Source organism: Siphateles boraxobius, unplaced genomic scaffold (genome assembly GCF_051911475.1).
Source record: "Siphateles boraxobius isolate OS27281-9 unplaced genomic scaffold, OSU_SipBor_1 56, whole genome shotgun sequence".
Lineage (NCBI taxonomy): Eukaryota > Metazoa > Chordata > Actinopteri > Cypriniformes > Leuciscidae > Siphateles > Siphateles boraxobius.
The window spans coordinates 5,269,388-5,803,733 of NW_027509182.1; the positions used below are offsets into that span (position 1 = coordinate 5,269,388).

The following is a 534,346-nucleotide window of genomic DNA, read 5'->3' on the forward strand; positions in this document are numbered from 1 at the left end:
AATATCTTATTTGACCAGACAGTGAGGGTTTTAAAACTCCACTTTATCTGCTGGATCCACAATGGGTGCACAGAATAGGAAAGTGTATACAGTACAGGCTTGATTTCACACAACTGTGAGGGTGACTAATGCACCCACGCTGTCTGTTGTGTTTTTAGAGTTGTTGACTTATGATTTATATATTTGTTTTCAAATTTAATATGCTCTTTTTCATTAAAATGTTTCATAATTGTTTCTCCTTTTTAAAGTAAAATGTATAAAACATCTTTTAAAATGTTTTGCATTGGTTTTACAACCCATCTTGTAGTGGTAAAGGTTGTAACAACAGCACTTTTGTACAATTATTTACAAAGTTTAGGGATACGTTGTAGATTCCCTTGTAAAAAAAAGTTAGTGTACCGCTGAATGTAGGCCTACTGACAAGTATTTCTGGTAATATATTGTATGTCATGTATTGTATATTTGTAATTACTTTTGAAATGAAGTTGAAATGTAGTACATTTAAAATTATTAACTTAAAATGTAATATTAAATAACACACAACAGTTAAAATTATTATCACGTACGTTGGCAACACTTTACAATAATGTTTCAGTTGTTTATATGTATTAACTAACATGAACTAACCATGAGCAATACATTTGTTTCTGTATTTGTTAATCTTTGTTAACTTTAGTTAATAAAAATACAGTTGATCATTGTTTGTTCACGTTAGTTCACAGTGCATTAACTAATGTTAACAAATACAACTTTTGATTTTAACGTATTAGTAAGTGTTGAAATGAACAAAGATTAATAAAGGCTGTAGAAGTACAGTTCATTATTAGATCATGTTAACTAATGCAGTTAACTAATAATAACACCTTATTGTAATGTGTTACCAATACGTTAGATGTGCTAAGAAACATGAAAGTGTACTCTCTTTAAGCAGGCCTACACACTTAAGTGGCCTTTTATGTCTTTAAAAAACAAACAAAATAAATATGAATTAGTCTGTTTCACTTTATTTTGATGGTCCCTTTAACACATTCTGTCGACTAACGTTGCACCCACATCTATACCAACTCTAGTAGAGTATTGGCCTAGTAGAGTGGTAGGGTTAGGGTTAGAATAAGTTGACATTTTCTTGTAAAATTACTTATAGATAGTAGAATGTCTGCTGTGGGACTATCATAATAAACAGTTAGCATATAGGCAGACAGTCTCTAATGAGATTTAGTTGACATGTAGTTGCAAAGTTACTTATATCCAACAGAAATTTCAAAAGGGACAATCAAAATAAGGTTATTGGATGGAAACATTTGTGACACATAGCCTACTGAAAAAAAAACTGTTATGGACGTTATAAAGCAAGATGTTTTCATTATAATATTTGCCAGGTTTTGCAACAAAATAAATAAGTTAAACAAAATGACTAATATTATCAAGGCTTCTTAAACTGGTTGCTTATTGGTTTAGACAGAACCTAGTCTACGTTATTTTTAAGAGTAAAAAAACAAAACATCGAAATCAAGTTTATAGAATGTTTTCACTTTCTATTGTAGCCTACGTAATATATATATGTGTGTGTGTATAGGCTATATTTCATTTCCACATTTATATATATATATACAAAACGTAGGCTACAATAGAAAGTGGCAACATTCTATAAACTTGATTTCGATGTTTTTAAAGAAATATTTAATCTATAACAATCGGCACTAAAGCCCAGATGAAGAAAGGCGATAAATGGTTGGGTGTGATGGGGAATATATCACGCGTTCTGATTGGTCCATTCAGCTGATCATCATCTACAGACAGTCAGTGCACATACAGAGAGCTCAACACACTGATAGAGAGAGAGACCACATCTTTACCGATATATTCTTCAATCATTATTTAACTGGACAACAAATCTCAAACTACTCAAACCTGTCATCTCAAATCGCAATGGACTGTCGAAACGTAAGTGGAGTCCGTGTTTATGTTTGTACAGCTTAAAAAAAACTTATGAATTGTGCATTTTTAAGACATTTTCAACATTTATGATTTCTCCACAGATAAGGTAAAATTGATCTGTAAATGTCGTGAGTTGATACATAATCCAGCATGAACTATATACCAACTTGGTTGAGTTAACATTTTAGGATTTACTGTATGTTTTAGGATTTCCTTGACTCCAATTACTTTAAAATATTACATTAGAAAATTAATAAAAAAAATCTGCATTATGATTACAACCATTAAAACCAACCATTATCTAAGTGACTATTGACAACAGCAGGATTTAACAGAGAACCTGCTGTAGGTGGGTAGGAGTATTTTAAAAATGTTTCAATGGTACCAATGTCCTGGCAGAGGAAGCACCACTAATAGCCTATGAATATCTGAGGATTAGTTTAAAGTTTAAAGTTTAAGGCAACATTGATGACTGGTCATGTTTTTGTTTTAAATCTGTTCATATATTCACAGTACAGAGAATGACACTTATCAGGCTATTCACTGTATGAAAGGACTGAAATGTGTTAAGGATATGTGCTGTGTATGCAGTTGTTTGTGGCGAGAAGGGTCATTGGTTTGACATCTTGTCTTGTGCATAAAGGCTGTCTTGTGTCTGCTGGTCTGTCTAAAGATAGAGCACTTCATTTTTACAAGCTCACAGAACACAGTTCTACTATTTCAACATTACATATTGATTAAAGTGATAAAATAAGATAGAGACTGAAAGCTGGTTAATGTAAATTTGGTCAGATTGTTCCATCCCGTTTGTTTTATCACCATGTACAGCAGGAGTACAAGCCGTCTTTGTTACACAAGTCATCTATTGCGTGGGCTTGGAGTTGTGTGTTTGTAGGAGCGTCTAGAACTTTCTAGAAACAGCAATTATCTGTGTATAATTTGGAAGATGTCGCTGTGATGGATGAGACAGATGGTCATTTGCATGTTCCAAACTGATGGCACTCACAAGTAAAGTTCACACAAGATGTTCCTTGATTGACGATTGGTCTCAGGATCAGCGCCCATCATGCTTGAGAAAGCTCTGTTACGAGGAACATTTTTAGAAGTCAGATAAATGTAGCTAGTTAATGCCCATCTTTTGTGTTGCACATTTAAGAGCATGTAGATAAAAAGTTGTTGTTGTTGTTTGTTTGTTTTTTGAGACATGAAGGGCTTTGTGGGGAATGACCACGGAGAGCCCTTTGGTCCTTGTTTGTTGTATAATATGGAGTTATAATATTATTATAATAACTTATAATAGATTATTGTTTATCCCTGCATAATAGTGCTGAAATCTCAGAGGAGTATCAGACTTCCATCCCACTCTGGATCTAACCCTGGATCTTCACACTGTTAGCCTGTGAAGCTCTGAATGCTTTCAGCTTCAGTCCCTTTACGGTGGATCCACCCCTAGTAGGCAGGGAAAATTAGTCGAGCTGCCGGAAACTTGTGGCTCGCTAGGGACCGCTGACAGCTTGTATCCGACTGGATGAGGAGAATCAAAGAAATCAAACAGAAAGAAAGTGCATTCCACTAAACGTAATGACCTATACCTTTGTATTTTAAGTATTTTGATTCTGAGAGAAAGAGAAAAGATTATAGAGAGAGAAACTTAATTAAATAGTATGAAAACTATAGTTCACCCAAAAATGAAAATTATGTCATCATATATGAAGTTACAGAGATATTGTGAAGATTGAGTGAACTGTTTTGATTACCAGTGACTTCCATTATATGGACAAGATATATCAAATTAACTTATTTTATGTTCCACATGAAGACATGAGTTTTATTTGTTTAATTTTACAGTTGCTGATTCTGTTTTAAATAATATGTAGCAGTAATATCAAAAGATTATATTCTTAAATTAGGCCAATTATATGATGGATAAGCACACTCATCCATAAATAACATCCATACAGGTGCATGAAAACATATTTACCAATATCAAAACCTAAAGCTGGTGCTCTGTCGCTCCCAAAGGAATTGTTTAATGGGACGTTCACCAAAAACTGGGTTGGTGAGAAGTGCCATTAAACAATTCCTTTGGGAGCAACAGAATGCTGACTTAAGGTTTTGACATGACTGTAACAACCCTTCACCATTAGGCACCCCGGCAAACAACACTGGAAAAGTGAAAAAATACACATTCCACCACAATCTTTAGAAGAATCAACACAATTTGTATAATGGCAATTTATATTATTTTACATTTTGGTGGAAAAAAAGTAAAAACAAAAGTAAAAAGTAAGGCTGAATGTATATGTGATTTTGTCACTCCTGGGAAATTAAGGCAGATTGAAATCCTAATCAATCTTAAATGATCTTAATATATACAATATATATATATATATATATATATATATTTATATGTGTGTGGGTGTGTGTGTGTGTGTGTGTGTGTGTGTGTGTGTGTGTGTGTGTGTGTGTGTGTGTGTGTGTGTGTGTGTGTGTGTGTGTGTGTGTGTGTGTGTGTGTGTGTGTGTGTGTGTGTGTGCTGGTCATATAATTAGAATATCATCAAAAAGTTGATTTATTTCTGTAATTCCATTTAAAAAGTGAAACTTGGATATTATATTCATTCATTAAACACAGACTGATATATTGCAAGTGTTCATTCCTTTCAATTTTGATGATTATAAATGACAACTAATGAAAACCCCAAAATCAGTATCTCAGAAAATTGATATATTGAAATATATTGAAATATTTTGTAAAAGTTCAATATTGAAAACACCTGGTGCCACACTCTAATCAGCTGATTAACTCAAAACACCTGCAAAGGCCTTTCAATGGTCTCTCAGTCTAGTTCTGTAGGCTACACAATCATGGGGAAGACTGCTCAGCTGTCCAAAAGACAACCATTGACATCTTGCACAAAGAGGGCAAGACACAAAAGGTCATTGCTAAAGAGGCTGGCTGTTCACAGAGCTCTGTGTCCAAGCACATTAATAGAGAGGCGAAGGGAAGGAAAAGATGTGGTAGAAAAAAGTGTAGAAGCAATAGGGATAACCGCTCCCTGGAGGGGATTGTGAAACAAAACCCATTCAAAAATGTGGGGGAGATTCACAAAGAGTGGACTGCAGCTGAAGTCAGTGCTTCAAGAACCACCACGCACAGATGCAAGACATGGGTTTCAGCTGTCGCATTCGTTGTGTCAAGCCACTCTTGAACAAGACACAGCGTCAGAAGCGTCTCGCCTGGGCTAAAGACAAAAAGGACTGGACTGCTGCTGAGTGGTCCAAAGTTATGTTCTCTGATGAAAGTAAATTTTGCATTTCCTTTGGAAATCAAGGTCCCAGAGTCTGGAGGAAGAGAGCAGAGGCACATAATCCACGTTGCTTGAAGTCCAGTGTAAAGTTTCCACAGTCAGTGATGGTTTGGGGTGCCATGTCATCTGCTGGTGTTGGTCTATTGTTTTTCCAAGGTCCAAGGTCAACGCAGCCGTCTACCAGGAAGTTTTAGAGCACTTCATGCTTCTCGCTGCTGACCAACTTTATAGAGATGCAGATTTCATTTTCCAACAGGACTTGGCACCTGCACACAGTGCCAAAGCTACCAGTACCTGGTTTAAGGACCATGGTATCCCTGTTCTTAATTGGCCAGCAAACTCGCCTGACCTATAGAAAATCTATGGGGTATTGTGAAGAGGAAGATGCGATATGCCAGATCCAACAATGCAGAAGAGCTGAAGGCCACTATCAGAGCAAACTGGGCTCTCATAACACCTGAGCAGTGCCACAGACTGATCGACTCCATGCCACACCGCAGTGCTGCAGTAATTCAGGCAAAAGGAGCCCCAACTAAGTATTGAGTGCTGTAAATGCTCATACTTTTCATGTTCATACTTTTCAGTTGGCCAACATTTCTAAAAATCCTTTTTTTGTATTGGTCTTAAGTAATATTCTAATTTTCAGAGATACTAAATTTGGGATTTTCATTAGTTGTCAGTTTTAATCATCACAATTAAATGAAATAAACATTTGAAATATATCAGTCTGTGTTTAATGAATGAATATAATATCCAAGCTTCACTTTTTGAAAGGAATTACTGAAATAAATCAACTTTTTGATATTATTCTAATTATATGAACAGTACCTGTGTGTGTATATATATATATATATATATATATATAAATTCATAAAATTTCACCTGCTTACAGTTAACCTGACAGTTAGGTTTAGGGGTGAACACCCATGGTTAATTTTTTCTGAAAATCATACGTTTCAAATCACATTGTACTAATTCATACAATTAGTACCATCTCGTAAAATAGCTACATTTTCTTGTGAGATCGGGTTGGAAGAACCTCTAAGCACCTTCCGAATATCCTATTGTGTATTCAAGATTAATATAACTTCAATATATATTTATAGGCTGCCTCAAAGCTTTTCCATTATAATGGGGTTAATAGAGGGACCGCTGATGTAGAATCACTGAAAGTCTTTAAGGTTTTTGCAGAAACTTATTGGGTTCCTTTTGTAAATTACTCAGATAACTGATTTGCAATCTGCAGTCATTTTACACTTGGTGTTCTTGATACAGATTGGTCTTATGGGGTATTACAAAGTGTGAAAGTTTGTTGACACTTTAGTGTAGATCTTGAACAGGATCTGTAACTGTTCTTCTGACATGTACTGTAGTCAGCTAAAATGGCTGACTGTATTTTATCTGAACTGCAGGAAGGATGCACTCAGCCGCAAGATGAGGACATCATGGACATTCCCCTTGATGACCCAGCTGCAAACAAAGCTGCTGCTAAGATTCAAGCTGGTTTTCGAGGTCACATGACCAGGAAGAAAATGAAGGATGACAAGCCTAGAGAAGAGGTTAGCAGCATGGGCAGTACATCAAAATACATTTGCCAAGGGTGACTTTACTAAAACCACAACAAAAAGACTATACAAAGTACCACACTTATATACACACTTAAATACTCATTTATTAAATTAAATATTTTACATATTATATAAATTACTTTAAATTACAGATTAGATACAGTGCCTGGTTACTGTCAGGATTTGTTCTTATGTTGTGTGTGCAAACACATGGCCTGTGTTTTGGGCTATGTGTTTGCGTTGTGTTGTTTACCACGTCCCCTTGTTCTCCTCGTTTGTCTTGATTGTTCATTGGTGTCACGTGTGTCCTGGTGATGATGTCCCTTATTTAAGGTCCTTGTGTTTATTACTTGGTGCTTGTTCGTTTTGTATCTTTGTCATCCTGTTCTGTGAGCTGTGTATTCCCGTGATCAGAGTTTTTATCCTATCTGTTAGTTCTAGTCTCATGTTATTGTTAAGTTTATTAGTCTAGTCTTGTCAACGTTCATTTGCCCCCTCGTGGGTCTTTGTTTTTTGTCTGTTTAATAAATCCGTGTTTTATTTATTACTGTCTGCGTTTGGGTTCATATCCGCATACCGTGACAGTTACATCTGTAAATTACACATAATAAAATATTCTTAAATCACTACTAATCTTTCTATGTATCTTTATGATTGGTCTACTTTGCATTATAGCCACATTACCACCTTGGATACACATTAATTTTTAATATCTCAATGGCCCATCATCAATTTTTCCATTTATAACATTGTTACCACATGAAATTAAAACTTGTTTCAGCCACAGAATAAAAAATAAAAAAGGTAATTGCGACTTTTTATATAACAATTTTGACTTTTATTTCTCAGAATTGCGTGATATAAACTCGCAACTGTGAGGTATAGTCACAATTGCAAAAGAAAGACAGAATTGCGTGATATTAAGTCCCAATTGCAAGTTATAAAGTCAGAATTATGTGAAATTAAGTCTTAAAAAAAGTCAGAATTGTGAGATATAAACTCACAATTTGGAGAAAGACAGACTTTATAACTCACAATTGCAACTTTATATCTCCCAATTCTGACTATATAACTTTCAGACGAGGAACAAGACGATAGGGGAAGTTGCGGTGAATGCGCCCTTATTTCAGTCTAAAATACACAGGAGTACAAATGATGACGAAGGTAAGTCGAAGTCTTGCAGTTCTCAGGTATTCCAGGTTTTTATGGTCTGTGGTCACAGTAAATGGATGATGGGACCCTCTTATTCCCTATGTCATAATATCTCTTGGCCGGTGACAGCTTCCTGGAAAAGAAGGCACATTGGAGATTAGAGGAGGCTTTATTCCACTGAGATAACACTGCACTTACTACAAACGGGATTTTCTGATCAGGATGTTGAAAGATGGGGGCTGAAGTGAAGGCCAATTTGATTGACTCGAAAGCTTGGGTGACCTCTTCTGTCCAGTTCAAACTTTTGGGCTTAACCAGGCCATATGGCATCATCCAATATTCATAGTGCCCTGATGACGTTATGATCGCTGTTTTCCATTTGTCACCCTTGCGGATGCGAATAAGATTGTAGGCACTACGAAGATCAAGTTTGGTGAACCAGACTGCTTCCCACAACATCTTAAGGGCAGCAGGAACCAGAGGAAGGGGATAGCGGTACTTTACCGTGATGTCGTTAAGCGCTCGGTAATCAATAGGTGGATGTAAACCCCGATCATTTGGCCATAAAGAAAAATTTTGGCTGCCGGAGAAGTGGACAGGCGAATGTATCCCTGGCTGAGAGCCTCCTCAACATACTCTTCTATGGCCTTTTGTTCAGGCTTAGAGAGGGGATAGATACATCCATGAGGAGGTTTAGCGCCCAGCGTTCAATGGCGCAAGCCCACTGGCAGGGAGGTGGTAAGTGTAGACGCCCCTTGATAAGAGTAGAGAGAGTGAAAATCTTGGTATTCCAGAGCAGGGGTTTTCTAACTGGGGGGCGCAAGGGGGTGACAGGGGGTCCGTGGACAAAGTCTAGAGAAAACTTGTAAAAAAAAAAAATAATAAGATTAAAATAAATTAAAAAGGCAATAAATTAGATTTAAATAAATGTGATTGTTTTGTGTAAATGTGAACCTGGGCAAAAATTATTAGTTTGTTATTAATCTATTAAATAAATTTAATTAGATCACATTTTTTTAATTAATATAAATAAATATTTGATTAAAATTAAATAAATAAACAAAAATAATAATACGTAACAATAAATTACTACAGTGAGTAATACAAAATATATAATAATGTAAGTGAAACAAATTTTAGATTTATAATATACATTTTTCTGTGTATAAATTGGGTGTTTATAATACAGAATCCTTATAAATTTTAGGATAGGGGTCCCACACACAGCAATGATCATATGTGACCCTGCCTGTGAAAACCCAGCTAAAGTCATTTTTTCTTGTGATTCACTGTTTTCTTCATAAAATCATCTTACATAATGTAACTAACATTCTGTGAAAATATAACCTTGATATCTTTAATATTGACTGAGTAAGGCTATGTCAAAGATTTGCGGAATTTCAGGCTCAGAAAATCGTGTTTTTGAGAAATTCCAATTTAAAAACAAGCTTATTTTTAAAACTGCAACATATTTGATCAAAAATGATCCTGCATATATGCCATGTACCACATTAGAGCTGATATCCTCCCATTTTCAGTGATATATGACACATTTATGGGAAAATTCTTAAAGTTTTGTAAAACAGGCCTATTTATTATGATGCGCATGTCCAAAAAGCTAAAAGCATAAAAACATTGAAACGAATGGGGTACCACAAGTGTTTGATTGTAGCAACAATTACCAAGTCAATTCAGTGTAATGATTTGTATAAATTTATTAGTAAAATGAAATATCAGTGAAAAAAAAATCAATAATATATCAATTAATTAACATATAACATTTCGGTAGAAAATCCCATTCTCTTACTGGGCCACTGTGTAACATTGAGTAAATCTGGAGTAAAAAATAATCATTTAAGGGATAGTTCACCCAAAAATTACAATTCTGTCATAATTTAGTCACCCTCATGTTGTTCCAAAGCTGTATGAGTTTCTTTCTTCTGCTAAACACAAAATAAGATATTTTAAAGAATGTTGGAAACCAGACAGTTCACGGCACCCATTGACTTTAAAAAAAAAAATATGTAAGTCAATGGATGCCGCCAACTGTCTGGTTACCAACACTCTTTAAAATATCTTGTTTTGTAATAAACAGAAGAAAGAAACTTATACAGGTTTGGAATAACATGAGGGCGAGTACGATTTAAAAAAATGTGGGTGACCTATACATTTAACAGGTCAGTCTCAAACTTTGTACACATTCTAAAATTGTCTAGATGCAAAATATTTGATAATCTCATGGATTCTTTTCACAAAAGTATTTCATTTTGGCATTAAAAAGTCAAGTCAAGTCACCTTCATTTATACAGCGCTTTTAACAATATATAGATAGTTTCAAAGCAGCTTTAGAGTGATAATAGGAAATTTTCATAAATAGGAAATAAAACTACCATTTCAAACAGAGTATTGTCCTTCTCCAAATGACTCATCCTCAGTGACAGCAACTCTCCCTCCTTGAAAAAAGAAGAACACTTTTCCCCATTGTAATACTTGCAGTTGCAAGAGAAACCTATTTTCAGTTTCACATCTGGACCAGCATTAGAAGCAAATTCTTCTTGTTGGTGTTCCCTCTTCAGATTCGCCAGACATAGCTTGGGGTTCAATCACCAAAACTGGCTCGTCCTCATCATCATGTTGGTCACTGCCTGAAAATGCAAGGATACATTTTTCAATTCAAAGCAAGAGACCTAAAAACATGATGTCGTAACATGCAAGAATGGGGTGGCCTGGGGTGAGGGGCCTGATTCCACATTTAAAGTGGATAATAAAGCATTTTAAATAAAAAAATCAGTTCATCAACACGACGCATCACCATCCAGCAAACGAATTATATTGACATGTAGCAGGCCTAAAATGTCCTTTAAATAAGATTATTATTATTGGCAGAATATTGAGCTACAAAACAAATAAGCTATTCTTAAAATATTGGCGATGACACAAAACAATCTCCACAGACATCTGAACCCGGCATAAGTCGCATTTTTTAACTAGTGTTGAGTTGATTTCCGCACGTGCGGATTCATATTAAGGTCTGTTTACTCTTTCTAATGGTAGAAAATAATTTCCTGAGCCGAATGATATAAGAATCAGCAGGTGTTGTTGCGCCGAAATGAACCCAGATACGATTGAAATCAATGTGTAGGAAGCCGACGTCCATTTTTTTGTTTGTTTGTTTTTTGTGCAAAAGTATAACGTAGTGTCAATAAAATCATTAATTTCAGTATTTGTCATGTTATAAATGAAAATTTGAGTATTGCATCTCAAAACCCTCGGTATAATCTATCATTTACAGCAATAAACACACTTGAATTATTTTTGTCATTTTTACGGCTAGGCTATGACTAATTTGACGTTTTTAAACTCATAATTAGATTCTGCGACTTTAGCGGGGGTTTCACAGGCGGGGTCACATATTTGGGGGTCTGTGGCATTTAAAGATTGAAAACCCTGTTCCAGAGGAATTTGTAAGTTAAAATGTGTGGCTGGACTCTCAACAGTGGTGGTACAAACTGAAGGAGATACAGGGTGCAGACTGGGGAGTAGCTTTTCAAGGAAAGTTGAGGAGAATGCTGAATTAACCATGTTTTGCCTAGTATGATGGATACGGTGGAGGATGGGAGTACAAAGAAAATGATGGTTTCCTTGTGGCTAGCCCCTACATGCAGTTCTAATGGTGGTAACTAGGACTGCACGATTTGGGGAAAATGTCATATTGCGATTATTGAGGTCAATATTGCGAAATTGCAATATGCAATTGCAATATAATAAACAAGTGGTTTCATGAGTCAACTTGCTTGATTCTCAAGGAAAATGCACACACAGATTAATGATAATGCTGAAATGTTTATTTCTCAACTCAAACTAGCAAAAACAACTATATGATTGATTAAACCTATAATAATAAATAAGCCATTGATGTCTGGATAATTTTTTTTTTTAAACAAAACTTTTTAAAAATATTAACGACTTCCTGTCTAACATGTAGGGCATATACAGAAATTGAATAAAGTTATCAAACAGTCTGTGCTGCATAATTTTTAAATTAAATATAGACTAATCCTTATTAAAGTTACAAAAGTTCTTTAGTCAAGAGCAGTGAGTGTTTTCTCTGTTCCCTTTGTTCTTTGATTAACTTTAACGACAGAGATAATTATTGGCTACTGTGTTCTGTCCCTTTAAGACCAGCTGCTGCTGACAGAGAAGTGACGCGCTCAAACGCGCCTCATTCTCTCACGAGTCACAACTCTTTATGTTCATCATAAGACTGCTCTTATGTTATGAAGATACTCGACAAAAAGACATTTTGGCATAATTGTGTCTGTTATTGTTCGTTCAAGCGTGAAGGAGAACTGTATTCTGGCGTGCTGTCTTGTGCGCACGAATGATACTGTTGCGCTTCTTTCTGTGAGTCACAGTCAGGACATTCACAGGCAGCGCGCTGTTTTTTGTCTTGTCGTGTGTGGCGAGGGGGGCGTGGTCTCGCGAAGTCTGTAGCGAGAGACGAGTCCGCGAGCTGTGCGGTGAGTAAGTAGGTCAAGTGCAGATGATGAACACCTGTGTCTGATTGCAGTGATTGGCGTGGAGACCGCATATAAGCTGTCAGGAATGAGTGAGCGGGGAGAGAGTGGCTTGGGACTCGCACACGACCCGCAGCAGATACCAGCAGGAGTGGAAAGAGTTTTGGACTGAATGGACTGAGTTATTTATGAAACGGGAAGAGTGGTCGTTTGACTGAACCTTGAGAGCTGGAGACATACAGCGAGAGCTGGTACAGCGGGCAGAGTGTTTCTTATACATGTGCTATAGTGGTTTACTATGGTGAAGGCGCACGAGCGCACCTTTCTTTTGTTCTTTTATTTTCCTGAATAAAGTGCGAGTCCCAAATTCGCCGACTCTGTCTTCTTCTTCCTTCACCCACACACACTAAGATTGACTACACTGGTTCCGAAACCCGGGGAGGAGAAGACTGCCGCCGCCATGCAGAACCCGCCAGGAACGCCATTTGCGGATCACATCCAAACGCTCGCGGCTCTTCTCAGGGAACAACACCACGCCCTGCTGGCCATAAAGTAGGAGCAAGATCAGCGGTTCCAGCTGCTTATCCAAGGCCAGCAAGAAGACCGCGAGCTGTTCCGGAGCTGGCTCGACCGGGAGATTCGGGCGTTCCCGATCCAGCTACGGCCTCGGCCCCGCCCCTGCCTCTCAATAAAATGGGGCCCCAGGATGATCCGGAGGCATTCCTGGACCTTTTTGACAGGTCGGCCGAGGCCCGGGGATGGCCCCGAGCGGACTGGCCCATGCGGCTCATCCCTTTACTATCAGGAGAGTCGCAGATAGCCGCCCACCAACTGCCACTCCAGAATCTCCTGGTCTATGAAGATCTGAGGCGCGCCATTCTGCAGCGGGTCGGCCGGACCCTGGAACAGCATCGGCAGCGGTTCAGGTCCCTGAGCCTGGACGAGTCCGGCTGGCCCTTCGTCATGGCGCAGCAGCTCCGGGACTCCTGCCGCAGATGGCTGATTGCCGACGGAGGCGACGTCGAGGATGTTATCAGCAAGGTGGTACTGGAACAGTTCATCGCCAAACTGCCCAAGAAGACCGCGCAGTGGGTCCAGTGCCACCGCCCGACGTCGTTGGACCAGGCCATCCACCTGGCGGAGGATCACATGGTGGCGTGCCCAGGGGTCGGCGAGCCCCTCCCATCTGTCTCTCTCTCTCGTCCCCTTCTTCCCCCAAACCTGTTCCCCTTCCCAGGTCTCGTGGGGGGCTGATGCCCCGGCCGGCGCCGAGGTGGAGAACGGGGGCTCCGGCGGAACCTGTCCCAGCATCCAGGGCCCCACCCAGGGGGACGGCGACGTTCGACCACTTCGCCCCGGTTCCTGCAGCCTTGCGCTCTCCTCACCAATCCCTTGACCCGCTTCCCGCCACTGGGGCGGCGTATAATTGGTATGGACCTCATCGGGCCATTAGAACGGTCAGCACGTGGGCATCGCTTTGCGCTAGTCCTGGTGGATTACGCAACGCTGTACACTGAAGCAGTCCCGCTTCGTAACATTTCTGCCAAAAATGTTGCGAGCGCGCTCTTCTCGTTAATCTCCCGGGTGGGAATCTCTAAAGAGATTCTCACCGATCAGGGCACGGCGTTTATGTCACGAATTACTCGCGAACTTAATGAATTATTGGGCATTAAATCGATTCGCACTAGCGTCTACCACCCCCAGACAGACGGCTTAGTGGAAGGGTTTAATCGCACTTTGAAGTCCATGATTCGGAATTTCGTTCACAAAGACGCCAAAAATTGGGATAAGTGGCTAGAACCCCTCTTGTTCGCTGTACGCGAGGTCCCCCAAGCCTCCACGGGGTTTTCCCCCTTCGAGCTTCTCTATGGGCGTCAGCCCCGTGGGGTGTTAGACGTTCTTAGAGAAACTTGGGAGGACGGACCGACCGCAAGTAAAAACGAAATTCAGTATGTCTTGGACCTGAGAACAAAACTCCACACGTTGGGGCGGCTATCAATGGAGAATTTGTTACAGGCCCAGGACAGACAGAGTCAGCTGTATAACAGGGGGGCTAGACTTCGTCAATTTACACCGGGAGATAAAGTGCTTGTATTACTCCCTACTTCCAGCTCTAAATTACTCGCAAAGTGGCAAGGACCTTTTGAGGTCACACGGCGGGTCAACAATCTCAATTATGTAGAAGTTCGAACAGATAGGAGCGGAGCACATCAAATTTATCACCTCAACCTCCTCAAAAAGTGGGTTGAGGCAGAGTCAGTGATGCTGGCGACGGTAGTGAGCGGAGAGGAGGATCTCAGGCCAGAAGCGAGCACAAAACCTCAATCTTTCGCGCTGGCTCCTGGTGGAGATCACCACTCACCCTCCCAGCTCACAGACATTAAAAATTTACAAGCTGAGTTTGCTGATGTGTTCTCTCCCCTGCCTGGTCGAACGGACCTCAGTCAGCACCACATTGAGACGGAACCGGGTGTGGCGGTGCGCTGCCGCCCGTATCGTTTACCTGAACAAAAAAAAAGGTAGTTCAGGACGAATTAGAGGCTATGCTGGATATGGGGGTAATAGAAGAGTCCAGCAGTGACTGGGCGAGCCCGATAGTTTTAGTTCCTAAGTTTCTAACCCTAACCGTTTCTGTGTGGACTATAGAAAGGTGAACGCAGTGTCTAAGTTTGATGCTTATCCAATGCCGAGGGTTGACGAATTGCTTGATCGGCTTGGTACTGCTCGTTTTTATTTGACACTGGACTTAACAAAGGGTTATTGGCAGATCCCCTTGTCTCCCATGTCCAAAGAAAAGTCAGCTTTCACAACGTGGTTTGGATTACACCAATTTGTCACCCTTCCTTTCGGCTTGTTCGGGGCTCCTGCGACTTTTCAGCATCTGATGGACAAAATTCTCCGGCCGCATGCTGCATATGCCGCTGCCTACTTGGATGATATTATCATCTACAGTAACAATTGGCAGCGTCATATGCATATGCGAAGTGTTTGCGTGCTGTCCTGAAGACGCTGAGAAGGGCTGGGCTCACGGCCAACCCGAAGAAGTGTGCGATTGGGCGTGTGGAAGTAAGATATCTGGGCTTCCACTTGGGCCACGGACAAGTGCGTCCCCAAATTGATAAGACGGCAGCGGTTGCGACGTGTCCGAGACCTAAGACCAAAAAGGAGGTTAGACAGTTCCTGGGGCTAGCGGGTTATTACAGAAGGTTTGTGCCTAATTATTCGGACCTCGCTAGCCCGCTGACTGATCTAACTAAAAAGGAGGCACCAGATACGGTCCAGTGGACAGAGCAGTTCAGCAGGTTTTCACCCAGATAAAGGCTGCTCTGTGTGGCGGGCCGCTTTTACATGCTCCTGACTTCTCTCTCCCTTTCATCCTACAGACGGACGCATCGGACAGGGGGCTGGGCGCAATCCTGTCCCAGGAGGTGGAGGGTGAAGAGCGGCCGGTGCTGTACATCAGTCGAAAGCTCTCTAAGAGAGAGACGATGTACAGCACCATTGAGAAAGAATGTTTAGCCATCAGGTGGGCTGTACTCACCCTCCGCTACTACCTCCTGGGGCGGGAGTTCACCCTCTGTTCGGACCACGCTCCCATGTAGTGGCTCCACCGCATGAAGGACACCAACGCGCGGATCACCCGATGGTATCTTGCTTTACAGCCTTTTAAATTCCAGGTGGTCCAAAGGCCGGGTGCACAGATGGCTGTAGCCGACTTCCTCTCCAGGAGGAGTGGGGGGGGGGAGGCTGCAGGCCGGACGGCTCCCCGGCCTGAGTCGGGCGGTGGGGGTATGTGGCGAGGGGGGCGTGGTCTCGCGAGAGTCTGTAGCGAGAGACGAGTCAGCGAGCTGTGCGGTGAGTAAGTAGGTCAAGTGCAGATGATGAACACCTGTGTCTGTTTGCAGTTATTGGCGTGGAGACCGCATATAAGCTGCCAGGAATGAGTGAGCGGCTTGGGACTCACACGCGACCCGCAGCAGATACCGGCAGGAGTGGAAAGAGTTTTGGACTGAATGGACCGAGTTATTTATGAAATGGGAAGTGTTGTCGTTTGACTGAGCATGAGAGCTGGAGACATACAGCGAGAGCTGGTACAGCGGGCAGAGTGTTTCTTATACATGTGCTGTAGTGGTTTACTACGGTGAAGGCGCACAAGCGCACCTTTCTTTTGTGCTTTTATTTTCCTGAATAAAGTGCGGTGTCCCAAATACGCCGACCCTGTCTTCTTCCTTCACCCACACACACTAAGATTGACTACATCGTGCATTAATGGTTTAAAAGCATTTGCATGAAAAAGAGCGGGATCATGTAACACTAGCCAAATGATGACAAAAACTTAACAGATGCTGCGTTAATTGCGTAAGTAGCCCTTATTTGTTTAGGCTATTTCATATAAAATCGCAGCATTTTGCGTCATATAATCGCATAGACTTGACATTGAGATTGTGATTGCGATATGATTAATCTTGCAGCACGATTAACAGTGATGACTGATGGGTGATTTGTCCTCTGCCCAGGGCAAATGGTGTATTCAGTGTGATGGGTCAGAAGTGTAATCTCACTGAGCTCAAGATAAGAGAAATTGGAAGCAGTGACAGTCACTGGCATATGCAGGGGAGAACTTACTGAGACTGTTTGATGAACAGAACTCTCAAGGCGGATGGACTGGACACTAAACGAGCTGGTGCAGGGGAGGAAGCTCAGTACAAACAGAGCTGTGACCGAAGACGACATTGTCATTCTGAGGCAGGTAAGTGTGAATAATCAATTTGCGTAGGTTCTTTTGGGGCCATTGACGAATGAACTTGAGTAAATTCTTGAAAGATGGAAGAATTATCCCAGGTACAGTTTGCTTAGACAGGTGGCGACACGGATTGAATGCAGGATAAACCTCTCCAGTCCCATGGAATCATCACATCCCGCTAGCTGGGCACGAAGGTGAGGAACAAGAGGACAGGGGAAGTTGCGGTGAATGCGCCCTTATTTCAGTCTGAGCAAATACAAATGATGACGTAGGGTAAGTAGAACGCTGTAATAGCTCAGTCCACAATAACAAAACACAAATACCATTACCAAAACTACCTTAGGAGATGAAGAAGAAAGCACACTGAGCATGTAGGTCAAACTCTAACGAGACAAGACAGTGATAATGGATAGGGGATGAGTATATATACGGTCCATAATTGACGTGGTGATGAGGGACAGGTGATAGTCTATAGAATTCTGGTGAATGGGACCGCGTTGGAGGTGCAGAACCAGACGGAGGCATGAAAATAACTCACAATTGCGAGTTTATATCACGCAATTCTGACTTTATAACTCGCAATTGCAACTTTATATCATGCAGTTCTGAATTTATAATTCAATTTTATATCTTGCAAATCTGGCTTAATCACTCACAATTGCAACTTCATATCTTGCGATTCTGGCTTTGTAACTCGCAATTGTGAGTTTTTATCCTACAATTCTGACTTTATAACTCACAATTGCGAGTTCATATCTTGCAAATCTGACTTTATAACTCACAATTAGGAGTTTATCTCCTTTAAAAGTCAGAATTGTGAGATATAAACTTAAAATGTTTTATTCTGTGGTGGAAACAAGCTTCCATAACATGAACATGTTTATCTCAATACATATTTTATGTGTGGTCCGTAAACCTTGTTATGTGTAGAAATACTATTTGCACCACTGATTAAATATCTTACTTAGAAACAGAACAAGCCCTACAACAAGTTTAATTTTAACTTGTTAGTGTAATTTATAAATCCATTGAATGTTGAATGTATATGTGATTTTGTCACTACTGGGAAATTAAGGCAGATCAAAATCCCGATCAGTCTTAAATTATCTTAATCCATAATTTATTGAAAGAACAATAACCATTAAAGGTTCTTTGGAACTATTGTTATCATAATCTGTACACTATTGTTTCTGTCTGGTATCAGTATTTCCCCAGCAGACATCAGTATGGTTAAAATGGTATCCTAGCAATAATGCCTTAATTGCTTGTTGCTAAGCAATAATACAGATGGTACCCCTTTAATGTCATGTAAGTACCCTTCTCAGTTGTATTGCCTACGTATGGTAATGCCCCATATGTTTTACATAAAAAAGACAGCTATTGCTGCAGAGTTAGACTTTTATGAAATGATTTTGAAAAATATTAAAATTAAACGATTTTGTCATTTTTGGGTTTGAATTTTTAGCAAGTCTGTTTTATGCACAGGAACACAATACAGTCATTTCTATATGTCAGTATTTCATAACTATCTTTCAGGAGTTTTGTGCACAACAATAACAATTTGTATTCTATTTCAGAAACAACGAGAGCAGAAGTAGCTAAGAGGAGCACCATCACCACCGCCCGATAGCACATCACTGCAATAACCAGAGCTCTTTTGTTTAAAAAGAACCCTTCAGTTAATGATATGAAAGCATCAACGTCCAAACTACATGCAGATTTTGCCACCTGACTAGCAGACTCTTTCACACGTTCCTCTTTTCCCTTTAGCATTTGAGTGGCTGTTTCTGACTTGAAACAGTTTCACAGCATGACATTATAAATTCAATTCATTTTAAGATAGAAATTTGTCTGTGGTCTGTCAGCTTTCAAATCTGAAGAGTTTTCTTGTTGCTTCAAGCAAGGCAAAATTTGTTTGAGGTTGTGCTTTACTTCTTTGGCTGTACTGAGTCTTACAATATACAAGTATTTGCATTTACTAAACGTCTTTTTTTTTCTAGCACAGATTTTGTTTATGCCTGTTTAATAAAGCAAATTAAGTTCCACATACTGGCTTTCTGTGTTCACTAGATGCCTTATTATTGGCATGTCTGTTTTGAGGGTGATAAAAATGTGGTACCAATTTATATTAGGTGTCTTTATTTAAAAAAAAAAATTGTATGGTGCAATGTACTTATTGTGCTCATTTTGTATTGCAAAACACTTTTGCTGCTATTGTGGTGGTGGGGTACTGGTAAGGTTAGGGACAGGTGTCATGGTGTGTGTAGGTTTAAGGGTGGGTTAAGTGGTAAGGGAAGTGTCAACAATGTAATTATACATGTAATTACAGAAATTAATTACAGCTGTAATTACATGCAGGCAGGGCTTGACATTAACACCCGCCAACCCGCCAAATGCGGGTGGATTTCATCAGTGGTGTGTAACGCAATCCCTCCTACTAGCCACTTTGGTGGGTCAAATTTTATATATAATACATTCATCGTATAATTGTAGTCTTTTAAAAAGGAATCTGAAATAATAAACTAAGTGCAATGTAGTGTTGTAAAAAAAAAAAATTTGCACGCATATCGATACTGAAATATCTGAATCGCTTCCAATACTAATTTTCCCCAGAATATACACGATACCAGCTTCGCTTCTCTCTCATCTCTCCAACAGCGATTGACTCACAAACCCGCCTCCTCTCACTCACTCGTTTAATTTCCTCTGGATGAATATTGTTGGTGTTACAGGGCTTCAATTTTATCATGGGATTGCATGTATTACGCATAATTTTACTCATTCCCACAGATTTTGTGCGCCTCATTTAATTGCGCTCACATAAAGCAGCCTCTCAATTTAGCTCTTTTTCTCTGCTTATTGCGTTTGAATTTTTAAATGTATGTACAATGTAAAAAATGTTCACAATAAATGCATTGTATCAAATTATTCATTTAAATGTCAGGATAGTAATTAAAGACTCTTAATGGGTCCAAAAATGTTAATTTGCCGCTGATGGAAAATAACTGATTAATTAAAATATGTTTTTAATTAATCAAGAGATGTGGTTTACATCACAAATATGCAAGCTGTGCAATAGACAGAGAATATTGTTTGTATTTCCAGACAGCTTGTGTCAGAGCCAGATAATTCAGTGAAGTATTCTCACAGCTTAATCAATCTTTCAAACAGTGAGACTGTAGCCTTCAAATAGCACAAATGCTCATTAAAAATAGATTTACTCAAAAGCACTCCTTGCGTGTCCCTGCCTGTGCAAATCTTTTTGGTGCATTTGTTTTTCTGTACCTGTCTATTTGTATCACATCATCTGTTGGTAAAATACATAATTTTTACCTCGTGTTCTTGTAGCGCAACTAGTAGCGCATGGCATTAGCGATGCCAAGGTCACATACAGATAAAATGTATGGCACAGATGCGCTGTAAGTCACTTTGGATAAATGCATCCCCCAGATGCATACAGATAAAGGTAATGTAAATGCCACTGGAAAGCATTCTTGACCTTATTGCTCAATGTTTTAAACAAGGAGTTCTATAATACCTGTAGAAAGCTCTGTTGTCATTCCCATTCATTTCAATGGCAGGTGTTTGGAAACCACAGAAGTACACCATTTGAAATGTGCCATCTTTAAAAGATTTTAAAATAATATAAGTTATTTTGCCAAGTAATTCATATTCCTGGATCAACTTATTTTGAACATTCAAAAATTCCAGTCCGAAAACCCTACCCTTAAGTTATCCCATAATTAGAGGGAAATGATAAGTGAATTACACTGACGCAGAAGCATCTAAACCTGGTTGTAAGCTTAAACTTGACAGAAACTGCAAACTTGTCTCTCAAATCATGTTGTACTTGGTGAAATCACATTCACTGTTTTTTTTTTTAGTGTGAGCACACAACTCACTATTTACGCTACAAAATGGCAAACAATGGGGTGCTGCAGTGATGACATTCCTTTACAATGAATTTAAAGGAAGTTAGCATCACCCTGGTTCCCTCGACAAAAACCCAATAGTATTTCCCATTGGCTTTTTCAGTCGTTTCAGAAAATAAGCTCTGTAACCAACAAAAGTGTATTCGTACAACTTTTGTTCATCATGATAACCTTCACAAATAAACACAACTTTTATGAATTTTGAAGCATACAATTGGCTGAAGTAAAAAGCTAAACATAGGCTATAAATTAACTACAGCACAAACGCATTTCAGAGTTCCCAACATTAAGCGTCCGACAGCTCTTTCAGTCTTTATTTAAAAAGACTTTTACTCTGAAAGAATAGATTAGAATAGTTTACAAAAAGAGTGATTATAAACATAATGAGGCGGTCATCGCTAGTGGGGGGGAAAGAGGGATTGTGTACATGAGTCCTAGAGGCATTGGAGGGCCTCCCCTGAGGGCTCCCGCAATTTCTACCTCACCAGAACACAATTCTACTGAGGGAGCACAATTCAATAAACTGTACAGGGGGCACAGTTAACCTAGTGATGCCACTGAATGGTTTACTAATTCGGCATGATAACATTTAATGTTTTCTGCCAATTATTGTAATTCCAACATGTACTAGCAGGGGCTAACTACAGTAGAACATGCTAATCAGCCGAACCCTTTTTGATTTTAACATGCCTTGGTCAAACAAACATTTTACCAGTGGGTTATTTATCTGACATCCCATTCTTCCCACAGAGTGCTCTTTGTTGGCAGTGAAAGTGTTCCTCTAGAACTCATGTTTTAATTACAGTACACAACTCACAATGGACAGGGGAAAGTAGAGCATGCTGTAATTATCTCTTCCTGCCCTCTCCCCTGACAGAGTTATTACATCTGGGCCTCCTCAGTGATATCAAGCAATTAAAATAGAGGAGTGGCATAAGACTGCTGCAAGCTACAGTGTGCAGTTTGTCAAAGAAAAAATATTTATATGTGGTTGAAAATCAGGGTGCAAAAGTGGATGGAAGTGCTCTGCAAAAAGTGAAAATGCACTGACAGTAATTTAAAAGTCAGCATGAAACGGAATTTGAGATTTCTTCCTTATTGTGACGGATGTAAGAGTGAAACAGTTTCTTGAACAAAAACAAAATGTAGAAAATGACTTGTCTATGGGGAACTGATTTGATAATTTGCACTTGCTCTGATGTCTTGTGAGTGAAAGCATGTCCTGCGCCTCCTGCCCACAAGCCAGTAAACATCAGAGAAGAGATGTCACTATAAGAGTTGTTTTGATTGAAGATTACCAGGCACATGAATTAAAAAAAGAATGTGCACAGATGAATTGTTTATAATAAACATTGCAAGATGCCATAAAACAAATACAGTAAAACGTCAAATAATAGCCGAGTCCCAAATAGACGCCGGTCTCTTTTACACGCCTGGTGTGGCGACAGGTTTGGGTAAATAAAGGCCGGTCTCAAATAGAGGAACATCTTCAGAGCCCCTGTCTCCCATCCCAGCAATGATTCAACACTAGAACCATTTAAAAAAACAATTTAGGGAACATAATATAATGGCGCTTTTCCATTACCAGTATCAGCTCAACTCGACTCGGCTCGCTTTTCGCTCCGATTTCCATTACAGATAGTACCTCCCCAATAGTACCTGGTCGTCATAGCGACGACACAGGAACTACGCGACACACCCCCACACACACACACAGGACAATAGAGGAAATTTTGTGTATGCTGTTTTTGATCCTCGGGATGTGGCTATTTTTCACAGCAAGAAGACAAACGTTGTTTCAGGAGAGGCTGAGGGCAGCAAAACGAAACACTGCTGAAAAAAATAGCTCCATGTGGCGCGTACAATGATGACGCGGTGAATAGTGACGATTCTCTCTGACCAATCAGCAGTCTGCAATGTTTCACGTCACATTTTAGTATCGCCTCAGCTCGCCTCAGCCCACTTAGAACCTCGCCGGAGGTGACACGAAAAAAAGTACCCGAAAGCAGGTACTGGTAAAACTTTTACACAGTGGAAAACCAAACAAAGGCGAGTCGAGTCGAGCTGGTACTGTGTAGTGGAAAAGCGCAACTACAAATGCAAACAAACTCACCCTGCACTCAGGGGAAAAACAAATCATGTAACCGTCAAAACAACATTACACTAATCTCTCACCTCAGTAATAGGGATTACATGGTACACACAAATGGGGAGAACTAAAACACAGGACTGCAACAGGTGAAAGGGACTCATCAGAAGAGAGACAGCGGGGAAACCTCCCACCTCAATAGCGCTGCAAAACTGGTCAGCTTTTATGGCTGAACACACGGCTGCAAGAGTGAATCAGCAGAGGGAGATAGGAGCGCTGATTAACAGGTGCTAATACTCATCCTATGGGAGAGCAGAAACAATAGTAAGAGCATTCACAACATGTCAGGAACCACTAGAAATAACAGGACCCAAGCACAGAGATGGGCGGTGAATGGTGATTTATTAACAATAGGGTGTAACAGTCCAGAGACAGTCCACAACAGAGGTCTAGTGAGGCACAGGATTGAGCAGCCCAGTAACCAGCAGTCAGTGCAAACTCAGGCTGGAAGGGACTCCAACACACAGACGCACAACACAACAGGCTAGAAAAACAAAACAAGAACAAAACCACTAAAACATTAGATAAGTACAAGGCACGACGATTGGCTTATCATAGCTCAGTCGAAAGCGCAGTTAATAATGCACAGATCCTGGCTCCTCAGCCACCTAGAATGCCTGGGTCTCAGGATCAACACTTCCAAAGCACACTGTTTCCCGGCCAAAAAAATAATTTTCTGGGCATAGTGTTAGACTCCGTGCAAGTGAGAGCGCGCCTCTCAGCAGAGCGCACACTCGTCATTCAGCGCCTGGCAGCATCTTTCAGAGCGAACGCCTGCGCTCCTCTCAAAAGATTTCAGAGGATGTTGGGTCTGATGGCTGCAGCATCACTGGTACTCCAGCTAGGACTGCTAAACATGCGTCCCCTTCAACGCTGGTTTAACCAACGTGTACCAGCTCACGCATGGCGATCTGGCCAACTACGAATCAGAGCGACCCACAGCTGCATCAAAGCCCTGGCTCCCTGGAAGTTGACAGACTGGTATCAGTCTGGCGTGAGTTTGGGTGCGATTTCAAGGAGAAAGATGATCTCGACAGACGCCTCCAATTTGGGCTGGGGAGCCCTGTACGAAGGCAGGCCCGCCTCTGGATTTGGTCGAACCCAGAGAGGAGCCTGCATATAAACTGTCAAGAGATGAAAGCGGTCGTACTAGCCCTGAGAGCTTTTGTCCCATATTTGAAGAACCACCATGTCCTGGTTCGAAAAGACAATATGCCAGTGGTGTCATGCATAAATCGCCAGGGCGGGGCTAAGGTTGAACAACCTACCTATCATGGCCAAGAGCATCATTATATGGGCTCAGCACAACCTGCGCTCCCTGAGGGCGGCGCACGTGCCAGGTTTTCGGAACGAGGGTGCGGATATGTTATCCAGAGACAACGTTCCCCCAGAAGAATGGTCTCTTCACCCACAGACAGTGCAATTGATATGGAGCATCTTCGGCGAGGAAGAAGTCGACCTCTTCGCCTCAGAAGACAACGCTCACTGCCAGACATTTTTTTCAAAGAGCAGGGATGCGCTGGCCCCGCGACTGGCCCAGCCGCCCGCTATATGCTTTTCCCCCGGTCACGATGCTACCACAGGTCATCGAACGGATCAGGGGGGACAGGTGCACAGTGCTGCTGATCAGAGTATGTGAGCGGAGTGGAGTGGGAGCGGAGCGAGGAGTGGAGTGGTGTGATTTTGAATGGAGTGCGGAGTGGATTATTTAAAAGTCGGAGCGTCGTGGTTTTCACTCACTCCGAGAGCGCTCCACTATCGCTCCATCACGAGTACAATTCATGCCAACGGCTCATTATAGAACGGCATTTTTAGTAAGGATTCACACGTTAAACACAGTGCGCTAGCATGATACATATGGATAACTCAAATCTGAAAAAAATGTGAAGGTTATGATGATGCCGATGGACATGAGTGGCTGCGGGAGGTTATAGTTCTCAAGCCTACTGAATGATCGGGCAACACGATCTCATGAAAGTGCGTATCTATAGCACGAATTTTATTTCTCGTGCCATTTATATGCCAAAAAATAGTTTTTGCATGCAAATGAAACACACTAAACCCCTTGGTTAGGATAATGGGTGTGAAGTCCATTCACGCCATAAAGTGCGTATCATATGCACGCGAAAACTGCTTATTATCATAGGCTATGCAAGCAAAAAGTATTTTTGGTGTATAAATGGTACAAGAAATCAAATTTGTGCTAGTCTATAGATGCGCACTTTCATGAGATCGGGCTGGATCGGGTGAAAGCACATTTTAAACAGGTAACACTTATTCACACATGCAATCGCTTTCTCACTAATGCATTGCATTCAAACAAATGTAATCTTACAGTACTGTCAGTATTTGATTGCAAATAAGCAGAAATCTGTAAGAAATGTAGCGACCCGTAGATAAAATAACTGATAAAAACGTAATTTTTTTTTTTCCAAACAAAATGTGCTCTGCAAAAAGCAGCAATGATTTTTAACTTATAATGCTGATAACCATGTAATAAACTTAGAATGTCATAGGAAATGTTTGCACTCTATCCAATAAACCACATTGAAGCTATTCTCCTAATGTTGTTTTTTATTTAATATGCCTATCTATTATGATGAGGAGAAATTTTGTGAGATTTCAAAGCATACTTAAATACTTTATTCACAATTTCCTCGGGGGAACGGAGACGGAGCGGTGTTTCTGATATCAGTGAGCGAGGAGTGTAGCGGGGAGCGGTAAATGGTGAACCCGGAGCGGAGCTGGAGGGGAGTGATTATTAAATGCTTGGAGCGTGGAGGGAAAATTGTTGCCGCTCCACTCCGCTCACATACTCTGCTGCTGATAGCCCCACTCGGGAAGACCCAGCTATGGTTCTCAGAGCTTACAGAGATGACGGATACAGCCCCATGGCCGATACCGTTGAGGAGAGACTTCCTCTCGCAGGCGAACGGGTTGATTTGGCATTCCCGTCCCAATTTGTGGGCCCTTCACGTATGGCCTCTCAACGGGTGTCCGAGTGTCTCACATACCCCTTTTCCACCAAAGCATTTTGAGATCCGGTTCGGAGCAGGTGCCTACTCGCGAACCAGTTGTTTGTGTTTCGACAGCCAAAGAACCGGTTCTCGGCCAGGAAAACTGGTTCCAAAGCAGCACCAACTCTTAGCTGGACTAGAACGGTGTGCCCATCTGGGACTTCTTCACGGTCCTGGAGGCAATGAAGGGTGCTCCATTTGAGCCGCTTAGATCTGCTGACTTAAAGCATCTCTCGCTCAAAACTGCTTTTCTGCTGGCGCTCGCGTCAATCAAAAGAGTAGGTGATTTACAAGCGCTGTCAATGAATGCTTCCTGCCTTGAGTTTGGCCCAAAAGACTCCAGAGTCGTCCTCAAACCAAGACATGGTTATGTTCCTAAAGTGCTCTCGACTCCATTCAGAGCACAGGTTATTTAGTTGGTTGCTCTTTCTTCGCCGGATGACGAAGGAGACGCGAACTTACTCTGTCCTGTCAGGGCTCTCAGAATTTATATGGAGCGTTCCGCCCCGTTCAGACAGTCAGAGCAGCTCTGTATCTGAGAGCTTGCCGGTTCAAAGCAGAGATTATCGCGCTGGAGAGTGGACGCTATCGCGCTGGCTTATGAGTCTAAGGGCCTTCATTGCCCCTTAGGCATTAGAGCTCATTCCACAAGGGGTATGGCCTCGTCTTGGGCTTGGTCGAGTGGAATACCTATTCAAGATATCTGTGTGACGGCCGACTGGGCCTCGCCGTCCACATTTATGAAATGTTATAATCTAGAAGTGCCAGCTTTGCAAGCGAAGGTTCTTTCAGTATAAATGTAAACACATTTCCCCAGCCATAGGGCTCGACACATGTCTGGTTGGCCATTGAACATTCTTATACACATTCCCTATATGAAGCTCGTCTTTGACTGGCTTATATTAGGCTCATATTCGTCCTCAAACCAAGACATGGTTATGTTCCTAAAGTGCTCTCGACTCCATTCAGAGCACAGGTTATTTAGTTGGTTGCTCTTTCTTCGCCGGATGACGAAGGAGACGCGAACTTACTCTGTCCTGTCAGGGCTCTCAGAATTTATATGGAGCGTTCCGCCCCGTTCAGACAGTCAGAGCAGCTCTGTATCTGCTTTGGCGGCCGCACTAAAGGGCTTGCCGGTTCAAAGCAGAGATTATCGCGCTGGAGAGTGGACGCTATCGCGCTGGCTTATGAGTCTAAGGGCCTTCATTGCCCCTTAGGCATTAGAGCTCATTCCACAAGGGGTATGGCCTCGTCTTGGGCTTGGTCGAGTGGAATACCTATTCAAGATATCTGTGTGACGGCCGACTGGGCCTCGCCGTCCACATTTATGAAATGTTATAATCTAGAAGTGCCAGCTTTGCAAGCGAAGGTTCTTTCAGTATAAATGTAAACACATTTCCCCAGCCATAGGGCTCGACACATGTCTGGTTGGCCATTGAATATTCTTATACACATTCCCTATATGAAGCTCGTCTTTGACTGGCTTATATTAGGCTCATATATTTCACTCTGTTAAGTCTCAGGCAGTTGCCTCGGGCTATAGTAGTTAGGCGAAGTTAGTACGCACGGCGCTTTGAATGGGGTTCCCATAGCGTAAGCTAACTTACGCAATACAAGAGACCTCTCGAAAGGGAACTACTTTGGTTACTAACATAACCTCGGTTCCCTGAGAGGAGGGAACGAAGTATTGCGTAACCTGCCGTGCTACTGTACTGTGTTTGTGTATCGCTTCAGTCGATTAAACCTGAGCTCCCTAGGCGAGACCTGGTCCTGTATAGACTCAGATCACGCCCATTTTGGAGGACTCTGACATGTCAGGGCGCGAAATGCCCTGATTGGTTCGAGCATCAGAGCTGCCTTGCCATAGGTTCGAGCAGTTTGCCGCAGCACAGCCAATGACCGCACTCGCGCTCATCTGTGTCTGCTGTGCAGCTTCACTGCGTTTTAAAGTTTTGCTTCAGTATTCTCGAGAAAAGGAGTTTTCCCATAGCGTAAGCTAGCTTACACAATACTTCGTTCCCTCCTCTCAGGGAACTGAGGTTACGTTAGTAACCAAAGGAGACAAAGAGACAAAGTCGCCAAGGCAAAACCCAGACACAGCACCTTAAAGGGACAATGTGTAGTTTTCTAGGTATTTTATTGTCTAAAAGAATATTTTTATTATAAATATGTCCTCAATGGTGTAGAAATACCTCTGCCAATTATCTGACTTATCCTCGTAAACAAAGAATTTATTATCTTTATATACATGTGACGGGTAGTTCTACGGAGGCTTCCATGTAGTTCCTCCATCTTGAAAGACTATAATAGCAGAGAGGGTCAAAAAGTACTAGGCCAATGCGTTTCCACAAAGCGTTTTCGGTCAGAGCCAGCGTCACGTAACTGAAGGCAGCAGAAACGGAGGAGCAGAGCAGTGAGAGGCACTTGTCACTGCCCCGGCAAAGTTTAAAAGGCTGCATTGGACTGTTATTTTTAATGGCTGACCATACATATGCTGAGCAACAGGAGAAGAAATCCAGGAGAAAGATTTCAAAAGAGACGCTGAAGTTGCCTGCTTTCTCCTCGACAGGAGGTAAGTCAATGTTACAGTCTTAATTACATGCTTTTTTTCATTGCTTGGTTGTGTACTTTATTACACAATAAAACTCGACAAAGCGCTATTAGAAGACATCCTGTCATAGCTTTTTTGTACACAACAGCTACCGTAAATGCAACATGCATTTGAAAAAGTGAGGCGCTGGAGAGCACAATCATTTGAATGCAAAATACAATTTCACCGCTAGATGGGAGAAATTCCTACACAATGTCCCTTTAACAAGGATACACACTTTGATGTAACACCCCCACATTTAAATTCACAAATACACGGAATTGTAAATAAACCTCATTAACCCATAGGACCAAGGGCGTAGATTTGGTTTGAACATTGGGGGGGTTGAAGTTTGGGTATGCCTCCTGATATTGTGATCATGGTATAAATAATGGGGGGGTTGTAATGCATAGATTTAAATATTGGGGGGGTTATATCCCCCCCATACCCCCCACAAATTACGCCCCTGCATAGGACTATAGTCAAGTCACATTTATTTATATAACGCTTTTACAATACAGATTGTTTGAAAGCAGCTTTACAGAGATAACAGGAAAATAATGCAAAAAAAGTTTTATAAAAAGAAAATAGCATCACAGTCCAGCTTAAGTAAGTTCAATGAGGTTTCTTTTTTTTAAGTTATTAATTTAGTTAATTTATATATATATATATATATATATATATATATATATATATATATATATATAGCCACTCTGGAGTAAACCGTGATGTCATCGTCCATCTCAGTTCAGTTCTTGTATAATAGTGTTTCAGGCAGATCAATATAACTGTTGAATATTGAATTCAATGTTAAATTTAATTTCCCAAACTAAGCAAGCCAAGCCAGTGGGAACAAAGGTGGAAAAATGAACAGTGTATGATTATGATTCAGGCAGCATTATCGGTCAGAAGTCAGACAGGTTTGGAACAATCAGTATAGTATCCAATTCTATCGGGTTTAGGATCAGAGTCATCACACCGGGATGGAGATGGGCTTGTTGAGGATTAGTACTGATGGCTGTCAGGACGATGAGGACTTCGATGAGTGTCTAGTTGACACAATCTCTGCTGACACTTCAGGGTTGCGTTGTGGTCGTGTCTAGGTGCAGATCCTCTGTCTGGTCTGGATACAACCCAGATCCGGCTGACTAGGGAGCTAAACCATTTAGTACTTGATAAGTAATCAGCAATGTATTAAAATTTATACGATGTTTAATAGGGAGCCAATGCAGTGTTGACAGAACCGGGCTAATATGGTCATACTTCCTGGTTCTAGCCCGAACTCTAGCTGCTGCGTTTTGGACCAGTTGTAGTTTGTTTATTATGCGTGCATGGCAACCACCCATAAGAGCATTACAATAATCTAGCCTTTAGGTCATGAACGCATGAACTAACTGTTCTGCATTTTTTATTGAAAGCATATGTCGTAATTTAGATATATTTTTAAGATGGAAGAATGCGGTTTAACCATAGACTGTAAAAAAATATGGACAAAGCGTCTGTGACGTCACCCATAGACTTTCTGAAGAACAATTTTGAGGCCGTTTATGGGGGTATGGGCGGCGCCACCTTGGAAAATCTTTTCAGAAAGGATACAGAGGTGGTATGATGTGTTGTGTCAGATCATGGCCGAGACGTTAAATTTCAGGAATTCCACTCAGCGCAGCCTGTTATCAGCTGTCAATCACGCTGTCAATCAAAGTTACCCACGCCCTTTTTTGCATACATTTTATATCTAAATACAATCTAAACTAACGAGTTAGAAAAAAATTCACCCCCCTCACAGTTGTCAGGCACTCGGAACCTATCGAAAAATACAATAAAAGTCCATGGGACCAACCTGTAAAAACATGTATGGACATTTGCTCCCTTTTGGGACCTGCCCTAGCGGATTTTCGATGTATTGCAGTTTTTCGCACTTCCGGGTAGGCTTCATTTTTCAGATTACAATGTTGCCGCTTGAAGATTGGTATCAAAAAGCACACCCAGGTTCCTAACCAACGACGAAGACTTGACAGAGGTTTTTCACGTGCACAGGTTTTTTGGTCCAATCATTAGAAGCTCTGTTTTTTCAGAATTAAGTAATAGGAAATTACTAGTCACCCAAATTTCTATATCAGCTATGTATTCCGTTAATTTCTTGAATTGGCAAGTTTCGTCGGGGCGCAAAGAGATAGAGCTGAGTATCATTGGCATAACAGTGAAAACTAATCCCATGTTCCGAATGTCACGATTTGGTCTTGTCTCTGTCACGTTTTGGTTTGTTCATGTCTAGTTCCCTGTCTGTCATGTGATTCCCTGTTTGTCAAGTGATCCTGCCATGTGTCTTGTCATTGGTTAATCGTCTGTTCATTTTTAACAGGTGTCCCTTGTCTTGTCATTAGTCTGTATATTTAAGCCCTCATGTTTGCCATGTGTCCTTTGGCATGTGTATCATGTGTCCTTGTCAAGTTTTGTTTCCTGTTGTCCACTGTTTGTAAGTCTACGTTCATGTCTTGATTTTGAGTTTGCCTCGGATCCTTACACCGAATGATATATCCCAAGGGTAGCATGTACAGAGTAAACAGCAACGGTCTAACCATGTCATGTCAATAAATGAAAAAGTCTGCCATGCTGTCTATTATCATGTTAAGTATTGAGCCTTTCGTCCCAACAGCAAGGGTACCTTTTACCCCAAATAATATACTTTTACATATCCTTCTATTATTGAAAGACTGTTGCTTCATTTACTTTGAACAAAACTGAAAATCATTAAGACCTTTATCTCAAAATATATTCAATTATTTTAGCGATTCTCATTTGCTTCTTAAATCTACAACAATTTAAAGAAACTATAAAATATTAGATCAAATTAGTACAGAATCCACTTTGCGCTGTTGTCCATGAATTCTACTAGAATCTTGCATATCGATTGGTGAGATTTGCTCTGGATGATTTAGTCTCTTGGTTGTATGTATGTGTGAATGTATTTTTATTTTTATTTTTTTTCCACATTCGGCACATATTTAGGTTACATGCCATTTTCTTACAGTGTAGAAATGTAGAGTTTGTCTTTGTGTGCTGTGGTATTTCATCTCCGAATGAAATTAACAAAACTTCCTCGTGCATATCAGAGAAGTGTGATCAGAAAACCTATCATTTTCTTTCACATAATGACACACCTAAAAAATACTATTTTCCAAAAATATCTCTTCAAGAGCCATTCTCAAAAATAGGCGCTTAAGGGCAAATGGTTCATATCAAAGCAAATCACAACTCAAGGAATTCAGCATAGCAACAACCCCAGCATGTCTGAATCCACGAGTAGTAACTGAATATCCTGCTCTATGTTGCGCTGTGGGATGAGAGCCTTAAGTTGCTTTGGAGCCTCTGAGCCCACTTTACACCCACGTCGGCTCCCACTCACTCTGACACGTCCAGGGACTCAGCCGGGGGTGGGAGAGTTATGAAATATGAATTTCACTCAGGTTTCCAATGGCAACACAGACAAAATCTGCTACAGTGTTGCCTCCTGCTTCTGTAGGCTCATATGTTCGCCTTGCATCTCTCCTTTTGTTGGTAAATATGCCTTTTGTTTAGCACAGAAACCATGTTCATACTAACAAGTACAAGCCTGTTAATGATAAGAGGTCATTACACCCACACTTATATTACGGAAAATGAATTAGTCGCTTATGGCTTAATTACTCCCTATATTGTATGTGTATTGATGAGAGTGAAATGTGAACATAGATGTGAATGAAATTTTTGATAAGGTTCCCTTCACTTTTAGGCTTGTAGCCTGTAGTGTCCTCCACTTCCACTTCCTGTTTAATCAATGTATTTTATTAGAGATGCAGTAAAAGTCAATATGGAGACCCTGAAGGGACACTGTCCATTTTGTAGTGAGATAGAAAAGGAGGGGTCAATTTCGTGCTTTCAAGCCAGTGGAGGGCAGCATTGTATAAACATGCCCTATGGAACCCCAGCTGTCTACATACTGTAAAGTGCTTAAAAAGTTGTTGTCATTGAAAAGCATCTGTAAAGTTGCTGGGAATTCTGCCATACAAAATCTTTTCGATTGATAAAACACAACCAACGAGATTAATGTAGCCAACTAGACAAAGGAATAAAATATACTAGACAAAGGATTTTTTTCATACAAAGTTTTTAAGAGAACGACAAATAATCAGCAAACGTTGAACAGATTGTATCTTTGATATGTCTGATCGTCAAATTATTTAGGTGAAACTTATATAAGCTCATATAAAATAAATTCAATGAAATAAAGCATTTGGAATAAATGACAAATCACTGACAGTAAATGTAAAAAAGGGAAGTGTGCCGGATAGCTTTTTAATCTTAGACTGAAATGGCCTTTTAAACCAGATTAACAGAATCTTTAAAACGAATAAATAGTCCTAGACTTAGTCTATAGAGTTTAATAAGCTGGTTTCCTGGAGGAAGCTACTCCAGAACTAAATTGAGGTTTATACTAAACCTACCAGGGGGCTGATTTAAATTCAGATTAATGTTGTGTTTCATAGAAGACATATGGATTACTTGGACTCAGTTAAGATCAATATATACATGCATACAGTACATACGCGCATTTATATATATATATATATATATATATATATATATATATATATATATACATAGCCTATATACTGTACAATATTTAGATTTTTGTCAGAAAATAATTACTAACTAAAGAAAACTGCAACTAGTCACAGAATCTAAAATTATGCAAACTACCTTTGTATTCAAGTACATTTTAATCAATTATCTTAAAAGACAAAAGATGTCCATATTATTTCCCAACTACCCATTAGCACAATCTAAAATTATTGGTTCTGTTTCTTGATATGCCTTTATAATGGTAAGTCAGATCCCAGATTAGCTTAAATATTAATTTCTTCCCTTGTCTTATTTTGCCTGCTTTCCCCTTCCTATTGATGTTATATGAACAATGAGGCGGAGGGAGATCATGAAGCAACAATACAAAAAAATAATTTTCTTTTTTGTAAAGTCTATCAGGAGAGACATATACTCAAAGTCTTGCACTTCAGTGCTCCTTTTGTTATTGTTATTTTTCCATTATTTTCATTCATCAAAGTTTTAGTTAGGATTGTGTTGCACAATTATCTTTTTTTAAAGAATTCAGTTCTTTATTGTAATAATCATTGTATCATTAACTCAAGGAAAATGCATTAGAGAAATACAATAAACAGTCAGGCCGTGAAGCAACAACAACCTCCCCACACATATATTACCACCCCTTTCTCCCCCTTACACAAACAGACCCATTCAATGACTCACAAACATGCTATCATGTTGCACTGGTTGTGTGAAGCATGTACACATGCACATGTGTGTATGACTGCACGTCTGTGCGTGTTTTTGTTTTTGCGTGTGCGTTTGTCAGCTGCATTTGCCCAGCCTCGGAAGGAATGGCAGGACTCTGAGTTGGGGGACAGGCTCAGAGTGAACAAATCATGCTAATTGTTTTGGGAAGACTGTGAAAGTTAGACCCAAGATGAAGGCAGAGAAGGAGTCTTTCTCTTGGGCATCAGCTGCTTTTGCAGCTCCTCTCCTCTTGATCCTTCTGATTCACTCAGGTAAGAGGGACAAATGTAAATTTATATTCAATGACAACGCTCCACTGTTGGCCATGACCGAGAGCTTATGTCGTAGTGCTGGCTGCAGGTTAAAATAATTACAGAAATTATTTTTAGTTTTATATAGTCTCTATTCTCTATAAGATATGTCAAGGACTTCAATGTTATAGCATGTTTTGTAATGAGTAGAAACCAGAAAATAACCACCATATGATTGATTAGACCACAATATTCAGAATTTGGACACTTTTGCCACACTACTAGTGTATGAATTCCATAGCAGATAACAAAATATGAAATCAAGCAACAAACAGATAAATCTAAAGCTTTCTAGTTTTTTTTTTTTTTCAACTAGTCACCTTTTTTTAGCTTTTTATCTCGTAAACATTAACTGGTGTCAGTTTGATGGACGGTTGGCTTCCCAAATTGGTAACACTTTATTCGATGGTCTAATGAGTGTTAGTTGACTTCTAGTTGCAAAGTTACTTATAGTTAGTAAAAAGTCTAAATTTGACCGACGACATAAAGTGTTCTCCCAAATGTTTTTATTTTTTTGTTTGTGTGTGAAATATTTTTCTTTCTTTAATAAATGGTTTGATAACTGGATGTATAATGCAATGACATTCATTCATTTTAAGTGTGACTTGATTTATTGAAAAATTCCTGGAATATTGCTACCACACCCAACTGGAAATGAAAAAGAAAATTAGAGTAAAATAAAAAGATGCTGTGTTTATAGGTTTCTGTGATCTGTGAGTGTTAGCCTATCCGGATCTTCTGTCAGAGCAGATAGCAGCATTGAGACAATTAGTTAGAAGGACATAGATGTATGGACTACTGTACTTCATATTCCTATTTACAACATCATTAAACCCCATTTCTATCCTCACATCATGAATACTTTAGAAGCTGTTTGTGTTGTACAATTGGCCAATGTTGTCATCAGCAAAGCCACAGGAGGCCCGTGTGTCACTTTTCATCTCATCTCATGGATTGTTTGTCGCTCTGTGGGCCCTTTTCATTCCAGGAAATTGGGCCAAACAATTCAATCTTTTGTGTTCTCATCTCTGGCAGACCTTTCACACTGTAAGCAGTTACCAGGGAGATGGGCTGTTTCCACACAGGCTTTATTATGCTGGTTATCAGAGAAGGAGGATACTTTACATTAAATTACTTTAAAAGGCTTTAAAAAGTGATCCACTAAAAATATTGATTAAGCAAGAAGGCCTTCAATTGGTCAAATGAGACAGTAAGATATATACTGTATAATATTGCAAACTATTTTTATTTCAAATAAATGTTTTTTTTAAACTTCTATTCATCAAATAATCGTGTAAAAAATATCACTGTTCCCACAAAAATGTTAAACATCACTAATGTTTTTAACATTGATAATAGTGAAAAAATATATCTTGAGCAGCAAAATCAGCATTAGAATGATTTCTAAATGATCATGTGATACTAAAGACTGGAGTAATGACTTTTCAGAAAACAGTTTTTTCTTTTTATTATTGTAATAATATTGTTACGTAACTTGGTATATTAGAAACTCGCACGGTGAGGAATAATTCCAGGAAACAGTCACAAACACTCAAGAACCAGGAGAAACGCAAGAGAAAACCACACAAACATTAACAAGAATGGACAGAGACTGGGATAACTGAGGGTTTCAGTATACAAATAAAACAAAGGAACTTAATTAGTAAATTAACAGGGCACAGGTTAATTACATAACTAATTAAACAGACTGGGGAAAACTAGGTCACAGGACTAAACCAAAAACACATTGAAACATAGGAGACAGACCATACATGTAACAAGTATTTCACAATATTTGTATTGTTTTTTAAACAAATGAATGCTGCCTTGGTGAGCCTAAAATACTTCTTTTAAAAGCATTAGGAAATTTTACCAACCCCAAACCTTTAAGCAGTAGTTTTTATTGCTATAATAACTAGTTCGTTGGATTTTGTTATTTGTTATCTGTCTGTGAGCCTATCAGAACAGACTTGTGATCCATGTTTGGCCTGCACCTAGCCATTTGCTATGACATATGTGATTTGACTCAGAAATATCTGAAAGAGCTCAGTTGTAAAGGGTGTTTTAAGCTGTGCAAGTGTCCTGTATGAGGGTCATGGTGTTTTTCTGTCTGGGAAATGGATCGAATGAGTATAAGTATGGCTTAATTTGCACATGATTGCAGTGAAGTTAAACAGAAGGCAGTGAGAGGCCTTAACAAACTGACACATTAAGTGTATCTTCCCTGTATGTGTGGAAACAATAATAAAGGGAACGCCAAATCTACATGAACTAATGAACAATCATCAAAAGTGAACACATGTGGAATAAAAATGGAATAAAATGAATAAAATGGAAATTCATCAAATTGTTATTTATCTTATTGTGAAGGTTTATTATTATTCTTAAATAGCTTGTAATGTTTAATCAAAAATGTCCTCAACTGAATCTTTCTGTGAAGTAACAGACTTCTCTCTTTCTGCTGATGTATGCTGGACTTCTCCGATCATTTTGTCCAAAACTCTGCCCCTTTCTTGCAGTCGACCTCAAGCTTGCATTATGTCTCCAACCAATCAACACTGAATGCATAGAACCAAGTTCCCATCCTAATTTATTTTCAATAATCTGTTTCCCTCAGATGTACAGTTGTGGTCAGAATTAATGACACCCGTGGTAAATATGATCAAAAATGGCAGTTAAAAATAAATCTGCATTGTTTATCTTTTTAATCTTTCATTCAAATAAATCGCAAAAATCTAAGCTTTCATTGAAATAAAATAATTGAGAGTGGGGGGTAAATCACATTATGAAATAAATGAAGAGTTCAGATGCAAAAGCCTCTAAGTGCCATCTGAAATTTTCTTCTAGAATGATCATTTTTATCAAGCTCGTATATATAAGTTCAGTAATTTCACTTAAATGGCTATAAAAATTACCTATTAATTGTCATTTAAGTGCAATTATTGAACTTAAATTAACAAGCTTGATAAAAATTATCATTCAAGATGAAAATTTCGGATGGCACTTAGAGGCTTTTGCATCGGAACTCTTCAAACCTTTTTCTCCAAAACACGCTGGCCATAATTATTGTCTCCCTATTATTAAATACGTTTTGCAAACTCCTTTTGCCAAGATAACAGCTCTGACTTTTCTTCTATAATGCCTGATGAGTTTGGAGAACAACTGACAAGAAATCAGAGACCATTCCTCCATACAGAATCTCTCCAGATCCTTCAGATTCACAAGTTCCTGTTGGTGCTTCTTCTCTTCAGTTCAGCCCACTCATTCTCTATAGGGTTCAGTTTAGGGGACTGGGACGGTCATGGCAGAAGCTTCATTTTGTGCTCAGTTACCCATTTTCGTGTTGATTTTGATGTTTATTTTAGACCACTGTCCTGATGGAAGATCCAACCACGGCCCATTATAAGATTTATAGCAGAGGCAGTCTGGTTTTGATTTTTTATTTAAAAAAAACAGTTCTCCTGGTTTGGAGAACCAGGTCCCTTTTAAAGTTTCAGTCATGTCTGACAACTGAATATGCTGGAGTTTGTTATTGGAGGAGCGAGGAGGATTTTTCTTGAAACCCTCTCAAACAACATGTGGTGATGTAATTTTTTTGCAACGCAATTTTTTGAAACTACAAACACAAATACTGTGATAACGTTTGTTACGTACAAACGAAATTACATTTATGCGAGGGACCTGTTGCGTCATGTTTACATTACTTGTCGTACAGGTGCTTATTTGGCAAATGTGAGAAGATGGCTACAGAACAACAAAATATATGCTGCAGGGAGATAGAACAGGTATTAATTTATTTACATTTGTAATTGTTGCAAAAAATAATGCGCGACATTAAACTGTCTGACGCTATTTGTTGTATGGAAGGTTACAAGACGGATGAAACAGCAATTTTGATGTCTTGTCTTTACAGAAAACATGCACAGTTTTTAATATTATATCTTTAAAAAAAAAATATATATATATAAACGTTTGGTTACACACTATACAAACAAGGTTTAAATCATTACACAGACATCCTACGACGACGACAACAACTTTAGACGCATTTGTTGTTTAATTGGCTGACATCGACTGAAATGACTATTTGCATAAAAATCATAAAATACACTTACTTCTACTGTAGGTGACGTTGGATCGCCAACAGTAGGCAGTGATCCACACTTGAGGATTAACTTTGAAGCAAGACCTGCTTTGAATTGACCCTCGTTCACAAAACAGTCTGTCAGAAAATGATTCGCGCAAACATAAATGTATTTTGGAAGTTTAAGTGGCGCCTTTCCTTCGTAAATAAAATCCATCCACTGCGTTTTCAGTGGCTCTGATGTCGGAAGAAAGTGAAAACTACTATGTACGTTATTACATCCCACAACAAAACACTTATTTTTCTTAGAAGACATTTTCGACAAGGCAGCACAAATCGTCAGAACACCGGCTGTCGTTGAAACAATGGAGAATGGTGAACAGATCACCGAGGACGGGGTCTATGCCAAAACCACAGTGTCAATCAAACCACGTCAGTGGGGCTTGCTCAATTCTACGTCACATTGAGCCGAATCCTAGAACAGCTTGTTCTGAGACAGTGCTTATGATTTATTTAGATTGTAAAAAAAAAACACTGGGTGGATTTTTATCATTCTAGGGTGGTTTTGCTCACATACTGCCAACACACATTTATGTTCAAACACCATGTAAAAGTGAATTTTGCATTGTAGGTGCTCTTTAATAATTGCCGTGATAGTCAAAATCGGGATTTTCAAATTCTTTAGCTATTTTCTTACAGCCACTTTCTATTTTGTGAAGCTCAACAATCTTTTGCTGTACATCAGAACTATATTCTTTGGTTTTACTCATTGTGATGGATGATTAAGGGAATTTGGCCTTTGTGTTAGCAATTGTCAATAGCTAGACAATTGCATGTTCCTAGTCACCCTTGTGTGTTCAAAAAAAAAGGTTATTATTAATGGGAATATACTTCAGAGATATTTTGCTCGTAAAATGTTCTAGAGGTGCCAATAATTGTGGCCAACGTGTTTTGGAGAAAAACATTTTATTTCATAAAGAGATTCTGAATTTACTTGATGTGTAAATGTCATGATTTCACAACTGTGTTAAATAGCATCAGTTATTTATCAGACAGTTTAATAGTGTCCTACAGTGCACCTAACACAGGCTCAATCCTTCTGGAGGAGCCTGGGGTGAAGTGCTTTGCTCAGAAGCATAATGGCTCATGAGTCACTCCTTGTATGGATCAAACCATTACTCTTCTGATTACGAAACCTGAGCTTCATACAACTTTTACACCACATGACCATTAGTTGGATGCAAGAATGTTTGTGGCATGTATGATGCATGTTGGGGGACACAAAAAAATTTCAATTAATTGAATAGAATACTTTTGTGGGTTTGTCTTTGTTTTGTTTTTAGCTAAAAAAGCACTATGCAATTACAGTAAATGTAAGATTTTTGTATTTGAATTGCGCATGAAATTTCCATCCATTTGGGTTATACAGTTTTAACAACAAATTAATACACTTAATTTGATGCATATTTGTCAGTCATAAATAAAACAGGTACAATTTCTGCACTAAAAAAAAAACATGGCAATTATTTGCATCCATTTGATTTTAATCATATTTTTAAAATACATTTATTCAAATTGCCGAGAATCATCAGCATAAATCTGTCCATTGGGAATACAATTACATTTATTCAGTAAAAAAGTATGAACATGGTTAAAATATGCTAGCTATAGAACAAGCAATATTCAATTAGTTGAAATTAATAAAAACAAATTAGATTTACTAATGATAAAAATGTATAAACATAGTTATTGTGTAGACATTTAATGTTTTTCTTAGCTGTTCCATTTGTGAATGACTGACAACATTTAAGTTTGTTCATTTATTTGTTTATGTTAAAAATGTGTAATCCATATAAATGGACATTTTATATGCAATTCAAACACTTTTTTATTTTAACACTTTATTTTGCAGTGTCCTTGTTAAATATGTTACATGTACTCACTGTATTAATAACAGTAAATTAAGCATAAATACGTGCAACTAACGCTAAACCAAACCCAATCTTAAAACTATCTCTATAGTAGTAAGTACATAGAATAGTTAATTAATATAACTCAGTACTTAAATATATGCTTACACTGTAACAAGAACACCTAAAATTAAGTGTAACCACCTTAAATGTACGCATAAATATGTTTTGAGCGCAGTCAGCACAAGATCAGGTAATGTTTATTGACTTGATAATGATGCCATAGCAGCTGACTTGATCTTGTCACATTTTCACAAACTAACATTAATCTCATAAATCAGATGTTTAATAGATGTTCATTTCACAGCATGTGTTCAGGGGGTGAACATTACTAGTTTTGAGACGCTGATCAGAGGGACAGTAGGTGGAGAAGCTCTGCTCTCTGTCCGATACTCAAGCAGAAGTCTGGATCCTCCTGTAATCAAATGGCAGCTGAAGAGGGACAAACCTGTTACAGTGGTCCAGTCCATTGGCACAGAGATTATTGGTAACCTGCGGCCGGAATACAGAGACCGTATCCTTGTGTTTGAGAATGGTACACTGCTGCTGCATAACCTTAGGCTGTCTGATGAGGGCACTTATGAAGTAGAGATCTCCATCACCGATGACACCTTCACTGGAGAGGGCAGCATCGACCTGACAGTAGATGGTAAGACTCTAGTTAAAGAAAATGTAAAAAAGAAAATAAGACATTGTAAACATTTGGGAATCATTATGATCTCAATCATACCAATAAAATCTTGGCTGATGTTTTACCAGAGCCAATCTCTAAGCCACACGTCCACATGGTCACTTCCACTGTTCTGGAACTGACAGAGAATTTCACGATAAACTGCACCCATGACACGGGCACAAAGACCACCTATAGCTGGGCAAAAGGTGGCCATCCATTATTAAATGAGACCCGTCTGCTGCTGTCAACGGACCAGAAGGTCGTGACCATCACACGCGTTCAGATGGTTGATGATGATGTCTATAGCTGTATGGTGGAGAATCCAATTAGTAGCATGAGAAGTCTGCCAGTGAAACTCACGGTTTACAGTAAGAATGGGAACATTTGAACATAATGAATAATTATTAAATACACTGATACTGTATTATTTACTTTATAGATATGTTTATGTAATATTTGCAGTTATTTAAGAAACAAAATGGCTGAAAATTTTCTCGTTTCCAGAAAGGAGCTCCCTTTATATCATACTGTCTACAGTCGGCATCTTCGTCCTCGTCACCCTGGTAACTGTGTGTGCTTGCTGGAGGCCATCAAAAAAGTATAAAACTATTTTTCTTTTTTCACTCATCCATCATTAAGTTAATAATATTAGTGTAAATTAACATGTCAACATAACATGTCAACTTTCATTGTCAGATCAAAAAAACAGAAGTCTAAAACTATTATACCAAGATCCATTCCACAAAACCACCACATCAGGTATCATGACGTCAAGCCCGAGGGTATGTATTCAGTGTAATTATGTTGTTATTTAATATTGATTTGCTGTCCAAATGAAATGTTCATCAGAGTAAATGTACCCTGGGCTAACAAGCTTATTTTACTGATTTGCCTTCTCTTTGCTCATTTTCATTTGACCCAGTTTCCCCATGTGTTTCTTTGATTCATATACTTCACCTGGCCCTTGTTAATTAACTCATTAGTTCCCTCGTTTAGTTCTATTATAAATGCTCCCTGTTTTGTTCTGTTCATGGTCCTGTCTTGTCAGTTTTAGAATGTGCTATTCTGTTTCTTCAAGTTATCTCATGTGTGTTTCCTTGGTGGAATCAACAAGTAAAGACTACTTTGAGTATCTCCTTTGTCATGCTCCGTTATCAGCCACATACTGTGAAAGAAGACAGGACCAAAAGACAATGAAATTGCTGACCTGCAGAGTCTTGCTGAAGATCACCTTCTCTTCTCCCTCCAACAGAGCAGTAGGCCTCTGGAACAAAATGTGGAGGAGTTTTTGCATTGTTACAATCTGAGCTGGAACACTTATGTGCTCATGGCCTGTTTTCAGGAGGGACTGGGTGATGAACTGTATCAGTTTATTTCTCCTGGTAAAAGCAGCTCTTTTTTAGTTGAAAATACTAATTATGTCCTCTGGCTGAATGGTTCTGATTTCGTTATTGAGGAAATGAATGAGGACATTTCCAGCTGTCCTCCAATCCCACCCCGAAAATGTTTGGGCACTCCAGCCTCCACAGACCTTACCATCAGGACCTCCACTCCAGAGTCCACTCCCAAGTCCTTTCCAGTAAGAGAAATTCCAGAGTCTTTTCCAGTGAGAGAAATCCCCAAGTCTGTTCCATTGAAAGAAATCCCCTATTCCGTTCCAGTGAGAGAAAACCCCTGGTACGTTCCAGTGAGAGAAATCCCAGAGTCCGTTCCAGTGAGTGAAATTTCCGAGCCTGCCCTCCTGTCTGCCCTGGTGGAATTGAATAGGTGGTCCTTACCATTTACTATCATCCAAGTGGATGCTGCACACTGGTGGTGGTTGAGAGATTCCCTGATATGATTGTAAAGTGCTTTGGGTGTACAGTAGTACATATGAAAGAACTATATAAATACTTCATTCATTCATTTATGTTGCTGTTATTATGTGTGTTTGGGCCACACACACATCCACTCCAGCCCCCGGTCCAGTAAAAAAGTCCAGTGATGGCTCCAGCCCATGAGCCCGCTCCAGGGTCCGCTCCGGTTCACAACCTCATAGCTCCTCCCAAGGCAATATGTCCCTAGCCATAGTGGCCGAGCCAAGCTCCCGTGGCAAGACCACGGAGGCCGAGCCTTCCTGGCTCCCGGAATTGCCTGTACCTCCTTGGCTCCCTGAGCTACCAGCACCTTCCTAGTTCCCTGCACTGCCAGTACCTCCCCGGCCCCAGGACTTCCTGCACCCTCCCTGGCTCCCTGAGCTACCAGCACCGCCCTGGCTCACAGAATTTCCTGCACCCTTCCTGGCTCCCTGAGCTGCCAGCACCTCCCTGACTCCTGGCACTGTCAGTACCTCCCTGGCCCCCAGGACTACCTGCACCCTCCCTGGCTCCCTGAGCTACCGGTATATCCCTGCCTCCCGGCACTGCCTGCACCTCCATTGCCCCCCCCCCCGTTTTGTTCTGTCTTGTCAGTGTTAGTGTTCTATTCTGTTTCTTCAAGTTATCTTCTGTGTGTTTCCTTGCTGGGACCAACAATTAAGGACTTCTCCTTCGTCGCGCTCATTGTTATCAGCCAAATACCATGACAATATTATTTTAAATTAGATTTATGGCATGTTTGATTGTCCATTTATATATTTAGATAGCATAACAATAATGGCTAATAATGAGTTCAGGATACTGGGGCAATATATTATAATATCCATTAATTCTCAAAACCGTTTGTCCTAAGTAGGGTCACATGGATGATGTAGCATTAACTTTATATTATATTGCATGTTAAATTGTTCATTTATGTATCTAGATGATGTCATCCCAATAATGACTGATCATGAGCGGAGGAATCCTGTATCACTCTACATCTTAAAAGAGAAGGTATTATGACATCATTATTTAATTTCCTTCTTCCAGAACACCCACTTTATAGTTAAAAATAGTATTTCAAGTGGATGAGTGGTCCATTATCTCAGCAGAACTGTCTGTGAGTCAGAGAGCAAAGTTTGAACCCGCAAACACCTGACTGCTTCAGAAACATTTGTATTACACATTAATATTCATGTTTTACCACATATTCTAATATACAGTAGAATAGGTTATGATGTTATTACACCTGTGTTACAAGAATAGCCTGGACATTTTGCATGTCTTGATAATATAAAAGTGCAATGATGTAGGCGTGTGAAGACTGTAAATTCCTGTACTTGACATCCTCAGGATTCTCCTCCTGGTGAACCAGCCTCAACATGTGAAACATGCAGCTCCATTAGCGGAAGCCCTCCAAGCTACAGCAGCTCAATACCTCCTCCATCCGACTTGCCTGAGCCTCCAGCTCGCTCCACTCGCAGATACCCTCGCACGTCCACCAAATCCCCACCGCACCATCGCCGGAGGAAGGGACACAGTCAAAGCCCACCAGCCCCTTCCTCGCCCCATATCCGAGAGTCCAGTCGAGTCTCACAGCCCCCTGAGCTCTCGTCTCCAGCCAGGAGGCCTGAGGATATATCCACCTCTCCACAAGAACCCAGAGGCTCCCCAAAAATATAGATGTTGATGCACTGACCACATCTGCCAAGCCCACAGGCTGCAAAAAGTCAGATAATGACCTGCACAAATACTGTTTCATTAATGTATGTAAATATGTAAATACACATATGTCTATGCTGCAAAACTCTGCATTTCAAACTTGTTTAGCTTCATCATGTTAAGGCACATTTTATTTGAAAGCATATTGTGAATGTTGAGTTGATCTAACACACTATGGGCCAGATTTACTAACAGCTTGTGCCAGCACAAACTCTTTTAGCATTTAAAATCTATTGACAGGATTTAGTAAAGACACGCAGTGAAAAATGAGTGCTGGAAAGACTTGGACAGGGTTATTTTTGCGGCTGATCTAATTGCATATGCATTTGTTGGAGTTACTGATTTAATTTAGGCTTTTATACACATTTAAACATTAAACAGCGAACATAAACAGAAGCTCAACCGAACCTGCTTGACGCACAAGAACAAAACTCATTGGTTCTTGCAGAAGCTCAAACGTACTGCGTAACACACGAGAATTAGCCTCATCGGTTCTCGCACGTCAAGTGAACATGCTTGAGCATTTACCATGTGAATAAAAGCCTAAATTCAATCTGTTCATATAAAGCGATCGTGTCTTTTTGGAAAATTTTGACTAAACCCCTCAATTTATATGGATTTGTTTTACAATCTCTTTATTCATCAAGCTCAGATTTCATCAAAAATATTTCTATTTGTGTTCTGAAGATGAACAAAAATCTTATGCATTAGAACTTTGCACTCCCATCGTTTTTTTTTTTTTTATTAAATTTTTTTTGTATTACTCTTTCACGCTAATTTGTCCTCTTTAGTAAATCTGGCCCAAGGTCTCTTCACTCTCAGAAATGTCTGGGTACTTTAATGTGAAAGGGGGTGTGGGAATTATATGATTTGAGGTCAAATAGGGATGCAAAAAACCGACAACATAACTTGATGTTATACTCCGAGTATAAACGATACTTCGATGAACGATGAGCGATACTTCGACATTTTGTTCTACAACGTAAATTACACACACCAAAAAATGTGAATTTGAAGCTGTTATGTTTATTTTTGAAAACATTTGTTTCTCATAAGTAACTAAATAAGACAGTTTGGGGTTTGAGTGTGTGTAATTTACGTTGTAGAACAAGACCTCAAAATATCGTCAAGTTTTGGTTACCACAGGTTTTATTTTACTCACAAAATGACAAAAAACCCATTATAAAACCTCATTGGAAAATATCGAAGGAACCACCGGTGAATTAGTGTGGTAATTCTGACATCACCTGCAAAATTATCTGCTAGTCTATCCCTTAGGCTTTAGTCCCAGAATAAAATATGTAAAAATATATCTTAAAATATGTCAGTGCCATTGTTTTGTCGCAAGATGCATACCAGTAAGGCACAATAGTAAAAATTACTTAAAGTCTATACCGTAGCACTATAGCAACACACTAGCAACCAACCTGAATTCCCAAGCCATAGAGCTATCTACATAGAAACCGCATTAGCGGCTGTTACAATGGGCTGCTATATGTAAGCCATCAGCCATATTGGAGCGGTCCGTGAACATTCGAGAGCAAGTTGACTGACTGTCTGCAACCTTAGTTAGACGCATATATGAATATCTATATATGAAATAGACTTTAGCAGATGTTTTTGCTAAACAAACACAATACATCAAGACGAAGGCGTCAGCTAACACGTTAAAAAGTTACCATAGTAATAGTAAAAACATGTAATATTGAGTTAATACATATAAAAACACAAACCAACACATTCTCACCGGAGAAAGTTTATCCCATTTCTTCAGGAATTTAAATCTCGGCGGTTTCAAAACCATAAGCTGCGCAATGTTGTGGCATCATTGATTCGTACTGTGAGTGACAACACGCTGACCGTTGCAAGATGGCGGCTCGCTGACGTATCTCACGGTCGAATGTGTATCCTACTTACATATAGCTATATATGTCCCAAGCAATTACCTACAAACCACCCAGAACACCCTAGCAACCACCTAGCAAGATCTGCATTTAAACTACTCAATTGAATAAATTGTTTACAATTGTTGTAAACTCCAGGCTAGGCTTTGTCAAGCCAACAGTGAATGTTTGTCTTTCCTTTTTTTCTTTCTTTCTTTCTTTTTTTTCTTCATTTACTTAAAGAACATGAAGAGGCCTGTTTTTATTTTGGTGAATGTAAATGACAAGTAGAGTTGATCTGTGAAGAAGATGTTAAATAAAATATTGAGAAAGATCAAAATGCAATCTTTCACATATTTGATGAGACTTTGCACAGTGTTTCACCCGCTAATAATCTGAGCATTATGTAATCGTGTCTCTCTCGTTGAAGATCATTCTGTCCCTGAAAAGGGAGAGACAATGTGCGTGCTGATTCACACAAAGACACAGTAGTCTCCTTGTTATGCATGGGCATGGCCGTTGAGAACAGGCATTGTAAAGGGAGCAGGCTGATCTTGTGTTGATTCATACCCATGCATAAATGTATAAGTTGGAAAAAGAAACCCAAATAAGCACAGATAATGCAAATAGCTTACCCTGTGGAAAAACAATCACTCTAAAATATAAAGGCATGAACAGAAGTTTTAAAAGTCAAGTCAAGTCACTTTTATTTATATTGTGCTTTTTACAATACAGATAGTTTCAAAGCAGCTTTACAGTGATAACAGGAAAATTATACATTTCGGCTGTCAAGTCATTTCAGTGTTGATTCAGTTCATCTACAAAGAAGTTCTGCATTTTGTTGAACTGTAGATTTTGTAGCTAATCGTCGAGCTTATAGTTCAGTTCTCATACAACAGCATCAGTACAGTGAGATCAATAATATTGTTGAATATTAAAAGACCACCTCCCGGTTTCATAGTGTTTTTTTCTAAGGCACATAAATAAAAGAGGAAAACATTTCTACTCAAATATAACAAATATTTAAAGCTGAGGTGAATGTATAAATGGTCATATATAAAAATACTAAATAGAATTTCCTTAACTTTTTAGATACAAACACTGTTTACAAATAAATAATTCCAAAAAAACTAGTTTTAGAAATACAAACTTTGTATTCTTAGGACAATACATTGAGAGTCATCAAAAGAGATTTTAATCAGAATACTGACCACCATAAGAAACACATGATTACTGTATTTTCCTCTTTGCTTCTCTTTCTTTTTTTTCGTTCTTCTTCTTAGATTAAACTAATCCTTTAATCTAAGCCTTGTCAGTGAAACCAGGCCTACAAGTTTTAAAAAAAAGCATAAGTAGGACATTATGACAACATGTTAAAAGGATAAAATTACCATTTTCTTTCCCATGTGCATTAGAAAAATAAAACGTTACATCTTTGCAGTGATGTTGTAAATAAATAAACACATAGTCTACATACATACAACATAGCCTACATAAGTTACATACACAGCTTACGAACATACAGTGTAGGCTACATATTATACATAAGTTACATGCCCAAAGCTACGTCTGTAATTTCTCAGAGGTGGAAATGACGGAGGTGGAAAAGACATTTTATTAGTTTTTCTGCAATATTAGCACACCCTCATGTCAGGCTTAGCTACTTTTAGACTTAGCAGGTTTACTTGTAATAAACATAAATAAATTATTTTCATATTTGTTGTTGGCCTTGGCCTACATAATTCAACCGAACTACAGCCAAGGTGGAAATGACGCTGAATAAAAATACAGGTATAAAAGCTTGAGTTACCTTGATTTATTTTCTTGTGCTGAAGAGCACATGTGCCTGAAGTTTCATCTTCAACTAATAGGTCCTTTTCACTATTTATTCCATGGATACAAGTAGATAAAATATTTAAGGTTGATCTGTTAAGGTGAATTTTGTTGAGGGAATGTTTGTTGAAATGACGGAAAACCTGGGGACAGACTTATTTAATTCAAAAAATAATTTTAAATTGTGATATACATATACATATAGAATTTCGATGGTATGATATTATTTTGTTTGTCCTTAAGACAAACATGTTAACAAATATTTTTAAATTGACCCTTTAATATATATACTTTAACATTCAAAGAGGGCCAGTCTGGGTTGGGGACAAGCATAAAACTGCAAAATCTGCTAATAAACAGCCTTGCAAAAGCATTTTTAAAAGAAAACAGGGGCAAGATTTGGTGGTTACTAGGATGTTGGAGCATGATCTTCATAATGACAATGTATTTGTGCATTTATTTGTTTATTTATTAACAAAAAAAGGCCAAGGACACAAAAGTGCCTGTAGTTGGAGAATATACATTAGATTTACAATTTAAAAAAAAACAGGGCTATGCAATTCTGTGTAAAACCTACTATATTTAATTTTAGTCGCTGCAAATTCGGTTAGGTCTAGAGAAAGAGTAGTGTAATATGTGTGGAACTAAAACGAGCAGGTAGTTTCACATCGAACGTACATTTAGGAACACATCGGGCGTGACCAAATCGACAAGCTTTTGAACGGCGTTACTTTCGACAAATAAAATCATACCTTTACAAAACTGTGGCCAATAGCATCATAAACGGGCGTGTCTAAAGCAACTGTGATTCTGGAACGTTACAGCAGGCTGGTGCCCATGAGGAGAATGGCGGCATCTGGAGGAAAGGAGCATAGACAATTGTCTGTTGATCGAGGACATCAGGCGGTTGGCAACAACTGGGCTGGGAATGGACAGGGGTCAGGAAGTGACGGATCAGGAAGTGAGGATGGGGAGATGGATGTTGGAAGCGGGAAATTGGAAGAATGGAAAGTAGTAAAGAAAAAACGTAAAAGTAAAGATAGAGACGAATCAGATTGTAGTGACATCGACAAGGGGAGAACAATGGTGAAAAGGAGTGAAGATGAATTCAAGGTATTTATCAAGCTGTTGCAAGAGGGGACTACTTTTGATGAGTGGAGTCCAACCCTACTAACCAAAACTTTACACAAAGAAATTGGGGAAATTAGGAACGCTAAAAAATTGAGAAATGGTTCTTTACTGGTAATATGTAAAAGTGTGGAGCAACAACAGAAAGCAATAAAGATAAATAAATTGAATGGAAAGCGAGTGAAGTGTTCAATGGTGTATGACAAGAAGCTTGTTAGAGGTGTAATCACAGGGATTCCTCTGAGTGAGTCAGTTGATTCAGTGAAAAAAGGAATAAACAATGTGAAGGTCAGGGAAGCAAAACGACTAAAAATTAGAAGGAATGGAAATATCTGTGACAGTCTTTCAATCTTGATAACTTTTGAGGAAGAAAATCTTCCAGGAAAAGTCTTTATTGGATACATGAGCTACGATGTCAGGGTTTACATTCCACCACCACTGCGGTGTTTTAAGTGCCAAAGGTATGGGCATGTAGCTGCGATATGTAAGGGAAAACAAAGGTGTAGTAAATGCAGTGGTGAACATGAATACGGAAAGTGTGAAGAGGGGGCAAAGTTAAAATGCTGTAATTGTGGAGGGGAGCATAGTGCAGCATATGGTGGATGTGAAGCTAACAAAAGAATGAAGGAGGTACAGCGAATTAAAGTAGTTCAAGGGGTCTCATATGCAGAAGCAACTAAGAAAGTTCAAAAAGTGGTGCCTGTTGAAATAATAAAGGAGAGGACTAAAGAGGTAGGGGAATGTGTAAAGTGTGATAAACTAAAAGAAGAAAAACTGATTGTGAACAAAGGAGATTTTGTGATCTTCATGGCTGAGATAATCAATTGTTCTGCGCAGACCAGTAGTAGGACTGAAAGAATCAAAATAATTGTTAAATCAGCCGAAAAATACTTGGATGTAAAGGGAATGAATTGGGAAAGAGTTAGAGATATTCTTAAGGATGAAGAACAACATTCACAGACATGGATTGGGGCTGCATAATGGTTTTAATTATACTCCAGTGGAATGCTAGGAGTCTAATTGCAAATGGTCAAGAATTTAAGGTATATGTTGAAAATTTAAAAGATAAACCTAATATTATTTGTGTACAAGAGACCTGGCTAGTGCCCAGGTTGGATTTTGTAATTAAGGGATACAATTCGTTAAGAAGAGATAGGGATATGGGTAAAGGAGGAGGAGTTGCAATTTTTATACAAAGAGGACTTCAGTATAGAGAGATTAAGAAGGGGAATGACTTGGAATACATTGCTACAGAAGTAAGGTCAAGTGAGGATAAGGTGACAATAATAAATTTTTATAATCCATGTAGACCAGTGGAGAAAAAACAACTTGAGAACATTTGGAAGGATTTAACAGGGAAAATTATCTGGTGTGGGGATTTTAATGCACATAGTACATTATGGGGAGAGAAGGATGATGGGAATGGAAATGAGTTGAAGAATTTATGGAAGAAAAAGAGTTAGTGTGTCTGAATGATGGTTCTGGTACAAGAATAGATGTGGCAAGAGGCACAGAGTCAGCAATAGATCTTACTATTGTCACAAAAACAATTGCAGATAAATGTGAATGGGAGGTAGTGAAGGAAAGTACGGTAGGGAGTGATCACTATCCTATTAGAATTCAGATAGGAATGGAAGTAGGGAATGAACATGAAGTAAGAGAAGAGAGGTGGATTCTAGAAAAAGCAGATTGGAATAAGTATAGAGAAGCTAGCGATGAGTTATTATCTATTGATAAAAATCTAGATATTGAGGAATTATGTTATAAAATTAGTAATAGTATAATTATTGCAGCAGGAGTATCAATTCCAAAAACTAAGCCTAAGACATTAAATAAAATAGTTCCGTGGTGGTCAAAAGACTGTAAGGAAGCAATTACAAATAGAAATAGAGCATTTAAAGAGTTAAAGAGAACACACAATTTTCAGAATTTAGTTCAATATAAAAGAACCCAGGCAAAAGTCAGGAAAATAATAAGGCAAGCTAAAAAAGAGTACTGGAAGAGGTTCTGTGATTCTATTGGGAGAACTACTCCAGTGGGGAGAATTTGGAATATGATTAAAAAAATGAAAGGGAATGGAAGGGAATATGGATATCCTATGCTGATTGAGGGGCAAAGAACTATCACTAGTAATAAGGAAAAAGCAGAAGTTATAGCAAAAATATTCGTCAAGGTGCATAGTTCAGGAAATTTAAATAATGAGGAAAAGAGAGGAAGGAAAGAAACAGTTGGAAAATATCAGTATGTGTTTGGCAATGAGGATAGTGAGGGAGGGGAATTGGATGTATTGTTTACAAAGTCAGAACTCAACATGGCATTGAGGAAAGCAGGTAAGACATCGCCAGGGAGAGATAAAATCTGTTATTCTATGTTGGACAACTTAAGTGATAAGAGGAAGGATGTTTTGTTAAATCTTTATAATAAAGTATGGATAGAGGGATGTATTCCTAGAGCATGGATGGAGTCTATAATTGTTCCTATTAGGAAACCTGGGAAGGATCCCCAAATAGCAAATAATTATAGACCTATTGCGTTAACGTCCCAGATGGGAAAAACTATGGAGAGAATGATAAATGACAGGCTTAAGTATTGGATAGAAACAAAAGGATTGATGCAAAATTATCAAAGTGGATTCAGGAAAGGTAGAAGTACCATGGATCCTATTGTATGCCTTGAAGATATAATAAGGAAGGCTCAGGTGAATAAAGAATCTGTAGTGGTAGTGTTTTTTGATATCGAAAAAGCATACGATATGTTGTGGAAAGAAGGCATGCTGATTAAACTAAAACTATTGGGAATTAAGGGAAAGATGTTTAGGTGGATGGAAGGGTTTTTATCTGATAGAGTAATTCAAATTAAAATAAATGGGAAAGTAAGTGAAAGTTACAGTGTGGAAAATGGTGTTCCACAAGGGAGCATTATCAGTCCACTTTTATTTTCAATCATGATTGATGATGTTTTTAAGGATGTACAAAATTCAGTCGGGGTAGCATTGTTTGCAGACGATGGAGCAATGTGGAAAAAGGGAAGGAATATAGATTTTGTGGTGGATAAGATGCAACAAGCAGTAAATAGAGTCCAAGAGTGGGCTATTCAATGGGGGTTTAGAATCTCAATAGACAAAACAAAGACGTTATTTTTCTCTAGGAAGAAAATAGATTTGAATGTAAAAATCAAATTATCTGGAGTAGAATTAGAACGAGTGGAATTCTTTAAATATTTGGGAATTTGGTTCGACAAAAGACTAACTTGGACAATGCATATCCAGAAAATGATTGATAAATGTAAGAAAGTGTTGAATGTGATGAGATGCTTGCGTGGAGTAGAATGGGGAGCAAGCAGACCTGCGTTGAAAGCTATTTATTCAGGGATGATCAGGTCGGTATTTGATTATGGGTGTATAGTGTATGGATCTGCTGCCAAAACTTTATTAAAGAAACTAGATGTAATCCAGAACCAAGGTTTGAGGTTATGCTGTGGGGCATTTAAGACCTCGTCAGTGGCAGCAATCCAGGTAGAGATGGGGGAGATGCCGCTACATCTAAGAAGAGACCAGCTATCTCTTGTGTATTGGGCAAATCTGAGAGGTCATACTGAAAAACATATGAGTCAGACAGTTTTATGGGAATGTCAAGAGAGAGAGAATAATCTAATCAAAAGTTTTGGATGGACAATAAGGCAGAAGATAATAACAATTGGAATTAGTACATTAAAGATAAGCCCTACAGTGGTATTTCCAGTTGTACCTCCTTGGCTGCTGTCGGAAGTTCCAGTTGACTTAGGATTATTGGAGGAAAAGGAGGTTAATGGAGTGGATCGTTGCAGGACTCAGAATTACATAAATAGTAAATATAAAGAAGGAATTATTTTATATACTGATGCATCAAAGCAGAAAGATAAGAAAATGGGAATTGCTTATGTTATCCCTAAATTAAATATTGAATATGCTAAAAGAATTAATGATGATTTAGCAGTATATACAGCAGAAATGGTGGCAATATGGATGGCAATGATGTGGATAGAGAGCAATAAACCTAAGCAAGTTGTGATTGCGTCAGACTCCAGTTCAGCATTAATAAGTCTCAAGCATTGTCACTCTGAGTCTAGACAGGATATAGTGTTTGAAATAATCCATTTAGCTAACAATCTTCTAAAGTCTGGTATTAGTACTACATTTATATGGGTGCCAGCTCATATAGGTGTAGGAGGTAATGAGTTGGCAGACAAATGTGCGAAGAAAGCAGCAGAGAATTCTTTTATAGAGATGGATATTAAATACAGTAAAGCTGAAGTTAAAAGTATAATTAAAACTAAAATTAATGAAAAATGGCAGTTTCTTTGGGACAATGAACAAAATGGGAGATACTTGTATAGTATTCAAGGAAAAGTGGGAAAGAGCAGGAATACATACAGAAAAAGGCGCGAAGAAGATGTGGTGTCTAGAATAAGATTAGGACATACAGGTTTAAATAGAACGTTATTTATAATGAATAAGCATGTTGATGGAAAATGTGAATATTGCAATAGTCAAGAGACAGTAGAACATGTAATTATGAATTGTCCTAAATACCATCAAGCTAGACAAAGATTGTTATCACAACTAGGTGAGAATCAGATTTCCCTAAATGTACATGATATAATGCAAAGAGAGTCTGGAGAAATGTGTTTTAATTTTTTGTTTTCTTTTTTAAAGACAACTGGGTTAATTAAAAGAATGTAAAAAGGTTAGTCTGATTCGTTTACAGTGTAGGAGTCTGACTCATTGATCCACACTCCAGTCCAGATGGTGGCGGTAATCCACCAAAAAGCTGGTTGCCAACCGCCATAGAAAGAGAAGAAGAAGAAGAAGAAGAACTGTGATTCTGTTAGCGTCATTGACAACGGAGTTTTAATTCTGTCAGTTACAGAAGTAGAAATATTAACGCTATTTGCATGAGGACGGTAGCAACATTATGAGTCGCTGTCCTTTAAAAAGGAATCCAGTAAAGAAGCTCGAAGGATCAATGTTGTGCTTGCTAATAAGGTCAGAACATCAGTGACTCCCGAAAAGCCATTCATGCTAGTAATAACGTTACCCATTCATATCTAAGTTACCAGAAGAATTTATACGAAAATGAATCAAGCAAGAACAGCTAAAGAAAGAGTTTGCTCTTCGATAACGCAAAAGAATGTATTAAAAGAAAATAAAAGGATAACCTCTGGAAACAGAAGAAAGACCAAAGGAGTGAGAGTGTTGGCCGAGAGGAACCCGGCTGTGGCGCCTGTGGGTGTTTGGGTGGAGAGTGGAGATGAGTGTCAGGAACATCCCGCGGTAAGAACTGATATGAGAGCTGTGGAGATTTTGTTAAAAACGGGCTTCATTGAAGGACACTTTGCACTAATACGTTACACGTTGGTGTCGCGCTTATATAGTCTGTCCCACATTCTTTACTGACCAGGAAAACGCGTCAAGAAACACTCCCACATTTTTTTCTGTAATTTATTTGGAAAAGAAATAACAGTAACTAATTATGAACCAAAATCTAGGCCCAAACTAGCTGCCACTGAGTTAGGCTTACATCTAAATTCTGGCTACAAAACCCTGTTACTTTACATATAGCCAGGGTTATTATATAATAATAATATTATTATATTATATTATATAATTAAAATTTCAATTAAATAAAATATAATAAAAACTTAAAACTTACTTTTTTCCAGTTAATTGCCAAGGCAGCATTTCTTTTTTTTTTGTTTAGTTTAAGTATTAAAATAACTTAAACTGAAACAAAAAATAATAAAACTCATATTAAACTAATATTAAAATGTAAAATTATAAACTTATATACTTATATATATATATATATATATATATATATATATATATATATATATATATATATATATATAGGCTATATTAAAAAAACTTATTTATAAATTGAGTTCATTTTTATTATTAATGTGAATTTATTTTTAATTATTTAATTTATTTATAATGTGATTTTTAATAAATAATATATTATTATTGTAAGCTGTTTGTACACGCATCCCAAATTTTCATAAAAGAGTTGCAAAACTTGCAAACACCATATAAATGGGATCATCATATCATGGGATCATCAAATGACCTCTTGAGGTTAAAGAAGAAGAAGAAAAAAAATACTTTAGGGCCCTATTTTGTACCTTATTAGTGGAAAGTGTTAACTAGCCAGTCATGTAAGGTAAATCTCACCCTGTGTGTGGGGCAGGTCCGGGCTTTGCTTACGGAAGAGCTTCTGGAGGAGACCCGACGAGAGAAAGAGGAGAGTCTGCGCCAGTTTCAGGATGCAGTTCGTAAACGTGTTTCACAGCAGGTCCATCTGCGCAAACAACAGCAGCTACTGAAATCATATGAGACAGTAAGAAATGTCTGTTAATGAGCAACAAAGGATTGCACTTTTTTTATGAGTAGGGCACAATTTATCTATTGACTATTTTATAAGCAATAAATGCACAAATCCTGTGTTCTTTGGAAATAGAACCATGTTAAACCATAGCATAAACATAACACTTTTGTTAATAAATGTAGGGTAATTTTTAATGTTTGTTTCAGAGGTCTCTTATGCTCACTTACGCTGTATTTATTCGATTAAACACACAGTAAAAACATTAATATTGTGAAATATTGTTGCTATTCTTCAAAAGTTTTCTATTGTAAATGCAATTTATTCCTGTGTCGGCAAAGCTGAATTTTTAACAGCATCATTACTCCAGTCTTCAGTGTCACATGATACTTGATAAATCATTACAATATGCTGTTTTGATGCTTGTTGATGATTTGATCAAATTGATTTAATTAAAACATATTTTCGTACAATTTAATGCATCTTTACTGAATAAAAGTATTATTTTAGTATTTTTATACTGTTATATTATTTATTAATATGTACATTTCCAGTTTTCATTTTCATTTTAGTTGATGTTAGATGCACTTTAGATGCATGTTTAAATTATGCACTTTTGTCATTTTATTTAAAATAATTTTTATTTAGCTTTCCTTTATACTTATTTCAGTTTTAGTTTGACTAAATTTAGGCTAGTACTTCAACTTCAGTACTTTTCCCCCCAGTAATTTGCCAAGACAACCGTTTTTGCATATAATATTAATATTCTATTTCAGCTTTAATTTTCTTTATCGAAAACAATTTCTAATTATTTTAGTTTAGTTAAAAAAAAATCTTACTGACCCCAACATTTCGAACAGTAGTAAACATGGTATAAAAAGTGGCCAGTTTTAAACACATCAAATATTTGTGAAAAATGCCTTTTGTATTTTATTGTCACCAACAACCAAAAGCTTGTCTGAATAGCTGTGTGGAAAGTCATGACACCTTATTCTAACAAATGCTCAAATAGTCATTTGTGTGAACCTTTCTTCTTCTTTTTTTCAGGTTGAATGTGAGGACAAAGTATCGCAACAAACCAGCAAAGCAGCCCATCGCCTTACACCCCAAACCAATTTATTCCCTTCCTGGACACATGGGCAGCGTGTTATCTGCAGTCCCAGCTCTCGCTTGGTCAGTGCTCAGGGGACAGAGGCCATTTCTTCCAGTCAGCACACACATCATGTACGGGTATTTACAGGCAGAACCTGATTTCACCAAGTGCAGCATCTTTGTTTATCCTGGAGCAACATTTCAATTAACCAATCAGATTTGAGGGACACGTTTAGGCTTACAACCAGGGTTAAGTGCTTCCAAATCAGTGTTATTCATCTATCATTTCCTTCGGATTTTAGGAAGAACTTATGAGTAGGGTTAGGTTTAGGGTAGGTATAGTGTGAGGACTCAATTTTCAGACTGGAATGTTGTTCCATGATCAACAAAATAACTTTGCAAAATAAGAATGTGCGTATTTACAGAGCATGATTCTTTTGCATCTATCTGGATCAGTTTGCTTGCATGCTTTTGTCAGAATCTAGATGTACATGTAAGGGAAGTGTTTCTGGACACTTTTTCCAGGTCAGTAAAGTTAGGAAGCAGGTGAGACACAGACTAGCCGCTCACCAAATAGTGCAAGATGGAGATGAACTATCACAGCTACCTGGTGGGAGATGGAAAATATCCCCAGCTAGAAATGTGAGTCATGCATAATGCATTTGGGTCATTTCTGAGACCTGAACGTTCAGTGTTGTAGTATTAATATCTTCACATTTGTTATATACAGAAACCTGAATCACATACTTTGAGTAATCAGAAGGGTTATACTGAAGGTTCAAATGATGGAGGAGAGGAAAACGAGCAGGATGTTGGCTCGGAAGATGAGATGCTGTTGGGGCAACATGATCAACCTCTTCATTTGCATCGCCACAGAAGCAAGGCTGTAACTTTTCAGAACGATATGGTGAGAAGATCTTGTTTGGCCTTAAATTTAGTCCCAGATGGCACACCTACGTTAATACACATACCGTGTAAAAAAAAAGTCATGCTTATCATTCCGCTGGAAGGCAAGGCTTTGCTTACAAATGACTGTGCTGCTACATGGAAGTACGTGCTTCTGAGAAAAGAAAAAAAAAGTTTGTGAGGTTTTTGGCATAGGATCTTAGGAAGACGGAGGGTAAACAAGGTATCCTTGAGAGCAACATTAGATACGCCTTTGTTTGTGCACTATATTGATTAAATAACTGTTAAATGGTTAAAAGTTTATTTTTTAGTTTTTAGTTTACACACACGTCTTCAGTGTTATCTATATCACAGGTTTTTAGATGCTACAGACCCTCCAAGTATGATCAGGGACCTCCATGCTAAAATTTAAAAGGCAGTGATATTTATTCATGTATAAAGACCCAATTTATACTGTGAAAAATGTATATTATAAATGAAAATATATTGTAAAATACTGAGTTTGTGTTTTGCTACATTATCAAGTCTTTTTCTTCTCACTAAAGTATTGTACTCTTAGAGGGCTGTCAAAGTTAACGTAAGATACTAATAAAATACATTTAACATACTTTTTTTACATTTATATACTCCAGATTTGATAATATTACTATTTCATTTTGCTTCTAACTATCATTGTGATAATTTTATTCTATTAACAACACTAGTTTTTAACACGAAGAAAAACATAAAATGTCCATATAGCTTTGTGGGGGAAAAGTTAACAAAACGTAATTGACTTTAATCAATGACAATATAAAATCAAATTATTTCGTTTTCTGGTCTTTGTAATATCAAACATAGTATTCTTCTCACATAGAATGAATGTGTTTTAATACATGAGAATATAAAGCTGCTTATGATTTAGACAAAACACTTTTGCATCTTGGAATCAGTTTCCAGTTTGTTGCATACTTAATTATGATTGTAATATAATTTTTAGTTTCACCTTTCCTTAAACATCATATAAAAACTGGTTGGTGTTTTTTTTTTAATACATATACCTTAGATTGCCCCTTTCGGTTTTTAAGTGGACGCTTTAGAATAAATATTTACTTTCTGAGTCTGTTCTGTTCAAGCTGTCTTACACCAAATGGCCTTTTATTACATTTTCAACACAATATGTTATTATTTCATGTATATATTTTGATGTCTCTGTAGGTCTATGAGCCAGATCCCATGGCTTCCTGCACAGGCTACACTACTGACTACAGAGCTTCCCAAGTGCTTTGGCCTCATGAGAATCAGGAGGATCTGAAGAGGCAGGTGAGGAATCACTCTTTATTTGAATAAAGTCTCCTCTTTAGGCTCTTTTTATTAGGGAAATCAATGTTGATTTTTATAAACATGGCAATGAAACTGAATGTCTAATTGTAAGCATATTACACTGAAAAATATAGACAATTCAAATGTACACTACAGTTCAAAAGTATGTCAGTAATTTTTTTTTAATGTTTTTTGAAAGAAGTATTATGCAGACCAAGGCTGCATTTATTTGTTCAAAAATATAGTAAATAACTTTTACTTATCAAATATTATTAAAATTTAAAATAACTTTTTTTATATATATATATTTTAAAATATAATTTTATTCCAGTGATGTCAAAGCTAGATTTTTATCAGCCATTCCTCCAGTCTTCAGGGTCACATGATCCTTCAAAAATCATTCTAATATGCTGATTTTGCTGCTCAAGAAACGTTTCTTATGACTATCAATGTTGAAAACAGTTGTGATGCCAATATTTTGGTGAAAACAGATAATACGTTTTTTCATGATTCTCTAATGAATAGAAAGTTCAAAAGATTAACATTTATAAATTATATTGAATATTGAATAAATGTCTTTAATGTCACTTTTGATCAACTGAATGCATCCTTGCTGAATAAAAGTAATATTTCTTAAAATTTACAATTCTAAAAAAAACAATTCTAACTGTAGTGTATTTAGCGTTTATTCTTGATTTAGGTGGAGTCTGTTTTTACCAATCAAAATGTCTTCAAAGTGCTAACTGTATTGTTTCAGAGGCAGTCTCAGTTCCTTATGTATCGACGTCACTTCATGGATACTGAGCGAGAGCAAGTGAAGGAGCACCAAAGGCACAGGAAACATCTGAAGAGAACTGCAAGGTCGAACCTCACCACATGTTCATGTTAAGTCTTTTTTCTACAACAGCGCTACATGTTCATAAATTCACTGCTACTAAAAAGAATGTCTATTTGCATTCCGCGTGATGGTTGCTCACTTCTCTTTTGGTTTCTGTAAGAAAAAATAATGAGGATGTTGAAGATCTCGATTAAGAAGTTTATTTGCAGCATAACAGTGACAAAGTACACAAAGCACCTTTGGTTAAACGGAGTCGGGATGAACCCTGAACAATACAGACTCAAACAAATCTTATATTGTTTCTAGACTAGTCCTCCCTTGCATCATGTAAAAAAGGTTTCGTTTTAAATGTAAATTAAGGACAACAGTCGAAGTGATAACCTTCCATACCCACATCACAGATGTAAAGGTGTGATCACTAAAGGGGTCGTGTGATAGGATTATACTCAGAAAGACATCTGTCTTTATGATTGGTAATCACGGTCACTTTGTCACAGGATAGTTCTTGATGTCCTGCTGCCGCTTTCATGCAATAACTGATTAAATACTATTCCGGTGGTACTATTGTCACATTACTGAGACCAGAGCAAACTGTCTCTATGATAACAAAGCCATTTTAGGAATGAGTTCTTTCTAACATGTATTTTGAAGTGTAATCTGGGGTGAGGCAGACTATAATTTCAATTTACCCTTCTCTCCTGTAGTCAGGCTACGAGAAATAGTTGACATGACTGATTAGTTAATGTAAAATAGCAATAATACTGAATTTAAAATAAGACTGGGAGCAGGGATGCCATGTCTTTGTGACAAAGACCAATGTAAAAATTACATGATTTAATATTCTAAAAGGTCACTCTCATAACAAATGCAGAGATTTAAACGTTTCTAGTAACCATTATGCTGTTTTCTTTTGATTCCCAGAAAAAAAAAACATAAATTGTCAAAATGTAGGTTTTCTATTGATAATCTAGAATTTAGGTTAAAGTAAATAGATTCTAACAAAATGTATATGTATGTGCACATATGAAAATATTTTGTACAATTAATTTAAAAATGATTTTTAGATGTAATGTTTTATTACAATTAATAATTAAAAAATAAAAATTAGAATTAGTGCATGTCTTTTGCACTATTGAAGCAAGTAACCACACATAATTTTCTTTTCATTAAGTTGTCCAAGAACACAAAAGACTTCATCCTGTGCTCTATATTATACTTTCTTTTATAAACCCAGAGAAATCTTTGCTGTGTGTAGGATTAAGAATGAAAAAGAACAACTCAGGAAAGCTGAAGAGAAGAAGATGGAAAGGCAGCGACAGCTGGAGGAAGAAAGAAAAGACATGGCTGAGAGGGAGTATTTGATTATGGAGCGATTGAGGCTTGATGAGGAGGAGGCAGCAGCAGAGAAGGTAGAGAGACGAGAAAGAACAAAATGGATCAAAGAAAGCAAACGGTACATACTGCCAATATATGCCTGACTATGTTCATTATTACCATAAAAACACTACTGTTCAAATGTTTTGGGTCAGTAGGATTTGTTATTGTTTTGTGAAAAGTCTTTTGCTCACCAAGGCTTCATTTATTTGATCAAACAATTCAGTAAAAAACATAATATTGTGAAATATTATTAATTTAATATAACTGCTTTCTCTTTTAATATATTTTAAAATGAAATTTAATCCTCTTTTGGCAAATCAGAATTTTTAGCAGCAATTATACCAGTCTTCAGTCTCACATGATCCTTCAGAAATAATTTAAATATGCTGATTTGCTGCTCAAGCAACATTAGCTATGTTTCCATGCAAAACTGCAAATTTAACTTATACGCAAAATTGGAATATCGCATAAAACATTTGCGATATAAAGCAGTGATTCCATCCCATGTTTTCAAGAGAACAAAATTGTCACTTCCTGGGAAAATGGCTCAAAATATCTGTAATAAAAATGGAAATGGCTGCAACCGCATTTTATTTTCCTCCATCATAAATGACTTACTCCTCAGATCATGCAGATGAAATGCAATAAATGCTGTCATTCATCTTACGTTTGGATGCCTGATGTTTGGGAACGCAATCACGTGATTATGGTCATTATGCCAAATCATTTTGATGACAGACTTTTGTTCAGGCATTTTAGAATAACTAAAACAACATTAGAGATGCCGTGCAATATAACTAATCCGTTGTTTAGTGCAGTTATCCAATCACATCCTCTGTTTAGGCAAAGTCACATGAGTTTTGTTTGTTTGTGTTGTTATTTATTCTGTAAATGTGTTTCCATCATAGTTTATGTGCATGTCTTCTTGACTCAATTAAGCGCATACATTTTTTAAGCATTTTTTATACATTTTTATAATTGATGTGCATCTTAACATTTACATCCAGCGTTTATTTTTAATGTAATATCCCAAAATTGGCATAAACATATGTGGATGGAAACATGGCTGTTGTTGAAAACAATTTTATTTTTTAGAAAGTTCAAAAGAATAATTTTTATTTGATATAGAAATCTTTTGTAACATTATAAATGCCTTTACTGTAACTTTTGATCAATTTAATGCATCATTGCTGAATAAAAGTACTTTCTTTAAAAAAAAACTTAATGACCCAAAACATCATAAATGCTAGGATTCCATAATAACCATAAACAAACGATAAATGCACCATAACATCTATTGTTTCACATTCAATAGATCAGAATTGTGTTGTAATAACATGTGAAGAGCTGTCATGGCATGTGATGATTCTGTGACAGGTACATTGAGGCAATGCAGGCTCTACTGAAGGAGAAACTGGAGAAGGACAAAGTAGAGCTGCCTCCTCTGTGTTCCTGTGCAGACACTTTCTGGGACAGCCATCCTGATACCTGCGCCAACAACTGTATCTTCTACAACAATCCAAAAGGTAAACTGCTCACTCTGTATCCGTTTCATTTTATATTTTAGAATAAGTATAGAACATCTCACTGCTCCTTAAATGAAAATAATTTGAATGTCCTGTGACAAGGTGTATTAACTTTTCGCTCTTAACAGGCAACAAGTGACAAAACAAAACATGTTGTTAGTTGCTTGGTTCCAATATCTGTGATGTTGTGTAGGATAGCCCCACCCCCAGTGAAACATCATTCGTCCAAAATCCTGCTTCCTCAAACTGTAGAATGAAATTCAGGATTGATTGGTTGGGATTGTGTTGCTGGAAACGAAACCTTGTCACATCGTGCCTGGTTAGAAATGGTTTTACTCACAGTACCGTGACTTGACGGACGGTGCATGTGGCCCCTCTGTCACAACTGACATCTTTTGTTTTTCCACTTTCCATGACATGTCATAACTGTAGATATTTTTACCAGACAGTGTGAAGTTTAATCATGGATTTAGTTCATCATAGGAACAACCTTATTTTATAACTAGATGAAAACAAGTTTTAAATAGCCTTATGAAAAAGAAGTACACTTTGGCATACTTTGGCATGTTACTTAGGCATGTTTAGACCAGAAGGAAATTCCCATCCCCCCTAGCAAATCGCACCTTGCTTAAAACCATGTTTTTAAAAATTCTATGTAGGCTATAGGGAATCCAACAATTTTTTTTTAGAACTAGACAAATCTCTCTGCATTAATAATAGGCTATAAAATGCATTAATAGGCTAATTTACAGTAGTCCATGTTTGTTCGGGATTTGAACCCGTGTCATCTAAAAGATCGAAACTTAAGTTCTACCACTCGGCCACGAATTTACTCACTGAGAAACGCCCAAACTATCGTTTCTCCAGTGTGTGTTCGCTCACATGAGCGAGAAGCGCTCTTCATTCGTCTCATTCCTCAATAGAATAGTAAAAATAATCAGCTTCATTGCACCTAATTTATTTTTGTTTGTTATTTTTGTTATTAATTTGTTTTTGTTTTTTTGTTATCACGCTGCTCTCCCGGGGAATAGTTTCATGTCGCCCACCGACGTCTAGGCCTACAATATGAAATATAGGCTATATTGTTCTCGTCTCTATTCTTAACTTTTCATTCTATTTTTCTGTCCTAAAGAAATGTTCTATTCTTTTTACCATAGTTGTAATATTTCATCCTTACTGTTAATTGACATTAACCCCACTTACATTTCAAAATGCGGCAATTGCTGCTGTTTTGCACAATACCGCTTTGTGCCACCGGGCGGTCATTTCGCGAATGACTTTGAAATGCGACTGGTTTAGTTTTGCCACAGCGGTAATAGGCATTCTGGTTGACTAACTACTGTATATGGCTAGTTACTTGATGGTTTGTGTGTAGAGTTACTTCGCAAAAACACCATTTAGAAGAGTTAAAATAGTTTTGGATGAAATGTTTGCTTTTGCAAAAGATGTGTGACGTTTTGCATGCTGTCTGCGTGTTTTGTGGTTTTGTGTGTAGAGTTTCGAGAAATTAAGCCATAGTTTCAGAAAATGTATTTAAGCATTTTTAGCTTTAAATTTAATATCAAATAACACTACAAGTCCTTTAAATGTGCTTTAGTAAGTCAGCACGTGAAAATAAGTACTTCTTAAAGGATTAGTTCACTTTTAAAAAAACTTTTGCTGATAATTTACTCACCCCCATGTCATCCAAGATGTCCATGTCTTTCTTTCTTCAGTCGAAAAGAAATTAAGGTTTTTGATGAAAACATTCTAGGATTTTTCTCCATATAATGGACTTCAACGGGACCCAAACCGTTCAAGGTCCAAATGACAGTTTCAGCGCAGCTTCAAAGGGCTTTAAACGACACCAGACAATGCATAAGGGTCTTATCTAGCGAAATGATCGATCATTTCAAAAATAAATAAAAAAGTTTAAGTTTTATAAGTACAAATGCTCGCCTTGCTCTGTTCTGTGATGCACGTTCGTGACGTCACATAATACGCAATTACGTTGAAACGAACGCACATCACAGAAAGCCATTTGAAGCTGCACTGAAACTGTCATTTGGACCTTGAACGGTTTGGGTCCCGTTGAAGTCCATTATATGGAGAAAAATCCTGGAATGTTTTCATCAAAAACCTTAATTTCTTTTCGACTGAACAAAGAAAGACATGGACATCTTGGATGACATGGGGGTGAGTAAATTATCAGCAAAAGTTTTTTTTTAAAGTGTACTAATCCTTTAAAAGCGTGATTGAAAATGGTTGAAACATGATTTAATGTACTTCACTTTAAAAAGTTTAATTTTACATTATTAAATAAACTCTAAACCTGGCATTGTATATTAAGAATAATGTTGGCTTCTTGACGAATTGCTTTGTTCATCATTTGTAAGTCTCTTTGGATAAAAGCGTTTGCTAAATGCACGAATGGGATGTTATCTTTTTTCTTTTTCTTTTTTCTTTCTTTTTTCTGCAGCATATGCTCAGGCTCTGCAGTCTGTCTTGCTTGGCTGTGATCTGAAGGAAGGAGGTCTTGGACAGTATTTGTCCACCTGGATGGCATCCTCTTAAGATGGAAAACAATCACTTCCTTTGAGAATGGACATCCATAGAGTCATTATTGAACGTGTTTTAAGATTGGACAGCCTGAAGTGTTATGTTGTATTAACTTAATGAGTACATGGTGTGATGTTTTTTTCTTGTACTCATGGATGACATACGTGACCAATATTTGTACTGTTTTAGTAAACCTTAATGAACTAAGAAATTCAATTCTTTGATTGTTTATTGTGTCACAGGTTGGTTTTCTTAGAGTACCTAAATGTTAAAAGTGCCCGAATTGAAGCCCCCCATAAGGCATTAGGGGCCCGCAATACAAAGTAAAAAATTGTCTTAGGGGTTCTGCTATATATTTTAATTTTAGTAAGGATAAAGACAATCTGATTGAATTCATGCAGTTAGGATACGGTAAATTCCATGAATTAATTATTTACAATCATTCATGTGACTGAAGTCTGTTTCATGTTTCTTTAAAATGTAAACGCCCCTACATTTAAGACCGCTCCGGTGAAGCTAACTTTAGTGAAAAAATGGAGAACAATAAACCTCCACTTGGAGTCGGAAATACTTGCATACATTTTTATGAAGTAGACCTATGTGAAACTCATTTGCAAAAAATCCCCACCAGGGTGATGCAAAGGGACAGTAAGCACCATTGATCAGTAAGGCTAGAATTGTGACATTTTATCTTGTAACTGAAGATAAAATAATGAAATAAGTTAAACAGATATTTGAAGGTCCTTTTTTGACTGCTCCTTTATCATTGCTTTCTGAGAAATGAAATAATTATTCCTGTGCCAAACGCGAATCGGACTGAGTTTAGAAGCTATCTGATTATTTTCAATGTTTTTGAGACATGTATTTTGAAGTCACATGCTTTTTGTGGGTCTTCAAGTGCCTTATATCATAGCACTTTATACAATACAGGTTGAGTTGAAACAGTGATAAACATGAAAATAGCAGAGTCAATTATGGAAACTCTATGGAGATTCTGCTGTAAAACAGCTAAAAGACAATAGTGTCATTATTTAGCTGAAATTTAGCTTATATGTAGTCACCTGGTTGGCAAAAGAAGGTAGTTTGGGTCTGCTGCTTTATTACATAAGGCATTCAAAAGAAGAATAGAATAGCTTATCTCTATTTTGTTTTATATATGTACACTGTATAAAGTATATTGCCTGGACAGAAAATGTATAGTGTATATATTTTTTCTTTCCTGATCAGCACAAAAGCCAGTTCTCTGGTAGTATATATATATAATGTATATAGGGATTTTATTTGCAATAATGGCTGAATAAGTGAATAAAGGAAATATAAAATATATATTGCAATTTCTTGCAATATAATATATATATATATATATTATATTGTATATTATATATATATATATTGTATATTGCCTTTATTCACTTATTCAACCATTATGCAAATAAAATCCCTGAATGCTTAAGTATCTGGTTGAGAAGTCACATTTTTTTTCTGTCTGTGTCTATGGAAATAAGAAGTATTTATTTCCATTCCAGAAAGCATCATCCTCATTTCTAGTCAAATATAAGTTGTTTAGTTTTGATACATACAATCTTGGGTTTATTTGTCATATTACATAACTCATTTGTATTGTCAGTGCAACCCATGCTCAAGATTTGTGCAGGATAAGCAACATGCATATTTGGAATAAACACTGTAATATTAAAATAGATTTTTTATATATAACAGATAAATCTGATACCTAAATCTTAGTGGATGAGTAATTGTACTTTATTTTGATAAATTATTGAAGTTGTCAAATATCACATTACTGTTGCCTAAATAAAAAAGAAAGAAAGCAAGACCATGCACAATGAATTTATCACAAATAAGGTGGCTTTTATTTTTATTTATTTTTTTACTCCTGCTAAAATCACTGTAACTGGTGTATTGCTTTAACACTTATCGATTTGTTTATGTCATTAGGAAAACTTTAAAACACCCTTTACATTTTTTTTAGAATCTGTAAAGTTTTTTTAAAAAATCGAACAGCTCAAATAACTGTAGGCCTATCTCTGCTAAATGAAGTTCCTTTTTATATATATATATACTTGCAAAATGTGAAAATGTGTAAAAGAAATGCCAAGAACTTGCTGTTGAATTCTGTCACTTTTGTTTTTAAAAATAAAAAAATAAAGACCAAAACAACCATAGACCAAAGTTTCCCAAACTGGGATCTGCAAAACCCTGGCGGCTCCTGTGGGAACTGCAGGGGGTTCGTACATTATTGGAACTATAATAATTAATTGATAAAAAAAAAAAAAGGTCAAATTTAAATGAATAAATAGATTGAAAATAATAAAAATTCAAATGAAACTCTTACTAAAAAAGATATTATATTGTATTTCTTTACATGCATGTCATGTGATAATTGACCAACATCCCAGAACCATGAACATGTGACAATGTTGCTAAATTATTGAAATATTGAATTATTGAACATTTTAAACCGGAGAGATTGCTTAATACATATTCACAAAATACTTAAGGAAATATTTCAGGTCAAAGTGGTTCGGTTGACAAAAGTTTGTGAATCCCTGCATAGACAATGGGGACAGTTTAACCGAATAATGAAGGGTTAATTTCAGCTCCGATGACGTCAATCTGTATCACATGTTCACTCCGCCGTGAGTCCAGTGTGTGCCGCAAACCCGGGATGGAAATTGAAAACGGGAATGGCGGCGGTACAACTGCACTGCCGAGCTAAAGATCAATGAATTCTCATGTGATGTTGTAGACCAGACTAACGGGTATTAATAGCACCCGGCTTAAAACGTAGACGGACCACCAGTCAGGGCAACCATGGAAATCTTTGGAAATTCAGAGCGCTTTAAGGTTTTTCCACCTCTGGAATTAGGAAATGACAGTACGTCTCCGATACTTTAAAGGCAACTTTTACATCTGGTTTAAGATCGCCGGCTTTCAATGAACATGTCTAGATGAACTCGTAGTTTTAGGTCGTGAGAAATTAACGCAAGCTGATCTGAGATAAAACGCGATTAGTCAGCTAGTTTCGTTGCATGTTTTACTTGATTTTGATTTTGCGGGTACGATTTTGGTCTTAAATTTGCGTTTATACAAATTTTAATAGAAATGGGACTTTTAATGTATTGTTTATAACGTCAGTTAATCTTTAGTAAAGCTATTTTTTTTTACAACGAAACCAACAACCTGTAAAAATGAGATCTCTGGCCCCGGGCATCAAACTCATTACCTCTTTCTCCAGAGACAGCTGGTGAGTAACAGGCCCATGTAAACACATCATACTTATACAGATAACATGCTCTATGATGTTAAATTTATAGGTTGTATAGTTGCAGACGTGATTATTGATTTTTGTTAATGTTATTGACTTTTGACGCTGCTCAAAAGTTCCTCATTAATCATCGGTAAAGTTTTCAGTTAGTGATAATGTACATCTCAACGTGTTGAATTCACCATTTTTAAAAAAATATATGTATATATATTTGTTTTATTTGATTAAAAATCACTAACCACAATTTAAGTTTGCAGTGCACCATAACAATTAATTTATGTTTTGTTTTATTTATTAAGAATCTTCCATCACAGTTTAAACCTGCTTATCCATATGTGCGTACTGATCAGTAAGCACAGACTACTGTGACATAAATGTTACAGGGTTCTCTTTTGCAGTGTGTATAGCCCTCAAACTGATGTACACTGTGTTAAGCATGCTTCCCCCACAGGAAATGCGTAAAAAAAATTATATAGATCATTCAGTGTGTGTATGTGTTTGCATTAGGTGAAGTGGCTTCCTGTGCGTCACGGAATGTGGTTTCATTTCTATGACTGCTTGACTGTTTTATGTAATAAAGCAAACACATTCTGCTTTCACCAATATTGTAAATAATTGTATTTAAAAACCTTCATTTTATTTATTCTGATTTATTTATTCTTTATTTTGATTAGGTACAGATTCTCCATCCTCATCCTAACATTTGTATTCTACACCAGCTACCACCTCTCTCGAAAGCCGATCAGTATTGTCAAGGTAATAAAAATTCATAGACCTGGACACTAAACATTAACTAGCTGAGTGATAGGCCTGATCTGTAGAGAAGTCATGCAACAAACCGAATATTTTTTTATAGACAGATAAATCACATGATTCCAGTCGCATGTGTAAGATGTGTTAAATAATACATTTAAGCTTGGTTTTTTTTTTTTTTCTTTTTTTTTTTTTTCTTGACAGAGTCAGCTGCACAGAAACTGCTCTAATGTTATTCATCCAGCAGACCTCAACATCACTGACAATGACACCTGGTGTGATTGGGCTCCTTTTGGTGAGTTTTTGATTGTTTTTAATAAAGTAAGATCTGCACTTCACACCTCCATCCATACATTTTCAAAAGTTTTGAGTTTGGTAAGATAAAAAAATAAATTATTTTAAAAGAAGTCTCTTATGCTCTCCAAGGCTGCATTTATTATTACAACGTACAATATCTATTTTTAAATATTTTAAAACGTAATGCATGGCAAAGTTGCATTTTCAGCATCATTACTCCAGTCTTAAGTGTCAGAAATCATTCAAAGATGGTGTTTTGATTGCTCAAGAAACTGTTGAAAACAGTTGTGCTGCTTAATGTTTTTGTGGAAACAGATTTTTTTTTTCAGCATTCTTTGATGGATTGTACATTTAAAAGAACAACATTTATTTGAAACAGAAATCTTTCGCAACATTGTTTTTACTGTCACTTTTGACCAATTAATATGTCTATGCTGAATCAAAGTATTAATTTCTCAAAAGAAAAGAAAAGTATTTCTGACCTTAACTTTTAAACGGTAGTGTGTATTAACGCATCAATCTGTGTTCAATTCAGACCAGAACAATTACCAGAGCCTATTTGGAGTGTTGGACAACTGCTTCCTCGTTGCATATGCTATCGGCATGTTCTTTAGGTATAATATTGGATATTCTTGGTTAGACTGGTGTGTTTTGCTTGATGTATAACACCTGTTTTTGAAATATTTTTGACAGTGGGATGTTTGGAGAGCGACTGCCCTTGCGTTACTACCTGAGCTCAGGGATGCTTCTCAGTGGCCTTTTCACTGCTCTTTTTGGCCTGGGATTTTATTGGCGAATACACTCTTTGTGGTATTATTGCTTAGTTCAGGTAAGCTAGATATATTTTATTAATATATCAACCAATGTGAATGGGTGTGTTGCTTAGTGAAAAATTAATCTAAATTTCTTATTGTGAAACCAAAAAAGCAGAAGTGATTCTTCTCCAATGGCGCGTTTCTAGTCAGGAGTGATTTTTCGAAGTGAAATTAAAAGCATTTGGCATATAATCAATTAAAAACATTTGTTTTTGTGTTTTCACATTATAAGTGACAGAAAGAAATATATCACATTGAACATTATCTCAGTTCAGTCTTACTGGCCCAGAGTTATTTCACTGTAAACCTTGAGTCATGTTGGTACGAGTCACATGGCTAGCACATGACCAAACCATGCGGATTACACTGATTCTTGAACTTGTCCCATGTGCTCATCAGGTTTGCTGATTGATACGTTTTTCTTTTGCAGGCCTTAAATGGGCTGGTGCAGACTACAGGCTGGCCGGCAGTGGTAGCGTGTGTTGGGAACTGGTTTGGGAAGGGAAAGTAAGTGACTCATATTCTGTGCTGCTTGCTCAGTATATGTGTTGTTGACAGTGCAGAATTGTATCTGCATTTTCCACTAACACAACTAAATGCAGATCTCCATAGTCCATACCTGCTGCTACAATCCTCAATTACAAACCATTTTATTTCAATAATATGACACATTTCAGGGTGAAACAGGATATTTAACAAGAAAATGCATCATTATCCATCAGGAGTTGATTGGATAAGAGCTAGATATGAATTTGAGTTAGCAAAACTACTCCAAATAACTATTTATAAATTTGATCCAATAACCTGCATGGCCAAAGTTATGCGAAGGCAGAGAAAGTTATTACATTTAGATTAAAAACTGATGGTACATTACATTAGTCAAAATAAACTAACAATGAACAATACTTCTGCAGCATTTATTAATCTTAGTTAATGCTAATCTTAACATTTCCTAATACATTATTAAAATCAAACAGATACTAAACTTAACGTTAAGTATCTGTTTACTTCACGTTATTTAACACACTGTGAACTAACATGAATATTAACAATTGTATTAACTAACATTAACAAAAGTTAATAAATGCTGTAATATTATGCTCACTGTTAGCTTATGTAAGCAAATGCATTAAAGTTTTACCAGGCTTTTTCATGGTTTAAATTTTATTCTCAAAATGTTGGGGTCAGAAGGATTATTGTTGTTATTATTATTATTATTTCATGTTTTATTTTATGTAAGTGCTAGTACAGACATTTATAATACTAAAAAAAATCCTTTGAAACTTTCTATTAATTAAAAAAATCCTGAAAAACCATACCCTGGTTTCCACAACAACAAAAAAAGCAGAACAAAGACTGGAGTAACGATGCTGAAAACCCAGCTTTGCAATCACAGTATTACATTACATTTTAAAATATAATAATAATATTTCAAAATATAACTGTTTTTACTGTGATTTTGATCACATAAATGCAGCCTTTTTTTATTCAAAGATCTAAACACCTCACTTTTGAAAGGCAGTGCCTTAAATAAAAAGTAAACGGGGTCCATTTTGATTTCATGTTGTCCTTTCCAAAAAAAAAATTCCAAATTTAAAATAACTCCAAATTATTTTATTGGTAATTGAATCTTAAGATTGTCAAAGTGCCAGATTGTTCTGTATATTCAGTCCTCCTGATGCTCTGTTCATGCAGGCGTGGATTCATCATGGGAATCTGGAATTCTCACACCTCAGTGGGAAACATTCTTGGTTCGCTCATTGCTGGTGTCTATGTGTCGTCCGCGTGGGGCCTGTCATTCATTGTGCCTGGTATCATCATCGCTTGCACTGGAGTCATCTGCTTTTTCTTCTTGGTTGAAAGTAAGTCACACATGTTATATCGGAGGGGAATTGGGATGTTTATGCATCCATGTTGTTTTCAAAAGACAGGAACAGAATCACAACATGCGGTTTCTCTTTTACAGAACCTGAAGATGTGAACTGTACTCCACCACAACACCATGTGAGTACATTTAAAAATGACTTTTCTCCTGCTGCAAAATATTTGACTTATCTACTCAATGAAACTTTAAAGCTAGGTTCACATAGTTTGATTTAATATGCGTCTTGCAGTGTGATTCCACTGGCTGCATGTTACTACCATAATTTTGCTTAAAACTTGAATGACTAGCTAAACAGTATTTTTTCCCTCAGCCATTTCATATTTGAGCTGAGTTGCAAACTATTGTGAAAAGGCTTACTGGCGCTTGTTTGACTGCCATTAGATTACAATAAATAAAACATTTTTGAGAAATTAAAGTATTTGCATTACTTTTGGCCTCTCATTTGCTACAGGATAGTACACAGCACTGTAGCACTGTAATTGGCTGAGAAATGACCTGCGAATTGAAAGCAGAAGCACTCGTGAACTGAGAGAAAAGAACTTGTAATGCTATCTGGATGAGTTTTAGCTGTCTGTTGAATTGTGTTATTAACTAAGTGTATCTCAGTGGGTGCAATTCACTACATGACTTTTAAAATCTGAACATTTTTAGAACACTTGCCGACTTTGTAAACGGTTACATAAGACAAACCAGGCTCATACATTAAATGACTGAGAATCACACATAACCAGATTTTCAAGTTGTACCGAACACAACAAACTTACACAGAAACGAGCCTCATTGCTAAAAGACACAATCAAATAAAAACAGTATGTGTTCTAAATTCAGCTCAAAATATCAAACATGTTTGATATCCTCCAACTGGAAGGAATCATAGTCTGAAGCTAAAAAAGAAAAATGGGAGTCTCTGCCCATCATACACTGATTTTCTGTGAAATCTGTCAACTCTGTCTAACCAAAATCTGCAGACTGGCTATAATTTCCAGCAACTAGCATTAACTCCTCCGGACTGCAAATCAGGAGGAAAAGCTGTGAAAAAGTCATATAGTGTATTCCACCATTAAGTACACAGTATGTACTTTAAGTATTGTCTCTTACTGTTCTTCCTTTAACAGACAGTTTTCCCTCCATTATCAAACACTAACAGGCTCTATTGTGTTTAGGAGAGTGTGGAGCAGGAGCCTCTCTTGAGGAACTCGTCCAGTAATGAGGAGATCTTCAGCAGTCACACCTCCACAGCCGTGGAGCCGGTGGAAGATCACACAGAAGCCATCAGCTTCGGCGGAGCGCTCAAGATTCCTGTGAGTGACCTGTTATTCTCAGTTTACACCCACAGCTGTTAGTCAGTCTATGTAAAGAATTTATTTTTAAGAGATGGAGTTGACCTGATCTGTTCTTATTGTAGATGAGCCAATTCTGTCAAGTGTCCAAACAAAAAATCATGCTTTTTGCTTTCCCAATCTAAATGTAATTTTTTTTCTAAAGTGTACACTGAAAGAAAAATGTTTTTCTTGCTTGTGTTTTTTTCTTGTTTTCTATTAAAAAAATATCTAAACATTCTTAAGTCAATGTACATTTACATGGGAAACAAAATGATTTAAAGGGATAGTTCACCATAACATGAAAATTGTCATAATTTACTCACCCTGGAGTTGTTCTAATGCCGTATGGCCTATCTTTTTTAGACCACAAAAGTGGAATTTAAAAAAAATGCCACGCTCATGCTCGTCCATGTAATGGCAGTGAAGAGTAACCAGCATCAAGCTTTTAAAAAATCTTCTATGCACAATTACATGACCTGCGTGTTCGTGAGACTCTATTAGCGCCGCAGTTCACTCTGTCTCGCCCAGAAAAAGTTGTGAGAAATCATTAACGCGACATAAGATTAACACGATTATGCGACATGAAATACAATGCCTAGAAATCCCAAAAAAAGTATCTGTGTACTTTCTTCACTGAGTCAGATATTATCGGACTGGAATGTTGTTTGTCTGATGACAGTCAGAATGACAGTTTACAGATGTGAACACGATAACTTCTTATGACAAACACAACGGATATATGAACCTCGAAGAAGGTACATGGATTGTGTTTCATGTCACGTTTTTGTTAATCATGATTTCTCACAACTTGTGTGCTTTTTCTGGGCGTTTCGGAGTGAACTGCTGCACTATTAGAGTCTCATGAATACGCAGGAGTGCACTGAAGACCAACGGCCAAGGTCAGGATTTTCATTAAATAATATATTACATTTTGATTTGTTTTACACCAAACCCTATCGAATACCCCCAGAATACTTGGAATATACGGCACGTGTCTCATGGGATCATTCTGTGATACTTTTGCGTCCTTTTTAAAAAGCTTGATGTTGGTATTCACTACCATTATATGGACAAGCGTGAATATTTTTTTAATTAATTTTTTATTCTCCTTTTGTGGTCCATAAAAGAAAGAAGGGCACACAGCATTAGAACAACATCAGGGTGAGTAGGTGAACTATCCCTTTAAGTCATTAAGTCTTGTTTTATGAAATAATAATAAATCATTAAAATTTAAGTGAGTTTGTGCTTAAAACAAACAAAAAAAGTTTAACATTTTTTTAAAGGGAATTCCAGATTATTTTTCTGACCTATAAACTCCCTTAATTTTATTAAAATTTCCAGCAAACAAGACTAAATATCTTAAGTAATTTTGCTTCTCATGTTAGTGTATCTTGATTTAAAAATGTTTCTAAATTTGTAGTGGAAAATAAGCCAAAAATACTGAGTAAGAAAATAATTTTTTACAGTGTAAAATGATTAAGTCTTATTTAATGGTCTTCAAACATTTTTAGTCCATTTTTGGATTTACATTTATTCCTTTACCTTTAGCAGATGCTTCTTTATGTAAAGTAACTTGTATGACGAATGCTACGAAATAAGCAATTCACCCTATTGAGTAACATCAGAAATGAGGAAATATGATGTTGCCAATGTGTACAAGTGCGTACAGAACAGTAACAGCTACATTCGTTTGTTGCCAGGACAAAAGTAAATATAATAATGTGATTGTTGAAAACTGTACTGTCTTCATCCTGCAGGGTGTGGTGGAGTTCTCCTTGTGTTTGCTTTTTGCCAAGTTGGTCAGCTACACCTTCCTCTACTGGCTTCCTTTATACATCGCTAATATTGGTAAGAATACTTCATCAGATGCTCGCAGATTTTCTTTCGGCTCTTATGCACAAATAAAAATCCCTATAAATTGCAACAAATCACAGAGTCTGCTCTATTCCTTAGCTCATTTTGATCCTAAAGAAGCTGGGGACCTATCTACATTATTTGATGTTGGAGGAATCGTGGGTAAGCAAATGGATATGATAAATATTAGATTTATTTTAGCCATAAGAAATATCTAAGTGTTTTTTTTTTCTGTGTTAGGTGGCATACTGGCTGGATTGATATCTGACTACAGTGGGGGCCGAGCCACTACTTGCTGTGCCATGTTGATTATTGCTGCTCCTATGGTGAGTCTCAATTGTTCTTTTGCCTTATTTTTGCCCAGACTTTGGGCAAAATGTCTACAAAATAAACACGAAATGCAAACTTATGTTTTAGCGAGATATTGCAAATTGATTTGAACTATTAAGAGGATGTAAAGCATTGAATGTTCTGTTATCCATTAACTAAAGCTAATCCGTTAGCTTTATGGACCATCAAATTTATATTTGTTCTGGTTTTAATGTGCAAGTTTATGTCCAGCGACACTGATTCTGTCTGTAAATGTTACTCTTAGTAGATTGTGTTTCCTAGAGAAAAGTGTCAAACTGACTAACTCGCAACAAGTTGTCAAAGTTTGCTCACAGTTTTTACAGTCAACTGAAATCTTGTACACACAACGCCTTCAAGCTCGAGTTTACCTGTGAACCTCTCTAAATGGATGGACAGGTTTATCTCTCTTTAGAGAACTGCAGCTGCTTATTCATATTTGCTTTTCTTCCTCAAGCTGTTCCTGTTTAATAAGATCGGCCAGAATGGCTTGCCAACCACCGTCTGTGAGTATAGAGTACCAAGGGTGTGTTTTGTATGGTTTTGTTTTGTGGGTTTTTTTTGTGTGTGTGAGGTTTTGTGTTTTTTTTTTTGTCAGAAAAATAAAAAAAATTGCATAGGTGGTTTGAAATTTGATTTAAAATCAGTTTATTTTTTTGGCATGCGTTTCAGCCTGCATGATCAGAATTGAAGATTGATTTTTTTTTCTAATACTTAAATTGCATTAAAGTTAAGTTTGCCATTGAATCCATCCTAACAGTCTAACCTGTCTACAATATTACATTAAGTAATATATTTTACATTGTTGAATGTATGGGGATGGTGGTGTAAGGATGATGTTGTTAATTATCAATGAAACAATTATCTTGTGAATATTGATTCCCACAAATAACAGCATGTCTCCTCCTCTTATGCCCTTCTCTGACCCGCAGGCATGTTGCTGTGGTGTGGTGCTCTCGTGAATGGACCCTACGCCCTCATCACCACTGCTGTATCAGCTGACTTAGTAAGCGTTTTCCTCCATGTGCTCTTCACATGGACATTTGTAAAGTTTCAAAAAATAAATAAAGACTCAAAACAGATATATCAACACTGACCTTTAATATCTTTCTGTCAATAACTGATCAATAAACTGTTTTGTAATGTATCAAGCTTTATGTGTTGTAAATTTCATAATGTGTTTCTTATCTTTAAGGGAACCCACGAGTGTCTGAGAGGGAACTCTAGGGCACTGTCCACTGTGACCGCCATTATTGACGGCACTGGATCAATAGGTATGCAGGGAATGTGAGGTTTTTTTTTTCCTTCTAGATATTGTGTTATAATCTGACAGTGAATTTTAAACGTTTTGTTCAACGTCAAAATCAAGCAATGTTTTTAAAAGGCTATTGACAGTAAATTGAAATGTAACATTCAGAAACCAATGTTTGTTTTGAAAACTTCCCAAATGTTACATGGTGTGTAACATGTTTAATGACCTCTAGGTGCCGCTGTTGGGCCTCTGTTGGCTGGTCTGATCTCTCCCACCGGTTGGAACAATGTTTTCTATATGCTCATTACTGCTGATGTACTGGCCTGCCTGGTGAGACTTCAGTTGATGTTTATCATAATGATTGTTTATTCCAATATTGTCTGTAATATTTATCCAATGTGTAATAGCATGATGGATGTATGTTTTCAAGCCAGTTTCTCACTGTCTCCCCTTGTTCTTATTTCTGTAGCTGTTGTCCAGACTCGTCTATAAGGAGGTCAGGGGATGGTGCGGATACACTACAAGGCAGAGAGGGTGAATATCCCTAATTCACTCTTGTTCTTTGCGTTTACGGTGAAATATGTAAGGAGATTCTGAATGTATTCATGTAAAACTTATTGATATTGGGCTGTCAATAGATTAACATTTTTAATCACAATTAATCGCACCATTTAGTGTGATTAATCACATACTTATCGTGAAATTAAGCATACAACATTGATCTTATTTAATGTGTTTTATTTGTCAGCATTTGCTATCCAGTAAAGTAAACTATCAGATTGAAGGATGATTCTCACAAAACGGTATTTTCTTGCTTTTTTCAAAGTAAATTTATGTCTTTCCAAAAAAGTTCCCTTCGAGATACCAAAATGACACCTAATAACCAAATGATATAAGGAGTCCATATAATTCATACATTTATGCACACCAAAAAAAGAAATTCAGGCCAAAACTTTTCAGAATTCAGTGAACAGTATGTGTACAGTGCAACAGCAAAGAGCTTGTTTAAAGCTTTTTAGTGTTTGTTGACGTTTTAGAAGTGTCAAGTTGCAATACTGAACAGAACCACACGGGGAAAAACCTAAACCAACCGCCTGGACCTGACTGCATTACATGCCTACTACAGTACACAAATCCATTCAGAATTACTAAACACAGCAACATACACAGGACAGTTATAAAATGTACTGAAATGTGTCTGTGCATAAATACAATGTGCGATCAGTGTGCCAAAAGCGCACATACACTTTTTTTTAGCATCTATATAACTGACTCACGCATGCTTACTGTACGAGTCCTATATGTTCGTGTTTTAAAGCTAAACAGACATTATCGTTCTCTCTGCCATCTCTGATGTTATAGCTTAAGACTGATTTTCTTTGCATTAGTGCTTTTTTGGACTGGATAACTGGACTGAAAATGCTTAAAATGATCTGATCGGAAACAGAGAAGCGAAAGGTTTAGAATAGAAAGTTCTTGCACCATTTTAGATGCGTGTGATAAACTCCTGACTTCTTAGATCATCTAACTGCGTGACGTAAATTACTTTAATGTCGTAAATTTGCATGCTCCGTTCATTTATTTGCGTAAAATTATTTTAACGTGCTAAAGTTAAAATGAATTGCATGCGTTAAAGATGACAACCTAATTCAAATGAATGCGCATATATATATATATATATATATATATATATATATGTGTGTGTGTGTATGTTTTTTCATTTTCTCTCTCTTCACCTTAAGATTGTCATGAAGATGTTGAATATTTTATTTGAATATTTAATAAGAAATACATTAATAGACACATCTATAATTATTCCAAACTTTTGGCCTGTAGTGCATAAATGAAGTTGTTGTGGTTTTCTATTTAAATATATTTTAAAAAGTAATTGATTTCCTGTATTGGCAAAGCTCAATTTCATGTGTCACATGATCCTTCAGAAATCATTCTAATAAGCTGATTAAGAAATGTTTTGATTATTCTTCAATAGGAGTTCTTCATCTTTAATAGCACTTTTACAGTTATTTTTTTAATTTTTTTGCTAAATCTTCCGTGCCGTGACATCATTGGCAATGACTTTAAGGTTTATTTTTAACCATCAATATTTAGCTAGTGGCCTTTAAATCTGCAGAATGATGCTGCTTGGGCTAATTGCCATTACATGTACTTGATATTAGTGGCTGCCCAAAATATAAATCATCATAACCAAAGCAAAGCTGTACTTGAACTAATTGCCTTTGGGCCTTCCTGGTTTCAATATAATTCAGTGAAGGCTATTTTTAGAGATTGCAAGGCAATCACAATTACTCCAAGAGGCAACCTGTCTTGGGAGTTGTCAGTTTTTACTGTTTTCCCAAGTGTGTGTGTGTCTGTGTGTGTGTGTGTGTGTGTGTGTGTGTGTGTGTGTGTGTGTGTGTGTCTGTGTGTGTGTGTGTGGTGGAAAATGATGTATGCACTTCAACTGTAATATCATTACGTCTCTGACACCCTTGTAATTATCAGTCCGTTTTTTTCCGGTAATGAATTTTCCATTAAAACAAAAAATGCTAAGCAAAGCCATTTCTGTGCTTTTTACTACGTACATTCATTCCACTAATGGTCTCCAATAGCCCCTTTTGACACTCGTCAAATCCACAGGTGGTGATTATTTGATCTGGTTTTTGTTTTATTACATTGAGTGAATCTGCTGATTATTAGGGAAGCGTTTAATTTTGCACCATGTGTTTGCAGTGGTTTCATCTGTTCTTTTCTTTCAGGTTCAAAGAGATCTGAGGAACAAGAGAATATCACACCTGTGGCGGAAAATGACCTGCAGCATAACGACAAAAAGGGACCACGGATTGATCCAACACGCCAAGCCTTTTTAGGCCCCAGGGTTATTTTATATGAAAATTGTAACATGAGACTTTCATCCTTTTATAAAGACAATGGAACAAAGCTCACCTGCTGCAGTGAAGGAGGAGGAGAGTTACACACTCCCTTGTCCACACGTCACCTGAGCGGGATGAATACAAGAGAATCACTAAACTCCTTCATTTTAATACAGGATGTTTTTAGTGACTGATGCTTAATACAAATGTAGCTTTTTTCTTGCATTAAAATATGCCATCAGTCAGTCCTTTTATCTGTGCGGTGTTTGTGATTATTCATAACATGTTTGTTATTGGTCTGGCTCTCCGTGTGATTGAATCTTACCTACAGTGTGTGTGTTTGAAAAGGACCTGAATAAGTATTGCAGTAGATACTGACGTTGTGTTCATGTACGTACACAACTCAACTTAATAAAAATAGCAGGTACTGTAGCTCTGAGCATCCCAAGATAACCTCTCGGCTTTATTCCCTGGGGTCCACATACTATCAGCTTTTGTCAAAATCAAACAGCGTGTGAAAAGCAAACAGTCATAGCTGCAAAATAATGGTCTGTAATAAATCATTTCTGGACACTTTGATGATTGGTGACTGCACATTAGTTTAAAAGTAAACTGTGCCATTGGTCATTAGAAATTTAGCATAAAAATTTGCTTTATTATATATATATATATACTTTTTTTTTTTTTAAAGTTCATGTCCAGGTCATGTCACACTATATGTGGTAAGTTGTCACAATACAACCTACCAAAAAAAAATGTATTAGTGAACAAACGTATGAGACCATTGTTTTGAAATTGCTATCATTTATGTAATTAATTAATATATTAAGTAATTATTTGCAATAGTCTAAATGTATGAAAATGTACAATTTGCCCTAATCTCAGATTTATGAAAATTAACCTTTTATTTTGTTGTTATATCTACACTACCATTCATTTGCGGTCCGTAAGTTTTTAGCACTATACAACCTCAGCACTACTTCCGGATAACTAAAGTACATTAAGTACAAAATTAGTTGTTACAATTTACCAGACTTTAAGTACACCAGCTTAGTTCTAAACGTGCAATTGCAGGGTATTTATATTAATTGCATATGTAAATATAGTTGTAGTATACTCATAGAAATAATATATTTCAAAAACATTTTAGTATATTTATTTCTCACTATAGGGCAAACCCTAATCCTAACCCTGACCATATAAGTACATGTATTTAATTAATATTCCTCAGTACTTAGCCTAAATGTATAATTACACTGAAACAAAGACACCCTAAAATAAAGTGTAACCAAAACCTTATAGTTTCTGACATTCAGCCCTTGTGATAACTTTCTCATGCCCAAGTTTTTTTTTTAAATTGATATAGCATAAGGTAGAAAATTAGGTTCCACTTTATATTAGGTGACTTTAATTACTATGTACTTACATCATTTAAAAAAAAAAAAAAAACTATTTTGTTCACGTTGTAGGCCTATTGTAAAACACTTTTGCTGCTATTGAGGTAAGATACGGGTAAGATTAGGGGCAGGTTTGGTGGTATGGTTAGGTTATGTACACATAGTTAAAGACACTTACAGTAATGGAAAGTGGGACTGAAAATTGTGTCTATAAAATAACATCACAAGCATTCTTTATTTAGATATTGCATGTGTCATGAAAAGGAGCAGTTTTGTAAAGGATACGTGTGTCGCCTCCGAGCAGTAGATGACATGGAGTACATAGTCAGCTCAGAGCTGTAACAGTTCCTTGGCAACGCTGGAGAGCAGGGGAGTGAGTGATAGTCTACTTAAAGAGCAGAGCTGACTCCACCGCATCAGCATCTCTTGCAGGAAACTGATGGCACATGTTGAGGTAGGGCAACAGCTTGTATTTTTGTGCTGTCAAATATTCTGCAAATGCCTGTTTTAGTGCCATGGATCCACTTTATATCCTATGAAATCAGCTGGTGCATGTAACTTGTGAATTAAGATAACGCTGAGTTGATTTTAATGTTAAAATTTTGTTTTGAAGTGTTTTTTTTTCTGGTTCAGAGAAGGAGGTAACTATAGGTTGCAAAGCCATCATCACCATCAGAGGTCATGGGGTCGAGTTCCTCATCGTATGCCCCTAAAACTGTTTATCTGGATGTGGATGGTAAGGTGCAAAGGGTGAGTCTCAAGATTTTCTAATTGATAAAGGATTAAGATAGTATTAAAATGAGATGCGTTATAATTGCTAATGCAATTGCTAATTTTATAGTCAAATATGTAATTGTAAGCGAGGTCAAAAAGTATTTGGAGGCACACATAAAAATGTGTGAATGTCATTGTATTAGATAAGGCAGTAACACTTTGAAATAAGGTTTCATTTGTTAACATTTGATAACATGAACTAACGCTAAACAATACTTTTGCAGTATTTATTAATATTAGTTCATGTTTATGCATTATTAAGATCAAAAGTTGTATCTGTTAACATTAGTTGATGCACTGGGAAATAACGTGAACAAACAATGAACAATTGTATCTAACATTAAAAAAAAAGATGCTTGAAAATATATTTTCCAAAGTGGTAACACTCCGTAATAAGTACAGCAATAAAGTATTATAAATCATTTGCAAACTATTAGTTTATAGGTAATTCATTGTTAATATATTGTAGTCTACATTGTTAATGTATAGACTAGGCCTATATACAAACAGTATGTTCTTCATTTATTGTCACTGTCACGCTAATTAAATTATAAAGATTAATTAACTCATATGTAAAGATTCAGATAATGCTTTTTTTAACAACTTATTAACTGTAAATAGTTCTCACTTTAGATTAGGTCACGGAAAATGGAAAAATGTTGAATGCTAGAGTTTCTCAGAGCTAACTGTACTTTGAGTCGTTTTTGCAATTATTTTAATAGACTAGTGTGGCAATGACTTGTAGTGGATGTATGAAGTCAGTTCTCCTTAACTTCAGTAACAAAGTGTAGTTCATTACATTAATGAACATGACCCACTAATGTTTTGTCTTCATTTTGAGCACTGTTTGTTGTTTAATCCTTTTAAAACTATAAAAATGTGTGTGGAATTTGTGCTGTCCTGCTTTAAGATAACTGGTTTTATCTAATACTTTTTTTTTAAATGGCTCAAGTGTCCAAATACCTTTTTTAGGTCCGCTGTAAATAACCTCTGCAGAATAAAAAAATGTGTATTCTGTTTGTATATCGTTTCAAGGAGGTTTAGGGTTGAAACGTCTCTTAATCTCACCAAGGCTGCATTTATTTGATCAAAACAGTAATATTGAGAAATAGAAAAAATCAAATATACATATTAAATACATTTTTAATATATTTCAATATATTCTAAAATGTAATTTATTCCTGTAATGGCAAAGCTGAATCTTCAGCATCATTACTCCAGTCTTCAGTGTCACATGATCCTTCAGAAATCATTTGCAATATGGTGCTCAAGAAACATTTCTTATTGTTATCAATGTTGAAAAAGCAGCATTTATTTTAAAACAGAGATCTTTTGATATTATACATGTATTTTACTGTCACTTTTGATCAATTTAATGCACCTTTACTGACTAAAACTGCTTATGTTAAAAACAAATATATATTGAGGGTCACTGTGGGTGACACATAAGCACATGTGACCTCTGCCAAGGGCAAATTATATATCATCACCTCACAGCTAACATGACTGATGGGGTTAGTAACTTAATTGCAAATAATGTGCTTTGATTCTTCGACTTTTTTTACTTAATATGAATTCTTATGTCTTAAGGTGATTTTTAGTCGACACTGTAGTCCATGTGACATTAAAGAGCTTCTTTGTTCATCATCCAATATTGCCAGGTCAGTATCATTGTATCACTGCAAAACGTGATTTTCTGACTTAGTATTTTTGTCTTGTTTTCCAGTACAAATATCGAAACATTCTAAAATCAAGGTACTTTTGCTTGAGAAGCAAAATGACTTAAGATATTACGTCTTGTTTACTGAAAAATGTATCAAAACAAGTTTGTTCTTCACCATCATTTTGTGTTCGGATCATTTTCTTTTTCCCGAAAATGTTAGTTGATGTTATCGCATTGGACTAAAACTTATTGACTTTGCTCACACAGGGTATAACTACTGCCCAAAAATGTAAGGATAATCTTTGTACTTTTTTGGGACTTTTTTTCACCTTGTAACACCTTTGTTCCCGGTCATAAATGAATGGTATACAAAAATAGCTTATAAATCTTGTTATGCTATATTATTGTCAAATATTGGATTCAATCTTTTACTTTCTAGACACTTTTAATGTGACAAAAAATGTAACAAGAAAAAAATACTTAGCAAGCATACTTTACTTTTCTTTTTTCTTTTTTTTTTTCTTTTTGCAGTGTATGAATTTCCATCAAATTTTTACTGCGGATCATTGTCCCAAAAGTGACTGGAATATGTTGTGCTCATGTCTCTTCAGAAACACAGCTATACTTCTAATTGACTCAGAAGGAGCATTGATATCTATTGACCCTACCATGCCTGCAAATACTCCAAAGTAAGAATTCAAAATTGGGATAATGGTGACAACTTTAATAAAGACTATAACTTATATTACAATTACTCAGAAGCAATTTGTGTTTTACTTTCTTTGTTTGTTTCAAGCAACTTATATAAGGTTATGCCTCATTCCACAAACCAAGGAGGAGGTTAGAAAACGTTTTACTCTTGAAATTTTACATAATTAGTCAAAGGCAATGGCTATTACATGTATTTAAAAATAGATTAGAAATGAGGCAACCGAGAGTAGCATACACTTTAATTACACAACTTTTTATTCCCTTTAAAAGAGAAGGAAGACATGTTCCAGAACATCCTGTCACAACTGGCTGAGCAGTTCAGCAGGTAAGATGTGTTGATATTCTGTCAAACTGTCTGCATTTGCTGTAAAGTAAATGCTATGGTGATTCAAATCAGAGTGCGAAATCACATTATGTGTGCACTTTCACGGATGTGAAAAAAATTCAGGGCTTTCAGGATCAATGAGCTGAAAACTGAGGTGACCAACAGGCTGGCCATGCTGGAGAAGAAAGTGGAACGTGAGTGATTCTCTGGGGACTAATGCAATCTCTGTGTTGTTTATCTGGATGTGAGGGAAAGGTCTCTAACCTGGTGTTGTAAACTAATTGTCTTTTTTTATTGTTACAGTGGAGGGACTGAAAGTGGTGGAAATTGAGAAGTGTAAGAACGATCTGAAGAAATTAAGAGATGAAATGACCTCTAGAGGAGGAGTAAGGTATGGAGGCCTATTTTTTTATTTTATTTTATTTTCCATGCAATAATTCCATTAGGAATTTTTATTTGTTTGTTTATCTTGCAATGTTATGTTGCAACCAGAGTGAACTGCAATTGCAAATACAACTTTACTGGTGATGGGAAGAAACTCTCTCCCAGACGAGATGTTCCAAGCTATCCAAAGGTAAAAACAAACAAAATAAATAAATAAATAACATTTGTATTTTGGCATACATAGTGCAACTATGTAAAATCATTGTATTGATGTTTTAATGTTGTGTTTTATCACTGTTGTGTGTTTTTGCAGTACACACTTTCTCAGGAAACCATAGAAGCTCTGAAAAAGCCCACCTTTGATGTATGGCATTGGGAACACAATGAGGTCTGTCATCTTTTTGTGTTAAGATCCCTTAAGACATGCATTGTTTAGATTTTTATACAAGAAATATTTTTTGCCGTTTTGTTTCTCTTTCATGGGTCAGAAGACTTAATGGAGGTCTTAGTTGTGTTTTATTGAAGTAACAGTTTTTCTTTAAAAAAAAATCAAACTGAATAGGACAAAATAAACGTTTGGCTGCAGTAATGCCCACATTGGAGGAGATTCAGAGAGACGAATCGTATTTAATAATAAATAGAATGCAACCATCAAACATAAGCAAGACCGAACCAAAAACAGAGGAAATAAATAATGAGGGAAATAATGAACAACAGGTGAATATAATCAAATCAGAAACCATAGAAACTGACTAGCAAACAGATCTTAGGGGAAGCAGAACGAAAACGAAACGAAACCAAAACACAACTAAACAGACTTAGAGTACATTTACGTGACAACAATGTACTAGAAACTGAAACCTTTTTCATTTGCGGTTTTTGTTTGTTTGTTTTTTGCATACAGAAGACAATGTTTACAAAACAATCTACGTTCACACAGATCTATGAAAGACTAAAAACGTTGTATTATGTATGCCAGGCCAGTAGTTGGCGGTCACTTTGTAAACATACGCGGCCATAGCCTGAACGTCCTGGTTGCGTATGCAACACACCGTTCCCTGAAGGAGGGAACGGAGGACGTAGTCGACGTCAACTGAAATGGGGATCGCGTCAGAGAGCCAATGTTCTTCGAGTACTTTTGAATGGGCCAATAGAATTGGCGTGCGTGATTCGCCACACACTCCGTCCCCGCAGTGCGGGTATATATATGGAAGTGGATGCACGCTCTAGTTGCTTTTTCCCTGAGGAGCCGAGCGTAACCCAGAGTCAGCGGTGATCCAGCGGTAGTGCCAAGGGGATTACGTCCTACGTTCCCTCCTTCAGGGAACGGTGGGTTGCATACGCAAACAGGATGTACCCTTTCAGTTCCCTTTCGGGACAGGTTATTAAAAAGAAGGACAATCCCGGTAAAACCGGGACGGGTGGCAACCCTATGCAGAAGCCACATCCTACCCGAAGGGAGGTAACATGGAGAAACACATATGAACTGGGCGGATGACTGGGCAGTATGACATATGGAATGTCACTGGGGTGGCTCCAGCCTAAGATGGGGGGAGACTCACCGGACAGTGACGGCAGAGAGACTCTTCCGAGGAAAGACAAGGGCTCGCCATAGGGAGCCGTATCGTGGAAGAATGCACATATGGGATCACCTTAGGGACCGCAACATATGGACCCAGCCTAATACAGGTTCCACACTGCTTACGAGTGGTAGGCCTAACACCAGACGTTCCGAGCTGAGCAGCTGACGGCTTTTCTAAGTAACAATGAACTTTTGGATGAATATCAATCTGGTTTCAGAAAGATGCACTCCACTGAGACTGCTCTCCTCAAAGTGTCTAATGAAGTACACATGGCTGCTGATTCTGGAAGGTACTCAGTATTGGTTCTATTGGATTTATCATCAGCGTTTGATACAGTGGACCACAAAATGCTGTTGAATAGATTAGAAAAAGAGTTTGGTATCGTTGGGTCTGTGATTTTCCTCTTACTTGAGTGACAGAACCTTTTCTGTATATGTAAATAATATACTGTCTGAAGCCACTCCATTCTTGAATCAGGGCTTTGTCCTAGGGCCACTTTTGATTTTACTGTACATTAACCCTTTGGGGAAAATTTTGGGCCATTTTAACAATGTGTCATACCATTTTTATGCTGATGACATACAGTTGTATTGCTCGTTCAATGACTCCGAGTTCCACAAACTAACAGATTTATTGGAATGTTTTTCTTCAGTTAAATCGTGGCTTGCTAGTAACTGTCTTCAATTAAATTCGGAAAAGACTGAAACCCTAATTGTAGCCCCAGACAATAAAATACCATCCATCCTTCAAAACCTTGGTTCTCTGAGCTCCTCTGTCCAGTCGAGCATCAGAAACCTGGGTGTCTGGTTTGACCAGTCAATGTCTTTGGATTGCCATTCTAGACTTTTGGTCAGAAACTGCTTTTATCACCTAAGAAATATTGCGAAATTGAGGGTAATTTTATCAGACTCTGACCTCGAAGTGGTTATCCATGCTTTTATTTCTTCACGGTTAGATTACTGTAACTCTCTGTTTACTTTTTGTAACAAATCTACTTTAAATCGCCTTCAAATGGTTCAAAATGCTGCAGCAAGGCTTCTAACAAGATCTGGCAGGAGGACACACATTACACCCATTTTGTCCTCCTTACGCTGGCTACCCATCAAATTGCGTATTGATTTTAAAATATTAGTTTTAACTTTTAGAGCTTTACATGGTCAGGCCCCTCAATATATTGCTGATTTGTTATGCACATACTCCCCAGGCCGTGCACTCCGCTCCTCAGGCCAGAGTCTGTTAATGGTCCCAAAGACTCGCTATAAAACCCGGGGAGACCTGTCCTTTCAGGTTTTAGCCCCCAGACTGTGGAACGCCTTGCCTTTGTTCCTCCGTGTGGCCGACTCGGTCGATTCTTTTAAAAGGCATCTTAAGACACTGTTATTTAGACAAGCATTTAGTTAACTGGGTTTTATTTTGGGCTCTTTAAATGTTGTAATTTTTACTGATTGTATACTGTTTTATTTTGTGGTTGCACTTTGTAAAGCACTTTGTGATTTTATCTGTGAAAAGTGCTCTATAAATAAACTTTACTTACTTACTTCCGCCTGTCCGATGTCGGAGGGGTGTGGAGGAACTCAACAGGGTTAACTAAAGGGAACTAAACTGGAGTAGAAAGGTGCACGTATCCAGTCCATGGGAGGGGAATGGCGCAGCAAGACCGACACTTGAACTGCTCACGGTGAAACTGGCTTCATGAGAAGGGAGCCCACGGGAAGCAGCGGTTCAATCTAGGTGTCGCCCAGCCCCCAACTCTAGAAATCTGTCAGCAAAGAACTCTGTCAACTCTGCACACACTCATTATAGAGGAGCTCAACACCTAAGTGGACATGAGCATCTCGGAATTTTTCACCGAAATGAAGGCAGCCACCATCAGTGGGCCATTTTTGCTTGGAAACAGCCTTCCCTCTCTGCTGATTCCGAACAGATAAGAGCTGGTCTGAGGTCTAAAGCTTGCGTTCTGTACACGTCTAACCGCTATGAAGCGGACGGAAAGAAAAAGCCAAGGCTAGGTCTGCCTCCTCCGGGGCAGCGCTTGCAGGCTAACCACCTGATCCTATTACGGGAGAGGTAGGAACCTTGGGCACAATCCAGGCTGGGGTCTCAGCTCGTGAGAGTTAGCCGGCCCGAACTCCAGGCACAATTCGTTGACCGAAAGCGAGCAAGTCCCTACCCTCTAGTGGAGACCATACGAGCAGGAGAACTGTTTTAACAGAATTTTTAACTCACTGTCTGCAGTGCCTCAGGGGCGATCTTTGCAGTGCAGTTGCACCAGAGATAGGGCCCAAAAGGATAAAGAGGGATGCAAGGATTTACATTACCTTGCTCCCTCAGGAACCTGACGATCAGGACGTGCTTCACACGCTTCTGCATCATGATATGTGTCAAGAATACAGAGGCAACATTATTTTGAGGGTGGAGGAAACAGCCTAACCCAAACCCATCTTGCAGGAAAGAGAGCACTGAAATTATCAAAACTTCCAGGATCTCCTCAATGAGAGAAGACTCACTCAACGACCAGGTTCCACTTCTAATGCGTAAGCACACCACCTCTTTCCAGGGGGTGCTCGCAGAAGTGATGGTAACTACCAGATGTTCCTGGGATAGCCACCTGAACCTCCGCGTCCACCAGGGGTAAAACGCGGGTGCCATTGTGCCCCGTCCCTGAAAATGTGTTCAATTCAATTCAATTCAATTCAAATTTATTTGTATAGCGCTTTTCACAATACACATTGTCTCAAAGCAGCTTTACAGAAAGTGCATTTCGGAAATGTATATAGAAAAATACAGTCAGTTAATCATGTATTAATTTATGGCATAACATATCGCCGGCTTTGAGTCGTCTCTTCACAGGCGTCGAGTCGTCTCTTCAGAGGCGTTGGGGCATCTGAAGTCTCCGTGAGAGGCTGGATACAAACTGGAGCTGACGAACGCTGTTTACCTCGGGACTAGCGTCCCGAGAAAACAGCAGAAAGGCAGATGGGAAATAATTAGCATAGCTGATGTTCATAATGTTAATGCATTCGAACTGATTCAGCAGTAGTATTAAAGGTTAAGCATTAAGTGAATGCTTGGTTAAAGAGATGCGTCTTTAATCTAGTTTTAAACTGGGACAGCGAGTCTGAGTCTCGAACAATATCAGGAAGGCTATTCCAGAGTTTAGGAGCTAAATGTGAGAACGCCCTCCCTCCTTTAGTGGACTTCGATATCCTAGGAATGACCAGAAGCCTCGAATTTAGTGATCTTAAAGAGGGCGATGGATTGTATGGCGATAGAAGGTCTGTTAAATACACAGGAGCTAAACCATTTAGGGCTTTATAGGTCAATAGGAATACTTTGTAATTGATACATAACTTAATAGGTAACCAGTGTAGAGATGATAAAATGGGTGTTATATGATCATATTTTCTTGATCTAGTAAGAACTCTAGCGGCTGCATTTTGAACTAACTGTAGCTTGTTTATTGAGGATGCAGGACAACCAGCTAATAAAGCATTACAGTGTTCATGGGAAGTCAGGAAGGCTGTAGAGGGGAGCTAGGTCTGGTTGGGCCAATAAGGGGCAACTATCAAGTCCTGCTCCACTCCTTATTTGGCACAGTAGGTGCAAGCGACAGGCGCACAAAAGACAGGACCACTGCTCAACACTACATGTGAAGATCACTGAGCTTCAGGAGCATTTCTGCTCAACACTTGAGTGTGATAAATCCACTGAGCTTCAGGAGCATTTCTGCTCAACACCTGAGTGTGAAAGATTCACTGAGCTTAAGGAGCACTGCTGCTCAACACCTGAGTGCAAAGAATTCACTGAGCTACAGGAGCATTTCTGCTCAACACCTGAGTGTGAAAAGATTCACTGAGCTTCAGGAGTATTGCTGCTCAACACCTGAGTGCGATGAATTCACTGAGCTAAAGAAGCATTTCTGCTCAACACCTGAGTGCGATGGGCTTCACAGAGTTTCAGAAGCATTTCTGCTCAACATGTAAGTGTGATGTATTCACTGAACTTTGAGCAGGCGCCAGGCGATGCAACTGGCAAGGAGACGAAACCGAAGAGGGAACTGTGCGGCCCCGGAATGTTCATGACCCAGCTGGACCACCAGGGGATGGAGTCTCCACTCACCCTGGCCATAACTGTCGTGAGGCTCGTCAGTGGCACGATTGAGTAGGCCGGGAAAATAGTAGAATCAAGCGTCCTCAGAAGCTTCTGACTCCAAGAAGCAGGTGACGGGAGAGTTGTGACATGCGAGGGAAGCTTACGCAACGGCTGCAATGTCAACACTCAAGGCATGAATGGCCGTGCAGTCGGAGGTCGCCCAGGCCTCCGTTAAAACATGCCCTTTGTACATTGCCCTTCAGTCAGTGAAGGTTTGGCAGCAGATCAGGGTGAACTGTTGCCACACAGGGTGTACTACTCTGGCACGGTCACCTCGGGACTCGATCGTGAAGCTAGCTCTGAAGCGGCCTTCATATGGAGGAAGTCTAACGGCTGCATCTGCCATATGCCCCAGGAGCCTCTGAAAGTTTCTTTCAGTGGGACCCTTTCTCACTTCAATACACACACCAGCTGAACACACTCTCGTGGAGAGAAGTGTTGGACCGAGTCCACCTCCAAACTGAAAAAGAGATATTCAACCCGTGGGTGAGAGTTCTCTCTCCCAGTTGACCTGAAAACCCAACTGGCTATGGAGCACTCGAAGGGAAGGACTCTGTACTGATACTTCACACCCTCACACGCAACACACAGGAAGGCCTGCGGTACGGAAGGTAGAGATCTGAAGCACATGTCATTCAGGTCAAATGCTGCAGACCAATCTTGGGCCAAGATGGTCACAACCCACCACCTAGTAGCATGAAGAAGGAGTTTAAAACTGTCCTTCATACCGGCTGGAGGAGCGGCTGGAGGAGCGGCTATATCAAATCCTTCGCCAGCAGGATAAGATAAGCGCGCACAAGTCAGGAGCAGTGCTCAACACTAGGTGTGATGAATATCACTGGATTTTCAGGAGCACGTTTGCTCAATATATAATGTGATGATTATCACCGACTTGAGTGGGATAGCCGAGCCTGAGGTGGGGCAGCAAAGTGGAGAGTGTGGTGTTAGTGTGCTGTGCAACACTTACCTGTCTCCACTAGCGGCATGGGGCGCATGAGAAGGCGGATGACCGGGTCCTCGAACGCACCAAGCTGTCTGCTGGCGACCAGGGGGGAGCTGAGGGGTGTAAGGCTATACAGGGTCACACCCAACAGACTGGCCCTCTTGGGGCCCCAGAAATAGAGAAGTTTGCTCTTTTTTTGAAAATGTGGGTACCGTTGACCCCGTTTCTATAGGAGTCAACGGTGGAACAAGCACACATACAACAAAAAGCTCCAGCCAGCCCTCCAACCGGCTGGATGGAGTGGATAGGTGGCCACTCCAATAAAAACTTCTCCATCTCTGGGGGCCCGTCCAGGTTCAATGTTTTCGCTGTCGCTTACCACCTGGCTTGGCAGCACCTGGAGCGGGCTGGGCGTTCCTTCCGCAGCCGGCTCCACGTCGGGACCTGGTTGTAGGCCGCTGTGATGCTGTGAGGCGGCTGCAGGCGGACACCCTCTGCGACGAGCAGGCGGAGGATCTGACCTCGGCGGGCGGGTGAGGCAGCAACGTCCCGCCGAGGCAGGATGTGTCGGATAGCCTCCGTCTGCTCCTGGGCTGTAGAGAACTGTTGGGAAAAATTCTCTACAGCGTTGCCGAATAACCCAGCCTGGGAAATGGGAGAGTCCAACCTCCTTTCTACCTACCTTGTCCGCTTCTCTCATGTCCGCCAGGTTGAGCCAGAGATGGCCCTCCTGGACCACAAGTGTGGACATCGCCGAACCGACCACGCGAGCTGCAACCTTTGTGGCCTTGAGGGCGATGTCAGTTGCAGTCCAGGCCAGGTGGACCTGGAGCAACGCCATAGCATGCAGAGAGGGAGCGGCTTGCTCACAAGCTTTGTAAGCCTTGCCCGTAAGTGCGGACGAGAACTTACAGGCTTTAGAGGGGTGACGAGGATCATCTCTCCAGGAAGCAGCAGCTGCCGGACACAGTTGCATCGCGTCAGAACGCTCCACTGGAGGGATAGCCTCATAACCCTTCACCGCTCCCTCATCAAGGGTAGTGAGGGGGGAGGAGCTACTTAGGCAGTTTCGGGCAGAGAAAGATGCCGTCCATGCCCTCGTAAGCTCCTCATACACTTCAGGAAATAAAGGTACCGGCGGGCTGAGAACCAGCGCGGCCCACCCCGATAAACCAATCGTCCAATCGAGACGGCTCGGGACACGGTGGAGGGTTCCATACGAGCACTACCGCCTCGGCGGCCTTTTTCAGCATAGCTGACATCTCTGGATCTGGCTCAGGCTCCCTCCCCAGAGGGAGGCAGCGCAGCCGAGTCGTCATCTCCAGAGTTCAGCTCCCCTTCCGATGCTGCAATAGACATACTGTCCCCTGGAGGGGCCCCAAATGAAACCACTGGTCGGTCCACTACAGAGGGACCAGCAGGTTCACTGGGGAGCTCCACCGGCTACAGTGCAAAGGAGGAGTGAGGGATCCACGGGGACTTACCGGGCGGACTGCCCCTCACTGCCCCTCACCAAATCACGCAGCGTGGACGGCACCCCAGTCTTCCTCTGGGAAGGTAACCCAGAAGAAGAGCCAGGATGGGGCCCAGAGGCGGGGACTGCACTTACGCTTTTGACGTAGGCGAGTCTCGATCTCAACACCGAGATGACCATGTTCCCGCAATGAGAACATGACTCATCCATGAAAGCTGCCTCAGCGTGCTGTAGGCCCAAACACGTAATACAGCTTTCATGACCGTCAGAGGGGGACAGCGCCTTACCGCACCCAGAAATGCACGGATGGAATGGCATCTTGAAAAAGACATACTCACACCCGTTTTGCTCTTTTAGGAATGGGACCGTCACCAGTGCCGGAGCACACAGGGAATGACCGCGGCAACACTGAATCAGACAACTGAAACAGTGAAGCACTCACTCTTCGCCCTCTAACCAGCCATCAACACACAACAAAACAGAGAAATTTGATGCTGTTAAAACAGCAGTTGAGAGCTGAGCTAAGCTCGCGATTACCGCTACACCCACGCTGTAGAACCAACACTGGGAGGTCTTCCCCCAAGAACACCGACACACTCGCTCATTGAAACAAAAGCACTCTTCAGAGACATCAATAACGATCGGCTCCAAAGCGAAAGGCATCTAGTGCGTACATCCACTTTAGTATTTAAACCCGCGCCGCGGGGGCGGAGTGTGTGATGCGAATCAAGCACGCCAATTCTATTGGCTCGTTCAATAGTACTCGAAGAACATTGGCTCTCTGACGCGATCCCCATTTCAGTCGACATCGACTACGTTTGATGTTATCGACTGAAAGGGAACTGGTAATACACATGCGCTTGATGCCACCGTTTTCACAAATTAGTGTTTTTGTAGTTTACAGAGAGATGATGTTGGTATCATCTTCATAACTTGCACTTTGAAACCCCTTTTAAAAAGTTAGCATTTTCAGGCCCCCAAAACTTTGTTGTTGTGTAAATGAACTGCCAAAACGCATAAAAAGTTTTCTGTTTTTAGTTGAAAATGGTGTTGTGTAAACGACCCATTAAACAACCCTGATAACAAATGAATAAATAAACAAAGGAGACAATTGTTCATACATTGTAAGAAAGAGTAGGCTACATTTGATATCACACTTTCTAATCTCAATACCCTTGTGAAAAAGAAGTACACTTTAGCATAATTTAAAAAAGACGTATTGTAATACAGTACTTAAAGGAATTACATTTGTTGCCACTAAATTGCATGTTTATTGCAAATGTAATTAGCTGAACTTTAGAGGGTTTTTTGACCCACTTAACATCTTTATATGTAATCTCATAATTATTTCTAGTCTTTGGTCTTTAAATATGGTTAAAGTCTACTGCTGAATGTACTGACAAGCATTTCTGGTAAACTAGAACATACTTTATTTTACAGTATTTTACATGTACTTACCATAGTAATAACAGTTAAGTATGCATAATTACATGCAATAAACCCTCAACCAAACCCTAATCCTATAAGTACATGTTGTTAATTAATATTACTCAGGACTTCAATATATAATTACACTGTAACAATAACAACTTAAAATAAAGTGTAACCACATACTTTAATGTCATTTCTATGGAAAATGATTTAAAATCTACTTTAAAGTAAAACTTTTTATTTAGCATTATGACAAAGTGCAATTTTAAAAGTGTTAAGTGTATTAATAAACAGTTGTGAAAGTGTACTCTTTTTAAGTACACTTTTATTGAATTAGTATTATCTGCAATTACAGTTCAAGATTAGAAGGACACTACAACTGCACATGCAATCACAAGGGTGCTTTCTAGTAAAAACAACTGAGATTTAAATGAGATTTCATTTGTAATTATTCATAGTCTGTAATGAAAAATAAAGTTTGTGGTTACCAGCATTATAGTTATATCGGACAGGCCTACAGGTCATGTTTGTTTGTTAATTGGCTGTTTGCAGATGCTTAGCTGTCTGGAGTATATGTATCATGACCTTGGGCTGGTTAAGGAATTTAACATGAACCCCATAACTCTCAAAAGATGGCTGGTAAGATGAGCTTTCTGTGACCTGCGTATTAACTGAAGTAGGCCTCAAAACTCACCTGCTGTGTCTCTGCCCAATCAAAGCTGGCAATTCAAGAAAACTACCGCGACAACCCTTTCCACAACTTCCGTCACTGTTTTTGTGTGAGCCAGATGATGTATGGAATGATCCATCTGTGTAACCTTAAGGTGAGGTCATGGTGACACGTGTGTCTGTCCTCTGTCCTTACGAGACAGTGCTTGTGTGTGTTTGTCAGATCAACATGCTACTTGTTTTTGTTCTCAAGGAGAGGCTGACTATGACAGACATGTGTATTCTGGTGACTACAGCAGTGTGTCATGACCTGGACCACCCGGGATACAACAACACGTATGTCACTGACATATGAACCCTCTCAGAGAACAATACCACTGACAACACTGTTCTGTGTATTTTAACTTTAAAAAACTTTTTTTGATTTTAGTAAAATTAACTTAATTTACTGTGCTTGATCAATTGATTTGTCCAATGTATGTAAGTTAAACTTAAAAAAGCCCATGCAAAAAAATACATACATACAGTGCTGGCCTGCTGGGTATTAACTGATTGTAATCTGAATTATACGTAATCAGATTCCAAAAAATAAGTACTTGAAATTATATTATATTTTAAAATACTCATAATTAGACTACAGTTACTTTTTTACTGATTACATGATTACATGTTATTCTCACAATATCAGTAAATGATTCATTGATTATTCCTTCTTCAGCCACTAGTCATGTGCTTAACACTGAAATCTAAGACCCAGAAAGCTTTTGATCATTTCAAATGAGAAATCATTTCAGTTTTAAGAAGTGTTTTCTCAACATTGAAACATTGCATATCTTATCAGCTCTTGACAAACACATTAATTATTATTTGAATTATCCCTCAGTGAGTCATTTAACCATGCATTACGGTCTTTGTAGGCTTTTGTCTTTCAAACACATAAAATGTACAAATTTAAGTCATTCCATATTTACAAGCAAGGCAGGGATTCCCCAAATATTTTGTCAGCTGAACCTTTTTGACATAAAATCTCAGGGGGTACTTGAAGTAGATATATTAAGTTAATAAGTTAGGTAATCAAATTAAGTCAATAATAATATAAATAAATAAATAATAAAATTAAGTTCACTGCTCTCTGATGTTGGTTAATGGTCACATGACATGCAGGTAAACAAATAAAATATATTTTACTTTAGTAAGCGTTTTATTCTGATTCTTTTTCATTTTAAATTATTTTATTTAAAAATGTACTTAATAGATATTCATTAAACTCACAAACGCCCTGCAGTTCCAACATGAAACCGAGACGTAATGTAATATTTAATGCACTGTTAATAACAAAGAATGGACTATATTTTCTTTTTCTTTTCATGTTTAGATCAATATGGTAGAGGATTATCCTATTCAAATCAATGTGATAATTACAAAAGTAAAAAGTAATCAAAAAGTAGGCCGATTATATTACCTCAAATGTGCAATGTAATGTGATTAAACTACTAAATACAATAGGCCTATTTGTCAAGCAATTTGGAATCAGTAACTGAATACAATTTGTAAGTAATCTACCCAGCACTGCATATGTATATATATATCTATATATATATATATATATATATATATATATATATATATATATATATATTAACAGTGTAATGGGAAGTTACTTTTGAATGTTCTCTGAATGATCTGAAACAAGTAGCATTTAAAAAATGGTTGGCGAACCTCCAACTAAACATTTTAGGTAAAAACGTACTATGAACAATGTATAAATAATATTTTTAGGCTAACATTTTGAAAACATTTTTAAAGACCTTGAAACTTTGAACTATTGTTTTATTAACGTTACTGGAAGTACATTTGTTCATAACTTTGAGAGCGCCTTGCCACAATGTTAGCGAAAGTTCTGAGAACATTCCCAGTTAGCTTGGTAGTTTAATGTGTTTTTTTTTATGCAGTAGGAAGTGATAAAAGTTTTGCCCTCTATGGTTCTGTAATCAGGTATCAGATTAATGCTCGCACTGAGCTGGCTGTGCGCTATAATGACATCTCTCCACTGGAGAACCATCATTGTGCTGTGGCCTTCCAGATCCTCTCCATGCCCGAGTGCAACATATTCGCCAATATAGAGCCTGACTCCTTCAAACAGTTACGACAGGTACCTCTGATCCCACACACACAACCACATCATGTTGCAGATGCAGTCTATCCAGAGGAACAATGTTTTGCTCAAATGTTGTTTTTTCATAGCTTCATGAAACCAGTTACGCCACTATACAAAAGTTTGGTAAGATTGTCGATTACACTTTATTTCAATGGTCCACTTTAGACGTTCTACTAACTAGAACTAACTTTGCAACTACATGTCAACTAACTCTTATTAGTATTAGGAGAATGTTTGGTTAGGGTTAGGTATTTGGGTTCAGGTTAGTAGAATAAGTTGACATGTAGTTGCAGTTACTTATAGTCAGTCAAATGTCTGTTGGAGGACCATCGAAATAAAGTATTGGCAGTTTTTTTTTATGAAAGATGTTCATCAATGCTGCATTTATTTGATCAAAAATATAGAAACCATAGTAATTTTGTGAAATATTATTACCATTTAAAATAACAGTTTCCAATTCAATATTTTTTAAATGTAATTTATTCCTGTGATGGCTAAGCTGAATTTTCAGTATAATTGCTCCAGTCTTCAGAAATTATTCTAATATGCTGATTTGGTGCTCAAGAAACATTTCTTATTATTATCACAGTTGAAAACATTGTGCTGTTTATTACTTTGGTGGATACCAAACCATGTTTAATTTTTTTCAGGTTTCTTTGATGAATAAAAAGTTCAAACAAGCAGCATTTATTCGAAATATCATTTTTCTAGAAACAAAGTGAAAATATTTACTGTCAATTATCAGGGTTCAAGCACTTTAAGGCCTTTAAGCACATGCGTAAAAAGGTATTATGTTTTATTTAGCAAAAAAAGTAGTAAAATGTCTTACTGACCCCAAACTAGTGTATGTTTCATTTAAGTTTTCAACACTTCTTCTAAAATTGGAAGTGGGATATGAAAAATGGGACTTTTGCTGACAATCTACAGTATATTACATTCACAGTATAACATTTGTAAATCAATCTGTAGAAATTTGCTTCTTTGCATTATACACTTTTTAAAATTAAGGTTCTTCATTGGCATCAGTAGTTCCATAAAGAACTTTTAACATTCATGAAACATTTCCATTTCACAAAAGTGGAAAATTGTTCTTCAGATTATTAAAATGTTCTTTACATGTTCTTTCCAAAATGGGTCTTTTGGAACCAGCTTTTGGAAACTTTATTTTAAAGAGTTTAGTCAAAATTCTACTGACCACTTTAAACAACCCTGGATGTATTTTTTGTGTCTGCTGTAGGCAATCATTACTCTTATTCTGGCGACGGATATGGCCAGGCATGGAGAGATACTGGACTCCTTAAAACAGAAAGTGGACAACTTTGACTTTACAAATGAGGAGCATGTTAAATCCGTATGTGTTTCTTGTTATTATGATTTAAACAGCTTTCTAAGAACTTGTTGGCTTCATACTGTATACTCAATTCTGTGTCTTTACAGCTGAAGATGGTCTTGATCAAGTGTTGTGACATTTCCAACGAGGTCAGACCCACTGAGGTGGCCGAGCCGTGGCTGGACTGTCTCCTGGAGGAGTACTTCATGCAGGTATCTCTTTAATACTAGCAGTTTCATGCAAGTGCTTTGAAAATGAATGTGGTCAAAAGCTTATTAAGCTTTTTTTTAAAGAAATTAACAAGGATTTATCAGAAATTTATCAAGGATTTTATGTTAACTAAAACTAAAACCATAAAAAAACATGTTAATTAATTTAAATAAAATCGACAATAACTGAAATAAAACAAGCATTGTTAAAATCAGTATATTAGATTGTTTTCTGAAGGATCATGTGTCTCTGAAGACTGGAGTAATGATGCTGAAAATTCAGCTTTGCCATCACAGGAATAAATTACATTTTTAAATATATTAAAACAGAAAACAGTTATTTTAAATTGTAATAATATTTCACAATATTACTTTTTTAGTTTTTTTGATGAAATAAATGGAGCCTTGGTGAGAATAAGAGACTTCTTTTTAAAAACATAAAAAAATCGTACTGACCCCAAACCTTTTTCCATTCAAATTTTTTTTAAAGTATATGTACATAATTCAAATACTTTACGTATAATTTTTTACAATTTATTTTTGCAGATTTTGATTTCATCAGACTTTTTGGGCCTCATTATAGTTTGCTTTTTGGATTGTTTTGGCAGAGTGACAGAGAGAAGTCAGAAGGTCTTCCTGTGGCTCCATTTATGGATCGTGAAAAAGTCACCAAACCAACGGCACAAATTGGCTTCATTAAATTCGTCCTCATCCCAATGTTTGAGACTGTCATGAAGGTTTGCACAGCCATTATACTCGCTGACGTTTGAACTGGAACTTTGAACTGAAATGATATAACATGGAGACTGTGTCTGTGTTCAGCTCTTTCCACAGATTGAGGAGATCATGGTTCAACCTTTGAGAGACTCCCGTGATCACTATGAAGAGCTCAAGCAGATAGATGATGCCATGTCGGAGGTAACAAAAGCATGTAGAGGCAGTCCTATAACTTTATAAACAGCCTTCAGAATGCAAATCAGATGAACTATTATTTTGCCTTTGCATTATCTATCAGGCACAGAAGAAGAAAACAGAGAGCATGTCTTTGGGTGGAAAGAAGAAATAGGCAATCTGCTTCTTTATTGGTATGCAGGACGAACTTTCAATCTCACCATTTATTAAAACAGAAAACTGTCTTTCTTGCATCAGATTCCTGACCTTCTTTTGTGTGACTTCATTGGATAGGAACTCAAAAATGAAAATTCTGTCATAATTTACACATTTATGCGCATGGTGTCCTGTATAAATTTGTTTTTATTTGGAACACACACAAAAAAAGATAATCTGAAAAGTGTTTCAACTGTTTGACCATATACTGAAACAGACTGTTTGCATGGACAAAAGACTTTTTGACTCACTATCCCATTCTCTTCCTCTAGTGATCTCAGGCTGATCCAGCTACCAGTTTCCTGAAACTGAGGTTTTGAACTGTTTGGGCTCTCCAAGAACCCTATTTCTGAAGGAAAATGTTGGACCCCCTTCTATGTATTGAGACATCAAGAATGTCCAGAAAAGGCAGTCGCCTGTAGTAGTGAGGGCAAGTAATGACAGATTCTGTTGTTTTTGGTGGTCTAATTATTCTTCACAGATATCTTTGCACTATTTAAATGAAGTGCTTGACCCTCAGATATTGATGTATTGCCACAGGCTAGACTAAAATAAGTTCCTTTCAGAAGGTGCAGTCAAGATTTGTAACTTGAAGATGCTTGATCGGATAATGGCATTATATGAAAACACAAATTAATTTGTACTTTGGTACATATTGTTTTTAATTCTGGCACTGAGTGAATTTTGCAGGAACTAATTTCACCCAGAATGAACAAAAAACATTTCAAATCAATAAAATATACATTAATCTTGAAACTCGTCTAAATTGGTCTTGTGTTTTATTTTTTGATGGGAATGTAAAAATGTTCAGCATTCAAATTAGATAACTATTAAAAATTTATTTCTAGATGAGCATCTTTAAAAAGAAATTAATCCGTGAAAAAAAGTGAGGCATGTTTCAAGGAAGGCCTAAGGCGATGTGTCTGAGATCAGTTTAAAGACACAGGTGTTTTTGAGGGCTGCAGGTGCAAGAGACACGTCCGTTGCTCTCTGTCCTCCCTGGATCTGGATGTGACAGTTATTACACAGCTAGAGTCATTCACAGGTTTACAGCTTTACTTAAAGTCCCCCTGTAGTCAATATAAATTTATCCCTCATTTAAAATTTAAAACTCATCTTTGATCACCAAAATGACATATTAAAAAGTTTTGTCCTGTGAAAAAAATGTCTTCATGTCTTAAAATAGCTTGAATATAACTCTACACCCTTGCCTCATTTAATATACACAGATACGTGAATATGCTAATTAGCGTGACTAGTTACAAGGTTGTTTGTGACTTCAGAAACACCAGCGATTTCAAACCGCGTCTTTAGATCACTGCAGTTTTAAAGAGACAAATCACTCAGCAATGGTGTTGACTTGTGAATTTGCACATGGTTTGTCTTGAAGCATATTACAAACACCACAGAGACATAAACAACATTTAAAGCTTGATTTTCAACACAGGGGGGTCCATAAATGCTTCTGTTATTGCCCAGCAGAGGAAGCAATTAAATACTTTTCACATAGTGTTCTCATGATGATGTTTTCTATTGCCTTGAAAAAACAAACAAGAAATGCAATTAAATATATAAGACATGTCAAAGTTGATGAGACCTGATTATACAAAAGGGTTTTTTAGACCTTAGATTTTAGGGAAAAAAATTAACTACAGTAGTTAGAAAACCAGAAATATCGGTCCCACTTTAAGTGTCTTTGACTATAGGCTATATGTACTAAGATTTTAAAATAATCAATTGATACAGTGCACTTATCGTGTACATACATGTTTTACATTTTACTTGTATTGAAAAATGCCTGCATGTAATTACAACTGTTATTAATTTCTGTATTTACATCTATAATTACACTGTTGAACCATCCCTTACACCTTCACCCACCCTTAAAGGGGCATTCGGCAACTATTTCAACTTAATAAAACCGTTTAGAAATCATTTGGATGGTTTAATAACCTGTTCTGGTGAGAATGGTGACTTTCCCCGCTCCCCCCAGCGTTCCCAGGGGGAAAACCAACCTTGCAACATGAGGATTAACGTCCCGGTAAGTTGGAAATAGGAAGTCTCGTGAGAAGCGAGAACGAGCGAGAAACACAAACTGCTTTACGGCAATTTGACATAAACACACACGCCGCCCTCAATGTGAATGATGTATTACCCACCTCGGTAGACATAGCTCCACACGATAAAGTTGGCCGGCTTCGATAATGGAAAGCGGGAGGAGTGTGCCGCAAGTGAGTTTTCTCATGACATTGTTGTGAAATATACGCCCCACAGCTGTAGGGGGAGCTCGCTGAGAAAAAATGCGACAACAAAAGTGAAAATCAGTGAAAAAATAGCTAGAGTTGCTGAATGCCCCTTTAAACCTAACCATATCACCAAACCTGTCCCTAACCGTACCCGGCTAACCGTATCTCACCTCAAGTGAAGTGCCAACTAGCCTCTCCCTATGGAGGATCCCTATACCACTCTACAGATAAAGCGTTGTGGAATTTTTCGGTTCGCGTACCTACCCAAAGTGATAAGATAAAATAAAAATTCTGCATCAAAATTTATAGACAAGTAGTTTGTTTAGGCATGGTTTGTAAGGAATTACAAACCTGCGCACATATATTCAAACGCACATAACTATAGAATCAATTCTTAATGCGCATGTGAACGCCATCAGCGTCTATCACAGGTTCACGTTTAAAGTCTGTTTAGAGAGAACGGTGTCGTCTTAGCGGCCCCTAATTTAATAACAAATGATCATTTAGACGGAAGTGAATCAATCAAAACTAACTTTAGCTGGAAAAAACATTTTTCAAGAGCCACTATAAAACCAAACCAATCTCTGTTACCTTAAATTATATCTTTATCTCTGTAAAGCTGCTTTGAAACAATCTACATTGTTAAAAGCGCTATATAAATGAGGATGACTTGACTTGACATGACTCAATAGGACTATTTTTTTTATTTTTTGTTGAATAGACAGCATTTGAATTGGATAAACTGAAGAATTACATTCTTCAATGAGTGATTCATGCCTTTTGTTTCAGGCCACTTGTCTGAATCCCCTGTCAGCAGTTAAGGTCTCTGCTCTGAGGGGAACCTCATTTCGAATGACTCCAGAGAGTCTGGAGATTCACGAATTCATGAGGCTGTAGTGAGGGAGGGTAAATATCTCCCTAAACCTCACAGTTTGCAGGGGTCACGGGTCATAAGTGGCTCAGTGGGGGCACTTTACAAGCCAGGGTATGTTTTTCACAGCTCAAGTTATCATGATGTTATGTCATAAATTAGAGAGGTTTACTGTATCTGATTTAAATATGTGAGCCACATGTGCGTGGAAAATCATTAGAAGGAGTTGATACTATAGTGCTCATAAAAGTTGTCTTTCTGCAAAACTAGACCCAAAAAATATATGGCCATTATTTTATCTTAGTGTTGTAGCAGTTCCATTGAAGTTTAGTCAGTTTTCTGTTTAATCTTAAATCTTATTTTAATCCGTTTTGCAACAGATTAATAATAATCTGGTGTGCTGCTGTCTTCTTACATATTATTATAGTGAATTATAGTGCATTCCAGGAATGCGAGTTTAATGCAAGCTTATAATAAGTGTTGAGAAGATCAAAAGGTTAAAGTTCAGGGTCTGTGTTCCTCTGGCATCCTGCTGACACCCACATCTGATGTGAGGCTCAGGCCTTTTTAACACTAGAAATTCATATTTTTTTGTTGCCCATGTTAACAGGTTAGAGTTAAGTAAATATGTTTCTAGTGTGAAAAAACATTTCATTTCAAAACCTTTTATATCTTCTAGTGTGTTTGGAGGGGAGGGGTTAAGCGTTTTCAACCCAAGCCGTCAAACTGATGTCATCAGTGAAGTTAAATTTTGAAGCAATGTCATCAGTGAAGCAAATTTTCAGATTTTGATTAAAGAGTACCACAAAAAAAAACAAAAAAAAATTGTGCATTAACTTGCACTAAATAATTGTTCACCACAAGACTATACACACTAACAAATTAAAGCAACACCAAGTAACTTTTCCTCTGCAATCGCCCTACAGGTTGGAAGCGGAATTGTCCATTACCACTTTCCTAAATAATTTAGCCTAACGCATCCTACTGTCGCACGCGCACGCACATGCTCTGTTTATCCAGCACCGGCTTTGGAATCAACAATGGCCACAGACAAGGTAGAGTATAATGCATGATTTTATGAAAGTATGATGTATTGCGACATCACAAACGAGCAATTGTAGCAATTGTAACGCTTGCCGTAAAGCAAGTCAAATTAGTAGTTTTCTTATGTCTCATTAGAACTACAGAAACGCGACCCGATCTGGCAATCTTACATAGCGTGGATATATCAGATAAAGGACCGCAAAGCTGTGGCATAAGTGCATTTCACCATGTCACGACTTTGCATTTCACCACTGAAACGATTTTGGAAACATTATTTTAAGGTAAAAAATCTTACTTAGTGTTGCTTTAAATTGGGTAAATTTTGATTTCATGATGACTTTAAAGGGATAGTTCCCCCAAAAATCATGTCATTCCAAACCCAGAAGACTTTGGTTAATCTTTAAAATACAAATTACGCCTTTTTAATTAAACCCGTGAGGTTTCTGTCACTCCACTGAAAGTCCAGGTAACCAAAAATTAGAAGATCCAAAAAGTCATAACGCCGTTGTAAAACAAATCGAGCAGATTAATCCAAGTTTTGTGAAGAGATATGATCATTTTATATGATAAAGAGATTTAATTAAGGCTTTTATTTTACATCTAAACAATGATTGCCTCACAGGTGAGGTGGTTGTAAGATAAAGTGCACTACGAAGGAGATTCGATAGAAGACTTTAATTCACAAATTCAACCAGGAAACATCAACTTGACAAGGACAGGGAGAAACAGAGGGCTTAAATACACAGAGAACAGATCAGGGAAACAAGACACAGCTGTGGCAAATTAAGCAAGTGACAGTAACCATAGAAACCAACAAGATACAGCTGAACCAAATTAACTAATGAAGGAGTGGCAAGAAACTGAACAATGAACAGAGGAAGAGCATGCAGGTGAGGGCCAGGAAGGATGATGGGAAATGTAGTGACCGTGACAGATTGACATACAGTAGATACATCAAGCATATCAGATATGGTAAACATGGAAGTGTGTGTGTGTGTGTGTGTGTGTGTGTGTGTGTGTGTGTGTGTGTGTGTGTGTGTGTGTGTGTGTGTGTGTGTGTGTGTGTGTGTGTGTGTGTGTGTGTGTGTGTGTGTGTGTGTGTGTGTGTGTGTGTGTGTGTGTGTGTGTGTGTGTGTGTGTGTGTGTGATGCACAAGCACCAACAAGGTTGGTTTTAGTGCATGGTGCACCCATATGAAATGCACTGCCTTCTATGTTTACCATATGTGATGCACTCTATGTGTGTGTGTATGTGAATACAAGCCTAAATTGTATGTGTAAAAAGCCTCAGTTTTGGTTACTTTTAATGGAGGGACAGAAACCTAAAATATCTTAATTTGTGTTTTGAAGATTAACCAAAGTCTTATGGGTTTGGAATGACATGAGGGTGAGAAAATGATGACAGAATTAAAACATTTTGGTGTAAATGGTAGGCTATAAAGAAATTGATCATGTCCCTTGTCTTAATGTTGGCAAGTCTGTGAATAAGAATTTTTTTTATCATGCTTTTAAAAGAAATTGGAAAATAAATAGCTATTTTAATAGATAAAAAAGCTAATTAACTTTATAAAAATAATTATATATATATATATATATATATATATATATATATAAATAGTTGTCAAGTTAGTTGTAAAATTAAAGAAATGAATGGACAGTAGCATCAGTTTTTTTTATTTAATTTAATTTAATGGATCTCATCCTTCTTCGTACTTCCAGTTTATTATTTCTATTATTATTATTATTATTATTATTATTATTATTATTATTATATTATTTCTGATATATATATATATATATATATATATTTTTTTTTATTATTATTTTATTTTTTATTATTAATGGTCAAGCTTCTACTGGTTATGAAATCTGAATAATGGCTCTAACTTCGTAAAATAATGAGTCTGGTCATTAAACAGAAGCTTAATATAATGGGTTCTTAGGAAAAAATTCTAATTTTCTCCATTGTTTCCCCTTATTACGATGTTAAACTTAATAACACATTACTTTAAATTATTGAACTCTGTTTAGTGTGTAATGCAAAAAAAATGAAATGAAAAACCCGCTTTATTTAAACTAAATAAAGATTAATAATTTAAAATTATGCTTTATTACAATATAAAACAATGTGCATGCACCACAGTTGAAATCTGAGCCTGTGTCTTTAAGAAGTGGTCCCATGCAGTGTTGGGAGCCCAAGGCGCCTTCAGCCAAATTACTGAAGTTCAGAGGAAGTGACGGAGAATACAGGGGCTTTTAGAGTTACTTTAAAAAAAAAAAACTACCGGTATACGCAGTGAAGAATTTCTAGAAGAAAACTTTTCGTGTATAAGTAATTAATTGTGTTTTCCGAATATCTAGGCATAATAATACTAATTCTTGAGAAGCGCAATTTGTTCGCGATCATCATCGAGCTGCAGACAGCCTGTAGCCTAGTTTACCAATAACGTTATAGCTTATTTTATTAACGGACATTACCTCTCTCTTAAACAGTAGTTTGCATTCGCTGTCCAGAGTTTTGTTTAAAGTCATTTACTTTGACGCTATGTCCCATTGCTGTGTTAAATGAGTTTGCACCCTTAGTGCCTTTTGTAATGAACGCGAGAGTGACTCTACCGGCTTTAGTCCAGATAGCGTTTGTCCTGTTTATTCTGGTATTATCGGTAAGTGTTTGCTCACAGTTGACGGTGCTTGTTCGTCTCAACGATGGTCAAATAACGGAGGAATTGTTAGAGGCGGATAGTGAGAAGGACATTATAACAGTGGAGTTCAAGCAGGCTGACGGGACTCTCATCACATTCCTGTCTGATTTCAAGCGCGTGAGTATAAATCCAACTAACTTAAATAGAACTCTACCACAGCTGTAAATGAACTGAAAATAATGCACTTTTAAATACCAGTGGAGGGGATCACTGTGTGAGAAGAACATGAAGTCAAGAGTGTAAAAGAAGAACTAACAAAACTACACACGATAAATAGACTTTGAGAAGGTACAGTAAACGAAGAACAGTATAAACCTGCAACTAACAAACACAATAAAGATGAGTACCTCCATATAGGAGTATTGCACCGTCCTGAGATAATACATAATATAAATATTAACAAAAACATACTGTAGCTAATAGCGTACAACATTCTATGTTTAACAGAGACAGACACATAAACACTGGCATAAACTACCATTTCTAACATCCCTATAGAACAAGAGATAACACTTGTTGTCTTATAAAGGCATAATTAATGGTGATATTTTAGATCTTTAAAAACTGTTTCCGAGTTCACGCTTGCATATAATCGAATAGAGTAAAGATTATACGTATTGGGCGGTCTGTCTGTGCATGGGGACAGCTCCAAGCATGGAACGTGTAAAATTTTTTCTAAATGAACAAAGCAAGGTTACAGTGAGGCACTTACAATGGAAGTGAAATCTGGCCAATTTGTAAACATTAACATACCGTTTCAATATTGTGGCCACAAAATAAGTTATATCCATTTTTATAACACAATAAATAAATAATATTTTTTTTAAATGATTTAAAAGGCTTTAAAGCTAAAAATTAGTGTGAATGTCACAAAATATTTTTATATAGCACTTTTCACAATAAACATTGTTTCAAAGTAGCTTTACTGAAAATCATGATGTTAATGTTTTTAATATCTTAACATCTTTCCTTATAGTCACATTTAGCAGGTTAGAGCTAGTTGATTACATTTTGCAGCAATACAAGCAATCAAGAAGTTGAGGATAAATGCAGATCTATACTGTGGATAAAGTTGGACATACTTGTAAATAAAGATCTGAGCCATACATTTTGCTATGAAATAAAGATAAGAAAATTTGGATTTTCTATATAGAATATCACTTATTGGTTATCCTTCTGGAAGTAACCATCAGAAGATGGGTACACTGTGGGCATAAAGGGATGGACATGGTCAGCAACAATACTCAGGTTAGCTGTGACATATAAACAATACTTAAGCCTAGTTCACACTACATGATTTTAAGCCCGATTTGCAAATCGTTGAGCTCGCCGACAGGTCAGGGTGTTATCGTGTGCAAATCGCGGGGGATTAGCGGGCGATGAACGTTCGCCAATCTGTTAGTATGAAAGAGCCAACAACGCATCAAAGACGCTCGCAGACGCCTCGCAGATGCGTCGCCGAGCCTAGAAAAATATCTAACATGCTAGATATCCAGAGCTGTCGCACGACTCAACCTCACTGATGTCATGAGCAACAGCCAATCTGAGCAAGGCATGGGTTGAGGTCACCGGGTAAATACGTGGGTAAATACACGATTTTTGCCGTCAGCCAAACATAAACATGCTGTACTCACCTCCAACTCTCTCTGTAGCACAGACAATCCCTGCTGTTTGCGTATGCGGATCCACTCTTTCGCCCATACTCTCTTATTTTTTCTTTTTTTGCGTTTTTTTCTCAGAGCAAATCATCGAACAAACAGTTTGCAGCACTAGTTTCTGTCTGACGTCCATTTTCGCGGCCGTGTTGTGGTGTTCTTCGCTGGGTATTGGCGCGCGTGCTGTTTTGCCTCATTTCCGGTTCGTTTTATCGCATGATTTTTCGTGACAAAACGTGGTTTCTAGACAAGATAGAAGTGAACTAGGCTTAAGGGGACCAAAGTGTGTTGGTCTATATACTAATACTATATACTGGAAAATATACTCACACCATTACACCACCACCAGCAGCCTGAAGTGTTGATACAAGGCAGAAATTTTCCATGCTTTCATGTTGTTCACACCAGATTCGGAGCCCACCATCTGAATGTCGCTGCAGAAATCGAAATCAGATCATGCAATATTTTTCTAACTTTCTATTGTCCAATTTTGGTGAGCCTGTAAATAGTAGCCTCAGATTCCTGTTCTTATCTGAAAGGACTGGCACTGGTGTGTCTTCTGCTGCTGTAGCCCATCTGTTTCAAGGTTTGACGTGTTGTGCGTTCAGTGATGATCTTCTGCAGACCTTGTTGTAATAAGTGGTTATTTGAGTTACTGTTGCCTCAGCTCGAACTAGTCTGGCCATTCTCCTCTGGCATCAACAAGGCATTTTCACCCACAGAACTGCCGCTCACTGGATATTTTGAAAAATTCCCAGTAGATCAGCAGTTTCTGAAATACTCAAATACTGGCACCAACAACCATGCCAAGATCAAAGTAACTTAAATCACCTTTCTTCCCCATTCTGATGTTCAGTTTGAACTTCAGCAGAGCGTCTTGACCATGTCTACATGCTGGAGTTGCTGCTACAGTTATTATGTGTTTGCATTAACAAGCATTTGAACAAGTGTACCTAATAAAGTGGTAGTTGAGCATATATATATATATATATATATATATATATATATATATATATATATATATATATATATATATATGAGAGAGAGAGAGAGACTTATGCTTCTATAAATGAACCCAGAAAATTCCTTTAGAGCAGCAGTTATGACTAATCTCAACTATTAGAACCCTTGATAGATGAGATGCCACCTTTTCTATTATTTCATATCTCTCTAACAGAATCTATAAGATGATTATTTTTAAAGTTTTTTAGCAGAGTCTGTTCTCTAGCTGACATTCACATTGCTTCAGTCGTATTCAGTGTGAATGCTGTAGTGCAGTTACCGTTGGGACGGACGCAAAGACAAGCAGTGTTGGTCGTGGTAAGGGGGGTTACGATTCAGTTGCATGTGCTCTGAAGAGCTGGTCTGTTTATAGGTAGACAGGGGCCTTAACTTTGTTTTAGTGCTCATGAAATTAAGGCTTTTAGAAAAATAATTAAATTACAAATAAAAACATTTTTAAATTGGTTGCCTCTCCCTACAGTCCAAAACTACATTGTTCACATTCATTATTTCTCATTCGTTGTCAATAGAACTTATACTGTGTACTTCAAAAATATAGTAAATCTGAATACCGCAAAAGACCAAGACAAAATATAAATATTTTATGAAAATAAGTATCTAATATCTTACGCAATTTTGCTTTTAAGGTAAATTAATTTAGCTTTGAGCTAGATGTTTTACTTTAAAATCCAGAACAGGCTATAAAAATGTTTTGCTGTTTATTATCTTTGTCTTTTTAATTAAAAATATTTTAAACCTTTGATGGAAGTAAAATTGTAGAAAAATAAAAGTAAATAAAATTGTGACACAATTATAGAGATTGTGGAGATCTGAGAGAAGGTGCACAAAGTAATACATTAAAGGGGTGCCAGTAATCGTGGCACACATTTATATGGTTTATAAAAAAATATCTACTTTAAGTTGGTAGTTTTTTGTATTTTTTTTTTTTTTTAAATAACAGTCTATAAACTGCAATTAAGTTTTCCCCAGCCCGATTTTCCCAGTATTGACCAAGGTTATCCAGTGTCAAGGCCCGTTCACACCACAAACGATAACTATAATGATAACTTTCTCAGCATCCACACCAGCAGATTATATCATTCTGTTTATTCTAAGTGCTAAGCGCACCCTGCAGTTTTGTCATCAGCCGTTTTTAATGCTCTAGCTATTTAAAGCACGACGGATTCTGATTTGCTATCTATGTTTTTATTGCTAAAAAAGATCTTCCAACGTTATCGTTTCTCTGTGCTATTATCATTATAGTTGTCGTGTGAACTCTTGCTATTCTTTAATATTTAGAACAATTTTTAGAACTATGTCTTTATTGTTATCATTATAGTTATTGTCCTTGGTGTGAACTGGCCTACAGTGGAAGACTGTATGTCTGCACTGCAAAAAAAAAAAAAAATATATATATATATATATATTAGGGATGCACCGATACCGATACCAGTATCGGTATCGGGCCCGATACCAAGCTCATGTACTTGTACTCGTACTCGTAAAAATACCCCGATACCAAAGACCGATACCTCACGTATATCCTTAGCTTATATTTCTTAATTCTTATGAGCACTCTTCCTGCAGTTATAGTGTTGCTAGATTTAATAGTACACTCTAATATTTCACTTTACACTTTCGGCTGTGATTACATTGTTACTCAGTGTTATGTTAAACATTTGTTCTGTGATTTCTTTGGCACTTTATGACAAATTTGATTGTCTTGTTGTCTGTGATTTCTTTAGAACTTTGACAACTTTGTGACAGGCAGGTAAAAATTACATTCATTATGTCCTTGGTTTTGCCCTTTGGAGGTTATTGGACACTGTGAAATTTGGGCTTTGAAAATTTGTGATAAGCACAATAAGAATGATTTATTTTTTTAAGTTTATTTAAGTTGTTGAAAATAAAGATGCTGATTTGTTCATTAGTCTCATTGTGTTGTTCTTAGAAAATTGCCACATAAAACGAGAAAACCCCCCAGTACAACAGGCATCGGTATCGGTATCGGCGAGTACCAGGAAAAAAATATCGGTACTCGTACTCGACCCTTAAAAAGTGGTATCGGTGCATCCCTAATATATATATTTATATACATTTAAAAAAATACTAAACGTCAAAATATATTCTTATCTTACATCGGATCCCAAGTAAATGAATATTGGGTAAGGATTATATATTTTTACTGGACAATAATGTATGTCTGTACATGTACTGTATGCCTGCCTGTTATTCAAATTTGCATTTCATTGGAAAAACATGATAATAGTATCCCCTAATTCATTGTTAAAGGATTAGCTCACCAAAAAATGTAAATTCTGTCATCATTTACTCACCCTCAAGTTGTTTCAAAGCTGTATGTATTTCTTCTGCTGAACACAAAAGAAGATATTTTTAAGAATGTTTGTAACCAAACAGTTGATGTATACCACTGACTTCCATTGTATTTGTAATTGTATACTATAGAAGTCAATGGGGTACAAGTACATCAACTGTCTGATTACCGACATTCTTCAAAATATCTTCTTTTGTGGTCAGCAGAAGAACTTCATACAGGTTTGAAACAACTGAGGGTGAGTAAATGATGATAGAATTTTCATTTTGAAGTGAACTATTCCTTTAAAATGTAGGTTTGTCTTGTGACTGTCTATGCTCACATTTTCTTTATTGTTTTTCTTTCTAATAGCGTGTGAAGATCTTTCGTGCCCTGGTGCTTGGGGAGCCAGAGAAGGGCCAATCACAGTACCAGGCCCTCTGCTTCATCTCACATTTGGACCATGGAGAGCTCATCCCCAGTGAAGCCATGGCTAGACTCAGACAGGTAACTCAGGTCCAGGCTTAAAGGGACAGTTTACCCCCCAAGAATGAAAAAGTCTAGGGACAAGGCATTGCGCAAGAATACACATTAATTTTCAAGTAAAGTCACAAGCTACACAAGTATTGAACCATTGATGGTTTATTGTTAGTATTCTTAGGTATTGTGTATTATTATCAAAGTATTAATCTTATGACCTTATGATTCTTATGATTGTTGTTTAAACTCAACAGAAAAACCCTCATTTGGTGCGGAGTGCGGAGGAGAGACGTGGTGTGGAACAGTTCACTATGAACGCGGTGCTCAACATGAGTCACTCCTGGCACCTCAGTACTCACATACATAATGTCTGCGGGGATGCACGGGACCTTGTGTACACACGGCAGCAAGATGTCAAACACTGGCTGGACAAAGGTTAGATGAGAGGGTTGCCACTGTGTGTTGATGCAATGCTGTAAATGTATGTTTTATGCCTCTGCCCTGCATGCTAAGAATTTTCAGCAATAACTGGGTCATTCTCATAAACTGTGAAATTTGTGCCTTAAAATTTTTCTTTCTGTAAGTTTACTGCTGAAATTTTAAATAAATAATTATACTTAGAATAAATATCTGAGTAAGATGTGGTAATATAATTACCAAATATTATTATTATATTATTTTTTAGTGGCCAGAGAAATAACTCTTTCTTTTGGGTACAGTGCTACTCAAGAGCATGTAGCTGTAATCGCATCATTAAGGGGACTTTGTTTTGCAAGCAGTGACCACAGAATTCAATACTCCAATAAATGTGCACAAAAGTTTTATTTAACTAAATCACAAACACATTACTAGTCACATAGGCATACAGACAATCACGCATACATGGGTACATGGAGAGTGAAAATGAATGTAGGAAACCGAAACAGGAACAGGGAAATGAGGCTTTGGAATGTCCGAGTTAGTTAACCACCTGAACAGAACCATCAGCACCTTGGTAACAAAGGGTTATACGAGCTTATACTAAATCTCTGTTTAGTTAGTTTAAATATATGATACTTGCGCAATCCCTTAGCCGTTGAACGAACGTCCGAATATGCAGTCTCAGAAGAAAGTGGTGATGCTTCAATAGGTTCTTCCAGGTTTAATGCCTGGTACACATTGTACAATTTTGGCTGTCCAAAGATGACCAATTGTGGTGATTTCTGTGGTAGTGGCTCATCTCACAGTCTGTTTGCTGCTACGACCTACGTCTGCTGACTAGCCAATAAAACTGCAACATGAAATGGCATATTGATCAACGCGATATGGTGCTAGAACCTAAAACTACTCACCTGAAGCTCCATTTGCAAAACTGGCATTTAACATGCCAATTTGTCCTCTTTTACCTAGCCATGAACCACGTCCATATACTCCTCTTATTATTCTCCATATTCTCAGCGCAAATAAAAACCATGGTTGCCAAAGTGCAATTCATTTAGCTCTATTTGTTTACTTTTGTTTACTACTAGCGCATGCTAGTGACGTTTTGTTCTTCTATGCTAACTTGTGTCGTAGCCTATGATTCAATAGGTACAGTCTACATACATGTCATACCCAATTTTATTAGATCCATGTCATACAGTGTGTTTTGTAATGATCTTATAGGATTGCCGAAATCACACAGTCTGTAGCAGGCAGAATGAAAACGATGTTAGTCTAACCCTGTTAAGGTTAGGGAAGTTACAATAGGGCTGATTGTAACTTGAGGCCCCTCCGGCGGCACAGATGCTGGAGCAGAGCTCTGGCGGCCTCTCGGTCAGACCGGATGTCTCCAGTCTTTTCACACGAACTGCAACCAGAAGAAGCAGGAAGAAAACAAGAGATAGTGCCCTTTAAAAACCCCTGTGGTGAAAATCTAATTTGTAATGTTGTTTATATGTCTATGTAGTGTTTTTAATGTGCTTTGAGACAAACCATGTGCAAATTCATAAGTCAACACAATTTCTGAGTATTTTCTCCTTAAAAGTGCTATAAAAAAAAAGACAGTCTCAAAAACGCGGTCTGAAATCGCTGGTGTTACTGACGTCACAAACTACCTTGTAACCAATCAGGTCAACGTCCCGGCAGGCTTTAGCATATCATTAACAGTGAACTAACAGTGGAGTCTCGAGAGATGCCAAGTTATCCAGTTTTTTTTGTTGATATAAAAAATCAGGTAGATTTAGCAATATAGCGGGGGTGTATGATGTTTATTACAATTTTATGATGAACTATATGCTTTTCTCCACTGACGTTTAAAGTTGTTCAAAGTATTTCTGATGATTGTTAGAAGGCAGACTGAGATGGCAAATGGGAACATAGTTTGTGTAACATTATCAACACTTTATTTGATAACATAGTCAAGCAAAAGGCTTATAATATTAATTACTGTTATGTGTCCGACGTTGTAAAGAGCGATACCTTTGTGTAGCGTTTACCTCAGTAAGTTAGCCGAGTGAATCCATAAGCTGGCATGAGTGGAGGCGGGGCTAATTAACATATTCATGGTTCTGTATATACTAAAGTAAAAAACGATGATCAAAGATGAGTTTTAAGGGATAAAATTATTGACTACAGGGGGACTTTAACTTCCACAGAGGTCACACCTCTCGAGTTTGGCTTGACCCACTTAGAAAGGTGTAATTTTGAAGCGGAAAAAGTTCCTTTGTTTAGAAGTGGATTCATCTGGATAATCAGAGTGGGCTGGCCGTTTTGTGTCCCTTCATTCTCCGAATTAATAAAACAAGCATATAATACATGCTATGAGGAGGTGATGTAAACCAATGTGATTATTTTAATATCCAGCGTGATATAGATCATTTCATTAACTAGTAGTTCTATCATAAGGCATGCATAAAACAGTATACAATACAAATCACAATATACAAAACAGTAATAATACTCACAATGTCCTAAGGATATGAATGTTTATTAATAGAAAGGTTTGTCAATGAATTTTGGAGAGAAAAATGGAGAGAAGTCCGTTTTATGAGCCTATGTCTATCTTTCCAATGGCCTTTGCTGTTGCATGTGGGCACCTTCCACATTTTTTCTTTCAGTTTATTGCACTTGAATGGTCTAATACACACAATTATGTCAAAATGCACATCATGTGAAATATTCACAAAAACACATTCTGTTATGTCCTACGTGAATGTAAACAGAAGAAAATCAGATGTGTAACTGTATTTTAGATCCTTGCATTTCAAAGTGTTGCCATTTGTTCCATTAACGTTCATTAATGAAGCTTACCAGTCATGTGTGTAATGACTGCAGTCAGCTTAAATGTCATTTGTTTTATAATATTGGGTTGACATTTTATAATAATGGTTGCTACAAGACTTCTTTCGAAATTTGTACCGACCCCAAACTCTTGAACAATAGTGTGTGTATTTATTTAGTCAGTCTGTCAAATTATATATTTTTTTATAGTATGTACCCCTGTTACATTCAAAAAAAATTTGGGTTAAAATGAAATATGATGCACTTTTTTCTTTACAGGGGTTGAGGGTTCAATATTTGAGGTCTTTCCCCAGAGTCTGAATGTGAGTGGCTTGCAGAGCTGCAGCTCCACAACAGACCCATGGCAGCCCTGCGCCTGCACTTACAGGTTAAACCTGGAGTGGTTCCCCTGCCAGCTGAAGTACTGCCGGGGTCAGGGCTCCAACCCCTACAAGTGTGGCATTAAGAGCTGCAGCAAAGGCTACCGGTTTGACTTCTACACACACCATAAACACCTGTGCCTTTGGGATGAGGACACTTAGTACCACCTAAGAGAAAGGACATTTGTTTTTTTTTTGTTTTTTAATGGGAAACATGCTTTTGTAAAGTACTCTACAACAAAGCAGAAGTTTACTTTTACCTCAAGGAAACATTTTGATAATGAGATTATCTAGATCTTACTTTTGCGCTTCATTGTATTGAAAGCAACTAAACATTTTGTCTCAACAGGGAACTTTCTCTGACTTTTATGCATTGAGTGAAAGAATGGATATTTTGATGTGGATTGTCAAGCCATTTGTCTTTTCACTTTTGGGCATCACTACAATGATACCTCAGGGCAGAAAATGCTGTTTTAATGATTAAGTTGTGTGTTTAGTTCTGCTTTAGGATAGCTGTCTTGTAGCTCTTGTTTTCATTTCGTTTAGTTTTTACATTGCTGACTGATTTATTTACATGTTAAAATATTTGAATGTTTAAGTATTAGCTTTCCATAGCATTCTTTTAGTTGAGGATATAATTAGTATAAAGGAGAGTATTTTGATCAATATTCACAACCTATTGTACAAAATGTTTACAATATGAAGTCTGAATGTTGTAAAATGTCCCTTCACTTTATGTTGTGTTTAATAAGCCTGATTCTGCCTACTGCATTGTCTTGTCATGCAATAATCTGCAACAGTTTGACTGCTGCAAAATAACATATTTGACTGTTTACAATATCGTCATACACATTTTCACATTTTTGCTCTCCTGTTTATGAAGCTAAGAGTGTTAAACTGTAACAAAAGGCTTAAGTGGTAGCTAAGACATTGTCTCTGAACATATTGTGATGTCTATTTATTGCAAATGTATTCAGTAGATGCCAAATTTCTTATTCTCAGCTAAGTTGCCCTCTATAGCCATGCCTAATTCTAATTTACATTTCAATTGCAACTGTCTTGTGAAGAGTCTTTTGCTTTGGTTTGTGATATACAACATGAAGCTTTGATCTGGCTTTGCATTCTGAAGATATGACCCAGTATTCTCATCTCTTGTTCTCTGCTCTCTTTTGCCTTCATCTTGATGATGTCTGCTATTTTCTCAGATTTATATTTTTAGACCTTTTTTTGTCCAGACTATTTCTTTAATTGTAGTATGAAAATATTTACAAGATAAAGTATTTGTAATGTAAAGTTAATTTGGTTCTGTATGCCAAATAATTTCAACATTGTACCACCAAACAGAAGAAAAGAAAAAAGCAAAGCGTTGTGTTGTGTTGTGTTGTGTTGTACTACCAGTGTTGGTGAAAGTAACTTTTAAAAGTAATGCATTGCGATATTGTGTTATTCCCTTAAAAAAGTGACAAACTGCATTACTTAGTTACTTTTTTTAGAAAAGTAGTGTTACTTTTGTGTTATTTTTCTTATTTTGGTTGGGCTTTCTTGTTTGTTTTTTAATAACAAAAAAAGTTATATTTTTTGCTAATGTAAAGCCTGTCCAAATACCCACACTTGCGGTCTTTGCATTTGACTATTTGTCTACTTGCATGGCATATTTCCTGTAATTTGCCCATGTGTTTAAGTCAAGCCAAGTCAAGTCACATTTACATTTAGTCATTTAGCAGACGCTTTTATCCAAAGCGACTTACAACTGAGGACTGAAGACAAGTCAAGTCATCGTGAAGGGGCAAAAGCAACACAAGAAGTGCTCAAAATACAAAGTTCAGGCATTGCTCAGAGTAGCATAAACCAGACAAGGGAAGAAAAGGAATTTTTTTTTTCTATGTTAAGTGCTCCCGGAAGAGATGAGTTTTCAGTGGTCTTTTGAATGTTGTCAGGGAATCTACATTCGGGACGAGGGTGGGGAGATCATTCCACCAGATTTCCATTACACGAGAGTAGATGTTAAAACTTCATGCTGATTTGTACTCTGCTTTCGCCAAGATAAGCACCAACTAAGACGTAGCTTTACAGTAACCTATGCTTCTCCATCCATTTACGCTTCTTTCCAAATGGTGATGTGAATCTCCTTCTGTCTGGTGTTAATAGTGTATTTGCACACACAACGACTGCAACCACAGTGCGGTCCCCTCATGACAACCGTCTGCATTGAGCAGAGAAGGGGACATCTCTAGGGTCTTCAAGTGGGCACCTTCCGTCCTCAGTGTTTCGTCGACTAGCTCACGACACCTCAAGAGAGCTCGACAGTGACTCTGGCGTCCCAGAGTCACCCTCCTCCATCCCCCACTCAACTCAGCCCAGCTTACTGACCTTTACGTCCCTTCTGCTGCTGAGGCTGCTCCTTTGACCTAACCGCAATCTCTCACAAACTCTCCAGAACCTGACCATATGCGCCAACCCGTTTGACTAAGGCTGTCGAGCCCCACTGCGGAAGTTAAAGCGGTCAGTGGCAACGGTTCCGTATGGCATACTACCGCAAAACACAATATCTGTCCAAACACCAATCCTCATTCACGCAAAATACACAGGAACGTAATAACTGTAATTACTATGCAAACTATACAAATAAACCAACAGACTCATAACATTTCCAAGAATTTTTCGAAACCGTAGCATGGCGGCCTATACACAGCCAGCCAGACTCTTTCCGTCTCACAGCCACAGCCAGTTGCTGCTCCTCTCTGCTGCTTCAGATAAGTTCTTTACTGTGCGACGCAACTCTTGGCCACTGAATCCGACGTCTCTGAGGAACCGGGTTGTGGAGTGTGCCACAAATCCTCGACAACCCACTTCCACTGAATAAGCCCGGACTCTCCATCCTCGCTGTTCTGCTTCAGTGGCCAGCTGAGCATACCGCAGTTTCTTCCTCTCATATGCCTCATCTACAGCATCCTCCCACGGCACTTTTAACTCTATCAGTTGAACAATGCGTGCTGATCCAGACCACAAAACAATATCTGGTCGGAGGTTAGTGGTGGCAATCTCAGGTGGAAAAATAAGCCGTTGATCAAGATCAGCCAGCATTTTCCAGTCCCTAGCAGCTTCCAGTTGTCCTGAGCGAGAATTGGTTTTAACACCTTTTCTTGGTGGTTGCTCGCCTGGGCGGAGGAATATTGTCTTCTGTGTGTAATGTTTTGCTAGAACAGGTGGCAACTTATTGGTCATGTTACGCTTGTCTTCCAATGCTAAATCCAAACATCGGAGTACGTGGTCATGGTGCCAAGTAAACCGACCTTGGCTAAGAGCGACCTTACATCCTGTCAAAATGTGCCTTAATGTGGCAGTGATGAACACAAAGGACAAGAGGGATACTCTCCTACCTAGGTTTAGGTTCTGTGGTGGTGGGAGAACATCATATGTTGACCTGATAAGGAAAATGATCCTACTCTCTTCCATGGACCAAAGGTCTTGCCAGCCCATCTTGCGTTGTTCCACACTCTCCCATCTCATCCACTCTCCCTGCTTGGCCTGGGAAATGGTCTTTATACACCTCATCCTCTCCTCCTGCTTTCGCACCTCGTTGACTATGAGCTTCCTCCTTTGAGCTGGGGCTGCCTTGTGCCATGTAGGAGGAGCTAAACTGAGCCCAAAACCCGCTCTTCCATGCTGTACCTGCCCCACGATATCACCAATTTGAAGGGCAGCCTTTGCCTCTTCCACAGATTCCTTTGCTGACCACTTTCTACCAGTTTTTAACACAGGTGATGCCTCCCTTACACATTTGTCGCGTGACTCTACTAAGGTCATTTCCAGTCTGACCTTGGTGCACTTAAACTCCTCGGTTAAAGCAGAGACTGGCAGCTGCAATATTCCTTTACTATAAAGTCCCACTCTGCTGAGGCAGTGTGGAACTCCCAACCATTTCCTGATATATGAACTTATTTACGCTTCCAGCTTATCCACTACTGTCAAAGAAACCGCGTACACAGTCAGTGGTCACAACAACCTCGGCAGTAGACCAAACTGAAAGCACCAGAGTTTTAGTTTCCCTGGTAGAGCGCAGCTGTTTATGCTCTTCAACCCTTCCACTGCTTGTCGTCTAACTTCTCCCACTCGAACTGTGTCCTTTAGATCCCCATCGTACCATCTCCCAAGACTCCTCACTGGCTTCTCAGAAACTGTTGGTATTGCCTCACCATTAATGAAGAATGTTTTATCTACCACCTTGCCTTTAATTATCGAGATGCTCCTTGATTTAGAGGGCTTAAATTGCATTCGTGCCCATTCAATGTTATCGGTTAACTTAGACAATAACCGATTAGTGCAGGTTACTGTTGTAGTCATGGTTGTCATGTCATCCATGTATGCTCTGATTGGTGGTAGTCCTATCCCAGAAGCCAAGCGCTCTCCTCCTACTACCCATTTTGATGCCCTAATGATTACTTCCATTGCCATGGTAAAAGCCAGTGGAGAAATTGTGCATCCTGCCATTATTCCAACCTCTAAGCATTGCCATGTACTGCTGAATGGAACCGTGAATGAGAATGTTCTGGAGAGTGATTTTGTGGCTCTCTGTGATGGTACCAGAATTGACCCATGTGACTGGTTTTGTGGTATAGGGTCACACTTAATGTTTTACCACCAAATGATGTAATATCGAATAAATGTAACTTTCAATTGAATGTTTTCTTTGAAATCTTGTGTTCCCTTTCGTTGTCACTCCGAGTTACGTCGGATGACGACGAATGGGGTTTCGCATAGAAAGCCTAGCGACTTCGAGTACACAAAACGAGCCAATGGCAAAGAAATGTCATGGGTCTAGAGAATTTGCATAGCGTATCTCCGCCTTACCTCGTGGGTATAAAAGGAGGACGCCGGCAGCAAATTTTTTTTTGCAGGATAGTAGGGGAAGACTCATGAATATTCATTAGGCAAGACATCCCTGATTGGTCTTAACCCCAGTGACGGGTAGGTTTAGGGGCGGGGTTAGGGGTAGGTCATCAGACCCCCAGTGACGGTTAGGTTTAGGGGTGGGGTTAGGGGTATGTCACCAGACCAATCAGGGATGACTTCCCTAATGAATATTCATGAGTCTTCCCCTACCATCCTGCAAAAAAAAATGTTGCACGCCGGCAACATGCAGTAATGTTTTTCTTTGGAGCCAAAAGTATCTCTTCACTCCACAGCCATTTCTGACTTCGCTCTACGAGACGAGCCACTCTCCGGTGTTGGTGTGATGGCAATCTGCTGATCTGTGCAGTGATCTGCACAGTGAGTGTGTTTCTCCCTGCTCGCTTCGACATTGCAGAGTTTTTTCTCCTCTCACAAAAGAGCTTGCATGCGTTATGTCTTTAAAGACGGCTCGCACGTCTTTTTAAAGACGGCTCGCCCGTGCATTTCTGGTTGCGGTCGACTCATTTCCGATTTTGATGGGCACATTCTCTGCTCTGCGTGCTTGGGCTTGATCATGCTAGAGCAGCGTATGTGGATGACTCACATTCTCCCCCGCGGGAACGTGACCATCGCGTCATTACGGTCGAGACTCAATGATCTCGATAGAGAGAGAGAGAGAGTCCCCTCATCCACACCCCGATCTAACACTCTCCAAGTGAGGTGCTACTTTGGCTGGTGGCCAGGGTGACCTGAGGGTGATGGTGTGGAACTAAGGCGCCGACTATCCGTCCGTGCTCCACGTCCACCTCTTCATTGACGCAACCCATGAGCGATCACGGGACGCCCGCGGGCCCGTCTTCGGACGCCCCGCGGGTTTCCTTTGACGTTCCAGAATCGGATCTGTTGTCCATCGCAGCATCACAGGGCGGGCAAGAATCTTCAGGAAGTGAAGATTTGACAGTGCTGCCACTTTCGGGTGTCCATATTGCATTTGTCGAGTCAGATCATGAGATGACAGCCATGCTTTCCCGGGCCGCTGCGAGCATCGGACTAGAGTGGAACCTTCCACCCTGTTTTGAGCACTCGCTGCTGGACGATTGGTTTTTGGGTGTGGCCGCTGACACCTGTCAGTGTCCACTCCAATACCTTTCTTCCCGGATGTTTATCAGGAGATCTCTAAATCCTCGAAGACCCCCATGTCTTCCAGCGATCCCTCGTTGATCTCCTCCGCCCTTCCTTCCCTTGACGGGCCCGCTGCCCATGGGTACACTGGGGTCCCCCCGGTTGAACTATCTGTTGCGATGCTACTGTGTCCTCAGAGTGCTTCTTCCCGGCGCGATCCTAAGCACCCATCCGAGGCCTGTAGCTTTTCGTCTACACTTGTGGCGAAATCCTATAGCGCCACAGGACAGGCAGCCGCCTCACTGCATGCCATGGCCATTCTGCTGGTCTACCAGACCCAGGATGCTCACGGACATGCACGAGGGCGGGACTGACCCAGGGCTCTTCAATGAGCTGCGCGCCGCCACTGACCTTGCTCTCCGAGCAACGAAAGTGGCCGTACGCTCCATGGCTCAGGTGATGCCCACCATTCTGTGGCTGAACCTGCCTGATGTGCAGGATGTCGGGCAGACCGGTCTACTCGACACCCCCATATCCCAGGTCGGCCTCTTCGGCGGTGTGGTTGAGGGCTTTGCCCAACAGTTCTTAACCGCCCATGAGCAGACTGAGGTTTATTCTGCCCCAACGGCCCCGCTGTCCAGTGTCCTGTCCCACCACCAAAGGCGCCCTCCCACGGCACCCACCCCGCCTGTTCACCCGGGCTGGCACTGGAAGCCGCATTGGGACGCCACAGCCCTCTTCAGCCCCGCCCCCCGCTATATGCCGGGATAAGCGCCACTCTTGAGACGAGCTGCGCAGAGATGGGACTCAGTTCTTTCCAGGAGCCCCTATCATGAGAGCTGAGGTTGCTACCCTACTGGCGAAGGGTACGATCGAGACTGTCCATCCAGCCAAAATGAGGTCCAGGTTTTACAGCCCCTACCTCATTGTCCCGGAGAAATCCGGTGGGTTACAGCCAATCCTGGACCTGCGCATCTGAACCGCTCCCTTCACAGGCTGCCGTTCAAGATGCTCCTGGCAAAACGCATTTTCGAATGTGTGCGGCCACAGGATTGGTTTGCAGCGATCGACCTGAAGTACGCCTACTTTTATGTCTCCGTTCTCCTTCGACTCAGATGTTACCTACGGTTTGCTGTCAGGGGATGTGCATATCAGTACGCTGTTCTCCCATTCGGGCAAGGCCCTGTCTCCCCGCGCCTTCGCAATGGTTGTCGTTCGCATCCTGAACTATCTCGGCGACTGGCTATCCTAGCTCACTCTTTTGAGACCAGGTTTGCGAACACAGGGACCCAGTGCTCCGGCACCTTGCTCGTCTGGGCCTTCGGGTCAACGGGGAAAAGGGTAAACTTTGCCCCGTGCAGAGGATCTCTTTTCTCGGTATTGACTCGGTCGCCTTTTCCACTCAGCCACTGCTGACTTGCCTGAGACAATTAAGCGCAAGAGTGCGGTTCCACTGAAGTTTTTTCAGAGGCTCCTGGGGCATATGGCGTCCGTAGCCGCAACATCGCCGCTTGGATTGCTCATATGAGACCGCTTCGCGACCGAGACCCGAGGTGGGCATGGCAACACGGCGTGCTGGAGTACCAGTTACTCCGACCTGCCGTCAGACCTTCACCCTGTGGTCGAACCTCAGTTTTCTACAGGCTAGTCCCCCTGGAACGAGCTTCCGGGCATGTTGTTTCTCAACACATGCCTCCACCACGGACTGGGGCGCCATGCGCAATGGACACTCTGCCGCCAGCTCCTGGACAGGACCTAGCGCCCTTAGCATGTCTATTGCCTCGAGTTGCTGGCAGTATGCCTTGGTCAATGCATACTAGACCACTCTGACATTACCCCGTCAGTAGCGTACATCTACCATCAAGGTGATCTGTGCTCCCGCCATATGTTGCAAAATAAATACAGTTTTATTTTACTAGCACTTTGGCACGAATTTCAGAACCCTAATGTATTTTTCAATACTAGACACAAAACTCAAAAAGGTATTGTAATACAGGCTGCCCAATGTTCAAAACATTGCATTGTGGATTCATATCTTTAAATAAATCTTTAACTTGGAGAACCATTGGTTCAAATACCTTAGCGTGATATACAATAGCAACTCTATTTAGATTGTCCACATACAAGACACTGATAGTTTAATTGTATAGTTGTTCATGCAATCATTAAATATTCTAGCACAATATATATTTAAACAAGTATTATCATTTTATGGTACTACATGTAAATACATCACCGAAAAAGGGACTAGCAGAAAGAATACTAAAGACTGTAATAATTTAACAAAATCTGAAATTTATTGATAAAATATAATCCCTGGTAAGGATTTGGCAGTATTGGGAAAAGCAATTAAAAAGGCCTGCTTATTGTTCTGTAAAATCTGAAAACATGGTTAGGGAAGTGGTACAGTACATGGGACAACATTTTCTGAAGATAATGATGATGCAATTTTTCACACATAATGAAGTCCAGTTGGTTCATGTTTTTTGTAATTTGGTGTCAGTGATTTTCTTTATCCTGAAATTTTCATTAACTAAACATTAAACTTTGTTAGTTAGTTTCCAACTATTTTTAATGCAAGAGGTTACTTATTTTGAGCAGTTGTATCAACAGATAAATTACTGTCAAAATGTTATAAGATTACAATGCTCTCTAAGTATCATGTCAAAAACCTACTTAAACATAGAAAGTAAATGTGTTTCTTAGCTTGTGAAATTGACAATTTAAACTAAAATGACGAATTTTAGACTAATTTAATTACGAATTTAAACTAAAAAACTAAATGGCAGAAGTTTGTCAATGTAACAAATCCTTCAGTATGGTCTTTAATGTTGTTGTTGACACTCTATTTAGCATAGAGTGATAAAACAAAGAACAAGTTAAGATTACAAAAAAGTCAACTTTTAAGTGATTTGATATGAGCAACATAATTTTTGAAACCGTGAGAACTAATGATTCTCAGTTCTGCAAATCCGTTCGAAGAACAGTTCCACCTTACTTTTGACTACCTCTATGACTGTCGCAGCTTGTTTTGACTTTATTTGATGATTAATATTTATTAATAATATAATATTATAGTATTTAATATGGAATGTATTTATAAAATTTAAATTTTGTAATACAGTAATTACCTGTAGGTTAACAGTTTGTGTTTGCATTTTTATAAAGATATAAAGGATAAGCACTTTGAACCTCACATTGTTGAATCTATTACTGACCATGAGTAACATCGTGGCTCGGGGTAATACCAATAAACCCTTGGACTTGAATTGTTTAATTTTGTGGGTTTGGGGTCAAAACATGGATAATTATGAAGATGTGTACATTGATTGTCCTTTAGAATTAAAGGATAAACATCTATTTAGTGTTTTGAGTTTGTTTTATTTTAAAATGTCATCATTAGTGTGAATAGGTCTTTTTGGTTTTCTGTGCCAGACCCACTGCCTGTTCCTCCCATCAGAGACCACATCGATCATCACACGGAACCACGACTACTACCACCAGCCACTTTTACTAGTTAGCCACATCTATGTCGATCATTTTTGGCCAAGTGCTCTTTGTTTTTTGTTCCTCAGCCATCAGCTTTTCCTACTGAGCAATCCAAGGTGTTAGACATTGCAGTTGCTAGTCGCGAAGCAAATCGCGAATCACAAATTGTCTTGATCTTTATTTAAAGGTGCAGTGTGTGATTTTTAGCGTTATCTAGTGGTGAGGTTACGAATTGCAGCCAACAAAAGTTACGGTGGCCGACAGGAAAATATGTCATCGTCTGAGACAGCAGAGAGTAGCCAGTTCAGCAATGAGGTTTCTTTACAAGGATAAATTAAGAAATTATGTTTACTTAATTATTCAGTAAAACTATATGTTATTGCGAATATTTTTGTTACTTGTTCATCATTGTGTCAGTGTTTTATTCGCTGAACTAAGCTAGCCTCCTTGCACGAAGAGCAACATAGTAAAGAAGCGCGTTTGTCCGTTTAGGGCTACTGTAGAAACATGTCGCGCATTTCAATGTAAGGGGATCCGCGGTGTATGTAGATATAAATGTCTCATTCTAATGTAATAAAAACATAACGGTTCATTATGCAAGGTCTTTATACACCACTGAAAACATAGTTATGGATCTTATATTGCATTTCTGTCAATAGATCCTAAGAAATATTACACATTGCACCTTTAACTATGAACACACTAAGAAACGTGATATTTAACATATGAGTTTTGTTGTGGTCTTACTGGGATCATGCCAGCACCCAAAAGACAACATGTGCTGGCCCACCAGAATTACAAGCTGTTCTCAGCATGCAAAAATACCTTGCTTGTCCACCAGCACACCTGCTTCCCATGCTGAGAACCAGCAAACCCGTAACCAGCATCCCTTGCTGGTCCCAGCGTGCAAAACATACCTTATGCTGGAGACCAGCAATGCTTGATTTTTCAGCATTTTGCCTCTTTTGTTATAATGATCTATCCTACAATTCTCAACTATAATGCACCACTGTCAAATCAACCATTCGTAAAACTCATGCAAATGGTCAATACTGGCTTCATGCCAGCATTATGTCTCCTCATTTGACAGAGACTGAATGCTGCCCTCTTGTGTATGTTTTCTGTGATATTCAGTCTGAATGTGTGACAGTAAAACTCATCTTTAGACGGTAAAGTTAAAACTTATTAATGTAACGGGGTTAGTCGTGTAATGTAGAGGTGGGTCTTATTTTACCAGACAAAGTGTAAATCTGTCAAACACAAGCTATGGCATCCGTGACAAACAAAACCCAGCTGTGCATTATAATGTAATGGATGATGAAAGAAGACCCAATAGCGAAATAGCAGCAAACAGTCTTTGAGGAACAGAAAAGGTGCTGGTCAGGTAGGCACGGAACAAGTAAGCAAACATAAAAAGCCTTAGGGGGCAATTGGCAGTCAGTAGTAACATAAACTCTTCGTCCTGACAGCACGGCAGATTGATGATAGTTGGAGATATGAAAACAGAGCCAGTCAGCGCGGAAACTCACTCCACCACATCCAGTCCACTGACGGCACAGGGGGTCAACCGGACGTTCAACACCACAGGGTATAACCACATCAAATAACGGCTTGGCCGTTAGTCTGGGGATGAAAACCAGACGAAAGGCTAGCGGAGGCACCGATTAGACGACAGAACTCCTTCCAAAATTGAGAAGAGAACTGTGGTCCTCCATCTGATACCACATCGACGGGGAGGCCGTGGAATTTAAAAACATTGTCAACCATGATCTGGATGGCCTCTTTAGCGGAGGGAAGCTTAGCGAGTGGAATGAAATGCGCAGATTTGGAGAAGCGATCTACAACGTCAAAATTACTGTGTTCCCCGCAGAAGGAGGAAGACCGGTGATAAAATCGAGTCCAATGTGGAACCAAGGACGCGACGGAACCGGCAAAGGGCGAAGAAGACCGGCGGGAGGAGAATTACCAGTCTTAGTCTGAGCGCAGACATCACAGGAGGCAATAAAGCGATGCGTCACGTTCTAACGTGGGCCACAAAAAGCGTTGGCGGATAACGGCGAGCGTTCCCCGAACGCCAGGATGGGCAGATAATTTAGAGGAGTGGGCCCATTGAAGAGTAGCCAATCGCGCTGATACGGGGACAAATAAACGGTGTCAAGGACATGCGCGCGGAACGACGGAGTGAGCGAGAGCCCGTTTAACTAACTTCTCGATTCCCCAGACAGCTGAGCCCATCACGACTAGAGGGGATGATCTCCTCCTGAGTGGAGACAGGAATCGACAGTCGAAGAGACGGGAGAGCGCGTCAGGTTTTATATTCTTTGATCCGGGTCGATATGAAATCGTAAAATCAAAGCGAATAAAACACAGAGCCAAACGTGCCTGACGAGAGTTCAATCTCTTGGCTGAGTGAATGTATTCGAGATTTCGGTGGTCTGTCCAAACAATGAAAGGAACCGAGGACCCCTCCAACCACTGACGCCACTCGCCCAATGCCAAACGTATGGCGAGCAGTTCTCGGTTCCTGACATCATAATTGCGCTCCGCGGAAGAGAGACGATGCGAATAGAACGCACAGGGGTGTAACTTCTCATCAGCTGATGAGCGCTGGGAAAGGACAGCCCCGACCCCCACCTCCGAGGCGTCGACCTCGACGATGAATTGTCTCGAGATGTCTGGGGTGAGCAAAATCGGAGCAGAGGTAAATAAGGTCTTAAGACGATCGAAAGCGCACTGAGCTGCTGTAGTCCATAAAAACTTAGACTTGACAGAAGTCAGCGCGGTGAGAGGGGCGGCTACCTGACTAAAGTTCTGAATAAAACGACGATAAAAATTAGCAAAACCTAGGAAACTCTGAAGCGCCACACGACAGTCGGGAACGGGCCAATCAGTCACAGCTTGAACCTTAGCAGGGTCCATACTGATCCCCTCCGCGGAAATAACTGAACCGAGGAAGGTAACGGAAGAAGCGTGAAATGAGCACTTCTCAACTTTGACAAATAGACGGTTCTCCAGTAAACGTTGAAGAACCCGTCGAACGTGTTGCACGTGCACAAGGAAAGTGGGAGAAAAAATCTAAATATTGTCAAGGTAGACAAAGACAAAAATATTTAGCATGTCCCGTAAGACATCGTTCACGAGAGCTTGAAACACGGCAGGAGCGTTGACCAGGCCGAACGGAAGAACCCGGTATTCAAAGTGGCCGAGGGGCGTGTTAAATGCGGTCTTCCATTCGTCACCCTCCTTGATACGCACGAGATGGTAAGCATTGCGAAGGTCAAGTTTAGTGAAAATCTTTGCTCCCTGCAATAGTTCAAAGGCTGAAGACATCAAAGGCAAGGGATAACAGTCCTTGACAGTGACCTCATTCAGCCCCTATAATCGATGCAGGGACGCAAAGACCCGTCTTTCTTTTTGACAAAGAAAAAACCCGTGCCGGCCAGAGACGAAGGCGGAACAATAGTACCCGCATTAAGACACTCGGAGAGATAATTCTCGAGTGCTTCGCGTTCGGGCGCCGATAAAGAATAAAGTCTATCTCGAGGTGGCATAGTGCCCGGAAGAAGATCAATGCCACAGTCGTACGGTCGATGAGGAGGGAGAGAGGTGGCCCGGGACCGACTGAATACCTCTTGCAGGTCGTGATACTCCTCCGGTACACCAGACAAATCACCCGGCCCTTCTTGAGAAACAGAAACAGAGGATACAGGAGGAATAGCAGAGGTTAAAGACTTAACATGACATGATAACTTCCAAGATAAAACAGAATTATTTGACCAATTAATCTGTTGATTATGTTGGACCAACCAAGGGTGTCCTAAAACCATAGGACTGTAAGGGGAACAGAAAATATAAAAAAAAAATAGTCTCTTTGTGATTTCCTGAAACAGTTAGTGAGAGAGGAATAGTCCTCCTCTGTATCCGAGGAAGTGAACTGCCATCTAGAGCGAAAAGGGGGGTGGAGTCTCTTAAGTCCATGAGGGGAATCCCTTGTTGTTGAGCCCACGCTTCGTCGACGAAATTCCCTTCCGCTCCAGAGTCTATCAAGGCAGAGCAGGTGACCGATGAACCGGACCAACAAAGGGAAATGGGAAGTGTGGTACACAACCTCGACGGAGGGTCCCGAGAAGAAGCACTCACCAGTAGCCCTCCATTTACTGGCGAGCATTGGCTTTTACCGGGCACGCGTTAACAAAGTGATTAGGTGAGGCGCAATACATGCATAGACGGTTGGTAATCCTTCGTTCTCGTTCTCTTGTAGAGATGCGTAAACCTCCGAGCTGCATAGCCTCTGGCTCCGGGGCAGTAGAAGGCACGAAAGTAAGAGACGATTGCTTAGAAGAATCCAGGAGACGTGCCCGGTGACGCTGATCAAAGCGTCTCTCTAAGCGAATGGCCATGTCGATAAAAGCATCCAGACGAGAAGGGATCTCTCGAGCGAAGAGCTCATCCTTTACTTCAGGATTGAGCCCCTCCAAGAAAGGGGCTGCTAATGCCGGTTCATTCCATCCACTAGTGGTCGCGAGAGTGCGAAACTCTATGGAAAAATCCGCCGCCGAGCGTTTGCCTTGACGAAGTGAGGAAAGCCTTCGGGAAGCCTCTTCCCCATAGGCGGAACAGTCGAAGAAACGGATCATCTCGGCCTTGAAGCAAGAAAAACTAGACACACAGTCAGTCACAGCTTCCCAGTTAGCTGCTCCCCATTCACGAGCACGACTGGTAAGGAGTGAAATAACATAAGCGACCCTGGCTCGATCAGAGGCATATGTGGATGGCTGGAGAGAAAAAACAACCTCACATTGAGTCAGAAAAGCCCGGCACTGAGTGGGCTCACCCGAGTAACAAGGAGGTTTATTGATCCGTGGCTCTGGTGTCTCGCGGTGATCCTGGGTGGTGAGTGCCTGATGATGTTGCTGGAGAATCTTTGAGGAGAGCGTCGACACTTGAGAGGCTAAGGACTCGATGGTCTGTCTGGCAGCGGAGAGTTCCTCCTTATGCCGTCCCAGCATGGCACCCTGGAGTTTAACTGCCACTTGGAAACGATTGCCACTCGCTGGGTCCATCTTGGCCAGATTATTCTGTAATGGATGATGAAAGAAGACTCAATAGCGAAATAGCAGCAAACAGTCTTTAATGAACAGAAAAGGTGCTGTCCAGGTAGGCACGAAACAAGTAAGCAAACAAAAAGCCTTAGGGGGCAATTGGCAGTCAGTAGTAACATAAACTCTTCGTCCTGACAGCACGGCAGATTGATTAGAGTTGGAGAGATTAAAACAGAGCCAGTCAGCGCGGAAACTCACAGGTGATCAGAGATCCCAGAAAGCGACGAAGGTGGAAGACAGGAAACAGGTACTCCTCAACACGCACAGCTCAGTAACAGATCTCTATGGTGGTAGATAGCTCAAGGAGCGTGAGCACAGAACAGGACTAGACAAGACAGGTTCGATAGGGCAAAAGTGCAACACTGAAATACGTAACACGTCTGAATAATCTGGCGACAAGACAGGAGAAAACCGGGGAAGAAAAAGCATACACAATTAGGCGGAAAGAGGAAACCGGTGTGAACAGGATAATTAGATAATGATTGGAGAGTAGATACAGCTGGAGGTGATAAGGATGAAGTGCGTGTAATGAATGGTGTAGTAATCCGCGAGTGTAAATACCTGAGTGCGTGAACACGAGGGGGAGACAGAGAGAAGGGAAAACAGAAAGAAAGAACCAGGATCATGACATTTAACCAATGTTACTCCCTGGTGAGTTCATTTTTCAGACTTTATCTCCATAAATTTTTATCGGGGTGACGAAAATGATTTGAACCGGTTCGAAAGAACTGTTTCGCGCTGGAAATTAATCAAGCTTAATCAGAGTAAACAGTAATCCCCTGCACACCATGGATTCATGAGAAACGAATTCACTGGAATAGTGTGGCTGTGGAGGATTTAAACGTAATCGACTTAACTACATGATCTCAGAATTTTGCTTGGGAAAACCCCGAAATAAACACTTTTAAGGGGCGGTTTTGTTTTTAATATTCCTTTTTTTTCATTTCCACAGAACTCTGGCTAGTGACTACAATTTCTTCATCTTTGTTGGGAAGTGAACTGTAGCCTTTGTAACCCGGCCAGTGTTAAATTGATAACAGTTGATAGTTTAGAACAGTGGTTCTCAAACTTTTTCGGTCACTCCCCACTTTGGACAAGGGGGAATTTTCAAGCCCCACCTGCCCCCATCGCCCCAACACATTGCTAATGAAATACGCAACAACCTTAAAATGTTTCAATTTATTGCAGTAACAAGTAGTATATCAGTATAGTAACAAGTTGTATCTAAATACAAACTATCTACATCAAATAACAGCAAGTTCAAAAATAAAGAAAATAAAAGTGCAACTGTGTCATAACTTGCATGAAATTCAAAAATAGAGAAAAATAAAAATGCAGTTGTATCAAAAAAATTGTATCAAGTTCAAAAATAGAAAAGAAATAAAAGTGCCACTCGCCATAGCATCAGCACCCCCTGGTTGGGGGCTGTGGACTAACATAATATTGTACTTAAAAACGTGATTTTTATATATATATATATATATATATATATATATATATATATATATATATATATATATATATATATATATATATATATATATGTATATATATATTACACATATTAAAATAGACATAACATACTGTGTTTGATATGGGATTAAAATGACGGGCAGTGTATAAGATATAAACTAGAAATAAATTATATTTTAAAGTAGGCCTATATTAAATAAAATAAAAAAAACATTATTTTAAATTGTCAAAAACATTAAAAATAGTAATTTTTCCAAACTTTTGACCGGTATTCTGTATATATATCCTATATAACTCATTCAGTCAAACCCATTCTCTTATAAAGCCTAGTAAAAGAAGCATCATAATTCCAGCCTTTATGCATAGTGCTACATCTGAATAAATAGAGCTATGCCGTGTTCAATCAAAGACCAGGCACACTTTAAGTTTGCCAGTGTACATAGACACAGGCAGAGTTGCATGCACGCTTTTATTCTCAAGCTTTTCGAAGTTTGCTGTCTGCCTATTGTTGTTTTATGCAAAAAGTCAGAGTCTGGATAGGACACACGAGGGCCTTATGCAAATGGCGTGTCTATCTGCTGGTGTGGGATACTGGAGAGGTGAATGCTCTTCTACTAACCCACTTTGCTAAATGTGTTTCTCTGAACCTTTTTGAGAAAGGTTCACTCAGTTCACCTAAGAAAAGCAACACAGAAGCAGGGATTTAATCTACAGAGCCAGGATCCGTGGCTTTTATAAGGTAAGTGTAGATGTACTTCTCAAAATTTTTATAGAAATGCTTTATTTCCCAGATATCTGCTTACTTCTCAAGCGGAGACCGTTTTGTGGAATCATATTGTTTTGCATTGTACCTGTACACAGCTCTAGATATTGACAGATTTAAATGTTTTTGACTAGAAGAGATTAGGGTGGAGAGACAGAGTGATTGTGGTGAATGGGGATACCCTTGCTCTTATGAATATTACAACAAGCCCTTTACATAAAGGAGACCATTTGAAAGCTGGACACATTAGAATAACCTCAAGATCATTTTACTGGCTGGGCCCAGGCATGAATCGCCTCAGTGTCTGCATAAAGTTGTGATCCTGTAGGAAAATCAGCTATATTTATCATTGCAGATATTAAGATGAGCACAGAGGCTGTTGAACAGACAGAATCTCAGCATGAACCAGCTGGTAAGGAGCCTTTTCACTCTCTGGAATATTGTCAATTGCCTTGAAATGGAACAATTACCTCTTAACAAATGTATGGTGACATTTTAATGTAAATAACATGGAAATATAAGTAACTAAATTATACAGCAATTATATTTTTTTGTGTATGCTATTTAAAGTTGTAAAATAACAATTTGTTGCACGAAACTATTATAAGTGAGGTTTACAATATTTAAAAACTATAAAATATGACATAAATGTACATTTGAAAATATTCTGTGCTACATTACAAAACATATTTGATTATTTTCTTAAATATTTAGAATAATTTCACTGCTTTTATGTCCAAATGTGATTTTATTTTGGGTATTTTCTTACAAATTGTCTACTTTCCAGTTTTTGAGCCTTTATAATCTGTGGTTAAATGTGTTCAATGTTAAATGGTTAAACACAGTGTTTGTGATTCACCTTTACGTTTACTTGAAATGAGGATCATAATTTCACGAACTGCCATCGGGCTTCTTGACAATAACCGTTTGTGGTTATGACCAAAAGTTTAACTCTTTGTGTGGATGGGACACTGGTCACGCTCTCAGGCAAGTTTGTACAAATGGCTTTGTGCCAACCTTAGAAGTAATTTTTATGTTCAGTGCATTTATATCTATACATTTTCTTTTTACTTTTTATTTGTGACTCCATAAATTGGGATTGTACTTAACTTTGAAAACAGAGTACAGAGTGCATAAGGCGTCTAGGTGTGATGCGTGCAGGCTGATGGATGTGAAGTCTACCAGGATGTATGTGGCGGTTTGTTTGCAGTGAAGCGCTAATAGCCTCAGGCACTACTGAATCTTGGTCTGGTTACAATGACTTCTGTACGGAACCATTGCGCTCAAATGAGGAACCTGAGAGAAAAGAGAATTCAGAGAGAGCAGTGTGTTGTCCCTCATTGTTAATATATATATATACATATATATATATATATATATATATATATATATATATATATATATATATATATATATATATATATTTCAATTATGTTCCATCATCTCTGTGGTGTGAAATGTTTGGATATGGATTAGGCTTCAGGTTAGACCTATCAGATGTCCCATCAGGTCATGTAATACCTACAAATATTTGGATTGTACAAAAGAAATGTTGTTAATGTTTACAAACACCTTTATATGAGCCTACATGAAAACTAGTGAAAGTATTTCACTAAAATAAATTAAAAAATCCACTGTTTTGTAGTAAGAATATATTTAATTGTGTTTGACTTACAATTGCTATTAAGTATCATCACAGTTTATGTACAAAACACGTATGACTGGATGACTATAACCATTTTGACTTTAAAATCAGTGATTTTAACGAAATATAAATGCAATCAAAATGGAGGAAATTGGTCATGGCAGGTTTTATAATCATAATAATGTGAGTGTGTGTGTGTGTGTGTGTGTGTGTGTGTGTGTGTGTGTGTGTGTGTGTGTGTGTGTGTGTGTGTGTGTGTGTGTGTGTGTGTGTGTGTGTGTGTGTGTGTGTGTGTGTGTGTGTGTGTGAGGGGTAGGAGTTAGAGATGCACCTGGAGGTCTGTAAGTATTCAAATGTGAAGGCCTCTAAAAGTTGCCATGGAAACTCATTTGCATGATCTGATGATTTCCATACTGGAAGTTTGGCTCAGGAGAAGCGTATATTTCCATATTGTGGAGTGAGTGAGTGCCGTTCTAACCATGGCCTCATAGAGATAGATTTGAATTTCAAATGAAGAGAGATTACCTGGTATTGACGACCTTTGAACCGCCGACTAACCCTCCTCGCTCAGTTTAATGGAACATTTGGGAGTTTGTTTTTATGGTATGGTCCATTATAAGTCTTACTGTGAAAACCTCTTGAAATAAACAATGATACAAGTTTAAATGAAAACTAAAATGTTTTGTAAAATGATCTGGATCCCTCGGGTGGGAGACAATCTGAATGTTTATGCATAACTCTTACTTTAATGCTAAGTGTGATTATCTTTTTTGTTTTCCAGACATTGAACAAAATGGCATTGACTTCAGCAGACAAGTAAGTACAAACTTTGCTTTGCTTAATATTCATCATCTGAAAACGTACTGTTTCAGTATTCGGAGCAGCGCATTGCTCCTCTCATGAGGTGAAGCTCTTTGGGAGTTCAAGTGGAATTGGATTGAAAGATTACAAAAGTTTTCTAGTGTTACACTACGTGAGACATTTGAGTCATTATGAATAAGCTTCATAAGTTCTTCAGATAAGCCGGTCATATGATCTAATGGTGAGGACAGAGAAAACTTTCGTGCACAGGAACTAGCTTCAGGCTTCTAAGGGCATTTGCATACTGTGCCTGCGGGAAGGGAAGGAATGTTTGTTAAAGGCCCTTTGCAGAACGAGTCCTGCAGCCTTACTGGTCTCTGTGTACACACAAGAGTGCATGTATACACACACAAACACACATGCCTGAGGACCAAAGCACAACAGTGAACAACTGCATATCTTGAAATGTTCACCAGGTTTGGGTTATCTAACCAATTATTTGTTTCACGTACAGATAAAGACTGAGAACCTGAACGATTCACCTCATTCTGGTTCATCACACAAGACATGCCACTTAACTCAGGGATCACCGGTGCCTGGTGGACAGCTTACTGGGGTACGTCTTTATCAACACAGTCAATGAGAACTCATGCACACACACAAACACTTATGTTTCGAATCAAGAAAATTAAGCCTATTTAGATCATTAGGCCTTTTGACATTGTTACTTTTTTAATAACAGATAAAAAGATAGTTCAGCCCAAAATGAAAAATTCTGTCGTCATTTACTCGCCCTCAAGTTGTTCCAAACCTGTATGAATTTCTTTCTTCTGCTTAACACAAATGAAGATATTTTGAAGAATGTCAGTAACCAAACAGTTGATGGGCCCCATTGACTCCCATAGTATAGAAAAACAAAAAAAATACTAAGGAAGTCAATGGGGTCCATCAACTGTTTGGTTACTGACATTCTTCAAAATATCTTCTTTTGTGTTCAGCAGGTTTGGATCAACTTGAGGCTGATTAAATGATGACAGAATTTTCATTTTTGGTGAACTATCTCTTTAATTACCAATTAAGCATTGATTTCAGTCCCAATTGTCATAATTGCAAAAAAAATTAATTACTATAATGTGAGAAAAATGTATATATTAAATATTTATTCTAATTTTAAGTATTTATGAGGAAAAAACTAGTACATTAAATATTTATTTTATTTTATTAAGTATTTATAAATCACGGAAGCATTTGTTAAATGCCTTTAATGTATAATAACTTCTTCTAACCATTTTTAATATAATACAGTAAAAGATAATCTAATTAAAATCGCCACTGAAAATAATCTAAATTAACAAAAATATAAGGGAAAAGCAATATGGTAATAATGAGAAAAGTCTGATTAAAAGATAGTTCACCCAAAAATAAAAATTATGTCATCATTTACTCACCCTCAAGTTGTTCCAAACCTGAATGAGTTTAGTTTTTCTGTAGAACATAAGAGAAGATATTTTGAAGAATGTGTGTAACCAAACAACTGATGGTAGAAGTTTTTTTTTTTTTTTTTTATAACCTCACACAGGTTTGGAACAACTGGGTGAGTAAATTATTTTCATTTTCAGGTGAACTATCCCTTTAACTGTCTTAAAATGTATTTCTTAATTCAAAATATCTTTTTGAATTAGATATTTAAGCACTTTAAGCAAAAAAAAAATTCAAATTGTTTCATCTTGGATGCAATGTGACCTGAAAAATGTTTTGTTAGATGTAATGCTCAAAAGTTTGAGGTGAAGGATAAGGCATGCATGTAATGGCTGGTGGTTGGTGTTTTTAGGAGTTGCCCTCCCTGCACTCTCTGCCCCAGCTCGTCCTGATGCCTGGATCTCATCTGTCCTCTCCATCATCATTTCTCCTCTCACAGGCCCAATCAGGACACCAAGGTCAGTGGATGTACTGGATCATACTAGGGATGATATTGCTCAGTGAGAAAGATATTTTTGTTTGACTTAACACACGTTTAAATGCTGTTTCCTCCAGCACTGCTGCAGCCCAATCTGCTTTCCTTGCCATCCCAGTCCCAGACAGGACTCTTACCACACCAGCCAGGTCTCGCACTCACTCCTCAGGTACATCAGAGCCTTATGTTGGATTATTTCTTTGAAATAAATAAATGAATTAATGTAAAAGTGTTAAAAACAAACAAACACCAGAAACATTTTACAATAAGGTTTCATTTGTTAACATTAGTTAACATGAACAAACAAAGAACAATCCTTTTACAGCATTTATTAATCTTAGTTAATGTTATTCTCAACACTAACTAATACATTTTTAAGATCAAAAGTTGTATCTGTTAACATTAGTTAATGCAATTAAAGAAATGAAGATTTTTTTGATGAAATCTGAGATCTTTCTGTCCTTCCATTGACAGCTACGCAACTACCACTTTCAAGCCCCAGAAAGGTAGTGAAGACATTAAAGTAATCCATGTGACTCAGTAGTTTAACCTCAATTTTATGAAGTGATGCGAGTGCTTTGTTTGCGCAAAAAACAACAACAACATAATTTACCACTTTATTTACTAAATATTAATCACTGACGCGCATTCAGGCAGCAGCGTCTGCTCTCGCGTCAACATAACGCGTGCATCGCGGTCCCCTCAGGAACTCTCTTTGGAGATGAATATTTTGTAAATAAAATGGTAAATTATGTTGGTTTTTGTTTTTTTGTGCAAACAAAGGACTTGCGCGGCTTCATACAATTGAGGTTAAACCACTGGAGTCACATGGATTACTTTAAAGATGTCTTTACTACCTTTCTGGGGCGTGAAAGCGGTAGTTACATAGACAGTCAATGGAGTGACAGAAAGCTCTCAGATTTCATCAAAAAGATCTTAATTTGTGTTCTGAGGATTAATTAAAGTCTTACGGGTTTGGAACGACATGAGGGTGAGTAATTAATGACAGAATTATAATTTTTGGGTGAACCCTTTAATGCATTAACTAACATTAACAGATGAGAACTTATTTAAAGTGTAACCAAAACACCTGTTTATTCTTCACTGTTACTATTTTACATGTATTAAATAAGTAAAGAACACAAATGAAAGTATGGGAATTATATAGTGACCAAGAAATGGTCAAAACTATCTTTGATTTTTTTTCCACCCGTTGTCTTGTTTATAGCTTTGCCCCCTTTTTCCTTTTTTATTTTCAGAAGAAACATACATTTGGGCAAATGCCTCTAAACCTTTGATTATATATTCATTGGTTCATATGTTGTTTATTATATTCATCTACCTTGATATTTAAACCTATTAAATGTCACTCCCCTCATCATAGACATAAAAATGCACATCCAAACTTAAATAGTTGTAAATCATCATGAATACTTTGGAATACAGAGCTAAGGTCTCTTTTAAGGGTCTCTTTTTTAAAGAAGACACGCAGCAGATTATTTATATATTTTACAAAACAATTTGGGCTCTAATTGCTAGAAAACCAAAGCCATTTGTCTAACCAAGTTTTTGTTTCCCAATTTGAAGTTGATTTCATAAAATAAAGGTTCCTGGCAACTTTTTTAAAATACATTTCTGTCACAATGTGACTTCTATCACAAAACAATAGCCAAATATGGAACCTTGAGTCTAAGACCCTTTTTATCAAGTTTAGAAAAAGATTTAATAATGCAGTACATTTTGAAACATGAAACCATCCACTAGGGGTTGGATCCTGCTAAAAGGTTTTAAAGTACTGTTTCCATGCTAACGCGATGTCAATTTCAAAACAGTTTTCACTGGATAATTTTTTAAAGATTTCGAATGATAATTTATGATGATTTCTAAAATGTGTGATAGAAAAAGAAAAGAAAAGTGTTCCACTACTAGGACACTGACATTTAACAGTGGTACTGTAAGGTCTTTCAATGCATTTCCATCATGGTAGTGAGAAAAACATGGCATTGACATATTGACTATTACTGTAATTCATAATACCTGGGTACTTTTTTAAGGGCATGAGAAAAGGAAAACAGATACCAACTGATTGCCTAGACTTTAATAGCTTTATTTTCTCCTAAGGCAATGGGCAGGACAGGGCTGGCTGGCTCCTCTATGGATGGACACCTGGACATGTCTCACTTACAGGTCCCTAAACATGTGGGATCACCACAAGATGAGCCTAATGATCTGGAGGAGCTGGAGCAGTTTGCTAAAGCCTTCAAACAAAGACGCATCAAACTAGGCTTTACTCAGGTAAGACTTTGTGCCTGGTTTTACAACTGTTTTAGATGTATATTTTTTATGGTATTGAACAGACTATATGTGAACCGTCCTACTCTACCCCCTCCGAGGGGTCTCGGCGTGGGAGGTCAAAAAAGGATGCTAAAGACAGCTGCCTCTAGCATCAGTCGCTAGTGAGCTTTTTGAGATCAGGGGAGTGAGGTTAACACGCACAGCTCTTACTGGCCTACGACAGTTACACTCACTCTCCTAAACCTCACTACCATCCGGGTCACCAACCAATCCTACTCAACCTGCTTCGAGCGGTATTCGAAAAGGGGTCTCAGCCGTTGGAGGTGGCCGCGCTAACAAGGGCGCTAAAGACAGCAGCAGCCGCTAGAATCAGTCCCTAGCGGGCCTACGTCAATTACATATGCATTATAAATATCATCAGCTTCCGTTGAGTTTGGAAAATTCTTTACACAATAGCCTATCAGACTATCTCTTCTACTGTCTCTGAAAATGTCCAGATTTTTAAATCTTCTTGCAGACAATCATTTTAAGTGGTGTTTAGTCAACTGGGTGACTAGAGCACATTGCAAATATACATAACCAGAAATAAATGAATCGTACTATTTCAAAGCGGAAGTGCATCACGAAGCTCAGTGCAAGTAGTCCATCCCAGAAGCGAGAGACACAGATTGTGTTTGAAGCCGCTAAATTCTCATCAGATTGCATAATTAATAAAAAACAGAATGGAAGCAACAATTCTATCTGAAGACATATAAAGTAAACGTGTGAATATTTCAATATTTCTCCCTAATGGACATTGTTTAGTGATCACAAATAAATGGAAGTGAATGCGATTGAATATGTACAGATATTCTATCAAAAATATCAATAACTACCGATTGATATTGCATAATTTTGCAATCCTGACAGAAATGAGGATATTGCTGTCATTGTAACGTCTCGGGTTACGACTGTAACCTTCTCAGGGAACGAGACGCTGCGTCGAGAATCGACACTTTGGGGAACGCCTCCAGCGTGACGCGTCTGAAGCCTGTATGGAACTAGTCCAATCTTGATTGGTGTGGCGTCATGACGTCACCCGTGACGTTGCATGTGACGGTGAGCGGAAGCTATAAAAGGGAACCGGATCATAACAATGTCAGCTTTTGATTGGTCGAAGCAAGTCGCTCTCAGGAGCGCTAGAAGTGTGGCCGAGGGACGCAGCGTTACAGTCGTAACCCGAGACGTTCCCTTTCGAGGGAACTCGCGCTGCGTCGAGAATCGACACTTTGGGGAACGAAATACCCACTGCGCCACACTGAGAGAATACGCCCTGGTGTGAAGCAATCTGGCACACTTAGGATGATAGAACTTGTGAACCCGGAGTAAAGGGCAGATCCAGACTGTACTGTCTAATAAAGGTGTGAGGGGAGGCCCAGCCCGCGGCATCGCAGACCTCCTGAAGAGAAACAGTAAAGCTTTAGAGGAAGCCACTCCTCTAGTTGAGTGGGCTCTTATCAGAAGAGTCGAAGGCAAGCTGCGTGCCTCATATGCTGAAGATATAGCCTTTACTATCCATCTGCTGATAGTCTGCTTGGAAACAGGGGAACCCCTCTTAGGTGACCCGAAACATACAAGTAACTGGTCCGACTTCCTCCAGTCCGAGGTTCTATGAGCATAGACCTCCAGGGCTCGGACCGGGCACAATAAATGCTGCTTATTATGCTCATCCGACATATGCGGTGGAGGATGAAATGCCTGAAGAATTATAGACCGCGCCACATTTGACGGCACCTTAGGCACATAGCCATGACTAGGGTCGAGAAAGGCCTTTACTTTGCCGGGAGCAAACTCGAGTCAAGAGGGAGCAACCGATAAAGCCTGCAGGTCCCCAACTCTCTTGAGGGACGTAATGGCTATCAGGAAGGCTACTTTAAAGGACAAAAACTTCTCAGACACCTCATCCAATGGTTCGAAGTTGTGCCAGGGATAACCCTTCGAAGACCACTGTCAGGTCCCAAGTGGGAACTCTGGACTGGATGACAGGCCTCATCCTCCTAGCTCCACGAAGAAAACGTACGATTAGTGGGTGTCTTCCCAAGGTGCCCACCCCTAGAGGCGTGTGGAAGGCAGCTATGGCCGCCACATAGACCTTAAGCGTGAACAAGGAGAGACCGTTAGAGAAACGACTCTGGAGGAACCAGCACTGAAGCCACTGGGCAGTTAACTGGGTCCAACTGAAGTTCTCTGCACCATAAGTTGAACACATTCCACTTCAATGCATATAGTTTCCTCGTGGAGGGGGCTTAAATGAGAGTTTAAAATGGTCTCAACAACCTCAGTTGAGAGACCAACATTTATGAGCTGGTCCCCCTCAGGGGCCAGACCCATAGCTTCCATTGCTCCGGCAGGGGGTGAAATATTGTGCCCCTGGCCTGAGAAAGAAGGTCTCTCCTGATCGGGATTTGCCAGGGAGGGCCTGCTAAGAGGACCATGATGTCCGAAAACCAAACTCGGGCCGGCCAGTACGGGGCTACTAAGAGTAAGCTGATCCCGTACCGTCGGACCCTCTCTAGAACCCCTGGGAGCAAAGCAATCGGGGGAAATGCATACAGACGTAGCCTCGGCCACGTCTGAACCATGGCATCCAGCCCCAGGGGAGCTGGATGCGAGAGAGAGAACCAGAGTGGACAGTGAGTGTTCTCGTGAGAGGCAAATAGGTCCACTTCCGCCTGTCCAAACTCCTTCCATATTAACTCCACCGACTCGGGGTGGAGTCTCAACTCCCCGGCCCTCAGCCCCTGCCTCGACAGGATGTCTGCTCCCACATTGCTGTCTCCAGGGATAAACATTGCTCTGACTGAGAGAAGTTTGCCCTGGGACCACAGGAGGACCTGATGTGCAAATCCGCATAGAGGGCGCAATCTCAGGCCCCCCTGACGATTTATATAAGAGACGACCGACGTATTGTCTGTCTGTACTAGAACATGATGGCCTATGAGGTCTGGAAGGAAGTGTTTGAGAGCCAAAATCACAGCCAGCATCTCCAGGCAGTTGATGTGCCAAGAGAGATGGTGGTCCTTCCAGAGACCCCTAGTGTAGCGGCTTCCATAACCGCACTCCACCCTGTGAGAGAAGCATCCGCAGTCACAATCTTTCTTTGACACGGTGCTCCCAACACAGGACCTAGGGACAGGAAGGTTTCTTCCACATGACCAAAGAACGAAGGCATCTGCGCGTTACTTTGATGATGCGAAATGGGTTCCCCCTCGGGGAAAACCCTCTGGTCCTGAGCCACCACTGTAGGGCTCTCATGTGCAGCAGGCCAAAAGGAATAACGTTGGACGCTGCTGCCAGGAGACCCAGCACTCTTTGAAAGTGTTTGACCGTGATGGTTTGGCCTAGCCTGAAGCTCAAAACTGTAGTCAAGATGGTATTTATACGAGCAGGAGACGGCTGTGCCCGCATCGTGATTGAGTCCAAAACTACCCCCAGGAAAGTGGTCTTTAGTAGAGGAACCAATGAACTCTTCTTGGCATTGAGTCTTAGTCCCAAGCACCTTAGATGATTCAAAACAACATCTCGATGTTGAACCGCTATCTCCTCTGATTGTGCCAGGATAAGCCAGTCGTCGATATAATTGAGGATGCGAATGCCTTGAAGTCTCAACGGAGCAAGGGCAGCATCCATGCATTTCGTGAAGGTGCGAGGTGACAGCCCTAGGCCGAAAGGAAGAACCCTGTATTGATAAGCCTTTCCCCCGAAAGCAAACCTTAGGAACTTTGTGTGCTGAGGAAGGATGGATATATGGAAGTAAGCATCTTTTAGATCTATCGTGACAAACCAGTCCTCGGACCTGATGTGACTCACGATAATAGGTATTGTTAACATTTTGAACCTGTATCTCCTCAGAGACCGGTATAATACCCTGAGATTTATAATGGGACGTAATCCCCAATCCTTCTTGGGAACTATGAAGTACCGGCTGTAGAGCCCGGCTTCTCGCTCTTGGGGAGGAACATACTCTATGGCCTCCTTCACTAAGAGGGACTGAACTTCCTGTTCCATAACCAGACCTTGCTCGGGGCTGACCAATGTGTTTACTACCCCGCTGAACCTGGGCGGGCGATATTCGAACTGAATTCTGTACCCTCGTTCTATTGTGTGCAGGACCCACTGAGATATATTTTGAAGACCTTTCCAGGTGTCTAAATAATCTACTAGGGGGACCAGTCTCTCTGGACTGGCCTTTGGTGTTAAATTTGATATATCGGTGACCTGAAGCATTTGTCTGGCAGGAGCTAACCGATTTAATTTTTCTGCAGGCCTCGTGAGAGGAAGCAAACTTGACCGGACTGCCATATTTTCGGGCGGACACTGTGATGTGCGTTCGCTGGAAACCGATGCGACCCGAAGCGCTCTCAGTGGCGGGAAGCAAACATCGATTTCCTGAGGGCTCCGCGAAGGAGTGATTTGTTGAAACTTGATCGCGCTGGACGCCCTCAGAGGCCTGCGCCACGCGTCAGGGCCTCTTCGCCGAAGCCTTCCTAGCCTGAATGACAGTCCTCAGATCTGCTCTAGGTTTGGAATTCTTCGGCTGAGAGTGTTGCCTCTGGCTCCAGGCCTTTTGCGGGGGAGCACGAGAAGCAACACTCTCCCTCTGCTGTTGCAGGTGTGAGGAGCTGGTGGCAGCCTCGTGGGGAGGCTGCCACCAGCTCCTCACACCTGCAACAGCAGAGAGGAGACGGTGGCAGCCTCGTGGGGAGGCTGCCACCAGCTCCTCACACCTGCAACAGCAGAGGGAGAGTGTTGCTTCTCGTGCTCCCCCGCAAAAGGCCTGGAACGACTTGGAACGACGGCGGGGGATAAGCTGTTTTAATGCGGCTGATTGTCGTTTCGTCTCCTGAAACCTCTCGACGACAGTGGTGAGTGCGTCGCCGAAGAGGCCAGAAGACGAAATCGGGACGTCGAGGAGGAAGGCCCTGTCCCTGTCCCCAACACCCGACAAATTCAGCCACAAATGTCTCTCCGTGGCTACCAAGGCTGCCATAACACGGCCGATTGCACGGGCCATCTCTTTGATAGCACGGAGAGACAAGTCAACCCCTCGACGCATTTCTTGAATATCGTCGAGGGTGACCTCCCCGCTGTCGTCCACCTCTTTTAGTAGGTCGGCCTGGTATGCCTGCAGGAGCCCCATTGTGTGCAGGCATGCACCAGCCTGACCTGCCGCCATATACGCTTTCCCAACCAAGGCCGATGTTGTACGGCAGGGCTTGGAGGGAAGCGCCGGAGCTCTCAGGGACGATGCGGCCTCGAGCGAGAGATGAGATGCAAAAGTCTCTTCAACCCGAGGCATCGTCCCATAGCCCTTTTCTCTTGACCCCATTATAGATGAATATATATTTACATTGAGGCTGGAAAGTCGAGAGGAGAAGGGCCTATCCCACGATCTCGACACCTCGGTGTGGAGATCGTTAAAAAATGGGAGGCTCCGGCGCGAAGGTTGTGACCGGGCTTGCAGGAAGCCCTTATCAAGTTTGCTTTTTACTGTCGCTTCCTGCTTTTCTGGTGGCCAACTGATATTTAATTTGGCCACAGCCCTATTCACAACCTCCAGCAGCTCCTCAGATGCAGGAGAATGTGGTGGCAGATCTTCACATTCTCCTACATCGATGCTCAAATTATCCACCTCCTCGGAGGCAGATAATTCGAGTATCTGGTCCTCTTCACGGGCGGAAGAAGCCGCTGGGCGGGCTTCCGAACCGTGAGCAGGACCACGGGTACTGGTCGATTAATGCTGAGAAAGGGCCCATGTCGTCTCGGCATCCTCGGCCAGATCTCTTTGCGATCCCCATGAATGCAAGCGCCGCGGTGCCTCGGCAGACGCGGGACCTGATCCACGGAGAGCGTGTGCCTGGCGTGCCTCATCGAACAGGCTCAGGCGGGAGCGGAGCGTTCTAAGGGGCATTAGATCGCAGTTAGATTCGCATGCTCCACTCCCAGACAAACAACACAGAGCGAGTGTGTGTCACCTTCGCTCAGAAAGCGCGGACAAGGGGACGCACATCATCTGAAATGCTTCTCTGCCATCATATATATAAATATAGGGAAGGGATAACGATAATACAACACCAAATAAGACAAACAGTCACACAGAGCGCTTCGCTGAAGAACAGAAAGCTGACATTGTTATGATCCGGTTCCCTTTTATAGCTTCCGCTCACCGTCACATGCGACGTCACGGGTGACGTCATGACGCAACACCAATCAAGATTGGACTAGTTCCATACAGGCTTCAGACGCGTCACGCTGGAAGCGTTCCCCAAAGTGTCGATTCTCGACGCAGCACGAGTTCCCTCGAAAGGGAACCAGGTTTTATCATAAACAGTGGTCAAATATTGAAGCTATTCTGATTCAGTTTCTCAAGCTCAAATAAGAATGCTTTGTGTTTTACACGTCAGTGAATAAACAAGCATACTTCGAGAAAAAAAAAATACAGAAATGTTGACTGAGTAATGAAATTCACATATATTGTGACAGTGTCATTTTTATTATTAGTAGTATTAAGTAGTAGTAGTATTTTGTTATTGCAATTTGGTATATTTCTTTCCCTGTCATTTCAATTGTCTTTTCAATTTAACTTCATGTAGGTATATCCACTCAAATTTAAATGGAAAAGAAGCCAATTTTAAATAGGCTACTCAATGTTGCCCGACCCTTTGTGGATCTCATCCAGTTCTCAAACTCTCCTGTGATGTGTTTGCAGGGTGACGTGGGTCTAGCCATGGGAAAGCTGTATGGAAATGACTTCAGTCAGACTACCATCTCACGCTTTGAGGCTCTAAATCTTAGCTTCAAAAACATGTGCAAGCTCAAGCCCTTGCTAGAGAAGTGGCTGAGTGATGCAGGTATGTGCTGTTACTGCACTCTAGTGGGCAGAACGTAATATTTTTTTTTCTGTTAGCATCAATTGGTCTTTTTTTGCGGACTGTACTCAAATACCTGCGATATTAAACCTTCCCTTCACATCACCTCAGAGAACTCGCCATCCGACACCATGACCAACACCACCACCCTACCACCGCTTTTGGAGGGTTACGGAAGGAAGAGGAAAAAGAGAACAAGCATTGAAACTAACATCAAGCTCACACTTGAGAAACGCTTTCTAGATGTGAGTTTGTCATTTTTACTCCTTTTTGATGTTTCATATGAACATAATTTGAGAGAATTTCTCATTGTAGGGAGCATGACAGAAGAATGATAAATATCTTTGGTCCATACAGAGTTTGCCATACAGAATACAACAGTTTACGGTGTTTGTTAATATTTTTAAACTTAAGTTAATACAAATACAGCTGTTCATTGTTAGTTCATGTTTCCTCATGTCCATTAAATATTATTAATAGATATTAAGAATGATAATTTTTTTCCCCAGTATTTCAATGTTTAGAAGCCTTATGCTCACAAAGGCTGCATTTATTTGAAAAATACAGTAAAAACGGTAATATTGTGAAATATTATTTCAATTTTAAGTAACTATTTTCTATTTTAATACATTTAAAAATGTAATTTATTCATTTGATGGCAAAGCTGAACATTACTCCAGTATTTAGTGTCACATGATCCTTCAGAAATCATTCTTATGTGCTGATTTGCTGCTCAGTTGTTATTATTGGTGCTCAGTTATTAATAATGGTTCTTATAATTTTCAATGCTGCTGTTGATATTTAACTTGAAACCATCACACATTTTTAAGGATTCTTTAATGAATAGAAGCTCAAAAGAACAGCATTTTTTTTTTAATAGAAAACTTCTGTATCAGTATAAATGTCTTTACTGCCACTTAATGTGTCCTTGCTGAATAAAAGTTTTTTTTCTTCAAACTTTTTAATGATAGTGCAAAAATGTTTCTTGAGCAACAAATTAGCATATTAGAATGATTTCTGAAGGATCATGTGACACTCTGATGAAAATTCAGATTTGTCATCACAGGGATAAATTACATAAATATATTCAAATAAACAACAGCTCTTTAATTGTAATAATATATATTGACTGTATTTTTGATCAAATAAATGCATCTTCGGTGAGCATAAGAGACAAAAAATCTTAATTATTCCAAACTTTTGACCAGTAGTGTAAATGTTGAAATTAACATTAACTAAGATTAATAAATATAATCTTTATTGTTAGTTCACGTTTACTAATATAGTCAACTAATGTTAACAAATTGAACCTTATTGCAACGTGTTACAATTCATTTATCATTTACAGTAACATAGTATAATTTTGTTGTACACTTGTAATCTGCCACAAGTAAATTTAGTCAACTGTGTGCAGCATTAGCATGTGGAGGTTTAATCCTAAACTATCCCAAGATTTAGAGAATTATAAGATGTCACTACTTGCTGAAGACAGTCCCCAACCTGCTCCTGCTAAACTGTACTTTTAAACGTAGTGTAACAGGTCCTTTTCAGCAATGACAAAATGCATCAGTTTTCTTTCAGTGTGCAGGCTGCAGGCTGTGACACATAAACACACTTTATTCCCTATATCCAGAACCCAAAACCCAACTCTGAAGAGATTACACTCATCTCAGAGCAGCTAGCCATGGAGAAGGAAGTAGTACGGGTTTGGTTCTGCAACCGGCGGCAGAAAGAGAAGAGGATATACTGCCCCATGTCCACTTCACCCATGAAGTCTCACAACTACAACCCTCGTCTGGTGAGTCTGAGAAATCATTATTGAATGAGATGGGGGTCTGTCTATTTCCTCTAGTAATGATTGATCTAGTCCAGAGGAAATTATTAACAGTCCATTTTAGCTCCCCCTGAAATTTTCCAAAATGGTAGTGAACATGATTCATAATGCACATGTGGCATGCTTTTCTAGACACACCCAGTCATAAAAGTATAACCTGAATGGTGACCATCAAGTTTTATTACTAATGATCTCTGGTTCAAGGTGGATAGAGGAGCATATGGCAGATCTTGTTTCATATAGAAGTAAATGAAGTTTCTTCTATTCTTTTCTATTACTGTCACGAGTATGTTAGTTTCTTTGTGTTTTTGTTTGGTTCTGTTTCTGTTTGCTTGTGTTCCCGGTCCTTGTTAGTTTCTATGGTTACTGATTATTCTATGGTTACTGATTATGTTAGGCACGTGTCTACTTCTGTTGATTAACCTCCTTGTGTATTTAAGCCTTGAGTTTTCTTTAGTGTCTTGTCTAGTGTTAACGTTATGTTATAGTGTGTAGTGCTTCTTGGTTTCTCCCTCGGATTACTACAGCTAAGAAATAGCAATTTTATCATTTTCAATACAATTATATAATATATAATATGTTATTATTGGTTTTTAAAGGTATTATATTATACCTTTCCATGGTTCTGGGGTCAGTACGATTGTTTAAAAGAAATTAATACATTTAGTCAGCAAGTATGCATCAAATTGATCAAAAGTGAAAATAAAATTTCTTAAAATGTATCATTATATGTCTAATAATTCTAATTTCTAATTCTTTTTAACTTTCTATTCATCAAATAATCCTGAAAGATATGTATCATGGCTTTCACAAAACATTAAGCAGCAAACCATTTTTAACTGTGAAAATAATAAGAAAGAATAATAGTTGAATGTTACTTGAGCACCAATCATTAGAATGATTTCAGAACGATCATGTGACACTGGAGGAAAGGCTGCTGAAAATTCACCTTTGTCATCACAGGATTAAATTACATTTTAAAACATATTCAAATAGAAAATTGTTGAACTGTAATAATATTTCACAAAATTACTGTTTTGACTATATAAATGCAGAAAATCATCGAAAACATTAAAACCGTAAGGTTGACCCCAGACTTTTTTAACGGTCATGTATTTTTTAATTTCTACATAAAGAAATGGAACAAATGGATAGCCATGATATGTTAAAATAAAATTTTAAATGAATAATTAATTACGTTGGCATGTTTATAACTTCATCTTCCTCCCCAAACTGTGTGTGTTTTAGAGGGTTTGTGAATAAAGAGATGTATGTTTTTTCTTAAAAAAATGTTCTCCACCTTGTTTCTAATTTGATTAATTTCCTGTTTCAGCCTTCAACTTCACGCTCATTCAGTCCACTCGCCTCTGGAGGTGGTAAGTATAGAGCTGGTGGGATGACCAACAACACTATTTGCCATTGTAGGAAAATGTATTATTATAATTTATAACCTTAATGTGTTTTCTGATGTTATAACATATTTTTCTTGCAGTGTCATCAAGCTCCTCCCCCAACAGCCCCAGTCGAGGCTCTTCCCCCAGCACCCTGTCCACCACATCCAGTCCACTGACGGCACAGGGGGTCAACCAGACGTTCAACACCACAGGGTATAACCACATCAAATACCTTCCCTTAAGTTACACACATGCAGCCATCTTATGTGTAAAGAGACCATATGATGCTATTTTAAAAGGTCATTGTTTTGTTTATTGGGAATAGTAGAATAAGTTAACATGCTTTAATGTTAAAAATAAAAAATATATTTTTCATATACTGTACATTATTGCCGAACCTCTATTCCCTGTCAATCGGATAGGCTCTGATTGAATTTCAGTTTCTTCAAAGCCCCTCCTTCTGAAAAGCCCAGAGTGCTCTGATTGGCCAGCTGACCCAGTGCATTGTGTTTGTCCAAAACCTGAAATGTAACGCCCCTTACCATAATAGCAAGTTTCAGCTTCTAATGCCCAGTACACATTGTATGATTTTGGGCTGTCAGATGAAAGATGACCAAGCATGGCGATTTCTGTGGTAGTGGCTCCTAAACGGTGGTCCTATGTCGAACAGTGAAAGAGGTTCAAAGACGGCCGTTGTCACGCTCTTGCGACCAAAGCATGATCATCTCACAGTGATGCTTCTACGACCTACGTCTACTGACTAGCCAATAAAAATGCAACATGAAGTGGTACATTGATCAACGTGATATGGCGCTAAAACATAAAACTACTAACCTCCATTTGAAAAATTGCCATGCCAAGCCTCTTTTCCCTAGGTATGACGCATCCATATTCTCCTCTTTTGCTTCCTTTTTTTTTCAGTGCTCATAAAAACCACAATTGCCAAAGTTCAATTCATCTTGCTCTATTTGTTTACCACTAGCTCATGCTGATGACATTTTATCCTTCTATGGTAACTTGCGTTGTGGCCTACAATTCAAGGTGTCATCACCGCCGTCGACACCAGGCAATCAAACCAAGTGTGAAATCGCCCTAAAAATGTGGATGATCAAGCAGATCAATCAGAACCAACTTTGTAAGCATGACTTGTGTATAACCAATGTTGTACTCTCCCAGGTTCAGGAAGCTGTCATCCATTAAATGCACATTACACAAGCTTGCTTTTGGTTTGTACTACTCAGGAACAGTAACCACTGGTTCCTAATTTCATCAGTTTTTGGAAGGCCAAACGAAAGGGGTTTGCTTTCACATAGGAACACACAGCTTCTCAACAACATGGCGACAACACTACAATTTACTGAAGCCTTGTCTTCTTTCTTTGCATTTGCATTATGCTAATGTTTTATGTCATGCGTTTACGTAAATAAAATCTGGACTTTGATTGAGGCATTTTAGGCAAGTCTGGATCAACGTTCTCTTTTAGAATAAATCTCTTTTGTAGGAGAATATGAGCTTTTTGCAGATCTTATACATGCACAAACAAATACATTACACACTAAAGGAAAAGGAAAACGTTAAAAAGCAACATATGGCCTCTTTAATTATTAAGGAACCAGTCAAACTGACTTATGATGAATTTTACAGATCCTGGTATCGCTGGAACACCGCGTCATACCACCACTGAAGAGTTCCAGTACATCCGAAAGGCAACAGCTTCACTTCATAACTTAACAGACGAGAGAGGTCTCTGTGAAAGAAAGGAAATATTAATTCTGTAATGTTTACAACCTGCACTAAACGTGGAGGCAGAACACAGAGAACCCCTTTTCTGCTTCTCATGGTCTAATGTTCAAAATGCTTGTGAATAGAGCTTCACTGCTAATTACTGAAGGGAAAAAAGCACTAATATGCAACAGCACATTCACATTGTTTAGATATGCAAACTTGCTGCAAAGAGCATGACAGGCATGTTCCGCATTTTCAGGAAAGCTTTTAATGTGTGTGAAACCTTATTTCACTTTCTGTGCAAAATCTCTGTGCCAATTTTGTTGGAGATGAAGGTTCAAATCTGGCTTTATGTGTATTGATAACGACGAATAAACTGCACAAAACAAAACACAAACTTTTAAAAAACACTGATATTTGTATACCTTGTTTACATATTGCTTTATTAGAAATTTGTGTCACTGTTGTGTAATTTAATGCTGAAGGTTCATTGACAATTTTAGACGCTAGGTGTGCAGTTATTTTGAGACAACATTTAGTTGATTGGTCAGCACAGTTTACAGTTCTTAATATATTTTCAGCATGCACCTAGTTTTGTGTTTCTGAATTTTTCTAAGGATTTCTGGCAGGGAAAACATTTTATATGCCTGGTGTGGAATATAAGCATTTCACACTATTTTTTTATGCAGCATTATCCAAAGCATTTGAAGTGCCTTGAGTTTCACATTTTAGCTTTACTGTATGATTAATACTATTATCTAGATATTGTTTGGTTGTTCTTTGCTTTTTTTAAATTTGTATAACACTGTTGTATATTTCAATTTCACTGTTTGACTGTTATTAAAATTTGCACTTACATATGCCTCTTTGATATACTTTTCAACACATTTGCATTTGGGAGCATATAATTATGTCATAATTAGAAGTCGAAATTTTGAGATAAACAATAATCAAACCAACAATAGGGCAACAAAATGCAAGTGCTGTGACTAGTCCCAGTTTATCTAGCACAGCTAGCAAAGATTGTATATATATATATATATATAAGTTGCTGGGTTTAAAGTGGGTTTCTTAAGCAGTGGGGTTATCCTAAACCTGCTTAAATACTGTGGGAAAGGTACCAGTGTGGGGAGAGGTGTTGATGATGTGAGTAAGTGCGGGTACAACTGAGGAAGAAATGGCTTGAAGGAGATTAGTGGGGATAGGATCAAGTGGACAGGTAGTATACTCTTAGAAAAAAGGGTTCATTGGGGTTCTATACAGAACCATAGGGTTCTTTACTCAACTCCAAAGAACCTTTTATGCTAAAAATGTTCTATAATGGCAAGAAAGAACCCTTTTCACACAAAGGTTCTTTAGGCTATTATTCATTCATATATTACATCATTCTGCAACATTTTGTAGTTGTAATTGAATTATTGTTTATTTAACTGTTGTAGTAACTTAATATCACATTTTAATCATGCTGATTTTTGGAGGATAAAAACTGAAATGGCTCTCTTCGTGTGATATTGATTAACTACATAAAATTATATAAATATATACATTTTGATTGGAGAGATCTCAAAACAGACATATGGTGTAGTAAATGAATGCCCCTTTAATGACTTGGACTACTTTGACGTCACCAAATCGTTTCCTCCAGACTTAATGCATGATTTCTTGGAGGGCATTGTGCCCATTGTGATCACCAAAGTCATCAAAGCATTGCATTTTTCTGAAATAGTTTCACTCAGTAACATAAATGCTGAATTGGAAGCATTTCAGATTGGAAAGAACGACAAATGTAATATTCCACAGAAGTTACCACAAAGTGTTCTGAAACAGACCAGATTGTTGGGAACAGCAGCTCAAAACTGGTGCCTTTTCAGAATATTACCCTTCCTTATTGGACATTACATCCCACAAGACGAGGTACTGCAGTGCAGAGAAATTGGTGAGATCATTTTGTCCCCCCGCATAAAAAAAAACAGTCATACCTTTTCTCAGCCTTCTAATTGGAGAATTCCTCTCAGATTTCCAAGCCCTGTTTCCAGATACTTTCCCACCAAAACTGCACTTTCTCACACACCATCCTCGCCTCATTTCAGACTTTGAAGTCCCTGTGGTGCATGAGGTTTGAAGGCAAGCACCAATATTTCAAAAGACTAGCCCGCAACACTTGCAATTTCAGAAACCTGTGTTACACCCTCTCTAAAAGACACCAGCTGAGGCAGTGTTGGGAGTTAACATCATTGGATCACTTCCACAAAAGACATACACTGAAGGTGAACGGTCAGTTCCATTCAGGTCCTTTCCTTGTGATCTCAAACAGGGCATCAGGTATAAAAGTAGAACTAAGGACATCCCCAGCGAGGAGACACTGGCTGTTGTCAATTCTCTTTTGACAAACAATACAACATACAAAATTGGAGACAGCTTCGTGATTGATGTGGCTAAGGATGGCATTCTAGTCTTCATGAAAGTGTCTAAAATTGTCCAATTCAGGGCTATTTGGTTGATTTTTGGAAAGCTCTCAATACCCCAAAAGTTTGATTATCATAATCACGCCTTCCTTACAAGAGGAGAGAAAGTGGGCTGTCATTCACCCTGGGGAAGAAAAGGACTATCATGCCCTTGACAACTACAAGCATGCTGATGACGTATTTATCACCCTCCATCACAGTGTAAATTGAATTTGAAAGACTGAAAAGATCATCTTCAATGGAGTAAGTAGGACCCATTCTTCCAGCTGTAATATGTGTATGCAAATATAAAAAAACTTTTATTATTATTATTATTTTTTAATACAGACAAGAAACTGGTGTGGAAACCTCTTTGGAGATTCAAATGCATCACACTCAGTTAGTAGAATGGCTTGAACTGAAATTAGTTTATGCATTTGGCCTAGGTGAAAAATTAACACTTACTTTTTGTATAGGCAAAAGTGCTGTGAGATGTGGCCTGCAGTTTTTAGCCTCCCTGATTTTCCACCAGAACTTAAAGAATCATTACAGAGGAAGGATCCATCTTTCAAGAAAAAAGGAAAAATCACATCTGCGATCACTGCTAATTCAAGTGTTGTTTGATAGACTCACAAAGTACACATGGTATACATATTATTTTAAAAAACTCCCTAAAAAGCATAAGCAAAATAGTTAATATTAACTGATATATGCCTTTTTCTTAAGTATCCAAACCACAAGATATACACGGATGTTCTTGGAAGTCTGATCACAAGATTTCCTTTCCTGAAGGATACTAGCCCCTCTGGTCATGTAAGTACAAAGTTACATTTCACAAGCTTAAGTCCACAGGTTTCAAACTCAACCTCAAATCTTGCTTGCCCCTCATTTCATATTTGCAAGATAATTTCATTACATTGTGATTTTGTCACATTTCCACCTCATTAGTGAGCAAGTTAATTTCTGAAACATGGTAATAAACATGGTCTCAGTGCTTTTCTATGGTAGCCCAGACAAAAGGTAATTAAAAATAAATGTATAGATAAATGAAGTAATCGTGAATAATTGGCTTGATAAAACAAATATAATTCATAACTTCATAATCTTGATAATCTTCCTACATTAATTTTGAAAATAATGGGTAATTATGACAATATAAATATATTGATGTGACTTTTTAATTATGGAAAAATGTGATTTAATAATTTTTTTAATAGATTGACAGCAATAAATCTATTAAGTATAACATGTCATTTTAGAATTACATATTTGAGGACCAGAACTGTGGTATAAATGTGTCTGCAGGATATCCTTCTGCATTGTCTGCGTAACAAATTTAAAAAAGAGAGAATTCCTTTAGTGCATTCATCAGCAGTTCAAGAGATGAAGAAGAAATTTGGTGTTAAAAGGAATGCACTGGATCTCTCAGTCTCTGATGGCCTTGTCTCTGAAGAGGAGGTATATACCAGTCATCTAAGCATACATTAAACTTTCATTTTACAATTAAAGGATTAGTTTACCAAAAAAAAAGGAAAATTCTGTTGTTATTTACTCACACTCACATGGTTCCTAATCTTTATGCAACACAAAAGGTACCCAGGAAGCAAAACACCTGTTTTTTAGGAAATCAGACATGGGCTGCTGTAAAAGGTTGTCATATAAAAATGAAATCTATGATGTCTGAGGAACACAATGATGTCTCAGAAATCTATGATGTCTCAGGTTTTGATCCTCAGACGTCATAGATTTCATTTTTATATGACAACCTTTTACAGCAGCCCATGTCTGCTAAACCCCCTTTGCCCCCTGGGTAAGGGTCAGATTTAGGGAATTTACTAGTTGTTCTCAATGAGTGGTGGCATTTTCTACATTCAAAAGCTATGCAAAAGCACCATGTAAAAAATAGTTATAGTAAAGTAAATGTACTCCACACAACTCTTGCATTAAATTCCAAGCCATACAATCTGCAGTATGAGACATACGGCCAAATCAAGATTATTGATTTCCAGTTATTTGTGCTATGTCACTTCTAAATATTTTTCCTTATATGAACCGTCTTTTGCTCATTTCAGCAAACAAAAAGATGCAAGACTGCAAACTTTCCAGTACTCCTGTGTACTGATAATCCGGTTTCCACCCAGTCCCAGGAGGTTTGTCTGTTTTATCTTTCTTCACTAAAATGTCTTAAAATTGCTTGGTTATTGACCAGTAATGCTAGGAGATGACAATAGGAATTTTGTTATTTACTACTTTTTTCAGATTATATTAAACCTGGAAAATATTGGAGAAGATAATTTGAGTTTCCAGGAGCACATTACTGTGATAAATGCTGAAGACAACCCGACTACACCAACATAAAAAATCGAATGAGATGCACTCTTTTTAAAAGAGTCGATTTAATGACAAAATCAACACGAGAGGTCTTCTTTTTTCTTTTTTTTGGTAGCTGCTGCATGAAGTGAAGATGCGGTTTGGGAAGGACCTTCATCTTAATCTAGAGACTGCACTTCAAGTTCTGGCCCCAAACATCTTAAATGTGGCTAGACATGGAAGTCAGAGGGATGTGCTGAACAGTTTACTTCAGCAAATTGACACAAACACTAAAAGTATGTTCTTTTTTTCCTTAACACTACCATTAGTTGCTTGGTTTGTTGAACGGTTACTGTAATAAATCTATTTATACCATGGTTTGTGTGAATATTTGATTTGGATTGGCTAAAAGGTGTGCATTAAAATAATATGATTCACAGGTAGTTCCAGTCAGTTTAATTACAATTAAAGTTTAATGTGCTGCTTTTCAATGACCACACAAAACACTTGCACACAGAGATCGGAGATTAAAGTAATGTGAACTGAGACATTTTGCATTTCAATTTTTTTTTTTACAACCTCAGTTGCATTGCTTCACTGCCATTCATAAATCCTCTCCTGTGGTCTCATGGAGTAGTAAAGTATCCATTGTAAGCATAATGTTATTAGTAAGATGTTGTTATACATTCAAATTGACGGGGTTTCCAAAAACACTGAATGTAATGCAAACTGAGACAACCAGCACAGCTAAAATAGAGTGTGTACCAATAACCTGTTTTGTTTTTTGTTTTTGTGTAAACTGATATTGCAGATCTGGAGAAAAATGCTGCACTGCTAATCTTACCATCTTTATTCAGAGAAAACAGCAAGTTTCTCTTCTGTCTGGACAATGTAAGTTTTGATATGTCAGGTCTTTGTGTTGGTGGGGGTGGGGGACTCTTCAACAAAACTACAACTCTTGTAGAAGAATGTTCTAATAAAGAATGTTTTACTCTTATTGACAGTTGCTTTGTAATATCAGGAGAAATACAAAGATTTTAAAAAGGAGAGTGGGCTGCTCAGTTTCTCACAAAAACATTTGCACAATTTAAATGAAAGACGTGGAGGCAAAAAAACACTGATGCATTTTTTTGGCAACAGGCCTTTAGATCTAGCATTCTGCAGTTTTTCAGTATGCTATCCAAGCTATTTTATTAATGAATATTGAATTGATCTTGAAAAGAAGTTTCTGTGGTCGTGATTGTTTGTGAGTTGTGTGTGCAACCTAGCCAGTGAATTGGCCCTTACCACTGTGGTACAAAATGGTCAGTCACATCCCTAATTGTTTGGAAGAAAGTATGCAAAGACAGTTAAACAGGACTAAGGCTATCATTCTGCATTTTGTTTTTCACCACAGAAAAGTCATGCAAATTTTGGGCAAAATGTGGTTGACTAAATTATCATTTTTGATGGGATTTTAACTTTTGGGACTACAGTATTCTAAGTTATTTCACAAATAATTTGCTTTTCCAACTTGCAGGAATCAGTAAAGCCAACTCCGACTATAGTTTTTCATGAAGCTTCAAACCCCCTCCATGCAAAAAGAGCCAGCATCAATATGGAGGGTGTCAACATTGTGAGCGCAGAAATGGATGTGATGGAGGCAATGGAGTGCCTCTTTGCTGCTTATTTCGTATTCAGTGTGGAATACCCCAAGCACATCACTCACACAATTAATTTTGTTGAGCACTACCTGTTTAAACTCTCCAGCAGCCAAAAAAAACTGTCTCTCCCAGTGCTCAAAATGTATAATCAATTATCATAATACTTTGATATGTCATGAATAGTGCTAATGTAAATTTGTAAATATGAGGCGATTGATGTTATTCTGAAATGCTGATCTGAATTTGAATCTGTTATTACAATTATTTACGAGTGATATTAATGTAAATTTGTAGATTTGAAGTACTTGATGTTCTGAAATGCTGATCTGAATTTTAATCTATGTATTCACATTCTTTATGAGTGATATTAATATGAATTTGTAGAATTTAAGTACTTCTATATCTGTATATTTCCATAGTGAGTTATATTAATATGCATTTGTAGTTTTGAGGGACTTGATGTTGTTCTAACACTGATGGGAATTTAGATGAATCTGTTTATGTGCATTATTTATAAGTGATAGATTAATGTAATTTTGTACATTTTATGGACTTATTTTGTAATAGATGTAGGTGAAACTCAATTTCCATTATTTATAAGATATTTTTTAAATGGTTGATGTTTTAATGTTGATTTGTACATTTAAAGGCTTGAATACTTGAAATTACCGTAGCATTATTTCAGTAATAGTAATTATTTTTGTTAATATAAATAAATTACTTGTTCTATGCACTTTGGGTGTGCCTTTTTTTTATGTGAATTACATTTTTACATTTTAGGGTCTTGATGTTTGTCAATAATATGAAATATTTAATCTGGAAAGGACAAAACAAATGATAATGAATGAACCCCTAAAAGGTTCCATATAGAACCTTTTTCCTGGTTACAAAGAACCCTAAACTTCTGCCTCTGAGATCAGAGAGAAGGTGGGGAGAATGTGTTTTCAGTTAAGATGTTTTTGAAATTATGTTGACGAAATGATAACATCAAAACTCTAAATTATAAAATAAAAAGTTATTACAGAATCATGACATAAAAATCTTTTTTATCATAATTATAATTTTTTAACAAAACAAAAATCATTGACTTCACCTGGGTTTCCCAAAGAACGAAGTGCGAACTGCTGGCTTCGCCATGGTCCCCTGAGCTATCGGCGCAGTTTCCCAAGGATGCCCACCCTTCCACCCCATAGAAGTATTACGGCACTAGGATGCGTTACGTTTTTCAATTAAAATAATTCATAACAATGGATAAATCATTTATAATAAATACTGCAACATTCCATAAAAAAATAACAATTATCCATTTTGATTTCATGGTGACTTTAAATGACAGAACGACAAATGATAAATTATACCTTTAGACTTATAAGCATAACGGCAATAGAGCGATTAAATTTTCTTAAGAATCAATATTGATTTTAATAAATAAATATTTTGGTCTGTTTGTACCACAAATCTATCGTACGACTTCAGAAGGTGACTGATTTTATGGTACTTTTGAAGCTTGAAGATTCATCATTTTGTGTTCCATATAACAAAGAAAGTCATACAGGTTTGGAAAAACATGACGTAATGAATATTAGTCATTGTCCCTCAACTAGTCAATATAATAAAGGATTTGCGGTGTCACCGCATTAGAACATGCATTCCAGATTGAAGGCCTCCCTAAGGTGTATCGAAGGGAAGGGCTGTTATTTTATACACACCTGGACAGACCTGTTCTCTGTGATCACTGATTGGCTCAGCTGGTTTTCAGCCATAGTGTTATTCTTTTATTTCCCAACCCACAGTTTTATACAGAGCATTGTGAGTCGTGCACACACCTGAACTCTACAGGACAATATGCTGACTGTGCTCTTCATCCTGGGGGTGTTGTGTCCCCTAAACTTTGCAGGTAAAAATAATAACTTTTTATAGCTTCACATTACTACTACAAACTACTGTTGCTTAATATTTGTTGCCAGTAAGTATTTAAATACATTTTGTAAGTGTTTATTCAAAGGCTTTGATTATTATTTGCTTTTTAGAAATCCCTATTAAAGTGCTGAGTCCTGAAGCAGACGGGGTGCTGGTGGGCAGATTCCCAAACTCATTTCTACTGAAACTGCCTAACTGCTCTACTTATGGAGACAAGTCTGCTGAACTGCTGTACATAGAACTGCCCAGCAATGAAAACAGTATGCATCACTTTCATCCTGTATTTGGTTCACATGCCATTGTCTAAAGAGTAAGCATAATGACTTGTGTGTCTTGCAGAAAAAGAGTCTTTCACGGTTCCATCTTGTCCTGTCAGTCAGCCGGGGTACCTTCTGAAAGGCCTAAAAAGTGGAACAACTTACAAGTATGTGTGTGTGTGTGTGTTTGTGTGTGTGTGTGTGTGTGTGTGTGTGTGTGTGTGTGTGTGTGTGTGTGTGTGTGTGTGTGTGTGTGTGTGTGTGTGTGTGTGTGTGTGTGTGTGTGTGTGTGTGTGTGTGTGTGTGTGTGTACAGCCTTGGCTCGTATATATCAGCTTTTGCTTTATATCTAATAATGTCAGCAGGCATGTGTGCTTCAATAAATATTTTTTACAGTAAATAGTAAAATTTTATTAAACCTCACAAACTATAAAAATTATTTAATGGTTTAATTTAAAGAAACCTAGTTGCTTCATTAACACTAACATTTTAATGAATACAAAGAGATTAGTTTAATCAATAGAAACTCAAAATATTATGTTATCTGAAAAAACTGAGATTCTAATTATTGGACCAAAAACTTGGTTAGTAACCTGGGGTCCAAATCAGTCGGTCTCTCTCGGCTTACGTCGTGACCGATGAATAGGAATCTCGCTAGATAGGCCAATCTACTTTGAGTGAAACTAAATGAGCTAATGCATATTGGTGTGCAATCATTTGCATCAGCTGTTCAGCCACGCAGCACGGGAATATAATGAGCAGCAGGTACGATTGCACTCCAGCTATTTGCTTCGGAGGCGAGCACTTCGATGCTGTGTTCTCTATAACAGAATGTTTTCAAGACGAGCAAGCTTTCAACGGGACCTCTTCAGGCTGGTGCTGACGATACAGTGCGGCAGTGTGATCGATCTCTCTCTCTCGCTCTCGCTTTTTGTTTTCAACAGTAGAAAAGCACAACCTGGTCGTCAGGGCGAGACGTTAAATCCTCCTTGACCCCCCTCCATACCCTCTTGGGACCTTTCCCTGGTGCTTCGAGCACTCCAGGATGCTCCCTTTGAGCCTTTGCAATCAGCAGATATAAAGCTTCTCTCCATGAAGTCGTTGCTACTGGTTGCACTGGCCTCTGTCAAGAGGGTAGGGGACCTGCAGACATTTTCGGTCGACAAATCGCACCTTGAGTTCAGGCTATGTGCCCAAGGTTCCTATAACTCCCTTCAGGGACCAGGTAGCGAACCTGGAAGCGCTGCCCCTGGAGGAGGCAGAACCAGCCCTGGCTTTACTCTGTCCCGTTCTCGCTCTGCGTCTGTACGTGGACAGAACTCAAAGTCTCAGGACCTGAGACCAGCTCTTTGTCTGTTACGGAGGCCAGCGCAAGGGAAAGACTGGCTTACCAAGCACAAGGCGTGCCCTGCCCTGCCCACTCAGGTTGCATGCTTATTCCACGAGAGGTGTTGCATCCTCCTGGGCGCTGGCACGTGGCTCCTCACTAACAAATATCTGAAGAGCTGCGGGCTGGGCGACACCAAACACGTTATAAATATTATAGGCTACATGTAGAGTCGGTCTCCTCCCGTGTTCTCACCTTAAACGAGTAGAAGCACTGATAGGCCCGGCTGTGCAACCTTATTGCTGAGAAACCTGTTGAGTCCTCCAACACCCTCGGCCCAGACATGGTGGAGCGTCCGGTGCCAGGCCTTTATCCGCTGAATCCTTGAGAACCGGGACTAGGCTGGGTCCCATATGTGTGACCCTGCGGGGATCCCATATGTGTAGTTCTTCCACGACTGCTCCTAAACGAAAGCCCGTGTCTTTCCCTTGGGCTATGTCACCCAGTATTTCATATGCAGTACAACCTTACGGGTTAGTCCATATGTATATGATACGCGGAAAGCGACTAAAAATTCGGTATTATGTAGGCCAGACAAGTCATTTGGTGAGGTCAATTTTTAATGAAAGACTACGCGCCTGCGCACATATATATTCAAACACGCATACCTATAGACTAAACACGTAATATGCATGTGCACTACATCACCGTTTTCACAGATTCACGTTTTTGAAGTTTACAAGGAGATAGCATGATACATTTTTCAAAACTTGCACCTTGGAACCTATTTAAAAAATTGTGTTCTTGACTCACCAAACACTGTTGTCGTGCAAATGAACGGCCAGAACACATTAAAAGTTTTCTGTTTTCAGTTAAAACGGTGTTGTGAAAGCGGCCTCTAAATTAATAACTAATGATCTTTGCAACGGAAGTGAATCAATCAAAAATTAACTTTAGCTGGACAATAACTGTATTCTAGAGCTGCTGTAAAGCCAAAACAATCTCTGTTACTTTAATTTCCTATTATCACTGTAAAGCTGCTTTGAACCAATCTATATTGTTAAAAGTGCTATATAAATGAAGATGACTTGAACAACATCAGTGAATCTAAGTTGATTGTTTTGACAAAAGAAAAATTTGTGAAACCATGATTTTATTTTTTTAACAGTTGAATGAAAACCATTGTATCCAATTAGAGTTCCCCACTAGTGTCTAGGGTCTATTTCTCTCTCTCTCTCTCTCTCTCTCTCTCTCTCTCTCTCTCTCTCTCTCTCTCTCTCTCTCTCTTTGTACACTTATGGGGACAATATGTCCTCACAAATATGGCAATATCTGAAATTCTTGTCCTTGAGGGGACATTTTTTGGTCCCCAAGAGGGAAGCAGCTTAGATGCAGAACTTCAGAAAGTTTTCTGTGATGGGTAGGATTATGAGTAGGGTTAGCATAAAGGGATATAATATACAGTTTGTAAAGTATACAAATCATTATGCCTTGGAATTTCCCCATAAAAAATGAAAACCCAACGTGTGTCTGTGTATGACCATCAGTCAGCAAATCAAATCTCATTATAAATGTCTTTATCTTTCAGCATGACATACAAAATTGAAAATGATACCAGCACAGTCTTGACTGATACGACTACCACCGGTAGGCCTAATAGACTTTCTGTGATTTTAAATAAGCTGCTTGTAATAAATTATACACATACCAATTTTACCATGATGTATCTTTTATCATATCAAAAAAATGTAAAGAATGAATCTCCAGCTTGTATTGTGAGATGACTATGTAATCAGGTCTGTTTGTTTTTCTTGTCTTTTTTCCAGTCATTGATTATCAACAGATAAACAGTGATCTTCCCGCGCGCAGTGGAGCCATGGTGGTCATCACCGTCATCCTGTCTTTGGCTATGGTGGCCCTCGTGGCTGGACTTATTATTAGTGTGTTGTTTTCAGGCTGAGCTCAATGTGATTCAATTCAATAACACTTCATTAAATCTATTTAACTTCAAAAATAATTCGAACGCATTTTAGATTCCTTTAGAAAATTTCAATCTATATTAAGCAACAATTAACCTATTGTGTTGGATGTAAAAGGGTATTACACAAATGTACTATATATTTATCAATAATTTCAAACTGAATGGTGTATTGCTTTTCAAATAAATGTTGTTCCTTAAATACATGGTTTTATGTTTGTAGGCTTTTTTTTGTTTGTTTTTTGTTTGTTTTTAGCCATAAATGAGTTTCTTTACCAACTGAAAGGTTGAACCCTTTTCTCAAGAGAGGTGTATTCTTCAAAAATATTAGGTTAGGGCAAGGTGCCACGTTTTATAGGTATGTTTCTAGTTTTATAGCTCATTTATCACCTATGTTGTGGAATATTTTTATGGTTTTATTTTAGATAGGCCTATAGCAGGGTTTTTCCTGCATAGACAATTATGAGGCGACCGCCTCCGTCAAATTTCGGGCCGCCTCCGCCTCTCAAAACTCAAGTCAGGGAATCACATGAATAGATACCTCTTTTCCGCTGCGGGTTCACGGCCTGTGTCCATTATCAAACCGTTCTGCGCATTTCGACGGCATCAGAAAAAGCATTTAAACTTGCTGGTCTCGAACGGAGCAAGGTAAATTTCTGTGAAACCGCACGAGCCGCTGCCCCTCCCCCTTTTCAACATCTCCTGTCAGTCATCACAACCACCACAGACGCACGCAAGTCAAGAAGCACCTTCCTTCCGCAGCATCGAGTGCCTTCACTTGTCACAGCCAGGTACCGATAGTGTTTTTCTTAAGCTTTGGCTTTGTTGTGAAATTAAAACACTTAGTTACTTGAAATATATCTATAGAGCCAGCCTGACTTATGCAATAGTCCAACATTTTTCTGGCGTTTTTATAAAATAAGCTATCACAAGTAACGTAGCAGGCACGTAATTTACTACTGTTTTGTAATTTCATGTCTTACTAATTTACGTTGCATAGTAGGCTAGTTTTTTTTTTTGCGCTTTATTTACATTCAAGTGATATACAGGGCTTGTCAGATGTTACCAGCTCAGTAACATGACAGGAAAGGAAAGTTAGTTTTTCTGAGGTGAGGAAAATTTATTTCGAAATAAGTTACGAAAATAACGTTAGAATAATGACACTGACATAGCCTGACAACATCTCACCTGACAGCAGATACTGAATCAGGTACAAAGTGTTTTTTCCCAGGCACTGACTCAGAGTGATGGGGAGTCACGTTAGCCTCTGAACTGTAAATAAAATCAAATTATTTGATAATTAAAATACCTAAAAAAAAACATACTTGTAAAAAGTGTTTTTTTTTCAGCCAGTTAAAGGCGCGGTACACTTTCATGCGTACACATGATCTGGATTTTTTTTACCACCTTTTTGAGCCAGAAAACGTTCCATAATGACGTGCGGAGTGCACCAGATTAATGCATTTATCTTTAAAATGTGCAAAATTTTCTCCCGGTGGGGCATGCCCCCGGACCCCCCTAGTGTTACGATTTTGCAACCTCCGCCTCATTTTGAGCCAGGAAAAACCCTGCCTATAGTATTTCAAATAATGGTATTCCACTCAAAATAATCAGTGTCAATACAGCGTGCATGTTGTCACAAAATGTGAACTAGTGTTAAACTTTAAGAACTGTAGGTAATCTCTTCCTGGTCAACAAACCCAGTGCGGAAATGTTTAACCGTTTTTTTTTTGTCAAAATGTATGCTCTTAAAAGACGAACTGATTTGACCCCAGTGATCAATAAAAACTTGTTGAACACTCTTGTTTCCTAATAAGCTTAATGATTCCCACCTGTTATAATGAACGATGTGGCCACAGTTGGAGTCTTAATTGATACAACGACACATTTATTTGAATAAAAAAAGATACTAGGCTTTATTTACACACGTTTTTCTGGCTATTCTAAAATAGTCGACAAAATGTATTTACAGCTTCAATCCAAAAGCAGAATTCTCGACCTTCATTTAACCAGCGGCTTACATGACTGGGACATGAACGAAGAAATAAAGTTAACGACGACGACTGATCAGTTTTACCACGGTAATATAATTTCAGTGAGTAATTCACTCGAGTCTGAGAAACAGGGCCGTTTGTTGAGCTATCACTGAAGTGTCGTGGTTTGGCAGATGACAAGCGGACTGACCAGTATCTGGCACAGTGGCACTACGCCAGAATCTCCAGACGATCATTACCAGTAACACCAGTAGCAGCTCACAGGAGTTTCCAGCTCCCGCTCAGCGCTAGAGGTGTGTATTCATCCGTCACATCACCAATGATTACTACTAGCCTAATATAATCTCCTACTACACCATTTATAGGAATAAAACACCAGTCTCCCAGTCTATGAGAGGGTTTTCACAGAGGTTTATTTATTTAAAATGACATTTCAAGTTAATCTCGGCTATTTAAATTTAAAATTTAATTTTGTATAAAATGTATTTACGTTTATTTTAACTTTTAAGTCTTATTTTATTTCATATTTATTTCAAGTGTCTGTATTTTTTTTAATGTCATTTCAAGTTTATTTTATTAAATTTATTTTTATAATATTTAATTTCATGTTGTGGTGTTTAAAATGTAATTTCAAGTTTCATTAATTTATTTTAAATCTTTATTTTATTTATTTTAAGTTTATGTATTTATTCAAAATGTTATTTTCCAAATACAACATTTATTCAAATATTATCTGGAAAATAGCCTTCTTGCTTTGACAGTTGGCAGTTTTTCCTCCCCTCCCAATAGCAAGATATTATTCAGGTAGGATTACTGCTAAATAGTACACAGCATCCATTAAGACTCCAAGGCCTGGCCAGTTGCATAAACCGCTTGGACTAGTCTTACAAGGAAGTTAGTCATCAATTTTTTTTTCTTTAAAACTGTTCATAACTTTAAGTCAGTTACATTTAAAACGTACATGGGTCTAATTTAATACCGAAAAGTATACTAACCATCCCTTGACTAACTGCTGGGTCATCCTAGATCTTAAGACACTGTCTTAACATAATGGCTAAATTTATGCAACTGGCCCCATGTTTCACAGACAGGGCTTAAACTAAACCAGGATTGGATCTTAGTTCAATTAAGGCTTTTAATAGCTTTTTTAAAATGTGCCATAGAAAAAGACATTGGTGTGCATCTTGAGACAAAACAATGGCACTGACATATTTTAAGAAATGTCAGTGCGGGTTGCTTTAAATTACAGGGGTACGAATTCCAGATTATCCTGTAGAATAGTGTTTGATTCTCTGAAAAATCTCTGAAAAAAATCTCTGAGATTGGTTCCAAATTATGAAAGACATTCTGATTGGAATCGTGTGTACATTTCTTCTTTTTTTCCCCCAACTCTTCAACTTTCTTCAAAAGTCTTGTCACTGTGCACTTCAAACATAAATGTTTCTGTCTTTTAAAGAGCCTGAAATACAACCTAATCTGTGGTTGATGGTGAATCCCAGTTTAGCCTGCCCCATAAAATACCCTAGTAATTACCCAAAAGCACCAACACCCCCAAAACTAACAGCGCTGTCAACGACGCCAAGAACCACCACAGCTCAGGAGAAAGGTGTGCGTCGAGTGATCCTGCCTGATGAGACCTGCCTGAATGAGTCAATACACGACACCTCCCTCTCCAGCGAGTATCAGGTAGGAGTAAAACAGCATTGCATGCTTTGTTTGCTATACGTTGATATTCTTTCATGCAAACCGGACCGTTTCCACCTTGTCCCAGTTGACCGATGAAGATGACGCTTCCTCTGTAGACGTGCCTGTTTGTCGTAAGGTGAAGGGTGCTCGGAAGGGGAGGACTCCTAAAGCGCCGCCTCGCAAACTGGGTCTGACTCAGAACAGAAGGCTTCAGAGAGCCCTGCAGGACAGCCTGAACCTGAAGAGTGGTGGATGGCCTCGGCCTCCTGTGAACTACTGCATCCTCATCGCCATGGCTCTCAGCAGCAGCCGACACGGCAGTCTCAACGTTCAGCAGATCTATAACTTCACCAGGTGCTAATGCCTTTTAATACAAGTATAGGGTCAAGGATTTGAACCAACTCCAAAAGTATATAGATGATATATAACATGTATATCGGGGTTGGTTTTATCGGCCAGCAAATCCGTATCAGACGATATTTTTTTTTAATATTATCTTTATCAGCCCGATAAGAAAATTAGGCTGATATCTTAAAGTCGAGATTATTTCCTTCAGCCGAGCCGTTCAGATGCGCACTGTTCGCCATGATGGTTTATCAAGCGCTTGAAATATGATTGGAAAAGAAAATTACAGTTAAGTGCAACATGTGTAGTAGAAATAGTATAAATTATAAGAAACTGTATTGTTCCATGTGTGTACATTTGAAGTGGATAAAAAAAAAAAGTTAATCAAAGTTGTCCTAAGACAATTCATATATAACTTTGATGAAAGTTTTTGATCCACTTAAAATGTTGATGCAGACAGATTTTCCCCCTTTAATTTACTTTTTCCAGTGATTCTCATCCCATTTTCTTTTACTGTCTTTCTAGAGAGCACTTCCCCTTTTTCATTACAGCTCCGGACGGGTGGAAAAACACAATCCGACATAATCTGTGTTTCAGCAACAGTTTTAAAAAGACCCCACAGCAGGTGTCTGGAGATGGCAAGAGGAAGTCGTGTCTGTGGCACCTCACGCTGGACGGCCGGCAGAGACTGAGAGATGAGATCCACACACTTACAGGAGATTCCTTCAGAATGCTGAAGAGGAGCATGAACTATCCAGGTGAGGATCGAGTGCTGGAATATTCTGTTGATCTGATTCACTCTTAATGTTGTCTGTATCACAGATATGATTCAAGCGTTGTTAGAGCTGTGATCCTACTTTGACCCCTGACAAATGAGATCATCAGGCGGACGGCAAGACCTGCTAGGATTTATTCTTCTTAATGAACTTGTGAATGTCATCAGCTTTTCTTTCTTTAATTTTATTTATGTAATTGTTTTCTTTTTGTGTGCCCGTTTCCTTTTTTCCTCAAATTACTCATTGTGCCTTATTAAATAAACACATGCATGTTATGTTGTTTCTTTATGTCCTTAACGGAACGAAAAAGGAATTACTTAACATGAAAAGAACTACTGTTTAAAAGAATAGAATCTGTTTAAAAGAATCACAGGCCTTTTCCACATAAAAGAAAACCCCTACTAACACCTCTTTATTCACTATTGCCTTTCTAATTTCAGATTATAAACATATTTAAACTTAAAGTGAAGTAATGACATTAACCTTTTCAAAAAGAAATGGTTGTTAATTCTAGTAGCATTTCAGAATACTATTATACATTTCTGATCAGAATGCAGCATTGAGCATATCTATTTCTATGTTTGCTACTTGGATTTATTATGTTTATCAGTGATAATGTATGTTTGTTGTTTTAAGAGATTTAATATGGGTTAAAAAACGTTTTTATACACCCCAACCACAAGAGGACGATGCTGCATATTTGACAACACAAAACATCACTGTGTTTGGGAAACCATCATGCACTCCTAATGTATTGAATCGAAAAGTGCCATCTGGATGCATTGGACATATATTTTACAATCTATGAACTGAAGCAGGTGTTATAAGGGGTGAAGCATACATCTCCAGAAAAAGACGAATACGGTATGAAAGGATAAAACATTGTTCAGATGTATCTCTGAACATTAGTTTTTTAATAAGATTTGGGAGTTGGGAAAACTCCCTACTTCTTGGAAACATGGTGTGATTAATTAATTCCACTTGCAAAGCCTGGAAAGGACCACTCAAAGGCATCAAATTATAGACCAATAGTTTTGACATCTAATTTATGCAAAGTGATGGAAAGAATGATAACCAGATTAAACAATGTAATAGAAAGGAAAAACCTATTATGCTCATATCAGAGTGGCTTAGAAAAGCCAGCCGCCACCTCGAAATGAGCGGTCAAACTAGCCGCCCCTATATTTCCCTGTGCGCGTATACACTAGCTACTACGGTAAAACCGTCAGACCGTCATCTGGATTGAAAACAATTGATCTTCCGGCGAAGGCTATTTGACATTAATTTATTCTTTCTTTCTTTCTTTCTGTATATAGTTATCTATCTGTCTATTTATAATTATCCATCCATCCATCCACCCATCCAAAAATAATAATATACTGTTGGTGTCTATACATTCAGAAAATCACAAAAAAAAAAAATCCTAGTTTACACTGCCCAATTTCACCTCAGATGGAGAGTACACCTTCTCACCGTGTCACCTGCACAGTTTCAGGAAATTCTGATGTTGTATTACAAAATAAGAGCCCTCCAAAATTCATAAATAAGCTGTTGTGTCTTCATTTAGAAAATCATTTTAAACAAAATCCTAGTTTACACTGCCCAATTTCACCTCAGATGGACAGTACACCTTCTCACTGTGTCACCTGCACAGTTTCAGGACATTCTGATGTTGTATTGCAAAATAAGAGCCCTCCAAAATTCATAAATAAGCTGTTGTGTCTACATTTAGAAAATCATTTTAAACAAAATTCCTAGTTTACACTGCCCAATTTCACCTCAGATGGAGAGTACACCTTCTCACTGTGTCACCTGCACAGTTTCAGGACATTCTGATGTTGTATTACAAAATAAGAGCCCTCCAAAATTCATAAATACGCTGTTTTGGCTTTACATTCAGAAAATCATTAAAAAAAATCCTAGTTTACACTGCCCAATTTCACCTCAGATGGAGAGTACACCTTCTCACCGTGTCACCTGCACAGTTTCAGGAAATTCTGATGTTGTATTACAAAATAAGAGCCCTCCAAAATTCATAAATACGCTGTTTTGGCTTTACATTCAGAAAACCATTAAAAAAAAAATCCTAGTTTACACTGCCCAATTTCACCTCAGACGGAGAGTACACCTTCTAACTGTGTCACCTGCACAGTTTCAGGACATTCTGATGTTGTATTACAAAATAAGAGCCCTCCAAATTTCATAAATAAGCTGTTGTGTCTATACATTTAGAAAATCATTTAAAACAAAATCCTAGTTTACACTGCCCAATTTCACCTCAGATGGAGAGTACACCTTCTCACCGTGTCACCTGCACAGTTTCAGGAAATTCTGATGTTGTATTACAAAATAAGAGCCCTCCAAAATTCATAAATACGCTGTTTTGGCTTTACATTCAGAAAACCATTAAAAAAAAAATCCTAGTTTACACTGCCCAATTTCACCTCAGACGGAGAGTACACCTTCTAACTGTGTCACCTGCACAGTTTCAGGACATTCTGATGTTGTATTACAAAATAAGAGCCCTCCAAATTTCATAAATAAGCTGTTGTGTCTATACATTTAGAAAATCATTTAAAACAAAATCCTAGTTTACACTGCCCAATTTCACCTCAGATGGAGAGTACACCTTCTCACTGTGTCACCTGCACAGTTTCAGGACATTAAGGGGGCACTAAGAATAGGAAGTGGGGCTTTTAGAACATCGTCTGTCTCAGCGATGCAGGTGCAAATTGCGGAGTTGCCATTAGACCTTCGGAGACTTAAGTTAAAGATGGCATACTGGTGTTCTAAGGGGGCATTCAAAAAATGTTGGGAACATGAATATTATAGTAGTTTTGGATGGAATGCTGAAACAGATTCCAAGAAGTTAGGAATTAATAACATAAAAATAAGCTCAACAGTAGTAATACATATAATACAAGACAGGATATTTTGTGTGAAATTTTGCAGAATTTATATAGAATTAATCAAACAGGAGTATAGAATATTTATGAATTCCTGCCCATGTAGGGTTAAAGGGGAATGAGGTGGTTGATATAGAAATTCCATTAAGTAAAACAGAAGTCAAATGTATTATTAAAACAGTAGTTGGAAATATGTAGCAAGAAGAATAGAATAAAGAGTCAAAAGGTAGACACATATTCAGCACTCAACCTGAAGTGGAGATTGATAGAAGGGTATATATGGAAACTGAAGAGATGATGTTATGACCAGGCTCTGTATAACCTTCATTATTCACTGCATATTATTGGAAAGTGTGAGACAGACTGCTGCATTTATTGTGGAAAATCAGAAACAGAAACATGTTATTTTGCACTGTGAGGCATTTAAAAGAGAAAGAAATCAGCATGTTGAAAAATTAAGAGATTTGGAAATCAATTAATACATGTTAGAATATATTTCTGAATGCACAGAAACAGTTAAGGGTGTACGGTATTCTTTTAAAATATTTAAGAGATACATTTTAGATTAGAAGGATATAGGTTTTATTTATTTATTTATTCTAAGGTAATTGAATTGTTCCCTTTCGTTCATCGAGGCTTCGCACTCCATCCCAGTAGGTGGCGGAAATGCATCTCAAGCTGGTTTTCCAACCGTCAAAAAAACACAAAAGAAGAAAGGTGAAAAACATCATGCTAGCGCTTGCTTGCAGTGGTTAAAGAAACAAACCCAAAGCAGTGAAATGGGTGCATTTTATTGCTCGATCTGCGGAAAAACAGATTTTTCTGGAAAAGGACACATTCATGGGAAAAGCCACCAGAGTAAACTTAAAGTGATTCTTGTCAAATTCATGGATAAGGTAAGTGTGCTAACTAAACAACTAGCTTACGATACTGCTAACTTACAGTGGCTCCAAATACGATTTAACTACTTAAGTCACAGTCAGATAATGTTTGAATTTCATTTTATTAAATAACAAAACATCCAAAAAGAGTGACCAATTTTTGAATTTCATTTTAATCAAGCCAAAGCGATTTTAGTGGCTGTATGAAGTCAGTTCAGTTTATAGTGAACATCAATATATAACTTATGAATGGGTCTGCTGATTGCAGACAACCACAAAATGTCTTCTTAAAAAATAACATATATACTACTTTTTCCTTTTGCAATGTATGGTAGCTTGTTTACGCAAAGGAATAAAAAAAAGGTGATGGCGAATATTTAATATCACAATTCTGAGAAAGTCATGTATAAACTCGCAATTACGTAAAAAAGGCATAATTAACTTAAGTTAGTTATTATAACTCGTAGTTAATTGCAAAAACTAAAGTCAGTTCTGACTATTTCTCACGATTCCAGTCGCAATATTAAAATTTTTCTCAGAATTGTGAGATACAAATTCGGAATTACGAATTAAAAAAAACAATTGTTAGAAAGTGACAGTTCCCTTTTTGTTCATTTGTATCTTACAGTTCTCTGTTTTTGAGAAAAATGTCATTATTGTGAGAGCAAAAAGTGACAATTACCTTTAAGTTTTAATTCCGTGGAGGAAACAAGCTTCCATTATACCTTATTCAGAGTAGCGCCATGACAGATAGACATACCGTGCTTCAAGATTCACAGTTTTTTTTTTTGTCTACTGAAATTTCTCGAAAATATAATTTCACAGTGTTTTGTTAGCAGAACAATCCAAACACGCATTAAATAACAGTACAACCCACTGAAAAGATGTACTGTACGTCGTCTATCCCTCACATCCTCGCTGTCATTCCCGTTGAAAATCAAAGATGGCGCTGCTGTGAATAATGTCTATACAGCAATGACAACAAATAGCCTATGCCTTGAGTGTCGAAGTACTATTTGGAGCCACTACCTGAAATAGACAAGATCATCTCTGCGTCTGCACATATATAACACTCCCATATGTTATTACAGGTCAAAGAAGCACGGAGGACCATCAAAAATCCTCAGGTGGAGAAATACAGTCCCCATCATGACGTTAAGTTCTGGTGTTACTGCTGCGCGCTGGAGGTGCAGAAACACGTGACTGACAGTAACATCACTGTGCTGTATGGAGGACTGCTGGAGCACATGAGCACGTAAGATGACACAGAAAGCATTTGAGATAGGCATGGAGAGCTTGCAGTGAATTCACAGAGCGCTATTCATTTCAGCCCAGAGCACAGGAAAAACACACACAAGTTCTGTTGGGACAATAAAGCAGATCTCAAACTACGAGACAAGTTTATCATAACAGAAGAGGAAACTGAGAGGTAGCTTTCTTGCTTATTTGTGTTTTGGGAAATGGCTGTGATCATGATGGCATTTAAAATAAGTATACTGATACCGTAAAGGTTTTTCAGATGTTCTTCAGAGAAATAAACGAAGAATACCTTTGTTGTAGATTCAAGTCTGAGGTTTCCAAGGCTCTTGAACAGTTTGAGGAAAAAGAGGATGTGTTTATTAAACAGGTAAAGACATTTTACAGGTTCTTTGGGTTGTTAATGGTTAGTTGAACCATATCTATGTTTTTTCTTCTCTTCTTTCGTCCTCAGCAAGCTGCAGTGATCCGATCTCAGGAGCAGCACAGACTGGAGGTCCTTCAGTCATTATCAGAGGTTTGTTTTCCTGGGATGCTCAAAGCGTATCCATATCTCAGTACTACTTCTGTTCTGTTTGTGTGATGAAAATATTAACTGAAAATCTTTTTGTGACTTTTTCAAACCCCAGTGTTAATGATCATTTTTAAAAACAGCATGCATGTGTCAAAGTAATTCCTTTGTTGGGAAAATGACGTTAAATAGACATGGACCATTACTATTGACTTTTCCTGAATCAAACGTAGCCGGATCCAGAACTGCTACAACATGCTGAACTGGAGCATTACAGCAATAAACCAACAGCCAGGTAAAATATTATGACCAGTGTTATTCTGAAACGTGAGGGATGCACCAATACTCATTTACCAAAATGCTCTAATATCCATTCCAATACATTTGAGCTCAAAAGTTTAAGGTCATTTAAAACAAAACAAAACATTTATACTTTTATTCAGCATGAATGCATTAAATAAAGTCATTTATAATGTTACAAAAGATGTTTGTGTGAATAAATACTTTCTGTTAATCAAATGTTGAAAAAAATTCTAACATATTAATTAAAACAATTGTAATGCTTAATATTTTTTATAATTAATAAGAAATGTTTCTTGAGCAGCAAATCAGCAAATTAGAATGATTTCTGAAGGATCATGTGACATGAAAACTGTATTGAAGAGTAATAATGCTGAAAATTCAGATTGCAATCACAGGATTCAATTACATTTTAAAATTTATTTTAATACAATAGTTATTTTAAATTGTATTAATACTTCATGATATTACTGATTTTACTGTATATTTGATAAAAAAAGCAGTCTTGGCTCTTGGCCTATTGAAGCTTGTTTCCGCCACTAAAAACTAAAAAAGGTATTTGTGATTTTTTTTTTCTTTCTCAGAATTGCATGATATAAACTCGCAATTGCGTGTTATAAAGTCAGAATTGTGAGGTATAAACTCGCAATGGTAAGAAAATGTCAGAATTAGGATTCCCTCAGAATTGTATTTGAGTTTATATCTCAATTCAGAGAAAGGAAATCGTTTAAAAAAAAATTTGTTTATTTTCTGTTGTGGAAACAAGCTTCCAGATTGTTGAGCATAAGAGACTTTTCAAAAACATTAAAAAAAAATCATATGACCCCAAACTCTTGATGGGTATTGTATATGTTTGGTGTGATTTATATGTATCCAATACCATGCAGTTTATGCAGAGATTGCGAAACTGATAACTCAAGGGAAGGGGAGTATAACGGATTACATTCGTTGTACGTAAGCTTATATTCAACTTTAGTCATTGTACTGAGTAGAGTACAAAGCAAATGGTTTAAAATGTATTTATGATGCTTCTGTCTTTAGGGGTAGTTTTCTGTATTTGTAGTGTTACTAGATGTTGTGTTACTAGAAATACTGCTGCAAATTGATTGGTGCATCTATAATCTTTTTACATGTGTACAAAAGTAGTCAAAAGTTTGGACGTGTGAAATTGGTTTTGTAGACAAAATATATATTAACTACATAATTCCCATATTTAAATTTATTACATAGTTTGATGACTGTACTATTACAATAAAATGTGGAAAATTATGATAGTAAATGAGTGTCCAAACTTTTCACTAACGCCAGTCAAATGTTTGTGTAATATGCATTTTCCAGCATTGACAAATAGAAATTGCTGGTTTAGTGTCATTTGATGATCCGAATGGGAGTTTGTAATGCCTAAAGCATGAGTTTTGATGTTTGATAAGAAGTTCCCACAGTCGATCTTATGAAATGGAGGCACAGCCCGGGCCGAGCCACGAGGATCTCGCCTCACACTGTCATCGGAGTGAACCAGGATTTGGCTTAACGTTCATTGGTTACCAGGTATTACACTATATACATGCCACAATTATTGATTAGATTAATAAATGAGGTCAGACATCACCTTTGGTTTGCTGTCTGTATTTGCAGAACTCATCCAGCAGTGGAAACGTTCATACTGGTGAGTAAAGCGGCAACCTGTCACTCACATGACATCACAGCAATAGCAAACCACGACCATCCAATCAATTCTCCCTAATCCCTATAGACCAGTGGTCTCAAACTCAATTCCTGGAGGGCCACAGCTCTGCACAGTTTAGCTCCAACCAGCTCAAACTCACACCTGCAAGGAAGTTTCTAGCAATCCTGAAGACCTTGATTAGCTGGATCAGGTGTGTTTGATTAGGGTTGGAGCAAAACTGTGCAGAGCTCTGGCCCTCCAGGAATTGAGTTTGAGACCACTGCTATAGACAAAATCAAGTCCCACCCTACATTTTTTCTAGTTTGAGAAGCTCTTTCACTCTGTCACAATAGGGAAGAAACTTTTAACTATTTTTAACTATTGCAACATCTGTTTCATGCCGACTTCAAATGATTGGATATAAATCAATAATTTTAACCTTTATGATAGTAATGTACCAACAGACAGGGTTCCCTGTATAGTTTGCAGAATTAGTTCAGAATAATTTGAGGTACGGTAATTGACGTAGTGTACCTGATATACATATCCAAATGAATCGATATCAAAGCCAATCAAGATCAGAATTGAATCGAATCACAGTTTGTCAATACTGACCATGCTGTGTTGATTTGTAGGCGCTGTTCCGCCGTGGCTGTTGGAGGAGCCGGATGAAGGGCCGCAGGAAATGGGTCCCTCAATTCAGGAGTTTCTCAAGCACAGTATGTCCTTCACTTTCATGGTGATGCTTGTTTTTGGCTGGGTTTATATTAAAGAGAAGATCTATGTGCAAAACACTTCTTTCTTTCACCAATGTAATAGTTCAAGGATAGTTTACACAAAAATGCCCATGAGTTAATTATATATATATTATAATTAAAACTAGTGCTGTCAAGTGAATATCCAATTACATGATGTACATGAATCTAATTAATTGCATCAAATTTGGCTGAGAAATTACCACCAAAAGATTCCGCTGTCATTATTGTATTAAATGAGAATGTTATTCGATTCATAGAATACATACACTTTTAGGCTACAAGGGCCATGATTTTTTTCAGGAGCTGCATCTTAATTAGTATTTAGATATATTTACAGACCAAACCAATTTGGTCTCATACAGGGGAATTCTAACTGCATTCTATAAGTTGTATCACACAGTGAGTTTTAGGCCTGCTTCATGTCCATCAACTGTATGAAATGTAATTATATGAAATGTATAAAACTAATTAATGCGTTACATCGACAGCCCTATTAAAAAACACTGGGGAAAAAAAGTATATATTAAAACATTCATCGTCTTCCTTCTACTGTATTTAAGAGTAATAATGCTGAAAATTCTGATTTTCCATCACAGGATTAATTTACATTTTAAAATATATTTAAATTTTTAATAATATTTCATATTATTATTACAAAAATAAGTCTAGAATTTTCATTTTCAGAATAAACTCGCAATTGTTGCAAAAATGTGATCCTTATTTATTGCACTTTTTCTCTTTATTATTTTTGTTTATCTTACTCTTTATATATTTAGCACATTTATAAGAAGTTAACCAGGTTTACGTTCAAATGCAAGTTGTATTCTGTATATACTGTTACTGTGTATGTTATGAATAAGGAATCTTAAATGTTGAATCACAGAGGAGCAAGAGAAGCTCAAGAAGCTTCCGCCCAACCGTGTTGGTGCAAACTTTGACCACAGCTCACACACTGACGCCAACTGGCTGCCATCTTTTGGACGAGTGTGGAATAGTGGCAGGCGCTGGCAGTCTAGGTGAGCGCTAACTTCAGCACAAATAGCAGGCTCGTTTCATTCTTCTCGTCATTCTTACTGACACACCCCCCCCCCCCCCCCCCCCCCCTCCTCAGGAATCAGTTCAGGGAAGAAGAGGCAAAAACTAGGGGGAAGAGGAAGTGGAAAGATGATGGGAAAGCAACAAAGAAGCAAAAAGGCCTCAGCAATGGAGAGTTATGAAATGGATACACCAATTACATTGGCTGCAGGAGGACAGTATGTGAAAAATGGCATATATATTGCTTCTCTCATATTGAGAATAACTGCAAAGGCAGTAACATGCTTCAATTGGACACCAGTTATGGTTTGTTTCAGTTTGTGAATATGTGAAAGTCGTTATGAAGAATTTGTACGAGAAATGAACAGCACCATTTGTGTTTCCAGTTTATTGAATACATTTTTGCTACAGATGTTGTGTAATTTCCTTTTTTGGTCATACATCCAAAACAAAATATCCTTCCCACTCTCCTCATAAGGTAAATGTGATAAAATGAAGACAAAATGTGCAATATCTTCTTTCCATTTGGAACACATCAGTTCAGTCAAATTTAATAGAATCTCATCTATTAGAGCTATTTCATGTTCTCAACAGAAAGCCAAGACCATATTAATGTTCAATAATATAATAAAATACCTCAAACGTCTAGACAGAAAAATAAAAATACAGATTACATTAATATTAAAGGATACCTTGCAGTCTTTTATTTTTCTTTTTTTAGTAGTTTCTGTTAAAATAATACATGACTGAATGCTTTAGAATGCAAAAGAAGAAGAGGGAAAAAAGAGTCTCTGTAAGAGATGCAGTGTTGGTCATAATTGTACAATACATTACATTTTAAATGGACCATTAAGGGTCTTCATCAAGTTCCTGCGTTGAAGCTTCTTTCTATTTAACTTCATTCTCAAACCCAAGAAAATCCGAAAGATGGGTCAGGCCGAGCTGCCGGAAATATGTCGCGCCAGCCCGACCCGACGACATCACGAAAGGTCCGGTTTTCCCATGGCCGCAAGCCAGAGAAAACGCTTTCAGTAGCTTCATTAAATAGCATGTGGTTTATTAAGAGAGGAGGAATGAGAGACACCACCACAATCGTCAGCCCATCCTCAGACTCATTTCCATACTAGTATCATTTGCCTTCATCGTCAGTCAGCAAACATTGCCCGTTCCCCTTCGAGACGTCTCATTTTAGGCTCACGTGATGGCTAGTGTGACAGGACTTCAATCAGAAGTTTTCAACGCCACTCACTGCTGATGGTTTCTACGTCACATATACCACATGCCAGATTGAAACAGAAGTCAGGCATTCAGTTTATGTGAATATCTGTTTGAACTAATCACACTGTCATCCTCATTAAGCACATATGCTAATGAGATCAAAGATCTGAGGAGCTACCCAAGTAAAAGATCATGTGACCATTCAAGTTGTACTTTGAATGGGATGAGTCAATATTAGCCAATGAAACTTCATGGAAAAAATGCATGCAACCTGGGGGCGTTTTGTAGATCCACGCTTACATTTACCCTCAAATATTGTGGTTTTCTTTTCCATCCAATGTTGTTTTGACAATGATGGAGGGTTGCTAATGGAACAAATCGTCTTCGGTCCTCAGTAAAGATGGTCGAGTTCCTTGCATGGCAATCGTTCTCAAAGTACCATGACGTGCTCTTGTCTCTGCTGGTGTGCAGGGATTTGGAGCGAGTGATTGGGGTCGTCCTGTTGCGTGAGTGTGAACAGAATCTCCAGATCTCCTGTTCATTCTGTCTTGTGCATGAGCATTGTTTTTAAGAGGAGCAGGGCTGGAGCAGCCCAGTGTCTCTGTCTCTCCTCCTGTCTCAATAAACAGAAAGAGCTCCACTTCACTAACTTTTATCTGAAAGGAGGATAAAAAAGAAACAAGAGAACTATGAAATGAAAGCTCTTATAGGGCATTTATAATGACAGCACAACACTGACCCACCGGCAGGAAGGACAAAAGCTGCACTACCTTTGTTTTCCTCTGTGTCAGTAGCTGTTTCCTCTGATAGCCTTTGGCGTAGCTGGTTATACTTGATTTCTGTATCCTGAAGAAAAAAAAAAATACAGAATTGAGTATTTCTTCAAATTTGTGACCTGAGCCAAACAGGTCATTATATTATATAATTGTATTATTATTATTATGGTTTACTTTTTTATTACTAAAAATCATTTGCCAACATGCTGTGGCCTCAAAAAAATATTTGGACACTTCAGTTGCATTAAATCTCCTTGCATTAAATCAGGGGTTTTCAAACTCTTCATTTCAAGGACCCCAATATAATGAACCCCTTGCAAGGCCCCTAGTCATAAAATATAAAGACAGCCATTTATTCTTGGGAATACCGGCCAAATTATATATTGCAAGAAAAATGGGGATGTTTTGGCTGTTTTTCGTGGTCATTTACCTGCCAAAAATATTATCTGGACATACATATTTCTCTACAGAATATTAGTTTTCTTTGCCAATGTTTTGGGGGATATTATTAAAACATTTTCAATTCAATTCAAATGTATCTGTGTAGCACTGTTCAGTAAATATATTTTTTATTTTCTAAACAGCCATAGAACTATTAAGTGTGCTTAGCTTGCAAAATTGAAAGGAGATTTAAAAATAGAACTGTAATTTTAAAATATTAAGAAAACAAAAGCAAAAAACATGCAGTTTTCATTTCTTTAATTCAGGGTTCCAACCCAGTTTGGAAAAGTATGGAAAAAAGAAAGCAGAGTATGGAAAAATATTTGCATTTCCAGACTATTGCCCCTATTTAGTTTTCTATATTAGAAAATCTAATGAATTTAAAAGAATTGAATGAAAATAAATGTATCATACAAGAAGTGTGTTTTCATGGCAACTGTTTAGTGATTCTTTAGTGATTGTCAAACACAACTGAATGATTGTGGTAGATTATAACCGTTTCGAGTTTCTTCTCATGATATTTTTAGCACCGTATTTCAGAGCCTCTAAAAGGACCTTAGCAAAAATAAAAAAAATATACAGACTTTCGTATACACACGAGGAACCATTAAACTTAGCATAGACAATATTATGCCATCAGCTCATTTCATGTCATGGTTTCTCCACCGCCACAGAGAATGCATTAAATTGGACATTAGGCCTTGATATTAGAGGTACTACCCTAAGGAAAGCCAATCTTGAGCAAATAGGTCTAGATTTCTATTAATACATATGCATCAATGCTCTCTTTTTCTTCATAGTAAGATGACAGGGACACACAAGGGAAATGGGTTATAGACTATATAACGCATTACAATTTCTAGTTTTATATATACTATAGTATATATAAAACTAGAAATTGTAATGCGTAAGCATGCAAAAAATTCCTGTGCGTTCACCAGTTCATGAAATCAGATATAGTATTTTATGTAGTAACTTATCCTCCCTTTGACTGGGATAGAAGACCAGCCTAGAGAGAGGTGATGGGGTGGTGGAGGGATGCTGTGAAACTGTCATGAAACAGAGGTTATAGCGGCTTCCTCTTTGTGCTGATTGGTTGAGTCCCTGAACATGCTCCTCCTGAAACTTTGCTACATAACTTCATGATGTGAATAGTTTCTCTAGGGCATTTTGAGCATTACAATTTCTAGTTTTATATATGCTATAACCTATGTCTACTGACACTACAACAAAATATATAAATAACTGGCTTAAAACCATTTTTTGGGGGGCTGAAAATACATGTTTTGCTTTGGGGGTCTCCCACAAAAAAACGCTTTCATTTTCTCATAATATACATTGCACATCACCAGATTTTTCAATGATTCTCAAACGCAGGTCCGATGATTCAGTCTCTTTAAATCCCTCCTTGTCGCGAGCCTACTCTGCTCTGATTCGCCAGATGGACCAGTCTGCTGTGATTGGTCTACCACTTACAGCGCTTGTCAGAAGCTAAACTTCCATAAAGGTGGACATTAGGCAAATGTGTTACCCAGTAACGTGTAGCCGTCACGGAAGTGGGATTCGAAATTCCTGACGACTCGTTTAGGCTGTTCAGAGTCGATTCTTTATTTTGAGAAACAATAACTATTTATCGAATGCCCTTTCATCTTCATAACTTTGCAGATAGCTGCATTACACATTGCATGAAAGGGAGTAGGGGCACTTTGAATATGGTCTGAAAATCTACAGGGAGGTTTGGAATTTTGAAATGGAAAATGTGTAGGAACCCTGTTAATTATTACTACTAAAAATGCGTTTTGTAAACCATAGTCACTCAAATTGTCCAGGGACCCCCTAGAATCTCCCTTGAAAACTGAATTAGATAACAAAATATCCAAAAGTGCCACTTTTTTTAAGATTGGAAAATAAAGTTAAGTTTTTAATAATTTCTAATTTCTGACACAAAGTGATGAGCGATTGTTCTTCTAGTCTTCTTATATTGTTGTCATATATTTTTGTCATTATTTTTTGAGAATGCAAGACACACACAAACACATGCCTATCTTCATAATTCTTGACTTCTAAAGTTTTTTGAATTCGACCCAAACCTAAATTTCACTTGCACTGCAATGTATTTTTTTCATAATTAATATTGCATTGCAAAATAATGTGTGCTGGTCATCTAGTCTAAAATTAAGACACCCCTAGAAAACAGTAAAAAAAAAAAAACATTTGTACATTTAAGATAGTTCTACTTAATTTGTTATTCCAATATCCAAATATGATAGCCTACTTGATAAAAAGAAATGAAAAAAGGGCTTTTATTTGAGCCGTGCTGTCTTTGCATTTGAACATTGCACATTTTAAACAGGACACGCATTAGCTGAATAAACGTTAGCCAATGCAAACATACTTATAGAAAACAGTTGACAATGAATAGACAGGAGTCCTGTCACAGGACCAATAATAACAAAACGAATCACTTATTCTAAAAAGAATATCAAGTAGCCTTCTGTTAGAAGAATCTGACATAGGGCTGTGTTAATAATAAAACGTCCGTCATTTAACGAATTTTAAAAACACGGGATGGATAATAAAAAATGCTTTCTGGCATTTTGACAGGAAAAAAAACACAGCCAAGAACAAAACAGTTCGTCAATTTTCATTTTACAATTATCATCTCTCTCTGTGCGCGCGGTCTGTGTTTGTGAGAGAGAGAGCTCGCGCAGCACTGATTCAACGGTTTCTTATCCACAAGTAACGCGCTAGTTTTCATACAAAATTATTATGTAACAGGTACTTTAGTTATTATAACACAATAACGTAACACATGCAGGCTAAGTTTCTCAACACTGAGAATGAATAAATAAACGCCTGTTTGCAGACTCGCGCTTATCAGTAAATTAATACACAAATCACAGCATTTTCATAATCAGTAAGCCATAGCGATTTTAATTTTATTTAGATTTATTGTTCATCAATACTTAAGCTTTTTATAATTTGCATGGCTGTATGATGTCTTCATCTTATCTGAGTGACATGAATGACGGAGTATTTTAAGATAACCCATGCGATTGCGATCACTCCGTGTGATAATAGAATCCAAATTAAGTTAACTCAATATAATACTTCAACTTTCCACATCCACCCCAGCCCGTTAACCTTCAGGAGTCAGACTCATGAGTCATGAACTCAGTCAGAGGCGGCCGCGGGAGTGGAAGCGGGATCGAGCGGGATTCTTTATTGCTGTCGATTTTCAGTCTCTTTTTAATGATTGGCCTTACGCATCTGTCAATCATACCCGCTTGCTATTTGGGGAATGAACCCAGCGCTATGATTGGTCGAACTCCGCTTATTTTGCTGTTTCTTATTTATTTATTTTTTGCAGACACGTCTGTAGGCTACGCCGGAAATCAGGCGTGGCGCCGGAGCGCTTTCAGGCCTGCAGTATTTTATTGAATTTTGTTTCTACCACGGAATTTTTTTTTTTTTAACTTTTCACAATACATACTTTTCCCCCCTCAAAATTCTGAATTTATATCTCACCATTCAGACTTTATTTCTCTCAATTTCAAGTTTATAACTCGCAATTCAGAATTTTTCCCCTCAGAATTGTGAGATATAAACTGAGAAAAAAGTCTGAATTGTGACAAGTCTAAAAAGTCGCAGTTACCTTTTTTATACCATGGTGGAAACAAGCTTCCATAGTATTGTGACACTTCCTGGTTGTCGAACAACATGTTTATAGTTAATGTGACCTGTAGTTACTCTGTGTGAACCTGAGGAGAACTGAGTTCATACATCCACTAAAACCACCCAAACACCAGTTGATTAAAGGTACACTAAATAACTTTTTGCTATGTAAAATGCCTTTTAAATGCCGTGCAGTTTTTTAAAACTGCTAGAGGGTCACAAGTCTAAAGTGTACCTTTAAAATACTGCAAGATTGTCCCTGAAAAGTAAACTTACTTATGAGAAAATATCTAGCAGATGCCACTTGGTTTTGGCATGTTATATAATATAATTGGATACATTTTAAGTGAGACGCAAGTCTTTAAATACTTCTTGGTCATTGTATATGTGTCTATTGGTGACCGTTTTTCTTGGTGGGCAACATGTCACCTTCAGGTGCTGCAGGTTGGCCTGTAGTAGACGTATATGGGTCATGATCTGTCTGTTGAGGTTAGGTCCTCCGCTGCTCTGAGAGGAAGAAGAGAGGAGCTTCTTCAAGTCAATGCCTGAGTCTCCCCCGGCCACTGGCTCCCCGCTGTTGCCCTGCACGTCATCATCTGTGCTGCTCTCACCTGAGCCTCCATACACCTCCAGCACCATGTAACTGCCTGCAGAGACTGGCAGAGAATCAGATGAATGGTTACAGGTTATGTTAACAGAAAATTTAAATGTAGTGCATAAAGTAGGCTGCTTCCAAACATACATACTTACAGAGTTAGTCTAAACAGTACAGTATTTTCCAAACAATAAATCAAGCATGCAAAACATATGTAAAGTGCACACATTTGGATTTGTGCCAATTGAAAGTGGTACATGAGGTCAAGATTATATATGTAGCTGCACATTTCCTACACGCTGGTAATGTCTGCTGGTAGTTTAACTTTAAATAAATTTGTTTAGGCTTGGCGTTTATTACAAATAAAATAAAATTTAGTATTCACTAAAAAAACATTTATAATATTTGTAAACATTTTGTTTTATTTACCAGAATTTTACATTTCTAAATGTAATAATAAAATGTGGCACACATACAGTAGATGCAACTTATCTGTTTTTTTCCCCCTCAGTATATAATGTAAATGTCATTTTTAACCTGGTGAAACTTATTTCCTGTAATATATGGTTTGGGTGAAGAGAGAAGCATGTCCGATTTCACAGCATTCATAAAATAGTAGGCAAGAAGTACCCAGACAACCTACTACTACTGCAGAGGTTCTGAAGTGTGCATACAACAGATACCTTTCGATCCCATGAGGCCACAGGAGAGAATTTGTAAATGGCAGTCAAGCGGCTGAAGCAGGTAGGTCACATGACAATGACAATTTAGTCCGCCCAGGTTAAGTTCATACCAAACACATTCTAACTATATAGAAATTTTAAATGGTTGCAAAGTAATTATTTGAAAGAAGAACCATACTATTTTGAGCATGTTTCACTGATCAATTTAACAGTAGTCTTGGTCTTTATACTGACACCTATTGGTGTGGATGAAACAACACATAAACTCACTCCACTATTTATGACCAGTTAATAATTGTTAATTCTATAACTAAGCATGTTTGGTCTTTATTCTTGCAGAAAATAATTTTTCTATAATGACTCACTTAGAATTATAATTGATGGTTGTCCTACACAATCAATGTCCTACATATCTGTGCTAGTTTCATGTCTCTTGATTTACTCTGTAGTCTTGTCCATTTACGTTTTAATGTGTTATGTAGTCATGTAATAAGCAGGATAATGTGGGGTCAGCTGCGCATTATCATAAAATAAAGGCCCCTCCTGATGACTTTGAAAAAACAGGACAAATACACACCACAATCCTCAGACGTCTCAAAGAAGCCCGTGTCTCCGGAGGGCAGTTCCTGTGCGTTCTCGGCCCTCTCTGAGCCGTTCTCAACAGCGGACCCGATCGCAGCGCTGTTCTCCGGCCCCAGCTGAGAACCCGTCCTCGCCACCTGTTCCCGTTGCTCTCCTCGCTCGGGGTCTCTGTCTGTGTCCTCCTGACTGGACATGTGGTTGATCAGGAGCTGCCTCAGTGTCGCCACTAAAGAACACAGAAATGATATGAGGAATTGACATATATAGGGCTGCAACTAATTAATCTATAGTTTGTTTTTACGATTAATCTATTGATTACTTTCTAATTAGTCAATTAATTCTTTAGTTAACTCTCCCTGCGACTGATGGAATTTCCGGCTTTGTGTTTTCACTGTTATACGGTAGGGGGCGCTATTACACATCTTCTGAAAGAGTACCGAATCAAAGAAGCAGCAGCAGAAACAAGCCATAGCATTTGTAAGGAGATGCATGTGTAAAATAATGCAATCATCAACATTAAACATCATATTAATCAAAACCGAATGAAATGTCGACCCAGGACGAGTTATAGGACTGTGAGTGTTGATGGACTCCATATGTTTTGACCAATGTTCTGAATCCTATCCAGACGTAATCTGACAAAAAAGCGATTTTCTCAGCTTTCTGCTCAAAATTTTCCTTTTTTTATTATGAAACACCCATATTCAAGTGTTGATTAAAAGAAGAATGCATGTAGGTGGAATAATACGTTTTTTTTGTAAAATATTATGAGGGGCATGAAACTTTTGTAAAAATGATCAAAAATGCTGGTGCTGGCTGGCAACTTTTTTCAAAAACACTGGCGGAGAAAGAGTTAACTTACCAAGCGATAGAAGCATATAAAATAACATCAAACATTAAAGAGTATATAAACCAAATTTGACAAACGTTACCGAATAAAATGTCTACCCATGAAGTGGTTAGGACTGTGGAGCTTTGGGGGTGTCGATGGACTCAATATGTTTTGATCATAGGTCTGAATCCGATCCGGACGTAATCTTTGACAAAAACGTGATTCTCTCAGCGTTTTGTTTTTAATTAAATTTACCCACATTCAAGTGTTGATAAAAAAAGAATGCATGAAGCTAAACAAAGTTTTTGTTTTATTAAGCAGAGGAAAGTTGGAGTTAAACAACCAACAACGATGACTCAACACCGAAGGTTCTTCAGATGAACGCAAATAATTTCTCTATCACTGTAAGTAAACTAAACCCATCATAATGATCTAGTTTAGTGTGGCTCTCACATTATAAGACATGGCAGACAACTAGTTGTCCAGTGAGGTTCCTTTCATTCAGCATGGGTGTTTTCCTAATCAACATCAACAATTACATGTTAATGATTACATTGACGTGTCGTAACAGCGCTACAAATTTATTGGGTTACACTTAATCCCAGAAGTTAATTTGCTGAATTTAAGTTGTCCCTATCCGAATGAAGTTTTCAGTTATGTGAGAGGAATAGCTCGTAGCAGTCGAGTCTTTTACTCACGTGTTCTGAGAGCTTCATCGGCTCTGAGTGGCTGGAGCTCAAAGGCCTCGGCCTCGTCCTCATCTATGGCGATGCCCAGTCTCGAGCGCTGCTTCAGTAATGTCAGTCTATCGGTCATATCAGCCACCACAAACTCTTCATCATCTTCAGCCTTATCCGGTACTGACTTTTCTTCCTCTTCATCCTCCTCATCAGATTTGGTCTCAAACGGGTTGGTACTAGATGGCGTGGTTGACATGACCTCGGTTGACATGACCTCAGTGGACATGACCTCAGTGTCATCTTTTTCTAAGGAAAATATACAAAAACAATTCTGAAACATGTTTACGAGGCTCCTAGCCAAATAAACCAGATTTCCATGGGTATTAGGGGGCTGTCGAACTGGCAGTTTAGTTCAAAAAGTAGCATGGTTCGCATGAAAAATTGGTAACCTGAAAGTTATAATGTGGACCCGGGAGTGCACCATGGTACCGAACCCCAGACTACCTGTAGGACGTGTTCTGATTTCGGTTGGAATTGAACTGTGGCGTGATTCGTTTGAATATGAAAGTAACTCAAACTTGAGCCAATGACGTCATTAATTCAACAAAACACATGTGAGGGATGACAGCGGTGATGATTTACCTTAAATATGAGTGAGTGAGTGTGCAGTGTAAATCGCGCATAGTGAGTGAATCAGAGCGGCAAACGAATGGCAAACAATCTGCTGTCTCCTCAAAAGAGTCCATTTGCAAGCCTTCATGTAGACTACAGCTGCATGATTAATCGTTAAAAGATCGCAATCTCAATTCAAACATGATCATATTCCTAAATGACAACAATTCGGCCATGTCTATTAAACCTTTGACAAAATCAAACCTGAACATTAACGTTCGGATATTAAAACTGATGCCTACGGAGGCAATCAAAATAGAGCAAGTCACCTTTTTGAAAGTAGCTTGGCGCTTCAAATTGCGATTACATCAGTACGCAACTAGGTGGCAAGTCAACAAATGAGTGTTAAAAAATGTATTTGTCATTGAATCATTCAAAAGATTTGTTCAGAAATGCCGATTCATCCAGTAATGAAACCAATTAAGTATTTATGAGTGAGTAATTGAATCATTCATTCAAACTGATATTTTTTTAAAATAATTTAAATAGACTGCAGTAATTAATATTTAGTCAGAACCTTTAGTAAATTAAATGTTATTTTGTTTAGTTGTCTATTTAGAATCCTGGGAGAATCGTGATCTCTGTTTGAAACAAAAAAAATTTCATTCTCAACTTATCCAAAATCATACAGCTCTACTGTAGACAAGTTTCGTTCACTCTGCTCTTCACTCTGGATGTGCTGCTAATTGCCCTATTTTGGCAGTCAAACAACTGCATTATGTTCATATTTGAATGAACTACCACTTTCTTGCTCTTCTTTTACTGTAGTATTCATTTCAGATTTACTTGCATTACACATCTTACAAATCTGGCACTAGTTGCTGTACAACAGTGAGATGGTCTCTTCCTGTGACAAGACTCGTGAGTTGAATTAAATGAAATGACAAACAAACAAAAAAAAAAATGTTTACCTGGAGACTGAATGCTCCCTAAAGAAATGGGCTCAGCATCTTTTAGTTTCTGAACACCAGAGTTGATCAACTCGACCTCTTCACGCTCCCCACTGCAAAACATGTCATGTTATCACATTAACTTACTGCCTATAAAACTATATAAATGATGTAGAAACCTTAAACTCACTCAGTCTGAGGTAATGGAATGATGTTGTGTAGTTTGGTCTTCATGCAGTCTGCTCTTTGTGTGATCAAACACTGCCACCTAGTGTTTGGAAAATCAAACAATCAAAACAGGTAGGGGTCATGAGCTGCATTTTTTAAATTTTATGTTCTCTGAGCTCCACTTGTATTGTTATCAAGATTTTTACATCCTAATTTATAAGCAATAAGCTATTTTCTATCCTGTTTTTGACCCTCCCTTTCGAACACTCCATTTTGATGGACGTATCGCATTCAAGACTTGGAAATAAATGCTCACTGCTATGATTGGGTAATATTTTTGCATATTGAAATAAGTACATACTTAGAGTTACTAAAGTTATAATTGACAATGGATGACTTACGTGTTTCGTGTAAACAGAATTATGAATGAATTACTTCATTGAATTACTCTGATGCTGGAGTAATCCTGTGTTTGCATCGTCTCGTATTTACTACTACATGACGCGTGAAATGGTAGGCGGGGCTAAATAGACTGTAGAAGTAGGAATGGATCTTCTGCAAAGGTGGTCTTTCGCCACACTATGAAGTGTAACGATGACTACGTTTACATGCAGCCAATTTTCGGGTTATGGTCGGGTTAAGGTTTCTGAAACATTAGGAATAGCCCGTTTACATGCGTGAGTAGATAGAGTTACTCCTGTATACATGGAATTGCAATATTCCCGATGTAAACGGTGACGCATGGTTAGTGTCTGGACCAGGGATGGGCAACTCCGGTCCTCGAGGGCCACTGTCCTGCAGAGTTTAGCTCCAGCCCTGACAAAAATTATTTTTTAGTAATCCTGAAAACATTGATTAGCTTGTTCAGGTGTGTTTAATTAGGGTTGGAGCTAAACTCTGCAGGACAGTGGCCCTCAAGGACTGGAGTTGCCCATCCCTGGTCTGGACGTACGGACAACCTTAAGACGCAATATGCGTCATTTCCGATTCTTCTTCCTGTATCCAAAGACAACAACAACAGCAGCAGCACGCAGATAATGAATAGTTCGGGGCAGATAGCGATAGCCTTTGTTTGCGCCTTTGGTGCTGGTACTGAACTCGCTCCAAAAGTATGCTGTGCTGCGTCTCGCCATGTTTACTTCCGGTATACTGCACGCGGGTTTTTGTATGCGCCGAGAAGTTCCTCTACTCAAAAGACCAAGATTCCTTGCGAATAGAACATGCGCAGAACACAAATCATTATGGGGATATGCCGATACGCGTTTACATGACCAAAAATTTTGGTTAAAAAAGGGGTACCCCAGGTATCATATCCGGGTTTTTTAAAATCCGGGATATGAGCATATTCGGGTTTTTGCCGGTGTTTACATGGCCGTGCGTGACCGGGTTATTGCTAATATCCCAGTTTTGAACGGGTTATTGGCTGCATGTAAACGTAGTCATAGTGACAAAATCCAAAGTCGTTTTCTGAGCTTGGTTTCAATAAAAGCTGTTTTTGGACTAATGAGGAAGTTTTGAGTTCTGAAACTTACAGGATATATTTATAGTATATTTTTACAATTTACCTCTTGTAATTTCTAACCCTTTTAATATTATCTAAAATGTTAAAAAATAATTTTTGGTAACTGAAATAAGGCTGAAAAAATATTAGATGGAAAAACTTAGATTATAGATCTTGTCTTGGCAACTAACTGAAATAAATTAATTTACTAAAATTATAGCTATATGGAAATATTTTAAAAACTAGAAAAAACAAAGCAAAAACAAATTTCCCTAAACTAAAATGAAAATTGAATATATAAAAATAAGAGCTAATTCAAAATATTAACAAATACTATATGTAATTGTAAATAACACAAACATTCGTCCACTGTTTCAGAGGCTAAACATACTGAGGTGAGTTTTGTTCACTTAAACTGAATAAAAAATACTTAACGGTCACTCTAAAAGGGCAGACAATTATAGGTAAAAAGATCAGTACTCACGTCTTCTGCTCAGATACAGTCTGGGCCATCAGCTCATAGATCTGAGCTCCGTTATCAGACATCGACAGTACAAAGAATGACCTGTTGTCTGTAATACATTCACACAATAATGTTATTTCAACCTACCCTTGAATCTGCTTTTATTTTAATCTAGAAGCCATTAAACACCTTTTATAGTTCAGTTGATTATGGAAGACATGATTTTTGAGGTATTGTTCAAAAGTATGGTCTGATACATGTCCATATACAATGTCTTATCTGTTTTGAAAAGCAGAGCTCCTTACCGGTGGCGACCGAGCGCACCATCACAGTGCTGAGTTTGATGATGGGGCTGAAGATGTGTTTGGTCTCAGCGGTGCCCGCCAGATTCTTACTGTGACATTTTAAGATCAGCTTCTCATCTTGCCTCTGAAGTAGCACCAATATATCCTCGAGCAGCAATGTGTACAGCTCTGCACACACACATACCATATGCAATAATTTCACAATAATATTACATTAAAATGCCCCCATCATGATTTTTCAGACACTTTAATGTAGTGTGTTAGATGGCTGTTTGTGTATGTAACCGGGTTTGTACAGATTCTGTAAAATGAAATTCCAGGACTTTCAAGGACTACAATCAGCACTTATCAAACAATATCGTTATTATTTTTATTTATTTTATTAGTTGTTGTTTTTTACTCAAATTACATATGTTATCTGATGTTTCACTTCATAGAGATCAATCCACTGACCAGCACTGTCAGGCATGGGAAATCCCCCTCCTGATAGGATACTATGACAAAGATATTGCCTTCCTTATTCAAACTGATTTTTTTCCATGAATATATGATTGACCTGAAGAATGAAAGTTGTATTATATACTTATCATTAACTTAATATCATGCTCATAGCCATGCAAAATAGCTCTATATCTCAGACGGGCTGCTGTGTTAATATTGCGTGAAAAGATTATTATTTTTTTCTGGAAAAAATAAAAAAATGTTCAATAATTCAAGCACTTTTCAAGTACCTCTTCAAAAATATGGCTCTTTTCAAGGGGTTTCCAGGACTTCAATTTCAAAAAGTCAAATTCAAGTGCTTCAAGCACTTTGTACGAACCCAAATATTCAAAGATCAAAGTGCACGATAATAGAGTTATTGTTTCCCAAAAGAATGATTCTGAACTGCCTGAAACACATTATCAGTAATTCCAGTCTGCACCAACCTACATAGGCTTCTAACAAATTTGCATAATTCCAGCTTATGGTTTCCATTGACTGCCTGCGAACAACATCTACTTTGACCTTCAACTTACGCTACTGGTAGTTCCTATTGTGCTGGGTTAGACCCTACTCTGAGGTAGGAGCTAATTTAGTTCCCCCAAAAAGTGTTCCTATACGTTCCCCATTCCTGCGGTGCAAACATGACAAGAAAGCGGGCACTTCCACTAATAGTTAAAGGAACTATGAAATGTTCCTCCAGTGTGAAAACCCCTTTTGAAAAAGCATATTAGGGGAACTTTAAAAATGCCGTATTATACACTTTTGCAGCATTACATTTTTGCCCTGATGTACACTTATGACTTGTGTTTGGTGCAAGACAGCTTGACTATCATTAAAATTTAGGTTTTCAAAACCATTTTACTCTACAGAATTAACGCCTATTTACGCTACTGCACTTTTAAAAGATCTTTATGTAAATGACCATCCTATAATGGCATAAAATCATATATTCCATTTCACTCGTAGAAAACATTTCTAATTTGAGTTTGGTCAAGGGTGAATTCTGTGTCAAGCCGCACCTACCAATAGTTTTATCTTTGTTGACCTTCCAGGATAGTGGTCCCTCATGCACCATCTTCCTCTTAGTCAAGTCCAAGTTCTAGAAAGAGAGTAAAATCATCATTTTGTTGATAGTGAGTGATAATTTGTTATATAGCTTTTTCTAATCTCCTGTTTTTTTGTTGCGTTGATAAAATGGATTTCAATTAGATAAATACGAGGTCTCACCTTAAACTCTGCTATCATGGGGTTCTCGCTCTGTTTCAGTGAGGACAGGTCCAGGCGTCTCTGGTAGTCCTCCAACCTCTGGGGATAACAGATGATCAGGGATCAGTTCAATACGGTCTGATCTGAGGTCAGGCACCCATTGTGTTATTTCCTCACCTGTTTGTTCTCGGCTTCTTTCACCTCCTGATTGACGTGAGTGAGAATCTTTCGACAGCATTCGCCAGCCCGTTTCACTTTACTTCTCTCCTCAGGGTCCTCTGTAATATGTGAGAATTTGACATGTCTTGCAATGTGATTTGCTTAACCCCATCCAAAATTTACATTTCATGACAACTTAGTTTGTAATAATTACAGGCCAACTTCAAATGGCCATTTTATAATTTAAGGCTGTTATTTTATGTCATCCTTTCCTGAATTGAGCTGTAGCAGAAATGCAGTTAATGTGATAGCACTACATTATTCTGCTGCTGATGTTACAGAGATTCAGGATGTGTGAAACAGGGCTCAGAGTGATTCACTTCATAATTCTGGCTCATATGTGAACGCTCTAAACAAAAACAGACCTCGCCACATCTGAGTCTCAGACACAAACACAGTGGCAGTATAGCAACATTTATTTTTGCTAATGAAACGGACATAAAATGGTAAAACATTTTTAGATATTTGTCAGATTAGAAGATATTTTAATATTTAAAATATTACCACTATAATATGTATTGTTGCTGATGAAAAGGTAAATAATATTTGTTAGATCTGCAGACATCTTAATATTTAAGATATTAATATTAATTATAACATTATGTATTTGGTAAACACTTTACAATAAGGTCAGATTTGCAGATATATCTTACTATTTAAGATATTAATATTAATTTAATTTGTATTTTTGCTAATGACAGAACAAAACATGGTAAAGATTTTTTGTCAGATTTGCTAATGAAAAGGACATAACATGGTAAATAATATTTGTTAGATTTGCAGATATTTGAATATTTAACATTATTAAGAAGAGGCTGCTGTACCTGTGTATTTGGCGATGTTCTCTAGCAGAAGGGGATACTTTGTGAGTCTCTGAGTCTCCACAGGAATAATGTCCTTTAACTGCAGCCTGCGACAATTACGGTTACTCTCCGCCTCCTGCAATACAAACACTTCAACATGAAAATGACACTTACCATCTGGCAACAGCCAGATATGAAACACACACGACCGAAAGCAAGTAGAGTACAAACAATTATGAAAGCAACCACTGGACTAGTAAGCCATTGACCTGAATGAAGGAGTTGAAGCGCTGGTCTTTCTTCTGTTTGCTCTTGATGAGTTCCAGGGCGAAAGGCTGATTACTGCAGTACGTGCCCGCAGCTCTCTTGATCTTCGCCTCTTCTTCCCCACTGAACTGTGGGTAAAGACACAAGCTAATGTGAAATGTCCTCGTTGGAAAATCTAATGGTAAGTGGTTTAAGATGGTTCCTAGCTGGCCAAAGCTACTCATTCATGGTCGAATAGGTCGTTAGCTTGTTCAAGTTTGTTTAGTTGGTTAGATCAGCCACTTTGAAACAGCAACAAACCGGCCGCCATTTTCAAAAAAACAGCTTGATTGCCTTAGATTAGTACAACCTGGTTTTGCACTGCACACTCACTCTCATCGCTCATATTCAGGGTAAATCATCACCACAGTTCCAGTGCAACCGAACTACAGGTAGTCAGGTCCGCATGACAGCTTTCACATTAACACTTTTTCATGCTACTGTGCCCCATTTCAAACTAACTGCCGCAGTACCTCTTCCTTTCTTACCCAGGAAAGCAGATCGTCTCCTAATAAGTCAATGAGCGCCGTCTCATTCTTCTTCCGAACAGCGGCCATTTGTTCCGTTAGAGACACTGAAATGAGAAAACAAGGAAGACAGTGTTTAGAAGGCATGCTTTTTCAAGGGTTTAGAAGGATTTAACAGGTCTATGAAGTTATGAGATTTACTGTGCAGCTGAACGATCTCCTCAAGGTTGCTGAAGATGCTTTTGATGTCTGCAGAAGGCAGGATGGAGTCTCTGATCAGCGGCTGGTAAAACAAATTCTCCAGAACCTTCATCATTCGAACATGTGCTCTCTCAGTGTAGAACAACTCTGTGAAAGCAATGACGTGGAGGAGAAAAGCGGTCACACAGGATGGTTTGCACTGGTAAATTGCCCCTGAGAAAGTAGAAAAGCTTCTCAAACTGAATGTATGCTTATACACTGTTGGGAGTAATCAGAATACTTTTTCCAGGGGTAATGTAAGGAAATACATTTTCAGTGTCTATTTTCACCAAGTGTAAATAGCCCGCCTTGTTGGCAGAGGCTATTTACACTGACACATTACCTGATTGAGCCAGACAAAATTACAAAAGAAATCACGCTGATAACAGGAGCAGTGGGGTGGAGAGTAAGGCATTACTCTCCCATTGTTTTGTTTTGTTTTATAAATATATATATATATATATATATGTATATATATATATATATTCGAAAAGTGGAAATAAAGTGCCTAACAGGAAATAAAAAATTGGGAATAAAGTGTTTAATGGGTATGGGAGGGCTTTAGGGATATAGGGACATGTGATGAGGCAGCATACATTAATGATTTTAATAAATATAATCATACTGAATAAGTTTTATAACATACTACAATACAATATGAGTCTCTGCCACTATTTGCCCTACCACCATTCATTTTTACTAGAACTAAAAGAAAGAAAATAGTAATGTAACATTAAAATGAAAATAAAATATGTAAAAATATATACATAATCTTACTTGTGTTACATATACAGTTTTAATTAATAATGGTAGAAACATTAACATCCAATAACGAATAGTGTTTCAATCAAAAATAAAAAGTAATAATAAGATGAAACTAATGGCAAGAGATCCACGTTGCATAACAGAAGGTGACATGTATAACTGTAATTTATCTGATATTTAATAAAAAAAACTAAGTGTTCATCATTCGTCCATATCATATAGCTTGATTCAAATGTATGACAAGTAATTAAAAATCAGTGATTACTTTAGGATGCAACTTCCCCAACACTGCTCAAACAGTACACCACACTTGTCGCTAGGCTTGGGCGGTATCCAAATTTTTATACCGTCAAACCTCCTCCCTATTTTACCGGGGTATACAGTATTACCGTGACTAATTAAAAATGATGACATAAGGCTCAGACAGCGTCACCAAACTGTTGGCTTGGGCCTACAATGTTCAGAAACTGAATACCAGATCGGGCAAAAAAAATAAATAAAAATCAAGGCCAACCCGTGCACGTTGTGTCTGATCCCGGCTGACGGCATTAAATGTAATATGAGCCAGAGCCCTATTTAGACTCGACTATTTTTAATACGTGAGCCGTTATAATATGGTGCCGCCAAATTATTTTTTAACCCAGGTGCTGAGGGGGCGGTAGATATAAATACTATTTATAAATGAGCAAAAATGGGACACTTAATAATATTTAATTATTTTAATTATGACAATTAAAGTATTCATTTTATTAATTAATTTAAATTAAAATAACAAGCAACAAGCAAGAAGTGCATTTGTAAATCCGGTAACACGCGTCCATTGATTTTTATTAATACAACTTTTCTGTCAGTGTCTGCTGCAAAGATTAAGTTGACGCGCATATATAGAGAGAAATGTAAATCATGGATTACATAATCAGAAGGTATAGGCTAGCCTTTTTCTTTTCGTTTTGAATTGTTTCGTTTAAAGAAATTGACGATTGATATCTCCGTAGTGAACGCGCCTATAGAGAGAAATGCACATCATGGATTAATCAGAGAGTAAATGCTGCCTGTATTTCTTTTCCTTTTGAATGGTTTCGTTTACAGAAATTGACGAATCGCCATCTCCATAGTGAACGATAGAGAGAAATGCACATCATGGATTACATAATCAGAGAGCAGACTAGCCTATTTCTTTTGTTTTGAATAGTTTCGTTTAATGAATTTGATGATCGCCATTTCCGTATGAACGCGCATAGAGAGAAATGCTCATCATGGATTAAATAATCAGCGAGTGGACTATTTCTTTTCGTTTTGAATTGTTTCGTTTAATGAAATTTCAAGCTTTATTTAGATATAGGCCTATCTGTCATGTCTGTGAGACATACACTGAGTTTCGGTTAATTTATAATGAGATTTCAATGCAAGTGACCGCGGCGCGCCAGCGCACGATCATGTCATGATTATGTTGTCTGCTATATTTTATTCTTATTTATTAAATCCAGGCAATTGGTTGATAAAAAAAAAATTAAAATTAAGATACAATTTATACAAAACGAAATTCACTTTAAAGAAAGGCCTTTTACAAAATGAAACTTAATTAAGTGGTCAATGTCTGACTCCCGATGCACCCCATCTTACTCGTGCTGTTCAGTTTTCATCATCAACGTAAAAAAAATAACATTATAATATTTTAACAAATATAAACTAACGCGCTTTTTTAATGAACTCGGGGCAAAATGCATCCTCGCAGCAGTGAGTGGGTGGTTGTTTCGGAGATGCGACATTAGGTTAGAGGTGTTTTCATCTCTCGCGGTCACCTTTTTTATTGCAACATTTACAAATTGCCTCGTCAGTATTTACCGCCTCTCCCTTCTCTCTCTCTCTCTCTCTCTCTCTCTTTCTCCTCCACACTGTCACTTGATGACAACTACATAAGCATTTTTAGGCATTGAATAAATTATATTTATATATAAATGCCGGTAATGACGGTATTGAAACTGATACCGTTGCTATTTTAAGACCCCGCAGTATACAATATTCCCGTAATACCGCCCAACCCTACTTGTCGCTCACCGTTGATGACTTCTTGTCTCTTGATTTCCTGAGGGGTAAGTGTGGACAGGACGTCTCTGCTCACCAGCGTCTGCCAGTTAGAAGGCTCCAGCTCCACCTCAACACACTGATCATCCTCACTCTGCACTTCTCCAGAGCCCAGTGGATCCATCCTGCTGTACAAACACAATGACCAAAAACATGTTCATCAAATGCATGTCTAATCAATTCAATGAATAAAACTTTAACAAAGTAATATTTTATTAAAATGTTAACATTAATAGGCTTTCCCCCTAAATTAAATTTTTTCCTAAATCCTGTGTTGTCTGATGTAATTTTATTCCGTATTTAGTCGTATTCAAATAAATGTATACATTTTTAACATTTTAATCAATCTTTTTAAATGTAATCAAATGATAATATGACAATTCCTTTACAACAAACATTGCATTTTTTTGTCAAATCAAGTGCTCTTTCTTTTTTTACTAAATTAAAACATTTTTGAAGCAGGGCTGGGGCCGAGAGCTTTGGACATTTTACGTTTTTGTTTATTATGCTTATATGCCGCAGTCGGCCGGTGCCACTCCTTTCGTTTCTTTATTTTATGATTAAAGTTACATTAAATGTTCGCCACCTCCTTCCCTGAACTTTGTTACAGTCACTTAAATTCACATTATTTTATTTTATTAAAATTAAAAAGAACTAAGTGCTGAATTACGACTCAGAAAAACAAACAAACAAAAAAAACACTAGTGGTCTCAGAATTTTGTATGTTTTATTTACATAATATACATGTGAATAGTCAGTTTGTTGCCCATATTGTTCATGTTATTGTTATTAATGGCCAAGAGATGATATTGTCATCGACGACTAAAAAAACCCCACACTGGTCGACCACAAAAGCAAAGAGCACTTACCTCCGGTCAGGCCTGGGGGTGCCGGTGTCCAGCGCCCTGTAAGGTAAATCACATTCCAATTACCCTACAATAGTAACAATCCCAACACACCAAAACTGCATGTCGTCAGCATTCCCTTTCTCTCCTCAGGAGCCTCAGTCATGAGGTACAAGCTTAATTCTCTGTGTCTGTCCCAATAAGATCATTTACAGAGAGCACCACACAGCAATGCTTTGTTCAAACATTACATGTGCATTGTCACAACGGAGACATAAGGAACAAAAATAGGCTTTGAGGCCTGTAAACAGCCTGATTATAAGACAAGACTGCTCGGCTTTTAAAGAAAATCCAAATTCAGTGCAAATAAATGTTTTGGAGTGATAATTCTGCAAAGCACAGGGATTTATATTTAAGGGTTATATACACTACAATTCCAAAATCAAAACAGTAATTTCATAAAATGATATTACAATTTTAAATTATTTCTGTTTTAATACATTTTAAAAGGTAACTTAATCCTGTGATGTCAAATCTGTTTTGTCAGCATCATTACTCAAGTCTTCAGTGTCACGTGATCTTTCGGAAAACATTCTAATATGCTGATTTGGTGCTTAAGAAACATGTCTTGTTATTATCAGTGTTGAAAACAGTTGTGATGACTGATATTTTTGTGGAAACTGATTTTTTTTTTTTAGGATTCTTTGATGAATAGAGAGTTCAAAAGAACAGCAAGTCTTTTGTAACATTATTAATGTCTTTACAGACACTTTTGATAAATTGAATGTGTCCTTGCTGAATAAAAGTAATAATGTATTTTCAAAAATAAAATAAATTAATAAATAAATAAAACTGACCCAAGGTTTGGAACGGTAGTGTTGTTTAGAATCAAACCTGTTTCAGTTTTTGTAGTCTGAACAGGAAAAAAATATTTAAATGTGGTTTTATCCAATAAAAAAAAATATGTTTTTAAAAATCCAGTCAGTATGGAATACCAGATTTTTCCTCTTTTCAGGGTGCAAATTATATTCAGCGTCACATGCTTCACGTTAAGGAGGACACACTTTAACTGAGGAGGACATTCAAGATATTGACTGAGCAAATGGAACACAGATGAAATTTGATCCATTTGAATTGTGTTTAGTTTAAAAAAAAATATTTTATTAAAATGAGCCTGGATGGTGACTGCTTGACTCACTTGTCTGTCTCAGCTTCCTCTTCCTGTAGATGCTCCAGTGTGCAAGCGCTGAAGTCAAAGTGAGTGTTTGAAGAGGAGTCCTGCGAATCTCCTGGGATGGAACCCTCTCCCATTCTGGCCAGTGCAGAAGAGGGAAGTCCACCTAATCCACAGTCAGAGAGACGCACAATGTGTCAGAAAAAGAAATGCTCATGAAATCAGTGCTAAATTGGAGGAGCAGTAACACTTTATTTCGATTATCCACTTCAGAGATTCTTCTAACAATTAGTAAGTTTGCAACTCCATGATAACTAGCAGTCATTAGAGTATTAGTAGACTGTCTGTATGTTAACTAGCAGTCATTAGAATATTAGTAGACTGTCTGTATGATATCTGCTAAGACTTTTATTGTGATGCTCCCACAAAAGACATTATACTGACTACAAGTAGCTTTGCAACTAGATGTCAACGTATTCTACTGACCCAAATCCTAACACCTAACTCTAACAGTCTACTAGTTGACATGTAGTTTCAAAGTTACTTATAGATAGCGGATGTTTAAAGTGGACCACTGAAATAAAGTGTAGCCGAAGGAGCTTTTTAAAGACAGATGTCTTATAATTTTGTCAAATTTTGCAGAAAAAAAAAGCTTTTCCCATTGACACACACAGGAAAAATTCTTCTCTGTAAATGTGGACACAATTTGACAATTTAAGAAGAACAGGCCAATTATTTTCTGAAAAGGGTTAGTCAGCAGATCTGAGCCGTGACCCCGATAACCCAGGAGAGCTCAACAAAGAAAAATATCTAAATAGACCGCTGGGGCTGTATTACATAAACATCCTAACTAAGAATCCTATTGAGAGAAAAATTGACATTAAGGTCCTATTAGTTAATGCATTAACTAACCTATAGTAAGAAATACATTTGTTACAGAATTTATTAATCTTTGGTAACATTAGTAATAAAATGTTCAACCGTTCATTGTTAACTGCCTGGGGTCCATTAAATAACATTAACAGAACTTTGGATTTGAATGATGCATTAGTGCATCATGCTTTAAAAGTATTTTTTATCGTTAATGTAGTTCAAGTTAACTAATGTTAACAAATGGAACCTTATTGTAAAGTGTTACCAAAAAAATAAATATGGTTGATTTTCATTGGGCAGCTTTTCTCAGCTTGGTTATTCATTTAGCATATCATGTAATTAATTGTACATTCTTTGATTTAAATCTGATAGTGGATCGAAGACACTTGACAGCAATGATTCGAGAAGCGTCTCTCACCAGTTTCAGACTCTCGGCTGAGGCCGTCTGTGCCCTGTGCTGCTGGAGCGCTGTAAGGAGGTGACGTGACCAAGGCAGCGCTGCCATCTGAGCCCTCACTGGACAGACTGCCCCGTATGGGAAGAGACGACCCGTCTGTCTGCTCTCCAGTGCTCAACGGCAGCTGAGGCTTTGTCAGACGCTGCCTCGGCTCCAGAGCCTTGCTGACTGCAGGGCGAGAGACAGAGAGAGAACAAGATCAGTGTCAGTGCTCGACAATAAGGACAGCTGACAGTGGATGTAAAGAGGTGGGAAAAAAAATATATAATAAGGAGACATATATTTAATGCAGTGAAGAATATGCAGTCTTTTTACTTTTAATCACCCTATTTCATTTCTGTAGTATTTCTTACCTGAATACTATTGTTAGTCCTACCTGAAAAACTCATTTATTCTATTCGTTCTATTGCATTTATTTGTACTATTGCTTGTAATTTGTTTATTACTGACTGTTTATTCGTCTTGTGTTTAAACTTTATAATAGTTGTGCTAGGAATTTTTGCTATGGTATCGAAAATGGAACTGAGAATTGTAAAATTTCACAGGTATCTAAAATGTTTGTGTTGTACCAACAACAAACAAAAACTATACAGCAGAAGTAAAATAATCCAATCCTAAATGGTAAGTGTCTCTTCAAATAGGTAGTTGTCTTTAAAAAATACGTCAACAAAGGTCACAAATAGGGAAGTTAAATAAACCCACAATCCCTTCACAAGGAACTGAATTATACCAAACACAAATTTCACCATAACAAAAACTGAAACAAATATTTTTTTCTGGGAAATTAATCTTTTTTCTCTCTTTTTTAACCCTTTTAAGTTCACGTATTATATTCAAGATGTACACTAATATTGTATTTGTGGAAGAACAAAATGAATGGTTAATTTAAAATATAACAATTGTCTGTTAATAAAAAAGTCTGTTATTTCTGCTCTAATTGACAAGACTGCGTGTTTTCAGAGGAAATATCTTAGTTAAAATGGGGGCCTGCAAATATTTGTGTTGGACAATGGTGAGCCTTTGAGTCAAAAAGGTTGAGAACCACTGGTGTAACCATTCATTAAATTAACCATCAACTTACGTGATGAAGCATCAATCCTGCTCGGCCGTCTCTGAGGAAAAACGTTAGGGAACCGCGTTTTCTTTGATTTCTCCTCACTTCCATCTTTCTCAGGCTTTATACTTTTCTGATTAAGGAGCAAAGAGACACTGGTTTAGTTTATTTGGTTTCATGGAGTCATTTGGAGATCAAGTGATGAGTTTTGCTGAGAGATTGTACCTTTATCTTAGGGAAAAGATTCATTAGCTTGGGCTTGTGCTCCAGCCCTCGAGACTCCTTCACTTTTACACCGAGCTGCTTCATATATGACAGTATGACAAACTGCATGGTGCTACTGCGAGAGAGAATAACAGAATGAGAGAAATTTAAAGGGAAAGTTGAAAGAAAAGAAAATTCTCTCATGTCGTTCTAAATCTGCAAGTTCTGCAACTTTCGTTCTTCAGAACGCAAATGAAGACATTTTTAAATCTAAGAGATTTCCGTCCTCTCCCTTGACAGTCCACGCAACTAAAGCCTAAATTCAATACCTGTTCATCAAATCAAGTGAACGTGTCTCTAACAGAAAATTTGGACTAAACTACTCTATTCATTTGGATTAGTTTTACAATCTCTTTATGAACTTTTTAAAGCGTCAAAGTGGTAGTTGCGTAAATATCAGTGGAGGGACAGAAATCTCAGATTTAATAAAAAATATCTTCATTTGTGGTCCAAAGATAAACAAAAGTCTTACAGGTTTGGAACTACATGGGATGAGTTAATGTAAATTTTTGGGTGAACTAAACCTTCAGAACTTGGAATTTGTTCAAATCCCTGACTCAAAGTATAAAGAATAGTATTGCATTATTATATCTGTATAAATACCCTGGTGTCGGATCATTCAGCCAAAACTCACTAGCTAATGTTGTTGTTCTGATCAATCTTTTGACTTAAACATTGTAGTTTAAAACTGACTGTGTCATTTCCAGCAGGGGGAGCAAGTGCTCGGTTCAGTCCATGTTGAAATACTTTACAGTGCGCAGAAAATTATTCTGACAGCTAGGACCCCAGCCGAAGAACTTACAAAGCTGTTCTCACAAACACTTACAAGCCAAACAGATGACTTGTACAATGCGTAACTGCAGTCAGTGCCAGAGCAGAAATAGCCCTCACAAGCTCCTGTCAGAGGCTTCATGAGGCTCCAGTCTCTTGTGAGCCATCTGGGCGGACACACAGCGCCTCAGTCCCTGCTGCTGCCACCCATATGTGCTCCTGACCGATCATATGCTGCAACTACACACCACTAACAAGATTGCAGCTAAAACTGGTGGGAAATTACAGAGCTAGTGTGTTTTGTAGCTAGTTTTGCCTTTAAAAGCTTATTAATACCTTTTAATACTTGAAGTTTTCAGTATACTGCTTTATGAAATTATGTAAAACTGCACTGTTTTACTAAGAACTCATACTTTTAGTGTGACGTTGGATTTAGATTGAGCCTATGAGTCTGGACAGTGCTTCGGGGGTTAATTTAGGGTGATGTAATATGTCGTTCATGGAAGAGAGAGGACATGAGAATTCCCCTTACCACTTATCTTCCTCTGTGGCCTGCGACGTCAGTCTGAAACAAAACATAAGTTGCATTTATTGAAGTGTGAGAGAGACAACTCTCAGTTTTACATCTCATTTTTAATAGAGTCTTGTGTAAAAATTATTCACCCATTTTGGTTTAAATCTAAAGATATTATAACAATTAGTTTAATGTAAATACTATCCTTTTCGTCTAGGTTTAATCTTAGTAATTCTTTGGGTCAAATGGGATCCTGTTGTGTCCAATATAAGTGTAAATAATGACCAACAATGAATATGCCACATGTGAACCCGTCAACAATGAATATGCCCCTATTCATTTAGGAAGTGAACTCAGATAAGATAAATTAATGTTTTTTTTTTACTTTATCTTTATTTTTGTTATATCTATCAGTCAGCAACAGGCTTAAAATGTCAACCCAGCTGTGATGATTTTATAAACCATGCCAGAAATCAGCATAATACCAGAATTAATTTATCTTTTTCTAATAAGTTCCTTGAAGAGTCAAGAATTATCTGACTAATGACATATACATTTCTGCTAAGTTTACATATTGAACTGCTACAAAAGCAAAAAAAAAAAAAAAAAAGCAAAAACCAAGCCCATTTTCCCAACATTTTTGCCAGAATATTGGAAGTTAGATTCAGAGTGGTTCAGCAGAGTTGTTTGGATTCATTGATGAATCGCAATGTAACACGAGTTGCATGGTGATGCTCCAAAGCAATGTCTTTGTGGGAAGTATTTATTATTAAATTTCTCGCCAGATATTCAAACAATTGAAAAGTTGATATGTAAAGAAGAATGATTAGATGTTATTTTTCAACAAGACAATGCTCCAGCCCAAATTGTTTAACCGCCAAGAAGTGGCTTGAGAACAAGTCACTTTTAATACTTGATTAAAAGTGACTGGCTCTTGTTTTGGCCTGGTCAAAAAGTCCAGATTTAAACCCTGTAGTAAATATTTGGTCTCACATTAAACTCAAACAAACTGAGAGAAAAAAATGTAACTACTCATGAACTGCTTGAAGCCATTAACAATAAGAGGAACAACAATGGCTCTTTTTCCTGTAAAAAGCTGTCTACAAGTTTACCCAAATGGCTTTCACATTTAAAGAAAACAAAGGGGAAGTCTATTCCATGCTAGGATATGTAAATGAGAGTGATCTGTAGTGTGTGACCACCAACGTCCAGACACAGAGACAATAAAAAATAAAAAAGGACAAGTATTTTCACATAGATATGTTAGCACAGATATGTGTACTTACAGTACATCCTCTATCTTAGAGATGATGTGCTCTGCACAGGATCGTTCTTTTTCTGGAGCCACGCGGTCTCTCATTCTCTCTGTATCCAGACGGGCTAGTTCCGCTTCAGCTAGCGTCAGACCCATACTGCGTTTTTGCCTGAAACATACAATTAATACACTAGAGAACATACTGGAGGAGAAGGTTTCCACTGACACTTGTGCTGATACATTGGAGTCATAGTGTGTGGATTAGATGAGTGCATTGTACCTGAAGTCTTCTAGGTTCTTCTGAATGTCAGGTAGAAGTGTGTCCTGCAGCTGATGCACGTACTGTCTGTGGACATCCTCTGAGATGGGCTCCGGCCTCTTCCGTTCTGCATTAATTGAGTGTGCAGTCCGCTCTATAATCACGCAAACGCATAAATAATTCAAATGAGATGGTTGACTTAAAAAATTTTTTTATATAAATATACATAATATTATATATTATAATATAAATATATATTGGTAATGCGACATATTCTTTTTTAATCTGACGTTTTATTCATTTATCAATAAACCATCCATTACCAGTCAATACATATCCAATATTGTCCGACAATGATGAAAAAAACAATCAAACAAACAAAGAAAAATTTCTGCCTATTTTAAAATTTAAATTACTCTCGATATCTAGCACTAACCTATAAAGAAAGATGATATTTAGAAATTCACTTGCAGCTTTATTTTTGTTAAAATACTTTTTTTTTTATTAAAAGATATGCGATCTAATGGTAACACTTTACAATAAGGTCTCACTTGTTAACATTAGTTAATGTATTAACTAACATGAACTAACAGTGAACAATACATTTGTTACAGTATTTATTAATCTTTGTTAATGTTAGTTAAAAAATCCAGCTGTTCATTGTTTGTTCATGTTAGTTCACAGTGCATCAACTAATGTTAACAAATACAACTTTTGATTTTATTATTAGTAAATGTTGAAATGAACATTAACTAAGATTAATAAATACTGTAAAAGAGCATCTTCTGGGTTTATGTTACTAGTTAACTTATGTTGACTAATGAAACCGTTATAATATTGGTCATTTATAGGTCATCAGTCATAACAGGAAAATAATCATTGACTTATCAGTATCAAGCAGAACATCAGTTCATCCCTATGATAGAGGAAATTATTGGTAACATCCTAGATTAATTACAGATATCAACATAACATCTGAATTAGCAATGCTCCACTTATTCAGACAAACCCCATGTTTGATGTGATTTATTTAAGTAGGAAATAATACTGGATCAACTTTCTTGTTGGTCCTGGGGTTCACACAACATTTTTATCAGCCTATAATTTCATAACTATCATTTCCATGAATGCAAAAAAAAAAAGGGAAAAAAAGCGATTCATGTATTTAGAGTTTTTGGAGGTTTGAACTAACCCAGGTCAGTGATGATGGATTCAGGTACTGTTACTTTCAAGCTCTGTTTAAAAACAAAATACAGCTTAGTCAGAGATCACATCATCTATGACAAGCTAAAGAATCTGAGCCTGTTGTAAGGTCCCTCACAGCTGTTTTGTCTATGAAGAAGGTATCCATGAGGATTCGTCGTGTCTCTTTGGAGCTGGTCTGTTTGTAAAGTTCAGCATAGAGGTAGCACAGCTGTGAAGTGAGAAAGGAGATGAGAGGCGCTTTAGTGATGTGACTCATCTGATCTGAGACCAAACTATAAGCATGCAAGAGAGATTTATGGAACATGGAAAGTCCTTTATAAACATTTTGTAAGATGCCTGGAAATTCCAGGTTTGTGTGAGAGGGTTTTCGGGTAAGAGGGGTGATCGATCTCACCAGAGGCGCAGGGTCAAACTGAGAGACCACATGATGGATAAAAGCTGCCAGGTGAGCAGGCCGAGATTTCAGGAGGTCTATGCTCTGAAAACAGCTACACTGGCCATTCATCTAGAGGCAGAGAGAGTTATTTACAGTACAAGGCAAACACAAATTCTTATATTATTAAACTTTATGATTTAATGACCAACTTAAATGTGGTATTGTTAATGTAACCATGTAAACATTTTTGCTATTTTCCGTGAATAAATGCTGGGCTCAGTTCCAAAATCTAGACACAACAGTTGTTCCGTGACTTTATGCAAATGAGAAGTTATTTGATGCATCAACTTCTAATGGGAGTGAAGTAGAAGTGTAAGATTAAAGACTATAGCCTATATAGGCTATCCCAAAACAGTTGACTCATATTACTATGAATTGGAGAAACTGCAACACGCAATATGGTGGAATAAGTTCCACCTTCTAAATAAAAGAGCCAAACATTGTGTTACTGCAGCTGCTGTTACAAGCTTCGGTTCTCATAAAAAATTGAATTGGGTAGACCAACACCAACCAAAAATATGACTTTTTTTTTTAAAGCTACCTGTATTTGAGCATAAAGTAAAGTAAAATTTTCCAAACAAAATAGAAATGCACGTGATTGGGAATTTTGCGTGAGGTCGAATGATTTCCCAGAGCGGATTTCGCAACAGGTAACACGTTGGTGTTGATCCGTTGGTAACACGGATTCAACGTGTTGAATTCCGGTAACACGGAATCGTTTGTTTTCCGGAATATCTGCACTGGGTTTTTATGACAATGTTGCGTTGGTATGTTGAAGGCAAAAAACAACAACAGCGACATAGAGGGGTTTACAATACAGTAGTTGTCTTAAAACGTGAAAATGTGTAGCCACAGCGCTGGACTACTATGTGTGTGGGTTTGTTCCATGCTGCTGTCTCCGTCCGTCTCAAAATTTAAAAAAAAAAAGTTTGTAGACCAGGAATTCAAAACCACATATGAATTTAGCTTCAAATAGATTTGTAAAAATTGTATTGCCATTTGATGTGATCTTTTTGCCTTTCAGACTTTCTAAATATGATCAGATTCCAATCAAAAAAGCACAAAAATCGGATTTGGACAGACCAAGGCTTAAGTGACTTATTAGCAGTGATTCGTGCATTAGTACACTATTGACAATAGACAATGGAATAAACATACAGAGTACTGTTTAGAACAGCCTTCATATCAGAAGCTGATGATGCCTAAAAATGCTATGTAGGGGCCCCAATATACTTCAAGCGAAGAATGAATTGAAGAACATACTGGTGTGACATAATTTAGAATGTCACACCAAAACAATCAAGCCAAAACAAAGTTATTTTGAAGTTTGTTTCGAAAGTTCTAAACAGTTTGTCAAAGCAAACTACAGAAAAGTTCACTGCAGCTGGTAAAAACATTCATACTACAATTGGTCCATAGATAATACGTAGATGTACTCTGTGGCTTTTCCTTTTTCATTTCATTCCTTCTATTCAGTCCATCGAGGTCAGATGTGAGTAAAAGCATGAACATATTGGAGAGCTTCTTTATAGTAGAAATTGAAGTTGAAAATCTAATTAAAAGTTTTTTCATGTTTAACTCTTTCCCCGCCATTGACGGAATTTTGTGGCAATCAATGTTTTCACTTATACTGTAGCAACGTCCTTTTAGGCAAGTCATGCCACTCGGCCGCCATCTTGGCAACCCCTACGGGCAGCTATTTCGGACTAACAAGACCAGGCTCCTATCTAAATGAATGGGCAGAGAGTCGAACTGCACTTACACTGGTCACCGGGACATAAAAACTGCGTATATAGAAACAGCAGTAAAATATGATAAAAATAAGTGTCAACCAGACGATAGGCTTAAATGTTTCCTGGCTTGACTGTTGAAAGCAGACGATTGGCTTTTCAGCGGGAGGGGCGGGACATGTGCATACAACAGGCATCTTTGGTGTTACGGTTTTCCCTATATAGTTGTATTGAGGATTGAGTAAGTGGCATGTCTCTATATAAATTGTCTCTGATGGTAGGGGGCGCTATTACTCATCTTATGAAAGAGTACAGAATCTCCAGATGCAAAAACAAGCGAAAAAGAAACAGAAATAAGCGATAAAAGCTTTGCTTATGCATAGTTAAGCTGACGCAATCATCAAACATTATTTAAATCAAAACTCAATTTTTTATTGAAACCTACCCACATTCAAGTGTTGATAAAAAATAATGCGTGAAGCTAAATAATTTTTTTGTTTAAAAAAAGAGGCTCAGTTCTTGATATATTGCATGTTCAAATATTCAACAAAATATTCTGGGGACCATGAAAGTTTTGTGAAAATAATCATGAAGTCTGGCGCTGGCTGGCAACTTTTTCTTTCTTTCTTTCTTTTTTTACGCTGCCAGGGAAAGATTTAATACTTTAAAGCTGCTTGCTTTAAAGCAATCTATTGTATAAAGTGCTATATAAATAAACATGACGTGACTTGACTGGAGTGCCTAAAGAGCCCACAATTACGAAAATACAAGAGACAGAAATAAACATACAGACTACAACCAGGCCACAGTGACCCCTACCTGTTCCTGCTCTGTGTCAAAGTCTTCGTCCTCAGCACCAATAATGTGTGCAACCGGACGAGAGGAGGGGCTCCCCATACTCGACTGAGAATCCTAAATGAGAAACGCATAATTTTTGCACAGCTCTGAGAAACTACATATAAAGCCATGAGGTCAAGAGGTCACTCACAAGATCAGGTGTGTCTTCGGCGTCTGGTGAAGGACAGGAGTTGAGGCTGTCTCGGGGTGTGGTCTTTGGGCTGTGGCAAAGGGGCTCTCTTTGGCATGGGCTCTCCGGGACAGGACTAGGAGTGACCTGCATGGAGTAATTGAGAGCAAATGTCAATTATATAGAGGAACCACAGATCTTCATTCAAGAAATGTGGAAGGGAAGGGTAATTTGTTCAGGAGGTGTACTGACAGGGGTCGTGATATTGTTGGTCCACAATGGCTCCGTTCCAGCATCACCCTGCCAGGAAGGGGGTCGATCCAAATCTCCCCCTCCATCCTCCTGCTCCCCTTCACCTGGCCTTGGAGATATGGAGCCATCCTACAATATACACAGACTCTCATTATGATAGCAACATCATGACGTTTTGTTAGAACGTGAAGTGTAATTTCCACACCACTAATGGTACTGAATAGAATAGAACAAAATAATGACTGTAACTGAAGCCCGCAGAGGCTAGGCATTATTTTATTTATTTTTGCCAAGTTTTCATGTAAAAAGTTCATGTAAAAGTTTGTGTAACTTTTCTCAGAATAGTTATACATCCAGATCACAAGAAAAATAAGTAAAACAGAAATACTGAGCAAGAAAATCACTGTATGTTTGTAAACACTGGCATTTCATTTGGTGTCACCAACCTTGCAGAAATCATACACTCATTTAACGTGTCATAACCAGACACAATGCGGCAAACGCGATAAAAAGTTGCTTTTTCATGTTATTCAGAGTTTTTGTCCTAACCAGTTGTCATAGCAATGCATCAAGAGACAGGATTATAGTAAAGTCAAGTCACCTTCATTTATATAGTGCTTTATACAACAGATTGTTTCAAAGTAGCTTAACAGTGATAAACAGGAAAATAATGATTTTATTTCTTAATGGTGTCTATGGCATCGAGTTACTGAACATTTGCTTTGAGATAATATTAAAAACCTAAAATTTTTCAGTCATTTTATAATGCGCTTTTCAATTTCACTGCGATACAGCAGTGTGCTTGCAGAGAGAGACTCCGCCCTCATGCTCTTCTGATTGGCTGGGATTTGTAATTAATTTTGCAGCATCTTGTAGCGGTGTCGCATCTGGGGCCTCATTTATAAAACTGTGCGTAGGATCCTTACTAAAAGTGTACGTGTGCCAGAAAGCCAACAATGGCATACGCAAAAAAATATTCAGAAGCCAGAACCTGCGCAGAATTCACTATAAATCCCAGTTAGCAGAAGATTGTGCGCACATGCGTCTCCTCCCTGAAACAACCATATATGGAGCTTACAATAGTTTTACTATGCATATCCTCATCTGCATATCATTTGCATATGATTATTCATCCACGTGATAACATGTTTAACGGTACAAGACATTAGGAAAATATGAAATGCGGATGTGTCACATTAGTTCCATTAATAAAAATAATTTAGTAGCCTAGCCTTGCCTTGTTTTTGAATAATTATCAATTATCTCTGTAGTTAAAACATTAAAACACAGCATGCCAGAGGAAAAGTGTTTGAAAGAATTGCATCCACAACAAATATTTCTATTTATTGAATATAAAAAATGTTGTAACTTCTCAGTAATGATTTCATGTAATTATTTAATCTAAATGTTTACATCATTTACAACAGAAGTAAAACAAAGTTTAAATCATTCTTTTATTTATTTAAACTGTTACTGTGAACATGCACTGTATTTATGATTAGGACTTATAATGAAGATTTACAGTTTTAGATAGGCTATACAGTATATGTGTCAGTTTCACTAAATGGCCCAACACGCTCGCTGGCGCAAACATTTAAGAAGGGATGGATGTTTGCTTCATGTGTTAGGCTTGGTGAGTGAAATTATATTTGTATTATCTTTCTGTATATGTATAATTTCTTCTTTAGAAAATCTTTAGATTTTCTGTCTAAAAGTGACCAAAAAGACATGTAACTCCAGCTCACCATCGGTGTCGCCAAACTGCTCCATCAAATGTTCGTATGCATGGGTCAGAGTTTGCATGCAGGTGCGCAAATCTTCCCGTCAAGTTTGTTTTTATAAATCACAACTTTTGCGTCGGACGTGGCGTACGCCTCTTTCAGGGCCTGTTTTGTGCGTACGCAATGGTTATAAATGAGGACCCAGGCGTGGACAGACAAATTGATTGTCGTAATCTTATCGTGTCTGGTTAAGGCATGGTGCAAGACTACATCAGTGTTATTTTAGTATCATTGAAGCTATGCTTATATTGATATACTAGTTTGTGTTAATAGTTTGAATAACATTTAATTTTAGTTATAACGTTTAAGTAATTTTGTGTAAAGTTTTTATCATTATTATTTTTCAAATATGATTGTCTATATAGTTTTTATTGTTTAAGTTTATTTAGTTATTTTAGTACTTCACTTAAAGTGACCATGAAACCAAATTTGGCCATTCTTAATTTTTGTATTAAATATTGCAGTTATAAATGATTTTTCTGTGCACACTATTATTTATTTATTTTTAAATTCACGTGCCTTCGTAATCTTTCAAAATAACTTCCCGTCAAGACACGCACACAAATAGTAGATCCAAGTGCAGTTTTAATTGAGGGTAATCCGAAATCCGTAGTCAGCCAGGCAAGGGTCAAAATCCATACAGAACAGTCCAAGAAACAAGAAACAACGGGACAAGAACTTCGAGGTGCTGGTAACATTAAACAAGGACTCGACAACTAACACAGAAACAGACAGGGTATAAATAGACAGGTGCAAACAATGTGATTGAGAACAGTTGTGTGCAATGATCAGTGATGAGTTCAGGCAAAGGGTTATGGGAAATGCAGTTCATGATAGAAGGTGACGATCAGGGAAAGAAACCTCTAGTGAAAACCCAGGGAACACAAACCAGACACTGTGACACCCCTCCCTCTTGCAACGACATCTCTTTTCTCTTTTCTGTAGAAATGTTTTTCGATGCGAGGTCAGGACAATCTGTCACTCACATGAGTTCACAGCAATAGCAAACCACAATGATCAAATGGATCCAATCAATTCCCTATGGACAAAAGATTTTTTTTTCTTTTTCAAGAAGCTGTTTCACTCGAATATGAAGCACAATAGGCAAGAAAATACTACTAACTTCTGTTTCATGCTGGCTTAAAACTAAACAAAAATGAGAAATGTTGGCAACTAGCTGAAATAAAATAGGTTTTTTTTTTTTTTTCCAGTTACTGTATATTTTATTTTTAAAAAATACGGTTTTGGTCTTAGTTAAAGCTGCAGTCCGTAGTTTTTCCCCTGTCGCCATCTCTGTTAGAAATCTGCAATTGCAGTTATTCGCGGAATTATCAACTTTACATAGGTTGTGCCTCAGCATGGCACAGTGTGGATGAATCCAATGTTTTGAGGAGAAAGTGCGGCTGTCAGTCACTGCGCAGGTGTGGATACTGTCATTCAGAATCACAGATTCTACTTTTTGGAAGTATGAACAACATAAGAATTTTCACCGGAAAATGTTATCTGAACATGACAAGTAACATCCACATTTGTTATGACCAACTAAGGTGAAATCGCAGTAAATCGCGCTGATTAAATCTAACGATCGTTTATTATATCAAGTTAAACCGCTTTTACAGATGAAAAAATTTCACATTACTTATTTATACATTTAGGGGGGAAAAGTGATAGTATGAATCTCATGAAGAAAAGTCTTGTTCATATTTCACCTCACAAAAAAAAAAGGAAGACATTATGTTTTGCACAAAGAAAATGGTAAATGAAGCACATTTAAACCCAATTCATTGATGCAAAAATGTAATTCATAATGTCCAGACACAATCATTTTTAATATTAAATTAACATCTACATATCTTTTTTTTTTAGGTTTTAAAATCAAGAATTTTTCTGAATCAGAGGAAGGGAGCACAGTGTGTGTGTGTGGGTGTGTGCACGTATATGAGTCTGTACCTGGCCAGTCCCAGTGGGTTTGCTGAGCTGCTCCTGGTGCTGTGGAATGTGCTTCTTGGCGTCCTGGTTTTCCTTCAGTAGTTTAGGTGTAGGGTTCCTGCTGTACTCCTCCGTCATGGCCTGTAATTTATCAAACATCACAGCAGCTCTGATCAGAGAGGATGTGAGATTGAAGACTGACTCGGTCACAACATCACATGGTTCATAAATGTACACTTATGTGTATGACCTCAATGACAGTCCTAACCACACATGAGTCCGTCTATAATAATAGCTTTAGTTCTGCAAATTAGAACATTACTTTCCATGGTTCAAAACCAAATGTTCTACACAGGTCTACAAATATTAACAGGGCGCAGAATTGACACAGCGTGCATCAAGCAACTGTGGCAGCAGCATTGCAAGTAGTCAGCAACACAATCTTTTATAATAATAAAATACATTTCTTGAAGAAACAAAATAATAGTTTAATACAAAATAATAATTTGCAGATTTTAATAGTCCACTCACAATAACAAATGTACACTACTGTTTAAAAGTTTGTGGTAGGTAAGATTTTTGGTAACACTTTAGATTGATGGTCCACTTTAGACATATTACTAACTATAAGTAACTTTGCAACTACATGTCAACTAACTCTCATTAGAGTTTTAGTAGACTTTGTGCTTAATATCTGCTAACACTTTATTTTGATGATTCACCATCAGACATTCAACTAAGTAACTTTGCAACTACTTCAACTTATTCTACGAACCCTAACCAAACAGTCGACTAATAGTCTACTAATACACACTAATGAGAGTTATATGACATGTAGATGTACATTTTCTTAATAAGTTAGTAACTTAGTATTGCTGAGTTAGTATAATGTCTAAAGTGGACCACCAAAATAAAGCATAACCAGATAACATTTTTAACATTTTAAAATGTTTTTAAAAGTATAATCTTATGCTCACCAAGATTGCATTTATTTGATTACTTAATATTTAACTCTAATATAACAATATTATTTTTTATTAAAATAACTTTTTCTAATATATTTTAAAGTGTAATTTCTAAGCTGAATTTAAGTGTCACATAGCAGAAATCATTCTAATATGCTGATTTGGTGCTCAAGAAACATCATAATTAGAGGTGGGCATAGATACAATTTTTTAGTCTAGATTAATCTCACTGTGATCATGGAATTAATCTAGATTAAAATGGCTCATTTGAATTCTGCCGAAGGCATTCAGAATATGTGTGCTAACCAAATAATGACTAAAAGTAAGTCTTTGCCATTCGACAATAGAAGAGCAAAAGTCGAATATCGTTAAAAAAAAAAAAAGTTAAAAAAACGCACACTCACTCACAATGACAGAAAGGGAGGCCAATTTCATCTTTAGCGATTTGTCATCAAACAAACTGTTTATTAATTGAACAAGTAACATGTTTTCGTCGTATTTTTTAACATAGTAGGCTAATTGGAAGAAGAAAAACAATAAGCACGACGTAGCTACAGTCCGTTTTTGCATCGAAAAACCAGATGCTTGTTAGATCAAAAAATAATGTCATGTCATAATGATTTTATGTGAACCTGCCTTTACCGGCAATAGCCTCCTCCTTTTTAAACAAATTAGGTTCAATCAATGTAAACTATTCTTTTGACTATGCCCCTGCGCAATACACACACATTACCGCGGGATGGCGGGTGTTCATTTCATAAACTGTACACAATGGTACCTTATTTAACCTGTTAACCTTTGCCAGTGCGCCGACACTCTGAAGCGTTTTTTTGTAGCCTATAAATTAATGTATATGTCCAAAAAATTGATAATGTCATACTTTTAGTAGTGCTATCGTGGCGTAATAATCTGTTTGGTTGTAAAATGTATTACCTGAATGAAATGAAATCGAATGTATCGTCCTGTGGAATTATTCATTCACAGACAGCTTACGAAGATGTTCAACTAATAAATATCTTCATCGCTGGCAAAAATATGATGCATTTACAGATTTGCTTTCACTAGACTAAACTGTAGATCCACGGCCACTTCATCCAACGCTCTTGATGTTCTTAAATCTTCCTGTTACGAATCCGAGTCGAGTGTGATTGAACGCGCTTCAGACGATTCAGTGCATGAGGAACTGAACAAATCATTCAGACTGATCGCGAACCGATTTAGACAGATCTGCCAAATTGTTTGATGAAGTCTTTGAACAGAATCGACTCAAAAGAGTGATTCATTTGTAAATTGAGAATCGCTCATGCCCATAAAAAGATACAGCGCGCTTGGAATAAACTCATTTAACAACATGTAATTGCATTAAAATAAAGTAACGAGAGGAACGTCGCCCAACGTAACATGTAAAAGTATACACCTTGTGTCCCAGACAGGAAAATACCCATACTAGGCTACACATTGGAATTGCGCGAAAATATAACGATATTCGAAAAGCTATTTTATGATGCAACCCAACTGTGCGAATAGATTAACGGCGATATTTTTTTATTGCCCGATACGAGTCTCACGTTAACGCAGCAGGTTAACTCCGATAACGGCCCACCACAAATTATAATTATAAATGTTGAAAACATGTGCCATTTATAATTATTGTGCAAACAGTGATGTATTTTTTCAGTATTTGATGAATATAAATTTGATACCAAACTTTCAAACTGTAGTGTATCCTTTAAACGGTTATGAGGAAATACTCAATCTAGCAACCCAGAAATTATTTTTGTGTAGAGCCACAGCTCTGTTATCTGTACGAAACACTGTATGTATGAAAGCAAGTGACTGCTGTTGTATTTTTGCCTCAAACACACAATGAGTTACTGTAGTAAAAGGCAGGTCTATGATAGATAAAGAACGAGGGCTGATGGAGATCAAGGCTGTTTTTCGGTGATCTGAGGACAAGACTGAGTTCTTACCCATACAGGCAGAGGGGTGGGTTTGCGCTCCGAGGGGCTGGGGGAAGAAGAGGAGCGGTCTGGACCGATGGGCCCCAGGGAGTGAGGGGAAGTGAACGAGAAGAGAGACCCCTCCTCCACCTCGCCGTCTGAGAGGGGGATCTGAGGCAGGCCTGGCGGTCTCCCCAGCACGGTTAGGGCCACATAGGAGCCCGCTGTAAACAAACACACACAAATAAGTTATCGTACAGAGAAACCAACAACTGCACAGTATTGTTCACTTTGAATGTGAATAACTTCAGTAAAATTGAGTGAAAGTCAAGTCAAAAAGTTGAGTGAAAAAGTGAAAGTCACAGGCTACTTACATTTGATCAGCTTTACAACTTCTACATGATTAGAATGTGTAACTAATGTCCCATTGACCTGTATGGAAAAAAACACACACACACAAAACTGATTCAATTCATAATGATACTTAACATTAAGAGCAATATTGTCAGTTACTTTGTCTATTTCTGCACCAGCAACAAAAATAGTGCCAAAAATGCTTTTTATTTAGCTTGTTAATGAGTTTTGCACAACCAAACTACATTTCCCTTTATTCTCTGTGAAAGCATGATAATTTTATATATATATATATATATATATATATATATATATATATATATATATACACACACACACAGATAAACCATACATTACAAACCAAAGATAACGTCATTTAGATACACCAATGCTCCACTAAAGCTTCCTGTCTTTGTTGGGTAGTGGAAATGAGAAGAAATATAAAAAGGCCCAATGTGTCCATTTTATTCTGACAGAACTGATGTGAAGGTACACAACTGTTCAAAAGTAAGATTTTTTTAAACAAAGCAGGGGCACATTAAATTGATCAAAAGTGACAGTTAAGTCATTTATAATGTAAAATGTAAAATTAAAAATCCTGAAAAAGTATTCACAATTTAAAAACACAACTGTTTTCATCATGGATAATAATAATAAGAGTTTCTTGAGCACCAAATCAGCATATTAGAGTGATTTCTGAAGGATCATGTGACACTGAAGACTAGAGTAATAATGCTGAAAACTCATCTTTGTCATCACATGAATAAATTACATTTTAAAATATGTTCAAACAGTTATATTAATTTGTAGTATAATAGTATTTTACAATAATACTTTTTTTTTTACTATATTTTTGATCAAATAAATGCAGCCATAGTGAGCACAAGAGACTACTTCACTTACTGAGCCCAAACTTTTGAACGGTAGCGCACGTCACATCAAAATTATGACAAATTAAGATTTCCAAACTCTTAAGTATGACCAGAGAAATATATACATCTGTTCTTCTTTATTCCACCAGCAGGAGGCAGAACACGACACCCGAGGCATCCTGCCGACATCAGGTGAGCCTGTCTGGAGAGCTTTATTGTATTATAACCTCAGGGCTTAAAGACACAAGCCCAAATAACAGTTTCTGGGGTTAGTCATACAGACTCCGCTCATTTGTAACTGAATCTCAAGAAGTTATGTTAAAATCTACTAATAAATCTGAACTTCATCACAGTGAAGCCCCTGATGGTCATCACCTTTATGATCCGGTCGCCTGTCTGAACACCAGCTCGCATGGCAGCTCCATCTACATGCAAAAGAAGAGAAAGAGAGATCATGCAGGCTGCTGGAATGAAAAAATATAAGTTCCTTGATCTGAAACCATTATTGTGCCATAATATCGCAACAGTACAGTGTAAGGATGATAACAAATAGCTCGAATACACATTTTCACTGCCTCACTGTAGTTACTGTTAAAAGCAACTATGTATTTAGCACTGTCAGTGTCGTAATTATACCGTACTGTGGTGTTACACAACTGGATAATTATCTAAGGCTGGATAGTTGAAAGAGACAAGTGTGTGTTTAAGTCACTCGTGAAACTGCTCTGCATGTGCATGTTATGGAGGGCGAAACAAGGACAATGAACAATACAGTTTGTGTCTTTCTTACCCTCTTTTACAAGCTGTACAAACACAGGGTTATCGCCGCTCACCGTCAGCCCAAAGCCATTCTCATCTTTCTGGATGATGACACAACGCTGCACAAGCCCTAAGAGACAAACAGACAGAAAGATAGGGGGGTAAAGAAATGGAAAGATATGGAGGGTGCAGGAGAAAGGATGAGGACTTGGTAAGTAGCACTCAAGGAGCTGGATAAAGAAGAGTGTGTTATTCCTGGTCACATACAGTATAGTGGTTGTATGTAAAACCAGACCAAACGGTTGAGAGACTGTAGGTGTATTTATTTCTTAAAAGGCCTTGAGCATGCCAGAAGCACTCAGTCATAAAACAGCTTTAGAAACGACATTAAAAAAAACAAAAAAAAGTTTATTTTCCGGCATGCCAGTGACTTTATAGGAAGTCTATGTGAGAAAATGACTTGTAAACTCATACACTACTGTTCAAAAGTTTGGATTAGTACGTGTTTTTTTTTAAATTATTATATTATTTTTTTAATTCAGCAATTATGCATTAATTTGATCAAAAGTAACAAGACATTTATATTGTTACCAAAATAAAACTGTTCAGATAAATGCTGTTCTTCTGTTATTTTTAATTCATCAAAGAATACCCAAAAAAGTATAATGGTTTCCAAAAGAAACAGAATAACTGTTTGTAATGTCTCTTGTGCACCAAATCAGCATATTACAATTGCATTTTAAAATCTACCAAAATAGAGTACAGTTTTTTAAACTGTAATACTATTTCACAATATTACGGTTTCACAAAGAAATACAGCCTTTGTGAGCATAAGAGACTTCTTTTAAAAACATTGTACTGACCCCAAACTTTTGCACAGTATGTGTGAATATGTGGAAAATATGTTCAAGGAGAAATTGGAAAGATTTTAGGTATCAAAGTCCAGATGAAACAGAGTCTGAAACCCATTTTACTTTTGTATTCAGAAGTATTTCCAAGGGAAACAACATATTCAACAAGAAAAAAGTCATTATTTCGGTTTAATATAAATAAAATATATCAGAAACTTTAATGGTGTTAGAGTAGGAGCAAGTTATTGCATTACAAAGAAAATTACAAAAATTGTCTTGTGATTTATCAGTGTACATTATTCTTAATTTACATTAAGATCAGGAAGGTGTAAATGGGGTCAATTTTGATTTCAAACTAGCATGACCTTCCTTACTATACTATGAAAATTAAATACTGTATTATACACTTTTTATACAGATTATAAATTAAATTAAGACCCTCAAATCAATTAAGAGACTATCAGCATTGAAGTCTTAAGAAAAATATCATTAAAATGCAAGTTTATAATAATGAAATGAAAACTACAAGCACTTACAAATAAATAAATCATAATACAGCAGGAAAGAGTTGTGAACGAATTAAGATGCACAAATTAAGATGTATTCAGCCCAGATAATATTTTTTGTATATTTAATATTTCAGTGTGTTAGCATATTGTTATTCTGGATCTGCCAATGCAAATGTATAGTACAGAAACTACAGAATGATTTATGCCTTATCTGACTGATGTCTTTTAACAGTTTTTACATGGCCGCTGCTTTTGTGAAGAGTGGAAGTGTAAAAAAACAAAAAAACATGTCAGATAACAAGCATCTCACCAGACTGGATCAGTCAGCAATGTGTTTACATGAAGCGTTTGGTGTAGCTCATAAGCCATTCATGTGTGATGGCTACAAAGCGGATTTCTCCATTTGTGCTGCTAACACAAAAACACACAAGCACTTGCAAACACTCGGGCTGAGTGTAGTCATTATATTGGACTTGATAAACATATGCACTCCAAATTTGTGACCACAACACTCAATAAAACAGGACTAGACGACCTGCCATTGGAATTGTAGTGCTTTATGGATGTGACATCTGTCCTAGATACGTCTTTTCAATCCTCCTTTTATTGGATGTAATTTATGTGCAATTTTTATTAATTTATACATTGTTTATTATATGTAATATTATTATTACATTAAATTGAAATATATATTTTGTCTTAACACAAAACCATGGTTATACAATTTTTATCCTAAATTTTGACAAAAAGTAAACTGCATGAAAAAAATCCGCACAGGTTTTATGCGTAAAACTACGCATGTATGCGTGGTTAGTGGACGAGACCTCCATGTGAGAAAACTAGAAAGTTGATGGTCAAAGTACTGTATGAAAATGATGTGCTTATTTTAAATTCAATTCTTAATGAACAACTTGAGCTGGCTGCACTTGGTCAACTAACCACAAAGAACTGGCTAAATAAAATGTTTCAAGCATCTGTTCATTCATTCTGTTCACTTGGTTCACAATCAGATCAAACAGATGGCTGTAAAGTAAGATTAAAAGAAAACTAAAGGCACAAACTCACTTTATAATAGACAAAAAACAGCCAACGTGTGACAGAGAAAGACTGTTGCAAAAAGGCTAAGGTGTTTGAGGAAAAGGCACAGCACATTACCTCAATAATTCAAAAGGACCAAGATTGTTGACAATTAAACAGGTCTTTGAGTAAATCCAATTCCACCAATTTATAGCCCGACACCAAGACATGCTAAAGGATCGGTGCAGGTTGAGTCTGATAGGCCGGCGGGCATAAAAGGGAAAGAATGAGGCTCACACACACACACACCACAGCAAAAATCCAGAGCAGCGGCAGTGACTCTTACCGCAAGACTCTGGCTTTCCATCGGCTACTACACTCTGAACAGGCAGTTCTGACAGCAGAAAACATGCAGCACACACACACACAATCAGCAGAAAACAGCAAGAGAAATAATACAATTATGCAACAAAAATCTCATTAAAAAGACAAAAATTAACTGATATGTAAGTTTTGTATGGAGGAAATCTGTGGAGTTCAGATGAATTTATCACATTTGAGTTTTTAAACTACAAATTAGGGGGAAAGGGTAAAAAATTAATTATAAAAAAAGCACAATTTTTTTAATACAATTTGTATAATAAATAATAATAAAATAAAACTATAATAAATCTACATTTTTCTTATTCCAAGTATCACTTTATTTTTTTAAAAAAAGTCACTTTTACCAGATTTGAGACATATTATCCCAAAAAAAATATTTCAGATAAATGCTGAACTTCATTTATCAAATATTCCTGAGGAACTGTTTTCAACATCATTAACAATATATGTTCCTTATTTAGCATATTAAAATGGCTTTTGAAGAAGCCGCAAACTTTTGAAGGGTAGTGTATTAAGCATTTTGTCTTAACACAATCTATTTCCATCAGGACATTTTGAGTTGGTTGTAAATGTATGGATACATTTTATTTTAAGGTGTCTTTGTTACAGTGTACCTTAACAATTTTTAACCCGCTTTGTATGATTACAATGTCGTAGTATATGTAATTTAACAACGTTTACTAGTTCTCCATGTTACGTGGACTGAGAAATTCACATTTATTTTGACAGCTCCAGGGCTTTTGTGAAAACTACAGATTATACTTCCGCATTTTTGGATCCCCGTCCACGGACAGTCGAATCGAAGGAGGGTTAGTAACAGAAAATATTATTGTAAGTGTAGGTTTATTACTAAAAACAATATCGTATTATGTTTACTCTTTAAACAGCATTATGGTAAAAACGGAACACTATGGCAACAGCTTTCTTACTTAGAACAATGTTTAGCTTAGGGTGGTTGTCCAGAACTGACAGTTATCCCTTCTATTTGGCCTAAAACTGTGTTCGTGGTAATCCAGTTTGAAATGTTGACTAAGTTGGAAATTTTCATTTTGAAAATCTCTAAATATTTACGATTCTTTGCAGCCTTTAGCAACTGAATACAATGTGCTAGAATAGATCCTTCACTGGAAACTGAAAGTAACTCACTCCCTCTAAACGTTTACTCTTCGGATTCTTGCACCCCGGAAGGATAAAAGTCAGCACCATTATGACCGAATGTTTGATAAGAAGTATTTCCTACTAAAGCAAGGCAGTATTTGAGGCAGTAAGCATATCGATAGTAGACTGGTGAGAGTGGCCTTGGACAACAACAAGCCCAGTGCATTATGGGTGTTGAAGTTTTCCAACCTATGTGGCAAATGTGAAGACAACAGCCTTTTCTCTCGGTTTTCTCTATCAGGTATCACCGATTTGAACAAAAAAATGTAGCCTTTCTACTGTATAGGCAGTCAAGTTTTATTGAAAGCTCATTTTGCCAGTGGTGAAGTTCCCCTTTAGGTACTAAGTAATATTAAATAATAACATTTAGTTACTTTAGGGTTAATAATAGGGTTTGGTTTGGGGTTAGTTAATTATTCATAATTTAATATTACTACAGTTAGAACATGTAACATTTATAACAAGAACACTAATTGTTACCTAAATTTTAACCTTAAAAAAGTAAACTTATTGAAGGTTTAATGCACAAAAATAAAGGTGTATACACCGTAACTTGGTCGTTGGTTGTCAAACAGTCAGTTTATCCATGACCAACAGACACTGCTTCCTTTTCCTCCCGAATCATTTATAAAACGATGACTCATACCCATCTCAGACACACCCTGTATATCCTCCTTGATGACTCAGCTAGATCCCTTACTAAAATAAACTGTCATCATAAAGTGAGATTTCCCTCTACAATGGCCGCACAGCTGTGCTTCTGTGCAGCAGGAAGAGCGAGAGGGATTACAGGCCTGTGACAACATCCGGAACTTGTGATGAGATGGGTCTCCTCCATAATGGCATAACCAGGCTGCTAAAACGATATCAAGTCCAAAGCTCTGGGAATGAAAGAGTTAAACTTCCATGCTGCATGGCAACATGGGCTCTGATGTACTTGATTTGATCACTTCAGTCATGTCTAGTTAATCCCAAGAAAGATTATAAATGAGTCAGGACTTCAAATCCAGGTTTGAAACACAGATGTGTGAGGAGTAGAGAAAAATACACAAAGACTAAATTTTCACTGGTACGTGACGTTAATAAAGAAATTATACATTCCCACGGATCTCTTCCCATCCAGTGTGAACGTGCATTTTGCATGTGTCCAATAAGCCATTTTTTTTATTGCTCACTTTTGGTTTATGTGTCTGGAACCAGCATTCGAGATTGCTGTATGCTGAGTAAAAGTAACATTTAACTGCATAAGGGTAAACTGAGTAAAAAGAAGTAGGGAGATGACAACCAACTGTTGACGAAATGAGAATGTTTAAACTAGTTTAGTCAAAAATTAAAGTGTCTCTCAATTGCACTTACACATTTAAATTTCACATATTTCTGAAATTTCAAATTTCAGATTTCAAACCTGCAATAGATTTGAAAGGCTTGTGGATCTGAGGTGAAAGAGAAGATTTTTTTGTGAATTTAAATTTTAGTCCTTACACAAAGCTATCATATGAGAGCAGGCAAGACATGTAAACTTTATTAATGTTCTTTTCGTCATTTCTTTTAGGCTTGACAGCACTTTTCCATACATTAAAAATGAATGAGAACTGAGGCAATGTGTAAACATTTGGCCGTTTATGACCACCTCAAAATAAAACTACACTGCAACCGCACCACACACATAATTTGAGAAAAGTGTCAATTATATAATGATGGTAAAAATGTCAATTTTCAAGAAGGGTATTTGTTAAAAATCTCATGTTGGGCAAAACTGACAAATCTTGGTCGAGTTCCATATGCATTTAAAATGTTAGAAATTTTAGCAAATATTTAACATTAACATTTATACGTTTTCAGTGTCATTTTTTCATTGTTATATTTTCATTTATACACCATAGTTGAAAAGTTTGGGGTCGGTAAGGCTCTTTAATGTTTTTGAAAGTCTCTCATGATGGCTGTATTCATTTGATACAGTAAAAACAGTAATATTGGGAAATTGCTGTTTTCTATTTAATACGTTTTTAAATGTTATTTACTCCTGTGATAAAAAACGCTGAATTTTCAGCAGCCAATAGGGGCCATTCACACAGAACGCGTTTGTGTGATTAAAAAAAACAGGTCAGAGAAGCGGGAAAAAACCCCCAACAATATAGAGACACATTTTTATTTTATAAAGACGCAAAGTTAATAATAATAAAATAATAATAGATTTTATTTGTAATGCACATACCATTTAGAGCAAATCTCAAAGTTCTACAGTTAAGATCATAAAATCATGGTAAAAAAAACATCAATATGAAATACAAATAGACATAGTTAAAAGTAAGTTCATAATTTCTCCTAAAAATAAATGTTTTTAGTCCTTTTTTCAGGACAGAAGTTGAAACTTGAATTGAACTTGAGCACCCTGTTTTTAGAAAGCGGTCATGCACAAGACCTGGAAAAGTTGCGAGACGTGAGTGCAACGGTTAAACAGGTCTGTCTAGCGTGTTTACATCGAAAAACAATGGAAAAGTAGTGCAGTGGAATAGAAAAACCCCTTACTCCAGTCTCCAGTGTCACATGATCCTTCAGAAATCTTTCTAATATAAGGGCTCCGGGTTGACATTTGAGAGCAGTGGCACCGGTGACACAAAGTGCTACATATAGTGATACCAGCACCTGATTTGCTAGCACTGCGCATGTAATATTAATACTAATTTAATAATTTTGTCACTTGGAAATCCACATTTGACAGAAGCTTACGTTGACAGTAGCATGAGTTGAGTTATGGATATACATTTATTTTTATTTAAAAAACACATAACTGTTAACATTTCTTACTTTAAAAATGTAACTGCATTTTTATACAGTAAAATTATAATATTTTGACTGTTTGAGTTAAGACTCTACTCATATTAAAATTGTCAATTGGTCTGTGGTATTTGTTATGAAAACAGGTAGCCAAAATGCACTGTCTAAAAACAAAAACTATAAAATACTGTAATTATGTTCCACTACTCCTTTAATACATTAAAAACATGTCTACATTAATATAATACATTCTACATAAATATCCCACCTTTCTGCCACAAAACCATGGTTACAGTTACAATAAATCCATGGAAAATGTTGGAGATTTGTGGATCGAAAAGCCTTTTAACTGGATCGCTGTGGCACAATATTTATCCTGTTTTGGTGCTTTGTATCATTAGTGCTTTGTATCGTAAAACTCTGCGCCGAAATTAAAATGTTCTCACTGGATCTTCTCGCTGTCTTTTGGGCCGAGCTGTTCAATGGTCCGCGTGGCACAGTTCAAATGAGTAGTGCTGTTTGTTCCGCTTTTGGTGCATTTGTCATTGAATGTTATGAGCAACAGAATAGCAGCTAACAAAATTCAGTCGCATCAACAGTAAAAATGTTAGCAAAATACGAGCATTTAGACGTGAATAGCCCTAAATATGCTGATTCGGTGCTCAATAAACATTTCTTATTACTATCAATGTTAAAAACAGTTGTTGTTTAATGTTTTTTAACTGTGATACATTTTTCAGAATAGAAACAGCATTTATATAAAAAAATCGTACAGACCCCAAACTTTTGAACGGTAGTGTATGTTGCAGATAAGCCAATAATATAATGTTTAATGACAGGTTTTATTGTTTATGGGTAACATTATTCAGCGGTGGCCAAAAGTCAAAGTCGGTGTTAAACCTTTAAACAAGGTGCTACTCCAGCATTTAAATGATGATTGAGGTCCCTGTGGTCCCTCTGATGTCACAGCTTGACATGTTCCTGCTGTAATTATCTTTATACAGACTGAGGCAGTCCAGCAGCTCAAGTTGGGCCTGCATTCAATCTCTCGAACAATAAATCTATAGACATGCAAGTTCACTGCTCTTTAGAGCAATGTGCAGTATATCTGCACAATATCCAAGCTGTCACAACCCAGATATATGCATTTCATTATAAATAACCTGATTAACTTCGTCAGTTACTTTTAGCTTTCAAACTAAATAACTTGAAAACACTGAAACCTCTTGTTTTGCACCACAAAATATTCTTGAAATGAAGAAAACGAGAGAGCGAGACAGTTATGCATTATTTAGATGTCTTTCAAGAGGAGACAAACAGGCGGGTTCTTACCTGTGGGGTCAAATTCATGCGAGGGGGGGACTGACGCCTTGTCGCTTTTGGGCTTTTTGTCTGGGGGATGGTCCTTGCTGAGAATACTTCCTGTCCTGTGCGCACACACACACAAAAACGGGAAAAAGGGTCACCATCACCGCCACATCATGCTATTCTTATCCAGCAGCACACAAAAACTAGACAGGAAATTTGGATCCACTTACAAAAGGTCACACTCATGCCCCATGTCCAAAAACAGGCCCAGAAAGAGCAGACAAAACATTTCTGACCAACACAATGCAAACTAGTGTTCACTGTGAATTCACCAATTACAAGAGCGCGATCATGTTGATGGGTCAGGATGGTTGTGTAGTCATGTATAAGTGAATTCTGAGTTTAGCTTTAATATGGTACTTTAAATGGGTTACATTTATAGATGGCACTTCCCAGAGTGGGTTTTAACATATTGTCCTGGTAAATTGAGAAAATAAATTTGTACTGTGCATTTATTTTAATTAAAAAGTATTTTTTGGTCTCTATGACTGCAATTATTTAGCTGTTTTGCACACTTGTAACAAACTGAAGATCGTAGTTAGTTGGTTTAGTTGTGTTTGATAAGGGCTGGAGCTGAACTTTGCAGGAAAATCTTCAAAAAATAACGTCAATTTTTTTGCGTTCTCTCACACATGTTTTGCGCTCCACGAGAAACTTTGCATTCACTCACATAATGTTTGCGTTCCCCCATGAAACTTTTGAGTTCTTTGCGAGTGAACACAAAGTTTCTCGTGGGAACGCAAACGTTGCGAGAAAACGCAAAAGCATTTAAAACTATATTTTTTCCGCCACAAAGTCCCTTGAGGGGCTCCATATTAATTAAAACATTTGGGGTCCGTAAGATTTTTTTTTTTTAAAGAAATGAATACTTTATTCCACAAGAACAGTTTATAATGTTACAGAAGACTTCTATTTCAAATAAATGCTGGTCTTTTGAACTTTCTATACATCAAAGAATGCAAAAAAAAAAAACTTTTAAAAATATGTAAGAATAGAAAAGTTATTTTAAATTGTAATTCACAATATTACTGTTTTACTGTATTGTTGAACAAATAAATGTAGCCCTGGTGAGCATAAGACACTTCTTTTAAAAACATTTTAAAAATCATATCGTCCCCAAACTTCTTAGATACAAATTATGATAAACCCCAATCTTAGATACAAATTATGATAAATTTTTCTAAAAAAAGAAATTACAAAAAATTTTGGTTGAAGATGATCAGGGGCCAGTTGCATAAACTTAGCCACTATAGTGATTTAAAATAAAAAATAAAGGTTATTTATTAGCATAGGTGGTTCCATGAAAAGAAACTTTATAATTCTCAGAACCGTTCCATTGCACAAAAGGTTCTTTATAGTGGAAAAAGGTTAGATAATTAAAGATAATTAAAATGCTCTTTTACAAGAAGAAAAAAATGGTTCTTTTATGAACTGTTGACTGAAAAATTGTTTGGGGAACCAAAAAAAAAAGTTCTTGCTTCAAAAACTCCCTTTTGGAACCTTTTTTAAGAGAGTATGTTAAGACTTTCTTAAAGGGATAGTTCACCCAAAAATGAAAATTCTGTCATCATTTACTCACCCTCAAGTTGTTCCAAACCTTTATAAGTTTATTACTTCTGTTGAACAAAAAAGATATTTTGAAAAATGTCGATAACCAGACAGTTGACGTAAGCCATTTACTTCCACAGTATTTTTTCTTTCCTACTCGAAATGGAAGTCAATGGATGCTGACAACTGTCTGGTTACCAACATTCATACAGAAACAGAAACTCATACAGGTTTGGAACAACATGAAGGTGAGCAAGGAATGACAAAATTTTCATTATTGTGTGAACGATCCCTTTAAGAAGTAGTTTGGCCAACTAGCAGTTAACAAATAGGTAATCAGTTGTACTTTTCTAATTCAAATTGGACCGATCTACCTTTTTACGTAACTGACTTTAAAAAGTTAGAACCAGAAAATATTTCAGATTACTAATTTTTAAGACTAGTCTAAGCAGTTTATGCAACCGGCCGCAGATTATGATTCTTGATTTTAAATATGTTGTAATTCCTAGAAATTGGTGAGTTTTGCAATTTTTTAATTTGCATTTGATGAGTGTACGCTTTGGATTTTTTAATTTGCATTTGATGAGTGTACGCTTTGGATCCTGCTCACAAGCAAATAAGCAAGCTTAAATGAACAACTGGATTTTTATTAACTATAATAAAAGGGCAAAGATGAATAAATACTGTAACAAATGGATTGTTCGTTGTTAGTTCATGTTGCATTAACTAATGTTAACAAATGAGACCGCCTGAACGTGTTACCGTCTGAGTTAATGCTGTCAATCTGAGCGTTTTATTTCCATACTGTGTCACTGTGCTCATATCAGCGTCAGCATCAGTGTTGTGTCTACCCTCAACCTGCCCATATCTGCTGTCTGCAGAAAACCGGCATTAGCTGTCTGTCTGGCTGCCGTGCTTCTCTCTGGGACTATGAGGGCGTTTCACTAGGAAAGAGCAACAGGAAGGAGGAACGGCACTCACCTGCTCGCTTTTTTGGGAAACCTGGAAGACAAAGAACGTATATTTAAAAAAAAAAAGGGTAATAGAAGTTTAACAATAGCAATTTGTTTTTCAAAAGTGGTACAACTACCATTTCAAAGGTCGGTGAGATCTATTTAATGTCAGTAAGATCGGTTAGACATTTTTTAATGAAATAAAAGTCTCCAAGGCTGCATTTATTTCATCAAAAATACAGTAAAACAGTAGCATTGTTAAATATTATTACAGTTTAAAATAAGTTTTCCATTTTAATATATTTTTAAATCTGATTTATTCCTGTGATGGTAAAGCTGAATTTTCAGCATCATTACTCCAGTGACATGATCCTTCAGAAGTCCTTCTAATATGCTAATTTAACGAAGCATTTCTTATTTATTATCAATGTTGTAAACAGTTGTGCTGTAATTTTATTCAGGATTTTTTAGATTAATAGAAAATAGAAATTTGTAATAGAACTACATAACCAATTACTATTTACTGATATTCTAGTAAGATATAATCACAGGTAAACAGTACAGTGGAATCTCTACTGGTGGACATACTGCCTCAGCAAACACCACTAATGGCCGTTTCCAGACATATCCAAACCAGCCCACTGAGTTCATGCATTATTATTTTTCTGTCTTGTTTTCTTTGGATCATTACATCATTATTTTTGCAGTTCTGTCTCAATTTTCTCTCCTTTATGTCACCGTTATGTTGTAACTGCCTATATGTGTGCACTGCACTGCTATTGGTGGTGTTGCATAATGAATTTATGTTTGACTTTCCATCACCCTAAACTTTCCCCTGCCGGTCATGCAGCCCATAATCTGTTTAGTGTGTATTGCAAATGGCTTCATGTAATGTACAAGGATCAGATTCAGCTGTAAGTATTCCCTTCGGTTCCTGACCTTACCTCTGTCACACTTTAGTCTGCTATGAAAAAGCACAAGAATAAAGGCTCATCCTCTAAATAATAAAGGATACAGATTGTAAATGCTAAACAGCAAAAAGTACCCTTTATACTCATTAGCTGCAACACGCTGGTCATTCTAAAACCAAGTAGTCGATTCGTGAGGTTGACTTGTTTTACGGGTTTTCAAACTTTATGATACAAAGGACCTCTAAATAAAATGATCAGCTATCAACTGAGGGATGCTTGAGTGGAAATAAATAAATAACTGGTATAGTTATTGCACTAAAGCCAAAGCAAATTATTAAAATATTATACATTATTAAATATTATATGTGTGTGTGTGTGTGTTTGTGTGTGTGTGTGTGTGTGTGTGTGTGTGTGTAGTTTGGTGTATGTGTATATATATATATATATACACACACACACACACACACACACACACACACACACACACACACACCGGTATATGGATTTTATTTCTTGCTGCTAAAAACTGAGGCTCTCAAGAGAATCAAATAATTGTGATTCATCTAATGATTTATAACCAGTATTTAGAAAGCAGCATGAAAGAGTAATATCATCAAATGTGGTAAATGCGATAACTTAAGGTGTTAACTAAATGTTAAATGCAATATAATAGCATTAACTTTGATATAGGTCTGCTCAATTTGGGGAAATATTCTACTATAATTATAAAAAAAAATCTAATTAATTTTTTTTTTAAGCTCCAAGTTAGCTGTGTTTTTTTTTTTTTGCAGAGCTGCACAAACTGTTTGAAAATATTGTTTCCAGCAAAAAAACACCAAAATACCCATTCATAACCTTTTTAAGCACCGCTACAATCATGCACATTCAGACAGAATGGTTGCTTCATCACATCTTGTACTTTTTTTGGAACGTCCCACCACGAGCGTTTATTTAAGGCGTCATGTAAAGGTAAAATGTGTCTGTTGTTAAGTAAATGGTCTTAAGTAAATGCCCCATAATGAATCCAAACAAATATAAAGTCTCATTCAAGAACAATTCACTGACTAGTTAATTTCAAAAGTATGTAGTTTTGTACTTCAATTCAAAAAGCAGCCTGAACATGTTAAGCTGGTGTGACCTGGTTTTTCCAGCAGGGATTTCTGCCCTTAACCACAGAGCGGAAAAGACATTGGTTGTGTACAGTAAGACTTTCAGCTAACACAAGTTTGCATGTTTCCACCGACATCAGATCCTCCATTCTCATGAGTCACATGTATTTTTGAATTTGTGCGTCATCCTTAAACATGGCAGAGTACTGAGATAGATCACAGAGATCAACTCTGCAGCCGAACACGCAAGAGCCGCCGTATCTCATCAGCGACCGGACCTCTCTTTGGGAAGGAGCCTCTTTACAGAAATAGCTCAGACATCTTGTCCTCCCTCCCTCTCAGCTCCTTCCGCGGGTGTTTTTTGTTTTTGCTGCTGTTCCTTCCCCTCCACAATGGAGCTCCGCACGGGAACAATAGCCTTCACGTCAGAGCCGGCCCACTACACAGCAGCCCTGTGGGCCTGATTCCCGGAAACAGAAAGGGCTTCTGGCAGGGTCCCCTGTTTCCTGAATGTGTGAATGACGGAGGGAGGGGGAAGGGGGCATTTGGGGTGGCTAAGAGTGAAGGCAGGGAGCAGGACTGGGTCAAAATAAAAATTCTCAGGGCTTTGCTCCCTCACGTCTCCTACTTCTCTCTCTTTTCCAAGGCACCGCACTCTCTTTCTCTGTAAAACTGTCTTTAAGCTTTCAGTGGTCAAAACTTACAGCTAAAACATTCTCAAGCGCTGCCGATCCAGGCCACAACAATCAAAGCGGAGATAAACTGAGAACATCAATCCTCAAGGAAATCAAGCAGAGTTAATGATAAGTGAAATTGAAAAAAATTTGGACTCGAGAGAAAAGAGTTTGAAAATCTGATTTACTCTGGCCTCTTTTTTTTTTCGGAAAAAAAGAGGGGAAAAACTGTAATTATCTTGTAAGCTTTTGTGGAAACAGGAAAAGCCTCATAATCCAGTTCACAAGAGATTAGAGAGAGGAAAAGAGAGAATTAATGTCATGGCACTTTGGTTACTTTTCTTACTGACCTGTCTGAGCGATTCAGACTGAAGCACAAACTGAATCAAACCAACTGTTTTGTTAACTTGTTTCACTATAAAAGAACCGATCCGAAAAAGTGATTCACTCGTGTTTGGGCATTGCTGGTTCTGAATCTAAACAGTTATAAGAAAAATAACACATGATTGATGAAAAAATGGCTGACTTGGTAATCTCTTTTAGTCATTTTTTTACTTGCATCCAGCAAAAAAAACTCTGATGTAGACCACATGAAAAAATACTATTAAAAATTATATTTGTTGGTATCGACAAACAACAGAGATTTCACAACAGAGAGTCCACTGAAGAGATTTCTACAGAGTCATGAATGTGGCAGGGCTGTGTGCAGAAGCTGAGATCACAGAGACGCATGTCATAATAAACACCAATTATCATTAACATAATATTCAATGACAATTATCAGAGAATAACTTAAATTTGGTCTCTCTCACACATAGTTATCAAATCACTTAAAGACGCGATGTAACAGAAGTAGCGACAAATTATTTTTTATGTATGTTAACATGCAATTCACCAGTTGTTGATTGGATGGAGGCAGATCTAAATGAGAGCTTGAAGACAATTGTAAGAAAGGTTTGTTATAAGAATTGGAGAAGTCCGGCATGCGTCGCTAGAAAAAAGTCTGCCATTTCACCGGAAAAACAAAAAAGGAAACATTACTATCAGTTCATGCATTCGAACCCATGAACTTGGTGTGGATAGTGCCATTGTTTGAACAACTGGAATGCTGAACACATGAAAGGATGAATTGTTCGCAATAAGATCATACATATGCATTTAGGAAATAGGGTCAGTTTCCATTTCGTGCCAACTTTAAGTTCTGGAATATACAGCCCAACTATTTTAATGGTGCTTTTTTCTGTTCTTGGAAGGCAGTCAACTCTCAGTGTATGGAAAAAAGCAGCTTGGACATTCTGGAAGTGTCAATAAATGATGACAGAGTACATTTTTGTGTTAACTATACCTGTAACACTGTTCAGTGCAAGTTACTCCTGTCATAAAACCATTTCAGATTAACAAACAATGGAACTACATGGATTTTATCAAAACATCATCAATTAGACTATTAATGATGTCATTTCAGTCAAAAAAGAGATGGTTCCCAGGCCACGTCTCTCAAAGACAACATCAGCCTGCTGATTTACAAGCAGCAGCGTTAATGACTCTACAATAGCAATAGATCTGTAATATGATGCCATTGTAACAGAGGGATTAATGATTATGCTAAGCTGCTCAGAGAACATTTAGCACCTCATTTTTCCTGCATTTGATGGCCAACAGCAGCCTGGATTAAAGAGCCATTTGTGGGTTTTTGGTTGTAGTTGAAAAGATTTGAGCGTCTTTGCCTCACTGAGCTGTTAAGCTTACTAGTGCGAGACTGGACTTTAACCAAATACGATGTATACATTTGTTTATTTTCTTTGTTGTTTCCATCCATTTTGTGTGTACCACTTATCTTGAATCCTATTGGCAGGCAAGTCTTAAAATATGTATGATCACAGCAGAACATGCCTCAAGCCTGATAGTAACAGCGGCCACAACTTCTGTCCTATTGCCCCCTTTCACTCTCTCAAAGTGCTTGAAGGATGGGGTCTCATCTCCAGCGCAACCTCTCCTTCTGCCCCAATAAACCCGATGAGAGCGACAGAACGAGTGTGCTCGGGGACGCACATTTCTTCACGCTAGACTGTCTCTTCACGTTTTATTATGATTAGGATGGGCTGGTGGGGGCAGGAGAGAGGAACATACATTCGTTGAAACTTGAGGGAATCCTGTTCTCTCAATTCCCCAGAAGATCCAAACACAACAGTACAGTACAAACGTGAACCTGCAATATACACACAGGGGAAAAAACAACCCCAGCAACACAAACAGAGCTGCCATGATCAGGAAATTTGGTGCTGATGATGAATTGTCATACTTCTACTATTAATAATTAATTTTCATAATATTTGTATGAGTATAATCTCATGCAGAACAGTTTTTTTTTCAGAACAGTCTTTATAATAATAATAATAATATAAAATAATATAAAGATTTGAAAATAATTTACACAGATGTTTTGGGACAAACAATGTCCGTGTGTACAGTCAATTATTGGCTTAATAAATGTTTATTTATTGCTTATTAATTTGCAAGATTCTCTATATCAGGGGTTCTTCAAACTTTTTAAATGGCAAGGCACCCTAAAAAATCACATTTTGAGGCCCCTTTATTAGGCTTTAATATATAATACAATTTATGAAAAAAAATAAGCATTTTGCTAAATATGTTCAAGAAACGTAAATATGCTAAAAAATAAATAAACTTCTAAACATCCCTAAAACCCACACACAAATCTATTTAAACTGACATTAATCCTGATTTGCCTCACATCATTCTCTTTAGGAAACCTGTAAACCGTAGTCACCGGCTCTAACACTATAGCAACACTAACTCTATAGCGGTTGACCAGAACACTGCAATTATTCTCATTTACTAGGTTACAATCAAATGACTTTCTCCGTACATTTCGTGTCTGTCCTCTGCGCGCCATTTTATTGTTTCTGTGCTGCGCGACATCAGAAGTGCTCAGTGGCACATGTACGGAGCTTAGAGGGAACATAGGTTACAAGCTCCAATATGACTGGCTGACGCAAAAACCAACTGTGGTTGTTGTTTAATATGTCTGCTTCCTGTCTTTAGTGGGTGGAGCTTGACCAATATGCTGCAGAGTGGATGAGATTTCATGAAGATAATTAAAAGTCTATGCAGCACTAGGCTATTCAACCTTTAAATGAAAGTGATTCCAAAATAGTTTGTTTAACTTAAACATGAAAAACTCTCGTTCTCTTTTGATTCTGCTCTGAAGCAGCTCAGATGATTATAGAATTTCATAAACTTACAATGGACAAGAGAACGTATAATAGGCAGGCATGATACTGACTGTTTGTGAATGCAGATATGCGTTCACAACAGATGTTTGAGAACTGAACTGTGATTAAAGGGAGACTCCAGTGCTTTTTCTGTCTAGTTTCTTTGTTGCCATTGTCAACAACACATGCAAATGCCGCCGTCTGTGACTAAAACATGTACAAAGAAACAGACTTTAAACAATAGCAAAGATATTTTGAATAAACACAATGGACAGCCCATGGGTGAAGCTGAGATAATACATTTCAAGAAACCTTACAGGAATTTCTAACTGCAGAAAACTAAATGTTCTGTGTGAAGACAGACACGAGTGTAAAGCTGAATATGTCGCAGCACTTCAACATCCTCAAGGTTTAAATAAGAAGAATGAGAATAAATCAAACACCACAAACTTAATCACAGAGCATAATTATTCAATTAAAGTTTCATAAAGTCTCGTTCTTAGCAAAAGTCTGAACAATCAAAGCTCCCAAAATAACTCACACAGATTCAATTTGCTGTATAGCTATCAAATCAAATCAGGCATGCAAACTCACAAAGGGTTAAAAAAAAGACAATTACAGATCTGAGGAAATACTTACATTTACAAATAAGTACATTTTGGTTATTTTCGTATGCATTTATATTTTTTTATAATATTTAAGTTAATAATAATCAAGATTTAAGGTTATATTTGAAATATAACAATAAATACATTCAGAAACAGGATTGCCAGCCTCACTAGCCAAACTAGTCAAACACTTCAGGTCTACACGAATCACATAGATGAACAAAAAATGTGCTTTTCAAAACGAAATGAGCCTTTAAACCCCTGGTGTCCAATTCTGGAAAATTCATTGTCATTCAATTTTCAAGCTGGTGGCTATATTATAAATGATCTTTTTTTACATAATTAATTGAATATGATTCAAACATGTTTTATTTGTACACGTTGACAAAGCTGACATGTCTGAGCAGTCGAGTTGGGTATGGAGAACCAGAGTTATTTTAGAACCGTTCCAAATTTCCATGAACTGTGAATTCAAAAAGACACGCATTTCGATTCCGCTTATTGCTTCCTGTGTGCGGATTTTAATGTGACCATTCGAGCGCAAGAAGACGCAAAATAACTAAATTCGGCAGCATTCTCTGTGCTAAGCACACATCCAAAGCGTGTGAACAAAAATAAGCCTCTCATATAGTGCGCAAATACTGAACTGAGTTCTCTTTCGCATCTTATTGTGCTTGAATGGACAATTACACACAAAAATAATGTCAAAATATCCTTGTAAGAGTCAGTTTTGTCTTAAGTGAACGTAAACAGGTAAGAAAGAAAACGCATACAGTATATTGGATCTGTGCATTCGGTCTTAATGACAGCAGCCTAATAAATCTGTTGCCGTCTGTTTTTATGTTAATCAATGAACAAAAGAAAAAGAAAATCACTCACCGATCTTAACTTTTATGGATTAATCTACATTGTATGTATAAAAAGAAACTATGCAGTGTTATTTTACATTTAATTACATTTCTGAACCTGAACTTTGTTCAGTTGTATTTATTTGTGCTATTGCTAATTTGTTCTTATTACTGACTGTTTACTTTTCTTCTAATGTAATGTATGAAATACAGATGCAACCGAATGAAAATTCTGGATACACTTGGCCGAAAATCAAAACTTGAATTATTAATTTCTTAAATATGTTTTTTTTTTTTGTATATTAATATTTGACTTTAATAAATTAAATAATTTTTATGGAATCTGAATTTAAAAAATACGAGCCAATGAAATTAAATAACACTTTTATTTAAAGTAACACACCAAAATTGGACAGAAAAGAGAAAAATGTATTAAAATATATTAATTACCAATAAATTATTCTTAAGTCAGTTATATGCAACAATCAGATTTAACAGATTAAATTAATTATCAAAATATTATTGTTTATAACACTGATTGATATAAGTGATCACCCGGATTTAGACCTGTATTTATATAAAGCGTTCACAAGCAAATTTGCTTTATGTAGTTCCCCGGCGTCATAATCAGGCACATTTAAATGTCAGGAAACATGATTCCTGGCTGCATGTCAATACTTGTTATTGTAATTGAAACTAATAATCATTCGCTTTACTCGTGTTTTCTCAGTTTCCCCCATTAAATCCAGTCATGCAGCAGCTCTTTTACCACTTTGTCTGGCGGGAAAGTGACGTTAATGGATACTCTCTATAGACATCGTTGACGCTTTCATTGAGTGCTTACACAGATACAAAAAGGAGCATCTGTAAGCAAGCATCTATTAGCGGATCCCTAATATATCCGCTGATAGACACCCGTTTCAAACTAGGGCTGCAGCTATCGATTCTTTTTGTAATCGATTAATCTAGCACTTAATCGATCGATTAATTGAGTAATCGGATTTTTTTTTTCGTGTGTGTTTTATTAACAGAATAGTTATATTAAACTTGTGTCTATTTCAGTTAAAGCTGTTATAAGTTATATACTATAAATTATATAGTATGCAAGTTATAAAGCTATCTCATATGTGAATTTTCCTTTAAGATGTTATTATATAACCACTCTAAGCATCTAAGCATATTTGTGTATTTTGGTAGTTTAACGCTGAAGAAGAGCTGTAACGTGACTTCTTGTTGTACACGCAGTAAAAGCTGACGCACTTTTTGTTCCGTGCGTTTTAACTGAAAAATGAGTACTCCGAATCTTTATTAAAAACCAACAGGCTGGGGACTTTCATTTTTTGTTGTTGTTTGTAACTATTTGGCAGACGTGAAATACAAACCATGTGCAAAGCAAAGACTGCAATACAATATTTGTTCCTCCATCACGTCCCGGTGTGTACAGTGAATGCATGCTGAAATTATTGTTGCGTGGCTACATAAAAGTTTAAGCACATGTGATGCATTGCTGCAATTGGTCTGACTGGCGTGTGTGTGTGTGTGTGTGTGTGTGTGTGTGTGTGTGTGTGTGTGTGTGTGTGTGTGTGTGTAGGGATTCTTTTTTTAGGCTATACTCTCTTGCAATTGAACCTGATAGTTACGTTTACTACTTAAAAATGTCATCAAAGCTAAAAATCATATCTAGTCAAACCGCATCACAACATCGCTACAAATACAGTATGGGATTAAAATCAGCGAACATCAATAGGCTTAGACTACGTTACCTTGTTTCAGCGAGTTAAGTGTATTAAGTGAATTAAGTGTGTAATAATCCCACACTTTAGACAATTTCTGCCATTTATTTACATATTTATTCTCCGCCATCGCGCCAACTAAATTCAAAATATATGCTTCCTGAACAGGTCCGTCTGAATAAACGGTCCGTGGGAAACAATCAAATCCCAGCGCCGCGCGTTTAGTGCGCGTCATAGGAATTTAACGAGGCTTCAAGGCAGAGTTTTTGCCTCGAGGAATTTTTGTAATCGAGTAACTCGAGGAATCGTTTCAGCCTTATTTCAAACACTCTCGTGTGTATCTGTGTAAGCGGTTGGTGAAGAGCGTCAAAGATGTCTATTTACAACATGTTTTTGAAGCGTTGATCATTGTAACCAATTACAGACAAATATTTTGAGCACGTGAACACAATGGCCAATCAGAGACGTATGTTGAGTGCGTGAACACAATGGCCAATCAGAGGTGTTTAAGAATCCATTCAACAGCGCTCAAAATGCTAGAGGGAAATGGTGGAATCATCACATTTTAAAATGTCAGTACCGAAGTCGGTACTTTTGACACTACTTCGAAGTTGTGCATCTTCGAAATCAACCAGCGAATGGCTCACCTATGATTGACTCCGCATATTAAACTGCAAACAGCATTTTAATGCATTTTAACATAAAAAAATTCACAAGTCTAATGGCAGGTCAGGGGTCAAAGGTCAAATAATCTGGTAGAACACAAGCCGAGGCAAACAGCTGATTCCCCAGCAGCTGAACTGAGCTGCCCATCGGCTGCATAGCAGTGCAGTCCCAGACATGAGATTCTGCCTCCAGACAACAGCGTTTCTACTCTGCTCACGAACCCACTTCACTCACACTTTAATCATTTCAAAAACGAGTGCAAAAATGGCTCCGGGGCTCTAAAACAAACATGATTTACACTTCATAAGCTACAGTCTGGTCACAGCGGTGTGAGAGAGATTGATAAGGTTGTGTGAGTGTAGAAAGCTCAAGAGTTCATGAAAGATGCGGCAGTTTCCAATCCCTTCGAGCCTCAATCAATTCCACAACTGACGGTGTAAATGCATGAAACACGCTTGGCATGAGTCAAGACTTGCTCTGTGTGCCACTCTGCATGTCAGCCCGAGGCTACTGTTAGTCATTGAAAACTAATGACATTAACGTATACTAAGACAATATCATGTCATTTAAATCATTACTGGCAAGTAAGCTATATAATTGAGGCCAGACGTAATAATAGTCAAAGAATTTCTATGCGTCTAGAAGCTGGTTGTTCAGCTTTTTACAACTGAAATGCATTGGAGCAAATCCTCATTGGAGCATTTTAAAATATGCAGAAACGATCACGCAACTACCTGTAGCAAAATAAAAACACTTTAGGTCTTAACTAATCTATTTATCTATTGTTAAACTAAATCCTTTTGATGTCATTTGATATAAATTAATATTAGAGGTGCAACGGTTTTAAATTTCTCACGGTTTGGTTATCATCACAGTTTTAGGGTCACAATTTCTTTACGGTTTCGGCATATGCTATGTTCAGGGAAAAAAGTAAAATATAAATAAAGAAAATAAGAACAAATAATCAAACTACAAGCAACAGCACAAATAAATACAACAGAGCAAAGATATAAACTAACAGTCCAACAGTAATTTCCAGGTACCGAAACTGGATAAAGTAATCAAATGTAAAATAGTATTGCATATAATCTTGACTGTATAAATGAAACAAAGATTAATCATTATGAAAGATGCAAAAGGTGATTCTCTTATTTTTGTTATGCTGGTTGAAAGTCTATCCTGATAGCAATCACTATGTTAAGCGATCTAAATGTATTTTTTTATAATATTGTGTGTGAAAGGCATAGGACCATAAAATGTTATCATTGCATTGCATTCAGTCCAAATAAAATGATACCACTGTTCCCTGTCAGTCAACATGTGTTTGCATTCCACTGTGTTATCGATATGTCCTGAAATTATGTCAGGGCGATATGGCCAAAAAAATCATATCTCTGTATTTTTTGGTTAAATGGCGATATACGATATATATCTCTGTACTTTCTACGTTTTTCTATTTGGATAAAGAAAATCTGTATTTTTTTTTATTTTTATTATTTCACATCCTGCTCAATGATATCCAAACGATGTTGAGATTGATGGATATGGAAACAAACAGTGAATATAATGTAGGCTGTGTAATCTATTATGTGCAAAAAGGGTGGTTAAAATCACATTACATTCTAACATTGTAACATTACAATCTAAAAACAAAAATAATGCTTTTTAAATGCTCTAAAAATGAAAATAAAAACAAAAGCACAAACTAATTATATTAGCCTGCATTTGATTACCCCATTATAATGGTCACTTTCATAAATTTATACTTGTAGGTTTAAAATTCCACATATTGTACATTTATTGTCTCCAACAACAAATATTTTAGCAATATGTATATTTTAGTCAGAATTATTGTGCTGAATTTAGTCAGAATCTGTTTGGCACGCATTAACGGAAGCTTGAATTTTAGCGGAGATTCACTTGCAGAAGCTCGTCCTCTCCTGACAGTGAAATGGACATATTTGTTTGACTGTCTAACATTTACCGATGGAGAATATACCTGTGAAATGTAAGTTAAGCGCTGAGGAAAGTACTACATCTCATACGCATTAAACAAGTATTGTTTAAAAGAATGTATCTGTCAGTCAGCAACAGTATCTGTCAGAGCATCTGACAGGGCAAGCTGCTTTAAACTTGTTAACTATCTTACCAGTTATTTTGAAGCGCTTAATAAGCTTGTGTCATGTTTAGGACAAATTGTAGTATGTTCTTTCACTGCAGGAGTTCACACTGCGTCCTCCGCTATTTTTCAGAAGAGCTCGTATCAAACTACTGTATCGCTATTAACGGTATTGCCTCATTTCATATCGTTAAAAAAAAAATCTATATATTGTACAAACTCTATATACCGCCCAGCCCTGCCTGAAATCGCATATGAATAAATCTGAAATGCAGTGCATTCTTTCCTTTATGTCAACAGGTCAACTTCTGAACTGGAGTCATTTCACAATCGCATACTTATGTATGCAAGCAATTGCTTCTTGCAGGGAGGGTGGGATCGTATGCTTTCAATGCTAGCAGGCTAAAGTTAGCCTTTCCAAGATCACCTATGGCACCTTTAAAACTACAAAACCTATCCACTCAAGAGCAGTGAGTGATTTCCTTGTCTTTTGGCCTGGCATGTTTTTATTTATAAATCTTTCCTGGGTCTACTTCCTTCATATCTTTGTACATACATCTGTGAAAAGTATGTGTGTAGCTATAGCCTACGGTCCCAGGAATTATTCTTATTGTCTGTTCCAGTGGTACGTACTGAATTGGGGAAAAAGGCATTTAAATTTGCTACTCCCTTTGCCTGGAATAATTTGCAAAGTACTTTGAAACTCTGGGAGCTGGTTTCATTGGACACATTTAAAGTAATTTTAAACGATTTGGAGAATGACACATCGGGCTGTAGATGTTTTAAGTAGCTATGTATAACTGATTGGATTTGCTTGTGTGTTTATATGTGTATGTATTGATGGATGTTATTTGTTAAACTCCAACAAGCTGTGTCTGTGAATCTTCGCCAGTATGCTCTTGTAAAAGAGATTCTTAATCTCAATGTGCTTCTTTTGCTGGTAAAATAAAGGTTAATAATAAATAAATAATAATTTTGTTGTTTAATAGACAGCAGGAATATCCGGCTGCTGTCACTAAGACTATGCACGGATCCAAAATACTGATTTTGATACACATGCATTGTCTTTCTCGATTGTTTAAGTTCACTTAAGACGTAACCTGCTATGTTTGCTAGGATACTCGCCAAGATAAGCATGTTGACAATTTTTGTGTGAATTTGTCCAAGCGCAAGACTTGGAAGAGAACTCAATATTTGCATGCTGTCTGAGAAGCGGCTTTCCGTTTGCGTGCTTCAGATGAGAGGACACAAATCAGCGCACGCGAGAGTTCTCTTTTGTGTCTTCTTGCGCTTGAAGGTTTAAATTGGCAAGGCTTAAATGAGTTTAGTTTAAACACAGATAGCAATGTGTGCTGTTCAGGCCTCACCTGTGCTCGCACGGTCAACATCAGGGTATTAACGGTGTAAATGACTGGTTATATTAGAGCATTCGGCACATCTATTGAAGTTTACAAAGAGTGACTGTTTTGTCCACATTTTGGTTGTTTAGGTTGTCCACACCTAATTAATATGCACTTGCTATTACACGCCTAATTAAAATGCACTTGCTCTTAAATGGATTTAAAGGAACCTTGTTGCCAAGTTTTGAATCTAAGTGGAAAAAAAAGAAAATGCTTGAGTAAAAAAAAGAAAAAAGGATCCCACTTTATTTTAAGTGGCTTTAAGTACTATGTACTTGCATCGAAAAGTAAGTACAATGTACTTATTGTGTTCATGTTATATTTTAAAACACCTTTGCTGCTACTGAGATGTGATACTGGTAAGGGTAGGTTCACGTGTAAGGGAAGGCTCAACAGTGTAATTACAAATGTAATTACATAAATTAATTACAGCTGTAATTACATGCAGGTATTTTTAAAATATAAGTACAATGTAAAACATGTATGTACAAAACAAGTCCATTGTATCAAATTATTAATTTCAATGTTAGTACATAGTAGTTAGCCACTTAATATATACTTGGACCGGAAAAAGAAAAAAAGCTTGCTTCCCACTGTTTTATTAAAAAAGTATGTATATGCAATTCTATTAACATTATGAAAAAATATATGCTAATGTTCTAACTAACATCTTGCAAAAGCATGTAAAATGCTAAAACTTCTGTGAACATTAAGTAAAGACAAACAAACTGATTCAGTGTTTTAAACCATGCCATTAAAACAGTAGAAAACTTCTTTGAATTAGATTACATAATTTATTTATTTTTCATTTTAATTTTAGTTTCAAACATAAAATTTACTTTATTTTAATAAGTTGCCATTTCTAATTTTCTTTCTTTTTTTAAGTTTTCCTCTAACATTGATATGTAAAAGTAAAACTATTCATTATTTTTAATGGTTTTAGTTAAAAATAACACTGTTGTCAGTTTTCAATACAGTCTCTGAGCCCCAATCCTTCTTGTTCGCGACTGTTTATGATGCAATTGAACCTATTTTATAACATAACAGACAGCTCATATACATATTTCACATTACACTAAGCTAATACAATGATGAAATAAGTGAGAAAGACGAGAAAGAGATAGTGTCCCCATCTTTATTGGCTCCGTCACAACGGTGTTGCTGTTTGAGTGTCTGTTGTTTGGCAGCAGTGTGTGGGATTCCCCACATCATCTCACAGATCAATATTTCAAGCATGCTCCAATTACACCAGCTCAATTATATCTGTCTCAACCCTACTGAACCAGACGGTTCATTGAACCAAATGGACAAGCCAACAATTGAGCATCCAGCAGGGAAATAATTTGATACCAGTAAGCATAAGCACAAAGAGCTCAATATAACATTTAGAGCCAATCCAAACAACAGTATAGCCAGAACATATAAACTAGGGGTAGGAATCTATAGGCACCTCACGATTCGATTATGATTCAGAGGGCTGCTATTCAATGCTAAAACGATTATCAATGCATCTTTTTTGTGTGACTACTTGGTGACCCATAAAGAATTTACTTCAGATATGTTTTATTAATAAAAAAAAAATGGATGTGATTTGGCAAGTCAACTATAAGGTTACATTTGCCAGCATATGTCTCAACATTGCAAAGAACCAACAGGAAAAGAAATGTGTGCCTGTACTAGCAGCATACTTGTAGTAAATGAATACAAACTTCAGCATATTCTGAATCTCTAACATTTAATAATAGACTTCTAATCAACATCCTCCTATTATGTGCAATGAGCAATAAAATCCTTCAGACAAAAAAAAAAACAAATTAACATTTTGCTGTAGGACAATCACAAACAGCTTTCATTCAAAAATACAGAATTATGTACCAGAAGCTCTCATACAAAAATAATGCTTGTGGACTTACGCATATTCTGAATAATTAGTAACATACAAAGCTGCGCTTATACACAACTAATTAATAAAGAGTTATGACTTGAATTTTTTGCTATATAGCACAATCAAAAATAGCTTATACAAAAAAGTAAATGAACATTTGCAGAGAGCACAGTCAAAATGTAACTTTTTGTGACTGGCATTGCACTGATACACACTGTGACTGTGGAGGGCAGTAAACTGTTACAGTAAACCTACGTAAAACGTGTGTATAACAGATCTGTTTTCAATATATTGATGTGAAAACTAGACAATACAGAAAGCAGCTCTCATACAAAAAATACAAAATTGGCCACAATAAAATTGCCAATTGTCCGTGCGTTAGCTTTTAACGAGGTGTCTTTCGGATTTCGCACTCAGCCATCATGCTTCTCTTATGCGCACGCCACAGACTGTCCGGGCACTGCACTTCCGCGCTTCAGAGTTCCGCCTTTTGCGTTCTGTTAATATTATGTTATTAGAAAAATAATATCAACTCTACAATACACGCATTAATTCCTGAAAAATGAATACCTCAGAAGAGAAAACTATTCAAATATTACTGTTAATGGCCATTCCCAAAAAACATGCCCAGAACATATCCAGGCCAACATTATCAAATGAGAGAAATGAGAAATGATGCTTTGCTTAAAGAAAAATCAAGCAAAATGTAAGATGCAGTAAGCAATTTCTGAGAAACGCTGTTGAAAGTGGATCGGACAGAGTGACACAACACACCTGTATCCAATCAGCAGCAGGGGGTGTTTACACTCATGATGGGGGAGGAGAGAGAGAGTGAGCAAAAAGGGGATTTAAAGAAAGACTGTAGAAAGAGAGATTATGAGAGATTCATGGTAAATACTAAAAAGGACAACCCTTTACTGGCTACATCAGATGGCTGTTTTTTGTCTCTTTTAGTGTAGAGATGAGCATGACATGTTTCCCTGGCAATGTCAGCGTAAGAACTGTGTTTTGAGAGTTGTAGGATAAAACAGATTTTGGTAGTAGTCATAGAAGTACGCATGTTTTATTACTGTGTGTATACCTGCGCCTTGCTGCGATATGACCAGTCGAACAAAGAATGAACAAGGGCTCCAGTTTTCCACAGTGGTATATTTAATCTTTACAGTTGTTATTATGGTTAGTGGTGGGGAGATTTAAAAGCAAAAGCTGTGAGGTTTGGACTTGTCATTCAAAGAATAGGGAAAAAAAGATGACCTTTGTAACCATTTAAAGCAGCAATACCAGTTTTGATGTCAGAATTTTCAACTGTTTCAACTTACACACTGAGAAGCCAGTAGTTAAATACTCCAAAAGTCTCTGGGAGTGTCCGGGCCACTGCTCTATTTATAGCAGCTTGATAACGAAATAGAAAATAAAGGCAAAACAACAATACTCTCATGTCTTGAATGCCAAAAATACCAGACAATTCCTGAGGGGTGACTCAAGCGTTGGCCTTTCACAGCCTGGTGCTTGAGTCATATGGTTTTATCTACTCAAGTATAAAAATGATAAATCAACCTTTTACCATTAGTTAGAGAAAACTAGTATGGCACATCTACTAATAAATAAACTAATCCTAAAACACATCCTTGACTTCTTAAAACAGCTCTCATTAGCTCTGCTCCAAATCCTAGTGAGCTGCAGGCCGCATATAAGCACTACAAGTTGGTCCAAACCGTAGGCAGCAAACATATGCTGACTTATTAGAGCCCGACCGATATGGATTTTTGGGGGCCGATGCCGATACCGATTAAAAAAAGCCTGATACCGATATATCGGCCCATATTATTTATGTGTACAGTATAGAGCCCGACCGATATATCGGCGGGCCGATAGTATCGGCCGATTTTAGGCATTTTCCTAACTATCGGTATCGGCATTTATAATGGCCGATAAATTAATATTTTAAAAAATGCGGGTACGGTGATTCATGTAAGGGTGGCGCTGCCAATAAAGCACCTAAAAGCTGTCACAAGAACTGGCAAAAATAATGATTATGAATACAACAAATATAGCAAGGAGACATTTTAATTGTTTATTAATAAACAAGTGTTTTCAGTCAGTGTCAGCCAAAGATGAAGTTGACGATGCTGACTCGCGATCTTCAGTGAGCGCGCGCCAGAGAGAAATGCACATTTCATACGATTACATGAGTCTGTCTGTCTTTCCTTTTGAATTGTTCTGTTTAAAAGTAGACATTTCAATATAGATATATTTCAATTCTCAGGTCTATACGCTGAGTTTCGGTTCATGAGACGAGCTCCAGTTCACCCGCAGGCGCCTCCGTGTCGAGATTATCTATCGTCTGCTATATTTACTTCTTATAAATTAAATGCAGGCAAATGGCTGATGAAACATTTATTAAAATTAAGATACAATTAATACAAAACGAAATTCACTTTGAAACGAAAGGTTTTGTGCTTTCTGTTTGATGTCTATGTGAAAGTTTCAAAGCATTAGTGCCGCTTTCAGAGCGCTCACGTCCGTAGTGCTGAACTGTCGCGTCTGTAACATTGTTTTTTCCTCATAAATGCAAACACGAAAAATAAAATAAAATAAAATAAAATGAATATTTTATGTAGCCTGTGGAGACTGAGAGCCAACCCTTCTTCCTCCGGTGGGTAGTAGCCTACTTGTGATTTGCGCAGTGTAATTCACAGAATTGATTTCTCTGCTACAAGCCTCTGTCACGTATTGTGTGAGCTTGTGACTATTGCAAGCGCGCAGCTGAGAAGTCCTGATTATATTGTTTGCTATATTTAGGCCTTCTTCTTATTTATTAAGGCAATTGGTTGATGAAACATTGATTAAAATGCGTGGCGCGAGCGATCTCCGACAGTAAACTGATTCTGCTTTGTCTAGGATAAACAGCTGTTGCGACACGAGCAGTAACGGCCGCGTCCGGTGTAGACACAGTGTTAAAGCTCATTCTGCCTGATAACGCTACGTTACAACATCAAGCAATATTCCAAAAATGTATATAATTATAATACTTTATATAGGGCCATTTTGCATTAAGAGTAGCCTAGTTTCACGTTTAGTACATTTTGCTTACTAATTATTTAAAATAGTATAAAAGTACTGTACATATGTAATTAAAAACGTTTTCATTATGATATTATTAATTTTACTTTAGTAAAAAGATCTGAGTTCTTCCTCCACTGGTAGAGATTAGAGGAATTAAGAGTAAAAATAGAAGATAATAAGGTTGTCAGTGACACTTTTTATATATTTATTGATACAAGTTATGACTAAATTAAAAGACAAAGTCGTCGATAGTGAAGATTATGCAACAGTATTTAGAATATAATATAATATAATATAATATAACATGCAATGCAAACTAGTTTGGTTACAGCTCAGCTGTATAATTCTCATTCTATCATTCCCCCTGCCTCCATTACATATCTGTGTCACACAAGTGTTTGATTACCACATTTGAGTGATCATTGCAAAACGTGTTTATAAAATATATTTATTCTGTTTATAGCTACTGTGTAAAGTACCCATCAAAAGTTTGTACACACCAATAGGAAAGTGTCCAAACTTTTGACTGGTATACTGTACTATAATACACATAAATAATATTGCTACTGTATTATAATATACACATAAATAATATCGGCCGATATATCGGTATCGGGCTTTTTTTACTCCCTAATATCGGTATCGGCATCGGCCCCCAAAAATCCATATCGGTCGGGCTCTAGTACAGTAGCAATATTATTTATGTGTATTATAGTACAGTACCAGTCAAAAGTTTGGACACACTTTCCTATTGGTGTTTACAAACTTTTGATGGGTACCGTATATAGAATACACAGTATTTAAACAGAATAAATATATAAACGTTTTGCAATGATCACTCAAATGTGGTGATCAAACACTTGTGTGACACAGATATGTAATGGAGGCAGGGGGAATGATAGAATGAGAATGATACATTTGAGCTGTAACCAAACTAGTTTGCATTGCATGTTATATTATATTGTATTCTAAATACTGTTCCATAATCTTCACTAACGACTTTGTCTTTTAATTTAGTGACGTTATATAAAACAACTTGTATCAATAAATATATCAAAAGTGTCACTGACATTATCTTCTATTTTTAGTCTTAATTCCTCTAATCTCTACCAGTGGAGGAATAACTCAGATCTTTTTACTAAAGTTAAATTTATAATATCATAATGAAAACGTTTTTAATTACATAATGTACAGACTTTTATACTATTTTAAATAAGTAGTAAGCAAAATATGTACCTACTAAATGTGAAACTAGGCTACTCTTAATGCAAAATGACCCTATATAAAGTGTTATAATTATATAAATTATTGAAATATTGCTTGATGTTGTACCGTAGCGTTATAGGCAGAATGAGCTTTAACACTGTGTCTACACCGGACGCGGCCGTTATTGCTCGCGTCACAACAGCCGTTTACCCGATACGCGGAAAAGCACCCGTTACAGAGCAGAATGGGCCAGCCGTTTACTGTCGGAGATTTGTCGCTCGTGCCACGCATTTTAATCAATGTTTAATCAATCAATTGCCTGGATTTAATAAATAAGAGGTAAATATAGCAGACAATATAATCAGGACTTCTCAGCTGTGCGCTTGCAATAGTCACAACTTCACACAATAGGCCTACGTGACAGTGGCTGGCAGCAGAGAAATCAATTCAGTGAATTACACTGCGCAAATCAAAAGTAATGGTCTACTACCCACTGGATGAAGAAGGGTTGGCTCTCAACAGAACATATAATATTCATTTTATTTTATTTTTCGTGTTCGCATTTATGAGGAAAAAATGGACGTGACCAGCTCCAAAAGCGGCACTAAAGTGCTTTAAAACTTTCACATAGACCTCGAACAGAAAGCACAAAGCCTTTCATTAAAGTCAATTTCGTTTTGTATTAATTATATCTTAATTATAATCAATGTTTCATCAACCAAATGCCTGGATTTAATAAATAAGAAGCAAATATAACAGACAATAGATAATCTCAAAACGGAGGCGCCGGCGAGTGAACTGAAACTCGTCTCATAAATGAACCGAAACTCAGCGTATAGACCTGAGAAATATATCTATTGAAATGTCTACTTTTAAACCGAACAAATCAAAACGAAACACAAACTGCTCTCTGCTTATGTAATCCTTCTGAAATACACATTTCTCTCTGGCGCGTTCAAAGATCGCGAGTCCGCATCCTCAACTTAATATTTGCAGCCCACAATGACTGAAAACACTTGTTATTAATAAACAATTAAAATGTCTCCTTGCTATATTTGATGTATTCATATCATTGCTTTTGCCAGTTCAGTGTGACAGCTTTTAGGTGCTTTATTGGCAGCGCCACCCTTACATGAATCACTGCACGCCGCATTTTTTTTCATATTAATTTATCGGCCATTACAAATGCCGATACCGATAGTTATGAAAATGCCTAATATCGGCCGATAATATCGGCTCGCCGAATATATCAGTCGGGGTCTATGACTTATACGTAACTTTATTTTGTCCAAGTTCTAAAGCAGAATCACTTATATCTTTCACAGAGAAGGCCATCCAAGAATGCATTGCAAAAAGCAGTGAAAACAAGAAATATTCCAAGAGAGCAGCCAAGAGAAATGTAGACTTTAATTTCATGCAATACTGAAAAGAATCAATATTCCCTTATTCATGCTTGGAGGCAGCAAACAGCAAAGCAGCTGACTAAGTTTTAGGATCTCAGGGAATGTAAGACCTTAAAAAAATTAGTCATACCCGTCTCATAAATCACTACAGCTTTCTCCAAAAGAAAAATGCTTTTGAAAACTTTCAACAACCAATAAAACAACTCGATTTGAGTGGATGAAAATTGAAGTATGGATGGAAAAAAGAGGGAATGAACGATTTGAGCACAGGAGGAAAGAATGCTCTCAAGACAAGATAAGCACTGCAGCAGGAATGAGACTGTTGAACAACGAGAGCTATACTGAATACAAAAATTTCCCAGTTCACATCTCGGCTATGAAGTAGTTTCCAGGCAACTCCCAGGTCTGTCAGTAGCCTCTGCCTAGTTGATGGATTTCAGTAGCGCAGGCATGTCCCCAGTGCTGTAACACCGGGGGAGGTTGGCTTGTTCACTTTGTTGGGAGAACAAAAACAAAAGGCTGGGCTCAGCAGTTGCTTTTGTCACCGGTTACTTAGTACACTGAAATTTTAACAGGCCCTACAGCTGGAGCCTATTCAGGTATAACAACGTACCACTCACTCACTCTGCCAACCTTCATGTATGATGACAAGGATCACATGTACCCTTGATTATATGACATTTGGTGAACATAAAGGGAAGTCATTTTACCCACAGCGACAAGTCTGATCACTACTTCGATTACATATTGTTTAGAAATAGCTTTGACATGATTCTAAAATAACTAGTAATGCAAATACCAAAGCAATGGTGTATGATCCTGGATGAAGATCTTTTGTTGCTCCTGGAACATAAATAATGCCAAACAAAAAAGCCTAATCCCAAAACCTCCTGAAGGACCATTATCCTGCAGAGATTTTCTCCAATACTTATCTAACACACCTAAACCAGCTATTCAAAGTCTTTAAGATAACTATACAATTCCAGGCAAGTGATTTTAGGCAGATTGGAGCTGAACTGTTCAGCTCCAGTAGCAGGATTGGATACACCTGCCCTGATATCATAGAATATTTTATATAGTTTATACGAATGTTGTTTAAATACCTAACCCTAGCCCTAAACCTAAGCCTAACATTAAAATCTGATTGGTTGATGAAAAAATTGCTTCAAGACCAAAAAATACGGTGATCTGGGAATGTCCTATTTGGTGAAATGACGGTAAACTAAGAATCCGCTTCATTTTAAATTCCCCAACTGCCCCCAATAAACAGAGTTCAATAAATAGGCATTTGATCCCATTCTGCAAATTTTCATTTTGTTTGCTAGAGCTGAACATCTACAGCGAACATAGTTCAAAGTGTAGCTCCTAAATCAATTTAATAAGTCTAACAGGTCCTAAGTCTATCATTCAAGGATCTTTATCACATTCCAAAAGTAATTTAATGCTATATTGCATTTCAGAAGGAGAAAACTCATAATGTTGCTTTTTGTACTCTGCCATGAAACAATCAGTAAAATATAACTGATCATATTGCACTGTTCTCACATCCCATGAACATGAAACCACGAAAGCTGCTCAGACCGAGAGCAGAGATTCATAATGCATTATGATGTCCAGGCAGATGTTGAGCCAAGTCTGAATCCCTAAATCATGGGAGAGTCTCCTACAGATATGGAAAAGGCAGACATGCCATGGTTCTGTGGCCGGGTTTGGTAATGGTCTGTTGGAGCAGGAAGCAGACGGGCACGGACATTGTGTGGAACGTGGCAGGGTGGAGTCGCCAAGCCCTTCTTATCTCCCTTTCAGAAGCAGATGTTGCCAGCTGTGTGGAGAAGAGATACTGATCGGGGTGCGCCTCATGTTAAGATTCGCTCCACTGGACTGGAGACTGGAGAGGTGGGGGAAGAAAGCAGGCTGCAGAAATACAGATTTACAGGCCCAACCACAGGTACTGACAGCAGAGATACTTCAAAGATGTATCCCTCTTTGACAACTGATTCACTCAAACCAGGGCTCCAGACTGCGACCAAATGGTCGCATTTTGCCACCAAAATTTGAGAGTGTGCGACTGAATTTTACATAGAGTCGCACATTTGCGACCAGTAAATTTGCCCCCCTTTTCTTTTCTTTTTTTTTTTTTACTCGTTAAACGTGGAAGGGGTGCGTCAATGAATCCAGAATGTGTGGCAGGCCAATAAGTGTGAGAAGAATAGGGAAAGGCCACTGTAAGTGGCTAATGTGTGGAGGGGGAGGGTCCTAGATATAATCGAGCACACGTAAATGTCTGTGGGAAGGAGACAGAGAAAAATATCACAACCATCTCTGTGCGTCTGAGCAATGAGCAAGCGAACTATTGACTCGTTCTTCCGACCTGCGGCTAGTGTGCCAGTGCCAGAATCTACAGCCGGGCTATTCAATTGGCGGCCCACGGGCCAGGTCCGGCCCGCCAATTATCTCCATCCGGCCCAAGGGCACCTCAACCTCCCTCCTCCTCTTTTCCTGACGCTGCGGCTAAATTTGGTTAGATATGCGCGTGGCCGCAGTGGCGTCTACAGCTGTACGGCTATACGCACTGTGCGTGTACCATGAGCACTCCGACTGACCTGAGAAACGTTTTCAGTCCGAATATTTCAGCAGTTATTATGTGTGTCCTGTATTTCTGTCGACTGAACCAGCGAAATCAATCATTCGTGAATTAATCAGTCTTTGGTTCGATTATTTCCTTTCCATGAATTGGCCAAACGCGCTTGCATAACGGTCTGAAACGATTCGGATTCGTTCGGACCGTTCTGTCACTGAATCATCTGAAGCGGTTTCTCCGTCAGTAACAACAAATAGAGAACAAATAGCGCTGTTTTCAGTTGTTTCACTAGTTTACTTTGAACTACGCAGCACGGCGCAGTGGATAACGAAACGTAAGCTTAAAGGATTTGATCGTTTCAATCTGACACATCTCTCTGTTACAAACCACAAATCACTCAATGATTTTAAATAGTTTTAAATCGGATGAAACAGCCTCAACATTCCCAACACGATTGATGAGGTAAATAGCAGAAACATTGTGCCATGAACGAAGTTAGATAAGACTATAAATTCCCTAATCACCACCCTTACAAACATTTACCGTGAATGTACTGTAGTAATTTACCATGGTTTGGTCAGACATGTGGAATATTTATATTGAATACTATGTTATAGTCATTTATATTGCATTAGATTTATTAGGGGGCTAGAGGAATATATAATTAATTGTGTGTATAGTTTTCATAGGATTGTTTTGACAAAGCTGTCATCTGTACAAGAAAAACGCAAAGCAAAAACTTTTCCCTTTTTTAGTACATCACTGTCATGGAAGCATACCCTTAAAATTTTCAACATGAACCTGGTGTTGATTCAGAACCAATAAAATTAAAATGGGCATGCTTGAATGATAGCCTATACTAAATCATATTTAAGACAATTCTAATCTAAGTGAGATTTGAGTGGCACTGAAGGTCACTCTTTGAGATTTTTTGGAAAGATGTGTTTTCAACTCTGTATTTGACAACTGAACCACTAACCTTGCGTAGCCAGACCTTAAGGCTGACGGCAGAAGGTCTGGACTCTATTGCAGCTTTCATTGGTCAAGGACCACCCAAGAGGACGTCTGACTGATATGTAACATAACCAATCACAGTCCGGTTTGTTCCGCGTCATGTTTATGGGCGTGAAAATGTAACACCGATGTCCCTGCAATACCAGACAGGCGTGCATCTATGAATTATTCGTTCAAGAACCGAGCCACGAATTTCATTTACTTATGAAAATCCAATGCTTATTTGATCCTGGTAAGCGCTCATTGTCACACTTGTAAGCACGACTGCGTTCTTCTTCCATGAGGGAGTTTGGAGTCACGGCATTTGTTTCCAGACAGACAGTGGAATGCAACACAACGTCTCGCAGACATCCTGTAGAATTTGACCAATCAGATTGGGACTTCAAAACTCTTGAAGTGTTTCCAGATAAGTGTGTCATATGCATCAGACGTTCAGCCAACGGTACATGGGCGTAATGTCTGAGGCTGAGACTACTGAACCACCAACACAAAGGTACACAACAATGCAACACATTAAACCGACTTTAAGTCCATGTCGTGTTTTCATTCGCGTCAAATGAAATATGTAATCTGCCCATGAACCAAGTCCATTAAAATGCTTCACTTTTCTCAGGTAATTACCTGCATGATGTACAATGCACAATGGTTTTAGAATGCAACAACTGCTGTCAACATGATGAGGTGAACCTAAAATTATATGTACGTCAACACCTCAAAAATGCACAAAAGCACAACATTTTTCTGTCCGTGAAACCAGTTTTTCTGTCTGTGAAACCATGAACCGTCTATCATGTACTGTCTGTAACAGCAATGTGAACTTATTACAGTGACAACCTGTCTGGAGCAACCTGAAGGGCCTCACTCAAGGGCACAGTGGTGATCATTTTAGTGGGGATTGAACCAGCTACCTTATGGTAATCTGCCTGTTTGATGGCATGGTGGACAGTGTTACCAACAGTGACATTAACATCTGTGTTGACAACACCTTCTCCACCGGTGAAGTATGCTGCTTCCCCAACAACATACCCTGGTCATACAAATGACCATTAAAGAAGGGTGATGAATGCATAAAGAAAATTTAAACCGAAGTTGAGGAAGAGGTGGGACCCCCACAGGAGAAAGGTGGAGTGCAGATGCAGGACAATAAGGTGGAGGACAGTTTTGGTGGGAATAACACAGGAGAATATGGAGATGGCCAAGAAGCAGAACCACTTCTTTAACAGGATAAATTCAAGGTCCTCTGTGGTTCACCATCCAAGCACCCATGGCCACTGGCTCCCTGAGACCTCACAGCTCTAAATACCTTTTGCCTCCATTCCCTCTGAGCCTTCAGCTAGTAAGAAACAGCCAGTCTCTCGCACAACCATGCACCTGTCACACTTTCACACCTCAACTGGCACCGGCAATCCTGACAAATCAGTTCAAGCTGAACGTCACAGCAGACCAGGTTCAGAGGGAACTGAGAGGCACCTGTTACCATTAGTCCCTTCCTGGAAAGAGTCCTTGTACTCTGGAAAACAACATATTGGGTCCAGACACCAAAGCACCCCACTGTTAACAACAGCTAATGTCACTGAACTCTAACATTTTGACAGTAGAGACATACAGTCAGGCATATCTGGTCGACCCCTGTTTGGCTTGACGATTCTATCTACAGCTTCTTTATTAACTCTGCGATGGTTGGATACGTAGTAAGGGAGTGAGACAGGAGTGAGAATAGATTAATAGTTAACAACTTGCAAAAACCAAGGGGCTGGTTCACTTCAAGTGGAAAACGGACCAACTGCCCCTCTATATTGTCTGATGTAACAGGCCACTTAAAACTCATTTTACCTCAAAATCAAAAGTAAAAAAATAAGAAACTAGGCTATATTTTGCATTAAGAAAGGACCATTTTAGGACCATGTGTTCACCAGAGATCTTCAACTCTTAGGTAACAAGAAAACTGAGGTTTTGGCCTCAACTATTAAATTACAGCTAAAATGGCATAATGCAGTCAGTCAGTGTAATGACTCATTTTGGCTTCATAGTGGCATTTTGACTTTGGTCTGCACTTTGGTCTCATACAACATGGATGACCTTTGCCAATACGTAAATCCTCTGGCTCTGAGGCTGATGCTGATTTAAATCTTATTTCTCGTAAGCTCAATCGTCTGTAATGTTTTTGCACATGCACAATCTGTTATAAAAGACAGGCACTGTTGTTTATGCTTTGACAAGACTGATGTAACTAACCTTTCACACGTCTGGCATGCTGAGGGAAAACCACAATTATTTGACAAAGTTGAAGCATGACAGGCAAAGATGATGCAAAGAATTATCATTGCAAATAAATTAGCAAAGAGAACAAATATCAAGATAATGCTTGAGTGAATGTTAAAAAAAAAGTTTTTGCAGTAATCTTTTTCCTTCCCAACCCTCACTATAAAGCACAAAGACCTAATGTAGCTGATCACAGATCAGCAGTAAACTTCAAAAATCACCTCATCCCGAGGACTGTAGTATGTCAGCAGGTTGTTGAGCTGTATAGATGGCAGTCAGCATGGCAAAAGGTTGAATCTGAGGAGGTAAATTTCTTTCCTAACAGCTCGTCTGGCAAAGGAGAATGGGAAAGCTGCAGCAACATTACTTGCAGTTTCCAAGGTGACGCAGCTGGGAGAGTCAAAGGGCCTGTCACGTGTGTGTAGCACGAGGACTCTGTGTGCTGTTCTGGCCCAAATATCTCCAGCCTCCAAAAGCAGACTGGCTCCCACAGCCACTTCCTACTTTTTCAACATGGGTCTATAACCCTGTCCCTCTCGTTCACTCTCTCTCTCCAGCCACACTTCCTGTGGGAACTGTATGCAGCGAAGCCATTTAAGAGCTCAACATCCTACAGTCCTTTCTATTTAAACAGGCCTACTACTTTAGTTATTTAACTCATTACACTGAGATTAGGAATGCACAATATATAGGTCACCATATCGATATCAGACGATAAATGTTACTTTTAAATGTTATTTTTATCGATCCAATAAGAAACTTAGTTTGATATTTGAAAGCGGATAGGTAATGGATAATTTCCTTCAGCTGAGACACTTCAGATGCGCACTGTTCGCCATAATGATTTTGAATCGCTTGAAATATGATTGGAATCACTTCAAAAAGGAAGATAAGTTAAATGTAACATTTGCAGCACAAATCTGTCATATAGGCTACATAAAATTATAACAAAAACACGACTGTGAAGGAATGTTGTGAAATCTTTGTGCGCCGTGTCAATGTTGGGAAAAAAATTATTTTGAAAGTGATTCTATTTATGTCATTCCTCTGTGCCATTATTGTTATAGTTTAAAACTATATATCTTTATCGTTATAGTTATCATCCTTGGTGTGACCAGGCTTTAAATCACAGTAATGCTTTGCAAAAACAGAGAGAAGTACTGATCACACATAAATACTCAAGAGCTGTGACATTTATCAGAAATCCCAGCATTTAATATAGCCTAGTCTAATATAGTTAAATATAGTATAAATCACACAACTTTTAAAGCTATGACAATCTGTCACTTCCTGGAGTATTCAAGCTCCGCCCCTCCTCTTCTACTTCTGTACCATGATTCACTGTCACCAGAGTGAGAGTGAGATCTCTCCGTTTCTCGAATTTCTCCCAGTTCTTTCCAACAGCCCATGTTAACTCAATCGTACTTTGTTCTTTCAAAAGCTTTTTTTCTAATTTAAAAAATGAAAAATATAAAGCATTAGTGAGTGAACTCTTGTCTTCCAGTGTCTGGCTCGCTGGGGTGTCGGCCACGATTAGTACAGGTTTCTATCTGCTCAGCAAGCTGAGACATGTCAGACACACTAAGAAGGGGTATTTAATTAAATGGGCCAAAATTACCATGTGGAACTACTCATATTACTCATCCTTTCTCATGTCATTTGTATTTACTGTAGGTGAAATATTCAAGAATGTAGGTCTATATTTATGTGGGCATACATAGTCCCAACTGGGGTACTCATTACTAACAGGTAGTGCTATCTCCTCCAATACACTGATATAACAGCTAGGGTATATTCAGAATACCATACTATTAATTAGGGCTGGGTATCGTAACAAAATTTTCGATACCGTTACCGATACCTTGACTTCGATACCGGTTCCTGAACGATACTTTTTTCGATACCAATTTTATCAATATAACATTACCTAAAAAAACAACTTTTATTTTTTCAGTTTGTTGACTTTTTTACACTCATATTTTGAGTCTGTAAAAAAGCACCAATGCTAAAGTTTTCTATGTTTCCTAATCATTTAACAACATTTATTCTTTACTTCAATGAGCTCATTGTTTCTGCCTTAATTTAATGCATTGTTTAACAATGAAACTGAATGAAAATTAATTGAAATGCATTACACACAGTCACTCCTGATAACAGATCACTCTAAATTGTAATTTAGACACATGCATTTTCTGTAAAGCTCCTTTTAAACGATATGTTTTGTGAAAAATGCTATACAAATAAATGTGAATTGAATTAAATATAGGCTACTGGGTTGCGGGATATATGCCTCACGCTCAGCACACATGAAGCTTGCGCAAAGCACTGGCAAAAGTAGCCTAATGATTATGGATGTGTCGGGAAACGATAGCAAGGAGATATTTTAATTGTTTATTAATGAACGAGTGTTTACTAAACGTGTTGGCTGCAAAGATGATCATTGCGAATTTGCGATGCTGACTCGTCATTCCTGCAGTAGTGAACGCGCGCGCGCCTATATGGATTAGGTAATCAAACTATATTTTTCTAATTGTTTCATTTAAAAGTAGACATATTTTGAACATATATAGAACTATTTCTCATGTCTGTGAGGCAAGTATCCTATACGCTGAGTTTTGGTTTAGATGTGACGCGCTCCCGTTCTTGTAGTCGAAGGCTGATAAACTTTCTACTCTCGAGTGTATTCTGTGCGCTTTTAAGTGCCTTATTAGTAGGGGTGGGCGATATCTCGATATTTAAAATGTATCGAGATATTTTTTAAACACGATATGGATTTTGACTTATCGTATATATCGATATATTGTTTATATTTAATTTTGATTTCGCCGCTTTGTCTTCTCTGCGCTGTGCTCGCCCCCGCCTCCTTGCTTTTGTTCCCCCTCCCCTCGCGTGTTGTCTCATTCAACATGGCGGCGCCCGCAACTAGCCCGGAGGCTACAGAACTCGTCTAAAAAGATCGTCTTAAATGCTGTCTTACATGCACTTCTTGAGGCACACACGCACACTAGCAAACACACGCAAGGTCTCTCGCTCTCTGTCCTTTTCTGGCGTGCGCGCGCTACACGGTTTGAACCATGGTTTGAACATTCACACGCCTTTCGAAAACGATACATTTCCCGGCACATGTTATTAAAAAGGATGACAATCCCGGAAAAACGGGACAGGTGGCAATTATTTTTGTATACAGCAATTAATTTGTATACAATTATTATTTTTGTATACAGGGATTTCTTTTTTTAAATGTCGCAGAAGCACTTTGGACTACATGAACTGCCTACCTCTTTGCACTCCAATAAAAAAAAAGACTGTGGTATTTGGCATATTTGTTTTTGCATTAGTTTTTGTTGGGTTATTTTTCCTGTAAAGATATCGAGATATATATCGTATATCAAGATATAGCAAAATATATCGAGATATATTTTTTGCTCCATATCGCCCAGCCCTACTTATTAGATTTACCGTGTTACCGGTCTTGGCAGCAATTATCTTGTCGAAAATATTGCATCGTGTGCTTATGGCATCGATTCGGGTACATAGGTGCACTTTTGATCATTTCCACATATTTTCTATCTATCTGGGTTGGACGCTTACACACACACGCACACACACACACTACAGCCTCATGTGCGACGAGCCACGTCTCTGGGCAGCCGCGTAAACTAGTGTTTTTCCGCCACAGCCAATCATTCTGCATGTTTATTGTTTGACTGACGTTGACAAGATTAACCACTTAGGTACCGAAACTTGGTACCGAAAAACAAGACATGTTTCGATACTAGGTAGTATTGAGGCAATTCGGTCGGTACCTAAAAAGTACCGAACTCGGTACCCAGCCCTACTATTAATATTTCTGCAGTATATTGTGCACAACGGTGCCGTACAGAATTCTGTATTTTCAGCAATACAATTTTGTATCCCACAATTCAATGAACTCAGATTAACCCTACATAAACTGACTCATTATTTGATCATTTCAAAAATAATATAAAAAAATTAAGACAAATAACACTTTCCAAGATGAAAACTGCTAGCATACTACTGTTCATTGCATAATGCATACTGTTTCACATACTTTTTGCATTTCCATTTGATTATTTTATTCAATTTCTGTTGTAGTGTTTTACTTAGCTGAATACCACTGTTAGTAGGCCTACATCTTAATGAAAACCCTAAAGCACTGTTTATTTAGTTTGTATTTTTGTTCTGTTGTTTTTTTTTGTCGGTTTTGTTTGAAATTTAGTTCCTTCGTTCTTAATTGTATTGCTGACTCTTTACTTGTCTTCTGTAACTGTTTTGAGGACTTTTACTTTCATTAATTAACTCATATAATTCATATATTAACACATCTTTATCTTTAGGTCATGTTCCAAGAACGTTCAAGCTGGCAGTTATAAAACCTCTTATTAAGAAACCACAATTAGATCCAAATAACCTAGCAAATTACAGACCCATTTCGAATCTTCCATTTATGTCAAAAATATTAGAAAAAGTTGTGTCCGCTCAACTCGGCTCTTTCTTGCAAGAAAACGACATCTATGAAAAGTTTCAGTCTGGATTCAGGCCACATCATAGCACTGAAACTGCGCTTGTTAGAATCACAAATGATTTACTTTTAGCTTCGGACCAAGGCTGTATCTCAGTACTAGTTTTACTTGATCTTAGTGCTGCGTTCGATACTATAGATCACACAATACCTTAGATCGACTACAAAATTACACTGGTGTTCAAGGACAAGCATTAAGCTGGTTCAGGTCATACTTATCTGACCGCTACCATTTCGTCTACTTAAATGGAGAAAAATCGATTATAACTTCGGCAAACTATGGAGTGCCGCAGGGATCTGTGTTAGGCCCTTTATTATTCTCAATATATATGCTGCCACTTGGTAATATTCTAAGGAAACATGGAATTAGTTTCCATTGTTATGCTGATGACACTCAAATATATATTTCATCACGGCCAGTTGAATACCCTAAATTATCCAAATTGACAGATTGTGTTAATGATATAAAAGATTGGATGACGCGTAATTTTCTTTTATTAAATCCAGACAAGACAGAGGTAATACTTATCGGTTCTAAAAACCGTCCACAAAACCCTTCACAGCACGACTTTAACATAGTAGGATGCCGTGTTACTTTATCCGCTACAGTAAAAGACCTGGGTGTTATACTAGACCGCAACCTGTCTTTTGAAAAGAATATTTCATATGTTACAAAAACAGCCTTTTTCCACCTTAGAAACATTGCTAAGCTACGTAATATGCTATCAGTCTCTGATGCAGAAAAGTTAGTTCATGCATTCATGACCTCGAGACTAGATTACTGTAATGCTTTATTAGCTGGTTGTCCTGCATCTTCAATAAACAAGCTACAGTTAGTCCAAAATGCAGCCGCTAGAGTTCTTACTAGATCAAGAAAATATGATCATATAACACCGATTTTATCATCACTTCATTGGTTACCTATAAAGTTCTGTATTAAATACAAGGTATTGCTTTTGACTTATAAAGCTCTAAATGGTTTAGCTCCAGTCTATTTAACGGATCTTCTATCGCCTTACAATCCATCGCGCTCTTTAAGATCACTAGATTCGAGGCTTCTGGTTATTCCTAGGATATCCAGATCCACCAAAGGAGGCAGAGCATTTTCACATTTAGCTCCGAAGCTCTGGAATAGCCTTCCTGATATTGTTCGTAGCTCAGACTCTCTCTCCAAGTTTAAAACTAGACTGAAGACGCATCTATTTAGCCAGGCATTCATATAAATTTTTTATCTTACAGTTACTGTAAATTCGGCCTCTAGTTCATAAACGCCAGAGGAGAACTTGGGTTCTCCCAAGTTTTTTCTTTTTCTCCATTGGGTCATTTGATGGGGTGTTAGGACACCATTAGGTCACTGGATGGAGTTTTTCGGTTCCTTGCCACTGTTGCCTTTGGCTTGCTCAGTTGGGGATATTCAAATTAATTAACCAATCATACCATTGATTAGCTCTAACAAACTTGGATGTCTTTTTTTTCCAGTAATAAACAAACATTGTTAAGTTGTTTTGATTGATACTGTGAAGCAGCTTTGATACAATCTGTATTGTGAAAAGCGCTATATAAATATATTTGACTTGATTTGACTTGACTTAATTAACCTAGTAGTAGTTTTTGCTGGGGGTGTCACAATATATTGCATTACAAAAAAACAACAATATGTATCGTGGATAGTGACAATATATATTGTGTATAGTTCACCCAAAATGAAAATTACAATGTGAGAAAAAAATTAAAGTTTACAGAGTTTTAGTACTACATTAAACTACTATATATAATGTTGAATATAATGTATAATAATGCAACGGGGGAATATGTGTGGGTCCTGATAATGTTAAATTTCTTATGTTACCAGTAAAAAGTGGTCTACATTATTTTAAATATATCTAGTCAGAGTGCAAGCATATTAGTCTTAAAAAAATCTGTATTTTCAGCTTCAGAATCATGAACATTTTTATGCTGGTGTCATCGTTGACCTGTGCATTGGGTTATCAGCCCCAAGTCACCTTGTTATGTCTTGGAGTATCGCAATAATATCGTATTGTGAGTTCAGTATCGTGATATGTATCGAATCATGACATGAGGGTATCGTTACACCTAGTTTTTGCTGAAGCAGCCTAATGATAATTGTGAAATTTCACTGACATTTAAAATTACTCATATTATATCAATAGAATAAGACTTTGATCATAACACCCTCCAATAATCTGAATAATTGTGATTTTTAATATTTAGCAAAATAATCATGATTATGATTTTTAATCGCAGCCCTAATGTCAATCACAGTGCTATTTGCCTACCACGTGTTTGAGTTGACCAATGAAATTGGCAGAGTTTGCTCTTAACTGGTAAGCAGTGAGCAGTGTAGTTTTACATACAGAACAACACAGCCAAAGTTGGGTCCCATTTATAAAAATTCTGATTGGCTATTGCATAAATGGCTGTAACCTTAGTTCATTGCAAATAAAAGCTGGAATACATGTGGAAGAATAGATAAGATAAAAACAGCAAGCAATAGCTTTATAACTTATGTCTGTGCCTGAACAAGAAAAATGAAAAAGATGATCTCATGGTATTTAAAAATTACAGCAATATTCAGCACATCTGTTTTTCAAGAATTTCTCAATCTCTCGCCGATAAACACAAACAAGCTCGCACGCATTTTTTTGCACAGCCAATGAGAGGGCCACTTAAAATGCTGACAAGGGCTGCTGACCATCAGCTGACCAAACAGAGCAAAGCCTGCCTTCCACCAACAAAAGCAGCATAGCAGGGAAAATCTGAGCAGTTCGCCCAGCTCCATACATCTTCTCCATTCACTCACTGCCATTTTAAATCCATAAAACTAGAAAATAATTGAGCCCTCCCTTAGGATGAACCAGGTTCAGATCACAATACACTCCCTGTAATCTGTCAAATCGATCTGGTTGGCGGGAAGATGTCACATGAACAGGTCTAAAACTGATTTGTCAGACGTATGATATCAGCAGACTTGCAAGATTAGTGTCAATGTGACTTTATATGGAGCAAGCACCTGCCATCGTAGCAGGATGTTCCCGATGATATCTTTCCCACAATCCTATGTCATGTGCTGAGGGTCTGATCTTTCACAATCATTGCTAAACATGGCTCCCCTCCAATTTATTTTTCCAAAATGTTCTATTGGTCACAACACAGACTTATCATCTGATAAAGATCAGAACAGACAGTCAAAAGCTAAAATGCTTGGTCAAATTCAGGTTTGTCAGGATAATACAAGAATGTCATGTGACAATATTATTTTTTTAAAAATATTACTATTATTGAATCTATTCTCAAATTAATTTCTAAAAAAATAAAATTGACAAATTTTAATTAAATTTGAATAAAAACATTTGAGTTTTAAGTGTGCAAATGTATGCAAACAATTAAAGTTAATTTACATGCAAATAATTTTGTTTATTTGTAAAAAAAAAACTGGGGTTATCAAGCAAAAGTATTGTTAATTAGGTTTAACTAAACCCTCTTTTCATGATTAATCAACAGCCCACTGTTTAAAGGGTTAGTTCACCCAAAAATTACTCTCCCCTCATGTCATTCCAAACCCATAAGACTTTCGTTCATCTTCAAAACACAAATGAAACGATCTTTTCGACTAAATCCGAGAGATTTTTGTCCCTCCATTGACAACTACACAACTACCACTTTGATGCTTCAAAACGTTCACAAAGAGATCGTAAAAATAATCCATGTGAATTGAGCGATTTAGTCCAAATTTTCTGAAGCTACAGGATCGCTTTTTATGATGAACAGATTGAATTGAACCTTTATTCACATATAAACATCCATTAACTCACACATCAGTTGTGCTAAACAGAAGCTCAAGCATGTTCAGCTTGACGTGCAAGAACCAATGAGGTTTGTTCTCACATGTCAAGCAGCTTCAGTTGAGCTTCTGTTTATGTTCGCTGATCAATGATTATATGTGAATAAAAGACTAAATTCAATCTGCTTATCATATGAAGCGATCGTGTCGGTTTAGAAAATTTGGACTAAACCGCTCGATTCATATGGATTCATTTTACGATCTCTTTATTAACTTTTTGAAGGGTCAAAGTGGTAGTTGCGTAGCTGTCAATGGAGGGAAAGAAAGCGCTCAATTTTAACTTTAAGAAATCTAATTTTAATAAAAATAAATCTCAATTGTAACTTTTCAGGAATTTCTGTTGTAAAACTTTTTCTCCATCGAAGGATTTTGAAAGATGTTTAAAGCACCTGCCTGGATAAATACTACATTTTCTGCTAAACAACAAATATTTGTCAATTTGTGGTATTCTCTGTTTAACTAAAGATGGCATTTAATATGGAGGTAGAATTGTTGCATTATTCCAAATAAATAGATTATGATCCACAAATAAATGTAAAGAGATTCACAAAAATATATCAAATTCACAAATAAATAGATTAAGATCCACAAATAAATGTAAAGAGTTTCACAAATAATTATAAAACTCACAAATAAATAGAATGAGATTTGCAAATAAAAAATGTATTTACAAATGTCGTTTATACCACAAACACAACTCTGCCTGGCAATTATTTGTGAACCGTTTTTTGTGCATTTGTGAATCGGATCCTGTGCATTTGTAAATCCCCTCACGCATTTGTGGATTTTGAAACACTTCTAGCGTCATCGTGCAGTAGGGCTGGGGCGGTATGGATTTTTTCTAACCGCGGTTGAAAAGCAAGATTTTCCCGCGGTATGGCGGTAACTGCTTTAAATACAACCCACACCCCCCACCCCAACCACCCCCCGAGACAGACTTTCGCGCACGCACCAGAAGTCGTTTTTGACTTTGTTAAATATTGTCACCTACATCCGACAAAAAAACGAGCACAATTTGAAAAAGTCACATTTTCATCAAGCAGTAATTTGGCATGAACCAATCACTGAATAGATTTCCTTATTTAAGAATATTCTCAGATACATTTGCATTTTGAGGAGAATATAGGCTACATTATGATGTTAACATTGGAAATGAAAGATGAACACCTTTTGCAACATGTCTTAATTACAAATATTATACTCCATATTTATGTTTACATAATATAGTGTTATTTTTTATTTAATCTATGTTGATTATATGAAAAGTGAACAGCATGAGTAAGATAGGATCATAAGATGGGTCAGACACAATTTTTACCACTTTATTAAGTTTTGTTTGGTAGAAAGCCTTTCTTTAAAATTAAATTTCGTTTTGTATAAATTGTACCTTAATTTTAATCACTGTTTCATTAACTAATTGCCTGGAAATAATAAAAAAGAAGCAAATATAGCAGACATATAATCAGGAGGACGTGGAAGCGCGGGTGCGATCTCTTGCGGGTGAACTGGAGCTCGTCTCATAAATGAACCGAAACTCGGCGTAGGCTAGGCCTAAATGTCTACTTTTAAACAAAATTCAAAACGAAATGATACAATTTTAGGCTACAGTAGCCAACTTCGCTCAACTCGCGAAAGGTCGGATTTGCTCTGGGGGTGGCCAGCAATATTGTTATGTTTAAGGACATTATGGAATTAAGATAATGTTTAAGGACATTATGGAATTAAGATAATGTCCGTACTATGTTATGATTGTACTGTACAATTAAATACAATCGTTGCTAAGTCTCCCGTCTGCACACTTTACCGCAGAGCATCCGTTAACTGAATGAATTGAGAATATCACCTGAAAATCAGAGCCGTTAAATATGAAATAACATCAGCAATTTTCATTCAAGCAGCTAATTTCTGTAAATGAATGTAAAACTAAATGTATATTGCAATACAGGGTGAAGTCAGTAAATGAATGACGATTTGAGACAAATAAATGAAAATTTAATATAAAACTATATAAATGGCACTCTGTGGTGCGGCAGGGTTTTGAACAGGTCCTGAGCCGTAGCTGGGCGCCGCGGACAGACGCTGAATGGCGCCGCCGGTGTGTGTACACTCATAGAGAATAATGTGTTCGAATTTTAAAGACATGTCGCTGTGCGACACGGCGCTTCTCATCCGGTGTGCGACCCCCTTTAAGTTTTGTTTAGAAAACCTTGAATCCATGTAAGACACAATATCATTAGACATAATCCATGTCATTAGACACAACGTGCAAACATGTGCAGGCCAATGTTATTTTTTTGTTTTTTTTTGCGGTGATGACGGTGACGAGCTCAGACCCGTGATTGGAGTCACGTGACCGCGGTATTGCGGTAATGCGTTAACCGTCCCAGCCCTAACGTGCAGACAAATCCACAAATAAGTGGACTCCACCCACCGTTTACTCAAGCCAATCAGATAACGGCCACATTGAGCTGACCAATCGTAGCACGTTCTCGCTACAACCAATCACGTTAGGCTTTACAATCAGAGTGGTCTTGCCCTGAAATAACTTTGCTCGTTCATCTGCATTGGCTCAAATAGGAAGTGTAAGGCTATAAGGCCCATAATATTGCTTCAGTAAAATATGTTTAAAATTTGGATTTCGTTAGAGTTAGACCATTAGACTGTGTATCAAGCCAAGACACATTTTTATGAGCCTTTGAAGATGCCAGAGAAACAGCGCTTAATGTTATGGGAACAACGCGTTATGGAAGCGTCACGTTATTCATGATAAAACAGAAAAGCATCAATGCGTTGCTGACTAATGAATAACTGGATTCAACCTCATGATAATTACGCAAGTTTGTGTAATATTGGAGAAATTACTGTCACAACAGCTTTTCCCACTTCTTCATTCAAGTTTTAAATAGCAGGTCCGTGGATCTAATGATTAAATATATAACATGCATTTAAAAGTGAAATGCCCAACAAACAAGCGATTTGAATTTATCCGTTAAAGCGCTTGATCACACAAATAATATTTGATATGAATCAGGCTTAATAATATTGTATTGTAAAAGTTACTTACAGCATCCAATATAAATGCAAATATATATTTTTTCAGCATTGCATTATTCACTCAAAACCCCATTAGCCTACACGCTGTTACATCTTCAATGATGGTCATTTGGGCTGATATTTTGTCTTCTACATAATATTTATGTCCTATAGCTAGCTATTTGTCACAACGATTGTGCTTTAAAAGACAAAATCATTCGTTTTGTAATTTATTACATCGTGTCCACCCCATGCGAGGCTTTCTACATTGGACAATGGAGCAAATGTGCAAATGATGTGTCCTCCGTATTTGCGTGTAGTAGCCGCTACTTCAGAAGAACAACGGGCATCCGTTTACTATCAGTGAATCATCGTGTTGCGCTGCGCCGCGTCCAGTAGACACTATCACGAATTATGAATTTTCATGTAGTCAGCATAGTCAATAAAGAAGATTATACGTCATATATCTTCAGGTAAGAAAACAGACGTCATGGGCAAAATGTGTTAACATTGCAAACATGTTACATGATTTGAAACTGCTACGGCAGGGAAGATAATCGGCTATTTGCTTTTGACGCGCCGCTTGACTCCAGTAGAGAGGGGGTTAAGATGCTCGGGATCTGTGATGATCATTTGTGTGTGATCCTGAGTTAATAATAAAGAATAATAAATATAAAGAAGTCTTAAACTCCAACAATCTTTTGGAAACGGGGTGTTTTATCCACACAAACAGCTAATTTGAATGAAGCTCCCATTACAGATGCTATCAGGGGTGTCAATATCTGCTAAATTAATCAGATCCATGCAGTTCTCGCCCCGAGTTTAAAGCCTAACGTGATTGGTTGTAGCGAGAACGTGCTAAGATTGGTCAGCTCAATGTGGCTGTTATCTGATTGGCTTGAGTAAACGGTGGGTGGAGTCCACTTATTTGTTTTATAATTCTTTGTGAAACTCTTTACATTTATTTGTGGATCTTAAACTATTTATTTGTGAATTTGATATATTTTTGTGAATCTCTTTACATTTATTTGTGGATCATAATCTATTTATTTGGAATAATGCAATAATTCTAGTTTCTAGCTGGCCTATGATTTACTGTTGTTTTTTAATAATGAAAATGCAGTGGGCTGTGGTGTTTACAGTACTTGCAGGTTGACACTTCTGACTTGATTAATGTAGCAGTTTTATTGGCCTGTTCAGCCCAGATGTTAATCATAAATGAATGAATCCAATATATCTTGCCACAAGGAGCACATTAAACAGCCTCAACATTCTAAGGCATTTAAAAGCTAAATCTCCCTTGGCCTTATGGTAAAAGTAATGCCAATATTTTGAAAAAATTGTATAGTAAAAAAAAGTAATAATAGGTCTCATTCACTAAGCATGAGTATGCCGTAAGACCGATTTTAAGAAGAAATCACGATTCACCAAAAATGTTATTCTAATTCTAAACTTACGAAAAAATATAGGAACAACTGAAACCACGCATACGCAGAAAGCACTTACTCTGTACGACCTTATAATGGTGTTAAGTTAAATTTCCTCCTAAAACGACTAGAATTACATTGAAGTATGTTGCATTAATTGTGTTATATATTCCATATATTACCACCTTATATAATACAATTATTAAATAATACAATTAAAAATACATTCCATCATATCAAGTTAAAGTGGCGTAATAGCTTCAGCAGCGAGGTTTCTCTGAATAACACAGATATACGCGTACACAGCTGGGTAATGAGAGGTCTGTAATCTGGGTCTGTATAAAAAGGGGTTTATTGTGGGAACTGGTGAGAATAGCACACTTGGCATTGCTCAAGGATTGGGCGAGAGCTCGTCTGCAAACAGCGGCAAGTTTGACGAGAGTGACGAAAGGCTGTAAGGAAATCGTATGCAGAAAGCCCTTATATGGAGATGGTTTGTGGGTGTTTTATGCAAATGACTAACCTTGGGCACGCGACAGCTCATTTAGAATACTCCAAATTCCCCAACATCAGAACGATGTTAAGAACCAAATCATGTGCGTACGAACGTGTTGTGAATTAGGCAGAGATTTTTCGTGACAATTTCTCCTGTGCTTAAAAATACTAAATAATCTACGCAATTATTAGTAATGAGACTCATTGTCTCTTAAAATACAAAATTGTTTATAGATATAGATCATATAACTAATTATTTATTTTACATATACAGCTTTAACTTTTTTAGCATTTTCTTTAAACAATTTATACATTCACACACATACTGTACATAAAAACAACACTCCACTAGCCTATAAGCCATTAAAAACGGCCACTGCCTACATGGTTCTCTTATTCGAATTCATAGAGAATGGCCATGTGACAAATAAAGTAACAAAGCAACTCAATTTATTCCCATGATGCACTGCTGGTGGCTGGCAGCTCTGTCAGGAAGAGCTTGTGGCCTGGCCCAGTTGACAGACATTGTTTATTAGTGATGTCACCACTTCCCGAGAGGGACTCGGGGTAAAAAAAAAAAAAGACCACAGATCAGCGAAATGCTGTGACAAAGAGCAAGCTGCACGATACAGCCTTCAGCAAACATTCAATGCCATGATTCTTGCCACATGAAGTCAGATAAGAACAAACATTTTTTAGTGTCTATTTAGTTGATGTTAGTTAGATATCATTTCAGCAATAAATATCTGGGAGGTTATGAGGACTCAAGCTCATCATGTTTGCATTGCAATGTTTCGTATATTATTTAGTTGATACAGTACATAATACTGTAAACATCTGAATTTCACAAGTTATAAAAATAATGTCCCCATCAAACAAGAATACTGTACGAAGCGTCTAGTTATGCTAGCCTAATGTCACACATAATTGGCTGTCCAAAACCTGAACAACTGTCTTCATACTCATAGCCAGTAAGCAAAAGTAAGACCACACAAAAAAAGAATTGTTTAAAGAGGTAAATTGAAAAGTTTTCTTTTTTCACGATTTCTAGTGAGAAAAAAATATTGTAAACAATAAACATTTGCTTGTATATGATGACTAATTCTTTACATTAATTTGTTCTAGATTATTAGACACGCAGTTATGGTTTCTGAACCTAGTTTCCTTATTAGGTGTTTTCGTACAAAAACACCACCTGTGAAGTCATTAAGGCAGTGGCCTTATGTTTCGGACACAGCTATTGTGTTACTATGAAACTCAACAGATACATAGCTTGAGTTGCTTTCTCACATCTGCACTATTTTTAAAAACACAAAAAGCTTTTGTGAAGCCTTGAGATTAAAGTGGTGTGTGGTGACGTACAAAAGCTTTCCAGAAGAAGAAGGCTTCTGACTCACTCTCTACTGCCAGACAGTTATTCAGACAAATGATGAGAGGTGAGCGGAGCTTTGCTTTGGCGAGACGTCTTCAGAATACAGCCGGAAGAATAATTCTCCTCTAAAAATGCCAACATGCCCTCTGAACTCACTGCCAAAACTCCAGCTGCCCAGCGAAGAAAAACAGTCTACAAATGCAGCAAATAAAAGCCATTGAGACATGATCCTTCAGAAATCATTGTAATATACTGATTTTGTGCTTAAGTAACATTTGTTATGTTGAAAACGGATCATCACAAAACAAAACAAAAAAGGAGTTTTGTAGAAAAACATTTAGGCATCCTAGATTAGGGCTGGGTATTGTTTAAATTTTTAATGATTCCGATTACGCTTATCGATTCCAATTCTTATTGAATCCTATTCTTATCGATTCCTAATTTCGATTCCAATAAGGTGATATGCTATGCATAAAGCTTTTATAATAAAACAGATCTAAATCAATTTATGTAATTTTACTTCAATTATTTTATTATAAAAAAAAAATAAATAAAAAAAATATATATATATATATATATATATATATATAGGACTGCACTATAAGGAAATAACAAAAACATTGATCATTCACTAATTGGATAATGCAATTGAAGCCACAACCCCATTTTAAAAGACTACAGAAAATATGTTGCTTAAAGGGATAGTTCGACCAAAAGATGAAAATTCTGCCATTAATTACTCTCCCTCATGTCGTTTCAAACCCGTCGTTTCAAACCTGCCTGGTTCAGATTACACGATTTTTTTTTGTCTGTTACTATAGACACTGTGTCAGATTACGCGATTTTGACTCCTAAAATCTTGTCATGTCGTGGACAAGAAACATGTAGACTACACGTTGCTTCCTGACAAGTCATCGCGTGCCGTCTTTAACGACGCGCGTGATGTCATTGAGAAGGTGAAACTAGTAGCGAGTGACTTCCGGAAACGAACGTAAACAAACAATGGATGAGTGTTGTATTGGCTGTCTTGTGTTCAGAAAAACTTTAAAAAAGAAAGAAAACCCGACAATGGACACGTTCCTGGATTGCTCGAAGAGGACAGTATGGGCTGTCAATCCTCCATAGAGAACTTGTAAAATATTGTTTTCTTACGAACCTTTCCTCTATGTCATAACTCCACCTAGTAGCACCATCGTCTCTCTTTCGTTTCGCCATTTTTGAAAGTTGTGTACGGAAAAGCTTCTGTGCTCCTATTGGTCAACCTCATACATGTGACGGAACCCGTCGTGGACGACCGTTAAAAAAATTAAACATGCTAGTCTTTTTGTCGTGATGTCGTGAAGCATCGCAGACGCGACGTAGGTTGTCGCCCACTATGACACACTATACGAGATGATACGATCGAATCTTGCGTCCCGAACGCCCGTTGTCGTTTACGAATCCCCACGACACCCTACGTCAAACGGATCGTGCCAAAATCGGGCTAAAATCGTGTAATCTGAACCAGGCATAAGACTTTCCTTCATCTTTGGAACACAGATGAAGATCGCTTTGATGAAATCTGAGTGCTTTATGTCCCTCTATTGACAGCTACGCAACTACCACTAATCTAATATGTAAAACTAATCCGTATGAATTTGAGTGGTATAGTCCATTTTTCTCTGAAGAGACACGATGGCTTTATATGATGAAAAGATTGAATTTAGGCTTCACATACTAACATTCAGCAATTCACACATCGGTTCTGGTAAACGGAAGCTCAAGCATGTTCACTTGACGTGTAAGATCCAATAGGTTCGTTCTAGTGTTACTAGGGCTGGACGATTTTGGCTAAAATCATAATCGCGATTAATCGAACAAGTTACCTCGATTACGATTATTGAACGATTATTTTTTTAAAAATCTTTCTCATGTGTCACTGGCAAGGCTTATACTGTAAATATGTTCACGGTTATTTTTTTAATGAAAGAATGCATAATCCTATCTATCCTATCTTCTAAAATAAGTAAACACACAGATAGCTTTTAATGCTTACTTATTAAATATTTCAAACAATTGAATCAAACAAAGCATACAATGCTTGAAATAAAAACGTCTTATAAAAAGTAATTAAGTTTTAATGTAAAAAGAAAGTTTCCTAAAAATGTAGAAAATAGTTCTTTTTGTAAACAAAATAAATTATTGTAAATTTTTGCCATCTTAAAAGTAAAATATAATTTGTATAAAACTAAAAAAACTAATACTTTTCATATTGTGTAGCATTTGTAAATGCTTGTGTTATCGAAACCTGCTTTGTGGAGTGGAGGCACTTGTTGCTGGGCGTTTGTCAGTCTCTCTCTTTTTTCGCGTGTTTCTGCGGCTCCTGTTGCTGAGTTGAATCAGTGTTTGAGTTCCCTTTCACGGATAATACACGGATAAAGTGGCCCGGGATTTGACCCGGGTTCGTTTGACTTTGGTTCATTCACACTGCCAGTGATTTTCCGGAATCAAGAGAGTGCGTTCACACAGACACACACAACCCGCAAAGACACGTGAGATGTCCCAGCGGCGTCTATGGTTTGCTTATGAGCTTCGATTTCTCTCGAGAAACCACGCTTGTGCATTTTTTTCTCTGACTCGATCATAAGCTAGCGCATTACGAACCGTTTCACGCTGGCGAACGATCCCGGCTTAGCGCCATCATTACGACACGGCATTGGTTATGGCATTTGCTCACACAGCGCGTGTTCCGGGACTGAACACGGCAATGTTACTATGTCCCCAACCTGGCATCAATCCCGGGTCGTGTTTGCGTTCACAGAAGGTGTTTGTTCTGGCAATTTCCCGGGATCAAAGCGCTGTGGGAAAGGGGTGGACGGGGCGGAGTTACGTGACTACACACGCGGTAATATGTTTTAAGGGGAAAGTACATTAACACACAGTGGGCGGAAATATTAATAGGATTAAAAAACCGAAATAACCGACATGGTAAAATTACGTCGGTTATAGGCTCTGAATTTCGGTTTCGATTATTTTTCGATTAATCATCCAGCCCTAAGTGTTACGCAACACGTTTGAGCTTCCGCAAGAATCAATGAGGTTTGTTCTCGCATAGACTGTTAATAGAGGAACAGAAAGCTCTCAGATTTCATCAAACAAATCTTAATTTGTGTTTAGAAGATGAATGAAAGTCTTTTTTGGGTGAACTAAACCTTTAAAAGGAGCTTTTTTTCTTATCACATGTAACACAGACGCTTATCTGAACTTTCCTTTACAAAATAAATACCTCACTCTCAAATATGCAATAATGCAAATGTCGATCTGTAAAATCCTGATAGTAGATGGTAATGTTTACTGTGAGCAAGTGCCCTGTTCTTGCCTTTGAGGAAACAACCTGTTTTTCCTGATGACTAGAACATCACCTTACAAAAGCAGCTAGGCCCTGCTGTGCACTACATCTCATGCAATTTGCAAGATTGATATAATTTAAAAAAAGCATAGATGTCAAAACACAGATGTCACACAACATGCTCCAAGGCACAACTCTGCACACAGAAAGATGACGAATACATTTGCACTCGGCATCTTCTGAGGTTCGTTTTCTGAAATGTGTGCGACTGGTCGAGCTGTACAGGTAACAACTCAAGAGGTGTAAAACCACAAGAGACACACTGAGTCTTAAGAGCAGCATTAGCAGAACACAGTGAGATGAAAGCATGTATAAAGCGCTTCCTGTCACAAGATGAGGGCTCACAGGTATAGTGATGGTGGGTTGATCATGAACAATTTGTTCATATTCATTCCTCTCACATGACAAGGAACGACTCGAACCAGAGTCAAAAGGTGAACTAGGCCTAATCAATTCTGTTTCTTGTACTATCATATGCATCTTTCATGTGACAAAAGAATGAGTGACTCGGAACAGAAGACCCCGAATTAATCATTTCTGTTTATCATAATTTGTCATTGGCCGCATTATCTTTTTTTTTTTCTCCATTTTTCGGAATATGATCAAAGTTTGCAGAAAAAAATGTATTGAAAATATCTGGCTATTGAAAATGTAACATTTAATTTAGTTCTGCTCAAATGAACGAAATTACTTGAATAAAGATTTGTTCATTTTACTGAATGAGATTCAAAGATCCAATTCAGATCTTTCCATCACTCACAGTTCTCTGGGTCATTCTGAGTGACTAGTGCACTACCAAAACAATATACAAACACACAAACCACACACTGTCACAATAAATTAGTGGTTCCAAAGGGTTTTTGCTTAGAAATTAATATTCACATACATTAAGTTTATCTGGGAAAAAATCAAGTAAATTTGAGGTGCAAGGTCATTCGGTCACCAGTTTTCTTATCAACAATTTTGAGAAAAACAGGTTTGACTGCACGTCTCACACATACAAGACCCAGGAGAACAACTTCAACCAAAATCTGGATCATCGCACTTGTGACAATGTTACCCATCATGCTCTTTAAGATCGGTTTAAGATCTTAAAGAGATCTTAAACACTGAACATTGACTTATTCATTGACTCATTATTCAGATCTTAAACCCCCCCATTTCAACATGTGACTAACTCGCCTTACATAAAGTATACCATAGCAGTACCAGGGTAGGGTACGTTGAGGTGTATTGAGATATATGAAATAATAAGCATATTCATGTTATGGTATTTATAAAGTATTTCGAAGAACACCATGGTACTACGATGGTATCAAAAATAGCACATTTCTGTGTATATTTGAGCTCTTTATAGAGATAGGTTCCCCAAAAATGAAAAAGATTCATCATTTACACACCGATATGTTGTTCTAAACCTGTATGAGTTTCTTCTGTTGAACACAAAAGAAGATATTTTGAAGAATGTTGGTAACCAGACAGTTGACGGCACCCATTGACTTCCATAGTATTTGTTTTCCTACAATGGAAATAAATGGATGCCGTCGTCAACTGTCTGGTTACCAACATTCTTCAAAATACATTTTTGTGTTCAACAGGTGGTGGAAACTCAGGTTTGGAACACCTTGAGGGTGAGTAAGTAATGACAAATTTTTAATTTTAGGGTGAACTATCCCTTTAAAACAACACCCATGATACAGTAACACCATGGTAATTTGCTAATAAACCATGGTAGACAATGACAATTATTTGAATACCAAAGTATGTACATAGTATCCCGAGGTATTTATAAGAATACCATGGTATTACTAAGGTAAACCTCCAAACACTTTTAATTGTTTTTATGTATTCCCACAAGTAGCCTACATTTTGTTGAAGGCTGCCAGATTCATCACAACATCAACAATATAGTGTTTGGGATATGTATAAACAGTGTCATAAACCTAAGACAGGTCACTATCACTATCATAAACACAATCATGTAAATATTATGTCATCATTTACCTCTCAGCAAGCGTGGACTGTGTGCCGCTCATTGGGCTTTCCTTTCTTGATTTTCTTCAGCTCTTATCCAATTAGCATTTTACCATGGTAAAACACCTTTGTATTCGAAAGAAAAATAATAAACAAACAAAACAAAAAAACCCCAACAACAACAGCCGAGAGGCACTTTTGAATTTTGACAGTTCCGTCTTGATGTTTTCGGGAATGTCTCCTCTTGAATGGAAGAGAGCTTATGTTTTATATTTCCACGGTTTGACTGTGTTGGTTTTACTATGCTGTGTCATTTGACTGTAGCTCTACAGATATTAAAGAGTTAGTAAAAGAAATCGATGCTAAAAGCAAACACAGATGATCAATGGAGGAAAACTATTTCTGTCTGTCTGAGACGCTTCATCATTTTCCCAGCCAAAATGCCACCACACAGCCCGACAGCCTTCCCCCTCGCCTCTGTCTGGATACAGTCGCCTTTGTCAATCCCAAACCACAACTGGAAGTAAACTCAGATAAACAATATTTTGTTAAAATGTTGCCTTAAGAATGAAAGAGACTGTCCGGTCGCATTTCACGTCAGTCCTAAAGCGCTTGGCTCATTTTACAGTCCCAATTGTTACTTCGTACGTCTCGGCGGTTTTCTATCATATCCAACACGACATACTTCGGCATTCCCAAACAGAACCGAATCCCATAAGTGAATTTTCTGTACTGGAAAAAAACGCAAGTTCGCAGTATATTGCCACTGTAAAGTTAGTATGTAAACTAAATATACATCCTTTTTAGGCCCCTTACACGCTGAATGGACTTTTTCTCCATAAGAATGTAGCTATGTATCCTTCCTGTCCACTCCAATGTGTGGAAATCTGGGGATATTCACTCAAACGATGGATTAAAACAGCCACACGGTTCAACCTTTCATCGTAATTCCTCTCCTACCTGGTCCAACTTCTAGAATTCCCACAGTTTCCACTACAAAATCGGGAGAAAACTTTGCAAATCGTTTGATGTTTGTGCTAGGAGCAGCGGTGTAGTTCCCAGTTCAGGAATTCTGCTCAAAAAAGCTTCGTTTCAAAGCGGCAATAAAATACAATCCACACTTGACGGATGTGCTACACATATTTTCCTCTCCCGAACGGATTCCCTCTTTTCCCGGAATAATTTGTTTGGAAACTTTGGTTTAGTGGGGTCCTTCCCTTCTTGTCTCCATGTTTTCCAAAATTCAGTAGTTTTTAGCCGTTTTTTCCCTACCAGAATCTGTGCAACAAGAATTCAGGCTCTATACAAACGCAGATGAAGAAAACACACGCATATGTGTTGTCACATGTGTCAGTTTCGCGGTCTACTAAGATAAAAAAACGATTAAGGGAAAATCTCAAAAAATCCAGATAATTCCTGACTTTCAGTAAAATCACATCCCGGATTCCTACGCCTGCTGCGAGCCTGCGACGCTTCACCTCCTTTTGCGTATCCTTCCGCAAACAGCAATATCGCCTCCCAAGTGGTGTAGACTAGACTACTAGTTGTTGTCAGTGGCAAATTAAGAACATTACTCACTCGCTTAAACCAGTAAATCAAGTTAGTTGGTTTACAGATTAGCCAGAAACGGCAAAGAATAAACAAAGTCACTATGATGCATTCGAAAGAAGCATATCCAGAGTTAAATGAATGCTGAAATCAATTATGCATGACTTTCATATACATTCATATTCATCATATAATTGTATTGTAATATGTAACAACAACAACAAAAATATAACCTGGCTTTTATTCATTGTCATGTTGTGTTAAACAAATAGGCCTAGAGCTGATGTGTAGGCTAAGTTATAATCTATAAAATACCAAATAAGGAGAAAATAAAACAGAAATAATTAATTTGGAGTGAAAGACACTGATACAATAGAGCTGTGATTTATTGGTCAATAGTGATAAGGAGCATATTTAAATCTTTTGCGCCACCTAGCGGTTCAAACGTTTTGAACAATGGATAGATATCTGTGAATATCAATGAATAGATTGAACAGATATCAATGAATAGATATATTCCAGTGTTTCTGATCCCACAGTAACATTTGACAATAAATAATCTGTCAATAATTCAGCTCATGTGTGAACAGGGATACTGATATTGGCAGGGTTTTCCCATCTATCACAAGAACATTTAAAAACAATATAATAATGAAAACATAAAATAAATAACAAAATATATTAATAAGTTACGGAAAAGTAATGGAAATTAATACAATCGTCATATGTCACAGAAAAGTCATGAAATTTGAAATCCTAATATGTCATGCAAAAGTTGTGAAAATGAATGAATATCTTAATATGCCATTAGAAGTTGTGTAAATGAATAAAATCTTGGTATGTCAAGGAAAATAGTAATATGTTACAGAAAGCAATGGAAATCTAAAAAAGTAATTAAAATTAAAATCTTAATATGTCTTGCAAAAGTTGAGGAAATAAATAAAGTCTTAATATGTCAAGGAAATTAATAATGTATTAATATTTTATGGAAAAGTCATGAAAATTTTAATATGTAAAAGAAAAGTTTTGGAAATTAATTAATATCGTAATATGTCATAGAAAATTCATGAAAATGTATACAATCTTAATTAACAAGAAAAAGTCCTGAAATTATTATCTTAATATGTCATGGAAAAGTTGTGGAAATTAATAAAATCTTAATATGTGGTAGAAATTAATAAAATTCTAATATGTCATGGAAAATAAAAAAAATTGTGGTAAGTAAATAATACAATTTGGGAAAGTTAGGAACAGGAAATAGCATTAGTTAATATACATTTATATTAATGTATATTATGTTTTAAATATTTCAACTTTTATGTAAATGTATCCAGTAAAATTGATGGAAATTAATTAGTGAAAAGGTGTAGAACCATGTTAAGTTAAAGGGATAGCTCACCCCAAAAAATGTATTATGTCATAATTTACTCACTCTCAAGTTGTTCCAAACCTGTATGAATTTATTCACAAAAGAAGATTTTCATAGTATGGAAGTCAACGGGGTCCATCAACTATTTGGTTACCCATATTCTTCAAAATATCTTCCTTCAAAATTCATCCAGGTTTGGAACAACTTGAAGTTAAACATTGTAAATGATGACAGAATTTTCATTGTTGGCTGAACTATCCCTTTAAAACAATCCTTCAAGCTACATATATCAGCAGATATGCCATTTGTTCACAGAGTGGTCTATTTCACTTTAACAGCATGTCCATTAGAATCCTCCAGTTTGTACCGCTCCTTCCATCGCCTGTATTTGGTGCGAGTTTTCCTGCAGGCGAAACGTGCAATGTCCACCATGAAGATCCAGGAGAGCGTGTAAATAGCCAGCCCGCAAACTTTCACTATGAACAACGGCTTTGGAGAGGTTAATTCACAGTACAGCATTCTGCTCCCAACCCCGATCCTCACAGAGGCAAACAGAAGAATGAAGAGCAGGTCCACCACATCTCCAGCTAAACTGTCATAGCGGCCCATGCGCTTGAGGAACCAGCGGGCCTGCAGGAGCGGGTTGGTGATCTCACTGCCGAAGAGGACAGCGCAGGTCTCGATGCCAGACTTGCCAAGTCCCAGCGCCAGCAGGATTCCTAAGATGCTCATGGTGTGGTGGGCCAACATCACCGGACCCTCGGTGCGGAAATGCACACACCAGGCCATGTCGAAGAAGAAGTATCCCAAGCTGAGAACAAGGGCCAGGATCTGGAGAGATGTGTTTTCAGTGCCTGGAAACAAGAGGAGAGTCTGAAGTCACATCTAATTCACTCTTAATGGCTTGACAGACAGTTGTAATTTATAAACAATTACTCTAATATGACACATGTGAAGAAATGATCTGTGCGGATCAGCGATGGTGCTGGTTGCTGCATTCATAGAAACAGCGGATTCTGTAAAAAAAAAGGGGATTGAGCATATAAACTAGCAGTTAATTCTATTTTAGAGCACGTAAAATTCAGTTATGTATTTGTATTATTCATTTTCTGGAATTTATTGTTAATTATTTCAATTGAATTGATATATTCAATTATTATTATTATGATTTTGTCCAGAGGTGCAATAAACTTATACAAGTTGTGGAAATTAATATTTTAATATGTTATAGAAAAGTTGTGGAAATGAATAACATCTTAATATGTAGTTCAAAATAATAAAAGGTTATTATGTAATGGAAAAATTGTGGGAATTAAGTCAAATGTTCCGATTTGAAAAAACTTGTTTATTTTCGGACTATTATTTCATAATTTATATTTTACAGGGTAATTTAAATAAAATAATAAAATGAATTGATAAATTAATAGAATAGAATAGAATAGAATAGAATAGAATAGAATAGAATAGAATAGAAAATTATAATATAACCTGAGCTGACCTAACCTTTAAACCTGGGGTTCAAGAAACTTCCATAAAAAAATTATCTGGTGAATTAATTCATAAGTCATGCTTTAGGGTCCAAATCTGCAAGAAATAAAAACTAAACCTATTAATGTTATATTGTCTTGTATTTTACATGTCTTGTGCTGAACAATTAATTTGTGCAAGTTGAAGAAAAATTCGCAATCTTTAGTCAAAATCTGAAAATGTGCTTCCCCTCAGGAAGGACGTTCATTTTCTGATGATGTCAGTTTGACGGCTTGGACAGAATATTCTTATCCTCAAATCATCAGTCTGCTGCAAGCTAGATATGCACTAAAATCAATTCCTCTATTTTTTCTCATTCAGTATTTCTTTTAATTCGGAAATACGTCACAATACTGAAGTAAAAACGGTTCCAAAACAAGACAGGACAACTTGCCTGGGTGTGTGAAAGGCCATGGCCCAGCAATGAACCCAATGTAGGCAGTCACACAGACGCTCAGGATGCCATGAAGCAAAGTTACCAGCCTGCAGTTCCACTCATAACCTCCATCACTGTTCAAGTGACACAGCGACACGTACAGAAAGAACCAGCCAATCAGGCTGCAACTAGTCTCAATAATCAACCACGGCATCTCTGCACTGGAAAGACAAAATAGGTACAGAAATTAATAAGATATTCAGCAAATATTAAAAATTCCTGTCTGCATAGTGTTTATTTTAGCTAACTAAAACTTTGTTACTTGAAATAAAATAAACCTTAACTGAAAAAAACTTAACACAAAAATGATTTTATTATTCCTCGCTTTCATTTAGCTTTATTTGATGTACTTTAACTATAGCTATAGCTAAAACTGAAATAAAAATGTATATTATATATTTTTAATGTATATTATAATATGTATTAAGCCTATATTAATATATATACTTTTTAAAAGAAAAGTTTAAATGACAAACAAAAACAAAAACTCAAATTGCCTGTCTGCATTACAGTTTATAGTTATAACCGTAAAAATACATTTCTGTGAAATAAAATATTTTAAAAAATTATTTTGTTCAATAGTTGTCAAGGCAGCATTCCTCATTTTCATTTAGTTTAACCTGATATACTAAAATGACTAAAAATAAATATTGAAAAAAAACAAAAAAACAATTTATACATATTAAAAATGATATAAACACACAACAAAATAAATAAAACTTTAATTCACATTTAAATAAAAATATAAAAAGAAGAATTATAGCATTTCAGTGGTACTTAAAAACTTCCCTGCACACAACCAAGACACTTTCTTTCAGAATTGGTTTTCTCTATTTTTTTATTTAATTATAAAGTTATAAAAAAAAAAGACTAATGAATATCTAAACTGAGTGACAACTGCTCAAATGCATTTTGCATGTACAAACCTCAGATACAACCTAAACATCCTGGTAAATCCATGACAGCAGCTCCAGGATTCTCCTCAACCCACTGCATTCTCAATGCATTGGGACGTCCAACCTCAAGCGACATGTCCGACAGAAAAATCCCTCCTCTCCCGAGAGTGGTGTGACACGGCAGACACAATCAGAGTGTAAAACTACAACGCTTGTGTTCGCTCTTCCTCTTCTCCGTGCGGCCCCAAGCGACTTGAGCCTCTTATGAGATTAGACTCTTTACTCCCAATATACACAGGGATAAATTCCAAACTACATGGAGCCATTCATCTGCCCATACAATGACCTAACAGTGGGGTGATGATTTGTGCCCTCGTAAACCTTCAACTTTAATTTCATTCAACCTGTACTAGTAACAAGGGCCAATTGGGCCAGTGAGGGAAGGATTGTGCAACGTTTTAATGCCAGGTGTTTGGAGGATGTCAATTCAAAGACACAGGATTAGTTTGAGAGTCACAGTCTGAACCAATGATACTGCTAGTAGAAACATAGACTTTTCTTTCCTTATTGTGACGCGTATATATGACTGAAACGGCTTCTCGGACAAGAAAAAATGTACGGCAGAACTTGATTTTGTCCATCTGGAATTGATTGGATTGTTGTGATTTGCTATTGTTGTGATGTCATGTGAGTGACAGGTTGTCCCGCCCTCGTGCCAGTAAACACATCATCAGAAAAGAAGAGATGTTGCTGCAAAAGTTATTTGAAAGATTATGCAGGCACATGAATTAAAAAAATTATGATGTGGCTGCACAGATAAATCATTTAAAATAAATACTGCAATAAGAACTGTCGATTTTGATTTCATGGTGACTGTAAAGTTTTAGCTACTTCCTTGACAGACCTCCATAATCAGAACACGTTTTCCATCATCCTCCTCCCTCTACCCTTGAAGAATGCCCTGAGGATGGGGACGGGTATCTGAGTGCCAGCATTAACTCGCATCCAGCTTAGCTATAATCTGAGACAGAGCAAGGTTATACCTCCCAACAGAGACCTGGAGGAAATAACCTGCAATTCTGAATACGTTTCGGTTGTATAATGTAAATACAAACATCAGGATGCGGCCACTTTTCAAGTTCATCCAAGAAGATTTATAACGATTTATAAATAAACAAGTTATGTTAGCAGTGTCCTGTTCTCATACATGAACACTAATTAAGAATCTTCAGTGTTCAGAGAGACATAAATGCTATAATGATAATACAAATATTAAACTCTAATTAAGATTAAAATTGTAAACATATGGATAAAGATTGTTCTCTGCTGCTCTCATGTACATATAACACATTCATTTAAGCAATTATGATAAAACGTGATAAAATATTAAAGAATTCAGAAACCCTTGTTATTGGCGACACCAGTGGCCGTTATGTGAACTGCAGCCAGCAACTAATTGCTACAGCTAGTGCTCCAACTCAAGAACAAGAGGTAGAACGTGATTCAAGGTCCCGAATCCCGTTATTCTCACTTCGTTACACGAAGTTTCACTTTTTTCGTTCTTCGCTTAGTTAGAAGTTAAAATAAGTTGGAAATACCTTTGCAGCAGCTGTAGCATACCCATAGATGTAGCATACTGTTTACGAACTTCCTGACGCCATCCACGCTGGCAGACGTCTGCACTGCTCGCGCCCTTTCCTCTTAATAACAAAATAATCACACAACAAAAATGACTGCTGTGAGAAAGCGGCAGTCAAGAAAGCATCTGATCATAGCAATGTGGTCGATATGTTTGCACCAGCACTGCAATTCACCGGCATCAAGTTGACAGACGAGGTAGCCTACCTCAGGTAGGCCTGATTAAAATTACACTACAGATCATTTGATTGTAAAGTAGGCGTATTGGCCTATTTGAGACTAGGTTTGTGTTCAGTAATTAATCAATTTTATTTGCTTGACAAATTGACATTACAAATTTTACAGTAAAGAAAGGCTCTTTCGATTGAATAATCATTCATTGATGTGTCATTGAACTGGAGAGAGGCTCTCGGGAGCGCGCGTAAGCACATCATTTTGATTTTCCCGGCAAAAACGACTCGAGTTCTTCACATAAAAGTCAGTCTACAATTCGTAGGCAACCTAGGAAGTCGGGAAAGGTCTCATTTTTTAAATTTTCGTTACAAGCAGTTCACACATTGGCAACAGAAAAGCGATTAAAGTCCCCGTAATATATCCCCGTTTAACTGAAAATTTGAAAGATGTAATTTGGCATGCCCTCGGGTATTTTGACTTCTGACTTGGTGGTTTGTCCGTCATCAATTTTATTTTGTTGCTGGTTTTTCTATTGTCAGTTTCACTTTCCTTCATTTGTAAGTCTTTTGAAACGCCCTTTTTTATATTATATGTATAATATTATATTATGAATATCTTTTTTTATTAATGCGCAAAACAATATAACGTTACAGGTACAAATAACAACTAGACTCAAAATTAAACAGAAGAGGAAAATGAAGTATATAGTAAATAGTAGTGTATATAGAAATGCAATATAGTAAATTGAAATTATAAACAAGTTTTGAGAATTAAAACAGGAAGATTTCAAACAACTGTAATGCCTGCAGACAATTAGACAATTTGGTGAATGGTAAGTGCCCTTTAACTAAATCCTTAATTACATCATCATGGATGGAAGTTACATAGTTTGTGACAGTTTTGTTCAGGAGCCCAAACAAGCAAAAAAATGTTTTGTGGTGTTGAACCCCTTTTAATAGTAAATCATTTTTAAATTACAACAAAGGTATACATAGGCCTATATATTTTTTAAGTTTGAGTTTAAAAGGACAGCATAACAGAAATTACCCAAATGGACAAAGGTCTCCATAATGTTCGACAAATGAATCCTGGTTCAAGACAGCTTGAGCCCTGTGTGTGATTTAAGTAAACTGTAGAGGGCAGCCTTCCTCTATATTTCTTTCATACTTTCCCAATTGAAAACTGGATAATTCTGGAAGATAAATTAGGTTGAATTACATTTCTTTGTTTTGGTGATGTCTTTCAGACAATTCTGATTACTGTTATAAGCAAGTTCCTTCTATAATATTTTTTTCATCATTTCATTATAACAATTATGTGTCTGGAGATTTTCTGTCTTATTCAGCACTACAGAATTAAACTCGAAATAACACAGTAATTAAGAACAATATATTCAGTGAGGCTGAATGACATATGCAAACATGCTCTTAGTAATCTCAATAACAGATATCATGGAAACTGTGATTTAGATAAAACCTGCCTGATATTTTCGACTGCTTCACTTTAGCAGACAGAGACTCTTCTTCAGATCTGCTAGGGAAAACCTGCATCTAAAATGATGTATCAAAATGGAAGGTTTCCAAGAGGCTGGAGACAAACATTGAATGTAACATATCTTTATTTTCATTTTTTTTGGGCCAAATTTTATTTTTTAAAAATGCAAGCATCAAACCACAAGTACTTAATTTACATCTATAAGTGAAATCAAAACATAAAACATTGCGGAACTGTTTGCGAACAATCTACAACGAGAATGATAGTTTGCGCTATTACAACATAATTTGCTCACAAGGACAGGCAGGAAAAAGGTGCCAGTGTAGTGGTTTGACAGTGTTCTGACAGTCTCAAATGACTCACACTTATATTTAGAGAGTGTAAATATTATTAAAATGTAACATTTGCACAAATATATAAAAAAGGATTCCTGTGTTTCTGTAACATCAATAAATGCAAAGCTTTTTTAAATGAGCAAAATAACAAAAATGGATAACATCAGCCTACTTTTTAGATTTTTGGATGGTATTTAACTGTAACATTAAGGGCTAAAAGAATGCATGAGCACAGCTATAATCAAATATGAATTGTCCAAGTGTGGTTTAGAATGGCAACAAAAGTCTGAAGATATTAGGTTTCGCTTCCTCCAACACTGATGTACATAACGTGTGTCATGTCCTTTTTGAACAAATGTAAAAGCCAAAGCCATCATGTCATCCACATTCAACAATATGAAACAAGAAAAACTCTGTAGATTAGAACAAATCACAATGACGACTGAATGATAGTAACAAAAGTCTAAAACAAAATGATTTAAGGATCCAAAAGTTTTCAGGCTAAACCATACAGCGTCTTTTTATAAAACGTATAATTATTCATGGCATTTACGAAAACAACAAAAACGTTCCCCTCACCAAATACAGAGACATGCGCAAAACGAACAAGACAACACAAAGGTTTCAGTGTAACTAACATTGATGTGAAATGAAGACACATTTCCGCAGGCACTGCAGTTGAGGCAAAAACAGAGGGAGCTGCAATTCCCCTCAGCAGTCAAAACACAAAGAGCTACAATTTCCTTCCCTACGACTATTTACAAACAGTAAATGAGCTCTGCAGTAGTTTGAGTTGGACCGTACACACACTTTTAAGTGTCAGCTCTGTTTTATCGGCTGAATCCTGGTCATGTTTATCCATTTCCTCGGTTTACTGCCAAGTTGAACAAGGTTTCTTAATATTGTGAAGGGCTCTGTGTACACATCTGTTATTCTCAATGACTTTACGTGGGTGTTTTAAGTAACAGCCTTTGAAACGGAATTTGCATTTATCATTTGGTCCATTGGGATTTACTGGAATATCAGAAGACATGACTAATTGTTCTGTACTGTACACAGAAAACAAAATCAACTTTCACCATATGAAAATCAAGGATTGCAAAACTAAATCTTTTCTGAACAGAGCTTAGAGAAGCACAAGTGGAACGAATTGGGTCACACAAATAGGATCAATAAAACATATTTATAATATATACATTTTTGTGGTCTAAAACAAGACGTCCACACTGCAGTCTGCATCGCGCTGATGAACTGAATTAAATTCAATGGGTAGTGGAAGCAAACCAGGTTAAGGTTAGGGTGGAGGGCAGGTTTAGGGGTCACTTTAAAAAATGATGGGTTGTTTCAACCCATGTTTGGGTCAAATATGGACCAACCAAACCATTGGTTCAAAGTCCCCCTGTAGTCAATCATTGTATCCCTTAAAACTCATATTCACCAAAATGACATATTTAAGCGTTTTAATGACATATTTAAGAGATCCACTCGTTGATGATCACATGTTGACATGATCGGTTACAAGGTTGTTTGTGACGTCAGAAACTAAGCAATTTCAAAACGCGTTTTTTTGAGACTGTCTTGGGTTCACTGCAGTTTTAAAGAGAAAATATGATTGGTGTTGACCTATGAATTTGCACATAGTTTGTCTTAAAGCACATTAAAAACACCACATAGACATATAGACAATATTAAAACCTTGATTTTCACCACAGGGGGACTTTCAATTTGTAAATAAAATTGTAAACCCATCGTTTGAGTTTGTCCATATTTGACCCAAACATGGGTTGAAACAACCCAGCATTTTTGTTTAGACTGTATTTGTTGTAGTGTTGTGTAAGCAATCAGCACTGTGATTGACATCAGCAATTAAATCTTGACATAACTGTGACTGACATCACTAATTCATAGTGGAGTTTTGTGTTGGACTGGTTTTTAATCAGGCGTCCACTACATAATGTATTTAATCCAGTACGTCATCGCGCAACAGGCTCCAGCGATGGCAGTCTCTCTAAAAAAGACATTGTGTCTCATTCGTTAAACAAGCAGAATGAATTTAGTCTGTAAAAGCATTTTTACATTCAAATCAATGTCACAATTTGCACGGTTTTGTCGCATCGCCAAAGCTTGAGGCGGTCTACATTGGATGTTCCAAATCCACTTGTCCTGTTGAAACTATCACAAGGAGTACGTCAGCACTAGAACGGGCCAACCAGTTTACTGACGGCGACTCTAAAGCCTCGTTCAGACTGTCCGTCCAAATCAGTTTTTTGTGCAAATCCGATTGAATTACGACCAGATTTAGCAAGTGTGAATGGCAAAAAATCACATGAAATGCGATCTTTGCAAATGCGTTTCGAGCTACTTTCAGATGTGGTTTGAAATCCTATTCAAGTCACATTTCTGTAAATCTGTTTCAGTCTGCTGGTGCACTGGGGTGTGTTTCCCATTATATAAGCGTTTAATTCGCTGCTTAACTACCGTAGTACGATGCATTGTTGAAGAAATCAACTAGCTAGTCACGACTTTCCCAAAACTGAAGTGTCGCATATTGGTCGTTCAACCACGTTGGTTACTGATGTCACGCACGTGGTGGAGTAATAACTACTTTTAATGAATTTGTTTGAGATCGAATTAATAACAGATGGTTTGCTATAAATTACAGACATGGCATCTAAGGAATATTTCTCATTTTTCTCAGTTATTTTGCTTTATTTCTAGATTCAATCATAGGCTTGTTCTTACGTAATTGAGCATGTGCGCACATGCGCACTCTCCGAAAACGACGCTTTAAATCTCTTGGCAACCTAAAAGACGTAAATGATAAATATGTATTCTAAATAAAAGATACAGATTGTACTGAATGTCAGCTTGGTTATGTGGCTCAAGATAAGGATTCATTGAGTCCACATGTCATGTAAACAAGAAACTATGTTTCTAACCACAGGTCGAGAGCTGTAGTTCCAACCACACAACTTTCCTATGCTGTTTGCGAAAGTTCGTTAGAACGATGGTTTCGGGAAACACCGACTCGTTGAACTACCCTGATTACGACGGAACTTGCGGCCATAGTTGGCTAATGATGCTTTTGGGAATCACACCCCCGATCAGATTTCGCGTGGTTTATGTGACTTTCTCACGCCACGTAAAACGTCAGACGTTGTTATAGGAAACATGCTAAAAGTCGCTGCTGAAACATGGTTGTGTTGCTTCAAAGTGTCGGGGGAGCAGAAAATGAAAATATATAACGGAGACATGTTATATATTGTAGACTGCCTCATACTGTAAGTAGTCCAGTGCGGCAGCAACACATTTACATTCTGTAAATAAGACAACATCTGTATTGCAAACCCTTGGAGTTGTTGTAGTAGTTTTTGGCGCATGCTACCAACATTGCCATATTGTTTTTGGAGAAATTCCGGAAAACAAAAGAGCGGCATGGAACACACAAATCGGATCAGGGGTGCGTTTCCCAAAGTAAACTATGGTCACAAGTTCCGTCGTTCCCAATAGACAGTTCAATGGAAATTGCGATCATAGTTGGCAAACGATGTTTTTCGGAAACACACCCCTGAACAGTTGCCATACAAAATGTGGACAGTCAATAATTTTAGATCAGATTCCAATCAGTTACACAAATAATCCGATTTGGACTGACAGGTGTGAACGTAGCCAAAGCGTTGCATCCTGTGTAGACAGCATCAATGTAGACAGTTTTTTTCAACCAGTTTGCTCTGTAATTCATTTTGCTTGTTTTTCATGGAAAAGGTCCACTGTCTTGAATTGGTCGATTGTTGAAGAAAAACATTGAAGAACAGTAGAAAATAGAGAACAATCTTCCTTTATGGATCGGCTCGCTTACGTCCCATTTATCCAAGCATGAATACTGCTGCTCACACACGAGATACAAAAGTACAGTCCACTTTATCCAGAAAAGGTGGCTGCTCCACAAGACGGCCTCCCGCTCTTAAGACTTGATGTTGGGTCAGCAGGGAGTCCATTTTAGTCCACGACCATCCTCCGTTTATGAGCTAAGGATGTTGTTCTTTATTTCAGGAAAAAGCACCATGTAATAAAGTTAAAGGGATGTTCCTGATGGCCATCTCATCTTGATAATTGCTATGTACTTTGAATAAGAGTTAAGTATAGATGGTTACCTGGTCATTGAGAGGTTTCTTTTCCCCATTGACGCCCTTCAGTAGGACAGACTCCTCCGTCTTTTTTGCCTTCATCTCTACGACGATGTCATCTTTGCTTGTCTTCTCCTTGGTGCTGTAGGCATTAATGCTGTAGAGATTACACACCAATAACACACCGATACACAAGACACATTTGGCTGCACAGATGTTTTACTGTACTAAAATTATATCATAATCACTTGCCAAGACTTCATCAAATTACCCCAACAAAAAGTTATGTGGTCCCATAGTGAAGTCATGTTATTAAAATCTAATGTTTCCTGCTTTCATTTTTGAAAGTTTTTGTATGAATTTCATTCCTAAAATAGTAACATTTGATATGGTTCTAATCACTACATTAGTAAATGCAATAGTAAAAATAATACTTCATCTTTGTTCATGTTAATTTCTATGTGCACTAGCATTCAAAAGTTTGTCAGTAATATTTGTTTTTGGGTTTTGAAATAAATTAATACTTTTATTCAGGAAGGATTCATTAAATTGATAAAAAGTGACAGTAATAAATGTTGAATGTTACAAATGATTTCTGTTTCACATAAATGCTGTTCTTTTGAACTTCGCATTCATCAAAGAATCCTAAAAATATGTGCAATGTTTTCAACATTAATAATAATATGAATTCTTGAGCAGCAAATCAGCATATTAGAATGATTTCTGAAGGATCATGTGACACTGAAGTAATGACAGTTTTGCCATCACAGGAATTAATTAGGCCTATATTTTAAAAGATTTTAAAATAGAAGACAGTTATTTTAAATTGTTATATTATTATTTCACACTATTATGTTTTGTTCAGTATTTGTGATCAAATAAAAGCAGCCTTGGTGAATATAAGAGACTTTTTTTCACAAAATTAAAAAACTTGCTGACAACAAACTTTTAAAAGGTAGTTTATACTAATACATATTGAATAGTTTAAGTTGGATAAATTACCATTAATCTATGAACGAACATGAATTAACAATGAACACATATTTAACATATTTCTAAATTACCATTAACCTAGATTTGTCACATGTCTGTCCTGTCTTGTTATGCACATGGGTGTTTTGTTATTTTGAGCCATGTGCTCTTGTCATTGTTTAATCCCTCCCCCTTGTTATCTGATTATTGGTTTAATTGCTCCACCTGTCTCTCGTTACCCTCCTTTGTTTGCCTCCCTATTTAGTCTTCCTGTGTTTGCTATCCTGTGCTCGTTCGTTGTATTTGTTACGTGTTTTGTATGCTGTGCCTGTTCCTGCCCTGCCTTGTCTGTTTTTGGACTTAGTTTTGGTTTGTTTATTTTATGTTTTGTCCTATTAAAACACTTCTTGATCTGCACTTGAATCCACGGAATTATTCCCGGTCCCACCGTGACAGAACGAACGAGCCCATGTGGATTCAGCGGAGCGAACTCTCTCCTGAGGGGAGAGAGATTGGGATTTCAGAGAGAGAATGGGACGGTTCACGTCACGTCTGCCCAGCGAGAGACGGTTCACGTCACGTCTGCCCAGCGAGAGACTGTTCACGTCACGTCTGCCCAGCGAGAGACTGTTCACGTCACGTCTGCCCAGCGAGAGACTGTTCACGTCACGTCTGCCCAGCGAGAGACTGTTCACGTCACGTCTGCCCAGCGAGAGACTGTTCACGTCACGTCTGCCCAGCGAGAGACTGTTCACGTCACGTCTGCCCAGCGAGAGACTGTTCACGTCACGTCTGCCCAGCGAGAGACTGTTACGTCACGTCTGCCCAGCGAGAGACTGTTCACGTCACGTCTGCCCAGCGAGAGACTGTTCACGTCACGTCTGCCCAGCGAGAGACTGTTCACGTCACGTCTGCCCAGCGAGAGACTGTTCACGTCACGTCTGCCCAGCGAGAGACTGTTCACGTCACGTCTGCCCAGCGAGAGACTGTTCACGTCACGTCTGCCCAGCGAGAGACTGTTCACGTCACGTCTGCCCAGCGAGAGACTGAGCACGTCCAGTCTGCCCAGTCTGAGACTGAGCACATCCAGTCTGCCCAGTCTGAGACAGATCCGGAAATGCCCATTTGTGTGGCCGCCAAGGCAGTTACGGACTATCTGGAGCGTCTGGCTCGGATCCTGGACATGCCCGTGTCTGCTGTTCCAGAGCCGGAGGCGGAGCCAGTGCCCGTTCCTGAGCCGGAGGCGGAGCCAGTGCCCGTTCCTGAGCCGGAGGCGGAGCCAGTGCCCGTTCCTGAGCCGGAGGCGGAGCCAGTGCCCGTTCCTGAGCCGGAGGCGGAGCCAGTGCCCGTTCCTGAGCCGGAGGCGGAGCCAGTGCCCGTTCCTGAGCCGGAGGCGGAGCCAGTGCCCGTTCCTGAGCCGGAGGCGGAGCCAGTGCCCGTTCCTGAGCCGGAGGCGGAGCCAGTGCCCGTTCCAGAGCCGGAGGCAGAGCCAGTGCCCGTTCCAGAGCCGGAGGCAGAGCCGGTGCCCGTTCCAGAGCCGGAGGCAGAGCCGGTGCCCGTTCCAGAGCCGGAGGCAGAGCCGGTGCCCGTTCCAGAGCCGGAGGCAGAGCCGGTGCCCGTTCCAGAGCCGGAGGCAGAGCCGGTGCCCGTTCCAGAGCCGGAGGCAGAGCCGGTGCCCGTTCCAGAGCCGGAGGCAGAGCCGGTGCCCGTTCCAGAGCCGGAGGCAGAGCCGGTGCCCGTTCCAGAGCCGGAGGCAGAGCCGGTGCCCGTTCCAGAGCCGGAGGCAGAGCCGGTGCCCGTTCCAGAGCCGGAGGCAGAGCCGGTGCCCGTTCCAGAGCCGGAGGCAGAGCCGGTGCCCGTTCCAGAGCCGGAGGCAGAGCCGGTGCCCGTTCCAGAGCCGGAGGCAGAGCCGGTGCCCGTTCCAGAGCCGGAGGCAGAGCCGGTGCCCGTTCCAGAGCCGGAGGCAGAGCCGGTGCCCGTTCCAGAGCCGGAGGCAGAGCCGGTGCCCGTTCCAGAGCCGGAGGCAGAGCCGGTGCCCGTTCCAGAGCCGGAGGCAGAGCCGGTGCCCGTTCCAGAGCCGGAGGCAGAGCCGGTGCCCGTTCCAGAGCCGGAGGCAGAGCCGGTGCCCGTTCCAGAGCCGGAGGCAGAGCCGGTGCCCGTTCCAGAGCCGGAGGCAGAGCCGGTGCCCGTTCCAGAGCCGGAGGCAGAGCCGGTGCCCGTTCCAGAGCCGGAGGCAGAGCCGGTGCCCGTTCCAGAGCCGGAGGCAGAGCCGGTGCCCGTTCCAGAGCCGGAGGCAGAGCCGGTGCCCGTTCCAGAGCCGGTGCCCGTTCCAGAGCCGGTGCCCGTTCCAGAGCCGGTGCCCGTTCCAGAGCCGGTGCCCGTTCCAGAGCCGGTGCCCGTTCCAGAGCCGGTGCCCGTTCCAGAGCCGGTGCCCGTTCCAGAGCCGGTGCCCGTTCCAGAGCCGGTGCCCGTTCCAGAGCCGGTGCCCGTTCCAGAGCCGGTGCCCGTTCCAGAGCCGGTGCCCGTTCCAGAGCCGGTGCCCGTTCCAGAGCCGGTGTCCGTTCCTAACCCGGTGTCTGTTCCAGAGCCGGAGGCAGAGCCAGTGTCTGTTCCAAAGCCAGTGCCTGCTCCAGTGCATGAGCCGGTGTCTGTTCATGAGCCGGTGTCTGTTGCTGTTCCTGTGCCCTGGCCGCCCGAGGGGTCTTCACCGCCCTGGCCGCCCGAGGGGTCTTCACCGCCCTGGCCGCCCGAGGGGTCTTCACCGCCCTGGCCGCCCGAGGGGTCGTCTGCTTCGCCCTGGCCGCCCGAGGGGTCGTCTGCTTCGCCCTGGCCGCCCGAGGGGTCGTCTGCTTCGCCCTGGCCGCCCGAGGGGTCGTCTGCTTCGCCCTGGCCGCCCGAGGGGTCGTCTGCTTCGCCCTGGCCGCCCGAGGGGTCGTCTGCTTCGCCCTGGCCGCCCGAGGGGTCGTCTGCTTCGCCCTGGCCGCCCGAGGGGTCGTCTGCTTCGCCCTGGCCGCCCGAGGGGTCGTCTGCTTCGCCCTCGTCTGCTTCGCCCTGGCCGCCCGAGGGGTCGTCTGCTTCGCCCTGGCCGCCCGAGGGGTCGTCTGCTTCGCCCTGGCCGCCCGAGGGGTCGTCTGCTTCGCCCTGGCCGCCCGAGGGGTCGTCTGCTTCGCCCTGGCCGCCCGAGGGGTCGTCTGCTTCGCCCCCTGCCGCCCGAGGGGTCGTCTGCTTCGCCCTGGCCGCCCGATGGACTTGTCTGCTTCGCCCTGGCCGCCCGATGGACTGTCTGCTTCGCCCTGGCCCCCGGCTAAACCATCACCCCCTGTTTCTGTTCCCTTTCATGGACCTGGCCCCCCATCCCTCCCCCTGATCCTCCACCATTCCACCTCCCTCCTGAACTCTTGTGTTGTGTGTTTTGCCCTGGTCTGTCTCTCCTGTTCCCCCCCTGGCCTGTCCCTCCTGTCCCGCCCGGGTCGGATGGAGCGTCTGGTAGCCGCTCCGTAGGGAGGGGGTTATGTCACATGTCTGTCCTGTCTTGTTATGCACATGGGTGTTTTGTTATTTTGAGCCATGTGCTCTTGTCATTGTTTAATCCCTCCCCCTTGTTATCTGATTATTGGTTTAATTGCTCCACCTGTCTGTCTCGTTACCCTCCTTTGTTTGCCTCCCTATTTAGTCTTCCTGTGTTTGCTGTCCTGTGCTCGTTCGTTGTATTTGTTACATGTTTTGTATGCTGTGCCTGTTCCTGCCCTGCCTTGTCTGTTTTTGGATTGCCTTGTCTGTTTTTGGATTTAGTTTTGGTTTGTTTATTTTATGTTTTGTCCTATTAAAACACTTCTTGATCTGCACTTGAATCCACGGAATTATTCCCGGTCCCACCGTGACAAGATTAATAAATGCTGTAAAAACATTAAGTTCATGACACCTATTATAAACTAAACCTAATTAAACCATGTTATTCAATGTTTTCATGAAACAGTAATAGAGATGCCCAAACTTTTCACTGGTATATCATGGTACTTCATATGTCATATACCATAAAGTTCACATGGTGGTACTGCAGCATCTTTAGATGCAAAAATCATGATAATACCATATCAACTTGTATAATAATGCAGGGTTTTTTAGACCCCCAAATATGACCATCCCCATGCAGGACCACTATTGTTAAAATGGAGCTATGTATTTTCATGTGTAAAGACCCACTTTTTACAATAAAAATGTTATATTATAAGTATGAGTAAAATATTATTTTGTAAAATATTTGTATTTATTACATTACATTTATATGTTTTTGTTTATACATGCTATAGTACTGTTGGATTTATTTACTTTTTTATTATTTATTTATTTTATTATTTATATCATTATTTATAATGCATTCATTATTTTCATCCAATTATTAATTTATTTGATTTAAAGATCATTTGTATTATTGTTATTTTTTATTTTTTTTAATTACCTGAAAATACGTTTTTCCTGTAAACTTATCCACAGATCCTCTCACACTCCAATGCAGCCAGTTTGAAAACCCTTGTACTAATATGAATGTATACGAAGGAGAAAAAACTATTACGTACATTTCTTGCTTGCCTGAGCGTCCACAGGGTAACTTGCCCTTTTTATACAGGAAGTAGAAGACGCTGCCCAGGATGGCCAGCAACAGGATGCTCACAATAATCACCACAATAATCACTCCACTATTATCAACTGCAAAGAGAACAAGAGACGTCAACATCAGCATGACTGACTGACATATAATAACCAATGAATTACCCTTTCAACAAGACTAATAAAGACTAGATTAATTCATGCTGAAATGCAATAAATGTGCTTTCGGGCAAAATACAAAAGTGAAATCTCATACCAGAACACTGAAGGGCACGTTACACTGCACTTTTTAACAATGGCTGGAACATTTGTATTCAAAACGTCTGCCACATGACAAGGACGCATGTCCTTGTAAATGAGACGAGTTTGGTATATGAAACATAATTAGAATGTTTTAGTAAACTAGAATAAGAGACTCTTATTCCTCAGAGTCAAATAAAGAAAATTAAGGAGCGCCATTCAGAGGAAGCGTCATCAAATGCTATAAATAAACAGTGAGAGACGACAAACAATTGTCTGGGAATGGATTTTATGAGTTAAATCTACTCAATAAAACAGCAGGCTGCCACCACAATGTTCACCATAATATAGTTTAACAGTCTCAGTTGCAGCCCAGCACTTCAAAACATTTGTTAATATATTCACATAGAACTAATTATACATTCATCTTGGAAAACATTCAGCGCTAAATCTGCCCCTGCTATCTGAAGTAATGTCTGCTTCAATTTTTGCTAGCTTTTTTTTTTTTTTTGCACTATGACTTTTCTTCACACAGAATTTTAAATATGCCCAGAGGCTGACACGAAGAGCCAAGCTAACCGAGCTGCTGTGGAGGCTTCACCATATAAAATCTATGAATTATTCAAGTACATAAGATGATCTTTCATTGTTTGGTTGGGATGGATTTTGCAGGGATTAAATGGACTGGGTGTTGATTTAAAACTTATGATCTGTTATGAACAGAAGATGAAAAAAATAAATGTTACCTGAAGTTTTTCTAGCCGTTGGAGTCTGGGAAAATGGAACTGGGCGAAAACAAGGAACAAGATTAAAATTTTTTGATTCCAAACAGCAAGTATGACCAGTGAAATCAAACAAGCGACAGTAAAGACATTTATTATGCTACATCTGTTTTTAACATACTGTAATGATGTAATGATGCTGAAAATTATATATAAAAAATAAATATATATATATATTAAAATATCAATATTTTAAAATGTATTAAAATAGAAAACAGTTATTTTAAATTGTAATAATACTTCACAAAAATACTGTTTTTACTGAATTTTTCATGAAATAAATGCAGCCTTGAACAACAGAAGAACGGTAGTGTACCGTATGTACACATTTGGAAAATTAATGATTTTTTTTTTTATAAATTAAATTAATCTAAATCGATACCCAAATATTAAATTGAAATGTATTAATTTTATATATTTAATTTGAAATAATGAATTATAATATAATAAAAAATAACAATAAAATTAATAATGTATGTATGAAATTGTACACAATAATCGAATGTATAGATATTACATGTACCTATATTCAAATAAATAGTACATTTATTATTATACGATACATTTAGTCAATTATGTTTAAATACATTGAGTGTATAATCAAAATACTATTTAACAAAATTGATCATTTTCATCATCATTAATTATAGTGATTATGTTTCTTTATTTTCAGTGTAAACAAGGAAAATATCGTGTCTTACTGCTCCTGATGTTGTAGGTCTTGGTCTCTATTCCAAAGTCATTTGTTGAATTGCAGATAGCAACCATGTCAGTGGTAACTTTAAGCATCACAACACTGTGGACTTGCTCCTCCGTTTCTCTTTTAACAACCTCACGCCAGCTCTGAGAGTACAACACACACATACAAGACAAAAGCGTCAATCAAAGCTCTGTGTAACACGAGCAGAGGACTGAGAGGAAATCTGTGTTACCTGGCTGCCAGTGATGCTCCAGGTGATGGTGGGTCGAGGGTAACCTCTCACCTCACAGCTCAAATTTAACCAGCCCCCGACCTTTTCTGTCAGCTCAATCTCCCTCTCCGCATCCTTCATCTGAGGCGCACCTAGAGGAACAGATCCAGTAACAACTTGAGAAATATATTGCTACTAAATGTATAGTTCTTTATTATGCCCTTTATTATGTTCAAAAAACATTATTTTCCCCATATTTTACAATTTTTAAATGCAGCCCTGTTAATTTCCTGTCTCTACGAACTCCCTCCTACTAAGAAAAAGCTGTGTGTTTAAAAAAAGTGTTGTGATTGGTCATCTGCTTCCAGCGTGTTTCGGATATGTCACGCCCTTACCATAACTGTTAGTTTTTTGTTTTTTTACAGTATATGGTTTCAACACACTACTAATGCAACTCAACCAGGCCTCGCCAGTTTTTTGCTTATGCCTTGGGCTGTCAGGGTTGGGTTAAGGGATGAGGCGAGGACTCAAGATGCCGAAAAAATGGTAATAGTAAAATTAAAGAAAAACTACCCCGTATGGGTTTTTCAAATTTGACTGGCAGCAGGGCTGGGCTGGAAACCGCAAGAGAAGTTCTTCACAGGACTAGACACGATCACAAGCCATGTGCTCAAACAAAACAAGGCAAGAACACGCAGCCAATGAGAGCACTCACCGACTGTGTATCCATACAAAACAGGACAACATGAGAGCACACGGTCGATGAAACACATGAGCCACGTGCTACACAGAACAAAACACACACACGGACAGAAGAGCGTACGGCCTGGCGCTGGAGAGTGAGCAAATGCTCATTCCGTGCGCTTTGGCCGGTTACAATAGAAGACAAATCCATGGAGCATGAAAGTCCGAAATCTGACACAGGACCGAATCCTAACTAGACCGAAGTGCCGGGATCTGAACACCACGCTCGGCACACAAAACAACTCAGGTGGACAGAAGAGCGCACGGCCCAAGCGAACTCGAAAACGCACACTCACCATGACAAGAAAAGACAATAGGATTGTCAGGGCTCTGTTACCAAACTAAGAATAAACAGACCGAAGTTAACAAAACTAAAAATGGGCAGGAATTATTTAAATGAGGAATAATTTGCAGTGTACGTTCCCGTAAGATAACTCAAGACTACAATGGAGGCGTTTCAGGGAGTCCAAAAATAGTGTGCACTGATATAGAGAATAACTCCCTTTGGGGTGACTTTGTGGTTTGTTACTTTGCAAAAAAAATTCATGCTCAAAAAGCAAGTTACACACTAAAAAAAGTTAGTGAAAATGTAAAAAAGCATAAAAGATCAATCTTTAAAGTGCAATATGTTCTTTCTGGAAGTTGTTGCAGAACATTGTTGATATTTGAAATCAACCCAAACAAACACACCCCTCTCTTCATTGCTCCGCCTCCAAAGCTCACCCTCCAATCCTAACTGTCCTGCTCCAAGTCGGCCTCGAACTGGCGAGTGCACAACAAACAAAACACCGCAATATCAAGCAGTCATCAAGTCTGCACAACACTCACTAGCTGGCCTTACACACGCAATGCAAGAGTGGATGTCTATTTATAGCAGAAGTGCAACAAAATAAGGCGTCACGAAAAATAAAGCGAAGATGAATGAACGACAAGAAACGTCAAAAAATGTACAAGAGAAAATACAAACAAGAGTTAGTCGTTAAATGTCAAAAGCACAGCAGCTCGAGACAAACCTTTTTTTCTAATATTAACGCGGCTCCTAAAGCACTTTCCTGAACATAACCCTTCAGTTTCCAGTGATATTCTTATGAGCTTTTCTCTTTTGTTATGTCTCTCAGCCATCTCTCTTTCTACAGTCTTCCTCTCTCCTCCACTGTAATATGCCCCCTAATGCTGATTGGCTACACGTTTGTTGTTTTTTCTGGTTGTGTTGGCCCAACCAACTTTCAAACAGCGTTTTTCAAATATCACCTACTCCACCTTTAAATACTTGATGAGCTCTCCCTTACCCTGTACGATGATATGGACAGAACCGCTGGTCTGCAGGCCTGGAAGAGACGGTACAGTCACTGCACAGTCATACTGTCCAGCTGTCTCATATGTGGCGTCATGCAGCTGCATTACGTGTCCTCTTGCGACCTCAATCCCATCCTGCACACAAACAAATTCAGAGGAACAAGTGAGGTGAAAAGAAGCTCTAAACATAATGTGGAAGACTACATGAATGTGTCCAGACTGCTGTATCACACTGCAGTGTTACCTTAAACCACACAGTAGTGGTCTCTAAAGACGATAGGGCATTGCAGGTGGCTGTCAGACTCTCTCCTTTCAGCATGACCTCGGAGTCTTTAGGCATCACCACAGCTGGGTCCAGATCTACACACACACACACACACACACAGAGACAAACACATAAACCTAGACATCTGTGACTGAACCCGTGGCAGCAAATGAAGCATTCTGGTTGAGTACCATCTGTAAACGGGTCAATAATTGACTGAAAGGAATTATATCAGCTTCATTTAATGAAGGTGAGTAAGTGATGACGGAATTAATTTCATTCATATTGCACCAGCAAAACATAATAATTGTATTATTATTATTTATTTATTTTGAATACTATATATATGTGTATTTTACAATATAGAAAGTATATATACTGTATATATAATGAATAATTTAATTCATTTTTCAACAAAAAAAAACCTCACTGCTAATACATTTGGCTCCTTTACATTAAATAAATAAAAAATTCTCCTAATTTGTTTTTCACTTTGGACTAAAGCATCTGCAAAATTAATAAATGTACACTACAGTTCAAAAGTGTGGGGATGGAAAGATATTTTTTATATTTTTGAAAGAATTGTCTTAGTCTCACCAGTGCTGCATTTATTTGATCAAAAATATAGTAATGTTGTGGAATATTATTAAAATTTAAAATAACTGTTCTATTTGAATATATTTTGAAAAGTCATTTATTCCTGTGATGGGAAATATAACTTTGTATCACCAATTACTCCAGTCTTTTAGTGTCATTTCTTCAGAAATCATTCTAATATGTTGATTTGATGCTCAAGAAACATTTATTATTATTATTATTGTTGAAAGCGGTGCTTAATATTTTTGTGGAAACCATGATTATGATTTTTTTCAGGATTCTCTGCTAAATAAAAAGTTCAAAAGAACAATATTTATTTGAAATATATATACATTTTTGTTCATAAATCTGCCATGTTTGATACATGTAATGCATCCTTGCTGAATAAAATTATTAATTTCTTTAAAGAATAAATAAATAATATAAAACATAATAGTAAATGTTATTCAACATTATTAAGATACCAGTTCTAATGGATAATAATATAATGGTGGAGCGCAATTTATTTGCAGTCAAAGTCAGGGTGTGTAAAATGGAGAAGCAGAACTCACAGTGCACAGTGAGCTGTAGGGTGTCCACCACCTCGTCACTGTTCACTGCATCCAGGTCCAGAGAGTGACATTCATACACATCACTGTTTGCTCGAGACACCTCCTTCAGAACCAGCAGCCCATGATAGGAATCCAGCTCCACATCTGACTGTTATGAGCAGGACAGAGAGAACAGCGGGAATGTCTATCATGCTGATTAAGATTTCCTTTAAATTATAAATTGTCATACTCAAATAGATTTCCATTAAATTATCTTAAGTTTGTTTAAAGAATTGGGAGGGGAAAAAGTGTTTATTGATGGACAAATCCATCAATTCATTATCCAAGTCGAGATGCAAGGATGCTGGAGCATGTTTGTATTAAAAAATGATCTTCTGGAATGAATGACTTTGATGTAAATACAAAAAGTGAATAATGGCCTGCATAATAATAAGAGCCAGACTGAGCCAATCAACAGCTCTATTATTTACCAATCTATTACTTTACTTTGTCTATTATTTAGTCATTCTACAACAGTTATTTTACAACGCTCGTCTGCGTAACATGGTATATAGATAGTATTATTAAAAAAAAAAAAAAAAAATTTAACACAATTACTAAAATAGAATATAAAAATATGCTAAAATAACACTGTCCTTTACAGACCACAACTAATTAAAATTATGTAAATAAATTGTAATTGTCAAAAAGAACCAACACCGGATTTGTTGATGTACTAATCAACTAATGACAAAAAATTCCTTTGACAATTGTCTTAACATTAATTTTTGACTAAAAAGTGTTAATTTTCATTGCCTTCAATCTGTTCTGCATTATAGGTTATTTTATAGCCTATAGACTGGCTGAAAAAAGTGTGGTAGTATGCACACCAAATAACTGAACTTTAATGCTGTGAAATTCTTCTAACAGGGATTTATTATATTTTTGCTGCTTGGAGTTCCAAACACCTGCAGTATTCTGACTCTGCCACAGGGAAAAGTGCCAATGCCTGCTTAGAACCAAGCGCACATGGCGCTAAGCACTCTTCCATGTCAAAGTTGGTGTTGATTTTAGCGTACGCACACTCTGGTATTAAGATGCGTTGTGTTTGATCGGATCACAAGTAGACGAGGCAATCACATACCCGTTTACACCTGGTGTTTTAATCCGTTTCTTTTGTCCACTTTCAACCACTTCTGTCCTGATTTCTCCAAAGGGAGGGTCTATGGGTGGGTAAATGTTTTTTTTTTTCTTTTCTTACGATCTAGTCAAAATAAGCTTGTGCAATTTACACGAATGTGCAAGGAGACGATAGAAAAACATAAGGAGAGCAGCTTTTGCTTCTGCTCTGACAGCCGCAAGACCACACCGAACTGTTAGAAATCAGGAATGGTGAGAACAATTTTTGCTTGGTAATTTTTTCACTTAAAAACAAACTTGGGTCTCCAGCCGACAAAGTTTGAATCCTGTCTGGCTAGCACGCCTCCTATAATGTTTACGCATTAGGTCAGTAGGCGGTCTTTTGTGGGTGTTGAACCGCATTCAACCACGTGAGCGTTTACACTACGAAAGTAATCTTGTCAAATGCGTTTTTTACTACCTCTGGAAGTGGTCAAAAGTGGACAAGCTCAAAAAGTTTTAGACCCCATTCACACCTGTATTTAGCATCGTCCACTTGTGAAGCGATCGACCAAAACACATCTTCATACCAGGTGTAAACAGGGCCTAAGATTGAGGGGCTGCTTACACGCCACCCTTTTCAACTAAAAATGTAAATCTTTTTATGCGTTTTGGCCGTTCGTTTACACGACAAGGGCGTTTTGGCTGCCTGAAAACGCAAACTTTTGAAAACGAGTTTTAAAGTGCAATTTTTTGAAAACGGTCTCCGTGTAATAAACAAAAACTTGATTCTCTGAGGACGATGACGTCATGCACATGCGTATTACGTGTTCAATATATAGTGTTTCATCGCCATCTAATGGCCTGGCAGCAGAATACAGGGGTTATTATTTGTTTTCGCAGATCCGTGTGAGTGGGGGATCGTTTTGACAATGGTGCCGTCCGAACGCGGAAAAGGAAAAACTTCTCCATTTTAAGCATATGGCCCTGTCCCAAATGGCACACTCCGGACTTGTGGACTTCCTCAGAGTCCACACTTCGGTGACGTCATGTAGTGCAGACCTATAGGGCCCTTAGGCCCTATAGGTCTGCAAAAATACCTCTCAATCAAAAATTGAGAGGTATTTTTGAGACAGACTCCATCGTCACGCCGGAAACAGGAAGAAGGTCTCAGCTCAGACGTCGAAGCTGAATAAACTTAAAGGTCATCTCATCAGTCCCTTTATAAGAAAAATATCACAAATATCATTAAAAAAAATTACAGTCTTTAGCATCGAGAACAGGATTTATTTTATGTCCATGTGAACTACACAGCCTGCTTTTACAGTTCTATAATTGTATATGCCACCTGGGCATTAGAATAGATGTCATGGTTATGTAAATGATCAATACAGTTGTACATAATAATACATAATGTTCAATTTTAACACAAAATTAAAATGTAAATGAGTTTAAGAAAAATGTATAGGTTTCAATATTCATACTACGTTTATATGACTCAGTAAAGCCATGACATTCGGTTCTATTTATGTAATGAATCATAATGCGATTGTATTATTTAACACGCTATTATTATGTTTGAGATATCAACCACTGGTCGATAATGTTTGTATAAACTGTAAGTAACAACTGGTAAAATGTACGCCTATATCATAAAGCCATGTTAACAGTCCGTGAGCGAAATCTCCTCCCATCCATTTTCTGATTGGCATTTCGCAAGGATTCGTGGGTAGTTAATGTGCATGGAGCCTGCATCTATGCGGGCTTCGCGGAAGACTGCTTCAAGGGTACAAAGGGGGCGCTGCTGAGCACACTTCAGAGCGTTCGTTAAAATGCTAAATGGGACGGCCTACGGACTCGTAGACTCGGCGAGCATGCGCAACTTAAGTCCACGAGATTGAAAGTCCGCATGAAGTGCGCCATTTGGGACAGGGCCTATGTCGTGTAAACGCACCCTAAATCTGGGCGCATGCGCGTTTTATAAATGAGGCCTAATGTCATTAAAGCAAATGCATACGTAACACTTACATAAAGCTGCAAGTCAGTAATGGTACTGTTCTGTCTTTGCATATATCAAGCACATTGTCTGAGCTAGACGTCTGCTACGTCCGCTTCTTCTCAATGCTTTACAGCCTCCCATTCAGGAAAAACGGGTCCGAATAAAAAGAGAAAAAAAAGAGGCTATTCTCACTTGTTCTCGGTTGAAAACGATGGGTGCTGGGGGGTTCCCATCGCCTTGGCAACGGATCTCCACTGTGTCCCCTTCTTTTACCAAGCCCTCAGGCGATTCTTTCCATATCTCCACACTGCTTGTTGGGTCTATATGACATACGAACATACACAAAGACCAAGGGGCCATGAATCTTAATTCATTCATACGTATCTCGCCAATGCAACATAATTCTCACACTGAATTTTCTAGTCAAAGCTGTCAAAGCAAAGACCTTCATAGCTGTGTCATGACGAACACAACTCAAAGTTTATCATTACCTGTGACGTACTGACGCTATCTGAAATATTAAAAACATGAATCAGGAAAATATGGGTCCTTTCATATAAACCTGTTAGACATCTGATGTGATGTTTAAGCCTTGTGTTCGCACGAAGATTGTCATCAGATTCAAATAAAGGTTTTGTCCACAATGCAACTGAAAATACTATGTGAAATGATAAAATCATTGCCAGTAAAGTCAAATATGATGTCTAATATGCAGGTATGTAAAGTGGGATTTTGGACCAATGAGATTTCACAGTGGGTGGAGCTATCCAGCACGATATACAACAGCTACAGAAACCTAGCAACCAACAAAATGTTATGTAGCTTGTTTCATAAAGAACATTGAAGGGTTCTGTCAGGTGTTTCATATATAGAAACTTTTAGGGGTTCCCATCATGTGATCATTTTATGGATTTAGTTTTAATTAAAAAAAACATTTTCATAAACATACTTTATCGCAAGTAAAATTGACATAACTTGTTAAACATTAAAGTATTATTCAATCATTTAAGAAATGTTTCCTTATATAGAAACTTTTTGGCATAAAATGTTCTTTAAAACTGGGTCAAGAATAAAGAAACCTATTGAATAAAGAATCCATTCTATAGAACCCATTTAACCTTTCTTTCTAAGAGTTTGGTTAGAACAAAAATGCAGATTGTCATGAAAAAGACTGGATGTATCGCTTTCCACTTCATCAAAAGAAACTCTCAATTATAAAGGGACTTACAGTGAACTGTAATATTGATGCCTTTGGACTCGGATGTCCTGACAGCTGCCGGGACAAAGTAGCTGACTTCACAGGAAAAGTGGGCATCTTTGTCTTCCTTGGTCACCTTATAATGCAAATCACTCTGCACTGTATATAGGCCACTGGATTCTCTTGTCACTAGCGTTACCACATTCACCACTGAGAAAAAACACACACACACAACCAGACATACATACACATTAGTGGAAACTATTTTTCATACTGTACATTACAATGTTGTGATGCCTAAATTCATTTGTAGCATGTAAAGCGATTGATTTTAGCTTTTAAGTTTTTATTTTGAATTCGAACAAGAAAAGAAATTTGGCACAGAATTTTCCATTTATTTATCTGCTATTTCATAGTTAGCCACAACATAAAAAATAATTTGGGCTTATTAGTATTGGCTAGAATTTTAAGATCTGTACTCTTATAGGTTTGGAGCAAGTTATTGCTTCTTAATGTAAAATTACATCATGCGATTGTCACGATTTAGTCATCTGTTTGTTTAGTTTCATTTTCATGGACTATTAGTTTGCTTGTCATTATTTTTCTATTGTCTTTGTTCACATTCCCCGCCACTTGTTTGTTACCATGAATTTATTTAATCATCACAGCGTTCCGTGTTTAAGTTTGTTATCATTGTATACTTAGGGGCTGTTTACATGATTTCAACTAAAAATGTAAAACTTTTTATGTGTTTGGAACCGTCCATTTACTTGACAACGTCGTTTTTGCTGCCTGAAAACGCAAACTTTTGAAAATGGGTTTCAAAGTGCAAGTTTTTGAAAACGGTCTCCTTGTAAACAACAAAAACGCGAAGCTCTGAAGACGACGACGTCATGACATGCGCATTATGTGTTCAATCTATAGTGTTTCATAATGGCCTGGCAGCAGATTTCAGGTTTTTAGTTTTTAGTTGTTTTCGCAGATCCGTGTGAATGAGGATGGTTTTGACAATGGTGTCGTCTGTACACGGAAAACCCAAAGGAAAAACTTCTCAGTTTTAAGCATATCGTTGTCGTGTAAACGTACCCTTAGTTCCTGTGTTACCTCAGTTCATTGTCGGTTATTGTTTGTGTGTAGACACGCTGTTATGTTGTGGATTATCTGAGTTTATTTGTTTATTAAATACATTCATATTGTCATGATGAGATGATATCTTTTGGACTTTCAAACCTGTGACAGTGATCGTGCACAATAAGACCAGGAATGTGTATTAAGAAAATAAATAAGGTCCATTATTTTAAGCTTGTTTTTTTTTCTAGATTTTCCATATTTATATACATACCATTCAAAAGTGGACACATTCAATTGGCCAAAAGTGACAGTAAAGACTTTTACATTGTTTCAAAAGATTTAGTTTTCAAATAAATTATGTTCTTTCTGTTTTTAATGTATTTCTATTTAATAAATACAGCCTTGGTGAGCATAAGATCATTTTTAGGAGAATAAGAAAAACATACAGAATCCAAATGTTTGAAAGGTAGTATAAAAATGTATATTAAAATTATATTAATATTAAACCTTAAAATTACTGAATTAGAACTGAATGGTTGCACTTTGTTTTACAGCATGTGCACTTTACAGTGTACTTAAGAAAGTAAAAGTTAATATAAAGTAAGTAAATGGGTTAAGGTTAGATTTAGGGGTACACTAAGTTCAGGGTTATTAGTTATTTCCCAGTTATTTTAATAACTTTAATAAATACATATATACTTGGGGAACAGGATATATTAATCTTACTCACATCCATTAGCAGGGTGGAGGGGGATGTGATCACGGTACCATGTGATGTTTGGCTTGGGAAAGCCGTCTCTGGTTTCACAAGATGCAATCTAACCAAATAAGAGATGCGTCAGCTTAAACCCAGCATATATAACTACTACAAACATTACATATGCATACAGGGTGAATTTGAGTGCATGATGTACCTTAGCTGGGGAGTCACTGGACACAGAAACTCCAGAGAGGACACCTTCAATGACAGGAGGCTCTGGAGGGTCTGACAACAGCAAGTTAACGTTTATATATATATATATATATATATATATATATATATATATATATATAAGACACAACCATATTAAACCATTTAGTGATGATATTCATGAGGAAAAGACTTACCGAAAACCTTCAGGAGAGTCCTTCCCTCTCCATTGCCTGCTGCCAACCCACTGACCTGACAGAAAAACTCTCTCTCATCAGACAGCTTAACGTCCTGAATGGTCAGAGTTTCTCCATCACTGTTTGATTGTACACTGATACGGTCACTGTAGCTCGTGTCCTTATCCACCTTCTGCATGGTCAGATCGCTGTAGGAGATCCTCACTCGATTCCCTTCACGCTCCCGCTGAGGATGAAATAAAACTTACCACATGGTCTGTGAATATGACTCGAGTCCCTCATTCAATGTAAGTCTAGGGGAATTTTTACTCCCCCTTAATCTGCTGTCAGCCAGGTGAAAGTCTGAGCACTTAAAAAGTAACAGCACACTTCCGCCACAATTAAAGGGATAAGCTAAAAAATCTTCATTTATATAATTCTAAACCCATAAGATCGCTGATCTTTGGAACACAAATTTTGTCCATCCATTGGAAATCTGCTCAACCAAAACTTCCGATTCCTACTTCCTACATTAAAAACTAAAAAGTACAAAAAGACTTTGTAAAAAGGCTGCTTTATATGCTTTATTCACATATAAACATCGATACGGTATGTGTATAGAGCGCATCAAATATGGTAAATGACGTGATGTCACACAAACACTTTCGAGCTTCCGCAGGAACCAATGAAGCTTGTACTCAATCGTCAAACAAGTACGGCAGAGCTTTGGTTTGCCATATTTGATGTGCTTTAGGTGTGTTGATCAGTGTTCATGTGTGAATAATAGTCTAATTAAAAGGATAGTTCACCCAAAAATTTTAATTCTGTCATCATTTTCCTCATCAACAACTCATGTTGTTCCAAACCTGTATGAATTTCTTTCTTCAGTTGTACACAAAAGAAGATATTTGAAAGAATGTTGGTAACCAGGTGACGGCAACTATTGACTTCCATAGTATATATTTTTTTCCTACTATGGAAGTCATTGGATGGCATCAAATGTCTGCTTACCAACATTGTTTCAAAATATCTTTTGGGTTCAATTGAAGAAAGGAATTCATTACGCTTTGGAACAGCTTGAGGGTGAGTGAGTAATGACAAAATTTAAAATTTTGAGTGAACTATCCCTTTAAATCTGTTCATCGATCAGGTATGTTCAGCGATCGTGTCTCTTCAGAAACCATTAAACGCTCGATTCAAAGTGAAATATTATCTTTGTGAACTTTTTGAAGTGTCAAAGTTTTGGTTTGTAGGACTTTTAAAGGATGGACAGAAATCTTTTTGCATGTATGTTTCGAAGATGAGCAAAAGTCTTATGGATTTGGTACAACATAAAGGTGAGTAACTGATGAAAGAATTTTCATTCGTAAATCAACTTTTTAAACTAAAAAATGTGAAAGAGCGTTAGAGCTTTCGGGACTCACCACAAACCACTGCACCATCACCATGGCAGGTTTCTCGGTGAAGGTGTACAGGCAGGGGATCTCCGCAGACTCGTCCATGTAAACCTCCACAGTGTCCTCCATCCTCAGATCCACCAGCGCCCAAGCTGCCAAAGAAAACTCATTGAGATTGTGTGCTTGAGGCCATGTGAGAACAAAGGCTGCTTTATCAACACATGAAAAAACACATTAAGAAGCGTTTAATGTATTTTAGATTGTGTAGTAATGTTTAGGCCACAGCCTTAGAGAAAACTCAATTACACTCCTATTAATGAGATCAACAACATAAAACGCTCTCTTTGTTGAAACTCTTCAGGGTCATTTGAAGACTGTAAATGATGGCAAGATCCTGCCGGATCTGTGGACTGTTTTTGCATGTTCTGTGCGGATTGTTGTGAGGCGGAATTATTTAGGATGGATTTCAAAAGATTACAAAGAATACATCTATTCAGAACTGAAAATGAAATCAAGTCAAAGCAGACAAACAAACAAACATGATAGGGGTGACGGATGTTGTTGGAGCTTGTCAATTATGTGATTTATCTGTATTTCAAGTGATACAGTTTTTTCAGGTTTTCATGCTGAAGATGATGTTATCATGTTTTATATCTTTTGTATTCCCAGCGACATATTGATTTAAAGTTGTTCCGTAGTTAGTTGTGTATACAAATAAGAAGTCCATGTGACTTCTGTGGAATTCCATGACTGTAGATTGCATGTGGGCAAACTGAGGACACGAGACAGTCAAAGAGTCATCGGTCTTTGATGCTATATATCCTGTTGAGATTGAAGATATACAGGCAGCGCACACATCTATTTTTCACATTTTCGACACTGTTTGTGTAGTGTAATTCCAATGTAATGTAATGCAAATCAGAATGGATTTAAAATGTTACAATGAGAGTATTATACTCTACTGATAGCTACAAGCATAATCAAATTAGCCAATATATGTTAGTAAACTAATAGGTGGGAGAGGCACATAACTTGACTGAAGAAGGTTTAAATTCTGCAGGCAGATTCGGCGCAGCACTTCTGATGGCCCACATTTGTAGACTTGCAGACTTTGAAAGTTAAACCATACATGGCTCAGCTTCATTTGGCTGGCAATATTAGATTGAAGAATGCTCTAGGCGACCATACCACATCAGCACTGCCCGAATCATAGGAAAATTGGCAAAATCATTAACTCCATACAAGTTATTCTCCATGCAAGCTATTGCATGTTATGGCTCTCAAAAGCATTGTCATGTTAATCAAGAAATAAAACATAGCCCATTAATTTGCTTCATAACACATAAAGAGAACTGTCTGCTGGAATATGAAAAACTATTAATATGCATTTAACCGGTTTCACAAAAGCTGAACGTGGCAATGGTTCTACAATCTACTTACAATGCTTTTGGTAAATGCAGCCCAGGTCAATTTTACACACTAATCAAAAGAATGAAAAAAAAAAAAAAAATACCTTGCATAATTCAGAAATAAGCACTTTGTAGGACATATTGTTACATTGTGACATATTTAACACATTTAAGCAATTTTTTTTGGTGTTTTTTTTATTCAAATCACAACAAACATACTACATATATTACTACAAATATATTACAGTATATTACTATCATGTATGACAAAATGTATTGAATAGTTTTATGGCTTTCACCTTTAAATGGATAGTGCACCCCCAAACAAATTCTGAAAAAGTCCTGTAATAATTTATTATTTTACACTTCCAAAGTTTGGGATCAGTAAGATTTTATTTATTCATTCATTTTTTAAAGAAATGAATACTTGCATCAACTCAATTAGAAGTGCAAGTAAAGACATTGAAAAATTATATTTCAAATATGCTGTTCGTATAGTTTCCACAAAAATATTATACTGTTTTCAACACTGATAATAAGAAAAGTTTCTTATTTTTAGCATATAAGAATGATTTCTGAAGGATCATGTGACACTGAAGACTGGAGTAATAATGCTGAAAATTCAGCTTTACCATCACAGGAACAAATCACATTTTAAAAAATATAGCTGCAAGCAGCCATTACCGGGGCCAAGCGCAAGAAGCGGCAACAGATGCCATCATGGGTGGGAGTAGCAGACCAACTGCAGCAAGGAGCAATTAAAGACATTTTAAGAGAATTTTGGCAAAATGGCTGAAAAATCATATATACAGTAACTTTTAAGATGTTTTAATGGTTTATCACTTTCGACAAATAGGTGGCGCAGTTATGAAATCGATGTGATGTGGTCAGAGTGAGGTGACAATGACATACAAAGTTTGGTGTCAAAATGTGAAGGCATTGCAGAGATAAAGACTTAATAGTCATTTTGGCAGCATGCCTCAACTTTGCTGCTGCGGTATACAAAAACGGTTTCGTCTATCGTCACGAAATCCATAACTTTTAGTCGGCATGGTCTGGAGATGATATTATCCGATTTTGGTGAAAATCGGACGAATGGTCTAGGAGAAGTTCGAAAAAGAAGGTTTTGAAAGTAAATAAAGATGGCGGACAGGAAGTTCATCCAAATACGTCAAACTTGGTATCTATGTTCTCGGCATGACCCAAGGAATCTATTAAGACCAGTGTCATTACAATAGGCATATTTTTTCAAAACTTATTAGCATTTTTGGAAATATAATTGTAACTTTTGACCAACAGGTGGTGCTGTCTCGAAATTTTTTGAGTACCTTCAGGGGATGGTGCTGGTGGCAAATTCTGAGTTTCATAATGTTACAGTAATGCATTTGTTAAGTATAGCATTTTAAATCACAAAACTGTATTGAAGTCAATGGGAATTTCATGTTTTGTTCTATTATAGCGCCACCAAGAGGCAAAATCTCACAATTTTTTTCACGTGTCCTCGGAATGAGCCCATACATGTGTGTGCCAAATTTGGTGAAAATATCTCAATTTGCTTCGGAGTTATAGACATTTATATGAAAAAATGTGTCAAAAATGACTGACACGTGACTTTGATTTAATTTTACTACCCCTTACTATCAATAATAGAGGTCTGCGCGGGAGACAATTTTCAGACCCGCTCCCGCCCGCTCCCGCAGTGTTCAGTCCCGCTCCCGCCCGCTCCCGCAAAGATTTGTCATTTTTAGTACCGCTCCCACCCGCATCTGTGATATAATGTCCCGCTCCCGCCCGCACTTTCTGTCTGACGAAAGGTCTTGGGGAAAAAAATGCGTGCACACAAAATTCCTTACCAATACTTGGTAACATATTTATTGGTCCCATATTACGAACATCATAATATTCACAACAGTACTTTATCTGAAGCACTAGAGGCGCTCTGTTCCTCGTCCATGCTGTCTATTTTGAACTTGAACTAGCTTTCGAATTCGAACTCGGAGCAGCGGGAAAGGAATTGTCTCTAAACAAGTGTGCGTGAGATTAGGCCCCGCCCTACCCGACAACATTCACAAGTTTAGGCTGCTTAAAACGTTTTTATTGCTGCCAATCAGAATCTCCCTCACAACTACAAATTATGTACGCTACTTTAATCATTTATATATTTTACTTTACACTCATATTTAATTTGCGGGAGTGCAGCGTGTCATCCCTCCCGCCCGCACCCGCAAGTGCACCTCATCATCCCGCCCGCTCCCGCAATGACCTTTAAAAATTTGTCCCGCGCCGCAATGTTCCCGCGGGAGTGCAGACCTCTAATCAATATTTTGGCATTTGGGCTAATACATCTTGATAATAAGCTATGGTTCCAAACTTCAATATTTTGGCATTTGGTCATTTGCATATTGTTAACCAGCTATGATTGCAAACTTCTGACGGTGGTTTCGTCTCGATCGGACAAACGGTTTCGAAGATATCGGCAAATGTTTTTTAAGCGCTAAATCACAACGCTACACAAACAGTAAGGCAAAACCTAGCATGCTTGGTATCTGTGGACTCGGCAAGGATTCAGGAACCTAACGAGATTACTCCCGTGAAAATAAGTCAACCACACCCAGAGTTATAAGCATTTGAATAATACAATTTACCACTAGGTGGCGCTGTTTTGAAACGTATCAGGCTCCTTCAGGGAATCATACTGATGACTCATACAGAGTTTCGTAACAATTCGTTCATGCGTTCAGAAAATACAGCATTTTAGCACATAATTCAAAATGGCCGACAGCCAAAATGGTTGATCTGTGAAAATTGGATATTGCTCGACTCACTGTGACGCCCTGAATCTAACGAGACCACTTTTATGATTTTTGGACAAATCTTTCAGAAGTTATAAGCAAAAATAGCCATTTTCTTTATCTCCAGACCAGTAGGTGGCGCTGCGCCGAAACGCAGCATGTAGCCTCAGGTCATGCTTGTGATGACATGGACAAAGTTTGGTCTTAATACGCTATAGCGTTGCGAAGATACAGCCTTACGACTGTTTTTGCAAGCGCTACGTAAAATTTGTTCGAGCGTTTATCAAAAACGATGATTGTTTTTAATAACTTTTTGTCAGCCCTGCCTGAAGATGATCTGGTTCAATTTTCGTGCAAATCGGACAAACCGTCTAGGACGAGTTCGAAAAAGTAGCTTTTTGAGAAAATTCAAGATGGCGGCCATATTTTTATGACGGAAAATGACGTCATGGGGTGCAATCGAATCTTCATGAGCTCAGAAATCAGAGGAAAAAAGAATTTTGTTGATTGGTCTTACGGTTCAGAAGTTATTAGCAAAATAAAAGTGAAAATTTGGACAGGTGGTGGCGCTAGAGGGAATGACTTAGAAACACCAAAATTGGTGTATTTAATGTTGGGACTGTCCTCTATCAGAATATCAAACCAAAACAACTTTCCCACAATCGGTTCTATGGGCTGCCATAGACTCCACGAGCGGAAGAATAATAAGAACGGGAACAGATACAATAGGTGCCTCCGCACCTTCGGTGCTTGGCCCCTATAAAGTAGGAATAATAATAAGAACCGGAACAGATACAATACGTGCCTCCGCACCTTCGGTGCTTGGCCCCTAATAAATGAAAAAAAGAAAACAGTTATTTAAACCGTAATAATTGTTCACAATATTTTTTTATTGTACTTAAATCAAATAAATGCAGCCTTGGTGAGCAAAACTTTTTTTTAAAACATTAATAAACCTTAAAAGTATAAATAAATGTACTATATTCCAATTCTTCTGAACTCAGACAATAGCTTAGTGTGAGGAACAGACCACAATATGAGGGTAAGTAGATGAATTTTTAGGTGAGCTATATATTTAAAATTCTCCCTCTCTTTACTTTCTGGCTGTCTCTATTGTGGCAACATTGAGGTTTTGAGTGGCAAACACAGACCTGCCGGCGGCTGCCACCACACCAACTGAAAAAATACAGACCATGTGTCTTTTGTGTGTGATGATTATATTTGGCAGCACACCCTTAAGCAAAGCAGAGAGAAAGAACAGCATTTCTAAAAAACAAGGCCCAGATTTTGTGACCACAGGCTTGGTTTTAATCTGGCAATCTTTGTCTGACTCAGACATGAGCGAAACCCATTCATCTTCTCAGCTTCCATTCCTCAGATATCTGCGTTCAAAACAAGAGTCCAGCCACTGTGACTTTTCAAATGTCACTCGCTGCCCTCAACGGCCTTTTTGTATTAGAAGAAAGTCATTTTTCTTTCCTTCAGCCCTTCTATCTCTCTGCAACCTGCTCTCTTGCTCTTTCTCTCAGCATGCAGAAAATAGGCTCGGACTGAAAGGCCTCTTTTTTAATTGGAAACATCTGGGAGGCAGGGAGCTGGACTGGTGGGGTGCCGTGGAGACGGGCTATTATGGGATTTCCACGTCCTTGGCGAGTGACTGGTGGAGGAGAGAGACGTTGGCAAGGGTTCAGGGGTGAAGCGGCTACACAACAACCCTCTCCTCAGCAGTGTGAGGTCAGTGACACAGCTACTGCTGCGAAGGACGGGGTCTAGCTTTGTCAACAACATCCGAGATGGGTTGAGTGTGTGTGTTTGTGATTGAGTGATCGATAAGACTTGTGGTTTGTGCAGTTTCAGCTCAACACTGCAAAAATCCTACGATTAATCAGTATCTTTGTCCAATAAAAATAACTCAAATACTGAAAATAAGATGAATTACTAAATTTAACGAGGTTTAGGCAAGTTCAGATGCAAACGTTTGGCCAAAGTACATACTAATGTGCAATCTTGCATTGGTTACAGACCTCAAGGAGGCGACAGATTTCCCTTCAAATGCTTGTCTTTATTCTTTATGTTTATGTTTTCTTTCATTATTTCATGTTTAGCTAGCTAAACATATTCACAGTTTGAGTAACTTCCAAAAGCATCAATAACCAACTTTGATCGGATGAAGTTTCGTCATTACTAACATGCATTCGCAACACCATAATTGCAATCTTATGTGGTTGGAACTACATCTTTCGACCTGTAGTTAGAAGCATATAGTTTCATGTTAATATGAAATATGGACTTGCATATTGCAATAAGCAAGCCAACATGCAGTACACTCTATATTTTCGTCCCATTTAAAACATTTCGATCTATATATTTTAGTGTGTCAACAATAAGTGACAGTTTTTGAAGCTGAAATTAAAAGTGATCTAGAAATAATTAATTAGCAGAAGTTATTACTCCACCACATGTGCTTGATGTTATTAATGGCTTTCCTATATTATTGAACTAATGTGATTTAAACAATGGAAATGCAACCAGTCACAAAACTAGCTAGTTAATTTCTGCAATGATGCATTGTACTAGTTAAGCAACGAGTTATGTCGTTGTACAAGAAATGCAACCCTGAAACATTCTTTTCAATTAAATAGAAATATTGACTATAATGAAATATTGCTGATTTATATGTCGCTTGCAAAAATTGTATGTATATATATATATATATATAGAGGGTATTTCACACTATATCTGACTGAAATATAGCCACAGTTGTCACTAACAGGACAAACCAAAACTATGAAAAACATAATTTCACAGAAACCTCAGTATACATAAAACATAAAATGTGAGAAATCTGTGTCTGCAATAAAATGGATGATTCTAGTAAAAATCTGAAGAGCTACACAAACGTTTAGTTATATCTAAATGTAGACATACCATAAACATAGATTTGAGTCTATATAACGCTGATCGTAGTTGCTACAGTCTAACCCCATCCCACATCCTGCCCCTAAAAAAAATAATGTTTACATTTTTTAAATAAAATAAATAGTATTTCCTTTATTTGTTAAGCATTTTAACATTTGTTGAGGTTTTCAAAGAGGGCTTTGTCAGGTTTTGCCAACTTCTGTCGACAATTTGTTCCCTAAGGTACAGCTAAGTGAACCTCCACACACACAAAGCCTTATTAAACTCACAGTCACATCCCGCTGGTCCCATTCTACATTCACACCCCATTTTCAGGGCTGCTGCCTTTCTCTCTCACCCCCTCCCTCTGACACCCCACCCCACCCCAGCCCAATCGAGACCAGCCACCCCCCTCATTGTGACCAAGACGCTGGCCCTATTTGCTTAGACCTCTCTGTCCTCTAGCACAGCTTCACTGAGCCCCCCGACCGCGTCCATCCACCCATGGCCTTCAGATACAAGCCATTGTTCCCACACCTGGGGCGCAAATCTCTTCTTCTCTCTTATCTAAGCTTTGAACATCCTGAAGTCTCTCACATTTGTTCTTGTTTAAGTCTTCAGGTAAACACAAAGGTGAACAGAAGTTCATTGTGTGCCTCAAGATGTGCTTTCCTGATCTTCTCCAACAAACATTTTGAAATAGCCTGGCACAAACAGGTTAACAATGATTTTCCCTTAAACATCATGGCCAGATAATCGGATTAGCAAAGGTGCAGAATATCTTGTCAGAGGAGATTCGAGCCAAAGACCAACATGATGTTTTCTTATCTGAGAGAGAGAAAGAGAGTGTCCACAATAAAGAAAAAGAAAAAAGCTTTTATAATCTTGGATTCGGGGTTTTTACAAATATCATAAATTATTAATTCATAAACATGATTACAATTTATACATACAGTATTACAACCTGAACTTACTTTGCCTTGTCATAAAAAAGTTCTAATGATCAAATCTTTTATTTATGATTTATTATATATTTTGTATGATACAAACAGGATGGGAAAATTATTTAAAAAACGAAACAAGAAACACAAAAAACTATAACAAAACAAAAAAACAACCCCAAAAAGCTTTTTTTTTTAAATGGACACTTAAAATATTATAAAATACAAGTTTAGTACATCAAAGTAAAGTACTAACATATACAAAGATAGATCAACAAAAGTATAGGCGCACCAACAAAATTAACATTTTATGGAATATTGCAGCATTTATTATAAATGATTTATGCGTGCCCATCATAATTTTTTTTTGAAAATAAATGTCCCTTATAATCTTTAATCAAAATAAATTCCCCTCTCTCATTCAGCAACACCTCTTGTTCATCTCTGATGATGTGTTTTGTAAAAACAAGAAAAAAAAAAAAGGATTATGCTGAACTACTTCAGAACTAGGTCAGTTTACAAAAATCATAGAAGAGAAGGGGGTGTATTCAAGTTATTGTATATAGGAAATCTGAATGTATTTTGAATCAATTAACAGATCTGGATCAAAAAATGTGTGTCATGTCATATAATGAAACACGGAGACAGAGAAAAGACAGATACCTAAAGCCCACGTATGTCAAACCGCTGCACTGTTATTAACTATCGGGGCAGTTGGCCTACCCCGCGCAAACCCACGTCTGGAAACCACCGGTGAATATTTGGACGTGCTGACAGAGTTTCAAATAACAAGAGTAAGGATGCCTTGTTTTCACAGGATGATGACTAGCTAGTGTGTGTATAAGAACGCAGGGGTGGAGGAATTGTGGGTCACAAGCTCAAACTGTGTTCCTCTAAAAACCAAGATATTATCCTAACAATGGGCTCACCACCATGATAATACTGCCACATATACATTGTGTCCCTGTTACCCACACAAAAGTGGACAGTAGTCACAACATCAGTCTGTCTGCTCAGCAACAAAGAAGATCAGCTACTGTTTCAGCCTCAGCTGAGATGAATTACATCTCCAGCTGTTTTTTATTCTTGCAGTGTGACTCCCAAAACTTAAAGACAAATGCAAAACCCAGCAAGCAAACACAAACTCCCTCCCTCTTGAGTCTGTCAGACTTCAGTGATCTGTGATAAGTAAATGGGCTTTACCTATTTTTGAATAGAAAGGGCTTTGTCTTGCCAATAGACATTTCAAAACAATAGTATATCTAAATGAGTATTTGACCCTAAATGAAAGTTCATGTAAATATTTAGTGAGCATTACATATACATTTTAGTTTTGTAATTTTTCTGAGGCATACCCACAATCCTACAAAGGACAAGTAAGTGGATGGATGGATGGATGGATGGATGGATGGATGGATGGATGGATGGATGGATGGATGGATGGATGGATGGATGGATGGATGGATGGATGGATGGATGGATGGACAAACAGCAGTTACACGAACAAAGGTGGACAAGAAACAAAGGAAACATGAGGGCTATTTATACAACAAGACTAATGAATTAACAAAACACACCTGAAAGCAATGAAACAATGGACCAATCAAAATGTGACATCTAAGACAAGAAACCAATAAGAACATAGGACACATGACCAAAAACCACCAATCAGAACATGACACATACAGGGGAAGCACAATACATGATCACATGATAGGAACAGGGAATCACATGACAAACAGGAAGCAGGAAACATTAAACAAGGCAAAATTACAAATTAAAAGACATTAAAACATAAACGAACCAAAACCCAAACCAACCAGTCTTATCTCAATATAAAGGCAAACATGAGTTTGAGTCCTGGCTCATGGATCTTTCTCGATCCTGTCCCCCTCTGTCTCCCATTTTGCTTCCTGTCAATTCTGTCTATACTGTCGTATCACAATAAAAAAGGCAAAAATAAATATATATTAAAAAAAACACACACACAAAGAAACATTTTTAAAAGAAAAATACACTGTAAAAAATGTGTTGATTCAACTTAAAAAGTTTTTGTGCTGCCTTAAATGTTAAGTTTAGTCACTTTAATGTGACAACTTGGATATTTGAGTTGACTAAACTTAAAATTTGAAGGCAGCACAAACACTTTTTTAAGTTGAATCAAAACATTTTTTAAAGTGTACATGATGCTTCAAGACATTTTATGACAGGTTTGACTTCTGAACTGAACTGTTTAAAATGAACGCAAGCACTAATAAGATTAAAGAGCTATGGCATACGGCTTCAGAAGACTTGGAATATGAGTGTGAATCACCATCCATTTCACTATAATATGGGAAAGAAAAGTAAAACTTTTGTGTTCCACAGAAAAAAGAAACTCATACAGGTTTGGAATGACATCCCAGCTAATGGGGAACTTTCTCAGAACTTTCTTAGATAATGTTGTGGCAAGGTTCTCACAAAGTTATGAATAATCGCTCTTCCAGTAACGAAGAACATCATTCAAAGTTAATGTTCTCAATTAACTCACATGTTCTCATGTTAGCACAAAAACATTATTTATACAACGTTCCTGGCGATTTTTTTCTGAAATGTTTTTAAAACATTTAATAAAATGGACATTTTGAATATTCAGAAAACATTCAGAAATAAAGTTAGAAAACGTTATTCGAACGTATTTTCGTTAGCTGGGATAAAAGTTAATTTTCTATCCATTTAACTATACCTCTGGGGTTGTGTTCTGTTAGCCAAGCTGTGAACAGGCTGGTTTTCAACATGGTGCCCACCTTTCCCCTCTGGCACTGATGTGTCACAATCAGGACCTCCCATATAGATCACATTAGAATGACTGGGCACCAAATGAACCTCTGTATTCGACTGTTTTCTCAAAGATAACCTGCCCATTGAAGGATTCACTAATCTTGGACTATCTCTGTGTCAATAGCTGGCGTTTGATCTTAAAATCTGAGTAAAGTTTGCTAATCTATACCTTCAGACTTTCTAAATCAAGGATCTTTCATCTGCCTCTTTAAAGTGTGTTGGGTTGGGAATCCTAAGCTTTGGAGAGAAAGGTTGAAGAGTGCTGAAGAAAGGCAAGCGTGACCAGCTCTCTGGCAGGGAGGGAATCACCTATCACACCCCATATGCACCTGGGATCAAAGAGAACACACACACTGGCCGAGTCCAAAACCGAAGGTTAACTGCCTTAAGGCCCCGATATACTCACGGCGAAGTGCTTTTTAGCTCTTCGCTTAGGGGTAAAAAGAAGTTTGAAATACGTGAGCAGCGATATAGCCTGATGTTAGTGAACATCCAGCACCGTCTAAACTGATGAGAGCGACGGTTAAATGTATATGTAAATATACGCTGCGTGCGTTCCTCTCAATAACAAAATAAACACACAACAAAAATGAGAAAACAGCAAGCATTTTTTTTAAAGAAAGCTTAAGAAAAGCATTTGATCAAAGCAACGTGTATATGTTTGCACGAGCTCTGCAATTTAGCACTCTCGTAAAGTCACGTCACGTTTATTTATATTGCACTTTATACAATAGATTGCTAAAAAGCATGCAGCTTTACAGTATTAAACATGAAAAACAGCATCAGTATCTTATCTTCAGAAGTACAACTTAATTTGCCACTATAAAGTGGCTCTACAATGTGTTTGTGCTTTTACCCGCAGACGTCTGACCTCAACGGACTGAACAGAAGAAATAAACCAGAGAAGAGGCGGAGCCTCAGCACACACACTACGTAATCGCAACAGACCAATGGGAGCTCGAAGGTGTTTAGCCGGAGTGAACTTTGGCAAGCCGTTTCGAACTCCTGAAATGAACAAAAAAATTACTTCGTTTTGGCCTGATTTTGTTCGAAATTATGTCATATCAGTTCATTCTTCGATTTCGCTTGAAGTATATCTGGGGCTTTACTACGGAAATAGAATAATGACAAATGTCATACACTTCTTAAAATATGCATTGCATTAAACCCGCTTGCATTTTAATGCATTATATTTTTAGGGCTTGCATTTTTATGGGCTGAAATTCAACATGGTTGTATATTTAAGCTGTGAATATTTCAATTCAAAACATTTCACACACGTTTTCATTATTAAAAAATCAAGATTTCACTTCCAAAATTTAAATTCTGTTTAAAAATACATTGTGACCAATGACCTCAGCTCTGACGCTGCCATTTACGAATAAACTTCAACTTCATCCACCCAAAATTTAACCTGTATGAATTTCTAGTTTCTAGAAATTTAAGTTAAAATCTTCTTTTCCAATCCAATCAGCGTTCCAATCTTCTTTTATGTAAGTCATACAGGTGTGGAACGACATAAGGGTGAGTAAACAATAGCCAGGTTTACATCCAAGGGTTTTTTTGCGAAAAAAGGTATAGCGCATCAAAATGTTTACTGATCAGAATTGTCATTTTTGGGTGAACGATCATTTTAAAGTTTAAAAATCAATTCAACTCAATTAAATATAAAAATTAAACTACTAATTTAAAACACTGTTATATGTAGCAAAAAAAATAATTATCAACTTTTCAAATTGTACATTATGATGGTGTGATGCCTAAATTTACTTTTTAACGTTTTATTGTTTATGTAGTTACACAAACTAACAGAATTCTAATATCAGCCATTCATCTGTTATTGTTCCTAACAAGAAAATAATTGGGTAACACTTTATCTTAAAGCGACGTTGTAACACGTTACTACATGTACTTACTATAGTAATAACAGTAAGTTGGGCATTATTAACTAACCCTTAACCAAACCCTAACCCTAACCCTAACTCTATAGTAAGTACATGTAGTTAATTAATGTTACTCGGTGTTGAGTAAGTACAAAGTAACTACATCAGCTTCAAATAAAGTGTAACCAATAATTACAGGCTTATTATCAGTCAGAATTTGATCAAATCTGTTAATGTTTGTTTATTTCTCAGTGGAAATACAATCAAATATTAAAAATATATATTAACATTTTAAAAATAATTAACTTTTTTTCCTGAAGCAAATTATCTAAGAAAAGCATGCATCAGATTGTTGAAATTCATAGGCAGCGAAGGTTAAAAAAATCAACAAAGGCATTTAAGAATCAGGATGTTACACAAACATTGGATTTGAATGTGTTCTGCTGCCTTTCCCAGGGTTTGAACTACGATCAAAGATCCTTTACACACACAAACACACAATCTCCACCAGCGCACATCTGTTATAACCCAATAAACAATGTACATAGAAGATGTATCTTATACTAATACGTACAATGAAATCTAACATTAGTACATCTAACAAATTCCCCACAATGCAATGCACACCCATGCACGTATGCACACACATTGAGCTGTGAGGCCTCCTGATCTGATCTCTTTTTGTGAAGCGGGAACTGGCACAAATCCTTCACGATGGAGCTTCCAGAGTGAGACGGCCATTCAGTGTTTGCTGCCTCTCTCCTCGGTCAAACACACAAATCCGTCAGGCCAGATCCTCTAAACCCTGCAGAACAGTGGATCACTTCACAGCTCACGTTTACGTGCACAAGCAAAAATCAGATTTGAAAAGTGCACAGTCACACAAATACTTTGCTTTAAACCTGTTTTCTTTTAATGTTAGTCACCAAACAGTTTTGACGCACGAAAAACATTGAGACGTGTCTCAAAAAATAGTTGGTACCCTTTAATAATATAAAGATCAATGAAACATGTACAGTATTTCTGCTAGCAACAGGGCAGTTTGCCTCATCATCATTAGCATTTTGAATTCCTGTCATAACAAGACAGACTTAATGCATCGCTAATTTGCTGTTTGTCACGACAAGTTTTGCACAAACATTGCTGAGAGTGCTGTTTTTTAAAAGAGCGAAATTACTCCCTCTGGTGCAGCACGCCTCCTCATGAATATTTCAGCAGCCTGTATGCAAGCTGAGGCGTCTTCAAGAGCTAAATTAATGTTTTATTTACAGACAACACACTGTAAATATGCTGCTGGATCAATATTCTCTCCACTGAGTGTCCGTCGAGACACATAGCAGATTTATGGCAGTGAGACATTCAGTATAAATTGTGCATTCGAGCCAAAATCATTACAGTGAAAACGCTTGAAACTCGATAAAATCAAGTTGGCTTCAGAATGCTTTGTGATCTCTACATACTATTATTCAGTGCAATGTCAGGTTCTGGGGCGATGCTCTGTGCCGTTATAGGCTGATCCAGTTGAACGCCATATCTGATCCCAAGAGGCCAATCAAAACCTAATTAACATAACAAAGAGGGCAAATCAGGAATAACCCCCTAGGTACATTAAATAATAACTGCTCTATTACAAGCCCCTGATGAGGGTGAAGCTATTTGCCCAATGGGGTAGAACCACAAGTGAGAATTCCATGTTAAAATGCATTTCCACTTTTCTGTCCCACGACGTGAGTTTGAGCAATTTAGACTCAAGGTTTCTACATTCAATGTGAAAGAAGAAAGCAACGTGGTGCAAAACTCAATTTTATATGTATATTCATACAGCCATATATTTAAAAAATAAATACATATATACTCTATATCTATATATATATATATATATTGAATAACTATAGGCCCATAGTTATTGAAATAAATTCATACTTTTATTCAGCAAGAAGACATTCAATTAATCAACAGATTTATATTTCAAATAAATTATGTTATTATGTATAATGTTATTATGTATAACTTTCTATTCATCAAAAATATTAAGCAGCACAACTGTTTTCATCATTGATAATAATAAGAAATGTTTCTTGAGCACCAAATCAGCATTTTAGAATGATTGCTGAAGTATCTTGTGACACTGGAGACTGGAGTAATAATGATGCTGAAATTTCAGCTTTGCCATCACAAGAACAAATTACAAATATATTACAATAAAAAATATATAATTGTAATAATATTTCACAATATTATTGTTTTTACAGTAAACAGATCCAATAAATGCAGCCTTGATGAACACAAGAGATTTCTTTCAAAAACATTTTTAAAAAAATCTTACTGACCCCAAACATTTAAGTGGTAATGATAATAATTTAAATATAGCTTTATATAGCTGTAGTGTCATTTTTAACTTCTTTAGGCAAAATATTATTTCTTATCATATATCCAATCATTTTTCTTTTAAAAATTTTTTTTTTTTTTTTGATGTTGGGTTAAAGTCCAGCGCATACCCGATTGGACCCATTTGGATTCTACACAGAAAGCTGTATTTTAAAGCGGTACAGAGGAGATTAGAAGGAGAAATGATTTAAACAGACTTATATTTGGCTATTTTTTAAAAGGGGAGGAGCTGCTCGAAAATGTCCCGCCCTGTCTTGCTGTTTCAGTGGAAATTCACCACACCACAATGAATAACGCTGTGAGTTTCAAGGCACTTCAGTGGGCCTTTAAATGTGATAGTGTAGTTTCTATATTAGAACGGTTCATTTAATATTATATTAAAATCATGTCTAGCTATTTGAATATAATACAGTAAAATGTTAAAAGCAGTCATCAAAATAGAAGTGTTGCATCTTCAGGTCTGTGAAGACATTCTAAAAAACAAACTTGACATTTCAGAGGAAAGGTGGGGGTGTTTTTCATTTTATCTTGTCCTAAAAATCACACCATGGTGGATAAGCTTTGCTGACATTAAACAGAGAAGGTCAGGTAAAATGAGACTTAAGACAAAAACCTATATCTGCAGCTCTGACCCTCTGTTATTACAGCTCTATAAATAGCGGCCCTGTATCACGTCAACTCTCGTGATGAGCGGGACTTTAACAAAGGGCCGCCTTGTCTGAAAGAGTGTGCTTAAAAGGGTGATGGATTGGCAAGCAGTAGGAAAGGAAAAGGGTGTGAGGAACCCTGCACTGGCAGAGACATTCGGTCCAAAAATAACAGAATACCACGCTCACAGCGTGAAAAAAAATCAATGCTTCTGCTCTACTGTATATTTCATAACAACCCTAGTGCCACTTTTATGGGTTGCAGCTTTCATGTTGAACAGCATTATGAAGTTAAAAGTGACTAGAAGATAAAAAAAATAGGTCTGAAATTTGGAATTGGAGCTAACTATGGTCCTTGTACACATCAGCCTAGTCAATCATTAGGCTCTCTGTCGCTCGATGTATCAAGGCGATCGTGTGTGCTTTAACCCCCAATCCTCCTCAATATTCCGAAAAATATTAACAAGCCAACAACAAAGCCAGATCCGTATTCCATCATGCCTTTCATCACACCCTTCAGAGAGCTCCGGCCGGGATGGGGGTTTAACTGTACCGAAGCGGGCAAGCGCTGTGCCGGGCTGCTGCCACCCCCTGCAGAGCCAGTCTAATGCCCTCAAAGAGAATTACTGAGTGATCACAGGTTTACTCCATCTCTAATGAGCTCACGGCTGCCTGCTCCACCCTCCGTGCCGTACCCCACCCACGGCCCTGCCAGACCCTCTCATTCAGAGTCTCCTTCACTACTTCTGACTCTAGTCTTTCATTCCATGTTATATTAATAGGTTTGAGCTGCATGGCTTCAGTTTGTTCAGCCCAATTTATTCAGAACAATTGAACGAATGAGTTCGACAGCGTCAGTGGTTTGTGTTCCTGATGGACTGTTATTATTACTCATACTTAGGAATTGTTCAAAACCCTTAAGGTCCCTGCACACTGAGTCAGAAATTTCCGTATGCGTTTTATTGTATTCGTCATTTGGCTCTGAATTGTCAAAACGCCTCTGAAAATGCTTGCTACGGATGCGAAAAACGCAGAAAATCGAACCCGATCTGAATTCTTTTTATGGTGGACGAAAATTTCAGAGACAGTGTGTAAACTTGATTGAAACAACGTGAGGTCGTATTTATTTTTTAACCGACTCAAGTATTAACTCTTTTACCACCATTCATGTAATTTTCCGTAATTTATGAGACAACGCTTCATTGACGGTATTTTACAGCTTTCTGTATTTTCACTGTTATACAGAAGGGGTGCTATTGGGCATATTCTGGAGAAGAAGAAGCAGAAACAAGCGATAGCATATGTAAGCAGATTCATAAGTAAAATAACGTGATATATATCTCGCATATAAATCAAAACTGCCTAACATTAACAAATGAAATGTCGAGACAGGACGAGCTATAGGACTGTGAGTGTTGATGGACTCCATCTACTCCATCTATTTTTTGATCATCGTTCTGAATCCTTTTGCTCAAAATAATGCTTTTTTATGAAACTTACCCACATTTAATTGTTTTTAAAAAAATGCATGAAGCTAGAATAAAGCAGCTTTTGGGGGTCTCTTCTTTCTTTTGATATATTGCATGTTCAGATATTCATACAATATTCTATACATGCTCCCCCTTGGCCGCATCATTAGCCATCATGGAATCTCCTTCCATTGCTATGCTGATGACACACAACTTTACCTCAAAACAAACCCAACACCAAACTCAATATACATAAACCCCATCCTTCAAGCACTTCACTGGTTCCCCATCTCTGCCAGGATTCACTACAAAATCACTCTCCTCACTCACCAATGCATCCATGGCAATGCTCCACCCTACCTCAAGGAACTTCTCACCCAGCAAACATCAATCAGAAACCTCCACTCACAAAATGGCAATCTCCTCCGTCCACCCAGAACCAAGCTCCGGACCATGGGAGATCGTGTTTCTCCTCTGTTTCCCCACGACTGTGGAACTCATTGCCAGACCACCTGAGGGTTCCACCGTCAGTTGACCACTTTAAAAAAGGCTTAAAGACTTTTCTATTTAAAAATAGCTACAACTAATGCGGTATTTAACTGTTTTTATGTTTTCTTATATTCTTGCCCCTGTTTTTACTTTTGAAATATGTATGCTGTAGCACTTGATTTGTTCGCAAATGAAAAGTGCATTATAAATAAAACATTTACTATTATTATTACAACAAAATTTTCTGAGGGCCATGAGTTAAAAGTCTGCACATAACTCATTGCACAATGTTTGTACATCCAAGGACCATTTACATTTCTTGCTTCTTGAAACTGTCCTCACTAGAATTAATTTGATATAGTGACAAGCTAAAAACACCATAGCAACTGCACAGTAATGACCTGACAAGCACCTTATCATCATGGCTGCGAGTTTTGCACAAGCAAACACATTAATTACAATGTCTTCAGCAATATAAATATCTAGCTCAATGTGATATGAATTGGTTTGAGATGGCTTCAACAGTAAGATTATTCTGTCCATGAAAAAAAATTTTTTTTTGTTATTTTCTTGTGCAAGTTCAGACAAACCATAGCTTCTGGGAAGAGTCAGGATTGGGAGTAATTGTGATTAAGGTAATCACTGAGGGTTCTCAATGCAGTGGTCACATTCATACAAAAATAAACCAGTCGAAACAGGAAACATTATGGCTTGTTCCGGCTTCTGCTCTCGGTGCCCCGCAGGTTTGTCTTGGACGAACAGAGATTTCAGGGTGATCATTATACATTAACTCAGTGCCCCAAGGTGAAAGCAACAAGATAAATTATTGTTTTTTTCTTAATTCTGCTCTTCCCCAAGCTAAGTTCATTTCATTAAACGCCCACACTGTGAACTCTTGTCCCCTCCAGCTCAGAGCGCAACAGACTTCAGGAACACACTGATAAAACAAGAGCAGAGCCCCATCTGTACTCACAACAAACTCACACTGTGTTTTTCAGTACAACACAGACTTACACAGAAATATCATCTCTATTCTCATTGTTCAAAAATACAGACATATTCACATGCATTTCAGGGCTTAAGAACATCAGCACTTCAATCTGATAAATTGAGCACAAAAGAATTAAATTAAACAGGGGTCTCAAAATTAAAAGTCAAAGTTTTCTCAACTTTTTTGAAATCTTTTGTTTTATAATACATATATATATATATATATATATATATATATATATATATATATATATATATATATTCCATAATATAGGCCATTATAGTGAAATAAAAAGAAAAAACAGCACTAACATCAACAGTGCTTGTCCTGTCACACAGAGGCATCTATAGCCTTGAGAAAAGCTTCTGTTTGGGTTTTACTGTGTTTACTACGTTTCAGACTCACTGTGAAAGAGGTTTATCGGATAAACACTGCATTTAGGCTCTGAGTACCAGAGGAAGGGTGACCCTGACATGACACACAGTGCCAAACAATGGCCTCATCCTTCTGATTCCCATGTAAAGGACAGTCACAGCTGGGCAAAAGGAGTTTCCCTTGTGACACCTGTTGCTTGTCCATTTGTCAAGTGATTTGTGGGAATGGTGAGAAAGAGAGTTGACAGGCAGGGGGTGGGACCACACACCATGAGTGACAAGCACAGCTCCCTATTTTCCGCTTTTATCTTTATTTCTCTTACAAAGCTGTAGCCGAAGGAAGACCCATGTGTCTTCTGGGCAGTGGAGGCTTGAAAACCTCCAACTCATTTATGGTCTCTCTCACGGCACCGCTGTCCTGGAATCCGGAACTGCCCAGTCTCCCCACTGGGCTCATGGCAGCAGGTGTTTTAGCACTAGAAACAAAGATTTAACAATTTGGCTGCTCTCCAGCTCATGTTTCCATCCTGCTTAACTGGATGTGGGACCATCATGGAAAAACAGTAGACTTGATACTGGTAAATGCTGTTTGTACATTCAACCTGTATTACACTGATTACATCTTATTTTCAATCCCTTCCTTTTTTTCAAAACATTCAGAAAACCTAAGCTCTAGCTAGATCCTTATCGTTTCACCTGGCAAAGGATAAAAGATCCAAACATCAACTTACATTGCAGGAGGAACCCCAGGCATATCTTGAGATCAAAACATTGAGGGGGGGCTCTTCTGACTTGGGATATGTAGTAACCACCTGGCAACCACAAAAACATTGCACCCACCCATAACTCAATAGTAACACCTTAAGCAATGCCTTATCAACCCAGAACACCCTAACAACAACATTGAAACCAACCTTAACCCTATAGCAACACCTTAGCAATGCCCTAGCAACCACCCCGCACATCCAAGCAACAACCTTGCAACAACTCTTAACCCAATAACAAAGCTTCTGCAAGGACCTAGCAACAACCCAGAACACCCTAGCAATAATACTGCAACCACTCCTAACTCTATAGCTTCACCTGAGCAACGCCCTGGCAACCATCCAGCACATCCTAGTAACTTGCAACCCCCGTTAACACTTATATATATATATATGTATGTATATATTTTTTTATTATTAAGGAGATTCTTAATTGACAATATATGCATGGTATACATGACCAACCCGCTGTCTTATTTTTAACACCCATGAAGATAGATGAATAAAATTATGCAAATAACCAGAAATCCATAATTCTAAGGTTGTTTGTTGCCATGGCAACAACATTGCAACCACCCTTAACTTCGTAACAACACACTAGCAACCAACCAGAAAACATCCTAGCAACAACCGAGCAACTACCCTTAACTCCACAGCAACAAACAAACTTTTGATTTTGTCTTTAAACGAGTATGAAAGCGATTAATGTGCCAGCGACACGTAGCGACAAAGCGACATGATCCTATTCATTTTCAATGGAGAGCTGGTGACTTCCAGCGACAGTGACCGTTGGCGACTGAATGTAGGCGTGTCAAGCGATGGGAGTCATTTGAGTTTAATTTATTAGTTGATCGATCGTTAATCTTCTTAATGATTTAATGCACTGAGCACGGCTGTAGTTTATATCACAACACTCTCCAACCGTAGAATGCTACTTTAAAATTTTTCTAAGTCTAAATCCTTCGTCAAATTAGAATGATATCTTAGTTTTATATATCACTTGTGATTGCATTTCCTAAAGATATGGCCAGACGTGCAGTCTACCAATAACATAAGCGTCTTCACAGTACAGAGACTTGCGACATTCAGCGACGAGGTCGCTGGTCGGTGTGAATGGGGCTTTAATGTCCAATCAGCCAAATCATGCTGACATATACATATAACGTGGCTGGCGTAAAAAACAGTCAGTTATTGAGCTGTAAAAGAGAACTCGCGCTGTTCCCCTGGAGTCTTTCTGTGTGCGTGCTCTGAGATGGAGCACAACATGGATGAGCAAGTTATACACTTTGGGACCCATCAACTATGTTTGTTTATTCAAAATATGAATTCTTCAAAATATCTTCTTTTGTGTTCAGCAGAAGAAAGAAACTATCATTTTTGGATGAACTATCACTTTAAGTGAACATAAACAGTTAGGAAAGAAATCATATTCATGTCAGTATATTACATCCGTGCATCTGGTCTTAAAGAGACAGCAGCATAATAATCCTGCTACTGTCTGTCCCATTAATGTTAGTCAAACAACAAAAAAACAGGAGAAAATCGGGTAACACTTTATCTTGATGGTCCCTTTTGAACATTCTGTGGACTATAAGTAACTTTGCAACTACATGTCGACTAACTCTCAGTAGAGTTTTAGTAGACTGTACACTGTAAAATCCAATTTGTAAACCTTACTTAAAAAAAGCATGCAAACCGATTGCCTTGAAAAAAACGAGTAAAGTGAAACAGGAATAGTCTGTAGTACTAACAAGTGTCTGTCTAGTATTGTACACTTACAAGAGAGTTCTAGTAACTTAAAACAAATTTGTATAGTATACTTGATACTTTACTTTAGATGTACTTTTCTTAGTATAGACTACCCAGAATTACTATTTTTAACAACTAAATAATTTCAAGTAAAATATACTTTGTGATTATTCCTAACTACTAATTTATGCTAGTTGTGTTAACTCTGATGTTTTCTGCATACAACTTGGAATTACTGAGTTTACTTTACTTCAAAAGCAATTCAGTTTACTTGTTAAAACCATGCAAACCGATTGCCTTAAAAATAACAAGTAAGCTTTACTCCAATAACTTAAGTGTAGATTAATAGATCTATTGTCTATTATAAATCATTGAGAATAGGTACACAATTTTACAAAGATAACATTTAAAGCTGGACAAATACATTTAAGGCAATGATACAGTTCAAAGGTACATTTATTATATTTGTTTTATTAACAACTGACAGGGGTGGTCCATACAACTTTCTTTGTATTTTTCTAAATATTTAAGTCACTTTCTGTTTTTTCTCTTCTTTTTATAAAAACCTTTTACAGTACAGCTTTACCAATTCAAAAATGGCAATAACTCACTTTTATCAATAACACTTTGGAGTAAAACTAGCTATAGGCCTAACAAGTGCACAAAGTGGCTAAATTCATTAAACAATGAAAAAGAAATGTCTCTGACACACATAAACTTTAAAAATTAATACACTGGCAGCCTCTAAACTTGCTTATAAACCTTACTTAACTTATAAATCAATTAATCTATTTCCACTTTCATAAAAAAATCTAATGCCAAACATCATCACTCATTTGATTACGATTACATTGTAACTCATCAGGAGATTTTTAAGAGATTGTAGTTTTGGTGGGAGTTTGCTCTGTCCCAGACCAAGCATCACTTTTTGAATAAAATTAAGAGTGTTTTTCATGTCTTTTGGGTAGTCCAAATTCAAAGCATAAGACAGCCCAAACAAGACGCAAATGGCCTGAGGCAGGTTCTGCAAGTTATCCATCACAATACCTCCCTCCAGAATAATTGCAGTAGACACTGGGCAAAGGTATAGCTTATTTGGAGAAAGAGCTTCTTCATCCATGACAGTCAGCAGCCCAACTGATACGTGTGCCCAGGCTTCATCGACATCACATACCTGAATGAAACCAAACAATAAAAATATTACAACAGGGAAATGTGCCAAGGCATGATTAAAAAAACTCAGCTTCAGTGCAGGGCTGCGCATACTCGCATAATTGGCAGTGAAACGCAACTTTGGGTTCACTTGCTTGTCTGTCTGATTGAGAGTGCCAAACAGATAAGTGGACTTTGAGTGCGTTAAAAGATTTGAAAGAGCACAAGCAATCCATATGAAGACAAGGTATTGGCTGTTGCCGAGTGAAGCCTCCATGTTTTAGACGATAATGTTTTAACAACTGCCCTCTTTTGTTTGCAGTAAAAATACAATGCTTACAGTTCCACTGCATCTGCAAGAAATTATTTGAAGTAGACATATATTATTCGTGGATTTAGTCTCCCAAAAAAATATAAAGTGCAGTGTAGTGAACACTGTCTGTCACACACTGATCTATTCTAACTTCTGTAAAGGAAAAATCCTTACCAGTGTATCAAGACCTGCGCTTTGAAAGCCACTCAGGAGACAAGCAGGCAGAAGGACTTCTAAAAAAAAAATTGAAAAAATAAATAATAATTAAGTTCTGCTTTGCAAGATTAAAGACACATTCCTTGATATGCATGTTCTTCAAGCATTACAGAAAACATACCTTTATTCTCCCAAAAAAATATAAAGTGCAGCGAAGTAAATACTGTCTGTTACACTCTGATCTATTATGACTTCTTTAAAGGAAAAGTCCTTACCAGTGTATCGAGACCTGTGCTTTGAACGCCACTCAGGAGGCAAGCTGCCAGAAGTACTTCTAAAAAAAAAAAATAATAATAATTAAGTTCTGCTTTGCAAGATTACAGACTATAGAAGCTTGTTTCCGCCACAGAATGAAAAATAAAAAAGGTAATTGCGACTTTTTATCTCACAATTCTGACTTTTTTTCTCACAATTGCGAGTTTACATCTCGCAATTCTGACCTAATTTCTCAGAATTGCGTGTTATAAAGTCAGAATTACGAGATATAAAGTCAGAATTGTGAGATATAAAGTAAGAATTGGGAGATTTAAACTATTCTGAGGGAGAAAAAAAAGTTGGTCTTTTTTTCCCCTTAAAATTGGCCTGATAACTCGCAATTGCGAGTTTATATGTCACAATTCTGAGAAAAGATGTCAGAATTTCGACATATAAACTCGCAATTATGTGTTATAAAGTCAGAATTGCGAGATGTAAACTCGCAATTGTGAGAAAAAGAGTCAGAATTGTGAGATAAAAAGTCACACTTCTGTCTTTGTTCTCAGAATTGCGACTTTATATGACGCAATTCTGACTTTATAACACATAATTGCGACTTTATTTCTCACAATTCTGACTTCATATTGTCAATTGTGAGATAAAAAAAAGTCGCAATTATTTAATTTTTTATTCAGCGGCGGAAACGCTTCCATAACAGACACATTCCTTGATATGCATGTTCTTCAAGCATTACAGAAAATATACCTTTAAATAGGTAAGTTACCTCAGTACAGACAAAAACAGTGTTTCCACTGATTAACGTTACTTTCAGTAATGGTGTGCAAATAAAACAATAAAAACGTTAATTTGATATTACCATTACTCAGTTTAAATTCACTTACTATTACTAAGTTTGTCATCTTGTTAAAATATGGCTCATTAAATAAGCAGTGAAATAAGGCAGTTGTGATTGAGTAAAAAAAAAAGAGAAACCTTTACAGTGCTTGCATTACATTCTGAATTTCAATAATAGTATAGTACTAATGCTGTTGTGAAGTCACAAATACTGACAAATATCATAAAATTCGTCTCTGCATAAGCTGCGGTTACCTAAGTTACTGTAAATGTGCGCCATTTCAACATATTAGTAACGTTAATAAATGGTAAGCCAATTCAGACAGAGGAGAATGCATCAGGGAAACAGTAAAATAGAAAATAATGATTCCTAATACTTTTTGGACAATTTAAATCCAGGAACCGTTGTGGTAAGTTAACGTTACCTGATCGTTTTACAAAAAAAAACAGGTCGAACCACAATCTGTAAGCTCCGAATAATATCAAAATAATTTGGTACACATAAAGATGAAAAGCAAAAATAAGCGACAGAAAGTTAATAAAAAAAAATTCACACACAAGTTTAAAGTTACTTACCTTATTGTAGTTCCAAAAACAAAATTAAGCTCCAGATAAACGCAGTCTCTCAACGTCTTTCCAGTTTCCTCAGCTGCAAAATTGGCGCCGAATAGGCACGCAGACTCCATCGCGCATGCTCTCTCACAAGGCCGCTTCTTCTTCTTTATTTTTTTCTGCACATTAGGCACGCTTTAATGCACTGCTGCCTCTCACTGGTTTGGTAACGTCATTTCATTATTTTTTTGCTACTTGGTTTTTTCAAGTAAGCTTCAATTAAACATTTGAGTAAATTGTTATTTTCACACTGCAATTTACTATAACTCAAAAAAACCTTGTAAGAAATATGTATTTTATAGTAGTGAGTAAAGTTAACTAAGTAAATGTGAGTCAGGAAAGCTATTACATTTTACAGTGTATGATTATTATCTGCTAACATTTCATTTTGATGCTGCTCCAAGAGACACTCTACTGACTATAAGTAACTTTGCAAGTACATCTCAACTAACTCTAACCCAAACCCTACCAGTCTATTAATACTCTACTAACACTCTAATGAGAGTTAGTAGGCATGTAGGTGCAACTTTATATATAGTCAACAGAATGTGTTAAAGGGACCATCAAAATAAAGTGAAACCGAAAATCGCTCACTGGTCTTCATTGAATGACTTTAGTAGCTTTAATAAGAATTATTAATGCATACTTATTTCATACAGTGAAGACAGTGGAGTGTTAGAGTATGCAGTGTTAAATTTTTACATTTGATTACTTTATTCAATTTCTATAGTAGGCTATCTAAATACTATACTGTTAGATATGCATACATGAAAAACAATTGTATTTGTCCTATCGTTTGCCTTTTTTCTGTTTTTACTGTATTACTGACTGTTCACTTTTCTTCAATAATTGTTTAAATAATTATTTTACTTATAGTAATTAGCCTAGTATTAGTTTCTGCTGTTGTATCAAAATCGGTATCAGGAATTGTGAAATTTCACTGATATCTAAATTTTAATATCATAGCAACATAGATATATATACTATGATATATTTTTACAGCAAAATATATTTTATATCGCTATTGTGATTTTTTTTAAACTCGTTTAAGACTGTTCATCTCGCCTACTAATCGTGTTAAATAATCGTGATTACAATATTGACCAAAATAATCGTGCTTATGATTTTTGCCATAATCAAGCAGCACTAGTGGCACGTTTTGCACAGGAAATAACTATTCAGATTTCCTTAGCTTCTAGTTTATGTTATTTTGTTAAGGTAACACATTTTGTAGACTTTGTACAAACAGAAAACCCAACATTTTTATTCTATATTATATCATACATCACAATCATACAGTAATTTGCATATCATTGTTTGAGCATTGCAATCTGAACAATTTCACGTCACTCCGCTCAATAGCTGATCTTTTAACACCAGCTAATACTGAGAGAACGGAGAGGCATGTGATATTTAGTTATCTCTCTCAAACGTCAAGTTCAAAGATAACACCAATCACCTAGATCTGTGGGCAAAAGCGACCCATAAAGAAGAAGAAAAAACACTCCAGGTCATATTGTTCCTTTGTGTGGGGCGAAAGCTGAATAATGTCCTTCAAAATTCAAATTCAGATGTCTTTCTAAAGAGCAGAGGCATTCTGATCGTAAGGTGGAAGCTGTTGAGAAACTAAAAAAATCAGCATGGAATTCTGGTGGTATATCTGTGCCAGACCTGGTGGATTAGAATGGCTCTTCTACAGTCCTGCAATATATATCCTCAGCTATGTGGTTTGGTGCCATTCAAAACCATTATAAAATATGGCTGGCATTTGTCTTGGAGGTCTTCCTGTGAAGTCTCGCCAGTTCATTTAGACTCTGTCAATCCCATTGTCAAATTCATTTGCCACCCTGCTGAAATTGAGTGAATCCAAAGAGCTGTTTGGGATTTGGCTGAAAGATATCTTTTTCTTCTTTTTCATCTTCAGTGTTTCATTCTCCAAGACCTGTGGACTTTGGAATTTTAATTACTGTATATTTATATTCGTTTGATTAATTGTTCACTAACCATACATCTGAAATCTGATTTGTTTCAATGGCAAATGCTTATCAAAAAGAGTCAAATTCTCAATCTAAACAGGTCATTGAAATTCAGACATAAAGAAGATGTTGCTTTTGCTTTAGTGATTCAGCTGGGAGTTATGTGTAAGAAGAAACCATCAGGGAAAATAAGTTTGTAATGTAGTGCAATGGGGCCTGCACAGTCCTCTAACTGCAAAAAAGAACATTTTAACCAGCTGGATCTCTGTTTACACCCGGTTACTTCATATGTTTTTTGTTTGTTTTTTATCAGATAGCTATCTGATTTGTTAAATCTGCTCCATTTACACTTGTCCACATAAATGTAACACCGCAAAATTATTATAAATCCGATAATCAATTCCCGCACTATATGGAAATGTAATGGATTTCACACAACAAAAGGAACAGATATGAGCTGTATTTTATTCATCATTAGCTAACTTTAAGATCAAATACTGCAATAGGAGAAAGAGCGGCATCAGCACTGGTGAGAGAATATAGCGCTCACTACTTTTAATACATTTGATTGTGTGTTGAGTTTCCAGATAAGACGTGGAACTTTCAGTTTCATTTGCGACACTGTGTGTATCGGCTTGCTGAAGAGATGCTCATCTGTGGCGGGTCATATCTGTGACGACGATGCATGTTGCTGTCATATGTGACCGGTAGCTGGTATAACATGCTCTTACACCTCCTGAAGTGGTTTGAGTGAATTGATTTAAATCCGCTGTGAAAGCGTTTGGGCATTTACATGTACACCAGGGGCCGTATTCACAAAGAATTTTAAGGCTAAAAGTAGCTCCTAACTGGCGAATTTAGGAGCAACTCCTAAAAATAATGGGCGTGTCACTCCTAACTTTAGGACTCCTCATTTTTTTCACTAAGAGTAATTCACAAAGCATTTTAGCCCTAAAAGTAGCACCTAAGTCTGGGACAGCTTAAAAGAAGTCGAGAGGACTCCTAACTCACTAAGACCTATTCACAAAGGATTGTAGTGCATACCAGCGCCTCTCGCAGTCGTCCGGGGTCCGCCACACAAGCGGGAATGCTGCATTGATCTGCAAACAAATCCTCTCCCATGTCCCACGCTTAGTTTTGCTTGATATCCCAGTGTCGAATTTCCCTTTTATTATGTTTATGTTTTTTTGTTTTTTTTAGCACCAACTGGGCCAGCAGCAGTAACTGATCATTCATCCAGTTGGGCTTTCTTTTCCGTTTTGACGAGTTCATAATCCACCGTCATTCAACTATTACATTACTTCAATAGGAGCAACATTTCCTTGCTTTAAGTAGTCTATTTAGGCTATGGAAGCTTGTTTCCGCCACAGAATGAAAAATAAAAAAGGTAATTGCGACTTTTTATCTCACAATTGCAACTTCTTATATCTCGCAATTGCGACTTTATTTCTCACAATTCTGACTTAATTTTTCGCAATTTTGAGATAAAAAGTCACAATTATTTTGTTTTATTTTTATTCAGTGGCGGAAACAAGCTTCCATACTAATAGGATGTCAATTTAACCAAGCAAGTGTTAATGCAAGGGTCGTTTTTCATTATTAGGCAAGTGGCGGTTTCATTAGGGTATTAGACTGATTTAATTTAATTGAATTCACCACTTTTCTCTCTCTCTTAGACTTCACTTGGGCCTGCACAAACATGTCATTATGCATTTCGATGACATTACTATTATTATTTTGTGTAGAACACAGACATATTTAGATGTCGTAATTCCATTTGTTGCGTCTGTGTTATGTTCCGCATGATGGCCCTGTCATCTAACAACCAATCACCGTGATCATTGCGAGGAAACTCGTGCATGAGAATTGACGTCATCCATAGCAACGAAGAATCACTCTTAGTTTAGGAGTTGTCATTTTTCCTTATTAAGAGTGGGTCTGAAAGGTGTTGTGAATAACTTTTAAGAGAAAACTCCTAGCTAAAATATTTTAGTGTGATTTAGGAGTACTCCTAGTGGTAAAATAAAATTCTTAGTGAATACGGCCCCTGGTCTTTTTTTACAATCGGATGGCTATCCAATCAGAGAAAATGCATGAAGTGACCAGGTGTAAACAGTGACTTTAAATGAGGGAAGGGATTTGCATTTTAAAGCAAAGCTTCAAGCTAAAAAGATTTAAGGTAACCTCTATCAACAGCATCTGTGGCCTGTTCACAATTACTACAGAAAACCATCACTCAGTTTGTTAGAAAAAAGTGAAGCATAGTGGAAGCACATGAATTCTTTATTATATGAGCTATAACTTTGCCTACATTGTCATTTTGATGTCGGACTACTTTTGTGGGCGGATGAACTTTTAGTTATGCATTTACCAAAATAATTTATGTGGGCGGAATTCATTGTTAATCTTATCAATTAAATGCACAGAACTATTTACACGTACTGCCATTCAGAATTATGTTGTTAGTTGTCAAGACTTTTAAATTATTATTATTAATTTTACTCCACAAGCACTGTTACAAAAAAATTTAAATGCTGTTCTTTTGAATGTTATCTCTATTAAAAAAATCTTGTATTATGGTTTCCACAAACATATTAAGCACTAAAACAGCATTGATAATAATAAGAAATGTTTTTTTGAGCTGCAAATAAATGCAGCCTTGGTGCACATAAGAGACTAATAATAGACAACAGGGATTATGCTATAGATGATAGTTTTCTGTTTCTAACCCAGCGAAAAGAGTTCAAATGGGTTCCACTCCAGGAGAGTGAGAGTCCTGTACCTGTTTCCCTCATCTCAATAATTAAATGCTAATGCTTTATCACGTTGTGTATTTGTTTTGGTTATGTTGGTGTTGGAGTTCCTGGAGTCAGCTGTGAGAGCAGATGCCAGTCGGTTGGAGGCGGAGCCGGCTTGCTGTGCAGTGAGTACTCTCACACTGACTCATCCTGAACTACTTGTTGGCCTTTACATAAATCCATACGCCAGGGCCCAGGCTATAACAAAATGGCTTTTTGTTTTTATGATCATGCATCAGAATTTGCTCAGGACTTCTGTAGACACTCTAACAGTGTAAAAAATTGATATGATTTTTTTTAAAAACATTTATCTGTGTCCGAACAACCACTGGATCAAATTCTTTATGTGTCAGGGATCAGCAGCTACTAGCTGTGCTCCCTCCAGTAAAAAATGAATAATTAATCATGTGTCAATCATGTATGTCATATGGAGGGTGCTCTCTTATGTCAATACTGTTACACTTGACAGTCTTAACAAGGTTCTTCAGAGCCTGCATGAGACTCTGAATGATTTATTCATAAAGAACGCAATACACTTAGCTAAGTGATTCTGAGTGTTACTGATGTTAAGGCCCACAATAAATCTGAACACTTCTTCAAATTTCATGCACTAATTGTGGGAGAACAAATGTGTAAACAAAGCTAAAAGCTGACCTACTATATTAATGTAGCTGAAAAAAAAATAGTTAATAACTTAAACATTTTCCCTTTATTTAAAACAGTGTAATTAATCATTATTACTGTAATTACTGTGTAATAATTCAAAAATATTATTTGTATTATATTTTAGAATATTTTGTATTAAATTAAACCAATTCATTTTTAATATGTTTATTTAATATTGTTCATTTATATTTAAATGTAGGCCTACAGGGCTAAATAAAATTCAGTCTTCATGGAATTCATATTTAGCAGATATAGCTGGAAAGAGTGTATGTGACAGCAATCTCCTCTCTTTACTCAGATAAATCTACAACACTGAGTGGGATTTTATGCATATCTTAAGTTGAGTCAAGAAAGATGCAGCTGCTATAACATTATCATTGCAATCCATCTTTGAATCCAAGCCGTTTGTGTTGACTTTTATAATGAAGTAATGGTTATGGCAAGGTCTTTGGAATAATTCAATGTTGCCTTAAATTGGGTCAAGGGCAGCAGTTTGTAAGGAACATTAAAGATTTCAACAATATACATGCTTAAATGTCACAATTTGTATTTTTATCCTTATATAATGCTAATACAACAACAAATAATAATAAAAAAGTATTTAATTTGTTCTTTCATTTACACATCAGAAATTTGCAATCATTTGATTATGGGATTTCAAAGCCCTTTAATGTCTGTGTTTCAGTGTCTAAGCGCATATAAATTACATTTATGAGCAACCTTAATTAAATGAAATAGGATGCAGACCACAAAGGTAACAGCCTGTTTAACATTTGCACACACAAAAAAAAAAACGAAGGTAAAACCTCAAAAGCTAGATGAGAAGGTTTTAATAGACTTTGCTCTTTCAGGCTGATTTGTAATCAGTTAAGTTACAGTTAAGTACAATAACCCTCTGGGTCCGTACAGGTGTTCAAGTGTTCCAGTGCTCCAACCAAACCAAGAGTTCAGTGCAGCACAATGAGAGATACTGCTACACTCAAAAAAATAATTTAATATTTAAAATAAAATAATTTTAATTAAAATAATTAAAATAAGCAAAAGTAACAAGATTGTTTAATATTTTGTGACAACTTAATTTAATTGTGTTGAATCAACTTAATATATATAAAACTGAAGTTTACTTAATTAATTTGTGTAAAAACTACATGAATGTTTTTTGTTGACAACTAACTGGGCAGTGGATCTGTATTGTTCCCAGCATGCTTTGCAAGTGACTGCATTAGGAGGGTAAATTTAGGGATTATAGTGTTATTTTATGTGTTTTTCAGTAAATGGAAAGATGTTGTTAGTTAATGTTAGTATTTAATGCTCAGTTATGTTAGAAACTTAGAGGACTTTCTGTGATGTTTTAGAATTTTGTGGTTACCATTATGCAGAAGAGTGACGACTGTGTTTAGGATGTGGGCACTAAGTATACTACATATGCATTAAACCTCACTCACAGACCTGCATAAGTCATATCCGATATTACTTATACTTATATGTAAAAAGTTGTTTTTATTAAGTAGAATGCAAGTAGCTTCCATCATTGGAAGTAACTAGTGAAATTATCTAAAATTATAATGTTGGCGATTTTGGGCAGGACAAAAATAAAATCTAGTTAACTTGACAAAACTTTATCTAGTAGGAATGACACAATTTTCTTTAGTAGTCTTGACTAAATGAATTTAAGTTCATACAACAAGATTACAACAAATCATTTCAAATAAATTAAATTTTGTTGGAAAAATGTAATTCAATTTCGTGGAAATGTTTTCCTTAATTTAATTAAGTTCGTTCAACAGCTTTTTTTTTTTTGAGTTTGGGAATGGGATAGCTGGTCAATAGAGGGCAGATATCACAACCACCTCATCCATGATGACACACATGGGACCCTGGCATTTACTAAAGAAATATGTAAAAATAAAAGATCTATTGCCTTTGTGAGAGCAGAACCAGCTCTGTCCAGCATATCATATTTCACATCAGATAGCAGTACCTGATAGTAAAGGTGCGAGGTCATATTCCAGCCAAGACACACAATATGCTCATACTTTCACGTTGTAATAGAGTGTCAGGCGATATCTGGGTTGCATGATGTCACATGCTCATTTTTTTGTCCGGATCTATTAATTTATCAAAAATACCAAGGTCAATATATTTGCTTTACCAATTTATAAAGCGAATATATATATACTTTTTGACTTGATGGTTACACTATATAACCTTTTCAATGCATTAAACACTTTTCTAAGAAATTGTAAGTTTGTAATCTTTCTTAGAAAATTTTAATCTAAAAAAAATAGTTTTTTAATTACTTTTAAACCAGATTTTGTATTTATTCTTTATAATACAGTCTTACATGCTTTTTAAATTTTTATTGAAAGCTGGTATCCATTAAAATAAGTAATGCACTCAATCCAGTATAACTTGAACCCTCGCAAACATAAAGTGTCTATGTGATAAGAAAGAGTCCAGACTCTTGTGCAGATCATAAATCTGGCCCCTAAGGGACAAAAAGAGGCCCATGAGAGTGACTCAGTAAGCAGACACTTATAGGGTGATAGGTTAAAGACAAAAGACATCAGACATAAATACAGGCCCCAAGACCAACCAAAAAGGCTTCCCACTTTAGGAAGTCCTGCGCCATGGTGTCTGAATAATTTGTGAGGGAAAGGATATACTCACAACGACTGCACTTATTCACTATCAACAAGGATTTATATAACTCTCTATTCCACTGATGGACCTATTTTATTGTAACATATTCCCAGCCCATATAACCTATTCACAGCTTTACTGAGTTACTCTTCTAAACTGAATTCTGTCAACATGGGTGAGCTCAACTCTGTTGTCCAGAGTCATGTATTTGATTAAGCCTGACATGAAGACTTTAAATGCATCCACGAGTGTTTCGACACCACCTGGTTGAGGTAGCATAAAGATGAACAGTATATTAGTGTCCTAAAAACAAGGGTCTCCTTCAAGGTTGAGGAGGGAAACACGTGACAGCTAAGGGACAGCTGGATCTGTTGATTTTTGTCATTCATCTCCTCTACTAATACTCAATTTCACTTCTGTCAGTGACCTTTCTTGATCTAACTTTTGTTTGATGTTGATGAAGTTCATATAAAAGGAATCAGCTGATTATGCTCTTTAAAGCCTTGTGGACCATTTTCGACATATAGTGCATAAGCCCTTCAGGTGCTGAAGTTCGTGTCCCACATGTAGTCTTTTCCGGATTCTGTTCCCCTCCCTTTTCTTTTATTGCTTTCTGCCTCTCCATGAACTATCCTGTCAAAGGCAAAAACTACAAAATATAACTTTTAAGTTCCTGGATATAATGCTCTTCTCCTTTATTTGATCACCATTTGATGAATAAACGCTGCTGTCAACAAACAAACTTTATTTTAAATAACATAAGCCTCCTTTCCATAAAAATGAGGCATGTTCAAAAGGAATGACTTAATGCTTCTCTTTATCTCCAATTAAAATGGATTGTGGGTGGTTAATGAATATGTAGGTTTTTGCACTGATATACTGAGCACTTCATAAGGGAATTCATAACTGAAACTTTTGACTGTATTTTTGATCAAATAAATGCAGCCTTAGGGACGATTAACACAGAACGCGTTTGTTAAAAGGTTACCAAAACAAAAAAAAGTGCAAGGTCTAGAAATGTTTTTTTAAAAAGTTTAACTTATTTTAATTTGAGCGCTGTGTTTTTAGAATGCTATGTCATGTGCGTGAAGCTGCAAAACAAGAGACGTCAGAGCAACAGTTAAAGATGTCCATCTAACGCTTGTTTACATTGAAAAACAATGGAAAAGTAGCGCAATGGAATGGAAAAACACGTCTGTGTGAACGCAAAATATTTCTTTCAAGAATTTTTTTTAAAAACTGACCAAGTCCAAACTTTTGAACATGCATACTGCAAATCATACTGTGAGGACTTTTTATTGCTCAGAGGTTGCTCTTTCATACTTCAGGAGATGTAATGGTTGTTCTCAATTAAGTTTTAAGTATCAACATCAGATGCTTTTTTCCCAAAACTCCTTATGAGAAATATAGAGCTTAAAATAAATCTGGATAGCAAAACTCAAATCATTTGTTCTTTGAAGAATTTGATGAGGGTAATTCCAGCGTTATGGATGTGACATTTGAACTCATAATGACAGGTGAAATGTCTCAGAAAAAAAAACTTCTTACAATATTTAAATTGGAAATGCATATTCTCAGAGCACCCAATCTGGGGAATTGATAGGCAAAATATGTTTTTCTAAAATATATTTAAGCACCCCCAAAAAAGGAAAATATGCATGCGTTATGGATGTGACGGAAAATGACAGAGTTTTTGGTATACTGTTCGATTTCCTTTAAAGTCTGTGAACTTTTAAATCCGATGTATAAATATTGCTATCCACATGATGAAGGGGTCTTAGCTGAACATAAAAATATCAATGTTTAAAATATATATATTTTTATGAAGTGTATTATGAGGAAAAACCAACGTTATGGATGTGACAAAAACCCTGTTATGGATGTGACGCGTCTGAAATACATAGAATCTGTTTGGAAAATCAACAATCAAACCATCATAGCACTTTTGTTGACGCATAATGGCTGTGTTTTCACATTAAGAAGACTGTCTGAAATGATTCTGAAGACCCTTCAGATTGCAAGTGATCGCACCTCCATGCTATTGATGAAACTTTGATTTAAAATTAAGATACAATTTATACAAAACAAAATTCACTTTAAATAAAGTCTTTTTACAAAACAAAACTTGAAATGAAGTGGCCAAAATCATTTCTGTCTTGAAACAGATCACAATAGTCATATGTATGATTTAATATGAAGCGTCCGTAACGGTCACGTCCGTAACGCATTATTATGGTTGTTCAGAGCAAAGTAGTGAGATGAATTGTCTATCCTAATAAGCATAAACATAATTAGCTTTGGAAATAGAGTTTCAAGTTATTTGCATTTATAATTGTCATATTAAATAAACTAAACCTTTAAAACGTTATGGACGTGACAGTGCACTGAAGCATCAAGACCTCTTTATTATAGCCCTTATAAATTCAACAGGCAGTGCTGTTATGACCAAATTAGTATATTTATTTCTCAGGCATGCCTCCATCTTTCTGCAAAATGCTTACTGTTAAAATAAAGTTTAAAAAGGGGGGTCTTTGATACCTTTTTTTGAAAGCACGAAATATGGCTGGTTGAAAATGTAATTTAAGCATTGTTGCTCACCTCATATCTGGTGGATAAACAAGGCAATTTTCTTAAAATTGTTGTTAAAGCACATTAATACAGTATATTACAGACCTAAATGGGCAACTTAAAAAGGGTGTTGTTCTTTTGGTTAAAACTTTATTTTTTCATGGTAAAGATGACCTTTGCATGGAATTGCCCATGACAGATTGTTGTGTTCATATTGAAAACTCAAAATTTTCTTCTGAAGACTCATGTGATCTAAATTTGCTCTTCATATAGTCTCATTTGAGACAAAGAGATCTCATTTGTGATTTTTCTTTCTTAGAAGCAGAGCTAAAATGTCCGAGCTGTCAGTTTTTTATCAGCATAAGTTGCATAGAAGAATCTGAACAGTCTGATCTGTACATGGAAACTCAATTCTTTACAATGGCTTTGACATAATTATGCATGTCATGTCTGGTCTGATATGCTCACAGTGAATAAAAGGTTTAAGTAAGACGTCTCCTTTGGCTGAATCCATCTGTTCTGACTGGTAACCATTTCCATGTGAGTAATACTGCCTGGTGCCTAGCTTATGAAATGTTAACATTGTCTGTCTTTCTCTGTTATCTATGGCACTTTAGTTCATATTAACAGTCCCAGAGGCCAGGATTTTTAAGGTACACAGCGTTTAAATAAATTACAGTGAATCCATCCAGCAGAATAGTACAAATGTTCACACTAAATGCCAAATTTGTTGCGTAACGTTTTTGTATCTTCTATAGTTTAATTAAAAAATTACCTCACCACAAAGACCATCCCTAGCCTCAGTGTAAAATATATGGTGTATAATGTTATCTTTCAGTGCCAGATAAAATGATCATGTCAACAAAGGATCGACCTGCAAAGCTGCATCCAGAATCCAGAGGGAACCTTGGAAGTAAAATGGCCACTGTCAAGTATTGATATATAGGCTTGCTGCAACCATCCAGTTTTTGGCGGTTTGAGGTTGCTGCTGTAAAATATGGCATTCTGTCATTAATGATCCTTTTGGTCTGTGTCTGATTTCTGCTAGCGTACTTTTTAAATGTACTCAGACAGCTGATGGTCACAGTACATTCACTACATTTATCCACCATGCAGAATTAACCACCATTTGTACTAGTACAATTTTGCCACTAGCCACTACTATAGTTTCCAAGCAAATATGTTGTATCCTGCTTGAGGCTTTACGCTACTGTACAGTGTATATGGACTACACTGTAAAAAATGTTATTCTTCGAAGTTGTAAATAAAACAAAGATTAAGGAGTAGGTTTTACAAGAAAGTGCTAGCCTATATCAATCTTTCCACTTCAAAATTTCACATTTAATTTAATGTATTAAATGTTATTTCTTTATAATTATTTGTAAAATTCACTAGCGATTCCCTGAAAATTCAACTTAGGTCACATTCTGGGGTGCGTTTCCCAAAAACATCATTAGCCTATAATCGCAAGTTCCGTTGTTACCAACTTAGTTGAATGATTTGGCATTTCCCAAAACCAAAGCTTGCGTCGCAAACTTGCGTGGTTGGAACTACAGCTCTCGAGCTGTGGATAGAAGCACAGTTTCTTGTTAAAATGACATGTGGACTCAAATAAATAGACTCAAATAATATTGTTTTGCTTACAAAAAGCAAACTAACATTCAGTACATTCTATATCTTTCAATTAACTATATATACACTTTAATATATTTATATTTTAGCATTTCAACAATCAGCTTCATTTTTGAGGTTTGCACATGTGCATAAATGCGTACGGGAACCCCGGAGTACGACATATGAGGGAACCTGCGATGCATCAAACAACAAATAAAGCAAAACGACAGGGAATAAAAAGTTAAACAGTGAAGTGGATCTAAACTGCTGACTAAATGAAGTGAACCGCATTTATACGGGAGTAAAGACTACGCCAAATACCACATTAACAAGATTAAAAAAATGAATGGCTTTAATAACCCTAACCCTAATAAACCAAAATTTCTGTTGCACTTAGTCACACTTAGAGTTCTTTAATGGGTTTTAATGCAGATACCAATATCTGTCAATGGATGAAATAATATATAACACAATACATAATAACACAATCATTTAATGACAGCGAATAAAATGTACACTAAAACACAAATTTTTAATAATATGTAGACAGAATTTATTGTGAAAACCCAAGAGCAAAATCTATTTAGCCGCGTTTCCACTTTAGGAACTTTCCCCAGGAACTAGAAATTATGGGGTGGTGGTACTCGTTTTGTGTTCGACCGCAGGAACCAGGGTCTAAATGAAGTTCCGGGTAAAAAAATTCCCCCGCAGAAAGTCCCTGCTGGTGAGGTACTTTTTCAAATTTCAGGAACTTTCAGGGGTGGGACTTGGATGCTGAACATGCTGATTGGTTGAGTTCACACAGCATTTTGATTGGTTGACTCCACGCAGCATTATATTTCAACCACCATTTTTAAAAGTCTGTTGCAGTCAGAGTTGTTTACTATTAGAATCAACAAAGGAGTTTAAAAAATATGACAGATGGACCGACGACAAGGTTCAGGCTTTTTTAAGCTTAAATTCAGAGGATAAAATCCAGCGGAAACTAGAAAAGTACCACGCCGGTACTTTAGACTGTGATGGAAACCTGACAGCAACAGGTATGGGGGGAAAAAGATCCTGGGACAAACTGTTCCGGGTAAATTCAGTGGAAACGCAGCTTTTGAGTTCACGGCTTCATCGGCTTCCTTTTAACAAAAAACTGTGCTTTAATCCTCAGCTCGAGAGCTGTAGCTACAACCACATAAGTTTGCAACACTATTTGCGAATGTTTGTTCGAGTTATGGTTTCTGGAAACGCCAAATCATTCAACTATATTGGTAACGATGTAACTTGCAACCATAACCATAATTAGCTAAATCTTCTAAAAAATAACAATTTCTAAAGACGAACTATACATCCTAAAGTAAGCCAGTCATAGGGTGACTCCTGAAATGTGAATAAAGTGGGTGAAATAAAAAATATCTTACATGTGTTTAAGTTTACAAACGGATCAGTGGAGGAGACCGAATATTTACAAAATATTTGCATAAAAGCACTTTTGACATAATATGTCAGCTTTCTTTTATGTCATCAGGGCAAAAATGGAAATTATTCGCGGTAGCTCTGGTGACATTCTAACAGTTGCTTTTTTCTGATTTAGAATGCGGCGACTGGGAACTGCACTGAAGTTTTGTTTGTAATACATGTAATGCATATGTAAACAAATATGTGAATAAGATTGCAAATTTTCGGATTCATATAAAAAGAACTTTCAGAGTCTGACATCATATTGGATTAGTTCAGATTGACGAAAATGTTAAATTCTGATGAAACTACTGGTTTGTTCAACCAATTGCTGACAGAAATTACACGCTTCAGCTTTAAATTTGACAGCAGAATTTGTTATATTTACTATGTCCAAACGCATACAATGGCTAAGGCAAAGGCTTGTTGAATTTGTTCCTAAAGAATGTCTATAAATTACAGTCCAATGGCACCAAATTACATACAAGGCTTTATTACCAGTCATATTCCCAGCTGAGAGCAACTACAAAGACCTGCACAACAGCAGGGTTTGTAAGGCTATGCATTGTGGGAGTACATTATTGAATATGCATGTGCATATGCACACACTCATATCTAGGTACTGGATCTGCCAGTATCAACCCACTATGCTTGATTATCAGATCTACGGGGAGTAGAGGAAAGAATGAAAAGAGGACTGCTGATGGCAGAATATTGGTACAGTGCCAACATTGTGGGTGTTGGGAGATATTACCCCTTCAACAGATCTCCGAGCAGCAACACAGTTTCTCTACAGAATGCTGTTTAGAGTTTGAATACGAGAAACTGAGCATTAAATAGTCTCCAAGAGCAGCAAGTTTGAACTGCTGTAGAGCATCTTAGCTTTTAATATGACAGTGTTTCGGTCGGAAAAGAGCAGTTTATCCCAGACAGGGAACATCTGAATTAATATATCTTTGATGGAAGAAACGAAAGCCTACTTTTGTGCCCTTGCACACCCCTCAAAATCCAACTCCAACAAGATGCATCTCTTGGAGAGAAAGGGCAAGCTGTTCGAGTGGTTCTGGATGACATTTCAAAGATGAAGAACATTCTGTTTACTTCTGTTTCACTGATTTGACTGAAATAAGTGAGCGCTAACCTTTGCCACTATGATATTTATCAGACTGTGTACTCATCAATCTTCAGCCAAAAGATAATTTGCCCACACAATCTGGTGTCTCCAACAACATATGGTACTGATTATATATAAGATGTTTAAAAGCAAAGACAAGTTAAAAGATAACACATTGTATTAGTGATGCACTAAAATAAATATTCTTGGTAAATTCTGTACAACAAAAGGTGAAAATTCTGGACAAACTGGGCCAAAAAACAAGACTTCACATTTCTTTTTGATCTCTTTTATTAGAAAATCTGTTCAGATATCCCAGATTTTGTAGGCTATTTTTATTCCTTCAATTTTGTTATTTTTTATTTTTTTCAGGAAAGTTTTACTGCATGCACATTACTGCATGTTTCTTAGGAATAATTAGAACACTTGTTTTATAAATGAGAAGAAAAGAAAGAAGAAAGTATAGCCATTAAGATGGTAACCGAGTATAACATGCTGGAGGACAAAGAGATGTAAAGGGTGTGGTGGTTCTTGAGGAATTTTTGCCTTCAGTAATCAGCAGAAAAGCACAATGAATGTCTTGACAGCTTTTTTGTCAAGAAAGATACTCGTATAGAGACGCAGGATGACATAAGGCTTGATCAAATTTCAAAAAGCACTGAAATACATCTCGTGCCATTCTACCACATAATAGGACGTGTGCAAGATCACATGCCACTAACACCTGAAGAGCTTATGATGATATATCTAGTATATTTAAAGGTGTGTAATTTCTGCCACGCTAACAGCACCAAACAGAACTGCAAAATGTTTGTTTCAGAAGAAATTAAGGGTGCCTGTCCACAATAAAGAAAATTAAAAATATTTTAAAAGTCCAGTTTAAAACACATTTACCTTCTTACTACTTCAACTTCATGTTGATTTTTTTATAAAATCCTCATTTTTGTTTTGTTTTTTATCTGCATGATGGTCGCACCACATGACTGATTTACTGGACAAAGTTTGTCAAAGTAGGTTTTCTTTAAGAATTTCATTTATAAATCTAAAGTTTTTCTTCATTACAGTATCAGGATAGTTATATCCCCCTGACAATTTTCACATTTTGAACCAAATAAATACCTAAATGAATTTTAATGCTCAAATTTAAAACAATGCTCATCATAGAATATGTGTTTTCAGCAGTGTTGGGCAGTAACGCGTTACTAGTAACGCATTACTGTAACGCAGTTACTTTTGACAGTAACTCATACTGTAACGCATTACTTTTTAAATAAATTAACTCCATTACCGTTACCATATGGTGCGTTGTCCGTTACTTTTTTAAATTAATTAATTTTGGCTGAAGTGTAGCCTACAGCCTAACCTGTTTGCAGCAGCGACGCATTGTAGGATTGGTGATAGGGTTGCTTGCCACCCGTCCCTTAAAATACGGAATCGTCCCGTATTTACAAGTAAAATGATGCTTCCCGTATCAAATCAATAAGGGAAGCGATTTGTCCCGTATTTTACATAAGGCCCACAATTAGCCTAGTTGGATAAAAACATAAGGATTTACTATACTAATAGCAAATAGCCTATAAAGAAATCAATTTCACAATAATGTTACATTATGATTAGAATCAAATGAATTTTGTCCATTTTCTAAGCTTAGAAAATGCACATTTATACGGGCTGAATTTTATAGGCCTAAAATATTGTTTAGTAATTCTGTGAATTACCCTACGCAAACCAAAGTAGGCTAAGACTACCCACCGGATGAAGAAGGGTTGGCTCTCAGTCTCCACAGGACAAAATATTTATTTTATTTTATTTTATTTTATTTTTAGTGTTCGCATTTATGAGGAAGAAACAATGTTACGGACGTGACAGTTCTCCGTACGTGAGCGCTCTGAAAGCGGCACTAAAATATGCTTTAAAACTTTCACAGAGAAATCAAACAGAAAGCACAAAACCTTTCTTTAAAGTGAATTTCGTTTTGTATTAATTGTATCTTAATTTTAATCAATGTTTCATCAACCAATTGCCTGGATTTAATAAATAAGAAGTAAATATAGCAGACGATAGATAATCATGAAACGGAGGCGCCAGTGCGTAAACTGGAGCTCGTCTCATAAATGAACCGAAACTCGGCGTATAAGGTAACCTACTTGCCTCACAGACATGTCTACTTTTAAACAGACGAATTCAAAACGAAAGAAAACAGACTACAGACTGCTCTCTGCTTATGTAATCCGTATGAAATGTGCATTTCTCTCTGGCGCGTCTACTGCGAAGATCGCGAGTCAGCATAGCGAGTCACCTCAGAAATCCTTGTGATATTTTCAGTTTGTGCTGGTCTGACTTAAATAAAATAGTGTTTTAAAATTACTTTCTGTTTGAGTCAGTTTTGTGTTTGTGTAGACCATAACGCATAAAAGAACATTAATGGGAACATTAAAGAATGTTTTTTTTCAAAAGTAACTAAAATGTTACTTTTAACAGTAATGCATTACTTTTTGGTGTAAGTAATCAAAAAAGTAATTGAGTTACTTTTTGAATGAAGTAACTAGTAACTGTAACTAGTTACTATATCTTAGTAAATAGCACAACACTGGTTTTCAGGGCATTTTATGCATTTTAATGTATTTTTAAATGAATCAATAGATCCAGAAAAGAAAAGAAAAGTCCAGTCATGAAAAAATAATTATTGGCTTCTGTAGACTTAAGGTTATTTTGGAAACAGTCATAAGTGGTTCTTCTTAAAGGGATAGTCCACCCAAAAATGACATCTACATAGTTTTGGTTCACACTGACTACTATTATATGGACAAAAAAGTGAGTAAATGATGACAGAATTTTCATTTTGGGGTTTGACTGCCCCTTTAAGGCAAGCAATCAGTCACCAACTTACTAAAAAAACACTTAAGACACCTTAGTAACTGCTTAACAATGGCCTGGCAAAACCCCACTCGTAGTTTCTTACAAAAATACAAAAATCAAGTTAGGCCAACTTATAACATCACTCAAAGTAAACAGTCTTAATCTAGGTTATTTGGCAGGACCACTGAGAATTACCTTGAAGCCACCTGAAACACAAACACAGCAACTGCAGGTATGCCTGCAAAAATCAATAAAAAGTTTGGAGAAAGTAAAACACATGAAGGGCCTGAAGCCCCTGGCTCCCTTTGAATGGGCCGGTAGCCAAGCCTGAGTGAAGGGCATGCGAGCATGAGGGAGATGTGGGAGGAGGCGTCTAAGATCGTGGGGGATGGGGGCAGACAGCAAGACTCGAGGTGCTACTATTGTGGTGTATGATTTCTGTAACATGAGTAACCTACTAACTCACACGCATGCACACAGATCCAGAAGAAAGAAAAATCCACATCTGCCTCGTCAAGAATGAGTTAGCCACCAGGTGTTTGCAGCTGTCTGTGGATTTTATGGTAAACAGAGAGAGAAAGAGAGATGAAAAAAGTGATAAAGACAGAGGGGTGGATGAGAGGCAGTGATTTAGAGGGAGATTTTGCAGAAAACATTATCCGAAGATTTCCGAAATCCCATTTGCTTTGTGAGGATTTTTGCCAGATTCCGAATCGGTTCCTGGCCAGTGACGTGTCCCACAGATGGGGCTCTCCAAAAATGACGGGCTGCGTTCAACCAATTAAATAGTGCATATTGGAAGGGTGCGCTAAGCTGGTTATAAGTCTGGAGAATAATAATGAGATAAAGCCAAATAATCACAAGGGACATGGTGTGCAAAATTAAGCCTTTTATCAGTACATACTATGTATTTCCCATTTATTTTAATGGCATTAAAAAATTGTCTACAGCTGTGTCCTTAACACTGTTGCATGAAGCATATAATTGCTATTGATCCAAAAGGAGATTATTTATGAATGGTATTGGTGGGGAAAATGTCCTCCTTCCATTTCAAATAAAGGAAAGTAATATTCAGCAGTCTAATAATTATATTTCAATGTTAAAGGGATGGTTCACCTAGAAATGAATCTACTCGTGAAATTTCAAACTGGTATGGCTTTCCTTTCTTCAGTGAAACACAAAGTAGATATTTAAAAAAATGTCCAAACTGCTCTTTTCCATAAAACAAAAGCATGAACACTACCATCAAAAGTTTTAATATCTCACAATCTTCTTCAGTGTCACATGATTCTTCAGAAATCATTCTAAAATGCTGATTTGGTGCTCAAGAAACATTTCAGGTCATATGGCGTTTTCTTGCTTCTGGAGCTTGACGTCATCCGTCCTCATTCATTTCCATTTTAGGCAAAGCAGCAGCCTGGACATTCAACAAAATATCTAATTTTGTGTTCCAACAAAATAAAGTAAGTCAAATAGATTAGTGTGTAAATGGTGACAGAAGTTTCATTTTCAGACAAATAATGCCTTTAAGGGAAAAAAAAACTGGGACAATTTGAGTGTGACCAATCTAATTTTGGATTCATTTTACAGCTTTCTAAAATAAACAATAAAAACACATTCTGTGAGAATGTGAGGGAGAGGGGCAAAAAGAGCTGGCATCCGTCCACTGTAAATTCTTCACCCCCTTCGTTGCACTTGGATGATTGTTATTCATTCTCACGCTTCATTAATGTGGTCAGTCTCCACATCTGACTCTGATAAACATGCCATAACTATAAATCCAGGGTTTTACATATTTACTCTTTAGTTGTATCATAATGTTGCTACGATGGCAGATTGTGCCACTCAGAACGTCCTTGAAAATGCAAGAATCTACACAGATAGTTGAATAAAGTAACATGAGACACGCTGGCAGCTCCGACAGCCTCGTGGCCAGAGCAAGTTTGACACATTTCCCAGACCACACTAATACTGTAAAAAGTAAGCCAACAATAAATGAGGAGCAGCCAGACTGGATTCCTTCACAAAAGGACTAGACATCGTTTTCTTCATTCTTGAAACAGTCAGTGCTTTAAAGGTATCTCCTTGTTCAAATACAGCTCAGATGAAGACTAGATGACGAACACAGAGGCTTTTCCATTCAATGACACAATTGGCAAGTCACAAAAGGCTTTGATAAGAGCAACCTCTATCAGATAGTGATCTGACCCTGTAAACTCACCTGTGGATCTTAGACACGCACACCTCCGACTACCATCCCCCCGTTCTGCTTCCTACTGATACAGGCATTTAACTGAGGAATCTCATGCCATTGTTTTGGCTGAACTCAAAGCGGGTGACTTCAAGGATTGGCCTGCGGGGCTGTCGTCTAGCCTGTCTCAGCTCATCACTACAGGGAAATCTTAGAGGAAGGATCAAAACCTCGACTTCAGGGATATGATCAAAAGAGATCTAATACTGAATTATGTTTGAAAGTAAAGGGCTGTTCTGTGGTTGAGCACTGAAGGGTCTAGAGGATTTGATGGGATGATTCTTTTGTTAACAGGTGTAAAATATGAAATGGTCACCATAGTAACTGCCTGACCTTTCAGTGATTCATATACAGTGAATTTTTATGGTTTACCAGGGTGAACATTAATGAATGAATCATTAGCGTTGGTTTGGATGCATCCAAGTACTTTATATGGTAACACTTTACAATAAGGTCTCATTTGTAGTTAATGTAAAATGAGTTATTGTATTAATGATTTACCTGGTAAGAATTGTTTTACAGTAGAGCCAAACATTAAAATGGACTTCTCATCAGGTCTCGTGTAATTTTAGCATGGTATGTCACATTAAAAAATAGTAAAAATGTATTCTGTTGTGTTTAAATGCAATAATAAAGAAAGTCGTCTAAACAGCCTATTTATGCAGGGTTTCCTTAAGATGAGGGCTTTCAATTCCTCATCCACTGTGTTGGCCAACCAATGGCAGACAGGTTGACGGTTCAGGAAACCTGTATGAAAACAATCATTATTTTTGCGATTCCATTTGGTGACACTAGTGGCACAGAAAATACAAATTTGATTTGTGATGCTTACAAATGTTTCATTATTATAAAAATGTTTTGACCTTGTAATTTTTTATCGAAATATCATAACTGGATCTAACAGTGAAACAACAGACTTCTCTCTGGTGACGTATGCTAGACTTCTTAAACCCCACCCCTTTCTTACATTCGACTGCAAGCCTGCTTTCAGATCTCCCTCAACCAATCAACAAGAAGTCCCTGGTCTAAAATGTTTCTTTTCAATAAACTGTTTCACTTATATTATATCACAATAAGGAAGAAATTATCTGACTGAGGTAAAGGAAACTAGATGTATACCTCATACCTCAAACTGAACAACTAAATATGTGCAGTGATAGAGCAGTAAATGTGAGTTATGCTGTAAGAAACAAGTGCACAATTCAAAGCATGCAATCAAACAGACGTTCTACAAATGCAATGCATATTTGTTGCATGCATACATGTTTAATCAATAACACAAGTGTTTAGTTTTGTTCAGGTAATTGCCTTCTTGCTGCCCCCTGCTGGTAAGAGTCATTAAAGGCTCAGTGTGATTAGATAAGAGATTATCTCCTAAATTTGAGATGAACCTTCCCATCAGTCAGATTCCATAGGAATCAGTGATGTTTCATATTGCATACCCATAACACAATTGTGCTTAAACAATATACTCAGCACCACATAGTTGCAAATGCTGACAGTTTAAACTCAAATATGTAAGGGTCTCAATCTTCTTCTAATCCACATGTTGTTGCTCACTGAAGCTGAACTGCAAAACAACAATGCAGACTATCCCTATAGAGGTCTTCACTGATTTCCACCTTCTGCCAGGCCAAAACAATAAGCCCACAGGCTTTTACATGACATTCACTGTCAAGAGTGACAGACAGGGGCTCAACCCAAGATTGTGAGCATAGAAACCCCTTCAAACCAGAAACAGCCACTCAATTGTATCGCCTCTACTGTGGGTCATGGGCTGCTATGGGAAGCAGGAAGTCTAAGGCAAGGCATCTTTGTCGCTGGCACACAATGCAGCTCATACGCACTTAAGGGAATGAGTACGGACATCTGTATAAAAATGCATATTTTTGGCGGATGTCCTATATTAGGATTTTCACTAGAGCTCCGGTTTTCACTTTTGATTGACGGGGGCCATGATATGAAGATATTTCTCATTGACTTTTGCTGTGGCCTTGAAAGGAGCCCAATATGTCAGTTTCATGAATAATATAATGACAGAAATATTATTAAAAATGTAATATGATATTACTATTTGATACTGTTATGCTCATAGTTATTTCAAATAAACAGGTTATCAGTTTACACAAAAGGGGCAAAATACTATTAAACAATAAAAGTGACTAATAAATGAATAATTCTTTTTATAATTGAATAATTTTGACCTAATAATATTTAATAATTTAATATTAACACTTTATATTTATATATATATATATATATATATATATATATATATATATATATATATATATATTAATAGTAGTCATAGTGTGTGTGTGTGTGTGTGTGTGTGTGTGTGTGTGTGTGTGTGTGTGTGTGTGTGTGTGTGTGTGTGTGTGTGTGTGTGTGTGTGTGTGTGTGTGTGTGTGTGTGTGTGTGTGTGTGATATTAATATATAATGCTATTATATACACTATAATTTGATACTGTTTTAATATTGGGTCTTTTATTATGCTTAATCAAAATAAATGGTTATTTGTGTGACAATTTACACAAAAAAGGTTTTTTAAAAAAATGAATCAATGCCTTTTTTCAGTACATATTCTATCATCCACATCAAAGTCACTATAAATTGTAAGGATGACACTTTCAATGTCAAGTTCTTAGATGAAAAATGGCCCCTTCACATTGAGGGAGCAAGGTGACCCCTCTTAATCATAGGGGCTGTTATCTAACGGGGTGTTCAGTAATCCCAGGACAGACAGCTTTAGTTCATCTGCCGGGGAACTGGAGGGACCTTATTAACACAAGGGTGAACAGAAGGTAGGAAAGGGGCTTGTTAAGAATCTTTGGAAGAACCAGCATTACAGGAGAGTCCTGATCCACACTGAACAAAATATGGGAGAGAATATGGGAGAGAAAGAGAAAAAGCGATGAAGGCGGAAAACAGTGTAAAAGGATGGACAAAAATGTAGTCGGATAACACACCAGGGGATAGATATAGATGGACAAGGGGAGGATTATGCAGTCAGGGTGTTCCTTAATGAGAAGGGCTGGTTCGGTAGTCGTCTAGGTCATGTACAAGAGACCGACAGGGCAATTTGCACAGATATACGCTTTATGTTTTGAGGATCTAGGTCTACAAACGTATGATTATACAACTGAGTAGCATATTGTGAACAGCTTACTTATCACTGTGAGAATCTCTCATATCATCAGATTTTTGAGCTCTCTGTAAATGAGTTCCACAGACTGTATCTGAGAACAGACACACAAAGCCTGTATTTGTGGCCAGTCCCATGATCTAAACCACTTCATAACACCAGAGGAAACTGCAAATTGGCTAGTTATTAACATGAAACCTCTTTAAATATTTGCTTTGTTAAATACATATTTGCTTTGCATCACTAGATAAAATAGGGTAATTAGATTAAATATTTTAAGAAATGCCAATTGTAGGATGTTTTAGAGAGAAAGAAATCACTGTTTTAAAGCACTTAGTCCACCTGCTGTTTTTGTATCAAGGCCAGTTTTAACGTACAGTTTTCTGCAAATTCAGCATATGAAAATGAAAGGTTAATGAGAAAAATTTACTTTGCTTATTTAAAAGCAATATTGTATTACTGTACAAACACGTACTATGTATTTTTAGTATAGAAATAAAACATAGTATATGTTTGAACAAGCTTAACGTATTTATTAGCTCACGTGCAGTGTGTTTTGATGAGAAACTTCAGACTTTTCTCACGCGAATACCAAAGCCAAGGTTAAAACGCTTTACAACTGTGGTCTAAGTAACTTTAAACAGACGATATTACTAGGTTATTACAAACAGAATGTTTTCAAAACCGCACAATAACTGCAGCATCCTAATCGCATACATCCCATTCAAACGCGCGCGGTCGTAATCAACGCTCCAAAAGTTTCTCATAAAATTAAACCACAACTAAAAACAGCGCCGCAAGGAATGAGGTGAAAGTGACTTACCTTTCCACGCAATAGCGCACAGTTGAAGAAGAAGCAGTAAAAGTGAAGTGTTTGGCAGAGCCATGTTTCTGAAGTTATCCATCTGAATGAAGCGCACTAGAAGAGCTCAGCAGTTTTGGCCAGGAGGAGCGCGAGCGAGCGAGGGAGGGAGGGAGATGGAGTCGAGTTGCAAATGCTCCCTTTCTGTTCACTATTGTAGGCTACTGTCCCTCTGAGAGTGGGAGGAAATTTGGTACATTCAATTAATGTTCCCCACCCTACAAAATAAATCTGGTTAAAATCATATTTTTTTGGTCTCATTATTTTATTTTTGCCGGCGCGTGAAATAGGTGTACGCCTTAATGTTTATATGTGATATACTAGCAAAAACGTGCCTTTCTTGTATGTTGTGGGCATGGTGTCGTGTTAATAGCATGAATAAAAAATGAATTAATCTTTTTTGATGTCGAAAAAATAATTTCGAGTTACTGTATTTTGGTCGGTACAAACACAGTAGGCCTACTTGTTTGTAAGGGTCTTTATATAATTGATTAAGTGCTATTTGTGTTTGTTCTCCTTGGTAGTTTGTTATCGTTTGGTACATGAATAATAGCCTACTGATTTTGAATAATTGTAGTCAGTGCAACTTCTGATAGATATAATTTAATACTGCTCTGATATCAGATTGTATCATCATTTGACTAATTAAACAATGACTTAAAGCCATAATGTAAGCACTTCTAATACACAAAATAAGCTGTATAATTTAAATTATAATTTTCTGGCAAGTCTCTGGTCAGGAATTTTTCCTGGAGCCAGAATTTAATTTAATTTTTTAATGAAAAAATGTTTTGCATTGTTCTGGAAAGGAGGTGTTGCTTATGGTTGTGTGTTGGTTTAGGAGAGGGACTTCTTCTAACCCAATGTGTCAGCATGCAGGTTGTTAACAACCTTTACTGCTATCACCACTCCTCTATCACCTTAGCTAACAGCTGCTGGAGGGAGGGGTGAGTGTGTGTGTGTGTGTGTGTGTGTGTGTGTGTGTGTGTGTGTGTGTGTGTGTGTGTGTGTGTGTGTGTGTGTGTGTGTGTGTGTGTGTGTGTGTGTGTGTGTGTGTGTGTGTAGAGAGAGAGAAAGAGAGCGGGCCAGAGGCGGGCTGTTCCTCCAGCTGTCTACCCAGCCTCCTGCCATCATTCCATGCGCCTTTTACTCAAAACTGGGCCATAAAACACAACATTCATTCATGAGCTCAAGTGCTCATTTAGTTCTTGAGGGGGAATAAGGTAAACAGATTAGTCTTTTTTCCACAATATATAAGAGCTTGAAGATGAGAATGTAGCATAAAAGGAAAGCCCATTTTTATTAAGATCTTCAATAACCTTTAAAGAGATGGTTTAAAGGATGAAATGAAGATTCTGTCATTGTTTACTTACTCTTACCAGGGCATGTTAAAAAGAAAAAAATGTAAAATCATTTTAAATCATGCATAACTTTGTGTAAGAAACACCGTAATTAAAAAGAATTTACTCACTTTCATTTTAGTCCAAACCTGACTTTCTTTAAATTGGGGGGCAGTCATGGCCTAATGGTAACAGAGTTGGACTGGTGACCCAAAGGATGCTGGTTCGATTCCAGTACTGGCAGGAATATGACTGAGGTGTCCTTGAGCAAGGCACCTAACCCCCAATCGCTCCCCGGGTGCGGGTGTGTGTATCCACGTTTGCAGTGTGTGTGTGTTCACTACTCACTACTCTGCTCCTAATGTGTGTGCACTTACTTGGATGGGTTAAATCCAGAGGTCAAATTCCAAGTATGGGTTACCATACTTGGCCGTCACTTTCACTTTCACTTTCTTTTGTATAAGACAAAAAAGGATATTTGAAGAATGATTAAACTGTTTTTGTCCATATTTTGGCAATGGAAATTTTCAAGCTCCAAAAATTACATAAAGGTAACATGATACAAACTCTTCTGAAGCGAAACAATCACTCTGTATTATGAACATAAATAAGAAATATAAGCGTTTTATAGCAAACCAAAATATGTATCGACATAAGCACACACAGAACACATAATCAAAGAATGCAAGATGAACATCAAAATCATGACATTTGGTCAAAAAAACAATATGGTTTTAGTCAGGTTTACGTTTGAGGTTTGTGTTTTCACTTTTCACATTTATGACCTTTTCGGAGAAAGATTATGAATGATTCAACTTAAATTTTGTTCTATTCCTCACACAAAGCTACTAACTTGTAATATTACACCTAAATCATATGGACTACCTTTATGGTGGTTTGATGGTTCTTTTTAGAGCTTGACACCTCAACATGAGGGTGAGTAAATGATGACAAAAATATCAGTGTCGGATGAACTATCCCTTTAATAAAAATCTGAAAACTGAAACGATTCCTGAAAACATAATCTCATTTTGAGTGAAGTGTAACATTCATGTGATTGAAAATGGAAAAGTCTCTCTATTTTTAAATATTTAAAAACGTACAGTGTGCACTTGAGCTGTAATTAGAACAAAAGCTGGCAGTGAACCAAATCCATGTCAGTATTATTGAGGGGCTCCGCACATTGAGCCCTCAAACTTATAAGTCCGCTTTGAGGCCGCTGAAGGAAATCATATATGACCAAAGAGGGGAAAAAAAGAGAATGGTACAGCTTTGATGTTGACTCAGTCAGAATTCAGATCTCTCTCTCTCTCTCTCTCTCTCTCTCTCTCTCTCTCTTTCTCTCTCTCTGCTCCCTCCCTTTCCTTTTCTACGTTCCATCTTCTTGTCCACAATCATTCTCTTTCACTCTAAAGGAAGAAATACAACTTCACTGTCACATTTATATATACATTATTCATCCTTAAAACAATCCCTGTATTCTTTCACTGGATGTCTCTGTTCCCTCCATAACCCCCCCACCCCCCCCCCCCACCCCCCCAATTGTCACATATTTCCTTTTAAATCCTGTCCAAGTTACTTCATCTAACCAGCCCATCTGTGTGTCTCATAGCAGTGTTACAGGTTCCACCAGACAGAAGATGTGGGTTGATTCGCAGATAAAATATTATTGACAAACATATCTTAAAGAGATAGTTAACATATCTTAAAGTCCCCCTTTAGTCAATAATTGTATCCCTTAAAACTCATCTTTGATCACCAAAATGACATATATAAATGTTTTTTTCCTGTGAAAAATTCTTAAAATAGCTTGAATGTAACTCTACACCCTTGCTTCATTTTGTATACAGGGATTCATGAATGTGCAAATTAGCCCCGCCTCCACTCACTCACACCAGCTCGGACTACCTGAACCTAGATCAAATACTAGTTTTATTCAGCCAAATATGTTTGAACAAGAAACTGATTCAGAAGAAGAAGGGAAGAGTGAATTATTCAAGCTCGTCTATAAGTCAATGTATCAGAATGGTAGTGCATTCTACGTATCACTCTCACACATTACGGTAAATAATATGATCAGCCTTTCCCTTGACTATGTTTTTTGTTGACTATGACAGATTTAAAAATTGGACCCCATTGACTTTCATTGTATGGAGAAAATAACTGATATTTTGGGGGGGTGCACTATCGGGGTGGACTCCATGAATAGACAGGTGCCACTACTTCCTATAATCTTATAGACACTTGTAAATGTCACAAACAAACATTGCAAAAATGTTGCTTTTAAGGATTTTAGCTTGAACAAGCCACTATTGTATGATGACATAGAGTCTGAGGTCTTGCATAAAGTGATGAAAAGTTTAGAAAACTTGGATGAAATTCTGTGATCTGAAAAGTTGTTTGTCTGTATCAAAACATTTTGTATTGGCCAGCATGCTGTATTTTCATGTCGTAGCATTAATCTGCCATGCTGGCATTGTGCACTATCTGGATGTATTTACATAGAATGCAATGGATGTTTAGTTGTGTATTTGGACACTTAAGCCACACATAATTAACTATTAATGTAATTGCATTATGTAACAAAATATAATATATTAAAAAAGGTAGTCTGTTCATTAAACAGAATTTGTGACATACTATTATTACTGTAACAGGTTAACAGTTAACAGGTTAAAGTTATTTTTATTTCAAAGAAATAATACAAGTACATTTTAAGCAGAACAATTCACAGAAAGCATTCTTTATACTCTTCAAAATTAAAACAAACAAATATTGTGACATTTTGTGGTTTACCCCACAAAATCACATTCAAACCAGTTCATTAAAAGTCACTGAGAAAATTAGAAAAGAAAAGTAAAGTTAGTTCTGAGAACAGCTCTAGCAACATTTGTTTGGTTTGATATTCTGTATCTAATGCAGTGAAATTAAGATATTTGAAGCTTGTCTTCTTTGTCAATATACCTTTTGAGGCCACTATATGTATTTTACGTGTGTATTAAGCAGTTTATTTGGATCTCTGCTGTTACCGCTGGACTGAGGTCTGGGGTTAAGAGAGGTTTCCCTGATCCACAGGTGTGCACATTCTATCTCTTCAACATCAGTTTACTTTGCCAAGGACTTTACACATTCTTGCTAGTAGTTATTCTCATGTCACGACTGAGCTTGCACTTTGGATCAAGTGCACAAGTTGCATGGACCCTATTTAGGGCGGTGCTTTTTTTCTCCTTTTTGGTGCTTGACAGCAAATCACTGCCTACTTTCACTATGGAAAAGAACAGCTCGCAAAACATTTCCGCGAAAGTCATTTGGGTTTGAAACGACATGAGGGTGAGTAAATTATGACAGAATTTGCATTTTGGGAGGAACTGGCCCTTCATATGTCTTCACAGTTCCCACCAAAGAAAAATAAGACAGCTGCATGTGGAAGATTAAAAAAAAACAATTTCATCCAGGTTCATCACGTATGCAATCAGAACCAAGCAAGGCTTTTATTATTATCTCTAAAGATTTATATGCTTGAATGAGACCTCCCACTGCATTGGTTCAGTTATGGTAATGAGGCATGTGCATGGTAATGATGTGTGTGTGTGTGTGTGTGTGTGTGTGCGTGCGTGCGTGCGTGTGTGTGGAATCTAGTTTGACCTCACAAAGACTAGATTCCATGCCCACTGGCCACCTGCAGTCCTAACCTGGGTATATAGTCACCTAACACCACCCCTTTGGGCAAATATCACATTTACTGGTATCATCTCTCAATGACATCAAGTCAAAAATATTCCGTTTTCTTTTCATTGTGCCTTTCAACCCATAGCTGCCTTATAGGTCAGAACACCAATCTGATTGTTAAAAGAGCTTTATTTCTTATTATTTACAGAAGCATTTGACCACTGCCATGGCAATAGGGCAGGTTATGGGTGTAACACCATTGCACCAGAAAAGATCCATTCATATTACTTCATGACACCAAGCGTATCCAATAAAAGCTAGTGATTTTGGGTATTACCCCAAATCACTAGCTTTTATTGGATACGCTTAATCATTAGACTGGCTATTCTCCACCTCATGACTGTCATGCCCACCAGCTCCAGTTTCACAGACTGAAAAGCAGTACGTGTCACAACAGGGGTGTCAGACTCACTCCAGCCCAATGTTAAGAGGAAATATGAGAGTTTGACCAAGAGAGAACAATTCTTCCCCAAACCCCTCCTCCATGACCTCTAGATATAAAAGGTCATTTTTGTATTCATGTCTGGGTTTCTGTGGAGCAGTAAGGATTGTATTTACTGTTTTGTGGCTTTTGCTGAGGCAAGATGTGAAGGAAAATCCCTGGTGTAATGTGGCTAAAGGTGGTGGATTGGATCATTAGACTTATGGTGTTGAGTTCTTTAGGAAATTGATCTATTTACAGCTTTCAATTCATAAGCTATAGAAGTGCCAACCACATATCATGAGAAAACAGCAATTTTACAAATTGGCCATTTCGTGTTAATTTTGTATGATTTGATTCATTGGGAAAAATATGATTTTAAAGAAAGCATGAGGGTCCACCCTTAAACCTATCCTCAGTGGCGCATAAGCAAACCGTACAGAAACATACGATTGTACAAATTCATTTAAATTTGCCAATAATTTGCCAAAATACTTATGAATTGTTGGAATTGCTAGATACCAATTCTACTTGTAAGAGGCTCAGAGTGGGAAGAATGGAAAAATCAACAAAACTATTTAAAAATGTTACTATTTCATATTTTTCTCATATGCTAGTGTTAACGGTATGGCAATGGCAATATGCTATTCCAAATAATGTTAACAGAACACTAGTGTCTATTTACTAGTTACTATTTCTGCAGTAAGCAGTATTTTCACGGTGCAAAGTATGCACATTTTCAGGAATGACCTACAACATTTGCCTAAGTGTGTCGCTTAAGTGCACTGTGGGGAATACTGTATCCCACAATGCAATGAACTTGACTGACCTTCAATTTCCAATGTGACGAATGAACCAGAAATAATTTCAACAGCCATTTTAAACGTCTTCTTTTTGAATGAATAGCTAAATTAGCTAAATACAGTACTAATAGTAATATTTAAGATATTTTTGACACAAAATTTGATTACAAATGCAAAATAACCCTTTTTATTACGTAATAACCATGCCACCATGTGACAACAATGCATACTACAATTTGAAAGGTGTATCATTGCATAATGCATACTCATTTACATTCTATTTTTTTTAAATAATATTAGTACGCCGTAAGCAATATGCTGACAATCTATTCAGCATTGATCCTATCATTTTGTTCGCAATACTCTATATTGATTTAAAATTTCCTCTCTGACATTTTGTTTCTCAACAAACCTCTGTTGACAGTGTCACAGTCCATGTTTCTTGTGACCACATAAGTGCATCTCCGTATAAGTGTGACTGCTAAAGGGGGGAAAGACAGTCTCTGGGGGGGGGGGGGGGGTTCTGTGTGTGTGTGTGAGGGGGGGGGGGGGGGTGTTGTAGGGAGAGGATGGTGTTGGTTGACCTCTTGTAGCAGCCGTTGCCATAGCATCCCCCGAAGTGGCAATATTTGGCTAATGAATCACTGTGGAAGACCACCACTGACATGCTACTTTCTGATTGGTTGAATGTGGGAGAAGGCAGAAAACCACAAGGGGAAGTGGGCGGGGCATTAGTAATGGTAGACCCTAGAGTCCTGGTGGTTTCTTGAGACTGACGGCGGGACATTGTATAGGGACCCAGATGACTACTTAGAGGGCAATATGAAGTATTAAACAGGAGTATTGGAACCTTTTAATCTTCATTTTGATGGACAGTTTAAATTCACCTCACTACTGTAGTCTCCCATAACCTTGAACTCACACTTGATTTCTCACAATGGCGATTTGTATGAAGAGGAAACGGTTCTCTGTGATCTTTGAGACTCATTCAAATCACTTATGCATGCTATGCTGGGGTACAAAAAGAGAGGACATGCTTCATTACTCAAAATTTGTTATAGTGATGTAGCTGTCAATTCTCCTTCCTTCACTTGTGTAATAATCACAACACTGACATCAAGAAAAGCCTCAACAACCACCACAACTATATATTTTTCAGAAGAAAATTTGAGTGCAGCTAGCTTAAAAGAAGGTACTTTGAAAAAGAAGAAAATGTCAATGTGTAGTTGACCTTAATTAATGGAATTATGGTTGTTTCTTTGAATTTGGGTTTGGGTTTTTATTATTATTATTATTTTCTTCTCTTTTGTGTACAGGGTCCTATTGGGTATGGGTGGATATTTTGTATGTAATTATATGTGTAGTTTAAGTGGGGGCGATGATTTTTTGTGTCTGTGGTGTATTTATATGGTTTCAAATTTGTAATGAATAAAAAGTTCATAAAAAAGAAAAAGAAAAAAGGAAAGTACTTTGAGAAATGTCTCAGTGTTGTTTTGTCCATATAATGGAAGTCAATTGTCACAAAAATGATTTGATTACCAACATTCTTCAAAATGTCTTATTTTATGTTACACAAAAGAAAGAGTCATAAGGTTTGTTATATAGCTTTGGAATGACATGAGGGTGAGTAAATCTATGAGCTGGCCGAAGCCACTAATAATAATTCATTCCAATAAACAAATAAATAAATATGATGATGATGATGATAAATAGTAGTAGTAATAATTAACTATTAACAACAATAATAAATATAATTAATACTTATTATTGTTATTGTTATTAGTATTATTAATAATAAATCATTTACCATTAATAATTATAATTAATTTTTAATAATAGTAATAATAATAATAATACAATAAACAATTACTAATAATAAATATAATAATAATATAATAGTACTGTTATTATTGACGTTATAAAGAAATAAATATCAATAACAATATTAATAATACAAATAATAAATAAATATGATAATGATGATAAATAATATAAGTATTAATAGTAGTAATTAATAATAGTTTATAGTATAGTATTACTAATAAACCATAAATATATATATAATAATAATTAAATATATATATATATATATATATAAAAATATTAAAGTATTTAATTATAAAACACAGCGTGAAGTACAGTACATACATGCTGACTGGTGTCCTACACAGTTCTTGCTTTAACCCATTAGAGGAGAAAAGGAAAAAGCTGCAGGCACAGGTCAACCCGTGGGCTCCTCAGAGATGCTTGAGACAAGGTCCCCAATTTCCCCAATTGACAAGGGTAACAAAATCAGCAGAACCCTGCCTCCGGCGTGGGCCATGAGCATCAAGCGAGAAAAGCTATTAGAGCTCAGCTGTTCGGGGGACATGGTCTGCCACAAAGCCCAGGAGATGACAAATTCAGCAAACAAATATGGCTAATATTACAGTGTGGAGCAGTCAGATTGCTGTAAGTGCTGCAGAGGGGCCTGCAGGCACTGGCGGTCATTAGTGCGTTGTGCTTTGGGCTTTGTGAACTGCACCTCTACACACTCAATCTCATTCAGACTACTGACTGAGCTCAGATACATTAGACTATCTCAATGAAACTACAAATGCAGAATTTGGTGTTGGCTGCATGTCAAACAGCCGAAGCCACAGTTAGGTACTTTATATATCGCTGCTCACGGCTAACATATACCATGAGCTTATATCATGTAGTAAAATTCTTGAATTTTTTCCCCATTTTCTCTTTTAGACTGATTAAAAAACGTCAACTCATGACAGAATGCAATACAACCATTAGCTCTATTCTATTTATTTGTTAATACCTGCTGTATGCTAGCCCTAACTATGTAACCTGCAGAAACTTGAATGCACTGCATGTGTTTAGTGTTAGTGTCTAAGAAAAACAGTTGAAAATATTAATAATTGATTATTATTATGATCTGGGCTACTTGTCCAAATAATGTTTTTTACATTTTAAATATGCAATTAGGAATGTTGTTTTATAAATTTATAGTGTAAAATCTTGAAACTTGACCAGGGTTATTTTACTAACCCAGTATCAGTGTGAAGCTTGGAACAAGATAACACAGATTTAAGATTACAGGCCTGTTCACACCAATACAAATGTTCAGTGGGAAAATTCATTGAGATAATCATTGCTTTGAATAAATGATTGAAATGCATCTGTTAATTTAGACCAATACGAACATTCGCATTCCATCGTGACGATTTTTTTTTTTTTTTGAATAAAGCTGGCCAACCAATACGATTTGTGCTTTTTGTCACATGACCAGAGCCTCTGTTGTTACAGAAAACTACAATAATGTAAATTTTGTTGGACTTCTCAGTAACAAGTATGTGTCGGAAACGGAAGGTGTTGTGAAACGTTGTGTACTAACATATTTCTGCTTTTCTATAATTGCCACCTACTGTCAGACAGTGATTTTTGTGATGAACATTCGTGTGAACAAACCTTCAACCATCTGCATGAGCAATCAATATTTAGATTCGTTTTGCCAGAAAAAAAGACTATAAAATGTTAAAGAATCTCTGCTTAGCATTAGCATATAGATGACCTCAAAGCTAACAGACATGATTTCATGATGTTGATTTCATGATGTCTGTAAAGCATCCAGTTTTATGCTTTATATTATATAAGGGACTGTGTCAAGATTAAGGCTATATCTTGTTAAGTGCAGAGAAGTCATTCAGAAATATGGGGGTTGTTTGGCAAAGAATGGTGGAGTGATTTCATGGATAGTTTATGCCAGTTTCACATGGTAGCCCATAAGAAGGGAGCAGCTGCTATGGGTGGAGACCACAGAAAGAGCGGGGGAGTGAAGGAGAGACTGAGGCAGACAACAGCTGTCAGAAGAGATGAGACTTTAAAAAAAAGGAAAGAAGGATTTCCAAAAATGCATCATGTCATTCTTTTTTGGGAACCATATATACATATTGAACAGAATTGAACAGAACTCACCCTCAAATTTATAATATTTTGACTAAAGGTGCAGTCACATTAGTGGAATTGTGCAGAAATTTTGTGGGCAAAAATGTTCATTGTAAAGTGTAGCAATGCATGACACACCAGTCACAAAGAAGACATTTTTAAACCCAGCAGCTTTCTGTTGGTTAACGTGACAAATTCATGTGACCAAAAATATGCAAAATCTGTTTGTGGATTTCTATTGAAATGAATCTGACTGCACCTTAAAGTTCCAGTAGGTAACAAATGTAAACAAATATTTGTTAAAACTGTCATTATGTCCTGACAGTAGAATATGAGACAGATAATCTGTGAAAAAATCAAGCTCCTCTGGCTCCTCCCTGTGGTCCTACTGCCATTTGCAGAAATACACCGCTCCCGGTCAGAAACAACCAATCAGAGCCAGGAGCAATGTCTTAGCAGTGTCAATCACGCTCGTGTACGCGCTGATCACCCGTCTCTTGCACAGCGCGAGCGCGTACCGTCGTTCGTGACTCTCCTGTTCGAACTCGTTCATCCAAATGAACAAATCTTTTTTCTTTGAAAAAAGATTTGTTCATTTTGAACGAGTCTTTTTCAGAGTCATTTCGTTCATTCAACGAACGAAATGACTCGAAAAAAGATTTGTTCATTTTGATGAACGAGTTCGAACAGGAGAATCACTTACGTGCATCACAGAACAGAGCAAGGCGAGCATTTGTGCTTATAAAACTTAAAGTTTTTTATTTGTTTTTGAAATGGCCGATCGTTTCGCTAGATAAGACCCTTATTCATCGTCTGGTATCGTTTAAAGCCCTTTGAAGCTGCGCTGAAACTGTCATTTGGTCCTTGAAACGTTTGTGTCCTATTGAAGTCCATTTTATGGAGAAAAAGCCTGGAAAGTTCTCATCAAAAACCTTAATTTCTTTTTGACTGAAGAAAGAAAGACATGGACATCTTGGATGACATGGGGGTGAGTAAATTATCAGCAAAAGTTTTCTTAAAAGTGAACTAATCCTTTAACCTTATCTTACTAGCTATTTATAACTTATAGAAAGAGTGCAACGTTATAAAGTTACATGTATTGCAAAATACATAATTATTTGAGGACCAAGTTTGTAGTCAAAGTATGGGCAGGCCATAGTCAATGTAAAGCATATTTTTGATGTTTCATCCCTATCTGTCACGACACGCACACACGGGGAATAGAGATCCAAAAAAGCAGTTTATTTAAAAGGGTAATCCGTACTCACAACCAGTCCAAGCAAAGGTCAAATTCCAAAAAGGCAATCAAAAAACATAAAAGACAAACACTAGAAATAGGCTCAAAAAGACCACGGAAGTGTGGGGACAATATACAAGGACTCCGTGACAAACACTGAAACAGACAGGGTATATATACACAAGTGCAAACAAGGTGACGAGAAACAGCTGTAATGCAATGAACAATCAGTGACAGACAGGATCATGGGAAGTGTAGTGAGAATGCATAGACACCGTGAAAACTGAGGACCTCTAGTGTTTAACCCAGGGAATAACCAGACACTGTGACATAACCCCCTCCCTACGGAGCGGCTACCAGACGCTCCATCCGAACCGGGTGGTACAGGACAGACAGGCCAGGCGGTGAAGACCCCTCGGGCGGCCAGGGCGGTGAAGACCCCTCGGGCGGCCAGGGCGGTGAAGACCCCTCGGGCGGCCAGGGCGGTGAAGACCCCTCGGGCGGCAAGGGCGGTGAAGACCCCTCGGGCGGCCAGGGCGGTGAAGACCCCTCGGGCGGCCAGGGCGGTGAAGACCCCTCGGGCGGCCAGGGCGGTGACGACCCCTCGGGCGGCCAGGGCGGTGACGACCCCTCGGGCGGACAGGGCGGTGACGACCCCTCGGGCGGACAGGGCGGTGACGACCCCTCGGGCGGACAGGGCGGTGACGACCCCTCGGGCGGACAGGGCGGTGACGACCAGGGCAAGGGCGACCATGGCACAGGAACAGCAACAGACACCGGCTCATGAACAGACCCCGGCTCACGCACTGGAACAGGCACTGGCTTTGGAACAGACATTGGCTCCGGCTCTGGAACAGGCACCGGCTCAGGAACAGACACCGGCTCAGGAACAGACACCGGCTCAGGAACAGACACCGGCTCAGGAACAGACACCGGCTCAGGAACAGACACCAAAACTGTAACAGCCACAAGAACAGACACAAACACAGAAACAAACACTGGCACTGGCTCTGGAACAGACATTGGCTCCAGCTCTGGAACGGGCACTGGCTCTGCCTCCGGCTCTGGAACGGGCACTGGCTCTGCCTCCGGCTCTGGAACGGGCACTGGCTTTGGAACAGACATTGGCTCCAGCTCTGGAACAGGCACTGGCTCTGCCTCCGGCTCTGGAACAGGCACTGGCTCTGCCTCCGCTCTGGAACAGCAGACACTGGCTCCGACTCTGGAACAGCAGACACCGGCTCCGGCTCAGGGACAGCAGACATGGGCATGTCCAGGATCCGAACCAGGCGCTCCAGATAGCCCAGGTCCAAAAAGGCGGACGGAACGTGAACGGTCTCTCGCTGGGCAGACGTGACGTGAACAGTCTCTCGCTGGGCAGACGTGACGTGAACAGTCTCTGACTGGGCAGACGGGACGTGAACAGTCTCTGACTGGGCAGACGGAACGTGAACAGTCTCTGACTGGGCAGACGGAACGTGAACAGTCTCTGACTGAGCAGACGTGACATTAACATTCTCTGACTGGGCAGATGTGACATGAACATTCTCTGACTGGGCAGACGGGACGTGAACATTCTCTGACTGGGCAGACGGGACGTGAACATTCTCTGACTGGGCAGACGGGACGTGAACATTCTCTGACTGGGCAGACGGGGCGTGAACAGTCTCTGACTGGGCAGACGGAACGTGTCTCTTCCTCCTCCTCCGTCCATGAGAGCGAGAGGGTGCTGGGTTGGCCGGCGCCAGCGGTGAGAGCTCTGGGCTGGACGGAACCAGTGGTGGATGGAAGTCTAGGCTGGATTGCACCACCTCAGGTTCCATGAAGGATCGAGGAGGAGAGTGATACCTGGACTCCCCTCTAGTACCTCCTCTCCTATGACCTCCGCGGTTCCCGGAATATTTTGCCAGCCGGGTTCCCTCGAATGACTCTCTGGGATGATCTGAAGGGGGTGTGGAAGCTTCCTTCAAATCAGCTTCCTCAGTCAATCGGGCCAACAGTGCAAAACACTCAAAGATGTTCATGCGAGGAGGAATCTCTTTAGGTTGAGAATTCCCCCTCTGATGTTTCTTCCCCCTATCAGTGGCTGGAGACTTAGGAGACCCCATACCGCTGGATCTCTGCATGACGGAGTCCTTCTGTCACGACACGCACACACGGGGAATAGAGATCCAAAAAAGCAGTTTATTTAAAAGGGTAATCCGTACTCACAACCAGTCCAAGCAAAGGTCAAATTCCAAAAAGGCAATCAAAAAACATAAAAGACAAACACTAGAAAAAGGCTCGAAAAGACCACGGAAGTGTGGGGACAATATACAAGGACTCCGTGACAAACTCTGAAACAGACAGGGTATATATACACAAGTGCAAACAAGGTGACGAGAAACAGCTGTAATGCAATGAACAATCAGTGACAGACAGGATCATGGGAAGTGTAGTGAGAATGCATAGACACCGTGAAAACTGAGGACCTCTAGTGTTTAACCCAGGGAATAACCAGACACTGTGACACTATCACATAAAAGTGCTTGTTCAAATTTTCAGGCTAAGTCAGCATTTTCTCAAAACTCCTTACTGCAGCTTTAAAGGGGAAATTCACAGCTGACAAGATGGGCTGTCTATGCAGTAGAATCGGACTCGGGCTTGAATTGATACAGTAAAATCGTAAGTGCTGAGGAAGCCCCTGGAGCTGGAATTCAGATATGGTAATGGCCGTTTACTTTTTTAAGCGGACCAATCACAACAGACTGGGCCATCTAACCAATCAGTGCAGAGGCTCTCTGAAAGGAGGGCTTTAGAGAGAACGGATCCTTTATCAAACCGTTTTAGACACTGTGAGAACAGAGATAATGCTGCAATGTGAGAAAAAACTTTTTCAAGTCTCATCTACTCACCAATTCATGAGACGTAAATAAACATACACATTTGTTTGACATAAAACGTATGTAAATACGTATCACGCCACTGAGCGTGTGAACAAGGCATTTTTATGTCCGACTGAGAAAGTCAGATTCAAGCATTTCATTTTTTCCTGTTATTCAGTTTATTTCAGGTCTACGCCACCGCTTTCAAACCAAACGAAATTTCATTCAATTCAGTCATACTGATTGAGGTGTTTACTTTTCAGTCTGACTGAGCCATCAACATGTAAACTCAGCCACCGAGAAAGAGTAAACAGTAAAATGATCCTTTAAGCCCCTTTTTCAATTTAAATCTGTGGGATTTTTATGTCTGTTTTATTTGGAAATCATAAGTCATGGAGAAAAGCAATAGCATTTCCTCAACAAGCCACATGATTTAAAGTGTCTTTTCTGCTTATGCCACAAACAGCCTTGGACAAGTTATACTCCAAATGTTACTTGGGGGTTTTGAAAAATCCAGGAGATTATGCAGTAGTAAAAGTGATGTTCATCTTAACATCTGTTTTTTCCCTTCTAAATATCTTATGCAGAATTAGAAAAAAGATGCCCCTGTCATCAGCAAGCATGTGAGGCTTTGAGTTGAAAGGGTGATTTTTTTTTTAATCTGCAGGGCAAATGCAGGCTTGATCTTGTTTGGATGCAGCTCTGCTAAATGGCTGATGTTAACACTAGATCTTAGTAGGTGGGGACCATTTCACATGCAGAAAAGTCCCTGAACACAGTCTTTTCTTTGTGGAAAGCCATGTTCTTTTGCAAGGAGGGGCAGATTGGCCCTCATACTTTCAGGAGACGTTTATAATCACATGATGGTTCCAGTCAAAAGGCACAGCTAGCAGCCACAGATTTGACTTGTGCGTTTATTTGATAAGAGCTTTTCCAAAATGAGCCGGCTTTCAGAAATGGCATTTTGTGAGGAGGGTGGGAGGCGTATTCTGTCAAAGGGAGGCCTCAGACTCTTCCATTGCAGACTTCCTCGGGGCAATCACACAAGCAAGATAAATCATACATTACTAGAGTGAGGCCTAATGGCTTTTCAGACTCATAATGTGATAAAGACTTCCATTAGCAAAGGGAACTCATCATCTCAATGTTAACAAAAGGTACATAATGAATTTCTCGCAAACAGTGTTTAATCTCAGATGCATTTGTTGATCAGCTTCATGTAAACCAAACCTCTTGCCCACATAGATGTAGGTCAACGTTGGGCAAAACTCATAATTTAAGAACTGGCTCTTTAAGAACTGACTAACTAATGACTGTGAACAAGATGTTGAATATACAAGAAGAGAGTTTGCTGAATTTGAATTCAAAGATATTCAATTCAGTCACACACACACACAAAAAAAGGTTAATCATTTTAGACTTAATCTTATTATTATTTTTATTTAATGTATTGTAATTTATTCAGTGTCACATGATCCTTCAGAAATAATTCTAATATGCTGATTTGCCTTTTTATGAAGCATTTCTTTATATCAACATTTAAAAACATTGTGCTGCTTAATATTTTTGTTCGAAACTTGATTTTTTTTATATTTCAGGATTCATTGATGAATAGAAAATTTGAAAGAAAAGCATTTATTTGATCAATAGAAATCTGTTTTTAACATGATAAATGTCTTGTATCTCACTTTTGATCAATTTAAGGTGTCCTTGCTGAATACAAGTATTAATTAATAATAAAAGTAAAAATAAAAACAAATTCTGACCCCAAACGTATACCATATATATAAATAATATTTTTTTTTTATGCACAATCTCTTAATTTATGTAATTATGTAAAGCTGTTAACTTTCAGAAATTCAGACGATACATAACGAGACACCAGAACGAGGCTTGGGCGTTTTATTATGCGAACACAAACTGAGGGACAGTTTTTACGAAGACAGTAACCGAAAGAAAAAGCTTTATCTTTATCTCTAGTGTAATATTCAACTTCTGAATTGTTCTTCTGTGCAGTAAAATCCTGACTAAAGCATTTTAACCTAACACGTTTGGACAACAGGGATGTACCTTAATTACACATGCTAGTAAAAAATGAAGTGGACTACATTCTTTTACATTTGTGTAGCCTGAAGCAACCGAGCAGAACAATGACATGAATCAAATTACTGACTCATTATCTGCGCTGTGTAAGAGGATGACGTGAGACTACGGTCTAGTGCAGATCTCAAATAGTAAATGACATCACCTAGAAAAAAACAGATGTTAAAATAAGACTTCCATTGTTAAATTTCAGTATGCTGCAAATATTGTATTGTTAATCAGTATCTTGTCTGGTTTTCCAGTAAAAAAAAACGTAACATTTTACAATAAGGTTTCATTAGTTTACATTAGTTTAGTACTACAAACTACAAATGAACAATACTTCTACATCATTTATAAAACCTAGTTCATATTAATTTCAATGTTTACTAATACATTATTTAAATCAATTGTAGTATAAGTTAATGTACTGTGAACTGAAATGAACAATGAATGACAGTATTTAAACTAACATTAAAAAAAATAACAAATGTGTTGCTAGTTCATGTTAGTTAATACAGAATAACAAATAAATAAGACAAATAACATAATAACAAATAATACAAATAAGACCATATTGTATTTACCAAGAAAACATCCTCAAAGCAAGATAACTCTGAAAAGTTATCAAAGTCAGTAAAGTATTATTACTGGTATATAAATCACTAAATGGCCTAGGACCTCAATACATTGCAGATATGCTCACTGAATATAAACCCAACAGATCACTCAGATCATTAGGATCACATCGGCTAGAAATACCAAGGGTTCACTCTAAGCATGGTGAGTCTGCTTTTAGCTACTATGCCAGCCGCAGCTGGAACCAGCTTCCAGAAGAGATCAGATGTGCTCCTACAGTAGTCACATTCAAATCCAGACTCAAAACACATCTGTTTAGCTGTGCATTTACTGAATGAGCACTGTGCCACTGTTCGTCCGACTCTTTGTACTGTATTTTATTATTTATTTATTTTTATTCAATACTGTTTTAATTACTCTGATTTCTTTTGATTATTTTAATTTCTTCTATGTAAAGCACTTTGAATTACCACTGTGTATGAAATGTGCTATATAAATAAACTTGCCTTGCCTTGCCTTGCCTTGCCTTGCCTTGATAGATCAACCGAAAATGAAAACTCTATCATCATTTACTCCCATGTTGTTCCACCAGTAAATAACTTAAATTGGTAACACTGTAGTAAACTGAAGTTATTGTAAGTTTTTGAGGGTTTTGTATAGTAATTCGTTCTGAAGGATTTGGTAACACATGAGTCATTACTAGTGTGTTACCATGATCTTCACTTTATATACTGTTCCAAATAATCGGTAATTCCTTAGAAGAAGGATGTAGAAACACTTGAGTCATTATATCCAAAACCTCAGACCTCAAAAGCTTACAGTGACTTCAGTCATTACTAGACTTAGGCTATCTCACTTTTCACTTTGGAATATTGTTCCAAATAATTAGAAATTCCTTCTGAAGGATTTGGTAATACCTGAGTCATTACCTGTAGTTTTCCATGATCTATAGAATTCTATAGATTCTATAGAATTAATTTAATTGTGCATTACTCTCATTAATTATGAACATGGAAATAATAGTTATTATAGTCCTAGGAGGTATAAAAATAGTTACAGATTAGCTAATAGTGAGCGACCCCACTTAAACAAGTGCTATTACTCACTAATTCATTAAGCAGCTTTTCTTTTTAGTTAATAGCAGTTACTAGAATGTTAATGTTGCATTACTCCTTTGTTCCTGTGTAGTTTTTCATTAATGACATAACAGTATTCTAAAGTGTTTCTCTTAAATTTCACAAGTAATGTAATTATGTGTTGTTCCATTGCCAGATTTTTAAGTGCCCCTGTTTTTAAGCAAGCAGTGTAGCCAGGTAGCGTGATTTAACATGCAGTGTTTGTTATATCATTACATTTCTGTATTCATGTAACACCTGGTCAATTTTCTTCCTGGCCTTAAACCAAAGCACATAGTTCAACTCCTCTGGGCTGTTAACAGAGATCTCATTCTTAGGAAGGGCACGTCTTCAAATGGCTGCTACTGTAGATGCCAGTGCCATAATGCTACAGATGGTATACGCCTGAAGGCACTGCAGCACTGACATACATGTCGATTTTTTTATATATTTATATAAGTCTCAAAATGACAGATCTTTGAAATCTTATAGGCTACCTTAAATCTTGCGCATGCTGAATGTAAGGTCTGTGTGAATAAAAAAAATATATGAGGAAACTGTTTTAAAGTCCTTTGTTGAATGTTTCCTTTGTGTCATAAAAAAATAAACATGAATGATAAAAACTGCACAGTATTTGATGAAAACTGAACATGCTAATGTAATGTCTTTCATAAGATCTTTATTATATGAAATTAATTTAATGATAATTCAGCCTTTGTAGATAAATTTTAACTGTGACAGACAGACTTAAAGCATTTCTTTAGTTTTAGTTCTCCCATACTATGGCACCATTAGCAACTCCAAATTTGGTTCTGTTTTGATTTAGTTTATGACACATATCAACAAAACATGTGTGAAACACATCAAATTAAATAAATGCATAGAAGTACAATAAATTCCTTAAATAGATATTGCTGAGTTGCAAGTGCTTTAAATTATGTAAATTGAACCCTTCGTCTCAACCGTGCTCTCGCAACTGAAATTTTATTCTGTTTTTGAATGCATGCATTTCACGTATTTCAATTACAGAAGCTGAGCACTGAGACCTGGAGGGACAGTTTTACCTTTGAAGTTCTTCATTAGCACTCTCAAAGCTGAAGGAGTTAGCAGACCAACACTTTAAAACCCGAACACAGCCCGTCCAGAAGCATCAAGCTTTTGCAAATTCAGGGAGCCAAGTGGAATTTAAACACGAAAAAAGTTCCACGAAAAAACAACAACAAAAAAAACATTTATAATTAAGTTGGACTATGGGTCAAACTAATTAAGATTTTAATAAAGATTTAATTATTAAGATTTAATTAAGATTGTTTTAATGTTTAGTTCTCAAGAAACATTTTATATTAACAATGTTGAAAACATTTTCACATTTTTTGCTGCTTAATACTCTTGTGGAAACAATGACACACTACCATTCAAAAGTATGTGGTCAGATTTTTTATTTTATTTAAAAAAAGGAAATTAATACTTTTATTTATCATTAAACAAAAATACAATAAATTTGGTCACACTTTAGATTAGGGTCCAATTCTCATTGTTAAATAAATATTAACCAAGACTTTTGTTAGTTAGTAAGGTATTGTTAAGTTTAGGTATTGGGTAGAGTTAAGGGATGTAGAATATAGTCATGCAGAATGAGACATTAATATGTGCTTTATGAGTACTAATATAGTCAATATACAAGAAATACTAGTGAGAATTGGACCCTAAACTAAAGTGTTAACACATTTTCAAAAAAATGCTGTTCTTTTGAACTTTCTCTTCATCAAAGAATCATGAAAAAATGTACCATGGAACCATTTTAAACATTGATAATAAGAAGAAAGAGTAATATTTTATGTTTTTGTAAGAAGCCTCTTGTTTATAATGGCTGCATTTATTGGATATAATACAGTAATACAGTAATACACAAAAATACTAAGCAGCACACCACTGATGATAATAATAAGAAAGTTTATTGAGCAGCAAGCATATTAAAATGATTTCTGAATGATCATGTGACACTGAAGACTGGAGTAACGATGCTAAAAATCCAGCTTTGCCCAATATTTCTGTTTTTACTGTACTTTATAGTAGATCAAATAAATGCAGCCATGGTGAGCGAAAGAGACTTCTTCTTTACGACAGCCATGGCACATTCAATTTTTTAAATATTTTTAAAATAAGTCTCTTATCCTAATATCTACATTTCCTAAATGTATCCCAGGAAAATGTCCTTGGGTTTGCATGGACATCTATGCACATGATTCCTAAGTGGTCCATATGGATGAAGCCCAGATTTCCACAAATGTTCAGACAGACATTTGTGAAAGCCCCCGTCGTCTGCCTCGTCCTGCTTTGTACACTCATAGCTGGAGCGGTGCCAGTGGGGTTGTCATTAAGGGTCCTTTGTTAACTCTGAGGGGGGATAATTGTGCAGCAGGATATTGCTCTACACCCCCTCAATGAGGGGCAGAATACAGAGAGAGCCCAACACCTCCTCTGCTCATTACAGCCTGGGCCGGCCCCTCCATTGTGCTGATGGGTTGAGGTGTACGTATTCTCATCCGCACCCACCTTCCTCAAAATAAGTTTTTTTTTTATACAAATTGATAAAGTCACAACAGATTTCTATTTCAAATAAATGCTGCTCCTTTGAACTTTCTATCCACCAAAGATTCTTGAAAAAATTTATTATGGTTTCCACAAAAGAAATATTAAGCAGCTGTTTTCAATATTGATAATATTAAGAAATGCTTCTGAAGACTGGAGTAATTACGCTGAAAATTCAGCTTAGGAATAAATGACATTTCTCGAAACTTTTTTTTCTGTATTTTCTTATCAAATAAATGCAGTTTTGGTAACAAAAAACAAAAACAAGTGTCCTGTTATTAAAATCAGTGGACCCACTTTATATTGAGTGTCTTTAACTACTATGTAAAATGAATTAAATTAATAATTTGATACAATACTGTCTACATAAACATGTATGAACTTTAGTTAAAAAATACCTGCATGTAATTACAGCTGTAATTGATTTCTGTATTACATCTATAACTAAACTATGACCCAACTCCTATACCTTAACCCACCCTTAAACCTACCCATACCACCAAACCTTAACCATATCCCACCTTAATAGCAGCAAAACTGTTTTGCAATACAACATGAAAACAGTAACGACACTGTAGCTAACAATTTTTTACGTAAGTACATACAGGGGTTGGACAATGAAACTGAAACATTGGCCAATATAGTGGCCGGGTTTCACACTATGGTATCCAGGTTAATGTCGGCATACCATCACGAAAGAAGAACTACATCCAACAGGAGTAACTGTCAATGCAAGAGGAAGCGATGTCCAGGCACTAACCAGAATTGTATCCAAAAAACATAAAACCTTAGCTGCCCAGCCACACTTTAACTCTCCTGTTTACATTAAAACTGTTAGTCGGGAGCTCCACAGAGTCAGTATTCATGGTCAATATTTTATGGCCAAACATTTGGTCACTCATGCCAGATGTTGGTTTCATAGGTGCCAACAGTGCAAATCTTGGGCAGTGGACATGTATTGTTCTCTGATGAGTCCACCTTCATGTCTTTCCCATATCCGCAGGAGTTATGGTGTGGAGAAGCCCCGAAGAGGCTTAACACCTAGACTGAAGCACGGGGAGGATCAGTGATGGTCTGGGCTGCAATGTCATGGCATCCACTTTTTGAAAACAATAATGTTACCACAAAAACATGAATTCGTGAAAGTGGTGACGCCGTACGCATGCGTATTAAGTTTTCAGTCCATAGGCGCGTAGTGTTTCAACTACTGGCTTAAAACAATACGCCGTTTTTAGTAATTTTCGCGGATCCGTGTGAACAGAACATCGCTGTCATATAAACATACCCTCAGACACGGTTTGGCATAAGTCCAAAGGTTTAACCATAGACTGTATAAAACAATGGACATAGTGTCCGTGACATCACCCGTAGGTTTCTGAAGAGCGTTTTTGAAGCCCAAAGTGGGAAAAGAGGCAGGCCGTGGGTGGAGCTGAGGCGCTAGGTTTTATACAGTCTATGGTATTACAGGCCTAATTCATACACTTATTTTTGAGGACACGTCAACAATTAAAACAAATACTTCCATTATAGTCTGTGTTAGTAAATGTTACTCTGTTTAAAATGCAGGCGTAACATTATATCACAATGTTTTTTACAGTCTGGTTTCATATCTAATATCTAATCATATCATAGCTAATCACAGTCTGATGGATTCTGGAGTTTAGTAAAGTTTTAAATAAAATTATAAATAATGATCTTAAATTAAATAAATAAATAAAATTATATTAAATTATATTATATTAAAATTGAATTTCACTCGCTGGAAAACAATGGAGCCCAGACTTCTTGAACAATTTGTTAGTACAATTAACCGCACAGCAAGCCATACTATTTGATAATTGTATGAAATAATCCCGAAAAAAGCACAAACACGGCAGAGATGCCAAGTTCAGCGGCTGGAATTAGCTGAGGCAGTAACGTGACCACAGACAGCAGACAAACGGCTAGTAGTGACAGCAGTGGCAATCCACCTGTCACTCAAGTGGCCACGCCCTTGATTATGCCGAACTTTAAAGCTAAATATAATTTAAAAGGATGAGCTATAAAAAAAAATTAGCTGTATGACCAAAATCACTTTTTGCACCCTGCTATAAACATATTTTTTTCTCCTGTAAAGTTGGGCATTTTAACATGGGGGGGTCTATAATGTGATTGACTCTCTTTTGGAGCCTGTCTCTTGTGGCCAGTCGATAAATAGCAGTTTAAGTCACTTATTTGTTTAATTCAAGAGAGAGAACTGAAGGTTGCCACTTGGGTTTAACAAACATTGCTGATTAAACTAGTTATCCCATAATGAGGGCACCAGCACACCAGCATCTAATCCTAGGGACCAACCAGCATCCAAATGCTGGTGACCAGCTATGCTTTTCAGCAGATCTTATGCCAAAACAATGAGGGGATAAAAATGTAATTTAATCATCATGTTTGTTGTCGTTCACTCAGACAAAATATTTCTGTGTTTCTTCCATCTCAATCCGCTTATATCGCTGGATAAGATATCAGTTCATCCAGTGTTTGTGCAAACAGCTAAAGTTCAAAGCGTCTCTGCACGTATTTCGTAACCGGTGCCAATGCGTTATATTTAGTGTCAGAAAAACATGGAGAACAGTAGATAAAAAAGCGAATCTGAATTTCAGGCTTCTCAGAGCTTGGGAAGGCATGGAGAAGGTGACCTCTCCCTGACTGCGCCGGGCTGTCGTCCTAAAGAAGAACAAACAGTCTGTCACCAGCTGTCCCCCAGAATATGCCAAGGCTCTTCTCCCACCCACAACGCACTCCTGTTGCTCGTGGCCAGAAGGCCAAGGGATGGGCAAACTGTGAAAATGCTCCTCACCCAGATTTTTGGGGATTAATAAAGCTGCTTGCGAGACCTAAAATATTTCTCAGCTTTATCTATCAACACTGTGTGTGTTACAGGTGCTGATGCAAGAGAAAACATTGCAATGAAAGAAAGATTTACACACATTAAAAAAAGAGAGGAGGTTTTACCTTGATTGATTTGCGAATACGTGAGAACGCTTGCCAAATATCTGTTGTTGCAACGCTCTCAGAAAAAAATGGTACAGCTGTCACTGGGATGGTACCGTTTAAAAAGGTTCTAATATGGGCCATTTAGGTTCTTATTTGTACACTTTTGGTACCAATATGTACCTTCGATGTACTAATAGCACTCTTTGGGTGCAAAGGTGTCTTTTGAAAGGGTACCGCCCCAGTGAAAGCTTTTGTACCTTTTTTTCCTGAGAGTGAACCAAACTGTCTTACAGTCATACAGGTTTGGAACAACATGAGGGTGAATAAATGATGACAGTATTTTTGGGTGAACCATTGCTTCACTGTAAGAAACAAGGTGCAAAAATTGTACCTTTAGGGCTATAACCGCTTGCCACTATAGGGCAAAAGGACAAATTTGTAAATTATGCATTTTAGTACCTTATGTACCCTTAAGGTACTACTATGAAATTATGGGTAAATATGGTACAAAATGTATACTTTTAAGGTATACTGCCCCAGTGAAAGCTGTTATACCCCTACATTTTGTGCACATTTTTTTTCTAAGAGTGTTTAGGCAGGGGGTGTCCAATCCTGTTCCTGGACATTTACCTACATGCAGAGTAGGGAAGTATCCCATTTCGGATGCAGCCTATCTCTCAAAAGGCTTTGTTTAAAGGGAATTCCACCAATAATTAATACATAACATATATATATATTTGCTGCTTGTGTGTCTAAACAAGGCCATATAGTCATGCCAAATCCTCTGTAAACAAAGAAAAATAAAATCCCATTTACATTGCTTGATATATTTCCACTAATCCAGATTTTTACATTTATTGGAAAAAATATATATGAGTGGAAAAGTATGATATACAATGCCAGTGTATTGCTATGTGGTTGCTAAGGTGTTCTGAGTGGATTTTAGCAGTTTTTAGGGTGTGCTAGGTAGTTGTTAGCCCAAGTCAAATTAACCTTTTATCTATTTCTGCATCCCAATACACATACTATCCGTCCTAAGTGGTATTAGAAATTAGTGTGTTCCAAACCATATATGTTGAAAGGAGTATTCCAAAGGTACCCGTGTGATCTACTTTTTCCGGTTAGAATCCGAAGTGCAAATCCGTGCACACTCTAACGGCTAATATTTCCCACAACCCATTGAGCGTTGGATGAGGATTCATTTAAGGAATAAAGTGTTAAAAAACTACAAACATGGTGGATGTGCGAGTCAGTCTGAACGGTTAAGTAGAGAGGTTTATGCTGCATTCCAGATGAGGTTAAACGTGGGAATATCCCAAATTAAATGTCCCACTTCAGACTTCAGTGAGTTCCAGAAAATCAGATGTCAAGTTCGCCATGTCGCCATGACGCAACGAGAGCATATTATTGTGTTTTGGTGTCAATTGTGGCAAAAAACTGAATAAAAACAACATAGAACAACTGACAAAAAGCAAAAATTATGGTATCATTACATAAACTTAATGTCAAATGTTAAAGTTTGCTTTTACGTTTATGCTCATTAGAAGCAGGACTTGCTGACATCTTGGAAGTGACGTCAAATGGCGCATCTAGTTGAGGTTGGGGTTGATCGGCACCCGAGTACACAGGTCGAATGTCTGACTTTGAGTGCCGTTTCAGACGTTATGGTGCATTCACGCCATGCTGTAATTACCGTAGTCTCAAAATGACAGCATACGTTATTTTCTGGGCTGAATTATACGTTTCTATGGCACCTATCAATGCCTAAATGAATCTGCAGCGGTTAGGTGGTACAGCAGTCACGTGGTACAAGTAGCTCTCAGACAATTCCCATTTTATAATCCGTAATCACAAGCACTACGAGGACGTGAATGCTTTTTACAAGTTGAAAGAACGTAATTGCGGTCATTACGACACGGCCTGAACGCACCATTATTTCCAAGAACGAGGTGGGAAAAATCCTAATTTCCGAGCTGTCTGGAACACAGCATAAGATAAAGGGGTTTGAGTGATTAGTAATCAGTATATAACCTGACGAATATTTATTCAGTGTCATCCATATTACATTTCATCTGCAACAGCATTGGACTATTATAAATACATTTGATCATTAACTATTAAATGCATCATTATGCAAACACATGAGGAGAGTCTCCACATGAAAGACTGGCAGATCAACGTGCTGCTACATTTCTCTCAGATAAAGTAGGAAAGGGCTTCACTGGAGCATCCACCCAACGCCTCTTGAAATCCTTTGGAGTCAGAGGCTCCAAACTGAAAAAGACCCTCAAAGACCTGGCAGAGGAGGCAAAGCAGGGGAGCTTTTGGCCCTTGACAAGGCAAGAAATGCCTTGCAGGTGTAGCCACCTGTGCTTCCAACCTGTTACACACTCGAAAGTATATTTTCTTCACAAAAACAGTACATACTATGAGGGCATAGTATAAGGTGAATTGGGACGCAGTATATTACTTTGTGGTCTCTTTCTGCTCATTTTTTCAACTTTAATAGCATTTTTATTTTCTTATTTTTATTTTTTTGCTCATTTTATTATCTCCTAGGTAAAATCTGTGCAACACAGGCACATTGGAAAAGCATGCCTCTCCTACCTATTTTCCCAATTTTGTAAAACTCTAAAAAGCTATCTATGCATACAATTCACTGCAGGTTCTGTTATTCTGTCTCACACAAATTATGGGGTATACATTATTGGGCAAATTTTTGATTAATAAAGTCTTTCTTTCGCACAGTTCCTTGCACAATATGTTTTCACCTGAAAATATTTTGAAGTTTTCATCACATAATTATTTTCATATGGCTTTTCTGACGTGGTAAACTTGCTCGCCTCACGTGGTAGCCACAGTATTGCACTTGCAATGTGAAGTGATTCAATTGATATATGAAATCCCGTTCAACAAACGTGACAATTAAAATCTTTTTGAGCTAAGGTAGCATAATTGTTAGGAAATGTTTTTTGCTTTTGTTAACACTATTGGGTTTTAGGTCGTAGGCCTATACTACATCATTTTCAAACGTAATAGAGCATTAACCTTTTAGAAATGCCACGATATGTAACCAACATAATCAAACATTATTGCCAAATTCACATTCTGTTTCGAATAAATCTGAACGCGCTTTTAGCGCCACTCACTAGACATTTCACTTTCAAAGTGTCGCAAAAACATGCAAGAAGCCTAGATTGAAATCGTAAGTCGTAAGAAAAGTAACCGCAGAAATAGTAAGAAAAGTAACCACACACCTCCTCTTAATACGTGACATGATTTAAGGTCATGTCACTTATGTTTGTATCTAACGGTACTGAAGTTTAATACTAAGGGTGACAAGTTAGTTCAAATCTCTAACCTTAAATGGATAGAAGTTCACCCAAAAATGAAAATTCTGTTATCATTTACTCACCCCCACTTTCATTCGTCAATGGTCACCAAAACTGTTTGGTTCCCAACATTCTTCAAAATACCTTTTATTGTATGTGTTCCGGAGGAGAATGAAGTTCAGGTGAGTAAATGCTGAAAGAATTTGTATTTTTTGGGTGAACTATCCCAATAACGAGCAAAAGTCACGATTGCCTTAGCAAACACCACCAGTGTGCCAACCTACAGCATGCTTTATCTATCGCAAAATCACAGAATTTTGTATTGAAGTATTCAACAAAAACCTGGTTTATGAACATTTTGAAAAACACACCTTCAGTAAGCAACCTTGACGTTTGGCCAGACTATTTTTAGCTCAGATACTTTACCTTCTTTGAGGAAATCGATAGTGCCATGAGGTTTCGTTTCACGTAACTTTGAGGCCCTGCCTCAGATGATTCAAGCAACCCCAAAGCAAAGAAATATCTTGCACCAATGGTGTGATGCAATGCAATAGGGACAGAAGTGAGCTGTGCTCTGTTTGTATCAAATATTTGTACCAAAGAGAACTTCTACATCAATAACATCATAGTCGCATTTTATATCTTTGTTTGGCTGCATAAGTAACTGAATGAATTAAATGGTATAAAATAAATAAATAAATCCTTGTGCAGATGATTGCATCAGTACGTATAGATTTATTTAATAGCCTTTTTTTTTAAAGAAAACCCTGAGCTGGCTTTAAAATGGATAATCTGTATGCAGAATTGATTCATTCTGACTGTGCAAGGAGTATTAGCTGTTGCAAGCAGGGCTTTCAAGAGTCTATTGATTGCACGTATGAGCCACTTGGCCGTATTGACGTCTCTCACAGTCTAACTTTACCTAAGACATTTTTTTTTTTACCAATTTTCAGATAGATTATATCTCACACATTCTTGCACAAATGATCTGGTAGTCCTATGCATAAACCAGGAGGGAAGATTTGGTGTTCACCAAGTTGAGTGAAATGAAATAGTCTTAATTTCGCTTTCCCCATTTGTACCACAAGAGGATAAAAAAAAGAGCTTTGAACTTCATACGCTCAAGCATGTTTGCCTCTGGTGGAGAGTCTTTCAGAGAGTAATGGGGGATTCTCAAGACAGTAGTGCATATTTTATTTATTGTTCACTGCAGTACTTTCTGATGTTGTTAGGAGTTAAGTTTAAAATATGAAATGACCTCTAACGTTAGACTTTTTTTCAGAGGCTAACTTTTATTTTATGCTAATTACTGAATGTTAAATTATAGAACACAGAAGAGAGACACATTATGTAAATTAAAGTTATTGGTTTCAGATGGCAACAGTTAAATGAACGTCATCTGTCAACATAATGTGCACGTGTTGACCGGCAGACATATTAAAGTCAAGTTTTGAAGAATGTATTAGATAAATGTAGCAATGCTGTTACTTCATATTTTTCAGTAGCATGACAGTAGTTCAGCTGTTTTTAAAGAATGGTATCTTAACCCTTACATTGTGTTTGGGTTATTTTGTCCTGGAGAGGATTTTATTTTTCCTGAAAAGGTTAGTTAAAGGTAGGGTATAGACAATTTTCGGAGAGGCAATAGCGAGCTAGCTTTGAAAGCATAAAATCCCACCCTCCCTTCAGAGCGTCTCCAAACCCACGCCTCCTTCAAAACACATGAACGTGGACAGCAGGGAGCAAACAAAAGCGTCACAAGAGACGGCGGACCGAATGCAATGACTTGACGAACATTTTATGGTCCTACGCACACCATATATATACATAGGCTACATATAAATACATTAAAAAACTCTGAATAGACCATAACCCAGTGGTTCTCAATCCTAGTCCTGGGGACCCACAGCTCATCACATTTTATATGTCTCCTTTATCTGACACACCCAATTCAGTTCATAGAGCTCTTTCCTAACGAGCTGATGATCTGAATCAGGTGTGTTAAATGAGGAAGACATACAAACTGTGCAGAGCTGTGGGTCCCCAGGACCAGGATTGAGAACCCATGCACGTAAACAACGATGAAAACAAATTTACAAAATACATTTCTCAATGCACATAAAAAATCTTGATTTGGAAAAAAAGAAATCTGATTTTAACTTATGCGTAAAATATCGCATAAAAAAATCTTGATTTTCTTAAAATCTTGAAATTCGCTACTTGGGATGGAAGCATATAGCTAGTGACAGGTTGTCCCACACTAGCTCTGAACACGTCATCAGAGAAGAGATGTCGCTGCAAGAGGGAGGGGAAATTTTGATGAAAGATTACAAATCAGTTCATTCTAAACGGTTCTCTAGCATTGGTGAGTCAGAATCATTCAAGTATGTAGCTCATATTGGAAAGAATCTTTCCAAATGATTCATGCTAAACGGTTCTCTGTCAGTCTTACATGTAGCACTGAAATGTCTGATCATTCATAATAATCGGCTCTGATAATATATATACACACACAATTAGTGTAGCATTACTACATAACTTTAGAACATAAGCATGTTGAAATACTTTAAAATATGCTTGTAGCTTGGAAACATATCTTCTCTAATAATACTGCTCAAGGTGAACATAACACATCTTTCATTGTTTCGTGACATTAGATACCATTCGTTGGTTTCGTTGCGTGCGAATGTAGTCAATCTGTCTTTTAATCAGGAGATCTCTGCTGTAACCTTATTAAATTTAGCTGGGTTCCACTCTGCTGTTCTCTCATTACTCATCACTTCAGTATCTTCAGGCTCAAGCAGGGCTTTCTGACTCCAGCTTTTCAGTGTGTGGTTGTGTGGAGATAAGGGGTCTTTATTGGTGGACCCTGCTAATCTGACTTGGCAGGGGGGATTGAGGGCAGGCTGTCCGGATTGTGACGCCTCCATCAAGCATGACTTTTCTGTGGATGGCCCCAGCTGGTCTGGATGCGGCTTTAATGAGTGATGAAAGAGGCAGACGTAGAACCGGGAAGGTTGTTGGGGTCTCCCTCCTCTAATCCACTGTGTCTGTCTCCAGCCCTTGTTTAGGTGCATCCCCTCCAGCAAATACAGATATGATTCATTTTTACATGAGAATGGCATTGTCATTGGGTTTTCATCTGGCATTGGGTGTAATGATGTAGAAGTGGTTTACATCATAAGATGAACACTCCCAACAAATCTTAATCATCTTTATCTTGATTTCTAACCATTCTTAAAACATGAAAAATGGCCTTACCTGAGAAGATATTAAGAGATGTGTACTTATATGTGTCATCCACTGAATTTTTTTCACTTTCTAAATGTAAAAAAGAGGTATAAATAGATAAAATACAATTAATAAAATATTTTAAGAAATAAACAATACCAAATGTACTTGGATATATACATCCTGAGAAAACAACTATGAAGCAGGGTAATTATAGTTAAACTAAAACCTTTAAAAAATGGCTACTTGAAATAACATAAATGATAACTGACAAAAAATATTTAAAAGATCCTTGAAATGTTTTAACTTGATGCACTAAAATAACAAAATAAAATAAAAACGATATATTGGCTATATATATATATATATATATATATATATATATATATATATAGTATTTCTATCATACTAAAAATAACACTGGTATGAAGAGAATTATACTGAGATTATAAAATATTAAATTCTGACATTATTTTTTTCTGTCATAGGGAACAGTTGCAGTAAAAATCTTCAAAATTCTTACATTCAACAAAAAAAATAACACCATGGTTTTGGCACATGAGGATGCGTAAATAATAACACAATTGTAATTTGTGAGATAACTATTTCTTTGAGAGAATATATTCAAACGTTATCTTGCTTTAACGATGTTTATATATTTTCATATATATACACGCACAATACACAAACACATATACACACACACATAATGTATATATTCCATTATAATAAAAATATAAAATAAATAAATGGTGTTTCAGTATACTGATTTTATTTGTGTAAAAAATGCAGCACAATACAAACACAAAAATCATTTTATTGTTATTTACAGTCACGGCCAAAACAAGTTAGTCTATTACATTTATTTCTAATGTTTGCTGTCCAAATTTACACTTGCAACTCAATCCAAGTACTGTATTTAAGATTGAGACGGTGAACAAACTTTAGGTCTTCCTGTGGCGACGATGAGCTCCTGTACAAGCCAATATGAACTTAAAATCTTTCTCCTGTGAACACCAAGGGAAATACCCTAAAATATATCCTCAAAGAAAATACAACTTGCTGTAAAGTTTAAAGCCAGTCAGGCTGTTGGACACATCAGTTTGGGCCTGTGGGACATTTGGGTTAATCTAATGCAGATCTAACTGTACTGAACATCAAAGGCGCTGAATGGTAAATGAGAAAACCCAGCGACTTTGAGGAAGGGGAGATGGACTGCATTTCAAAATCGCCTGATTACAAATGTATTGCTTTGAAGCTGGACTGATCATGGCACATGTATGTTAATGTTCTTGTCCCGAATAGATTGCCCGCCGTCTCCCCCTGCTGGATGGATCATGCTATTACACCACAGCTCTTCTTCAAATGTTACACAAAGCATCAAACCTCATCCAGTCCTTTATTTTGCTTTCTAATCTTTCCTACGACGTCCTGCAGTTGGCCCACAGTCTCCATCATGTGTCGGATGCTGTCTTGGACACTTCCCATTCCCTCTCGCCTCCACGAAAGACGCAGTTCCTCGATCCATCTCAGCACTTCATCTATGTGTTTCTGCGTTTCTTTCTGCTCCTCAAGCTCAGCGAGAAGCGCTTGCTTGGCGCACACCTCGGCTTCGTAAGCCTGTAGCAGTTTCGCAACGGAGTCCTGCAGTTTAGCGAGCTCTTCTTTGCCTTCTGGGTGCTTCTGGTGCAGGTGGTCATCGGGAAGAAGGACGTTTTGAGGAACGGAGAGGACGCGGTCCATCAGCATCCCCTTCATGCGCTGAAACATGACTTCGAAGCGCTCCTGTAAAAACTGTCGCAGTTTTTGTGTGCTCTCTCGAGCTGTCAGTCGGAGCTCCGCTGGCGGGTCATGGCCTGGACACAATCTTTTCACAAACACAGACTCAACGGCGACCAATATGTGATTAAGAGAGTCTCGAAAGGCATCACGAACTCGTAGTGTGCAGGTCTCCGGGGTGAAGCCGAAGAACTGTGCTTCATACAGCTGGAGGGATTCAGATCCCACTGAAACTACAGTGATAAGAGACAAGTTACTGAAGCCCACAAACATATACATTTATATATACATATTTATACTGTACACTGCCGTTCAAAAGTTTGGGGTCGGTAAGATTTTTAATAGGGGTGAGAATTGGCAAAAATGTGACGATTCGATAGTATTGCGATATTTGGGGCACGATTCAATATTATTGCGATTCTCAATATATTGCGATACAGCAAGTATTGCGATTCGATTCTGCGATATTGCAATTTAGGTCCCCCATATTATTCAAATGCATTACAAAACCTTGAACAAACCATAACACACACAAATTATGCCAAAATGTCCGTTTTGTCAAGTGTCCTCATAAGAGCAGTCTTAAATGATTTAAATATAGTCTTAAATGAACGTAGAGATTTTGTGAGAAAATGGGACGCGTGTCAGATCGCGTCATTGTCTCACATTGCACTGCATTAAGGAATGTACAGCTTATCGAGCCTACGCTCAACGGCTTTCCGAATTCGCTCATTCGTTTTCATTCACTCCTTCAAGTGAACAATATTAGTGGACTAACCTAGGGAATAGGCCTAACTTAGTGAATGAGGGTTTAGGGGGCGATTTAAATAATAAAAGATCGATACTTACCGCCCGTGTATCGATACAGTATTGCCACAGAAAATATCGCGATACTATGCTGTATCGATTTTTTCCCCCACCCCTAATTTTTAATGTTTTTAAAAGAAGTCTCTTCTGCTCACCAAGGCTGCATTTATTTGATTAAAAATACAAAACAAACCCAGTAAAATTGTGAAATATTATTTCAATGTAAAACAGCTGTTTTGTATGTGAATACATAGTAAAATGTAATTTATTCCTGTGATCAAAGCTGAATTTTCAGCATCATTACTCCAGTCTTCAGTGTCACATGATCCTTCAGAAATCAGTCTAATATGTTGGTTTGATGCTCAAGAAACATTTCTAATTATCATCAATGTTGAAAACAGTTATTTACATTTTTATTTCAGGATTCTTTGATGAATAGAAAGTTCAAAAACTTTGGGGTCAGTAAGAATATTTATTTTATTTTTGGGGGGAAATAAATAAAATAAATCAATACTTTTATTCATCGAGGAGGAATTAAATTGATCAAAAGTGAGATGTAAAGACATTTAGAATGTTACAAAATATTCTATTTCAAATAAATGCTGTTGTTTTTAACTTTGTTCATCAAAGAATCCTAAAAAAAAGGTACACAACTGTTGTCAACATTGATAATAATGAGAAATGTTTGTTGAGCAGCAAACCAGCATATTATATTGATTTCTGAAGGATCATGTGACATTTCAGTAATGATGCTGAAAATTCAGCTTTGATCACAGGAATAAATTACACTTTACTATATATTCACATAGAAAACAGCTGTTTTACATTGAAATAATATTTCACAATATTGAATTTTGTATTTTTATTCAAATAAACTTGGTGAGCAGAAGAGACTTCTTTTAAAAACATTAAAAATCGTACCGACCCCAAACTTTTGAACGGCAGTGTATATATATATATATATATATATATATATATATATATATATATATATATATATATATATATATATATATATATATATATATATATATTACAGTACCGGTCAAAATTTTGGAAGAATTATTATTTTTAATGTTTTTGAAAGAAGTCTCATATGCTCATCAAGCCTGCATTTATTTGATCAAAAATACAGAAAAAAAAGTAATATTGTGAAATATTATTACAATTTAAAATAATGGTTCTCTATTTTAATATACTTTATAATTTATTTCTGTGATGCAAAACTGAATTTTCATCAGCATCATTACTCCAGTCTATCACATGATCCTTCAGAAATCATTCTAGTATGCTGATTCAATACTCAGTTGTTACAAATGTTGGAAACAGTTGTGCTGCTAAATATTTTTTTCAGGATTCTTTGATGAAAAATACGTTAAAAAAGAACAGCATTTATTTAAAATAGGAACCTTTTGTAACAATATACACTACCGTTCAAAAGCTTGAGGAAGCTTGAGATCTTTTTTTTAAAGAAATTAATACTTTTATTATCTTAGCATCAAAGTTATTAATTATATGTTTAAAGTATATTAAAATGAAAACCATTATTTTAAATTGTAATAATACTATACAATATTACAGTTTTTTCCCTGTATTTTTGATTCAATAAAATCAGCCTTGGTGAACTTAAGAGACTTTTTTCAAAAACATTATAAATAGAAATGTTTCTGAAGTTTCGACCGGTACTGTACTGTACACACACACACACACACACACACACACACACACACACACACACACACACACACACACACACACACACACACACACATATATATACACACACATATGAAAGATTGCTTGTTAGCATTGTCGTAGTTTCAAAGGGCTAAATTACTGCTGTTGATCAAAATATCAAAGAATAGTCGTATAAAACTATGACAATAACATGTATCTACATGTAAATGTACTAAATGTTTTCTAACATCCTAGAATTACATATAAAATAACATAAATAAGCTTTTCCGTTTTACCTCCGCTCTCTGCCATCTGTACAGCCCGCGCTCAGTTCAACCTTCTTCATGCGTCACTCACTGAGATTTCGTTTGAAAGTGCAGTATCGCCTCCTGCTGATTGGGAGCGCAATGGTCTGAACACTACACGTAGAAGATTTTTCGAATTAAACTACGTACTAAAGGCACTCGTTACTAAATATTTTAAGAACTCTATAATAACTCTATAATAACTATCTGTTACTATGTTATAATAAATACATACTGACATTACAGACCAATGAATACGGCGTCAAATCGTGCGGCCTATTGAGGAGAGGTGTGCTGTATCTTTTCTAAGATGGGGGTAGCCTACGATGTTTAACCCAGGGGCAAAAAATTGGGTAAAAAAATCCCATAGACTTAACATTGCAACGAAATTTGAAGACTTGTAGCACTGAGCGAGGATTTTGAAGAAACGTGTAATGTAGGCCTATCACATTTGAAGAGGCTGACAGGCTCTGTAAGAACATACCTCACACTGGGGTAAAAGTTGCACCCCTGGGGGGCAGGAGCTGCCCAAAATTGCCCCATTGACTTACTATGTTGTACTACACATTGTGGCTAGTTAATCCGCTTGAAACAACCCCATGAGTCATTGGTTTGTGACGCGTTTTTCCCATATGGATTTAAACAAGGTCTTCGATAAACAACCAAACCAGGTGAATCACAACATTACTTTGATTTGAAGCAAAAAGTATTTGAAAATCGGACAAAAAGACATATATACTACTGTAGACTCTGTGTAGTTAATGGCTTTAATGAGGGAAAGAACCGCAATCCCAACAATCATTGTGAATGATATGAGCTAAAAACTATGGATAAATAAACACCTATTGATTGAAACAGTATTGTCATATTTAGCTTACTGCAAAATATGCATATACAAATTGATGCAGTGAGATCCAGTCAGACGAAGAAGAAGAATAAAGAATAATAAAAACAATGAATATTCAGATACATTTGTAGCCTAATAATAATCAGCTTTTACTATAACAAAGTAACAATAAGAAAGTCTTTAACTAAATATCTAAACTAATGTTGCCAGGAGAGTAAAGGAAGAGAGAAATGAGCTAGATGCAAGAGCAGAGCAATAAATGAGCCTTTGCCAATATTTATAGATCATATCAGGAACAGTATGTTAATCATGCCAAAAAATATATATATTCTAAGAATCAGCTCTGGCCTCTATTATCTGTAAGCAAAACTAAACATTGAGGTTTTAACACTATAGAAGCAGAACAAGCCAAATAAGCCTTTTCAACATGTCTGGACTTTATGCTTATACTCTGTTTACCTTACTTAAAACCACAAACTCATGTGACATTTGATATTAGACCAGACTTTTAGAGAAGTTACACCATGTACTGTACTTTTTCAGAGCAGAGGTGAAACAAATGTCTGGTTTGAATAGGCCTAGTATATGAATATGTAGTAGGCTACATATGATATCAAAAGATATCATAAAGATCATTCATAAATGAATGAATTAAAAAATATATATATTTGAATAGATTAATTATAGAAATAACCATAAAAGAATAATCATAATAATAATAATAATAATAATAAGCATAACATTTTATTTTTCTTATAGCCTGCCCTACACCACAAATCTTATAATCTTAAGTCAGTCATACATCTATTAGGCCTATCTTTTTCAGCAGCAGAGATGTCTTAACAGCGATGGTTCTTTTGTCGATATTGAAGTGACAAAACAGTAGAAAACAGTCAACCATTTGGTACAACTGAGATAAATTGTGCTGTGTGTATATAATATTTCCCAAATAAAATAAGAACTTTAATGATAAGAAATAAGAATTTTAATGATATTGTCTATCTTCATCAGCATCACATTTCACAGACAAGAGCATTGTATAAGTTATTGTAACAAACTTGTAAAAAAAAAACATCAAAAATAAATAATGAAATTTGGGACCAACACAAATTTGTATAGGCCTAAGCAACTGACAATAAATGTAAGATATTTTCTGACTCATCTGTACAGGAACAACATGGCCGAAAAACTTTTTTAAAATTCTTTAAATATACTAATAAAGTAATCACAGGGATAATATAAATTAACTATAAAGTGAGTTTCTTTGACTTTATTTGAAATTATATGGTCTATATTAATATCTGACCACATTTCTGAAAAAAGAGGATGATATGTTTCACTTCATGACAGCATTAGGGGAAATTCTTTTTTCTTTTATTAAGATATTCTTTTTGAGATAATACGCTACATTTATCCCAAGAATTTAATCAAATTCACTGTAGCTATAGATCACCTGATTGATTAATGTCTGTAACTAACTTTAAACCTTTTGTTAAATCAGTCGATCCTAAAAATATAGTCTTGTTTGTGACTAATATTTGTTTAGTTTCCATATAACGCATGAATAGTTAGACCAAAGTTGAAACTGTCAACATAAACTACAAAATTTGCATACGTTTATGGACAATCTTCACCAACAAATCAAAAAATGCCATTCTTCAAATGACCGGGATAACGCAATGATCGACACTTTAGACGGCCAATCCGAGCAGTGAATTTACAAAGTGCTGACCAATTGGAAACATCACAAACTAAAACCGCCTCCTTCGTTTGCTTGCCCAGGTGATGACGTGTCAAGAAGGTGCCGGAAGCCGCGTTGTCTCTCCAAAAAATGGCATACCAGACAATCCGACAGGAATATTTACAGATTCCTGTGGTTACTAGAGCTTATACCACCGCCTGCGTACTCACTACAGCAGCCGTGGTAAGTAAATTGGACGAATATTGGGGTCTTAACCGCTATTGTCATCGGTGGCCTCGTCTCTATGCAGTTGAAACACAGCTGGTATCCTATGGCAGACTGGCTGTGGTGTTATTAGGACACGTTTACGTAAAACCCGCCTGTAAAATGTGTATTTAAGTCCTCTTACGTGTAATGGGTGTAGGTTTACATATCACTTAGTTTGGTTTCCAGTTGCGTTATCTGCATTTTCATATCTTAACGTTAATTCCTATGTTTACATTAATTGACTTACCTCAAACGAGCTGCTAAAAGTAACTTTACTTTTTATTTGAGTTATTATTTGAGTGTAGTATTAATGTAACACTAAGCACTGTTTGTTTACCTACAACATGTCACTCGTATCTGACTGTGATGTTTACTCTGTGTTCACAGCAATTAGAACTCATCACACCTTTCCAGCTTTACTTCAACCCAGATTTAATATTGAGGAATTATCAGGCAAGTGTTATCTGTGTTTCTTTGAAGAGTTTAGTGCCTTGTTTTATTTGTGTCCATGTAAAGCCTGACATATACAATAATAGTCAGAAAAAATTGTAAGAGTTTATTGAACCTTGATGTTTCCATGTCTATTTTGTGTACTCTTTGATACATCAGACCATATAGTATGCTATACTGAGAATGTCATACTTTTATTCAGAAGCCCACACTGAACAAAAACATGCAATTTCTCTAGTTGTAATGCAATGTAAATAAATCAGTGAGATCTTTTTAACAGACTCCTTATATAAACTGCATATAACTATGATACATTTTCACTCTATATCTCTCTATGTTGGGTTAATATTGCAGCATGTGATTCTAATTTATTTATTTGTGTGTGTGTGTGTGTTTGTGTGTGTGTGTCCATAGGTATGGCGGCTAATAACCAACTTTTTGTTTTTTGGTCCGGTTGGGTTCAACTTCTTATTCAACATGATATTTTTGTATCCTTATTAAAACATAATATATTTATAGTAAATCAGTAGATTGTGAAGTTGGCAGTGTGTGTAAGAGATACGAGATAGAGTCTGAAGCTCCTTAACTGGAGTCTCACAGGTACCGGTACTGTCGGATGCTGGAGGAGGGATCCTTCAGAGGGAGAACCGCTGACTTTGTCTTTATGTTCCTCTTCGGTGGCCTTCTCATGACTGTATCCTTCACGTTTCTCAATAGAGAAACACATTTATCTGTATTGAACAGCAATTGATGTAAAAAAGGGCTGACTAAAATGTCGATGTAGGCAAGTTTATGTATTTAATTAGCACATTTTATTTACAATGATCATTCGAAATGCCCTGCATAGGCTACATAATTTTACGTGGTAAACTCTTGTTTGATAAGAACTTATCAGAAAAAACTGAGGAATTTTTATTGTACATACATTTAAAATATCTGGAATAATTTTATTTATACAGTTTGTAGAAAATATAATTTGTGGTAAAATAACTCACCATTGCCATCAAGGCCTGTTGACACGAAATAATGTGACAGAGGAACGATATTGTTGTTTCACACGTTCAGAACAATTATTTTCACCTGATGCACGATACAAACACTTGACTAACAGCCAATCAGAATACATCCTGCTTTAAAATGCACGCTACTGCGTGCACTTAAAATAAACAGAACAATATCAACCGCTAGTGTGGACACTATTATAGTTGTCCTTTTTCTTTATAATTAATAAATTAATTATAATTTAATTTAAATTAATTTATCGGTCTTGGTGTGAACAGGCCTTAAGATTAGCCTTAGCTGCTGCCATGCCATTCAAATCGAAGATTATTTTGAAGATTTTTGGAGCGCATTTTATAAGAAAATACTATTTCAAGTCATGTCACCTTTATTTATATAGCGCTTTTTACAATACAGTTTGTTTCAAAGCAGCTTTACAGAGATAAATAATGCAACAAAGTTTGTTTCAGTCTTTCTACTTGAAAAAAAAATCCATGTGTTACTTGGCATTCCTTTGTAATAAATTGTAAAATTTACTAGCATGAATATTGTTTCTATACCAAATTCTTTAAGTGTACATGGGCATAATAAAATAAATGTAAACAGAAAAGTTTAAAATCATTTAAGATCGTAAGATTAAAAAAGGAGAAAAATATTGGATTTCATGGATTACAATAAGAAAGGAAAGGAGAAACCGTAAATAAAAGGACATGAATTGAAATAAAATAAGTGTAAAATAAATGGTAATAGTTGAGCATACATATTGCATTGAAGGCAATGTTCCAATCTAGGTGTTTTTATTAACATATAATAGCCTAACATGCTTTAATTATATGTAAAAAGGTTGCAAGTCTGCTGAATGCAAAATGAGTTTTCTCTCAATCGAACCTTGACACGTAAACAAATATAGAAACAACCATGAAAGATGATCTGTTTGACGTCACTTTGCGTTTAATAACATCATGTGAAGAAACAACAGCTAAAACTTGTCAAATATACATACAATATTCCCTTATTTCAAGATTTCTAAACATAAACATTGCCTTTGTATTAAATTTTGCTCAAATACATAGTGATTTTCTTAATAGTTGTGCAGATATTTGGCACGTTTGTGAATCTTGTGTTCTTAGGTCAGGCTTTTACCATCATGTTGGTGTATATCTGGAGCAGGAGGAACCCAAACGTGCGCATGAATTTCTTTGGCCTTTTGAATTTCCAGGCGCCCTTCCTCCCATGGGTGCTCATGGGATTCTCTCTGCTGCTGGGAAACTCCATCATTGTGGACCTTTTAGGTAGAAACTTCTAGTGATTTGTTAGATTTATTCACTTTTCTTGTGCTGACACGCTTTGACAACAAAGAGGTCAAATTTGATTCATTATCAATTCAGATTTTAATATGAGGTAATGTTTTTTTTCATGTGGAAAAAAACATTGTTGTATGCATCACTGTAAGTTTATATGTTCTGTCATTTTAATATAAGGCATTGCAGTGGGACACGTGTACTACTTTCTAGAGGATGTGTTTCCCAACCAACCAGGTGGCGGCAGATGGCTGAGGACACCCTCTATCCTGTGAGTAATAATGTCTTCACAATGTCAAGGGGCTTTCAATATATCCTCTCAAAGGTTTTGAAACAATAACATTTTTAAAATGTTTTTGAAAGAAGTCTCTTATACTCACCAAGGCTGCATTTATTTAATCAGTATTTCACAATATTACTGTTTTTATTACAAATTAAAATAACTGTTTTCTATTTGAATATATTTTAAAATGTTATTTTAATCCTGTGATGCAAAGCTGAATTTTCAGCATCATTACTCCAGTCTTCAGTGTCACATGATTCTTTTGAAATCATTCTAATATGCTGATTTGGTCCTCAGGTAACAGAAGTTCTTATTATTATCAATGTTGAAAACAGTCTTGCGGCTTAACATTATTGTGGAAATGGTGATGTTTTTTTTTTTCAGGATTCTTTGATGAATTGACAGTTCAATGAACAACACTTATTTGCATTTATTAAATTTATGAATGCATTTATTAAATAGAAATATTTTGTAGCATTATAAAATGTATTCACTGTGACTTTTGATCAATTTAATGCACCCTTGATGAATAAATGTCTGAATATCTCTCTCTCTTTTTAATCTTACCTTAAATGTTTGAATGGTATCATTGTTTCCACAAAATTTTTGATAATATCATTGATAATAATAATAATAATAAGAAATGTTTCTTGAGCAGAAAATCATCATTTTAGAATGATTTCTGAAGGATCATGTGACACTGAAGACTGGAGTAATGATAACTTTGGCATCACATAAATAAATGACATTTGAAAATGTATTAAAATAGAAAACTGTTATTTGAAAGTGTAATTTCAAAATATTACAGTTTTTATTGTATTTTTTTGTAACAAATAAATGCTGCTTTGGTGAGCATAAGAGACTCTTTTCAAAAACATAATATTGTGCTGATCAAAAAAATTGTTGATTGGTGTACCATCAATGTGCCATTATTATTCTTTCAATCCCAAAAACAATCAAATAAAAACCTCTAGTTAATATTTTACTCTTTGCTTTGAAGTAAAATCCCATTTTTTTCAACCTTTCCAGTAAGATGCTCTTTGATACACCTGAGGAAGATGCCAACTACAACCCTCTCCCTGAGGAGCGTCCAGGAGGCTTTGCCTGGGGTGAGGGTCAGCGACTAGGAGGCTAGTCTCAGCACCCGTGTGCCTGCCGATTAATGGACATCTCTGAGAGCAAGAGAAAGAAAATATATTTTCTACTTGTTTCTCTTGTGTACAAAAGAACATGAGCTCTATTCACCGAGCAAAAGGGACACTTGCAGTTTGTGTGCACAGAAATCATCTGCCTCGAAATGTCTGCAAGGCCCATAATGCTCCTCTGACTGTGGGCATGGGTTTAAAAAAAAGAACTGACTTTTGCTATGTTGCTGTTGCTGCCCTGCACAACAGCGATCACAAATCGAGCAGCTGTGAAAGAGAAATATCTATTGATCGTCACCATTTTACTTGTTTTCTTTTCTTTTTTTTAAGAATAAATGTATGTAAAAAGTTTGAGTACTGCTTGATTGTGTGGTGTTGTTTTACAAAAAGCATTTAGTTCACAGATTTACAGGGAGAAAAGAAAAATGCATACTGTAGTATCAGACATGAAACTTGTCAGTGCAAATCTCATTTATAGGCATTAAGATAGTAATCATTATTTTAAGAAGATTCATCAAAATCTTTGCACAACCACTTCCAAACAATATGGTACTTCAACAGAAAATGACGTTTTTGGAAGAAGTATTGCATTTCTAATGGGAAGTGAAAGATTGCTTTACATAAATGAAAGTAAACGCAGGTTACATGCTATTAGTACTTGCTTCTGTTTAAATAATGTGGAATAGTACTTTGTAGGAAATATGTTAGCTGGTTTCTAGGCCTTCTCATGTGTCTCAGCTGTAGGTAGAGCCACTGTCGATTTGCGTCTTTTACCCTATGTCATCATAATCTTCACTGTCGCAGTTAGCAGGGGTTTCAACGTCATCATAATCCTCGCTCTCTTGGTCTTGGCTTTTTTTCTCGACTGTGGTGTAGTGTGGCGTGAAGATGGATTGTTTTGGTGCAGAAGGTGTTGACTCCTCAACCTCAATATAGTCCGGCACGGGCTCCACATCCTCATAACTGTTATCCACTGGAAATTTAATCATGATATCAAATTGGTTACGTTTCTTTTGCAGAGGGTTTTTGCTTACTGTAATATGCTGAGAGAAAGTATGAATAGCAAAACTTTTTCTTTCTTTTTTTTCCTGTTAAATAGGAAAAAATATGACGTAATGAAGAGTTTATTTTTTAAATTTGTTGTCATGAAAAGTAAAAAAGGTCTGCACTCTAAAATATTTTATTGTAAACAGGAGGTCAAGTTAACAAACGTTTCGGCTCTTTGCTGTCATCAGCCAAAACGTTTGTTAATTTTAGAGTGCAGACCTTTTTTGCATTTTTGGATTGATATATAGGTCTCATCACCTAATTAGCTGGGAGAGCGTGGTGAGTGTGTTGATTCTTTTTGTCATGGCCATGAACTGGCCACAATAAACAATTGTTAGTCAGAGGTGGGTGGTATTGAAGGAAGGCCATTCTCATTCTAGAAAGCATTTGATTGGATAAACGATTGGATACACCCCTGAGTGAAACATAAGTCACCAATATTGTTTATTGATCAGTTTTCTGGGAAAGAAAAACTGTCAATTTAAAATGTGTATATCTGCTAAAAGATCCCTCCCCCAACATTTAGGAGTACCCTTGCATGTAATACATGTGTACTAAAAGCCACCAAACTGGAGTTTTGATTTCCTGGGATGGGAAGAGAGATTAGACACCTGCATGGTGCTGGAAAGAGAACTTCATCAGGCCCTCTTGGACATGAGAATGGAGCAAGAGGAACGCTTCCGCCTGCTCCTCCGGGCCGAGGAGGATCTGTAGATGTTGCGGAACTTGATGAGCCAGGAGGGCTGGGCTCCAGACACAGTGTCCATTGCTCCCCATGTGGCATGTGGGTGGCTGCACACACAATGACCAGTGCGCATCATCCTGCTGTTGTCCAGGGAAGCCCAGGTTGTCGCCCAACAGCTTCCCATGCAGAACCTCATGGTATATGGTGACCTCAAGTAGCCCATCTTACAGAAAGTTGGCCACACCCCAGAGCAACATCTTCAGTGCTTTTAGTCTGTTGAGCTGGGGGAGAGCGGCCGGCCATTCGTCATAGCCCAGCAGCACCACAATCACCTCAGATGATTACGAGCAGAGCCCCACAGCGTTGATGGGATCATCGGTCTGGTGGTCCTGAAACAGTTCATCACTAAGATTCTGAAAGGGACGCATGTGGTGAGCAGAACGAGGCCAAGGGCCATGAGAGAACGGTGCAAGGCCGGTGGTATGATTGATAATGAGAACTGCACGACGCACCAGTCTTGTATCTCTCACGGAGGAGCGGAAGCATAAAAGGAGGAGCGACAACGGTGAAGAACAAGAGAGGACAGCCCTGGACTTTATGTTTTGTTTCTGTTTTATTATATGTGGCAGCAGTCGTCCGTCAGGGACTACTGCCTTTACTTTAATTTTGTATTTGTTTATTTATTTATTAAAATCTTTTGAATGTTCGCCGGTTCCCGTCTCCTTTTTCCCATAACAATGAACTGGGTTATTACGACCAAGTGGGTCTTGTGCCACCACCCGACATTGCTGATGCAGGGCATCAAGCAGGCTAAGGACCATGTGGCTTCGTATCCAGGGGTCTAGTGCCACCACCTGATGTTTCTGACACAGGCCATCAACCAGGCTGAGGACCATGTGGCTGCGTATTATTCTTTCCCAAAATAATAAGACAGCAGAGATTGCAGCCCACCTGAGACCTAAAACCAAAAAGGATGTGAGAGTTATATTTCAGGACTAGATGGTAATATCCCTTGCTTTTATTGCAGCTTCCTGAGATAAGTGGGGAACAGATTTGGAGGATAAAGGGATAGAGGGAAAGAAATACAAGGCTTCATTGGGGTCATCAGGTGGGCACACTCTTTCCTTGGTGTTTCAATTATAAATGCCCATGACACCTCCGGAGGACTCATCAGCAACATCTGGCATTCCAGACGGGCCCCCCTCTGCTTTTAACCCACTCTGTGCCTCTGTTGTCACAGGGCCCAACCAAAGTCCCTCCTCTTAATCCAGAGCCATCGACTCGCTTGTTCAGTGGCACTGGAGTGGGCCTTAACAGTTTGCTGACGTGCTTGGCCTAGGATTCCTAAGTCCTTAAGATTTTTGGTGGCAGATCTACCAACTAAGTCTTGACAGCCAACTTCGACAGGCCAAACAACAACTTCGGGTGGGAAACAAAGCCTCTGATTCAGGTCAAATAAAAGCTTCCAATAACAAGCTCCACCCAACTAGTCAGTATCTGGGGTCTTCACGTTGACCTCTCTTGCCCTTTCCCCAACAAACCCCTTTACTGGTGCACAAAATCATAACGGAAGAGGTAAGGCATTGTTGGAGGTTTATCTGGAGTCCAATGACGCTGCAAGATACTTCAGCACCTGGTGTGCCTCCATGTACAGTATAGCGCCTTTGCGTCAAGCTTATCTTGCAGCCAACCAAGATGTCCTCTAGGTTCGCTGGAGATGAGCAGAGGGGGCACATATGATCTTCTCCGAACCATTTGCTGAGGTTCACTGGAGATGGGAGGACATTATTGGTGGCTCGTAACAGGAAATTAATTTGAGATGCTTCCATGCCCCACAGCGCCTTCCAAGAGAACTTCCACTCTACTCCCTACCATCTTGTCCACTGCGCTTGCTTTGCTTGGGAGATAGCCTTTTCACATCTCGTTGCTTGCTCTTGCCGACACACCTCCTCAACTACAAGTTTTCGACGCTGAGAAAGAGTTGCCTTGTGCCAGGATGGTCTACTATCTCCAAGGCCGAGACCTCCTCTCACTTGCTGCACATGGCCAACGATGTCTCAGTGCTTAAGGGCTGACTTAGCCTGCTGTACAGCTGTGGATGGAGTCCACTTCATCACAGTTTTGAGGGAAGTAATTCTTGGCTATGTATGGGTCACAGGATTCCACCAGTGTCCTTTTTATAGACAGTTCCTAAGGCTGTCTGGTTATTATAGGTTTATGCTTAATTATTCAGACATCACCTGACTGATCTCATTAAAAAGGGAGACCCAGATCCGGTCCAGTGACAGAGCCATGCCAGCAGGCATTCACCCAGGCTGCTCTATGTGACAGGCTGCTATTTCACTCTCCTGACTTTAATCTCCCTTTTGTGTTGCAGACAGACACATTGGACGTGGTGCTGGGAGCCATATTCTAGCTGGTGGTCAAGGGAGAGGAGCGCCCGGTGCTGTACCTCACCGTAAGCTCTCAGAGAGGGAAGATAGAGCACCATCTAGAAAGTATGCTTAGTGGTCTGGTTGGTCAGGAGTGTCCAAACCTGCTCCTGAAGGGCCACTGTCCTGTGCCTGTTTTAATTGGGGTTAGAGCTAAACTCTGCAGAGCAGGGGCACTCTAGGGGCAGGATTGGACACCCCTGCAGTAGGTGGTCCTCAACCTCCGTTACTGCCTCCTGGAACAAGCCTTCACTCTCTGTTCGGACCAAGCCTCCCTGCAGTGGCTCCATTGCATGAAAGATACCAACACGCTAGTCTCAGCTTCAAACGTCATGCCCATGGACCTTTGGCTTAACATCTGATGCTTAAGGCACACAAAATGTGAAGTCATCATCCGACTGATTGTATTCTACAGGATTTCTGGGAGATGTGTGTGTTGCGTTCTTTAACAGTTCCTCTGGAAACAAAGCCATCGTTACACCAATCCCCCTCATGGAAGAAGGAATTCGTTGTGTTTACAACTGTGACAATGAATGCTTATCAGGGTCAACAATTTATATAATTGTAAATTATATAATTATAATTTATAAACCAAATTGGAGACTGGTGTGCCATTGGCATTGCTGCAGTAAATTTGCATGATATTCCTGAATGAATGATTTTTTTTGTCTGTTATTGTAGAAACACTGACTTTACATTTTCATGCCCCCGAACATGACGCTGAATTAAATGAGCTGTAGTTGCTTTTACATATCAGTCAGAGGGCCTCTGGGTGGTTCTATAGCCAATGAAATCTATTATGAAATCCAGACCTTCTACCGTCAATCTGATGGTCTGGCTACATGAGACTACCAAATTGCGGATCATCTGTGTGGATCTGAAAAGCTGCCTTTTCTGTTTATTTTTTTTGAAAGTTTAAATAAAGCTTTTGAAAGTCATCTCACCCGCCCCTGACTTCTCATTCTCTTGAGTTCAGACACGTTACAAAAGCTGTGTATCATTGCAGGGCTATAGAGTGAAGTAAATTAACGCATCTATAAAAACCAAACTGACCAGAATCCACGGACTTGAACTGATCTCTGGAAGGTAAGGGTGGTTTCTCATTCTCAAGGTTTATGTGACAAACTTGGTTGTCCCTGTAATGGAAAAAGTCATTTATTTTAGTGTGAACACATTTTTGAGTATAATAAATGATTTTGAGTAAATCTGGACTTAAATGACCTTGACAGACTTACTGTTTTTTCAAATTTGTGCCATCGTAATGATTTGACTTTGCTTGTGTACTGTACCGAGCAACTAGAAAAAGAGCAAACAAAAATTGAAGGATTGACATGAAAAATGTGAAATAAAATTAATCAAACACTGGTACATAACAGTCAAACTGTCATAATAAGGAAGTGGTCGCACAGCCTATTTTTCAGTAAGATTAACTCTATGTGAAATGGTTGTTTCTTCTAGCTGTATGTCGGTTTCAAACATCTACTTCAAACCCCCTTTTATATTAGAATAAGTTCTAATAAGTTCCTTAAAACTAATATTGCATTATTAAATTAACTAACGTTTTCCCTTTCAATAATATTATTGTAAAAAGTGTAAAAACTAAAGCTATGGGGTTCTTACGTGAATATGTTTTTTCCATATGTCTATATATATATATATATATGAGGTGGGTAAATTAATGCTTTTATTCAGTATGGATACATTCTACTGAGCAAAAAGGGACAGACTGAAAAAAAATAAGTAGCCTAAAATTTACTTAATTTTTGTTTTGCAAGTTTTTGCACGCAGATAAAATTTCACACATGGAATTAAGTAAAATTAAATAAGTAACTTTAACTTGGCCAGTTAAAGTTTGCTGAGTAATTTTTGCTTAGTAATTTTAATAGTACATTTTACTCAAACAATATACCACTGAATTAAGCCATGCTATTAAAGGTTATTTTTTAGGAAATCTAAGTAAATAAAACATTAGGTAATGTGTAGACAACATGTTCAGAACACAGAGATTTTAATACTTGGTACACAATACCGGTAACATTCAATGAATCATTTTAATCATTTTAGAGTATGAATGTGTCATTTTGAGTAGAAAATGAACATTGGATGTCACAAAACAGCAAATTACTAAACCTAACAACAAAAGCAATTATAAAACAGTGTAAATACAGCAACAATGAAAAATGCAACCTTATTAATTATTCATGCCCCAGAGCATAATAGGAACACCAGTATCAGCAAGTAAGTTTTACTTAATTTTATAACGTTGATACGCTTTTATTTCTACGAGCTCAAATTGAGTAGGCTACTAAAATAGAATTTACTTTGCTTTTTAAATTATTGCCTGAACAAAGTAGAAATTAGGTAGAAATTACTTAGTAGTATTTATTTCACCACAGAATCATTTTTAAAGCCATTTATAATGTTACAAAAGATTTCTATTTCAAATTTCTATTTCTGTTCTTTTAAACATTCTATTCATCAAAGAATCCTAATATATTATGATTTCCACAAAATATTAAGCAGCACAAACATTTTCAACATTGATAATCATAAGAAATATTTATTGAGCACCAAATCAGCATATTGGATTTTTTTCTGAAGGATCATGTGACACTGAAGACAAGAATAATGGCTGCTAAAAAATCACCTTTACTATCACATGAATAATTTACATTTTAAAATGCATTAAAATTGGAAACAGTTATTTTATATTGTTGTAATATTTCACAATAATTCGGTTTTACTGGTTTATATATTTAATCACTTAGTTCTTCATTCACTTTCAGAGAAAAAGTTACATTGGGGCAGTACCCTTTCAAAAGGTACCTTTGTACCTAAAGAGTGCATATTAGTACCTCAAAGGTATTGGACCCAAATGTGCATTAGTACCTATGTTACAAATTAGAAACTTTTTAAAGGGTTCCATCCCAGTGACCGCTTTTGTACCTTTTTCTCTGAGAGTGTTCTGCAGTTTTCACAACAATTTTGTGGCTAACCACTCTCATTAAATGCTCTACATATTTACATTGTTGTGTGGCTGAACAGAAGCTCTGTAGAGTTGTCAGATGCGATTTACCTCTTTTACTGATGCAAACATTGATGAATATGAAAATTATAACTGTCACTAAAGACACCAGAATGATGGCCAGCAGTAATATGGTCCAGAAGTATTGACGTAAGAACTCCATCTGTGAAATGAAACAAAGAAAATGTTCCGATTCAGTGATATCACTAACAGATAAAGGGCATTTAGTTTCATACTAAAATTAATAACATACTTTAAACTCCAGCTACTTCTTCTTTTCAGCAGTGTTCAGGCACATGCTTGAAGTTTCTTGTTTTCCAGTCAGCTGTGTTTCCTGGGTAGAGAGTGTTAACTTAGTTTTAATATTCTTCTAATTGCTTTTACAATCTATTTTTTAATGGCAGAAAACTAATCAAAATGTGGGAATGAATACAGTAATATTTCAGATTTATCTCGATCTATGACATAAATACAACATTTCCTTCTAGCTCTATCATGCTCACAGCACTCATCCTGCAAAGGCACAAGTTTTACATATGATTAACCGACTTCCTGCATCATTCTTTTCTTAGCACTGGCTTAGTGAGTTTCACTTCACTGACTTCTTCTTAGAAGTTAATTTATCGTAATAGTTATGCGCAGTCTCTTCACAAACAAAAACTAACCGATAGACAGTTATTTATAAAAGTAATTATATTAATTTGGTCAAGTACAGATTCACACAAGGGATCCTTAAGGTTTACATCAAACTAAGCCAAAATGTTATTTTAATAATTATGCGAGGAAATAGAATGCAAAACATATTGACTTAATACATCTCACGATGAACTTATGGTCTTAAACATATTAATGAACTATTAAGATAAACACAAACTTAACAAGTATTGGTATAATATATTTATGTATTCACACTGAAAATGCTATTAACTTGTATTTTACACTTTATTTGAATTTATGTTTTCATAATAAAACTGCAGCAATGTACACGGGTTACACTTTATTTTGATGGTTCACTTTAGACATTCTATAACCATACATGCAACTAACTCTCATTAGACTAATAGTAGACTGTTAGGTTAGGGTTTGGGTTAGTAGAATAAGTTCACATATAGTTGCAAAGTTACTTATAGTCAGTAGAATGTCTGTTGGTGAACCATCACAATAAAGTATTGGCAGATATTAAACAGTCAACACTGCTAGTTGACATAAGTTACTTATAATTAGTAGAATGTCTAAAATAGACTATTGACATAAAGTGTTACATGCACAGCTATTCTATAATGTCTATTCACATGTTTTTGTGATAATCAAAATAATGAGATAAAACATAGTTACCTTTCTCTGTTGTAGATCACATCAGTCTTGCACATATTCTGTAAAGTGGGGATTACAGATGTGTCACAGACATCTGTAAATTCTTCAGAACTTCTAGCTCCTCTGCCCAGTGCCCACCCACTAACCCTTCTTCCACATAAGCTGTGTGACTCAGAAATGTGTTAGTCAGTTGTACATCGACTATGGTTTGGGGAGTTGAAGTCTGAGTTGAGTTCAGAGAGACTGAACTATGGTGTAAAACAGAAATAGTACTTCTGCTATTCTTTAGAGAACTGAATCCAATTCGCTGTCATCTTAAAGATGAGTTTCTATGTCGATTAGAATGGTGTAATAGGTGTTGCCTCAGTGCTTTATTTCTTTTTATTTATTGTGGTATAGACCTTTAGAGGTTCACTTTCGAAACGTTTACTCATATTGCCTCTGCTAGACGATATGGGGAAACTCTTTTTTCACAGAAGCCTTTTATAAAATAATGCAGTGTTATAAAAAATTATAAAATAATCCAGCACACTCGGAGGCCGTGCCGCAATTGTTGCCCCTCGAGCTGTCCCGTTTCTCACCTCCCAGGAAACTTTGGATATTAGGGAGCTCACGCCGGCGCAAATCCCGCGTGCCTCACTCTCTCCTCAAAGAGAGATTTCTCCCATGCTCTTCACCTGCGCAGACTAGCGCCCCTCATGTGATACGAGCGGCCTCATCTCGTTTGGAGGTTCTGGACCTTCATGGTGACACCATGTTATCGGCCGCTTTTGATGCAGAGGATTGGTCAGGCTCAGTGGATGACCCCCCCTTACCGTCTAGTGACCAGAGCGAAAACAGAGCTGGACTGGACACCGAGTTATTCCGCGTCCTTTCCAAAGCCGCCGAGGAGCTCAGTCTCGAGTGGTCTGCCCCAGAGAAGCCCACACGTAGCCGTCTGGACGAATGGTTCCTGCAGGAGCGCTAGCAATTCTGGGAAGTACAGCCCTGCTCGCTGAGAAGGGGCCTTCCAGGACAACTTCAGCCCAACTTCGGCCTACGCGTCTTCTGGCCAAGCGGGCTCCGCCCTTCTAGACCATGGCAGTCCTCCAGGTGTTTCAGGCCAAACTCCTCCGGTCTATGGATAAGTCTGGACCTGACCCAGCCGCATTCTGTGACCTCCACAGCACTACAGACCTGGACCTGCTGGAGTGCCACTTGTGGCTGAATCCGACAGAGATCAAGGGCACAGCTATAGCGAACAAAATAAAAAACAAAAGTACTCAACAACAGCTGTGGGCCCTCTATGTATGGCCCCTCAACGTCAACTTATGGACCTCCCAGCAAGAGTCCTGAATACTATCTCTAAGGCTATGTGAATCCCTGTCTCCGAGAAGCCTTTACACCCTTAAATGATCTGTTTTTCCGAATGGTGGGCAGCCTGGTACCAAGACCCTATTTCTTGTGAAATACTGCTAGTCCATGTTAAAAGTCTATGTGGCAGTCATAGCAGCATACCATGCTCCCGTGTTCGGCCAATCACTGGGTAGAAGCAACCTGGTTGTTCACTTACTGAAAGGGTCTGGGAGGCTCAATCCCCCTCATCCTCATACCATACCCTCTTGGGACCTATCGCCCCCCTAAGGGCCCCCCTTCGAGCCGCTTCAGTTGGCTGAGCTGCGGCCACTTTCACTTAAGAGCATACTCCTGCTAGCGTTAGCATCGGTAAGGCGAGTGGGCGATTTGCAAGTGCTCTCCATCAGCGCTTCCTGCCTTGAGTTTGGGCCTAACGACTCTAAAGTCGTCCTCAAGCCAAGGCACGGGTACGTGCCGAAAGTGCTCTCTCCATTCAGAACACAAGTCATTTCACTGCCGGCTCTTCACGCTTCTAAAGACGAGCATCAATCAAACTTACTCTGCCCTGTCCTGGCCCTAAGAGTATGGAGTGCACTGCCCAGTTTAGACAGTCAGAGCAGCTGTTCGTATGCTTCAGTGGGCGCACCGAAGGGATTCCGGTCACGAAGCAGAAACTGTCTCACTGGATAGTGGATGCCATCGCATTGGCTTACGCTACGTTGGGCCGTCAATGCCCCATCGCCGTCAGAGCATACTCCAACAGAGGCATGGCCTCATGGGTGTGGTCCTGTGGTGTATCTATTGGCGACATCTGTGCAACATTTTCATTGATAATGTTAATGTTTTCAAACAAAAATGCAGCAATAAGGATATAAGAAATGCTCCTTGTTCTGCGTCTTTTCCTGCTGCAAGATTCTTTTGATCTTTATTTGGTAATATCTCTTGGGTCAAAGCATGGAAATTGCCAAATAAGTTTTGTGTTAATAACAAAGACTAATAATAACGACTCTAAAGTCATCCTCAAGCCAAGGCCGTGATATGGTGCTACATGACTTGGAGTATGTCGCTTCAGTCGAATTAACCTGAATCCTTTGGCGAGACCATAGTTTGCTGTTTTATAATTTTACTTTTTAGAATTAGGCCTACACCTATTTTACAGCTTGTGTTTTTTTGTTACAAAGTCTTTTTCTCCCTCTCTCTCTTTCTTGTACAGCACTTTGGTCAACTTCAGTTGTTTTTAAATTGTGCCTTATAAATAAACATTGCATTGTATATTGTATTGATTCTGCTTATAGGCAGATGCCCTGCACCCTTTTGGCGGACTCTGCGCTCGGCTTGGTGGGAGCTGCCCGTACCACTGCTCAGCCAATAAGCGCGTAGATCCCTGTACTGTTACAGTACTGCGATATATTATAAAAAGGCTTCAATAATCTGAGAAAAAGGAGTTTCGCCATAGCATAGCAGACGCAATACTCGTTCCCTTTATGTCCGGAAACCAAAGTTACGGAACCAAGACGTTTTAGTGAATACTGCGAGACTGCGATTTCAAAGTACCAAAAACAATTAGATGTATTGAGGCATTCACTGCTGTATAAGGCCTTAACATGAATTGTGATAAATCAGTATTGTTTCCCCTTAAAGATTGCTCCTCTACAGAAATAGAGAACATCCCAATTAAACAAATTAACATATAGGGGTAGTAATTTGGAGAAAAAAAATGTAAAAGCTATATTTTGAACCAATTATTGAGAAAACAAAAACGAAATTTAATTTGTGGTTAATGAGGGATATATCAATTTTCGGGAGGGTATTATTATCAAGGTCTGTATTTATATATTTATCATTAGATGTAGGCTAACTCCCAAGGTGATTAAGGATTTAGATAAGATACTTTATGACTTTATATGAGGGAAAAAAGCCATGTTTTTTTAAAAAAGGAGGTAATAACACCAAAGAGCAAGGGGTAGTTTTCACAGACATGCCCTGCTAGCATGGAAATTGGATGCACAATTTTTCACTGCATTATTTCACATGGAATAACAAAGACATACTAAAAACAAATCACTATTCTATAATACTTGGTTCAATGAAGGGATTATATTAGTAAGACAATTGGTTGATCCCAATGGATATTTATCTACAAAAATTTTAATTACCAGTTAAACCAAGAGAGTTTGCTAATGTTCTTGACGTGATTCCAAAGAGTGTGATGTTACTCTTAAGGAACTCTAATTCAGTGGAGATCAATATGGACAATCTTTGTGGTAACATTTTAATCGATAATGTTAATGTTTTAAAACAAAAATGTACCAATAAGAATATAGGAAATGATCTTTGTTCTGTGTCTTTTCCTGCAGCAAGATTCTTTTGGTCTTCTTTATTTGGTAATATATCTTGGGTCAAAGCTTGGATATTACCTAATAAGTTTTGTGTCAATAACAAAATTGAGGAAGTGTCTTACAAAATATTTCATCTTTCTAAACATGTTTTGGAAAGATTTTAGCTTATTTCATATACCTGTGAATTTTGTGCACCAGAAAAAAACAACAATTTTGCATCTTTTTTTCACTGTACCTCAAGATTATTTTGTAAAGATTTTTAAACCTTTATTAGTAAAAAAAAAAAAAAAAAAAAAAAACTGGTGATATTTGGTGTCGCCAGTAGAATTCTACGTAGAATTTTTTAAATAAGGTATTAAGATCAATTTCCAAAAGATGATTTTTTTATTCCTCTTTTTAGACAACTTTAGCATGGGTGTGTTCACTTATGGGTTAGATTATCTATCTATCTATATCTATCTATCTATCGTTCTATCGATCTATCGTTCTATCTATCGTTCTATCTATCGTAGTGGCAATTCCAGCTGTAGGTGCATTCAGTATTTTTTTCAATTTGGTTAGTTGGTTGGTTGTTTTTATTGGGGCTGTGTTGTGTAAAATTTCCTGAATGATGTGTGAGTTGTTATTTATAAATAAACTTTTTTCAAGTACATTGTTATTTTTGCATCTAAATATTAAACGAAAAATGTATTAATGTATTTATTACAAATACTACTAATATATGTAATCAATGATAAATTATACACATATACAGTACAAATAGTATAAATAAAATTGCATTTATAAAATAAATTAATCGAAATAACGCAGACCTAATGTCAAGATAGCTCCGCCCATTTGGTGTGCGCATGCGCAGTGCGTGTTATTTCTACAATGACGTTGCTCTGTCTCTATTAGCCTGTACTGCTGGGCGCTTCTCACTTTCCGTTCAGAGAGCCGCTTTTCTAAACTCAGTCCCGGGAAACCATGGCCGAGCAGGCCTCGGGATCCACCCGGCCGCCTCAACATGACGGTAAGCGTCTTTCTCCACAAAGAGAGGTTTATTGTGCTGATTTAGCTATGCTCGTTGTAGGCCTGCGGCCTGTTCGTCCACGGATTAGCCAGCAACAGTCAACCGGCTGACAGATAGCCTACACCTCTATTTGAATATTTATTAAAACGTTCTCAAATTATGCTTTAATTCTTGATATATGTCGATGATTCTGACAGAACTCTTCTTGCACAAAACATAAGCTATGCTGATCTTTCGCAACACAGAAAAGTGTTTATATGGTCAACATGATGATGTTGCATCCAGTGATCAGCAGATGACAGCTGGACTGACAGTGTTTTTAGACTATCAGGACAGAATGTGGTTTGTGTTTTTAATGTATTTGAAGTGATTTAATATGTCTACAGGATCTTGTTTGTAATGTTGCTCAGTTGATGACATTGTTTGCGTGCATTTAGTTTAATATAACGTTAGTGGTTTGATGCACATATTGATTTTAATCATGGATTGATGTATACATGCCACAAGCATTACCTTGCACTGACAAAAAGTGTTACATTTTTTAGAACATGCCATTATTGGGACATACTTCAAAGTATATGAAGTAGAATATGTTGCATAAGTCTACTTAAGCACTTTAACTACAAAAGTTTGTGATTAGATGGACTGATGAGAAAACATAATCTTTTTTTCCATTATTTGTGCTCAGCCTCCATAACGTGCCGTTTCTTTTTCAAAATATGATGATCAGGTATAGCTCAAGTGAGATTTTATGGAGGCACTCCATTACTAGCAAATCTATGCAGACACTTGCTGCTTTGATCCAGTTGAGCTACATTTTTTTTTTTTTTTGGTGTAGGTTAAGTTCATATACAGATAACAATCTGTCATCCTTAAAGGCTTGTGGTTGCTTTGGGTGTTGTCATCTTTTACAAATCCAAAAAAAGCCTTTCACTGCAAATATGTTTTTGTAAAATCTTGTATTTAGGCCTAACATTACCAACAGTAAAAACTCAATGATAGAGATCTGTCAGGACAGACTTGTGGTTGACTGACTATTATGGCTGTACTGGCTTGGACCTGGTACTAGAGTTTGTACATGTTTACTTTGATAATATACTGCTTGTCTACAAAGATTTAAGGATTTTCACTGAAGAAAGTAGTTTTGGTTCTATAGGTTTCAGTTCTTTAAATGAATTTGCATTATCCTTATCTAACACTTACATTATATCTATCCAAGCAAGCATGGTTATCTCAGTCTCTCTTTTTGCCATTGAAAATGTCCCATTATCATGCATTATTTACACACATTTTACTCTTGGGTGTACATGGCTAAAGTGCTATTCAGAGGTTGGAGGTGTAGATGTTTGTGAATGTGTGGCACCGATGGCCGATGTGTTGTTTTGGCAGGAGTTCTGGAGCAGCACGCGGCCGAGCAAGAGCAGGATCGAATCGACTTCCTGAAGCTCAAACAACAGCTGGAGATGGAGTTCAACCAGAAGCGTGCCAAGTTTAAGGAACTTTATCTGTCTAAAGAAGGTAATTGTTTACAATAACTGCTGACGAACCAGTAAAAGACAGAAAACTCTGAATCTGAAAGGGTCTGAATTTCTTACCATCAGTTGCATCTTCAAATAAACTTCACTTTATACATATTTATTTATTTGTTTGTGTTATTTATTGTTTTATTTATTTGTATTGTTTTGCTTGTCTATTTATGTTTTATTTACTTTTATTTGTTTTGTTTTAATTTTAATATATATTTTTGTGTGTTTTACTTATATTTGTTTTATTTTTTGTATTTATTATTTGTTTATTTTTTGTATTTTGTTTTTGGCTGTATGAAGTTTACATAGGTGTCCTTGCAGAGTAACCAGGGGTGTAGTTCATCACATTAGCTATGAACATGTTCCACTAACATTTGACAACCTCAAGGTCTCCAATGTGTTCACTTTATGCCTTCATTTTGTAGTATATCTGTATATACTAAAGTATCTCTTGTTTAATCAATTAATCCTAACTTAATTTTGTGAAAAGTTATCTAATTCAGTGACATTTCACATATTTTGATGCGTGGCTTAAGTGTCCTTTTTGGAGCCACTGTAATTCCAAGAAATTTGAACACTTTCTTGGAAATAATTTCTGCCTTATGTGTGGGTTTTTAAAGGTGCAGTAAGCAGTTTCTTAGAATCATTGTTGAACACTGTTTATATTTCAAATCAACCCAAACAAACACACCCCTCCCTTCATTGCTCCGCCCCCCAAAATGCACGAACATGCAATTCAAGAGTAGATGTCTCTTTATCATAGCAGAAGCAAAGAAAAATAAAGCGAAGATGATGAGCGAATGGCAAGGGACATTTTCAACAGTGTTTCTCAGAAATCGCTTTCTGCACCTTTTAAAGGGGGAAAAAAACATGTGGGTTTTACACTCACTGACTTTTTCTCAAACCAGTTCTTACCTTTTCAGTAGACATGTACTGTAACCAAATCCATTACACATTGTGCCTGGATGCACACAGACTTAACAACTAGCAAACAGTTTAGCTGTCATAGATCATGGTTTCATCATTTCATTGTTACTCTGTTCTGGGGCAGGACGAAAGTACTAAACCAGATACGTTTCAAACATTTCAAACAATGTTACCAGGGATCTGAACACAAGGCTCTTTTTACACCCGGTATAAATGTGTCAGGTGATCAGATCACAAGAGGAACAGCAATAAATATAGGTCCAAACAGGGTCCAGTTAAGTTAGTTAAAGATCATATATTTAGGACACAGTGCAGGAGGCTTTACAGAACTGAACCTGTCAGTTCCTCTATATAAACCTTTGTGCTTGTCCTGTAAATCTCTCAGAGGAGCTGAAGAAGCAGAATGTTATACTGGAGAATGCCCAGGCAGAGGTGAACAAGATGCAGGAGCAGCTGGCCGAGGCTAGAGCCGAGATGGAGACCATTAAAGCGGTGGCCACCGTCTCTGAGAGCACGAAGCAAGAAGCCATCGACCAGGTCAAGCAGCAGTGGCAGGAGGAGGTGGCCTCGCTGCAGGCTATTATGAAAGGTAATAGGATACTGATTATTTTTATGCTATAGTGTCTGATGATAACCGATACTCGGAACCAAGGTTTTTTATTTTTTTTATTGTGCTATTTCTGCTATTTGAAACGATAACTAAATCATTCATCACTACCCTGAAGTTGACTGAACTGCTTTACGATACTAATATGGCTTTGAGTAATAATAGAAAGTGAAATAACTTTTGCAAGCAATACATAAATAGCACAATTTTATGCCACTCATTTAAAGACTTAATAGATGGCACCATTTATTGGTGTTTTTCTAGGTTAGTTTTTACCAATGTGTTTTTTTAATTAAATGCTTTTATTCAGACACATAAAATTGATCAAGAGACATTTTAATTCATTTTAAAATGTATTTTAGTTTTAGTTATTTATTTCCAGTTAGTTATTTTAGTGTTTATTTCAATTAGTTGCCAAGACATTTACATTTCGTTTTTCATTATTATTTTTTTTGGTGTTTCATCTAATATTTATATTTATTTCAGCTTTACGTCAATTACATTTTTAAAATATTTTTAGTTGAAGATAATAACTCTGCTTTTAAACATTCTAATCAAAGAACCTTGAAAATAATACATCACAGGTTCCACACAAAAAAAGCACAACTGTTTTCAACAGTAATAAGGATTGTTTCTCAAGCAGCAAATCAGCATATTAGAATGATTTCTGAAGGATCATGTGACTGAAGACTGTAGTAATGATTCTGAAAATGAAGCTTTGTTCACAATATTACAGTTTTTACTGTGTTTTTGTTCAAATAAATGCAGCCTTGGTTTAGACTTCTTTCAAAAAACATTTTAAAAAATCTTACTGACCCAAACTTTTGTCCAGCAGTGTGTGTATTTGTTAAAGAAATGGTTTTTTTTTAAAGTTATTTGCTTGTATAAGTCTCCCCCCCTCCTTTTTGGGTAACCTGCTATATAAGAACTGCAAAACATACCTTTCTATCTCCAGTAAAATGTTTAATGTAGTTAAGCACTTTACTCATGTTGGTTGGTAGCTGACAGTATTGTCATATTAGCCAATATACTTAAAGGGGTAATTTGATGATATTTTAAAAGTTATTTTTTTGTTTTGTTTATTGGGTGTAATGGATCATGCTTTAATGCTCAAACACATCATTTTTTACATACTGTAGATTATTAGAGATCCTCTATTCCCTGTCTGTCTGAAATACACTGATTACTACAAAGCCTCAGAGTGCTCTGATTGGCCAGCTCACCCAATGCGTTGTGATTGGGCAAACACATGAAGTGTGTCTGAAATGTAACACTACTTGTCATAATCGCGAGCTTCAGCTTTCAAGGCTTCTAAAGCAAATATAACCACACAGTTAATAATGTTGTCTGTATTTCCGCATCAGTTCAAGCCAATTTCAAAATCTTAAAATACGGATGATCAGACATGGCTTGAGAAGAATTACGTCGTGCAGAACAATATACAGTGGAATTTTTTTTAGTACTTTCCCAGGTTCAGCTGTTTTCAGTGAAATGTGCTTTACACAAGTTAACTTTTGTGTTGAAATTCTCAGGAACAGCGTTATAAATAAATCTTAACCACTGATTATTTCCACATAACTTAACCACATAACTCTATTATCTTCCATTTTTGGATGGCCAAAGAAAGGGTTTTTTCTTTTGCATCTACACAGCATCTCCGCAATTCACTGAACCCTAATCCTCTTTCTTTGCGTTTGCCTTTGGACTGGCATAGCGTAAGAAATATCTGGACTTCGATCAAGGCATTTTAGTCAGGTCTGAATGAGTGTTCTCTGATTGAATAAATCCCTTTGTGGGAAACTGAGCTTTGTAACTTTGCAGATCGTGTACATGCACAAACAGATCCATTACACACTTAAGGATAAAGAAAATATTAAAAAGCCTCATATGACCCCTTCAGTAAATGAACATTCAAGAGACACTTGATTTGTAGAGAGAGAAGTGCTGACAGAAAGCTACATTACCTCTGGGTTCAGATTCTTGTTAAATCATAAACGTCATAAATAAACTATTTTTGGACAAGGAAGGATTAGCAAGATCTGCTGTGAATTTTTTTTTAATGCATACATCCTTATCTTGGTGTGCGTGTTCAGATGCAGAGCGGGAATTTAAGTTGCAGTTCCAGAAGAAGTTGGAGCAGGACCGTGCTCAGTGGACACAGTACCGCGATGGGATGGAGCGAGAGGTGGCTGAGCTACGCCGCCGTCTTACTGAGGGACAGGAGGAAGAGAATTTAGAGAACGAGATGAAGAAGGTCTGGTTTGCTTATTAATATTTCTATGATTTTAGTTCCCTGGTTTTTTTTAGTCTCGGAATCGTGACTCAAAGCCAGTGTTTGCATTATGTTGGGTTGTTAATCAAGCTTGGGTTTGTATCAATCTAGGCTCAGGAGGACGCAGAGAAGTTACGTTCAGTGGTGATGCCAATGGAGAGCGAGATCGCAGCTCTGAAGGCCAAACTGTCAAGCTCAGAAGATCGAGTTAAGGAACTCGAGGCTGCCAAGGTTAGATGTGCATAGAAAAGTGGAACTGAGAGCCAGACTGTTCTGTTCACATTTATTTTTAGACGTGACACATTTCTGTCAATGCATTCCTTTAATGTGGTTATGCCATGACCTCTTGAATAGGCAAATTCACACCTGCCCAAATAAATAAAGGTTGCATCTGCATTACAGCCTTTAGTTATGATTATGATTATGTGATGATGTTTTTCAGGGTGGCCACGGGTCCTTAAAGTCTTAAAATGTCTTAAATAAAGTTTTCCTTATAAAAGGCCTTAAAAAGTTTTAAAAGGTCTTAAATTCAGATTCGATGGGTTAAATATTTCTGGTCACATTACCGCTAAAATTTCTCCAGTCTGATGGACCCAATGTCCGTCCAATAACCAGTGAAGCATCGAATCGCGAGATTGATTCTGATTTTATTACATAAACAGCGATTGATAATCATAATGTATTTCTGGTATCGCTGTTGAGACTCGTGCTACCTGTCTCTGTGAGAGATTTTATAGTGAGAAATCAAAACAAATAAGCATTACAGCTCACATAATAAAACTCACAGAACAAACATGCTGAGGTAGAAATCCAAAATGTTGGATATAGTTAAGTAACATAACATGACGGGAGCTATTTTGCTGAATATTCTCACGATTGCAAATGTTACATTGATTTTAGTTCAATAAACAAGTAGTCCATCACAGGTTTGGTCTTAAATTTCATTCAAAGTGGCATTAAAAAGGTGTTAAAAAGTCTTAAATTTAACTTGTTTATATCTGTAGACACCATCAGTGGAGTCTTGTAAAAGTTGGCGGAAGTCAATGAGCTAGTGTCGGTAAAGTCGAAAGGTTGTAGATCTGTAGTCTGCCAGTTTATTTTCAAACATAACACTTTTTTTTTTAAGCCAGATTTTTTACTTTGAAATGTCTGAAATTATGCTTCTGTTAATGGGTGCTTTTACTTTTCATCATGAAAAATGAAGTTTGAACTTGGTTATTTCCCAGGTGAAGGAGCTCAATCACGTTCTGGAGGCTGAGAAATCATGCCGTACAGACTTAGAGATGTATGTTGCTGTCCTCAACACCCAGAAATCTGTCCTTCAAGAGGATGCAGAGAAACTTCGGAAAGAACTCCATGAAGGTATGCGAACAAAATAATTTTTTTATACGCAAACATTTCTGAAAAGTTATGATTCATAGAATATTGTATTTGTTTTTGTAATTCTACATTTTCTTCTTCTTTTGCTTGATTGGTTGGCCATTTCATGTAGGTTGCATGATTGCATCGTGCTTTGTACAGTCTCTATTTACATTTTGGTTTAGGCATTATGTGACTATTTTGGTTTTGTGACCCCAAAGTGCACCACCATTTACTGGTAGCACTTTATTTCACAGTCCTGTTTCGCATGAAAATACTATGTCCTTATTGTAGTAGTGACACTAACTAGGTTCTAACCCTAAAACTTAACTTAACCCATGTAGTTACCTTACACTACTCTGTACTTTTGTGGCAGGTACATTGAAAGTGCAAATACTTAAAAAATAGTGCAACCAATTTACTTACTTGTACACAGGTATAAATTATACTTGAGATATAACTATGAAGGTATTTTTGGTGCAAAACAACTGAATGCCTGTGACAGTGAAATTTGTAGTTGTAGAGAATAGCCACACATGTGTATCAGTAAATTTGGAGTCACAGAGAGAGATGTTTTAAGAGTTGCAAACTTGTAGACTTTTTTTTCTCTCCCACAAACACAACAACAGTTACACCTTCTCAAATTCTTCATTGCAGATGCACAAATCCTATTCTACAAATCACAAATGTATAAACCCGTGCGCTCACATTTTTGCTGCAGTGAATATGGTGCAAAATGCATTTAAACACCCGCATCAAAAAATGTGAAGTCACAGAAAATTTTTGACCATCCGCAAATCAGTATGTGAATTCAGCCAAGGAGAGTTGCACACTTGTAGAATATTTTCTCACAAATATCTTGTATATTTTTCTAGCACAAACACAAGTACATAACTACAGCTGCTTGAATCTGCAGCGACAAATCTCAAACACCGTTTTTCGCTTTCAAGTGACAAGTTTCGCACACTCTCCCTTTTGCACCATATATCTTGTTAAATGTGGAGCAAAAGTGACTTGTGCATCTGTAGAGGCAGTGGGCGGAGCCTAAATTAATATTCATGAGTTTCCCAGGCATGGGTGTGGAACTGCTCATTTTAGTTCACTCAGAGGTTCACTCCTCGTTTCTCAGCAGGTTTAATGGGTTATTTCAAAAAAGGTAAATATAGTTTCAGCGCAAACTTAAAAACATGGTCAAAAACATTTTTTGACCATTCCCTCCCCTTTATTAAATAAAATAATAATTACATGTGTGCGTTCTTACAGAGATGTTTGCAACATTGACATTATTATCAATCATGCTAACATTCGCTAACCTTTCACAATTCTGAACAGGTTGCGATGACCAAAATCTTATTTCAAGACATGAGTCATTTAATATTTTTTAAATGTCGTTTTATAATTACAATATTGATAATTAATTTGATATTATCTTTGTTATTAAAAATAAGCAAAAAAGAAAATTACAAATACTATGAGACAAATAAAAGAAACAGTGCTTAATTTCTTTTTTGAATGCTACTATTAAATAGACCCACTGTAGCCGAAAAAATTTGTCTTTCTTCACTCTATAAATGAACTATAGACTGATTCTTAATAAATAGAATACATTTATTCAGTCAAGCATTGGGTGATTGTCTATTTTCATTTTCCAATTTGTTGGATTAACATTAATCACACAGAATATTGTGCTGCTGGTCTGGCCCTTTAAGACCTGCACGTAGTCAATACATTGGAAGTGAAGTGAAGTGAAGTGACACGTGATGGCCAAGTATGGTAACCCATGGTAACCCATACTTGGAATTTGACCTCTGCATTTAACCCATCCAAGTAATTGCACACACATTAGGAGCAGAGTAGTGAGTAGTGAACACACACACACTGCAAACGTGGATACACACACCCGGAGCAGCGGGCAGCCTTGAGTGGCGCCCGATGAGCGATTGGGGGTTAGGTGCCTTGCTCAAGGACACCTCAGTCATATTCCTACCGGTACTGGAATCAAACCAGCAACCTTTGGGTCACCAGTCCAACTCTGTTACCAATAGGCCATGACTGCCCCCCAATTTTTTTTTTTTTAACACATAGGATATCTTTTTACAAATGGTTTACTTTCGGTAAAGACATACGTGACTGTCTTTACGTGAATACTCGCCAGGACGTGCATTTTTACATTGAATTTTGACTATTCAAACCTAAGAATCCGCGAAAGAGAACTGAAATCACAATCGCATGCTGTGTGAAAGGCGTGTGCACGCTTCAGGTCTCAGGCCTGCTATTATTTTCTATTATTTTAGTTAACCTGAAATGTGACTAAACACTACCTTCCAAAAACTAAGGTTTTTTTTTTTTTACATAATTAAAAAAAAAGAAAGAAATTACCTATTTTATTCAGCAAGCACACATTAAACTAATAAATTGATCAATAGTGACAAAAGTCATTTAAAATGCTACAAAAGATTTCCATTTCAAATAAATGCTGTTCTTTTGAACTTCCTTTTCATCAAATATTCATGGAGGAAAATGTTATTATGGTGTCAACAAAAATATTATGCATCACAACAGTTTTCAACATTAATAAAAAGAAATGTTTCTTGAGCAAAAAAAATCAGCATTTTAGAATGATTTCTGAAGAATCATGTGACTGACTGAAGACTTCTGAAAAGCTTTGCTACCACTTAATTTACATTTTAAAATATATTACAATAGAAAACGGTTATTATAAATTGTAATGATATTTCACGCAATTACTGTTTTTGTCATAACATAAATTCTTACTGTCCCCAAATTTGGTGGTCACAAAACTTGTTTTTAAGAGTTAAACTTTTTAACATGACACGCTGTCTTTAAAATTCATCATTCAGTGGTTTTATTTGCTCGGAAAACAGGGATATGAAACATTCGCGAGAACGAATGCGTCCTGTGTGAAAACTGTTCTACATGCCAATAAACTTTTGTACACTTTCTTTGTTGACTTATATGGTATTCAACTTCTGTTTATCACATTGTGAAATGTAATTTATACACTGTAAGGATCGATGCATGAGTTTGTGCAGATGGTGTTTTATTTTGATCAGAAGTCACTCGCACAGGCGTGACATTTTTTTGTTTGTTTACAATACACAGTCATTTTAACTCACAAATCCAAGTAAAATGCTTGTACTGACAGGTCAGAGGGCTTTATATATTTAGTACCAAGTCAGTTGATTTCAGCTGATTGAATTGTCTTCTTTCAGTGGTTCATCTGCTGGAGTTGGAGCGGCAGCAGCACAATCAGCTGAAACACACTTGGCAGCGTGCCAACGATCAGTTCCTGGAGTCACAGCGGCTTCTCATGCAAGACATGCAGCGCATTGAGAGCGTGCTGTCCTCCGAGCAGCTGCGGCAGGTGGAGGAGATGAAGAAGAGGGACCAGGTACTTCTTTTTTAATGAACTGGAAGCATGAATTAAATCAGTTGTTAAAAACGCAGACTCAAAGCAATTCTCAAGTGAAGTATAGAAGCATGCATGAAGAATGTTTCTTGACTCACTAAAACCTAAAATGCTACACGAAGCAACATTTCTGACAAATCAGAACATATTTGATGTTTAACTTAGGTCAGTGGGATTGTAGATATTTTGTAGTAGGCAGAACTAATCAGCAGAATTAAAAGAAGGATAAATGAAGATTGTCACCATTTACTTATTTAGATCTTTTTTTTTTTTTAGAAGATTTTTTGAAAGTGTCTTTTTGTTTTTTTCGCCCTGTACATTGAAAATCAATGGTGGCCATGGTGTTTTTGGACCCCGGCATTCTTTCAAATATCTTCTTTGTGTTCTTTCACTGTATACACATTTAAAACCAAATTGCACTTCAGTAAATTATGACATTTACTTGGGTGAACCATCCAAAATGTAAAGTGAGGGGATTTATCTTGGTGCTATATTGTGTTGCATCTGGATAGTTCAGTGTTATTCTGACATTTATGCCAACATTTATACATTTTACCAGGAAGAGGATGAGAAGGAGCGATTGAGTCAGGCTAAAGAGGCAAGTGAGGATGATGGGACGGAGCATGCAGACGCAGTGGAGGATTCTCTGCTCGGACTCTCTATAGAAGAGGTATCCATGTCACTTCTGCAAACCTCACTAAAGCTAGAACTAAAACGGCTTTTAATTCATTTAAAGGTAACACTGTAGTTCCTGTAATTATGGGGACAACTTTACTGCTCTGATTAGTTATTGCTAAAATACTGTTTGTGTGTGTATATATATATATATATATATATATATATATATATATATGGTATGATTTCACTTTCCTACTGGGACACGCCCCCTCAGCTGGACTGGGTGCAAAACATCCTGCATCATGACTGGCTCTCAAGCTTAATGAAGACTAGTAAACAGTGATCAAATAAGAACAAAGAAACTAATGACAAGCATATAGGAAAACAAACTATAATTGAGCAAATGAAATAGCCCTACCTGAATAACTTAAAGCACTAGAAATAAGAAATACTATTATATAATATAATAAATAATTATATAAAATAATTAAATGTATATAAAAAGACACTGCATAGTCTTCATTGTGTAAATATACATTTATTCTTATCAAAGTTACAAAAGTGATTCAGTCAAGAGCAGTGAGAGATTTTAGTGTCCTAGCGCATTTACGAAATGGGTAGGTACGAGCTATACCCTCGAGTTTGAAAATTTCCTCAATTACACCGGTACTAAAGAAACCCTCAATTGATGCCTCTATCTTATCTATAAGCGTCCTATATCCATTGTGCCGTTTATTTCAAAGGTATTTGAGAAAATTGTATTTTTACAGCTTCAGACTTTCTTAAACGACAATCATATCTTTGAAAAGTTTCAATCAGGGTTTAAATCATTGCATAGGTACAGAAACTGCCCTTACAGAAGTTCTCAATGATATTTATATGACTACAGATTCGGGAGATTCCATCATTTTAGTTATGTTAGATTTGTCTTCTGCTTTTGATACCGTTGACCACACGATTCTCATTTCCCGACTTGAGTCTTACGTTGGAGTAGGTGGCGTGGTCCTGAGCTGGTTCAAATCTTTTTTAACTAATAGACGTTTCTCTGTAAAAATTGGACGTTTCTCTTCTTCACTCTGAAATCTATCTTGCGGTGTGCCTCAGGGTTCTATTTTAGCTCCTGTCTTATTCTCACTATATCTTCTTCATCTGGGCTCTATTTTTAGTAAACACAATATCTCATTTCACTGTTATGCTGATGACATACAGATTTATATGCCTAGGTCTAAGAAAAATAAGAGTGCTCTAGACAGTCTGACAAAATGTCTTGAGGAGGTAAAAGCGTGGCTTGCTGGAAACTTCCTGTTTTTGAACTCAGACAAAACAGAAGTTATTGTTTTTAACCCCTCAGAAACTAGGCAAATCTATGATTTTGACCTGGGATCTATAGATCTATCTATTGCTCCCCAGTTACGGAACTTAGGTGTGATTTTAGATAGCTCCTTTAAATTCGATAAACAAATTGGTGCTGTCATCAGATCTAGTTTTTTTCTATCTTCACTCTATAGCGAAAATTAAATCTTATCTCCCTAAATGCTCGTTGAAGATTGCGATCCATGTTCTTATCACCTTGCACCTGGACTATTGTAACCTTCTTTATTTCGGTGTATCAAAGTCCCAAACAGCCCGCCTACAAATTTTTAAAAATCCTGTGGCGAGATTCCTTATGGGAAAAAGGAAATTTGACCATGCCACCCCCCTGCTGAGATCCTTTCACTGGCTACCGATAAATTTTAAAATTGAATATAAAATTTTACAATTGAATTTAAATGTTAATACTGGTGTATAAATCTTTAAATGATTTAGCACCTTCTTATCTATCTGATTTACTTCATTTCTACTGTCCCACTAGAAGTCTTAGATCTGAATCGAAACAACTTCTTCAGATACCTAAAACCCGGCTAAAATCAAGGGGAGACCGAGCTTTTGAAGTGGCTGGTCCCAGACTCTGGAACAAGCTCCCACTTTATATTAGAGCAACTTCATCTCTGTCTGAGTTCAAGTCTTGTCTTAAAACCTATCTATTTTCGGTCGCTTTTATCTTAGAATGATTATTCTGCTCTGAACTGCTTGTCATTATTTATGCCTCTAAATTGCATTAGTTTCTTTCTCTATGTGTACAGCACTTTGGTCGGCCAGTGGCCATTTTTAAATGTGCTTTATAAATAAACTGAAACTGATTTACCTATTATAGCTTATCCACGTTGTGTGCACAAAGTAGACTCTGACACAGGCAATACGTGCCATCGGAGAAGCATTAATTAAATGTCACCGTTTCTGTTAATGATTTCGGCCCTCAAACAATTTCATTTTCAAATTCGCTTTCAGTCACAAAAATTTTGGTGCATCACTTTTATGAACTGTAACAAGTTCTTTATCTTAACTTTTTAAAGCATCTTTCAGGACAGTTGAGTCAATGCATCTTGTTTTCTTTCTCCTTTTGATCTCAGTCCCACCTCAGCCACAGTATGCACAGCTCTTTGCACTCTCTGGACGCAGACACCCCGGGCCGCCCGGACGGCTCTGACCCTTATAAAGACGGGCTTCGGAGGGTTCAGTCCACAGACAGTCTGGGTTCTTCAGGAGGGACCTTACAGCCTCACGGTCTGGGAGGACACAACAACAAGGCCAAGTCCGCCAGCCAGCTGGACGAGTCAGACTTTGGTCCTCTAGTGGGGGCAGACTGTGTGGGCTTTGACAGCATGGACAACTCCTCCTTATCATCCCTCCACCCTGGACACTTTCTCCTCACCAAGGACCAGGAGAAGGCCATTAAGGCCATGACCCCAGAGCAGGAGGAGACCGCATCACTCCTGTCCAGCATCTCTCACATTACTGATACGGCTTACCTGCCTCCGACTGGCTACCGAATGGTCAGCGAGAGCGAGTGGAATCTACTGCAGCAAGAGGTCAGATAGTAAATGCTTTGAATTGTTGTTTTCGTTTATTTATTCATATTCGATGATTGAGCTGTCTAGTTTGAACTCTGTGTTTTGTTTTCTGTACAGTAGACTTGTTAGTGAAAATATGTTGTGATCTAAAAGAAGACTTAAGGTTGTTTGTAATAGCAAACAAAAACCATCCATATTGCTTGTAATATTTTTGAATTACACAGTATTTATACTGTTTACAGTATATCAGTTCTTTTGAATTTATGTAGGAACTACTTGTGCTACATATGCTTTTATATTGCCATCAGAAACCTACACTCTTTTAAACTGTTATTTTTAGTGAATCAGAAACAAAGCGCATACAAATGACTCTTTTGTGCCGGTTGTTTTTGAAGAATAAGAAACATTACCAGTGTAGTTCATTAGTTCGTTAGAACACGTTCATCTCGAGACGAGTTCGTTCAGAATCAGCTACATATAGCAGGTCGGCTGAATCGATTTACTTCTCATACATTCCCATGGCGTCACAGTGGATTTCCCTGTTGAAGCCTAGCGTCCATTGACTTCAATGGGGCTGCTTTGAACAGTTTTTTTCAGTGCTTCGAAACTATACGGTCATTGGATAAATGCTGCGATTATGTCCCGATTATGGGCCTGGACTATTGGGCTTCTGCGTGATGATTGGAGGGTCTGTCCAAAGACTGCATCTCCTCATGATTGACAGCGATGTTGTACTATAAAAAGTCGCTGACGCTGAAGCTATTCGAGCTCCGTCCGATCGCAGATTTTGCAAGTGTAGTCGAAAGACCAACTGCTGCAACCTATTTCTTGGTATTTGGTTGGCGAAATTGCTAGGCAAGTTTCATCATACATTTTACACAATTAGACACCACATCCCTTGTTTTCGTTTAACCTAATTCACACATTTCCTCCGTCGAGTTTAATATCTTTTTTTTAAAAGATTTTGAAAGACCAGCAGCCGCCACTGGAATGTGGGTAGTTTAATTCCCCAACAAATGACTGTTTTGAGCAGCTGTTGTTTTTAGTGTATCGGAAATCCAACCCAACCAGTGTAGTTCTGCCCTGTTCAAAATACCCACCCTCGCGGTCTTTGCACTTGACCACTTGTCTACTTGCATGACGCATTTTCTGTATTTGTCCTAAGTGTTCAAGTAGGCGTGAAGACGGGAAGTGTGTGTAGAACTTTTGATTACCCGATGGTATACCACTTATAGTCTTGCATAAAATGCAAGCGTTTATAGAGCTTTATTTTTATTTTCAATACTTTGCTTTTTAAAATAAACTTCTAAATGTCTGTTCAGTAGTCACTATGTAACTAACAGAAGACACAATTTTAAAATTGTGGTGCTTCTAATCAAGTGATTAAAAAGCAGTTACAAATGTTGTACAAAATACGCATAATTTAGTAGTAAAACATTGTGTTGCACGTTTTATTGGTGCAAGGATGAGTAGGGTATATGTAATATCTAATTAACTTAACCGATTTCAGGGCACATGAGTCGCCGAACATAATGCATGATGGGATATGCCTAGACTCAATAGTGTGGGTTTAGTGCGTATTAAGGTCACTGCACTTTGGCATTTTTAAGACGTAGGACAGTCTTGCGCAGGCATTTCCTGTCGCGTGCACACGCTCTCAAGTGGCCAAGACAGCAAATGTGTGTATTTGGACAGGCCATTTATTTTTATAAACGTATGAATCTTTCGAGCTGGTTATTTTTGGTGAATCAGAAACAGAGAACAACCCGTAGTATAGTTCAACTCAAATGACTCTTGAGCGGGTTCTTCTAAGTTGTAAAAAAATTTCACAGGCTCAGAAGTTAGCTACTTGTTTGAATCAGTGTGATGAAGATTTGTGAACTTTAGGTGATAAAGTGTGAGACAATAAGCCGACACTGCTTGCTGAATTAAACATGCAATGTAACAAGTTCACGTGACAATGGAGCATGCGATTGTTTTTAATGTATCAGCAAATATGCCAACCTTTCATAACACATTTTATGTTTGTTTTTGGTGTGGTTTCACCTCAGTTGAAGAACGCTGGAAGGAAGTTGGGGCGCCGATGTGATATGTGCTCTAATTATGAGAAACAGCTGCAGGTCATACAGGGACAAGAGGCCGAGACAAGAGAACAGGTTTGTCTTTTTGTGCCATTAAAAATCAAGTACAAGACCCCTATTGAAATCATTCAAAAGGACATTACATTATCTGTAGCAATTCTTACACAGTGAATTTCCTTTGCCTTCAGGTTAAAAAGCTCCAGGTCATGTTGCGGCAGGCGAACGATCAGCTGGAACGGACGATGAATGAGAGGCAGGAGTTAGAGGACTCTATCAAACAGGCCAATGAGGAAACTACTGCCAAGGTAAAGCTGATCTCTCTGATGGATTTAGTGAAGCACAAACCCATTGAACGGGTAAACGTGGATGGGATCACATGTGCTTGTTGGAGCATCATATACTGTGAGGAAACTTCTGTAATGTTACATCTTTAAAATGGTTCCTCACATCAAATAGATAGAAAGTTCAAAAGAACAGCATTTATTCTTTAAAGAATCCTGAAAAAGGTGTCGCGATTGACGACAACGAATATTAAGCAATACAAATGTTTCAAACATGGATATTAATAAGAAATGTTTGTTGAGCAGCAAATCAGCATATTAGACTGATTTCTGAAGGATCATGTGACACTGAAGTCTGGAGTAATGATGCTGAAAATTCAGCTTTGCCATCACAGGAATAAATTACATTTAAAAACGAAAAAATTGAAAAAATTGATTTAAAATTGTAGTAATATTTCACAACATTACTGTCTTTATTATGCTTGTGTTCAAATGAATGCAGCCTTGGTGAGCATAAGATTTTTTTTTTAATGTTTTTAAAAGAAGACAAGATCTTATCAACCTTTTTTTAACACTAGTGTACCTTATAAGGCAATATTGCTTTGCTGACTACTGTTTTAAACCGAGCCAGTGTTTAAATAGGAAGAATGCACAGACTGCTCTGAATGTTTCTGTTCTTCCAAGTCAAACGACTTCAGTCATTTTCATTTGTCTGGCTCACAGATCTTAGAGTTGAAGCAGAAGGTTCAGGAGTCTGAGTCTCTCGTAAGCGCTCTCCAACAGGCCTTCAGCCAGGCCAAGAGGAACACCCAGGAACAGATGGTATGACCAAATACACTCACTTACACACCACACAAAAACATTCACTCGCTTTGCTTGAGGACTTGAGAGAGCATATGTTTATTTTTTTTTTCATTGAAAAACATCTAATGTAGAACCTTTCGGTATAGATCTAGACCTATGTTCAATTTCTTCATGTACTAATGCTCTAAAGTGTCTTTTGGCATTCACTATTGGCTGCAATATGTTCATGGTCTCTGCGCTTGCTTGAAGCACATCTGGTTGAAATCTGAAGTTGCACTATTAAAGTGATAAACTTAATGCTGGTGTGACATGATCCCCAAAATAAATCGCTCTGGAAAGGGTTCTGTCGGTTAGTTATTACCTGAGGAATGTGCGGTGAATCTCTCGGTGTCACATTGATATTTTCATTGGCAGTTTTCTTTGAAAATCCTCTTTTATAATGGATCGTTTTCCACTTTAAATGGATATACTGTATGCTTTAGAAAACATTTGTGGCTTGCAGTGGGTTTTGTAGGTTAAGTGGTGTGTGTGTGTGTGTGTGTGTGTATCCAGGCTGTGCTGCTACAGTCCAGAGAGCAGGTGACTGAAGAGCTGAACAGACTGCAGAAAGATAATGAGAGTCTTCAGGGTAAACACAGACTTCACATGACGCTGCAGCAGCAAGAGGACTTTCACATGCCGACCACTGTACAGGTACTACAGCACGTATGAGAGTGTTCGACGTTAAGATTATTAAGTTGACGGTCATTAAAAAAATAAGAACAAATATTCAAATTATAAGCAATAACACAAATAAATACAATAGAACACATTTCCAAATGAAATAAACTTTTTTTCCAGTTGGTCTAACAGGTTTTCAGGTACATAATCGAAGAGTAATCAAATGTAAAATAACACTGAATATTCTTAACTGACTGTATAAATTAAGATTTGAATATTCTTCACTGACTGTATAAATTAAATTTAGAATAATCCTTAAGTTACAAAAATTATATATATAAAAAAAAATCTTTAACTTTTGTTGTTTGATTAACATTAATGACACAGACAGCAGCAGTATATTAGACTGCTGTCACTTTAAGACAGACTGCACGAATCCAATATACTGTTAAACATTTGTTTTATTTCTCAACTGTTTACGTTCACTTAAAGCGGCACTATGCAGGATTTCAGTTTTTGTCAAACAGCGACCCCTAGAGTCGCTGTAGAGTACTTGTATTTAACGTTACTGTCGTAACAACTCACGCAGAGTGAGACAGTCTATGATCTGCACTCACGGCCTCTGCACTTCATAATAATAAAGTAGCCTACCGGAGCCTAAATGCCAGATGACATCAATAAAGTTACATCATGTACGTCGCATTATTTCATAACAATGTCGGTTATTATGATGTTGTTCGACATGATTATTGCAATTTATCATAATAGTTTGCAAATTCTGCTCATTTACACCATTTACAACGTGTAGGCTTATTTATGTCCTGATTATTAAATGAGATATTGACAACTGTTCTCATGATAATCGCAGGAATCAACTTTAAAAGTGAAAGCCTGACTGAGTAGGACTCTTGTCCGGTTCCTTGCGCTGTCAGATTCTCGTTACCTTTTTCTAGACTCTTCCGACAGCGTTTTCTTCATTTTTTTCTCCATTCTGAAAACGAAGGTCCGATATTTACCGTATTTTCCGGACTATAAGTCGCTCCGGAGTATAAGTCGCATCAGCCCAAAAATGCGTCACGACGAGGAAAAAAACATATATAAGTCGCACTGGACTATAAGTCGCATTTATTTAGAAAAATATTTAACAAAATCCAAGACCAAGAAAAAGTTATTTAAACAGACTTTAATTCATTAAAACAGAAGGCATTTAAGTTATTCAGCTACACACAATAGCACAAAGAACAACAGGCTGAATATGTGTCCGGTATGTTGTTAACGTAACACATCAACAGTTAGCTACACAATAGCATAAAGAACATACCTGAGAGGCTGAATAGGATCAAATAAAATAAAATAAAAACATAAGACAGCGAGTCCAACAGTTATCGGTAAAGCAATTTCACCAAGCTCCCACGATCTTATTCCACAACACTGAAGAGAGATTTTTTCAGCGGTAAAACTAGCTGTAGTCTAGAGCGCATAGAGCGTTCTCTCGTGGCTGTAGACGGTAATGTCACCCCAAATTTCGGCAAATGATACATTCACGTCATACCACAAATACATCAAAAACTCGCAAATAATAATCTGGGGCCGTCAGCGATCCTGTGACGAGTAAATCTTGGTAATTTTGATATATAAGTCGCACCTGACTATAAGTCGCAGGACCAGCCAAGGTATGAAAAAAAGTGCGACTTATAGTCCGGAAAATACGGTACTCGTGTCTGACTCCTTGCTCGGTCAGTCTGCCGTTTCCTCTTTCTCTGTTCCTCCGACAATGCTTTCCTAGCTTTCTGCTTCTTATATGCCGGTTTAGCCATGACGATAGTTGTTCTTATAGCTAGCCGGATCCTGGATGGGGGCGTGTATGCGTGTAATGTGTGCAGTGCCGTAAAGCAATTCGTTACATCGCGAGAGCTGAAATCATGTGATACTCCCTGACGCTGAGGCCGGCGGTCCGCCGGGCCAAAGTTGCAAGTGCGTTTTTTCCACTCACAGGCACCAGAGGGGGGCGAGACGACCACCATTCAACCGGAAAAGAGTCATATAACCATTCCAATAACTCCGAAGCTGTTCAGTTAACCTAAAAAAAACGCATAGTGCTGCTTTAAGACATAACCGACTATGTTTACTAGGATACTCGCCAAGTTGGGCATTTGGGCAATTTTTTGTGAATATGTCCGTTCAAGTGCAAGAAGACATAGACAGCACAGGAATACTGAATTGAATTCTTTTTTTGAGACGTAGCCTTCAGGGCTCATGCTTCGGATGTGTGCGCACAAAACCTCTTACAGTGCACGAGTATCGAATTGAGTTCTTGTTTGCGTCTTCTTGCGCTTAAATATTTACAGTGGCAAGGCTTAAAAATAAATGCAAATGATTAACTTTCATGACTATGCTGCACTGGCCCGATTCACTGAGGTTCATTTTTGTGACGTGCTCAAGCAGTAAGTGCGCTCTCCACACAAACACAGATATGCGCCTAATAATAGCACACATTTATCTAGGTTAAGATTAGTGCGAGCGAACTCGTAAAGTTGCTACTACTTACATGTTTCAAGTGATAAGCCATATTTGAGGTCGAGGAATGATAGACGAATGTTTGGATTGCTCTGCGTTAGCGATCTGTTCGTCACAGCCTGCGTGAATTAGCCACTTCCTGTGGATTTTTTTTTTTGCGACTAATGACTAATACAGTTTTGGTCGTCCAAGTCTCTGTTAGTCGACTTTTAGGGGGCAGCGGGGAATAGGGAAATAGGAAAAAGAATAATAAAACCTTAAATGATGGCAAAAAAATCTGGGAAATTAATAAAAAAATCTTAGAAAGTTATGTAAAAATGTTGTTTTGTCAGAGCCAACTATTTTTTTTAAACCAAACAAAAATCCTTATCCAGTAAACGATATTATAGTCTTTTTTTTATGTAATTTTTCCACACAGGAACTTCAGAAGCTGGTGTTGCAGTACAGAGAGGACATTGTTTCTGCATGCACAGGAGCGGAGCATTTGGAGGAGAAGCTTAAGGCTGAAATTCTGTTCCTGAAGGAGCAGATTCAGGCAGAGCAGTGTCTAAAAGAAAACCTAGAGGACACACTACAGCTGGAGATAGAGGGCTGTAAAGAAGAGATCGGTGAGTGGAGTGGACATGTCAGTTGAGTTGTTTAGTCATAGAAATCTTACGTACGGGCGCTATAATTGTGTGTATGAGCAAAAGTATTGGGAATTCAAGTGTTTCAATTGGACCAATTGCACCTGCCATGCAGTCTGCATTTACAAACATTTGTGGGAAAAAATGGCTCGTTCTGAAGAGCTCAGTGGATTCAAATCGGCATACCAAGACATTTTGGACAATGCTATGCTTCCAACTTTGTGGGAACAGTTTGGGGAAGGCATGACAATTCCCCAGTACACAAAACAAGGTCCATAAAGACATGGATGGGTGAGTTTGGTGTAGAGGAACTTGACTGGCCTGATATATATATATATATATTTATATATATATGTTATGTACTTTACAATTTGAATTTCAAGCCAAAATAAGTACATTATGAAATCTACAACTACTGTGATATCAAATAACTCATACCGTGATATAAGATTGTTCATTGCGCCTACCCATAACTTGAATGATTAAACAGCTCTGAAGGTTTACACTGGCTTACATTTGAGGCTTTGAAATATGAGGCTTTTAGCGGTTTGGAAAAATTTTACTAAATCCAAATTCTCTTTTTAAAGGAATTACTCCTTCCTCCTCCTGTTTAGCTTCCAATACCTGATTAAAATCATTGAAGGGTTGTGAAACTACATTTAACTACTTATTTACCTCTAATGTATTGCATTTCAATACTATCTTTTTCTCCTCCACTTCTCCCTGCATTGGTGACTTGTGTTCAGACATCCTGGAAGGTATGAATCTTGCCTGACTGTATGTTTGTCTAGGTCGTGTCTGTCTATAGTGGAACCACCGATGCCATCCTAACATTCACCCCTAAACCCATCAGCACTGTGTGTGTGTGCTCAGTCACATCCTTATCACTTCATACTACTTAATTTAGCTGTGTAGTGTACTGTACTAATACAAATATAACTTCATGTGACCTTGGGTTAGTCTCTGCATTTGGAAGAGAAATTAAACTTGATTGTGGTCGTGCTCCTACAAGTGTGCATAACTTGATAGAAATGCATCACCTAACACTTCTATGTGCATTAGAAATGTTATCTGCATACTCATGTCAGTTTCTCTGTTGTGGAAGCTACTCCACGAGTTGCTTAGAATTTAAAGCAGTTTATTTATGGTCAAGTCAGATTTAGGCCGTCTGTCCACCAAAGCGTTTTTTCACGCAGCTGAAGTATTTTTACAATTGTTTTCAATGGGAGCGCCGCGTTTTTTTAAACGCCATGAGCAAAATGAGGCGCTGAACGGTTTTTTGTGCCTGGCATTTTACTGGTCGCCAAGAGGTGAAGAATGTTCAATTTTGGGGTAAAACGCAGTGCTCATCACTGTCACTTTTTACCCAACTGTCCAATCACAGTGGAGGAGGGGCGGGACAAATATAACACCAATCAACCGCCACATTCTGCTTTTTCAACGTCAACAGATGACAACAACAAGCATAATAATGGAACAAAACATTTTAAAACAAGAGCCAGAGAAAATACGCTACATTGTATCGACATTTTAATATAGAATCAACACAGAAACAAAATATGTGTGAAATGAGATACTAGTAAACCTTTCGTGGATATTCCATATCATAACAAGCAAAGTGTCTCAACTAAAAAAAAAAAATTCTGCGCTGCCAAAACACTCTCAAGCGCCCACAGCTAGGCGTTTTCAGCTGTCTAATAACGCTTTGGTGGACACACGGTCTGTCTTTAAGTATTCAAGTAAAATTAAGTAATGAACACCATTGCAAATAAAAACATCTGAATGGGTGTTTGAAACATTACTGTTCAGAAAAAGAAAGTAGCACAGCTGCTTTGTTTACGGGGGTTACCGGGGTAACAGCTGCATTTCTGCTGTTCCATCATCGCCATCTACTGTCAGAGAGTGAATGTGCACTTTCATTCAGCACATCTCCTTCACTCGTTCCAACTTGCTTCTCAGCCGTGTTTACATTGACGCAGCAAACAGCAAAACAATCAAAATAATGAATAATAAGAAATTGTTCACAGTATTTAACAGTGCCCACAATAACAATATTGTGCACGTTCATTATCGTGCTTCTGAAAAACTTTGTATTGGCACTGTTCAGTGGCAACCTTATTACTGCTCGAATACAGTACGCCATGCTTGAGATGTATTATTTGTAATTTTTTTTAAGAGTCATGCTAAATTCATTGACTAGTCACAGTTTTTCAATTATCATTGTGGCTCAGGCAGCGCTAACACACGGATCTTTGAGCAAATACTTCCTCTTGTTACTGAGGAGAACGCTCGCCTTGTCAGGAGAACTGGCCATGCATTGACTACATTTGTCTGACTAATACAAAACACAGCAACAGCATGTGACACTGTTTCTTTTCTGTTATTGTCTTTCTTCCATCCTATAGCATCTTTTTCCAGCTTGAAAACGGAACTGGAACGAGTGAAGAGCGAGAAGAAACAGGTAGGACAGAAGTTCAAGGCATACTAATGATTTTTAATCTTTGGGCTTGAATGACACAAAACCGGCTAAGAACATGTCATGTCTAAGATATAATTGATCCCAAAATCAAAAGAGAAAATTCCCCCCAAAATCCTCAATGTATTAAGTAATAATAAATAATATTAATAAATGAAATAATTTATATTATTTAAACTCTGTGGTATTTATGCATAATATTAGCATTTTTCTAACAATATTATAATAGGAGCTTTTACATATTTTTAATTTTTTAATTTTTACTATACCAAATAATCTTTGTTGCAATAATAAGAATGGGATTTTGTTGTTGTTTTTCTTTCTTTGCATAATATTAACCAGAAATGGAGCCCAGTTTTATTAATATTTTGACTTGGCTTTAGTTTTTTTTTTGCGCATTAGATTAATCAGAATTGGGAGACAGTTTTTTAAATTTTATTCCAAATTTAGATTAATTTTTAGTCATTTTGTGTGCTTTTGTCATTTTATTAGTTCAAATGTTTATTAGTTAAAAAATCTTTTATTTATTTATTTCCAGTTTTGTAAATTTGTTTTGGTAACACTTTACAGTAACGTCTAATTTCTTACCATGAACTAACAATGAGAAATAAATTTGTCACCGTATTTATTAATCTTTGTTAATGTTAGTTAATAAAAATACAGTTGTTCATTTTGGTTCTCAGTGCACCAACTAACAAATACAACTTTTAAATATGACCTAAACTAGTTTTAGTAATTCACTTTTGGACTGAAGTAGATTGAGTGTTTGTTTGTGTTGCTTCAATACTTGTTGACTGACTGCTGATCTGTACAACAGCTGGAGAGCAGCTTGGCAGAGAAGAGACAGATGCTGGAGAACGTCCAGGGCCTGAAGAACGGTCTGGAGGAACAGTTGAAAGATGCCCTCGGCAGCAAGGTGTGAAATCTTATGTGACTGCCATAGTTTTGAGTTATGTTTCTCATAAAAACTCATTTGCATTCAAACTGCATGTGATGAATCAGTCCCTCAGATGAGCAGGATTCTCAGAAAGTCAACATGCAAACAACAGTATTTGCATCAAACTAAGACTTGAATCAAACAAAAGATTGACTTTCACTTTACTTTATAATTCATGCTTATATTAATTAACGCGAACATTCAAAGTAAACTTGAAAGAACGTGTGTTGTAGAGTGCCCTGGAGACTCAGGCGTTTGAAGAGAAAGACAAGGCACAGAGACTTCAGACAGAGCTGGACGTCAGCGAGCAGGTCCAGAGAGATTTCGTCAAGCTGTCCCAGACCCTTCAGGTAAACACATTTCACTAGTAGAACATGGAGTGCTAGAAGCACAACACAGTTTCTACACAGCAGGTTAAGACTGTTCTGGCAGCTTTGGCCAGAGCAACACATTTTCTGCTCCTAGCGAGTTAATCACATGACTTGAGACAAAGAATGGATGCATATCTAGGGATTTATTCAGTAAATGTTTCCTTCATAGTGAAGTACGTTGTCTTTCAAAATAAAAAAAACACCTCAGATATACATGTATATGTTTTAAAGAGGCCATATTATGCTCTTTTACAAAGTCTTGATTTTGTTTTTAGGGTCTACTAGAATAGGTTTTGATGCTTAAAAACCACCTTTACATATTTTACATTGTTGCTGCACCTCTCTTCCCAGTTTGTCAGTAACAAACTGAAACGGGCTGCGTTTCCCAAAAGCAATGCGAGGCCATTGTTCACTATGATCTACTTAGGCTTACAATGGTTTTGGGAAACGCAGCCCTGTTTAGTTCCTGTCTCTATGAAGCCCCTCCTTCCGAAAAGCACAATTTGCTCTGATTGGTCGGCTTTGAGAGTGTTTTGGAAATGTCGCATACAATAACTGCGAGTTTCAACACTACTAATGCAAATTGAGGTGTTTCAGGGAGTTCAGAAACAGTGCGCACATATAGAGAATAACTTGCTTTGGAGTGACTTTATAACTTTTCAAACCTTTTTCAAGGCCAAACTGCAAAATTACACACTAAAGAAAGTTGAAAATATAGAAAGTACAATAGTAAATATATAAGTTTAAAAAAAAAAGTCCTCTTTGGTGCAATTTTTGCCCATCAATTCCAGAATTTTTCATACAATATCCCAAAATTTGTATAAAACATTTTGTAGGATTCAGAGTTGCAATGTGATTCGATTTCTAAGAGGAATTGATAAATACATTTTTAAATAATAAATGAATAAATAGTTTTTATCTATTTATTTGTCCAATTCAAAAGTGGTTTATTTTGTTAGTTTTTGCTACAAATTGAAACGTGAATTAACCGTTTTTAATGTGTGTTAATTTGGAAATTTAAAATGTGATTAATGTAATTTTGCTATAGTAAAATATCTTACTGACTTCAAATTTTTAGCAGTAGTGTAGAGTTTACTATTTTTATTCAGCAAGGAAGCATTCACAAAAATGACAGAAATAGATATTTTTTGTAACATTATAAATGTCTAATTAATGCTGTTCTTTTTAACTTTCTATTTATCAAAGAATCCTAAAAACATTTTATCATGGTTTCCAAAAAACATCAAGCAGCACAACTGTTTTGAACATTAATAATTATAAGAAATGTTTCTCAAGGACCAAATCAACATTTTAGAATTATTTCTGAAGGGTCATGTGACACTGAAGACTGGAGTAACGATGCTGAAAATTCAGCTTTACCATCACAGGGATAAATTACATTTTAATATATATTCGAATAGAAAATAGTTATTTGAAGCTGTAATAATATTTAAGTGTCACTGATTTTACTGTATTTCTGATAAAACAAATGCAGCCTTGATGAGCATGAGACCTTAACCAACCAATAAAAACTTAACCGACCCAAACATTGAACTGTAGTGTATATTCTTTTTTTAAATTGGGGAAAAATGTAATAAAAAAAGTGTATGGAAAGGCAGTTTTTATAATTGTAAGCGCTGTAGTTGCAAATACAATGCCTCTGTTCCCCTGCAGGTGCAACTGGAGCGTATTCGGCAAGCGGATTCATTAGAGCGGATCCGGGCCATTCTCAACGACACCAACTTTACAGACATCAGCCAGCTTCCCGAGACATGATGTCACTTCCTCCTCACGACTACATCGTGCACATATAAACACACGCCCTCTCCACACACTCCACCTGTACCTCAGATCTTCGGCCTGAATCGTGCGAGGAAGACTTGAGCTTGCGGGTCTTGGAGAAACACTACTGATACTGACCTACTACTGCTATCTGTCCAGCTCGTACATGCGTTCTCAAGAGCACAGCAAGACTCCCGTCTCTGTCCGAGGGAATGCTTCGAGTCTTGAAATGCCCGACGAGCTCAGTTCAGGAAATGAGAAAATGGATAATCAACTAATGTGACCGTCCCGTTCCCAGACCCTACCAAAGTTCCCGTCTTTCTTCTGACACGGCTCTATTTCTCTTCGTCTGCTGAACTAGCAAGCAGTGACCTATGGAGGAAACAGCCGCTCCTGAAGTGTTTTGTACATACTTGTATACAGATTATGTGTATATTGCATCAGTTAAGTTAATACACAAGACTTTGATTCCCGCCTCCTACGTTTTCACAAGCGACGCTGTTTTCACATCCACCAATCATTTCATTGGCTCTGTCGTTTATCCTCAACGTCAGTCTTTAGGAAGTCCTCAAATCTTTTCTTTTACTTCCTAACAGTTTTACAAGCATTGCTTAACGCTACTGCTACTTTTGTTGGAACGGACTAATGCTTTTACTTATTTTTCTGTTTTCTTTCTTTCTGAAGGATATTGCAGACACATCTGATGATATTTACAGTTTACATTCGGTCTGATTTTTGATATGTGATTGATTTGGGTCAAGTGTAAAGCAACAGCACTGTTTTAGAAGGTGTTTACCCATCATTCTCTTGTCTGTGTATTAATGAAAGCACACTATGCTAATGATTTATTGTCACAGACTAAGTGGCGTCTTAAACCGAATCCTGTGTTTTGTGTACCACATTAAGTGGTATAATAATACATGTATGTCTAGCGTGCAGCGTAAACAGAATTTCATATAGAACCAAAGTTGATCATGTTGACCTTAATAATTCAAAACAGCATATTTGGATGAAATCTAAATCAAAAGAACATGGAAAGGGCTAATTTTCTGGCTGCTGTTTAAAGAAAAAAATGAATGCGAGACGATATAACTCAACTACAGGAAACAAACGTGTATGATTCAGTTACATGGCACAAACAATTTTTTTGTTTTTTTACAAGACCAAAAGTGCCATGTGATTTTGGCATGTTTTTTAAAAATTAATAATAATAATTAAATAGTAATTTGTATTTTAGTTCAAATTTGAGTTTGTTCACCCAAAAAATGAATATTCTGTAATTGATTACTCTCCCTCGTGTCATTCCAAGCCTGTTATTCATTCATCTTCAGAACACAAATGAAGATCTTTTTGATGAAGTCTGAAATCTTTCTGTCCCTCCATTGACAGCTGCACAACTACCACTTTCAAGCCCCAGAAAGGAAGTGAAGACATTAAAGCAATCCATGTGACTCCAGTGGTTTAACCTCAATTTTATGAAGTGATGCGAGTGCTTTTGTTGCGCAAAAAAAAAAAGTATCACTTTATTTACTAAATATTAATCTCTGAAACGCATTCAGGCAACACTGTATATTAATATTTTATGAATAAAATGTTAATGTAAATTGTTTGTTTTTGTTTATTTGTGTAAACAAAGCACTCTCGCTTCATTAAATTGAGGTTAAACCACTGGAGTCACATGGATTACTTTAATGTCTTCTACCTTTCTGAGGCTTTAAAAGTGGTAGTTGTGTAGCTGTCAATGGAGGGACAGAAAGCTCTCAGATTTCATCAAAAAGATCTTTATTTGTGTTCTGGAGATGAAAGTCTTACGGGTTTGGAACGACATGAGGGTGAGCAGGAATGACATAATTTAGATTTTTGGGTGCACTATTACTTTAACAAAGTCCATTAATGACAACGGTCATTGGCTGACAAATTGGACTAAATCCATGTCAAAAAAAGCCCTGTACCTGCATGTTGAACATTACGTCAACTAATTTTGTTATTAAAAGAGAGACAGTTATCAGTGATATTTGACAATGAAAAAACTAAATCAGTCCCAAGTATTCCTGGTATTAAAATGTCCATTTTTTAAAATCAACAAATGCAAAGAATTAAGTTTCCTGAGCAAAGCCGACCACTTTAACAACTCCATCTGATGAGTACACAGAACTTTACCAACGCTACTATAGTATGACCAGTGCTGCTGTTGTGATTGTACATGAACTGATGATGATGAAGCTCTTCTGTGTGAATATGTGCATTATATTAAGACCATGCGTGTTGTGGTGGTGTTCATTTTATTATCTGTCAGTTTCACTTCATAACGCTCACACGTCCCATGCCGTCAAACACACGTTAAGAAGTTGCTACTTCAATTGTTTTACTAGAACAACAGAAGCATAGTTTTGACATCACTATATTTTAGGAACTACATTTTTCTTTAGAAGACACTGTTGGAACTCTAATAAAAAAAATTTGGGTTAGGAAACTACCATTTTTATTGAGAAGTGTTTTTTTTTTTTCAGTCAGTATCATTTATAATTCATGAGTCATTTCTGCTGGGTATGTGAAGAGTGATAGTAAAGATTCATTCACCATAACAGTTATGTATCTTTTTGCACGCTGTGTTGCAAATGCAGAAGCCCTGGCAAATTTATATACTGTACTGTGTACATATCCCTGTATATATCTATATAATAAAACAAATTGAAACAAGGTTTATGTGGATTTTTAGTCAGTAGCCGATCGAATTCGCAAGGTTAGTAAAGATCACGTACATCATAATCTCATGTAAACATGTATAAGGTTTTCAAGACTTTGCATTACATACGTTTACATTTCAGCCAAATAAGAATTAAGACTCATACTTTTGTAAATCATTAAGACAAAATTATAATTAAGACCAAGGACATTTTGACAGTCATAAGATAAAATAATTTCTACTTTTTGTCTCACGATTGACTTAATATCATTCTCAAGTTTGATATAAGTATGACTGCTAATTACCATTTGTCAATTGGCTCTCCAAATTCCAACTAGCCTCATAATTGATATATGGCCGGTTTCACAAACAAGGCTTGAGTCTAGTCCTAGACTAAAATGCATGTTTGTGCTGTCTGAACAAAGCAACTTTCACTGATTTATCTTAAAATATCAGTGCCATTGTTTTTTTTTTCTCGAGATGCACATCAGAATTTTTTTAAGCCACAAGCTACTTAAATGTCCTAATTGAACTAAGGCCTAATCCTGGCTTAATCTAAACCCTTTTTGTGAAACCAGGCCTGGGTATCCCAATTTTGACTTATGTCATAATTTTACCTTTTGTTTTTATCTTATAATTCTGATTTCTCATGCTCATACATGTCATTATTATGTGTTTTTTGTGTGTGGATGAAATGAGCTTCCATAGGTTTGCCTCATAGACTTCCATTGTAAAGGAAATATTTTCCAAATATTTTCTTGTTCCAAACTAAGGGACCAGTCAAAATGAATTTTGGTTGTAAACAGCAGATACTGTTGATAAAGCTAAACATGTATTGAACCCGGGACATTCTTTCTCCTCCGACTACTGTAAATATACAAGCTCCTTGTTCTTGAAATGATCTTTTCCCTTGTCACATTCCGCCTTGTGATTAGCGGAGGGAAGTAAAAAAAAAAAGGAGGAAAAGTCTTCATATCCAGCATGACCTTTTCAGATAAGCCATTGTCTCAGTTCAGGAAATAACGCTGATGTCCAATGCTGCTGTCTCACAGCTGATAAACTCTCACAGCAACACATACACAGGAAAGAGTCACTTCAATGTACAAAACTCTTTATTGTCGAGGAGAAGTGTACATGTACATACCACTTATAAAAATAGACAACCTAGTTTATACAAATATGTCTGGTCAAATGCTATTCTTTAAGGAGCTCAGGCAGGCTCTATGGAGATGCTTTTTGGTTCTACTGTAGAATGAGTTGTATGCTATATGATGATAATATATTGGGCCTTTGAGTACTGTTGATTGCTGATGATCAGAAACTGAAATGGTTTTTGATGTCCTTGATCTGCTTCATCATTCCAGCGATGTGCTCTCCCCTACAAGATAGAAGAAAGAAATTCAGGATCACTGCACTAACAGTCAAAAGCTAGTGGCCTAAGGGTGTAAACGGTTATTGTATGTTCTTGTGTTCTATCAGAAAAAAAAAAAAAGAAAAAAAATCTCACATTCACTATAAGGACAACGTTTTTGGACACCTGATCATTACACCAACAGGGACTGTAATGACAGCTAATTATATGAGCACTTTCCACAAGAGCTTGGAGTGTTTCTGTGGGAATTTTTGCCCATTGGTCCAGTAGAGCATTTGTGAGGTCAGGCTGAATGAGATGTTAAATGAGAAGTCCTGGATCGCTATCTCCATTCCAGCTCATAACAAAGGTGTTTGATGGGGTTGAGGTCAGGACTCGATGCAGGACAGTCAACTTCCTCAACACCAAACTCATCCATCCATGTCTTTATGGACCTTGTTTTGGGCACTGGGGAATAGTCATGCAGGAATAGAAAAGGGCCTTCCCCAAACTGATCCCACAAAGTTGGGAGCATAGCATTGTCCAAAATGTCTTGGTATGCTAAAAGCATTAAGATTTCCCTTCACTGGAAGTAAGGAGCCTAGCCCAACACCATTATCCCTCCTCCATCAAACTTTACATTTGAGACAAGGCAGGTGACATTCTCCAGGCATCCTCCAAACCCAAAGCAGGATTCGTCACTCCAGAGAACACATTTCCACTACCACTCACCAGTGGTGAGGTGCTTTACAGCACTCCATCTGACGCTTGGCACTAAGCTTGGTGATGTGAGGCTTGCATGCAGCTGATCGGCAATGGAAACCCATTCCATGAAGCTCCCGTCGCACAGGTTTTGTGCTGATATTAATGCCAGTGGAAATTTGGAACCCTTTCAGCAGAGCGTGGCGACTTTTACACATAATTCACCTCAGCACTCAGTGCTCTGTGACTTTACGTGGTCTTCTGCTTTGTGGCTGAATTGCTGCTGTTCCTAAACACTCCCATTTTCCAATAATACCCCTTACAGTTCGCCATGGGATATCTAACAGGGAAGAAATTTCACAAACTGACTTATTGCAAATGTGGAATCCTATCACAGTAACACTCGTGAATTCACATGAGCTCTTCCGAACGAAATCTTCAGAACGTAAATGTAGACTGCATGGCTAAATAATTTATTTTTATACACCTGTGACAATGGGTCTGATTGAAACACCTGAATTCAATAATCAAGAGGTGTGTCCCAATACTCTTGTCCATACAGTGCATATACATAATATATGTATATCACTTCATTTACGCAAAATAAGAAAAAATAAAAATGTAGGAAAAGTACCACTTTCTTGTATAACATTTTTCTTGCATAACAGTAACAGGGATGTGTTTGTTTTTTGCACATTATGTTAATGGGGACATTTTATTGTGCAACAGCTATGAGGATTCGTTGTTTTGTGTAACAGTAAGTGGGGTGTGTTTACGGGCAACAGTAACAAGCATCAGTAACATGGATGTTTTTTTTTTGTATAAGCATTTTTTTACACAATCGTAACTGATGGGTTTTTGCATAACAGCTATGAGGATTAGATGTTTTATGTAACAGTAAGTGGGGTGAGTCAATGGGCAACAGTAACAGGCTTCTTTTTTCCACACAATTGTAACGGATGAGTTTTTGGCATAACAATAATAGGGATGTATGTTACTATAATCAGGGGTTCAAGCAAAAAAAAAAAAAATCTTTTGACTGAATTTTTTCTCGGCCAAACCCTATTCCACAGCCTGTTACACACACAGTTTAAGAGCATTTTTTTAGGAGTGCAGTGAGTAAATGCTTTACCTTCACAAATGAAATACTAAAAAGAACATTTGCTTTTAAAGAAAGGCCATGAACTGCGTTTCTATTATTTACACACTTTATGAAATTTCAATGTTTTCAATCTAATACTTTTACAAGACTTGACTCTTTGTGATGTAGTCATACAAATAATTAACCATTTGCATAACTTTAAAACAAGTTTTTATTTCTTAAATAATAAAAGCCAACAGAGCTTTTGCCGAAAAGTGAGCTAATATCACAAACTATACATAATATAATATCTGTTTTTAACCTAGCCATTATAAATAAATAATATAATGTTGTTTTTTTAATTTATCTATGTTGATTTTATGAAAAGTGAGCAGCATGAGTAGGGCTGTACACAGGATTTTATAAATACCGAGGTCCTTGCTATAGTGATCCTACTATGGGGTTTCGTGGGCGTTATACAATCCTACTATTATGATTAATAGGTGCTTGTGTTGTTAAATTGAGCTTATATTTTTCACTGTAATTAGCAAAGAACATTTATATGTTAAATAGGAATACATTGTAATCATGTTAATCTCATGGGCACAGTATGCAATACCTGCTCTTCCTCTCTCATCTCCATCACATTCTCTTTCTTCTCACAGTCTTCTAATCTTTACCTGTATATCTTATCTTCCCTAAGCTGAGCTTTGATTCTCAGTCTTTGCAAACTTATTGTTTGTTACTAGTTTAATACTTTTATCGTAAACAGTTGTTTGGTTTAGGTACTAACATCTCGAAAGGCCAGAATCGCACTATATGACCGTTAACTGAAAGCGTGTCGTGAAGCGTAGCGCTGGAATTCGCACTCGGCTCGCACCTTTGGTGAACATAAAGCCTACTTTGATTAGATTTTTGTCACCTTGCCTGGGAAAACAAGCGTGCATTGCGATGGCACTGCTCTCTATTTGGGGGAACTTTTTAACGAACGTGAGAGCGCAAATATGTGAACGGCCCCTAAAGCAGCTCAGATGAAGTCAGTTATCGTGGCGATATGCAATATCATTACAGCACCAAAGTAGTTAACATTAGGCAATTATTTCACAACCTTCATTATCTGCACTTTGAATAACTACAGAGGTCCTGGGGCCAGTTGCATAAACCTCTAAGTCTAGTCTTACAAGGTAGACATCAAATTTGTTTCTTTTAGACTGTTCATAGCTTTTTTAAATCAGTTACATAAAAACGTAGATTGGCCTAATTTAATACCGAAAAGTAATACTGACTGCCCCTGACTAACTGCTAGTGGGTCATACTAGAACTTAAGACGCTGTCTTAACATAATGGCTATGTTTATGCAACTGGCCCCTGACCTCGGGGAACTCAATGCTGGGTACGGCCCTGGGCATGAGTAAGAGAGGATCATTAGATGCGCAATATATCGGGAGACACATGGAGTGGGTCAGACAAGATTTTGACCACTTCATTAAGTTTTGTTTTGTATAAAGCCTTTCTTTAAAGTGAATTTCGATTAGTATAAATTGTATCTTAATTTTAATCAATGTTTCATCAACCAATTGCCTAGATTTATCAAAGAAGCAAATATAGCAGACAATATAATCAGGACATGGAGGCGCCGGCGCGATATTGCATTGCGAGTGAACTGAAGTGCGTCTCAAAAATTAACTGAAACTCAGCGTATAAGCTTATAAATACAGGCGTTCATGATATAAAAAAATAAACACATTATGATAACTTAAAATGGAGTGAACACGGAGCAGTTTTCCGTGAGCGGATTCGGAGCGGAGTGATTACAGAACGCTTAAGAGTGCAGAGAGGAACGTGCTTTCGCTCCACTCCAGGCTTTGATCACATCCCCCTCAGCAGGGTGAATACACCTCATCTTTCCTTAATTTAAAACCTATTAAAACTGAAATGAAGACATTTATTACACTATTTTAGAAATGTAAGCATATTTACGGCCTTAAAATTATGAAAAGTGAATTTAAGACATAAGGACAGGCGGGAACCCTGCAATTAACGGAAATCCATCGTAGCGACGGAGAACTTTAATCCCCGTGTAATGGAAGAGATACTTTTTTGTGTGGTACACTAACAGATGGGTTTTCTGAGCAATGTGGTAACAGGGATACGTTTTTCTGCATTATAGTAACAGCATTACAATAACTTGTATAAGGTATTTCCAACATCACAGTAGGCTACAGACAATTCTATTTTTGGTCACAATGCTAAACAAAGTAAACTTAAATGCTTCTAAAAAAATTTTTTTCTTCATACTAAAAATCATTTCTGTTTTGGTTTGGTGTGTAATATGACTCAATTACACCACTGCATAAGAAATGTGTCATAGACCAACAATAGACCTTTGCAAATGCCACAGATGTAAATGGTGCACACTCGCATTGATATTTGGTGCTTTAGTGTAGGTGTGAAAGCAAAAAAGGTGGCCACTCTCTGTACATACTGTTCTTTCAGCACTCCCAGGACACACTTCCTCTGGTGGGCGTTGAGTGCGAGGCTGGAGCGAGCTGGAGATGCTCCTGTATTCATCTGCTTCTTCTGATATTCCTTCTTCATGTTCACCTAATAACACATTACAGCACACAATGACACTGGGGAAACAGCGTACATCTGCTCCGCTCATGGCAAACGAGAAATGCAGCAAAAATAAACTCAGTTTTAACTAGGATACACGGTGAAGCAGTGGAAATAGATTGAGGAAAAACAGAGACAGAACGGACCTGTTTAATGCCGTTGTCAAGGTGACGGAGCTGATCGTGGATGGTGTGCAGTTCCTTCCTCATGTCCTTCTCACTGTCTGACAGCACAGGAAGTTGACTGCGCAGACTTCCCAAAACCTGTTTAACTCTACACACACAAACAAGTGGTTTTAGAAGTTGAGTTTCAATAACGATTTTTTTTAAATGAGGAGGAAGTTTCGAGTTCAGAAATTTTAAACATCCCTAATATCAAAAAAAAATTCTATTCAACTAAATTCACAGGGAAGTGAACCTGTTCATGATGGCTTCCTGACGGTACTTGGCATCTTCATATTTATCAGCCAGTCGCTCTGCAGCCTCCCTCAGGGATTTCCTACAACACAGCAACATATTTTACAACTTGAGCACAGTGCATCTACTGCAGTAAACCACAGCTTTAATGACTGTCCTATTCTCAGCCCACTCATATTATTTCGCCCATTTACCACACTCAGAAATAACATGATTTCTGTGGTCACCTCTCCTCTCTACAAAGAGCAAGATCCTCCAGCTGCTTATTCTTCTGTCCAGTCAGGAGCTTTACTCTACAAGAGAAGAATCATACAATTAACTGTTAATACAACAGCAGTATTTAACTAAACGGATTACAATCATACATTACTAAAGAAGAAATTGATTAAACTGTTTATGTAGGAAAAAAATATATTGACTTTTATACACTACTGAATATATTCTACTTCAGAATTAAACTAGAGCATTTTGGAAACACTACAGTGCTTAGAGTAACGTTCAAAAGTTTGGGCTCGGTACGATTTGTTTTTATGTTTTTGAAGTTTTATGTTCACCAAGGCTGCATTTATTTGATCAAAAACACAGTAAAAACAGTAATTTTATGAAATATTCTTAATTTAATTCTTATTCTCCGTTTCCATTTTAATTTATCTTTTAATTGAACGTATTTCTGTAATGGCATGCTAAATCTTTTTAGCAAATCTTTGGTGTCACATGATCCTTCAGAAATCATTCTAATATGTTGATCTGGTCCTTGAGAAACATTTCTTAAAATTATTAATGTTCAAAACAGTTGTGCTGCTTGATATTTTCGATTCATCATTCTTCAAAACAACAGCATTTAAAAAAAATATATAAATCTTTTGTAGCAATGAAAAAGTCTAAAATGTCACTTTTGATCAATTCAATGCATCCCTGTTGAATAAAAATATATCTTTTTTATATTAATGCTGTTTGAATTCACATTCATAACATTTTTTGAATTAGGTCAATGTTAGGTCATGTTAAATCACACTACATACTAGCTCTCAAACTTGCTTGTTTGATTTAGTTATCTATATTACTTTTCATTATATATATATATATATATATATATATATATATATATATATATATATATATATATATATATATATATATATTTAAGAAATACAAATGGCAAGAGAAGATCTGGTTCAAAATATCAGCTTGAAAATGTTTATCTTGTACCTTCTCTGCATTTCTTCATGAGCCAGGCCCAGTTTGAGGATATACTCCTCTCTGAACACCTGTGTGGCTCGACTCAACAGCTGCAGACATTCTGGAGGAGGAGGAGACGAGTCCTTATCCCCCGCTCTGAAACACACACAAACATGTTAAGGTGGTTAAGCTGGATTTTGGGTAATGGTAGGTGGTTTATTGCTGGTTCAAAGTAGTCTACCAGCCCTACTGGGCAAGACCAGGATGGTCTACAAGGTCAAAACCAGTTCTTCCAGGTGATGGTCCAGATAAACAATCATTTAGACCCATGTAAAAAATCTTAAACTGGTTTGAGCTTAACCCTCTATGGTACGCATTATGTTCTAACCATGAAATATTTTTTATTACACAAAATAGCTTCAAAAACACAAATCAAAAAAGATTCCTGAAAAAAAGACCTACTTCAATATAGGTCAAAAATGTCGTTTTTGTATAAATTTATGATTTTCTTTTCTATTTAATTGCAAATTTCTTTTAGAAATTGATCATTTATATACTTGGAACTCATGAAAATTAAAAATAAGTATATCCTTATTATTGAATCCCTATCATTCGGCTAACTCATCTGCTAAATCTTCCTATTGCCCTTTCCGTAAAACATTGCTGAATTCATTTTCTGAAAAGAAAAAATCAATTTGTTATTTATACATAAGTAAAACTATACTACAATAAACACTTCAAATAAATCAATAACTGCAATCATTTTATTGATGCTACCATCTATAAAAAATCCCAATGGAGAAATACATTACTGCAATTCCACTGTGGTACAGCGCTGTCATACGGCCATATGGAAACATCATTTTTTTTTTTATTAACAGTAAAACTTTGTTAGACAGTTGATTTATGAATAAACTTATCAAAGATGCTGCAAAAAAAATCCCCCTTGAGAAGAGATGTTTAGAAATGAAGTTAATAGAGTAATTTCTGTTTTTTTTTCTGAATAACAAGGAAATTAGTAGAAATTAATTGTTGCCATATGGCAAAGCCGTACCATAAAGAGTTAAGGTGTTGTTTTTTTGGCAAGGTCTTTAAAAATGAAAGTTAATCGAAGCGATCACATTTTACCTCAGCATTAATGGATTGGTGGAGCTGCGTGCCAAAATGTTGCGAATATGCTGTTCAAAAGAATCTTCAGCCAATCCACGCAGAGGAGAGCTGTCTGACCCCGCCCCCGGATGAGAGCAGAGCAACGGAGGGGACGGGGGACGAATAGAGCTTCTACATGGAGATTTAAAAAGAAACTGTTACTAACAACAAAAACAACAAAAAATATGATAGCAAGTAACTTACTTCCAATTAAAATCTAACACAGGGTTCCAAACATTTTGTGTCAGCTGAACTGTTTAGTTATATTTACTTAAAATATTAAGTATGTATATTAAGTAAAATATTTACTTAAAGTACCCTGAGATTAGAAGTTAATATTTTACTAATCAAACAACAAATTTGCATATTCACAGTCCCTACAGTCGAATAACAATTATTAGTACTTTTTAACTCTACTTATAAAAAAAGGACAGAGATATATTATATTACCCTTTTGTAAACAGGGTTGTTGTTATTAACTAAAACCTAAACCATACAAAACATTTCCATTACTTGAAATTAAATGAATATTAACTGAAAACCAAATAGACTAAAACAAACCTATTTTATTTCAACTTGTTGCGGAAAGACTTATTTTCATTTACTTTAACTTGACAGACTAAAATAACTAAAACTAAAATAAAAAATATAGACATTTATAAAAAAAATGTCAAAACCTAGCAAAATTACTAAAACTTTGAAATTCAAATGAAACTTGAAAATCTAAAAACTAATTCAAAATATCAAAAAAAACATAATAGCATCTCAATGATACTAAAATAACAATATTTCTAAAGTACAATTGTACAAAACATGCAGCACAACTAACTATACATTAAATTAAGCTATAATCGCGATTATCGTGTAACCCTCATTTATTTATTTTAATTTGACAATAGAATTAATTATTAAACCCCCTACAGTTCCCTCGTGAACCCTGTTTGGGAAAACCTGATCTAACAGATATGGAAAGAGGCAGAAAGTGCTCGTCACTTACAGAAGAGGGAGCAGAAGACACTCGTAGGTACTCGTGATGCAGATCATGGTGGCTCCAAGGGACAGGTCTGACACTATCCAAAACCCACGAACAGGAGCCGGCAAACTGAGAGAAAGAGACATGGGATGAGCAGAGAATTTAAATAAGCACCAGTAATCTACAGCGCTAACTCTGCGTCTCTTAAGGTTTGCTCAAACGTTTGCAAATCGGGATTAGTTTCACAAGAGATCTGGGTTTTTATCTTTAAAAACTACTTCTGATGCCACAGCACCGAAATGTTAATTCAACCTGTTAGCGAGAGGTCTGGTACACAGGATGTGCTCCACTATGCAGCGTTGTTCTGCCGCCAGCTCCTGCAGACTGTCTTTATCCTCCTCATCTGCACAAAATATATATAGAGTTCCTCAAACACTCCACTTCAGTGTTGTGAATGGAAATAATTCAACGCAAGTAAATGTGCTCACCAGACTCCAGAAACTTGTGTAGTTTTTTGAACCAGGTGAGTCCTACACTGTGCACACCGGCCTCATGGGTGCAGTGATACCTGTGCTGACACAGAGGATCTGAAACAGAGGGTTTGGACAGAAATTAATACTTTTTTCAGCAAGGATGCACTAAATTAATCAAAGATGACAGTAAAGACGTTTATTATGTTACAAAAGATAAATGCTGTTCTTCTGAATTTTCTATTCATCAAAGAAACCAGAATTTTTTTTAATCACAGTTTCCAAAAAAGTATTAAGCAGGAAAACCATCTTTAACATTGATAATAACAAAAAATGTTTCTTGAGGACCAAATCAGCATATTACAATGATTTCAGAAGGATCATGTGACACTGAAGACACTAAAGTAATGGCTGCTGAAGGTATCATTATTTGTTTTACAAACATTGAAAGTATCAGAGTACTGATAAAGGTTTATAGCTCGGAAATAAACGCTGATGTCTACGGAAGCGAAATAGAGAAAATAGAGTAAATCACATTTTGAAAAAAGTAAGGACGCTTCAGATACTGTATCAATTACAACATTACACCTATAGGTGGCGAGTGTGAGAAATGACTGTTAAAAAAATTATTTGTCACTGAATCATTCAATCAAGAGATTCGTTGAAAAACGCTGATTCACACAGTAACGAAACAAGTCATGTCACGAGTCATTGAATCATTCATTCAAACCAGTTTTTTTAAATCAATCAAATTAAATATTTTAAAATTGACTGCAACAGTGGGAGAATTGTGATCTCTATTTTAGACAAAAAAATAGTGATTTTTAACTTATCAGTTTTGTGTTGTGAACCTCTTGAATTCAAAGAGAATAAAATAATGGCAACAATAAGGAAGAACAAATGTGCATCTTGTCATGGCATTAGAGTTTACATACAGTTCTGTTGTGATTAATATGAATAGACCCAAGCTTAGGGATGAGTCACGATTTTTGAATATTCGATTAGTTGATTTTATCATAGAATATCGAACATGTTGTGTGCTTATACAATTTTTTTCCATGTTTTCGGTTCTGATGCGGGGACACATTCATGTAACCAGAGGGTGGCGATGCCAATAATACATCTAAAAGCTGTCAATCAACCCTCACACAACAGAAGAAGATACACATTGTCTCACACCAGCGCAGGTGAGCAGAGTGGTCATATAGCCTCGTAATATTACGCGCCGCTCGCTCAGAATGCCCTTTGTGACATGCTGGTTAGAAAATATGTGAAATAAGTAGGGCTGCCCTTGCGCGACTAAAGTTTTCCTCTAGTCGACTAGTAGTAGTCCATTTAAGCCATTAGTCTAATCACATATTTATATTGATTTAATTACTTAAATATATATGGGAGAGAATGCTAAACCATAATGAGCGTTTTCGTAATATATTGCCTATTTCGCATCTCAACGCACGCATAAAGCTTGCCACAAAGAACCGGCAAAGGTAATGATTATGCATGAAACATTTGAATTGTTTATTAATAGTCAGCTGCAAAGATAAAGTTGACGATGCTGACTCGCCATCTTCGCAGAAGTGAACGCGCCAATAGAGAGAAATGCACACTTCATACGAATTAGCCTACATAAGCAGAGTTGCCAATTTCTTTTCGTTTTTAATTGTTTTGTTTAAAAGTAGACATTTCAAGCTTTCCATAGATATCCTTCTCAGGTCTGTGAGGCAAGTAGCTTATACACTGAGTTTCGGTTCATTTATGAGATGCGCTCCGGTTTACGCGCCAGCGCCTCCGTGTCCTGATTATATTGTCTACTATATTTGTTGCTTATTTATTAATCCAGGCAATTTGTTGATAAAACATTGATTAAAATGAAGATACAGTTTATACAAAATGAAATTCACTTTAAAGAAAGGCTTTCTACAAAACAAAACTTAAGTGGTCAAAATCATGTCTGACCCATTCCAAATGTTTTCCGATATATTGGGCATCTTATGATCCTATCTTACTCATCTCATGCGGTTCCCTTTTCATATAATCAACATAGATGAAATAAAAAAATAACATTATATTATTTAAACATAAATATGAAACGTATGTTTAATTTTTTTTTACTTATATTTAAGCGTCACACCGCTCCGCTTTGATCACATGCTCTGGTGTGTAGCCTATACATGCATGTGTGCGTGCATGTGGTGGAAGGGTGTGATTTTCGAATAATACCCAGTGATCTTCGAATATTATTTTTACTTGAAATGCCCATCCCTACCCAAGCTATTCCCAGATTTTGCCAGATAAACACTTTACCTCTACCATACTTTTAACAGACTTGGATCGCTTGTGATTCTGTCTGTCATCATTTCTTGCATTGTCTTGAGTCTTCACTTTGCCAATTATATGCTATATTGTTAGTAGCCTGGATAGCCCACAGTTATTATGCTAAAGCATCATATCGCCTTCTAATGCATGTAAAATGCTCTGTAGTACATTTTGTCATTTTAGAATGTTAAGTTCTACTTCTGTAGTTATTTTGGTGAAAGTAACTCAAAAGTAATACAGAAGTAACGCATTACAGTTCCGAGACAGTAATATTGTAAGGTAAATAATGACTTTTAAAGGGTTAGTTCACCCAAAAATGAAAATTCTGTCAGTATTTACTCACCCTCATGTTGTTCCAACCCTGTAAGACCTTCGTTCATCTTCGGAACACGAATTAAGATATTTTTGATGAAATCTGAGAGCTGGATCACTCCTCCATAGGCTTCTAAGGGATTGAACTTGCAGGCCCCGAAAAGTTATTACAGACATCGTTAAAATAGTCCAAGTGACTACAGTGGCTCAATCTTAAGTTTATCAAACGACGAGATTACATTTTGTGCGGCAAAAAAACAAAAATAACGACTTTATTTCAACTATTCATTTCCTTCTCTGTGGGCCACGAGTCAGTTCACTAGTGTAATAGTGTAAGCTTCTGTTGTTGTACGTCTACGCATCACACACATGACCAGCGTCGGCCAATAGTGAGCCTACGTGTGACGTAGCTCTACGCTATTACACTAAGTTAACTGACTAGAGGCCAACAGAGAAGGAAATGAATAGTTGAAATAAAGTCGTTATTTTTGTTTTTTGCGCACAAAAAGCATTCTCGTCGTTTGCTAAACTTAAGATTGAGCCACTGTAGTCACTTGGACTATTTTAACGATGTCTGTAATAACTTTTCGGGGCCTGCAAGTTCAATCCCTCAAGAAGCCTATGGAGGAGTGATCCAGCTCTCAGATTTCATTAAAAATATCTTAATTTGTGTTCCGAAGATGAACGAAGATCTTACGGGGTTGGAACAACATGAGGGTGAGTAAATACTGACAAAGTTCACCCAAAAAAGAAAATTATCTCTTTAAATAACAGTAACAAGTAATCTATAATGTATTACAGTTTGGAAGTAACTTGCACAACACTGACTACATGTATGGTGAGTGCTTGTGTGACCTCCTTACCTCGGTGTAATCTGATTGGACAGGTGAAGTCTGACTCTGTAATCTCCTCCTCCTCCCCAGCAGGCAGTTTGAGCGTCAGTTCCAGCTCCACACACTCGAACACATAAAGCGAAGGCACAGTCTCTGAGCCTCTGGACCATCTCTCTACAGCCTGAATGCACAAACACAGGGGCTGAGCATCTCTCACACTGTAAAAGTTGCATTTGATGATTTGTAAGATGGTTGGACTGAATTGTCTTACTCGGCCATACTCGTCTTCCTCTGCCTCCAGCACCACACAGTGGTACAGCATTCCTGATTCAGTGGCAATAACCAGGATGTTGGGCACACAAGGCAGGCAGAGCACAGCACACGCATCGTAGCCGTAGTTATCTTCTGCCGCGGGGTACATCGGTAATGGGCCCATCGGCTTCCCTAAATTTCTGATACTAGGAGAAAGACTGAAGATTAATTGAGCAAATCTCTCTGACAGGCTAGGCTACACATTAAGAAAGCATTCATTGAGACAAGAAATAAGAAAAAGATGTTTATATCAACAAAATAAACATGCAGAATCTTAAAAAAAAACTCTGGGAATGAGGCATCTGGGTGAATATCAAGAAAAATATAAAAGGTGATTATAAATATATACAGTGGTTAAATTGGGCCGGGGCTCAGCCCTGGCACATAAGCCTGCTCGTTTGCAGTCAGTTGCCTACTGGAAATTATGTCACATAAAATTTTTATGAAAGTGATGCTTCTGAAAACATATTTCTGACAATAAATGAAAGATTTTTGAAATGGCATGTCTATTTTGTCTCGGCGGAGCTGAAATGAGAAAAATCGGAACACGGCCGAATTCTTGTTCAGCGGCTTAAACTCGTTGACAGTCGACCATGATCGGGCACCGCTCGCACATGCGCATGTAGGTGACACGGATAAATGTACGCAGCAATATATAATAAATGTTCCTGGCTGGGAGATCCGTAGTTGCGCGGGATGTGGAAGCGCGCAAAAGTTCCAGAAATGTACAAAAAGTGCCCTGGCCTTGAATGACAAGGTAAGGAAAATGACTAAATCAAAACTAAATAACCAAGACTAGGTTGACCATGTGATTTTTCTCAGGAGATGTTTTGAGCATTTTACTTCAGACGCCGGATTATCAGCAAACTTTCAAGAGAACTGCTAGCTGGCTACTCAAAATAAACTAGCAATATATTCAGTCAGCATATTTGTATTTGATCTGTGTGAATTACAGAAATATAAGACTTGCTAGACCTACTTTTAGCTACCAAGCAACCTTTGTGTGTGTGTGTGTGTGTGTGTGTGTGTGTGTGTGTGTGTGTGTGTGTGTGTGTGTGTGTGTGTGTGTGTGTGTGTGTGTGTGTGTGTGTGTGTGTGTGTGTGTGTGTGTGTGTGTGTTAGTAAAGAGAGAGAATGGGAGAGGAAGTGTGTAAGGTGGACCTGGTCACCACAGACCCAAATCTTCTCAGCTGTTGCTATTGTCATATGCTGCACTGTCTCTTCATGCGGCACATTATGTTTGGCACATTGTATGGGTCACTATATCATAACAAGGTGATACAATGTGTAATCAAGTGATGATTAACAGTAATGTAAATGCTAAATGTCCTAATACCTGTTGATACTACAACAATGCAAAGTAGGCTATATGCTCTTAACCTTGCAGTTTTTCACATATCATGTAATACTCAATTGCTCCATTTCTTTGCATAAAACTCTCCAGAAAGTGCCATTTAATGGTTTATTTTTCAAAAAAAAATTTTTTATATATATCACACACACTACTATTTACAGTAAGGTCCCATTAGTTAACGATCGTTGTTAGTCCATGTTAGCAAGTCCATTAAATAATATTAACAGATACAAATTTTGATTTAAATAATGTATAATAGTGTAGTAAACGTTGAAGTTAACATTATAGATACACACACACATTTTCAAAAAGTCAGTACTAATAAATACTATCATGATGTTTACATTCAAAATACATATTGCTTTTACTTTTTTTTCCACACATCATGGTAATCCAAAACAGAGATACATTTTAGTATTATATTTAGTATTCTATACTATTATTATATTTTGAATTACCTTTTATTTTTGGTATTCAATTTAAAGCTGCAGGCCATACTTTTTCCTCTATGTCGCTATCTCTGTTCGAAATCTCCAATTGCAGTTATTGGCTGAATTATCAACTTTACGAGGGTTGTGCCTAGGCACGGCACTGCACGGATGAATCCAATGTTTTGAGGAGAAAGTGCGGCTCTCAGTCACTGCGCCGGTGTGGATACTGCCATTCGGAATCACAGATTCTACTTTTTTGAAGTATGACCAACATAATAATTGTCACCGGAAAATGTCATCTGAACATGTAAGTAACATTCACTTTGCATTGAATTGCATTGCACAAAAAAAGCATTGCAGTAAATCGCGCTGATTAAATCTAACAATTGCTCATCATATCTCATCAAACCGTGCAAATTATACTTTGTTCTCAAATTGTTAATGTTAACAACATCAGCATTGTGTGACTACAATTAATGTCCTTCAGATATTATCCTTGTTTTGCATGGGCCCGGCATTCTCTGCATTCTCTTTTTTTCTGTAGCCACTTGCATTTTAGTCTTGTAGTCTTGCATTTTACAACGGGTGAATCTCCAGTTGTCACTGGTGATTGTCGTTTGAACCTTTCTGGGTCCGCCATCAAATTGATAAGTTTAATTATATCAAGTGCTGTGAGAAAAGGCTATAAATCTCCACCTCCAACATCCTCACACACGCAATATAGCCCACTAGCCGAGACACTTTCTTTATGTGTACAGATGTGACATTACGACGCAAAGACATGCTCGAAAGACATACCACTGGAATTAAAAACATTATTACAAGCTTACCGTTTTGAATCGAGCTAAGACAAGAAGATAGTTTTAAACACTGGCTGGTTATGTTCTTGCTATTTTTGATAATTTGTAACCCAAAAATGTGACGGAATGCAGCTTTCATTTTGTAATTATATATTTCTATTCAGCTTTAGTTTATATTTCAGTATTAGCTTTAGCAATTTTAGTCCTTTAACCTATACTTATTTTATTTCAGTTAGTTGCCAAGACAACATTTCAAATTTTAATTTTAATTAAGTTTTTGAAGTTAAAGTTTTTCATCTAATATTTATATATTTTTATTTATATTATAATTTTATTATACATTAATGAAAATGATTTTTAATAGTTTTAGTTAGCAATAACAACACTGGAAAAATTCAGAATTGTTTTAAAATGCACTCAAATTTCTTTAAGCCTTTTTCCTCCTGATTTTAAACCATGTTCTAATTATGAATTACTTTCTTGGACATATTCTTGGTTTAATAATATTCACCTATATCATTATACTGTACTCCAGTTGTATGGATCTACATATAATTTACATTTTCACTTTCTACAGGGTTCCTACATATTTTCCATTTTCAAATTCTATACTTTTCCAGACTCAGATTTCAAAAAATAAAAATATTTACATATGACCTTACATTAAACCAACTATAATGCTGAAAATAATGCTGTATGAACCATTTAGTATGGCCTGAAAATCGACAAAGATGTTTTTTCGTAGTGATAACATGCGCTTACATGATGAGAAGAAACCCAAAACCTGCATGTATTCACCTCTGACACATCAGTTTGGCACTGTAAATATGGTTTGATGTTGCATGATCACTAAACATCAATCTGCTGCTGATGCACATTTTTTAGTGAAGTTCAAAAGAGATTCTCTTACAAACAGACAAATAGTTTTACATTAATGAAAACGTGTGCCTTGAATTCATTCAGTTGAGTTTGACATCACTAAACTTTTGCCATGAAAACACTCAAAAATGTTGGTAATTAGTGTTGATAGTATGAAAAGACAAATACGTTTCCATACTCTGTTTTCTTTTTTCCATCCTTATCCAGATCTGGATTCCAAACTGTGTAGTAACCCTGTGTTTGCCATTGAGTATTGTTTAAGGGCATCATGGCACAGTTATAGACATGTGATTGTTACCTGTGTGTGAGAGAGATGTAAGTCAAAAATGTCTCTCCATTCCCATACAGTATGTACAGTGGATACACCAGCAGCTCTGCCTTCATACGCAAACTGCTCAGACGAGGAGAATCCGCCAGCGGCCCGAAGTCAAACGCCACAGCCGTCTCTCCCAGAGACGCTGCATAGGAACGTCTGCACGAAAACAACACTTCAGTTATTTGGTCTTTATCAGTACATTTATATCTAACACCTAATTTTTAGATTTAAGCCAGTGTTATTACCATATCATTTTTCATATTATACATTTTATATTTTTATATTATTTTAATTTATATTATAGTTTTGGTTGCACTTTATTTGAAGGTGTCCATGTTACAGTGTAATTATACATTTAAAGGGGTGGTAAAGTATGATTTCACTTTTCTAACTTTAGCTAGTGTGAAATGTTGCTGTTTGAGGATAAACAAAATCTCCAAAGTTACAACGCCCAAAGTTCAAAGCAAAAGGAGATATGTGCTTTTAAAGAAAAGGACTACAAAAAACGTCTTGTAGGGACTACACCACATTCCTCCCGGGTTTAGTGACATCAGCAACCCTAAAATGTACATAAACCCCGCCCCCGGGAACACGCAGTCCATGTTGAGAAGAGGAAAAGTTGTTGTATAAGAGTAGATTTGTGAGTCAGCTCAGACTTTAGCATCTTTCTTTTCACATGCAATAAAAAGTCACTGTGTGCATCTCACAACAGTTCCTATACGAGCGATTTATAGATTATCATGACAGAATATCCTAACTGAAGATAGTTAACTCCACATCAGCAACATAAATGCATCAACTTGTCACTTCTTCTTGAGTCTATCCATCTTTGTCTGACTCCGTTTTAACATTAAAGGCAGAACAGTTTCTGTCATTTTAGTGTGTCTGCGTGAGGTAATCATTCTGCTAACACACAAGAGCTCTTGAAACCACGCCCTCTGCAGCAGCTCATTTGCATTTAAAGGGCCAGGCACAAAACGGTGCGTTTTTGCAAACCCTCAAAATGTGACAACTTTAACATGCTATATAAAAATATCTGTGGGGTATTTTGTGCTAAACTTCTCACATACACACTCTGGGGACATCAGAGATTTATTTTACATCTTGTGAAAATGGCATTTTACCACCCCTTTAAGTACTAACCGAGTAATAATAATTAACTCCATTTACCGACAATAGGGTTAGGACTAGGAGCTGGTTTAGAGTTAGTTGCATGTAATTATGCATAATGTATGGTTATTATTACTACAGTAACTACATGTAACATAACAAGGATACTGTAAAATAAAGTAAAGTTTTTGTTAATATTTTGAATTAGATTTAATATTTATATTTAGGGATGGGACGATTACCGTTTCACTATAAACCACGATAAAATGTACTGACGGTTAGTATTATAGTTTAAAATTTAATTATCATTAAAACCGTGTTTATCACGATTTTAATAACTCACTATAAATCCTGTCCAGCCAGCAACAGTCTGACGCAGCGCGCAATGTTGTTGTTTTTTTTTCTATTCGAGAAGGAATGGCGGACGCAGTGACCGTGCTCGGGAGATTTTTCAGCCTTTTAAAAGGACCTAATCTGAGGCGTGGTCATATTTTGTCTTTTACAAAAGTCCTGAGAGAAACTTAATCGAGGATGGTCACTCTGTCTGCAGAACATGCACAAAAAAGTCGCTGCGGGGAAACACTTCAAATCTGCCGAGTCGTCTTGTGTGACCATCACACACTGTTGTAGCGAACGCAAGGCAAGTTAACTCTAACCTCAATACCAAAACTACGTCTGGGAAATAATTGGCACAAAATGTTGTTTTGAATTGAAATATTTTATCTTACAAACTTGACATAAACGTGAAGCTTTTTGAAAAGAAAAGTTTACAGCCAGTGGCTTTGAGCCAAAGATGAACAAACAAGTTCAAACAATTAAGACTTTTAAGAATGACATTTAAGAGATAATGTATATTCATTGTAACGTTACACTTATTACACAGATTTTTTCCCTCACATAATTACGGGGACACATTGAATTGAGATTAAAGTTTTACATCTTAAGTTACCTATTAAATCCATTTTGTACAGCATACAAAACTCGTCCAGACAAGAGGATCACAACAATATTATCAAACTCTGTAAACAATAAATCAACTCTGATTTCATTTTCAATACAATCAAAAAACGGTGACGCTAGACGGCAAGTTGTATTTGAATGAAATGAGAGCGCGCGTCCGTTGTGATGCATGCATGTGCGCTGTGTTATAATGCGTTGCTATCGACGACGATCATTATAAGGAAGAAAATGCCACAGAATAGAATCTTGCTTTAAAAAAAGTATAGAGCTGCTTGTTTTATTTGTTGTTTGTTGATTTTCAAATATAAAACTTGTTGAAATGTTTTCAATGTGAGCATCAGTTCTTTTTGAACAGTTTCATCTCGTTTTAACAAAACCGTGATAATATTGATAATCATGATAATTTTGGTCACTATATCGTGATATGAAATTTTCACACCGTCCCATCCCTATTTATATTTGCGGTTTTCATTTTACTTTTAGTGAGGTTAAGTAATTTTGCTACGCATTTAGTCTTATGTTTTTTCAAAATATGTCAGTAACACTTTACAATAAGCTTTCATTTGTTAATTAACTACATTAGTTTACATGAAATGAAAAAAAATACTTCTATAGAATTTATTCATTTCGCCATTTACTAATACATTATTAAAATCAAGTTGTATCAGTTAATATTTAATGGATCTGAGCTAACATGTTCTAACAATTAACAGTTGTATTTTTATTAAATAATGTTAACAAAGATTTAAAAAATACTGTAACAAATGTTTTGCTCGCTGTTGGTATAAAACATTATTATTAGTGTTACTAATATGTCTATATAGTTTTCACGTTTTAGTTTTAATTTATTAATTTGTAGGCTAATGATTTTAGTACTTCAACTAAACGAAAATGAGAAATGCCGCCTTGGCAACTAGCTGACAGTTAAGTCAGACAATAAGTTGTTTTTAACATTTTATTTTATTTCAGTTAATGTTTATTTGATGTCAAATGGCTTTAGTTTTAACAAACAATAATCCAAGTAGAATACTCATAGCTTCTGGCAAAACCTTGTGATAAAATTAATAATACAGCAGCAAAATTGTTGTTTGGTAGAAAATTGCCAATCTTACCCTCTTGTATGTACATTGCTGTCCTCATCCAACTGAGACACAGATAACACTTTGGCAGGGGACTGCGGTTCCTTAAGATTATAAAATCTGGAGGGAAAAACATTCTATAAACAAACCCAGTACAATAATAACAGTAATTCTGTTGTTCAGAGAGACGTCTTTAAAAGGATAAGCCATAAAATTCTAATGTTGTCATCATTTACTCACCCTCAAGTTGTTCCAAACCTGGAGTAAATGATGACAAACATTAATTTTGGGGTGAACTATCCCTTTAACACTGCTGTCAGTCAGTCATTTATTCAGATACCTGATGGTGTTATCTGAGGTCAGTAAAACTAGATGAGGCTCCTCAGTTTCACTGGGGTACCAGGCAGCTTGTCGGAGTGTCACAGAAGCAGAACTGGTGAAGAAGCGTTCAGCCACTGGAATCGTCCTGTGAAGAAGAAAACATATAAAACCAAAGGACCCGAAGGAGGAACGAATGCAGCTCTCCTAAAACTGAAGTTCACTCACTTGCAGTTGATCTGGAGGCGTCCACCCTCAAACTCGGACCTCTTTCCCCAGCGCTGCGGCAGTTCCAGTATAGTCGCTCCACGCTGACCGATGAGAGCCACATGATACTGCGTCGGGCTGACGAGAACCTGACAAACCTCAAACAGCGGCGGGTTGATGCACAGCAGAGTCTGCGGAGAGTTCGGTCACTATTACACAGTGTCCGTGAAATAACTACACCAGACAGACGCTATTTAAAGACGCTCACCTGGTATTTAGACGTGTCTGTGTCACCGTCAGCGTTCAGCTGTCGCAGGTTTGTGGTGTAAAACACACTCTCAACAGTATCCCATGTAAAAAGGTCACCGTTCAGACAAAACGTTAGGTTCTTGGCTATTCTTTTGCTAGTCCCCTGAGGCTCCAAATGAAGAATCTCTTGTAATTTATTAAAGATATCGTGGTTCTTGAGCGCTTCCCTCCAGCGATCTCCCGCGAACGACGCCATGTTTTTCTGTCTTGTCGTAGAATAAAGACGTCAAAGAAATCCACCAATAGGATCACGCTACACGACTAGACCTTTCTGTTGAATCGCGGGGTTTGTAGTTTATTAAGGAGCGTTGTAATTTTAGCCTACACTGAAAAGAGAAGAATATATTAATTTGTACATACAGTTAAAAAGCTGATAAATAATACCATTTAAACATTATAAATAATATTTTACATTTATTAATTTAGAAAATAATATTTTAGAATAAAAATATATTCTACATACTCTGTTTTGTTTGCAATACTGACCAAAATGGCATATTTGATTGTATATTTTTGTTGTTTACTGTAATGTGCGTAAAATGACCATCCCAGAGAAAACAAAACAACTATTAAAGATTATGAGGGCACATGAATTTAAGAATAAGAATAATGTGCATGGATAAATCATTAATAATAAACTCTGCAATATTCCATACAAATAATTGTCAATTTTGATTTCATGGTGACTAAACTGATTTCAATAAGTTGTCAAGGCAAAATAGATATAATTAATTATATATATATATTTATTTATTTATTTATTATTATTTATTAATTATTTTATCATGTATTTATTTCAAGTAATGAAAACGATGTTTAATTTTTTTAGTTTTAGTAATCCATCTTTGTTATCAGATTTTATGTAGAAAAAGAAAGAGCAACTATCGTATATTTTACAGTAATTTCACTATTATCAAAAGACTTTTCCCATTAACTAAAATGCATTGTTGAGAAATGGACTATTAATTATCTTTCTGAAAATCTACATTTTATAATCATTATTATGTAATGAAAAAGTATTTTACTCCTCTTTGAATTTGGACAAGGTGGACATATTTTGTGGTTTGCTCGTACTTGCAGTTAATTTATAAAAAGAGCATTTTTTAACAGCCTAATGTCTCCTTAATACAACAAATATGAAGTTAAATGGAAAATCTCAGCTTTTTATTTGGGAAATTGTGAATTCTCAAAGGCACTTCATGATGATTTTGACCCATCGACACTAAAAAATCTGAATAGTTAGAAATTGATACGTTTATAACGAGAAAAATAAAGTAATATCCCTTTTCTTAAGATCAAAAGAACTTGGATCAGTTACAGTCGTTTATTTTTTGTATGAAGAATCGAATTATACTTTCTCTGCAGAATGATTTCTGTATTTTGTACAGTATGTTTGGCGTTGTAACTGCTGCGGCGCAGCGCCTCCTCGCGGTGGAATGCGGAACTGGATGAATCTGTAAACGTGTGCTAGAGTCTCTCAGCGCATTGTCTTTGCTAACAGTCCGTGGTGCTCCTTCATGCCGACGAAAGCTTCTCCAGCACCACTCCCGTGTTCGCGTACATTTGGCGCCGAGCGTGAGCAAAATGGAAGTTAAATGGCTGGCAAACGGAGTTGTTTAGTGCGCCTCACGGGGACAAGAATGTCCCAGACAAGGGACGTGAACTCTTACCCAGATGGGTACAGGGTCCTCAGTAGCAGTGAACTACGGGAGCTCCTTCAAGATGAAGAAAAAATGAGTCAGATCGTGCGACTCAGTGAAAAGGTATTTCTTCGTTTCACATACTCATTTTAGAGCTTTAACAGACTGTTTTTATTTTCGCATGTTTGTAATTTTTTCTCTCTGAACAACTGATGTATATTTGACCAAAACTGTGTGGTAGATTATATTCCATTCATTTACAGTCGAGTGATTTGTGTAGCGTGTTATATGCATTACACGCCATCATCACATACATTCATCCTGTACCCTATACAGCACTGCAGGCCATTGCACTGCAGAAGAGACACAAAGACTCATATACTTGATCAAATGTATATTTGTAGCCTACAGACAATTTTTTTCCTTTGAAAACGGTCAATGTTAAAGTTTTTACATTAAAAGTAAATAGCGAATTTTAAGTAATATGCTGCTCAACATTTAATTTTCCGTTGTAGTTTTTCAACTAAACTGTTGACAAAATGCGTATGTTTTACACACTTGGAATAAAAGCCAGTTTTAAAAACGCAGTTCTTAAGAATAGGCTACTTGATTGTAGTCAATCGCATCATTAATGTATGAAATATTTTATGCATTATGTACAATGACTGCTCAACTGCATATTTCACTGTTGTGTACATCGACATAGCAGAAACGCTACATAAAGTTGCAGATTATTAAATTAGTATTGTTATGTTGTTGCAGTGTTCATGTTGTTGCAACATGTTCTTATCCCAATGAACTCTTTTTTTCTTAATAGATGTTATGGAATATTTTACATAGTTGAAGCTTCAGGCTGAAACTGAAAGCTTCTTTATAAAATCTCAAATTAATATTTTTATGTCCATTTATTTATATATTTATGTATAGATAGTGTACCCCCCAACCCCCCATCTTTCATATAGACACTGGCTGACAGTCACAATAATGACCGACTGACAGTATATTATCTCTTACATATTGCATTTTAAGCATGGCATGTATCTTGCATTGTAAATGTAATGCAATCAGTGTTCAATATGCATTATAAACGCATCTGAATTGCATTTTTTTTTGTATGGTTGTACATATGTTCTGGCTGTACGATTTCTCTCGTAGGTTATCATGTGTTGAGACAAAGCGAGGTTATTTGAGAGCTCTTAAGGTGCATAATTCATTTTCGGCTTAGAAAATCGTTTTTCATTTAGGACTGATCTGGTGTCACTGTAGGCTGGGATATATATGACATCTGAGATTTAGATTGCTGTAGTCTGATACCAGATCGCTGCATGCCTGCAGGAAGCCTGAGCATGTCGTTTGAAATATAAGGACAAATATGTTTTGTACTAGGTCATAAATACAATCTTAGTCTTCATAAAATATGATACGCATAAATTAAGGGGTTTGGCTCCTGATTTCATGCTAAACCTGTATTACTTTATTTTAAATGTGAAACGCAACAGGAGATGTCCTGGCTATGAATGAGGAGAGAGGATGTCAAGCTGAAAAAATGACACAAATTACCATGGTAACATACAAGTCTACACAAATTACCATGGTAACATACAAGTCTACAGAGGAGAAACATACCAAAATTTAAGTTAGTATTCTTAAATCTCATGCTTGCACGTTTAAACTTCGCGTCACGATTGTTTACAAGACAAGTGAGATCCAATGGTGGGGTCACTGTTTTCAAATGTACTGTATATGATGCATTTAAAGAAATAGTTTTTTTTTTTAACAGAAAGCTATACTTAGAATATGGCATAACATTTATGGTTATGGTTATGGTTATTTTCCGGTACGTTTTGGTAATTTATGGAGCTTTACATCCTCCGTCACTATTCGCTTTGATTGTATGTAAAAGAGCAGCTGGCACAGTCTGCTGAATTTCTCTTTTCATGTTTCACAAAAGAAAGAAAAAAGACATACAGGTCTGGAACAACATGAATAATGACATAATTTGTGTTATTTTAGTATTTATTCTTATTTTGAATTAGCTTTTTATATTTTCAGTTTTATTGTAATTTTAGTGTTTATGTAATGTTTGTTTTTAGACGTTTTTATTTTTACTCTTTTTAAAAATATATATTTTATGTAGCTTTAATTGTTTTTTATTTCAGTTTCAGTTTTAGAGATTTAATATTTCAATTTGAACTTATTCCAGTTAGTTACTAAAACATAAGATTTTTTTTTCCATCTAATATACTGTGTGTGTGTGTGTGTGTGTGTGTGTGTGTGTGTGTGTGTGTGTGTGTGTGTGTGTGTGTGTGTGTGTGTGTGTGTGTGTGTGTGTGTGTGTGTGTGTGTGTGTGTCCTATATAATTTCAGCATAAACAAATAGTTTAGTTTTAGTTAACAATAACAACCCAGGACAGAATTCTTTTATTTTTTTATGTATTATTATTTTTTTTTTTACCATCATTTGAACTGAGCAGTCTTGCCACATTAGAGAAGATATGGATTGAAAATGTGTTTGTAACATCAGGACCATGTGGTAAAGATAAGAATTATACCAACACAAACAACTGCATATAGATGCAGACTCTAGTACTCCACATCTTATGGATTGATGGCCTTTATTGATAGCCGTGCACTAGAGATATGCTATAGGGTCGTCGAGGTCAAACTCCAAACGACTTGAGATCGGTGAGGCCCATCACTATTCCCATCACAAACAGGTCAATTCATTAACACACCGAGGTCTCCAAGGGCAACCCGCAATGAAGGGGTCACAATGGTCTGGTGCTCTAGATACAATCATTGCTCTTGTATGCATGAGTTTCACTCTCTAACAAGAGATTGTGGTGGTTTTACTAAATGGAAAAGGCTCTGTAAATACCAGGCTGTGATCTTTCCTATGAATAGCAATGAGACGGCCTCTTTTGGTTAACTTTATGTGCTCATTAGACTCCTTGAATTCATCAGCAACAGCAGCTCTTTGGTCATTCATGGTTTATTGACCAAGCTGAACTATATTGGACCAAAGAGATGGTCTTAATGTATTGAGCTTACGCTGCATGCCCAATGTGTACAGCCATTATTAATCATATAGATTCTTATCTTTGCTGCTTTGTATTGCTTTCATGTTGAAAACATCTCAAGCTTTGATGTTAAATCTCATTGGCTCAACCAATACGGTGAGTTTAAGGCAAGGTCATCATCTGTTTGTCGACCAGTAGCAGACAGGATGAATGTAAAATCTGCTTGTGATTTAATAATAGATTAGGATATATATATATATATATATAAATGTGTGTATGTGTGTGTGTGTGTGTATATATATATATATATATATATTGTATTGCTTAAATATTTAAAACTTATTCTTTTAATACAAATTTTATAAAAACATATCACACAAGTTAAGTATCTACATACATTACCATTCATAAGTTTGGGGTTGGTATAATTGGTTTAAGGAAATTAATTTAATAACTTTTATTCAGCTAGGATGCATTAAATTGATCAAAAGAGACAGTAAAGACATTTATAGAGCTACAGTTCTGTATTCCAAATAAATGCTGTTCTTTTGTACTAGAGAAGAATATCATGGTTACCACAAACATATTAAGCAGCATTAATCATTAATAATAATAATAATAATTATAAATGCTTCTTGAGCACCAAATCAGCATTTTAGAATGATTTCTAAAGGATCATGTGACACTGAAGACTGGAGTAAAGATTTACCACCAGGAAGGGCTGTGCAATTAATTTTGATTTCAATTTCGATTTTGGCTCCCAACGATCTCCAAAATAGTACAATCGACTAAAAACGATTATTTTGTCCTTGGTTCTGAATGACTCGCGCACGCGCACATCCGCCTCTCCCGAAGCCATAAACTCTCTCAGCCTATACAGTCATAGGGTGCTTCTCATTTCTTATTTGTGCATCCTCGTTTCCTTTCCTTGCTTCCTTTCCTAGCGCCTCAGCTCCTCCCCCTGTAGGATACGAGGGAAGGACGCAAGGAAAGAAAATGAGGACGGAGGAATCGAATGAAAGCTTTTTTTATACATTGGAATACTTGATTACTCGAGCGTCACTTCACAGCGTCATCAGCAGCGCTCAAAGCATCTGCCCTTATGTTGTTGAAGTTTGTTTATTTAAGAAATACATAATGAATAATAATAAAGCAAGATACCCTGTTGAAATATGTGAGATGTGTGGTATATATAAACTGCATAGGTAAACTATAATTTAAAAGATTGTGACCGATGTGAAGGGGGAGGAGAATGTATACGTGCGTCACGTTTAGTCAATGGAACAGTTCCGCATAGATACACCTGTGTATCCTCGCTCATGACTCCTCTGAAAGCCTCCTCACTCCTCGTTCCTCGACTCCTCGCGGTGCAATTAGAGAATTGAGATGTCCTTCAAGATGGCTGTGCTTGATTGGTTTCCGGGTCATAGGATGGAGGACAGAGGAGCGAGGAGACGAGGAGGGATATTGAGAAGCACCCATAAACTGCAAGCACAATAAACTTCACAATAACAATTGGCTAATTTAATATAGACTGGGGTGATACCATAGACGTCACTCGAGCTGTCGCGATCTCTTTCTGCTCGATCACTGTAGCGCCTCAGTTCAAGCGAACGGCAGCGCGCGCACATGACCTGATCATCTGTTTCGCTTTACAGCACGAAACAAATCGAGAATGAACACAGGGAGCGACATCAACACTTGTCTGCTTGTCCGGGAAAAGGGGATTTTTAAGTTTCAAGTAAAAGAGTTTTACATGCCCGACCGATCGAAACGCGAGATGGTTTTGATCTTATACAGTCAGTGTAAACAGAGATCGGTAATGGATAGTTTCTGGAAGCTATTTGTGAGAGAGACATTAGTGGAGAAATCAAAAACAGATGAGGCTAACAGCTCACACAAAAACTCACAGAAGAAACATACTGAGGTAGAAATGTTGAGTTTTTTTTTTTTTAACATATGTAGTTAAGTAACATAACACGACTAAGGGCTGTTCTATATCACGATTGCAAATGTTACATTGAATTTATAGTTTCATAAACAAGTAGCCTAGTTTATATGTAGTAACTTACATTTTAGACGCAAATTTCATAAAAATATTTTGTCAATGTCAAATATATTTATTTGCGCATAAAATTGACTTTTGTTCTATTTCACCGACGAAAATAGTTACAAAAGAAAAGCATCACTAAGCGCTGTGTTTTGTTACTGAATGATTCATTATTTTGAATGAATCGTTTTAATGAATGACTCAATGATTCATTTATTAAGATGGTCACTTGTCGCCACCTATTGTTTAAAGGGATCATTGATTTTATTTTTTATTTTATTATTTGTTTTAATCTCATAATATTTTTACAGTTGTAATTTTGCAGTGTAAATTAATTGAATGGATACCAGCCCTTTTTATTACAACTGAATTTGATCAAATGTAAGAATTTGACATAACACATATATTTAGTAAGGTTTAATAAATTGTCCTTTATAAAGGCAAAAAACGCCCTGGTGACCCCCTACAACAAATTAATTTGTAAACATGTCACCTTTTTCACCACTTGTGAGTTTGCAGGTCTGTTTAATAGTTCAAAAAGTACAATAAATCTTCACATTTAGATTTTTTTCAAGAGTTGTTGAAAGGTGTCTTTTAATAAATGCAACACGTTCCCAAAGTCATGTAAAATAATCGTGTTACATAACCGTGATTTCAATACTGACCAAAATAATCGTGATTATGATTTTTTCCATAATCGAGCAGCCCTACCACCAGGAATAAACTACATTTTAAAATAAATAACTATAAATAAATCAATTTAATAATGTTACAATATTAATGTTGTAATGTATTTTAGATCAAATAAATGCAGCCTTGGTGAGCAAAAAAATAAATTTGTGAATGAATTGTTCGTTTGATTCTGATCTTTTCACTGTTAGTGTGGTTCTCGAGTTCATGATACTTTTTATGATGCTTTTGTGTCTTTAAAGTTGAAAAGGTAACAGTCCCTAATCTCCCCATTCCTCAAAAGTTTTCTTTTTGTGTTTATTGGAAGAAAGACAGTCATGCGGGTTTATAGCCTAATTAATGACAGAAGCTTCATTTTTTGAAATCACTAATGAACTATTCCTGTAAGGTATTTTCCAGTTTGTAGCTGCAGGCATTTGATTTGTCATATTTGTTTTATGACCATTGTATCACCCAGTCCACATGGTCTCCAGAGGTCTTGCATCTGCACAGTGTATAAACAGGCACACAGGCAGCTGCAAGCGGAAATGGATAGTCTGTGTCAATTCCTGTTTAGGGAAAACGCTCTCTGGATGTCTGAGAGTATTACTTTTGCATTTAACAGCAAGAGAGTGAGGAAATGGGCAAAGAACAGAGATAATGGAGAAATGTGTGCCTTCTTTTGGAGAGGGGGCCGAAGACCCTGCTGTGCCCTCCCGTCTTCAGAATGTGCATTATCCGACCACAAGTGTGAAAGACACACACACACCAGCAGGGGCTGGACTTGGACAGTTATTGGCTCTGGGTGACTTATGACGCATGCGGCAGAATCAGTATGGAATACTAACAAGAAAAGGAAAGAGCTCCTAGTCACTAAAAGATAGAAGATCATAGGTCTGTGAAATGTGAAAGAGCATGTGTCTTAGCTGTCTGAGCCACATCCTTGCTAAGATAAGCCACATCCTTTGCTGGAGTTGCAAATGCTCAGATTAATATGTTCTATCTAGGTGACAAACTGCATTAAGTTTAAAAGAGATGCTCTGGCGAATTTATTAGTGTGCATACGATTTACCATCCCATTAGGTCACGGGAGAGGATTTGTGTGTTTTTATTTTTGCGTTTCCATTGTCCTTCAAATTGCTCAAATTGAAATTGTGTGTTGAAAATACGCCCAATGGAAACACGTCAATTTCACAAAAACTCCCTCATATCGCAGAAAAACTTTTTACTCCCGCATGAGGTGGTTTTTCAGGCAATTCGAAAATGGAATATTTTGTAAAACTGCTATGGAAACCGTTTTTGCGCATTTACAGGTCACCTTAGATGGCGCAGTATGTTTGGACAGAAGACGAAATAGTTCTTTATTAAAATCATAAAAGACAAAAGAATTACTATGAAGGCAATATGATGCCATAAAGAATTGAATGCACAGGGTAAAATTTGTGAAAGTGTACATAAGATTGCAAGCGTAAATTAAATTTAGATGTGCATGAGTAGATTTGTAAATGTATAAATCGCCTTTTAAGTGTAAGAAAAAAAATATTTGCAGGATTTTAGTGTTATTCGTAAGTGTAATTCATGCACTGTGAAGCTGCAGCTTCATGCTTACGCAAAATAAATAGTAGGCCTATCTGTATTCCTCTGACTTCCATTTTTCCGCGCTTACACTTTGGACACGTTTTTTTTCTCACAAATACGGCCAAAAGCATTGCAAAGTGCCATTTTGAGAACGATGCTGAGCTAAATGAAGATAAAGATGCGTTCTGGCGACTGGCGTGTTTATTGAACCAATCAGATAAGAGTAAATCGAGAGTCAGCGAAAAGCTCATTTGATTGGCTACATGAAGAAGGTGGACCCGCCCTCCTCTTCGCGCTTGCAAAACTCAATGAGTGAGAGAATATTTTTTACACAAAGTTTGGTTTACGCGATCAATCTCTTTTGCTCTTTTGCAGTTCCTGACTTTTGGCTGTATTTGTGCTCAAAAAACGTGCCAAAAGTGTAAGCGTGGAAAAATTGAAGTCAGAGGAATACAGATCCTATTTATTTTGCTTTAGCATGAAGCTGCAACTTCACAATACATGAATTACACTTATGAATAACCGTAAAATCCTGCAAATATTTTTTTCTTACACTTAAAAGGCGATTTACACCTTTGCAAATTTAATTTACGCTTGCAATCTTATGTACACTTTCACAAATCTTACCCTACGCATGCAAATCTTTATGGCATCATATTACTTCATAAATTCCGGGAATACTGGATTCTAAACCACAAAGAAATGACACAATCAAGACATTGAAGCAGATATGAGGGAGAAACATCCATTTATAAGGGGCTTTCCTTGCTATTAATTCATGGATAACATGCTTACGTCTCCTAATAATGGCTAGTTATAAAATGCAGTGGCTGGGATATAGGCTACATAATCCTACCAACATCCGTTGCGATAATTATTGGAACGACTTAACGCTAGAGGAAAAAATGACGTTTCAGTCGCATAACATCGGTTAATGGAAACGCCGTCATTTCGCACTAGGTTTTGAGCGACATTTAGAAAATATCGTGTGACTTTTACACAAATCTGTAATGGAAACGTGGCTAGTGAAGCTACACAACTGACGCTGGTAGGTCACATGATAATGATGACATCATGGTGAATGTAGCACATCCAGATTACCATACTATACACATTCATAATATATAGAAGATTCTTCTTTAGTAGTCGTGAAGTATTTACTTATTTTCTTATTTAAGAGACTATGCGATTTCAAACGCAGCCATGGCTCTTGTCTGCGATCTAAGTGAAGCCTTTTTGCTGTAAAAAGGACAGTTATGCAGCACAGCATGCTTTGGGATATATTTATCTTATTTAGAATACAAGATAAATACTCATCCTTTTGCCTCCATGTGTAGTTAAAAAAGATGACATGAATACTAAGTCCCGCTGAGCAGTCATAATTGTTCAGCAGAGCATCAGAGTGAGTGTAATTTCTGGGTGTTAAATGCAAACAGATTAGGTTTGTAGGAAAGATAAGAAGAACGTCATCTCTGCCAAAGCCTCACTTTGGATCATGAATGCACTGTAGGAAAATCTGTGACAACCCATATCCAATTCATTACCCAAATCCTTTATCGTCTTGTCAAGAACCCCAAATTGGCTCTGCAGGAATTTAAACGATCCTTCACTGATCATACCCTCATTGAGTGGTCGACAACATCTGTATCATCATCTTTAAATAGATTCCGAAACTTTAAGTGACTCTTTGGAAAGATAGTGTTCTCTCTGTTTGCTGTGAAACCATGGAAATGCTTGCCTGGTTGGAGTGGGCTGGAGTAATGTGAAACAGTTAATGAGAGCTGAAAGCTTGTAGTCTTCCTCTGCTTGGTCCTATCATGAAACAAGTAACATCGATTATGTTTTAGTTTGTGGTGTAAATTGCACCACATGATTTTCCCAAGTAGTACAGGTTCCTGGATCGACATCCATTATCAAATAATCATAGCTTTAACTCTATTCCTAATCTTAAACACAATCACCTCCTAAATCCAAAGACAAATGGTAGGAAACTCTACAGTATGCAGACATGAATACTTGGCCACCACATTGCATTCGAGTGGTCCCGTTGTACATACTTACTGTGCATTCTTGCATATCGGTAGCAGAGTTCAGTTTTCAAAGGGGTATTATAGTTGTGGAAGTTGATCTGAAAATGAACTGACCATAGAAAAGACACACACTAATGGTGCCTCAGAATGCTAAGAATACAATTCATATATGTGGTGTTGACACATTTTGGAATTTAAATTGGCATAGATAGATGATTCACACACCTTTTTCAGGGCTAACCGAGGAGGTCTATAACACCTGGTTTGAGCCATCCATTAGAATTCCCATTCCTCTCAATGGCAGTTGTATTGCTAATTATTCATGACAATGATGAAACTCAGTCCCAAACACTTCACTAGTGAGTCTAAGGGCGCTATTTTAATGATCTAAGCGCATGGTCTAAAGCGCAGGGCGCAAGTGCACTTAGGGCGTGTCTGAATCAACTTTTGCTAGTTTAACGACAGTAAAAATGGTCGGCACGCCAAGCGCATGGTCTAAAAGGGTTATCTCTATGAGTAATGGGTGTGTTTTGGGTGTAACGTGCAAACAACCAATCATAGTGTAATTTCCCCTTCACTTCCCAAGGTTAAAGTGTGCATACAGACCATCTACGGGACAAGCCGGATTCCACCATATCTTTATGTACACTACACAATATTAATCTTTTACATTGCAATCCTTTTCTTTTTATTTGGCATGTTTGTGTGCTGCTGCTTGTCCCTGTGTGTAATAAGCAGAGTGTTCACGCGTTGTGGACCTGCCTATAGGCGCACATTACCAACGTGTTCTTTAAATAACAAACAAAATACTGTGTCATTGACTCAATGGCGCAGTCTGTTTCTGTTGTCTCAAAATAGCAACCCGCCAACAATGCGCCTGAACACACCTCGTTTTCAGACCAGCACAGCCATGGGTGCAAATGCATTTGCTATTTAAACAACGTGGCGCAGGACATGAAAATGATAACTGCGTTGGGCTGAAACTAGCAAAAGACACTTGCGTCGCGCTTGGCACTGCATTGCTCTGAAAAGTATGATAGGGCCCTAAGGTTGTTGTCACACCAGGCTTGTATGCAGCATTTGTTTCAGAACCTGGTTTTCTCCTTTATTTGGGTTCATTTAGGCGTATATGAACACTGCAATTGCACACTCTGAGTCGGATAGAAACAGTTGGCCTGATTGTAAGGAACTCTGTATGGTATCATCTGAATTGTAGCGTTTCCGATTCTGCTTATTGATTCCGATTCGTATCAATTCCCAGTTTCGATTCCAAGTTGCAAAAGTTATTCAGTCAAGATCAGTGAGGGATTTTAGTTCTTTAAATAACATATATGAAAGGCGGCAGCAGGTTTATTAGGCTGCTGTCACTTTAATACCTAATGCACGAATCCAATTAGTCATAGACAAATGATTTCTTTCTCAACGGTCTACTTTCTCTTAAGACAAAACCGACTGTTTATGCGGATATTTTGACACAATTGTGAGTGTATTGGTCCGTTCAAGCGCAATAAAATGTGAAAGACAACTCAATTCATTATTTGCTCTCTATATGAGAGGAGACATGCATTGGATGTGTGTGGAGCAAAGAAAACAGTGCATAATTGCCAAATTGAGTTCTCTTTCGTGTCTTCTTGTGAATAGTTTACAATCACATTAAAATATGCCCACAGGAATCGATAAGCAGAATCTAAATTTTAAGTATCCAATTCCTGACCTGATGTATCTGATTCTGGAATTGGAATTGATTTTCTATTACCAACCCTACTCTGGAGTGGTTTGGTTGTGGTGAGAAAGCAATGCCCAATGGACGAACAAATGGAAAATGTGTCTGATTCCGTTGGAGAGGACATTGCAGCAAACCAAAGAGTGCCTGTTTACCTTAAATTGTCGTGTAATTGCAATTCTCTAAAAAAGGAATACTGTTCTGATGAGGCCTTGATTCCCATTCTCTTGTCAATCAATATTGATGGTTGACACTATTGACACTATAGCAGAATCCTGGAACATAAACTGGTGCACTCTGGCCAATGAGAGAACAGTTTTATTCACATATGACTTGCATAAACATTTTGATACGCTTTAAAATGTTGCCTTGTGGAAGTAAAACGAATCAAGAATAAAATGCAACATTGTGACTATTTAAGTCCCTGTTTCGGGAACCAAGCAAATGATCTACAGGTCTGAAAATGCCCTTAGTGACTATCCAAGTGCATTTAATGCTTTTAAAGGGTAACTAAACCCCTGCTCAGAGCCTGACTCCACCCACTGGAAATATTTGAAAAATAGTGAAAAAGTGGGCAGAGCCCAGCGGAGGGGTGGCGTGCACCTAAGACGCAGGCAAGGGCAAGGGCGTGGTTAGCTGGTACCCTCTGACGTCAGAGGGTACCACAACTTCCAATAGGAAAATTCAACTGCAGTAGCCACCGTTCATCCTGAAGTGGGCAGCCCTCAGACGTTTTTACACCATATATATTGTAGAATTAAAACACTTTAAACTCAAATTTCAAAAAATGTACTCGAATCAATGAACAGCATTTATGAAGCGCCATTCTTACAGATAATTAACTAAAAAAAGTTGTTTTAGTGTTTAGTTGCCCTTTAAGAAAGAATTGGGCACTGGTAAAATATCTAATATAATTAAATATATTTACTTAAAGTAAAAAAAAATATTTTGTCAAAATACACTATACATTTTTAATTGGCAATCGAGAAAATCCATCGAGAAAATGTGCTTTTTGTTGAAAAAACTAGCAATGTACTAATGTACTAGCAGGGCCTAATGGTACGAAAACCAATAAAAACGTGACCCTTTGGACAAAAATCGAAACTTTGCACTCACCCCTAAAAAATGTAAGGATGTCAAACTAGGACAGCATAGACATCTCATGTGTTTGCATTTTGCTATTCACGGTTTAATTCATCATGCAGAACTGATGCGTGTAATTTGCAATCACTTAGCATTATGTGATCAAAAAACTGCTGGGCATTTTCCATCTGCAATTTGATGAGGGATTAGTTCTGAATATTTACATTGCTTATACTGTATATAATAATCCTTTAATTAGAAAATGATTATCTGCTCGTTCTGTGCTCCACCATTCCGGAGAAGTTGTCTCTAAAGAGAAACATTCAACCATCACCCACTCTCTTGAGGTGTTGATGGAACGTCCCAGTGTAAATAGCAATTATGTCGATAGTTGAACCAAGCAATTGACCTTAACAATTTGAAGTTATTTCCGAACAAAAAGAACCTCACATAACCTTAACCATGTTCTGATCGCATATGCTCTTTTAAGTTATTCTAAGCAGCTCAAGTATTCCAGTTTCATCGTCTTCAGAAGATAGATGTGCCACAAGTGGGAATATCACCACCGTGTTTGAGGGTCTCACACAGCATTAAGTAGGAAGGCAAAATTATCCTATTCGTTGAGCGAATGAATCATTAATCCTCTTATACGCTTGACTAAGCACACTCAGTCTTCATAATGTTCACCAAGTTTTGAAATGCATAAAACTGGCAGTTAATATTCATTGCAGCTACAGGAGAAGAAAAATTTAATTTCTGTTATGACCCAAACCCTCACTTACAGTGAAAGTTGGGGTCTGTGGTTTTGACTGATGTCTGGGCCTTTGCGAATGCTTTCCATTAGGACATTGGTTTGGACTTGTCTCTCTTTTTCCCTATATGGTTAGAGAGTGGTCTTGGACCATGTCATGCAGGACGGTCAGAGCAAATAATGGTGTTTTTTTTTAAAGGACATGTGGACAGAGTTGTCCAGGAGCCATTCCAAAAGGATTATTTCGTCATGGAACCTTGTTTTATTGTAATTAAGCAAGACGTGGTAGACTGAGGCGGTTGCTTAATCGAGCATTGTCTCCACTGGCGCTACAGGCTGTCCCCTTTTTCAATGGCAAATCACTGAAAGAATGTTTAGTCGCTTTCATCTGGAAATTGTCAACTTGCTTTTACAGAAATATTGTTGAATGTCAATATTTAGTGGCGTTCAGAAATAATTAAATTGTGGTGAGTGATGTCTTTACCTCAGAGATACCCTGTTGCTGTTTGTGATGCCATCATGTATTTTTTTCTCTCATATTACTTCTGGTTTGTCAAAGTCATGTACTGGGCCTTGCCCTTGAGATCAAATCACTCCTAAAATATGAATTAAGCAGAATCTTTGTAAGACCCTCAATCAAATTTGGAATTGATTCAGTTTGATTATATTTCATTAAAATATATATATTTCCGTTAAAATACATTTTGCTTGTATGAAAAAACTTCTCTCTCAGCTACTGCTATAACCTTCTAACTTGGTGGCCCAAACTATGTAGTACGATTGATTTTATTTAACAGATATAATAATGAACACAACCAAAAAAATAAGAGTTTAAAGTAAGATTTCAATTGCCTTTTGAGTAAAACAGTTATCCTATATATTAAAATGTATAATAATCCTTATGTAATGATGCAATGAGTAAGTAATGATAACTTTATTCCATAACCGCTTGGACAGATTCAGTAAGTTATTTAATGAAGGATCCACCAGTCTGATCAAAACGGTCCTTTGGTCTTTTTGCATAATTGAATGACTTTTAATCGAACTGCACTGGATGTGCAGTGTGTTTTTTACTCCCTAAATTAACTAATTCAAAAGAGTCAGTTGTACGTGAATTGGACTACTTTGGCCATGCTGTATGTTTTTATTCACTAAAAAGAACTGGTACATAAGTATCATTTGCTCGCGAATTGGACTACTTTGACTATCTATGCTATATGTTGGTATTCACTAAAGAACCAATTCATACAAATCATTTGTTCATCAATTAGACCACATTGGCTATACTGATTTTATTCACTAAAAAGAACCAGTTCATTTAAGAGTCAATTGTTCGTGAATTGCACGACAATGGTAGTGCTGTATGTTTTTATTTGGGGGCAGTCGTGGGTGGCAGCCTGAAGGTTAGAGAGTCAGACTGGTAACCCGAAGGTTGTGGGTTTGATTCTCAATAACGGCAGGAAATTACTGAGGTGCCCAAGTGCAAGGCACCTAAACCCCCAATCGCTCCCCGGGCCCCACAGAAAAGTGGCACTAGTGGCTGCCCACTACTCCGGGTGTGTGTGTCTATGCTTTGCAGTGTGTGTTCACTTCTCACTACTCTCAATGTGTGTGCACTAACTTGGATGGGTTAGAATGCAAATTCAGAGGACAAATTCTGAGTATGGCTTACCATACTTGGCCTTCACATGTCACTTTTACTTTTTTACATTTCACTTTAAAAAAAGAACCAGTTCTTAAGAGTTATTTGGTTAATTGTTATGGAAATTGTTCAAATGAAGATTATGATTAATTGGAATTTTTTTACTCAGCCTTAAAGCTAAATGTTGAATGTCTTTGTTCACACACAGATATGGGCCCTTGCCCAAGCCATTCCCAGATCTCACTGTTCTCATGAAACATAAGGAGCTTTTCTCTACAAATCTAATATATTAGCTAAAGTCTTCAGTCCCATTAGTCAAAAGCTGGAGGCTTTTATTTTCTCTTTCTTAGATTTCCTTCAATCTCTCTTGAACACGTTCATAGATTCTGTCTTCTGTGCCTGGCATATTAAGCTAACGTCATATGACCCCTGAGGAATTTGATGTATTGAGTTGCATTTTTCACACACACTCTGTACGGCTCATAATTCCTGAATAAAATTGTGAGTTCTCTGTGTTCTTGCATTCCTGACTTCTGTGGTTTGACCTTGATGGCCATCTCGAATGAGGAGCTGCATTCTTAACGGCCTTCTACAGGATTACATTGAAATTAAGGTTCATCTGCTCCAAATGAGTAAAAAACACCACAGTTGTGGAACGTGCCTTTTCAATAGCTATGTAAAAAATTAAATCTTTATTATTCACAGTTACTTTTGTGGCTGAACTTATTGCATATGCATTTGTTGGAGTTTACCTTTTAGATGCAAAATTTATAGGAGGAGAGTATTTAAATGAATCACTCAATGTTAAATTATGCTAGCAAGACATGCTAACAATGCCTACAAAACATTTGTAAAGAAATACTAATTATTATGGTATTCACATTTGATTTAGATAAAACTTCACCAAAAAGTACATTGTTTCTTGTCAATAGTGTAGCAGTGTATAAAGCACAGCTCACATAGAACTCACTTTCACACCAAGCAGCTTTCTGTTGGTCAATGTGGTGAATTCATGTGACTAATCTGAAAATTAGAACAAATGCAAAATTTGCACTTTCACTTAAAACTTCTAATTGTGTACCGATTGGAATGACAGCCTTTAAATTTCGATCGTGAAATTTCGCCGGGCAACGATAAATGTGACCACACCTAAAGGTGCAGTATGTAATATTGACAGGTAACAGTTGAAATGGGTACTGTAGTCCAAATTCAACATACTGGAGACAGTTGTTTCCCGCTCCCCTCCTACTCAGACTCGACACTCACGTGGGTTGCCAGATTGGGGACACGCAACAGGAGCGAGCACAATTGAAAATGGAAGGCAAGAAGACTTACACACTTGTAAGTTGATGAGTTGATTTATCTGCGTTTTAATATATTCTAATATGCTAATATTTTTAGACATTGGTTGAGGGTTTTTAGGTTGGGTAGAATCTTTGATCCAGTTCGTTTGCTGGTTCCATGGCTGCAATAAGCTGTGTTTTCCACCAACTGGCAACCCGGGATGTCGAAATACTATTGGGTAAATTAGCAGTGGGCGGGATCACACAGACCAAAACAAAAACAGATATTCCAACACGGAATGCAAATTTTAAAGTAAAATACGGTCTGTAGCGTTCAGCATCGTTTTTTTCAGATAAACAAATATGTGAACTTAGCATGTTTCCTAAATTTCTGCAAACATATTAGAATATTTTTATGCTTTAATAATCAAAAATTACATACAGCACCTTTAAAAAATAAGGTCGCGAGGCCTAAAAACATGTGGTCTGATGTGCTTTCTCAGGGATCTTAGTAATATTAGTGCTCAGTCTTTCAGATCTTATTGGTCTGAAAAGGTTTATTAGGAATTTAACTGGTTTGATATGGTTTCTTGGGGTCTAATGAGGTCAATGGGGTCTGAAGTGGACTAATATGGCCTGTCTGAGAGGTCTTCATCTGACCTTCTTTCTGCTTTTCTCTTACAATAAAACATTCAAATCTCAAACTTTTAAAACTATTTCATACTTTTAGGCCATGCATTGTCAAGTCATCAAACTTTACTAAACTTTACCTTTTTTTAGTTTCCAGAAATATTTTAACCACTTAATGTTGAATTTATAATATTACATTTGCTATTTGTGCACACACAATATAAATGTACAGTACATATGTAGCTGCCTTTATAATTTTGAAATGGGATCCCTTATCATGTTTGGGGGTCCTTGGCATCAAAAAGCTAAAAGCAACTGGCTTGCTTGATCCGTCACCTGATACAGTGGTACAGCAGTTTAGCTGGAAAGCTAGTACTTGGTGACCTTCTGTGATTCAAGCTCTGTCAGTGTGTGTACTCCCTTCAAGATCGAATACACAAGAAATGGACTTTGATGTACAGTTGACAAGTTTTAATGGTTTGTCCCTGTAATACTCATAACTGATTAACACATCTTGATCTTCCTTTAGGTTGTAGAATCGATAGATTTGTGTTTTAAATGGTATGTGTAAAGATGCAGTCTTTGTTGTTCCAGTTTCTTTTTTTTGAGTGACGAATAACTGAAATTGTGTTCAGTTCCAGGAACTCGAGCTGGACAGGGAAACCTTGTTAGTAACCAATCGGAGTCTTGCAGAAGACAGCCTTTCAAATCGCCCTCATCTTCAAAACGGCAAGCTGCAATTGGCTGCAAAGTACGAGGAGCTGGCAAAGCTGACCACTGCCTGCAGGGAAAAGCAAAGCCGACTTGGTGAGTATAAGTTTAGGGTTTTAACTTGTGTGAAATGATGCTGTGAAATTACACCAAGCGTCCCTCATTTTCCTCATGGTTCAATACGCATTGGATGGTTTGTTTCTCATGGGTGGGTGACATCTGTATCGATATTTATCAGAAAAAACAATTGGCAATATTGATAAACTTGAACAGTTTCATCCACTACACATACGTAAGCGTGACACTTGTTGTGTTTTCAGCATCAGCTGTCATACTATATGATGACAGTCCACATTCACTTTTTTATTTGATAAAAGCTTTGTTAAATACAAACTGAGACTCAAAGGTCTTCAGGACAAACCGGCAAAATAAAAGTTTTGGTTTGGAAATGTACTACTATTGTATAAAACAATAGTATTTTGTTTATAAATTGTAAACTGTATACATTAAAAAATGGATGAAAATATATTGGTTGTATGATATTATTTAATAATATTAATAAAGATAATAAACATCATCATAATAATATTCGCAATTACACAATGTATTAAAACTTTACATGGATTTATTATTAATAATAATTAAAATAATATAATACTACTAATATATTTTTCATCCATGTTTAAATTTATACAGTATACAAAAAAATATTTTTTTTGTAAATTGTTTTATTTTAATTTGAACATATATATTTAATGTTAAGTTTGATTCAATTGTTATATTTTTATGAATTCATTTTTATTAGACACCTTTTTTATATTAAATCCTAAAACAAACATTTTTTAAATGGAAAACAGAATTTTTTTTGGTAGGGGGGGGGGGGCGGGTTTTGTTTACATTCATTCTTAAGATATACCAAGCATGCAAAATCCTCTTCCTTCCACATTAATGGTGTGTAAGGAATATTAAGGTAATAATATTTTTGGCCATATTGCCCTGCCCTATCCATGTTTTATAATAGTTCCGATCTTCTAATATGAGAGCGTGGAGTGATTACAGAACTGCTCCAGTCACTTACTCCGGCCCACCCTGCTTTTTTTGTGATTCCTCTCCTGTTAGGCTTTGTTTAAAATGTGAGCTCAACCCAAATGTGTCCGGACAAAACGCATTTCAGGGAAAAATATTCTGTGCTCCTCCCCAGATTAAAGCAATGTTAGACACATTCATTTAAGATTGTCCCTAATCTGATGACTGATACCTGATGATACACCGGCTGTTGACTAAGTAGTTTAAGAATAGCATCGGTACACTGCTGTCGTGTGCTTCTGGTGGTAATATTTCAATATCACCAGGCAACATTGTTCCATAATAACACACCCTGACATCCGGAGCTCCTCATTTATTCAAGGCGAGAATGGTTGACCTATGCCTGGATCCGTCCAGCTGCGATATCCCCAGCTCTGGAGCGGCATTACCTTCCATCGCACCATCACCAGGGTGGAGTGAAGCGGTCAGGTCCCATATGGGGTGGTCTGGGGCCACAAGGTCCCAACCTGGCTTCCCCACCTCTTTTCAACACCAGCCAGGAATAACTGCCCTCATCTGGACCAGACGTACTTAAGGTGCTCAGGTTTCACTTCCCAAACAGTTCCTCGTGGGTTCACAGGGACTTGTTTTCCTTTTTCTGTCAGCGTGGCCAGAATAAGAGAAATATTATTGTGTTCTTCTTTGGTCTTCCTCTCTTGGCTGAACACTCAGCATGATAGTTTCTCACGCCCAATCTTTTTTATTGGCCCGCTGACATCGCATGTCGATTATCAGCTTGTACAACAGAGCGCTTGTGTGTTAGAAATCATCGTTTATTATTGTTTTCTTTATTATTTTAGGCTTCAGAGTTCATAATGATGCTTGGTCAGGGTTTGAGTGTTGACTCTTTTCGATGGTTAAATAGTCACGGTGTTCTGAATGTTTATTAAACTAAGGAGAATTAATTTGAAGAGAATAACTTAGACTTTAGTTTAACTTCAGTTTGGAAAAATAAACAAAAACATGTTTATAGTAAGGCACTTACAATAGAAGACTGTTGGGCTATTTAAACACTGTAATGTCAGGATGCAAAGACCAGAATTAATCAGTAAAAATGTGTGTGATTGGAGTTTTGAGAAGTTACCTTGCTCTGCCTTTTGAGGTTTGACTACTTTTCTGGGTGGATGAACTTCTGGTTAGAGCGTTACTGTAATTCCTGTGGGAGAAATTTGTTCCAGGTAAACAGTGCTTCATGAATAATTATGTAACATACCTTCCAGTTTTACTTTAGCAGATATCATGCAAAAGGGAAAGTTTGTTGGTTTTACAGGGCCATGACATAAATTGAAAACCGAAATAAAAACAGATCATTCTGTCCTTTTGTGGTGTGCCAGTGAAAATTATTGCAGCTTTGTGAATAAGATCTAAAATGAGACTACAATTGAGACATTTGTTTGCTCTAAAAGAATAACAATGAATTAAACTGAATGAGTATAAACTTGTTGCAGCTCAATTTAAGTGTATTTAGCGTCTTGGAATGTGGGTGGTTAGTGAAATTCCACATAGTGGCGCAAATGTTTAGTTAATTTGCTTCTCTGTGTTTAGGCCAAGTCAAACAACAAGTATCTGTTGTGATGTTTGCAAGGGAAACTGCTTAAATGAAGTAGCCCAGCTGGGACCTCAGAGGAAGACGTTGGAACTCTTGAAGTCTTTCTCTGGAATTGTTGCTCCGCCATCACTCTTGGCCTGTTTGGTGTATTCACCCTCGCAACATGCCGTGTGCATAAATGATTTAGGCATGTGGTGGCTTTTCCTTCTTTTTGCATTAATTCATGTACGATGAGGTTGTATATTTCCGCTGTAGCCCATAACATCAACCAACCCACTGTACTTTTGGGCCTGCATTCCAGCCCTTTGACCAAAGAAGCCGATATGAATTATCTGTTGACTTTTTTGGTCCCTCCTCACCATTGTGCAGCCTAACTAGTGATGCAGATCCATTTGAAAGGGCTTTTGTTTGAGACCCCACCTCCAGTGCCTTTCAAAGAAAAGGCAGAGATTCATATGATAGTCAGAACGTCTCAACCGCTGAACCCACCCCTTCACCCGAGAGCCCGGCAGCGTCTGGGAACCGAAGTCTTGAGAGAGATTGATGAAAAAAGTTGCCGGAGTGAAATGCCAGCAGGAAATTGAACTGTCGTGAGCGGGCAGAAAAGAGAAGGAGACGGTGGGGTTCCTTCGGTGTCCGGCAGAGCAACAAAAGATCAGCGGAGATATCTGCTAGTCCGCTTACACGCTCTGACAGAGCTTGTACAGGAAATTCCCATCTCCATGGCCACACGGGCAACGGTCCACTCAAGAAATGCTGTTTCACAGGACCTTTTTTTCTTCGCCCTTGCAGCTGCCGGCCAGTGACGGAAGGAGGGTGGAATGTTCACCTTCCTGTCACCATGAAGTGCACATGTACCAGTGCCTCCAGCTGCAGCCGGATGGGTGGGAGAGATTGTTCCCCCCAACAGCAAACATCTGATTCTCATTTCATTAGAGCCAAAAGCAAGAATGAAAAACCCTTGGATTGCTCCATCAGCTGAGACCGAAATTGTGGCTCAGAGGCTTGCGAGTTATTGCGTAATACGCTGTGGCAGACATTAGGAGAAGAATTTGGCTCTGGAAGGTGCACAACTAGTTTCTTGATATGAATTCAGGGTAGCTTGATGATACAATTCACAGCGCTACCATGTTTGACAGTTTTGTTCCCACTCAGACTTTCCCATTTGCTTCTAATGCTGTCGGCATTAATGCTTCTAATCCTGCTCCTCCCCCTCACATGTGGTCAATGGCACACTCTTGACCTGTACATTTTCTGGAGGGTGACACGGCTCTGGTATACGACACTATCAATCCTGCTTCAAAAGCAAAGAGCACCATGAGTGCCCTTTTGTTGTTAACCTAGCGTAACGACACTGCTTACCCGAGGCCCAAACTGATGACCTTTTACACACACTACAACCCCATCATTGACCTCTCAACACATACCCACAGAAATCTAACCAAACTGGTTGTCAACTGCTCCACCCTTTACAAAAAAAACCCTCCATCATCGCGAGTGAGAAAAGGGCATCATTGTCTTAAAGTGCCTGTAAATCACAGGGCCAAGAGGCATGTTGGGGGAGCCGAAGAGGCCAGGGAACGCTGTAAGAGCGCATAGTTCTTACTGATGGAGGAGTTGGTAATTAACAGGATGTGAAGTCGCTCTGGCGTTTGAATGCAGGGGGCAGTTATCAAAGCTGGATTAGGTCCATTGAGCTACCACACACATGAGGCCTTAATCACTCAGTGAGGAAAGGGGCCTCTTTTGAAATCAATCTCCTGAGAATCCAACCCAAACTGGGAACTCCATGCCAAAAGCCCTTAGGAAAAAATAAACTTGATACATTATGTTGACATTTCTGTTTGACTCTTTCACATTGGCTTAAGCTCAATGACATTGAATGGGAGGAAAACTAAATGCACTGCTGAATATTAGGGAAATAGCTAAATATTTTCATAACAAATCTGACTAATAAGCATAACTCTAATATGGTAGATTGTTTGCTCCCCTTTTAAAAAAAAGTTCAATGGTAATACCTTGATATACTAGGTATTAGACAGTATTTCTTAATTATCCATTTTTGTAATACTGTATCTAATACCTGTTGCATCAGTTTTAGCGTGGTGATATATTAAAAGCTATGATTTGAAACATGCACATTTACTAAATGGATGACCTATACAGGACAGCTATTCAAATATGTTGTATGTCTGTGTTGTTTAGCAGAAGGACTGTATTTAATGAACGTGTGTAATATAATAATGTATTAATAGACTGCCTTTAGCGGTGTCTGTTACGACCGCTAGGGGTCAACCGCAACAGGAAAAGGAATGAGTCTCACTACCAGAGAGATACCAACAGTAAATATATTTATTTCCAAAAGGGTTTAGTTTCAGGGGGCAGACAAGGCCAAAATAACAAACAAAAAACAATCATTTGTTTAACCTCTACAATTCCTAAAACAAACGAAATAAAATACAATTTAAACTTACCTACCTCCCTAAACCAAAAACAATGTGAAAAGATATACAAAATAAAATGGCGTCAAACCCCCTGCTTTCCTTAATTTGGCAAAAATATATACAACAATATTTACAGGAGATAAATGTACAAGTCCGAAGTAAACAATGCAAAACAGAATCCAAAATCGTAGTCAAACAGGCGTGGGTCAGTTAACAAGGATAAACAGAGGTTCAAAATCACAAATCACAATCTCCAAATAATCACTCACAGCACAATCTCAAATAAACACTCACAATCTCTCTGATACGACACTCTAGACTAGACGATGATACAAAACAATTGCAAAGTAGTTACGATCAATGATGGCACAATAGTGGCCTCTGTTGAGTGTTTGGGCAGTCCTTATATCTGGATCAGGTGTGGAGGAGAACCAATTGCAGCCTCCAACAAATTATCACCAGATACCGCCCACCTGTAACACAAACAAGCACACGCACAGAGACAGTAATACACAGGACAGAGTGGAATCAATAAGCAAATGACTCAGGCTCATAACACACCCACCCACAAAATAAAACATACACTGTTTCACTGATTGACACAGGACAGTGAATCAGCAATGACATTGTCGATACCCTTTTTATGACATATCTTCAAGTTGTAACTTTGGCAGATTAGTGACCATCTCATAAGACAATGATTAGCATTTGACATGTCCTGAAGTAATATAAGAGGGTTATGGTCAGTGTAAACCGTAATAGGTTGTGAACTTGAACCAATGTAGACCTCAAAATGTTTGAGAGCGAGAATTAAGGCAAGAGCTTCTTTTTCAATGGTACTGTAGTTAAGCTGATGCTTGTGGAATTTTTTTGAAAAGAAACTAAATGGGTGATTCAAACCAGTAGCATCTGTCTGAAGTAGGACGGCACCCGCACAGGTACCACTAGCATCAACTTCTAAGGAGAAAGGCTGTTCAAAACAGGGGGCAGCAAGAACAGGGGGACTACAAAGCAAAGTTTTCAAAGCTTCAAAAGCGAATTTGACATTCCAAAGACCACGTAAATGGGACTGCTTTACGTAACAATCCGGTGAGGGGACAAGCAACATTAGAAAAATTCTTGCAAAAACAGCGGCAATATCCAGTCATTCCAAGGAATCGACCGAGCTCTTTCTTAGTCTTAGGAACTGGGAAATCAAGGATGGCTTGTATTTCTGAGTTAAGTGGACAAACCTGACCATTTCCAACCTCCTTTCCTAGGTACGTAACAGTGGCACAACCAAATTCGCATTTTGACAAGTTCAGTGTGAGATTAGTGTCTCTCAGGTGTTTGAAGACATCGTCCAAGGTTCTGAGGTGGTCTTCCCACATATCTGAATAGCACACAACATCATCAAGATTAGCTTTCACAATTAGACACATCAGACAACACTATGGACATTAAATGCTGAAAGGTAGCTCCAGAATTGCGAAGGCCAAAAGGCATTACTCGATACTGTAGAAAACACAACAGGGTGGCAAAAGCAGAGATTTCAGATGCTCACTCTGTGAGTGGCACCTGCCAATACCCTTTAAGCAGATCAAATTTAGTCATAAATTTAGCGTTACCTACACGATTAATGCAATTGTTCATGCGAGGAAGCGAAATCGAATCAGCTTTGGTTACAGCATTGACTCTCCTATAGTCGGTACAAAACCTTGAGGTACCATCTGACTTAGGGACAAGTAGACATGGTGAACACCATGGACTGGCACTAGGAACTGCTAAATTATGTTCTAGCAAGTACTGAGTTTCTTGCTTCATTACTTATTTTTAACTGGGTTGACACGTAAGCACTGATTTCACTGGGACGTGCAGACCAACATCTATATTGTGCTTTATTACATGGGTAATTGAAGGAAAATCATTAAACAAGGTCAGATACCTACTAATAAGATTGGTAATATCAGCCTGTGCAGATAGAGATAAGAGTGACAATTTTTTTGATAAGTTTGCCAAAGTTCCAAAATTTGGTAAACGAGCAGACAAGAACGAGGCACTATTCATTCTCAAATCATCACTTTCAGGTGAATATTCCGACAATGGCACAGTAACTGGTGCAACAGTAGCAACAGGTATGTTAACCTCCTTAGAATCGGAACGTGACACGGACGCCTGAAGCATATTAATGTGACAAACTTGTGACTTCCTTTTACGGTCAGGGATATTAACAACATAGTCATTATTCCTAGATTCTCCTTAATCTCATAAGGGCCAGCAAATTTAGCTTGGAGTGCTGAACCTGGCAGTGGAAGCAAAATGAGAACTTTGTCTCCAGTCTGAAATAAACGCTGTACAGCCTTCTGATCATAGCGAGTTTTCATTTGGGTTTGGACTGAACCAAGTGAGCGTTTTGCCAACTCCCACACAGTGTGTAGTCGCTCGCGGAATGCACTGATATAATCTAGGACACTGGTAGTTTGAAACGGATGTCTAGAAGAAAGAATTTGCTCTTGCAAAAGTTTCAATGGACCACGAACCCGAGTGACGCTTGGGTAGTATTTCGAACTGCAAATAACAAGAGCGGGATCTCTTCATTCCATTCTTTTTCACAATCCACACAGAAGGTTCAAAGCATCGATTTTAATGTTTGATGAAAATGTTCGATAGCACCTTGTGACTGAGGGTGGTATGCACTGGATACCTGATGTTTGATATTTAACTGTTTCATTACCTTTGCGAACACTCTGGACATAGAAGTTGTGATTCAATTAACTGTGTTTTACTAAAGGATAGATCAACATTAGGGAGTACACACACATCTATCTCAACTGCTTCAGTGACTTCTCTGACTCGGCTGGGCAAAATCATCAGCACACATAAAGGAATTAGAAAGATCTACAGTTTCCTTAAATTTGCGAGTTTGAGCTTGTGTCACAACACACGTGCTAAACACATCAGGAAATTCTCCCTTCAACAAATCTTCCTCGTTCACATTAGGAATATCTATTACCTCCGGTAGACAGAAAACTTTTTTACTTGCCAAATCGTTCCCCAGAATGAGCGATACACCCTTCAAAGGTAGTTCAGCTCGGGCTGCCAGCTTAACGTTTCCTGAAATTATTCCAGATCGCAAGAACCCATTGTACAAAGGAACTTTAACTACTGCAAGACCAATACCTTGCACTAGCACACCGGAATCACAACTTGATTGTTTAGAGAATGATAACACACTTTCTAAAATAAATGATTGCGCCGGTATCCCTTAGGATGCGGATACACTTCGTTTCCAAATCATCTTCGCTCAATGATACAACGCCATCACAAATAAATGGTTCAAAAGTAGACTCAATCACTGTATTCAAAGATATATGCTCGGGTGACAATAACTGTCGTTCAACCAATTAAACACTTTTCGAAGGATTTGCTTTCCTAACAACTTTGCGCTTCAAAGCAGGACAAGTAGCAATGAGGTGACCCACTTCATGGCAATAAAAGCATTCACGGTTTCACTATCGACTACAGCGGAAACATTCTTAGCGGTATCCTTAGAAGTGCGAGGCCGATCAGGGAAATTACGCTTTGAAGACCAAAACACTACTCTACGAGTAAGCACAAACTCATCAGAAAAAACCGCAGCCTCAGAAAAAGAGGAAACTTTCTGCTCATTCAAGTACACCACGATTTTCTCTGGTAAACAATTCTTAAACTCCTCCAACAGTATTAGCTCTTTAAGCTGCTCAAATGGGACCACCTTGTTAGCAGCGCACCATTTAAAAAAAAAATTAGCTTTGTCTCTCGAGAATTCGACAAATGTTTGACTAGAGGTTTTTACATGACTGCGGAATTTTTGCTGGTACGCTTCGGGGACTAACTCATAAGCGCACAAAACAGCATTTTTCATCACATCATATTCCAAACTCTATTCAAATGTTAACGTTGAACAGACTTCTTGAGCTTTACCGATGAGTTTGCATTGCAATAACCGTGACCAAACATTCCGTGGCCATTTTAATGTGGCGGTGATTCGCTCAAACACCGTGAAATAAGTGTTAACCTCGCTCTCTCGAAACAATGGGATTAGTACAATTTGTCGACTAATGTCAAATTCAGGTTGACTTGTGGGTTGTGTCGAGTTGCAGGAATAGGACTCAATGTGGAAGCAATGATGGGTGACGGCACAGTCACGCTCACGGCAGGCGCATCAACAGCTGAGGGGTGAACAGGTGATTTAGTTTTGAGCTCAAACTTCAGCTCCTTGAGCTTGATATCTCGGTTCGTTTTAATGCTCAACTTGTGCGCACATGCAACAGCTGACTCTGGTTACGTTGCCTGCCCAGCTCCACCTCTAACTCTTTCAATTTGCTCGCCAGTAAAGGATCTCGCGGAGAAGGTAGATCGACAGTATGCTGACTAGCTCCTCAGATTTATGTTTCTCACCCTCACCTGTGGAAACCGGCAACCGCAAATGCAACAACCACCGACTCACTCTCCTCTGGCAAAACTCTGTGCTCCACCAAGTGTTTATAAATCACCTCCTTAATCTCCCGTTTCACTTCCCCACGAGGAACTGTGATATGATATAAATCCAATTAGGTTTTGGAAAATTTATTTTAAGATGAGCCCCAAATTTCTATTCATTTTAAAGGCATACACTTAAAGGCATACACTTCTGTTCAAAAGTTTATAGTCAGTAAAACTTTTTTAATGCTTCTGAAGGAAGTCTCTTATGCTTACCAACTCTTTTCTATTTTAATCCATTTTAAAATATATAATTTATTCCTTTGATGGCAAAGATGTTGCTTAATATTTTTGTTAAAATTGTTTTGTTAAAACAATTTTTGTTTAGGATTCTGTGATGAATAACAGTTCAAAAGAACAGCAATTTTAATTCATATGTTCTGGTCCTGCCCTGCACTGTCTTCCTTTTGGAGGAACATTTTTATCTCATTGTCAGCTATAACCTCTGTGGAAATACCACTTTGTCCAATTATTGGTTTATTTGGGGTTTTCCAGCCTGGTCATTCTTTGCCTTCTTATTTCTCAGACTTTGTAGCTTTTTTAACTCTCTTGGCTAGACAGTTAATTTTATTGAATTGGAAGAGCCCTCACCCTTCATCTCACACACGCTGGGTTAGAGATGTTCTTCAGGGCTCTCAAGTCTCACGCATTGGGCGTGAGACACACGCTGTGGCGAACAGGAGGTGGTGCGATTGATAATGAGCAACACCTGGGAGCACACCGGTCTCGCATCTCTCGCGGAGGAGCGGAAGCATAAAGGGGGACTGACGACGTTGATGATCGACGATTTATTTTGGGTAAGCCAGCAGTCGTCCGCGAGGGGCTGCTGGCGGTATTTTAGTTGTTTATTTTATTTTAAATAAAGTATGTATGTTCGCCGGTTCCCGCCTCCTTCTTCCCTGAACATTGCTACACTGGTGCCGAAACCCGGGAAGAGGGAGGAACGCGCTGTCAGAGAGTCCTCGCCGCTGTGGGGAATCCGCGGTGCCATCGAGCATGGCGAATCGCGCTCGCCGTGGGCCGGAGCCTGCTGCCATTCGCCGAACGAGGGGAGGAGCAGGGAGCGGGGGACTAGCGGCCATGGACGCTCGAGGCGGTGCGCTGGAGGGAGTTGCCGGTGGGACGGTCGAGCTCGCTGCCGGCCGCCTGGGAGTTGGAGGGGCGGCTGCCGTCCGGGAGGGAGAGGAGGAGTCGCCGCTGCTCGCCGTGGGCCGGAGCCTGCTGCCGTCCACCAGGAAAAGGGGAGGAGCAGGGAGCGGGGGACTCCTACCGTCTGCCCAAGGCACCCGAGGAGCCGTCGCCGTCCACCGGGCGGCGGAGGAGCATCGAGCCGTCCACCGAGGGCTACCCAGCGTCACCGCCGGGCACCGCTGAGGAGATCGCCTAGCTGGTGGGGGACCAGATGGCAGCGCGTTTTTTTTTTTCCTCTCTCTCGATCTGTCGCTCCTCATGCTTCCGTCTCTGTTTCCCTCGGCTTGTCGGTCCATACCCCCCAGGGATCGCCGCCGCCGGGGGGGAGTGGGCCCAGGCTCGTGGGTACCCCCTGGCCTGTGAGGGGCGATGGGGGTATGTGGCGAACAGGACGGCCGAGGGACGTGAGAGAACGGCGCGAGGCCGTTTGTGCGATTTATAATGAGCAACACCTGTGAGCACACCGGTCTCGCATCTCTCGCGGAGGAGCGGAAGCATAAAGGGGGACTGACGACGTTGATGATCGAGAGAGGAACAGGCCTGTATTTTAGTTGAGTTTTGGTTTTTGTATTTGTGTTTTATTTTTAGCCAGCAGTCGTCCGCGAGGGGCTGCTGGCCGTTATGTTTATTTTGGGTAAGCCAGCAGTCGTCCGCGAGGGGCTGCTGGCGGTATTTTAGTTTGTTTATTTTATTTTAAATAAAGTATGTATGTTCGCCGGTTCCCGCCTCCTTCTTCCCTGAACATAGCTACACACGCATTTCAACCCGTTCACACGCTCACACGCCACACCTTGTATTTCTCACGCTGAGGAGTAAGGGAACTTGTCCCGCTATACAATTAATGGACGAGACGCAGGCAAACGGAGGGAAGTTCTCTGCCGAGTTCATAGCATCTGTCTCGAGTTATAGAGAGTTAAATGCTAGCTACCAGCCAATCAGAAATTAGAATTAGTTGTTTCTGGGTAAATTATGTGTTCCCGCTGCAAGCACGTTCGTTACTAGACAACACGCGCACACACGGAGTGGAAGTTGAAAGAGCACGATCTGATGAATGCGGTTTGCTCACATCTTAATTTATTTTTATTTTTTTAGCATTTTGATTTTACGATTCCTGGACGATATCTCTTGCCTGTGATCAAAGACAGTGAGAGCTGATGTTGAGGAGTATAGCCAAATTCGTGCTAAATTATTTTTGATGCATTCAAAAACTCTCCAACTGCTTTTAAAGGGGTAATCGGATGCAAAATACACTTTTATAAGGTATTTGCAAATAAATGTGTCTTTGCAGTGTGTGGACACAATCACCATGCAATAAAAAAAAACCATTCACTTTTTTTTAATCCTTAAAAAGCCATAAAGTTGTTGCTCATTATCATTTAAAGAGACATGCACCGAAACGGTTCACTGTGAACAGAGCTGTTTTTGAAGAGGTAAAAAGGGTGTTGTTTTACACAACCATTGAGAAATTTTAACCAAAGTATGTTACAAACTTTACATGAAGACCCAAAAGAATCATACCAACTTGTGGAAAATGGGCATCCGATGACCCCTGTAAAGGTGACCGGTTATACATGCTCAGGGCAAGTTGTTATGAAACAATGTTATGTACATTGAGCACTGATGTTCAGTTGGCTTGTTTGGGGTCAAATTAATTTTTATTTTTCAATAAATTTTTATTTTTTAAATATAACTATTTATTTTATTTGGATGAATTTGTCTTTTTATCAGATTTAACAATTGTTATAATTTCCATTTGTGCTGGTCAATTATGAACAATAGGCAAAATTGAACTGATAGTAAAAATTGAAGCGAATTTGGTTGGGTCGAGGGACCGCTGCTGCAAATATTTGGGTGGCTCCTCCCCTAAATCTCACCCTAAACTTTTAATAAAACTTGAGAGCCCTGTGTTCTTTATTTCATAAAGTTAGAGAAAATTAGTTTCTCTCTGTGCGACCTAGCACTATTTTTGTCAAACTTTGGAGACCCCTTCGTGAACATGTCCAATCTCTCCAGCTTGACCCTGCTCTCTGTGTTTGATTCTGGACCCCATTCCCAGACCCCAAGCCCACCAATCACCACCAATCACCAGCCTAGATGATACTACTTTTGTACTGTCCGGTCAATATATAATTAGGTTTACTGTATGCAGGATTGTATTAGATTGCACTTGTAAGTTGGTTTGTTTGTTTGTTTGTTTGTTTGTTTTTGTTTTTCTTGTGGGACTTCGGTGTATCTGTTTACTGTTACATATTTTAGTGCCTTTTTTGTCTCCCACTGTTTTGCAATGTATCTTAAAATACATAAATAAATCATAAAAAAATAAAAATAAAAAAAAGAACAGCAATTACATTTAGAGTTAGAGCCTTTTATATAAAGTGAATTAGGAATAGAATACAAATTATATTTATTGGAAATTAAATTTTTGTAACAATGATTTATATATATATATATATATATATATATATATAAAGTAGAAAATCTTATTGAACTCATTCAAACTTTTGATTGGTAGTGTATATAATTATATATATAAAATGTAAAATATATATATATACAATTTTAGATGTTCCAAATCTCGACTACAATGAACCATGATACATGTTCAAAAAACATAATGCTGCAGTACTTTTTTGTTAGTGTCTATTTTTGTCGAGTCGTTAGTGGCCATACAAGATTGTTGAAAGACAATTAGTGGTGTTGAATCTGTTTTGAGTGTGTTGGCATTTTTTAAAAGATTTTCAGAAGAAAACATGTGTTGACCTATCTGTCAACCATTTAATTACCCAGAAAGGTCTCCTCAGGCACCTGTATCCCTGTGTTTGGGCTTGCGTAGCGCGTCCTTGTCTGTTTTGACCCGAGGAAAACCTGAACAAAAGGCCTCCACAAGTACATTCTTCAGAAGGGCGCTGGTGTACTTTCCCCATTCTACATCAGAAGTGACACTTGAACAGCATTTTGCTGTGCAGAAGCAGATGTCTGTTTGATCAAGGAGAAGTTTGAAAATTGACAATTTACTCCACCCTATGTTCTTCCAAACCTCTATGACTTTCTCCCAAATCGAATAATGACTTGAAATATAGTGCATGAGTCATATGGACTGCTTTTATGGTTCATTTTGATGCCTGTCATGCAGTTTTTCCCCCTTTTTTTTCTTTTGTGTTTTACAGCAAACTGATTGATACATATTTGGTGGTACTAGCCTTTTAGAGGATGTGATGTGCAGGTTTTCGCGTGCAAACCCAACGGGGCACACACGCCGTCTGAAGTTATTCCTTTCATTCTGATGACAGGAAAGCAGCCGGTGGTATTTATCTGTAAAGACCACAAAAGAACACCCACCGTTCTGTTATTTTGACAGGAAGTGAGGGAGTGTGTGTGCACACGGTTGCAGAGAAGAGAGCGTTTCAACTTTCCCTATGTATATGCTCACACATTTATCAAGCCTATTAGAATTAGTTGTGCCAAGAATTCCATTAAACGAAGCCAATTTGAACTAAACTGTGTGGAATAAATTTCAGATAATCAATTATTCCAAACAGTTGTCACTCTTGTACTTGTATACCGTTCATCATTGTGGCAGTACACTGTGCTTTTTATAGAAAGAAAAGGTGAGTTATAGAAAGTGAAAATATTCTTGAATGAATGATGTTATGACACAGCAGCATTAGCTTGCGTCACCAACAAAAAGTGTTGCGTTTCAAGGTTGCTTTACACTGACAGAAGTCCTTGTGTAAATAGCACTTTCCTTCTGTGCATAGTAATGAGTCCAATCCATTGACATGTGACTTGGATTGACGGTGTGTAGCGTTGAAAAATTGACTGGTCCACTGAGTCTTGCATGCTAAGTCCATTTCAGTGCTCAAGACTTGGAGAATCTGTTTTCTCATTTTTCATGATCCTCAATTAATCATTCATGAGCTTGAGCTAATATCTCATGCTTAGAGGGATGCTCATGCATATTTTACTGACATAATAATAATGATACTCGCCTAGCTAGATAAAAATAATTAGGTTTCAATTCACTTCAAAAGGCTTTATTGTCATGACAAAAAATGTATTTATTGAAACAAAAAAAGTAGGTTATTAACTGATTGTGAGCAAGTAAAATCAGGTTAATTTATATCCACTGGAAGCGGCAATACAATTTTTTTTTTTAGGCTATTGATATAGAGTGTTGTTATTGTGGTAACGCTTCATTTTACAGTCCTGTTCCCCATGTACATACTATGTACTTATTATAGCAATTACAATAACTGGGTAACAACTAGGTACTAACCCTGAACCTACCCCTAAACCTAACCTTAACCCATGTACTTACCTTATATTACCCAGTACTTTCTTAGGTAAGTACACTGTAAGTACACGTAAGTTAACATACTGTAAAATGAAGCGTTTCCGTTATTGTAAACTAAAATTATTTAAAAATATTAAATATAAATATCAGATGAAAAACTTAAGTTGAAGTTGAAGTATTAAAATGACTGAAATTAAAATTGAAATAAAAATAAATTAAAGTTAAATAGAAATATTAAAAAGCACATAAAATTTAAACTGAAAATATAACAATAAAAGCTAGTTTTAAAGATGATAATAGTATAAAAGACAAAAGCACATATCAAATGAACAGAAAATATAATTATAAAAGCTCATTCAAAATATTAATAGATAGTAATAGTAATAGATTTAATAGTACACTGTTAAATTCTTTAGTGTGAAATTACAGTATATTCCAGGTTATTAATTGCATTACTTTTACAGTAATTCCGCAGTAGGTTTTCTCTTGTATCTAACTGCACTCTTGGAAATGTCTTGTAAAATCTACAATATCATACTTTATTTCTACAGTGCATATGTACTATGAAGGTACCCAGCATGCAGTTCGGCATGAATAGATTATCCTGTTTTCATTTGTCACACTTCTGACTTGGCTAGAATATACAATATACATAATATGAATATACAAGAATACAAAAATACATCATTGCTCCAGCACTTAAGGACTCCTTTGTGAAAAAGTGTGCTTAATTGTATTGAATTTGTACTTCAAATAAGTAATTACATTGTAATAATGTCAAATTAAAGATTTTACTTTAAAATAGTTTTTAAATCGTTAAAGTACACTTATTTGATGTGTTGACTAACACACCAAAGCATGTGTTTGATTATAAGACATAGTTTACATATTCTACTTGAGTTCAGCTCATTGCATTTCATATACATTTAAATTACTTTGTTTAAAAATTGTTTTCATCTAACTATATTCTTAGAAATTACGTTATTTCCGTTATAAGTACTCTTTTTAAAAGTATGCTAAAGTGTACTTCTTTTTCGCAAGGTTTGTCCTGTGAGAAGAAACAATTTCCCGTTCCGGAAGCATTCAATATGAATGCATTTCTTTTAAAAATGCTAACAGAATTCTAAACTCAAACGTCAAAAGACCTTTTGTTTGGAACAAAACAATTGTATTCAGTCAGTGAAATCAATTAGCATTATGTATTCATGAAGAGAGGCGGGTGGGGGGGCAGAACCTGTCTCTGGTCTATTGATCTCTGAAGGTCAGCTCAGATGAATGATGATTTTCTCTCTCTGATTGGCCATTTCATTCATGCATCTAATTGGTTGAAATCTCAACTGTTTTTTTTTTTGTTGCCTTTGTTTCTGTTTTGGATCCACGTGACCACTTCAAGCAGAGGACTGTGATCTGACATGTCACAATAATAGCGTTGGGTCCTTAGCTTCATATCCATCAGTAGCCAATGTGACTGCGAGATCCCACAAGCCCCAGGTCATATCTCTGGCTCTAGTAGTCTTCTTTCCATGGAACGGACGCCCCGCAACACATCTACATGGTTTCTCCCTAGTATGTAGGTCACCCACAGCTGCTCCCCAAGTGCTTGTTTGGCTGTCTGTCGCCTTCCATTACCGCTTCATCGCGTGGGTCTCCGGGGTCATGCCCGCGGTGTGCCACTCCCCCCTCGCTCACGCGTGACATGCCTCAGCAGTCACAGGGCCACAACGTACAGATACACACTAATGCATGTGACATAGTGGGCCTGTTCTGTATTCATGTTACTGATCTGAGAGAGTGTTGGCATCAATCCATCGTTGTGACAGGATGAATTAAGGATGAAGCTCATCATATATGAGTCAGTGGGAGAATCTTAGATAGATTATATAGAATGGAATGGCAGTGGTATAATAATGCTATGCTTCAATAGAAGAATGGTATTGCCATGGCTATTTGGACGTGGTATTATGGTGTTGGCATTGTAATAATTAAGCAATTCATACTTTTTAAAATTAAATGATATATAATGTAATGTTTCACTTTATAAATGGTACAGTTAATAACTTTTTACTGTAGTACTTTTACATTTTTTCTTAATTAAAATGAGCTTTTTTTTTTACAGTGTTGGGATACCATGCTGGAGATTATGATAATCATACAGTACCATTATAATTACCATCTGATACCTTTATTGTACTATAGTGCCTCCACAGTAATTTTCTAAAGAGCATTTACGTCCTGTAATAGAGGTTTGTTTAGGGAGCAGCTCTGGCTTATTGAAGCGCAAATGGTGTCATTGCTTCGACCTGTCTATGCCCTCGATGGCCACTAGCTCAGCTTTTCACATCCCCTGTGGACTCAACACATCTCCACATTAGCATAATTGCCGGTTGCCATAGCAACCCCAGCACAACACTTAGAGGTCCCGAGCCCCTCACTCTCATCAGTGGACATCAGCCAACAGAAAGTGATTGCATCCACCCTCACCCTCAGGGCACTGCAATAACACTGTAAAGAGACCTGAGTGCAGCTTCAGTCCTGCACTTTACACAAAGACTCAAGCAGTGGAGCTTCTTCACAGCTGAACACACTCACAATATGTTTTCACACACTGTTGGGGCGTTCTTTTGTCCTGCTGTCACAGTTACCAGCTCCTGAAAGATCTGTTTGTGCAGCGGGACACTGTCAGCTGAAGTTTTTTTTTAATACATTAATGTTTCAATTATTACAACATGCCCCAAAAAGAACCACAAAAGTACACTTTTTAAAGAGGACCTATTATGCTTTTTTACATTTGTTTTTAACGTTAGTGTGTAATGTTGCTGTTTGAGCATGAAAAGGTCTGAAAAGTTACAAAGCACAAAGTCACTCCACAAGGTGTTATTCTCTATATCAGTGTGCACTGTTTCGGAACTCCCCCTTGTAGTCTTGAGATTTCTTGTGCATGTCAGGCCTGTTTATGTTGCTTCTGTGTATTGAAACTCGTGGTTATAGTAAGGGAAGTGACATTTCCGAAACACGCCCGAAGCGGTTGACCAATCTCAACACACTGAGCTTTTCAGAAGGAGGGACTTCATAGAGACAGGAATTAACCAAAGCGTTACTGACAGACTGAAAAGAGAGGTGCTGCAACAATGTAAAGTATGTGAAAAAATTGTGTTTTTTTTAACCGTGAAGCATGAAAACCTATTGTAATAGACCCTAAAAACAAAATCAAGACACTGTAAAAGGGTATAATATGGCATCTTTAAAATAAAAGGGATTTTAATAGCAATGCCATAGAAGAACCATTTTTGGTTCCCTAAAGAACCTTTCAGTGTACATTTTTCCACTATAAAGAACCTTTTGTGGAATGAAAAGTTTCCATGGATGTTAAAGGTTCTTAATGGATGCCAATAAAAAAAACTTAATTTTTAAGTGCATGTACAACCGTGTAGTCATACCATGTTTCAGATCTTTATATAGTCAAACGATAGCTTTATGCGAAGAACAGATTGAAAATTAAGTTATTCTCTGGAAATCCTCTCGTGCATAGCTCTTATATCTCATGCACGCTTGCATGTTCAAATGTGTAACAGTTCTTGACAGACTGACAGCTTAGTGAGTGACCTGTTAACTCTGTGTATGCTAAGCGCACACTGCGGTTCTGTCATTTGTCACCGTAAATCATCAAGCTCTTTAAACTGGGTGGATTCTGATTGGCTGTCAATGTTTTTATCATTTATCAGCTTGAAAAAGTAGTTCTGAAAGTGATTCCAATGATATTGTTATCATAATATGATCTATGCTATATTATGATAACATTGTAATGATTTATGTGTAGTGTAAAGTTACTCAAAATGATGGTATATAGTTGTCTTTTTCCCTTTCATTGGCATTGGACTGTTATGCTTTGCACAATTCTATTCTTAATTCCTTTTGAGTTTGGATTTTGGCTCAGATAGAAATAATGCATGTTGACCAGTGTTAGTCTATACATTTTTTGACAAAAACAAAATTGTCATGGCAACCCTTGACATTCTACTCTGAGCTGTCCTAGAATTGGCAACTCAATCAATGCCTAAATTAATCTGCAGCAGTCAGGTGGTGCAAGTCAGCGCTCTTTAAGTTGTTTACATTCATTAATGTTGTAATGGCGTCTCTCGTTAAGCTTTGCAGACTCTGCTGTGTGTGCGTTCATATGTTTTGGAAGAGGTGTGGCTTTAGAGAGCGCTCTAAAGGAAGGATGGGTTCTTATTAGGGCTGCACGATGTATCGTTTTAGCATCGATATCGCGATGTGCGCATCCACGATAGTCACATCGCAGGATGTGCGATGTCAAGTATAGAGATCGTAGTTGATCCGTGATTCATGATCAGTAGGCTACGGGCCCGCCGCTCCCCGGTCAATAACACTTGTGATTTGCGGATTAGTTGCAAAGTTTATCCATCATAGAGTGAGAGTTTATCAATTTGCAAGTCCTGTCAGTTTAAACATCAAGCGCAAGAAGACTGGAACTTGCACGCTGCTTTCTGTCAGCTTTACTAAAGCGTATTTTTGTCCCGCCAAAGCCTTATTTGACCGGTGAGTGATGTAGATGAGTGACTGCTGCGTTTGTTTAACTGAGAAAACTAGCAGAGTGAGTGAAAGCTCTAGTCGCGCACCCGCACTCTCACACCGTTTTCAAACTGTCTTGCTCTCTCTCCCTCCCTCGCGCATATTAATGAATTGAGTTGACTGAAAATCTTTGAGAATACACGATGGTAAAAGGTCGGAAGACCTAAGTTCTTTTTTTTCTGAACTACCACTGGTTGTGAATTGTGCTAAAATAACCTTGCCTTATCTTCTCTGAAAAGTGTTCCACACATTCAGATGACATAAACCACACTTCCAATAAACAACAAAAAAAATCTATCCAGTGATGAAATGTTTTCTGTGTTGACACAAATCTTGTGCGATGTCCTAATCTGCCGGATCACACAACGTGTGCCGTGGTCCGTTAATGACACGTCCGATTCGCGAACTAAAGACTCCTTTGAACCGATTCACTTCAATGAATGGTTAAAACAACTGATCCGTCCAACACTGAACTCAAGAGACATAACAAATCGGAAACACTTTACAATAAGGTTCCAACTCTAGTTGACTACATTAGTTAACATTCCATTAATATTAGTTTCTATGCGGATTTACTCCTTGACAAAACCACCCCAGTCATTCTAGAATGATTCATTCTGTCCAAATAGAGCTATTCAAGTCATCTGGTGAAATTGTTTTTATATCGCAATATATATCACAGAAAAATAAAATATCGCAATGTCATTTTTTTACCAATATCGTGCAGCCCTAGTTCTTATGCTTTCAAAGCTAGCTTGCTATTGCTAGCCTCTCCGAAATTGCCTACCCTACCTTTAAATGTGAACGAATAACTGGTATTTTTGGGGGGAGTTCAGTTTTATGAGGAGGTGTTTACTTTTCCATCACACTGCAATTAAAACTGGCCAACTATTGAGATTAATGCCTTTGGTCACATGCTCAGAGCTGGCGCTCACGTATATAGAATTATCGACAGTGAATAGCAGAGGAAGAATCCTGAACCAGGTCTCTTGTCTCTTTACTCTTGGTTTTTTGTGCTGCTGTATATCGTTTCTCTGTAAGCGCCACCTACTGTCAAAGCGTGAAGTCTGGCTATTCAGCCCGTCTGTCTCTTTTTATCCCATGCGAGAATTTTTTGTAAAATTTCCATGTGGGCGTTTAGTTCATTAGTGAATATCATTACTGCAAACTAAAGCACACAATGCAAAACTTTTTTCCCCTGCAGATATCGATAACGGCTCATTTTGGTAAATGAGATGATAACTCGGTAGTGAGGGATTAAGTCGTTTTGTGAATCTGTTGAACCAATGAAAACAGCTGGCTCAAAAGAATCATTCACTCACTCTATGTAACAGGAGGTTGTCTATTCATTATCTACATTATTTTGTGTTGTCTTCACATTTGTTGTCGTGGGGCAGTAGATTCAGCAGCGGGGCACCTGGGCTGCTACAGAGTCACAATGATTTCTATGGAAATAAATTTCACTCCTCAAAGTTGTAAGCCAGTGTCATGTTGAGAATTGAAACTGACTGAGATTAAATGTTTGTGGTTTTTCCAGAGGCCTTCACGGAGAAGCACAGCCCTCAGACTGCCCACAATCTGCTCCAGGAGGAGGTCGGACGTGCCGAAGAACAGTCTGAGGTGATTTGAAAGTCCTTTGCATGCTTTATATCTCCAGAAACTCTTTCTGTGTCTTTTATGTTCAGTCCCTCCCCACTCCGTATCAAAAGACGGATAAAATTTTGACATGTTATTTTTTAGCATTGAATGCACTGTTGAATGAACATGTCCTGTTAACAAAGCAGAATGAAAGCCTGACAAAAGTGCAGAAAGTCCTTACTCTACATGACACAATCCTTGTTTACACAGAACCGCTCTGAATATAAGGGTGACGTGAAGGTGAAAATCCACTCTAAAAATCCACTAACCTCTACACTACTTACAAAGATGGATCTGTGATCTAATCAATGATTTAAAGCATTGACAGCCCATGTGTCATAAATAAGAGATGAGGCTAACACATCAGAGCTGATGTCATGTCTCCAGCACTGTGGCTTGTCCCAGAAGTGGAAAACCAGCACTCCCAACATTTCATTAATAACATTTCTCCTCACATGGTGTTTAATTGTATTTCCTGCTACTGTAGATATACAGTAGGTGTATAACTAAACCTATATGGAATTAGCAGGTGCAGGTGTTCTGGGTGAATTTTAGTGTAATGTCATGCATTTGCTAGAATGGTTGCTTATTGGCCCAAGTCATACTATACTCAAAAAGTCTCAATAATATTCCCTTCTTCAATGTAAGTCTATGAGACTTTTTTTTGCAAATGAGACACCAGGCAAAAAATGCATTTCTGATTGCTTAAAGTAATAGTACTCAAGAAGTTGCTTTATTTGAACTCGCATCGGTAGCAACTGTAGCACAGGTGCAGGACAAGTTTGAAGTAATAGACTGTACAGATTGTTCAATATGAATGCAACAGTTGTTGTAATATCAGCCCTCATGGTCTCAGAAGCATGACAATTGTTTAATCTGTTTGTATGGACATAATTACATTTTAGCCTTGTAATGTCTGTGTATCCGTGTTTTTCATCCATGTGCTCATGTTCATTGTTAACATTCATTACTAGTGTTGGGAAATCAGGCTTGTTTGCATGTATCGAATCCTTTGAACAGTTTCAGGTAAAATCTATTCCTGTGATGGCAATGCTGACTTGTCAGTCACATGATCCTTCAAAAATCATTTTAATATGCATATTTGTTGCTCAAGAAACATTCAATGTTGAATATTTTTGAGGAAACCATGATGCAGTTTTTCAGGATTCTTTGATGAATAGAAATCTTTCGTAACAATGTAAAAATGATAAATTTAGAGCCTAAATATATTTCACGAAAAGCAAGGCAAAAAATAATGCATTTTATTTGAATAAAATGCTATTTATTAAAACTGTTTCACATGCAGATCAATGAGTCAGTGAGTTGTTGACTCAGAACTACGCGTTTACAAACCATTTGAATGGATTCATGGAAAAGATTTGACTCAGAAGAACGATTTGTCCACAAATTGAACATCGCTAATCATTACGTGATATGTTAGCATCACAGACTATTCAACAAAGGGCTTAAAACAGCTCAGCACAACATGTGCCATTGGAAAAATACTTCTTAGATGTGTTCTCTTGTTGTTGTCTCAGCTGTGTCTGATTGATCTACGTTGGGTTATCCGTCTTCAAGCTGTAAACAAGCACTGTGTCTTCCACCTCACACAGGCCCGATCGATAGCTCTGTGACTTTGTCATTATGCCCCTGGCGTCTGATTGATGATCTCACTCCGTCGTAAGTAAGCTGTACGGAGGAGAGCCAGCCTTCAGCAGGACCCGCGCCAGACAAAACATCAGACCGACACGTGTGTTTAAAGCCGTGGATTCCCACAGGACTTGCATATTCTATTAGTCTGGAAAAGGGCTGCCGGCAACCGTTCATAGACTGCTCTTATATGAAACTATAACATTTTAATGATGCCTTGATTGAGGATTTATAAAGAGCTAATAAACAGCAGGAGACCCCATGAAACACAGTTTTTTGGGAATTTATAACTTTTGGATACTTGTAACTTTGTGTTCATGCAATAGTCATTTTACTTTTGATTACACTGGGAAACCCCACTGAGGTAAGGCATCATTACTGTTGCTCATGCTTGAGCCATTTCAACTAACCCCTGACCTTAAGTAATAACTTGTAATGTAGTGTTTGCCATGTTTGTTTGTTTAGAAAGGTCGGCTATGACATTTTTGATGTGATTTTTGCCTGCCAAACATGTAAATGAGTGAAAAAAAATCCCATAGACTTGCATTGAAATGGGGATTTGGGCCAAAAAATACAAAGTTTTTTTTATCCCTAAGGTGCTCTATTGTAGGGGTATTCAAATACAATTTGAGAACATCCAGTTACACAAAATTCCTTAGTGGGAAAGGTCTGGATAGATATTGTCATTTATCAGTGCTGTAGTACAGCACAGTAACGACCATACTTGTCCATACTATGATTTGGGATCAGTTGTCTTCAGGACTATTATTAAATATATTAAATGAGACCATTCAGACACATTTTAAGGACATAATTGTACAGCCTGTACTTGTAGGCTTACTGCATCAAGAAAAAATAGGAAATTACAGTAAAACTAAAAGTATTCTAACAAATAGGTACACTTAGAAAAATATACTAAACTGCACATTAGTGACAACATATCTGAACAAAAGTGGTCACATAGTAATCTATTTGCAAAAAAGATACTCTTGTACATGCACTGGGCATTTCACTAAATTGAATAAATAATAATAATATCTTAGTGCACATTTATTAGAGAAAAATCTGACTGCATAGACTTTATTCCATGCATACACCAGTCACTCTGTACCTCGCATTAATGACTGATGAGAAAAATGACACTTTTTTCATATCTGAACAAAAGTGGTCGCATAGTAATCTGTATGCAAAAAAGTTACTGTTGTACATGCACTGGGCACTTCACTAAATTGAATAAATAATAATAATATCTTAGTGCACATTTATTAGAGAAAAATCTGACTGCATAGACTTTATTCCATGCTTGCACCAGTCACTCTGTACCTCGCATTAATGACTGATGAGAAAAATGACACTTTTTTTTCTCCTGCCATTACTTTGAACTGTGGGGAAAAAATGGTGTGAGTGCACTTCTAAGACAGTGGTGCAGCTGTTCATTGCTAAGCTTGGTGTGGTACTTGGTGTTAATAATGTTCATTGTGGAGAATGCTGACTCACAGCAGTATGTGGTACCAAACATGGTCAGGATGTGTAGTATCACTTTATTTAGAACAGGGAAATCACCTACCGGCACCATCTTTCCCCAGAAAGTACAGGGTCACAATTACCATCCTGCTCTTTCAAAGCCACATTTTTTGCAGTTCAGTCAACTTAATTTGTAGTGATGCAACATTTGCCCATCTGAAGATCTGTTTTGCTTCCTCTGAAAACTCATTTGTGACCAAGAAGGGGTTGTGTATGATCAGCAGCATTTTCCTTCAAGAACAAGATCATCAAATTGAGTCTTGTCCATCAGCTTCTTTATGAAGCTAGCATGGTGGGTCATATCTTTCTCTCCCTGGGTTTGCTTCAAAACTTTAGGGAAGTTCACCTTGTAAATTAGTCTTGAAAATCTCCAAATTTCTTGTGGAAATCCCGGTCAGCTGTTATTAAAGGAGCATTCGGCAACTATCTCAACTTAATAAAACCGTTTAGAAATAATTTGGGTGGTTTAATAACCTGTTCTTGTGAGAATGGTGACTTTCCCCGCTCCCCCCAACGTTCCCAGGCGGAAAACCAACCTTGCAACATGAGGATTAACGTCCCGGTAAGTTGGAAATAGGAAGTTTCGTGAGAAGCGAGAACGAGTGAGAAACACAAACTGCTTTACGGCAATTCGACATTAACACACACGCCGCCCTCAATGTGAATGATGTATTACCCACCTAGACACAGCTCCACTCGATAAAGTTGGCCGGCTCCGATAATAACAAATGCACATGAGCAGCGGTAGAAAGCGGGAGGAGTGTGCCGCAAGTGAGTTTTCTTACGATATTGTTGTGAAATATACGCCTCACTGATGTAGGGGGAGCTCGTTGAGAAAACATGCGACAACAAAAGTGAAAATCAGCGAAGAAATAGCTAGAGTTGCCGAATGCCCATTTAAATCATATACTGTGTTATTCTATCCCTGCAGCTCAATGTTGAGCTCATTAAGATGTGATGTAGCCTAGAAATCTAGACGCACCCTAGCGGCAGCAAAAATTATTTTGCAGCCAGTGTGGTCTAGAAACTCTCCGTTGACTTTTCGAGCTGGAAAAACCCAAAACTGGTCAGGCCAATTAGATTGTGTATAGAGTCGGTGGGCGGGCTTAACGGCTTCAGATCTATCCCAATTTATTTGTCAGCATCACTTTGATGGCCTCATGGATGTCCTCTCCTCGTGTGTGTGATTCAAGAGTTGTTAAACCCGACAGGTCTTCACAGAATTCTTTCTTTAGCCCTATTCGGATGGGATTAACTTTACATGGGTAGATGGAGTAATGTAATTTTACCACAGGACGTCTGTAATATTAATGGCCAATTCGCACGGGATAAGATATCTCAGTAAAACTAACAGAAGTGGGAGGGGTAACTCGATTTGTGCATCGCGGTCACCCTCCTGTCGTCATGTGCGTATTACGTTGTTTTCTGATAACACGTGTGCAAACACATAACCTATATTTATAAAACAGTTATGTCCGGTCAAACGATGTATTAACTTCAGATTGGATTGTGTTGGTAATAGGCACTTATCTAATGCTAAAAGAAGTTTTGTGCCTCTAACAAGTGCTTTCGGTCTTCTTTCTGATCTGAATGGTATGTGGAAAAGACTTGAGTTTTGCCACAGACTTGTCCCAGCGCCCATAACGCAACTGAATGCTTTTTCAAGCGCCTACATGCTTGAAAAACCATAGAAAACTACTTTAAAACAGGAAATGACTAAATATTTACTTACATATTTACAGAGGGTCTATACATAGATATATACACTAGATGTCGCCATCTTGGAACTGGGGTGTTATCATAGGAAGTAGCTAGGTAACGCTGCTATCTCCGCCTGTACTTCGAATTCATGCGTATGGATGTTCACACGAACGAAATCTAAAAACCAGACAGCAAGGGATTACATTTCACAAAAATGTAAATTTTGTAAATTTAAAAAAAATTCTCTGGACTCAGTGATAAATACATGTCTGACCGTTATTTGACCGTTAGACCTTTTCCTACATTGACGCTGATGCATTAAAAAGGAGGGGCTCCCCTGTTCCATGATGGCGGCTCTATTGACGCATTCGTTCCAATGAACTGCCGTAGCAGAGGCAACTTCTAGTGTATATATCTATGGGGTCTATAGAGAATGTGAATGTGACGTCACGCATTTCACTCCGCGTTGCATTTCGGTCAGGCACCGCCATCTTGACAGGATACGCTATCCGTTGCCATGGTTACTTCGACAGTGAGACCAAGAGAAATAGCGGCAGAGAGAGAGAGAGAGCAGCTTGATATTTGTTCACTTTTTTTGCGATACGGCAGTTTCTTTGGAATAAATGGAGGAAGGAAAAGGGCTCTATCGGGAGAGACTATATAACAGCGCCAGGCAGCATTAGAGAAACTGCTTTACATCAACAACATGGACCCATACGAACTGCATTTACAAAATGGACAAAAGCACTACCACCTTTCACATACCCTGACGTTGTCAATTACCTGGTTTATGGTATCAGTGCCTACACAATGCAAGAGTTCAGAAGCTTTAAGTCATTAGAAGCTTATGAACAATTCTGCAAGACTTACAAACCCACAAACCTGTAAACTGAGAGAGCTCAGTCATACTGGCGTTGTTAGTCTCTCCCGATAGAGCCCCTTTCATTTCGCTTCCTCCTCCATTTATTCCCAAGAAACTGCGCCGTATCACAAAAAAGCAAACAAATATCAAGCTGCTCTCTCTCTCTCTCTGCCGCTGTTTCTCTTGGTCTCAATGTCGAAGTAACCATGGTAAAGGATAGCGTATCCTGCCAAGATGGCGGCGCCACCCCAGCACAGCGTGACGTAGGTTTGCATTCTCTATTCGCACGGGATTAGTATTACAAGAGGTAATTTTTCCAGGCCTTTTTACCGAAGGTAAAAGTCACCATAATCTTTACTGACATTGTCCGTAACAACATGACATCATGACTTTGCGTAAACATACACGCCACTTTCAAGTCAAGTGGCGTGTTATCTATACGCATTTTGAGCTATCCGCGTGTATGTCCACGCCGAAATCTTTTGCGTGTATGTCTACGCCATTAAATGTCCGAGTGATTCCGCGTGTGTGTGTACGCCGTTAAATGTCCGAGCGAAACGAAGCAAAATCTATATCTACATCTGTGGAGTGATCTTTTTTTTCCTAGGATTGTAGGAGAACACTCATAATTGGTATTAACCCCAGTGACGGGTAGGTTTAGGGACGGGGTTGGGGTAGGTCATATATCTATATATACATAATACAGTAATATAACGTTAAGTCAAAGGCGTTGATCAACATGCTGAAAAGCGATTATGCGTGTTGATAGCACGCCAAATATGGAAATACGAATTGGCGTGTCATACATACGCCATTTCATGGGATCAGTCTGGTCCGTAATGATTACTGAGATGGCACATTCGGACGGGACTAAAATCACAGAGAAGCTCTGGTAATTATTACTTTACCCCACCTCTCCATGTTAAACTAGTCCCAATCTTAAGCCCTATTCGCACGGATAAGCATTACCTGGTGACCTCTAGTCATTTGTAATAATTGTGGAGGTTGTCTGTGATCTTAATCCTGCGCGAATCGGCCATGTCTCTAATTTGTAAAGTAAAAATTCCCCCGCAAATGTCCTTCCATATTTCGCCGAACACCGAGGTCCTGTTAAAATATTAGTCCCATGCGAATTGGCATCTCTGTGATTTGGCGGGGTCGTTTATATTTTTTTTCAAGGTTTTTGTTTCCTGTGTGCTTTTTTATCCATCTTTCGCGAAGAATGGAGTGTTTTGATAGTATTTTGGGTGCTGGGTCACCATACAACTATACAATTTGCAGAAAGAGAAAGCTGAAAACCATCAGAAGAACAAAAACAAAAAGAATGGTTAGATGGAAATGAATGACATGTATAGCAGAATGCTGTAAGGCACATTCTTCTGTTTATGATATATCATACAGCTAGACCTATAATAACAACAAGACATTTCCAAGCAATAGCCTATTGACATCTTATCCGGGAGATAAGTCTGTAAATTCGAGTAAAATCACAGGCTTCGCTTATCCCGTGCGAATGCGCCACACGAAATTCAGATGTGGGTGGGTAATTTCTAATTCATACGAGTTCCCCAGATAATACTAATCCCGTGCGAATAGGGCTTTAGAATGTCACAAATACCAGAAGCTGGGCATTATCAGTGGTATCTGTTTTGATTCATCCACAGCTCAAGAAATGCACGGTGCATTCTGAATGGCCTCATCAAGTTAGCGCATCTTCAGCTAATATTTCAGTTGACATTGTTGGCGTGCGCTATGTACTCGGCGTATATAAGGCACATTGGTTTTGAACTTGTTGCAGGGAGAATGAATGTATTATTTTCTGTCCATTTTCGCTATCAACTTTTCTTTGCTTTGAACAAGCCGTACTCATAGAGAGTGAGACATTGCGCTGGTGTCGATCCTGTTTGAAATCTGACTAAAATGATTTTATTGACTTTTTAAAATGATTTTATTGATATTGGTTAATGCTGTTCAGTAAGTATTTGTCTTTTGCTGGGTCCGGACACGGTCTGCGGTCCACCATTTGAATATGACTGCTCTATTGGATTGAGATCTGGTCACTGTGAAGGCAATTTGAGTATAGTGAACTCATTGTCATGTTCAAGAAAACAGTTTGAGATAATTTCAGCTTTGTGACATGACAAGTTTATCCTACTGGAACTGGAAGTAGGGCACACTGGGTAGTAGATTGGTATACTCTGGTCATAAAGGGATGGACATGGTCAGCAACAATACTCGGGTAGACTGTGGTGTTTAAACAATGCTTAATTGGTATTAAAGGGCCCAAAGTGTGCCAGGAAAATATACCCACAACATTATACCAGCAGTAGCACGAACCGCTGATACAAGGCAGGATGGATCCATGCTTTCATGGTGTTTAGACCAGATTCTAACCTTTCATCTGAATGTCGCAGCAGAAATTGAGACTCATCAGATCAGGCAACGTTTTTCAATCTTCTGTGATCCAATTTTGGTGAGCCCGTGTGAATTGTACCATCAGATTCTTGTTCTTATCTGACAGGACTTAAACTTGTGTGTTTTCTGCTGCTGTAGCCTGCTTTAAGTTTTGACGTGTTGTGCATTCAGCGATGCTCTTCTGCAGACTTCGTTGTAATGAGTGGTTATTTGAGTTGCTGTTGCTTTTCTATCAGATTGAGTCAGTCTGGCCATTATCCTCTGACCTCCAGCATCAACAAGGCCTTATCACCAACAGAACTGCTGCTCACTGGATATTTTCTCTTTTTTGGACCATTCTCGGTAAACCTTAGACATGGTTGTGCGTGAAAATCCCAGTAGATCAGCAGTTTCTGAAATACTCAGACCAGCCTGGCACAAACAACCATGCCATGTTCAAAGTCACTTAAACCACCTTCCTTCTCTATTCTGATGTTCAGAAGATCATCTTGACCATGTCTACATGCCTAAATGCACTGAGTTGCTGCCGTGTGTGTGTGTGTGTGTGTGTGTGTTTTACTTCTGAAAATGTACAAATCACATTTATATTTATATTTTCTGAAAGGACAAGATTAACTTAGAAGACTTATATTTGTATTTATGCATTAGCTTTGGGATCCTTTTACTTTATATTTGTGGAATGGTAGCTTTACCTGCAATTATAAAATGCCAGTGTGACATAGATGGGGTCGGACATCATATTGCGGAACCTTATTTATTTATTTATTTATTTGAGTCACACATTGCACGTTATTGTCCTACACAGATGTGTAGTTTGCCAAGGGCAGTGTCCTAAAAGACTTTATTGTTCTGTCTGCGAGTACATTTAGGGGGTAGGTTTGTGCAGACAAGACTTATTAATTATTCAATCCCCCATACTGAGACAGACAGAGTGCAGACACCTGCCCCTTCCACCAGAGGCTTCAGTAGACACATGAGCTCATGTTAAATTTATCCTGCCATTTATTAGTAAAGGACATCATGTTTGTGTGTTTAAAAAAAAGTCAGGTAATCAAAAAATTTGCTTTATGTATTAACATCTAAATTAATTTATTTTCCCTGCTGTAAAACTTTTTTTTTACTAAAATGTGCAATTCTTTCTATTCAGTGCGACTTACAGCAATTATCAATTCAATGGCTTCAAAAATAAAAGCTTGAAAATGTTAAAAGCTTAAGGTTTTGAACCTTTGAAAGTGAAGAATTTAAGAAATAAAGTTCTAAATATGAGTATTGCCACTTGTATTATTATGATCTAAAATTCATTCAAATTTTACAGTAGAATTATAATTTACAACACTAGTATATTTCGGTCTTTTATTTATTCAGCTATATTATTATTCTTTAATTATTTTTATTATAATGATATGCAATTTGAGAGGTTGGTCATGCAGTGTTATATATGCATCTAAAAAATATGACAAAATATTAGAGCATTTGATCTGTTTATTTGCCCTGTGATCATTAACCATCATACGAATGTGCTGCTGAATTATTAAAATATGTTACCCTGGACCACAAAACCAGTCACATGGATAAATCTTTTGGGATTTTATACATCATCTAAAAATGTAATAAATAAGCTTTCCATTGATGTACGGTTTGTTAGGATAGGACAAGATTGGGCCGAGAAATCTGGAATCTGAGGGTGCTAAAAAATCGAAACATTGAGAAAATCGCCTTTAAAGTTGTCCATTTATGTTCGCGATTTTGCTGCATTCACTCACAAAAATAAATGTTTTATTTATTTACAGTAGGAAATTTACAAAATATCTTCATGGAACATGATCTTTAATGATCTTAAGCAATAAAGAAAAACGATAATTTTGACCCATAGAGTGTATTGTTGGCAATTGCCACAAATATACCTGTGCTACATGTGGTTATGTTTTGTGGTTATATTGACTGGTTTTGTTATCCAGGGTCACATATTTACTGAAAATCTCAGGGAGTACGTCAAGTAAATATTTGACATTTAAGGGTTTCCCCAGAGCTAGACCATCTTAAACCTGCTAAGACCACCAATCTACCTTAGGCTGGTTTAAGCAAATTTTTTTCCCAGCAGGGTTTATTTAACTCAAAAATATTTCTTGAAATGATAGCATCAATCAGACTGCTTGAAATTATGCCACTAAAAGTCATTTGAAAGTTCATATTAGGTGTAAAAATAACTTGTTTTATCCAACTGGGCTTTGACATTTGTCTTGGAACATTGTCAAAAAGACAACTGCGTCACACTTGTTATGAATCCGGCTTGACTTCCCGCCATCTAATACCTGTTTATTTGTCATTTGACCTTCACAGGAGTTGCTGGAGAGGTTCATGGAGGGCCACGTGCCCCTGGAGGAATTCCTTGATTCTTTTCAAAGCCACAGGAAGACGTACCATATCCGCCGCGCTCAAGCCGAGAAGCTCCAGGAGTTCAACAGACCCGACAGGAAAGCGAAGAAACGGGAGGAGGAGCAGAAGAGGGAGGAGGAGCACAAGGATTCCCGTCCCAACGGCATCAGCGCTCACCACGGCCCTCCTCGTGTCTTCCAGCTCAGATACGGTCTGACCCCGGCCATCCTGCTGCCTCTTTCCCCTTCCTCGGCTTCGGTCCTACCTCCTCTGGACTCGCGCTCATGCCACCCGCAGGTCTCAGGGCCTGGCGCTCCTCACTCCTGCCCCGGGCAGCCCGTTGGCCTGAGAGTAATAGGACAGTTACCCGGCTGGCCGGTGAGGCCGGTCCGATTGCAACAGCTGTACAGGCCCAGTCCCCATCAGTCCGAGCCTCCGTGTCGATAACGCTCAGCACCGCGAGTTTGACGTGAAAGCAAAAGTCCACAAATTACGCAAAGACCACGTGAAGCCTTCATCGGGTCAATATATAATACTGATGCTGCCATGAAATCAAACTAGGGCTGCACAATTAATCGCAATGAAACCGCACGCGATTTGGCAAAGGCTGCAATTATTTAATGCGCAACTGGTCCGTGCAACATGGCTGATCGGTAGTAAACACCAGAGGGCGCTCTCACACACACACCCCGTAAAAGTACAATATCACACGTCATTCCATGAAAATCCCTATCGGGCATCATCGCTGTACCTTTGATTGATTAAACATGACTAATAAACACACTACTGCCTTATTCTGTGTAAGAAGCCACATCATCTGAGAAGAATGCTCAACTGTCGTTATGAAGTGAGTTTGGAGTAAAAGCATGTTATTAAATGTTGACTTTTGTCGGACAAGATGTTCATAAATGCTTCTCATGTTTGGAAAGATGTGTTGCTTTTTCAGATGCACGTTATAAGTGACTCAAACTCACAGTGCTTTCAGATGGAGCAGCGTTTACAGAGCCGTACATCAATGACAAGTGGCGCAGTGACAATGATAAACGCAGCCTTCGCGATTTCAAAATCGAGATAAGCCAAATCGGTTTAAGTGCGATTACATGGAAGTTGCGATTAATCGTGCAGCCCTAAATCAAACATTCATGTACCCAAAAAGGGAGGATAGCAGAAAGCCATAAAGTATTTGTTAATGTTGCTTGTCGTTGTTGCTTGTTCGTTTAACTTGGTTGTGTTTTGTATTTGTGTGGGTTTAGTCGGGACGTGGCAGGAGTTTAGCTGCTGTTTCATGACTTTTTGACTGGAAGGTCTTTCGGACCGCTGAGGGACTTGTGAAATGGCACCTTTTTGTAATGTTAATGGGTGTTAAATAAAGTCTAATCATGATGTTTATTTTAAAACAATATTTGCTTGTTTTGTATTTTATTTTCTGTTTCCTTGGTGTTGGTCTTGAATTTACTATACTGTAAAAATCTGTTCTTAGGGGCCGTTCACACACAACGTGTTTTTGCATTCCACTGCGCTACTTAACACAAAGAATCTTTCTTGAAACAACAAATGTACCTGAGATTCAAAAATATAGTATAAATCTTTGTAAAAAAAAAAAAGTTTCATTGATATTACTAGCCTGGCAAGCCAGACCTATCTTAAGATGTTATGTCTGGGAACTCACAATTGGCATACCTCAATCCGAGGGGCGGGATAAACAGTTGTCTTTCAAATTCCCTCTGCACGCAATAGGACAGCGCTACTACAACCAACCAGAGCAACGGACAGCTGTGACTGAGTGAGTCCCATGCGTTTTTTCACCAGTGGAGCTAGTTGATATATTAAACTTTTGCCGTATCCGGTCGTCAAAACTCCGAACACATCTTCCTTTTTTAAGAATGACTTAAGTGACGTTCTCTTAACTCCAAGTCATCCAGAGTCGCTGCCAAAGCCGATTCGAAAGACCGCTGTTCGCCAGCAGCATTTTCTTTGTTTTCAAGTAGCAGGGAAATTACGCGGAACTATGCGCGGAACCGTCACAACACTGCCGTCATTATGTTAAGCCCGCCCACCAACTCTATACACGATGTGACTGGCCTGACCAGAGTTTGTTTTTTCCTGCTCAAAAGTCTATGGAGAGTTGCTAGACCACACTTTCTGCAAAATAATTTTTGCTGCCGCTAGGGTACGTCTAGATTTCTAGGCTATTATATTACTGTACATTGGGTCAAATAAAAACAATATGTCAAGAACATCAAAAATCTGGTCAGGTTTCACCTCAGCATCAAATGAACTAAATAATTAATTAAGAAAAGAACCATAATTTATATATATATATATATATATATATATATATATATTAGAGGTGGGCATAGATTATTTTTTTAATCTAGATTAATCTCACTCTAATCTTGGAATTAATCTAGATTAAAATGGCTCATTTGAATTCTGCCGAAGGCATTCAGAATATGTGTGCTACCAAAATAATGACTAAAAGTAAGTCTTTGAGAATAGTTCGCCTCGCGTAGGGATGTGAATTTCTGCCAAAAATGCCATTCGACAATAGAGGAGCAAAAGTCGAATATCGTTCGGAAAAAAAAACCGCACACTCACAATGACAGAAAGGGAGGCCAATTTCATCTTTAGCGATTTGTCATCAAACAAACTGGGCTACAGTCCGTTTTTGCATCGCCAAACCAGATTTAGATCAAAAAATAATGTCATATATCATAATGATTTTATGTGAACCTGCCTTTACTGCCAATAGCCTCCTCCTTTTTAAACAAATTAGTTTTCAATCAATGTAAACTTCGTGTGACTATGCCCCTGCGCAATACACACACATTACCGCGGGATGGCGGGTGTTCATTTCATAAACTACTCGGTTACTCACGTAACCTCAGTTCCCTGAGTTAGGGAACGAGTATTTTTCCTTTTCCTTTTCCTCGATTTACTGAAGCCTTTATGTAAAGCGCATTTGCAGCTGCACAGCTAGAACATGAGCGTCTGGCTCGCTCATAGGCTGCGCTGCGGCAACTGCACATCCAATGGCGCAGGCGCCTCTGACGTGCAACCAATGAGATCACTCTGCGTCATACACGTCAGAGCCCGCCAAGGGGGCGTGACCTCAGTCTATAATAGTCCCCGAATTCGCCATTATAGCAGGTTTAACGACTGAAGCGACAACTTGCCATGTTACTATAGTGCGGCTGGCTACGCAATACTCGTTCCCTAACTCAGGGAACTGAGGTTATGTGAGTAACCGAGTAGTTCCCTTTCGAACGGTCACTTCGTATTGCGTAGCTATACGCAGTGGGGACGCCATGCAAAACGCCGCACTGAGTAACTGGCTGCCACTGCAACTCAGGCCCCTGAGCATACAGAACAAGCCATAACCGCATAATTATGTATAAATAGACCAGACACCGTCAGGTCTAAAATAGTACACATCAGTTAGAAATAACCCAACATACTACACCAATGAACCCAGAAACTGTCGGGGTTATTGGTATATGAACATATAACCAGTCAAGTGGGTTTATATATGAAATTATAACCGGCCAAAGCAGGTTTTATATATGTATGGAATATAACCGGCAAAAGCGGGTTTTATATATGTCATATAACCGGCCAAAGCGGGTTTTATATATATGTAAATATAACCGGCAACAGCGGGTTTATGCATGAATACAACCAGCCAGCAGCGGGTTTTATATATATATGTGAATGTGATAGTGCACAGTAATATATGACAAGACCAGCCACCGACGGGTCTTAATCATACCGAAAGCACCTTCGCCTGCAGGGAAGGCACTTCCCTATTATAGAAACTCATAAATGTGGAAGGCGAGGACCAGCCGGCCGCATCACAAATATCACTAATGGGAATGCCAGATGACAAAGCCCATGACGAGACATACCTCTGGTCGTATGGGCCTTGATACCTATAGGGCAAACTTGACCCGCTGCGGTATAAGCCATAGAAATAGCATCCACTATCCATCTAGACAGTCTTTGCTTAGTGACTGGATCCCCCTTGGATCTACCACCAAAGCAGACAAAAAGCTGTTCTGATTGTCTAAAAGACGCAGAAAGCTCCCGATAGATTCTCAGCGCTCAGACAGGGCAGAGAAGATTAACCTCTCCATCCTCTGCAGAAGGAGGGAGGGCTGATAATGTCACCACCTGTGCTCTGAACAGTGTTGAGAGCACTTTAGGAACGTAACCATGTCTGGGCTTGAGGATGACTCTGGAGTCATCTGGACCCAACTCCAAACATGCAGGGCTCACAGAGAGCGCCTGCAGATCTCCCACTCGTTTGATAGATGCCAACGCCATAAGGAGAGCGGTCTTCAGCGAGAGGGTTTTTAGATCAACCGATTGGAGCGGTTCGAAAGGCGGACCTTTCTGAGCCCCCAGGACCGTGGAGAGGTCCAGAGGCGGCACAGACGGAGGCCTGGAGGGGTTCATTCTCCTCGCACCTTTCAGGAATCTTACGACCAGGTCGTTTCTTCCCAGTGACTGGCCAGCCGTCAGAACATGATGTGCTGCTATGGCTGCCACATACACTTTGAGCGTGGACGGGGAGCAACCCGCGTCCAGCAGCTCCTGTAAGAATGAGCGAACCACTGATATCACACATGACTCTGGGTCAGCCTGATTTTTCGAGCACCAGCTGGAAAAACCTGACCATTTTGAAGCATACAGGCGCCGAGTCGACGGGGCCCTGGCTTCAGATATAGTGCTTAAAACCTTCTCAGGAAGGTCCTTGGGTACCCGTTGAGGAGCCAAACATGAAGGGCCCATAAATCGGGTCTCGGATGCCACAATGTCCCGTTCACCTGTGTGAGGAGGTCTTTCCTCAGTGGGACAGGCCATGGGATTGTGTCCGATAACTGAACTAGTTCCGGGAACCACGATCTGGTTTTCCAGAGAGGGGCCACCAGAAGGACTGGGCACCCGCTCTCTCTGACCCGTTTGATGACTTGTGGAATCATCGAGACGGGGGGGGGGAAAGGCATAAAAGGGACGGTTGGGCCAGACATGGGCCAGCGCGTCCCTGTTCTTCGAGAAGAACAATTTGCAGTGGGTGTTGATTCTCGAGGCGAAAAGGTCGATTTCGGCCTCGCCAAACACCTTCCATATTAGACTGACCGTCTGTGGGTTCAGGGACCACTCGCCGAGGGGAGTGTTGTCCCATGAAAGCATATTCGCGCCCACATTCTGGACGCCCGGGATATGCGCTGCTCTCAGAGAGCTCAGGTTGGTTTGTGCCCATATAGAGGAGGTCTCTCGCCATCGCATGCAGGTTCCCTGACCTGATGCCCCCCTGGCGATTCATGTAGGCCACCACTGACGTATTGTCTGTGCGGACTAAGACGTAGTGACCACTGAGGTTCGACAGAAATGCCTTCAGGGCCAACCCAACTGCTTTCATCTCCAGACAGTTGATATGTAAGCTCTGCTCCGTGCTCGACCAGAGGCCGGATGCAGGCATGCCCTCGTGCAGCGCTCCCCAACCCAGGTTGGACGCATCTGTAAGAACCACTTTCCTCCTGGAAATTGTTCCCATTGTCACCCCCTCGTGGTGCCAGTTCTGAGCCCGCCAGCGAATCAGGGTTCTTAAACAACCGTGATTCACCATAACGCGCAAGCTGCCTGACTGCCATGCATGAGTTGGCCCACAGCGTTTCAGCCAATGCTGCATCGGGCGCATGCGCAGTAATCCCATGCGGAGTACTGGCGATGCTGCTGCCGTGAGACCAAGCAGTTTCTGAAATTTCTTCAGTGGCGCGCGCTCGCGCAATCTGAAAGTGCCTGCAAGCGCTCGCACCGAGAGCGCGCGCTCTGTGTGAGTCACGCTGTCATAGCTCTCGAGTCTAAAACTGTGCCCAGAAAGATCATGCTCTGGCTGGGGGTTAGTTTGCTTTTTGAAACATTGATTGTGAAACCCAGGCATTTTAGATGGCCGAGAATCAAATCCCTGTGAGCTAATAGCTCGATTCTCGACTGTGCCCGCACCAGCCAGTCGTCGAGATAATTTAACATGCGCACTCCCTGAAATCTCAGAGGAGAAAGCGCTGCATCCATACACTTCGTGAATGTACGGGGTGCCAACGATAGACCGATCGGCAGAACGGTGTATTGATAAGCCCGGCCCTCGAAGGCGAATCTCAAGAATGGCCTGTGACGAGGATTTATTTGAATGTGAAAGTAAGCATCTTTCAGATCCATTGTGACAAACCAATCCCCCGGGCGCACTTGCGCGAGGATATGTTTGATAGTTAACAATTTGAACGGCCGTCTCATGAGAGCTTTGTTCAAATGTCTCAAATCTAGAATGGGTCTGAGACCGCCGTCTTTTTTCGGAATCAGAAAATAGCGGCTGTAAAAACCCATATTTTTTAGCGCGGGGGGGACTAATTCTATCGCCCCTTTTGCTAATAGATTTTGTACTTCGGTGCGAAGCACGTGACCCACGTTGCTTCTCACCGAAGTCTCGAGAACCGCCTGAAATTCCGGGGGTCTGCGAGCGAATTGGAGCTTTATAGTGTTTATGACCCAACTCGACACATCGGGGATAGCTTGCCAGGCTAGAACCCGTGTGGCTAGGGCTTGACACACTGATTGGGGCTGGTCGCCTAACGTAGGGGGACCTGATACCCTTATATTGTGATTTGTGCACACATTGAGTATTGGACTGACTGTACAAGCATTTGCGTGTGGGGAAGTCAGTGTTACAGCGGGGGAGGGGCCACCTAGTGAAGGGGGACCGTGAACCCATATATTGTGATTTGTGCACACATTGAATGTTGGACTGACTGCACAAGCATTTGCGTGTGGGGAAGTCAGTGTTACAACAGGGGAGGGACCGCCTAGTGAAGGGGAACCGTGAACCCATGTGTTGTGCTTGTGAAACTGATAGCTAACATTTTGAACGGCCGTCTCATGAGAGCTTTGTTCAAATGTCTCAGATCTAGAGTGGGTCTGAGGCCGCCGTCATTTTTCGGAATTAGAAAATAGCGGCTGTAAAAACCCGTATGTTTTAGCACAGGGGGGACTAATTCTATCACCCCTTTTGCTAATGAATTCTGTACATCGGTGCGAAGCATGTGACCCACGTTGCTTCTCACCGAAGTCTCGAGAACCGCCTGAAACTTTGGGGGTCTGCGAGCGAATTGGAGCGAGTTGCCTCGCTTTATAGCGTTTATAACTCAACTCGACACATCGGGGATAGCTTGCCAGGCTATAACCCGTGTGGCTAGGGCTTGACACACTGATTGGGACGGGCCGCCTAACATAGGGGGACCTGATGCCCTTATATTGTGATTTTTGCACACATTGAGTGTTGGACTGACTGTACAAGCATTTGCGCGTGGGGAAGTCAGTGTTAAAACAGGGGAGGGGCCGCCTAGTGAAGGGGGACCGTGAACCCATATATTGTGATTTGTGCACACATTGAATGTTGGACTGACTGCACAAGCATTTGCGTGTGGGGAAGTCAGTGTTAAAACAGGGGAGGGGCCGCCTAGTGAAGGGGGAACGTGAACCCATATATTGTGATTTGTGCACACATTGAATGTTGGACTGACTGCACAAGCATTTGCGTGTGGGGAAGTCAGTGTTACAACAAGGGAGGGGCCGCCTAGTGAAGGGGGACCGTGAACCCATGTGGTGTGCTCGTGTGCTTTATTTGGGTCGCCGTGAAAACGGCGTTTGTTTGCAAAGACGCGCTCACTGCTGCGGGCCTGTTTACAATAATAAAATCCCCAGCCGCCTGAACTGTACAGGGGGCTGTGGGAAGTTTTGCTGGCTTCTTTGAGGGTGGTCCGGCAAGCGCGGGACACGTGCCCTCTCTTTCCTTTGCGTGCTAGGACGGCTTTGGCGGGAAGCGTTCGGCATCAGCCGCAGGGCGGGGCTGAGAGGCCTGTTTCGCGGGCTTTGCTGGTCGGCGCCAGCTAGCACGGTTAGTTCCACTCGAGCTCGAGGTCCGCGACGGCCTGTGTTAGGATCCGAAGCATTTCAGCGTCGGAGTTAGTCCTGCCTCGTTGGGTCCGCCGAAAGAGACGAGGCCCGCCACGTGGTGGTGGGGGGGCGCTGATCTCCCTCGAACGGGACCGGAGATGACTGAGCTGGAGTGAGTGAAGCACGCAGGGACGTGGCCGGCGTGCATTCACAAACGTCCGTGCTCTCTGGATGCCGTTGGCTGCGGCGCTTCTTCTTCCTCGGCTGAAGTAGGGCCGGAGAAGGGAGCGCGGGTGATGCGGCGCCGCCGTCTCGAGAGAGAGCTAACGTTAGCCGAGTTCGCAGCACGGAGATAGGCATGCACGCGCAGGCCGCACATCCGCCGACAGAGAGTGCATTCTCTGCGTGGTAGAGTCCCAGGCATGAAATGCAGCTCGCGTGTTCGTAGGCCTCGCATAACACGAGGCATATGGAACAACGCTGATACAGATATAAACACATAATAAACAGATATTGAAAAGGATATCGCCGGATAGCCACAGGAGAGACGGCGTCAGGAGAAACACGGTTGAGATGTGTAGTCTGCTGAACTGTAGCTCGCTCAGGCTGAAGGCTTGTTCGACGGCGAAGGCTCAATAAATGGTCAGAGACGTGAAGTTTGTCGCTGAAGGAGTAAAATCTGCTATAATGGCGAATTCGGGGACTATTATAGACTGAGGTCACGCCCCCTTGGCGGGCTCTGACGTGTATGACGCAGAGTGATCTCATTGGTTGCACGTCAGAGGCGCCTGCGCCATTGGATGTGCAGTTGCCGCAGCGCAGCCTATGAGCGAGCCAGACGCTCATGTTCTAGCTGTGCAGCTGCAAATGCGCTTTACATAAAGGCTTCAGTAAATCGAGGAAAAGGAGTTTCCCCACTGCGTATAGCTACGCAATACGAAGTGACCGTTCGAAAGGGAACTGTACACAATGGTAGCTTAAACCTGTTAACCTTTGCCAAAGAGCCGACGCTCTGAAGCGTTTTTTGTAGCCTATAAATTAATGTATGTCCAAAAAACGGATAATATCATACTTTTTAATAGTGCTATCGTGGCGTAATAATCTGTTTGGTTGTAAAATGTATTACCTGAATGAAATGAAATCGAATGTATCGTCCTGTGGAATCATTCATTCACAGACGACATAAGATGTTCAACTAATAAATATCTTCATCGCTGGCAAAAATATGATGCATTTACAGATTTGCTTTCACTAGACTAAACTGTAGATCCACGGCCACTTCATCCAACGCTCTTGATGTTCTTAAATCTTCCTGTTACGAATCCGAGTCGAGTGTGATTGATTGAACGCGCTTCAGACGATTCAGTGCATGAGGAACTGAACAGATCATTCAGACTGATCGCGAACCGATTTAGACAGATCTGCCAGCCTGTTTGATGAAGTCTTTGAACAGAATCGACTCAAATGAGTGATTCATTTGTAAATTGAGCATCGCTCATGGTCATACAAAGATACAGCGCGCTTCGAATAAACTCATTTAACAACATGTAATTGCATTAAAATAAAGTAACGTCGCCCAACGTAACATGTAAAAGTATACACCTTGTGTCCCTGACAGTACCCTGCTGCGCGATCTATTCAATTATGTCAATTATGTCAAATATAGTACTAGGCTACACATGGATTTGCGGGAAAATATAACGATATTCGAAAAATCTATTTTATGATCCCAACCCAACTTTGAGAATAGATTAACGGCGATATTTCTTTTATCGCCCGATAAGAGTCTCACGTTAACGCAGCACGTTAACGCCGATAACGGCCCACCACTAATATATATATATATATATATATATATATATATGGGTTGTGACATTATGGGTTGTGACATTATCTTTCATTAATGAATATTAAGAAAAAAATTCCCTAACTCTCATTACAATGATATATATATTTTTGTACTGTAATGTATAGGCCTACAGTTGTGTATGCAAGAAGTAAAATTCTTCGGAAAAAAATAATTATTAATTGAGAATATTGTGAATTTCGAGCTCATTACAGTAATGAGAACCATGGAAACTGTACATAAAACTAATGTCACGATGCAAAAATATTAGTTTTCTTTTATTAAAAAAAAGAGATATATATGTAATAATAATAATGAGAATAATTAAAAAAACTCAAAGGTAAAGATTACAGTAATGAGAACTGTGTAAACTGTGCATATTACTAATGCCGCGAAAATGTTCCTAAAATAAGAACATGACCCAGACATGTTTTCGTGAGATTCCCCCATGTTATTATTTTTCTGTCATCAGACAAGTTTTGTTTTATTAGGGATTTTTCATCCAAGTAATACAATAGAAAAAAGATGTACAAGTGCAAGTTAGATGAAGTGATTGTGTATGTTTGTCTGTGCAAGACTCGTTTAACAATGAGAAGGGTTCAGATGGTTTATTTATTATTTACACAGCTGCAGCTGAAGTCTTTGAAAGCCCAAACTTTGCCAAGCACTTTGTTGTTTCAGGTTTTTTCAGCCATTGCAGTGGAGTCTGTAGTCAGAATGTATGGACACGCTGTTGTCTTTGACTAAGCTCTCATAGACACGGCTGATTCTTGCTGCAGGGCTATGTCTTTATTCTAAAGGTACAGTTGAGTTGGGTTACAAATAAACGTGGCTTAGCACAAAATCCAGTTTAGGAATGTGGTCAGCGCCAATGAAAATCATATCTAAGAGTAAGGGATTTATTTATGGAAATCCTGTTATGGAATACCCAAAGTGGACATCAAACAATGTTTATTTGTTATGTCCAGGCCGGAAAGTTCTGCATTTTCAGTGCTTGTATTGTATTTTAAACAGCTGTGGGAAAATATGTTACGTTATGAATCATTACAAGGGTGAGAAGGTATGTGCCTGCACTATTTATCCCTCTGTAGGGATCAGTGAGAGGTGCAGAGAAGAAATTACATGTGTTTTTCTCTTAAGATTTACTAGCCTTCACCTGTTTCTGACATGAGTGGAATTCAGTAAAACTAGTTAATTCTGCAAGTGCCAAGACCTAACATGCACTGTGTTTGCACTTCTATTAATACATACGTTAAATACATACATTAAAAATGCAATTCATCTCTTTAATGATGAGCATGATTATTTCTAAGTCAAAATGTCAGGGTAACATTCTAAAGCGTGTATTAATCTTAGTTAAATTTCCTAATATATTATTAAATCACAAGTTGTATATGTTAATATTATTTTATGGGCCTGAACTAACAATGAACAGCTGGATATTTATTAGCTAATATTAACAAAGATTATTGAATACTGTAATAAATGTATTGCTCAATGTTAGTTAAAGTTAAGTAACGCATTAACTAAAGTTAACAAATAGGACCTTTTTGTAAAGTGTTGCCAACTTTTTTGACAAAACAAGGTTATACTGAATATTTATAAATAAATATTGAATAATAATAAGGTTTTACCTTGAAAATTGTATTTAAAAAGTATTTTATCCTTTGCCGAAAAAAATCTTTTTTCTAAATGGAACATAATTTGCGATTTTTCTTCCCTATTGTGATTTACTGTAAAGGCTTAATCATTTTTTTTTTTTTTTTAAGTAGGGCGGGACATTTTGTCCATTGAATCGATTGGGTTGATTTGATTGGAAGGTTGTGGTATGCTATTACAGTGATGTCATGTGAGTGATAGGTTGCCCCGCCCTCGTGCCAGTAAACACGTCATCAGAGAAGAGAAGAGATGCCGCTGCAAAAGCGAGGGGAAGCTATTTTGAATGAAGATTACTAGGGCAGATTAATTTAAAAAACAGTAATGATGTGCATGGGTAAATCATTTATAATAAAAAGGCTACTGCAATGTTCCATAAAAAAAAAGAATCGTCAATTTTGATTTCGTGGTTCTCATCAGATCGAGTTGGTTTTAAACCAAATTATGAAAATGTCTTTCCCTTTCTTTATGAAAATATATAAAAAATTATCCAAATATTCAACAGATTACCTTGAGAAATGTTGTGTCAATTGTGGGGTCAGAAATAGCTACAGTATAAAGAAATGGAATTTTATCAGAGCCCTGTTTTCCTGATGCTGTGGTGAATCCAGCCAGTATGGCATGAAACTCACTCATTAGATCATACTAAAGAAGCATGACATCACTGTTCAAGAATTAGCATGAAGCCTAGAGGCACAGTGGTTTCTAAGAACTCAAAGTCTCTTCTCGGAGTTCATGACCCTTCAGACATCCCGTCATAGTAGCTAGCAGCGTCGGTTCGCGAGTCAGACAGAGTCCACATCTGTCAACTCATCATCGGCACATCCAGCATAAGGTGACCTTGAACATGATATCCCTGATCCTATTCCCCCTCCTCAGAGACCCTCAAATCCTGAAAGTCCAACATGTCTTGATTTTCATGCCACAACACCAGACATGCAGAGGGGTGATATGAGTTGGTTTATAAGACTGCAGGGTTTTATTTGCGCTGTGGATTAGCTTGTTCTAGCATGTGCTTATCATGTAGCAGATCAGTGTTTTTCATTATGGAGGCAGGAGGAATGTTGTCAACACATAAACAGGAAGGTGTCTCTGTTCTTTACTGATTTCATTTGGTCGATTTCATGCTGCAGATTTCAATCGGGTGTAAACACAACAAATCTCAATCAAGAAAATGCACAAGGGCAACATCTGTAATGCATCATTTTACCATATTTTCATCATTTTTTTAATCATATTTTCATTCTTCCTTGTAGTAAAACTTTGTTTTGTTATATTTAAGACATTACCTTTTGAAAATGTATATCATATTAATTTCATCATCACAAAAACTTTAGGGTCAGTAAGATTTTTTTTATGTTATACAAAAACACTGTAAAACGATGAAATATGATAACAATTTTAAATAACTGTTTTCTAATTTAATCTAATTTAAAATTTAATTTATTCCTGTGATGACAAAGCTGAATTTTCTGCATCAGTAACTCCAGTCTTCAGTGTCACACGATCCTTCAGAAAACGTTGTAATATGTTGATTTGCTGTTCAAAAACATTATTATTATTATAATAATGTTGAAAACAATGTGCTGCTTAATACTTTTTTTTTGAAACAGTGATTCTTTATATATATAGACATACTGTATATAAAGTTGTAATCCAAATTATTCAACCCCCATTGCAAATCAGGTATATTGGCAAAATGTAGAGACTTTCAGCTGAATGCAATGAACAAATCAAACAAAAGTCATTGAAATAAGTGATTTTCTCCAAAATTATCTGAAAATGCAACTTTTAATGACTTCTGCTGTCTCAAAATTATTCAACCCCTTCATGACTATCATCTTTAGTACAAAACACCCTTTAGCTGTTATGGCCTGCTGCAAATGAGATGTATAACTATAGACACCAGCTTCTGGCAGCGTTTCGGAATCTAAGCCACTTCCTCATGAGCAATGACCTCCAGTTCAGTAATGTTTTTGGGATTGCGTGCTGCAACCGCCTTCTACAAATCCCACCAGAGATTTTCTGTAGGGTTCAAGTCAGGTGACTCTAATGGCCACTGTGGAATCTTCCAGGATTTATTCTTCAACCAAGCCTGGTGGAATTTGAGGTATGCTTGGGATCATTGTCCTGTTGGAACGTCCAATTACGATTTCTCTAGGATTTCCTGATACTTCAATGAATCCATGTTTCCTTCCACACACTACAGGTTTCCAGTGTGTGTGTGTGTGTGTGTGTGTGTGTGTGTGTGTGTGTGTGTGTGTGTGTGTGTGTGTGTGTGTGTGTGTGTGTGTGTGTAAAGCATTGGCTAATTAAAACATATTTGTTTACATGTTGTGAAGTTGTGTCTGGAGTGTAAAACGAATGGATGTGTTCCATGTTTCAACTGTATCATTTGTCATCATCATTTGTGTGTATGTCATTTTTGGCTAAGTGGTCATACCAATCTTGCACTCATTATTCCCAGCCTATAATTCAATAAATCACTATTTGGCACATATTACCTGTATTCTTACATGTTATTTTGTGGGTTTTAGTGTAAAGGTGTGGTCCTCTGCAACCAAGGAAGATATATTGAAATGGCTAAATCTGGTCAGTTGGTTTTGAATATTGCTCATGTAATGGATGTAAATGGTCACAATGTCCACAGAATTATTTCAAAGCACAGAGACACAACGCCACTACCATGCAGAATGTAAAGTGCTGTGACTGGTCAAGGATTATCCATCGCATTTTGACAGGAGGATGAAAATCCCCTGAATGTGGGACCTCAAAGATCTGGATGAGTTGCAACCTCCGATTTCATCTTAAACTGTAAACCAACGGCTATAAGAGGCTGGATTGAGAGGTTGTGTACCAGTAAAGAAAATATGAATTAATGAATTAGTGAACATGAATCTACCGAAAAAAAAAAGAAAAAAAAATACCTTACACATTTGCCAAAGAATATAAGGACTGGAGTGTGGAAGATTGGAGCCGTGTTCTGTACAGTCCAAAACCCTAGCATTGGATGGTGCCAGGTATATTCGTAGGAGACGACTGGAGAGTTTTAATACTAAATGCATGTGTGGCACCTTTAAGCATTTTCTGTGTGGAGTTTGAATGTTCTAACTGTGTCTTTATGGGTTTCCTCCGGTGCTCTGGTTTCCCCCGCAATCCAAAAACATGCCGTATAGGTGAAATGGAGAAGCTAAATTGTCTGTATGTGAACATGTCAGTCCCAATCCATGTGGATAATTTAGGAAAGACCTGGCCACCTACCCTGGAAAAATCATTGCCAAAAAAATTGGCAAAAGATCGCCTATAGAATCACCAAGAGTCAGATATGATTGAAATGATTAATGAATATCTATAGTGTTTCGTTTTCATGGTAACACTTTACAATAAGGTTCATTAGTTAACATTAGTTAACATAAACTAAGAATGAACAATACTTCTAAAGCATGTATTAATTAATATTAATTTCAACATTTACTGATACATTATTAAAATTAAAGGTTGTATTTGGTAAAGTTAATGCACGGTGAACTAACATGAATAAACAATGAACAGCTGGATATTTATTAACTAACATTAACCAAGATTAATAAATACTGTAACAAATGTATTGCTCGTTGTTAGTTCATGTTAGTCAATGCACTAACTAATGTTAAATAATAAAACTTATTGTAAAGTTACTTTTTGTTTAATTCCATAAGTCCATTACCATAAATGCAGCTTGGCATTAATGTGATTCAATCACGCTGTATGCCAAGGCACAGACAGATTTCACAGTGTGCTTTGCATATAAAAGGAAGATGGATGCTTTCTCATGAACAGAACTGCTTTGTTCAGCCAGATGACAGCTCTGAGAAACATCAAATGATGTGCTCTCGGGCCTTTTGACGTCCTGTGGTAAATTTCAGTCACAGCAGCATTATAAATTTCAACACAGCATTATTTGATCAGTGTGTAGCCAGTCTATTGTGTTGCTGCTTTATGAATGCTGAACTCTCCATGAAATGAATTGACTGCTTACTGCTCTTGCAGACAAACACACGCATTATTGTGTCCAGGGCCGTTGGAAAGTGGACGTCAAGACCAAATTAAGCCCAGACTATCTGGTGTGCATTCAAACTGCTGTTTTGGGGGAAGCGTAAATGTTCTACCTAATCGTTCTGTAATCTTCTCCTGAATATCGAAGGCTTTTAGTTGGTGTTTCTCATTGTATTCTGGATGGTTACTGATGCAGTGCCCCCTGGAGTAAAGAAGAAGGGCTCTGACCTTCTTTCGCTCTCAGACTGTGCCCCTTTAGGCTGTTTGTTTTGGTCAAATGGTTCAAATCAGGGCTCAGCTTGTTTCTGGATGGGCTGATCTCCTGATTTAATGCTGAGGATGAAACGAAGGACTAAATTCATGTCATGTCATCTCATGGTAATCATGTTTTGAGAGACTCATTTGGAAAGCAATTCACAATGCACAACACTTCATGAGTGTTCTATCGGGTGAATTTGACCTAGATTAAAGGGGCATTCGGCAATTCTAGCTATTTCTTCGCTGATTTTCACTTTTGTTGTTGCATGTTTTCTCAACGAGCTCCCACTACAGCTGTGGGGCGTATATTTCACAAAAGTGTCATAAAAAAACTCACTTGCGGCACACTCCTCCCGCTTTCTACCGCTGCCCATGTGCATTTGTTATCATCGGAGCCGGCCAACTTTATCCAGTGGAGCTATGTCTAGCGAGGTGGTAATACATCATACACATTGAGGGCGGTGTGTGTGTTTTTGTCGAATTGCCGTAAAGCAGTTTGTGTTTCTCGCTCTTTCTCGCTTCTCACGAGACTTCCTATTTCCAACTTGCTGGGACGTTAGTCCCCATGTTGCAAGATTGGTTTTCCACCTGGGAGCGTTGAGGGGAGCGGGCAAAGTCACCATTCTCACCAGAACAGGATATTAAACCATCCAAATGATTTCTAAACGGTTTTATTAAAGGGATACTTCAGCTCTGGGAACATGAATGTGTATTTAATAGTGATCATTTATATAGTAGAAATGTGAAATTATTTTTTAATTTGAAGCATTCTAGACTGAGAAAAGGCAGAAAATGTATTTTTTACTCATGTGGCTGAAAGACAACAACTCCCAGAATGCACTTGCTTTGCTGCCCTTACGAGGCCAGGCCACTCCCAAACCACGCCTACCGGTTACAGGCGGCAGTATCCGAAAAATTTCTCCACACATTCTCTAGGCTAATACATACTCTAGTAACAGTAAAGGTTTAAAGGTTTATAAAAAGAACCACAACCGATGGGAGTTATAACTTTTATATTAACTTAAAATTAATATTAACACTTTTACACTCAAAGCTCTTCCAGAGCTTCGGCTGTTTCCTTATATTCATTCACAGTATTGTCAGTCAGGAGCTGGATATTTCCGTCTGATGTCCTGGACAACACAGGTGGGCAAAACGAGACGATAGTCTTTACCAAGTCGCTCGCCTTGCTGGAACCATTCCATAAAGTGACGATAGGCTGTTAGGCGATATTGTCTACAAAACAGTAAGCACAACGTTAGCAATGCGAACTATTTGCACACAGTATACTATCATAGATGTAAATATAACAACAATAGCTCAGCTGACTAACGTTACGAGGGAAGAACATTGTGATAATGCCGGGTGTCCAAACTCTGTACATTACGTCTTGGTAAAAAAAAGAAAAACAAACCAAATAACGTTACTCACTTTACACTAAGCCGTCCGTTTGTCCCTGCGGGCTTTGGCTGGCGTTTCCAATTTATCTCGTCCAGAAGAAAATGGGATCGTTGAAATTCGCGACAGCAATAGGACTCTCTATCTGTTTCCATAGGCGCACAGCGTGAGCACTGACAGCTCCAGTCCGCCCCAGCTGGAGTCTGGCCGGGCTCGAGTCAGGTCTTGCTCCCCTGCTGCAGCAGCTGCTCCGGCCGCATCTTGTTCCTCCATCTCCCGCAACTGTTCATCGCTGTATTGCGGCTCGTACAGGTAGCCGCGAGCATCAGATTCGCGCAACTGATCTTCGAAATCCCCTTCTGTCATTTCAACTTCTAAACTAACGTTACCTTCCGCTATCGTGATTAGCCCACTATACAAACTTTATACACAGAGCAAGAGCCTGTTAGCTTAGCTTCTACAGAAAGATGGCTGACAATATCTTACTTTCTGTGAGTGAGATCCCGCCCCATATGGGCGTAGTGAAAACATGCGGAACTAGCTACTAGTACTGGCTGTAGTTTTAAGCCTCTGGCCCAAAAATCCTCCGATGACGCAAAATGACGATTTTTGCGTCATCGGAGGATTTTTTCCAGACTAAAAATACATAAATCTCTCATATCAGGGGGAAATGAGGGGGGGAAGCAAGGTAATTCGAAAATACTACTGGTTTTCTACTAATACAAATCTTAATGCTAAATCCTGAAGTAACCCTTTAAGTTGAAATAGTTGCCGAATGCCCCTTTAAAAAGAAAATCATTAAGAATTCATTACGAACGTATTGCACTGATGGCATTGTATATATTCTCACAGTCTGTTTTGTTTTGCACCAAATTCACAGTAAAAATACAGTATAATATTTTAATATATTATTAGAAATATCATTACAATGTAAAATAACTTTCGGTTACACTTTATTTCGATAGTCACTTTAGACATTCAACTAACTATAAGTAACTTTTCAACTACATGTCAACTAACTCTCATTAGAGTATTAGTAGACTGTTGTAAACTGTCAGTGTTATGGTTAGGTGTTAGGGTTCGGGTTTGGAGAACAAGTTGACTTGTAGTTGCTGGGTTACTTATAGTCAGTAGAATATCTGTTGGGGGACCAACAAAATAAAGTGTTAGCAGATATTAAGCAGACAGTCTACTAATACTCTAATGACATTTAGTTGACATCTAGCTGCAAAGTTACTTACGTATAGTTAGTTGAATGTCTAAAGTGGACTATCGAAATAAAGTGTTGCCTTACATTCTACATAACTTTCTATCTTAATATATTTAAAAATGTAATTTTTTTATGCAATGCAGAACTGAATTTTCAGCATCATTACTCCAGTCTTTATGATCCTTCAGAAATCATTCATCGTCAAATACAAATCATGCTGATTTGCTACTCAACAAACATTTCTTAATATTATCAATGTTGAAAATGGTTGCTTAATATTTTCATGGAAACTGTGATACAATTTTCAAGGTTCAAAAGATCTTATCATATCGCTGTTGCCTCCATTTTATAAAAGCAATAAGCCCATCAAGTGTGTTGCGGTGATTTTCACATGGCTAAGGGGGTTGCATCACAACAAAGAGGTTGAGTATCTTTGAATCTACAGATTGGCCTCTGCCACTTTGAAATCTCAGATTATCCTTATCGTGTCCTGTGTCCTAAAAGCTATACGCTTTTAAATTCAAAGGATTCTTTTTCATTCTCTATCCTAAGTCATTCTCTATACTTTTGAAAATGTCCTATAGTCACACACACAGACAGACAGGCTTAATGTTTAAGGGTAGATGAAATATTAAAATGAGAGCTCATCATATCTCACTATCCTCAGGATGGGCTTTGTGAAAAGCCACAAATACAAACAGTAAAAATGGTTCCTTGTTTTGATGGATGTTGGGTAGGCAGACTGCTGAATGCAGTATCAGCTGGAAGGTAATGAGAAAATGAGAAGGGGGATGATATATAGCCACCTTTGGTCCTGCACTGCTTTTATCAACTGAATCGACTAGCCGCAGTGGACCAGGTTGTAAATTTGACAAGCTGTATATATGAGTGTGTTAGAGAGGAAGAAATATAGAGAGAAGGAAGAATGACAAAGCCATTTATCACAAACCACTGAGCCATATCAGGTACGATAACTAATGTCTCTGTTTAAATGAAATGCTGCAGTTTTTGAACAAAGTTTGATTAAGGGTAGTCAGATTCATACGGCGGCCATCTTGGTAATACAAATAACACAGACGATTTAGGAAAGCTGCTTTGTAGCTCTAAGCTACTCATATCAGACTGACCTCTGGTGTAGGTTAAGTAAATTAAATCCTCTGGCATCAGGACTGCTTACCTGAACCCCGATCGGATCCTCAGATCTGTCCTTCGCTGTGATTGCCACCTCGATCCCCAGTTTCTTTCTTGGCCTCCTGAAACCTCATGACGACAGCATTGACTGTGTTGCCAAAGAGGCAAAGAGGAGAAAGTAAAGGCTCCAGCAAGAATGACTTGTCCCTCTCTCTTATTCTTGAGAGGTTTAACCAGAGACGCCTCTCCATGGACACCATAGCTGCCATAGAAAGGACGATTGCGGGGTGTCTATTTGGTGTCCCTGAGGAGAGGTGTGCACAAACCTCTGTGGGATCAGGGGCGAAATCATGTTCCATGGGGCACCACGATGCGACCAAAAAGGGCACTTTCACTTACATGATTAAATGGGCAGGAGCTCAAGCTGTCATGTGCCCGAATACACATTCATACTTTATAGAACATACTTTTTTAATGGTCGCAAAGTAAGTTTCAAACCGAACGTAGTACCAACTATATAGTACGCGATTTCGGACGCAGCGCTTGATCAGCTTGTTCAGGTGTGTTTGATAATGGTTTGACCTTACATCTCTCCATGAAAGTAGATCTTGAGACTGCCCACCCCTGGTCTATTTTATTTTAAGAAGGCTAAATTAACCCTTTGATGCACAAGCTATGCAAACCCCTTCTAATGCACAACATGAGTCTAAAAAGACCCGTATTCATTTCCTATGTTATTTCAGTCATGGCTGAATGTTTCTTTGCTGAATCTTTAAAACATGAGGATCTATTTTATCATTTGTTATTCCAGGTATTCATTAAATATCTTGTTTTTGATTTCCACAAATCATTATGTTTATGTTTCCTTTCTTATTTTATAAACAAACACAGTTTTTGTATTTCTACATCAGTTTTACACACACGGGTCTAAAATGACCCGTATTCATTTCCTATGTTATTTCAGGTGGCTTTGACAGTTACAGATATTAAAATCAAAAAGGCGGGGAAAAAAGGACCCTAAACTCTTAACACATAGAACCATTTCAGCATATGAAGGCTTATTCAAGACGATACGGTTCTTAATAGAACTTTTAGGCCTATTACATGTAAATAAGGGTCTTTGGCAATGTGTATGATGTATTACCCAGCTCGGTAGACATAGCTCCACACGATAAAGTTGGCCGGTTCCGATAATAACAACTGCACATGAGCGGCGGTAGAAAGGGGGAGGAGGGTGCCGCAAGTGAGTTTTTTTACGACATTGTTGTGAAATATACGCCCCACAGCTGTAGGGGGAGCTCGCTGAGAAAACATGCGACAACAAAAGTGAAAATCAGCGAAGAAATAGCTAGAGTTGCTGGGTTCCCCTTTAAAAACCCATCTTTTTATAGCTAACATTAGCTAGCTAGTATAGAATATGGTAACAGCTAGCTAGCTAATAGTATTGGATATCTTTCTCTTTCTCACAAGTAATTTCTCACTAGGATTTCATGGCCAAGATAACCATAGCCTAATATTCATATATTATGTCCAGTTATCTTTTACAAAATACTAAATATTTTCTGTGGTTAAAATAAAATAAGACTTGTATCAAACATGCAATAGCAGCTGTGTTGAGTTGTGAAATGTGTGGCAGGTGAATAG

The 534,346-nt window shown here is 37.8% G+C and overlaps 19 protein-coding genes across 31 annotated transcripts; 13 read left to right on the forward strand and 6 right to left on the reverse strand.

The window, feature by feature from the left end:
- Window positions 1-1,811: 1,811 nt before the first annotated feature.
- On the forward strand, window positions 1,812-20,457 carry nrgna (neurogranin (protein kinase C substrate, RC3) a). The gene is made up of 3 exons (XM_077206264.1): window positions 1,812-1,944; window positions 6,661-6,807; window positions 18,807-20,457. Exons 1-3 carry the CDS (start codon window positions 1,930-1,932, stop codon window positions 18,825-18,827), a joined length of 183 nt encoding a protein of 60 aa, XP_077062379.1. The 5' UTR covers window positions 1,812-1,929; the 3' UTR covers window positions 18,828-20,457.
- A 13,740-nt stretch (window positions 20,458-34,197) lies between these two features.
- hepacamb (hepatic and glial cell adhesion molecule b) lies at window positions 34,198-47,069 on the forward strand. The gene is made up of 7 exons (XM_077206533.1): window positions 34,198-34,520; window positions 40,921-41,262; window positions 41,373-41,654; window positions 41,791-41,884; window positions 41,983-42,068; window positions 44,068-44,138; window positions 44,478-47,069. Exons 1-7 carry the CDS (start codon window positions 34,439-34,441, stop codon window positions 44,805-44,807), a joined length of 1,287 nt encoding a protein of 428 aa, XP_077062648.1. The 5' UTR covers window positions 34,198-34,438; the 3' UTR covers window positions 44,808-47,069.
- A 7,442-nt stretch (window positions 47,070-54,511) lies between these two features.
- On the forward strand, window positions 54,512-65,842 carry ccdc15 (coiled-coil domain containing 15). 2 transcript variants are annotated; one of them, XM_077206508.1, is made up of 10 exons: window positions 54,512-55,001; window positions 55,918-56,067; window positions 57,100-57,282; window positions 57,670-57,786; window positions 57,875-58,051; window positions 59,248-59,352; window positions 60,110-60,213; window positions 61,446-61,643; window positions 62,945-63,093; window positions 65,552-65,842. In XM_077206508.1, exons 1-10 carry the CDS (start codon window positions 54,804-54,806, stop codon window positions 65,644-65,646), a joined length of 1,476 nt encoding a protein of 491 aa, XP_077062623.1. In that variant the 5' UTR covers window positions 54,512-54,803; the 3' UTR covers window positions 65,647-65,842. The 2 variants fall into 2 exon arrangements, with proteins under 2 accessions (XP_077062623.1, XP_077062624.1); XM_077206509.1 differs by having other exon boundaries at window positions 57,100-57,276.
- A 2,404-nt stretch (window positions 65,843-68,246) lies between these two features.
- slc37a2 (solute carrier family 37 member 2) lies at window positions 68,247-80,567 on the forward strand. 2 transcript variants are annotated; one of them, XM_077206511.1, is made up of 18 exons: window positions 68,247-68,896; window positions 69,592-69,673; window positions 69,875-69,965; window positions 70,503-70,581; window positions 70,661-70,796; window positions 71,213-71,289; window positions 72,478-72,644; window positions 72,749-72,786; window positions 73,831-73,968; window positions 75,747-75,837; window positions 75,943-76,005; window positions 76,084-76,169; window positions 76,649-76,697; window positions 77,124-77,197; window positions 77,387-77,465; window positions 77,676-77,773; window positions 77,913-78,025; window positions 80,200-80,567. In XM_077206511.1, the coding sequence occupies exons 1-17, from the start codon at window positions 68,841-68,843 to the stop codon at window positions 77,979-77,981; spliced, it is 1,473 nt and encodes a 490-aa protein (XP_077062626.1). In that variant the 5' UTR covers window positions 68,247-68,840; the 3' UTR covers window positions 77,982-78,025; window positions 80,200-80,567. The 2 variants fall into 2 exon arrangements, with proteins under 2 accessions (XP_077062626.1, XP_077062625.1); XM_077206510.1 differs by having other exon boundaries at window positions 77,913-77,977.
- A 1,824-nt stretch (window positions 80,568-82,391) lies between these two features.
- On the forward strand, window positions 82,392-100,582 carry pde9ab (phosphodiesterase 9ab). Its single transcript, XM_077206265.1, has 18 exons — window positions 82,392-82,460; window positions 84,075-84,145; window positions 84,759-84,836; window positions 84,944-84,987; window positions 85,129-85,183; window positions 85,307-85,377; window positions 85,487-85,574; window positions 85,676-85,757; window positions 85,881-85,955; window positions 95,703-95,789; window positions 95,870-95,974; window positions 96,073-96,155; window positions 97,815-97,971; window positions 99,215-99,328; window positions 99,415-99,519; window positions 100,125-100,253; window positions 100,339-100,434; window positions 100,532-100,582. The coding sequence occupies exons 1-18, from the start codon at window positions 82,392-82,394 to the stop codon at window positions 100,580-100,582; spliced, it is 1,560 nt and encodes a 519-aa protein (XP_077062380.1).
- Window positions 100,583-107,010: 6,428 nt separating this feature from the next.
- Window positions 107,011-117,992, forward strand: oafb (OAF homolog b (Drosophila)). The gene is made up of 4 exons (XM_077206513.1): window positions 107,011-107,602; window positions 112,829-112,963; window positions 113,191-113,371; window positions 116,456-117,992. Exons 1-4 carry the CDS (start codon window positions 107,378-107,380, stop codon window positions 116,716-116,718), a joined length of 804 nt encoding a protein of 267 aa, XP_077062628.1. The 5' UTR covers window positions 107,011-107,377; the 3' UTR covers window positions 116,719-117,992.
- A 13,802-nt stretch (window positions 117,993-131,794) lies between these two features.
- On the forward strand, window positions 131,795-152,812 carry pou2f3 (POU class 2 homeobox 3). Of its 4 annotated transcripts, XM_077206514.1 has the most exons (15): window positions 131,795-131,813; window positions 133,296-133,374; window positions 133,754-133,810; window positions 135,825-135,859; window positions 136,359-136,460; window positions 137,424-137,438; window positions 137,676-137,781; window positions 137,879-137,967; window positions 139,920-140,093; window positions 146,842-146,983; window positions 147,113-147,246; window positions 148,635-148,799; window positions 150,169-150,211; window positions 150,328-150,442; window positions 151,874-152,812. In XM_077206514.1, the coding sequence occupies exons 3-15, from the start codon at window positions 133,762-133,764 to the stop codon at window positions 151,911-151,913; spliced, it is 1,209 nt and encodes a 402-aa protein (XP_077062629.1). In that variant the 5' UTR covers window positions 131,795-131,813; window positions 133,296-133,374; window positions 133,754-133,761; the 3' UTR covers window positions 151,914-152,812. The 4 variants fall into 4 exon arrangements, with proteins under 4 accessions (XP_077062629.1, XP_077062631.1, XP_077062632.1 ...); XM_077206516.1 differs by lacking the exons at window positions 131,795-131,813; window positions 137,424-137,438 and having other exon boundaries at window positions 133,020-133,374; XM_077206515.1 differs by lacking the exons at window positions 131,795-131,813; window positions 133,296-133,374 and having other exon boundaries at window positions 133,627-133,810.
- Window positions 152,813-160,139: 7,327 nt separating this feature from the next.
- On the forward strand, window positions 160,140-165,632 carry upk2 (uroplakin 2). The gene is made up of 5 exons (XM_077206519.1): window positions 160,140-160,248; window positions 160,382-160,531; window positions 160,611-160,695; window positions 163,444-163,502; window positions 163,682-165,632. Exons 1-5 carry the CDS (start codon window positions 160,197-160,199, stop codon window positions 163,813-163,815), a joined length of 480 nt encoding a protein of 159 aa, XP_077062634.1. The 5' UTR covers window positions 160,140-160,196; the 3' UTR covers window positions 163,816-165,632.
- Window positions 165,633-165,683: 51 nt separating this feature from the next.
- foxr1 (forkhead box R1) lies at window positions 165,684-168,909 on the forward strand. The gene is made up of 6 exons (XM_077206518.1): window positions 165,684-165,914; window positions 166,001-166,120; window positions 167,284-167,513; window positions 167,599-167,867; window positions 168,384-168,616; window positions 168,681-168,909. The coding sequence occupies exons 1-6, from the start codon at window positions 165,794-165,796 to the stop codon at window positions 168,707-168,709; spliced, it is 1,002 nt and encodes a 333-aa protein (XP_077062633.1). The 5' UTR covers window positions 165,684-165,793; the 3' UTR covers window positions 168,710-168,909.
- Window positions 168,910-172,232: 3,323 nt separating this feature from the next.
- On the forward strand, window positions 172,233-178,360 carry cenatac (centrosomal AT-AC splicing factor). Of its 2 annotated transcripts, none has more exons than XM_077206534.1 (11): window positions 172,233-172,436; window positions 173,513-173,676; window positions 173,752-173,850; window positions 173,982-174,048; window positions 174,133-174,195; window positions 174,423-174,484; window positions 175,920-176,037; window positions 176,125-176,155; window positions 176,791-176,874; window positions 177,797-177,929; window positions 178,025-178,360. In XM_077206534.1, exons 1-11 carry the CDS (start codon window positions 172,320-172,322, stop codon window positions 178,128-178,130), a joined length of 1,044 nt encoding a protein of 347 aa, XP_077062649.1. In that variant the 5' UTR covers window positions 172,233-172,319; the 3' UTR covers window positions 178,131-178,360. The 2 variants fall into 2 exon arrangements, with proteins under 2 accessions (XP_077062649.1, XP_077062650.1); XM_077206535.1 differs by having other exon boundaries at window positions 175,923-176,037.
- On the reverse strand, window positions 178,322-277,596 carry arhgef12b (Rho guanine nucleotide exchange factor (GEF) 12b). Of its 3 annotated transcripts, none has more exons than XM_077206523.1 (39): window positions 276,072-277,596; window positions 229,255-229,275; window positions 226,690-226,784; window positions 218,692-218,790; window positions 218,277-218,326; window positions 217,050-217,107; window positions 216,706-216,899; window positions 213,792-213,911; window positions 210,061-210,189; window positions 209,830-209,955; window positions 209,661-209,753; window positions 207,070-207,180; window positions 206,791-206,883; window positions 206,662-206,704; window positions 205,491-205,623; window positions 205,242-205,379; window positions 203,974-204,006; window positions 202,632-202,746; window positions 202,434-202,539; window positions 201,314-201,520; window positions 200,047-200,188; window positions 198,873-198,908; window positions 197,977-198,131; window positions 195,115-195,261; window positions 194,935-195,020; window positions 194,410-194,535; window positions 194,162-194,276; window positions 193,296-193,396; window positions 193,140-193,217; window positions 192,936-193,011; window positions 191,430-191,597; window positions 191,146-191,233; window positions 189,183-189,260; window positions 189,014-189,105; window positions 187,449-187,736; window positions 185,914-186,144; window positions 184,488-184,714; window positions 179,937-180,012; window positions 178,322-179,822 (listed from the first exon to the last, which is right to left on the reverse strand). In XM_077206523.1, the coding sequence occupies exons 1-39, from the start codon at window positions 276,101-276,103 to the stop codon at window positions 179,812-179,814; spliced, it is 4,317 nt and encodes a 1,438-aa protein (XP_077062638.1). In that variant the 5' UTR covers window positions 276,104-277,596; the 3' UTR covers window positions 178,322-179,811. The 3 variants fall into 3 exon arrangements, with proteins under 3 accessions (XP_077062638.1, XP_077062640.1, XP_077062639.1); XM_077206525.1 differs by lacking the exon at window positions 276,072-277,596 and adding an exon at window positions 256,169-256,368; XM_077206524.1 differs by lacking the exon at window positions 229,255-229,275 and having other exon boundaries at window positions 276,072-277,567.
- A 1,526-nt stretch (window positions 277,597-279,122) lies between these two features.
- tlcd5b (TLC domain containing 5b) lies at window positions 279,123-281,078 on the reverse strand. The gene is made up of 2 exons (XM_077206266.1): window positions 280,880-281,078; window positions 279,123-279,812 (listed from the first exon to the last, which is right to left on the reverse strand). The coding sequence occupies exons 1-2, from the start codon at window positions 281,073-281,075 to the stop codon at window positions 279,280-279,282; spliced, it is 729 nt and encodes a 242-aa protein (XP_077062381.1). The 5' UTR covers window positions 281,076-281,078; the 3' UTR covers window positions 279,123-279,279.
- Window positions 281,079-285,229: 4,151 nt separating this feature from the next.
- Window positions 285,230-357,471, reverse strand: mcama (melanoma cell adhesion molecule a). 3 transcript variants are annotated; one of them, XM_077206530.1, is made up of 16 exons: window positions 357,262-357,471; window positions 308,428-308,552; window positions 307,025-307,250; window positions 306,832-306,902; window positions 306,648-306,735; window positions 304,877-305,056; window positions 303,841-303,968; window positions 300,552-300,699; window positions 299,383-299,498; window positions 299,132-299,273; window positions 297,120-297,250; window positions 296,889-297,030; window positions 296,152-296,190; window positions 295,135-295,264; window positions 289,613-289,742; window positions 285,230-289,500 (listed from the first exon to the last, which is right to left on the reverse strand). In XM_077206530.1, the coding sequence occupies exons 1-16, from the start codon at window positions 357,341-357,343 to the stop codon at window positions 289,480-289,482; spliced, it is 1,899 nt and encodes a 632-aa protein (XP_077062645.1). In that variant the 5' UTR covers window positions 357,344-357,471; the 3' UTR covers window positions 285,230-289,479. The 3 variants fall into 3 exon arrangements, with proteins under 3 accessions (XP_077062645.1, XP_077062646.1, XP_077062647.1); XM_077206531.1 differs by having other exon boundaries at window positions 289,613-289,727; window positions 357,262-357,363; XM_077206532.1 differs by lacking the exon at window positions 357,262-357,471 and adding an exon at window positions 353,263-353,395.
- Window positions 357,472-388,333: 30,862 nt separating this feature from the next.
- On the reverse strand, window positions 388,334-392,201 carry mis12 (MIS12 kinetochore complex component). The gene is made up of 2 exons (XM_077206521.1): window positions 392,094-392,201; window positions 388,334-389,546 (listed from the first exon to the last, which is right to left on the reverse strand). Exons 1-2 carry the CDS (start codon window positions 392,107-392,109, stop codon window positions 388,915-388,917), a joined length of 648 nt encoding a protein of 215 aa, XP_077062636.1. The 5' UTR covers window positions 392,110-392,201; the 3' UTR covers window positions 388,334-388,914.
- Window positions 392,202-394,718: 2,517 nt separating this feature from the next.
- On the forward strand, window positions 394,719-399,429 carry derl2 (derlin 2). Its single transcript, XM_077206539.1, has 7 exons — window positions 394,719-394,873; window positions 395,285-395,350; window positions 395,762-395,835; window positions 395,948-396,041; window positions 397,443-397,638; window positions 397,828-397,918; window positions 398,960-399,429. Exons 1-7 carry the CDS (start codon window positions 394,781-394,783, stop codon window positions 399,063-399,065), a joined length of 720 nt encoding a protein of 239 aa, XP_077062654.1. The 5' UTR covers window positions 394,719-394,780; the 3' UTR covers window positions 399,066-399,429.
- scimp (SLP adaptor and CSK interacting membrane protein) lies at window positions 397,278-407,830 on the reverse strand. The gene is made up of 6 exons (XM_077206540.1): window positions 407,600-407,830; window positions 406,518-406,598; window positions 406,316-406,427; window positions 404,475-404,535; window positions 404,293-404,375; window positions 397,278-400,048 (listed from the first exon to the last, which is right to left on the reverse strand). Exons 3-6 carry the CDS (start codon window positions 406,425-406,427, stop codon window positions 399,846-399,848), a joined length of 459 nt encoding a protein of 152 aa, XP_077062655.1. The 5' UTR covers window positions 406,518-406,598; window positions 407,600-407,830; the 3' UTR covers window positions 397,278-399,845.
- A 4,272-nt stretch (window positions 407,831-412,102) lies between these two features.
- Window positions 412,103-441,129, forward strand: rabep1 (rabaptin, RAB GTPase binding effector protein 1). Of its 3 annotated transcripts, none has more exons than XR_013195656.1 (19): window positions 412,103-412,264; window positions 413,654-413,782; window positions 415,103-415,306; window positions 417,418-417,578; window positions 417,708-417,827; window positions 418,823-418,958; window positions 422,189-422,367; window positions 422,945-423,055; window positions 425,454-425,912; window positions 427,946-428,050; window positions 428,164-428,280; window positions 428,980-429,078; window positions 429,613-429,753; window positions 432,656-432,845; window positions 435,269-435,324; window positions 436,157-436,255; window positions 436,510-436,626; window positions 438,322-439,802; window positions 440,165-441,129. XR_013195656.1 is itself a non-coding variant. In XM_077206526.1 (18 exons), exons 1-18 carry the CDS (start codon window positions 412,219-412,221, stop codon window positions 438,421-438,423), a joined length of 2,571 nt encoding a protein of 856 aa, XP_077062641.1. In that variant the 5' UTR covers window positions 412,105-412,218; the 3' UTR covers window positions 438,424-441,129. The 3 variants fall into 3 exon arrangements, 1 of the variants encoding a protein (XP_077062641.1); XR_013195655.1 differs by having other exon boundaries at window positions 412,105-412,264; window positions 438,322-439,853; window positions 440,089-441,129; XM_077206526.1 differs by having other exon boundaries at window positions 412,105-412,264; window positions 438,322-441,129.
- Window positions 441,130-442,209: 1,080 nt separating this feature from the next.
- On the reverse strand, window positions 442,210-462,826 carry nup88 (nucleoporin 88). Its single transcript, XM_077206529.1, has 17 exons — window positions 462,548-462,826; window positions 462,301-462,470; window positions 462,095-462,220; window positions 461,788-461,874; window positions 458,588-458,761; window positions 454,785-454,971; window positions 454,544-454,694; window positions 451,071-451,169; window positions 450,895-450,985; window positions 450,607-450,711; window positions 449,589-449,741; window positions 448,491-448,616; window positions 447,509-447,574; window positions 447,283-447,363; window positions 447,012-447,138; window positions 446,735-446,853; window positions 442,210-442,493 (listed from the first exon to the last, which is right to left on the reverse strand). Exons 1-17 carry the CDS (start codon window positions 462,782-462,784, stop codon window positions 442,430-442,432), a joined length of 2,163 nt encoding a protein of 720 aa, XP_077062644.1. The 5' UTR covers window positions 462,785-462,826; the 3' UTR covers window positions 442,210-442,429.
- Window positions 462,827-464,005: 1,179 nt separating this feature from the next.
- vps37d (VPS37D subunit of ESCRT-I) lies at window positions 464,006-514,618 on the forward strand. Its single transcript, XM_077206536.1, has 4 exons — window positions 464,006-464,351; window positions 481,323-481,494; window positions 502,590-502,672; window positions 513,183-514,618. Exons 1-4 carry the CDS (start codon window positions 464,184-464,186, stop codon window positions 513,663-513,665), a joined length of 906 nt encoding a protein of 301 aa, XP_077062651.1. The 5' UTR covers window positions 464,006-464,183; the 3' UTR covers window positions 513,666-514,618.
- Window positions 514,619-534,346: the final 19,728 nt, after the last annotated feature.

Bases quoted from the DNA above. Each gene is read 5' to 3' on its own strand.
- nrgna (XM_077206264.1), top strand. The intron at 6,808-18,806 runs GTTAGCAGCATG...ATTCTATTTCAG, and splicing joins ATGACAAGCCTAGAGAAGAG to AAACAACGAGAGCAGAAGTA.
- hepacamb (XM_077206533.1), top strand. From the start codon at position 34,439: ATGAAGGCAGAGAAGGAGTCTTTCTCTTGGGCATCAGCTGCTTTTGCA. The intron at 34,521-40,920 runs GTAAGAGGGACA...TTCATTTCACAG, and splicing joins GATCCTTCTGATTCACTCAG to CATGTGTTCAGGGGGTGAAC. The intron at 42,069-44,067 runs GTATGTATTCAG...TTATGTATCTAG, and splicing joins TCATGACGTCAAGCCCGAGG to ATGATGTCATCCCAATAATG.
- ccdc15 (XM_077206508.1), top strand. From the start codon at position 54,804: ATGAATCAAGCAAGAACAGCTAAAGAAAGAGTTTGCTCTTCGATAACG. The intron at 55,002-55,917 runs GTAAGAACTGAT...TGTGTGGGGCAG, and splicing joins AGTGTCAGGAACATCCCGCG to GTCCGGGCTTTGCTTACGGA. The intron at 59,353-60,109 runs GTGAGGAATCAC...GTATTGTTTCAG, and splicing joins AGGAGGATCTGAAGAGGCAG to AGGCAGTCTCAGTTCCTTAT.
- slc37a2 (XM_077206510.1), top strand. From the start codon at position 68,841: ATGAGATCTCTGGCCCCGGGCATCAAACTCATTACCTCTTTCTCCAGA. The intron at 69,966-70,502 runs GTGAGTTTTTGA...TGTTCAATTCAG, and splicing joins GTGTGATTGGGCTCCTTTTG to ACCAGAACAATTACCAGAGC. The intron at 75,838-75,942 runs GTAAGAATACTT...TCTATTCCTTAG, and splicing joins TTTATACATCGCTAATATTG to CTCATTTTGATCCTAAAGAA.
- pde9ab (XM_077206265.1), top strand. From the start codon at position 82,392: ATGGGGTCGAGTTCCTCATCGTATGCCCCTAAAACTGTTTATCTGGAT. The intron at 82,461-84,074 runs GTGAGTCTCAAG...TTATGTCTTAAG, and splicing joins TGGATGGTAAGGTGCAAAGG to GTGATTTTTAGTCGACACTG. The intron at 85,758-85,880 runs GTAAAAACAAAC...GTGTTTTTGCAG, and splicing joins ATGTTCCAAGCTATCCAAAG to TACACACTTTCTCAGGAAAC.
- oafb (XM_077206513.1), top strand. From the start codon at position 107,378: ATGAACGCGAGAGTGACTCTACCGGCTTTAGTCCAGATAGCGTTTGTC. The intron at 107,603-112,828 runs GTGAGTATAAAT...TCTTTCTAATAG, and splicing joins TCCTGTCTGATTTCAAGCGC to CGTGTGAAGATCTTTCGTGC. The intron at 112,964-113,190 runs GTAACTCAGGTC...TAAACTCAACAG, and splicing joins CCATGGCTAGACTCAGACAG to AAAAACCCTCATTTGGTGCG.
- pou2f3 (XM_077206514.1), top strand. From the start codon at position 133,762: ATGAGCACAGAGGCTGTTGAACAGACAGAATCTCAGCATGAACCAGCT. The intron at 135,860-136,358 runs GTAAGTACAAAC...TTTCACGTACAG, and splicing joins GCATTGACTTCAGCAGACAA to ATAAAGACTGAGAACCTGAA. The intron at 137,968-139,919 runs GTACATCAGAGC...TTTTCTCCTAAG, and splicing joins GTCTCGCACTCACTCCTCAG to GCAATGGGCAGGACAGGGCT.
- upk2 (XM_077206519.1), top strand. From the start codon at position 160,197: ATGCTGACTGTGCTCTTCATCCTGGGGGTGTTGTGTCCCCTAAACTTT. The intron at 160,249-160,381 runs GTAAAAATAATA...TTTGCTTTTTAG, and splicing joins GTGTCCCCTAAACTTTGCAG to AAATCCCTATTAAAGTGCTG. The intron at 160,532-160,610 runs GTATGCATCACT...TGTGTCTTGCAG, and splicing joins ACTGCCCAGCAATGAAAACA to AAAAAGAGTCTTTCACGGTT.
- foxr1 (XM_077206518.1), top strand. From the start codon at position 165,794: ATGTATTTACAGCTTCAATCCAAAAGCAGAATTCTCGACCTTCATTTA. The intron at 165,915-166,000 runs GTAATATAATTT...GTGGTTTGGCAG, and splicing joins GACTGATCAGTTTTACCACG to ATGACAAGCGGACTGACCAG. The intron at 167,514-167,598 runs GTAGGAGTAAAA...ACCTTGTCCCAG, and splicing joins CCCTCTCCAGCGAGTATCAG to TTGACCGATGAAGATGACGC.
- cenatac (XM_077206534.1), top strand. From the start codon at position 172,320: ATGGGTGCATTTTATTGCTCGATCTGCGGAAAAACAGATTTTTCTGGA. The intron at 176,038-176,124 runs GTATTACACTAT...CTGTATTTGCAG, and splicing joins TAACGTTCATTGGTTACCAG to AACTCATCCAGCAGTGGAAA. The intron at 177,930-178,024 runs GTGAGCGCTAAC...CCCCCTCCTCAG, and splicing joins GGCAGGCGCTGGCAGTCTAG to GAATCAGTTCAGGGAAGAAG.
- arhgef12b (XM_077206523.1), bottom strand. From the start codon at position 276,103: ATGAGCGGCACACAGTCCACGCTTGCTGAGAG. The intron at 189,106-189,182 runs GTGAGTTTAAGG...CATGTTTTGCAG, and splicing joins ATTCCATTACCTCAGACTGA to TGGGGAGCGTGAAGAGGTCG. The intron at 180,013-184,487 runs GTGACATGTTGC...TTTTTTCTTCAG, and splicing joins CCAACCTGCAGCACCTGAAG to GATACAGAAATCAAGTATAA.
- tlcd5b (XM_077206266.1), bottom strand. From the start codon at position 281,075: ATGCCGTGGTTGATTATTGAGACTAGTTGCAGCCTGATTGGCTGGTTC. The intron at 279,813-280,879 runs GCAAGTTGTCCT...TCTTGTTTCCAG, and splicing joins ATGGCCTTTCACACACCCAG to GCACTGAAAACACATCTCTC.
- mcama (XM_077206530.1), bottom strand. From the start codon at position 357,343: ATGGATAACTTCAGAAACATGGCTCTGCCAAACACTTCACTTTTACTG. The intron at 303,969-304,876 runs GTAAGTCCCTTT...TATGTCATATAG, and splicing joins CATCAATATTACAGTTCACT to ACCCAACAAGCAGTGTGGAG. The intron at 289,501-289,612 runs GTAACCATCTAT...CCTGAAATAAAG, and splicing joins AGAAACCTCTCAATGACCAG to AACAACATCCTTAGCTCATA.
- derl2 (XM_077206539.1), top strand. From the start codon at position 394,781: ATGGCATACCAGACAATCCGACAGGAATATTTACAGATTCCTGTGGTT. The intron at 395,351-395,761 runs GCAAGTGTTATC...GTGTGTCCATAG, and splicing joins TAATATTGAGGAATTATCAG to GTATGGCGGCTAATAACCAA. The intron at 395,836-395,947 runs GTATCCTTATTA...GGAGTCTCACAG, and splicing joins TTATTCAACATGATATTTTT to GTACCGGTACTGTCGGATGC.
- scimp (XM_077206540.1), bottom strand. From the start codon at position 406,427: ATGGAGTTCTTACGTCAATACTTCTGGACCATATTACTGCTGGCCATC. The intron at 404,376-404,474 runs GTAAGTCTGTCA...TTTCCATTACAG, and splicing joins GGCACAAATTTGAAAAAACA to GGACAACCAAGTTTGTCACA. The intron at 400,049-404,292 runs GTCAGTTTGGTT...TTAAATTTCCAG, and splicing joins GTTCAAGTCCGTGGATTCTG to TGGATAACAGTTATGAGGAT.
- rabep1 (XM_077206526.1), top strand. From the start codon at position 412,219: ATGGCCGAGCAGGCCTCGGGATCCACCCGGCCGCCTCAACATGACG. The intron at 428,051-428,163 runs GTTTGTCTTTTT...CTTTGCCTTCAG, and splicing joins AGGCCGAGACAAGAGAACAG to GTTAAAAAGCTCCAGGTCAT. The intron at 429,754-432,655 runs GTACTACAGCAC...TTTTCCACACAG, and splicing joins ACATGCCGACCACTGTACAG to GAACTTCAGAAGCTGGTGTT.
- nup88 (XM_077206529.1), bottom strand. From the start codon at position 462,784: ATGGCGTCGTTCGCGGGAGATCGCTGGAGGGAAGCGCTCAAGAACCAC. The intron at 454,972-458,587 runs GTAACAATCACA...TCTTTCTCCTAG, and splicing joins TACATCTCTCTCACACACAG to TATCAGAAATTTAGGGAAGC. The intron at 450,712-450,894 runs GTTGAATTAACA...TCTTTCTCTCAG, and splicing joins ACCAGACCTCTCGCTAACAG to TTTGCCGGCTCCTGTTCGTG.
- vps37d (XM_077206536.1), top strand. From the start codon at position 464,184: ATGGCTGGCAAACGGAGTTGTTTAGTGCGCCTCACGGGGACAAGAATG. The intron at 464,352-481,322 runs GTATTTCTTCGT...AATTGTGTTCAG, and splicing joins TCGTGCGACTCAGTGAAAAG to TTCCAGGAACTCGAGCTGGA. The intron at 481,495-502,589 runs GTGAGTATAAGT...TGGTTTTTCCAG, and splicing joins GGAAAAGCAAAGCCGACTTG to AGGCCTTCACGGAGAAGCAC.